At 41.1% G+C, this 576,716-nt stretch overlaps 6 protein-coding genes and 3 long non-coding RNA genes across 18 annotated transcripts; 4 read left to right on the forward strand and 5 right to left on the reverse strand.

The window, feature by feature from the left end:
• Positions 1–6,487: 6,487 nt before the first annotated feature.
• Positions 6,488–38,326, reverse strand: tbx4 (T-box transcription factor 4). 2 transcript variants are annotated; one of them, XM_040006457.1, is made up of 9 exons: positions 38,152–38,326; positions 31,968–32,113; positions 31,714–31,808; positions 21,593–21,712; positions 20,408–20,555; positions 12,375–12,527; positions 9,214–9,302; positions 8,841–9,076; positions 6,488–8,752 (listed from the first exon to the last, which is right to left on the reverse strand). In XM_040006457.1, exons 1-9 carry the CDS (start codon positions 38,249–38,251, stop codon positions 8,097–8,099), a joined length of 1,743 nt encoding a protein of 580 aa, XP_039862391.1. In that variant the 5' UTR covers positions 38,252–38,326; the 3' UTR covers positions 6,488–8,096. The 2 variants fall into 2 exon arrangements, with proteins under 2 accessions (XP_039862391.1, XP_039862392.1); XM_040006458.1 differs by lacking the exon at positions 38,152–38,326 and adding an exon at positions 35,722–35,983.
• A 17,723-nt stretch (positions 38,327–56,049) lies between these two features.
• Positions 56,050–64,381, reverse strand: tbx2b (T-box transcription factor 2b). 2 transcript variants are annotated; one of them, XM_040006487.1, is made up of 7 exons: positions 63,890–64,381; positions 62,774–63,041; positions 61,134–61,280; positions 59,840–59,916; positions 59,488–59,657; positions 57,989–58,572; positions 56,050–57,567 (listed from the first exon to the last, which is right to left on the reverse strand). In XM_040006487.1, exons 1-7 carry the CDS (start codon positions 64,246–64,248, stop codon positions 57,118–57,120), a joined length of 2,055 nt encoding a protein of 684 aa, XP_039862421.1. In that variant the 5' UTR covers positions 64,249–64,381; the 3' UTR covers positions 56,050–57,117. The 2 variants fall into 2 exon arrangements, with proteins under 2 accessions (XP_039862421.1, XP_039862420.1); XM_040006486.1 differs by having other exon boundaries at positions 61,134–61,286.
• Positions 64,382–65,282: 901 nt separating this feature from the next.
• LOC120718131 lies at positions 65,283–71,698 on the forward strand. Its single transcript, XR_005692390.1, has 2 exons — positions 65,283–65,396; positions 69,438–71,698. It is a non-coding gene; the product is annotated as an uncharacterized LOC120718131 (long non-coding RNA).
• Positions 71,699–72,345: 647 nt separating this feature from the next.
• On the reverse strand, positions 72,346–395,899 carry bcas3 (BCAS3 microtubule associated cell migration factor). 5 transcript variants are annotated; one of them, XM_040006480.1, is made up of 25 exons: positions 395,767–395,899; positions 392,088–392,180; positions 391,115–391,169; positions 390,729–390,804; positions 390,435–390,541; positions 381,954–382,035; positions 378,066–378,138; positions 364,621–364,728; positions 364,460–364,536; positions 360,389–360,465; positions 359,708–359,791; positions 357,416–357,586; positions 353,306–353,399; positions 334,711–334,844; positions 326,877–327,204; positions 309,879–310,029; positions 303,265–303,309; positions 295,582–295,706; positions 295,310–295,475; positions 295,129–295,226; positions 286,688–286,788; positions 282,415–282,611; positions 282,036–282,133; positions 101,174–101,350; positions 72,346–73,707 (listed from the first exon to the last, which is right to left on the reverse strand). In XM_040006480.1, exons 1-25 carry the CDS (start codon positions 395,880–395,882, stop codon positions 73,559–73,561), a joined length of 2,982 nt encoding a protein of 993 aa, XP_039862414.1. In that variant the 5' UTR covers positions 395,883–395,899; the 3' UTR covers positions 72,346–73,558. The 5 variants fall into 5 exon arrangements, with proteins under 5 accessions (XP_039862414.1, XP_039862415.1, XP_039862418.1 ...); XM_040006481.1 differs by lacking the exon at positions 303,265–303,309; XM_040006484.1 differs by lacking the exons at positions 72,346–73,707; positions 101,174–101,350 and adding an exon at positions 141,755–145,403.
• LOC120718127 lies at positions 168,162–175,515 on the forward strand. Of its 2 annotated transcripts, none has more exons than XM_040006478.1 (2): positions 168,162–168,397; positions 168,613–175,515. In XM_040006478.1, the coding sequence occupies exon 2, from the start codon at positions 169,357–169,359 to the stop codon at positions 173,674–173,676; it is 4,320 nt and encodes a 1,439-aa protein (XP_039862412.1). In that variant the 5' UTR covers positions 168,162–168,397; positions 168,613–169,356; the 3' UTR covers positions 173,677–175,515. The 2 variants fall into 2 exon arrangements, with proteins under 2 accessions (XP_039862412.1, XP_039862413.1); XM_040006479.1 differs by having other exon boundaries at positions 168,616–175,515.
• On the reverse strand, positions 246,953–257,083 carry LOC120718130. The gene is made up of 2 exons (XR_005692389.1): positions 256,230–257,083; positions 246,953–256,061 (listed from the first exon to the last, which is right to left on the reverse strand). It is a non-coding gene; the product is annotated as an uncharacterized LOC120718130 (long non-coding RNA).
• A 6,508-nt stretch (positions 395,900–402,407) lies between the features above and the next one.
• Positions 402,408–404,975, reverse strand: LOC120718080. Its single transcript, XR_005692367.1, has 3 exons — positions 404,809–404,975; positions 403,180–403,314; positions 402,408–402,780 (listed from the first exon to the last, which is right to left on the reverse strand). It is a non-coding gene; the product is annotated as an uncharacterized LOC120718080 (long non-coding RNA).
• Positions 404,976–406,048: 1,073 nt separating this feature from the next.
• Positions 406,049–413,353, forward strand: LOC120718079. Of its 3 annotated transcripts, XM_040006401.1 has the most exons (6): positions 408,119–408,554; positions 409,460–410,332; positions 411,842–411,946; positions 412,070–412,216; positions 412,331–412,425; positions 412,957–413,045. In XM_040006401.1, the coding sequence occupies exons 2-5, from the start codon at positions 409,999–410,001 to the stop codon at positions 412,369–412,371; spliced, it is 627 nt and encodes a 208-aa protein (XP_039862335.1). In that variant the 5' UTR covers positions 408,119–408,554; positions 409,460–409,998; the 3' UTR covers positions 412,372–412,425; positions 412,957–413,045. The 3 variants fall into 3 exon arrangements, with proteins under 3 accessions (XP_039862333.1, XP_039862332.1, XP_039862335.1); XM_040006399.1 differs by lacking the exons at positions 409,460–410,332; positions 411,842–411,946; positions 412,070–412,216; positions 412,331–412,425; positions 412,957–413,045 and adding exons at positions 406,049–406,352; positions 413,268–413,353 and having other exon boundaries at positions 407,531–408,554; XM_040006398.1 differs by lacking the exons at positions 411,842–411,946; positions 412,070–412,216; positions 412,331–412,425; positions 412,957–413,045 and adding an exon at positions 406,049–406,352 and having other exon boundaries at positions 407,531–408,554; positions 409,460–409,986.
• On the forward strand, positions 413,032–422,574 carry LOC120718064 (PHD finger protein 12-like). The gene is made up of 13 exons (XM_040006381.1): positions 413,032–413,109; positions 413,261–413,717; positions 413,839–413,959; positions 414,049–414,181; positions 414,276–414,440; positions 414,733–414,876; positions 415,712–416,411; positions 417,584–417,723; positions 417,778–417,962; positions 418,079–418,173; positions 419,907–419,989; positions 420,085–420,223; positions 421,350–422,574. The coding sequence occupies exons 1-13, from the start codon at positions 413,032–413,034 to the stop codon at positions 421,817–421,819; spliced, it is 2,910 nt and encodes a 969-aa protein (XP_039862315.1). The 3' UTR covers positions 421,820–422,574.
• The last annotated feature ends 154,142 nt before the right edge of the window (positions 422,575–576,716 follow it).

Genomic DNA, 576,716 nt, shown 5'->3' on the forward strand with positions numbered 1-576,716 from the left:
GCTTCTCACAAATATAAGGCCGGTAAAGCTACGAAACTTTATTTATAGGTCAATAGACTTACATAGACAAATCCTTTCAAACTACTAGATGTTCCATTGTTCAACTGAGGAAACAGGGTTCACCAATAGCTGCTGTGCTTTTTTGACCCAGTCGTGAGCTCCACCTATGTAAGAGCGTGCAAAATGACGAACTTAGTGCCTTATTCCTGTCAACCAGCCTTTCTTTAGGTACTTAATCACCTTCAGGAGGATTGCTCCTCCCTTGGCTAACCTGCCCATGAGACGCATGCTATCCCCGGTAAACCGTACTTATCAAAGTAAATACTTGATCCGGACCAGGCTGGCAGCTAAACATGAAGCACTAAGGAGCTTCTGAGTATTGTGATTACAGACTAAATGGAGGACAATCATCTTAGTGGCATGGGCGTGACCTCTGTGCCCTATGAAAATGACGCATTGCACATAAGATATAAGTGCATGGAGGTGGTGACAGAGTTTTCAAAACTGCACAAAATTATAAAGACACAATGTTTTCTAAAGCAGTTGTGTTTATTAAGATGATCACATAAAAGAGTCGTATTGTTCCCAAAATGTGACGTGACAGAAAAAAAGAAGCATATCCTTTGAACACTCAAACACGAACCTTGTTTGTGACCTGCTCGTCCATTCAGGAATGCAGTGTGTTGGTATGCATTTGGGGCAGTCGGCAAAGAATATAATATACTTTTTTTTTTTGTGAATACATCATTTGAAATGAATAAATCATGTTTAAAAATACCTTATGACATGAATTCCACTTGCTCTCTAGCACTCGGTTAGTCTCTTAAAGAAAAATGTCACACTCCAGTTCAGATGTTTGAGTGGCCTGAAATTCCTCCCTATTTGAGATAACACATTTCATCCAGTAGAGGGTATAGGTGCTCCAAGAGGAGCACTGCCACCAGGGGTTGTTGCCTTATTGGATACCACTGTCTTGCAATTCCACATGCCTTCGTAATCTGTTTGTACATCGTGTGTCTTCCCAAGAGACGAGCAGGGACAACTGGCACTTTGTGTGTCGTTTTTCTCTCCCTTGTTAAACTGTTTTGCAAGCAAAAAAGCACCTTCATGCACTTTAAATTGACCTGGTAATCTGCAGTGCATCTGGTTGGGTTGGAAAGGTTTTTCCATTGTCAGGATGCCTTCCTAGAAAGTCAGGCATGAAATATGCTCCAACTAGAGGTGAAAGAGGGTTGACTTAATTAAAAGGCATTATTAGGGATCCAAAGGTTAAGTCTTAATGGAGATCTAGGCATGCTCATGGTTTAGCTGTCTTTATTACCAATCGAAAGATTTTCAAGAAGATTTTTATCAGGATTCAGCATTTTAGCACCGTGTTTCCAAATGAGATCAGAAATCAGATCGGGCAGAAGGAAGCGTGTTTAAATTTTTTATTTGTTTTAAATTCTGCCTACTCATTTTTTCAATTTTGGAAGCAGACTAACAGGATATTTGTAAAAACCACAAAAACCAGAGCTTCATTTTATACCTGAATGTTGGAACAAATAATGGAGAAGATATTGTAGCCACTTTAGAATCTGTAAAAATCAAACAAAGTCATACTAAAAACTAAACCTAAGGTAGATACACATGCTGGAGAACAAAAACAAATAGTAAGAATAATGAGGAGCTGGGAAACATTGATGCTAAAGGAATATGCACTCGTATTATGACTGGGAAACCAATGGTAAGTTTAATGTTAAGACCTTTAAAATACTATGAACACACACAAAGGTGTGGTGGTACATGTTCCATTCCAAATATCAGAACTTCTTACCCGATCTCTAAGTGTGATCCAGGAACCAGGGAGAAACTCATTTTGGCCTTTCTATTTACTACACAAAACTCAAAACTAAGTAAAATTTCATTACTACTGATGGCACATCAAGTTACCTGTCAGTCTCTTGTTTGACCAATAATTAGAAATAATACTTTACAATTATTGGTCAAACGGAACCATGGTCTCAGTAGTTGCCGACTCATCGTAGCTGCCTTACAGCGAACTGTAGACCACCCCGAAGTTCATGGTCTAGACTATATAAAGTGTACAAAAGTGTAAAGCAATGTATAACATTTTCACTGCTATAAGTCCTTAGTTTGCATTAATTGCAGTCTGCGGGTCTCAGTTTCTTACTCCTCCCAACTGAACTGCACAAACCTAGCTAGGCTGTTAAAAGTTTTAGCCAGCTAAGAGATGAAACATGTTACATTTAGACTGCACCGTATAACGCCCGTGACTGGCTAGCATGTTTCTACAATTGTAAAAAGTACATTTTGCACTCACTGTATTTTAACATATTTGAATAATATCAACACTTTGCTGTTAATCAGGAAATGAAAAATGGATAAGACCAATTCACGGTCATTTAAATATTTTGCAGTATTTTATACTTTTACCTAAGAGTCACCTCAAAAACTGTAGCCAGCTTACATATATAAGGAATGTACTTGATTTGCTAATCAAGTACATTCCCTGACCAGTTTTACCCAACTGTGTAGGCTGTCAGTTTGCTGTTTACCTCGATGCTGGGTGAGAAGCATCAAACTTTATTTACTCTGGGAGAGAAAACCTTCGTGGAAGGAGTCAATAAAGCTTCCGACAGCAAGAAGGCGGTGAGTTGTTGAGGAACTGTGCGCGTTAGCCTCTGTTAGCTGCTGTTAGCTGCTGTTAGCTGCTGTTATCTGGTGTTAGCCAGTGTTAGTGTAATGAATCTAGCATTGGACTCTCCAGTTCTTAACAAATAAACTGTCATACAAAGTGAGAATGTAATAATATAATCGTGATTTTTAGGCCACTCAAACATAACGTCAGCTAGCATAATGTTAGCTTATAACGAGGTCTTGTTGTTGTTTAGCTGTCTTTTGTCAGTTGTCTGGAGATGGGAGGGTTGCATGTCTAGTCTGTTGACAAAAAGAACATTGGGAATAAATAAGCATATTTATGCATATTTTCATGTGCCAGAGCCCTGACTTCAGTTCAGGAGATGTACCTGACACAAGAAGGAAGAGGATTATATGGTGCTGGTGGCGTTGTCTCTTTCCTCTGCATTTGTGCTTCTTTGATGAAAGGGATCCGCTCTCAGAGGATGAAACATATATGTTCGTATCTTTAATCTAAAGGTGCAGGCATGAGTTTCAAATTTCCCAACCTCTGCATACGTGGCCAGTGTGTAGCCTGTGTCAGTTGGAAGGCAGATGTGCTTGTGTATTCAGATTGAGTTGGGGGAACATGGCGGCTTGTACAAACCACAAATCTGCTCTTATGTATTTTTAATGGATTAAATCTAAATTCATGAAACTGCATCATTTTGCAGGAAGATTTAATTACGTACAGTTGTGGGTACAGTTTCCTTTCTTTCTATTAAATAACATAAAGAATAATATTTTACTCTAAATTGAGCCAGTACAACTTTTTTATTAATGTTAACCCTCAAAATTATTTATAAAAAATGTATACAGGCTGTTCCCATACATGTCAGGTCCACACTTGCCCTTCTTGCCAAAAAATCCGCTCATTTTCTGTCAGCAGCAAGTCCATCTGTGCTTTTTCTTTTAAAATGCTTTTGTTTGAGCATTTCTTTGAACGTGGTCAGTAAGTATTCTCAGTTTGCTTCATGTTGAGTCCTTAGACTTATTCACAAGAGGTCGACGAACATTTGGAGAGCACTGTTGCTCCAAACCTTTGCTAATTTATGACTGCACTTGGAGGATATGCAGCCTGGCTTTCATTGTGTTGCAATCTGCAGTGTTTCATTTGTATTACGCCACAAAAGTACACATTATCTGCATGCCTTAGCTTGGCATGGACTGTGATAGTAATTCTTGTTTTGTTTCACATTTCAGTTGCTTTAAAAGTACCGAAAGCTGAAACACAACATGTCCTGGACTACTTTGTACGTCATTTCTAAAGAACGCGAGTTTCCGATTCGAAATGTTTTTGTCCGGTGTAAAAAGTAAATAATGCTGTCTACGTGTCTAATCCCAGAATTTATGTTAATGATAATTCGTTTTTACAGACGCTTTTATCCGAAGCCACTTTGAAATGCTGGAATCTTGTTTTATACAGGAGATTTAGCTTTGGTTTATATCGCTGCCAACCAGCTGTATGTTTGATCAAGGGACACAAACAGTTTAATGTCCCCCTACCAGAGCTTTGAACCTAGCCTGTGTCCTTTTGGCCCAGTCCTCAAACCTCCCACTCTTCTAAGCATTGCCCACTGTGGGTAATCTGTGTGTAAGCGTTGTGCTCTTCTGGCCTCCTGTATGCAATTAATCATTTTTATGAAGGAGTAAAACAAAGACAACTTAAAACACCTTAGCATGTTCATTATCCTGCACTCAGCTAATGCACAGTGTCACCCTGTGCTTGTGACGCACGAATGGTAATCTGGTAGGAAGCTAAATGAGAACACCCCTGGACTGGCTCTATTCTTTGTATGGCAGATCTCTCTGCATGTGGATCGAATCAGAATTATCCACTAATTGACTATTTACAGGGCCCCAGAAAACCCCTAATGGACTTGATATTAAATCCCCCTTAGATATTTAAAGTGTCTTTTTGGAGGGGCTTGCCGAAAAACCAAGCCTTTCCTTTTTTACAAGAGGGCCAAGCTAAGCCCATCAGTGTGCTGAACGGGCCAGCCAAGCCCAGGCGGCTGTTAGATGGGATTATGGGACGACAGTAGAGAAGGGCAGTGCGACGTAGGGGAGAGGGGAGCGGATCTCCCCTCAATGACTTCCAGATGGACTGCAAGTCCCAGCTTCTCTGGCTGGAGATACATACTGGGCTTAGTTAACTTCTGCTCCATAAGGGGCTTAAACGTGGCTTCTTTATAATGAGATTGACTAAGGTTTTATGTGGAAACAGATAACATAAATTTCAATATGCCTGTCCTGCCTTGAAATGCACTATTAAAGCCTCTTCTAAAAAACTATTAAGTGGAGTCACTGATCTTTGGTGTGACCCTCCATCGCTTTGTTGTTTTTGTTAAATGTAATTGACTTTAAGGGTTTGTAGGCCGAGATACAGTCATTAACTATTGCTTCTGCTCAACGTTATAGAAGCTCAAGTCAGTCAAGACTAGAATTGTTTTGTCTACTTCCTTCAATGGGAAAAACTGTATAAGTGAAAATAATAGGGCCAGAAATTATATTTCACCAATACTTATGAAAATAACAGATGAATAAGCATCAATTACAACTGAAAATCTGAAGCTGTGCTGCAAACAGATAAAGCAAAGTGCATACATAATCTATAGTAGTCACAATTAGTAAAAACACTGGTATGGCCCTCTGGGAGCACCCTGGCTGAATGAAAGTTTGCTCTGAGAGCTACAGGAATGTCAGATTACTATTATCAGACAACTTACAGCTCAACATTTCAAGATAGCTGGCTGATGATTTGTTGATTGGAGTGTGAGCGCTCTATGATGAGAACATCCTTCATGTGAACTACATCAGCAGCTGAGAAAGAGATCGAGAAAGAGGTGCTGACAAGAACCAGGACCTGGCCATCAGCATAACTCATGATCTAACGAGAGCTGCATGTGAGGCAAAGCAGTGCCCTCCACACTGATACACGCATCCTGCTGTCTCTACATTCCTTTCAACAGATTGACTTTTGATTGCAGGACACTTTGACATTTACTGATTATTACCCAAGTGGACACTTGTACTATAAGTACATATTTTTGTTTCGGTTAGACAATGCCGCAAGTGTCAAGTAGTGGTCTTTATGTTTTATAAATCAGTGGCGTTCAGTGTCAAACCAGTGAGAATTTTCTGGCCCAAAAGGTATAAAAACACTTTTGAGGTTCTTAAATTGAAATCAAGCTGAAGCTGCTCAAAAGCCTTTTAGCAACAAGCTTGTGTACAGAGGAGGGTTTCACTTAAACACCAAGCTTGACATGTTATACCGCAGCCATAGAGTATAGTGCATATTGTGAAAGGGTTTTTTGCAACATCAAAATCTCTAAACTGCAACCAACATTATCAAACTACTTTGATTTAATGTCTCTTTAAAAATCTCAATGATGTTGAGCAGAATGAGTATTTAAAAGTTTTCAAATCTTTGCTATTTTTCTTTGAGCTCTGCATGTTTGCATGTGAGGAGTGAAACAGGCCAATAACAGTAAAACTTGGACACTCTGCATCAGTCAAACCACAACCAACACAATGAATTATGCCCAACGCCAACATTTTTCAAATGTCAAATATTTGCTCAGTGAAATTTTGATTGACTCATCGTCATAGACCATAAACTGTCGTTAGGCAGCAAAATCATCTGGAATGCTATTTATGGGACTTGGCATTATTTATCATCAGCTTTTAATAGCTTTAAATATAAATTCTGAACATTTTTCCTCATAATAATAAAGAGTTGTAATGAAATGTCATTTAGTGTCTTTAATTAATTATGTCAGACAGTTAGATTCATGAAAATGTTTATTTATCACATGTGCAAAAATGTCCAAATATTCAAAAATGTTATATTGAATTTACATGAAATAAAAGGACAATGTACAAACCTATATCATTTCGTACAAAGAAGCTTTCGTTGGCAATACAAGTTCCGATTTTTACTGAATGCAGTTCTGAGGACGTCCTCTTCCTTGTCCGCTCAGGCTGTTTTATGTTGTGCAGGGATTTTTTTCCTAGTAAGTAATCTGGGAGTCGGACTGGCGAGGCGCTGTCTTTTCTAGTACTCGTGCTGGCTTAACAACAGCTCTTTAAGCTCCCATCTGGTTCCTCCTGAGCACTCTTTGCTGTTCAGTGTGATTTCGAGTCTTCACTTTGGAGCCAAACGTTGACGACCCACCACAGCGCCGTGGCTGAATCTTATACTCGCAACATTTTTTCTTAAGTGCCAGTATCACACGACAAACAAGCTGTAGAAACGTACATATTAACAATTGCCATCATGGTGGATTGTGGTACACCTTTCACTTCATTTATGTATGTACAACAACATGGGGAAAGAGTGTCTTGCTAGCTTTCTAATGCCAGTGCACATGAGTTTATGACGTGAACTTGGATTTATCTTCCTTATATTTTGATCAGTCTTATTTTACACTGGGTTTAATGCATTCTTGCTCTGCAGATAAAAGTGTAACAACTCTATTTTTGGCACATGTGCATAATTAAAACTCAAAACTAAAGAATAAAATTGCCCATTGTCATTTCTTTTGGTGAGCCAATCCCATGTACACCAATCTGCTGCTATAAGAAATACGGATCGACTCATCGTCACCCAACATGGAATGGACTGTTTGTCAAAATGAGAACAAAGTGCATGTTGGTGTAGTTCAAGTGTTCAACACACTGAAATCTCCACGATGAAGCAAAAAGCCAGAGGTGGACTCGAGATGACAGCACAGCTTTGACTCGATCGAGGTCACACACTTGAAGTTGTGCTACGATATGTACTTCTGTCTATCTAGCATTTGATTGGCTCGTGGTATACACAAAGACATACCACAGAAGTCATTAAAAAGACAGATTTGGGACATGACCAGATTGTTTTTGGGGTCTTTTTATGCATTTTATTGACATTAATTTTAAAAAAGCAATTACCAGCGACCGTTCTTTATTTTGGGACTGAAAAGCACTCGTGTCTCTCAGACTAAACAGGGCAGCTGTTAAATTCTGTTTATTTAATTTTCTTTGTCCTCCTGCTAAGTGTTTTTCTGCTAATGCTACCTTGATAGGACAAGACACTGACAACCGTAACACTTTCTGTACCCGTAGCGATGTCTCTGACATACCTCAAGTGTCATTGAAACCAATGATTTGCATTTGAGTGTGACCGAACCGCCCCACTCCACCTGATCACTGGCTTATAGCACATCTGACTAAGTAAAGAGCAGGTCTGTCACTGTTTGCCACCTACAGCATTGGATGGAATATTGATTCAGTATGAACACGTGGGTGTAAAGGATATTGGTTTTCAGTTTGCCTGCAACATGACTGTAGTTCATTAGCATTGCTTGGCACTGACACCCCACAGTGGGATTCTGGAAACCTTCATATGAGAAAACTGATGTCTCCAGTGACCGACATTAGCTGTCAGTCCAGTTACTCCCTGTGCTACTCAGCCCAACTTGGTACTGATAAGCCGGCTCCCGGATGGATATTGTACCCTGTGCTGAATAGCTGGAGAAATCTCGGTGAGGTAGGAGTGGCGATCCTGGTTTTCTGTGGTACAGAGGTGGATGACCTGAACTATCTCTGGATCCCGGGAAAGATGGAGAGCTTGATGAAGAAGAGGTTGAAGGTGGTATCACAGGCAGACCTCGCTGGACTGCGGCCGAGTTGTAGACGCCCAAGTCAGCTTGTGGTCGTGACACCACCGATGATGCCGGGTGTGGCACCACAGGCGCGACCGTGGCTGAGTTGGTGAAGTGAGCAGTAAAAGGCTGGTAGGGTACGCCTTCCATGCCGTAGCGAGGGTACGGCTGCACTGTAGCCCACATATTACAATTAATTGAAGGAGAGTTGGTTAGGTCATCTGCGTCTGCCGCCCCGGATCCAGACTCTGTTTCCATACCGCCATACATACACGCCTCTCTAGAAGTGATTGCCTCAGTGCGATATGGATGAGAGAGTAAGGGTGATTCGTAAGAAGGAGGCGACCGAAAATAATGCTCATCTGAGACTGCAGTTGATGTCTCCAGGTATGACCGTTTACATCCGAGCTCCAAGTGTCGCCCGTTATCTGCAACGTTGTTACAAAGAAAACTGCAGTTAATGGCAATTGCAGCCAATGGCGTCTGTGATGTTGCACACTTATCAGCAGAACATACCTCTGTGTTTGAAGCAGTGATAAAGAAGATTGGGATCTCTGCTTTGTGGGAAGTGAGTAGAAATGGGATCTTGGGAGTCTGGGTTAGACAAAGGAACCCCAGTATCATACTGGTAAGAGGACAGTACTTGAGGATGCCCCGCGAGAACTCCTGCTCCAAGTTTCCCCGCTAGGTGACTGTGCGTTGAAATGAGCCTTTGGCGAACCATGCTCTTTGAAATCACGGGATACTCTTTCCTGTAGGTGAGTAGAAGTGATAGAGTAGAAGTATATTTAGTTTGCCGTGTATACATACCCTCACTGACAGTTATAGTGTCCTAAATGGATTTATGAGATCAGCTTTACTTTCCTGGTTCCTTTTTCTGTAAACATACCCTTGAAGTCTTGAGACACGCAGATCTCCTTCTTCACTGCCTCGGAATCCTTTAGCAAATGGATTGTTTTCTATTTTCAGCTGAGTGATCTAGGAAAATGAGACCTTAATAAAGCTGTTATTCTGAAAAAGTCCCTGCTGATACTGGGCAAGAGCTTTTATAGTTACATTTCCATTTCATCAGTCTATAACTGTGAGCTCTGACCAAAACGGTCTGACTCTACCCTTTAAAAGCAAAAAGACTTCACATTATGTCTTCATACTTTAATTAGAATCAATTACTTGATAAAATGATTAATAATTCTAATCAATTTGTCTTAAAAACTCCCTGGAAAGCAAAATGCTGAAGCAAGAGTAGTGACAGGCAGGGCTGGACTGGCCATCGGGCATTTGCCCGGTGGGCCGCTCGTGATTTTTCATTTTTATGGGCCGATGGGGTTTTATTTCTTTTCTTTTTTTAACAGTATAAATGAATGGTGGTGGATTGGCCAGTTGGTCATGATCGACTCTGGGCTGGACAATTACAGCCGAGGAGGTCAAACTTTAAAGTTTAGGTGAAAAGGAACGCGATTTGTCCCGTACTACTTCAGCTAGAAAGTTGATCGGCTGATCGGCTTTTTTCTCTGCGCCGGAAAGAGGAAACCAGCACAGGTCACGCTAAACAACAGCAGCACGTTTAAGCTTAATCAGCTGTTGTTAGAATTTATTTAATATTAATTTCTAGTATCAGCTGATGTTTGCTGGAGCCACAGCTGTAAAAGCTGCTGGTCATGATGTCGGTTTGGATATGTGGTGAGAGGGAAACATGAAGGTGAAACCAGGAGATGTCCTTACTGAATCATCAGAGCTGAACAGGTGATGGAGAAACAGGTTTACCTTTTAGGTGACATGAATGAGTTGAAGGGAAGTTATGAACTGTTTCTGAGAGACAAATAACACCAGGATCCTTTTCTAAGTAGCTGACAGCTGATAGCTGTGCAGGGGCGGGTCTAGCAAAGTGTTGCCAGGGGGGCAGGTAGGGCATTAACAAGGAGAGGGGGGCACAAAGAAATACTTTTCTTTCTTATTCTCATTTAAAATGTCTCGCTTTTATTAAATAATTATCTGAACCTTACAACCAAAGTTTTCATCTGATGTAAAATGTATAGAAATCAATTATTGTATTCAGTAAATATTAAGTCTAATATATCCTAGTAAGTTATAGTATTCTTCCCTTTGGGAAGGTACCATCTAGTGCAGTCTGCAATTCTGTTGAAGAAAGATGTTGAATCTATTTAATTACTGGAGAAAAATAATAGTTTTCTGTGCATTTGTTTGATACATGCATTAAATTTAAATCGGTTTTGTCAATTAAGCATCTTGAGGCAGAGGGTGGGGGAGTGGTTCCCTATTTTTCTTTCTTTTCTTTTTTTGCTGGGAGTTGGCAACCCTTTTAGTTATAGGTATATGTAATTATAAATTAGGTTGTTTTTTATTTTTGCTAAGTACTGTTTAGAATACCAGAATAGGGAGGATGGTGTAGGTTTAAGTTTATTATAAAGGCTTTATGGCTTTTCCTATAACACCTGGTGGGCCGGTCACTAGTCAAAATGCCCGGGCTGATTTTTTGTCCCAGGTGACAGGGACTAGACAGAGATAGCATATTTCTCCCATATTGGCTTCTCTTCATTGGCTAAATTCTTCTCATCACGTATAAGGTCTTGAATGATCAGGTCTCATCTTATCTAAAAACCTCATAGTATCTTATAACTATAATAGTCAGAGCACTCTCAGACTGCTGATTTACTCGTGGTTGCTGGTGCATTTAGAATGTAGAATAGGAGGCAGGTAGGTGTGTTCACACCTTGCTCCATACTCTACACCCCTCTGGTACTGTAGCTGTAAACAAACATTGCTTAGCACAGCAACTATCTGGCATTTTGGCTAAATTAAACTCAAAGAAGTTCAGGGGAAAGCTGGATGGCAGTGCTGTTTTGCCCTCCAGGTGGGTGTGTCCCCACAGATAGGTCTAGGCCGTTGGGAGTCCCCCCCCAGTCTGATTTTACAGACGACTCCTTCCTTCGTCCTGTTCTTCTCACTGTCACCAAAAGAGTTTTAAAAATATGATCTTCTCAAACTATAAAGAAAAGGAAAATATTTAAATTAAGTGAATGTCTCTATTTAAAAGAAATAAATCATGATGTGATATTATAGTATGTAGTATACCAGAAATCTGTTCACTATTTTTATTACAAATTATATCAGTAAGGAAGCTGACTAAATATTAACTGATAATTTGTGGCAAAGGGGTGGGATTAAATAAGTGTGTACAGAACGGCAGCTACATTGAAATGTATTGATTTTTTTGTATAGTATTTTATTTCTCTCTTATTTCCTTTCTAAATGTATATTGTTTACATGTCTGAACTAAAAATGACCAAAAAGGACCAAAGTGCTTACTTAAAGGATGTTGATAATTGTCGGGGTTATCTCTGTAGTATTGTTGTTCTTTGCCTTCCAACATAAAGTGCCTTGAGGCAATGTCTGTGGTGATTTGGTGTTATCTAAATACAGCTGATAAATGGAAAATTCAGTCACTATTCCTGTCAAGGTTATTCCTAGTGCTTCTGCAGTACTTCCATACTTCCTTCCTCTTGAAAATCACTTCCCGGGAATCCTGTTCTGACCACTTGCACCAATGTACAGTGAACATGTGCTACAGTTAAGGCTGGCGGTCCTGCTGATGTACTGCATTGAGACTCCTGATGTTTGCTCTTAGGGTTTTAGAAAGAGAACAGCAGTGAAGACCTTCGACATGAAAGTCAGCTCAGTTTGTCACAGAAGTCGTTTGGTGTGTTAACCAATTTTATCTCCACAGAGAAACTGGAAGTTGCCTGAACAAGATTTGGGGAGTGATCTAAAAATAGGAGGAAGCATGAAAACAGCTTTAATTATTTATTATTAGTATTACCTTTATTTAACCAGGAAGTCCCACTGAGATAGACATAGAAACTAAAAACATGAAGTTGCGTGGTTATGGTTGTTTTTTGTTTGATTTTTGCTTTATATGGTCAGGGTTATGGTGCTTTTCCTCACATTTAGATAAAACACTTAATACCCTCTGAGCACTTAAGACTATCCTAAACCAAATGCTAATTATTATAGCATACATCCGAGACATACCTTGTGGTTTTGATAAGAGGTTACGGAGATGAAGGCTGTCTCATGAAAGACATGGGTGCAGTAAGCAGTGTTCTTTGATCCAAAGGCATTGTTCTCATCAGCTTTGACTATGTGTAGCCTGGGCTGGTACTTGTGCATGGAGTTCAAGATGATCTAGCAAGAAAAAAGAAGGCATTTATTTTCAAAATTACTGAGCATACCTGATGTGAATGGTGACTAGAGGACACACACATCAATCAGCTACAGTACAGCATTAAAACCACAGACTCCACATCATACCACAGAAACGTCTCAAAACAGTTCAACACAACTAAGCCAGTGACCCAGCTTTCAAACTTCCTAGATGATCCAGTTGAGCATTTGTGAAGTATGGACAACAAACTGGATTCATGGAGATCCCACTCTGCAACTCACAAGACAAAACGATGCAATATCCCTGTGCACAGTGCTTTTGGAGGGCTAAAGGATGAATCCATGTAGATCAACTCAGCTTGTTTGGAAAGCTACAGGCTGAACTTAAAGAATGAATCAACATAAAAATGTTTTTAGTCTGTGATAACCAGGGTTTAAAATTGACCACGTAGAATCTTCAGTTAATGAGCAATTAAAGGTGATACATGCAAATTAATGCATATTACTCTTGAACAATTAATCATTTCCAGTGACAGCATGACAGCTTCCACTGCCCACCCTCAACACATCAACTTGTCCTTATCCCTGTGTGCATAAAATAAAGTGGTGTTTGCTGTATTTCATCATCTTGCTAGCGCTGCATAAGAGAAAGAAGCAGAAGTTATTTCATTTTAAAAGCAGAAACTTATAAAAGAGGGCAGTAATTTCAAATAATTATCAGCAAATATACAAAGCGTTCCTCTGCAGTTTGTCACAAATATGGCTGTTAGCTAATGTGTGGTTGCTATATTTCCCAGAAAGATAAAAAATGTTACTGTCATAATAAGAGATGGAGAAAGAAATACCAAAGAGAGGACAGGAGGAAGCTGAGAGAGTAACATTTAAATCTTAAATATAATTTCCTTATTAATTTTAGAGTTTATAAATCAGATGTTTTGCTTAAATATGTTTTGGTGAAACAAAATGAAAAACAAACACACTGATTTGTGTTGCTGAAAATAAGAAAACATGACACTGTACCCGGGGTTTAGTTAAAGTTTAGTGGAGGCTAAAACGGTGGGTTTGCAGTACTGTGGGGAAAATCTGCAGTAATGCAGTATGTTGAAGTGATACAGAGCAGGTTGTGGTATTCATGGTCGATGATTAGATTCTGAATTCTTCCTTTTATATTAGCTTCATAGTGTCAGAGGCTGAAAATCTGAGGTAATCCAGAGCAGCAGCACATGTCAAGCACATGAGCTCAGAAAAAGTTATTATGTGACTTGTTTTTGAGCAATGGAAAATAATAAAATTGATAATAGATATCATTTATGATTAACCACATTTTTTAAGTTCAGTGAAGTTTAGTTTCACTGGCCACAATCAGGCTCGATTACTGCCAGACCTGTTAAACCAGTAGATAGACGAGTCTGACAAAGTGAAGGAGGCTTGTGCCTCAATCTAAGGGAACAGCTGAGAAGACAAGGTCACTGACATCTGTCAGCCTGAACAGAGTCACAGAGTCATTTCCAAGGCTTTGGGATTCCAGCAAATCACAGTGAGAATCATTTCTCCACACATGGAGAAAACTGGAAGTGCTGGTGAACCTTCCCATGAGTGGCTGGCCTGCCATGGGCACATCTAAAGAACTGCAAGCCTCACTCGCCTCAGTTATGGTCAGAGTTTATGATTCAACAGCAAGAAAGAGACTGGACAGAAAGGGTGTCCATGGTAGAGTTCAAAGGAGAAAACCACTGCTGACCAAAAAGAACATCAAAGCTCATCTCACATCTGCCAAAAAACATCTTGATGATCCCCGAAAATATTCTGTGGACTTAAATCCATTTGAGATACTTTGGTATAATCTTAAACACACTGTTCATGCTTGAAACGCTACAAGTGTAGTTGAATTAAAACAATTCTGCAAAGCAGAACCACACATTCATCTGAAAGACTCATTGCAGTTCTTGCTGCCAAGGGTGGCACAACCAGTTATTAGGTTTTTCAAAATGGGCCAGGAAGGTTTGACTAACTCGTTTCCCTTTATACATTAAATCATCACAACTGCATTTTGTATTTGCTCAGCTCCCCCTATTAAAAAAACGTTTGATGATTTGAAACATTTAAATGTGACAAATATGCAAAAAAGTAAGAAATCGAGCAGGGGAAAATACTTTATCACTGCACTGGAAGATTACCAATAATCTTAGTGTTACGGTAAATGAACTGGAATGTATACAACGCCTTTCTAATCAAGTTAATTTTTAACAACAGGTAGAACTTATCTCACAGCATGAACACTGACACCAAATAATCATAATTACTGTTTTTGTTGCAGATGGTCTCCGTGCCACTGACACTGTGTGTGTGTGTGTGTGTGTGGGGGGGGGGGGGGGGGGGTGCTGTGTTCACTAAAAAATATGAAATCATTTTGAATTTGTCTCAAAAATGTCTAGATTGGGACGGTGGCAGAAACGGCTGGAAAAGTAAGTGCTGTAGGGACATTTTGCAAATAAACAGTTTAACTGTAACACAACTGGCTATAAAAATGGGAAGCAGTTCGTCACCATCTCCAAAAAACGTCAAATTGTGGAACAATTTTGTAACAATTTCTGTTTTTAGCGTAAGATATAGTTCCATTCAGACACTGTCCTTTTCAGAAGAGTCTTTGCATATTTCAGCAAGACAATTCTAAACTGCATACTGCATCTATTACAACAGAAATAGATGAAAACAACTGGATCAACCCAAAATGAAAAATATCACAGAGGAAATCAGAGACTGTTGAGCAGTCACAATCCTCTCTCCTCTTTTCCCAGATGATTTTTTGGACTCTTGTTCAGAGGTTATGCTACACAGTTGTAAATATTGCCCTGTTACTTGCATTAAAATGACCTTATTTCTTTCTTAAAATGGTAATTTTTTTCAGTTTGGACATTTATTATGTTTTTGTGCAAATCAATGCAACTCTCACTTATGTCTTCCTGTAAATATGAAACAATGAATTCCAGACTGTGTAATGTCAGTGTGTAGCAGTTTTAAAACAGACCTTTTTAAAATGTTAACAACCTTTCTGGCTGAATGCCCTGCAGGCCAACGTCTCCCATGTGCACACTATGCTCGTTAAAGTACCAAACATTTCCCTCTGAATCTCATCTTAAACTGAACCCTTTAGTTGTAACATGATTAACACGTTGAGTGAGATCTTGATGTTTCATTTCCATCACAGGTGAGTGTTGCTATGTGCCAGTATATAGCAGGTGGCATGTGTATAGTGTTTACATTGTTAGGTATCTGCAGGTCAGCTCAATAGCATCACTCTTCTCCCAGTGCTGTGCCCAGTGAAGCGTTAGCAACAGTAGGGCAGGGTCAGCGCTAGTCCAGCTCTGTCAGGGCTGATAACCGTCAAGCTATGCACCTCGACTCCCTCCTTCTTTTGCCAGACACTCTCCTGAGGAGTCTTCACCTCCAGGGAACTCCCAAAGAGAATCAAAGGTTGAAGAGGGCATGGGGAGCTAGGCACAGGTTCAACAGTGACCAGCCCCTCACTCACTTGCTTCTGTTGCTGAGGCAGGGTGGAGACAGAGATAAAGCTATTGGCTGGTTCAATGGAGGCTCTCTGTTGACCTTTGTCTGCTCTGCTGTCTGGCTGCTGTTTGGGGGTGATACTGGAGACTCTTGGGTGACTGAAAGCACTGATCAGGGAAGCCCTCTTAGATCAGTGAAGAGTTAAAGAAATTGCTTTCATCTCAGCTGATTAAAAATGGGGATTACTGACTTTGATTGAGATGAGTCCTGAAAAGGCATTGAGTTATTTTCTGTAGTAAAGTAAATGATTTCATTGGCCATATTAGAGCCAGTGAAATCATTTTAAAATGTTTCTTTCCATTATTACAACAATGGGTCGGATGGTGTTTGGTGAGATCTGGATTCCTACGAAACTCAGAGTTAACCCTTAAATATATCATTTACTATTATTGTTAACACATCTATATATTTTTAAATGAACTGTTGAAAAGCACTTGGGCTAGTTATAGATGCACCACAGTTTTGTTGTTGTTGAGGTTTTAAAGGTGCATAAGTGACAGATTAATGTCTGTACAAATAACACAATGATAAACGGACTTGTCCTTTTATAATACTTTCCTACACATATACATATTTTTCTTCATGAGTGTTTTCTATCCAACATTTACACACGTTCATACTCTGATGGATACACTGAAGAGCAACTTATTCATTTCTTAAAAGCATATTTTGGCTAACAGCAGCTAATCCTGAGTAGCTAGCGTCTGTTTGCTGGCAAGAACGAGCAGATAGTTTCTTTTGGTGATGTAGAACGGGTTGCATTGCCAAAAGCAAATAGCAGTTGAATTAGCGTCTGTAACTGACTGTGATGTCACCAAGTATTTAGTTTTTTAGGCATGAATTACAAAAAGAGAAGCTGTGACCTGTGTTGACACCTGACTCGTGATGAATTATAACTGGTTAAAGCACTTTGACTGAATCAGAAGCAAAGTGGGGCCAGAGCCACTGAGTTAGCAGCTTTTTCCTTTGTGCTATTTTTATTTTAAGTTAAGGAATATTTCCGTTTTACCTTAAATGCTTCTCTGTGCACACATGTTCCTGCAAAAGGTGGAAGATGTACAAAATCAAGCCCATCCCTGTTTTAAAAACATTCTAGGACCTCTTTAGCCTTTTCCACAGGTCACTGGAGCACAGGTGCTACATCTTCAGTGTGATACCTTATTTCTAAACTATGGTTCCAGCCTTGGATAAAACACAACATAAAATATTGAGAATATCAAACATTTAGATGCTGTTTTTGACCACTAAATAGACTCTAATTACATTATTATATTATCTCATGAATTTCCAATGTGAGAATTTTTCTATCACAATTCATTTACTACTACTAAACTTATTGATGCCACACTAAACAGCCTATGAAGAACAGTGAGAGCTATGGTCAAAAGTATTATTTTCACATTATACAAAGAGCATAATCAGGAGTTCTGTCGCTCTATTTCAAGAGGCACTGTTTTACTGCACACCTCCTGGTCTGCGCGTCATCTGGGCCCTGCCTGGCCTCTAACTTGCTCTGTCCTCATTACTCGCCCTTATCACTAGCAAGGCACTCAACTCAATCTGACAGCAGGCCCCGCCACTGATCTGAGAGGTTATGAACCTAATGAGCCCGCCCATTGATGGGATGGCTTCAGACAAGCTATCCCAGGATCCCCCTGGGGAGTGCTGCCACAGTCGCACTCTTCACCTCCCTCTGCAGTTCTCTCTCTTACACACTTCATCTCTTCATTCCATCTTTCCATCATGAATCAGCCTGTGAAAAACAGCACGATGATATTGCTGCTCACATATCTATCAGTCAGATATTCAGTTCAATTCAGCTTTATTTACACAGCACCAAATCGCAACAACAGTCGCCTCAAGGTGCTTTATACTGTAAGGTAGACCCTACAATAATACATACAGAGAAAACCCCAACAATTATATGACCCCCTATGAGCAAGGACTTTGGCGACAGTGGGAAGGAAGAACTCCCTTTTAACAGGAAGAAACCTCAGCATAAACACAAACATTTTCTAAACATAACCAGGTTTTGGTGCATAAATCTCACCGAGATCTGGGCTTGACATCAGCCCACGTTCGTTAAAATCCAGCTTTCAGCTGCTTATCCAGGTCCAGGTTGCCATTGTTGGAATTTAAGCAATGATGCTCAGGCCTCCCTCTCCCCTACACCTCCCCAACAGCTCTTCTGGCAGGGCACCAAGGTGCTCATTGGCTCAGTGATATTATCTCTCCAGAGTGCCCTGGGCCTAACCCTGGATTTCCTCCCATATCAACAATCCTGAAACACCCAGGAGCCATACAGGATGTTGACCCCGTTTGACATGGAGGAATATTAGCAACAGAACCACATCATCAGCAAAATACAGAGAGGGGATTCTGAGACCACTTAAACTGACACGCCATAGTTGCACCTATAGTTTATAATAGCTATCCAAATAATGTTTACATATACATTAAATAGAGGTAGAACGAATAATCAGAGGCAGAGCCTTCAGTTTTCAGGCCCCTCTTCTGTGGAACCAGCTTCCAGTTTGGATTCGGGAGACAGGCACTATCTCTACTTTCAAGATCAGGCTTCAAACTTTCCTTTTTGCTAAAGCATATAGTTAGGGCTGGACCAGGTGACCCTGAATCCTCCCTTAGTTATGCTGCAATAGGTGTAGGCTGCCGGAGGCTTCACATGGCGCACTGCGCGTTTGTCCTTCTCGCACCTCTTTTCACTCACCATATATTTATACACGAGTACTTCCACAGTGTGTCTTTTGTCGCGTCAGATGGCCCCGCCCCTCCCTGAGCCTGTTTCTGCCGGAGGTTTCTTCCTGTTAAAAGGGAGTTTTTCCTTCCCCCTTTCACCAAAGTGCTTGCTCATAGGGGGTTGTTTGACTGTTGGGGATTTACTTTGAATTATAAAGCCTCTTGAGGCAGCTGTTGTTGTGGTTTAGCACTAGGGATGCACCGATACCGATACTGGTATCGGGTATTGGTGCATCCCTATTTAGCACTATATAAATATAGCTGAATTGAATTAATAGAATAGAATAGAATAGAATAGAATAGAATTCAACTTTATTGTCATTGCACATGCACAGGTACAGGGCAACGAAATGCAGTTTGCATCCATCCAGAAGTGCTTTAGTGATATAGATATATTAAAATATATATTAGCAATAGTATAGACATGTGAGTATATTACAGAAATGGGTCTATTATGGTATGTTATAATGTACACGGTATGAAGTATGTTGTGAATATTCTATAACTATAAGTATGTACAGGCTGTAGTGATTAAATTAAATAGTACTCATTAATAATTTTTTAGTATAATCAGTTGCAACTTTACAATAAAGTTCATAAATTTGTTTGGAAACAATTGTTTATTATCTTTTATCATTAGCATGTTTCATTATAACTTCATGTTTAGTTAACAGTAAAGCACTGTTGACTAAATTGTAACTGACAGTCAGTGATTTAAGCACAGTGGTCATTTTAAAGTATGAATCTTTCTCTCGTGTAGTGTGTTTCACCCTGTTGGCACTGACACTTTGGATTACTGAGCTGGCTCTGTGACTGGCTGTGAAATTGACACATCTGAAGCTGTGGCAGAGACGAGGCCATTGAACAAACAGGTAATGGAGCACCTGCTTTTACAGGATGATGATCTTTCGTACCACATGCAGTAACGCTCAGCAGTTGAACACATCTGTCTAGGAGAGAATCATCTCTTATGTTAACAGTTTAGTTCAACTCTGCACCGTCACAGACTTTATTGCACTGCACTGCTGGTTTCACTTCCTTTAATAAATCCTGTTGTTTTCTGGAGTTTTAAATATTTTATGTTCGTATTAATTGTGTTTTTATTACTTAAACATTTTGTTCACATTCATACGTGTTTTAATGTATTGTATTTATTTGATCATTTTTAAAGATATGAAGATATATGCCTTTCTACTTATTTGACCTATTTTATAAATGCTGTAATGAAGGAGTTTCTCAACTTTGGGATAAATAAGTATATCTTAGCTTTTAGCTTAGCTTATAGTCGGTTCTATGGTTGCTGTGTTAGCAAGCCTGTTTTTTATTTTTTGTAACTTATATTGGAAGTATTGAGCCATCCATCAATGTTATCTTATTCTTTTATCCATTTTTAACCTATTGTGAATATTAGTCACCAAGTGTTTTCTAAAGATGGATGGACACAGCATCTCATTCCAAACATGAGATTAACATTTAATTCACATCGCAGTGTTAGACAGCAAGCATCACAAAGCGCTACAGCCTCTAAAATCACTAAATGCTTATTTAAATAACTAACATCCTCCATAGCTACTCACATGCCCAAAAGGGTCCAGGTGGTTGTTTGTTAGCTTCAGCTTCTGAAATGACACCAGCTGCCGCATCCAGTGAGCTCCAGTGGCAGGGGAATCAGGGTGCACATAGAGCCTGCCTGGCATCGCCGGCTCAGCCTTCCCAGCCACCATCCTAAAAACAGATTACAAATGGAACAGAGTGCATAGTTGCTTTCAAGAGCCAGGACTGTTTTTCAGGGACTATGCCAGGTTCTTTAAGTTTAACATTGGACATACAAGGCTCTCCACCCTCACAGCATTAAGTCCTTTATACTGAAAAGCAGTGATCCCTGCTAAAACTTCATTCCTAATTATACTGCTGCAAGGTGTTACTGAGAAACACCAGAACCCACCAACTGCATGCCGTGCCACAAGATCAGAAACAAATGGCTGTAAAACAACTCTGCTTGAAGGTCTGCTTGAATTCTTTTTTTAAGCTTTTCCTGGCAAAACTATTTTGTCTGTCCTCAGTATGAAGGCAGGGCAGCTATTTTGTTGTGCTAACGCATGGAGGACTATAATGTCATCAACTCCAGATACAAAATCAGCTGGAGCAACAGTCAAACTTGGGTAGTTTTTCTCTTTCTTTTTAAATGTTTTGTACTTGCCCGCAGTAAGGAGGTGCTGCTGGCGAGGAGCCACAGTAACAGTTACCTGCGTAGGTCACTCTAAAGGTTCTGCTCTTTTAGAATATTTGAAACAAACCAGCAGCAGTTCCTCTTTACGTTTCTTCTTTTCTGGGTTAAATAAGGAATTAGAAGAATTGTAGTGGATGCATTTTTGTGAATGGACAGACTCCTGAGGAGTGCTTCTTCTGGAGGGGTACTGTTTATGTACAGATTATTACTCTGTTACTCCTCTGTTTAATGAAGAAAGCCAAGCTCAGATAACAGAATGTATTCCACATTATTTGTAATTTTTCAAAAGGAAATGTAGTAGTATAATGATGACAGTAACAAAGTAGGGATATTAATCCCAAACACACGCACACACACACACACACACACACACACACACACACACACACAGTGAGATGAACTGAGGCCGATCAAACGCTGCTCGTGAAGCGACATGGTTGTTTGCTAAGTAACTGTAATGTGATTACTTAACACACACATGCATACACACACTCACACACACACACCTCTTCTTGTGTCCTTTGAAACTCACCACTTGTTGTCACAGAATTTGTAGCGGTGGTCGTCAGCTGGGACAACGTCAATAAGTAGGATGTATTTGGTTTTGGGATTCATCCCAGTCATTTTGACCTTGTAGCTAGGAAACATCCTCCTGTTGAAAAACACAAAAGAAAACTGTTGGACACACACTCTATGTTTCTGCAACAACATGAAATATTCCCAGAAAAGCTGATCTCAGCTACTGCCACACAAATTAGTTCTTAATTGGCCTCAATATGGACAGAGATGTCCACCCTCAGCTTTAAAATGAATGAGCTTAAGCACTGTCTGCACAGTGCGGTAAATATATCACGTCAGTGATTAGGAGTTCTTTCAAAGGACACAAGTTTGGATGATTATGTTATCTGTACATGATGTCACACTCCAGAGAAGGCAACAAATTTCAATGGTAGCGCTCTGCACTGGTTTTCTTCATAAGAAAGGATCTTGTAGGCCATTAAAAAAATTTTCAGCTTGTAGGAAGAGACCAGTATTGGCGCTGGTGCAGTTGAAGATCTGATTTGCTCCATGGCAGCAGGAGCTGGCAGAGCCAGGACCCACAGAGATCACAGGATTCGACAGACAGACAGAAAGTTGCCATCTTGGACATTTGAAATAAACCCTACCTGAATGTTACGTTAATGAAACCTTCCTGTCAGCAGAAAACTACATCAAACGCATTACAAATCCAGCATTTATTTAACAAACCTCTGCTTAAGATAGTCCTGTCTGTGAAAGAAAAAGAAAAATCTCACATTTCTTGGCCTGGTAACAATTTGTGAGATGTCACTGAAAGCATGGGAACATGCTTGATCTTTTAAATGTCTCAAATATGTTAATATAGCAGCCAAGGCTATAAAGCACATGAGGGGAGCTACCTTTTGTGACCTCTTCTGGGAAACCAAAAACTTTTTCATCCCATCTGTGCCAAAGGAAATTTTGCAAAAGCCTCTGCAGTCTCTTATAAAGCCTTAAGTGGTTTTTAATGGCACCCCGGATTGGACAGAAGATTAGACAGCTGGCTTGTCACTGGCAATGGTCAAAAAGGCCTGGAGTTTATCTGCTGGTGTTGCCCATGGTGACATAGTCAAACACTGTAATGGACAAGCTCACGTGTTGTTCTGGGAGGACTGCAAGGCATCAAAACCCCTGTCTGCGTACTGGCTGCTCCAAATGGTGCAAATGCCCATCTTCAAAAGTTCATAGTGCTGATCGTGTTACTGTAAATACTCCATCACGTAAGATGAAGGGGGCGGCGGGGGATTGAGAGCAGGTAATTTAAATCTCTTTCCCAGGCTTCAAATCCAATCAGTAGGAGGGATCAGTCCTGCTATCATCTTCACTGAAAGACGGGTTAATCTTAGAAGAACATTCAAAACAGACCTCTGCTCATCTGTGACTCCGCTCGCAACACACAGTCGGAGCAGTTGGAGGCCTGTGTCAACACATGTGGCCCTCGGATTTGTATAATATGACCATAACTATCTCACGGCTCACTCTGCTGGGGAATCTTTATCCAATCTTGAGCAAGTAAATGTAATGAATAGCTGAGTGACATCACACTCTGTGTTTACATTGGTTCCCTACAAGCATCGCTTTCACTATGCAATTGTGTCCTGTGAGCAGGTACTAAATTATCCAGGAAAATTAGGCTCAACTGAATAACCAAATAATAATCCCCCACATAAGAAGCGAGCTACCGGTAGCTTTCCCCCAGGGAGCTGACATGACATCTAGTGGGAGAACCAGATTCACTGGAAGGAAAAGAGAGAACAATGAATATAAAACCATTGTTTGGCAAGGTATGTATATGTTCACCTCTTTAATGAGTTTCCTCATTGTTCAGATTGTTCAGAGTTGGGCTTTAGGGTTGTATATATACATAAATATATTACCTGGGGGCACTGGGACTTGAATATTTAATAACCTACTTCACTTAAAGGACATGTGGATTTGTAGTTGAGAAATTTAAAAAAAACACATTTTTAATAAGAATTAAAATGTGAATAATTACAGAATAAATTAACAGCAGTATGTGGTTAAAAACATATAGCAGTAAAAAGTGGCAGACTTAAATGAACTGGGAAGTTTGTATATATGTGAAATCAGCAAAATCACAATCAACGAGTGAAAGATCGCAAATTCAATTTACTAGCTAGGGTGGGAACCCAACAGCAACACTAATGCTAATCACACTAATATAAATATTAAATAGAAATAGGTGGTTACCCAACGGCTGTTTTCATGGAAAGGAGACACAAATGACACTGTAAATATTTTTAATTAATAAATGCCTGTTTTGGTGGAAAGAAAGTAGATAATATTTTTTTAACAAGTCACTTCAGAGTATTTTAGGGGATGTTCGATATTATTAAGGGAGCAGTCTGTATTATAAAATATCTTTACCTCCTAAATAGTACAAGTTGTTTGTCCTTTCCTTTAAAATTGTTTACTCCCTTGTTCTACTGTAGCAACATCATTAAGTACCATTAGGGAACTACTTTAGATAATTAAATCCTATTTTCATTAAAGCGTGGACAGTACATATTGTGATATAGGTTATTGACTTATTATAAAGTGCGACCAAAATATCTGTGTTTGCTGCTGGTGTACAAGTAACGTATGGCAAGATGAGGTGATTCATTATACCGTACTTACTGCAGTATCAATATTTTGTCCCGCCCCTATTTTAAGTCTAATGTATTAAAACGCTGAATTAAATCGACCCAGGATAACTGCTTTTCAAAGACAACATGAAGGGATACGTATACATTCAGCAGCGTGACTAAGTGAGTGAACTTAAGGGGGGGCATGAGAAATGGAAGTCAGTGAGTGTGTGTATGATATCAGTGTCAGGGTGTGTGTGTTTCTATGTCCAGCCAGCTGTTTCTCTTAACAATCCCACATGTTTAGGCCCTCCAATGATCCATTCCTTCTCTGGGAATCTGCAGTACTACAGCGAGATCAAAAGAAGTGTTGAGGGTAAGGGGGGGGGGTGGGATGAGGATGATGAAGCGCTACAGCCTAGTAGACTAAGGCCTGTTGTGGGCGCCGGGTTCCTCTTATCAAACTGCTCCTACTCACTTGACGGGCTGTGTACAAAGAGGCAGAGTGAGGCAAGAGCTGCGGTGGGTGCTTTGAAGAAGGAGGATTACACCTGGACAATGACACTCATCATAACAAGTCTTCTAGACTCAGCTAGGACTGAGCTAGTTTCATCTCGGAGTGTTTGGGAAATATGGGATCCTTATGGTTCATCTGCATCTGTCCTGACTCCCGTCTCATCTCTGCACTGCAATACATATATATATATATATATCTATATATATATATATATATATCTATCTATATCTATCTATATATATATATATATATATATATATATATATATATATATATATATGACAAAACTGGAGAAATTAAAAGTGTCCATAGTTTAAATACACATAACACTCACATTTTATTATGAATGTTTTTTTCTTCATAATTCTGCATATTTATGGAGCCATATGATCTTTATTGGTTCTATTCCCATTTTAAAGGCTTTATTTGTGATTTAGGTCAGTTTAATTAAAACTGTCAGTTGTTATTGATTCCTGATTTTCACCAGTTCTTAATAAAGTCTAAAAATGATCATAAGAAAACAAACAAATACAATAACAACAACAAAAACGTCTAATTTGAAGTCACAAGCAGACTCTCCTGGTTAGAGGGAGTACACAGGTAGAAGCTAAAAGGTTCCAAAGTCTGTCTTTTGCTCTGTTGTTCCAACTCAATCACAACTGAACCGATGATGTAATCTGAATGATGCCATAGCCTGTATAAAGTGCACCCTTAACTGTATTTACTGGCAGTTCTTTTGAAGTGACCATTCAAACATAAAAAAGGAGAACTATTTTATTTTATGCATGACAAATGATAGCAGAATACCAGAAAACAGACCTGCCAGAATACTTGAAATCACCTCTGTGCTGGTCCAAATGTCTCTTTGACCACATTTTTAAACATGTTAAAAACAGTACTATATGACTGTGGTCGTTAATAAAGTTTTATGCCTGAAAAACCTGTGCATATGTTTACATTCATTCAACTTGATTCACGATTGGCTTTCCTTAAACTTTACATTTAGTTGGGTTAGGATATTAGCCAACGACAACTAGAAGTTGAGTAACGCCAATTTTTACTGAGGAATGCCAACGTTATGTTATTTGGCGACTACAACACCTCCAACAGATATATGGATATTACTTTTATTTTTATTCTACAAAAGAACAAGAGTTCAAACTGCATCCAGGGCAAAAATCACATTATGCTGCTAACAGAAGTTCTGCTCTTTGCTAGCACCTGCACAGATAGCACAGGTAGCATGCTAACACTAAGCTAGCTGAGAACCCAGAGCTGAGTGTATGCAGACCCCGGCTCAGCAGCCAGAGCCTGAACTTCAACCAGTAACAAAAGTGGTAATGAGTAGTTCAGCTTAAAGCCTCCCTTTGTACTGGTTCATGTGTCTGAAGTAATAACAGTGGCGATCACTTTGAATTCTCTGTGGGCTGCTTTTCATTTTAGCTGTGTGTCGTCTCTTCATACGGATCAACTAAAAGAAAGACTGGACGTTGCCTTCATTAGGACAGGGACTTGTGTTGGTGTGTGCAACTGTCAGAGGTGGGTAGTAACTAATTAGCAGAGTTGGGCAAGTTTCATTTTGAAAAGTAATTAATTATAGTTACTAATTACTTCTTCAGAAAAGTAACTGAGTTAGTAACTGAGTTACAAGATACTAAAAGTAATTAATTACTTGAAAAGTAACTATTGCGTTACTTAAAAAAAAGTGTTTAACCCTCTGGGGTCCAGGTCATAATTGGCCATTTTTAACTACTTCTGATGTTTCCTCCACATTTCACCTTTACAAACTATTTACTTTGTCTTGTTTGGTATCATTGTTTTCAGCACAGCCTCACGTGTCTGAATCTACAGTTATGTTTTCATTTTGACAGACTGTATTAACACAATTGATCTAAAATTGACAAAAAACATAAAATCAGAGTAGAAAAAGTTATATTTTTTACTGTAACAACCACAAACATGTTTAATGATCATATTTCATAACTTTAGATGCAAATATAAATTGTCAATTTGAAAATCATATGGACAAGTTTTGCAAACAAAGTTATTTGCAGCCATTTACCTTTGACCGTTTTTTTTTTTTAAATAACGGTTTCAAACTGTTTGCGGAACAATCAGCTGTTCTTCAATAAGATGCCACAAATTATTTGTGCCACTCCAAAAAAATTATTTCTGTCCACTATAAAGGAAACATCACAGCCTGATACCTGCAGGTCTGACAGCAGCAGGTGTATCACTCCTGTTTCTACCTGGAGACAGCAGTCGCCTCATTGTTCTGACACACAACACAAAACTATCCACAACACTACACACTAACTACACAAGACAACACATTAACTACACCAAACACGCTAAACATCACAAATCTCTCACATCTCAAAACTCTCTCTCTCTCTCTCTCTCTCTCTCCCTCTTTTTCTGCTCTCTCTCTCTCTCTCTCTCTCTCTTTTTCTGCTCTCTCTCTCTCTCTCTCTCTCTCTCTCCGTCACCCCTAAAACTTCCCCCTCTTCCTAAACAACCAAATGTCATGTTGTCATATCATTTTTTGATTGGTCGACATGGTGCATTTTTCCACCAACACGAAAGGGCTGTTTTTTGTTTGTTTTGGGGGTTATAAGCAGTAGTGGTTTTTGATACGGGCGACACGGGCGGTTGCCCGGGGCGACATCGTGGTGGGGGGCGGATTCACGGGCATCGGCAAAAAAAATAAATAAATTAATTAATTGCTTGTACTCATGCTGCCAGCCAGCGCATATCGGGAATGTCACAGGCACCGATCGGTTTTCTATCGCCCATTTGCTGGGAGTAAGGGCGCCCTCCGTTTGCGAGGTGCGCCTGCTGCTTGCGGCACAGGGAGGAGAGGGCGGGGGCGGGGGAGTCTCTGGCTGGCTGGAGCAGTGTCTAATAACCAACTTGCAAAATAAAACAATTAAAAAAAACCCCAACAAACACTAAAACACCAGACATCATGATACAGACTTATAATTTGCACCGATGTTTTTTCGAAATTCTATACGCGAAAAGTGAGCGCGAGAGCCCTCGGTGCGCCTGCTTGCTGCTGAAGTCAAAGTAAACTTTATTGTCATCTCCGCTACTTACAGCCCAGCATATAGAGAGATGAGACGACGAGGCTCCAGCTACAGCAGTGCAAGTAAACAAAAAACAAATATAAGAAGAGTAAGAAAATAAATATACACTTTAAGACCAGGGGTAAAGGGATCAATAACAATTGAAAATTTATAATTTGATGATTTAAAGTCTCACACACAACCCGTCGAAAGGGGAGGGGCCAGCTGCTTCCAGATAGAGCACATTTCATTCATAATGTTGTAAATCCAAGCCCATTATGGATTCATGATTTGAATCCTGGGTTGTGTGAAATCCCAGAAATACACCTTAGACAAAGTGAATCTTGAACTAAGGTGTAGGTGTGTTAGGTCATGTTGTGGTGATCCTCGGGTTGGGGGGTGATTGTTCATACTGGAGTGCAAAATTAAAACCAATGGAAGATGGACAAGAAAAGTTCAAAGCCATCAGGTGCTCAGTTTAGAAAAAAAGAGAAAAAACAAGCAGAAACGAGCAAAAGATGCAGGTAAGCAGATGTGTGATTGGATAATGGCAAGTCATCCTGAAACTATCAGAATCAGAATACTTTATTAATCTTTAACTAAGGAAATGATGTGGGTTACAGTTGCTCCCAGAAGAAATGGTAAAAATAGCAACAGTAACAGACTAAACTCCAAACAACACATTATGTTACAGATTTTAATATTAATCAGTCATTGTCAGTTGTTGATTCGTCCTGTTCTCATTGTATGACCAATAATGATGGCTGTTTGGTAGCTGTTTGCATACAATGCACACTCTCTCTCTCTTCATATGTGTGTGTGTTTCTCTGGTGAAATTCAGTATGGTTCCGACAACAGTTTTATGTTAATGTACAATCCTTAATGTGCATGTGTGTGTGTGTGTGTGTGTGGGGGGGGGCGCCAAACAGGCTAGGACCGCCACTGGTCATAAGCAGAGAGTGCTTGCTAGCGCTGTCCTTAGACAGTAAAAACGCCAAGTATATATTGTTTATCATGACCCTGTTTTTACGTGGCCTATCAACACAATTTAAAAACTGGCACCTTGTTGCTTTGTCTTTAAGTGGTCATGTGATTGGCTTACCACGACTACTTTACTCTTCCTCAGTCAAACAGCAGCACTCATGCTATTGTTTTGCCCCTGAGCTCCAGGTGTTGTGCTAGAAAGTGATTACCGTCCGCGGGAGCGCGCAGCTGCTTAAAGCTGTAGCGTCCAGATTACTTACAGCTACTTCCTGCAACTGATATAAGATGCGTTAAGCTGAACACAGCTTCAACCGTCTGTTTGTTGAAAAATAGTAACGCGACCACATCGTATTTTCTTGTTAGTAACTGTAACGGCGTTGTAACGATAGAAATAGTAATTAGTTAGATTACTCGTTACTGAAAAAAGTAATGCCGTTAGTAACGCCGTTATTCCCATCACTGCTAATTACATTTACTCAGTTACATTTACTTGAATAATATTATTATGTATGTATGTATGTATGTAAGTATCTCTACTCGAGAAAAAATTCTGGCTACAGTACTCAGTGTGAGTAACTTCAGTGAATGAGTAATAAACACGTTTTATTCAAGAATCCATGAGACAGACACAAACATGCAGTTTATGCCAAAGTGAGACTTCTTTGTTGTTTTAATGTTATTCTGTCTGCTGAGCCTGTTGGGCCATTTGGAGAAGTTACACCATATACGTCACTGCAAGTACTTTGCCCTATTCTGACATATATTTATATTACCTTCTCTAAATATTCGTTTAATAATGATTTGGAAAAATGTTTCTTCTGCTTAGATTCATTATTTTGTAATCATGTTTTTTTATATGTCGTTTATTTTCAAATACCAAAATTTGCGACTGCAGTCTAAGAGTCATGTGATTAACCAGTGAGACAGTATTTCAGGTCATTTTTTGTGCAGTGCACTAAATATGAACAAAATACACAAGAACAAACCTGCAGTTGGTATATAACTGCTGTCCAACCAATCAATCTGCACAGCTTTTGGATGGATTTCCGTTCAGTTTAGCTCTACAGAAATGCACGTCCCCGTGTGGCAGCCATCACATCACCCAGACTTTAATGACCTTAGTTTATCCAGTAGTTTGGTTTACGACTAATTGCCTCCATAGCTCTTTCAGACTTGGATGAACTATTTATTTAGTGCAAATGAATATTAGCATTGTAACATTGCTTTCTAAGATGGTTGACTTTACTTGCTATGAATCATTTTTTTAGCGTCATCATTAGGAGCTTACAGCCATGCTAGCTGCTTTTTGAAGCTGCACTCACCCTGAAGAATAAGACAGACTGGTGTGTGAACCTCAGACGCATTCACGATGATGCATTCTTTCCTTACAACATAATTCCAAGAATTAATCTCTGTATATTTGTTGTGTGTTGTGTTGGGGACAATAAAGTTACCGTTGACCTGTAACCTGCCTCTTTTCGTCTTTCATTTCTTTTCTTTTTATTTATCTACATGTATTTATGACCTCAATGAATGTAATAAATACGTCTGTTGAGAAATTTCTCCAAATTAGTGGGCAAATGCTCACTGCTGTGACTCTCTGTGATACACTTTGAGATAATAAAAAATTAGAAAAATAAAGCAGGGATTGTGTCTGCAGTAATGCCTGGTTCCCACTCTTGGGTGCTTTTTATTGTCTGTTCAAACGACACATTAAATACAATGTTCTACTGCCAAATGCTTTTTGCTGCAGCATGATTAAAATACCTTCTACCGTGATGAGACAGTGAGCACTACATGCACTGCTCATGACGTGCTTAAATAATTCAGTCTGGTGTCGATATCATTTTCATTTTCAGATCTGTTGCTTGTCAGCGATGAAGCCAATTTTCAGCGCGCCCGCTGCAGACTGACTGCAGGTAAACTCCGATAGGTCTTCCAGCACAGCTGCACAGCTACACGACTGTACAACTCTTCAAAGGGCTTTAAGGATTCAGAGCCTACTTTATCAGCTGGACAAGGAAAAGCCCATCTCCTACGGTTATACAGCATTAAGGAAAAAATGTGGTGACCTTTTACATTTTTCGCTGAGGAAAAAAACATCCCGTGAGGAATGAGAGGCGGAGGTCAGTTTGAGAGTGTATTCATTCTCTGGTTAATGTCCAACAGCCTCACTATCTAATCCTCAGGTCGCATTAAATCCAACCAGCCGAGCAGTCATTTGTGTTTTCAATTATGCAGTCGCCGCGGCAGGAACTTTCTGTCTCTTCCTGAAAGACAAAATCATAACTGCCGTACGTTACTACGAGCTGTCTAAACAGATGATCCGAGAAAGATATGATACTCATCTTGCATAATGAATCCATCACTAGAAAATCACTTTGCCTGCAATTTTCCAGAAAGCTATGCATGTTTTCACTCTGAAGACTATCGCTACGTTTCAATATGTTCTATGAATAACAAGGAGCTCGACCGTTTCCAGGTTAGTGTTGACGGGGAGATTCAAATCAGGTGAAAAACTTTTTCAGGTAATCTTTGTGTTTCATAAACTCCACCACAAATCCTGCAATGCAGTAATGCAGTACGTTAATGTAGCAACAGCAGAAAATACCTTTACTGTAGAGATTTAGGCAGATGTTTAATATTTCTTCTTTGACTCCACGTCTGAACAAACTGTTTATTCCAGTGCTTATACCTGACAGCAGACACTGGCTGGTTCACGTGTTCCAATATCCAAACAAAAATGCAGTAATACAAGGGACTGAAAAAACCATGAGAAATTGTACATTTTCTTAGATTACATTTTGAATGTAGCTCTTTTGAAGTATTTTTACACTAGAGTATTTACTCTACTGTAAAATGGAAAAAATACTGCAAACATGAACTCAAACATTTCTTTTAATTTTTTTATGGTTCATCAGAAACATGCCTCACTCACCTCCCCGCTTTAGTAATGATCATCTCTGTACCGGCCTCGTGGAACTTCTTCCACAGCTCCCTCTCGTGAAGGACGACCTTAATGTTCTCAATGTTCTGAAGGAAGAGTCACAGTTACAATCAAAACTACTCAGACCATCCAAGAAAATGCAAAATAGTTGCATATAAACACCAAATGGAGCAATTTATAAATCAGCCTAAAGCGTACTATTTCACAGTCCATCCAGAAGATGCAAGATTGCCCTCCGTGCGTACCTGGTCGGGCTCGGTGGAGCTGGGAACGGTGGGAGCTGTGGACAGGCCCAGTCGCGACTGGTCTGGAAGCAGATCCGTCTCCCCGCCGGTCTGGAGCCGGCTCACATGTTCGTCCGTCACAGTTGAAGCTTTCTCCTGAAGCATCGCTGCAGGATTAGAAGAATACCCAGCTGTCAGATTTATCAGTGAGCAGCAGTGAAAGCAGAGGGGAACTGCCACTGTGGGTCAGACCTGGCACAGGACATTTTCCAGATGTAATGTAGCCTCATGTCATATACAGTTTATAAAGTATACTCCTATATATATTCTATTACTGTGAGACAGCATTGGCCTTAAATCAGTGGTGCCAAGAACTTTATTAAGCTATGGTCATTTTTTGCTATGTAATGATTAATGTGGAAGCAAAACTTTATTTCAAAGTTTTTGTTTTTCATTAAATGTTTTAAACACTAGTTTTTATTAACTTAAAAAATGATCTGAAATGAAACAACTCTCCCTTTTATTCAACAACAATTCTATCTTTTTGCCACACCTTTGTGTGTTTTTTACACAAATGTAACAGATTGCACGTCAGTGTGAGTGCAGATCACATGTTGTGCGACTGTGAGCCTGCACAGCTGCGGGCCATCATCTTACATATTTAGGTTTTTGAATTTAAATATGAATTTCTAAGATTTAATTGGAGTGTGTAAAACTTCCCCCTTCTCCAAAATAAAAACGTCCAGCTAAGCTTTTGTAGTATGAAGTCAGGTTTCCATCACAGACCGCACACTTTTTGCCAATGAAAGATTTTCTATTTGAATGACATTTTTAGACCCAATTGAAGCTTTTTTGAAAAAGTGAATGCTATATATAGGCAGCCTTTATTTTTGTAGTTGAAATCTTTGGTTTGGGCTGGGTGTGCAGGTACCACTGGCTGCTGTTGTTGATAAATTCTATGGAGGAAACCTGAGCCAAGTAGTGGTTTAATACTGGGCATACAAACAGAGAGACAAAAATGTTGAAAATACAGTGATAATATTCAAGTGGCACAACAGAGGAATGAGGTTTCAATATTTCTCTTCTCTCCTCACACGCTGTTTGCTTTTAAGTCGATATCAACAATGCATCAGCACAATTTTCCGTTTGAAGTTCACACCAGTAATGAGGCAAACATTTTTCTGTTAACTGAGGGTCACAAAACTCTCTGTGCTACTGAGCTACTCTGTACTGCTCCATTTCATCCATTAATCTAGAGAATGCCAGCACCTGAGGACCATCTCATGTGAACCTCGGCCCGTAGAGACTTAAACATGTTTAGCTCCGTGACAGCCAAGCTCAGACTTTATTAAAGATTTGTGCACGAGACTCCACAAAAGGGTCAAAGTCTCAGCAGTAAATTAGGCTGACACACTGTACAGTGAACATCGCTGCAGCTGAGAGTGCAGCTCTGAAAGGCTGAAATCTTTATTTCGATTTGAAACACAGAACTGTTAACAGAAAAAAAATCAAGTCAAAGTAATACATCGTTAAAATGGGAGACTCGTCCTTGTCATTATTATTTTGCCCTCACATGTACAGAGTCACTGCGGCTGTTTCTGCTTCTGTTCCTGCCTCAAACCTCGATGCAGCTCTCTGTGTGCTTCGTACTGCAAGTTTACAACTATTACTTCTGCTTCAGATGCTTTTGTTTAACTCCACAAGGTTAGACAAAGTCTAACTACAGTTTAGTTTTCAGGTCATTTCTAATGGTTGGAAATGCTTCTGTACTTCTGTAAGGCAAAAGCTGCTCAGAGTATGCTAGTGTGAAACCTGTTGCCGCGGTCTCCTAGCCTCAGGGCTGCACGCTGTGGACGTGAGCCTGTAAACATAGAGAAACCACTCTCTTAGCCATGAAACTGGAGAGGTGGCATCCAGTGTAAACGGACGGAGACCTTTGTGAAAGCTAATAAAGATAAGATCTGACGAAGAAACAGCTACAAGCTTTTTTTCTTTTCTCTTTTTTGTACAGTGTGAATCTAGGCCTTTCACTAGTTCTGTTTAACTGATGAGCACAAGCCAACAGCGCATGCATGAGCCTGTTTCTGTCTCACACACAACATCCAATCTGAGGACTATTCCGGACATATTTCTGTCCGTTATAACATTTCGATAGACTGTAAATAAATACATGAAAACAAATCCATGGCACCAAATATGTTTTCAGCATCTAAAGGTTTTATTTAAACATGTAAATCCTGAAGGGAGTCTGGTTTGTTCCTGCTGCTTACAGGGAGAAATGATCATCTAAATGAATCTGCTTGGAAAATATTATAGTGCACTGAAAACAAAGAAGTAATGGCTGTGCAGCAAAGCAAGCAAGAAACAGGGGAAACAAACTGCACACGAATACAGATGAGCTGCTCATTTAACTGCAAAGCTTCACTTTTACTTGTCTTGCAAGCAGGAAAACTGTTCGGCCGAAGGCCTCACAGAAGAAAGTCGTGAAACTTGGCAGCCATCTTAAAGCACCAATCATTTTGAACCTTTGCATTTTGAAATGAAAATATCATGCAGAAAATCACAGGTCAAATCTCATTTTTAATAAAACAATAAAATAATAAAACAATTAAAGGTTCTGCCACAAAATAAGGTTTTCAATGTTCCCCTGTGGGAAACACTGCAACAACCGTCTATGCTGGTGTGGCGTTCTCTGACACATTTAACTTAGATGTCTCCTGTTTATGATGCCACGCTACAGCCAGCATCAGTGGGCCTGTTGTTCACATATTTTCCAGAGGTCTGCAGAAAGACTGCAGAGTTTGAAGTAGCAAATACCAAAAGCCTAAGACGCTAAAAACAGTGCGTGTGTGTGGAGATGTGCTAACTGTGTGAGGCAGATGTAACACATTTCAATCTGCCGCCATTTTGTGTCAACAGCTCTGAACCATGAAGGCCCGGCATCAGTGCTCAACACGTCCTTCTCAACAACAAACAACGTTAGCTGATGAGGACATAAAGAAAACACCTTCCACTGCTTCTAATCAGCTGACAGCATTTAAACCTCAATGCAAACAAACGAAAACTCCTCAAAATAAAATAAGCAAATACTGATGCATGGAAACAATAAAGCAATTGTCTGGCTTTTAATCTACGTCATTTTTTAGTGTAAAATGCAATGATCACAGCAGCTTGCATATTTCTTATTAAAGCTGGGCTTCCAATAATATTTTAAAACAATCAAAAAAACTGAACACGAAAAGCTTTCAAACCAGCCTCCATTCAAAACAAATATTATAAAATATATGAAGTGAACCATGCATTTTGAAATATTTTAAATAGCAGTATCATTAACTAATTACTTTTAAGCTGGTGTGTGAAAACTTCCAAGCACAGGCCAGTGTTTGTAAAGAAAATGTGAAAGTCAGCTTTCTTAATAATGTTAAAGTAATAATAATAATAATAATAATAATAACAGCCAGTCAAAAAAGTCAGCATGCACATGTTCTGAAATAAATAAATATCAATAAAAACAAGTAAATAAAGATAGAAATAAAAAGCTAGACTTGCTCATCCCAGCTCTCATTCAGTCTGGCTGTCTCTCTCTCTCTCTGACTGTCAGTTTCAGCGCTTCCTTGTCAGATTTCTCTGTGGACTGAGTACAGTGGGTTAATTACAGTGGGTTGATTCTCCCACAGAGTATCACACTCTGGATGACACAGCATTGCTCTCCCCTCTTGAAACAAACAGCACTATTTACAAGTCGGTCGGCAGCGCGGACGCTTCTCTACTGTACCTCACGCAGTCAGCTATCATCTGCTTAAATCCATCTCCGCGCACAGCAGCTCGGTCCTCGGCCTGCAAACAGCAGGGTTCCTCCCCTTCCCACCGCGGCTGCACGTGCTTTTAGAAGATAACTGCTCGTCTCGAGCGCTGTGCTGACGGCTGCAGCGGCGGCGGCTGTCCGCTGGGAAGTGCCGGTCGGTTCGGCTGCCTTAGTGCCTTTCAGCTTCTCTATCGACAAGCCGCGTTCTGCGCCTGTGCAGTGCGCACTTGGAGCTCTGAGGGGGGATCTCAGTGGGTTATTTTCTTGGAAACACACACACACACACACACACACACACACACACACACACACACACACACTGCAACAAGAGCTTTGCTACATTGCTACACGCAGTAGCTCAGTCCCCCTCGGTGTGTGAAAGCAGCAGGGAGAAAGTGATTCGTTGCCCACTGCTCCTCTCACCGGGTCAGCCTTACAGCTGTGGTGTAGAAACGGTGCCCTCCTCTGAGCCTTGGTATCTTGGTAGCATTCCCAACACCACCAGACTATAATGTGCATTATTATTATTATTGCGTTTTCATTTGAATGCATGTCTGGTAATTATCTGGTAATTGCTGTATCAACCCTCGTCATTGCCTCGGGTCAATAGGCCGGACTGAACCTATGCTGACTAAAGTGAGGCTTTAATGTAAAACCAAGTACAACCAGTGAACAAGACAATATTCATAAAATATTGTAGAAGATAACCCCGGCCTTCACTCGCCTCCACGGGGCTTGGTGGTGACCCTGACTCCCCGTCCACGATAACCCACCTCATGAACCAGGGTAGCCCCCAAAACACTGTTCCCCCACCCGACATGAAGCCACGAAATTATTCAAAATACATTCTAACAACTTGTGCGTGTAACCACCAATATAGAGCTTTGTAACATACAATGGAAGCTCACACTGAAAACAGCGAGCTGTGTGCTACAGTAGCACATAGGCCGCGGTGGATTTCTATTAACAGCCTCACAGCGGTTTAATAGAGCGCTCGCATTACTTGTGCCACTGCAGACATTGTGATTAATATGTCACTTGCAAATATGCACTGGCCCAAACCAGCGATTACCTATTAGGAATCCTGGATTATTCATAACATTTAATTATTTATTTTGATCAGCATGTATATAATAAACGCTGAATGAATGTTTTATCGAGACCACAAGTAGATCATGGCTACTCAAATAACTGAAAAGACATTTTGAAAGAAAATAAACCCTCGTAAATTCTACGTTTAACAAGGTTAAATACATGGATTAAATTAAAGAAAAAAAAATAAAAACTTTACGCATTAAATGGGTTTAAATGACTCTTCCATCTCCATAAAGACCCGAATGTAAAACCACTTGAGAATAATGTTTAGGAAAATGAGGTAGTGTTGAGAGCCGTTTTGTCAGTGTGTGTGTGTGTGTGTGTGTGTGTGCGGTAATAACCCAGCAGCAGCAGCAGCAGGCATCCTTCTGCACACTGCCACATGCAGCAGGGCTGACGCGGAGGCCGCGCTGGGTCTGCAGGTGAAATATACGCTGTGGCTTCGCGTTAAATGAAGCGTGAATCTGCAGCGCGTCTATAAATCAGATGCCAGCGTGACTTATATGTCTGCTTGGTGACACGAGCGCATGAACGGCCCCGGTTGTCACTCAGCTGTGTGTGTGTTTGCAGCTCTGCTCCGCTGCCTTTCCAAGCAGGCTGATAGCGCTGCTGACAGACTTTCTCCAACTCCTGAAGAGCGGAGAGTGAGCTGCTTTATTCTCCAACCTCAAACTATTAACTCGACACACATTCTCACCCTGCCTCACTCACTATAAACACCACCGTTTATGCTCAATTTAACCCAAATAAATACATTTCTCTGTCTTTTTATTTTTTACCTTGTACCTTGAGTTTGCTGGCTCATTAAACTCTCAGAAGTAAAAGAAACGCGCAAGAAGTGTTTGTCTGTCTCCACCACAGAAACTGCAAAAGCCTTCATTACGATGTAGCCGCGTTTATCTGCGCATACGCCCTTATTGTGTCACAGCCAATTAGCCAATCAGTTCAATTAACCAGAAAGCAATTAGACTAAAGCCTGAACCCTTTCAAACCACACAAATGTGCGTGTTGTACTCTCAGGAGAAGTGTGAACCTCGTGTAGCGCGGCTCGATCAATATCAGAGAGTTTGGAAATTCACAAGACTTTAAATATTTAAGTGCGTGAAAAACTTGCGTGAAAGTGTTTAAGTGTTTTCACAAGTAACTTAAAAAAATGTGTTCAAATACTAAAATAACTGCATTTGTACTTTTTGACGGGCTTTAGTTTGACACAGACGCAGCACACTGAACTGTAAAAAGTAATTCCAATAACAGATCATAATACACAAAAAAACTGCTTATTTTGTTATTTGGCGAGCTTCTTACCTCCCGTCCTCCTCTCTGCGCTGCCTGACCTTTGTACTCCTTCAGCCTGCTCTCCAGTCTTCAGTCCTCCCTGTGCCACACTCGTGCAGCACCTCTGCATCTGCTGCAATCAAAGAACTTCAGTTTTTTCTTCTTTAATAGATGTATATAGCGGCAGATTAGAGCTGGCCTTCTTGGAAGGGAATTAAACCTCCACGGACTCCCACTGTCACGTGATTGGAGCAGAAGGAGGTTTCGGCTGTAGTCAGTCTGACACCAGCGTTGGACTGGGAAATATGACTTCCAATTGGTGATCAGTGATGGGAGGCAAACACCACCATTCGATTCATGTTCTGTGAATTATTTTTACAACATTATTTCGCTCCTTTTGCGCTACTTGTTACTAAGCAACACAACTAACATCCATTCTACAGACCCCCAGCCAAACGAACTGCATGCAGGTATATTTATGTGCTAATTATCGTCCACAAACCATTAATCTTTAAATCAGGTGACTGTGAATGTGTCAAATTTATTTCCTTTGTTGATAACAAAAATTCAAATACATCTGCTGAAGTTTAAAAACCGATTTAATAACGCTACATTTTCTTGAAAGTGTCACATCACTAAAAGCAAAGGAAATGTTCTTGATGTAGAGCTAAAATAATAATAATAATAATAATAATAATAATAATAATAATAATAATAATGTGTATGCATAAATATGTGAAATTAGTAATTTTTGGAACAAGGTGTGAGAGTGTATCAGTATAATATTATTAAGCTTATTATCAGATCTGAACTGTTAGACACAAATGAAATGTTTTTTTCAACACAAAATCTTCTGAACTGTCTGTGGCCCTTCTTATAATTCTGTGTTAAATATTTCATGTCTCCATTCAGTCTTATGTAATCCATAGTTAAAAACCAGTCATGCTGCTGCTTTGGGGATCTGGGATGAGACTATTTTCAGACTAAGTCCACCACATCATACAGAAACTCCAAAAATATCAGTTGAGCTGTTTACCTTGTCTACTTGATAATGTTCATTCTCAAAATGATGCAGTGCTTCAGTTAATCTGAGGCATAGCTACTGATGAAGTGTGTGTGTGTGTGTGTGTGTGTGTGTGTGTGTGTGTGTGTGTGTGTGGGTTGTGTAGTTAGTGCACATCACCAAATTCTGTTTCCTTCTTTTTTTTCTAGTCAAAATGGCGGAAGCCGAGTCTGCTGTAGATGGATACAGTGTGTCAGCCCCCTCCCCATTCTCTGCCATAGCTTCATTTCTAATCACTCATTGGTCACTTTTACTTCTCCCGGCCAATGTTGAGCCTTAAGTGGCTGCAGTGCGTCACAGACGAGGTGGAGATTTCTGTTTCAGTTCCCCTCCTCAGGCCTCCGCTGTATTATTGTTCGTGGCTGACCTCCAGTATGTTGCACAAGAAAACTTTAGCACATATTTGGATGGAGGTATTGTGAACATTATCTTGTTGAGTATTCCGATGGAATATTTTCACTGCCTAAGGATGTTAAAGGTGGTGTTGCTCTAATGTGATACACAATAATGAATTCTACTGTCCTCTGTGTTTTGTCTGTAAGAAACCATGAACAATGATTATTTAGAATAAGTTACTGATAGATAATTACTGGCCTTTTTTTTTATCCCAGAGCTTGAATCTTCAGTCTTACAATCTCATTAGCATCATTCCCAGTCTGCTGATGCTTTCAGCTGCTTTGCTCTGGAAAATAACACCAGACGACAAAGTTAGGGATAGGCAGGACAAGATAATGGAGCACTGACCCGCCGAAGAGTAATATACTTGTTGTCAAGATTTGGCAGAGATTAAAGCCCAGTAGGCTGTTGTAGCCTCACTTAGTGGTCAAGCTGCAAACAAAAATAACTGGCAGTGTTTAGTGTCTCCACTCAGAAGATGTGGTGCTGATGGAAAAAGTTAGACCAGGTAACCCAGGATATTTGGGTTCAATACGAGTGCTTTACTGAAGTCTAGTTTAGATCTAAGCACTGCATCAAAAAAAGAAAAAAGAAAAGTAAAGCTTTGCACTGATTTGAACTTTGTTTTTTAAAGATTGAGTTTTTGATTTCACTTTGTAGCAGCTAAACAGTTTGGCTGCTTTACAGTGATTACTCAGGAGGACGGGATCATTGTCAGCACTCAATTTTCAACTTTCCAGTTGGTTAGTACAAATGCCAGATATGCTACAGAATACTCGGTCATGTAAAAAACAGGCGTGTTTATTCCAAATTATTTTATTTAAAAATTCTGTAACATGATATTTAAGTGGTTTCATAGCAATCTGAATTTACACACTCTGTAATGTTTAATCAACATTTCTAAGTCAGCCTGAAGCCTTTTCATTTTGGACACTTAACAAACTTTGGCAGGAACAAACTTCCTGCTGTCAAATTATTGCAATGAAAATGTACATTTTCTCTTATGTGATAGTGAAACAATATAAAGCATATATACTGTATTTACTGCAGCTATTTATGAGCGCTGTATGTTAGATGAGGACTGCCCGAGCAGCAGGCAACAGTTTCATTGTAAATAAAATAGTTTCAAAAGTTTATGCCTGAAGCTACACCTGGTTGGTTGGTTTGAGTGGAAAACAGCAGAGACACATCTCCGTGTTCCTGTTGCGCTATAGTTCTTTTATAGCAGCACAGATCTCACTATTTCTAGCACTTTTTATATGAATCGGTGAGATTATGGTTAGTCGCACTAATAATAAAGCAGTTTTTTTCACCAACATGTTTATTAGACTTTTTGGCTTGGGTAGATCAGTGACTGTACTATCAGTTAGAATACATTCTAGAAAACCTCCAAAATTAAACTCTACTTAGAATTTTTTCCCTCATCTTATGGACTTAAGTCCAGACACCAAATAACTCTCATATGTATAATGTATGTTGAAAAATACCTGAAATACTGGCAAAGCTTTCCTGCAGTCCTATTCTGAGTCTAAAACATGATTCAGCAGGAAAAAGCTTCAAGTTCTAGGAAACATTTCCTTCTATAAAGATATGGTTGCTTTTTAAAATCTTAGCTTCACACGATATACTGCAGTGTTGTTTTGAATGTCACGGAGTACATCTTCATTATACGCAGGGATTAAGCTCTGTGGTTGGATAACATCAAACTCTAAATCCTCTGTGGCCAATTAATAGAAGTGCAGTGGTTTGGGTTTCTGCAAAGGCATTTAAATGCAGTCTCTAACTCTGGTTTGACACTTTGGGAAGTTAGCCGGGTGTTTCCTGTGGCAAATTTTCTACATGTGGGCATCTATGCCTCTAGTGGCAGGAATGTGACTGTTCCCTTATAGTGCAGAGAATAACTGATTTCCCTGAAGTCTCTTTAATTTTTTGACAGTTGACCGAGACTTAAAGATGGTGTTTTCTTTTATTTAGACCCCCACAGTGCCCAAATTCCCGAGCACTAAATCCACTGACACAGACTCAAAGAATGTTTGAAGCTATCCATCCTCAGTGTTGGCTCTGCTTACACAGACTGCGGCCTCAGAGCAGTTACTCCACAACTACAACTCAGAGCAAACAGTAAGGCGTGGAGCCACCTAGCTCCATCACACATAAGGGAAAACGAAGTAACAACCTAAACCCGTATCCTCCTGCTTGCTATCATTAGCAAGTGTGAACTGATGGAGGTGCAACACAGGTCACAACACAGCACTTGAATAATACAAACTGGTGCCCTGTCTAGCAGGGTTACAGGTTCTTTAAAACTGTTCCTGTTTATTTGGCCTCTTTCTTTCTGCTCCATCTCACAAGCTCTGGCGTCTCACTAGTTCCCCAGTGCTTGTATTTAAACAGTGTCATGCCTTTTGTTTTTCTGAAGTAAGCCCCTGGACTCTTTGAAGTGTGCGCCATGTTTGCACTGAGTGCGTTTAATTTGGAGCCCAGCTTGATGATATTAGTGTCAGGGTCAATTGCTGATTTCAGTTGGACTTTAGAGACTGCCTGGCTGGCGGTATGTAGGCATCATGTGCTGCTCAGTTCAAGATCTGGTCAAAGCCATAGTCTTAGTAACATTCACGTACACACTGCAGCTCCTTCAGCTTCTCTGATCCCCGAACATGTGACAGGCCAGACATGGGACCTGGTTATCCTGCTGACTTCACAGACCTAAACCCAGCACAGTGGAAGCAGTCGGTCAGACCTCCCATGACGGAACCTCCGAAATCCTTCGCCGACTTCTTCCTCCTCATCGATTCATCAACGCACCAGGCCCCAGAGTCCGTGTTCTAGTTGTGCCTCGGTGAAATGGCTTTGCCATGTGCATAGAACGTGGAAGTGATACATTTGGACTTTCCCTTCTGCCTTTTATGTGGCTCGCGAAAAGCAGATGTGGGTCAGAGATGGCTGGCTCTTATTTGACTCTTGCTTATTAAACCAATGATTTTGTTCAGGAGGAAATGGAACTTCAAGTGAATGAATTCATAAACCTGGGACTTTAAAGGGCTGCAACTTCTGACCAACAGGTGTTGGGAGAAGAGCCAAAAATGCAAGAGTACAGTAATCTTTATCCAACACAACTCATGCTTTTATGTCTTTTTCTACAAGTTTTTTCTTTTGTTTGTTTGTTTTTTTCTCTTTGAGATACTCAAGTTCTGATGTTCCTCAAACTCCCCCTGTTGCTGCACAGTTGTCACTGTAACAGTCGGAGCTAAAAGCAGAACAGCAGTGTTTGCCTGTGACAAACTAATAACATGCAGACATCTGTGACAAGGACATTCTTTTACATTGTTTGCTTAAAGGGTGATTAAAGTTAAGTGGGACTGAAGGATTTTAAGGACTACTTTTTGTCCCCATCCTCACTGCTGCAGTCTGCCAGCTTTACTTTGTTACAGGCGGTAATAACTGGGCAGCCATTTGTGACGCTGCATTTCACTATATCTCTGTTTTTATTGGGTGTGACTGACTTGTTAGCAGTCATCTCAAAGGGTTTCAAAAGACTTGTGCTTAGTTCATTTTCTAATAAAAAAGAGAAAACTGTGTGAGCATTGGATTTGAAACAGAAGCACTGATGTCATGTGTTTACATGACTGCGTGTGATCATATCTAAGATTGTTATGTGCATTCACCGATGCGACTCAGTCCAAAATACGATTACAACACCTCACATTTATTTATCAGTACGGAGATCATAGAGGCCATTAATATGGACGCAGGACTTTTTAAAACAGTTCAGGCAGCTCTCTTCTATTAACATGACGGTCACTCCATGTGTTTGAGCTGGCAGATCTTTACAAATGATGCTTCCTCCAAAGGTTTTGTTTCTCATCTTGGGATCAGCCAAATGTGTAAAGCACTACAGTTTGGAGCCCTGTGCAATATTACTGTACTATATTCTAAAAAGTCAAGATAGGCGCCCTGCATTTTCAGGTCCGCCTTAGATTCAACACTGAATGGAGCTTTTGCACTTGAGAGAGCCACTCGGGGAATGGGAATATTCACAGATGTGAATAAGTAATTCAGTAAAGAATTGTAAGACTGGTTCATATCAGATACATTCATGCAATGTGTTATAAGCACTCACTGGAGCCTTTCATTCACAAATATAGCAAACATGAACTCTTTCAAGACAGTAAACAGTGACTGGTTCTTTACTAATCCAAAGAGTTTTCTCTATTTATAGCCATCACATTAACTAATGCCATGTCATAGGGCCGTAGTTTTCTTGTCCTAAAAACCATCAGTCACAATTAACTTCTATCACCCTTAAGCATTCTAGGTTGTATTTATATAACTGTGCTGAACAAATTATTTTCTAGGTGTATATCTTTAACTCTACACTGTTTCTAAAAACAATTCATCAGATTCAGTACCATCAGAAATCAGTTTTGTCCGTTTTTGTAGTGAAGCCAAAGGAAATTGGATTATATTTTAGATGGGAATCACCAAGTAAGTCATAACATGATGACACATTCAGGGGGCCTATGGTTGGGACAAATGTGAGCCCCAGCAGCTCCTTGTTGTATTTGTGTTCACTAAACAGTAAATCAATTACAGATTTTTGTTTTATTTTATTGTTTTATTTATTTACTTTGTTCTTTAGACCGTACAAGTGATTTCCTTCTTATGGTTTCCCATATAGTTTGTTGTTGATGTAACTGATCTCAGCGTTGACCAAAGTGAATGATTTTCATTGGTGAACCATAGACTGATTACTAAAATAAGTGTTATAATCATTTTGATTAAATATCTGGTCATTATTACATTTTAACAGTAGGCTGTACCAACTGAACTGATTATTAGATGACCCGCTCTTCTGGTGGTTCGATCTCTGGGTCTTTCAATCTGCACGTTGAAGGACAAGATACTCAACCCTGTGTTGTCCCAGATTTATCCATCGGCGTCTAAGCCTATGGGTGTTTAGGCATTAAAAAAGCACTTGTATGAATGCCTGTGTAGGTTGTCAGTCATAAGGAGCTTGGAAAGAAAGCGAATGGACTTCTTTCACTACTAGTTCTAAAACCAAATGGTGGAGAGTCCCAGGTATTCAAACCCTAGAGGAGGTTGTTCCTTAAGAAGGTTGTTGACCCACTATTGGTCATGTGCCTCATCACATGAGCCAAAGTGTGCATGGGTCAATATCAGCAGAAATTTTGGTTGGGGCGATCGTGGCTGAAGAGTTGGGAGTTTGCCTTGTAATTGGACGGTTGCTGGTTCGAGCCCCGGCTTGGACAGTCTCGGTCGTTGTGTCCTTGGGCAAGACACTTCACCCGTTGCCTACTGGTGGTGGTCAGAGGGCCCGGTGGCACCAGTGTCCGGCAGCCTCGCCTCTGTCAGTGCGCCCCAGGGTGGCTGTGGCTACAATGTAGCTGCCATCACCAGTGTGTGGATGTGTGGATGACTGGTTGTGTAAAGCGCTTTGGGGTCCTTAGGGGCTAGTAAAGCGCTATACAAATACAGGCCATTTACCATTGTCACCCGGTCATGTGACCTATTGAGATCTCCTGACACAAGATGTTAGTGGGTTTTGAGGTTCCTGGAAGGGATCTCAAAATTGAATTGTAGGTGGCAGAAAGTCAGTGTTGTAAGCCACCATGTTGTTCAACTTGTTGGGTTTGAAGTGCACTGGGATGTTTCTCTGATAAAGCTGCTACATAGGGATTGACGGTGTTGTTCCATTGGTCACTCTGTTCCTCCCTAGTTGGTGTTTGACCTTCTTTGCTGTGCATCTTTGCTGATTTGATGAAGGCCCATTTGGGATAACCACATGTTTTAAGAGCTTTGTTTACATGTGTGTGATCCTTTTGTTTCCCCTCTTGCTTAGAAGAAACCATTTTTACTGGGTGTTGCGGGGTCTTGATTACTCCAGGTTTGCATTCCAGAGGGCGGTGGGAGTCGGTACTGGTCTGTTGTGGACGTCCGGTAAACTTTAGTTTTGAAGTTTCCATTCTCCTCTGTGTGTACAGCACAATGCAGAAATGGCATTGGCAAATTGTACCTTTATTATGAGCTATATTATGAGTCCACTGGGTTGATGTGAACAGTGAAGTCTTATAATTCTTTTGACCAAGGTGTGATGGGGTGTGTTCCTCACAAGGGGAGCTAGGATGGTGGTGAGGTGCCTCGAAGTGTTGTAGGTGGAGAGATGAGTTTATACTGCTAATAATGGGTCTGAGTGGAATAGATCCATATATACAGGGTATAACATCCCCTCTGTACACATGTAGGGCGGTCAATGGCTTTTTCATGTTGTTGTAGGGAAGTGATGACTTTCTTTTTGTAGTTGCTTGTGGGGTCTCATCTTAAGGCTTAAGGTAGGTATTGTTGTCACTGAGGAGTGTAGTAATCTTGGTGTGGTAATCAGTGGAGTATAGAACAACAGTGCACCTTCCCTTATTACCTGGTAATATGGTGATGTTTTGGTCTTTGCTTAGGGATGTGACAGTGTTCTTTTTTTCTTGTACTGTGCAGTTAGACAGAGGAATTTTGCACCGGAGAGGGTAGCTGAGACCTTCATCCTGATTTGCTATGCTTCAGGTTGTGTTCCTTATCCCTGTTTCTGTGGTTGTGATAAGATCCACTATAGTCAGCTATTGTGGATAAGTCACAAAATCAAGTCCTTTGGCGAGCACATTCTTTTCTGGTTCGGTGAGGCTCCTTTGTAATAAGTTTTTCACCCGCTTATCCTGGCTATCTTCGTATTGTGTCACCTGTGCCTTGTCCACAAACTCAGAAACTTCTTCTAAAATGGGGACAGTAGGACAGTTGCTCACTGGGGTAGCCGTAGCTTATGAGGCAAAGCAGGTCAGTTGATTGAAAGGTTGGTGGTTCGATCCCTGGCTTCTCCAGTCTGTATGTCAAATATCTTTGAGTAAGACACTAACCCCACGTTGCTCTCCAAATGCACTGGAGTATGAATGTGTGTGAATGGCAGATAGAAAATAGTTAAGCATATGCATAAAAAAGTGCTTGTGTGAATGGGGCACGTTACATAAAGTGCTCTGGGTGTAAGAGTCAGTCCATTTACCATCACTTTGACTGAAGCCTTTTATGTTGCACATAATCATTTCATCTATTGTTAAAGGTGTGTAGCAAGTGTTATGGTGAACTGGTTCTATATAGTACTTTGTTACTTTGTCAGAGCACTTTATACAATATAGCCTCATTTAACTGGGGTGGCTGTAGCTCAGGAGGTAGCGCAGGTCAGCTACTGATCCGAAGGTTGGTGGTTCGATCCCTGGCTCCTCCAGTCATGCATGTCAAGTATCCTTGGGCAAAATACTACCCCAAGTTACTCTCCGATGCATCCATCGGAGCGTGAATGTCATTAGAAAAGCACTCAGTTTAGAGAAAGTTCTTGTGAGATTGGGTGAATGTGTTGTATAGAGTATTCTGGGGGAGTAGAAAAGCGCTACATAAGAACCAGTCCATTTAACCATTCACACATGCACTTTTTTATGCCTTAGTGCCTTTTTATCCAACATTTACGCTCTGATGAACACATCCTGTATCTTACCCTTTTGGCATGCAGACTGGAGCACCCAGGAATCAAACCACAAGACTTCCAGTGAGTAAATGACCTACTTCCTGAGCTACAAAAGAAATCATTCAAAACAAGTTTTGAATCACAAATGCAGGTAAATAGAGAACACAGACCCCTCCCTGCCACATATCCCCATCACCCAACTTAGACTGGCCTAGTCTACTCTCACTTAGGGGTATGGAGGAGGTGTTCCCCACAGAGAGCCCTCTTCACCTGCGCCCCCAGGTGCTGTACCTCCATATTTTCCAAGTAGGCAGCAGCATATGCAGCGTGTATATGCTGCCACATCAGGTCACACTCTGTGACCTGACCTGACCTGACCTGACCTGACCTGACCTGACCTGACCTGACCTGACCTGACCTGACTTGGAAACAACCAGACAACCCAACACTGAACAGAGGATGACAGAGGACTTAAATACACAAGGGTAATGAGGGAAGTGGAAACACCTGGGGAAACACAGCTGACACAAATGAACATAACACAACAGGGGATGCAAAACTAAACACACTGAACATGGAAACAAGACTTACAAAATAAAACAGGAAGCATAGTGGAACGTAGACATGACAACACAAACTTGACAGTTACAACAGAACACAGGGAGAGACTATCGCACTGGCATAAGTGAAAGTAAAAACACTGAAGACAAGACAGACTCTGAATCTCTGTCTCTCTTCCACAGCATGTCTTTATCCTGTCTTCCTTCTCTCACCCCATCCAATCACAGCAGATGGCCCCGCCCCTCCTTGAGCCTGGTTCTGCTGGAGGTTTCTTCCTGTTAAAAGGGAGTTTTTCCTTCCCACTGTCGCCAAAGTGCTTGCTCATAGGGGGTCATAGGATTGTTGGGTTTTTCTCTGTATGTATTATTGTAGGGTCTACCTTACAATATAAAGCACCTCGAGACGACTGTTGCTGTGATTTGGTGCTATATAAAATTTTTTTGAATTGAATTGAAGAAAAAAAAAAACTAGAATAAAACTCAACTACTGCCTAACTAAATAATCACACAAGAACTTAATATTATCGCCATCTAACATAAGGAAATCAAAAACACAAAATAAACTCAAAACGCTGGGTCACAGACCCAACCCCTGAAAAAGGTGGTATCCTGTCACGGTGCAATGCTGGAATTCACCAAGTTTCTGTGAGTGACCCATTCTTTCACAAATGTTTGTAAAAGCATGTACATAGAAGTGACTGAAACTCCTGAAATCAATGATTTGGATAGGCGAGTGAACGCTTTTGGAAAAATAGTAAAATAAAACACCGGGAAATGGAGAAATGTTCAGTGCATCATGGGAAGTCGCTCAGCAGCCAGAGCCTATAATAGAATAAATGGAGGATACATCAAGGGCTCCTGATCCAGTCCCAGCTATAGGTTTTTTTTTAAAAGGGAAAAGTTTGAAAGAGCAGCAAGGTGGCACAGTGGTTAGCACTGCTGCCTCACAGCAAGAAGGTCCTGAGTTTGACTCCACCATGTGGCCAGTGCCTTTCTGTGTGGAGTTTGCATGGGTTCACTGTGGGTACTCCAGCTTCCTCCCGCAGCACAAAGTCCATACCTATCATCGGTGCAACTTTGTGCTCAACATTGGGGGGATTACCCTCTTTAATCCCATTTATACATACAAATCTTATGTAAAACAACAAATGTTTCTGTAAAAAATGTATAACTAAATAAATCTGGGTAAATTCCCAGATGATTAAACATGCAACTATTTTGCAGGTAATACCTGAAATGACTAAAGAAAATCAACAGCCTATTTATGCAAGATAATTCATAATATTATTGGGGGGGGGGTGTTATATTGGTTGGGTCTGATTATTGGGGGGGTCATAACCCCCCTAACCCCCCTGAAAATTACAGCCCTGATACCTATTGTCCATAGGCATGACTGTGAGTGGCTGTCTGTCTGCCCTGCAATTAATCTTTCAGGGAACCTTTAGAGCAACCTTAAATTAATAACTTACCATAGTCCACCCTAGAAGTAATAAATGCATGAGCTAATTCTTCAGCATTACTCTGAGTTAAGATGTTTCTGATTCTAGCATACTGTACAGATGAAAGAAAGCAGCTTACATATTTGTTTATGCACATGTTGAAGGACGTATCCTGGTCAAAAATGACTCCGGGATCCATCACAGTTCTGCTGGAGGCCAAAAGTATGAGATTGGACACCACTCATGAAATGTGATTTTTATTGCCAAAATACAACAACCTCAGGTCTTTAACATGCCTGTAGTTTAACGAATTGTTGAACTAACTGAACCCTGTGAAACACGTGAAGAAGATTCCAAATTTAAATGCACAAGTTATGCTTCACTACTTTAGAGTACATAGTTACTGTTCTGGAGTTTTCTTTTGGTGTTATGATAGGTAAAGTGATAATATAAATCAGTTCTTGTCCAGAAATTTGTCTTGCTAATACCTCCAGGAAGGATGACCTGATAAAATTTTAACTATTACTGCCCATGGCAGGACCATCTGCGTCCTTTGTGAAAATGTACACCGTTGTCAAGACCTACCACCCTCCCAACGTGAGGAACTTCGGGCTGCATTAAAGAAGCATTGCACCCATACAGGCTGATCCATTGGTATGCATTTACCAGCTAGCAAAGGTGTAAAACAAGCTTTGTATTGTAGTATTCAGCAGATAACCAGCGCAGCTTTAAGTTTAAGCAAGTAAGCCAGATTAGGAGCTCAAGCTGGTGAATCTATTGAAAGCGTTCAGTAACATTAAACCAACTGCATTCTTCATCAGTCTAACTCCATTAATGCAGCTTTAATTGAACAAGAGTTTTACACTGAAATAACAGGTTTTTTCTTCTGTACCAGAAAACGATTCTCTGCCTTAGTTAACACTAAAATAACCCAGAATGAGGCCAGTGTTTTACCTATAAGAGCTATTATAAGTTGACATTCTTAACTAAGCAATTTTCTTCCACCATACTGATTTAAACCTGGTCAGTCTTTAACTAGATGGTAAAAGTAACATAATTCACTAAAATCTCTTAATTCCTAAATCAGCCTGTTTATAGCTGGGTAGCAGTTAGTAATAAACAACACTTAGAAGTAATGTACACGGTCCTTGTTTCTAAAGAAGAAGCTGCATCAGTCAAACTCCAGTTTGAGTACACTGTGTGTCTGTGGAGCAACTCAAAGTTTATCCAGTCTGGCGTGGGTGTATTTTACATATGTCTGCGCTTGGACAAGCGCTGAGGGGATTGTATGTTTTTAGAAGAACTGGCGGGTTTAGTCTCAGCATTGTGACTTGGCCCAGGCGTCCGTTCATCATGACATAGACGGTTAGTCTTTGCTAATCTCTTGCGTTCATCTCTGTGTCAGCCCAGTGTGTGGAGGCCAGGCCTTTTAGTGCCATCAGAGCAAATGATTTCTCCTGGGTCAGATGTACAGATTCTGCACAGTTCCTCTTGCTGTCCTCTTTAAACATATCCTCGAGAACTTGGCCATGATCAAAAGCCTGTTTTTGCAACGACCTGGTTGTCCGACACGCTCATACCATGTTCGTAATTGAGGCTTGAAGTGCAGACGGTGCAGATTTTGGCTGCTGTTTGATCTAGGACAGTAAAAGGTGCCTGTTTCATTGCAAACCTCCACTGTTTCCCTCAGCTGTAATGAGTGACAAAGATGGGGGTTGCCCGGTCTGGCCTTTCCAGCCACTTCATTAGCTACACCACAGTATTTGGCTTGCTCTGATTTATCTCTTTTCCATTCGACATCTTTCAGTCTGTAATTTGTCTCCAGAGCAGCAGGTCGTAAGAGCATGAACTACGATGCATAGTGTGTGCGCAGACTTTGTGCATCTTATAATTTTCCTAAATCAGGCTGTGATGTATACTTGGAAACCACCAAGGATGTGTAAATGATGCAGCTCTCTTGTAGGTGCCATGTAGTACTCTTAATAAAAGCAAACACATTTGCGGTTAAATTTAAATATATAAATCTGTCCATTTGCCTCTGCTTAGCATCAATTTCTCAGATTTCTTTTAAAGAAATCTGAGAAATTGTTTCCCTTTTCAACCCTTTGTAAACATTTTGCTGCTCAGTACTAAAAAGTCTTTCCTGGAATTTGACAGACCTGGCAGAGCTTTGATGTACACTACGCCTAAGATCAAACAAATCTGCTTTCACACAACCCTTAACTGTGTGAGCGGTGCTGCACTTCACTGCCGAACAGGCCCGCCATGCTCTTTATTTAGGCTCTTATTTGTTCTGTGAAAATGACACATACAAATAACTTACGTACAGTTTTTTGAACTGATTATCTTGGAATCTGCAGTTGTTTAAAAACGGGACACAGTCCCAGGTATTATTATTCTGAGTATTGGTCAATGCTCACAACGCACGCACACACACACACACACACACACACACACACACACACACACACACACACACACACACACACACACACACACACATAGTATTCACAGACATTTGGCCAAATGATACTATTTCTCTTTTTAAAAACTGCATGTCCTTATTTAATATTGCTCCTTTGTAGAAGACATTTATAACCCAAATCATCTGATGTATTATTAGTTTTTGAAATGTCCTTCCCGATTTCTTTTAATAAAGCAGTGATACTTCTAAAGTAAGTAAGTGTGCCACCTAGTGGTTGTTGCGTTTGGAAGCAGCGCTTTTGGAGGAGTGGCAGTCTCCTGCTGGTTTTCAATGCAAAATCATATGACTTCATAAATATATTTGTACTGACTTTTAGTAGCACGTTAAAAAAAATGCTAAGACTGATGTAGAATGGCTGAAAATGACATTAAGAGAAAAGTATGAACTATAATAGAATGACTGTTAACTTAACTAGGAGAGTTATTACGGTGGATAATATGAAAGAATTCAATCTAATTCAGTTTCAGCTCAGTTTTATCCATATCAAATCACGACAGCAGTTGCCTCAAAACACTCTGTAGTGTAAGGTAAAGATAGTGTAATGTAGGCCCAGAGCAAATACACTGATTAAATACATCATTTTTAAATAAAGCAGCAAAAAACAAACAAAAAGAAGCATTTAGATCATTTGTAGAGGAAAGTGATTGTGATAAAATCCAAACTTGTCTGTTTTATAGATTCCATGCATGTTACTCTGTTTTAAACACTTTGCTTCACTGTAAATTTGTATTATCATTATTTGTATTATTTATTATTGTATTAATACTGTCACAGTCTAAATAAAGTCCAAATAGACGTCCTTCCCCTTCCTCAGTGTCCAGGAGGGGGCGATGGGCTAACACACTTCAGCTCCAAACTCCCCAAAAAGTAGGATTTTCTCACACTCACACACACACACACACACACACACACACACACACACACACACACACACACACACACGGACACACACACACTTGATGACTTGCTGCATGTACTCCTTTCCTTATTTGAAAGCACTCATGTAACCTGAATATTGATGACTTTTATTAGTTTGCTGTTCCTCTTTCATTCTATAGATCTATGCTCGTTTAGTTTCCAGCTTTGGTGGCCCATCTGATCTGCCTGTACTCTATTAGAGCTGCATTTTATAGGTGTGTTTATTAGGTGTTTTTAATGGATCTTTTGCTCTCATGAAGTTAACTCAAAGCATTCTGCACTTTCTCCCTTCAGCACATGCCACTGGATTTAAACAAAATGAGAACCTTTTCATTTGTATGTTCTGCTTTTGTGCAGGTCTCTATTTTTGTGTGAGGAGTTGGCTCCCTGAAGCCATTCACTGAGGTTGTGGGCTGTGCATTTTTCCCTCTCCCTGCATTGTCCTGAAGGAGAACAGAGGTCTGTGATTGGACTCTTCCTGCTCCACTGTGAACCAGTGCAAAGGCTGCACCTGAGCTAAGCAACCAATAGGCCGCCTGCTCTCTCAGTAGCAGCCTGCAGAGCCACAGGATGACAATACACACTCTGTAGACACCCAGCATACTGTACCAATACCTCCCTCTCTTTCACACATACAAAACATTTAGCCAGCTTGTCAAAACTTAGCTACAGAACATAATGCAAACCTTTTTTCACTTTTTTGCTGTTTAAATGTTTATGCACAGGCCTAAAATTTTCACTTTGTAATATAAAATGCAATTTCATGAGCTTAGTATCGGATCTAATTGGTTTCTAGCGGTTTCACTTGTAAAATAGATCAGCACATTGTTATCCAAGTCAGCTTCTTCAGAGATGAGAAGGTTTCTTGAGGTCATGAGTTCATTTCTTCCCCATTATATTAATGTCATATTTTAATCTCATGAAGCAAGCATAAGATCAGCAGACTTATTTGAGTAGTACCCTTAAAAAGTGGAAAATTGATGTCAGAGTTTGATTTCCAGTGCTGCAGTTCTTTATACACTTAAATTAATTCTAATTTAGCGACAGACAAAGAACACGAGGAAAGATGATAATATGAATTTTCACGTTTTATAAATCAGAAGAACTATTCATGGTGATAATACTACAATTAAAAGTATCACATTCCGGATTGAACCACGTCAAAAGCGATTAAGTATCAGATATGAATAAGTGCCCACATATATGTTTCGTAAACAAGCTTAACCTCTGTGCCGTCATTCAGCTCCATATAACATGATCATTTTTACAGTTTGTTTTTATTTTGTTTCGTGTCGGGTCGGTGCTACTTTAAAAAAAATACACTTTTTTGTTTATTTCAATCAAATCTAATGAAAAGCATTTTTTCCTTTTCAGTGTCACCATTACTGTCGGATAAAATGTAAGTGAATAACAAAGTGTGCCAGTCGCCTCTGACACGAGCAGAAGCAGTCTGTAATGTTTCACGAAACTGAAAAATCCAATAATCATAAGTTTGGTCTAAACATTTGCTGAACGAGGGTATTTAGCTGCTTTTCGATTGCAGGGCTTGACGAGTATAGCTGTAAGAAAAGCAAATGTAAAACTGTTAATAAACTACCAGTTTCTCCATGCAGTTACATAAGTAACCTTACACCCGGAGGCAGTAGAATATTTGTGTAATCTGGGGCATGCTGACTGATGTGAGACTAGATCCCAGCAGGCTCTGAAATCTCTCCTACAGGCCTGCAGATAAGCAGAGCCTCTGCGCTGCTGTTTAGCTTTCACACAGTCCAAACAGGATAAGTTGCAGTTTGTCTCAAACGAACTGCGCATTTTCTCCTGTTTTCCTCCAAAAGCATAAATAACATCATAGAGCAGCACTGATCATTTAACAAAGTTGTGAATAATCTTGGCCTTTTTACCCCACGCCGTCACCAGTCATTAGTTATGATCCACGGGGCCTCCACAGGAGCCTATTGATCACTCGCTGACTGATTGATTTAGACAAATACTTTTTTCTCCCAGTGTGCGAGGTCGACTCGCTCTCCCTGTTAATTGAAGATAACAGAGTGGCAACAATGGCCCCCGTAACAGAATGAGAGTCCTGTGATTGTCGCTGCAGAAAGAAAAGAAAAATGAAGAAGAAGGGGAGGAGGACGAAGAGGAGGAAGAGGGGAGACTCTCTAATTAGGAAGCGGGGCGGTGTGGAGGCTGTGGCCGGCAGGCAGGCGACAGACGCCGGGTCCCGGACAAAAGGCTGTCTGCTGCCCTAAACTCCCCCTGCTTAACCCTTTAAACCGAGACACACACATGCAGTGACACACATAAACACACACACTGCTGAGGCCTCGGCGCAAGTCACATTTCTACTGAGGATGAGTTCATGAATGTACAGGAACACACACACAAATATGCAGCACTAACGAAATATTGCATTCATTCTAATTACTTTAGGCTCAAACTCCAAACACCATGCATGTTTGGTTTCATAATACAACATTTATTTCCGCAGGTAAAAACACGTTCTGTTTCACACTCGTCCGGTCGGACTCTGAGCTGCTCTTTGCTTTAAACAGTTAAAGCTGCTCTCCGGCTGCAGCGGATGTGTGCGAGCGCAGCAGAGAAAGCTCTTCCTATAAATACTTCCATCACTTCAGTGTTTCTAAAAATACACACAATACTAAAGGAAATGCTGATTGACGGCGACCGAGGACCTGCTCGAAATAGAGCTGTGTGTACAGAAGACAGGTCCAGGAATTAAAACGATGTGACAGACTGCTGCAACAAAACACAAGAAAATAGAACATAAAATGCAAATATAGAGGGGCAAAGCCTGCTCTTTAATTCGTTTGCTCATGTAAAGTCTGAAACAATAAAGCACGCTGTAATAGTCATAGCTGTAGTCTTAATGCAAAAATTCTGCCAGCAATTTTGACCCACAAATTTCACCATGCAATTTAAATCTGCTTTTAATGACATGCAAACTCGACCCAGACACATTTTCTTATCAAATTTAGTAAACCACACTTTTCCCTCCTGTTCGATATGTGGCCGACAGGGGGCGCTCCTGCCCCGCGCGTACGCGTGTGTGTCTACAAGCAGGCCCTTATTTGTGTGAAACCTTAGCTTAGATGACTTCATTAAAAAGGCTCCAAAAGTGGTGACAGTTGGTAGAGTGAGGTGATAATAATACTAATACTAATAACAATAATAATAATACAACCTTTCGCACAACATTTTTTATTGAAATTGTGAGACAAACGAAAAAGAAAAAAGAAAGAAAGAAAGAAAAAAACAAAAAGAAAAAAATACCCGGACAACCAGCATAAACAAGATATTTCCAACTTTAAATATATTTATGAATAGATATGAACGATGCGCCCATAGGAGGAATTACTTTGAATGTCTCCTGGCTGAAGTGAAATAACCTGAGGTGTTTTAGAATCCATGTGGAGCTCTCTCTATCTCTGTTCCTCTGTGTTTGTCGGTGGATGCAGACTAAAACATGGCACACGTCTCCTAAAAAAGTCATCGATGCTTCATACACAGTTTTTTTTTTCTTTTTCTTTTTTCAAACCAACAAGCGCTAAATAGCTTTCATGTACAGTATATGTAAAACGGGGCGGAAGGAGGAAGAGGAGGGGGCAGGATAAGTAAGAGGGGGTTCCATTCGAAATATATACACGCTAATATACAGCCTTGAATAAATTAATACCAATTGCATATTCTTGGATCTTAGCTTTATTTACAGATTTTTTTTTATTACATAAATAGTTCAGAAAGATTTTTTTTTCTGGCATTAAATGATAAACGGTTCTTTCTTCCTCTCGCAGGCGGGACGTTCACCTTCCATCCCTTTTGAAATAATCAGACTTGCCTGTCGGCGTCGTAAGCCTCGTGTTCAGGCGTGGAGTTTAGAAACCAGGCTCGGATGCTCAAGTGCTTCAGGTTACCCAAACTTTACAGCACACATTTTCCACAGTGCCCCACGCGCAGTGCGGAGCTGCAGGCTCTCGGGCAGGTTAGACCGCTATAAGAGGCCGATAGTGGTCTTGCGTGGTCCACCTGTGATATGACATGATGACGTTTAATTCACCACTTGTTTGCTTGTTGTCACTGTGACTCTCTGATGGACATCCTTGGCCTTAGGTTAAAGGTTTTTTTTGTGATTATTTAATTCTTTATTTTCCTCACATTTGAGTTATTTCCTTATTATTCTTTTCTAAATCGTTTTTATTTAATGAGTGTAGAATTGCAGCAAGGATTTTTTTTTTCTGTTTTGTGTTTTTCTTTGTTCTGGTGGGTCTGGCCGTCTTCAAAAGCTAACCCTAAAAACACTGGGATTTCAGGGAGGACTTTGGTGTCTGATGGTGCTGAAGCTTTTCACGCTTTCCAACAGGTCAGCTCTGAAGGAAACTCTCAATACTTGTGAATTGAAAAAGATTAAATATAATTACATAGACTATATTTCTGTCTACCTGCAGCTTTGTTCCAAAAAATAGTCATAATTGGCCTTCATCAACGCCCATCAGTCATGCCTTCATCCCAGTCTCTGTAATGTGCTGTACAGGACATATGCACTTATAGTCCTCTAGTATTCAAGCCAAGTCTTCATCCCAGACAGAGAGTCTTAATCACTTGGGACAGTCTGTATTTGGGGAGGGTTCCCTTTGGCCCTCCAGGCCGCTAACCAGTCTCTGGATGCTCTGCAGCTCGTTCACTGAGTCCTTCACGGAGGTTTTGGGAGACGCGACCCTCCCACTTGAGCCTCCTGTCTTGTGATTGCTGTGGTGCTCCGGTGCTGGGCTGGTTTCCCTACTGCCCGGTTTGGAGGACTCTGAGCCTGGGTTGATGCTTCCCTGCAGGCCGGTGGTGAGCAGGCTCGAGCTTTGAGGCAGAGACACCGGGAGCTGGTAGGGGTTGAAGCGGAGCCGTGGCCTGGATGAGCCGAGGAAGGGGTTCCTGGAGAGCGGACTGGATGTGCTGGTGGCTGGGAGGGCTGAGGCTGAAGCTGCTGCTGCAGCTGCTGCCATGTAGGTGTAAGGATACGGGAAGAGACCCCCAAATGGAGGCATGGGGATGCCCTGAAAGTCGAACAAGGAAAGACACGTAGTCAGTGCAAAGATCACTGATGTGGGATGATCATCAAAGAATCTCTTCTATTCACCTACTCACAAAAACATCAGATTCTTCCGTTTTCTCAGACTGTTTAAAACTGATTTAAAAAGCACTGAAGCAGTAATATATTATTCCTGGGTTTTGTTTATTTATGTATTTTTACAAATAGATGATTCTACATTTCAAAAGGTGAATTTGATGAGTGTACTGTTGTTTTAATCATCAAGAAACCTAAATTCCGAGCTTGCTGAGTGTAGAGTTTATTTCAACAATCACAGTGTGAAGAAGGCAAAGTAAATCATGTCTATTTCCCTGTCCTGCTGACGTCACATGACTGCTACAGGTGTGGAGAGGGACTAAATCATTTAAGTGGGCGGCTTTCCTTACCTGAGAGGCAAGCATGTGCTGGGACAGATGGAAGGGGAAGGGGTTTGGGGTTCCTCCTGTGCCCTGGGTGGAGAGGCTGCCATTTTCCAAACCACTTGTTCCAGATACAGAGGCCAATAGATGCCCCATGCCCATAGCGGAAAAGGCTCCAGGGGCCATGGCAAACTGCCCAGGGTGAAACAACAGTGGCGATCCGGTGTTCAGAGGGTTAAAGAACTGCTGACTGTGCAGGCCAGACAGAGCCAAGCTTTGTAAATGGCCTGGGCTGAAGTGTGAGGGGCTCTCGGTCTGGACTACAAGAGGGGAGAAGGCATCCTTAGTGGCACTGATGCCTCCAGCCTCCGAGTCCTTTGTTAACACGTCTGTGGTGTCCTTCCTGTGCCTGCTTTCCACTTTGTCCTTCTCGAGGCTCCTTATACTGAATAAAGAGTCATCCTTCTTCTCAGCAACGGCTCTTTCCCTCATGCGCTCCTCACACCTGGAGCTGTAGGGGGACACAGGTTCGGGTCCCGGGCTGTTGGACCCGGTGCAGCGCTCATCTTGATGCTCCAGCTCTTGCTCGCTGTCAGTGCATGTTTTATCATCTAAGATGCAGAAATCAGAAAGCAGGACACATAAGCACCAGTCCTACACTCTAACCCACACACAGCAAATCATGTGGTCACGAGGCTGGTTGGGACGCTCTCTCCAAATCCACCTTGTATGTTCCAGTCTTTGAGAAAATAACATTTAACCAGCATTTTAAATATTGTATTAATTTTGAAAAATATTCCTTGTCAGCCTGTGTGTAATGTTTTAGTGAGCAAAGATTGGAAAAATGAACATATTTAAATTTTTATCAGAGCCCTTTAAAACTAAATGCTGAGACCTGATGAGACTCATATATAATGGACTATTTCTGAACTTTTATAATCGAGTTATAACATTCAGATGAAAATTTGAATTTCAAATCCCACGGCAGTCCAAAATTAGGCTGATTTTACTGTCTTTATACACAGTTCTTACCAACAAAATTAACAAATTAAATAAAGGCGGGTCAGTGCGTTATCCGAGGCAACCTTTGGTTAACAGGTGAGGAATGCAAACCAAAAACCAACGCAAATCCAACAGTAATATGAGTAACAACCAAACAGTTTGGAGGTCAGAGTCCTGTGGCACCGTTTAAAGACATGTCGCTGTTTTATCTGAACGCACCACAGTCCAAAAACCAAACAAAAACTGAATCGCAAAAATCAAATGCCACAATAAAAATCTAGAACTAATAGCGTAATAATAATAAAATAAATAATGCATGTATGACAATAATGCATCTACTTTGTGTCACTGTTTACTTTGCACTCATAATTGAGCTCATTTAATACTTTATCACTTTAAAATATGAAATTATTTCATAACCTAAACGATCATTGCAGCAGCTCGTGATTATTAACGCACCCCGCTGTCATGAAATCCTACAAAGCCCCTGCACCAAAGAAAAAATAAGCGGTAGTATCACTAACCTCGACTTGGCCTGCTGAACCTCAGCGGGCTGGTACCCGCTCCCAGCGGGGAGTGGACCGTGTCCCTGCCGGCAGGAGCTTCACTGGACGAGGCGTCCGAGTCCGCGCCCTCCCTGTCCGCCTTGCACTGGTCCTCGTACATCCGCAGCGAAGGCATGGACAGCTGCTTCCTGCAATAATAATAATAATAATAATAATAATAATAAATGAGTTATCCTTGCTGAATTTAAAAAAAAGGCCGATACTCAAAGCGCGCAGGCACACACACACACACACACACACACACACACACACACACACACACACACACACACACACACAGAGGGAGCAGGTGTTATACAGCAGTTTGTACCTTTTCTCTCTCCTTCCGTTTCCCGTGTCTCTGAAACCTTTGGCGAACGGGTTGTTGTCGATCTTCAGCTGTGTTATCTATCCAAAATAGAAGGACAGGAGCCGTTTTATACACAGAGAACCACAGGAAAACACACACACACACACACATTGTTAGGCCCCAGTGTCTCCACCTGGTCCACATGTATTAAAACAATGCCTTTGGATTAACACACATACAGCGTAGACCTCGGATTTGCATTATTAATTAAAACGTAATGATGGTGCGTTATTCACATAGGCCCCCAGAGAGAAATTCTGCCACGAAACATTCCTCTGTGGGGCCACAGAGGCCTTCGACCCCCAGAAAAATGGCGGAGGATGCTATACTTGAACAGATAACGCTCATATCAATAATTAATACGGCGGTTTGGAACAGTGCTGCCTCACAATATGTGGAGGAGGCCTGTGTGGCTCCGTGTATTTGAAGGAGCCACACAGGCCTCGGGGGAGCTTCCGTGCTCCTGGAGGCCCTCCGTGGCCCCAGAATTCAACGCTTCAGGCGCTTCCAGTTTGAGTAGCGAGTCTGAGCATCTGCCCAGTCTAGCTGCAGTGTGACCAACCCTTTAAATGCCTCCTCAATTGTGTCTTTTTTGCCATAAACGTTTAGAACATGACCCCCGCCCCTGGACACGAGTCCCAATTAGCTTCAAGAAGGAGGCGAACGAACAGCCAAGGGCTTCAAAATAATGCCATCAATTTTTTTTTACAAATTCAGGTGGAATGATTAGCTTTGATATGAAAATAAATAAATACATAAATAAATGACTCTAGTGTCACTTTGACAAGACAAAACTTTCAAATATGACGCCAGTCATTTTTAACGCAGCGTCACAACATTCATAACCTCCTTTCTCCAGCATTTATACGCCTAATTTATTCACTTCTGGACAAGGTAATAGCCCATTTATAGCCCGTGAATAGCCGATAACACACACACACACACACACACACACACACACACACACACACACACACACACACACACACACACACACACACACACACCATTTGAATTCATAGCTAGATATGTCGGCTGCAGCCACAAATCCAAGCAAAACAGCAATTAAAAAAATCCAGAGGGACATGGGAGTCCTCTGCAGGGAAATTAGGCGACCTACAAAATCAGATTAAGTCTTCGGGGGTTGGTGGCGGGGGGAGAGGACGCTGATGTAGGACGTTTATTTAGGATGTTTATTATGCAAAGTATAGCAGCCATATTAGAGGCCGTCGGTGGAGTGTGAAAGCTGACTCACCTTGTCGTTCTGATATGCTGTCACAGCCACGAACTCGGTCTCGGGGAACACGTACGTCCTGAAGGTGCTGTAGGGAAGCTTCAGGATGTCGTTGGCCCGCACTATGTGGAACCTGGGCTGGTACTTGTGCATGGAGTTCAGGATCGTCTGGACCAACACACACAGAAAGCGAAGCTTTCGAGTGAATATCACGGCATGTTTATGTCTCTCTCTCTCAGATGCTCAACCTCGACACCAGGCAGAATCTGTTGCAGGCGGATCATCCAGCGCATTGTTATTGATGCTGTTATAATTACTGTGTAAGCAGCCTGGTCTGTAATTAGTGCGGGGCAAAGGGAAAAACCTTACCAGGCCACACATGCTGCCATGAGGAATCAGAACCACAGAAAAAATGATTTGATCCAATTCTTAACAGCACAAAGAGCTACAAATTTCACAAGTACACACGCACAGAGCGGCGTGGAGTTACTGCCCGGTGGTCTGTTTTGACGCATCAAAGACATCACACGCAAAACTTAAAATTCCCCCAAAATGGACCGGACACAAAGTGACAGTAAAGATACAGAAAACCAAAAACTTTAGGTGACTGTACGAGGCAATGCAAGCCCGAATCAGCGCTGCACACACCAAGAAATTCTGCTTCTTAGCTATTGCAAATTATTTAGACTGACGCGTCATGTTCCATTTATTTGCAGTAGAAAGCACACAAGGCTGCCATTCAGATACACACTGCAAAATGTGATAATATGCCCCTTTGCAAACTGGTAGCGTTATTATTTATTTGATTTATTTATTTGATTTTAAATGCTTTGTAAAAAGACAAAGTAAAGCCAGTTATTTTGGATAAAACACACTCCACAAATATAGAAATGAAAAAATAAAATACACAATATATACAACAGCCATATGAGGTTACTAGCTGGAGGGAGCGTTTCGCACTCACTTCATGTTATTTCTTTCTGACCCGATTTGGTAATACACCACTTAATCCTCAGCCTCGCAAACAGTCGGCTTAGATATGCTGGGTTTTTCTTTTCTTTTAAGTTCCCAATACAAGCGGGCCTAAAACAAAGGTGTACAGTAGGGAGGTGCAGTGCAAACTACGGTCAGGGGGTAAGGAGGCCTGTAGGTGCTGCAGCTCAGGCAGCTGGGCCTGGCTTTGGATATCAAGGTGGAGAAAAATGCAGAGCGGCGATATTCTGCGGAACATCGAAGAGACACAAGTTCCAAGTCAAGTAGCGACAAAGTGACAAAGCTTTGGGTGTAAAGACGCTACATATTATATTCTCCGTTAATTTCATTTTAGAATACTGTAGGAGACGATGATACTCTGAGCAGATTTATGTCAGTGCTCCACGTCTCTCAGCTTTACTGAAGCTACTTGATCATTTTTCTGTGGCAGTTTCATACTAGAAATTCGCTCTGTGCTCTTTTTTTTTCCGGATTTTTTTTTCCTGTGATCAAACATTCACTATCACCCATTTCCCCTCACGTCTTCCAAAAAAGTAAATAAATAAAGTAAATCCATAAATGTTGAAAATGTCATCTCCAATATTTCAACACTCAGTGCAGCGTGTAAATATGAAAAATATCCTCCCAGCACAGAAGAAAGAAAGGAAAAAAACTCTATTTGTACTTACAAATCCATGTTTGTCCGAGATGTTGTTGGTCAGCTTGAGTTTATGGAAAGCAACAGGCTTGGCCATCCACTGCTCGCCGGTGGCCGGGCTGTCCGGGTGGATATACATCCTCTTGGGCATCTCGGGGTCGGCCTTGCCCGCCACCATCCAGCGGGAATTGTGGAACTTGTAGCGGCAGTCGTCCGCGGCCACGATGTCCATCAGCAGGATGTATTTGGCTTTTTTATCGAGGCCGTTTATTCGCACTTTGAACGGAGGGAACATCCTTCTGCGGAAAGAAACACACGCCGGGAGTCAACACGCCGCGATACAACCCGAACACAACTGCACATTATCCTGCAACATTTGAGCAAATTTGACAAAAGAGGCGTTGAGGGAAAAACGCGGCTCTCGTACAGGCAGAAATATTGCAATTGTCAGACATTCTTCTCCAAAGCTGCACACTGTTAGGCGACAGCAACACAAAAACACAGTGCGTGTGTGTGTGTGTTTCTGTGCGTGTGTGTGTCCAAGCCATCCACTACAAAGCTGAGGAATATATTTATGACCACACCACCTCATGGCCCTGCTTTTTGAAGTGACAGCCTGTTTATAAAACCCAGAAGCTCTGCTGCCTCCACAGAATGCAGTTTAGGAGATAAAACCTGATCAAAGCTCTTACCACATTTCCCCCAAAATATCCCAGATATGTGCTGTGGTCACGGTGGAAGTAGATGACAAATATTTCAAGACAAACGGGAGCTTTATTCAATAACTGGCTCCTCTCCCACAAATGTAGATGTGGGCATAGTTATTTAAAACGACATTTAAAGCTGCTATTTAGGGTATAATTACTGGTAAATGCCGTGTTCTCGCTGTTTTTGTTAAATATAGTTTTTATTTTTATTTTTTTTTAAATAAATGAGCAAACCAACAATCACTGCAAAAATATGTACCGACCGTGCAAGGCCTGATAAAGAGGCTGCCGTTTACTGGCATTTTAGCTGCTCTAAAATTCTCGAGTAATTCTCCGAGCTTACTTGGACTAACCGAAAAGGCTTTAAACTGTATGGAAATAAAAACACGTTCTCCGGATATCCGTGAGCGGATCTATAGGCATCGGGCGAGAGTTCTTACCTTCCTGACTTGGTAATAACCATCTCCGTTCCGAGTTTGTGAAACTGGTCCCAAAGATCCTTGGCTTCCAGTGTAACTTTTGGATCGTCGTCCACTTCCTCCTCGGGCTCCAGGCTTTTCATGCTTCGGAGATGAGCCGCCTGATGGTGACTGAGAGCCGGGTGGAGCCCAGCCTCCGCCGCCCCTGCCAGGCCGTGGTCCGTGATCGGCTTAGTGAGAGCACCGGGAGGGAGGCTGAGCGCCGGGAAGAAGGAAGGCTGAGCGGCCGCTAGAAAGGCGGACATGGGGAAATCGGTCGGCCGGTGTGCGTGGAAAGGGTGATAAGCCATTGCAGTCCCTGTGAAAACTGGATCTCTCATCGGTGCATCCACAAAAAGCGAAGTGAAATAACAGATATTTTAATGGTATCTCCCCCCAGCCCAGAGCCAGAAGGTCCGCTCTTCGACAGCACTCAGTAATGTCTGTAAAGCGGCACAGTGAACACACAGCGCGTTATCGGGGTGAAGAAAATAGCCCAGAGTTGCTGCTGATGTGCGTTTCCTTTGGTTCCTGCACCGAGTCCGTCAGCAGAAGTGGCGCTTCAGTAGAAGGCAGAGCCCGGCTGCGCTGTGTGCCTCTCAGAGAAATAAGCAGTTTCTCAGTCATCCCACACTGACTGGAGAGATGTGGCCCCGTTCACTGCAGATCTGTGACTATCTCACATGTCCTTCCTGCCTCCATCCCCAACACTAATGAACCAAGCCCCTTTGATTGCTGATTTTACGCTTTCTGGACCAATTGTGGGCCCCTATAGGCGTGGTTCTGACAGCTCCGGCCAGACTCTAGGAGAGGAGGGGGGACAAGAAGGTGTCGGAAGCATTAGCAGTAAGAAAACATGTCAACAGAATAAAATATTAACCAATGACAGGAAAGATCGGGAAATCCCACCCCCATTTCTAAGCCAAACACCGGGTCAGCCCTTAGCTCTTGGCCGGTGGAGGCATCACCTCTCTCGGCTAGCTTTTTTATAATGTCGCCTGCGGAAAAAAACCCAACCTGTCCACAGACTCGGTGTCTTAATACTCACCTTCATACAGAGGAACAGCCTCACTTCTCCATATTTGCCACAGTGTTTTCGAACATGTCACAGCAGTAAATCTCGCAGCTCATGCTCTGCATTCCGGAGAGATTTCTTCTCAAGAGCTGCTGCTCTCTCGGTCGCTCTATAGTCTCTATAGAGACTTCGTAATTATAGCGTCGGCTGTTTTGACGATTAGGCTGGATTTGCCTCACACTAGTCCAGGCTATGTTAACTGTGTGTATACTGAATCGAGACTCAAACAGGCTCGATTTCCCCGGGCGGGAGCCGCGTATCTGTGCGTGTTCCTGGTGGGGCTGACGGGGAGGCGGCGGCAGAGTAAAGCGGGCTGGAAAAGACCAACTCTGATGCTGCGTGGAGCAAAAACAGAGGAAGCCCGATGAATAATGATGCGTGAACTTTGCGAGAAAAATGAGGGAGAAAAAAGCGGTGAGTGCTCACTTCGATACCAACTCTTCCTTGTTTGGCTGCAGATGAAGTTTACTGCATGTATTTGAACTTGCTATTATTGTGTCGCTGCTTTATTCCTGCTGTTGCGGTGCTGCTGGCTGTCGGAGGGATTACTTTATTTTTTATTTTTTTAAAAATATTTTTTAACTCCGATATCAAACAGCGACGAGATGATTTAGAGCTCAGTCTGAGTTTGGGGCAGGCCGTGGTGGCGTGTAATCTCCGACAGGTTTTATTTTGTCAAACCAAGAGCAGTGCGGGACTCCAGGAGCCAGGAGGGGGTGGTGGTGGTGTGGGGCACCAGCCTCCCAGCACTCTGCTCTGCGGAGCTCCTTCGGCAGAATCCAGTGAACTCGGACTCGGTTTGTTAGAGAGTCGCTCGGCGCCGGTCGGCTGATGCGCCGCAGTAAGAACAATCTCCTGTCTCTTTAGATTTACCCTCAAGTGCTGTGAAGCGAAGCCTCATCTGCGGCTCTGCTCCACTGTCCTGCCTCGGTCATGACTCAGTGTCGGATCTGAGTCCCCCACCCCCCCGCCTCCTCGTTTTGGATAAACAGCTGCCCTCTCCGGGCTGGGACGATCGCGAGTGGGCCGCAGGCGTCACTTGGACAAAAACTGAAACAAAAAGTGTTAATCCCTCTGAATAAGTGTGTCAGCGACAACTGCGCATTTCCGATGAACCCCTGGAACTTAGCCGCCTCTGTGGCTTCCGCTGACACCCGCACAAAATTCTTAGTAGCCATCTAAATGTCTTCAATAACAAATCTAAACATCAAAACAAACAAAAAATAGAATAAATAAAATGAAATAATCAAAAGACGAAATGCTTCTAAACTACCAAGTAATCCGTTCGGCCTCAAAACAAAGAAGACAAACAGAAAAGAAAAGTGTAAACAAAACGATTTGATGTCTCCAAACCGACACCACGATTCGGCTTGTGTGTCAGATACAGCATGTCATGTGATTTAAGAGCAAGGGATGTCTGCACATCTCTGTGTTACACACTTGTTGCTCGGCTCCCATCATACAGCCATGCGTAAAAGAGTCAGCAGGCCAGAGAGAGAGTAGCTCCGGTGAACGGGGCTCATACACCTGAATGAAGCCGTTTCCACGAGCCCAGTGGATCCCACACACATCCCCGAAGCGTCATGCGCTCCCGCACGGCACACACATCAGCAGCACAGAGAGTGTCAAGGTTAAGAAGAGCTGTTTCAGACTGAAAATAATTAAGATGGGTGTTGTTGTGGTGTGTATCTAACAGCTGACTCGTCCCTAAAGCTGCTTTTTTATTTTTTGAAGACGTAGGAGACTTTGGGAGCTGCTCACTGGGTTTTACTGTGACACAAATGAAAACAGATTAGCAACATATGGAGGTGGATAACGGTTTTTCTGTTGGAATGCTCAACGGGATAATTGTATCAACAATGCTTTTACAAATTAGTCACCATTTATTTGTTCTGTGCCTTCAACGGTACAGAAATCTCCATCAAGCGCGATTTAAAAGTCATTAAGTCAAGGCAGCAGAGCTCCAGGCTGCTGGGAGCTCTACGTGGAAGAGGCATCGGCCTGATAGATTAACGTGTCCTGTGTGTTGTGGATTAATGGAAGCAGACAGTAAATATGCTCCATAGACTTGTTCTTTGGGCATGTGTTTGTCAGCTGGGGATGTGGATATGAAGCGTCTGCGAAGAAAAAATGCGCCAAAAATGAGCAAATTATCTGGTTTTGTCTTCAATTTCTGTTGTCTGAAAATGTATGTTATTAAAATAAAATAATAAAAAAAATAAGACCACATAGTTGTCAGAAACGAGCCTAGATGAGGACGTTTGGAGGCTTAAATCAGAGACCTTTGGAGCTGCTTGTCACACTTCAAGCTGCAGGCTCGTATTTACCGTGAATTAACTACTTGCAGGACGCTTTCCATACAGTAGGAAGTTGACTGAGGTTTTTCTGTGTCCTTTATTCGTCCGTTCAATACAAGACAATACAACTGTGCGTAAAATGCGCCTTCCGTCCCGGTCATTTGGCCCCTGTGTCAGCGATCCGGGCCAAAGACGCTCTAATTACAACGTAACGGGACGGTTTTTGCGCCATATTCGTCTATAATCGAGTATTGTTATTTTTCTTCCTTTCCTCCGCATTGTTCCTTTTCTCCTTTCATCTCTCCATCTTCTCCTCCCATCTCCCTGCATCATCTCTCAGGCTATATTTAGCGGCTAGACTGAGGCCTTGGCGCCAGACCGTTTAAGACCTGTCAAAGTCCCTCATATTTCCCCTTGTCACATGGAAACCCGGCGACCAGCGGCCCTCTCCTCCTCCTCCTTCCTTTCTCTTCTCCCGCTCCTCCTTCTCTCTCCTCCTCCTGTAACTACCAGCAGCTTTCCTCCTCCTCCTCCTCCTGCTCCTCTCCGGCTGCCTTTGCTAAATGAAACATATCACTTCTCACTTGTAGCAAAAGGAAAATGTTTCCTTAAGCCCTCCCAAACTCAAACACTCCCGCACACATATTATTTGGAACAATGCATCGAAAAAGAGGTTTGCTTGTTTGTTTTTGGCTCTGAATATTACCGGATGCATCACAGATATGCTATTAAAATAATAATAATAATGATGAAATAAAAATGTCGCACCTTATACATGTTCAGTCATGAACTACAGCCACTCACATCCAGGGCTGAAGCCTTTTATTTTCCTTGCTCCCTTCTCATCTCATCTGCGTCCACGATGTTGAATAGAGGGGTTGAGGTGCGTCTGACTGACAGGTGGAACGCCAGGTGAGGGCGCTATGGTGACCCGAGGGAGCCAGAGGAGGGTGACAGAGCTGTCACAGCTACAGGCGTCACGCAGCAGACGGCCTCACAGAAATCTGAAGTCTTTCCGTTTCAGTACATTTAATCCCCCTGCTCATTTCAGCCATCTCAGTTCTGATGCTGCTGGTCACTGCGTCACGGACAGGAGACGTTTGGGTGGCGCCACAGGTGCACGGCGCGCTGCGCTCATGTACGTGTCTGACTTTGTCCAGAAATGTAAAAAAGACTCGAATACAGGAAATCCAAATGATGACATCACCTGTTGCTGTTATTCTCAGGTAGAAAAAAATAGATAAATACGAAATAAACTATGAATTAAAACGGGCTTCTGTTGTTGTCGGGTTACTACTTTATAGAGGAAATTTCTCGCGGATATCCGGGGGGCGGATGTGAGAAATAATTTCGATTTCCAGAAGCAAATAGTCAAATATTAAAGTTTAAGATAAAAAAAAAGTAATAATAATATTTGCACCTAAACTGTGTTTGTTATTCCGCTGGAATCTCCTGATATTGCTCCTGAAAATCTAGAAGTAACGGCGCACATACGGTGCAGTATGTCTGCACGTTATCCTTGAAAGGTACGCAGTGTTACCCCGAGGCCCAATAATTAGCTCTGCTGGCTGGATTCTTCCGGATTGAACCCGAACGGACACAACATATTTTTACTGTACTCGTGCATGCGCACAAATGTTTGTCAAAGCAAGTTCATCCTTATTTACAGCGATCCTCTTAAACCTGCATTTGATGTTTTACGGATCTTCCCGACAAACAACGTGACTGCAAAATCCACATTTATGTTTTTTTTCTTTAAGCTTATTGTATTATTATTAGATTCATCCGCTCAAATCTAAACATTTAGGAAGTTCCATGTATTATTTGTAGTTTTTTAAATCAAACAAACAAACAAGCAAACAAACAAACATTTGTTTGGCACATCGAGCAAACAATCGCTCAACTTATATTTGTATTTTTGTTTTTAAAAACTACAACAAAGTCTCTTTTTTGCGCGCAGTTTTACCAAATAAATCCAAGAAAGAGATTCCACTCTGTTTATGTGCATGCTTGTGGTTCGGAACAGCAGGTCTAAATTCATCCTAATCAGCAAACATTCGGGTATTTAACATCATCCAGCTGACAGCATTTATTACCATTTCATCTAAATCGAGGAGCATTTTTTAAACAGCAAAATAATCTTTTGTGTGTTTTGCAGATGTGTTGACAGCATGGAGAGATTAAATTAGCAGCTGCAGCGCCGGGAACATTGAATCATATTAAGGATCAGCAGCAGAGGAGCGGAGGAAGAGGAGAGGCTGTACCTGCAGGCCTCTGCTTTCAGGAACCCGGTACCGCAAAACATCAGGACATCCACTAAATAGCCCACAGAAAACCTCTCACCCAGGGCAGGGAAGTTTAAACAAATACGCTTTATTCTTATTTCGATTCTTGTGAAAACACCTGGAGAATGAAAACGTTAAAACAGCCTGAAAATCACTTAAAACGCGACAGAAACAGCGAAGCTGCAGTAAATTAAAATCACGCCTGAACGACAGATATCCGAAATATCGTTTTTTTTAACCTCTTGAAAGATCGAATTACGCACTGCATATGAATGACTCTGTCTGAATGAAACGAACCTGAAAAGTTCTGAATGGATGTCACTGCTGTCCCTCCTGCGGTCCCGCAGTGACGCTGTCACAGCGTGACGCTGGTCTCAAAGGGTGGCACGACAGGAGCCCGCAGGAACACCGAGTCCAGACTTTTCACACAGTTTCATTTCAGCGTTGCTTCATTTGAATTTTCTAATATTTATCCTGCTGACAGAAATTATTAGATCTAAGCCAGAAAACGAGGTTTCACACAGCTGTGCTGTTCAGCATCAGGGTTCTAACATATGGTTTGATGGGCCTGAATTAATCACTTGTTGCACACTAGTTAAAATGTTGTTTTCTCCACAATACTTCGTATTTTTAACATCACGGAATTCAGTCAAAATAAGAACAAAAAAAGAAAAAAACAAGAACGAAACTTTAAACATAAAAACATCTCATTTTCGTCCCTAAAGCACAGCCTGGATGTTTCAGTGTGAGCGGAGTCTTCCTCTGCTCAGTCCACCGCGCACTTTTTTCAACCCTGTGCAGCTAAATGGAGCGCTTACTGAATGTCTCCAAAAACATATTTAGAAAAAAAATGAAAATAATACTCTCTGCAGAATGTGTGTTTACAGCCCTCTCTACAGCTCTGCACGCATGTGTGTTTTGAATCCACGTCTCTTTAAGTCCCGTCTTAACGCAAAATTCAGTGTGTGTCGTTTAAAAAACTAGTCGAGTTCGTTTTTATTGAGGACGTAGAATCCACGCCAATACTGAATTCCCGAACAGTTGATTTGTAATTTAGAGTCACCGTCGGGAGCCAATTTACACTCTCCAACTGCACAGCCATACACGAAAGAACAGCACTGTGTTGGTTTGTAGCTGAAGTGAAATGCTGAAGCCAGCTGGGAGTTCGTGGTGGTAAAAACTCAAGCAGAGAGACGGTCATGGGTTCAAATCTAATTTGCCTTGTGCACAACACAAACTTGGGAAAAGCTGCTGAGTAGCAACAGAACTCGCGGCCCAATGCTTTGCCTAGAAGGGAGCTTGTTACTGCGCACACTCGCTGTGTAACAGGCCTTCCTCCAAGAGTGAAACTGTGAGCTGCGAGGAACATTGCACACTTCAGAGAAGGCCAGCAGACCTCTTGCTCTTTATTCTGAAAATTATATTTTGAACTGCAGCTGGCAACAAGCAAGTTTATTGATAACCCTAAATGGAAAGTGGTGCACAGTTGTGCAACCTCATCAATTGTTGGCACTTGGCCTAAAGAATAACAAACTAACAAAATCTCTGATGACCATAACGATGCCAGGATGATTCTGGGAAACTGTTCTGTGGAGCTGGACACTGATCTCACCAAAAACCTGCAGGACTCTTCTTATATTCTGCTGCCGGCTGCTGACCCGATTAGTTAATACTGTCACAGTCCTGCTGAATATTCACAAGTTTTCTTCTCTAATCACACATTTCCAAGCAGGAGCTCTGGTCAGAATCAAGAAATTTCAAAGTTTGAGCAGTTTATATGTCAGGGAGCCAACTGTGTCATCTTCACTGACTGAAATCAGGGAGCAGATTTAGGAGCTCAGTAACAGCACACATGTTCCTCTGAGTTCATGTAAACAGTGCTGCTCAAGTTCAGTGATTCAGAATTTCTTTCCGTGCACTCCCACGTCACTGCCCACTTGTTAGAAATCAATAATTGTTTACATTTAAAACATTTTTAGGGATTTTGGTGCGTGTGGAACTTTTGTTACACTTCACATGTGTCTGTGGTGGTGACGGAGACTTCCTCTGTATTAAAATGTGCACCTCTGAAGATATTTCATAATGTAAAGTGTTTGCAAAAACATGATAAAATAAAATGACTTTCATTTGCAAACTGCTGTGTCCTTTCAGTTTATGTTGCATAATGCTGAAGTTCCTCTGGTGAAGTGGCACATCCTCCCAGCTTTATTCGTAATGGAATCTTGCACATCAGCCTAAACAAACACACAAAGGTTCACATTTATCCATTCAGTCTGCTCACGAACTCGTGCTGTAGCCATTTTCCTTTTGAAATATACACGAGCGTACGACACGAGCTGTTGATGGTTACGCGTCTTTTCTCTTCAAGGCTGGGAAGCTTCCACTGCAGCTCACGGTGTTGGGAATGAGATCAATCGTGGCACATGAAGCACACAGTTAATCTAATGTCATTCAGTTTAACTGTCATCAGGTTTGTTTTTAGAATTAGAAGTTTTGCTGATTAACAGAGAAACAAACTCTCACTTCTCTCTCAGAACAAAGAGCATGAGTTGCCCATAAAGCGTCCTTTAACCACCCTTTACTGCCTGTTAAAAAAATATGGCACTAATTAGCAGTGGTACTGTGCGCTGATGGTCACCGCTGTGGTTGAAATGGGAACATTAGGAGCAATCAGAGTGAGGACAAAAGACAGTTTCATTTTCTTCACTTTGTTTTTTTTTTTCTTGCATGAACGCAGGGAAAGAAGTCAATGTTTCACAAATCCAACAACAAGAATAATAATGATGTTTTTCTTTTTTTTACTGTCCATTCAGTGTCTGAGAAAGCACATCGGACATGCAGGCAGTCCACATGTAGCACTGCAAATGACATTTCGAGCATTTTCTTGGGAGAGGTTAACAGTGCAGTTATTTTCACTTTGAACAAACTGTCAGACAAACTCTTTATTTCTGCAGGCAAAGAAAAAAAACAGGAAAATATAGATTTGAAAGATCCTGAATAGGAAAAAGATTTTGGTCAAAAGTTGTTAATGTACAAAATTCGGCGTGACGACTACACAAGCCTCCGTTACTGCGCTCAATTAAAATTTACTATCTGGAAAGGCGGAGTGGGGAATATATCCAAATGATTTCAGAAACATCTCGATTACACTGTAAACATCTGAATTACTCCAGCAAAGCAGTAATAGTGTCATCTTGTTACTGCACCCTTTGTCAAATATGATTACATGAAAATCAAAGGCATGAAAGGAGCAAAGTTAATCTAAAACACTGAGCGGGAGGCAGCGACGCTCTTACACGGGGAGAAGGAGCTCCCGCACGTCGCTGCCTGGAATAAACATTTCCTTTTTTTCCTCTGTCAGCACTCCCGTCTCCTACGCTTCATTCAGACAATGGGCGCACCTAACCTTCAAAAACACACACTGAGAACGACGGCAGCTGAGCGAGCAGCAGGCGACGAAGCAACAAGGTAACGAGCAGGGTTACGCTCTAATATTGAAAATAGTGGACGTTTCTCCCTGACAGCAGACATATCAAAATATTCAACTGTATCTTATCTGTTCTTTATTTAGCTTCCTTCTAAGCAGCTGCTCAAAACAGCTGCTACCCTTTAAATGAACAAGTTTCCAAAAGTCTGCAATAAACGAGTCCAGGTGTTTCCACCCAGACATGAGCACAATTCGAGGGTAAACAGCAAATCAGTGTTTTTGGAATGATTTGGGAATTAAAATGATCAGATTTGAATTGAGTGGAAATTGGCACAATTTTCAGCAGCTTGAAAATTCAACCCCAGAAATGAATGACCAGTGGCGGCCGCAGCTGATTGGCGAGCAGCCGTCTGAGACGAGAAGAAACGAAACAAAAAACAAAACGCATGCTGACCATAGAAACACAAATCTTTTGATTTGGACTCAATACACCGCATCGGTGCGTGAGTGTACGATGGTGGACGGGCAGGCAGAGCAGGGTGGGACGGATGCCAGCGACGAGGAGTCCTAGGGGAAGTTGGTGGGGAAGAGGCTGAGCGGCTGGCTCTCGTTGGTGGGCAGCGGCGAGCGGTAGCCCTCGAAGTTGCGTGGGATGCTGCCGCTGGTGGAACCTGAGCTGTTGCTGAGGGTCTCGATGCTTCCCTCCCTCTGCAGCTCTGCGGGGACAGTGAGACAGAACGAGAGAACGTAGAGTTAGAGCCAGCAGACAAAGTGGCTAATCAATAACTAGACCTTCGTGTGCCGCCTCAGTCTCCTTGTGGTTTATTCAGAACCACCGGAGGTGCAGCCCTCTTTCAGGAATACACCAGCTGAGAATGAGTAAATAAAATCTACCGACAGCATCTCAGAGAAAGTTTTTACTGAAAAATGTCAAGTGACAAGACTTCACTAAGCTGGGCTGAGATGCTGCTCAGGTCCTGAGGAAGAGCGTTCACGCTGCTTCATTTGTGCCCAAGTGAAAACCCTCCTGACGGCATCGCCACACCCCGGCTATAGGACGTGTTTACTCAAAACGTTGATTGCATTTGCAGTTATGAAGCAACAGGAAAACACCTTTTTAATTCCACCGGTGTATTACAAACATATCGCTTCTTTGCATATTTAATTTTCCCTTTTATGACTGCACAAGCTAAACGGCCCTTATCAATCTTTCTGAATGCTCCCGCCACAGAGCACAGGCTTCTGTCGTGTTTCAACTTTAACCTACTGTAGTTCTTGTAGCTGGGCTTCCATCAAGTTTTCATGTTTAATGGGATTATTACCAACATTTCAGGGCAAGCACTGAGAGTTTTCCCTTAAAAGAAAATGTTTTGATAATCTACATCGGGAATTCTCACTTTGTTGATGACCAACATGCTAAATGATGGCTGACTGAGGGCTAAATTCACACATCAAACACATTGTGAGTTCGTACCGTGTCTGCTCAGCAGATGGAGGTACTTTGGTTGGTGGTCTATGGATTGTATCATAATATTACAAAATCTACTTCTAATTATTTTCAAAGTATTTTAGCAAGACACAATAACATACACGATCAAGTCTAAACATTAGAGCAGATGTGAGTGTAACAGCACGAAACATTGGACTTTAACAGCTTCACTTTACAGAGTCAAAAAGGGATTTTCAGGCAGCACAGAGGTTCCAGGAGTTTCCCTTCTTATTGCTCCACCGCGATTACTCATGAGACCACTACGAACCTGCTTTTGTGTCAGACAGATGAAATCCACATCTGTGGGAATAACCCACAGTATGAGTGGACATCAGTTATTCTGGGACTCAACTCTCTGGGTGACACAGGGCATATTTCTGACATGTCGCACGGCTGCCCCCCTCCCAGCCCTTCAGCGTCCCTCACTGTGGAATGACCGAGCTACTTTGGTAAAAATCCCTCCATAAGGAACTTATTACTGTTATTAAATGCTGTAAAACATATCCATAGATATGTGGATGGGATGGCGTGCACAAAAGCGGCAACGCAGTATTAAGACTGCGATGCATGCAGTGTGCAGTGACATCCATCAGGCTTCTAGCTGCGTTTAATCTGCTGTTGCTTCCCGGACGCTCTGCTGACACCGGTCGCCGCCCTGCAAACACACAGCACTGCGCATCTGCGACGGAGCATGGCTGTCATCGACAAACCGAGAGCAGGATTAGATAATGCATTTACAGGAGACGTGCGCATGCTCACGGCTCAGGCTGTAGACTAGAGACGATCAAATGTTCTCATCCGACAGACACTCAGCGACACGAAACATCACATTGGCAAGAGAAAGAAGGACTCGACGACTCAACGAGGATCAAACTGCAAAGCGTTATATTTAATAACTATTCTTTTGGTTTAGTAAATTATTGCTTCTTTACTCCTGTGCAGTGACTTGTTATTCTAACTGTAACAGACATGTTGACACTTTCAAACTCCGAGTCCTCTCCAGAACGGCCTTCAGTATGAACAGAAAGGAGTGCTGGTAGGTACGAGATGTGTTTCGGTCATTCTTGTGTTAGTGACGCAATGTTCTCAACCAGAGTGAAAATAAAGGTAAATACAGCTGTTTATAGGCGCTGCTGTGATCTGAAACCTCCAGCCGTTTGAAACTAACTGCAGAAAACGCTACTGACCTCGGGATGAACAAAAATCCTAATTTGCTTAAGACTGAGTTCAAATTCATAGCGCAGTGACATGAAACCACAGTTTAATGTGTCCCTGTGTCCTGCAGATGTTCAGGAGCTAATGTGGATGCTGTCTTTGTCATGGTGGCTTTGCAGGAAGTGGAAGCTTCTTACTTTAGCTCAGGAAACCTAAGACAAACCGCAACTGTTATTATCCCAGCTAACATGCAATGTGCCACACTGTGGTGAGATCCCAGCCTCTCCCAACCCCTTCCTCTTTAATTTCCCAACGCTGGGCAGAAATGCTGCAGTAATTCCAGGCAGAGATGAGAACTGCTGGTTTACACTGTTCTGGGTTCAGATAATATGGTACTGGTGATTTAATTAGTATCTGGGAAAACGGCGCTGCATTCACCGAGACATCAGCACTGCAGTGCCAATAACACTAAAGTTAAGATTTTAAGATTTTAAGAGGAGAAACTGGTGACGCTGGGATGGTTACATTGATATTGGTTTAAAAGGCCAATCTCCTTTTAATACACACTTTCTGTCTGACACATGAACGCACAATATCGCAGCATGCATCACAGTGTTGGGCTCCTGCAGGTGGACCCGAAGGAGTTCTACTTTTATTTTTTCACCCTACCAGCATTTCCATAGTTTAATTCTTCCTGTAAATCCAAAAAGCTCTGCTAATTTTATTTTTCCTCCATTCTTTCCACACTGCTGATCAATACTTCCAGGCTCTTACCCTACAGGCTAGCCTCAGTTACCCAGCTGGATCTGTGCTGCAGTGTTATTGAAGGCGATGTAAGCTGCTGAACACCCCAGTAAAGCCCTAAAGGCCTTTTCTAGTGCTGCCTAATCCACCTCATTGTGTGACGCCCACCAGCTATTCAACAAGTCTTAACCCCTCACGCCCCCAACACAATCCCCGAGCGCTCTAACGTCGGGGATCTTTTCCTCTGGGACTGATGTCACAAGGTAAAGTAATATGATTATTTACAAGGTGGTTTTGTCTGATGTGATGTGTAGATAAAGCTGCTCTGGAGTGAGGCCAGTGAAGAAACGGAAACTACCACGAGGTTTGACTGGTATAGGCTTTTAAAGAGTGGCTGATCATAGCGGCTTATCTATAAAAATGTCACTTTCAATGCAAAATATTTGAAAGCGCGCAGCAGATGGGATTCTTGGGATACAGCAGGATTATCCTGAGGGGAAGAAAGCTCTGAGATAGTAGTTTAACCACTGGAGGTGAGAAAAACGAAATCTTCTTAACCAAGAAAACTCAACTCATGTGGAATCTAAACCACGTAGGCACAAATGATGACTGTAAGGCTCCTGGGGCTGAAGCCATGCTCAGGATGACATCGGGGGCCAGTCTTCGAAAGAAAATGTTAACTCAAAACATGGATATGAAAAAGCTGTCAGTAAAGCAGAAGCGTATGCCACAGTTGGGGATAACGTGGAGGTTTTCCAGGCTGGAGTTGGATGAGTGCGGGGATGGGGGTTCTCGGCAGTGTTAAAGGAGGAAAATGTAGTACTTTTTGGAAATTTGTCCTCAACACAATCCGACAGACACATAACAAAACAGCAGCAAGTTAATGCCTCATCAGCCGTACAGAGGGAACGGTCCGAAACCCTCGGCTGTGAACAGGCCTAATCCTCTTACACTCTCACACAAACACATGCAGACTTTCATTTTTATTCACACAGACTAAATCTGCTCTCTCAGCACACAAATATTTTAGCGGTTGTGAAAAGTCCTCACATCTTTTCACACTTGCACATCACTTCCTCTACAAGTTAATGGGATTTTCTAGTTTTTTACTATTTAGCTGGTATTAGTTAAATTTAGTGGATCACCTCTGCTGTTTGGGATAGCAGCTACATCAAGTACAACACACACCTTTATTTTGCTGGTCACCTTTGTATAAGTCTGACTAATCTGCAGGTTTGAAACCCGTCTTTTCAGTTGACCGCTCGTGCTACTTTCCCTGTCAGATGTATTTGAGTACAATGTTGTTATTGCCAGGATACAATTATCTCCATGGAAATTAAACACCATCTGCTGAAATTGGCAAAAAAGATCCAGACTGTGGACTTTGAAGAGTTTACGTTAATCAGTTACCCCAACGTCAAAAACTCTGTAAGTTTTCAGTTTACAGTCTCCCAACATGACCGACTAACACGCGTGTCATTTTCTGCCTTTGTCCGTGCTCTTATGCACTGTGAAGGAGAAATGTCCTCACGAACACAACTGCATGTACAGAGCACTTCCTGAGGCCCCGACTGGCAGTGTGTCAGTGTGTGTCATGTGCCTGTTATGGTGAGATGAGACACACCACTGAGAGGAGGGGATCAAAGAGAATACAAAGGAGCTTTTAATCAGAGGCTCTGTGCCAGCCAGACTGGGTAGAGTCTCATCCATCCTTCTATCCATCCATCCCTCTTTCCCCCTGGGAGGCTGGGATGGGGGCAGTAACCCATAGCCATAGTATACTTATCCTAGCTGATTGTTTTTGTGTTTTAACTTTAATCTCACCATTAGCTGCAGCTGCCTCTGATTAGTGCTCTCACGTCACATTCCAACCCCCAACAGTGTCACACACACACTTATACACATGTGCATATGCTAACTGTGTGAAACCTATGTGAAAATTACTTCACGTCATCATTATGGAGCAAAGTCGGGTTACTGCTAGCTTGTAATGGTGATTTCATACTGTCAGTGAACAAAAGACTCTTTATTAGGTGCATCTTGCCAGTACTGGCTTGGATTCACTGTTACCTTCAGAAGTGCCTTAATTCATCATGGAATAGATTCAACAAGCTGCTGGAAACATTCCTCACAGATCCCGGCCCATATAGAAACAATCATCACTGCAGATATGAGGCAGGATGATTTTTGAATGTCCAAACACATTCAAGACTCACCAGACAAGGCAACATTTTTCCAGTTTTGGTGAGCTGTCAATTTCCTGTTCTTAGCAGACAGGAGTGGTACCTGATGTGGTCTTCAACGTGTTGTGCATTCAGAGATGCTCCTCTACATATCTCGGTTGTGACCATTAGTTACTTCAGTTACTACTGCCTCCCCGGCAGCTTGAAGCAGTCTGCTGGCCATCCTCCGCTGACCTCGGTGCATTCTCTCACAGAAGCAGTGATTCTACTCTCTGTACCTTCTCTGTGCACTTTCACCTCCACACACTTTTTATGTTCATGTGAAGGCTCAGCCACAAGTGCTGTTATAAAACAAATCATTTATGAGATCCTTCTAAACTGAGTGTCCCTAATACAAGTTTATTAACCACACAATAATGCAGAGCACCTGTTTTGTGTCCTATGCCGAGGAAACACCACACTTATAAGTTTGGATTCAATTAGTTTATTTTAGGAGCAACAATTTAGGAATTGTTGCTACAAATAATTCACACTGGACAGACGCATTTTCCAAAATCTAATGCCTCTAGGTCTTACTACAAGCATTTCATAGCAAACGCAACTACCTTTAAATTATTCTTCCATCAGAGAAAAGCGAGAATGTTCCAAACCTTGTTGTTATTTATCCTACCCATAAATAAAACCACCTTAATTATGTGGCGATGAGTGTGACCTTACATGGAGCTGCCCTTATCCCCATCGGCAGAGCGTAGGGGCTCGACCCTGAAACAGGCACTGGCGCTGGGCGCAGTCTACTTCTGTGCTTTAATTTTTTATAGTGACCAAAAAAATGTTCTATCAAGCAAATTCTTTCAGTCTCCAGAACAACACAATGTGAAGATAAACACAAACGCCATCAGGCCTTTGGAAAGGGCTACGGGGTCAGAATATTCAGAATCAGACGCCCACGTTCATCATCTATAGTACTGGCATATCATAGCACACTGACAGTATATGTGAAAATGCGACTAATAATAATGAGCTGCACATATAAAAACATTTAAAATCCCTGTATGAATCCTTGCTGTGCACGATCCTTAGAAAGCTGTCCAGTTGGAAGACTGAACCCACATTAGTGGGAAAGCTCATTAAAATCTACCGGAGATCATCCTGATGCGCTGTGAAAAGCCGGGCTTAACACACGCTCCCGTGTAAAGGACATCACACATTAATGCGGCTGGAGACACACATGCCACGTACAGTATATCAGCAGAGATGGCATGTGCAGCTGAAGCCACGTGCTGCCTGGATCAAGCGCAGTGAATTTTTTTTTATGTATACTGGCCAGTTGGTGTAAAAACAGGTTAATGCTGCAGGCCTGGATTCATACACCTACATCTCTCCTGACTAATTACAGAGGCAAAAAGATGCTTAAAATACATTTAACAGCACACTAACAGTGTCCAGCTCGCATGTTACCAAGCTGTCCTCTGAGAACGGACGACGGCCACATGCTCAAACTCCACGGGATAAACCGCAGCCCCATCAATCATGATACTCAACAGGTAGTGTGATTAAGAAGCAAATGCAAAGGAAAGTGATTCATGGGGCTAATTCAGGCCTTTGAGCAGAGACTTTCTCTCAGTCTTCTCTGACCCAGCAGCTCCATATATGCAGCTAACCACAAGTTTCCCAGCAGCTGCTCATTAGGGTGTGTTATAAGGAGTGCCAACAACAGTCAGGGACACTCCTGACACTCTATGTGGGCCGCTTTGAATTAGGGCTCTAATGAAAACCTAGTGGTGACCCAGCCTTTGACTAGCTACTTACCCAGAGCAGACCGACAGCCGCCACGCCACTGGACACTGGATGGAAATGCTTTTATAGGCCGGCTGCTGCACTTAGATATGGATCAAAACACAGCAAACAGACCCAGACTGGTCTCTCAAGTGAGTAATGTAACAGCAGTATGCCCAGCACGCAGGTTAGTTGCGCTGAACTAAACTGCAGGTTAAAACACATTTGTATTTTCTGAATTTAATGACATATATGTGGCTTGGGGAAAATTATGACATGCTACAAAGTTTCTTATTTTCTCCACAGTTTTCGGGTTCTTCGAATCTGAATCAGCTCTTTGAATCGGTCGAGTTTAGTACCAGCATTTCTTGATGAAGCAACATATTTGATCCATGGTGTTTGAGGTACTTCCACACACAGAGGGTTTCCTTCAGCGATAAATAACTAAATATGTTTCTGACCTGTTCCACTCCAGCTCCAGCTCATTAAGACACCAAGACTTTAAGGTGCCCTGTTGTATATGGCACCAAGATAAATCACCAGGTTAGCCTCACATCCTTGTTAGTGGGAGCGATCCTGGGTCAGATTTGCGTCGGCACATTCTCCAGTAACGTTTTACAAATTAATGATGTGCCACTTTTTGGGCGAGTGTGAGCAGATACTGAAGCTCCTCACATGCGTCGCTGTTTGTTTGGCCATGACACGCTGGGCCTTGTCAGTTAGGTTTACACATATGCACGGCGAACATGAGTATGAGAAGGGGCTGTTATTTGTTTCATCTGCCCGCTGGTGCACACAATCACAGAATACAAATACTGTATGAAGCACAGAGGGAACACCTGGAATAAATGTGCTGATAAATAATAACCAAATCAAATGCTCACTGAAAGATCTATTGGGTATTAAAATGATGCATTATATTCCTTTCTTATCCTTGATCATCATCAACAGAACATCAACTAAGAAAATGTATTTTGTGAAAAAAGCTGTTCATCCCTCCTGAAGCGTTCGGTCATCTGTCTCGCACGTGAAGACGTTTGTGGAAATTGTCATTTCTGTGCATTTTAAAAACCACCCAAGCCTCACGTAGGCACTTTAATCTAACAGTAGCTACATCGACAGCAAGGACATTCAAAGAGTTCTACTTGTGTAAGCACTTCATAAGCAAACTGCCTATAGTAAGGAACAGATCGTCCACTGTAGCCCGCTGAAATATCCCAACGTGAACACGCAGACATAGTTGCACACATATGGTTTGACAAGCTTGTTGGGAGACCTCTGTCAGTGGTTTTGGACAGGAGGGCTGGTCTCAGCTGAAAGAGGTAGCCGGTGTTGGTGCCCACTGAGAAAACTGACAGACAGCACATCGTCAAGAGGCTGTCGCTTATCATCACATCAAATATGTGAGCATGCCAAAATAAGAGACAGATAAAGCTGTACACTGTGTGTGTGTCTGCATGTGTGGTGGGGGACCAGTTCAGAGTCGTAATGGGGCTGGAGTCGATCCCAGCTGTCATAGGGCGAGACAATTATAAGATCCATAGTTATACATAGTTATACTTTATTCCTATTATTGTCACATTTACTGTATTTGTGTCTTTTCTTGCTATAGCTCCAGTTTCCATTTAGAATTAATGACATACTTACTGCATCACTATTCAGGATTGCATTTTTGTAATACAAAGAAATAAATCAAAGCATTCAGCACGCATCCCGAAACGGTTTTCAGCTTCACAACTAAAAATATTCCTTAACCCTTTAAGACCTACCATAGAACCAAGTCCGCCAGAGCTTACTTTATATTTTTACATGCTGTGCAGCCATTTTTGGGAGCATTTCAAGTTGCTATACATCAATACAACTATTACAGCCTAAATTTCAATAATATGTCTGCATTAAGTCCATAGTAATTACATAAATTGCAAAAAAGTGCAATAAACTACAAAAAAATTGAAAATCGTTTTTGTTTTGTTTTTTTACATGTATTTCTACTTGGAGAAATTTAAGAGGCTTATCCCTCAAAACTTTAAATACAAAAAAGTTGCAAAAAATAGTTTACAAGAACAGGAAATTTATTTTGAGTGTCTTCATAGTTTTATTTTTGAGATACACCAATTTTTGTATACTGCAGGAAAAACTAAAAACAATCCTATGATGCAAATTTGCAAAGAAAACAGCATGTGCATCAAAATAAACTATTTCCAGCAGTGCAATTTGACTTCTAAGCATCCCAGAAACTATTCAGAAAAGCATGAAGTCAAACATGACTTATAAAAACACCAGTATAGGCTTTTAAGGCCTACAAGTAAAAAACGACATTTTCTGTGAAAATGACGTCACTTCCAGGTTTTGGGCAGGTAATGGCGGACATGCGATCGTTCGCGCTGATGTCTGTTTCACTGTGGGAAGTGTTACGAACAGCTGATCGGATCGGCAAAGCGTGTTTCTGGAATATTATGTTTTTGTTCCTGCAAGAGCTTTTTATGCAATTTTTGCAAAGCTTTATGTGGAAGGAAACTGTGGCCTAGGGCAAGCTGATGGCATAAGACGTAAGTACAATTCCTCCAGTTTCATATGCAAAAAAAATTATTGAGCTAGCTTACGTGGTTCCCGTTCTACAGGGATTTAAAAATAGTTACGCAAAACGGAGCGTGCTGCTCTGACCGGCTTTTAAGGGTTAAAGTAGATCCTACCTCTAAGTATCAAACACAACTAGCTAAAATCTGTATGTTTAACTTGTTCTGTATATATAGTTCTACATATGCGGATGCTGTTCATTAGAATCATACCCGTGGCTTCCTTGGTTGGGTCAAATATGCTGTGAATAAACGAAGAAACTGTAAATTGTATTTCCTCCTCATCATCACATGCTCAAACTAACAGGGAGTCTTCTTCAAGATTCTCGGAACAACATTGTGCATCAGTCACAACAGAATCGCTTTCTGTTTTAATAAAATGTCAGCGCTCCTGCTTCTGTCTAAACGGAACCACTACAGTATCACGGACATTTAACACACCTTTATGCAAACCCACACACAGACAAACACCCAGGTCTCTGCAATGCTTTCTCAACAAGTGTGAAACCAGAAGAGCAGCAAATGAAAGCAAACTCATGTAAAACTACAAAGCCAGTAAGAGGAACAAGGTTCCATCAGGCATAACACCAGTGCAGTACCAGTACTTATGTACAGGTTGGCACTGAGAGACAAACACACTGTGCAAACACAGACACACAGTCAGCACAGGGTCAGCAGGCTGAGTTCAGCCGGTCTGTATAAAGGTGCACGGGTCACTGACAGGCAGCTGAGACACAAAGACAGGCTTCCATTGCATGTGCTGTTCCCTCTATGTGTTTAAATCTTTCACTTATGAGTTTTAACACACAGAAAGATCAACTTTGGGCAGAAAAGGGTCAGCTTTTAACTGAGGATTTCACCTCTAAGAATTATGGTTTCCTTTAACTGTTTTTTTATGTAAGGCACTTTGGCTGCCTTTGAACAAGAGCAAGTAGGTCAGGACAGCAAAAGTCTGCATCCTAGCAGGATGCACGCTCACGAATGTGCAGAAAAATGACGTGCTGCGAGTGGTGCAGTCAGATACTTGTCAACCAGTTCTATGTGTCATATACTAATTCTGCTTTACAGGTATCAACTCCATGACTTAAGAACAAAAGGTATATTTTGCTTTTGATGTGTATAACACACTGACACATTTCCACTGTATTACACTTTAATCCTCAGACTTCCTTTAATTATTACCTTTTAAATTCTATACCTGCTGATATTTTGTTCTTATTTGTATTTAAGGTGAAGTGGTGTTGAGCTGCTGAGGGGACCTCCCCAAGGGAGTAATAAAGTTCTATTGTATTCTATTCTATTCTACAAATAGATTTTAAGTGAAATAAAAAGAACTGCACAAAAGAGCAGGTGATGTGTGTGGAAGAGTATTCACACACACACAAAAACTAATTAAAAAATGCTAATTCTCTTCATTTGTTTACACCAGCAAGTCCTGCCCAATTAAAATTCTGGGTCTTATTTTTAACAGTAAATATGTAAATATGGGAACTTTTAAAAACCACCTTTTAGTCATTTTAGTTTAGTTGTTGTTACTGCTCTTTAAATATCATATAGGTTTATAGAAACCTGCTTTTCAAGGATTATTAACTTTAAATATCAAACTAATGCAAAACACAGTCTGACCAAAAACCCTGAAACATTTAGACCTTTACTACATCCCAGCGACAAAGACATTTATTATGGACAAGAACAACAAAAACAAGCTCCTGACAGAGACTTGGGATGTTTAAAACGCAGATGAAAATTTTTTTTCCTTAACTTAGTATTATGAGGTAAATGTAACAGCGACAGCTCTTGAGTCATTAAGCCACTGACAGGCAAAAGCAGACTAACTGACATAAGACATATTTCCATTGTGTGAGGAATGCAAAGAGGCAGAATGAAAAGTCAGACGTGCATTTACTCGATGGACACAGTTCTGGTTTTTGAGAGTGTTTGAAAGCAATAAAGGGTTGGAGTTATTTCTGCTTGTCCAATAGGAATTCATAATTTCCTAAAAGTAGCCCCTGTAATCAGGATAAATCAAGGATGGTTTTAAAATGTTATAACATAGAAAGAAAAAACTGGCATTTAGAGGCTCGGAAAAAGAAGAGCAAACCATGTTGTGCAAGCTTCCTCTCAAATTACTGTCAGTTCGTAACAGAAGATTATTGCACTCATCATTGGGATCATTTTGGCTCATTTCCCAATTACTGAAATAGACATCCTCGTATTGCTTTTGTTTGCATTTAAGTGACATCGAGTAGAAGAGAGAGATAACATTATCTCTATAGCATCAGCATGAATCAGATGCTTTTCATACTTAAGCTCTAATTTTTTTTAATATGGCGTAATCATGGACGGGCTTTCATTTGGGACAAGTGGCTGCACAGATCCTCAATACACACAGAAAGCCAGTCGTCTGCATTAGTATAGACAGAACATGATATCAGTGCATCATTTCTTTCTCTGGCTGCGTTAGAGTCGGTCAGTCCTTCCCTCCTCTCATGGAGAAATGGGTGTTTTCAAAAGCCTCTGAGGGGTGGAAGTCTGTAAAAGGTGCTAATGTGTAGAAGCTGTCTCATCCTGTTTCACATTGTCAGTGTCAGTAAGGAGGTTATTTCCTTGCATTACAAAGCCATTAATGCACTTAGAAGAACAGAATAATGTTGAGAATCCTTGGAGTTAGTGCTTCATAAAGTGCTGAATGTTTTACGTGTTAGCCATTTCAGATTAATATTTATTAAATAATCTTCATACAAAGCAAATAAGTGTTTGAAAGATATGAAACGTGGACAGGCAGGTCTCATAAGCAGAATGGATCCAGGTCGATTTTGTCTTTTTCTTTTCAGCCTGCACTCATGGAAGATTGTAGTGGTTGCTAACAACGATAATAATAATAACAAGCCCACAATGTCCAAAAGAACAGTGGTGTAAGATGGTGAGATTCAAAGAAGCGCTCACAGTGGGCAACAGCGCAAAACAGAAACAGTCCATGTCAATCCATCCCTCTAATTCCTGACTCGGGGTTTACAGCAGTTCTCGGAGCAGGAGACTGAAGAGGGAAGTTTAGTCCAGTTTTTGGTCCTTGAATTTACTCGAGGATGAACTCGCTCGCTAAAAGAGGCTCTTTGTTAACAAGTTTAAGCCAGTACTCCAACATCACCACCCGATCCTAAACAGAAGTGGTGGACGCTCCCATTATTGAACTGGTGGGCAGTTTCCAGGATTTGGGCTCAAGGGAAATCCAAATCTTCAGAATCCAACATCTGAGGAAATGGCAGTCGAGCGAACGATGCTGTCAAGGACTGATAGGCTGGCAACAGGCTACGTCCTGATGCCAGACCACGCCACTTCTGTTTGAAGAATTGTGATTAGGTGATTTAAGGACTAAATGCTATACTAGTACTTGTATAATGCTTTTCTACTCTGAGCACTCCAAAGGCTTTTTACTACAAACCTCATTCTGCGCGTCACACACACGGCACAGGCTTGCACAGCTGCACTGATGTCCTTAATACTGGTCTACTGAACACATATGAGCAGAAATGGTTATTAAATATCCTGAACATGAGTGAGAAATGTAAAACTGAATGTTTCAGTAGATTTGTATGCCTTCAGTTAGTCTTCAACATTTCTAACTATTAAAAGGGTTTATAGGATGTGCAGTTGTTGGTATCAGCTAAACTATCCAGTGATTTCTGTAGCTCCCCTCTGGGGCCTGTGTGAACTCTGCAATCCAATGCCTTAGTTAGGACCTTAACTTCTATATGCTACCATAACACAATTTGATTCAGCTGTAAGTATACACCAACCAAACAAACAGCTTATATGCAAACTTTCACTCGGGATTTAGGACTCATCATAGCGCAGAAACAGCACCGGTGAAGGCTACTAACGATCTTCTCATGGCCTCTGATAGTGAACTCATCCCTGTACTTATCTTGCTTTACTGCTGCTATCACATTTTACATCGGAGACTGGAGTACACCGTTGGGATTAAATGAAATGTGCTACATTGCTTTATAACATATTTATCTCATACAATGTAATCTATGTAAACATGCAGTCTTCCTCCACAAGCCCTTCCATGAGCCTCTTTGATGGGACAGATCATTTCACGTTACTTGAGTTTCCCTTGTGCAATATTATAAAACACTGCATACATTTCCACTGCTATGCAGATGATACTCAGTTATATTTATCTACAAAGCCAGATGACACAAATCAGGTTGTTAAACTACAGGCGTGTTTTAAAGATATAAAGGTCTGGATACCTGTGCTCTCGTAAATTCCATTTTCTTTTATCAGCACAAAGTCAAAAATATCCTGTCTCGATATGATGCTGAAAAACTAGTTCCTGCATTTGTTTCTTTTAGGCTTGACAAACTGTAACTTTGTATCAACAGCTGTCTGGAAAATCTTCCGTTGATTTAAAATGCCACAGTGAGAGTGCTGACAGGAGCTACGGAGAAAGAGCATATTTCTCCTACATTAACTTCTCTTCATTGATACGTGTGATTTCTAGAGTTTCTTGAAGTAGAACGGGAGTCAGAGTTTGTATTCAACCTCTGCATATGCTCAGCTAGCTACTCTTTTCTCTTAAAATGCTGTAACTGGAATAAGAGTCAGACTGTACTGGTTGTTTTCATTATCATATATCAATCACTAAATAATATGTAACTACTGTACAAATACAAATGCAATCATTTACTCGTTTATTGCAGGGACATTTTTATTAGGTACAAGTCAGTTTATTGTTTGCTCTTTTTCTAAGATTTTTCCAAGATTACAACATATACACAAGCGCAGAGTGACACTGACACACACAGTTACATTCACACACTAAAAAAGAAGCACATTTTGAAAACAACCTTTTCTGTTTCTGTAAAGTTATTTTGTCAGTTTTCAACGTTTCCCTCTGTTCTCTCTGCATTTATGCAAACAGACGTGTCCACATTTGGACATTTTGTTGACAGGAAATTCCCGTGTTCGAAGAAGCCGCCCTCGTTTGGCTTAGCTTAGCCGCTTCTCCATTATGTATCCTATCACTTATTCATGCCACCATATTTTATTAATGAACACACAAATACATACCTATATGCAGACTCATGTGAGGAGAGATTGCATGTGTGTGTTATATACAGCGTGTCGACATGAAATTGAGGATTACGGGATCCCTGCAGAACGTATGCATAGGTCTGTGTTGAGTGCATGAGTTACAAAAACATCACCTGATCTGTATACTAGCAGACTTTGCAAGTATTTGCAAAAATCTGATATTTTTCATGATGTGCTATAAGGATGAATATGATGCGATCTGCTGGGTTATACATGTAATATAATATTTAAAAAAAATAACATCATTTCTAAAGTGTGTTTTGTTTAAAAATATTTTTAATTTTACACCAGGGAGGAAGCTTACATCGTTTAAAGATTCAAAAATGTTTTCACATCTCAAAATCCTGAAGTAGTTTACATAATGAGCCCTGTAGCTTCCAACAATCTTAAGAAGTCCAACAAAGTGTTTTCCACATGGAATAAAATCTGCTTCTGACACGCCCCTCAGAAGTGGCCTTCCTGAGCTCACAAGGACTCAGTCTTTGATGGTTAATCAAAGGAATCAGATAAATGAAGTCATTCCACAAACCTATAAATGGTGCACAAAAGTATTTATGTGTAGAAGTAAAGAAATCTTGAGCGTAATCTTTGTATCCATCCTGCTTTTACAACTCTTCACACCTCAGTTGGTTTCAAACACAGATTTAAGTGTCAGTGTGAAGAGAGAAGATCTCAGGTGCTGTCAGACAATCCAGTATACACAGAAGCACTAAGGCTTCTTTTAACAGTGAAAAGCTGGAAGCTTATAATGTTTTCTCACTCGTTCAGCGCTGATGCATCAGGATACAGTGAGAAAGGGGGTCGTCTTGAAGTGAAGAACCATGAAGTCATAACCATTCATAGACTGAACGTGGATTACAACAATTTCAAGTTCACTTAACGCTCCGATTCACATGAACCACAGGTTTTTGTGCTATAATTAAAACATATAACATATCATCAGCAGGTTAATAATGTAGTCCCCTGATGTGTCAGCGGTACACAAAGCAAGATAACCTCAGCCCACGTCTGGTATCTTTACACCAAATTTCAAACTGCTTCAGTATCATGCGAGCAGAGTCGCTAGTATCAGCTGGAGTGACAGTTTGGAGAAAATGGCCTGCGTGCAGTTTGAGTGACGGGTCACGGATCACGGCGAGTTCACTGCTCGAGTCAGCAGAGCGACAGACGCTGCTGCGACAACAAGTATTTCGCTGCGTGCTGCTGCCGCCGCCAACGGTGGTGAAGCAGATTGGGTGAAGTGGATGGCCTTTAGCCACGAGTCCATTTTTGACTCTGTGCACAAAGTGTTTCCCCGCTCCTCTTGTTGTCTGACCAACCCAAAACAGACACGGGAGCAGGGCTTTAAAAAGCGCTTCCCACCACTCTAACCATCTTCCTCTTTCTCGCCCTAATTCTCTCACTCACTATGCTCTCCCTCGCCCTCTTTTTCTGTGAGCCCTCACAGCCCTGTGTGTGTGTGTGTGTGTGTGTGTGTGTGTGTGTGTGTGTGTGTGTGTGTGTGTGTGTGTGTGTGTGTGTGTGTGTGCGTGTGTGTGCGTGTCTCCCCAGAGCGAGCTGTTAAGTGCAGTCTCCCAAAAACTCCACAAAAGCCCATTTGCAGTCCACACAACATATACACAAGCGCAGAGTGACACTGACACACACAGACACATATATACACACAGTTACATTCACACACGGAGTATCTCACACATGCAGACACACATACATGCACACTTTTCACACTTCCCTCTGGGCAAACAAGGCAGAGTGGCAGAAACGAGGCTGGGATAAATGATACAATGATATCCAGGCCTGACTTGTCAGTAGAGTTGAGAGAGAGGATGAGGAGGATGAAGAGGAGGAGGGGCAGGCAGTGGTAGCTCTGAATACAGGAATTATTCTTCAGCGTCTCACCGTGTCGACACACATTACGCTCAAACTTTGGCCTGGCAATGTGGAGAGGGAGGGAGAGAGAGAGGTGGGTGAAGCGCTGAGGGGCAGCTATAATGACCACACTCTGCTTTCACACTCTCCGTCTCTTCTCTCAGCACCGTACTCTCTGGCCTTAGCCTCACATTCCCTTTTCTGTTCTTCCACTTGGTCCCTGACATCTTTTTCCCCCTCTCTTCCTCGCTGCGTTTGTTCCTTCGGTCTGTCACGGCAGGGCTGAGTAGCTTTCAGGGAGAGAGTGCACTCATTTGCTCTCTCTCTCTCTCTGCTGCTTTCTTCTCTCTCTTTGGTTAAAGCGAGGGGACAACTTGGCCCTCTGGGCATGTCACAAAATCATTAACTAATAGTTTTGAGTTAGTCAAGTATCCAAATGGTGCGTGTGGTCCGTGACGTATTGAGGCTGCATTCACAGCTTGTCATGCACCACAGACGCAAGCTGCCTTTAGATCGAAGCGTCCAGAAAGCCGGTAACTAAAGACTGGCCATGTTTCAGTCAGACTTTACTAGGTGGTCAGGGTAACATTTTGAGTAGGGATGTCTGATTCATGATTTATTCAGCCAGCCCTCTGGACAGATTGAGAAAGACTTCGAGTTCATGACAAATCACACTGGCATGTTGAAAACCTAAACTATTATGTTCGACTCGTTTGAGGAAACCAAAAGCAGACACGTTCAGCCCTCCGATGCTTTTTCCTGTACTTCTGCTGACCAGTGCTTCTCACTGATGTCCCATGCAATTATGTCTATCGGTTGTTGTCAGACCACAGCCAGTCAGTGAGCTTATGATGGAGCTGAAGCAGAGTTCATATAAACCCTCTGTGAGAGCAAGTATGTGCGGGTCCAGAAGAAATCAGTAATTAAACATGCTTCTTTAAAAACATGTTTAAAAAACAATTAAACAAACTTCAAAACATGCACCAGATCCATCCTGCTATACCTTTGGATAACTGATTAAAGGAAAAACATGGGAGATTTCAGGGCGAGGTGTTAGGCAGCACTCTCAATCACCAGCAACAAAATAACCAACGAAGCAAAGATTTACTTTCATATGATACACTGAAAATCCAGGAAAGAGCTGTGTTCTTTAGATTTGCTGTTTTTAGGCATTTTTGCATCCATATTCATGGGTCTTCATCTGTGACTGATGATACAGGTAAACTCTGCCTCCTAAAGTTACAAGCATTTAATTTAAAAAGGATTTTTTATGGCAGTATAATATTTAAACACAAGTACGACTCTCATCTTTAAAAATGATACAAATAAATTTGGCTTTTACTGGAATAATTATGGAAGAAGCCTTTGTTCACTGCACTCTCAAAAGCAGAGGACAGCAAACACGTGCCTGAGGTAATACAAACATAAAAAGGTGTTTCCTGTTAATGAGTGTGAAAAATGAGTTTGGGTTTGATCGTTTAAGGACATCTCTTCACTTCCTAAACAGCACATCTGCACGACTGCTTTCAAGACTCTGATCAGCCCATGTGAAAACCATGAGTGACAGGACAGATCCACGCAAAGTTTCAATAACTGACCGAACAGCAGAACAGCACAAAAATCCAGAGGAACAAGTTGTTCTGGTTTCACCTGCAGGAGCTGCTTCCAAACTGTGGCTCATGGCGATACAGTTAATTCTCTTAGTCTGACAAATAGGTCTTTAATAAAAAAGGCATTAAAAATGTAAAGATGCTGAAATGCACTTCTTTTGTGATCACTGTGAGATAACCTGATGGCTCTTTGTGCTTTGTTACTATCAGAAAGTGCCACAAAAACCTTAATCCACCCGGAAAGGCTGGTTTTAAAATATCCATTTTGCAATTTTGCTATTTTAATATGTGGTGTAGTTGTGCTATATATTTAACGCTTAGCTGATGGGAGCCAGAAATACTTTATTTACTATATTTACCCCAAACCAAAAATTGCGTAGTCCTGCCTTGATAGCACAGTCATATCAAAGAGAAAGTACACCCTCATTCATTTTTAAGGTTTTAAATGTCAGAAATAATTTAAAAAATCTTCTGCTCCTTATTAGGTCTCACAATTCATTCTCTACAGCTTATCCTTATCAGGGCCGTGGGGGGCTGGAGTCTATCCCAGCTACTATAGGGGGGGAGGCAGGGTACATCCTGGACAGGTCTGATGCAGGGCTAACACAGACAGACGCACAACTATTCGCACTCACGCCTATGGGCAATTTAAAATGACCAATTAACCTAACTGCACTAACACAAACACGTGGAGAACATGCAAACTCCAGAAAGGCTCCGGCCAGGTGGTGGAGTCGAACTCTGGACCCTCTGAGACATCAGAGCTAACGACCGACGATCAATTAAAAAAACACAACATGTTATGCTTTGTCATTTGTTATTTATGTGAAAAAAAAGAAATGGACTCTGGTGTACTGATTTCCAAATAGAGTTGATTAACTGATCATCAACAAATGTGCTGACCTCTGTGAAAGCAAAGGCTTTTGCAGTTTGGAGATCTAGAGCATTGAAGACATCACCATTGATCTTAGAGAGATCTGTAGTTTCCAGTTAACCTATGAAGGTTATAAGGCCCTATCCAAAAAGCTCTATTTGATTTTAACTTGAGAAAAATCATTCACAAGTGGCAAACTCTGACAGATTGAAGTGTACCAGGAGAGGACGTCTTCTCTCTAACAAGAACAAGGCAGCGCAGCTTAGGTTTGCAAAGATGGATCCAACCAAAACACAAGATTTCTTTAACAATGTCCTTCGAAAGGACGAGGCCGAAGTGAAGATGCCTGGCCACAATGCACTGCACAGAATCTAGAACAAAACCTCTGGAAAACAAAAGAATCAAAGTGTTGCAAAGTCCAGTGTATCTTTGTTTTTGTTAAATAAATAATGTCACGTGCTATCATGTCTTATGTGAGTTATCTCATTTTAGGACCTGACAATGATCAGATAATTTTTTCACTATGCCTCTGCATGAAACAAATCTGAAAAAGGTATATCAATGAATAACACTGATGCATCACGAAGCACTATGTGAAACTACTTTTTGTGTGGAATCTTTGGTAATGACTGAAACAAAAGCTAGCATTAAATATCTAGTCAGAATCAAAGCCTTGTTTTCTTCCCACTGTGACTGTATTTCATTCTAACATAGTTGCTCATGTACAAGATTCTTTGGGAAAAACAAAACATTTCTCAAAAAAAAGCACCACTGACGCTTAGACGAGAATTTTCACATTACCAATAAACAAATTTAGACCAAATATAACTGATATATCTGTGACAAGGCGGGCATGATGGTACTAGAAGCCGAAGCAGATTATGGTCAAAGCTTGCTTGCATGTTGCTCTCGTTGGCGTGTGTGTTACTGTATGGTTATTTATGTATGTTTAGTACTGAAGCCAGCAGACGTCTGGACTGATTGATAGGAAAAGAAGGACCTCCGAGCCTGAGCAACCCGCAAATCCTCCACTCATTCCTGTATATTGTTGTTCTTATGATGGGTATCAGTGTACTAAAACAAGGCTGAATAGCAAAGAAACCAGTCAGTCGGCAGGATAATAACATGGCTTTGTGTGAAAGGAGTACGCAGCCAATTCAAATACAGGATGTATTGTGCGACCATTAAATCACACTGCTGTCTGAACAGGCGTGCAGTTTAGTTTCCATGTTTCCGTAATAGCCCAATTAATGAGGTTTTCTATTGAATGATTTATATATAATTGCAAAAAGAGGCTATTCATTTTTACACAAAAAATTATTTCAAAAGATTAACCTATTTTTTTTCCTGTGCAGCTTGTTTGCATGACTTCAAGCTTGAAGAGCAGACACAGATCAGATACTTTGTCTCCAAGTCATGTCATTCACAGTCGGAACAAACCTGCTCGGTGCGTATGAACTTTGGTGACGTCACACTAAAATTTACAACTTAAGCGCTCCTTTGTGGTCTCAACCTGCCATTTTCACTTCCAGTAGTGTCTTCTAACCTTTCCCTGAATGTGTCTGATAATCTGAAAACATGTTCCTTTTAACTGTGACAATATTATTCTATGTTGGAATTATAGTCCCAGAATTATTTTGAATTTGCTGGAGTGTTTGCATTATTTTTCACACAACCTCTAAATATAGTGCTGTCAACACTGGTTTTACTTATAAGCAAACGTTTTTGTTTTGTTGTCCTTGTACGTTTACTTTCAAAGACACTATCACGTCTACATAAAGGCGTGCATTCCCAAAATAAAATCACAGCAGACTTAGATTTTAGCTGCTAAGTGGCTATCATATGTGATATAAAGCCCTTGGAGGTCACACTGACCTCAGAACAGGTCCTAATTAATAGTAAAAGCATTATATTTTTTTTGAACCACTCCACCGCTAACCACTGCTCCGCCACAGAGCCACGGCACAACGGTTAGTGCTGTTGCCTCATAGGAAGCCGGCTCTTGGTTCAAAGCCTGCCCGGGGCCTTTCTGTGTGGAGTTTGCATCAAATATGAAGCAGATAATACAATAAAGCAGTGTATAAATGTACTCGTAAGTGCTTTGAGTGGTCAGTACAACTAGCAAAATACTGTACAAATAACAGTGCACTGGGGGTTTATTTTTCTCCCTAAGAAGGTGGGTGTCATGGTGAGTGTGAGGTTACGTGTGAACCTGGTTGGCAAAGCCTTGATTGTCCCTGTGTATAGACTTGAATGTTGGTATATTGCACACAGCAATTCTAGTTTAAAACCAATAATTATGCAGCTGTCAGTTCACTGTATCACTACAAAGTCATTTCCCATTTAAAGGAAGCTCCAGTCTGCTGGGGCAGTTGCCCTGATTAATAACATATAATGACAATAATGAGAGAAACTAGCATGCTAACGAGATAAGGTGGTGAATGTAAAGCTAAACAGGCAATAATCTCTTCTGAAAGAAGTCTGGTTTTATTCAAAACACTACATCTGAATGAGAAGCTCCAACTTTGGATTGTGCAAAAGTATCTGCAACTGCAATAGAGGCGAGACCCATATAAAAGATATCTGAAGAGTAGCAACACTCTTGCATAACGATTTGCAGCTGCCATCTCCAGTCCAGGCTGTCAAAAGTGCCGTTGTTTGAGCGCAGAATTTTTAAAAAAGCTACTTTCATGTCAGTAGCTTCTGGGAAGCTGTAGGACTCTTTCCCTGCACAGACCTTCTGTTGGGGAACAGCTCATCATTTAAACTGCAGAGATGACAGCAGCAGTTTTCTCATCGTTACACAGAGGTACACTTTAACCAGGAGACATTTTTCTCAGTGTTTTGAAGACAAGATCCAAATCTGAAAATGTAACAGAAAAATAATGGGCCCATCAACCAATTATTGCCCACAGGGACTAATAACCAAAGCAATTATGCTGCTTTAGAAATGAGTAAGAGTAATGAGTAATGTATTACATTTTTCCAGTCAAGGGCCCAACACCAGTTAGATGCATACAGGAGATTACAGGCTCTTGGCAGTTGCCAGTGGCATTAGAACAAGAAAGCATTATTTTTGATAGGTTATTGTAATATACAGTGCACATTCATCAAATGGTCCAAATGGAAAAAGAGCATGCTATTACAGTGCAATGCTGTCTAGTGTAATATTGATTAGTAAATGGGGTGAGAGAGATAAGCAGCAAGGTGCCATCTCTTTAAGATAGTTACAAGTGCTAAAACAAACATGCTCCCATATGTTCCAGCAAACATACACACAGTTCCTTTGTTAGAGAGGAAACCCTCAATCTTCACCGAGTAAATACATCAACAGACATTTCCTACTTCAAACTTTCTTTATCTTTTAGAGATTTTTTCAAACACATACAAAGCAGCGCATGAGCCAATGTTTTCTCTGAAGTGATAACATCAGAGGTTCAGTGGAACTCTCCCAAAGCCTACATACAGTGTGTCACCCAGCCAGAGGCCTACAGTCGAGGCTCCAACCAGCAAATTGCCAATTATTAAGTCAGGGTGACTGTTTGGATCACTGCCTGCAAGTTCATAAATAATAACATTTTTAGAGGTACAGCAGGCCAGTCACCTGGACAGAGTCACATGGGACACACACACACACACACACACACACGTGCAAAAACATATAGAATGCACACATGTGTACATGCAAATTCAAGTAATTGCAAACATGTGCATACACTACAGAGAAAATTATAGACTGTTTTCCTGCTAATGCATGTATGTGAAGAGTATATAACTAAAAAAAAAGTAAAGGCACTCACTAACCTACTTGTATATACATTTAGTATACACATTCGCACACACAAGAGTACATTCGCACATACCGCTTAAAAATAAACATGTGGAAAGGGTAGTTAAAATTCATGCATACACTAACACTCAACCATTTACACAGAAACACACACACACACACACACATAAGGAAGTGCACTCAGCCTTTTTGTGTTGATAAGGCTCCCCTAAATATTTGTGTTGAGTCGGGCTTTGAAAGAGCCAGCTGGGTTCTGGGCTGTTCAGACACTTTTGCTATTATTATCATTATTATTATCATTATTATTATTATTGTTGTTACTCCCAGTTTCTTTGAGCTGGGCTCCAACAAACAGGGTTACATTTGACCTGCAGGGTGTGGGTGGTCCCCTGGACCCTTCCCTCATCAATCAAACAGGGTGAACTCAACACACAGTCTGTAGCAAAGTAACATGAAAAACAAATAATGTTCAATGATATTTGGCTATTGGTTACACCGCTCTGTGCTATGATGATTATGTGAGTCATAAAGAGTTAGTGCTCTATCTTGTGCTCATCACTCAGAGAACGTCTTGACATCAGATCAGGTATCAGATAAACAAAGCTGAAAGTGACGTGCTTGATTTGAGCTGGACATCAAGCATTATATGAATTTTAATTGACAGAAAATGATGCTAAAACTGAATGTACTTTTATGAACTGACTGTAAACAGGCTGTCACAAAGTCTTGTAAGTATGTAGATGGTGATAAATTTTGAAAATTGATGTGGTTTGTTGAAGTACAATGTTTCAATTCAATTGAATTGTAAAGAGCATCAGTTCAGGCTGAGTTTCAGAATAAGAGCATTCTTCAGAATAATATACTTTCTTTAAAGCCTGTTAGCGGTTATTGCAAGTGTTTGATCAAGTAATCATTGCTGCCCCTGGATTGGGAATCAATATAATAAAACTATTAACCTGCATTGATTCAAAATATGTTGCATGTATTGGCAACATTCTGTCGATTTGCCCAAACAGAGCAGAGACAGAGCACTATATGTACACGTGGCTTTTATTTCTACATACAGCATTCTGTATTTGAACTATTTTGTTCTTATCAAAACTGCTAGTACTGAGCCTGAAATACCCATCCACCAAAGGCACGATGAAAGCAAAAATGTCATCACAGCAGTTCATGTTGTTTTATGCACGTTTTATGGCCCCATATTAAACGAAGTAATAAAACAATGGCCCAGAAGCAAGTCACAGCTCCAAATTTGAAATGCTAACCTTTATTTAGCTCTAGTCAAAGGCTGTTTACCATGACACCTCACTGATTCAACTCATTATGGGACTGTTTTGATCTCCTGCTGTAAACATGGAACTGGGATCTCTTTCCTTGGAAAACTCTGATGCACAGCAAGTGACACAACAGCTACGAGCACTGGACACCAACGATGGAGACGAGATGAAAATACTCCACCACTTAAAAATATTGTGTACCGCATAATAACATGATGTGAGCAAATGAACACAACATGTGCCATTGTTCCTGCTCTCAGCTGAGATACACCAGGTTGTGTTTAGCAGTAGTCCACTGTCCATATGGCTTCAATGGAATTTATGTTGGGCAGGCACCAATAAGACAAATCTAATTAGCAACATTATATCATTGGAGCCAAATCTAATTTCAGTCCCAGTGTGTTTTAGTCGTCAGTGACTCTCTCCCCTCCTCTTCTTCATCTTCTCTTCTCTCTCTCCCTCTGTCCATCCATCCATCTCTCTGTGTGAGTGTCACCTGCCCTCTGAGCTGGCGACGCTGGGTCTCGGCATTAGCGTGAGAGCCCTATTACACTGACTGGAGGCTTTGTTTTCCCTGTGAATCTGCGAAAGTGTATGTGTGTGTTTGTGTGTGTGTGTTCTCGAGAAGAATGTCAGAGAGATGGTGATTTGTTACATCAGCAAGCATTCCAGCCCTGAGACCCTCTGAGTGTGTGTGTGTGTGTGTGTGTGTGTGTGTGTGTGTGTGTGTGTGTGTGTGTGTGTGTGTGTGTGTGTGTGTGTGTGAGGAGACATGCGGAAAGGAAACACCATCGTTTGTGGCCGTACACCGATCCAAATATACTTCAGTAGATTATCAGGGAGCAAACAGTTTTCAAAGACGGGAACAAAACTGTAATAAACATCAGTGGGAAGCATAAATAATAACACATAATGTGTTGACTGGTTGTGCATACAGGATGGAAAAGTTTGTAAAAATTTCACTCAGCAATTGTGCAGAAACATGTGCCACACGTGCAGGTGAGGTGAGAGTGTGTTTGCACTCATGTTCAAGGTCTATGTTAGCCACTCGGTGTCTAAGCACTGGGGCCACAGGTCCCAAGTAAATGGATTCTCTGTGCAAGATACCATCTGCTGCTGCTCATCTAACCCTCAGACTGACACACATGCACGTGCACCCCCCCACACACACACTATAGACACACAATAGACATGGACAGGCACAGGACTCAGATCTTCTAAATCAGGGCTAAGAGCGCTTTTTAACATTTCTTGAAACAATGTCACAAAGAATAAAGAAAGGCAGACCTGGTGGTCTCACTATAGTGAGCTCGTCTCGAATTAATATATGATCATTGAGAAGTTCTGGTGTCAGGCACACATATAGGTGAGTATACCTGCTGTTTGTTTTGTTTTAAATTATACTCGGGAATAATATTCACGCAGCTGATATGGAATCTGACTTCTACAGTCTGTACAGGCAAAATAAAACTAAATTCACCTTCTTGTCTGATTATTGTGAACTTTCCCAACAAAAGAACATTAGACAATATTCATGAGCTACTTTAAACAATGGAAACAATTAAAAGAATTTACATTCTAAAATTACATTTTAGTTACAATTCTGGTTGCTTTTCACATTGGTATATAAATGCCTGTAACGACAGTGTGGGCGTGGCATAGGAAAGGTCATAATGAGCTTTCAGAGTCAGTGACAGGGCAGATTTCAAAGGAACAAATATATCTTTTTCAGTACAAGAGTTTCAATAAAAAGTGCTCATTAAAAAAATCTTTAAGAATAATAGAAAAAATATTAAAAATGATTCTAAACCTCCGCATGTTAAAATCAAAGATAGATGAAAAAAGTCAGAAAATAGTGAATGTTGCTTTTGGAACCATGGTGAACTATTCCTTTAAGCTTTTCATGTATAGCTTGTGTCAATACCGACCACTTGTTCAATAAACAGGTTATCAAACACACTGCACACTAACCAAGATAGATGGCATCGTCAGAGCCAGGTTCCTTTTACTTCCCTGTGAAACCACAACTTGTGGCCATCCCGGGCTCTCTCCTCCTTATAGTACAAACAAGAACATTTCCCATATGTTACAATGTAGAAGTGCTGCGCTATTAGATTAGCCTACAGAGTCTGAAGCCTCTCCGTCTCTATGAATGGATGGATGGAGGAACCAGCAAGTTCATCGCATTCCCTGTGGATGATGTCTTCATCGTGGCCGAAGGCGCAGGAAAGGGAGAGTGTGTGTATACGTCGCGGGCGTATTTTGATGTAATGTGATCAGTAATGAATTTTGTGTTGCATTAGGGGGAGTGGAGGGGAACAGAGGTGGTCGGGAGAGAATACCAGGGGGAACACGAAGCGACTGACTAGTAGTGTCCACGAGTCTCCGGCATCTAATCTAATGAAGAGACTCAGAGAGGGAGATGGGGGAGAGTGGTGGTAGTGGAGGTGGGGTCAGTAAAAAAGAGTGATGAGAAGAGAGAGAGAGAGAGAGAGAGAGATGCTACAAATGAGGTTAAGTCTGAACGGAGTGGGAGGACGGGGGTGGACTTGGTTGGATATGGCCAGGGATGTTTGGGAGGGGTGGGGTGGGCTGGGGGTTGATAGTCGATGCTAAATCCATTAGGGCCTTGTGACCATCGCACTCCCTTACCCCAAAACCCTCTGCACCCCCTCCCCCCCACACACATTTAAGTCAAAGGAGCTCTTGTTCACTTAAAGGGTGGGGGGGTTGGGTGTGTGTGGGGGGGGGTTGAGCACGCTGTCGCTTCCTAAATGAGTTAACCATTTGGACTGTCAGGGCCAACAGCATGTCTGCTGCGCGCACACACACACACACACACACACACACACACATACACACACACACACACACACACACACACACACATACACACAGGAAGCCACAAACTAAAGCTGGTCGTGTGCTGATATGCCATAACCTCGTACACACATTCAGACAAGCAGAACATCCTACAAGCTTTGAGGTAATCAATTTCTGGACCTTGACCTGAGAAGCACTGTATGCTGGAAGTCAGGCTACATAACAAACACTTAGCTGCACTGAAAACATCTCTAATGAGGTAAATACCATGAGCAAAACAAAAGAAAGGAAAACACCCAGATGATCATTTTTGGTGCATGCAAATATGGATTTCTACAAAATCACGTAAAATTGCAATGCTCAGAATCATAAAGAATCTCAGTGATAAGAAATATGTCAATTTCTGCCTGCTCATCACAGTGTGTTTACTGGATTTTGACTGTTTTAAACTCAGACTGCTGATTTTTAGAAATATTCTAAGAAAGTCTATTTTACATTCTGCTAACAAGATACAAAATAACACTAAAAAACCTACAGAAACAGGAAAATGACTATTTGAGATGGGATCTTAGTGTTTTAGGACACACTTAAAACACTGAACTTTTCTTAGTGTTAGTCAGACATGATGAGGATAACTGCTTCCAGCTATTTAAGCATCACTTCCTCAGCTGTTCTGACTGGTAGGCACACTAAATGTCATAATCCTGCTTTTATTCTGATTTTTACCTTTTTATTTTCAAACAATATAAATAATTCCCGTTTATGTTAAATGGACAGCAGTAACACATTGTTCTTGTGGCAACATTTAACCTAAGGTGACAATTAAACAGAAAACAGAAAACGAATTAATGCTGATACACGATCCTGTGTGTGCAGCTGTGTTTTCGTGTGTTGTTCATCCTTCGCTTACCTGTGGCAGAGCCTACGATATCCCTAGAGGGGGACTCGGACATGGCGTCAGCCAGTCTCTCTCGCAGGCCTTCGTCGCTCGCATCTGCTGAGCCAACATTGTGCCGTGGCACGCCAAAGCTCTCTGGCCAGCTCCCGCATACCTCCAGCAGGGTTACGCCACGTCCATCAAATGGCCCTGCAAACAAACGCGCAGACAAACGCGGAGTTAAGATTCGCTTGATTACCAAATAGATTAGAAGATAGAACAATAACAGCTGTGCCAGTTGTGTAATGTAATTTGGAGATGTTCTGAGCTGATAAGCACAATGGGGATCCGGCCCCATCGTGACATTTTAAAGCTGTATTTATTTCTGTAATGTAATAAGATGTCATAAAAAGAAACATCGAATCAGACTTGCATCAGCAGATGCACAATATTTGGGATTAGGGAAACATACAAGCCAATTTAAAGCACAGTCCACCTTTGTTCTTTCAGTATAATTATGTACGAATGCTTCGTTGTGTCAAATCTATGTATTATATTATCTTTTCTCCTTTAATATATACATTTTAAAAACAAAATCTAATCGTGAAAATACTGCAGCTCTACTGCAAATGAAAATATTAAAACATGTTGCCATTTTCAGGTATATCACTCACATATCCGTCCTACAGCCAACATAAATGAATCTGTGTTAACCCTGTAGATCAGCTGCTTTTGAGTCACACACACAGAAACTTGTAAGTACAACACAATCTTCATGCCTGTCAAACCAAATTCACACAGGCCGGTGCTGCATCTTAATCTTTCTCCTTTCTGTCTGTTGTATTTTCTGCAATCAGAGAGATCTTGCAGTTTGGAGCCAGAGAGTCTGCAACTTGCTCTGTGTGTGTGTGTGTGTGTGTGTGTGTGTGTGTGTGTGTGTGTGTGTGTGTGTGTGTGTGTGTGTGTGTGTGTGTGTGTGACAACGCAGGCAGCCAAGCAAGCAGGCATGCAGGCAGTCAAACAACTGTTTTATTCTATTAGTGTGTTCATTTGACTAGGTCATCATGCCTGCAAGCAGAGGTGATAAGGGAAGATTTAGCAGTGGTGTTGGTAAGGTGCTCCGGCGACTCATCATGCTAACAAACAAAACAAACACATGACCTCCTGGCTTCAAAGTCAGCTTATCATCATCATCAGTACTGCATATCCGCATCTCTCTCGTTCTTGATGCCCAGAAATATGTTACAGACAGGAGTGTGAAAAAATCTCTGAGTCTAACTAGCTTCATATTATCATTGTGACTGTTTGCTGGTTCAAAATCGTGCGCGAGTGGTGAAATGAACATTCGAGTAGTGAAACATTCAGGGATTAAACAAAAAGTGCATCTAGAGGATGAACTTGGATACTCAGCATAAAGACGAGAAACGCAGCAACTTCAAGGGCTGAAAAATCAAGTTCACGTAAAAGTGTCACTGCAGTTCCTCTAATGGCCACTTGGGGCTCCCTCCAAAAGTGAGGCAATCTCAGAGATTTACAGAATCAAAAAGCATGTTCGCACCTCATAACAGAAAATGTTCTCTATGTTTAAATCCCTCTAATAACTGTATTTGGGGTTTTTTTTAAAGCTGAACTAAGGATTTTGTAAAGCCACAATGAGGTGGGAAAATAATTTAAGACTACCCTACAAAGAGCACTACAGAAATTACTAGAGATGGCTATAAATGACAACATGAACTCCAGCTGTACTGCCCCTCAAACAGGATTTAAAAGACATGAAGATCTATTCAGTTTTGCAGTTTTTCCACTGTCCTTTCGAGCTACAGAGGACCAAAATTACCTAAAAAACTGAACGAGATTGATATTTATTTTAACAGGTAGAAAGTGAACTTCCTAACTGCTGAGCTTTGAATCAGTCACATACATAAGAAATGTGTTGGTGGTGGCAGGTTAGACTTTTGGTCTGAGCTTAGTATCTGTTAAGGCCACGTGGAGACTCCAACAAATCGCTTTGTCAAGCTTCATCACAGCTTCTACAAACTTTAGTGCATAACAGTTCATCCACCCAAAGTCTGTCCAAATGTTGAACTGGTAACACACACACACACACACACACACACACACCATATGATCAGTGCTTACACAGATCCTGCCATTTTACACAATCCCTGATTCCAGCAACTGCTACAGTATAAATAAATATTGGTATCTCATTTTTTAAAGGAGTTATTGCACATTTTTTGTTTTTGACAAAAAAAACATCTAAAATGTTACTGAGTTAAAAAAAAATCAAAACACCCCACACAAGAAACACAGGGAACTTTGTACAATCATGCTGTAAATTCACATTTCTTCTTCTAGTTCAGCACTAGATCATTACATTCGCCTCAGAGGATTAATAAAATAAGTTCAGTAAATTAAGTGAAACTTTAATGAGCTCCTTGGAGAAATCTGCGTGAAATTTAGAGAACTCATGACACTAAAGGCTTCGTGACTTGAAATACCCCTGACCTTTGTCTGTTCAATATTAACACAAAGAAATCCTTTGGGTTAATAAATTTGCTGAACAAATCTAAAAAGATGAATGCTGCTTCACACTTCTTCTACACACTCTGATTTAGACAAGTGGACACATACAGGGAGGTTTCTTAGTGGTCTTGTGGGTATCAGGAAAACCCCAATGAGACACAGACAGGATGGGATCAAAGGAAAAAGTGAAGACCAGGACAGAAGAGATCTTTGTTTTCTTGGAAAGATTAACATCCAATCCGTGCGTCCAGGCTTCAAGTACAGAAGAAACAGATGGATATAGATAGACGATCACTGGTAAATATGAAAACGAGGCTACTAGATAAGACCGATATGTTAACACAAGCAGCTTCTGGAGAGGGTAAATAAATTCAATCAATTGTTTGTTTACCTGCTAATGCCACAATTTGTTACACTCAATTGAAAGAAGTGCAACCAAAGATTAAAATTCATATCACGTTATCATCATTGACCCCATAAAGCCACCAGACTTGTGTGAACATCTTAGGAAAAAATGATCTAATGAAAGCGTAACCGTTTGGCAATCCCATGGTCAGCTGGTGATTTTAGTGAGTTGTATCTTTAGAAGCAATGAGGCACACTTTGCTCTGCAACACTAAGCTCTTTACAACTACAAAATTCAATTCAGCCTTTACAAAGACACACTCACAACCCAGTTATCCAGCATCAAATCCAGCAATGTGCAAAGCATAATAACATCTCACCTCTATTGCAAAACACAGGCTTTTACAAAGGTTTTAAAGTAAGGCTCGGGGGAGCTTCGGGAGAATCTGTGCAAAACGATCCATCGGTACAACACGCATAAACACACAAGCCGCTGCTGAAGTGAAGTTATCAGGAAGCTAAGCCGCCGTGTGTGTGTGTCTGATTGTATGCTTTTGCTCAGTGTTATCAGAGCAGGGAGAACGGAGGCTCGTGTAACCTCTCGCCTCAGCATTAGCACCTGTCACTGGCCTACAGCGGAGCTGAGATCTGCCAGGCCTCAGGATGCACATGCACACTCAACCACACATGCACACAGACGCACACAACAAACATGCAGCGTACTTTAGGTTTTTGCAAATTTGTCACACTTAAATGTTTTCAGATTACCAAAAAATGTTGTATTTTATTTTTTATATGAAGTGTGACAAACACGCAAAAAACTAAGAAATCAGGAAGGGAGCAATACAGGAGTACATAGCCGTCTGCTTCCTGATAGCAAGTGAGCCAGGCAGATCAAAGGTTTTGACTGGTGTGGCTTTTCTGGATGATAAGAGCATGGCAGAAGGTTAGGAGGAGCTTTGGGTTTATCAGGGCAGGCTTTGACCAATATCGGTATTTGAAGGCCAATAGCTTTAGGCTGAAACGACCAATGATAGATGGCAGAGAAGCTCAGAAGGTATACATCTCTTCAACAGTATCAGCAGACCTGTTTTTCTTTTTTGGGAGAAAACTATTTGCGTCTGCTTCTTACGAATGGTAAAGTTCCCTCATCCTCTCTTTGTGTAAAAATGTAACATTCAATTATAGCTAATATGAGGCTTTACTGCTAAGACAAATTTGTTCCGTCATAATATACAGTTATTTCAGTGCAACATTTCCTGTTTCCCTGTCAACTAAAAAGTAGACTGTATTTTCTGCTAAAAAGACTGTAACTCTGAAAATGACCCCTTTCCCTTCACTAAATGCACGTGTTAAAGCCTCACGTGAGCCTAAGAATGCATTGTTTCCACAAAACGGACTGTGGATTTTGTCCATCATCACACTGACCACATCACTGTACTCAAAAACTTTTTAAATGCACACATGGGAATGCAACTGGTCATTTTTTTGAAAGAAAATCTTAAACCATTTATATTATAGTTATTCTCTCCTTTAGTTTTCGGCTTCGGCTGTCCACATTAGGTTATCACTACTGCTCTAGATCACTAAGGTCACTGACACTAAAGAAAACAAGCAATGGCTCAACATTAGCTCACGTTACCTAATTAGCTCTCATGTTTCCCGTTGACAGTGAAGAATTTCTTAACTTTCACCCCTAAATGATAATTATTGACTAATTTGTGCTAAAAAAGCAAAACTGTCTATACTTTCGCGCACTTTCATCCTGATCTGTGCAAACACTGGCAGAGTTCTAACTTTGTTGTTTTAATGAAGTAATACTGTGCATACCGTCTTTATTTCAAATGCAAATTTAATTAATACAACTTTATCTTTTCACTGTGTTTTTATAAGCAGCACAAGCATCAGCATGTTTTTATTGACCTCTGACCTCCATTTTTTAATTTCTGCCTGTAAATCTTTGGAAATGAAAAGATGATTCAGTGGCTGGAGGAAGATTGTTGTTGTTCACTCATGATGTTAAACCCAGCAGGATTAAAAGCCACTCTCCACCCAGCTGTTAGCCCTCACATACTGGCCCTACTTATCCCTCCAGTCAGTGCTACTTTACTTAAAGATTTAATCATGCTGCAACAGCATGCGTGCACGTCACAGTCACCTCTCAAAGAGATACGCCAGAATGAGTGCTTTAAAATATTACTGTAGACAGTCAAACTGAGGATGTTTACTGAGATTAGATGCAGCAAAACAAAAACAAATTAATTTTAAGCTTTTAATGTCCACCAAGTCTCCAGTTATCAGTTTAGGGTAGGGGAAGGTTCACATCTACCCCTTTATGTGGATTTTTTTTTTTTTACCTATCTAAATCAGGGGTGTCAAACTTGCGGCCCAGGGGCCACTTGCAGCCCGCGTCACCCCTACTTGCGGCCCATACATCGACGTGAAGAAATATAATGCAGTTTGTCCCTTGAAGTGACTTTTTTTGTTTGTTGTCCAGAGTTATGTTAAAATAAGTTCTTTAAAAAGCCAAAAATGATTGAATATGGAGACGATATGAGCAGAGAGCACAAACATGCTGAGGGATCGGCTGTGTTAGTCCACTGACAGAGTCACAAATAAACAATAATGTCTGCAGTTTGATTTGGTTAAATATGAACAAAATGATAACAGACGTGCTGCCACGTGTGAGGACAGAAAGAGAGGACCAGTGTGTTTATTTGGTCGTTCGATGAAAGGCTTCAGTTAGTTTAAATCTGCGTTCGCAGTTTTGTCTTCTTATACAATAGTTCAAATCTAAAACAAACAAACAAAACACGGCATTTTGGTAAATATTTGTGGGTGTTTTTTTGTTTGTTTTGTACTACTTGAAAACTAAAGTGGGCCTCCGGTGAGATGGCCACAGCAATGGCCCACAGCTCATTTAAGTTTGAGACTCCTGATCTAAATGGAAATCACATAACAAAACTAATCCTGTTTTTAGTTTCACTAAAGTAAAAAAGGGAAAGAAAAATAAAACAAAATAAATAAACTGTCTGTTGTTTTCAGATTAAATTGTGCAGGTATGGAAAAAAGGCTCAGGGTAAAAGAATTGCTATGGCTGGATGACAATAACCAATCAGAGTAGAGCAGCCCTATAGCCGGTCATATCTATTACCAATGTTTTTACTACTGCGGGTGCTATGTAAAGAAATGAGAATAGTAATCTATATCTTAACCTAATTGTCTTGTTGTAAATGATTCTTATTTGCAAGCCATCGCACTTTGCAGTAAATCTAATCTGGTGGCTTTTCCACACTTTGTGTCAGGCACCAAAAACATCTTTAACTGTGAACCCAGTTTACAAATGAACTCGCCCTTTAAAGAAGAAACAATACTGAAAACATGTCCTCATTTAAAGGTTATGAAGCTTAAGTGAGTCTCACATGGTTGAACTCCAGTCACACGTACACGCACAGACATGCAAACACACACACAAATGTATAATGTCCTGAGTGCTCATGCCACTGTTTCTGGGTTACCTGTGCAGTAAAGGGCCTAATGCCTAGTTAGCGCTAATTCAATTAGGCTTTACTGCAAGGGGGCTGGTTGAACTAATTCCTTTATTATGGTGCTGTATAATATGTAACAGTGTGAGTGTGTGTGTGAGATTCAGTGGTGGTACTGAGAATTCAGACACTGGGAAAACACACACAGTCTGTTACCTACAAACAGATCATAAATCAGCTCTGCTGGGATGTACGTTCAGTTATATATTTATGAGGCACATGTCTAGAATCTAATGTTATTCAATACCACGGCTATGCGGCAAATCCTGTTTTTGTCTTAGGACGGCCAGTATCTGGTGAGACTGGGTCAGAAGTGTCACTTCAAACGACGGTCATTTACAACAGCAGGTATGATTTTGGAGCACATTTCATTGGGAGGTTTTATCTTCACTTTCTCTTAATTGCTGCACAAACTGGTGACAAAAAAGGAACGAATCAAACAAAATTTGATTAATTTTACTCAAATCTCATTTTCTACTGACTCCATAGTACAATTTTGGAAATAGCCTGGATTTGATACTGAAAAGACATTTCATGCACACAAACTGATTGAAACACAGCTTGAATGCAAAGGTTTAACAAAGGTGCCCTATACCTTGGATTAACTGGTAAAGCCATTCATCCAGTCACCTATTTTAGCTGTCAAAAGTAACTGGACAAACTAGCCCATTATCAGAAAACATTTAACAAGTTTGATACAGACTGTTTTCTTTATATGATCAACATTTGGAAGCATTATGTTTTTATTGCTGAGCTGAGTTGTAATTGGATTTTTTGAAACAGGGCTGCTGCAAATTAAAACATTAATTTATACCCAAATACAGCATCATTTACATTCTATGGCTCTAACTTGGCCAAAACCCACTTTTAATAAACTATCACCCATACATTCTGGGATGACTATGCTGTGAACACATACTGACATCCCTTTGGGCTGTGTGTCTGTGCGCCTACCAGAGAAAGACTGAGAGAGGGTCACTGATATCCTCGGGGAGACACAAAGTGCTAGCTAGCTGGCAGAGTAGGTTTGTGGTGCAGGGTTAGTGTTAATGGAGATGTAAGCTCACAGGATTAGCACCCACCCATAGGTAGGTAATATGGGAGTGCGTGCGTGTGTTCTTGACAGGCAAGGTCTTTCTTTCATTACATTAAGGCCAGTGCTTCTAAATCATTTACTCCCTTTTACTCCCTTTGCAGTCTCAGTGGTGTCAGCTAAGTGTTAGTAATCTCCATCAATACCACGGTCTGCCTTAAGGCACTTTACTCACTGCTACACACACACACACACACACACACACACACACGTATATACGAAAACATACAGTATTCAGACGTGAGGATGCATTAACCTGTATGTAGTTAATTGAGTCCACTGAATACCCGACACACACACACTCTCTCGTTCTCTCTCGCACACACACATGCACACACACATGCACACACTACCACCCACTAAGTTAATTTGAGGTGTTCCAAATTAGACGCCACTTCTTTGCTCAGTATGAGGTTTTAAGTAATCTATGGTGTCCTTCTTGGCATCATCTCCTCCCATGTTCACATGCGACCAAACAGAGGTTTCCTTGAAGCCCAAGTCTGACCTACAACTGATCAAAAGTTGTAATAATAACGTTTGTTGCAGATTTCTGTCAAATGTCAGCCTGAGACCCAAACGACTGAAATGTTTATACAGCATGCAGTGCCATATTTATTGTAGGGTTCTGGATACTTTTAAATCCAAAACCAGATTATGAGGATAGTTACAGTTACAGTTCAAGAGATCACAGATACTGTTTAGACAGCCAATCAGAATTATAGTTAGAAACTTCCAAAAATATGCCTTTGCATTGGTGAAACAAAATCTGATTTTGAGAACATGTGGCACAAGACAATGACAAGTACGAAACAAATCTTTTCAGGGTTCAAATATGAGGCCACAAACAGGAAGCAGCGGCAAACAGTCAGATGTTTATGTGCGACTTGCACAAACAGAAACACGAACGCTCAAGTGGGACATGAAATAGATTTATGTGGCAGATAAAATTTGGAGTATATTTCTGACTCACGCCTACTGCAGATTTAAAGAGCCAAGGAAGAGGAAAATAATTGTGCTGATAGAGAACAGCTGACTGTGATTAGGGGACTTACTGTACTGACATGCTTGTTTGGCACATATAGAGTAAAAATAGCACCGCTTTCTTTTTTGCCAACCTGTTGGAAAGAGCTTTGTGTCCAAATCGGGCAGGCAGTCGGTCATGCTGCATGGCTTGTGCCTAGGTCTTTTAAAGGTTCTGCTGCGCTGATGATTGTTGCAGGAAAAGATGGCGTGGAGGTGAAACGAGTAGTAAAATTAAGGTTGCCTGAGTAAAATGTCTTGATGCAGCCTCAATCGTCCATCCTCGGAAGATTTGAGCAAGAATTCTGAACTGTATCGCTGCTGCTGTGACACGTCTTTCCGAGTGTTGTTTACTTCCTGTGATTATTCAACCGCCATGCTGCCGAGTTCCAATTCTAAGATGTCAGTGTCGTCCTAACTGTGTCACAATCAATCATGCTTTTCCTTGGCATATGTTGTTATTCATTTTATGTCCTTGAAGAGGTGCAAAATTTAATAAGAAAATGTAAAACACAACATTTCACTTCATGGAAAGGGTACGGGTAAACTTCTGCTTCTACATGAAACAGTACACACAGTGTAGTGAAAAAGTATTTGTCCTGATTTTTTTTTAATATTTACCACACTTCTATGTTTCATATCATTAAGAAAATGTTAATATTAGACAAAGTTCTCATCTTTTAGGAACCATTTGAATTTTCTTTTTAGCCCAAAATGAGGATTATGATAATGTGAAGCGCACCTGTGCATGTTCAGACAGAAGTACCTTGTGAGTGCCGTGCCTTGCCTATGATACACCACATCGGTTTAAAGCCAGGTCTGTCTTGGAAATGAGATTTTTAATCTCAATGAGATTTTTTACCTGGATAAATAAAGGACTAATAAAAAAGCGCAACTTCTCTTCCTTCTGAAACCATCTGAATTTTGTCTCTAGCACAAATAGTAATGGAGTTAGGGTAAATTACAAAATGCTTGTAAAATCGACGGGTCAACAGGTCCTTGGTAAATACAGGGTTACGGTGATGCCACAGCATCTCAGACTTCAGTCCAGACTTTTGATCAGTTCACTCTGAAACCTTCATTTTGTTTTTTGTTTTGTTTTGTTTCCAATACATTAGTTTAATTAAAATGTTCATTTTCTTATTCTTGAAAGAAGAAAGCAGTAGCTTAATTTGGCAGCAACATAGCGAATATAAATCAGCCTAAAGGAAGTATTATTTGTTGTACCACAGATTTCTTTCTGTTTAAAGGGAGTTTTTCCTTGTCAGGTGCGTACTTCTAGGGAGTTGTGTGATTGTTGGGGGTTTCTCTGGGGTTTTCTTTCTAATAGTGTAAAGTACCTGAATTGAATTCAATTAAGGATTAAAAGTGTGCACCGTTATGTTCTCTCAAAAATCAGCAAAATTAAGTTGGCGATTAACATGCCAAACTTAACTAATGCTGAGTTATAAGTAAAACAAATGGTGATTATTGTAAAATATTTAATTCTGATGAAAAAATGAGAGCTCTATGCTGTGGAACTATTGGCATGCCATGCTTAATTTGTCTATTAAAATAAAAAGTCTGCAATCAAATCTGGCAAAAGACCATTATGATTTCAATAAAGACACTTTAACACAGGGGTGGGCAACTCCAGGCCTCGAAGGCCGGTGTCCCTGCAGGTTTTAGATGTGTCCTTGAACCAACACAGCTGATTTAAATGGCTAAATTAGCTCTTGCAGTTCTCCAGAGGCCTGGTAACGAACTAATCATGTGATTCAGGTGTGTTGACCCAAGGTGAGATCTAAAACCTGCAGGACACCGGCCCTCGGGGCCTGGAATTGCCCACCCCTGCTTTAACAGCTAATTAATTGCTACTCTGGTTGGTTGTATAGTGCCCATATTGTGTGCTGAAACTTTACTTCATTGTCTTTTGTCTAAATGACATTTTACTTGTCTAATTCATTAACTAATGATCTGCATGATAGCACATCATTAAAATCTGAGCAGGTATTAGGTCGATTGAAATGACGCTCTATCGTACTGACATCATTTTTGTGATTTAAAACAAAAAAGAAACATTATTAGAAATGTTTTATCAGTTCTTGAAACTACACTGCAGATAAACAAACAACCAAAGTCATCATTTTGCCTCACTCAGCGTCATCGCAGAGCCAGTACAAAGCATCTTTCATCTGGTCAGAGACGTGGCGCCCACACAACTAAAATTCCCTTCTGGGCGCTAGACATTGTTTTCCATCAAACCAAAACAAAGATTGGGGAGTGTACACTTCACAGTGCTAGCATGGCCAGCTAATTGATTTCAGGCTGGATCGTGTTGCTGTGTAATGGAGCAGGCTAACGTGATGATGAAGCTGGGATGGTCATGGTGATGACTTTCACAGGGGCTCCAGCCTCATTTGTTTGTTTGACAGGCTGCAGGGTTGTGTGTGTGCGGGTGTGTTTCTCCATTTGGCATAAAGAATATGGATTAAGCTGTAGAGGTGACAGATGATATGTTTACAGGAGAATGTTTGCTTTCTGCACGATATTCAATTACAGGGTTTGTGTGTGTCACCGCCTGTGTGTGTAAGTGTATGTGACTATAAGTGTGTGTGCATGCCCAGTCATTTGTGTGTTACAGACTGTGTGTGAAAGGGTCACAGGCCTTTATCAATCACACAGAATTTGTTCACTTCCTTCCTCGCCGTCATTCTTTCGCCTTGATTCTAATATTTTTTCTGGGAAGTAGTCCAATCCAAATATAAACTAGTGTTATCCACTGTTTACTGGAGATGCAATGCAGCACAAATAAATACCCTTAGTGTTATTTACAAAACTGACTTACTCATACACAATCCACCCCCTCCTCCAACCTCCATAACTGGGTAGAAATACAGCATAGTGTTCTATGATGCCACAATAGGTCCCCATAAGAAATTAAAAAGAGGCAGTGGTCATTTATTCAAAAGCCCGAAATGAAAAACTGTGGCATTTAGTAGGCACTCAGACAGAAAACAGCTCTGTATTAAAACAACACAAAGGGCTGGATTGGTGCAAGCAAACTGTTTAGGGCTGCAGTAAGAAAAAAAAGTGAAATAGGATCCAGGAAAGCCAATTTGAGTAGAAGATATATAAGTCTGAAAGGCCTATCAGATAGCAGCACATTGCACAGCTGTTTAGATCACTATTAGACACAATGTTACACTTTTGGAATGTTGTTACAGTGACAGTAACTGTAACCTTTGGTAGGTTGATTACACAGCAAACAGCAGAAATATTGTGTTCCTGTTAAAGTCAAAGTAAGCTACCACGAATGTGGACTTTTCACTGGATGATCCAGTACGTGGCCGTATGATGTGCCACTGTGACCAGGCTCTAATTTTTTTCAACTGATGTTTCACTTTGTAGCAAATGTTATACCCTAATATGAGCTAATCGTCTAGCTTGTACTTGAATGTTGTTATTACTTAAGTAATCCATATTAGATGAAAAGCTTTGTTAATGGCAGTGCATTTAACTCACTTCTTTTGGAAGTATCCCACACGCGTCGTTTAGCTTCATACATTCACATACATTTATGCATAGTTTTCTAGGGATTCAACTTTTGTGCTTGAGGAAGATTCAAGTTAGTGTGCACATTTCCTTTAATATAGACTGTGTATTATAGTGTCTGTAATAAAGTGTTGTGATCAGTGGTACTGAAGTCTAGAGGAATCAGCACAAAGAGGAGTCCACTGTCTGAGGCCATAAAAAGATGATTAGTAACATTCACTAGCGCAGCGATGAGCTCCTAATCCTGACTGAAACTCTTCAGGTAAACCATTCCTCTGCAAATGGTCCTAAAGCTTATAGAAAACATCTATTTAAAGAATCCTGAAATAAAAGAAATCTATAATCTATAATTGATTAAGACCACACGGCAGAGTTGAATATGTCAAGATTTTTGTTGGGAGTGACCAGGATGGACCGGAACAGAAATGAATAACACAGCTCAGGCAACAGGTACAGGTCGAGTTATGTGGTTTGAAGACAAGGTTATAGAGGGAAGGCTTAGATGGTTTCCACAGGTGTAGATGAAGGCTAGTGGATATAGTTGAAAAAGGAACGTTAAAGACAGAGGTGCCAGGTAGGAGGAAAAAGAGGAAGACCACTGATTACGTTTATGGATCAGAGAGGACATGGACAGGGTGAATGTGACAAAAGAGGACACTAGTGATCCACTACGGGAACCCCAGAAGAGAATAAATAAAGAAGAAAAATGAGCATGTTTTTCAATAAATGGAAAAAACAACTTTTCACATTTCTGTTTGAACCAAATGTCAAAGTTGTTGAGACCCCTGACAGAGCTCTCTTTTCAAGAAGTTTTTCTCAGGTAGGAATGTAATCCTATATTCATTGTTGGGGATATGTGTGCTCCTAAATTTGGATCAAATCAGCCTAAACACAGCATTATTCCTGTGTATTATTTTTGTGCATATATGCAATAAAAAAGAACAGAAATAAAATGCAGAGTGAAGTTCAAACCCTGGCTCCCTTCTCACCTCCACACAGCGGGCCAATCGCCGCTTGAAGTGGGGGTGATTGTTGGACTTTTGGTTTCTGAAAGCAACATGTCAGGGGACGGGGGTTTCCAAAGTTATATGACTAGCTGACAAGTGGTTCTGATTGAGTACACTGTATTATGAAGGTTCTCTAACCTCAACCAAGTGTTTTTTGGTGCCTAAACCAAACTTTGATGAGGGAGCCCGCAGTTTGTTTTCTGTTGACTTGCTTCTGCTCTGGATGACAGGCTGGACAGAGGCGTGGTGGTGCATGCTTTGGCGTGCGGTCTGAATACTAGAGATGAATACTGTACTTTGCTTGGCTTCCTCTCAGGGGGGTAAACGAAGAGGATTCCCAGCACCAAAGCCACAGCCCTGTGTTCCTGGAAATCCTCCACAATCCCATTTGATCTTAACGCCCTGCCTCGCCTAATGTGTCCCTAAGCTGGCCTTATCACACAACAGAGAGGGCCAGAGGGGATGGACTGAGACATGTATAGCTGCTTTGCTTGCAGGTGAAGGCTTGCTTCTATAGCACCTTTTCTCTAAAATCCAGCATCTAAGTAGTTTTACAAAAATATCATGCATCGTGTACTCCATCCTGTTTTACAAAGCATGGCAAGCAACACAAGACTTAGGAGTGACAAAATGACAGAAACGAGGTTGTGGACAGAAGGAGAGAGTGAGAGAACCAGCTCAGGTGGCGAGAAAACATTATGAAACAGGCAGCTGTACTCCACGAGCCTCTTCATTCTAAGGGAATAAATCCTCCATTATCGTGACTCTCTCCTGGGTCTAAAAGCAAGCATCTTACAGAGAATTAATCATATTGTAGAGTGAGGAGAGGGCAGACCATTTCATTTCCTCATCAAGTTTGGGGAGAATTGTATTGGAAGCCAAGCAGCCGCCTGGGAATGGCCTCTTCTACTCTCCCTCTAATTTCTTTGTTTTGCCTGTTCTATTTTTTTACTACTCTTTGCTCATCTCCCATCTGCTCCAATGTCTCTGTGACTTTCTGTTGGTGCTTTCGTCACCCCATGCAGTCAAATGTCAAGCATCATGTCTGGGAACATTTTGACACAGTGTCACTGCACATCAGTGAGTCCAAATGTGAATTTAGTCAATGATAATTACATCAACGGTGCATTTCAAGGCCCAGGATATGATGTAGGAGAATCAACTTGGTTCCTAACTTATTGCAAACTTAGTCAGTGCTATGATTAATGGGCATATGTAAAGATAGCAGAATATCAGGAAGGATGGTAATAACATTTCTGCTCATTGTACAGCTTACTAGTTAACTTGGCAAAGACTGTCAAGTCCAGCAAGGTCTGTGGTGTGAATCTGTGTAGAAACTTAAAAGTGGCAAGAGAATGTGGTTCTTTGCAAGAAGTTGTTGGGCTATGTAAATAACATGGAAATAATTAGACTAGAGCTGAAAGATTAAAATTCAGAAGTGTGTGTGTGTGTGTGCGCGCGCACGTGCATCCAACCCCATTGCGAGGCAAGGTTCCCCAGGCCTCTAAACAAGCATCATAAATTTACCCTCCACTTACCTGCAGTAAAAATGTCAGAAGCAACACTTTTATTGGGCTGCACACACACACACACACACACACACACACACACACACACACACACACACACACACACACACACATACACACACACGCGCACACATGCACGCAGAACTTGGTTAAAAACACTAAATACACACATACACACACACGCACAGAACTTGGTTAGGAACACTAAATACACACACACACGCACGCACACACACACACACACACACACACACACACACAGAACTTGGTTAGGAACACTAAATACACACACACACGCACGCACACACACACACGCACACGCACACACACACACAGAACTTGGTTAAAAACACTAAATACACACATACACACACACGCACACACACACACACAGAACTTGGTTAGGAACACTAAATACACACACACACGCACGCACACACACACACACACACACACACACACACACACACACACACACACACACACAGAACTTGGTTAAAAACACTAAATACACACACACACACACGCACGCACACACACACACGCACGCACACACACACACAGAACTTGGTTAAAAACACTAAATACACACACACACACACACACACACACAGAACTTGGTTAGGAACACTAAATACACACACACACACACACACACACACGCACACACACACACACACACACACAGAACTTGGTTAAAAACACTAAATACACACACACACACACGCACACACACACACACACACACACACACACAGAACTTGGTTAGGAACACTAAATACACACACACACACACACACACACAGAACTTGGTTAAAAACACTAAATACACACACACACACACACACACACACACACACAGAACTTGGTTAAAAACACTAAATACACACACACACACACACACACACACAGAACTTGGTTAAAAACACTAAATACACACACACACACACACACACACACACACACACACACACACACACACACACACACACACACACACACACACACACACACACACACACACACACACACACACACAGAACTTGGTTAAAAACACTAAATACACACACACACACACGTTAAATACACACAACAAAGGTTTTTAACTCAGTGTCTATCTTGCCTTATTCTGCTGCAGTTAAAGAATATTTACATTGATATTGACATGAAATGTTGGAGGGAGGCAGGGACTCCATGCTAACCACATTAGCACATAGGTCCTGTCACAGCCATTCACTGTCACAGTCACTTCCACATGCCAACATCCACCAATATGCAGCTTAACTTAGATTAAAAATGAACAAAACAGACAACATCAACATCGAAAAAAAATGCAACAAAAATGAATTCAAAAAAGCCCAACATAAAAGTTTGAAATTAAAACGTTACATCCTTTTTGTTTGTTTGTTTTTATACCTTTTCCGTAATTGTGGGATTAAAAATTGAGGTTTAGTTAATTGTTAATTAATATTAGTTGACAAAACTATAATAAGTCACTGTAGTTACTGATGTACTCTAACGTAGAGGTCAGTGGCTCTAGTGGTAAGTTGGTTGTTTAATAATCAGAAGGTCGGTGGATTGAACCCCAGCTCCTCTGGTTCGCATAACGATACTGAGCTGCAATTTTCCCCCGATTCATCCATCAACAGTGAATGTATTTGAATGTAAAAAAGCACTTACACATAGACATGATGAGGTATGAATGTGTGTGATTAGGTGAATGAGTGCTCAGAAGAGTACAGAGGCACTATATAAGTCCATTTTGCTTACTTCAATAAATGTATTTAATAATAATGACGTAACTTAGTAAAATTAAATGAAATGCTCAAAATGTTCAACATACTGATAATGAATTAAGAAATACAATGTTATCCCAGAGACGAGGGAAAAATGATTTGAACCCCAGCAGTTTGCCCACTAACAAAGAAATTATCAGTCTAGTTCAATCATTTCAATGGCATGTTTATTTGAACAGTGAGAGACAGAACAACAACCAAGAAAATACATTTTAAAAAACTTAGAAATTAATTTGCATTTTCATGAATAAAATAAGTATTTGATCAGCAAGATTTCTGTCTCTCAGGTGTATACAGGTATACAGGTAACGAGCTGACGAGCCTTTTCAAGTCGTTAGATTACAATCTCTTCACCATGGCCAAGAACAAAGAGCTTTCCAGGGATGTCAGGGACAAGATTGTGGACCTACACAAGGCTGGATGGGCTAAAGGACCATCGGCAAGCAGCTGGGTGAGAAGGTGACAACAGCTGGTGTGATTACTCACAAATGGAAGAACCATAAAATAACTTTTCAGCCACTGAACATCTCAATGATTCAGAGGAGGACTGAGTGAAAGCGTTGGGGTCAGAGACCAAAATCAAGCTATCTGGCATCAACAACTCGCCATATCTGTAGGAGGAAGAATGCTGCCTTTGACTCCAAGAACACCGTCCCCACCGTCAAACATGGAGGTGGAAATATTATGCTTTGGGGTGTTTTTCTGCCAAGGGGACAGGACAACTGCACTGCCATCAAAGAGAGGATGGATGGGGCCATGGACTGTTAAATCTTAGGTGAGAACCTCCTTCTCTCAGCCAGGGCACTGAAAAGGGGTAGTGGGTGGGTGTTCCAGCATGACAATGATCCAAAACACACGGCCAGAGCAACAGAGGATTGGCTCAGAGAGAAGCATAATCTAGCAGTCTAAATTTGCTAAAGGTTAGGAGTCGGACGTACCGTGGGCGGTACGTCCGACTGCTAAGGGGTTAAGGTCTTGGAGTGGCCGAGACATTAATCTGTGAGGGAGCTGAAGGTTTGAGTTGCCAAACATCAGCCCTGAAACATTAATGGCTTGTAGAGGATCTGCAAAGTGGTGGGACTAGATCCCCCTGAGATGTGTGCAAAACTTGTGGCCAACTACAGTGCACGTCTGACCTCCAAGTCACAAGTCACCAAGTACTAAAGCACGTTTTGAAAAAGGGATGAAATATTTATTTAATTCATGACGAGAATGCCAATTAATTATATAAATTATATAATAAATGGACTGGACTGATTATTATATAGCGCTTTTCTACTCTCCAGGAGTACTCAAAGCGCTCTATACAACATGCCACATTCACCCATTCACACTTATACAAGCACTTCTATAGTCAAGTGCAACTAATAAGCATTCACACACATTCACACTCCGATGAACGCATCGGAGGGCAATTTGGGGTTAGTATCTTGCCCAAGGATATTTGGCATGCAGACTGGGGGAGCCAGGAATCGAACCACCAACCTTCCAATCAGTAGCTGATCTGCTCTACCACCTGAGCCACAGCCACCCTAATATAATATAACTTCTTTGAAATGGATTTTTCTGGATTTTTTGGTTATTGTTCTGTGTCTCACTGTTCAAATAAACCTACTACTGAAATTATAGACTGATCATTTCTCTGTTAATGGGCAAACTTCTAAAATCAGCTGGGGTTCAAATCATTTTCCCTCACAGTATAGGTTGTGCTGACCAGATATTTACTGAAGCTAGCATGCTAACCAGGAAGCCCTGGGCTGCAGTCATGTGTAATAACACTCAAGAAGCGATTGCGTGTGAACGTAGTGACCAGTGACCGTTTCCGTGTTTTGGTTTGATACAGTCTATGACATGGCATCTTCTCAGCCTTGCACCATTCCACCTGCACCTCGCTCATAAAATGTAAACTTCCCTACATCAAGGATGTCTTACACTGCTGCAGAAGCCATTCCTCCTGCCAGTGATTTACTTTTCCAACGGATAACAGTGTCACAGTGTTGCCATTTTGTGTTCCATTAAGTGCGTATTTGTGTGTATGTGTGAGAAAGAGACAAACAGCGAGTATCTGAGAAGATGTGAGGATGTAACCTGCCAGATCATAAAAGCTTGAAGGATGGTAAGCATGTATACCCCCCTCTGTCAGCTCCACATATATGTACACTGACATGAAAGCAAGAAACAGTGAGCTGTGTGTGTGTGTGTGTGTGTGTGTGTGTGTGTGTGTGTGTGTGTGTGTGTGTGTGTGCGTGTGTGTGACACATCTGGGAGTATAATCAGTGGGCTTCTTTCAAGAGCTGCCAAAGCAAACAGACCAATAAGGAATCCACTTTACAGACCATCGATCTCCGCTGGCCACAGCCAACACAAACACATGCACACACAATCATACACACGGCGGGATGAGCAGCCACATGCACACAAAAATGGTTACATTCATTCATACACAAAGAATAATTCCCACCTACTGCACGCTTACAAAGCAAGAAGACCGACAAACTCACACACATGCAGGGTGTCTTTTTATTGCTCTCTCTCTCTCTCTCTCTCTCTCACCCACCCACACACACACACACACACACACACACACACACACACACACACACACACAAGATTTAGATAATTTTACAAAAAAGCAAAAATTTTAAAGTAGTTTTTACATCTAAAAAGAAATAATTTTTATAATGATGTATTTGAATATTTGAATTTTTTATTCGCTGTCTGCGTATGAGATAGAGAGAGCTGGGTGTCTTTGAAATTCAACAAAAGCTGATAATTCAGAGATGCTCTTAGCAAAAAATTAAAAAAAGAAAGAAAAAGAAATATGAGACTGACCACTGACCAGCAAAAATCCAGGATACAACAATTTTATTCTTGTACAAACTAATCCCCTGCTCCTCTTGATTTCCTTTTTTCCCCCTCCAACCAGACGGGGAGAAAACACTGACATAAAAAAAAGACAAATAAACAATGGAAATATTGTTATGTGAAGTCTCTGAATGATTCAGTGTCCCGCACTTGAGAGCCATTGGCCTTTAAAACACTTCCAGATGATCTGCAGACAATAGGAGGAGAGAAAACAAGGCTAATACGTCATCCATTTACTTTGGGCCACAGTGATGAACAACAATAAATCCTGGAGGGGCGACATGCAAACACATGCATCCACCCACACACAAGGAAGTGTGTTTGTTCATGTGTATTTGTAGCAATCTGAAAAAGGAAACTAGATGGACCAAACTGATAGGAAACTGCACATACTTGAAAGCCAAGATATAATGCAACCCACCGGCAGGTTGTTTTCACAGTCCGCATGGACACACACGCACACACACGCGCACACACACACACACACACACACACACACACACACACACACGTGCATATATGGCCAAGTGCAGGAGACAGCCTCCATTGAGAAAATCAACGAGCTGTGCCCCTCTTGAGACTGGAGCGCACATACACACACAAATGTGGAAATACAGTTAGACTCACACCAAAGCTATCAGTGGCAGCATCAAAGAGCCAGTGTCTGTGGTGGATTTGTGAAGTTTGTTAAACTGATATTTACCAGCTTTTACAGAGGTTAAATAGAGCAAAGTGTGTGTGTGTGTTTATTTTGACTTTCACATTTATTAAATCAGTGTTGTAATGATGGATACAGAACTGTTTAACTAATTATGATTGAGAACTGTGTATTTATTTATTCTCAGTCTTTTCTATTCTTATTCTGTTTCTATTCAACTACAATACTGTTGTACTTAATCTTAGTTTATTTGAATTTTTTCATTTTTACTTTTTCATTTTATTTTTACAGTTTGCATCTTTGATCCAGGAGGACGATAATTCGTCCCACTGTATACTTGAGTGTATATTGTTGGGTTGACAATAAAACTTTTATTTTAACAGGATAGTTGAACACAAATGATTAAAACAAGTAGTTTTGGCAGCTTAAATATAAAGTAATAATAAACCATGCTCAATAATAATCAGACATTTGTTATTTAGGGTATCTTATTTTCCCCAGTGAGCGCTGACATAGGCTTCAGCCTCCAGTGAATCCTGGGAACATGTCCAGTGTTCGAAATATTATATATTTATACACTGGCTAAGGATACTTTATATGGGGGCTCAGTGTTATATATTGTATAAGTGTTGAAGTTGAAAGAGGCCATGAGCCTCTTGGGTGCCTCTGCTTCCAGGAGAAGGGGAAGTTTTACTTTACTCGTGTTTGAACCCAACTTTTACTTTCATGTTAACTACACAAAAATCTTTCATGGTTGAAAAACTTTTGAATTATGAAAACCTGCCCACAGATATACACCCATAAAGACTGAAAGATAAAAGAGGAACACATTTTTGCCATTATTACAGAACAGAGCCTGACTTGAAAGGTGAGAAAATATCACAATGTGACAGTTAATAATTAATTATAAGTGAAGAGGGATTGATCACGTCTCCACGTGATCCGCAACAAACACTGAACTGTTTTATGGGATTAATGGAGAAAAACTTCTGTTCCACTGGCCTCCAGTTTTTTCAGTATGGCAAGCGATTACCATCATGCACCCACAATGAATTTACCAAAAGCTCAGTACAACCATCTGCAACTGTTGCATGATAGTGTATGCATAAAAGGCCAAATAACAATATTGTAACATTATCATTATATAGAGTGTTACGCAAAAGTGTTGAGTCAGGACTGATTTTTTGAATAAATTGCTTCCAAGGGGGCAGACTAATTTTCTTGGTCTTGAGCAACAGTTCTCCAACTTTCTGACGTGTTTGCAGAGTTTTTCTTTGGCTCCTTTTTACATATGTAATGAACACACACACATATAATATATATATATATAGTTTATCAGTAACAGTTTGAATTAATTTCCTTATGAAATACCAAAATATCCAGCAAAGACATAAAACAGGACCTGAAAGATACATCTGGTCCTTCAGTTGAGAAAAGGCCGAGGTATGCCAAATTAAACAAGAGCTTGATTGAAAATTAGTGGCAACAAATCTTAAAAAGCGATGAATCCAAATTTGAAGGTTTTGCTTCACATAATTATCAGTAAATTCTGAGGTCAGGATAGAGGTACAGCAGTGAGTGTGTACAGCTATCTGTCGTGGTTTGGTGCAGGATTTTAGCCAAGAAATGCAGAAATGCACCAGCAGATTTCGATGCAATACCAAATGGAAAGGGTCTGAATGACATTTTACTGCATGACAATGATTCCAGACACAATGCCAATACAGCAAACACATACAGTACATGACTATAAAAACACACAACACAACGCTATTAGCCATGGATTTGTCTCCTGAGAGCCCAGACCTCAAAATTATTGAAGCACTGTGGGATCATTTTGCCAGAGAGTGGAAGAAAAGGCAGCCGACACCCAAAGAAGCCTAAAGAACGATTCCAGAACATTTCCTTAAAAAAATACAGTAAATCTCATCTAAGAGAGTTCAGACTGTGCTGAAGAATAAAGTTACTCATACGAGATATTAACTCCCAACCTTGATGTGCAAGTTCTACTTTTTTTTTTCTTGACAACTACTTCAAGATGAAGTCAAGCAAATATGAAATAAAACTTGCATATTTCCCTTTGGAAAGAGTTTTTGCTGTGGAAAAAAACAGAGAAAATGCTGTTGTGCTGGAGAAAGCGGGCACATGTGCTTCTGTTTTTCTCCCTCCTACCGAACACTGTAGGTGCTGTGGGGTCACCCTGCCTCAAAGTGCTGCAAATGCAGACAGATTTCATTTAGTCTGGGGCTTCAATGCACTCATTAGTCACTAGTCTAGCTTTGGTTTATGTTTTTTGTGTTGCACGGTGGTCTAAATACATTTAGCCACCCTGCTGAGAATACAGTTTGTGGGGGAAACAGAAAATACTTTGAATATTTCATGGCACCGTATCTCATATTTAATATACTGAAAATTAGTACACAATGCTCACTAGAGATGAATGTTTGGTTCACAGCAAATTGAAGTTGGATTCAAAGCCACTGAAATGACCTTTGTAATGTAAGGTTGAGACAGAGAAATAATCAAGAATGATGTCACTTCCTGACTGAAGGGAGAATGAAGAGACGAGAAGATGAATAAGGCCAGTAGGGTGAGGTAACCAGGTACAGATGGACCCTGTGTGTGTGTGTGTGTGTGTGTGTGTGTGTGTGTGTGTGTGTGTGTGTGTGTGTGTGTGTGTGTGTGTGTGTGTGCAGCTGCAGGAAGGATCCTGCTGAGAAAGAGCAGGACGTCTTGTCATCCACTGTGGCCACAACATCAAGACACACTCACGCACGCGCGTGCACACACACAGACACACAGATACATCAAAGGGTGTGCGGCCAGCACTGTGGTGGTGTGGGGAGACAAACAACAACAGCATCTCACACACAAATGTACGCACACACTCGGGTACACTCGCACACGATCCTCTGACTCACCCGTGCAGACACACACGCTAACACACTTACAGAGTATAATCAGTCACATTCATACATACAAACAGACACACACATACACATTCTCTCACACACATATACATACACACTAACACAGCCCACATAATGAGCCATTTCAGCACTGAGACCACAGCTAATACAGTAAATGACAGGGAAGGGCTGGGAGAGAGCCAAGCTAAATGTGACACTGATTTTCTGCAGTGTGTGTGTGTGTGTGTGTGTGTGTGTGTGTGTGTGTGTGTGTGTGTGTGTGTGTGTGTGTTTACCGCCTTGACACCATGACTCTGCAGGCTGGGACCCAGATGCTGGCGTGGCCACTACTTTGTTTCGTTCATGTACCCAGCTACCACGGTGTACAGATACACATTCAGTCTAACGCACACAAATACACACATAGAGCGCTGTCCTTAAACAGCACGGCTGTGGTGTTGGAAACTCTGACCAAAGTGTCAGTGGAAGCATCAAAGCAGCATAATGAGAGAGCAGAGAAAAACCAGTCAACAAGGCAGCTCACACCAGTCCAAAACACAGCAATAAACACCACCCAGCAGTTGACTACACTGGGGGGTCACTGGGCTGAACATGCAACATGTGTCTGCATTCGTTTAGATGGAAATGATGGGGTGAAGACATCAGACAATTTGTCATGACTGCTCCTCGCTGCTATTTTAAGAAGGAATAAAACAGCTCCTATGGAGATGCTTTGTTTTTCAAGCACTTTATTGGAACTTGACAGTTAATCCGATTCGGTGGCAACAGGTGATGAAATACAACACGATCGCTGTAGAAGTAAAGATGGAGAGGGATTCATCACTGCTAAAAAGTTGGCAAATAATTAGATACCTCAAGAATAATACTAGAGACGACAGAAGGTAAATCTGCAGAGGATGAGGGGATTCGATTATAAAACATTTGGTCTTCCATGACTTCTACAAACAGCCATAGTTTAAAAAAAGGCGGCAGAAGAGTTGATGTCCAACGTGCACATAACTATACACGTGACTGTCTGGGCTTATTGGTGGTAGTTCCTAAAGAAAAATTAAACACCGAGAGTTGTGCAATACAGATGTGGGGACTTACTGCCATCGCATATGACAATGTCCTTTAATTGTTAGATTTTGGAAAAACACTGCTATAGAGCTAAACTCAATCTTTCACCAGACAGTCCCACTGAACCCTGTGCTGTTCTTTTTGGGTCTATCTGTAGAAGGGCTCTCTCTGTCTTCTGTACAAATGCTTTTATTATGTAAACTTTTACATTTAGCGAGGCGATGTGTTTCAGTGGATACAGAGACGACCCCCCCACTGTTACACAGTGGTACAGAGAAACATTCAAGGTGTTCCCAATGGAGCGCCTTAGTGCCGTTATAAAGGGCAATTGCGATGCATTCTATAGGATATGACGGCCTTTGTTTGACCACCTACCTCGTGAACTTGCCGAGCTATTACATAAACGGGATCAAATGTGGAATACTGTACATATTCTGACCCAGATGTGTACATTTGTGTTTTTTTCCTTTCTGTTTGCATTTGGCTGTGCTGATTTGTTGTTGTTTCTCTTGCTTCCAAAAAGTCAATAAATCATTGTTTTAAACAAAAGAAAAACACGGAGAGCTGTCCATGATATAGGACCTTGGAGTGGGTAGCAGGTCTTCTAATCCTGGACACTAAAGTCTCCCTGTGGTTACTGTGGATTCTTGTGTATCTTGGATAAAATATATAAAAAGCTTTTAAAGAGGTAAAAATGCTGAGTGTGTTGCAGAGATAGATCACCCCCAAGAAAACCCTCTTCTAGTAGCATTTGGAACTTCTTAAGCTATTCTGTAGTACAGTTACTCAGTAGGGTATTTTCAAATTGTCCAAAACGTCTTTCTCATGATTAGATTTGTACGGAATGACAATATCAGCAGCTTTGATAACATCATTTAACGTTACAATATAAACCCATTGAGACAACTGCTGATGTGATTTGGTGCTTTATAAGTAAAACTGAACTGAACTGAACTGAATGCTCAGATAGTGTTTTGTCTCTTGTCAAATTGTGTGCAAACTTGCTTCACTTGAAAAGTGTTTTTGATAAAGTTGATAAATTCCAGTTGCACAGGTCTACAGACCTGTCAACAATAAAAAACATGTCGAGAATTATGAAACTTTACAATAAAGGAGCTTGGAGTTGTTAAAAACTAAAAAAGTGACCTAAGTGTTGTTAAGCCACAACTGTATCCTGTTGACAGTGTATTGTATTGTATTGTATCTTTATTTGTTTCAGACATATAAAACAAAAAACAATATATACACACTACATATATTTTCATTTACAGATACGAATATATATGTAGATATACACACACACACGTATGTGTTCAGATAAACAAAAAATATATAATGAAATAAAACAAAATCGTCTGACATAATGTAACAATGTTTGGTCTGAAAAAGAGTAGGAAGAAGTATGAACATACTTATTAATTCCTACCCCTGCTCAACATCTTATTGATCCCACATAATTCACCTAATTCCCATCATCACATACTCCACACGATACACGAGGAGAACCTATATAAACTTGGCTACCGTGATTGATATAATTTGGATATAATTTGATATTTTTATACATACAATGGGTGATCATCTTTATCGGTATCATATTCTTCCAAAATCAGTTTTCGAAGTATTTTCATGAACTTACTAATTCCTGAGCATTGCTGTAGATCTATAGTAAAACTATTCCACAGTTTTACCCCATAAATAGTGACACAAAAGGTTTTAACCTTTGACCGTGCTTTAAGAATCCTTAGATTCAATTTCCCCCTCAATTCATAGTCTCCTTCTCTGTCATAGAACATCCTCTGTATATTTCCTGGTAACATATTGTATCTGGCCTTGTACATAATTTTTGCAGTTTTATATTTTATAAGATCCATAAACTTCAGTATTTTTAATTTCAAAAACATGATGTTAGTATGGTCTCTAAATCCTGCTTTATTAATCATCCTGATTGCTTTTTTTTGAATTTTACATATTGGTTGAAGTGCAGTTTTATATGTGTTTCCCCAAATTTCCACACAGTATTCCAAATATGGCAATATAAGTGAACAATAAAGTACCCGGAGTGATTTGGAAGGCAAAAAATATTTAACTTTACTTAGTACGGAGATGCTTCTTGACAGTTTGGCTTGTATATGCTTTATGTGAGGTTTCCAGCAGATTTTGTTATCTATTATCACACCCAGAAATTTTGTATCCGAAACTTGCTTTATTTCAACATTGTTTACTAATAATTTTGCTCCTGCATCTTTTTTACAATTTCCGAATAACATAATTCGGATAACATAATTCAGTGTCATCAGAACAAAGGAGAAATTAGGATTTAACAAATCAAATTCGATATTTGATGGACTCCTGTCTAAATAAATGAATTAGAATTTGGATAGTATGGTTGTTATTTGTTCCTATAGTACATGAAAACCAGTTTTAGCCACTTACAGCAGATTTTTATTGTAGCTTTATTTGCCTTTTTTTGGGGGGGGGGGGGCAAAAACGATAATAAATGACTTCCAAAAACTCTGTGTTTATCAGAAATAAACATGGAAACATAAAACCAAACATACTACTTCTGGTTTAGACCATTTTATGATGGACCGAAACACAAAAAGCCTTTTTTAAGCCTATTGGTGTGGAGGTGCATCAGTGCACGTGGGGGATTTGCACATACGAAGACACCATTGATGCAGAGGCTTACATAGAAATTTTAGAGAGACATATGCTCCCATCAAGACATTGTCTGTGTCAGCAGGACAATATTAGGCCTCACTCTGCACAAAGTAGGAGAGCCTGGAGAGAGAGCCTGGGGTAAACTTGTTTGGTGTTGACCCTGAAAATCTTTGCTCATTTGCCATATTAATTAAAGTTGAAGTAAATGACCAAATTACAGATTTTAGTTTTTGTTGCAATTTTGAAAGTGTCCCAACTTTTTGGGAATTTCTTTTTTTAATTTCAGGTAAACAATCCAGTGGTGACTGCACTTTCTTACTATCTAACACCAGAATGTTCTTGCTTGTAAGTGTGTCTTTGATGATTTGAAAGAAATATGTATGCATATAATAAATGCTATATATTCAGTTATTTGCACAGATGTGCCATCTTTGTCAGTATATGTGTGCTCCAGCCTCAGTGCTCATAAATCAAATCTCCTGCAGTGCATGTGCCTCCACCCCTGCTGTGCAAATTTGTTCAATTAGCCACGGCCCCGGGGAGTGCGAGCGCGTAAACTCTCTCACTGACACACACACACAGGCCCCCCCCACCACAATCCAGTGTGAAATGGGGCTCTGCCACAGTGTGAGGATTAAGCGACAATAAAACGCATTTCACGGCTGCAGCGCTTTATAGGACTGGCCTCCATAGAGCATTGGCCAAAGCACAGCAACTACCCCGCCTCTTTAATCTCCACCTTCTCCGCCCAAACACTCCCTCTCTCTCTTTATCACACACACACAACTGAAAAAAATCCACACACTGAGAGAGAGAGCTTAAATCAATCAACGGCCTCCACAGCAACTCTGTGGACTGAACGAGACGTTTTCCTAAATGAAGCTGTAAACTTCAGACAACGGCAGCAGATCATTGGTCGCCTGTTTGATGACACACACCCACCATCCTCAAGTCTTCATCATACTGACCGTGGCAAGGAACTGCGGTGCTACATTTTGAAAGAACAATTTATTTTACTCTTTATTTTATTTTATTTTGAATAGCAAATACTATTATTGTTAATATAAAAGTAATATCCTGGATGAGTGTGGAGCAGAATTTGAGTTTATATCCACGTAAGTAGTTTTATCAAGGCTTTTGCTTGAGAAATGACAACATACTGATCCCGGTGGTGGCGTTGCGAATGCTGCAGAACAACATTTTTACAGCTCTGTTTTTGAAAATTGGCATCAGTACAGTTTTTCTTTGTAAACCATACACTCTCATTTCTCCTGTGTTAAATAATTTCATTAAAACACCCACTGCCTTCTCCCTTTTTCACTCATGAGGTACCTACTCTGCTCGGCTCAGCTCGACTCAGTCTTTAGAGGCAGTGGTACCTGGTACCAGGTCTTTCTTTGGTACCTACTCAACCGGGTTCCAAGCAATCTGAGTTGATCTGAAAATGTGACAACAGACTGCATCGACTAGCCAGTAGCGTGACCAAATAAGTCATGAGAGTGTCTCTTTCACAGAAATCAAAACTGCCATGTTTAACAACCGCAGTCCTCGAGTCGGACAAAGAGCCAGAGACCAGGAGCAAAATCACCTTAACGTCCTCCATTGTTGTGTTGTGAGTGTGTTACATACAAATGACATTACAGGACTTTGGCGCTGTTGCTATAATGACTCCAGAGACATTAGGTGGCACTCAATTCTAATGAAAATTGATTGAAGCAGAGTCAAGTGCAGTTGAGCTGAGTAGGTACTGGTGGAAAACAGACATCTCCGTACCTCCACAGGTACGTCATTGGGACCAACTGCATTCCCATTCTTCATCCTCTTCATTTCCTCCTTACTAATCGTTGCCTTATCCACCCTCTCTCCTGTCTACTTCTTTCACCTCTCTGCTTATCCCACTTTTTCTTGCTAACCTTTTCCTTCGGATACTTTCCTGTGCTTCCTCATTCTACCACCAGACCTCGATGTCTTCTTCTATCAGTCCAGTGCAAACAGCTAACACCTTCTCAACAGTTTCTCTCAGCACTTCAGCTGTACCTTCACAGTCATCTACCGGCTGTTTTCTATCATGTCTCAACTCATTCCTGAACTCTGTGCAACATTCGTCCTTCTTCGACTTTTGCTTTTACCTTCACTCCCTTGCTCTTCTTGATTTCCAGAGTCATCCTACAGTCTACCATCCAACTCTGCCGAGCTACATTCTCCCCAGTCTCCCATCTCTATCAGATTGCACCTTCAGCAACAGATGTGCACCTCCCTCCATTCTTATACGTTGCTCTATGTTACTCTGTTTTCTTCAACTATTTGTTCACAGCAGCCATTTCCATCCTTTTAGGAAAATCACTATCATGTGCTCTTCCTCATTCTCTCCTTAACACCACGTCTACCCAACACCTCCTCATCACGTCTGTCCCCTTCACCTACTGAAGTCAGCTACAACCACCACTCTGTGGCCCCTGGGCACACTCCATCACTTCACCAACTTATTCCAGAATTCCCCTCTTGTCTAACATACATTTTAAAAGTTGGATCACTTCTTTTAAAGATGACAATAAAGATTCTTGACGTTTTTACTCAACAATAGTATTTAAAGCCAATTTTATGTTTGATAATGAAAAGTCAAAAACAGAGTAAAGTGTTTTCAGTCAATTTCATTAAAGCTAAACTGCAAATGTAGACATGACTATGCCCTCTTTTAATTATTTTAGTATTAAAAAATTATTTTAGATGAAACCAATAACTCAGCTCTGCAAACAAGTGCACTGATTGCAGCAACATATAGTGTAGATGTAGTGTAGGTGGTAGTTAAATGATACAACATAAGCATGCTGTCACATCAATATATGCAGGCTGACGTCTGTACATAAAGCTTATGTTGTTACCTGGGTGCTGCAGTTACACAGGTATTAATGGGGAATATTAACATTTTGTACAATTGCTGCATTTTTGAAAGTACATAAAAATCTGTTTTACTGAAAATAATTGAATTCTAATGTCTATAAAATTGCAACATAGCTATCGAGAAACGAAGGTGATATTTGAAATGTTTGAACCTTCGCTTCAAACAATAATAAATTAATGAACCATTAAGTACATTTCTATTGACTATCTAACTGAGTTTGTCATTTCAAAGTTGTTATGTTTGTTTTCTTTGTTCCAACATTTTTAATCCACAAATAACTAAAGTGACTTGGAAAAAAATCTACGATTTTAAAATCAGGGACAGGAAAGCGACTCCATTACAAATCCAAAGAAGAATCATTTATTCATGATGCTGAAAGACACACTTATGAAGACCTACCTGTTATTATTTTTCCTTATCACTGAGCTGTATCCTTGTTGCCCTGATTCCTCCTCTGAGGTCAGCATATGATTGCATACGTGTGTGCACGTGTGTGTGAGAGAGAGTGTATGTTGACGTGGACAGTAGTCCTGCAGTACTGGCCAGCACTAAGGCTCTTATATGAAGGATAATCCAGGATAGTCGGGGGGTCTTAACTCACCCCTCCAACACACAGGGTGTCCATGCTAGGATTTGAGGGGGTGGGGTGGCAAGCTGAGGTGTGAAAGAGAGTCCAAAAATCTCAGCACACCAGGGTGTTGCAGTAAAGTTTTGCATTAATATTTGTGACACTGGTCCACAGTGTAAAACCGAGTTTAACATTAAAGACTGTACAACTGTGTGCTGCCTACAGAAAACCACAACCATAATATAACAGAATCATTGTATTTACCAGTGAGAGAAAACAAACAGATGTAAGATGAAAAACTACACAGGGTCTGAATCCTGCTCTTCTGTGTGAGACTTCAACATTTAACTAATGCACAACAACCTTTTTTTCTATCAAACTTAGAAGCCACATTATGTCGATGCAGGCCAAGAACAGTGATAAATCACCTCCCTTACTGGATGGTTCAAGGAAACAAAATCAAAAGAGAAAAGGGGAATGACTTTAGGAAGAAACAAGATGAAGAACCCAAATACCCATCAAATGAAGGTAAACGGGAAATTATAGAGAAGGAAGAATACAGGAAATAAATTGATAGAAAGACAGCTATGAAGGAAATTGCTAGAGCAGAAAGAAAATTGGAGACGAGAATGGTGGCTTCATCCAAAAAGGGGTGGAAATGATGAAGTTGAGAAAAAGGAATGAAAGAAATGTAACTTTATACAAAGTGAAGCAAAAAATGAGTGAAGTGAAGAACAGACGAGTGAAGAAGACAGACAGATGCATGCAAGGAAAACAGCTGCTTGTTGTTAAAGTCTGCAAGTGTGTAGATAAAATATAGTTTTCTGTATCTGTGTTTGTGTACACATGTGTACGACTGATTGGAAAAATCTGGCGGGGGCGTTATCAGGCGAGGTAAATCGGCCTAAACCTACTGCTAATGTCTTGCTGGGGGTGTGGGAGAGATTAATAAGGAGCCGCTCCAAAAGGCTTTAGCAGTCCTGCTAAGATTCTTAACCCGCCTAACCTCCTCTGGCGCCACTGGGAAATGTCCCTGAATGTCGAAGCAAAAACATTCACATGAGTTTCATTTTCCACAGCATGATCAATCACACCTTTTGACTTTGGATTCACATTTTTACCGCTGAGAAGGCTAAACCTGGGAATGCACTTCAGGAGACATTCAAATAATGGCTGAATATTATGATATACTGAATATGTAGAAATTGCTCATTTATTTATGCATAAATAATTTAAAGAATTTGGCCTTGCAATTAAATAACAGTAAATGGCAGCTGAAGAACTGGAATCCTGCATTGTTCTTTATGTGTAATGAGAACTGCATCATTTGGACTTGTCCTTAAATAAGCAAATGTATAAGAAGTGTGACTTTTTAAACCATGACTAAACCTCTTAGCAAGTGTTTATTGAACAAAGGGTCTCACTGTGACACCAGAGACACCAATACATGGGTCCTCCCTCCTGTGGGCCCACCACTTGTAGGAGGGACTCGGTGCTTTGGTTATTCGGGAGTAGAGTGGCTGCTACACGTGTTTTCCCCCAGTTCAGTGTCTGTATGTTTTCCAGGTGGACAAAGAAGTTGAACAGGTCCCGCCTGTTGCTTGCACTTATGGGACAAAATGACAGTTCGGTGTATCCAGTGATGTTTGGGACTTCACTCACCTACTGGGGACTTGTACACTCATATGGGCAAGGAGAGTGTGACCTCAAGGGATGTGACTGGGAGTTACATCCCTTCTCGATCCGAACCCCAGTTGTGTTTTTTGTTGGACTTCTATGATAAGATGCACAGCTTGTAGATAACAAACACCATGCTTGAGCATAAGGATTTCCGAAAGTGTAAAGTGGGGCGATCGTGGCTCAAGAGTTGGGCGTTCGTCTTATAATCAGAAGGTTGCCGGTTCGAGCCCCGGCTCAGTCATTCTCGGTCGTTTTGTCCTTGGGCAAGACACTTCACCCGTTGCCTACTGGTGGTGGTCAGAGGGCCCGGTGGCGGGCAGACTCAAATAAGTGGTAGAAAATTCAGGTGGTGTCAATTTCTTATTTCTTTTGGTAGATTTCAGTCAGATATTTATGTTTTCACTATAAACTTAAGGCTAGAGCAACATCTGAAGCATTAAAAAATTAGTGGTTCAATTCAATTCAGTTTTATTTAAATAGTGCCAAATGGCAGTAACAGTTGCCTCCAGGCACTTCATATTTGACGGTAAAGACTAAAATAATACAGAGAAAAACTCCAACATTCAAACGACCCCCTATGAGCAACAGTGGGAAGCAAAAACTCCCTTTTAACAGGAAGAAACCTCGAGGCTCAGGGAGCGGCAGCTGCAATCAGCGAGAGGTGAGGGGAGAGAGACAGCCAGAGATAAATAATGACTAATGGTAAACTGCAGACTGGTGTATAAACACATAGTGGCAAATTAATTCAAGCCTAAACCACGGGTTTAATTTTCAGGCTTTCAGTGCAAGTGTTACTATGTGATTACAGGTACATGATACACGATGCAAGAAATCTTTCAAAACACATGCACTAACACTCATAATGTATAACTTTTAATAATTTATCACTTTTTTAAAATTTTGTTATCATTTAAAAATTTATTTGCTTAGATGAATTTGTAATAGTTCATCTTACTAATGCTAACCCTTCTCTATATCACTGTAGGCCTGTACAGAATAATATTAACGCCTTAAGGCAACTTGTTTGTGATTTAGCGTTATACACATAAAACTGAACTGAAATGAATTTGTATATGATAAGTATGCACAATGATAATTATAGTGACGATGACTATTTTTTAAATTATTATTTTATCAGCTGCTACAAAATCATTTTCCAAATATGGGATAAATAAAGTCTCATTTGTCATGTTATCTTATTTAGATAATACTGAAAAAAGAGTAGTACTAAATATGTCAGATGATGTGGCTGCAAATTTTAAAAATCTGTCAAACATTTGTTTAAAAAAATACTGTTATTAACTAAAAAACAAAATTCACAATCCACTGGACATAACATCCAACCACTAAAACAAATGTTTTGGTTCAGAAACGTAAAGTAAATAATCCCAAAATAATCAAGGATGTGCTTTACTAGCTCAACAGCTGTATGGTAAAGCAATACATTTGAAAATTCATGAATAATAACAATAATTATATTTTAACATTAAAAACATGAAACATCTACGTGGCTTTCTCTCGCTCTTTGAATTGCTTTGTGTATTTGTCCCGTTTCACCCTAAGACTCATTAACGTGTCATCTAATCCAGTGTTACGCTGTATTAAACACCTGTCACGGTCAAGTGCAATTTAGTTGTGATGGCAGGCCCTGAGCTCATCTGTGCTGGGTGGAATTGAGACTGAAATCGGGATCATTGCTGATTCCTAACAACGTCTCGCTGTCCTCACCCTCTGATAAGGAGTGATAATCTTTGTTTTTGGCTCTGCCACTGTTTTCTGCCCTATGGCCACACTGGGCTTTGACAAATTAAGGCTGACAACTATAATTATGCCAGCTAACAGTTTGTGTCTATATCAACTGTTTTTAGAGAAAAAAAAACAATTACACTGAATTTACAGGTTTTTGTGATTCTTTAAAATTTCTGCTGGTGACTTGAATAAAAACAATAATGCAACCTGAAGCATGTAGGCCATAGTCAAGCTGTATTTCAGTATTTATATATACTAACACTTTTTCATTCATTCTTTATCTCTGCACAACTATCGTTTCATCTTCTTCCACCCCGTGTGTTTTGTGCCGAGTCATTAAATTAGACCGTTTAACCTTTAAGCATGCCGCGCTCTCTCTCCATGCTAGTGATATAGTAGAGGTTGAGCTGGTGTATGTGTTATGGTTGCCCCCTAATGAGAGATCAAAGCCTTGAGGTCCTGACCCTGAGAGGAAGCGCTGGGAGTGGAGCTTTAAATCTCTGTGCTTCCCCTGCTCCCACTCCTTTGTCCCTGATATACAAATATATGCAGACCTACACATAACAAATGTGAGAAATTATCAGGCTGTGTTGCGTTAGGGGGCAAAAGGTCTGGGGGTGTATGCATTCTTAGTAAGTTTGCTAGTTTAGCTCACTTGACTATGGGCAGAAATCAAAAGGGGCGATTCTGAACAATGTGGTTAAAACGCACTCAAATGTATTTAATAAAGATAAAGTGTCACTCAGGCTGCACAGTTGTGCTCTTAGATACAGCCACAGCATGAAAGAGGAAGGGAAGGACTTTAAATTCCTTCCTATACTGTGACAACTGATGAACAGTTTTATTCAGCTGAGTCTGGATGTGTTCTGTGGCAGTGTGGCAAAGAGACATCGAGCCTTCACATATTACAATATCCTCCCTACAGGACGGGGATCAATACGAGCACCAGCACTTAGAGAGCAGACACAGACAGCATATTGTGAAGGGACTGTCAGGATGCTGACAACACCATGGGTAAACACACATAGAACTATTCATGGCTGCATGCATACTTCATCACACGCCCAGTTGTGTATATGAGAATGCATCACTACTCACGCCCGTTGATGTATGCAGTCGCACACACCTTTGACATGTACACACATCAACTGGTTGCAGGCCCCTGGCTTGGGGAGGTGTAATATTTCAGTAATGTGATGGAGTTTGATCCAGGGTGTCCAGTGTCCCATAGAGCTGCTGTTTTATTAGCACAAAGAGCACTCAGGGGCTCTCCAGTTCTCTCTCACGCACACACACATGCACACACTCAGTTTTATACGCACACGTCTGTACTGTCCAGTAACCACATGGACTCTATAGACTACACATGCATAGAGTGTTCAGCTGCAAAATACAAGCAGCAGCTTTCAAGAAGAGGGCCGATGCCTTAGGTATCCATGAAAGCCACATCCTGCCTGAATCATGTCCCTGAGTTAATACATCATCAAACTTCCTTCTTTTAACCAAACACCTGAAGCGAGTGGAAGACCTTGAGGTCACTACAAATCCCATCATGCCATACATTCAGACTGGAAAGCAAAGCTGTTCAATATTGGCATTAGTTAGCATCACTAGACGTTATCTGGTGTGTTCTTAGTAAAGCTGTTAAACCTGTAATGTCAACATCAGAGCAACATTGTGACATCAGTGGGCCTGGTCATGTACACGCTGCCGATGTGAAAAAGAGGACTTTCACATAAAAACAGGTTTTTTACAGTGTTTTCTGAATGAAGAGCTACTATTAAAAGTGCAACACAGACGTTATGATGTCACGGGGCTGTATGGTCTGTTAACGGCGTATAGAGCACATGGCTGTCACAACAGACAACGAGATTATGATGCTAAGGTACAAGAAAAGCATAAGACCAGCAATGAGTTAGACCACGGGACTCCTTACAAACCAAAGCAGGGATCCTTTGCATATTGGCAGCATATTTACTAAAATCATTGTATCATCTGGATGCGTCATCAAATTTCATAAAACTGACTAAAACCACACAATGGTGGAAATTCTTCTTTGGAATGATTTTCCATTCTTAATTTAGAGGCCGTGATCAGACCGGCTACCGTCTGGCAATGTCAAAGATTCTGAAGGATGTTGTGATGTGATGCCAACTTATCACAGCTTCATTTTTCTATTTGAGTAAATAGGTTTCAGTTATTGAGAAGAGACCCCTAACTTTAACCTAATTTAGTTGTTTGTCACCATGTTTCATGGCCCTCTTGAACAACTTGAACTAAGCAGTTAGAGCCGGCCTGCTAATATACACGATCAACACTTGAAGGATCCTAGTAATCTTAAATTTAAAAAAAGACTTTACTTGCTTTACTTGAAAAGAGCAGAATGTCCTGAAGAATACTAAAGTTTTCTGTCCTGTGAAAGTTTATTTTAGTATTTCCTGCGAGAAACATATTATACTCATCATTTCAAATATTTCTGGGCTAATTGCTTCTGATTGTCAAACGGCATTGATTATGTGAAGACTGGCCATGTGGGCTAAAAGCATTGATATTGGATCTACTTCTGTTAAGTCTCTACCAATCCCGTGGCTACACCCAGAAATAAAGTCAATGTGAAATTTGAACAACTTCACCTCATATATTTTTTTTTCCTTTTTTCCAATATCAATACGAGCTCACTCTGCTCTTTTATAGCAATCACTATCAGGGGAGCATCACTAGCTGCGTTATTGACAGAGAAAGGATGGTCCGGATAATGCATAGACTGTGACTGCAGAGTGGATCGTATTAACACATCTTATTGATGTGGCTTTTAACTGATATCATATTCATACACAACATGATGTGTGGAAATGGTCCATATGAACTGGTGATGTAGCTCAGAGTTTCATCTTGTGATCACATAATAGACTAATGACATTAAGAAATCATCGTATTATGTGAATCATCCTCATAAGACTTGCATTTGCTTTTCAGCGACACCCATGTGAAAGAGGATGTCTAACTGGAAGCTGCCCTTTCCTGGGAAGCAAAACAAACACTTTCTCATTTTACCTGCACTTTTTTAAACACTCAGCGGAGGAATGTCAGCGTCTTAAAGCTCCCTATGTACAGCTCGCTTTATAGGACAACAACAAATTAGCTCAGCGGAAATTGCTTCAAGTGCTGCAGATTTTCATCTTGTGATCACGTATGTAGTGAAATTAAAACACAGCATGAGTCATCATAAGACTTGCATTTGCTTTACAGAAACGGGACTATTAACAGCCACGGTGTGCCCATATAAGCAAGAAGCCGTGTTCCTGTCATGGGAAAAAAAAGGCTTTCGATCAGCATTCAGATTACCCTTGAAGCCTCCCCGAGAGCCCAGCTGATGAAATTAGTTTAGGTGGGTTATCAGCTGCTTATGGTAATCTGCTACATCCTTGATTTTGTGTTTCTCATCGCCGTGTTCGGTGCTGCTGCAATGTTGATGATTGTCTCCATCTGTGTTGCTGAAGCTTCTAACGGTTTGATCCTGCACTGTGATGTTGAATGCTATGTACACGTTAATAAACAAGTACTAAAGTACAATACAATATTTTCTATTTTTGTCAAGCAGTATTAAAGAGAAAGAAATAAACTCGTCCATCTATTTATTTGCCGGCTGTGGGTAACGAGCTAAGTCTGGTTGACTACTAACCGGACGATTCAACCCTCGACTCCTCCAGTCTGCATGTCAGAGTCGTCCTGGGCCAAAGAATGAACCTGATCCTCATTCCCGCTGCTTCACACTCGGCTAGCTTACATTACCACATTAACATTAACTAACCATTCCTAATATTATTTCTGTTCTGCAAATCATCTTTTTTCCTAAAGGCACCTGAGCAACAACGGTGCTGCGTATCTGGGCCCAGGATACTCTTGCAAAAGACGTTATTAATCACTAGAGTTTAACCTGTGGGTTAAATAAATGTTAAACATAAATAATAAACATTAGGAGTGATGCGGCTCTATGACCAAAAAACTCGTGTTTTGTACTGAACGTCAGAACTGTAAGAGAAAGGCGAACTCTGGTACAAAGCAGCCGACTGTGAGTGATTTTATCCGATTGAAATATTCAGTAAATACCAGTATTAGCTCGCGTGTCTCACCAATGCCTGGGCCGTTATGATTTTTTACAGTGGACTCTGTTTGACAATCGGTGCCATCCTGCTATAATCTGCTAGATGTTGAGAAACCCCAGTGATGACATGAGCCACGAACTGGCAGCGATACCCTCTGACAGCAGACGCAGCACAATCCATAACCCTTACCCAAACACCCCCGCCCCGTGCTCCCGATGGATTAGCCCGTGTCTATAGGGTCACACAAGGATGGGCCAGCTCAAAGGAGAGGAGGGTGTTGTGAGGAGAGAGGGGTGTCTGCCCTGTCTCACCTCTACTGGCCTTTGGCGTGGTCTGTGATAGGATTGGGCATATCTAAGCCAGAGGGAGGATAATGAATGAGGGTGTATTATTTGTGAGTGTGTGAGACGGTGCCAGGAACATGTGTTATGAATCTATCAGACTGGGCGCCCGGGCCGTCATCGGGTGGAGAGGGGTCCAATTCCAAATGCACTGGACTGCTAGGATGACTGGCATGTATGACAGCTACCTGACCCTCCCCGCACACATTTCCCTCCACCCTGACAAACAAACGCACACAAGCTTCCCCAGTGCTCGACACTTTAGACTGATTGGGCTAGCAACTGCAACAGCTGGCTGGGGATTAAGGCACGGCCAGATTCAGTGTGTATATATTTCCATGTGTGTGAGTGTATGTGTGTGTTGTTGCAAAGGGACTGGCTGGTCCCTCTGGCACCTGTCGCCTAAACCCAATCCCTGCCCTCCTAAGCCGGGTGGATGAGCGGAGCCCCGTCCTCCTGTGGGACCCTGCACTCCTGCCCCAACGTGCTGATAAGGTCAGCTGGGTAGCAGGGCATGCTGGGGGTAAACAGGGGTGAGAATGAGGGCGGGAGTCAAATTAGGAGGGTTGTCACTCCAAACAGATGTGAGGATATATACCTCGTGTCCGAAACACAACAACACGGTGAAAACAAGCTTAAAGGAGCGTTAAATTACAACAAACATGTAAACGATACACGAGTGACCTCAATGCCACCACTGCGAGCACCCACTAGGGAGAACATTATGGGGTCAACGCAGCTTATGCGGATCAGTGTGCTATTAATGGGACTTATAACACATGAGGGTGAAAGGGTCTGACAATTTTACCCCTGTATCTGCAAAACAGCGTGAACACATATAGTGAAATATTGGCAGGAGAGCACACATGCTGACCCTTTCATAGCCAATTCTGATGAGAGAAGATAGCACTGAGCTCTCAGCGCCCTGCCTACGACTCGTGTGATGGCTCTATTTCCATAGCTGCTCAGCACATCTTCATCTGTTGCTGTTTGTTAAGAAAGTCCTTAATACTCACTAGATGATAGCACAACAGTTTTCCAGGAATTTTACGTTGAAAAACTGAAATACTTCAAGATCAACACACTTGTTTGGTACTTGTTGTTTGCATTGTTTTGGTTAGTTTGGAGGCTTACAGCTCGCAGAGAGTCAAGAAGCAAGAGCGTGAAGTGCATGTGAACGTGAGAGCCAGCACAGACCAAAGAGCAAAGTCAGCTTTAGCGAGCCATAGAAGTGTTTGGTTACAAATAAACAAAAAACAAAGAAAATAGACACAAATGTGACAAAAATCTGCGTCTTCCGGCTGACAAACCTTTCAGGTTTATTCACATCAAATCACCGCAACAGTAACCACAAGGCATATTATACTGTAAGGTTAACAAGTCCAGTTAGACCAGTTAGGAGTGGTCAGCTGGGGGATTCGCAGCATCTCTACAAATCTTTGCTGCAACAATGAAGCAGGGAGAAGCATGACCCCTCTATGCAACAAGTGCAGAAACACACAGACAAACAAACACAAATCATATTTTATTATTGTTGATCTACCCTGTTAAAAACACAAGGGCTGAAATATTAATTTTAAGAAATAAAACTTTTTGAGATGCAGTTGAATTAAAGAGAGAAGAGAAAACAACATTTTTACAGTCAAAACTTTCAAATCATAATTAATGCAAGAATTTTACCAGCTGTGACATCACTAGGCTGTATTTTAAAGTCAGACATGAATTTTTCTATTGTACATTATATGAGTTCTAAATGTGCCCTGCAAGGACTGCTCTATTATTTAGACTTGATTACGTGTTGTATGGTAACCACAGTCACAGGGACGTGTTTATTACATGATCCTAGTTTTAAGATTTAGAAGTTTTCTAACTCGCTCCTTCACATACTGTTGGTGGTTAGCTGAGTAGCCTCCCATGACATGTTTATTACAGGCTTTGTGTCTGTATGGCATGGCAGTGATGTGTAGAGCCCGTTAAGTGAATGACAGAAGTCATACGCTTTCAGTTTCATCAATTTTATGACAAGATTATGAGCACGTAATGCCAAAATTCAGCACATTCCTTCTGCTATTTATCTGAAAACCACCCTCACTTTGAGATATGAAAACAAGCATGTTTATGATTTCTGATCCATTACATATGATGTAATCAATGCCCTCAAGCTGCAAACGAGCAAGTAAAGAAAGCACCCTGTGATGCCTGTCACACAAGTTTTAATGTCATTTCTGAAGATGTGCTTAACTTTTATGGAAACACAGCGTGGGAAAGTAACATTTACTTCCTGTCATTTTGCCACATCTTTCAGACAAGTTCAAGTCATTAACATAATTTAAGTTAATTAATTAAAGATTTAGATTTTAGATATTATACTAAAAGTTTATAAAATGAAAACATAATTCAAAATTCACGACTAAAACCGATGAATAGACTAATTGTATGGATTTGATGTACAACACTGTGTGAGACTTGCAGATATTTGTTAGTATGGATTGTTTTGGGATTATTGCAGATTACAAAACAACACCGCGTGAAATCTATTTTTAAACCAGGTGCTGTTGGAGTGTTTGTGCCCTGCATGTGCAGCCCAGCGATTTTTAGTCGTGCCTTCTTGTTCTGTTTGACTATTGGCTGGTTTAATCAACCGTGCATGAATAGGTGTGTGCGCCTGTTTGTGTGTGAGAAGTCGGGTCTTTTCTGGCCCTCAGCAGATCGGTGTGATAGAAAGCAGATCCAGGCTCTGCTTCTTTTCACCCGGCGCTCACAATAACCTCAAACCAGAAACACACACACGCGCGCGCACACACACACACACACTTGCAGGTAAGCAAGATTAAACAAAGCAACACAAACGCATGGAGTCAAAGTACTGCGCCGTGGACACACTGCTACTGCTTTGTCGAGCACATAGTGACAGGCCCCAGTCTTACTGACACACGCACACACACCAGTGTCTCCAGCCCTGTCAGGCTCTTTGACCGTGGCGAGATTGCATTACACCTCAGAGGAGGAAACTTTTAACACAACGTCTGGCTGTGGCGTCCAGAGGAATAGTCATTAAGTGAAAAAGGATAACTGAGGAAAGATAAAACATTCCCACATCTGACACGCTCACACGCAAACGCAGGGAGTTTTATAAGATGGGCAGAAGTGCTAGGTGAAGCTGTAAAAGCAAAAACAGGGGCTGTTTCCAAAGGAGGGGTTGCTCTGAACACACTGGTACAATAATATCACAGCACGGCTATAAATGTCACAAGTTCAATCTTCAGAGTGACTGTAATATTAGCCGCAGTGATTCGCAGACAGGGAGGGGAATCTCTGCCAAATGTCAGAGTGAGGCCACGAATCAACAATCAGACTTGGATACAATGTTCCTGCTACAGGTGAGGATGCAGCTGTTTTCTAAACCTCTCTGTTACCTTAATTAATTATGACCTCACATTTTTGCTCACGTGCAGAAAAATTCCCTTAAAAATATAAACTAAATTAGCGTAACCCTTCCTTTTTAGCCTCGAAGGTTAATAATAAATGAATGCGGAGCATTGTGCCAAAGGGTTTTGAAACGCTTGGCTAATAATTTTTCTTTGGTAAGATGAAAGGATGTTTTTCTACTCGGTGACTCGGGGCACTGCCCAATAAACATCGGTAGACGTAATGGTTTCACCAGCAAAGGCAGCCAGAGAGAATGTGATGAATTTTCCTTATCGGAACTTCAAAGTCCAACATTTTCCATCATTTGAGGAAGAGTGTGAGAGAAAAGCAGAAAGGCTTTCTGGCAAAGTGTTACTGCGATGCCTCCACTTGATATGAACACACACGTCTGACTCATTCTGCTGGCCCTGAGAGTTCACCACTTGAAGGAAATGATTTACTCGTCCAAATCCTCCCTCTTGTTTGATCCCAGGGAGCTGGAGCAGAGGTGGGGGAGACGCTAGTTTACCAAAGTGTGTTTTTGCCATCCTTTCCCTCCCTCTTCTTCTTCTTTTCTAGCTCCTCTGCTTAGGTCGGCCATTTTGTAATTTACTGCAGTCATAAGGCCCGTCGTCGGCTACGAACGGCGCGGGATTATGTGAAACGCTGTCTGGCGGCATATTTCACAAAGGAGATCAAACAGAGAGCTAAGTGATTTCTTTTTTTAAGGGCAATAAGTTACAGAGTTCCTTCTCGCAGCCTCGAAGGGGATGACTTTGCAAGATCTTCAACTGAAGTATTCATTGCACTTCACAGAATTTCGAAGAAGAAAAGGCTCAGTAGCTCTGGATGTTATCCACAAACTAGAGCCAAATTCTTTGCATGCAAAGTGCACAAAACATACCAGACTTAATACTTCTCAGAAAAAAAAGCAGACGTTTCCACCTCATCTGTCAAAAAGGCAATCTCGCCTCCAATCGGGAGATCTGTAGTTTGCTAAATCCGCACAGAGGAGAGGTGGGCAGCAGTCCAGTTAGAGAAAGAGAGACCGACAGAAGATTAGCTGCTGATCGTTCATCATACCGAAAAAAGGAGACGGTCTCGGCAAAAACAAAACTAAATGAGAAGACGGACACAGCTTGTGGCACAATGTTTGCATTGAAGCAAAGCTGTCAAAGGGGGCGGGACAAAAGCATCAGTGACAGATTCAGATATTTTCACTAGAAGGATTTCACTCACCAGAGTCGTGAATTTAAGACTCCTGATGGTTGCACTTTAAGTCAATCCAGTAAACTAAACAAAAGTTAGCAAACGTGGTGAAAAAACACTCTGCTTAGACAGAAGTGGATAAAAAACCAGAGACTGATTGACGGACACATTTTTAAACTGGACTGCAGTTTATCTAGGACTGCACAGTCTGGTACTGTGGGCAACACAGCACGAGTTAGTGCGATTCCCAGTTAAAGTGGTAGTGAAGACGGTGTTGGTGTCAAGGTTTGCAAATATGTATTAGTTGCGTATATTTGGCAGAAAGAGACAAAATAAATATTTCAAACAGCATTAAATAAAATAAATAACTCCAAACAACCATATGCACAAAAGAACTCCCTACTGTGGCTATGACAATATTCCAGTGTGGACCGATGTGGACAGATCCACTTTGCCATCTGGCACGCGCGCACGCTCTCACGCACACACACCTGGGGGCAGCCAACACTTGTGCTCGTGAAAAACAAATACAGATGGAAATGCGTGCCAACACACACAGAATCAAAGCGCCCGGTTGTGCACCTACACACACAAACAGCACCGAACGTGTGATGAGAAACTCCAGTAGCAGTTTGGCTGTGCCGGTGTCAGCGCTGTGCAAACAGAGGCCGGTTGTTGACGCGCCAGATATATGGGTGTTATTCTTCCTCTGCGTACGTGTACGTGTGTGCGCGTGTGCGCGTATGCGTGGATCGCTGCTGGGACTCCCCTTGGCTAAACCGAGCCTCCCACACCTTCTCTTCCTCAGAACCCCGTCACTCTCTCTCTCTGTGGATGGATTGATGAGGAGCCCCACTTCCCTCATCCTCCCTGAGTTTCTCACGGAATAGAGGGAGAAGAGGAAGATTGAAGAAAGCTGAGCCTATTGGCCATCACTCATTCCTATTCACCTTGGGAGTGTGAAAACCCCCCCGAAATACTGGCAGTGACGAATGGAGCAATAAAGCTATATGCGCCTAGAAGAACACGCAACACTGCTCATGTTGTGGGAATGTGCGCGAATGACATCACCAGCACAGGGATTTAAATACTGTACCTGCCGACTTACATCTGTGATTTGCACACTCAGTTTGACCAAAGCTGCCAGTAGAAACTGTCTATTTTTTTTATACACTTCAGTAAATATTACTAACAGCAGGGGTGTAGCCAACATTGAGGACACGGGGAAGGCGGGCGTTCCCAGCGCTCCAGTGATTGAAACTCTGCTTACGTTAAGGTGAATAACTGAACAGCATTTTATTGATTTCATAGTAAAATATTACGAAACTGAGCATATATGTACAAAATGAGGCTAAGAAACAACATAATACTTATTGTCTTCTTGCTCACTGCCTCAGCAATGCAGAGATAAAGAAATGTGGACCCTGGTCTGTGCAACTCTGAGAAGTTAATACAGGAAATTTCTTTCTGAAACGTGAAGTGTCAGGTAATAACGCAGCAAGAGGTCGTCTAAAACATAAACATAAAGGCTTTAAGCATTATTTGATAATAGTGGCATTGGGGTGATGGCTTTATTGTCTGACACTTTTATTTACACTGGGGCACCAAGGGGTCACCATTAAAAGCACAATTAAAGGGCAGCCTCACGACCTCTCCGTTTCAAAGGGATTTCACAGAGACCTCGCCGTCAGTTTCATTTGGTAATCTCATAAAATGAAAGAACACTGACCTGTTAGAATCCATCCCACGTCATCAGCAGGACCACATGGAAAAGAGAAAAGAGAACAGTTAGGAGGCAAAATAATGCAGACATGCATTCATCTGTACACGAGCACGGGTTATGTCACAGATCACAGGCTAATTAGTTCTTCACTCCAGGTGGTGACAGTCCTGCTCTGCGGGGAGCCACAGCAGCCAGTGTGTGTGTTTGTGTCAAGTGTCAAAGAACTTCTTAGCACCTCATCACCTTTGACCTCCTGGGGGTTGTTACACGATGAATAACATTAACACTAGATTGCGAGTACACACAGAGACACACCCAAACGCGAGGGTAAAGTATCCCCAGCCTTTAATAGTAGTCGACTGATTTTACAAGTCGTTGTCATCGCTCGTGGCAACTTTACGAGTTGTTGGAGTTTTTTGTTGGTAGTTGTGACTTGAAGTCAGCTGTTACTCATTGAATTTACCCATTAATAAATTTGACCCCTCTGTAATGGACTGGCAACTTGTCTGCGATACCTCTTGCCTAATGTCAGCTGGGCTAGGCTCCAGCTCCCTGTGGCTAAGTTAGGATGATGGACAGAAGCACAGATTACCAAAAACAAAGTAACAAAATCATGTTACAACAGAGACGTTGCTTAAATAATATGGCCAGTGGTTACAGTGTATGAAAGTATCCAGAAACCAGAAAGAAATTTGAAGCGAGTCAGAAACACTCTGAATCTAAAATGTGATTGTTTTAGAATGACCAGATAATTTAAGGAAGTGATAACCAGTCTACAGCAGCCATATTCAATGTTCCTAAATAATTCTCCTTCCCAGAGTAAAGAGATAAATAATAACAGATTCTGAGGGTATTTGCTAAAAAAATTATCTTTATTTTTGTAAATTTATAACTTCAATCTGACACAAAAACTCAGAGGAATCTTTACACATTTCCTAGTATTTGTTATCTCACCTCATGTTAAATTAGATTTGATTCAAAGTGACACATTATTACTGGATGCCATCACGTACCCTCTAATGTCTAATTCACAGATGTTGGAGTATCTGGACTTTTCTCCTCACTGCAGTGAGTTTCTCGTCTCAGACTGACAGATCACACGCTGCTTGTCATAGTCGGTCCTTTTTCAACATTTTTTTTTAAATTGCACCACACTGATTGTCTCAAGGGAAACAATATTCAGAATCTCTGCTATTTCACCTTGATTCTTGCTACTTTTTGTCTTCTTTAAAAAACAAGCTGTGGCTTTTCTGGCTTCTTCTTTGGACACAGTTGTCTCGGTTTCTTTAGTCTGACTTTTATTAGTTTCTTGCAAATTCATTTCCACTCCCACCGGGAGGTAAAAGTATTTCCTTATATAGAAAAGTGGTGGTGTGGCATTCAGATTTTCTTGTTTTTACGCAGGGTAAGAAGACTTACATGCACACATTAGTAAACAAGGGCCATTGCATTTGTTTAGAAACCATTACTGAGCTAAATAAAATAGTAATATCTGAACTCAAAGTCAGCCACGACCACGAAGGAGCGCGGGCCCATCATACTGATGGTAGGAAAAAGCAACAACATGATTAAATTTGTTATTACTACTATAATTATACTTTTAGGGTGTGTTCCACAGGTGTCAATCATGTTAGCTTGTAACAGTATGAGCATTAGCATAACCCCCCCCCCCCCCAATAATTAGAGGACCCAAGTGTGCCAGTGTGCCGAGGAGGAAGTATGCTTTCCACTGGGTGAGAACTTCCCTCAGGAGCAGCGAGACCACCTAGCACTGAGAGCCTGGTGACAAGGGCTTTGATTATTATGCCTGCACTCCCTGCCAGGGCTAAATTTAAGTGTTCCCATAAGTCCAGAAGAAATAAGACTTGGGAATGGCCTGGCCTGTGTTTGTGTGAGAGGGGAGAAGTCTAGCTAAGTGTGTGTGTGTGTGTTTGGGGTCTCTTCTGGTCAGCTTTGTCACACAGTCCAGGGGATAATAATAGGATGTGCTACAACTAACTGAGACTAAAGCCGGACTTCCCACGTCTCCCACTCTTTGGTGGCACTTGTGCTATTCTCTAAACACCCGTCGGACCCGCCCCCGCTCATGTGACGAGCGCGCTCGACTTTCTTGCTCCATCTCTCCCGTTCGGCACCTCCCTCGAGCATAAAGAAAACTGTAAGAAAGAGCAGGACACTTCAAGCAACCCCATGTCTCCCAAGGAAATGTGGATTCCTTGTTTATCTTTGATTAAAAATAACTTTGGGAAGAGGCCGATCAATACTTTCCCTGCGAAAAGAGAAATGAGGGAAAAAAAGGAGGCTGTGGAGGAGGAGGAGGAGGAGTGGCAAGCGGAAAGGAAGAGAAAAAAGCGTGAGAAATTTGACGACATTTCGAAAAGTGTGTCTGTGTGTGTGTGTGCGATGGGTCACGCACAGCCATTCCCATGGCCTCGTACAGTAGCCCTGACATTGCTACCGACTGCTCTGATGTTTTAATACTGACAATATAGCTGCCTTACACACATAAGAGGCCAGTAAAAGCCTTGTAGGAGATGCTAGGAGCCTCGCATGCTATATAAAGGCCTTACGAGGACGGGAGCACTGCTGGGTCATTCCTGCTCGTGCTTTCCTTGGCTCCTTTCAAAGGATCTGCTTATGGTTTCTGTCAGAGATGCACGTCCATTTTTCACCCCATTAACAACTATCATTACCAGCCCAACTGTAGGCTATAATTGGGCCAGCTATGGAAAAGAGTTGTCAAAACACAATTAAATTCCAAACTATGGTGAGAGAGAACAGAGAGAAAGTGCTGGACGGCCATAACATCATATTGCAAGCTTTCCTTGCCCAAAAATAGGAAAGAAAAACACGAAAACCATTATTTTACATCAGAAGGTTTTGGAGGGGATTATATAGACGGGCGAACCGAGCTGCCCGAACGATAGGGCTACTGAAAACATAACAAATAATCACTCTTGGTGTCAGAGATGAAGAATGGACACATTAAAAGCCCTGCCCGAAGATCAAAAGCCAAGATCCCGAGACAGACTTGATTTAGAAAAACTTCAAATACAGCCGTGACCGCTAAGTGGCTGCAAGACAAATTATTATAGCAGAATAAAGATGTCCATGATGAATAAACTACATACTCCTTGTGTCAGGAGGTAGCATGAGCTGCTTGTAAAAAGCTCCATCAGGGCTTTGATGGAGGCTCTGGGACTGGGGAAAAAAAGTAGTGAGCCCATACAGCTTCAGTTTCTTAGGAGGAGCCGAGGTTTGGCAATAATAATCTATAAAACCCTTAAAGGTCCTGTATAAAGTCTTGGGATAGCAACCGAACAAGAACACACAAGAATAAAAACAAAACATAATAGAAAAAAAAAGTAAGACGCAACGTACCCTATCAGCTTTATTTTTAATGTGCAGTGGTCTGCGAGATAACACTGGATGACATGGATAACACTGTGGACGTGGATTTGTTTTTGAAAGACTGAGAAAACTGGTTATCTCCCTCGAAGCTAACCAAACAGCAATGAAGAAAAAGAGAAAAACCAGTCCTAAAACAACAAGAACCAGATAAGACTTCAAGTCTGTCATCTAACACCAATTCTAGTTTCTTTTTTATACCAGTAGGCAGGTTGTCATAATGCTCACTAACAGCAAAAGTAATTATTTTTCTGCGTAGTGATCCTCACTCGCCACATCCAAACTCTATGCTGCAATCAAGTTGTAGCAACAATGTTAGATTTTAGCTCTTCTGTATGATTGTGACTTATACCAGGCAATAAACGTGCGTCTAAGAAAAACTGGTTACTTCTGGCTTACATGAAGAATATATCACAGTTACTTGTTGCTCACTACATGCAGTAATGTGCAAGTATGTGTTTCTTTTGTTTCCACGATTCAGTCCTTTAACTTGCCTCAGTGATCGGCATGTTTTCCAAAGTCAGTGTCAGCAACGTTTCCTTTAATCACAGCAGGAATAAAGACATACAAATACATCATAGCCAATCACGCCGAGTCGTGAATGTCTGCGAATGTGGCTTCACTCCTAATCAAAACATAACATGTCCTGTGGCTGCATTCAGCCGGCTCTGTGGGCTACTGTCAGTGCACTTTCTCTGCCAAGTTTCTCCTTCTCTGACTATTAAAATCTCTACAGTATAAACATCTTAAAAAAGGTGCTTACTATTTTGTGACGCTTAACAATTACCACTGCCTCTTATCTCAAACTTAAATATAGCTGTGCTGCATGGGAACACCATATCAAGCACAACCCTACAGAGAGTGTTAACAACACAGTCATCTACAATAGAAAAGCATAGTGCGAGGCCTAAGACGACGTCTGTCTACCAAGGTATCTGGTGCTAGAACAGCGTCTATTAAACCATACAGTAGTGGTGTGTGTGTCGGCTGACATAAAGCAGAGAAGGCTGGGTAGTGGAGGGGAGTTGCAGGCCTCTCTGCCTCTGTAATCTGGCCTGATTTATAGAGACTAGCCCAGCTCTCCCCTTCCACCTCCGCACTGACACACTGGGCCTCCTCCATTGGAGACAGCCTGGCGTCCACACACACACACACACACACACACACACACACACACACACACACACACACACACACACACACGGAAAGTCATGTGCATAGAACCAGGCATGAGTGTCTCAGTTGCACAGTAGTGCATGCAACCAAACCACATGTGCCCATTGCTTAACCAAATGAATACCAGACACAGAAATGAAAGGCATCTAAATGTCTGCATGATGTCAGAATAGAAAAGTTCTACATCGAGAAATTATTTTAAAACAATGTAAGAAACAATTTATGGAAAATTAGGGTTTTTTTTATATCGTCAAAACAACAGAACCAAAAAAAACCTTGCAAGGAAAACAATTTCATTACAATCACTGGCATCCTGTCACAGCAAGCAAGGCAAGCAGCGCTCATTTACTGTAATCTTGTCAAGCCGAGAGGCCAGCAGGTTTTGTTTTTTTTTGGCGTTTTGCACATGCGCAAAAGACTCGTCTTTGACAGCAGACTGATGGGAAACTAGCGTGTTAGGCAGGCTGCCACTGGGTCTGCTTTCACTGCTCTGACTTCAGCTACCATCTGCACTCTGTGTGGAAACACAGCTAGCATCAGCAAGTAGATGATCGCTCATTTATCATCGCAGCAAATGAGCTTTCGCTTAGTAACCACCTCGGCCAACGTAAGAAACTTGAATTACTTGTTTCGTACGTTAAAGCTTTGACGATGGAGACGGGAACACCTGCCACGTCTGGTTTAATGAACCATTGCAGGCTCAGATTAGCATATGTGAGAAATCACTACTTTGAATGAATGTACAAAGTTTAATCCACTGTTTTGCTGATATAACACTTTATTTTCCATTAATATTTTGGCAGACAGCCACATCGCCCAGTGCTCAAGGCTTTGACTTCAGCTGTGATGCATTTTAAAGTTGTAGGCCGGTGTTTCTAAGATGATTAAATGTAGTTTTTTAGAGATACGTGGTCCATTAAAGACGGGATTTTATAGAAAATGATACATTACTTTAGAATAAACACAACATAAAGTGTTTAAAATGATAAGTGAGTAATAATAGTATTGAAATACACCTAAGGTTTGATCAAAAATAATAATGATGTAAAAATATTCTATTACAAAATACATGTATGCTTTCAAAAATCCACAGTACACCCATATATCCATGGCCTGCCTACAGACAATCCAATGAACACACTATATTTGAAAAAAAGGAGATTGGTTGCTCTAACATCCTATTAGGTAAAAGAGAAAAATGCATGTAAACATATGTGTTTACGCCCTTAAGGAGGATCCTTTTACGATACATTATTGTCAAGTACCCACTCTGGGTATTTGGTTTTGTATCTAGGCAGTCAGCCGCCTGTGCTACTAACCTTCACAGTGCCTGTGAATGTACACTTGGTTCTGAAACAACCAAAAGTCACACATTAAGAGATAATGGAAAGACACAACAAGCAGACTCCAACACCTTTATGTGTGTGTGTGTGTGTGTGTGTGTGTGCGTCCACACGTGTGTATAACATGAATCACACTGCAAGGACAGGTGTTTACAGTGAAGCTGGTTATCTGTCTCCATTACACCACCACAGTTCAGCCTCCCAGGGCCATTATCTACTCAGAACTGCCTAAATACACACACTCAGAGACAGGAAGCCCCACCAACTAAAGGCAAGACCCTTTACCTGTGTGCACGCCATGAGCATGTAATGGACCTTTCAGGGGGTCTTTTGACTCAATCCGACACCCAAACAGAAAAGGCCACATCCCTGTTATTTCGCAAACTGTGTTTCTTTGATCTGCAGTGAAATCAGCGCACATTCACGTACAGTTGCATTTAAACCCCCTTAGTTCAAACTAACATTGTTGTTATAAGGTTTTGATGAAAGCCAAAGTCTGACCCGATGTCATTTTTACATCCTCTTTCAGTGATCAGATGGTCTGATGAAGCACAGCGAGCTTGTTCCTTATCAGTCTGTGCAAACAATGTTCCCCTGGAATCCAGTTAATCCTGTGTGACACAAGCTCTGAGTAAGATCAGATAGTAAGCATGTGTGCCTATGCTACATTTGTAACTAAGTACACATGCATTTAGTTTGTTTACATATTGGTCCTGAAGTATTAGTCACAGCACCCATTTCAGACACATGCCGGATTTCTTTCCTGCGCGCAGCAAACCAAACCCGTGCTTAAATACTTTAACACTTTCAGACATTCTAATTGTGATTGCCATAAAGTCGTACAGTCTCAATTATCTCCTGCAGCTGTTCCATACTCTTCAGCACATAATGGCTTTTGACAGCCCAGAAAGCAAGGGTGTGAACTTACTGCTTTCAATCATAGCCCTCAGTCTACAGCGCTACGGTCCTGACACCAAAGCCTGACGTTTCTGGCAGTGTTTTTACAAGGACGACAAACTCACATGATCATTAAGGATGGGGAAGATTTTTACATGTGGAACCTGTCAGCAGAACGAATAGCTTACCCACGCAAAGCTCTGCCACTTTTCCAGCGAGAAACTACTTACACAGACTCCTGTATGACCTACTGGAATGCGCTGAATTGTGTCTTACTCACAACTGAGTTTAGGAAATAGAAACACATTTTAAAGAACGATGATCAATGGCTTCCTGCTAATTTGGCCATTTAGAAACATGCTGTTTTCTCTTGGCTAAACAGGCACATTAAGTTTAACCGTGAGCGCTGAAAATGTGCTTTTCTCCTTCTGTGACAACATTTAATCAGGGTGGAAAGATGAGAGGGGAAGAGAACACTTCAGGCTATTGTTGTTCCTTTTTTGGTGTTCCATTTTTCACATCTCCAGCAGTAAAATAACTCCATGTGTGTGACTGAGAAATCCAGTCAACAAAGACCGCAGAAGACATCATTTCTTCTGGTATGTTCTCCTGACTGTTCAAGGCACTGTCGTACTAGTTTGGACTGTAGTACTACAGCATAGCAGCTCATCAAAAAACTGTTGTTACACGAAAGGCATTTGTCAGAGTTTCTTTTCTTATGTCATCCTTGCATATAAGATTCTGTTGTAAATATGTAACAATGTGCAAACCACAGGTTTCAGTTTCAGTTCAGTTTAATTCTATTCAGTTTCCCACGTGTTTCTGCTAGTTTCAGTTTTGTTTTCATTCGTTTAATTGTTTTAGTCTTTACATCATAATAGATTATATAATATCATTATCATATTATGGAAGGTGCTTGTTAGTGGAAGATTATTACGACATATACACATTTTGGAGGAAGCTGAGTCAAATTTTTAAGGTCTCAATAAATCAGGACAGGTTGTGCTGACGAAGCTCACTGTACTGATATAACAAAGGGCATTTCTTACATCTTTTTACTTTATTCGTTTTTGTTGTTTTGTAAGTTTTGTAAGTGCACAAAATAATTTCAGTTTCTTATCTCTTTTTTTATTTTCCTCTCAGTTAACTAAAATGTTCTTTTTTCTCATCGGATTTTTCATTTTAGATGAACGGGACCTTGGTGCAAGCATTTTGGCACTACAGATGAACTCATCGCTTCTTTGGTGTGTCTCTTCCTTCAGGGCCTAGTACTGGAGAACACCTTAAAACTACCCGTTCAGTTAAGTCATACCTGGCTAACCACAGTTAGCTCTATAACTGCACAGACTAATTTTTTATCAGTGTCACTGAAAGAAGGCGCACAGGCTGTCACTGCACACTGACTTGAAACAGTTTCTCTCTATGTAACACACACACACTGAAGCACCTCAGCACATGTAGAGGAAGCCAGGGCTCGAACCACCGAGGCTATGAGGTGTAGGCAACCTGCGCTACCACTGGAGCCGCAGCACATCATACTTTTTTTTAAGGAAACTTGCAGACTAACTGTTTTAAGTGGCTCTTTTTAAGAGGAAATCCTCTGATATAACAGTGACCACAAATCTATTACGTTCTAAAAATGAATACATTTGTTAAATTACAAATATATTACCATCTTATACCAATGAAAAAACCCCAAATATCCGCATCAGCCTTACAAAAAGTCATATACTTTAAATGCCTGCCTGTGTGGTAACTGCGTAGGAGCGTAAACATTGTGGTAACCCCCAGGCCAGGTACTGTCTGGTCTGGTATATGAGGTGGTACCACCAGTCTCCCACTGCCTTTTAATTACGAGTGAAGGTGGGGGAGAGCCATTTTAATGAAAATGGTCCACATCATAAAAGCAGATTTGACAAGGTTCATCCACAGTTCAGACTCAAGGACAGTAAACACACAGATAATATGGGCCGTACCATTCACAAGTGCAAACACTCTAGATAAGATTAGATGTCTGAGACTGTTGTGATCCCAGATGTGAAAAGGAGCATGAACCTCTGCTCTATTTGTTGGAGAAACACAACATTTCTCCTAAAATAATGAAAGAGGAGGAGTTCAACACTCTTTAGGTGAATGGTAGAAAAAGTAGTGCCAGTATAAACATCAAAAGGGCCACTGTGAAGCTGTGCACCATACTACGCTGACCATTTACAAAAATATTCATGCAGACAGTATGTACAATTGGCTTTGATCTGATCAAAGAAGAATCAGAATAGACCAATATGGATACAAAACGTGATGCAGATATTGCAACATATGGATGTGGACCTCTACAACCTGTAACTAGAAACACTGAAGCTGGAGGCCCAGGGCAGAATAATAGGTTGTTTGTGCTTTTCATTTTGGATCTATTCACCAGCAAAAGGAAGCAAACTATGAAAAAGAAAAAGGTTTCCAGAATTGTTGTTGCCACACACCGTGGACTGTGATTATGGCCTTGCCGACAGTGCACCAGTATTTCTCAAGAAGAGATGTGGGATGGAGAGTGACAGCCAGAGTTCAGCCACAACTAATTTTAACATCCATCTGTCCCAGTCTGTCACTTCTATTGGCTCTCTGATGGAGGGAGGAGAGGAAGGGAACCTAATCGGTGGGAAGCTGCCCAGAAACCCGTGACCTGAAGCAGGATGAGGGCTACAGTGCATATGTGTGTGTGTGTCCAGAGGGGTCGGGGGAGAAGGCAGTATCCTGGCAGGACATTGGGGACTCAGTTCCCAGCAGCACTCGCAACTCTCCTGCTCAGGCTCCATAAGTCTCTCCCTGCTGGGTCAACGCTGCCTTCCTCCGGGGGATTCTCACTTTTTCCCAAGGCTATGCCCAGCTAGCTCTGACTCTCTTTCCTTGCCAAATGACCCAGAGTTCGGCCACTTGCTTCCCTTATCTGTCCTTTCCCAGGGCTGTGGTACTCTATCCATGTCTCCCGTCACTGTCTGTCACCCTCTTAGTCGTCTGATGTACAGTAGTCACATCATCTAAAGCATTAGCCTAATTATGGTCTGTCTTACTGGAATTAGCAACACTGCATAGTGAAGCATGAGGGACAGTGTTCTATTAGATGACACAAATTAGCACAGACATGGATACACACACACTTTGAAGTTTGTCAAAGCAAACCTCAGGGTAATGCTTTTTTATGAATTATGATCCAAAGTCAACAGTGTGGGTCTTCATACTGCGCTGAATAAAAGGAGGAGCTGGTCTGTTTGGTTCTTCGTGTTAATAAACTTGTTGACTAAGGTCTGTGTAGCCAAAACATTATCTGCCGAATGAGCTAAAAACAACAAAGATTGACATGGTGAATATTCTGCGTGTTCATATCACAGTCGTGCGTGTCTGTCCTAGTCTGCTGCGTGCTGCTATAAGATGGGTATGCAGTTGTATCAAGTTGCAGTTGTATATATGGCACAACTGTATATTTAGAAACATAACACATTCAATATCCACAGCTTATCTCGTGCGCTTTGAATTGTGCATTGTGATATTGTTTTTTTATAATCAGAAACTGCTGGTATAACACTGGAACGCACGAAATGTTCACTGGTGCTGCTGCCTGATGTAGCGCAGCTGTAACTAGCTACCAGTCCAAACAGCCCAGTTGGAGAGCAAAACAAAGTCTGGCACAATAAATCACAAGTTTGTCCACCAGTTCACTGCCGTCTCATGTCCCATTCCGTTTGGGTGTTTGGTTTCTTACATCTTATTAAGTGCGTTGTCTGGTTAGTTAAAGCACCTAAAAGATTGTGATGTTGCTAAATTATGACCCTTTATAACATTAACCTGGCACCTGGAAAATGAGGCTTCATAATACCCACTGCATTTGAATGTAATGCATCCATACATGAGTCGCAGCATGTTTTCCTGTGATGCCATCAGAATTTGCCGAGTTGACCAAATTGAACCTGAAATTATGGAATATTCTGGTAAATAGTACAACCTTCATTCTCCAGCATCCTTATAGAGTTGCTGTTTAATTGGATTAACACTATGGTACAAAAGGCCAGATTTACCAACGGTCCATTTTTTGGAGAATTCTTACTTAGAATGCAAATTGTTGGGAGATGGGTGTTTAAAGGAATTACACTGGGTTTACTAGAGATTGCAACACAGCACATCTTATGTTGTGACTGTGATGTTGCTGCCAGCAGCATTCACTTATTTGGAATATGAGGAGGCAACATCAGAATCATTATGTAATCAGTGCAGGTGGATCGAAGCTCGGTGCGCACAGGTTCTTCAGATTCAAGCCATTTATAGTTACAGAAAACTATAGAGAAGGCTCACAACGTTTTCACAGTCCTCAGAAAAACTAGTAAAACAGAGGAGAACTTAAATGATTGAAGAAGGGGATAATCCCAATCCCAATCTCATATTGGGAAACCAAAGTGAGTTAATGGGTTTGCAGTTTTTTACTCCATCTACTCACTTCCCGCTACGAGGTTCGGGCAAGGCAGCCTAAGCAAAGAGTTCAAGACCTCCTCTCCCCAGCATCCTCAGCTTGTCCGGGGAATTCAAGGCGAGTCCAGTACAATGCTTGCAATTAGAATAATGGCTATCTTGTTATGCACTTGGGTTGAGTAGATCACCAGAGCACTGCTGATATTAATAGGCATAGTTCCTGCATTGTAACGTCATCTCTTGAGTAGGGATGGGTACCGGTATCCGGTGCCATGACATAACAGACCGAAAAGCAGCGCACATTTCGGTGCTTTATTTCGGTGCTTTTTTTTCCTGAGCTGTGATACACTTCTAGCCAATCATTTTACGTTTCCGAGGATAGTAGGCGGGTCCAGGTACGTACGTTCTTTTAGAGCAGAGCTACAGATTAAAAATGCCCAAGGCTAAGCGGTCAAAAGTCTGGCTGTACTTCACAGCAAAAGATGGCAAACTCAGCACCTGCACAGTGCTTTAAGCTGATACTGTGATACTGTCAAAGGAGGTAACACCTCAAATCCGATGAAACACCTGGCGACGCATAGCGTTTTTTTTAAGAGCAGAGAAATGTGCCGTATTTGATAGCTTGCTGCGAGACCTCACACCGAGCACATCTACTGCGGGTGTGGTGCCTGTTATCGGACCCGGAGTTAGCAACATCCCCCAAAAACACGAAGAGGAGAGTCCTGGCCCCTAGCCCTGCCAGTGTAGCAGAAATGATGACGGATGATGATGGCAGCAGCAGCCGTTCTTCTCTGCGTGAGTAGCTTAATGTTGTTCGTGTGTAATTTACGTTGAGTAGGCTAACCACGTTATTACATTAATGCCTGTAAGGTGAACTAGCAAACACCATCATAGCTACATGCGGCTGTCTTCTTGTTTGATGGCAGATACTCCCTTCACCCTGGCCAAAAAGGCTAAAATGACCAAAGAAAAAGTGGAAAACAGTTAAACATGAGAGGTTTTTGGACAAAGTTTGTGTTTTTTCCATTGTTTAAGCACTGCTTCCAGCCAAGAGTGATACCATATATGCCCCATAGCTGCAGAAAAGGCTAACATTGTTATCTTTTTACATAAAAACAGCTGAACATGAGAGGTTTTTGGACCAATTCTGTGTTCTCCATTCTTTAAGCACCGGTTTGAGCACCGTTTAAGCACCGGCACCGTTTCAAAAGTACCGGTTTGGCACCGGTATCGGATAAAACCTAAACGATACCCATCTTGAGGACAGATTCTTGCACAGAAACTCTCACTGTCATTATTAAATGTACATCACTCGGACCAGAGCCAACCCTCGCATACAAGTGGACAGATTATAACACCCGTTTTAGAGTTGTATGTTCCAAATGTATAAATAGAGTTGGTTAAACCTTAAATTAACTCTAGCTTGTGTTGTCCCCTAAAACCTTTTAATAATGACACATTCATTTAGAAAGGCAGACACCTAAACCACTGGTGATGCCAGCTTGGTAAGATGTTTTGGACCAAACACAGAGCAGCATGGGATGTGCAGTTGAGAGGTCTTTGGGCTTTCTACAGTGGCACAGTGCTAAGATGGTTAAGTTCCCATACTAGCTTGTGTTTACCCTGAGCTATTTCTGCACACTCACGCATACACACTGTTTGCCCTATCGTACCCCCTCCTTCTAATTTCTCATCCCTCCCCACCCATCTACTTCCCCTCCTCCTCTTTCATCCCCCTTTCCTTCCCCCTCTAGAGTCCGGGAGGGTTATGTGAACGGCCAGGGAAGAGGGCTGAGAAACAGACAAGAGGAGTGTGAAAGAGGAGAGATATGTTGTGGGGTCATCACTGAGTCATCATATTCCCTGGTAAGGCTGGCTGCATGTGTGTATGAGTTCATCTGCTTTCCTGAAAATGTGTGTGCGTCTGAGTGGGATGTGAAGTTTGCGCATTCCAGTGAACAAGTGTATCTAAGTGTGTATTCTGGGGTGGGGTGGGGTGTGTGTGAGCATGCTTGTGTGTTCCTGTGTGTCTTTGGAAGTGTTAATTGTACATTCTGTGTACCAGCAACATGACCAATAACTCACGGGAAAACAAGAAGCGAAAGCTTCTGCTTATCCAGTTCGGGTTTGAAAAACAGGCCCCATCAGGACACATCAATCAATACAATGTACGTGTGGGAAACTGTAAGGTGGCAAGAGCCTATAAAATGTCACTAAAGTTCATTGACTGGTGAGATTGTTGGTATGATCCCAGGAATGTTGATGACCTGCCAGCTATGAGCAGGTTCTTAGTGAATATGCAGAAAGAAGCCTGATCGACAGCAGCAACAACAACAACTGCATCTGCTGCCATCATCTTCATGTCAGATGCCACAGAACACCTTTACAGGCCTTTGCAGTAGAGCAGGGCAATATGGACAAAATATTTATCACGATATATATTTGAAAATCTGCGATAACGATATAACTGACGATATAAGTGAGGCGAGAAAAAATACTTTACAACTCCACAACTTTATTAGTGCAAAAAATCCCATCAATGTATTTTCACTTGAACAGCAGCTGCTTTTTATGTGCATTAAAGTTATATAAAAATGTAACAGTGCAAATGCAATTCCTCACTGACAGTTTAACCAAAAGGCGTTTCTAGTGGAAATTGGCCGACACATCCTCAGCATAACCATGTATAATATCCACAAAACGTAAAAAGAGATCATACACACACAATGAAGTAATATTATGTTGAAGCACAGTACGTATCACTCCGCGAGGCTACGATAGCCGTAATGCTCCGACAATCCATCAAGCGGTGCGGCTTCGTAGCTTAGCAACGTCGCACTAACACATTTTTTGACAGATTTTTGAGCGCTGTGTACCACAGAAAATCGGTTCGGTAATAACAGTAATAACGACGGCCCACTAGCATGCGCTACCAAAAATAGTGCTTTGTTGTGTATCTGACGGACAAAAGCTAAACCAGTTCCACACCACTGAAGCTGCAGCATTTTTACAAACCAGTTCTGGTTCATCCGTTTCATTCACCGAGCCGCTTTCGCCCTTCTCATTCTCCATCGCCGCCATGCTTTTTCCGACGTGTGCGTATGAAAACAAAGGCACTGCGCATGCGCGTTTCACCCATATTCTATCGCCATATTTAATTTTCTTATCATCGCCCAACATTATACAGGTATCACTGTGAACGGCATGATATGGCCCAGCCCTACTTTGCAGGACCGAGAACACACATCTGGGCAGATGTTTGATGAGTAATCAGTGTAGCAACAAATACAGGCCTCTCTCTCCATACAGACCATAACACAGCACTAAACACATTTAAAAAACCCAGAGAGCGCACAGTATGTGCTCCTATACGACTCTTGATAACTTAGGGAAAAAAGCGTATTACCTCAAACAAAGTCGTCCTTTTAAAGGGAACAGTCCTTCTACCAACCAAATGACCTTATCATATAATGTAAACAAAATCAGAACCACCAGGGATTCAAGGCTCCATTCACTACTACATTAAACGCAAATTACTTTTAGATTAACTTAATTTTAAGCGATAAACTTGACTTTAATGGAGCAGCCCTGCTGTTAAAAACATCCCTCTTTTACAGCCTTCCTAAGACACTCTGCTTGCTATCATCCCAATCGCATCGCTGTCCTCGTTTTCTCTCTTCCCGAGCCCCCTTTTCCTTTCATCTCTTCGCCTTCTACTCCTCTCAACAAGGCCGAATATCTGTGTGGCCTGGCTTTGCCTCTCAACAGTAACTCAACCCATAAACAAGCTGCCTTACATGCTGTAATCACAAACCCCAAGCTGCCAGACATTAAAAGGGCCATGTTTCATCCTGATACAAAAAACAGAGAAAGAGGAGCAGAAAGAAGAGAGAAGCCTCCGACGTTTGAGCCTCCTCCTCTTAACAGATGCAGTGCCTAATATCAGTTTGCTAAAGTGCAACTGGGAGGAGAGATAGATAGCGATGGAAGAAGAGCATATCTGTGAGGAGTTCCACATTGCCCTGTGCTGATCAAAGTGCTTTGCAGCCTTTGTGGCTAATTGTGGGGATTATCTGTAAGTGCTTGGAAAAGACCGGCCTTGTTTTATGAGGCCGGCGTCTCTCTCTCTCGCACACACGCACAGCGTCTCTGAAAACGCTACTGCGTTGGGTACAGTGCACAAGTAAGTGGTTGGACAACGATAGAAAAAAAGGAGTGTGGAGCAGAATGAAGAGTGAAATAGCGGTTTAAAAATGGGAAACGATCCAGGAGACATGAAAAAATCCGACACACACAGAGGCAGACATATCCTGTCGTGTTGATCTAGTTTCAAGGACAGTGGTGGGACTAGAAGGTTTGGAGTGCCAAACGACTTGTCAATGTCAGTTGTAAAGCTGCCTCCCCTAAAGCCACTTCCCCATGCTCACACACACACACACACACACACACACACACACGCTCAAAACTGTGGTCAGCTGAGCGGATCCTAAGTGAGGTCAGGAGTAGTTTGGAAACACACGCACACAGCTCACAAAGAGACTTTCTTTCTAGGGTTTATGAGTCTTCTCTATAGTTTTCTCTGACCACAAACACACATGCTAACACACACACACACACATATATTCACACATGGGCAGATGCACACATGCAAAGAAAAAAAAAACCCTCACACAAATCTGATATAACGGATATGGTTTTGTGAGGGGGAGAAGTGTGTATGGTCAGCGTCAGGTCCAAGCAATTATCCAAGTGTCCAAACCTCTTTCAGGCAGTCATGGTGGAGCCAGACAGAGCTCACACACACACACACACACACAGAAGCACAATTCTCAGCTCCAGCCCAGGGATTTACCCAAGATAATTCCACTTCTATTCACCATGAGAGGTTTTACAAGGTTAGGTCCAAAAATCTCTGAGCCACTGCTAACTACGAGTGGACTACCAGCTGGCCCTTGGACTCCAGTCTGGAGGCTCAAGTGCTTGATTCTGGTTAACTGAATGGCCTTTTGGGCTCAGAGCCCTGACAACGTTTCCAATGAGATGAGCAGAGAAGACAACGGCAAAGCAGCTAATCTTGTCTTTATGCGGTCTTTGTTTGTAAGTGGGGAGCACTTGTAGAGGCAGTGTGCAGGTAAGCAGCGTGTCAAAGGTTAAGCTGGGAGATCCAGACTTGCACACACAAGTTAATTAAAGTTTGTCTAAGGGGGTGAGAGTGTCTCTTGAGGAGGCTGCTAGAGTCTGAGCGCTCGCCTGAGAAAGGAATGCTGTCGACTTCAAAGTTGGCCGACTGCTGCTGAGCTGTTTTCACAAAGTGCCCAGAGAAAAAAGAGCGGGCAGAAATCAGAACTGTTAATGGATAATTTTCTGTGACTAAAGCATGGCAGAGCAGGAGGAAGACTGTGTCCCCAAGAGCAGTAAGAAAAGGCACGCATTGTTGTCCAGCACATGAATTCACAACTATTTTGAAAATTGTGCAATGAATTATGATGCTTAATTTTGGCATTTCGAAACAGATGACGTCACTAATCATAATAATTAGTAAGCTTTTTTAAGCTTTTCACCTTGTATCAGCTGGATCACTACTGGCCACTTTTTAGCTGTTCCACCTCCAGACTTGCTTGTTCGGAGACTTCAAATCATTTTTGGCCACTTTAATTCAACATCGTTACTCTTGTGATGGTGACCAGAAAAACAACAGCAAACATTCCAGCAGGAATCGGAGGATGGATGCAGGAGAGGGAAAAACTGACAGGAGAAAGAGATAAGTCCAGAAAACAGAGGCAGATGGCGAAAAGGTTAGCTTTATCTCCCACCTAATGCTGAGGCCCTAGTGTCACACTTAAACACTCTGGGTAAGCATCATTTTTGAATGTGCATGGTTAACACGGCGAGTGTGAATATAACCCTAAAGTGCCGCTGACAAAATTACTAACTCACTGCCATACCTGACAGCATGAGAGAAGAAATGTGGAGATATGGAAGGGTCTGCCCCTGCACGCTAGGCTCTTCGAAAAGTTTTCATAAACATATTTATTCACTGAAGCCTTTGTAATAATAATAATAAAATAAAACATGTTTTATTTTATTTTTTATTTTATTCATTGAGTTATTTATTTTTGTTTTATTTTATCTTATTTTATTTTATTGCGTTTATGCTATTTGTATATGTACAGCACTTTGTGAACCCTGGTTTTATGTTAAAGGGCTCTATAAATAAAGTTGGTACGGTAAGAAAGACATGGAGACTTTGATTTTTATTTATTTATTTGTTTTTAATTTACTTCATAATTCTGCAACTTTCATATAGTTAAGTAATTGTTTAAAAGTAGTCTCCCTTCAAGCATTATTAAATATAATTTTATTAATAATTCACAGTGGTGGTTATTCTTGTCACCTGACAGGAAGCCCTTGGTTTGAATTCACCACTGTCCCTGTGCCCGTGTGGATTCTCTCTGGGTATTTCATCTTCCTCTCATAATCCAAAGACATTTAGGTTAACTGGTAATTTTAAATTAGCCATAGGTGTGAATGTAAGCGTTGATGGTTGTGTTTGTTAGCTCTGTGTCAGACTGGTGGCCTGTCCACGATGAAAGCCAGTTTTGCTCCTGGTGCACATTTTGCCAAATTTAAGAGATAGACTTCTTGCAGCATCCAATCTTACACTGAGAATGTTTTAATACTTGAAACTTAAAAAGAAACAAACAAAACAAAAACAATCCAAATGTTGTCCCTTTTTTTGATATGGTAGATTACGTCGGTTACACAAAAGAGTTAAAATAAATTTTAATCTACAGAATTTTCACCTGCTCACCACGATTTAATGGTTTTTTCAGCCTTTAGCATCAACATTGGGTTTCAGTGAAAAACTAGGTTGGGTCATCTGAAATGGAATGGTGAAAAAAAAGTAACAAAAGAGTGAATGAAGAAACAGACAGCAGACGTGTAGAAGAGGAAGAGAATAACCTCGAGAGGGACATAAAAGAGAGTAGTCTGGAGAAAGGGATAGAGAGGAAGGAAAAGGAAAAGGAGGAGAGAAGATGAGCAGACAGTGTCCTTTATGTATTGGTTGAGTGTCTCCCAGGGCTTTTGTAATGCTTTACACAGACCCACTTTCCAAGGTCGCCGCACGGTTGCCTACTCCAGCTGTTTTCATATTCAGTTTCAGCCTCGTTTCTCTCCCTCCTGTGTGATTTTTTTTTCTCGTTTTATCTGTGACTGTGGGGCAGATTATTTCCAAGGGCAACAGATTACCCACAGAAATAGACAACAAAAAGGACAAAATAAATGAAAGGCTGCCAAGATTTTAATCCTGATTATAATGGGGGAGGTGGACATATACCGATGCAACTATACATGTACAGCCTCTATGAGTTATCTCACAGCTGAGCGAAATGGGAGATTGTACCAGAGATCAGACAATCTGTCATGTCACTTAAGGTAAAAGTATCTTCAAAGAGGCAAAGGTTGGCAATTGAAAGCCAGACTGGAGACCTGCTAAACTTACCATCTACCCTAGAGGCTATAGCCTCTGCTAACCATGCTATCACAGCAGGGTTAATGAAGAGTGGTGCTAGCTTAGCAGGAGGTGCTAACAAAAGGGCCGGCAGGAAAGCTTAGGAGTCACACGAGAACACAGTGTCAGTGCTACACAATGCACTTTATCCAATTTACTCCTGAACTTCTCTCGTTTCTCTCCTTAACACCATACGTAGCCAACTCCTCCTCATCACCTCTGTTTCCTTCAACTACACGTCCATTAAAGCATCTGCACCAATCACCAATGTCTCCAATGGTTTTGCACTGAATTCCTCTCTCCTCAGCATTCTACATCACCGCTTCAATTTCCAGCTTCAAACTCATAATCCTGTCCAAAACGCTTCACCTCCAGACCACTACTCTCCACCAGTGTTGGTCAAGTTACTTGAAAAAAGTAATCAGTAACTAATTACTGATTACTTCCCCAAAAAAGTAATCCCGTTACTTTACTGATTACTTATTTTCAAAAGTAATTAATTACTTAGTTACTTAGTTACTTTTTAAAAACACGATTTACAACCTGAATAGATGATAAAGCGATAGATCTTTCAGCCCAATTCTACTTTTTCTGCATAATCCATCATACAAAATGTAATCAAATGGAAAAGTCTCTTTTTATAACTTGTTTTATTAGTTTTAACCTTTTAACTTTATGCATCAAGCAAAAATTTAATTATATGCAACATTCTCTGACTTGAATAAATTAGTTTAACATTGAAACCTATTTTCTGCACATTCCAGCACATAAAATAAAATATTTTTTTGTGTTTACACTCAGTCTTTCAAATAGATGCAAGTAAAACACAGCAGAAAATAAATAAAGTCAAAGACTCAGTGGTCCTGTTGCTCTATTTTCACCTGTAAAGCAGGAGTGGCGTAGGCGGAGGTTTACCCTGGTGCAGGTGTGCCGCGGTCAGTGGAAGAATCCGCGAGTTTCTCTGTGAGTTTCCCATTACGTCGTAGCTACTCGGTGCTTGTTTGGAAGTTTAGGGTTTTTTCGCTGTAAAAAGAAGTTTTCTTCCCACGCACGATGGACGCCAATGTTTTTGTCACTTTTTATGGAATCAAACTCAAAGTAAGGTCAGTACTTCCACGCTTTAAACGCTGCACGCTCATACTCTCTCCCACAATCGATATGTGATCCATTGTTGATCTGCACACAGCTGTTGTCACTAACGTTGCACTCGCTTACGTCACTGTCATGAGACATTCTCGCAAAAAAATCACGGTTTTAGTAACACAGTAACGCAGCGTTCCTACGGGAGAATAACGGTAATCTAATTACCGTTTTTGCAATAGTAATCCCTTACTTTACTCGTTACTTGAAAAAAGTAATCAGATTACAGATTACTGCCCATCTCTGCTCTCCACTCATCCAGGTACTTTCACCACCACACTCCTGGTGATGGAGATGTTTTCCACATTTTCCACTGCCTCCTTGTTGGCAAACAGAACTGGAGGCACTTGTTGTTAACCCAGGCCCAACTGAGCCAATACAGAAATCTCATTCTTGGTGATCCATATGTTTGACTTGGCAAAGATTTTCCAGATGCCCTTCTTGACACAATCCAGTATCTGAACTCGGGACACTGGCTTGTACCCACTGGCTAGGTTCAGTGCATATAGTCCACATGATAATAAATTCTGGGCAGCAAAGATGTGCGTCCAGACCCTTGGCTGGATAGATGCGCAAATCTATGTCATGTGGAAAGTCTAATTTAGATTTAAGGGCGTGGAGGTTACAGTGGTGGATCGTCATGTAGGAGGCTTGAGTTCATTTCCCATTACAGACCTACAATTAATGTTGTTTTGAAGTGTACCCACAATATTTCCAGAATGTTAATATTCTTAGTTGTCAAAGCAAACCAGGCCACTTCCATTTACTACCCTGAAATGCTGTATACTAGATAGATATGTGTGTATTTGCCAGACATGTTGCATCCAATATGCGAGTTTTCCAACATGTTTCACAAAAGCTACAAATATTCACACTGATGCATAATGCTGCTACAGAAAAAGACTTCAGGTTGTTGCTTAGTGAGGGAAAAAGTCCTCTTGCTAGTGCCTTGGGGAGATGAACACCTATAGATTTGTTTTTCCTGTCAGAATGTCACGTACATGTGGCATGGATAACACAGGAATGACCCCACTGTGACCCCTCCAACCATCTGCTTCGGCTGGGCTACGCCAGCCACTCAGCTCATCTGCCTATATGGTTACCGACCCATTCCACATGCCAAAGAAAAGACAGATGCCCCTAATATACCAACTCCAGCCTCAGCCAACCCCCACCTCTCAACAGCATTTTAGTGCCTCTCCTCATCATCCAGACCATCATCCAGATACCCTAACATCCTTCATCTTCCTCCTCTACCACTGCTGCCAGACTACGAGCTAATCTCTGTCACATAGGAAACATATGCTACGCGATAATGGTGGTGATGTCAGTGTGCCACTCAGAGGTGGATTTTACACGTAGATACCAAGCTACATCTATAAAAGAACACATGAAATATGGAAAGACCATCATAAGAGATAGACTGAAAACCACTCGTGCATGCAGCCACAAATGCACACAAAGACACAGACACAGGAGGCCGTGGTCCATCCTCTGACCGGTCGGTGACCTGACAGCCCAGCAGCTGCTAGCTGTTTGATGTTTCACTCTGAGGATCACATTTCATTTCCAGACTATCCAACCAATTGAAGAAAGACAGAGTGAGGGAGTCTCTTCTTCCTCGTTTTATCATCTAGCACCATAGCGCCACGCTACCAAGAACACTGTCACAACATGCGCATATTAACCACAGGCAAAAGCATTTTATTTAGGCTTATAAATAAACTTTTTTAACACATGCAGGCTGACACATACCCATAAATTTCCACTTTAGTACTTTATGCCACTGACTCAGAGGCTACTTCACTGCCAAAATGCATTCACATGTCAACAAAGTCAGCTGACAATGGCACACAAAGTGTGTGTGTGCTTGCATTTGTGTGTGTTTGTAAGTGGCAGATGGAGACAAGCTGGACATTAGAGCCTCTGGCCTGATGACACGAAGTCATCACATGACAGCAGTGCTGAACACTGCCTTCAGAGACATGCACACAAAAACACACGTCCTTCTTAAATCAGCATATTTATGGATACATTAGTGGATGCCCTATTTTAAGTACTGAAACACATATGGTAATATGTGTTTCCTATTTAAATCAAGTTGAGGCCCACGCCTAGTTGTTGAGTGACCTATGAGGTTACTCTAACACCTACAGTATGACCATTCGGCTGTAATACCAATGTGTTTTTTCTTCCTTTAGGAGATTTTTAATACAAATATATAGCAAAATATTACAATTCACTTCAATTAATCAGCAAGCCGCCATCCCTTAAACTGAATCATTTCAAACACCAACTAAAATCAACACTTAATTTCGAAGTTCAAAATTTAAAATGAACTAACCCGAACTTACTAAAGAGTGATTACTGAATACTCAGACCATTGCACGATGCAGCACAAAACAACCTACATTTGATGCATTAGTGGACTATTGTGTCAAACTTAACTTCCAAACACGCATGTGTGAGGTTAGGATGGCAACACGTACTATGCAGGCTCTCCTTTGATGTTAGGGAAGTTTTTCTTCCAAAAATATTATATTGCAACTTCTGGCACATGTGACGCTTTGGTGTCGTTGGTGCACCTCTCGAGTTTTCTTACCTGTTGTGCACACTGTTGCCATGTTGAAGACACGAGTTACAACTGTGATCTCTACCACCATTTCAAATATGTGTAGCCCTAGCTATATAAGTAGCTCATTATTTCAATTTGTTCATTAATATTAATCGTTAATTGCAAATGTTTAATGTGTTCAAGAATGTATACAAATGCCTGCAAAGTATGTGATGTGTGTCAGTTAAATGCACAACCTTTTTATTTGTAATTTGAGGTTTATGTCATTATTTTTGATATGGTATTGATATGTACTACAGCTCCAGTGAACCCTGAAGTAGTCTCAGGTAGAGGGGTGGGAGTAAGTGGGGAGCCGTGTGCACTCTGCAGGAAGCGAGAGAGACGAGAGCTGAACAGTGTCGAGTGAACGCAGAGTTCATAGAAGGGCAACAGACGCATTTTCAGGTTGACGGATAGTTAACTGGAGTCCACAACTGTTGTACCCTACTGTGAGGTAAATGTGGATTTTGTCTGACACTTGTACCCAATGTTATTGTGTAAAACGGATTAGCGCTAACACAGCCGCTAGCACAACTGCTAACATAGCCGCTAACGTAGCCTAGCATATTCGCTAAGCTCTTGTTCTGCTCTGTTTTTATTTATTAAGCTAATGCTAAGATTGAATGTTATCGCATGTGAACTGGCATTTAGCGGGGTTGTGTGATTCAGTAGGAGGAGACGGACGTCTTGCTGGCGTGTCAGAGAGGTCCCTTCTGCTGGTGTGCTGAAGTTATGTGTTCACGTGGGAGCACGTGGAAAGGACGACTGTGAGTGCTGCTGCCGCGGCCTGCTGGTAGCCGTGACCCAGTTTCCCCGCTATCCCCTTGAACTGCCTGGAGGTGTGAGTACTGTTGTTTGCACGTGCTTTTTATTTTTACTGCTTGGCAACAAGTGAAGCGACCATATTGTTTTAGGTCCCAACGCACTCGAGCCACGACTCAGGCCTGCAACGAGGGGTTTGCTAGCAGAAAGACTGTAGCACTTGAGGTGTGTGTGTGTTTGGTGAGAGTGCGTGTGGGCCCACAATATTATTTGATTATTTTGTTTCTGTTGAGGTAGATACCTTACCATTGTTTAACAAACTTTATTGATTTTACTTATTTTCTTTTGTGTTGTTAATTAAGCATTCACTAAAGTGGAGTTAACTTTATGATTGACCTGCTTGTGTGTGATTTATTTCCATATAAGGTAGTTTTTATTGCATATTTAATACCATAAGCATTAAAAAGGGAGTATCAATAGGAAAGTAACAACAGGAACCCAGGGCCCCTCTCAATAGAACGTGGGACGGGTGTTACACAATTATGGAGGCACCGCTGGGATACTCCCGTGCTTAACTTTTCTAGTTTGTTCTTTAAAGGAGTATTTTGTTTACAGATTTTCACAGCCTAGCACACCAGCATTAGGGTTTGTATGATGACTACTCGAAAAGAGTCTCAAATTGCACCTGAGCTTAGTAGCTGGTGCAGTAAAGCAGGTATAGACCCAAACCGGGCTTTTGTACTGCATGATGTTCCCTCTGATTTTGACTTATCAGACATTGAAGAGACAGCTCAGTCAGTGAAAGCTTTTGGAAGAGTAAAAGTGAGAGATAGACTAAGAGACACCCAGACAGGCAATAACCTTGTGCTGTGTGAATGCCGTCAAGCTACTCAGCCAGACCGCATACCACCACATGTACAGCCATTGAATGGAGGTCCTGTCTGGAAGATTTCCCTCCTCACTGAATCTGTGAGGTCAGTTGATGACTTCTCAGCCAAGCTTAAGAAACTAATGGTAGAAGAGGGCAAAACAATTGATGATGTTAGTGCCTTGCTGTCTACTGAAACCCCACAGGAAAACTCCCCTGAATCCATCATTCGGGCAGTCGGAGACCTGTTAGCGAAAACTATGCGACCTACCGGTGAGAATACTGCATCTCGACGTCTGCGGATATTCTCTGGCCACTCTCCCACTCCAGCAGGTGAAGAGAGCCTGGATAGCTGGGTTGAGCAGGCTCGCCTGATGATTGAAGAGTGTGACTGCTCTGAGAGAGAGAAGCGAAGGAGAGTAGTTGAGAGCCTAAAGGGACCGGCGTTGGAGATCATCCAAGCTGTACGACGAGATAACCCTGATGCTAGCCCGGAGAGCTATGTAGAGTCTCTAGAAAGTGCATTTGGATCCCTGGAGTCAGGTGAAGACTTGTACCTCGCCTTCAGGAGCCTGGGTCAACAGCGAGGAGAAAAGCTGTCAGACTTCCTGAGAAGATTGGAACGCTCTCTGACCAAGGTAGTGCAGAGAGGGGGTCTCCCTAGCCATCGAGTCGACCGTGCACGTATTGACCAGCTTATACGGGGTGCAACTGAGTCAGAGATAATGTTACTGCAGCTAAGACTCAGAGAAAGAAAGGAAGAGCCACCCGCTTTCCTGAAGCTGCTCAGTGAGATTCGAGAAGAAGAAGACCATGCAAGAGTGAGGCATGAGTCAAACACCACAGTTAGACAAGTGAAAGTTGGTGAAGAGACAAAAGCCAAATCGACAGAGGTTCAAGAGCTCAAAGCCGAGATCAAAGAGTTACGCTCTGAGCTTAAAGAGTTAACAAGCAAGCGCTCAGATGCCGAGCTAATGTTGAAACAAACCAAGAAAGTTGCTGAGACTGGCGCGGAGAATGAAGTCCAACAGTTAAAGCAGCAAGTTCAACAGTTACAACACCAGCTGACCGTTATGGCGGTGTCACAGGGTTCAACCCAAACGGACTCAACAAAGAGAGATGGGAGAGCCAGACGAAGCAAGGTAAACAGACCATATGCTGCAAAAGATTCAGAAAGTTACTTCTGTTACCGGTGTGGGGAGAATGGCCATATTGCCACCCACTGCATGGCTCCTGAAAACACTGCCAAAGTAATTCAGAGGCTACTCGGAGCCCTTCGTAGGAGCAAAGAGGGAAAAGGAGCTACAGGTGGCGCTTCTGAGCCCACACAGGTCGGTTCCATCCGGAAAAGTTCCGTGCACACATCCTCACAGGGTGGACTCCCAGAAGGATTGGTTGGTCCGTCCATGATGACCGATGTGACCATAGAAGGACAACCATGTAAAGCTCTCCTTGACAGCGGCTCTCGAGTCACCATTATATTTGAGAGCTGGTATTCCCGTTTCATCCCCAATGTGCCCATTCTTCCTTTAAAAGATCTCGCCATATGGGGACTGAGTGATTCCAATTACCCATACAAGGGGTATGTGGCAGTTGAGGTGGGTTTTCCCCCCAACTCAAAGGAAGCTGTAGAGACAGTCACTGTCTTGGCCTTGGTGTGTCCAGATCCAAAGAGCCCCGACCCAGTTCCTGTCATCATTGGCACTAACTCCCAGAAACTGCATTCTCTGCTGAGAGATTGTGAAGAGGTAGGGGGGAAAGATGAGATTCACTCACTGAGGATAAATAGTCTCTCCTCAGAACTGCCCTCATCACTCATTAGCCAACAAACAGGCGTGGTGGGTCATGTGAAGTGGCAAGGCCCCGGGCCAATCACTATCCCTCCTTGTGCAGTACAGTATGCAGTTTGCAAGGTGGAACAACAGCAGCCATTAGATAAAAGTATTCTAATGGTGGAGGTGGGCAAATCTACAAACCTCCCAGCTGGAGTGTTGGTTCCACCTGTAGTACTACCATCTTCTGAGATGGACCCTAACAGTTTCACACTTCTGCTAAGAAACGAGTCCCAAAGAGAGACTATTGTCCCCACTGGTACAGTGCTAGCTCAGGTGTACTTGGTGGACACTGTCACCGAGTTAACAAAGACCTCCGCCCAAGAAAGGTCTATTAACCCTGAACTGTTTGACTTTGGAGATTCTCCTATCCCTGAAGAGTGGAAAGCCAGGTTAGCAGCAAAGTTATCAAAAAGAGCGGATGTTTTTTCCCTGGAGGAGTGGGACGTCGGCTTAGCCAAAGGTGTCACTCACCACATAAGGTTGAGAGACCCTCGACCATTCAGGGAGAGATCTCGCAGAATCGCACCTGCTGACATTGAAGATGTCCGACGCCATCTACAAGAACTGCTGGCAGCCGGCATAATCAAAGAGTCACGCAGTCCGTATGCTTCCCCGATTGTCATAGTCAGGAAGAAGAATGGCAAGGTGCGGATGTGTATTGATTACCGTCTACTGAACTCCAGAACCATCCCAGACCAGTACACTATGCCACGCATAGATGATGCACTGGATTGTCTGACAGGAAGCAAGTGGTTTTCTGTACTGGACCTGAGAAGTGGATATTACCAAGTGGAGATGTCTGAGGCTGATAAAGAGAAAACTGCTTTTATCTGTCCTCTTGGGTTTTTCCAGTTTGAGAGGATGCCTCAAGGCATCACTGGTGCACCCGCAACCTTTCAAAGGTTAATGGAGAGAGCTGTTGGAGACATGAACCTGATTCAAGTCCTTGTGTATCTGGATGACCTTATTGTGTTTGGCAGGACACTGGAGGAGCACGAGGAACGGTTACTTAAAGTCCTGGACCGGCTGGAGGAATGTGGTCTCAAAGTCTCCATTGACAAATGCCAATTTTGCCAACCCCAGGTGAAGTTCTTGGGACACATTGTCTCTGCCTCTGGAGTTGCCACTGATCCTGAGAAAGTGAGTGCGGTGACCCACTGGAAGAAACCCACTGATCTGAAATCCCTAAGATCTTTTCTCGGATTTTGTGGATACTACCGGCGGTTCATCAAGAACTACTCCGCCATAGTCCGCCCTTTGACAGAACTGACCAAGGGATATCCTCCTGCACAGGGTAGCAAAAAGGGTGTCACTAAAGGAAAGCAAAATAGCTACTTTCGAGTTGCCGAGCCTTTTGGTGATCGGTGGACCCCAGCTTGTGATGACGCCTTTCAGAGCATTGTTTACAAGCTCACACATGCTCCAGTCTTGGCATTTGCTGATCCAGCCAGACCATACATCGTACATGTTGATGCAAGTTTGGATGGGCTAGGAGCAGTCCTGAACCAAGAGTACCCAGAAGGACTCCGCCCGGTAGCATTTGCCAGCCGCAAGTTGAGTCATGCAGAACAGAACTACCCAGTTCACCAACTGAAGTTTTTGGCTCTGAAATGGGCAGTAGTGGAAAAGTTCCATGACTACCTTTATGGGGCTAAGTTCACGGTGAGAACTGATAATAACCCACTCACCTACGTCCTGACCACTGCCAGGTTGAACGCGACAGGTCATCGGTGGCTAGCAGCCCTCTCCACCTATGATTTCAGCATTCAATATAAGCCCGGCCGTGAAAATGTGGATGCCGACTCACTGTCCAGGAGTCCGCAAGACACAACAGATGGATGGGTGGATATCCCACCTTCTGGGGTAAAAGCTTTGTGTCGTCGGATCACTACAGATGGTTTTCAAGAACACACCACTAGATTTGTCGACCAGCTGGGTGCTTCGCCAGACGCCATTCCAGCTTTATACGCAAACTTCACTCAGACAGAAGTGGGCCCGCTGGAACAGCTAAGCCTGAAAGAACTGTCAGAAGCCCAAGACTCTGATCCAGTTATAGGTGTGGTGAAATCTCAAGTTGAGAGAAACCAAAGGGTTTCAGCTTCCACACAGGCAAACCCAGATGTTGTATTGCTGATGCGAGAAAGATCCAAGTTAAAGGTTAAGCGTGGCCTTCTCTACAGGGTCACCACAAGACCCTCTGGTCGAGAAGTGAGTCAGATCGTCTTGCCTGCTAAGTATCGGCCAATGGTACTAAAATTCAGTGCATGATGATGCTGGTCACCTGGGCACAGAACGAACTACAGAACTCATTAAAGACTGGTTTTACTGGCCCAGAGTGGCATCTGAAGTTGCAACATACATAAAGAACTGTGGAAGGTGTGTAGCTAGGAAGTCCATACCACAGAAAGCTGCCCCTTTACAGCACATTACCAGTAATGGCCCTCTAGACCTGGTCTGCATAGACTTTCTTTCTATTGAGCCAGACTCTAAAGGCATAGCTAATGTGCTGGTTGTCACTGATCATTACACCAGGTATGCTCAAGCATTTCCCACAAAAGATCAGAAAGCACTGACTGTCGCCAAAGTCCTTTTTGAAAAGTTATTTGTGCATTATGGATTGCCTGCTCGCATTCACTCAGACCAGGGTAGAGATTTTGAGAGCAAGCTCATTAAGGAGCTATTGACCCTGCTGGGCATTCGTAAGTCCCGAACGTCACCCTACCACCCTCAGGGCGACCCGCAGCCTGAGCGTTTCAACCGTACTTTGCTGGCAATGTTGGGCACCCTTGATTCAGCTAAAAAGTCTAAGTGAAGCCAGCATATAAGCCAGCTAGTACATGCTTACAACACCACTAGAAATGATGCCACAGGATACTCGCCCTACTTCCTCATGTTTGGAAGAGAGGCGCGACTACCCATTGACCTGTGTTTTGGTGTGGGGTCAGATGAAGAAAATGACTTAAAGCGCCACCAGTATGTGGCTAACATGAGAAAAGAACTTCAAAAAGCTTACCAGCTAGCCGCTGATGCAGCTTCCAGGAACAATGAACGAAACAAGAGACTGTATGATGCGAGAGTTCGGAATCAGACACTTGAGGAAGGTGATCGGGTGCTGGTTCGGAATCTGGGCCTCACAGGAAAGCACAAACTACAAGACAGATGGAACTGACTACCTTACATAGTGATCGCCAAGTTACTCAATCTCCCTGTGTATCGTGTAAAACCAGAGAGAGGAACTGGTATTGTGAGGACCGTGCATAGGGATCACCTGCTGCCCATTGGTTACATGATCAGGATGTCTGCTCCATCAGAAAAGACAGCACGACCAAAGAGACCAAGGACCAGGGCACAGCAAGTAAGGTGTGAAGATGAAAGTCAGACACAAAAGTTGGAGCATCTGAGTGAAGATGATTGGTCCTCAGAGTCTGAAAAACAGTGTGTCTACTATGAACCTCCTTTAGCCTTTCGTGACAGTGTTGAACCTCGACGTGAGGAGGTTATGAGCCTTCCTGACCAGATGGAAAGTGATCATTCCAGTGTTCATGAATTGTCCAAGGTGGAGGAACAGGGGGAAGAACTCCCAGTAGTAGTAGATCAGACGGAGGAAAGTTCACAGCAACACCAAGACTCGGTGGGGGCTGAAGAGCTGGAGGACAGAGATGTTCCTACACCTAGTGTCTCAGTTGGGGGTGCTGACTCACCCTATGACCTCCAAACAAAAAGGAGAGTGAGACCTGTTTTGCGCCTCAGTTATGATGAACTTGGAAGGCCCACTGACAGACCTGTGACTATTAGTTACCGAGGTATGGTAATTCAGATTTGCTACGACCCTGACTCCTAAATGGTAATGCACTAGCCAGTACTCTTTAGTGAGATTTTAACTGGCCTAATGAAAATAGGTCTGATGGGGACATTCAGACATTCAGAAGGGGGAGGGTGTAGCCCTGGCTATATAAGTAGCTCATTATTTAAATTTGTTCATTAATATTGATCGTTAATTGCAAATGTTTAATGTGTTCAAGAATGTATACAAATGCCTGCAAAGTATGTGATGTGTGTCAGTTAAATGCACAACCTTTTTATTTGTATTTTGAGGTTTATGTCATTATTTTTGACATGGTATTGATATGTACTACAGCTCCAGTGAACCCTGAAGTAGTCTCAGGTAGAGGGGTGGGAGTAAGTGGGGAGCCGTGTGCACTCTGGAGGAAGCGAGAGAGACGAGAGCTGAACAGTGTCGAGTGAACGCAGAGTTCATAGAAGGGCGACAGACGCATTTTCAGGTTGACGGATAGTTAACTGGAGTCGAGAACTGTTGTACCCTACTGTGAGTAGGAGGAGACGGACGTCTTGCTGGCGTGTCAGAGAGGTCCCTTCTGCTGGTGTGCTGAAGTTATGTGTTCAAGTGGGAGCACGTGGAAAGGACGACTGTGAGTGCTGCTGCCGCGGCCTGCTGGTAGCCGTGACCCAGTTTCCCCGCTATCCCTTTGAACTGCCTGGAGGTGTGAGTACTGTTGTTTGCACGTGCTTTTTATTTTTACTGCTTGGCAACAAGTGAAGCGACCATATTGTTTTAGGTCCCAACGCACCCGAGCCACGACTCAGGCCTGCAACGAGGGGTTTGCTAGCAGAAAGACTGTAGCACTTGAGGTGTGTGTGTGTTTGGTGAGAGTGCGTGTGGGCCCACAATATTATTTGATTATTTTGTTTCTGTTGAGGTAGATACCTTACCATTGTTTAACAAACTTTATTGATTTTACTTATTTTCTTTTGTGTTGTTAATTAAGCATTCACTAAAGTGGAGTTAACTTTATGATTGACCTGTTTGTGTGTGATTTATTTCCATATAAGGTAGTTTTTATTGCATATTTAATACCATAAGCATTAAAAAGGGAGTATCAATAGGAAAGTAACAACAGGAACCCAGGGCCCCTCTCAATAGAACGTGGGACGGGTGTTACATATGTATCAGTACAGTAGCCCAGAGAGGCTGATGCTGCAGTAGCTTGAAAAGATGAAACTTTCAGAAAAGTTCCATGATTGCTTTGCTTCCTGTTTTGACTTCTTCTGTGCAGAGGTTTATTGAGAGTGGTAACACCATTTGTTCAGCAGAGGATTGCAATGACTCTGTTATGCCTAAAAACACCAGCATATATGGTAATGGGCTGTGGTGACATCATATATGATGTGCACAACAACCAATTTAGTAACCATACAGCATGCCTGCTAAACGATCAGTCTGAAAAATCAGCCCTGCTACTTCGTAGCACAAAACAGGAAGAGGTGATTCTCTCTGTTTTAATGACACTTGAGAGCGAAAAGCAAAATTGAATAATGGAAATGGAAAAACCACTTCCAACATGTGTTCTCTGGCAATAGGCAATCATCAACCAATAGAATTAACAACAAAACAACAAAACACTGACATAGGACCTAAAAGTGTTTTGCATTTGGGAAATGATTCAAATTACATAATGTAAAATGTTCAAAAATCATTCATTTATACCTTTTACAACATCGAAGAGAAAGGAAAAGAAGAACTGTGTATTCACTTTTGTCCTTGCCTTTCTTTCTGCTGTTCAAAATGGATCTGGCCTCTTAGTGTGTGGCCACTCAAGAGTGAGAAGAAGAGAGACTGCCCCGGGCTAAAGGGCAACTTTAGTCGGTTCACTCAGAGTGAAAACTCACATACACACTTATACACACATGTGAAGAGGGTCCCAAATAAGGATCTTTACCAGGAATTCAAGAAGGAGGCTTCAACGCCATGTGGGGCTGCTTGCCCTTAACTAGACACACATATGCACAAATGTAGGACAAAAGGAACTTTAAACACAGTCACTAACATAGAAATTATGCACACTCTCGTACTCACATTCCTCAATCATGTAACAAAGTTATGGCAATTTTTCTGCTAAGAGTTGGAAGTGTTAGAAAGTGGAATACTTACTCTTTGTTTGATGACACGGAGCTAACCTCCATCACCAACACAGCGGTAAAGCTTCTTCACTAAAACTGTAAGCTGGCATTGTATCACATTGTGGAAGGAGGGGATAACTTCATTAAGGAAGTGTTTCAATGAAAACAAAAATGGAAATTGAATACAGCCTGCTCAACAAACTTTTAAATATATTGACACAAACATGAAACTACTCATTCTTATAAAGCATACATAATAATATTTAAGCTATCTAGTAATCCAAATTACTAATCAGAGCTTCCCTGTCACACCCTCATGGTCCTACAGATGCACACAACATAAATAAGTCCATCCATCCTTTGCTTATGCAGGGCTGGGGCGCAGGGGCAATAGCCTACGCAGACAAGTAAACACCTTGGCCTACTCAGAGTCTTCTGTAAGTTGGACATTCACAAAGCACCTTGCCCAGGAGGAAACCTAGAAGCATGCTAGTCAGATGTCCAAGCTACCTCACCTGGTGCCTGTGTGTAAGAGTAAGCTCTTGAGTTTCTCCTGAATGACTGAAATTCTCACCCTGTAAGCTACCGTTCATAGAAAGCTCATTTCTGGTGCTTGTATCTGCAGTCTCATTCTTTCACCAGTGAGCAAGACCCAGAGAAACATGCACAACATAACAACCCACCTCTGACCCAGAGTGGGTACCATTTCTGACCGAGAACCTTGGTCTCAGACTTGGAAGTTCTAATTCTCATTCTGTCAATTCACATCCCACTCTGAACTGCAGTGTGAGCGGTAAGCCGCTGTGTGATAATAATAATAATAATACATCTTATTTCTTGGCACCTTTCTAAAATCCATGGTCCCCGAACAAAGCAGATAAAGCCAACAGTAGGACAAACTCCACAAAAAGCAGAGACAAGATTCTGAGGCCTCAAAGACAAAGCTTTTTGCCACTTGGCTCCTTCTACAAACTCGAGCAAGTCCATAAAAATGTAAAAAAAAAATAACAGAATTTTTGTGCTAAGTAAAATCCAATAGTCCAACTTTTTGCTAGTAATAGCCTTTTAGCAATGGGTCAAGAAACCAATAAACACATCCTACAGGATACTCCAAGGAATGCGTTTGAATGCCTTCTTCAAGTCCACAAAAGACAAGTAGACTGGTTGCACAAACTCCCATGCACATTCAATTATACTCGAAGGGATAAAGAGCTGGTCCAGCATTAAATGATCAGAATGAAAACAATGTACTGCTCCTCCTGAATCTAAGGATTTTCTTAATGGATGGACTTTCCTCTCCTTACCCTTGCATAGACCTTCCAGGGAGGCTGAATAGACTATTCCCCCTATAACTGGAGAACACCCCCAGTCCCTCTTCTAAAAAATAGGAACCAAGGTCTTGTTCTATGGCTTCACCAAACTCCTCCAACACCACAGTCTTTGCTTCAGTTGCAATCTGCTTCACCTCTGGCGTCTACCAGCTGGTTTGGGGATTACCACCATGACAGGACCAAATCCCTTGCAACCGCAGCCTCATGCAAACACCCCAACAATCGAAATGCAGGAAAATGTTCCATTTGGACTTGATAGCCCCAGCTTTCCTTGGAATATTGTTGAAGTTTTGCTGGAAATAGCAACTGAAGATCCGATTGGGGCCTCTGCCAGATGCTCCAAGCGGACCATCACTATCACAGCTTAGCTTGTCACCTCACCCAAGTGTCCAGAGCATTCAACTGCAGATCTGACAATATGACTACAAAATCAACCTGCAACTTAGGGTGTCCTGGTGCTACTCACATTTATGGACATCTTTATGTTTGAACATGGTGTTCGTTTTGGACAAACTGTGGTTAGCAAGTCCAATAACATAACAGCACTCAGGTTCAGATGACAGGTCAGGACACTCCTCTAGGTTTCACTGCTGTTGCTCATGTGAGGTCTCAAATCTGCCAGTAGCAGGACAATGAGTCATTTGCAGGGTACTCTAAAGAGTTGTTCAGCACATAAACGCAAACAACAGTCAGGACCTGTTTCCTGACCCAAAGGCACAGAGCAGCAATCCTCACATCAACCAGGAAAAACCTCAACATACAGTCAGCAAGATGAGGGAATGCCAGAGTATCCACCACTGCCTACTGCCTCTCAGTGGAACAGAATCCAGGCCCTCTCCATGGGACTCGTTCCAGAGCCCAAGCTACGTGCTGACTTTATCTAGCTGGTGCCGTTCGACCTCATGCACTAGCTCAGGCTCCTTCCCTGCTAGAGACCTGTTGTTCCATGTCCCAGTAGCAAGCCTGAACATTCGAGGATCAGACTGCCAGGAGCCCACAGGAGGGCCTATGTTGCTTCTTCTGACTGCACCCACCTGGGCCCCATGTGCTAAGGCACTTTAACCATGACCTCTCCCTCGATCCCCAGTAATCTTGGGCAGGATAAACTGGTCACTGAATGTTTTTTTAATCTCTCATAGGAATCATCTGAATTGCAATTTTTTGATCCCTCACAAAACTGAGTAAAGGTAAATTTGGTAACTGTCATCGAATTTCAAATTATTCAATATTTTTAATTCATTCCACTTCTTTGATCATCTGACTTTACAAACAATTTTCAACAGTGACCACAATATCCTCTGTTTTTAAGAGCCTGTATCACAGTGTAAAGTTTGTTTCTTCTTTTTGTGTTGACCTTCAATAAAGTTTGGACTGTCGTCACTGTCCATATTTCTATAGGCCAGAAAAGATGAGTGAACTATAGAGAAGTTAGCTGTTAATTGGCTTGCTAATGTATTACAAGCTGTGTGGGAAATAAAGAAAATGTGGGGGTTTTCAATCATTGTTCTCAATTCACTGCAAATATTTATGAATTAGAAATAACCAACTGTTCCGCAGGAAGTTTTTATAACTTAGCTTAGATGGATATTTTTAAGTTCAAATAAAATGTTAAAGATTTTAAGACCTTTTGAAGAGCTCTGAAATTATTGTGATTGATAAACTTGTGTGTGAGCAGAAACAAGTACAAGAGGCAGTAAAGACAACCAAGGATGCACGCACACACATACACTATCACACAGACACGGACGCATTGCCTTGATACTTTGTGACCTGTTTCTTTGCCCTGGCTTACCCTTCTCAACACTGCCATAAACATGACAAGGCCTTGGGATCAAAGCTGTCTGGGCCATCAGCCCCCTTACATACAGACACATGGAGCCAGCCAGCCAGTCAGTGAGCCAGTCTCTCTAAAACACACACACACACACACACACACACACACACACACACACACACACACACACACACACACACACACACACACACACACACACACACGCTGCTTTGCTCAGAGAAGGCTCTGTGTCTTTAACCATCATCAGTCTGATTAAAGCTGGTGGTCCAAGAGTGTTTCCACATCACACACCACTTCTTGGCAGAACTCAGCTCTGCTAAGAGGCACTAAAGGCCACAAGGTTTTCACTTGATTGCCAATGAGGGAAAACACTTCTGTAAAGATTAGCATCTTTGTCCAAGTTCTGTGAATCCAGAACTGCTGCTTTGAAACAACAAAAGAAATGGTTTCATTTTCACACAATGCTAAAGATCCCTCAGGCCAGTTAGAAGCAAAATGTAACATTGTAATGATTTAGTTGAAGAGAATTTTGTTTACAAGATCAACATAGGCATGGCTGTACATGATTATGTGTAAATATAAATTATGCCCTGTATTTCAGGGAAAAGGGTAAAAAAAAAATGCACACAAGTCATCGATGCAGGTTTCAGATTCGGAACCTTTCTGGAAATAATATTGTAAAGGTAAGTTTGTTTTTCACTGTAAGGACGTGTACATTCAGGAGCTTGTAATGACATCCTACCTTTACTTTCATTCACTTGCATTATTGGAAAAAAACATATTTTAGTGGTTGAATGTTATGCTTTATCAACATCTGCTGGTTACATTTTGGGTGTGAATTCTGTTTGTTATTTGACTAATAAATAACAATGTACGTTTAGTAAGTAAGTAAGCAAATAAGTACTAGGTAAAAACATTTACTTTAAAACATTTCAAACCAAAGTTCTTTAGACTAAAATAAAACAAACAGGTTCTTAAAAAATTGATGCTACATGCATTCACAACAGCAGTAACCTAACAGCAACCAATCCTCTAATCACAGCAAAGGCATTCCTTCAGCTTCCAAATCCTCAGAGTTTTGGTGCAACAATAGCAAAAGCACGAGTTCCTGTTGATGCATGCTTTGAATGATCAGGCGTGATTGAGAAGTAGACCTTAATGATCTTTAGGGAATATACGGATGCATCATATCTCCCAAATATGCAGGTCCAAGACCATTTAAGTCTTTAAACAGAAACAGCGCCACTTTTAACTGGACTCTGTAATATACAGGAAGCCAGTGCGAGGCAGCTAACACTGGAGTAATGTGATCTCTCTCTTTTTTGTCCCAGTCAGTAATCAGACTGTAGCATTTTGGACTAATTGTAAACGGGCGAGAGATGATTGCCTAACTCCAGGATACAGTGCATTACAGTCGCCCAGTTTAGATGCAACAAAGGCGTGTATAACCCTTTACTGATCAGAAGGCTTTAAAAAAGTTTATAAACTGGAAATCATTCTGAGGTGGAAGAAACTGCGTTTGACCACTGCATTTATTTGTAGGTCAAATTTCAAACTGTAAAAGATTATCCTGAGGTCCTAGCCTGTGTTTTTATTAACCTGTTGGTTAATAGTGGAGAGCCAAACAATACGACTCGGTTGTGGACTTAACTGATTCCAAAACAACAAACCAAAAGGCTGACAGACAACTAAAAGAAAAAGATATGCACACAAACTAGAGGTCATATTAGACCAGTGCTACACATTTAATGATATCCCCCAAAATCAAGAGGGGTCATCAGGTCCATAGGGGAGCTATTTGGGAGTTTATTTTAAAAAGCATGATTCCAGTGGGTGGGAAAGGGTGCTCCACTGTAAAAATGAAAAAACAAACAAACAAAAAAACAGTTGCACAATCTAAGGTGATGTGGAAAATTAAAAATTGCACACAACAAGGTGTTGGCTAAACAGACTGGTGGAGGTAATATGGGGGAAGCATGCCCAGCAGTTGTTCATGTTTCAAGGTAAGAGGAGTAAAAGGTACTTATTCTCTGGGGTGGTGAGTGAGTTCTACACAACGCAAATAATGTACATATAGTCTCAGTGCATGCTCCAAGATCCCATTATGCTCTTTTAAATGTATGCTTTAGACTTGAACGGGAAATTATGACGACTGTGAACATTCCAGCAGAGGTGAATCTTTATATTTTTTGGATTTTTCTTATCAGTGACATCAGGACCTGGAACAAGGATAAAAAAAAATCCATGCTATGAAATTCTTGCCACAGAAACCAACGTATGTTGAAAAAAACCTGATGAAAGTTTTGTTGTCTGCTATTGCGTAGCTCTTTTTGGTTGAAGGTTCCAGGCCATCTCTGCATTCTATACACTTTGATCACATCTTTGTCTGGCTTTCCAAATAGATTGACGTGAGTGAGAAATGTCTCGCTCTTCTAGCATGCGCTCCATGATGCCTCCTCCCTGCAGCAGTAACTGTTACCATACCCAGTGCAATAAAATAAGACACACCATTTTTTCACATTAAATATCACCACAATTAGAAGTAAACTGCATTTTGCAATTGTTAATAAATAAGTTTGATTGCTCCTTTAAATATGATTCTTCCCATAGTTTGTGCCTAAAGAAAAGAACTCTCAGAAATACATAAGCAAGAGGGACATCTGCAACATGCACTGGTGCAATACATTAGTAAATATGGCCGTAAGTCTTTTGGATATGACCAGGATCTGACCTTGAGCTTTTGAAATCTTCCTGCTAGGACTAATTTAAGAAAAATTAGACTTTTCATTACATGTTAGGAAAGAAATTCAGGAAGGTGAGAAAAACAAGCTGAGCAGAGTCCAAATTACACGGATGTTTTGGTTTAGTTAATGTAGTTCTACATCACAGCTGGTTCAGTGCCAAACAAACTTGGTATTTGCTCGTTATTAAGTCACTAGGATTTTGTCCCATCTCTTGCATTGAGGTATTTGGATGAAATGATTACGGCAAACTCTTTTTTTTTTTTTTTTTACCACTCATATAGATTTAAAAATCACTTTTAAAAATCTTAGCAATAACTTGGTGCAATGGTGGAAACTACTGAAAGCAGAACCTGAGTTCTGATTTAAAGTATACAGGATGTTTTGCAAAAGACATTTTGGCACCGTTTCACTGTTAAACTTATAGATACCGAAAGCTACCAAAACAGGACAACAGCGAAAATGAAGCTGTATCTACATGTCTGAAAATCAATACATGGGCACAAAAATGCACACACTCCAAGCCTGTGGACAGGTCCAGCAACACCTCTGAGACTGTGATCTCACTTTTTTTCCCCCCAGTGTGATGCTACTTGCATAAAGGGTGAGAAAGGAGCAGGGGGAGATGCTATAGACCTAAGTGCCTAGGTGTTAGCTCTCTGCCTGAAGACATTAAGTAGCACTCTGGTCTAGGAGTGTAGGGCTCCAGCTCTCAAAGAGCTTGTGACACATAATGAACACCTCAGTCTTAGAATGCCACAGTAGATTTAGAGGGGAAAAAGGTCAGCCACTGCTGTTTTCTGCAGCAGAAAAATAATAGAGCTTGACATAGTTTGTTATTCTTCCCTTGTGTTTTGTTGAGTTTTTGGAATCACCATACATTCTGAGCTCCATCAAGTTACACTCACCTTAACATGGATTTTATTACTTAAATGGCAATAAGTTATAGAATCAAAGTCTACTTGTACTCATCTGTTCAGGAAATTATAAAAGACCCATAGCAGTAAGGAACATGACACCTCATTTAACTAATACAGAAGGGTTTGGTACATCTTTACTTTCCTAACCAAGCTCTCATACACCTTTTTGCACATCAGACATTTTAACTGTATGAGGAGATTCTGATTTTTTCAGAGATTGCCTGATTATATTAACCACTGCACAAAGCTGTAAGACGGGATGCAGAATACTAGGACACACTGGCCTCAATGAAATGTATGTGTTTTAATGTTAGCAATCCATTTTTCCTGCTATGTTACGTGAAAACATTTGTTGTGGAAAGGTGCATTTTGGTGTGGTCTACTATGGGGCAATTTCTCTTCTTTGCAACATATGTTGCTGAAACTGAGCAAAAATGAAACACATGCCAGTAAGACTTGTCCCAGACCTACTCGCCAAGGTCGTCCAACACAGGGCTACTGGCACTGCTAAGCACCAAAATGGACTTACAGTATGGAAAATGGAAAGTGGAAACCTATGCAAATGCCCATGTAGCATCGTTGGATGCCTTTTTAATCTTGGAGCCTTAGCCTATTGTGTAGGCTTTAAGCCTGTGGACAAGAGAAGAAATTCATCTTAGCCACTGATTCACACTCCAGAGTTATACTTCAATTTATTTAGGTAAAAGCAAATATTGGCATCAAAGCATTTTTGCTTAGAAGCTTTGTTTAAGATGATCACTCACTTGCTACCTTCTCATTGCATCCAAATGCTTCCTTGAAGCCTCTCATCCTGCACTTTCCTCCACACAACCTTGGACTTTATGCTCCCTCATTGCTAATGCTGTGACCAGGATCCATTAGCTCACTAGCAGTAATGCTGCAGATTAATGGAGGATCGCAGTCGCAGGGTAAGCGAGGGCCAGGCAACATACACACACCTTTGCCTACTGGCACCCACTGGGCTTGTCAGGGTGGCCCTTGTGATCACCAACACAGCCTGAGCTTTTACACACACACACACACACGCACACACACACACACACACACACACACACACACACGCACACACACACACACACCTGACTTCTTTGGTGCTGTAAATCTGGCTAGCAGGCTGTGGAGGGCCAGCAGGGAGTTAATGGCTGCCTCATAAAATCCTGAGGAGGGAGGTCAGGATTACAGCTGAGATGCCTGATGCCCTAAATGAGAAGCATGTGGGGGGGTCAAGAAGACAGGGTCCGCTAGTAGTGAAGGTGCTCCCATGCATAGCCAACACTTCCAACAAGGGGGGAAAGGTGACATTCATGTCTTATGGGAATGGCCCATGGAAATACTGGAAGGCTAGGAGCAATGGCCATAGGCATGGGCTTCTGTTATTTTTCAGTGGAACCTTCTTGCTCCTTTTTTCATTGTATAAACTTTAATACATATACACAGACAAACAAATAAAAATCTCCCTCTCACCCCCAGGATGAGGTGGTTTGGTAGAAGGCCCGAGCTTGAGGAACACACACAGAGGCCTGAGAGTTTGCGGGTCTTAGCTGTTCCTAGGACTACACTCTTCTGGACAGCAATCTCTGATGTTATACCTGGAATCTGCTGGAGCCACACTTCCAGCATTACGGTTACAGCTCCCAAAGCTCCTATTAAAACTAGGACTACTTTGGACTTTACTTTCCACATCTCCTCCAGCTGTTCCTTTAACTTCTCTGTTCTCACATTTCTTGCTCTATCCGTTAATGGTACATTCCAAGTAGGGCTTGGCTAACTGTGATAGTTCCTCTTCCAGTTCTGCATCACATTCTGTCTTCTGCACCCTGAGGTACTCTTGGAGCAGCTCCTCTTCAGGGGCAATCTTCCTGGCATAAGCGCAGATGCTCTGTGTTTCATCCTGGATTGTAGCTCTGATACTTACAAACTGACACCCATAGAGCCTCAGGGCGCTGGACTTCGGGTGGAGACCTCCGTGTTTTGTGAGGAGTTGTGACATTAGTGGCATCTGTCTCCACCTATGGCCAGAACATTATTCCAGCTCCTGATCCATACACCCTGCCATAACTCCACATCTTCAGTCTGGATCACCTTCCCTGTTTTTGCAACAATTTGGCCACGCTTATCAAATCCTTATAACATTCCAGTGTTCTTGCCGTAGATCTCGGTTAGATAACTCTGTAAGTTGATGTCTCGTTCACTCCTGGCATACAGCTTTATGTCACCTACTCCTGAATCTAAATCCACATCCACTCTTAGTGACGAGCTGCCTTAGGGGTTGTGGCCAAGTGGGGACCGTGCTTTTTGGTATGCTTCCTAAAGACTAAAGACTCATTTAGTCGCTACAGCAATCTTCTTCTAGCATCTTAGAAAGGTGGTGGCGACAGTGTCCTGACAGAAGTTTATGGAACTATTTATGAGCGAAGTGTCAAAAATGTTACCCTACCATCAAAGGTGAAACTAAACCAGGCCAACAAAATATATTTAGCACCACATCCATTCATTTTTCTCTTTACTTTGCTGTCCATATCTGAGCTCTGCTGAATGTAACTAGTTCTTAAATGAGCTAGTTACTGTATCATTCTGTTAGATCTTAAGTACACTACATATTCCTTCCTTTCATCTGCACAGTTTCACATTGTATTTATCACCTTAACTGAGTAAACATCAGTTTAAAAAATAGTCCAGTTAAATTAGGATGCAAGATTATCTCACTTAAAAAATGATTGTTTGGCCAGTTAGACTTCTGCCACTGTAGAGCTTCAGCTTTACTGAGCTCAACGTGGCTTCAGGGAGTTCTGCCTTATCAGCTAAAGGCCCTCGCTGCTTTGACACCAGCCTCTGTCATACACAGTTCTTTAGTTCAAAGACAACACTGCATGGGAGATCAAAGCACCACAATCTCGTATGTACACACACAAACTTGCCGCACAAACACACAGTATGATAACAGCTATAATCTCAGTCGCACACTCGCAAACACACATCCAAACACACTGGCTCCAACCACATGTGCCCATGGCATTGATCAAAGGGAGGAATGTGATAGATAGAGGAGAGAGGGAGAAAGAAAGAGGAGGCAGTATCACTGTTGTGTGTGGCACCAAGTAAAGATAACACTGGGGCACACGTCTAATGGCATTCCACTCAGTGAGGGATCAGCGTCTACACAATTGAGTACACCTACGAGTACACACGTCCTTTTTACGGAAAAAAAATCTAACAAGATTCACAAACTTTGTTATTTCGTTGCATTTGAAAGGCGCATTATTATTGAGAGTGCAATCTGACACCATGTTTAGTATGTTATTATGTGCGGTTCAAAACCCTTCTATCACATCGCTTGTCTTCAGAGAACAGATAAACAGTACAGATGAATGGACGTGTCATAACCAACAAAAATTGCACTACAAATGCGCACCATTTGCTCTCTAATAGAAATGAGAGCAAACCCAAGGTTTTGGTCTAGTCTTCATCTGAAAACGGAAGTACAAATGAACCTTTCTAGTTCTACTGACTACTCAAATAACTTTAGACTCCAAGCCATAGTTATCCATGGATTCATACAGTACTTGCGTTTTACCTCGCATCCACAGCCAATTTAGAAACACCAGTTAACCTTACATGCATGTTTGAGCTGTGAAAGAAAGCCAGAGTATGTGGAGGAAAATCACATGGACTTCGAGAGAACAAACCACAAACTGAATAGATCCAGCTTACCAGGAGATTCACAAAACCTTCCCCCTATTAACTACTCCACCACAGTTCTACCCACAGGGCGTCCACAGAATGCACTGAAACAAGCCCGATTTATAGACGCTCCATGGATCCAAAGGATCCACTGCTAGTGTCCCAATAACACCATCTCTGGAAGACTCTTATCTATTCCTTGACTGGTCAACCTATATAATAGCAGATACGGCCAGTCTGGTGATATGGTTGATCAATGTATATCCTGCTCTTAAACTTTCAGGCTAGTATCTGTCAGATCATAGCGAGGCTATTCAACTCCAAACAAAGATAAAGCTACATGCTTCCAAAAGTACTATAATCTGTGTACCTGCAGAGGAATGATGGCAGCAGTAAGTCGGAGGAAGGTACATATGGATATCAGCCCCAACATGCAGTTTATGATTCAACAGCACACTATCACAGTGTCAAGTAACCAATTTGAACCATAAAAAGCTCATTGTAACATTTATTTTCAGCAAAGAAAACACAAGGAAAACAAAGGATAGGATGGGAGCAGGGTAGAACACACCTTCTGTGCACTGCCTTGAATCCACAAAAGCCACAAAGTCTGACAAAAACATTTAATGAAACTGGTGAGTAAGATTATTAATCATGACACACTGCCAATGTTTTCATTTACTGTAAGCCATCAGCAGCGTGTGGTGTACAGCTTCATAGAAATGGAAGTAATTATGCTGCTTCCGCCATCTTATTCAACATAAGATGCACTTCTTTCCATTAATACGATGACCTCACATTACCATTATTGTATCTAGTTAACATGGCTCTCTCACACATCAGGCATCTGATACAGTCAGTTTAGTTCTGTGTTAACACAGTTTTTTACTCAAAGCTAAGCACATGTATACATAATGAAGACATTGCCTCACAATGTCAACTTTCTGCAGCTTTGCTCTATATTTGTTTACTGACATTCCACACCAATGAGTGCACACAAAGGTTACAGAAGTAACTGAGCCTAGTGAAATAAGAAACAGTGGTGATCAAAACTCAGAGAGCAAAAATAACATCTGTGGTCAAAGTGAAAAAAGGCTACTGTGGTGTGCCAGAGGCCCTGATTACATAGTGTTCCTGTGCACCAAGCTTGTCACTGGCAGAACGGGTTTTTTTAAACTTTGGTCTTGTGTTTTACAAAGATGGGGATTTTCTTTTTTGTACTTTTTTTCTGGGGTTTTTTTAAAACAGAAAGAAAAAACCTTAAAACCTAAAACTATAAATATCTCCAAGATAGTTTTTGTAATCCAGTTTCAATGAATGATAAATTCAGAGTTTGGAGAAACAAAAATATGACGTATAAACACAATCTAATGTTGGGTAACTATGCTGAGTATTGAGATCCTTGACACAGCTGTAAGTGAGAGGTATTTTTGGACATTGTGACAGAGGTTCAAAACAAACAAACAAATGCTCTAATAATCATTTACTTATATTTCCACTGGGTCTCTAAAATCAAAATTAATGTTGCAGAGTTTTTGTTTCGCATTAGTTTAAGCCACGAGGACTCATAAGTATTTTAACTTGGTTATGAAACTACTAAACTAGAAAAAAACAAAACAAAAACAAACTTTTTTATATATTTTTATATATTTCAGATTGTTTTAAAGCTGATAAAAATACAACTGGTACAGGAAACTGGACTAAAACTTTCAACTCTAGACAACAAAACTGACAAGAGATTTTCAGTTCAACTGAGAGGAAACCAACAGGTTGTCACTTGGATGTTTCATAGTGCAAACTGTATTTGCACTTTTTAGAGTCCAACAAAATCATTAGATGAGGTTCAAGACTGGTCTCCGTGAGTTACAAACCACAAAGGCACCAAATTTAAATCCTATAACAGCAGTAGCTGTGGAACGTGCCACCTTAGCAACAAGCCATTGTGCCCTCTAACGACAGAATAAGGTACCTTATCTTCTGAGAACACAACCAAAAGCAGACACCCCCCCCCAAAAAAAAGTCATAAATGTTGCAATTAAAAATGGTTTACTAATAGAAGGTGGAATGATTGGCTTTAGGATTATGTGGCTGCAATTCAAAGATGAACTTATTAAAAATGGCTGCATCCCATTGCAGATGTTTCCCACAATGCAACGCGTGCAGTTGTGTGACGATCTAAAGCAGTGGCAGGCAGTCACAGGGGTCAGCTGTGTGAAGAAATGTGGAGGCTACAGCATTTGGCTAAAAATGACCGAGTGCAGCATCTTACTCTCTTCTTATTCTGAAATATCTGAAATTTGTTCTCTCGGTCGTTTCTTTTCCCTTTAGAGGAATATACCGTCTACCTTCAACACACAAGAACACAGACTCTTTAGAAAGACGCACACACACAAAAACTTAAGAGTCTTATGTTCCCTCATTTTCTCCATCTCGGCTCACACAAACACAGAACCCCTCCTTCTATATTCCCTGTCCGTGGGAGCCTGAACTAATCTCCCATCTGCCTCGGCTCCTGGTACACTGAGTGCTTTCATTCCTAACGAGGGCCTGATGAATTTTCTTAAAGGCGGCGATGGGCCAAATTGGAGCTGATATGTCCCATCCGGCAGGGTGGATGAGACCATAAGACGGAGCCTTGTCCTACTGCCATGTGACAACTAAACCAGGCCAAAGTGAAAGAACCTATTAGCACTAACTGGTCAGTTTACTGTGTATTAGGATTGCTTATTCTATTACTATGTGTGTGTGTGTTGATGAAATCAGGGGTGGGGATGTAAGTAGTTAAAGGATGCTCTAACCCTTTACGATGTAGGTACTAAAATCTGTGAGGGGCCGTTGTTGTTGCCACAAACACACAATAGATGCATTGTGCTCTAAAATGTGGCTAATGTGCATTTGTTGCTGCATGTAGTCAGAATATAAACGTATATTCAGGATGTATGAGATATGTAACTTTGAGTGAGACAGCATAAGGTGAGGGAAAGAGGGCATCAGATGAGCTCTCTGGATAGGTGGCTCTAGCACACATCCACACAAGCTTGAGGAGGGTAAGAGAGGGGGGCATGACGCGTCAGGCTGGAGCCACGATTTGGTTATGTGTGTGTTGTGCAAGTGTGAGGGGGTTGATCCCATTGTGTATGTCAACAAGCCGTCCCATTCAGCGTCTGTGTGGCTAAATTCTGCTAATGAGCGTTGCCTCTGGCTGGGCCTAGCACGGGTCTCATCACGGCTAAGCCCTTCAACACACACACACACACTCGAAGCTGAAGGAAAGGGTTGGGGGTTAAGGGTGGAGGGGCCGTAGTAAAGGAGAAGGGGAGGTAAGAGACTGTGAACAACAGAGGGAAAACAGACAAAAGGAAAGAATGAGTCAGGATGAGACCTCGTCAAAAGATGACAAACTGTGGCCGCACTAAATGTGACTATTTTTATGGCAAAACATTCAAAAAGAACAGTGGTTCTGGAGTTTCCGCTCAAGTATGCCTCACACCGGAGAGAAAAATCCTCCTAGTTTATACTACAAGTATTATATTACTATGTTACTGCAAAAAAAAAAAGTTTTCTCCAGGAATAATTATATGAACCAAACTATGTCTTATCTATCAGATCAGAGGTGAAGGAAACCAAGACCATGATGGGCTTATTTGACTTGTTTAATGAAGAATAAGAATCAATCACAGAGACTATGTAGAAGGTGTGAAGGTACACAGAATAATACCAGCTGAAAAACAAACTAATAAATGGTAAATAGCCTGTATTTATATAGCGCTTTTCTAGCCCCTAAGGACCCCAAAGCGCTTTACATATCCAGTCATCCACACATTCACACACTGGTGATGGCAGCTACATTGTAGCCACAGCTGCCCTGGGGCGCACTGACAGAGGCGAGGCTGCCGGACATTGGCGCCACCAGGCCCTCTGACCACCACCAGTAGGCAACGGGTGAAGTGTCTTGCCCAAGGACACAACGACCGAGACTGTCGGAGCCGGGGCTCGAACCGGCAACCTTCCGATTACAAGGCGAACTCCCAACTCTTGAGCCACGATGGCCCCGGAGCGCATCTCTACACCAGACTGAGTTTAAAGATTTGTTAACCGCAGACGATACATATGACATGAATGTAAGTCTGACGACATACACAGATACAATCTTACATAAAAAGATTTAAAAACAACTCGTCTTTAGGTTTAACCAAAGGGTCCAGAGCTGAATGTACAGATGAATAAAGCTTCCGGTGGCTCCAGCAGAGCTAAAGTCCAAAAGGGATTAAGGTAATGTTAACGAACTGTGTGACAGGATGTAAATGCTGATCTGTGGCTACACGTTCATCTCCCACATACTTCTGTGAACACCAGGCTGACTACGTTTAAACTCGCCACGAATCATTTTGTGTCACTTGTTGTGAACAACTGCACATCATTAATACAGTAAGTCTCTGCAGACATGTGAACCTAAAGAGCAACAGGATGAATGTAGACCCAATGAATCCCGTCCAAGAAATGTCTGTAGCCTTAAACCAGCTCAGAAAGTGGAAAACTTGTCTTAGATTACTTATATATTAACAAACAAATGAGGGTAAAATATGCAAAAGAAAAAAATAGCATTTCATACATCTTTAAGCCAGTTGAGATGACAGCTGAACAGTTTAGCAAATGGAACAGCGAAACAAAACAAATGGAAAAAATCTCCACGTTTATATCTTTGGTAATTCACGGTATGTTAAAGTCCGTGTATCCAATAAAGCGTGTAGCCACATAAAATAAAAGGTACACAGAGTGTCCTCAGCTACATTAGATGAACCACTTTAAAGAGCCGGAGAAACAAAAAGTAAATCAAACAATAAATCAAGGCAGTCTGGTCACGTGAGCCAGTGTGCAGAAATATGGAAGATGGAAGCTAGGAGAGCTGGGGGTGAGAAAAGGAGGGCATGTCATCCTCCATCAGCACAACGAGCTCTCTCTCTTTTCTGTTCAACACTTTTTCTCTACCAGCAAGCTATTTCCAACTCATGGTGTGTGTGTGTGCGCACGAGTGTTTCAGAGCGAGGGAGAGTGAGTGTGTGCTGGAGGTGAGGTTTGGGGCTGGGACCATTAAAGCTCTGTTAAAACACTTCTGATGCTGTTGGCTGATGCCGAAGCAAAAGGAGAGTGAAAAAAAGAGAGGAAGTGAGACAGTGAGGGAGGGAATAGACACTCAGTGGCTATCTCAGCCTGCCCAGCAGTCCACTGGCAGCCTGTCAATACTATGAGCACAGAGGTGCGAGATGAGTCAACAACCTAATTCCAACATCAAACTTTCATGGGCAGCAGAGAGGAAGAGCAGGAGGGAGAGGGAGCAGAGAGGTTTTCTGTTAATGCTTTCTCCATCACCTGACCTTCACTCCTCCAAACCTTTTAAAAACTGTCCCCTTTTACACACTCAGACACATTTGGTGCCAACATACAAACTCGGGAGAACGCACTGCAACACTTTTAAAGTTCTGACCCGAGGCTGAATTACATTTGGAGCGTTTTAGCAACATATAAGAGTGACCCTCTCACTCCGTCTCGCTGCTGCCCCACATCTCTCTCGCCCAGACTCGGAGAGTGCCGCTGGCTTTATTTATTTAATATGGCCTGAGAGAAGAAGCAAGCTGGGTGAGCTAAGAAACTGTTTTAGGAGACTGGCTTTTAATGGCTTACTGACACCCTGGGGTGGTAGCGGTTTGGCGGCAGCTTGGAAAGAACACCTCTTGAGTGGGAAATGATGTTTGTCCAAGCTTGTTGACCTGTAGCGTGACTGTATGGAAATGTGTTGTGGTCATGGGAAGGACGGAGTGCTTTAGATCACAGGCTAGAGGAGGAAGTGCCGCAATGGCTGCGAGTGCAATTAGCAAGAAGGGAAATGGTGTTACAGAGAGAAAAAACACAGACTTTAAATTCTAATGGGATCATATGGAGCTGAGCAGCTTGAGATACTCATTATACAAGTCTGCTGCTACACATCTATGTAGTTTCTGCCAGATTAGTGGATTTAATCCTTTAACAAACACTGCAAAACTGTATTTTACTTACTTTTCAGTTGCTTATAGAAGCAGTGCATGCTATGTTTTGAATCACTGTGTAGCACAGAGCAGAACCTTTCAGATATAAAGTGGTGAATTCAAAAGCATTAATTATTTGTTATTATTTTTGATATTTGCAAATCACTAATACATGATTTTAATACTTCTAGATCAAAACTATACTATTTGTTAAAGTCTAATATTTCCTCCAATGATGGCAGCTTTAGGGGACAGGGTGAGGGTTGGCTATAATAACCATTTGCTGGTTATGAAATAATATATTTTACTACACTTGCAGATTTAGAGTACATGGAATGATGAGGTGTTGTATTTTTAAGAATTCTCCAGCCTCCTAGTTTTTGTAAATTATTTAATCTTCTGTGACATTCACACATCCTTCCTGTTGCCTATTTAACACAATATGAACACATTATATGTTCTTAACACTGGCTGAAATTTGTCTTTTCTATTAAGCTGGTTACTCACGGGAAGATTTCTCTATTTGTGAATAGTGGATATAAAACCTGGATGTAGCCAGTGAAAATAAAATAAATTGTTAATCATTTATGATTTTTCTTAGGTTTAGCTTTTTTTCGTTCTGGTTATCTTTGTCTGACATTAACATTTGCTTTATAATTTAACTTTGACAAAGATGGAAAAAAACAAAAACAGAAGAAATTGACAAACACTTTTTCACATCGTATCTCCTGCGGATATGTTCTCCAGATAAACAAGCAGGAGTCAGTTAAAAAAAGTAAATCACGATGGTGTCTTGTGTCGCTGCTGCAGTGCAGCGCTGTTATTATGAAGCTCATGGTGTTCGCTGACAACACTTATGGTGCTGCTGTTGGGGACTTCTCTGTGGAGTGAGGGCACTTAGAGGACAGGGGGCAGCATGGCAGGGCCAGTGGAGTGGGTGAGCAGTTGTAAGGCAGTGGACATGATACGGGGACTGACGCTGACCTCCTGAGACTTGCTGTGAGGAAATATTTAGGGAACAAAGAGGGAATGATGATATTACAAAAACATGAAAGTTTAATTCTGCTTCCTCTGGAAAAAAAGGGAAATGATCCCAAATGTGTCACAAATCCACTGCTGCACTAAAACCATTTGTTACAGTGTCAGAGTCGATGATGTAGGCGTGTCTTCCCCATGGCATAGAGATATTACCAGATCTGAGTTGGGAAAGTGAGCCCTCGTTTACTGGCCACACTGGGATGGTGAGCTGGGATTCTGTACCGAGTTTATGTGGATCGAAAGATCAGATTTGTGTTAGTGAAGAGTTAAAGATGTTCTACGACATGAAGGTGTTTGTTGGTGTAACAGCGCTGCAGTGATTAGCACTGTGGCTTCAAAGCAATGAAGTCCTGGGTTCAATTCCACACCCACTGTGGTGTTTTATGTCTCCTGCCTGTGTGGGATCTCTCAGGCTTTCTCCCACAACTCAAAGACCTGCTTGTTGGGTTAAATGTTGATTTCAAATTGGTCGCAGGTGATTGATAGACTCACAACTCGCGACGTGTCTCAGCTCTACCTTGCCTTTTGCCCTGTGACAGTTGGGACAGGCACCAGCTTAGCTTAACCAGCTGAACTGGGTAAGCTGTTAAGACTAAGACAAATGAATGAAGACATATGCTTCTGGCAATGATTTAACACTTTACAGTTATTTCAAATCTTTCTCGTAAAGCTATAAAAGTGTTTCTGCCTTTAGTATAACCACATTGAGATCTTATCAGGAGCATATGGACCACAGTTTTATCCCTTTCCTCTACAACACACACCTGTGTCAAAGCTTCTTTCTTAATACGCCGCTCTCTGCTCGGCAAAAAGTGCATAAAAAATACAAAATCTTAAATAACCAATGAGGTACAATAATCACATAGCAGACATACTATCTGTACACGCTGAATACTGATAATACAAAGAAAAAGAACCGAGGTTAAGTAAGTTATTTAATAATTCATATGGAGATAAAAAATATCTCCAAGCCCTATTTCATTGTTGCTGGTCTACAGTCAGGTTACCGTGAGCGGGTGTCAGTCAGTGCCACTCAGTTTCATCTACTATTTATGTGACGAAGGTTCTTGAGCATAGCTACAACAGTGAGTACAGGTACAGAAGGAACGGCATTACTCCGTTAGTCTGCATCTGATCTGTATGAAGGTGAATATTTTGGAGAAAACTATATTTTCTCACCACATAAAAGCCCACATGTGATCTATCAATCTATAATCTGATTCTCTGAAAGCGGCTGTATTGTTCTAAGCTATTCTAAAGTGAAATGTAATGTTTAGTCATGCTTAGCTCTGATTTATGGTAGCTGAACCTCCCCAGAACCAAGCTCAGACAACTTAACCACAACACTGTCAAAACCATCGCATTAGCAAGCGGAGGAACACACCCTGCTTGGTAAATCACATTCTCTGTGGCTGCTGATGTGCGGGAAAACGCTGACAGCCAACTTCATTTTGAAGGTCCACAAGTTCTTTGAAGGGCCAACTGTAAAACATCGTGTCAGGGGCTCGGCGGTTGGGGTTTTTGGCAAATGACAGAAAGGCAAACAAACAAGTTTGGAGGGTTTCTCTAAATGTTCTGGGATGACTATGTGATGGGCATGGTGGGAGAGGGAAGAGGAGGAAGGCAGGGTTACGGAACGGAGTAAAGGAAGACATGGGAGGAACGACTGGAATTGTTGACAATCGGCAAGTGGGACTGAGAAGTGTAAATTAGAGATGTGACGAGATATTAAATAGTAAAGAGACGAATAGGACGTGTCATTACTAGGCCAGCACTTGGACTATTTTTGGGCAGGGCATCTGACAACTCAGATTTAACCATGTATTGTAAGCCTGTCTACAATGACACATGTAACCTGAGGTGTGCAAATAAGCATATTGTTCCCAGACTGGACCTGGGAACAATATGCTTATTTGCACACCTCAGTCACATAGTTACTGAACACATCTACATAATGCTATATTGCACATGTCTTCGTCCTGTCTACAATATCCTGACTCATAACTTGAACCTGGTATTCAGTACCTACAGCACAATCCACTTTGTATTGTCTCTGTCCTGTCTTTATGTATTGTACATAGTTAGAGTTAGTAATGGTACCTTTTTAGCTCTGTATTTTACCCCAAATTAGCAAGTTATTATTAAATTTTAATTTATATTTTTATATCTCTTGGAGATGTATTTCTCATATTCTTATAATGCACCATGGGGGGGGGGGGGGGGCTTGGGGTGAACTGACAATAAAGACCTTGAATCTTGAAGCTCACAGATGGCGATCCTGAACAGACACTTGCCTGGTTGGGAAGTGTACCATACAAATGTTTTCATTTTTTGCTTCAATCCAAACTTCATCCGTTTGCTTACTTCAAGGTAGGAGTGAAAATAAACAGTGGGTCATCAAAAACATGGAAAATAACTACAATTGTAATTACAGTAGTGACATTAATTACTGCACAAACTGGTTTAAATATAGAGTACAATGTTTAGTTCGCTAATTCTTTTCACAAACTAATATGCAAAGTACAGTTACTTGATCAAACTGAGCTGATCTAATATTAAAGCTGACAGTCGGGAGTTTTTGCAGCTTTATAGGATGCTAACCAAAACTACTGAAATACATTGGATAAATAACACGTTTTTGTAGACTTAAGAAACGCAAAGATGACACAAAGTCATGAATTGCTTTGTTTATATTCCTGGTAATTATCTATTTGAATTTGCCTTGCAGTCACATTGTGGTGCACTGAAGAAGAATATGTGACGTTGGGCAGGAGACTGGCACACTTTCATCATGAACAGGACCAAGTTCGACGCTACGCTGAAGCTGATGTTCGTCTACTCATTGGCCTAAAATGCTGAGTGACCCTGGTGCGGGGTCATTTTCTTCTCAGCCCTGCTGTCCTCCTGGGTCAATGCTACACTGTCCTGGGGAGAGGCAAGTGCTTGCATGAATAAGTAAAGACCGTTGGGGGACCAAAGTCCGTTGGCTGACGTTTCCACCCCACTGAGTTTTAACACATTAGGAAGCCCCACTGCCAGTAATGAGCCAGAGACAGAGGGATGGAGATGAGGGCTATGGTGGGTGAGAGAGAGAGAGAGTGCGCTCACATCCTCGGAGCATAACTCCCCATGCACACTAGACTGTGTCACTCTCAACCTGTTACTGTTGTGCAAATGTTACTTGCACGTCATGCGAAAAAGATGGCGGTCCTGATTGGTCACCTTTTATCTAAAACGCTTCATAATTACAGGGTAAGGCCAGAGAGAAACAGAAAGATATTTCTTTCAGTTTTTTCATATGAAACATGTTAATATCCACTAAAGCCAGCAGACAAACAGTTTCATTTAGATACGACTTTTAGTTCCTACTAACAAGCACCACAAATGAGATAATACATGGACAGGTTTAGATATGAAGACTTGTGGGATTATTTGTTGTGCTCACATCTAATTAAGCTAGCTCGGCACCGCTTTGTTGGAGCAAACTTTATGAGCAGTGAAGCTGTAATTAAAATAGAGGTTTCAGGTCGTTTCAATTCACTGGATGCTTTCAGAGGATTCATCGGGCTCTGACCAAGGGAGTTCATACTGTAGCCAAGGTTGTGTGTTGTTCTTTAGAGAAAGAATGTGTGTGTTTTCTCCTCATGTCAGCCCCAGTGCCCCTGTGCCCTGGCCTCTCTTCCTCCCCCACTGTGTGCGAGTTTATTCACAGGAAATGCAGGGGAGCCTCATGGGTGGCTGGGCTGATGCGAAGTGACGTGGCGTCTCCAGCGAGCCAGGAACTTAGCATGTCAGGCAGGTCAGCACGGGGCAAGCAGACAGTCGATAAAATATTCAATACAGCACTCCCAGTTCATGGATCTAATACCTCGAAAAGCCCCCCTCCAAAATCCAGAGGAAAAAAAATCATCTTCTCTCCGAGCTCTTCTCTTCACACCGGTTGGCTGGGTGGGTTTATCAAATTCGGGGTGAAAAAGCCTCCTGTCAATGAAGATCTAACTGAGACTGGTAGCAGAGCTGGAGTGGATACATCTTTGCAGGATGTCTTATGGATTTCCAACCCCTCCCTTTTTCCATTCTAGCGAGGGAAAGCTAACCTTATTCAAAGTGAAAGTTCAAAAGTGCGCTGTGACCTTTTCAAGCCTGGGCAACGCTCGAACGACACTTTTGGTCCTTTGCTTTTTATTCCAGAAAAACTCTTCAGGTTAATTTTGCTTGTACTTTCTGTGCACTGCATCTTCCCGAAGCCCCGAGGACGAGAGGAAAACATACGGCAGAGTTTGACAGTGTAGTGAGAGGAGTCTGGAAGGCTGGGCCCTGGAATGTCTCGTGTCACTTTAGCGCAATCAGCGCTAATCCCAATTAGTATCACTCAGCTGCACCGAGGGCGCATCACATCAACTCAGCTTCTGCTTAGACAGTAGCCCTCCGTGGACCGGGCGGATACAGTGAAACACCAGCTGCTATCGGCCTGTTTCGCTGATTAACCCAGACACTAAGATGTTGTTGCTGTGTCTTTTGACTTCCGAGCCGCCGCCTCCTCCTCCCTCTGTTGTCTTCTGGTAGCTTCCGTCTACTTACATTTTTAACAAGCATCTCCTCTGTCTCAATCTCTTTTATTGTGTCGTCTGAGTGTGTGGTATTTTATTACTTACACTGCATAGATTGGTTGAGTACACTGGATCAGTGTTACCCACTCAAACGGTTTTCCTTTCTCCCTCTGAATAATTAATGGAAATGGATGTTTAAGGACAAAGGCAGTGAAGACTCCATTAAGAGGCAAGATGTTGAGAGGTGCTGACTTCATCATTGAGGTTGTTAGCGCCAGAGTTAGTGATTCAATTCAGACAATATTTGAAGACGCCTGCATTTCTGATGACAAAACAGCAAACGGCACTAAGACCTGGAGCTGCTCACTCTTAAACCCCGTATCGTCTTAGCGGTCATCGAGATTTCTGGCGTATAAGCTTTCACTGGACACCTGCATCGGTTCTGGGCAGCCTAAAACAGTATTTGTACCAACAAGCTAGCGTGGGCAAGAGGGGTAGGCTGAGAACGCAGCTTTTACGGAGTACAATTGGGAGCTAACCTAAGTGATAAAAATAGCTCGTTTTGGCTGTAAGGGATTTTGTTTTTGCTTTTCCAAAGGCACGTCATTACACATCCCAGAGTATCAGGGCCCAGCGGCTTTCAGATACCTATAAATAAATGCTTTTCTGAGCTTCCCTCTTACTCGCAGACACACGCCGGAGCCAAAGAGATAGACTTTTGTGATGAAAAACATTCCAACACGACCGGCGCCACGAAAGGGAACTGGATGGTGGTGGTAAGGCTTTTAAGGAGGACTCGAGCACCATTTTCACTGCCACCGTTTTCACAGAGAAAGAAGCCCCCTGCACTCTCCAAGGGTTTAGTCTGCTTAGCTGCAGACAGATATGAGCTACACTGTTCTTGAACACCACATGCCCCAGACTTTAAGAAGCAATGAAATTTAAACCCTTACTTCCTCATATGTTTTGGGGGTCAAGAGCAGACTTCTCTGTCCTGGCTGTCCTGCTTTTACGGTTAGAGACCGAATAAGAGACTCTTATCATGTGACACAAGCACTCTTTTCTAGTCTTACTGACCACCCAGAGGAAACCAGGAAGGAAAGCCTGTGTGGGTGAGGGAGAACATGCAAACGCCACATAGAAAGACGTTCTAGCTGGGTTCTAACCACTCCGCCAACTATTAACATTTTCATTGCTTAATTCTAACATTTTGTCTTACAAATAGCAGTTTATAAAGAGACAAAATTAACGATGAGCAGAACTGAGTTTTAGTTTTGGCGTATTAGTGTGGCCCTCCACAACAGTCCCAGTTTTTCATGCACACACACAAACATCAAAACAGTACAGTTACACAAAAAGAGAGTGGGTAAGAATAAGAATAGTAATCAAAACTAAAAACTAATAGTTCTAAAAGTATTCTATTGGCATCATTTTTGGAAGTTATAAGAGAAGAGGCTGGTGTTGCTGACTTCAGGAATGCTGTCATTTCAGAGTTGTAAACGGAGTTGGCCTTCACCAACAATGGGGCATATTTTGTGAGACGCTGGGAGTCAATAGCAGGCGACCGCCGTGACAAAGGGCCACTTCTCTGGCTCCGTGAGAAAGGCATGTTAGTTCAGCTCTTTGATACAGGACACTGTTTCTCTGACCACCATTCATTACCATGTATAACAGGCAACTCAATGGACATTACGCATTAGGCATAACTTGGGACTCCTACACACAGGCTGTATTATGGAGGCCCGAGGATCGGGCTTCTCTAAACACTCCTAGGTGTCTCATAAAAACGAGCTTCAAGAGTAACAAACAGCCGGCACGAGAAAGAAAATCCTGTGTTCTGCGTGTTCTCGGCTGGATTCGACTCCACTGCCGAGACACGAGCTGTCTCCAAGCCCAGGGCTTTGGCAGCGCATCGGAAGAATAACATGGCAGAGGTATCCACATTTGTTTCCACTTATGTTACATGATCTTTAAGAGCCTAATTTGAACAAATCCCCTGGTTCAACCGCACACTGTACTTTCAGAGAAGGCTCTTAACATATGTACGCTGGGTGTTAATGTCATGCTCAAAGTAAACAGCACAGATGGTCAGGGCTGGGTAGAGCACACCCTATTTCTGGCCTTAACTATGTCTAGTCTTTTATTAAGAAACCATATGAAATATAACGAGAGCTACGAGGTCTGCTGTGACCCTGTCATTTCTCAGTTGCTGTAATACTTTTCCAGCTCAGTCTCGCAACTTTCTTCATTTTATTATTGAAACCGTTATCGTCACCATTTTGCAGCATAGGAGCTAACATCCCTCACCGTATAGCATGAACTCTAATAATACAAAGCTGCTGCGGAGAGTACTGTAAGAGCCACCAAATATAAAAGCTAAAGCGGACCTGATTAGCTCTGCTTCAAAGACTGAAACCCCAGCAGTTCCAAACTTCTGTTTGTAAAAGGCAGCCAATCAGACGACAGTTGGCTTAAAGGACGAGGAGCTAAAAACAATGTGTTTCACTAGTACTACTATAGTACTTTTAAAATACTTTTTGAAAGTAGTACACCCAGAATGAGTTCAAACCAAACAAATTCAGCAGTCGTTCACTGTTTGTGGCCTGTGGATGTTTTGTTACTTCACTTTTAGCCTTTAACACACTCAGCACAGCACAGCACAGATCATTAAAAGCACCATGTGAAAGTTAGGACGTGAGGACGATGAAAAAGTGCTTTTAAAAGCTGACAGAGAAGTGAGTGCTAGCACACTGCCCGGGGCTCTTTAACCACAGGAACGCTTCACTTTTTTGTTTTTTTGTTTTGTTGCTGAGACACAGAAGTGTGAGAAATCGAGGCGAAAAACTTGAACCCTTGTCCCTTACACGGAGGGCACACTGTGGCTCCACACCTTACTACGACTCCATAAGCTTTTTCCTTTTATTTCCAAGCAGCCCTCTCTACCTCTCCTCAGCTCGCTGTGCTTCATTTCCCATTGCGATGTGGGTGTGTCTTTGGATCGCGGCACTTCTTCCAGTGCAGCGCGAGTGTGCCACTGCTGTGGGGAATGCCAGCACCGTGTCAAAAAAGGAGGAAGAGGGCGAGGAGCGAAAAGGTGCTGGTGAAATGTTAATGTCTTGTCCTGTTCGATATCCATATCTTTGGTCAGGAAACATCAGCTGCCCCTCCCTGCCATGCTCTGATGCTGTGGGAGTCAACTTTGTGCCATGCATGAGGAGTTCCTCCACCCTGTTGGTGTGTCGTGTTTATATTACCTTCTTGTTGGAGCATGAGCATCATCACACTCTTTTAGTCCCACCTTTGACCATTTTGCAAATTTTATACATATATACAACAGACAAGGGTGACTCACAACCTATATATGAGCCTGCAAGTCTACCTGGGCTATAACCTTGAAAGTCATAAGTTTCAGAGACACTTCAGAGACCTCTCACACCAGGAGGGGACCTCTTATTCCTGTTTGTCTGGTCTGGGGTGGAGGTCACATAAAGTTACATGAAAGAATCCTCAGGGTGGCTGGGAGACAAACAGGCAGGGATATGGATGTGTGTGAAAGAAAGAGGCTGGAGGTGGTGGTGTGTGTGGAGGGTGGGGGGTGTTAGGGTAATGTCTGGCAGATGACAGATCTGTGAATTCTTTCCTTGTGCCCACAAGGCAAAAGAAGTCGTGGTGTGGCGGTCACATCTTCAGAACACTTACAGTCTTTATCCCACTCTTCTTCCCCCATCCTGGGGGGCTCAGCCTGCTGATTACAACATAGGAGGCTATTCAGCAGCTGCCTCCTCCTCCTCATCTCCCTTCCTTTACACAGACATAACTGTCCTCCACTCTTAACCGATCTCCCCCTTCCTTCTGAGACGATCTGAAAACATATTTTGCAGCGGTGCAAACAGAATGGGAGGGGTGAAAACAAATGCCGGCCTGCTCCATTTATCACATGGCACAAAAGCGGTCAGTTCAACGCCTCGTCCCACTACAGCGTCACACGGTCTTTTAACCCCCCTTCCCCACCGGCCTCGCCCACCTCAAGACCAAAGGATGCTGGATGATACAGCAAAACCGCACAGAGGCACATTCTAAAACACACTCTGCGTTTGACCCAGACAAGCCACCCAAACACAATCTCTCTTAACACTTCAATCAGATTCTTCACCGCTGCACTGATAGCCCCGCCCTGCGGACCGACGCTAGGTTGGCGAATCGTGCACAGTACAATGTGTGTTTTCATTCCCCCCTCACCCCCTATCTACTCAAGCCTGCCTGGCTTTAAACTGCTGTCCTTTTGTTCAAGACAGTTGTAGTCCATGTGTCTGTGTGTAGATGCATGTAGCAGTGGGCTGCTGGGGGCAGGGACAAGGGGTAACTGAAAAAGGGCAGCTAACAAAACTCAATTGTCCTCAGAGTGGTGGTAATTGCATTTGATTAAAATAATGACAGGGTGTCGGGACAGAATGGAGGGTCCCTTGGTGGGAGTGTTGAGGGCCTGACACTGAAACCAAGGAGGGGAGAGTGACATAGAGCACTCACCTGTATCAGCGCATGAGGCCGGGGCACAAGGACAACACCACATGGAAGAGAGAGAGAAAACAGCTCAGTCATGAAATAATCTATTATATATGGCATGTAGTAACAATTTTATACAATATTTCCTTTGCTTACAGGAAAGCAGGCAAACTATTCCATGAAACATTGTGAGATAATTAAAGTGAGTTTAAGAAAATAATCCCAGACAGATAAAGTGGTTAGATCACAATTAATATCATGCCATACTGTTATATGCTACTGCATATATGACAGAAAATAAGGGCAAAAACAAAACAAAAGAAGCAGATTCTAGGGCCGCGTCCCTGAATACATGTCAGGGCTGGACAACCCTAAAAATTGTGGCATTTGCCACCTACATGGTTAAGTTTAAATAATTAAACATACTGTTAAGTTCAGGGAAGTGACAAGCAGTCACTCACCGTGTTCACCTATTCAACTTCTACCGTAATCACACTGAAGAATTTCCATACATGGCTTCTTTTATGTGTTGATGTATTTCTGGCAGTCTCAGAGGACTGATGTAGAGACCTCATAATATCACTCTTGCTCCCTCTTTCTCCACATCAAAACGCAAACTGCTTTCAGGCAGTAAACTCAAATACAGGGCAGCATGAGCCTCCACACTTAGCCATTCTGTCCTTTGCTGTGACCTGCAGCGGCTGGCGGCGCTGTTAAACAGCCTCTGCTTTTGATGCACGCCGAAGCCAGAGAGAATGAAAGGGATAGAAGCTTTACAAGTGGTCCAACAGCACAAAGTGTCTCTGCTCTCTGTAAAAGCAGCGCTTAGGGTCAGAACGGGGGACGAGAGAAAAGAAAAGAGCACAAGAATAAGAAAAACAAGTGTGCGTGTGCGTATGTGTGCGTAGGAAAGAGAGATGTGTGTTAAAGCCACAGAAAATATGATTGCCGGTAGGGATGTCAAGAGTCTCTGAAAGGAGGATGTCTAAGCTGGGCTCAGACTCTCATCTCCTCACACAGCCTCGCCCTTTCCCAGCATCGCTCTCTTCATTTATCCCTTACACCTTCACAGGAAGTTCAGCTTGCCCCTGGAGCAACTTGCCCCTCCTCCTCTCCCAACAACACAATCATAGCAGTGGTTCACACAAAAGGAGAGGCAGCAGTGAGTGTGTTGTGCATTAAGGGTCACAGAGATGTCAATGAGCCTATGAGGTTCTGTGCCTGTCTTCCAGGAGGGAACATCCCTGCATCGCGTCTATAGAGGCACTTTAGGCTTCGCTCTAGTAATAAACAGAAAGTACTCAACTTACGTTTTATTCTTAGCTATTATGTTGGATTAAACTGGACTCAGCAGGATTTGTCGGCACGTCGGATCGTAACAACAGTAAACACTAAAATACGGACTTCCATTTGATATTTTGTAGCTTCCCTACTGTCGCTCCTTTTTTAGGCAAACAATGGAGCTGGACTCGCCAACCTAGAACAGCAGAAAAAGCAAGCTTCTAACACAGCTGATGTTAGTTTTCATCGCCAAGAATTTTAACGTTTTAACCTGAAAACAAACTCGAAGGAGTGACAGACTAAAATCAGTGACATCAGTGACAGCTGCCTCACTGAGCGGTTTCAGACATGGTTACTCTGGAATGAACGGACTGTGTTTTGGACCTTACTGCTAACCAGTCACCAGGCGTTAGCTTGAGTTGAACAGCAGCTGAACAGATAGTGAAAAACAAACAAGAAAACAATGGAAAATGGAGGGAAAGGCGTTTACAAAGACAGGCTACTTGGTGGGTAAAAAAGAAAGGTTGTGCAACCACGGTGTGTGGGTGATGTAGCAGAAAATCTGGTGACCATCGATCAGAGTTCACAGGTTAATATAATGTATAAAGTCTTGTTATCTGTTGACTGTAGTGCAAATTCTCTAATGAGAACTGAAGCAACAGTCCTGGTGTCCAGCGGCTGGCTCGGGCTCTTCTGTTCCCCCTGTGGAGAGCTGTGTTCTCTCGGGTACTCTGGCTCCCTCTCACAGTCCAAAGACATTGTTGGTTAACTGGCGATTCTAAACAGGACGTAGGTGTCAGTGTAAGCGTGAATGGTTGAATGTTTCTCTGTCGGCTCTCTGACACACTGTGGAGGGTGTACCCCACTCCAGCTCCCACTGCGACCCTGAATTGGATAAGCAAAGAAAGTGAATGGATGGGGAGATAACAAACGAGACCTTGACCTGAACTTGGGTAAAGCCCTGTCAGGTTATCATTGTGTTACACTAAGGTTCACTAAACACTGACCAATACTCTAGGAGGAGTCGTGGTTGCTGTGAATTGTGGACAGACTTGTGAGGGATGCCCAACCATAGTACAAGCTCACTGCTCCTTTGCAAGCATCCCAGATTTTATGACAACCAAGGAGAGATGGTGGGAAAATTTAGTTTTGTCACAGATGTGGACAACTTTTCATTAATGTTCCAAAATAAGATACTGGGACTCACAGAGTCCTTCTGGAGCTATGAAACAAACGTCTTTCTGCAGAGAATGTATTTTACACCGAGCTGCATGTGTTTAAGTGAGAGAACTCTACGGGCAACAGAACATCCAAGGTTTACATGGTTTATTCAGCCATGTGTGGCAGCTTGTCCTCTGAGTTCATGCACACTGGGCTTTAAAGTTCAAGGTCCTCTTCGCTGTGCAAGAGGCCAATTTCGCCCTCAGTGTCCAAATATTTACTGTCCAGCAAGTGCAGGCTGTCGAGTACTGAGAAAAGCTGTTGCCTGTCTATTAACTCTTGGCTATATCATTTGCATTGAGCAATATCACAGATTACAAGCATTATGAGGCATAAAAGAAATTCATTACACAAATATTTAGAATGAATGATAATGGCAAATGAGCCACAATGTAGCAAAATCATAAAACACTTGAGGCTGTTACACAATACTCAACTTAAAAGTTTATTGGTTCTGTCGCGTCTTCCATAGACATGAATTTACTTAAGTATCACTGCGGCCTGTATGGAGTTCATTCAATATAGCTTCACTATGTAACCTGTGGGAGAAATGTTATAACGCCCTCTGTGGCCGTGAAAGCAGCCTTAGTCTGAAAAAGTAAACAATCCATTCTTTATTTGTAACCCAACAAAACAATCTAGAAAGATTTGATAAGAGATTTAAACCTGGATTCAGATTTAATAAAAAGCTATCAAGCTCCATCAACAGCTGAGTGTTGTCTACCTCTGAGTAACAGGCTTTCATTCACTGCTGTTAGTTATTATGGTGCATAGTGTAACCACTGAGGAAACGTGACAAATTACTTAAGATACAGAGCTGATTTATGTTGCAGTGCTTCCTGCTGCCGTATGAGTGTGCTGTGATGAATCGAATGATGCAAATTCTAAATATTATAGTGATAATAGACAGAAATCCAAACAACACGTCACCGAAGACATTCTCAAATCTTGCAGGAACCCCGGTCAGACGTAGGATCCAGTGTTTGTGGGAATTTGCCACACGTGCAGAATTTGTTTTCACTTGTGAATCTCCCAATGCCATGAAAACAGAATAACCAGGCACTGGAGGACTCATTCATCACACTCAATTCAAGAATGAAAATTACTTAAGCTACTTAGAAGAAAGAGAATTTTTAGAATTAGAAAATGTTATTTATTTATTTATTTTAACCTGCAACAAATTACAATTTGGCAGTACTGTACAGTTCTGTCAACTGTTTCGCTGAGCAGGTCAGGGTGGGAATCATTTCCATCAATGCTGCCCATTATAGAGACTGCAACACATGATAGCTGCAGGTTTATGATACTCAGACAGTTGATATTTAGTTTGAAATGTATTTTCTGTAATCTTACAATGTTTTTATTATTGTACAGTCTGAGACACATTGAGCATCCTTTCATATTTGTTTCAAGAATGTCCCCATAAACAAACAATAAATATGTAAATGCTATCAAAATAACATTTCAACTATAGTACATACAACTCAGTGTACTGACTGTGTAGGAAAAAGGATGTTAGAGAGAAAAACCAGGAGTTACTCTCCAGGCTTCTGTCAACAAAGTCAGCAAGATTTGTATGTCTGCGAAACAAAACCCAGGACAACAAATCTCCCATCCCGACCTCAACACCCTGCAACGGTAGGCAGGTTTCTATTCGTTCAACAATATAACACAGCGTCAACATGCTACATTACAAGAGCTTCCTCAGGACTTTCCTTCCTGTCAGAGAGCAAAAGCCATAACCACAGGCAGCGAACACTATCAAATAAACAAATCAAGAAACACTTTTTTTTTTTGGAGGCATTTTTAAGCCTTTCTTTAACAGCACAGTGGAGAAAGCCGACAGGAAAGCAGGTGTGATGACACAGAAAATGAATCCAGGTCCTTACAGTCAGATTCATGGGTCACCTGCCCAACCAGGTGACTTTCTTTCATGAAGCCAAGACAATCGGCCTCCGCTTCGCATGGTTTGAATCTGTGCTCTCCGTCATTCTCCTTTTCCGACTGGAACCCACCTCCTTCCCACCTCCACTTTACACTCTTCACCACCACCAGTGTCTAGACTCCAGGGGGTCTGGTCCTAAATCCTATCACTGCTTGGATTTCATTCGGCCACGACGGGTCATCGGAGTCTAAACGCCAAACACATTAATTTCTCTATCACAATGAGTCATGTTCATTTCTTCCAGGTGATATCTCCTTATTGAAATGACAGAAAATAATCAAGCTGATATATTAAGATAGTTCTACAAGCAATGTCCCTATGGATTACAAATGCATGTACACATTTCCAAACAGCATCTGAAGGACAGGGTGAATATGGAGGGAGGATCTCTCGGCACACAAAACTGATTTATTGCATTTCTAGTAGCAAAAATTAGGAATGACTTTCTTCAAGAGGGTTAAAGAAAGCTAAGGAGAATGGGGCAAAAGAAGAGAGGAACAAAGGATGGAAGAACTGAGAGAGAAGCAGATAAAAGCAATAACTAGACGAAGAGAATTAGAAGTTCCTGACTATCAACAACAGCGGGACAGTGTGTACGCTTCACGAGTGCATGTCAGTGAGTCTTTGAAGGTGAAAGTCTCAGCAGATGAAAATGGAATAAAAAGGTTCAGATTCTTCTGAGTAACAAAGGATCTGAGATACTAAACTGTTTTTATGTCTGCTGAAATTCCACAACTGCACCTTTTGTTATTTGTCGAAGGAGGGAAATTATTAGAGCTCCCTTTCCTCACAATGAATCATCAGATTCAGTGAATCATTCCAGCTGCCAGACAAAATTAAAAAAACTAAAAAGCCTTCCTCTGAGTGTGTGAAGGCCAGGACAAGCCAGCTCTTGAGAGAGAGACAGACTGGACAGCAGTGCTTGGAAGCTTCTGGAGTGTTTTCCTGGCTGAAGCTCCAGTCAGACTCCTCGGTGTCCTTCAGAGTAAAAACAAAAACATTTGAAGTGTACAGCTCACAGCTAGAGAACATCTCTTATTTGTTATCACTTATGCTCCAGGCCCAGTTTACATTCTCCTGAGTGCGTCCACTGGGTTGTTCATCCGGAAATTTGTCCCCTACACCCCCTCCTGATTTAGATTTGGGGAGCAATAAAACTTGCTGAGTTGTTGCCTTGGACAAATAAACTGACCAAAGTGTTGATATAGAGACGTCTGAAAGAAACAAAAAAAGGAAAAAAAAGGAGGGCGAGGGGGGGGGCATGTCAGGAGGAGAGAGACAATGATAGCTGCTGGTCTCTCACTCCCTCCTGTTAAAGTTTCCGGCGAGCCAGTAAACATGGCAGCGTCTGTCTCCTGTGGGAGCTAAGGGAAATGTGTTTGTGTGAGAGTGCGTTGTTGAGTAGATGTGTGTGTTTATGGATGTTTGTGTGTGGTGATGTGCTGCTTGTCGGTGCATGTATGCATACACTGTCTGGGTGCTTGTCAGTGTGTGTGTGTGTGTGTGTGTGGAGGTCAACATTTCCTCTCTGTGAGGGAGTTGTACTGAGGCCAAATGCCCAGCTGCTCATAGGTGTCTGTTTACAGACTGATTCAGGCCTAACAGGGAAGACTCACACTCACACGCACACGCCTTGTATCATTCTCAGAGAATTCTCACAAAGAATGCAACATACAAGGTTTGCAAACTGATGCCGTGCGATTTGTTTGTAAGAGTGCACACTCAGAACATCAGGTATTTAACCACATTAGGACATTAGTAATTACATCACCTGAAACAGTTACAGACATGGCACTTAAACACAGTGATTTCAGGATTTACTTGTTAGACCACCAAGCGCATGTTCTGTAGTTAAATGGTTTGCTCAGTTACTCGGAACAATGTGTAATTCTGACTGACTTTGACGGGCACATTTGAAAGCTGGACACAAATATCTACTTATGTAAAAGTGCCTGTAGTATAATGTAAATACACTGAAGTGTGCTGACGTCAGCGCGCGATTATTCTTCAAAACGAGTTTCACAGCAGCAGTGAGTGCACGTTGGTCCCACGTCTCTCGTAGGTAATAAAACGGTGTGAAATGCGATGACTATGAAGGGTAGAGCGCGTCACATTTGCATCAGTTTTCATCAAAAAAACACCGTTTTTCCACAAGATGTACAGCGTCTGTACTGTGAGACGCCAGGTTATCACAATACTGACAGAGACGACTCACAAAACTCATCACACATAGATTCTTCTCAAAGTGCTGCTTCACATGGAAATGCACAGTTAGTGTTGTGAAGGGACAGATTTCATCCAGACACATAATCAGTCCATGAAGCTAATCCTAACCTAGTACCTTAAACATAATGGTTCGTATGCAGGACTTTTCTGCTCTACCCGAGCACTCAAAGTGCTTTATACAACTTCATTCCCCCATTCATGCAAGCACTTTTTTCTATGCTTTTCCTAAGTAACTGCTTCCTATCCAACATTCACACTCGATGGATCCATCACAGAACAACTCAGGTTAGTACCTGAGACTGGAGCAGGGATCAAACCACCAACCTTCCAATGAATACCAGACCTGCTTTTCCTCCTGAGCTGCAGCCAAACCAGAAGCAATCCTGAGTCTCCACACTCACGGCCTTTAAGTTTACCTGTGTTTGCTGTACTGCAGGCAGTGACTATAGGCCCAAAACAACATTCCTTGATGGGACTTCATTTTTTCCCATAATAGTGTGTAATACCTTGATTGTGGTCTGCTTGTTTTATTTCATCAGATTAAATAAGAATTTTCTGAGAATCATTTAGAGAAGCAACAAGCTCGATAGTCATGTGTTCTTCACATCAGAAAAACAAATTTGAGTGAACATAAAACAATTCAAACAAAAGTTTTCCTAAATATTATAATCTAATATGTCTATGTGTTTTGTACTACATATTTAGCCGTACATAATACACCGGTTAGTACTGACACTAAATGTCAGTAAAGTTCTGAAAGGAATAACACATCTTTTTCTTCAAAGAAGGTTTAGTTAGAAGGGACAGAATATATATTAAATATCTCTTATAAGTACAGACCAAAAATAAATCACAGGTATCAGAAAAATGTTTTATTGTGCATTCGTATACTGAAATACTGAAAAGCACAGCTGAAAAGAACTTTCTTACAGATTAAGATTTCAGATTTTGTGTGCAGTAAGTTGTGCACAAAGTGAGTACTGATAGCAAGTCGGTCACTGTGCAAAGAGCACCTCAGACTTATTGTTACATGGTGCAGTTAGAAAGTCACACGGCTAAAAATCATAAGCCATACTGGAGCTGGGTGATCTCCCCTTCTTTAGCAGGTCTGCACCTTTTCTGTGGATGCTGCTATTCCAGAAACTGCACTTTTTTCATTCTGTTCAATATATTTTTCTGTTTATCCAGAGGCTACTTTTAGCTTCTGCTTGGTCACCACAGCAGGTAGCGCTGCATGTTTGATGTGGCAGATTTTTATGCCACATGTCCTTCCTAATTCAATCCATAAGGGACTAAACTAAGTACCTGATTATTATCTTATTTTATCAGGTTAATGTGTAACCAACTAGGCTATTGAGGAACTTTACAATATATAAAAATAGTACATATTTAGATTTCTATCCTATCAGGACTTCATGTATACCTGTTGCTTGTAGAGTCCTTATGTTGAGTTTTTTAGTTTTTTACTGATTTGAATTTTATTCCTATATGTACATGATGAAAGTGTCAGTATGTAAGTTATTGAACATGAAGTTCTTCCTCTTTCAGCACAGCTTAAATACATATGTACAACATCACACTGAGACTAACGATGATGAAAGGACGTTTTAACCAAGTTAGGGCAGATAATCCTCTATGAGTGAGACACTTGCACCTCACATGAACGGACAGAAAGAATCACTGTTACTTCTCCTTTCTTGTCATAAATAACATTTCTGAGAGGACACGGAAATGATTCCAAGTGATAACGAAACTTAACAAGAATTTTGTCTTGTTTTCTGCTCTCTCCTTGCCAACACCAGACCCCGTGATTCTAGTCTAGCTATTTAATTTGGGTCTAAATGATGATTTGTGCTGTGTGTAAAAAGATCTGTGCTAAAAGATCAACTACAGTATGTCAGCAATATGCAGTAGACAGCCTGAATTCAAACAGAGAGGATCCATCCTACTGGTCTAATTTAATTGAGCAACAACTAAAACTGCTTCTTGGAACTTGCTGTGTCTAAAGTTTTAATGAAATTAAAATTCATTGCCATGTTAAATAGTATCCTACATAATGCTTACAATGTAGCAAAAGACAGTTACAGAATTTGTCAATGTATCATATTAGACTTTGTATTAAATTCACTTCAGTTTTGCTACATCGTATTCTATGTAGCAAAACTTGCTACAAAGTTGCAGGGCAGCCTGGCTTTTCTCATTAAAAGTTAGACCTTGTCGCTCTTACATATGTTAATTGGTAAGGGGACTGGAGGAGTGCGAGCGGGCTTAGAGGGAAACCTGGACGATTAGAATTACACCTGTGTGTATGTGTGTGCGCTGTATAGTGACACACAGCTGGGGTTAGAGAGACTGATTCCAGGTAATATGAAGTGAAATTCAAATTGCAAAACAGAAACAGATTTTTTCAATATTTTGGTAGAAACCGTGTGTGTGTGTGTGTGTGTGTGTGTGTGTGTGTGTGTGTGTGTGTGTGTGTGTGTGTGTGTGCGCGCGCGCGTGCGTGCGTGCGTGCGTGTGTATTAAGGGTATAAGGGTTGCCCTTATGTTTTTAACTAAGGCCTAGTTTGGAGGCACACACACACGTGACATGACCCTGGCTGACGGCTGATGACTGAGGCCTCTTCAACAACACACTTCTGACCTTTAACCCCTCACCCCTCAGACCAGCCTCCATTACCTCACAATTACATCCTACAAATGGTTTTCCCTAGGAAGTGCGCACGTATGCTTGTGTGTGCTTGTGCGTCAGTGTTAGTCCTTCTTTTCATTTCTTTCTCTCCTTTTACCTTCTTTCTTCCTTCGTCCATGCCTTCGTTGATCCGTTTAGTTTTCACGTACTTTCTTTAACCATCTTGGTTCCTCCATTTTAATTCAATTTAATACACTTGTATTTGTATATAGCAAGACACATAGGTGCTTCTATGTCCACTATGCATCATCTTTTTCTGTTTAATTCCTTCTTCCATCTGGTTTTTTTTTTTTTGCTCTCTTGTTAAAATTCCTTTCATTCATACAGATTTTTTTAGGAATAAAATTTCTCTTTTTTTAATGTTTGACTACTTTCTGACCCAAATGTTCATATGAACAAATAAAACAGTATATTTCCATAAAATCAAAAACAATAATTTAGCCATACACATACATACACATATACATATATGGATCAATGTTGTCAAGTGAATGCATCCACATTTAGATTTTGGACAGATAATGTTTTCTTCAGAGACGAGAGCACCCCAGGATACTGATTTGGCCTGAACCCCCAGAGGTCATATGGTCTGACCTTTAGGAAGCAGTCAGCAGCAAGCCCACAGGGTTGCAGGTAGATTAATGCACACTACACACACACACACACACACACACACAATGATATGACGAGTGACATGTCAGAGAGCAGCAGCATGTGCACATATGGATGGCTTGAGGGGAAATCAAGCTGTCGCCTCTCAATGAACTCTAACAAAAGGACTATTGAAAATAACAAGACGGGCTCTCACAGTGGCAGTTCAAGAAAAAAAAGTTTCCCTTTGTTAGTCATGGCAACTTCTCAGTGCCGTGCCATTCAAACACCAGATCCTCTCAGCAGTGCCAAACAGGTTTTACAAGGGTTCACTGCACTTTGAAGAGAAGACCACTGGGTGCAGGTATCAGAATACTAACATCCGACTTTGGCATCTTAGCCTGAAAACATTTCTGATGTTGCATATCGCAACAATGACGTTTGTTGCACATTACGATGCTTTAAAAAGAATACGGTTTCCTTTCAAACATCTGTGCAGATGATTTTTACATCAGTACAACTACCCAGTGGTTATTCTTGGGTTTTACATAGCCTTATAAAAGTCTTAAACTTGCTGGAGTGTATGCTTGCGCTCTTACATAGGAAGTGTCGGGGATCTGGCTTGGGTTCAGTGCACTTTATACTCCTACCACAATGTTTATTATTTCAATATTGGTTAAAGATTGGAATCCCATCCCTAAAACACGCATGGGTCTAATCATTTTCAAGTCCAACTGAGGTCTTGTACTGCCATCAAATGCACAAAACTGTCTGAGCAGGAAAGTTTTCAGGGAGGGGGATGCCCGATTGGAAACTCCGGCATCAGTCTGCCTTTATGTTGCATGATTGAGCTTCTTCGTTCTCTGCACTGCTTCCCATAAGATCTAACTTAAGGCCTTCATCCAGTTCCCAACACAGTTTTTCACTTAAAGGCCACTTTTGAGCTGAGTCTGTGCACTACCTAAAGATGCAATTTCAACTTTTTAGGCACTAAAAGGTACTGGTAACACAATACCCTCATCAGGATTTTCAAGTACAAGCTCAAGTACAAGCGGCGCGTGTGTGTGTGTGCACGCCTTTATGTCTGACCAACACTATAGACGGATGGGATCATCAATTCTTATTTAAGGCCATTTCATTTCATATGACACCCTCTTATTACAATAAATTGACTGGTCATAGCCGTTTTGCAACGGATGTCGAGTTGGTGTGTAATTTCCCAGTGGCTCAATTTAAGATAATGGTATATTGTAAGAAGCAGAAAGAAACATAACCTTTTTGCCTCAGCAGCGTTCAAACATTCAGTTAGGCATGATATATGGGCTGAAAACATTGACAATATCAGAATTTTCAAAAGTGGTGGAGAGAAAATAAACAGTAGGGACATGAGAGAGGGTGAAGGAGCACACACAAATATCAATAAACACTCCTCTTCCGTCTCGGAAGCTTCCTGCTTTATTTGATTAGGCCGAAGATGGAGGGAGGGTTGGGGGAGAAAAAACAGCAGTCATGCTCTTTTGCTTTTCTTCCTCCTTTCCCTTCCTTCACAATCTCTAGCCTCTCCTTAATGGGAATGGGAAGTTTGGGAAGTGGAGGAGAGGGGTGGGCTGCAGCTAGCCTCAGCCTAACCTCCCCCATCTGGACCGGAGGGGAGGGGGCAACTTGCCAGCCTCTAGGCTACTCCCCAACCCTTCCCAGCTGTTGGCTGTTCAGGGGCAGAGCCCAACCCCCTCCCCACCCACCACCCCCAAGTGTGTGTTTTTGGTGGGCTTGAGAAAGCATTTTTTCATAAACAATTGCCATATCCTCCACCAGCTGTTGACCCCATGGCTCCTGTCCCTGAGCAGAGCTTGGGAAGCAGGCAGAGTGGAATGGTTTTCATTTAGGAGACTCTGCTTTGCAGGGGAGACTTGCTAAAGGGTGCTTGGCCCCAGTACTGTTAGCACGCTAGCTATAATACACAGCCTAGATAGGTCATTGGTTGGGGGCACGAGATGTTAGCTGATAGTAGCCACAGTGACAGCACCTTGTGTTTTGAGGATCTAGCTGGGGGCTCAAGGTGCTTAGACTCAAGTGGCTTCAATATCTGTTTGGCAGAAACGATCTTACTAGAACTGATGCTAAAACTGATCCTTTTACTGTTGCATTCTTTCGCTTTTTGATAACCTGGGGACAAAAAACAAGCTGAAATTGAAATATTACAAATGTCCAGGAGTTTTTCTGTGACGCTGAGCAATGATTGCACTTTCTTTGCATGAAATCAGTAATTTTGTAATTATCTTTTTGCTCTTCTGAGCTGCAGCAGCTTGAACGAGGATTCAAACTCTACACCACTGGTGTCAAACATAAGGCGCTCGGACCAGAAGGGGTACACTAAACAGTCCAGTCTGTAGAAAATATTATTTACCTGTAGTCTGGCTGTGTAGTTATAGCTCTTTCACAACAGTGTCTATTAAATTCTGTATTGGGACAAAAAAGGACATAAACCACATGCGTTCCTGAAACATTGGCTCAGTGTGGCCCAGAAGTCCCTCAAACTTTCACTTTAAAGATTTACCTGAAGATGCTGGTCGTCAATAGGCTAGAACAGCAATCCCGGGGGTTTGCTACCGGGCCTCGAGAGACCATAATTTTTTTTTAATAATTGTGTGGAATGAGTCTTGCGTTGAATGTTTTTAACAGGCAAAAAATACTTCAATAAGTAAATGTTACATTTTTTTCGCTGATCCGAAAATTGATCCGATCTGTGACTTAAAACCGTGATCCGATCGGAACCGTGAGATTTTTGATCCGTTGCACCACTACTTTTCAATAATAAAAAGGTAAACTGAACTGACATCTTTCTAAAGGTTAATGATTGCCTGGCCAGAAAACAAAAATTCCTGCTGCCTGAAGGGGATCAACTCTATGTAGCAACTAACATAGCATACTATAAGAAAACCAAGTTCAGCTTTAGATATATGCTCATGCATCTACACTGGGAGTGCTCCCAGGAAACAACAACAAAAGAGGAAAAAACCAAGCAAACAAAAACGCTGCACAGTGCAGAGTGCCAAACGGGAAATAACAAAAGACGCCATCGCCGACAAACATCTACCACCTCCTACTGCCGTGTCCTAAAAGAGCCGTCCCATTGAACGCGTTGATGAAAAATGGATTGCATGCTTGCCAGTCAAGGTGAGTACAGGTGCCAATGCACTATGTATAAAATCAGATGGCATGTTTGTGCTGATGCAGTATGTATGAGGCGGCTGGGCCTCATGCAACATTCAGCACGCTGGGGAGGCCGTAGGTGAGGCCAGCACAGCCTGCAGCCAAAGACGTCCGCACCTCCGAGTGCGTATGTGTGAGCTCAAACTGAGCTTTGTCACAGCTGGCTGGTGGATCCACACATTTAGAAACACAACTGGGATGAGACTCACGCAACTGCAAACACGCCTCAGCTCAGAGGGCCTGCATTACACAAAAAAGCTATTTTTCTACTTGTTTCATAAAACACATGCAAACGCACACAGGAACACACCCAGACAACATGCACACTTTGGCCTGGCAGACAGTCTTTGCTCGGGCATCGCATTTGAACTTTCACCTCAAGTGTCGAACACACACACACACACACACACACACACGATCGCTTTCTTTGTACTGGTCTGCCTTGGAATTGCATGGTAATACTTCATTATGGCAGCACTGTAATTTAGGGGGAATGAGCACTTCAAACGAACGGCAACCCACACACAAGCACACAGACAGGGTTACTGTAAATGTGTGTAACCTAGAGTTCTGCTGGGACCAGAATCAGGGTTTTTTCCACAACATTCCCAGAACACTCCAAAATACACCCGGACAGTAATCAGAGGCACGCTGTGAGGTTATAATTGTTGGAGCTGATTACAAAGTGGAGAGTAATGATTCAAATTGGGAGAGGAGTGCAACACAGACTTGTACATAGCAAAATGTGAACTCGGGGACACAGGGTGTCAGCAGGGTTCACATTATTAAGCCTGCCTATAGTAAAGTTACGCTGGAATAAATTACGCTTGGTGGCTCTTTGAACTTTGCAAAGATGGACCTTCTTCCTTGCCCGCAAATCACTTGACTGTTGTGTGACGTTCTTCTGTGAGATTCACAAAAGTTTAGCTTTCAGCTTGTTAAGACAAATAAACCAAATGCTCTTCAGGCAGGTAGCTGTATGTACATCCAAGTATTTAAGAAGGTGACACAGTTTGGTTACTTTTGTCTTTACGTGTGGTTACATTCGATTTTGTAAGTGAATCGTTCAAGGTGTGATTGATAAGCACAGGTAACAAAATGATCACATTACTTTTAAATAGTCTCTGCTGTTGGCATACAAGCAGTGCGTCTGTTTCTTCGATGACATGTTGACATATTTAATGACATATTGAGGAGACAAAAGGTCTGGAGTTGATTCCAAATGCAGAACTTATTAGTGAGCGCTGAAATTTTAGGAGAGACAGAAATCAACAATTAAGTGGAATCTTACGAAGAAAGGAACGTGCTGTTGAGCTCGACGACACAAAAATGACAACTGAAGAAAGCTAAAGTGAATTCTTTCCTTGGTAAAGAAAAATCCCCTCACAGGATCGAGCCATTTCACAAATACTCACGCAGGCTTGTTGCGGTCAAACTCTACAATCAAGCAATGCCTTCATACGTGTAAATACAGAGCGTTTATGCCAAGGGTTTACATGCAAACCACTGGCAACAATCAAGAAGAGAAGGGCCAGATTACAATACCGAAAAAATCTATAAAAAGAAGGACTTAACATAATCAATCAAACATGGTGGAGATGTATGGCTGCCAGTGGAACCAGTACACTAGCAATTGTCCCAAGCGGATAGGATGTCACATTGCAGTAATGATAAATACCCCCCCAAAATATAGGGGTAAATGCAAATCTGGAGCTTCTCAAGGCACAGAAAGGAGTCACTTAAGAGACCACAGTCCTAATTAGCATGCTTACTTTTCCCCAATACAAATCTGAGGGCAGAGGACCCACAAACAAGCAGTAACTGAACGTGGCTCCATTAAAGCCCTGGCAAAGCATCTTTAGGGAGGATACTTTGGCTATGTCACTCTCTCTGGATTCCACATAGTTGGCGAGAAAAACTTGCAGACTACTTAATACTTTTGGACTTATGAAAGCGCATATCACACATAAGCGTGCATGCATTTACAATTCTGCATGATAGTGTATGGATAAAAGAAATGTTCTACTTGGTTATTAAGGACATGTTGTGTCTATTTATTCATTTGGTTTAAGCAAAGATCCCCTTCATCCCCTTAATGTGCTTCTTATTTATGTTTATGTCTTGATGCAACTGTTCTTGTGATTTGGTGCAATATCAATAAAACTGAGTCAAACTGCATTCAGAGAGAAAACTCCAACAATTAGATGAGCCCCTATGAGCGAGCACTTGGTGACACTAGAAGGAAACTTTCTCTTGTAACAGGAAGAAACCTCAGCCAGAAACAAGATCAAGGTGGGGCGGGGTCTGCCATGACCGGCTGAGGGGCGAGGAGAAAGAGGGAAAAGGAGAGTGTAGGCACACACTATAGGAGAGAAGTGGTTTATAAAGGTATGTGGAGTGAAAGAGGTGAGAGAGAAGAAATACTCAGTGCATCACAAGCCTGACGGTTCAGGTTCACCTGCTCCAGCCCTAACTATCATCTTAATCACAAAGGAAACATAGAGAGGGCGTCTTTGGCACTACAAGAACTTGTACAGAAGAATTTTAATTTGCAAATGAGGAGAAGCTAAAATGGGAGAAATATGAACTCTCTTTCTAGTTCTTGTCAGAACTTTCACCAGGTATCTGTACCTATGAATAACACATAACACACATGCACATAGACAGGACTTCAATTCACACTGTCTCAAACATGCTGCACAAGAGGTCTACGTAATGACAGGCTGTCCTCACAAATTCACTGTAATGTTCAAATGAGCTGGAATTGAGAATAAATGATGCAGTATGGGCATCTGTGTGAGACCGTGCACATCTCTAAAAACTCCCAGCCTAAAGCAAAACATGTACAAGTTTAATGATAATGCAATATGGAAACATTTACTGAAAATCACATGGATTACATAATGGATATTTACATGTGAAATAAGATTGGATACTTTGAATACACAAAAATACAACTTTAGGGACTCGTTATTACAGACAAGATAAATTTATTGGTTACTGAAACCAGCCGTCAACACATAATACTGAGGTGGTCCAGGATACAGTAATCCTGTTTGACACACGTGCACCACAACAACTGAAGGGTTAATCTGAAAGGTGAGAATCTTTCATCTCTCTCAGTTCAGAAAGAAAAGCTCTTCTTTTAGCTGGGCCAACACTGTAAGGCAATACCTGGTATCACAGCAGTGAAAGCAGTCTGGGTGAAAACTATCGAAACACTTTACATGGACACCATTAAATACATAAATAAAAACTAGTGAAGTGTTTTGGCTCCAGGTCACAACAGGCACTGTTATGATGCAGAAGCTCGACACCTGATGACAGGCTAGGACGGGAGCTTTTTTCCTGCTGGTTTGTTGAGAGTACAGCGACGTTCATAGTAGCGCACGGCAGAATTCTTATTACTCACCAAAGCAAATGTTCAGAAAAATGTCATCATGAGCTGCCAATGCAGACTATTTCCATTATCATCACCTAATAGGGAAGCACTCCTACAAGGTCATTTCTATAAAAAAAAAAGTAATATCTGCTTATGCCAGACTGTATGGGCAGGAAACTCTGGATGAGTCTCATATTGTCGATTACTCTGCAGACACGAGTGCACTTGTGCACTTCCTCTCTCATTCTGTGACCCTTCTTTCCATCTCGTCCTAAGATGGACGTATAATATGTGCTTTATTCTCTGCCTAAAGGGCAAATGCTGTAGAGTGTGCGCTGAATATGTTTGTGCGAGTTCCTGTGCAGAAAAATTGAATCACAATAGATGCAGCTGAGCCCAATGTCCTGTGGTTCAGTCCCCAGTGAAAGCTGTGAGGACTGTGTAACTGCTCCTCATGAGGCAGCTGATATTCGGAAACAGAATGAATGTATTTCATGTATATTTAATAGAACCTAAGAAATAATGTACTTGTTGGTGTTAAGTGTATAACATGTACTCTAAAAAAGCTCAATTATTTTAGGCCATATCATATTTTTCCCATTGTTAAAGCAAATGACCTCTCCATCACCTTTCTCGGGAGTTACACAAATTATAATATAATATAGAGATTTAGAAGCTACTTTATTAACTTTTCCTGCTTGTTAATGGTAACAAGAAGCTCTTTCAAAAAGTATATTAGGAGGCTGCAACTCAATTTATGCAGACTGGGTCAACAGGTTAAGCTACAGTTGGACCAAATGCTTGAATGGGCAAGAATCCTGCTCTGCTGTATGTTACACTCCATACATTTGGAGAAACTAGCTTCAATTTTATCTTTAGGACTCATTTCTTTAATAGTAAATGTTTAATTTGGGTGTGACATCTTTGTGATTTCTGACTCTGTGGAAGATTTTGTTTTTACGTCCACAACAGCAATGCCTTGTTTCAATTAATTATAGCACAAAGCCGGGTTCTCCCATACTCCTGTTTACAACAGAGTCTGTTGGGCAGCTCCAAATATCACCACCTAACACGCCCATTCATTTTTAAAATGTTGACCTGTACAGTTATAGGCTATAAATGGATGAGCGTCCCTTCTGAGTGGCTGAAGGAAAAAAGGAATTTTTCTGGAAGATGACCAACTTTATTTGCCAACCTGACCTCAGACCCCTACAAGCAGCATGGTTAAAGTTGTGACTGGTGCACCATTGACACAACCCTTCTATTACAGGTTCCCGGCTGAAGCACCTGATGGATAGGAACAAAAGGAAAAATATAAATATGGCCTTGGTAAATTACTGTATTAAGTGGTATAAAGACTTTTTACAGGTACTAAGACAGTTTTTCTAATACATCTAATGATTTTATTTAAGCGACTTGGGTTCAGGATGGCTACTATCTATAAGGCCATAACAGAACAAAAACAAATGGTTACACAAACAGAAAGGCAGAAAAGTAGAAAGCTGTCCATCTTCCTTTCTTCCTCCTCCTCCTCCTCCAACTCCTCCTTCCGCCTGTCCTCTTCTCTCATACACCAATGATAAAACAATGGTTGGGTAGTGAAGAGAGGGGGAAAGGTGGAAGGATGGATGGATGGATGGACAATGAAAATGATGCATGCTTGTGAGGAACAAAAGCAAAGCAAATCAATTGAACTGAGGTGACTGGCAGAGCGAGGACTTCTGTTTTTTAGGAATAACCTGCAGGAGACAAACAGGAAATAAAAACAAAAAAAGTTTGCCTTTAAATCTTTGCTGGTGAAATAGATGTCAACTTTTGATAGCATACTCGTTTTTCCTCAGGATGCATATCGAGGGTTGGAGGGTGGATGAGTGAGTAAAGCATGTAGTTAGTTTGAGTACATACAACCCCAAAGACCCCCATTTGTCCTCAGCAGCTTCTCTTGTAGCCTAAAATGTTCGATGAGACGGAAACATTGTTGCAACTTTTCACCATTTGCACAGTTTATGACGGAGCTGGAGGAGTGCTGCACGGGATTGGTTTTTTTAAATTCCATTTGTATAAATCTTAAAGGCCAAATTAAACTTGACTTTCTGCAGCATTGTCAGCAAGCTCAGAGTAAAATGTAATTTGAACTGCGACCAACCAGAACAACAAAACGAAGATGAGATGTCTGTGTTCATATCAAACACACCGACCTGCCCAGCACAGAAAGGTTCGAGTGGACATCTGTTTGAGGGTCAAACACATTCTTTAGAGCAAATGAAACTGGTTCCCAGTTTAAAAAACAATCAAGTCTACCTTTAAAGAGCCCTTTGGCTTTTCTATGGCAGCTTTTGGTGCTAGTAGTAAAGAATTTTTGGCTATGATAACGCTCACAGGTTGCCACTAGCATGGTTAAACCACTCTCGAGCAACGATATTGCCCACTTACTGATGTCGACCTTGGAACGGACTACATGCAACTAAACCGAGGTAAACTGTAATCAGCAAGGTGAGTAAAAAGATTAGTAATCACGGAGGAGTTTTGGCAGAGCTGCAGGCAACTGGAATGCAGCAGTGCTGACTGGGAAAACACAACCCCCTCATTTAGCCTGATGGAACTGTAAAGTAGCTAACACACGCAGGGGCAATTGTGGCTGTTTGTGTGTCACTATGTGTGCTTCATTAGCGTGCACCTTGGCGTTGTGTATTTCTTGTGCGTGAGTGTAATGGGTACCGTGTGCTTGCTGAGGTCTTGTTTGCCCATCTTAAGTCAATTAAAAGGAAATAAGGCGGCTCTGACCGGCCCGTGAACCAGCTCCCTCAGCTGAGAGCATGTCTGCACAAAAAACACACACACACACACACACACACACACACAGGCTAACACAGGGAGGCTGATAATGCTCCACTACTGGCAATCGACCCTGTGCCCTGCTGTGTGAGAAACAATGGCTCTGAGACTGGGTGAGCACGTATATGTGCACACACGTGTGTGTTTGTGAGCGCCTGTGTGCGTGGCTGCTTGTGTGTGCAAGTTTGCGTTAAGTACGGCATGTCTGACAAGGCTTCAGAGGGAAACAGTTTAAGACAATATTAGACACAAACGCTGAACACACATGCACACATTCCTGCTCTTTCAACAGAGAGCCAAAGAACACAATTGCATCCTACAGGTAGGATCGGCAGCACAAAACACGCAGACACACTGCGCCTTGTTAATCGAAAGCTTTGGCTTGTATTGTCATTAAGCTGAAACGAGTTACTGAAAAAACACTGGTCTAAAACTACATCCTACAGTTGTGGTTAGAAGTTTACATACACCCATCATGGGCATGAATGTCATGGTAATTGTGGGCTTTTAATGATTTCTTTGAACTGTTCTTTTTCCAGGGTGGAATGATTATACAGCATACATCTTTAATGACTTCATAAAACAAGGATTACATTTATTTTTTAAATTTCACTAAACTACACAGGGTCCCAAGTAACCTACTAACAGATAAAGGCTCCAACAAACAGCACAGCTATAATAAGCAGAGCGCTCACTGACAGACTGCAGCGATCACAGGCTGCATTGTAAAAATGACCTCACAGGTGGCTACAACAAAACAGGAAACACACTTTAATAAATGAATGTAAAAGCAGAAAAATTAGAGTTTGTCATGCTGTCTACATCCACCAGTCCCACTGCTCCGCCTCAGTCTGCAGCTCTGCTTTTGCTCTGATTGGTTCTCCACACTCTGAACTCTGATCAGCTTCACTTCCCCTCCTGCTCTGCACAGCCAGCAACCCTCTGCTTCTCCACGTGTCCGTGATCCGCTCTGTCACAGCTCAATATTCCACCTGCGCTCCATTCAGCCGCCAATGATTATTCATCTTTTATCTAACTAGTCTGTTTATCAGTAATGGCTAATATTGCTAATAGTTCTCACAGCAAGAAGGTCCTGAGTTCAATTCCACCACCAGGCCGGGGTCTTTCTGTGTGGAGTTTGCATGTTCTTCCTGTTTGTGTGGGTTCTCTCCACGTACTCCGGCTTCCTCCCACGGTTTAGGTTTTGAAAAAATATTTTTTTATGTTGATTCATATTAGGTGTACCCAGGGTTCCTTTGTGCAGTGTAGTTTGTCACCGTGTTTAGTAGTTATGCTTCGGGTTGGTTCCTGTGTGAGTTTTACTTCCCTCCATGGTGATGTAGATCGTCCACACCTGTGTCTCATTCCCTCAGCTGTTTCCACTTCACCGATTACCCCATGTGTAAAAATAGCACCGTCTTTCTTTCAGTCTTTCTCGTAGCAACTTTGTGTGATTCTCTCGGTGTACTCCTGTGGCTAGTGGGATGTTTTTCTGTTGTATTTTGGGTTTTCAGCCTAAATAAAAACTGCTATTTGTACCACAAGAGCAGTCACCTCAAGGCACTTTACAGGTAAAGACCCTACAATAAGACAGAGAAATCCAATGACCTTAAAGGAAACACTGGGAAGGAAAAACTACTTTTTAACAGGAAGAAATCTGCAGCAGAACCAGGCTCAGGGGAGGACGTTTATATTTGTTTAATCTGTACATTGAAGGACATATCCTCGTCTGAGTTTCAGCACTATGAAGACACTTCTTACTAGGGTATATTGCCATGGTAACTTGGCTGTAAACAGTTTTGTAGTGTTATAATCCAAAAACGGGGCAACTAATTTGTGCCTGCTGACTCGATATCAAATTGAACAGTAGACAAAACCTACATTTGTATCTTTATTCTTATTCTGTATTTATACATGCTCTCAAAGCATTAAATACCAGCTGAAAGAATAACAGAGCCGGACCTGATTACTACCAGATCATCTCTTATGTTAACTTTACATCACAACAAATATCAGTAATAATATTGGAATTTAGCACTAAATTCCCACATGGTTTAACCGAGGAGCTCAGGGTATTTGGATCGGAGGTACTTCATAATCTGATGACTGTGTGCCAACATACTCAGCACCTCATGGGACAGAGACACTGAATGTGTAGAGTTAAACTCATTTACTAATTCAGGATTTCTGTTACTACGTGCGAACCAACTGCAATGAACCCTGTTTACTAGGACAAACTTCACCTAATCAACAGTCACAAATCTGACTGATTCACAGGGTGAGGAAAGCAAGACGAAGCATCAGAATTATAAACTAACAACAGTGTTTATGAAAAGGAAGTAAAAGCAGTTATTTATGAAATAATCATATATGGTATATTTTTAAGATACGGAGGATTGACCTGAAAGTGTACGTATGTGGCTGCTCACTGTAAACTTCAGTTTTATTCAGTAATGCTCTGAGATTTAAAGTCTGTTGTTGTGATTTTTCTTTCTGCGTTTGAGTTTTATGTTCAGTTTTGTCTCTCAAATTGGAAACACCTCAAAGTGACTGTTCAACTGGGAAACACAACAACACATTTCTACAAAACAACACAAAACACAACAAAAAATGTACCTAACTTTTTTATTTTCTTGTAAAATATCTTTTAAAGTTATTGTGTTAAAGATGTTTGTCAATTCTAGAAAAAGAGTGCTTTAAAAGGATTGGGGAACATCGTTTATTTGGTAGATCATTTGGACTCAAAAGCATCAGTTTTACACTCTCTCTCTCTCTATGACATTAAACGTTTGACCAAATGAAACAATGAAATGTTTTTGAACAGGAGCTTCTAAAGGTAATTGGGTTGTCTCTCCTTCTTCTTCTGTCTGAGGATTTATCAGGCTCAGACCACTTGCTGCCACCAGCCTATAAAGAACTTGATGGTAGAGGCACCATGACACAGGATATCTGTCAAACCGGGGCTGCTTTTTCAGCTCTTTGTCCACTCGTAACCTTCCTGGGATCCTAATTAAAGGAAAGGTCAAGTCAACTTGTTCAGTGATCACACTCTCTGCGGTCCCACTGTGAGCAGCATGATAAGTACCGGTACTAATGCACTGCTTCTATCCCATGACAATCCCAGAGTTGTTCTTGCAGAAGTGAGGGACCACTTAATCCTCCATGCCCAAACAGCTCGTAATAAATAGTCTACATTTAATCCAAAATACTGAGGAGCAAGGGTTAAGTCTTTATCGCCTGCAATGCCAATGTTCTCCTTTTTACTTGCACTCACATTCTATCCCTTTGTAAGCACTGTTGTAATACGGTCATTGTAAAATCAATGGATTAAAATCTGCACCAGCAGTAAGAGGAAATGAATCACTATAGCCACTGAGGAAGAAAACACCACGGCAGTAATTTATTAAACAAATGCAAAAAAATAATAACAGTTGCTGAAAGACTGCTGATATATCTACATGCAGGATACTGTATCTGCCAGCCAATGAGTCAGGCAAATGTGCAAAAATCCTCAGGGGTATGTTACTTTGAATTACCTCTAAGTCATCATTATTCAAGGAGCTCAGATGAATCAGTCGCTTTAGTTTTCCATGAATGTCTTCAGACGGACCAAAATCCGGCATGACAATAATCCTAAGCATAATGCACATTTCCCGCATGAGTAGGAAACTGGGTTTGGCACTCAGGTATACACAAGATGAGAAATGAGGGATGTAGTAAGCTGAAGAATAAATGGAGAGCTTGGGAAATCCTGCCTGTATACACTTTAACACACCTGGCCAGTTACTGCAGAAAGTGTGTTTCCTGTCAGATGGCACTGACATGAAATACATGGAAGAGTGTGCACCACATGTGTATAGTTCTTTTTTAATCATGAAATAGTGGTGTTGGAATAAGCGTCTCAGGTGAGACACTTTGGTTTGTGTCTGCTCATTTGGGCCTTTTTCATCTTTTAACCACTCTCTTCACTACACCTTCATCTAGTGAACTAAAGACTACAGTTCACTAGATGAAGGATAGATCGGTTACATCTGCCACCACCAGCTTTAATAACAGGGCAGTATGTGACTGTGTGCCTATACTGTACCTTGGATCTGTCACAAGAAATATGAGGTCAACAGAAGCTTTATGATAGAGATGTTATTTAAATGATTTTAAAAAAACAACAAAAAAGGAAACATTGTTGTCTACTCAGTATTTCACTTTGAATCCTGCCTGACATGAGAGTGTTTTGACATGTAGCTTCAAATATGAGCACGCCAAGCTCAGCAAACTCGATTTACATCCTCAACAGACGACTCCTCCCACACTTTTTTGAGAGATGGGACCGAGGCGTTGGCACTGATATCAGCAAGGGAGGAAGGAGGTAGAGAAAGACACAAATGGGTGCTCGAAACTCCACTTCATCAGTTGCATATGCAATGTTGGCATGCCAGTATCCGTGCAGCCATGTGCATGAGCTCTTGTCCATTCAGTTCGCTATCCTGCATTCCTACATGCCACAGCACCCCAGGTCATGGCCATATGCCATTGGCTTGGCCTGCTGATCAACACCGCTCGGGCTTCGCATGACAGCTCACGATGCACACATACACACACACACACTCACTCACAATAGTTCTGACAGATGGGTGAAAAGGTGGGCCACGTCATGTGTGAAGTGAACAGAGGGCAGGGGGGTGTTAGCAATTATGGTGAAACAGACTGCAAAGAGAGGCAGACGTGTGTGCGCACTCTGTACAACACAAAAGGTGAATATGGGCATGTGCAGAAACACATGCACAACATCAAATAAAACAATATTGCACTCTAAAAAGAAGAGCCATTTAGACAACCAGTACATACTGAGGACTGTTTTAATAGAGCACTCATAAGCGTGGGCAAACATCTGCCTTATGGCCTCCGTCTATTCTGCTAAGAACCACACAGAGCATGGGTAAGCACCACACGCTCCACTGGACAGACTGCCTGTTAATACCTAATGCTTTCCTCTGCATTGAACTAAATTGGCACTCAGATACTGAAATATACGTGTTAGAGCTGATTAATCTTTGTCATTGTGAATCTACATCCGATCCAGGTTAACACAGTGGATTCTAAAGCACACGCACTTTATCTGGTTAGTGGACAAGCACAGAAGCTATAAGGCCCAACAAGGACAAGCACTGACTTTGCTGCAAGTAAAAACCGTTCACTAAGAAAAAGTCTTATCCAAACTGCATAAACAAAGATTCTCCTGAATATTGGTGGACGGAGATTAAGCGGGTGTTAAACACAAGGTGCTTAGTTTATGTAAAAATGTAGTTCTACAGTCGTATTTAGGACTTTCTGCAGCAAATACAGAACATACAGGAGGAGAATCAACGATTGAGAAAAATACTTTAAAAAAGGAATTGAAGGATTTATCGAGTCAGGTAACTTGGATTAATACACACGCACACACACACACACGCACACACACACACGCTTAAAACTAAAAATGACATTTTTATTTGTTAGGCAAATAACAAACTGATGTTTTTATGCACAAATGTGAGCCGGCACACTGAACTTCTTTAAGAAGTCAAGCATAACAGTCGACAAATAAAAGCAAATAAATAACTGTAATTTGGCCTCTCCGTCAAAAACAAAAACATGTTTTAGCAGGTTTTTCAGCTTTTTTGTAAAATTGTAAATTAATTTTAAAAAAAAAAAAGAAAAGAAAAAAATTATTTTTAGCATGAAAAATATTTATACTGGTTGATTAGCCATTCTATATAGCTATATATATATTAGACATGAATAAAAAGCATGCATAATATATACCCATATGGAAAAAAAATAGTAAAAACTTATATGTGATTACTCATGAAAGTAATGAGAAAGTGGCCACTTTCATGAGTAAATCATGTAAGCCTTATATGATTTACTCATGAAAGTGGCCACTTTCTCATTACTTTCATATATTACTTTAGTAAGTATCCAAAACATACAAGTTTCATTATATAATTTTTCAAGGCATCTTATATCTGTTTTCACTCTTGTATGCTTTTCATACAAGTTTCACACAAGACAGATACAAACTTTATAAGATTTATATAAATCTTTTCCATATGGGTACACATAATGCACAACTGAGAAGTTTATGAACACACTGACGAAATAATGTTCATTGCAGCTGGTTGTACTTTGCAGTAGGGCTGGAACATATCGTACCGTTCACAGTAAAACCGGTATGATGTCGGGCAACGATAAGAAAATGAAATATGGCGATAGAATATGGGTAAAACGCACATGCGCAGAGCCTTTGTTTTCATACGCACATGGCGGAAAAAGCATGGCGGCGACACAGAATGAGAAGGGCGAAAGTGGATCGTTGAATGAAACGGATGAACCAGAACTGGTTTATAAAAATGCTGCAACTTCAGTGGTGTGGAACTGGTTTGGCTTTCGTCCGTCAGACACACTACAAAGCACTATTTTTGGTAGCGCATGCTAGCGGGCCGTCGTTATTACCGTGTTTTTTGGAAAATACAGCGCACTTAAAATCAATCCTTTGATTTTTCAGAAAATCGACAGTGCCCCTTATAATCCCGTGTGCCTTATGTATGAATTCTGGTTGTGTTTACTGACCTCGAAACGATTTTATGTGCACGGCGCTCGAAAATCTGTCAAATGTTTTAGTACGACTTTGCTAAGCTACGAAGCCGCACCGCTTGATGGACTGTCGGAGCATTATGCTATCGTAGCCTCGCGGAGTGATACGTACTGTGCTTCAACATAATATTACAGTACTGTGTGTGTATAACCTCTTTTTAAGTTTTGTGGATATTATACATGGTTATGCTGAGGATATGTCGGCCAGTTTACACTGGAAATGCCTTTTGGTTAAACTGTCAGCGAGGAATTTGCACTGTTACATTTTTATATAACTTTAATGGACATAAAAAACAGCTGCTTGTTTAAGTGAAAATACATTGATGGGGTTTTTTTGCACTAATAAAGTTGTGGAGTTGTAAAGTATTTTGTCTCGTGTCAATTATATCGTCAGTTATGTCGTTATCGCAAATTTTCAAACGTATATTGTGATAAATATTTTTGGTCACATCGCCCTGCCCAGGACACACAACATGTATTTAAGGCCCTTTGTTGAACTTAATATGAATTCAGTGACACAGATTGACCCACGAGTCGCTCACAAGAGGAGATTTAAATAGACAGTGAAATATGAACCTTCAGTGATGTTTCAGATATAGTGTGGTTTCGATTTTTTTTTTTTTTTTACTGTTTCAACAAAATGAAAAACACAACCAACTCTAAAAACATGAAATACTTTTATTTCATCTTTGTGCTTTGACTCAAGGGATATGAAACACCTTTAGTGGTAACAAGAAGTCTGTGCAAGGCTGTGTGTGTCTGAGCTTGTGCTGCATGTTGGACAGACCTACAGCAGTCTACATACACTCACTGTCAACAAAAACACAAAGTCGATTTTCAGTGAGAGTAGCGATGGAGGACGAGTGGCAGAGGGTTGAGAGTGATGAGAATAATCCTCTGGACATGTAACAGAGATAAAGACACTGAGGTTTTAGCTCTACGCAGGAGATTGACCTCATTACAAGCACACAAACTACAGACACAAACACTCAAATATAAGCATGGCGCACAAACGTAGATAAATGGTCAAATATAAACGTGCTTGACCGCTCTCTTATTGTCACTCTGTGAAAGCAGCATGTGTGTGTTTGTGTAATGAATAGAGAACAGCCCAACACTGATCAGGGCTGAAGAAAAAGAGCACTGCCCACTCTGCTCTCACATTTATCAACAGTGTGTGTTTGATCTCTCAGCCACATCACACATGTGCCCTCCAATCAACCGCTGCTGCCTCTAAGGCCTCCTTTGACACACACACTCGCACACACACACAGAGGGAAACGTCCCACACACAACCCATTAGGACTTTTGATTAAATTTAAGGATAGCTCATGTATGAAGGCCATGACCAGTGCAACTTTATTCAAGTATGTGTGAGTGTGTGTACACGCGTCTGTGAGAGAGAGAGAAAAAGCAAAAATGAGCGACTGCAAAGCCTCCTAACCTTTGTAATATAGATCCTAACTACTGCCAAGGGAGGTTAAAACCTAAAAGGGTTCCATAACACTTCATAACTCTGACTGAAATGAAACAACTATAACTCTAGCCATTAGTGAGATGCATGCACGTGCACGCACACACACATACGCACACACACTCGGTGTCTTTAAAAGTTGGCAAGACAACCAAGGTCATTAGGTTTATTTCCATTTGCAGAGAAATGATTTTGGCAGCTATAATCCGCCTGGTGACACTCGGGTTTGTCCGAATAAACAAATAAAAGCTAAAGAGTGTGTACCCACATCAAGGAATCATTCCAGATTGTATAGTAAAGTAATCAAACAGACTTTAGGAGCATGTTCCTTCTGACCATTTTGCAATAGAATATGGACGGATTCCTTGTTTTTTGCATTTCGAAACTGAACATGATGCAGATGGATGCAGACACAGTTTTACCTCTCTCCTGACTACGTCCATACAACATTGTGCATAATTGCATTTATTCCCTACCTTTTTTTTGTGCACATTTGTCACTCTCAAATAACCAGAGCGAATTAAAAAATGCAGCTTAAATGAAGATTAAACTGAAAGCTATCTTAGTTTCTCCTCCTCAAGAATGGCTTCTTCATATTCCACTGAGATTATGTCTGACGAGGTTCGGCAAACAGCAGATGGGTCCTGTGTCAGGTCTTTGCTGGATATTTTCCTATTTCTTAAGGAGATCTGTTTTTTGTTCATCTGCATAGATACTTTTTTTAGGCCTGCCACATCTTTGTATCCTCCACTTGTCCAATGTCAAAGAAAAACCTTGAAAAACTTGACTTATCAGTCCAGAATATCTTCTTTCAGTCATCTACAACTAGATGTTTGTCCTCTTTGGCCAATCTGAGACCTCAGTGGCTTCTTAGCAGCTATTCCTCCTTTTAGCATTGTTCGTTCAGTTGTCTGCTTATGGTCATTCTTGAGAACTTTCAGATTCTGATCTAGAAGCATTTATCTCTTCCTGAAGCATCTTCCTTCTGTCTCTAGCACCTAAAATGCTTCGGTAAGGTTGAGTTTTCTGCCTCTTCCTTGGTGCTTTTTGTTAACACCAGTCTCACCAATCGATTCCAAAGAAAACTTTGACAACATGTTAGGTTTTGCCCTATTTTTTTTTCCAATTGTTTCGATGTTTTAACATCTTATACTAAAATTTAAACCAACACTCTGGACTCTGAGAAGTTAGAAATTAATCAAGCATAACATTAACACCATTGAAACAAAAAGTAAATTGGCACCTTAATAATCAACCAAACAAAGTACCAGAACTGGTTGACTGTGCGCATGCTCAGCTTGGTCTTCCAACACACTTGATAAAGAGCAGTCCATTTCATCCATGTGTCACATGTGCACAGCAGCACAAGGAAGCAGTGTGGCTGTTGGCGAATAAGGAGCGAGGAAGACACAAAGTGCGCCAAATCAAACCAAAGTGAAACCGCCACTACAACATTTGAACCTGAAATTAGCATCACCCAGCTGAACAGCTGCAGCCGGGCCAGAACTGGGTCATGCAACAAGACAATTATCCCATTGTCATTAATAGATCTGTGCGTAAACACTGTAAAAAAGACGAGACCGATGGAGTCATATATAAAACAATACAAGCTGTTGATTCATGGGGTGTATTTAGAGTTTAACATGCCATCTCTGCACTTTGGCTTTAACCTCTTTTTCTCCACTTATACGACAACTAATACCCGGTGTCCTATTCCCAAGGTTGAGGGTACAGGATGTGATGGGCACGGGGTCTGATGCTCCCAAGTTAAAGGTTTATGAGATGAGCCCTTTCTCTGAACTTTTGCTTCTTGAGCGTTCCCTGAAACGAGAAATGACCTGCTTCCTGTCCAACCCATGTGGTTCAGAAATGTCCAGCAAATCCTTTGCAGCGTGTTTGCGCTGTGCTCGTATGTTATTCTTGTGAGTTCATAAAGTACTTCTTGCAGTCGTTAGCTGGGGTTAGATAAAGGCAAGCAAATCCAAGAAGAGTGGAAAAGCAGGAAATTAATTATTCTAAATGGTGAATGATGGTGCTGAGCTCCCACCAGTGAACAGTAACAATGCACATGTGGACCACATATGAAATGAAGAGTCACACCAAAGCATACATTTCTGCACATTCACTGAACAGTGCAGTTTAATATAAAGGCTGCAGCCATGACTGGTCTCTCTACGTGTCCCTGTCATTGTGGTGCATCACGCTCTGTCTGCAGCATACACACACTGAAACAATGATGCTGCTGCGTCACATACATGTGCTCTTGGAGACTGGATGAGTGATTCCAGCTTAACACGCCCACAGCAGATGTCCAATCATCCTAATATAACAGCAGGAACAGAACAACACACTGGCTAAGACCTCAGATTAAAACTAGCATCCCAGAGGATAAAACACAGCAGCGATGCAACAAACTAATACGAGCAAGATAAAGTGAGCTTTACTGATGGGTAGCATCAGCAAAATGCTAAATGTTCTACACAAATTCATAAGCAGAAATAAAATGAGGATATAATTTTTTTATATACGTAATGGGGCAAAAATTGGATTCTCTTTGTTGGGGGGTGGGACACAATTCTTCAAAAAGATTTTTCCACATTTGGGATTTTGGCGGTAAAGAAACGGTAACAAGATTCCCTCACTGTCGGGGACAAAGGTTTAGGTTTGCTCTCAATATTTCACCTGTCAGTTGCTACCGTAGCAAAGGACAAACCAGAGTTGGAAAACCCCAAAAATATATAAATTTGAAAGAGCGCGGATTGCCAATAAATTACAGGAGCTCTCAAAAAGTACACTTCTTTAGAATTTAAAAAAAAATTACAAAATCCGGTCAACTTTAAACCTTGGAATTTGCAGGGAAAATATTGTGTATAGTTTGTCATAAAGTCTGCAACATGTTGATGTTGAAGCTGAGGAAGAATTCAGTGTGGCGCCCTTGTGGCGACTTTTGGTAACTGTTTGACAGTCACTGGTTTTTAGCAGACGGCTGAAGTATAAGGAACTTTTCTGTGTTGTGCCTTTGTGCAAACCGATACACATAATTTGAGGGGAAAGTCTGAAACCAAACCACTGCAAATCCAAGTCCTGCACTACTGTACTGTACTTTTAAAAATCAGCTAACTTTTACCTGACTTGTTATCTAATAAGGTCAAAATCCAGTTGATAACTGTGTCCTCTTCAAAGCGATATGACAGCTAGTGAGAAACATTCTTGTCTCCTCCTACTACACCTCTTGTTCGGTCTCTGACCTTCTCTGAGGAAGGATCATCCCACTGTCTGGCACAGTTTGCCAAGGAAGCAGGAGTTATGAAGGGGAAATTGCAACTGGCAAATGGGCAGTTTGAAAAAAGAAAAAGCCCCCCCAGGGCAGAAGTGGAGGGATAGAGAGGGAGAGAGGAAGAGAGTGAAAGGGAGTGTGTGTGTGTGTTTTGGGGTTTTTGTTTTGGGGGGGACTAATACTTGAATATGACCTGCTGGTGAACCTTGGTTGTCTTTGGAAGGCAGCGCAGTCTATGATGAGAAAGCCTGTTACCCCCCCAACAATAGGTAATGAGTGGTAATAAGAGACAATGAGTAAGAGAGGGAGAGAAAGGGGTGGGGAGGAAGATGCAGATAATGCAAGCCAGACGCAGACAGAGAAATTACAAAGAACCAGAGAGGGGAAGAGAGAGCAAGAGCAGCTGCAGCAGGGCTGAAAGTGAAGCTGAGAAGGTGCCGGGCTGTGGAGAGAGCATCCTGGGAGTTGGGTGACGAGAAACACTGTCCGTTTGTGGCCACTGATAATACTTTCCATTCTGACTGGCTTTATGTGGGGGTCTGCTGTGTGTTTGTGTGTGCGTGCGTACGTGTGTGTGTTTACAGGCCTTGTGCGAGCTGCTGATTCCCCTGATTGCAGGCTGGCGCCCTGCTGGCGAGCCCCCGCGCACTGAAATTAAATCCACTCTGCTCCGTTATAAATTATAATGCTTTACAAACAACACCCCCACTGGGGAACACAGGAGGGGGAGATGGAGAGAGAGCAAGAGAGAGACTAAGGGAGAATGGATGGTAATAGACGGAGAGAAGGGGAAGAGAAGGAGTAAGGAATTTAAAAAGATGAAGATAGAAGAAGATAGCAAGAAAAAACATTACCTTTTCTGGAGCTTTTTAATGTGATATGGATTGAGAATGTAAGATCCCACTAATATAAAACACATCTGCCAAAAGCTGCTTTGTAAGCAATTAAACAGAGCTAAGCAATAAAACAGTGGTGTACAAAAAAAGATAAAAGATAATTGAATCAGGAAGGGCAGAGAAAGAGACAGAACTGCACTTAAACTGAAGGGAACCAGCCTTAAATTTGAATAACACACTTAAAATAAATCTGGAAGGCCTTAAAAGCTATGAAGGAAATTGAGATACTCTTGTGAATATAGGGAAAAACAGAAAAGGGGCAGGAGAGATGTGAGCAGGGGAGATAACAAGTGAATGAAATGTAGGGATACTTGTGGGTGAGTGGCTATAAGGTGAGAAAGGGGGAGAGAAAGCCTGAGCTAAATGGACCCTATGGTGCCAGAGAGGCAGCATGCGGTGCTGATATCCAGCTACACTGGCACCAAATGAGAGGGTCAGGGCTCTTGTGGGAAACAGAGATCTAATATGTCTAACCTAGAGCTTATGTGGGGGATGATAACCAGTTAGCTGGTGCCAGGCTCCTGCAAGTCAAACAGAGGTGAGATGGACAGAAGGTGACAACTTCTCTTCATGTCAGTTACAATTCTGAGACTTGCCGTTCGGTCTTGTAGCACAGTGATAGTGTCAAGCTCAAACACGAGGACCACAGTTATAGGCAGAAACATTTTAGGGCTGAAATAATTTCAACTATTGCTGTAATTGCTTTATTTTGTAGATTTTGAAGTTTCAAACTGCTAGTTAGTAAAATCGCAGCAGGCATTTTGTCAGTGCAGGCAGAAATTAGTGACAAAGTGATGAATCTCTCTATCTATACATATCTATACATCCAACCTAGTCCTGAAGGATCAACCAGATCCATCTTAGTAAAGCACAATAGCCATGACTGATCTAGCGTTACATGACGAGGGGTGTTTTCACGCCTGTAGTTTGTTTACTCTGGTCTGAATCAGCTGATGAGTTTGGAAACTAGCTTTTCTCTGTGAGTTGGTTTCTTTTTACTTGGAGAAAAATCCAAGTGAATCAAATGTGTCACTACACACCGTGTTGTGGCAATCTGCCGTACAACTGGCTACAACGTGAGAATGTTCAGTCCGCTCATTGGCCAGATGTATTTGGGGGAGGAGCACAAAAGCAGCGTTGTGGACTATTGGAGAATTTCCATTGAATTCACAGTTACTTGCTAGCCTGTACAGACCTTTGCACATCTATAGTACCCTGCCACGTTCCAGAGTACAAAGCACACATGGCTACAGGACATTTTTTAGCTCAAACTTACACCCAACACCTGGTAGTTGGTTTGGATGGAGACTGAATCAATCAGAAACAAACTGCTGTGGAATCGCACCGAGGTCGGGTCTTGGTGCGGTTGTTTTGGTCTGCACCTGAGTGTGATTACCGAGGTCACATGTGCAAAAACAAACCACACTAAGGGAGAAAACGAACGAGGTGCTCAGGTGTGAACACAGTCCAATGATCATTTTGAAACAATAAAGTGATTTGCTGGGATTTCACCTGAACATCCTGCAAACTACCTTCTCGGTGTAACTACCCAATGGCAGTTGATTACAATGTCAAGACAATGCAGCCTGCAAGTGGTTGAAAACTGCTCTGGTTTGAGAAACCCAACAAAGGAAACGAAGCACTGAGCTGGCTTCCAAACATCCCAGATCACAGTCCAATCAAAAAGTGAAGGCCATAAACTGCAAATGCAGGACTCAGAGGATCGAGCCTTCTCAGAGCCCTGTGGTCGCACAAAGGGGCTTGCACAATATCTGTCATGTGGTTTTAATGTTTTGGCTAATCAGTATACAATCACGCATTCAAATATAAATTTCTTAATTTCATTTGTGTTATTAAAACAATTTATTTAGGCCTCCTGATGTATATCATGATAGATACAATAGTATATAATACAGTAAAAATATTTTATAATAAAGCCACAGAGCTTGAGAAATGAGTGTTGAATTAACAATTCTTGTGTTAACAAAAACTGGACATCGTGTTTGTATTCATTCCAGTATCCTGCTGGTTTCAATTAGCTTGTTTGGATGTTTGTGAAGGTAATCAGTAACTGCAACCCATGTGTCATACTAAAGTTTCTGACAGTGACAAACAACTATATATATTATATAATGTTTCTCATAATTATTCGTAATGGTCCCACGTTCGTGCCTCGCTATAGCTCTAACCAGACTGTTTTATGAAAAACACACCTATTCTCCATCTCGCCAGGGGGCTGGGTCATGCGCGGCCGTCTACACCGTCTGCCAATCAAACTTGAGACTCTGCCCCTTCAAACAAAAAGTCTCACTTGCGTTAAAGCCTAAACACAAAGGCCAAAGCACTGACGGGACACAGCTGTCACTACCACCTACAAAGGGCTGTCACAGCCTGTGTGACGGCAGCAGGAACTACTGTCCACTCTAATCACTGTTATAGTGTTTAATAGCCATTAAAGAGTGCAATGTGACCATATTAGGTGTGAGTGTGTGTCTGTATGTGTGGTGGTCAGTCATACTACATGAAGGCATTGTTTTATATCTATACCTATCTATTTTTAATAAAATAAGGCACATTTATAAATGTTGACACTGAAAGCTGCAGAAATGTTTCATGAGACTGAAACAGTTGGTAATATTGAAATTTCCCATATCAACAAACACATTGATAAATTGAAGTTTCTGTTGGTTTATGGGTGAACGTGCTCAACTCAGACATTTTTACATTTTCACTCATTTACAGTACTGTGCAAAAGTCATGAGCCAAGTTTCAATTTCTTGATTTGTCAGAAAAACTGGAAATAGGTAGTGTTTTATTGATTCATGGAAATACAGCATAGAAGGAAAAAAATGATTGTTTTAAGTCTAATGAGCTTAAAAGTTAATATCTGGTGTGAGCACCTTTACTCTTAAAAAACAGCCTGAACTATGTTTGGGGAGCTGTGGCTCAGGAGGTCACCTACTAACTGGAAGTTGGTGGTTTGATTCCCATCTGCATGGGAAGTAGAAAAATGCTAAGAATCAGTCCGTTTACATTCTTGGGAAATCTTTGTTGTCTTCAGGAATAATTCTCTAGGCTTCTTCTTGTTCTGCACAGCCTCCACCGTGTTTCACTGCAGACACTTGACGGTGTATAGACCTGTTTCCACTGACTTTCAGTCTGGTTCTTGTGTAATTTGGTATATCTCAACATTTTCTCCCTGATTTTTCTGTCAGTCCTGGGAGAGTGTGCAGTTCTGCGTTCATAATTCCATCAGTTTAAACAACATCGCCAACATTGCTGGCTGAAATGCATCTGCAGACCACGACAGACACTCACTGTACCTTTGTCCTGACCAGCTAAGCTACATATTGCTGACTATTTGAAACAAAGGTTTCAAATTTGGATTCATCGCTGCACAGTTCATTCGATTAACTTTTGATACAGTTCATCTGCTGTAGATATTCTTTTAAGAGTACTACTTCGTCTTTTGTCCGCAATTCTTTTTAAGGACATGCTGCACAGAAATATAAGAGATATAAGACATGCCACGTTTTTGGCTAATAGCGCTTCGGGAATCACCTTGTAAGTGTAAAAACATAATTTTCTATCTGCCAAACTGTGCTGTCTTTGACGTTCTGTAGAATCAAGTGAAGAAATTGGAACAAATTATGGGTTATGTGCGTGTAAATGTGTTTTTGCACCAGGCTGAGAGTAAAGTACCAAAAGAAACAAATGAAAATTGGTTCTTTGCTAAATCTGTTATGTGCAGACGACACTGGCTGATCCCTTGAGTTACGTACCTTCTGAAAACGGCCAGATACAAGAACAAGACTAAAATATGAGAGAAAAATCAGAAAAACTTTGATCTTCAGGAAACCTGCAGACTACTCCAACAAGGTCTGGCTCCTTAGACATAAGATATAACAAAATGGGGGTTAGGCAAGACTTTTGCACAGTAATTTAGTTTGTTAGAGATAATTACTGTAATCTTTTTCTGGATATCTTTACCAACACTTCTGCTACTGTGAATGAACAGCAGCACCACAGATGAACTTATGAAAGGAAAACCAAAATACCGGCATCTTTATAAGAAGAAGCAGACAAAGAAATGCTAAAGATGCCCAGAGAGAATAAGACACGTCCTTAAAATGTCCCAAAGACATACAGATGACAAGACAAATTCTGATGAACGCAAAAAAAACTGAGCTACTTTGGCATGCTCTGCTGAGGTGGTAGAAAAGCAGCCTGCAGTCCTTGCAGACTGGTGAAAAGATTGAGTAAACAGGTCCGAGTCTCATGTAAATGCAAACTCAGCTTTGAGTCAGATTCTGCACATTTCACCTGAAGACAATCAGGAGAAAGCAGAGATGACAGATGTGATCAGTACCAGCAAATCTCAACAGAATCACTGCCAATAAAAACCACTGAGGCAAAAATGCTTCAAATGAAAGATGGACTGCAAACAGCAATCCCCATGTATGTAAGCATACTTACGTTCGTTTTTCTAACACTTGCTAGAAATGTCTCTTCTGATCAAAATGTTGAGCCTGATTAGTTTTTTATGTCTTTTTACTGTTGAACTAATAACAGAGCCACTCAAAACACACAAATCCTCTCTGCAAATGACAATAAAGAACTTTGGGATCGCACCTCATACATCCAAAGTGTAATGACAATGATTAGCTAGAAGGCCCTCAGGCATCAGTATCTTTCTGGTTTTATTATGGGCCCCAAATAAAAAAGCAGTTTTCTCATGTATTGAATGTATTGGACAAAGTCCAGTCACAATTAAAATGTCCTTGAAAATGTAAAATGCGCCAAATTACAACAGTCGCCTCGAGGCACTTTCTATTGTAAAGGCCCTAAATAATACAGAGAAACTCTAACAATCACTTTGTGGAGAGAGCAACAGTGAAGTACCACTGAACTGGGCCAGTACAACATCCGAAATAGTAACAGTTAAGTGTAGCAGCTGTCCAATCAGCTCGTTTCTGTTCCCCCTCCCAGCCTATTACAATGTGATGGAAGCTTGAGCAAACAAAGTATTATAGGTCAGTTAAACATTCCTCTCATCTCAAGAAATCTGCTGTCACTTTTCCTGAGGCACACACATCTGCAAACACCTGATAGGCCTGAGCAGAGGCCTTCAGATCACTCATTGCCCGGGTTAAATTGTTACCACCTTTCTCTAATCCCTACTCTCACAATTAACTGTATGGTCAAGGACTTCAAAGTCCTTGACGGCCAAAGGGATTAACCCTGACGCTCCCAGAGATTTGTTTTTGATTTTGCTAAGATCCCTGGGTACTTTCATCTTTAGTCCTTCCTCTCCAAGTCCCACAGGGCCAAGCTGAGGGCAGGGCGGGGGTTGCTACTAATTTTGGCAAATTCAGTGTGATATTTGACGGCAACTTTTGGAGTTACTACACAACAGAAAGGGCCTATTTGTGTCTCAGGGGAACAATTAAGTTTTGGTGAGACAGCGAACATTTTTCTGTCTTTAAGTCATTCGGACGTGTGTTATCAGGAACTATTTATTCTTACTCGATTGGAATCAATTACAGATTTTAACCTGTCTCATGATACATCACTACAAAAGTGTAGTGGCCCGTGTCATCAAAACCCATTATACAAATAACATTTCTACAGTTCAACACAAAACAAACCATAATTCACAATTATTAGACTTTGGGAACTAATCATCATTTCTAAAATGAGTTCTCTCCAAAACCTGAATAACAACGACTTTTAGAAAACCCAAGAAAATTCCATCTTTAAGGGAGGGAATCAAACTTTATTAGATCCAGTGCCAGCTTATTGCCACTTTAAACACTCCACATGTTGTTGGTGCTGTTTATGGGCAGAGGGCTGTGTGTCAGCGGAGGTGTCTTAGCAGCACTGGGCACTATCAGCCTGTTTCAGCCCAATCCCTTCAGCTCCGTCAGCTGTAACAGTGCCTATGTCGAAGGAGGTAGATAACCTTGTGTGTGTGTTTTTAGGGGTAATAGTGTGTGAAGCGCTGGTCCACGCATTCTGCCCCTCCTCTACACACCAACAGTCTACCCTCCAGTGGCTCAGCAGGAACTGGAGCAAATGCGTTTAGGAATTAAGACTGGGGAATGGCCTGAAGAGTGTGTGTGTGTGTGTGTGTGTGTGTGTGTGTGTGTGTGTGTGTGTGTGTGTGTGTGTGTGTGTGTGTGTGTTTTCATGGAGTTGTGCTGCTCTTTTGCGGTGTGCCAGCTCCTGCCAGCTGCCCCAGGATGTGGCCTGTCACTTCACATAGCTGCTGATGAGCCACACAAGTGTCAGGAAAGGTAAAGATAGAGGTAACGCTCTGTCACAGACACACAAATACACACAAGAAAAACATGTGGAGAAAACGCCGTACAGTGTATGTGGGGCGGAGATCCTCACGTGACTCAAACCATTAATGCTCATTTTCAAGCTTTTAATAATTACACTATATTAGCTGACCTCATAGCCCACTGAAAATAAATCCACTCGACTTTCTCAGATGTCATCATCGATGTCGGTCTGGCTCCGGTCCCGCTGAATAGTTCTCCTGTACTTTGTGCTACTGTTTGTTGACATCACCATACCATAACTGGAGGAAACCAAAACGTATCAGCCGGAGGAGGAACAAGTGTTTCTGATCACTCCTGGGTCTCTTTGCCAATATTAATGCAAACGCATGGGAAAAAGTCCACCTGCGTCTCATTTACACAACCAACCTTTATGCTCGTGCAGTTATCGGGGAAGAAAACTTTTTTATGGAGATAAATTCCACAGATACACATGAACAATATATGACCCCCCCTCTATTCTCCTGTGCTCTCTTAACCTACTGAACAATGAAGCATAGCTAATGGTAAGTGCCATGCTATTAGATGCAGCAGCAGTAGACTGCCTGTGGCTCTGTGCAGCACCCAAAGGCTCCACATGCTGCCAAGCAAAGAAAGAGACACCAAGAAGAAAACAGAGGCCCAGACATGTTGGTACAGATGCGAGGGTGTCTGTCCCTGACCTCAGATGGTTAGAGACTCACATGATCTTGAACTGCCAAATTTATGTGGCACTTACACACTAGTGTTCATCAAATGTACAGAAATCTATGCTAATGGCAATTTCTGTTCCTTTTTGTTTCCTGTTTGATTCTTTGCCTTATTTTAAATGCTTAAAAACATCACAAATCTTATGTTTAGCAAATGAAAGAATAAAAAAATCAGATTTGTGTAGTATGTGTCCCTATGTGACATAGTCGGGAAAAACGGCGTGGTGCCCAGTGTTCCCTCTTTGGGTTTTCATGGTAAATGGACTGACCACTCAAAGTGCTTTACATTCACCCATCTGCACAAGCACCTCCTTCTACGTTGTTTCTAACTGCTTCCTAGCTAACATTCACACATGGGGTTAGTACCTTGCCCATGGATACCTGGCATGCAGACTGGGATTGAACCACCAACCTTCTGGTTAGGTGACTTGCTCTACCCGAGCTACAGCCACACAACTTGCACTGTGCTTATACCAAACTGCCATGTATGCATGATTGCGGCCTCTATCTGTGCTTTCTGCTGTACTGGACCATCACGTATCAATCACATGACCGTGGTGCTGGTCAATTTGAAAACATCAACCTGGGTTAAGCAAAACTGTAAAATACTTTTTCACTATTTTGGACACTTTATTGTCTAAGGAACCTTATTCAGAAATCTAATTATATGGTCACTGTGATTTGAGGTCTAACTCTATGGTGTGAGATGTAGAACGTCTGATCTGGCTCTCCGAGTCTGCTGCTACTGCTGGCTGAGTGACTAATACAGCACTCCTGCATCTTATCATGCACCATTATATGGATATTCCCTAGGTGATCCCCTACTATATGAACATGATCTACAATAATCTATGTGTTTTTATCAAATTACCAAACTCCATCTCTAATATGCAGTCAGAAGGCTGGAGAGCGACCCACAGATCCCGATGTAATTACACACTGTGCCTCTTCTCGGCCCACATACCATTCTGTCCCAATTCCCTGCTGTTTGGAAATCAAGGATATGCTGGTGACAAGTTACAGTACACATGCCCCAGTTAACCTTTGATGTGAACATGTTCTTTTCTGAGGGAATGATATGGAGGCCTAAACCATGAGAGGCTACAGACTATCCCTGCAAACTGTATGGCTTCAAAGTCCCGTCTCTAATTTGAACCTTTTGTGCCACTTAAAAAGCCCATGGACTAATTTGACTCTGGCATGTAACAACCGTTTACAGGAATGTTTGTCTGTCCCGTGAGTGTGTGTTTGTTTGTGTGTGTGTGTGTGCACGTATGTTACCACGGGCCTACCTGCTTTGATCATGGTATTGGAAGATTATGACAGCACACACACACACACAGAGCAAAAGATTAATCAAAACTACACACAGCCCCACGTCTGCAGAGCGTGTAGACACATAAGCGGACATACAGACCTACAGGTTACCCTGGCACTGAGCTTTTATTTACTTACAGGGAACTCCAATCACCTCATGCTTCTAAATAAGAGCCCGACAAATGTTTGGCCCCACGTGGATGTATTTACTTAAAAACCACCTTTCTATAACAGTATAGAAAGTAAGTATAGACGGTGAGTATTTTGCAAATACATGATACACAAATGCTTGCAAAAACACTCATGGTGGGTTTATTATAACAAGCAGACACAGGAATCGAAGACAGAACTACTCACTGGAAGCATGAGAGGCTGTCTACTGCATGGATTACCAAACCATTCAAAAAATACACGCTGAATAAAAGTGAAGAAAAATGTGTATTAGATTGTGCACAGTGGTCCCTCGCTATAACGCGCTTCACCTTTCGCGGCCTCGCTGTTTCGCGGATTTTTTATTTGTGCAATTTTGCATGTTTTTTTTTTTTTACAGTGCATTGTGTTCTGCGTCCTGATTGGCTGTAGACCACTGTCAATCAATCTCGTGCCGTGTCTCCTCTACAGTACAGAATCTGTTCATCTTGTCAAATTTATATAAATCTTCGATCCTAGCAGTGTGACTCTGAAGTGCTGTACTGTATGTTTGTAAGTTTTCTCCCCAACAAACAACAATGTCGACGAAACGTTTTGCAGCTGCGCTAGCTCCCAAAAGGCAGAGGACGATGCTAACCATCACACAAAAAGCTGGACTTCTGGACATGCTAAAGGAAGGTAGAAGTTACCGTATTTTCCAGATTATAAGGCACATTTAGCAAAACAAAACAGTCAGATAAGTCAAATTTTACTCAACTCATTCTTCTTGCTTCCTCTTCTTGCGTACCATGGATTCATTAATGATTCATTAATGTTGAATTCTCTGGCAGCTGCTCTATTCCCATGTTCTGGAGCTGAAAACAGGGTTTGATCTTTGGTTTCATTCTATGATACTGAACTTATTTTTCTACGAAGGTTTGAACTTTGAGAGTTTAAACAAGAGAGAAAAGTGTGAAAATGTTCATGCCTGTCTGAGAAAAGAGTATAAAGTGTGTAGTGAGGAGTTTTACAGCCTTAAAACATTTATAATAGTTTTTCACCTATCGCGGGTTATTTTTAGAACGTGTTGGACTTTGCATCATGCTTTAACTTAGCGGTCTCCAACCTTTTTTGCGCCACGGACCGGTTTATGCCCGACAATATTTTCACGGACCGGCCTTTAATGTGTCGTGGATAAATACAACAAAATAAAACTAGTACCGGTACCGAAAAAAAGAAGATTTATTCATAACACACGTGAAAAGACCCAGGAAAACCGATTTAACGATCAAAACGATAACAAAATAACGCTGAAAACTGATAAAAACACTGAAAACTATACATTTCACACCTGAGCCTCAACTCTCGTGGCCCGGTACCAAACGACTCATGAACCGGTACCGGTCCGAGGCCCGGGGGTTGGGGACCGCTGCTTTAACTGATCTGGTCTGATGTATCCACTATGCCACATAAACTACAAAGGCATACTTAAATACCCTGGTCAGCCATCACTCGTGTCGAGGACCATGTGTGGAATTCCCTCGCTTCAGCGGTGAGAGACGGGCCTTTTCTGTCATTCGGGCCCAACCTTAGTCGCTACAACTACGACATCAGCAAGGGGGAGCTATCTCTGGGGACCGATGATTAATTAACATTGGCTTCAGCCGGCAGCCTGGCACAGGATGTGATCTAATTGACAGTGGGTAATTATGTAATGGCCTCGTCTTGTAAAAGGAGATGAGCTGGAATAACTGTAACGCAGAGTGGAAATGCAAAAGCACTGTGGACACTGGAAAACGCACACAAACTAAATGAGGCTGGTTTGTTTTCCTGTCGTTACCCTTTTACCTTCCTGATGTGTGGGTGGTTTGCTGGGCATCGAAGGGGTGGTGGAGGTAGTCATCCCTCGCTCAGCTCACTTGGTAATAGGCCAGTCTGTGTTTGTTTACCCCAGCTGGAATGTCACGAAGCAGCCGGCCCTTTGATCCGGCATTAATGTCACCACAATATGTGTCATTATCTGGGAGCCGGGCTCCACTTCACATCCCACTTATTGGAAAAAGTAACGTGACTAAGACGCTGTTCACTAAATATTTTGAACAGGATAGGAAGACATTGCACGCCAGTGGAGGCATGTGATTGAGCCTGCGTGGAAGGAACAATCAGAAAAGCGGTTCCAAGCAACAACGTCGTGCCGTAAGAAGCAGCAGGAGCTGGGACCAAATACAGAGAAGCGGATGGTGCCAACGTACAGCAGAGGCAAATACTGAAAAAACAGTTAATAATAGGGATCAAAGCCAACAGCAACACAAGCTATAACTTCTAAGATGACCAAAAAGTTGAATTAACATGTCCAGGAGCAGGGCGTTACATTTTTATTTTACAACACAATATGTATCTCATGATTTACGTTACACAGCAATCAAATGAACACACTAGCAAGGACCAAGAAAGGTCCAAATTACACACCAAACAATTATCTATGGCATTAGCAGCTGTGCAGCTGAGAAAATAGAGTCGGCTTTTGAGTAGCTTAACTGCCCCCTCCCTTCACCACCAAATAATGCAGATCAAGCAGAACCCCCCCAAGGTAGCTACTTTAAAGCGAAGACACGGACACTGTTTTAGCAAATATACTGCTGCAGAAGAAGCAACTGTCAAGGTAAAGTACAAGTTGTTATTAAGGACTGACCTGGAATCAGATTAAAAACTCCTTTGATCTTAATCTTACTGCTGAAGGAAATGAGGAAAATCTGATCCTGTGTCAGTGGTTTTTAGGCCCTTTGATGTCAAACTGGGATGGAGGCCGGCGCAAGAGCAGTGACTTAATGAATATGATTCTCACTAGTTCCCATGAGGTAATTCCTTTTCTTAAAGCAGTCACTACATATTGCACCTCCTCTAATATCTCATACGCTGCTTTTTGAAAATAAGAGCTTGTAGTGATCACTGGGATATTTTCAAAAATGAAGACTGCTGCGCTACGTTAACTTCAGGAATTAGTGTCTGAATATGGAATAAAAGCCTGAGAGGTCATAAAAGTGGCTGTATAGAGGGCTAAAATAACAGTCTGACTACACAGGCTCAGCTCCATCTGCTTCTAATTACTCACTATCCGTGATGTGATGGAGGGGAAAGAGGGGGTGAGTACAACAGGAACTTATGTCAGCACTGGGTTACATGACTGACGGAGAAAAAAAGAAAAGAAAAAGCGTTTCATTTAGGATAGTAAGCCCTGTTACCTGGGAGCTGTGTTTTCATGCATGGCTCTGTTTGTGTGCACGTGTGTTTGGTTATATGCACATTTATTTCAGCATATCTTCACTGCTGCTATCACTAATTTAATGCCACAGTGTATGAGCCGGACTTCAAACGGTGCCTGCATGCACTGCAGAGTTTAAATTTGCCCAAGTGAGCAGACACAACAACAGGCCGAGCGAATGCTTTTCTGCACAGGGAGTATGTGTGGCAAATAATGTCACATTTCACATGCAAAGTATACAAGTGGCACATTGAATAGGACGCTAATAGCCTAGCTAGTAATCCAACACTAGTGCACCAGAGGTAATCAGAATTTATTTAATCATTAGCATTAGACAGTTGCCACTACACCCAATTTATTTGCGGACGATGCTATGCATGAACACACTAACCAGTTGAGGTTTGCCTTTTACTAAATACATAAGTTAAATCACTTTGCTGAGGTACTGCTAATCAGTCTTTTCTAACCACAGCTTGTTTGGCTTCCACACTGTCAATGTTGGCCAGTGCAAATTTACAGCAGACAAAGTTCTTTTTGATTTAAATACTCCTCAGCATTATGATCCTGTTTATGGTTCTCCGTCATCGAGAAGCGTTCATGTAGCTCAGGTTTGTTCTGTGACATCATCAGCCACAACATTAAAGCCAATAGTGGCGTTTACTGTCAGCCTCAAAAGGACTGCGATGTATTAGAAGCTGATATTGAAACCAGGGCTGCTCAGCACAGTGCACCAGGTAGAAGGTTTTCTGGTTGGGAGGGGGGATTAATGATGCATTCGCAGCATGTGGGAGAAATAAAACCAGAGTAAATTACATGCAGACAGCTTAAAATGACAACTTGTACTCGATGGTTACAATAAAACCATTTTTGAAAAACTTGCAATGCGTCGAGTACATTCAATATATCGCCCGCCCCTGGTTGAAACATGATCAATGCAATGAGTGAGTGAAGGGTCTGTGACAGCCACTATGACAAGGAACAACGAGCTATTGGTCTAAACCTGCTGTGGTATTTAAATCTTCTCCCTATGCCAGTGTGGGTCTTTATGCGGGTGCTCCAGTTTCACCTGACAGTTCTGCGTTTTGCCCAAGTGTACACTGAAAACTAAAGACTGTATACATCATTTTTACTCTTTCCTTCACTGTGGTTGCGCACTTACAGCAGTTTGCCATACTACGAGCTATTAGCCGGGGCAGTCTCTCAGGGAAAATAAAGCTTTTAGACTTCCCAAAAAGTAAGAAAAAAATGGGGTCAAGGGGGATTTTATTTCTTTTTGCTGAAAAGAGAATATGATGATATTAGAACGGTGATTTATGTATAATGCTGATTTTATGTCCTCTATATTTTCACAATATTTATGTTTTTTTGTGTTTCTTTGTATCCATTGAGTTGGAGTGTTTCTTTTATTCTTTTTCTTGCAGTTTCCATTTGACTCATTTTAACTAAATAATGGGTTTTATTTTATCGTTTTGTAGGGCTGGAAATATTATTTGTAATCAGCTGTGATTGTTTTACTACAGTAATCATTAGCTCTCATTCCGGGTTTAATATTCCAGAAAAAGTGAAACAACAACAACAAAAATGGAGAAGAAAGAAGAAAATCACAATAGTGAAAGAGGCAGAGACAAATGTCACTTCAATGTACCCAGGGCTCTCACCAGTCAATGAGTAACATGCACACACACACACACACACACACTGAGTCACAGTGACAGAGGCGTAAGAGTAACACAACACTCTGACAGCGTTAGGGTTAGTCATCTGTCAAGTACACACAACCACACACACTCACAGATGAGTGGAGTGGACTTAAGCCTGAGACCTCAGCAGTGACCCTTGTCTCTTTTCAGCCAATCCTTTCACATCAGCGTTCGTCCTCGCTTTCAAACACACACAGGCGCACACAGGCACACACACACACACACTTGTCTGTCATCATCATGATGTGTTGAAGGTGTTTGGGACGCAGTAAGCAGAACATGTATGACAAACAAACAAACAACGTGTGATTAGCATTGAATGATGGTTTGTTAACGTGCATGTGGCTTGGCCATTTAACATGTGTGAACTTTGACCTTTGGTTGATGAGTTTTGTCAAATAAAAAAACATTTTTAAATGTAGATTACACTGTTTTTGGTGTCACATACAAGGATGAGATTTTTCAGGATAAAAAATGTACTTTTCATGATATTTTCTTATTCTTTTTTGTGATATATTAATTAAGGGTCTGCGGAAACACAAGGAGTGTAACAAATGTGTGTGTGTGTATGTATCTGTGTGCGTGTTTGCGTAGTGACATTTCCCTAATGTAGCAGTAAATGTGCCCCTCATTAAGTGCTCTCTGACAGTGATGTGGGCTGACGAGAGCGCAGACGCCTGGCTCCTGGACTGGTGCCCTGATGGGGAATATGCTCTCACTCTCTTGCACACACACTCACGTACACACACAGACTCTCTCACAAACACCCACGCACACAGAAATATATACAGAAAGACTGACAAGCACACAAACACTTAAACCTAAGAGCTCCATGGCAAAGATGTTTCAATCCAAGTTTGGATGTCCATGTCTCTGTCGGAGCTTTTGGATTTTTTATGCCTGTGTGTGTGTGTGTGTGTGTGTGTGTGTGTGTGTGTGTGTGTGTGTGTGTGTGTGTGTTAGACTTGACACAATATTTGGGGCAGATGAGGGTCTGGAAGCACAGAGGCACATCTGCTGTAGAAAAATGGCTTTTTGGACTAACACCATTAACACAATGGTGGCTGCTGGACAAAACTGTATCTACAGTGTGTGCATGTGTGTCTTTATGCAGCTATTAGTCATGCTCCATATGTCTTCGAGTGAGGGACAGTGAAAGCACGGTGTATCTGTGCTGCGTGTGTGCGTGGGAGGGGGGGTGACCGACTGACCCCAGCGACGGCCTTTTTATGCCTCAAAAATATGACTGACATACACACAAACACACAGAGAATAATGGCGGGTGTGACTGTGGAGGCACAGCTAAGAGTACAACAGGAAAATGAGCAGTCTATTCACACAAGCAGGGTCACATGTGCGGTAAGGTTCGGTCAAAAAGAGCTTAGCTTCCCTTTGCCTGATTCGCTGAGAAGAGACGGCCAAGTAGACAATTTCTCCACCGCGCTCTAAAAGAATCTATGAGCCTTTTTCATTTGTGAACACACTGGAAGCGATTTGCTCGTCGCGCGTTGCTTTGAAGCTGCCAGCTGGTCCCTTGCAGACATTTCAGGCTCTTTTTGCCCAGGTGACCCTCTAATGTATGTGCTATCAGGTCATACGTCAATCAACAGTATTCTGCACTCTCATTGGTAGGCTCTTCAGGTGTGCAAACCAAAGTTTATTGCAGGTCCCGCCCCAACAATTGCTTCTAGTGTGTAGCATTAGTGATTTGAATGCTGTGTGAGATTTCACCCACATCTAAATAATGATCGTAAACATTGTCAAGCCAAGTACCGGCACAGATAATTGTTTCATGGCTCCGTGTCACTACAGTAAAAATAGATTGGAAACCTTTTCTCACCACAGAAGATCATCTGCCTCCATCTCACCCACCCCCAGCATCCTCCTCTTTCACACCAACCCTCTGCATGTCCTCCTCCGTGGGCTCTTTTCCTCCAGCCTGGCAGCTCCATCTCCAAACCATCCCAACCTTGCGTCTCTAATTTAGTCTCCAAACTAGTTGAACTGTGAAACTCTGAGCACTCCCAACTCGGACTCTTTCTTTTGGTCAGTGCCACGGTCTCCAAACCATACGGCACAGCAGCTCTCACTGCCATCTTGTAAAACTTTCATTCATGCTTCCATCCTTCTGCCAACCTGGCATATTGCTCATTTTCAAAAAGATGATCTTGTGGGTGAATGAAAGTACTGAGCATACTTTGAACAGTTTATTAATTAACCCACTGATGCTGAGAAACTGTTCTGACACATTAGAGAGCAACAGTATCTGTTCCAAACGTACACAAAGTTCAGTCTGATGAGATTTCCTTGGTTTCCGTGGCTTCATGATTCAAACAATTTCTGCTGTAAATCCAAAAAGCAAATATTCTAGCATGTTAGCAGGGATATGAAATCTTGAAGACAATGCGCACACAATATACAGTATTTTTTTTTATGTTCATTCTACACGATATGAATTATTGGATTTGTGTCCAATTCAGTGTCTAATCCACATTTGCTTACAACCTCTATTACCAAGGCAGACATGCCATCTGAAGGACCTTATCATCACTGCACTCCAGTGACAGTGGGAGTCAATGAAACTGATCAGGTCTGAAAGATCATTCACACTTACTTTCCACACAGATTTATATTCACCTCTTGATGCAAACTGAGGAAAAGCGAGCAACTGTGTGGAGCACGCAGACCGTGAGTGTGCTGGCAGGCCGCTGCTGGACTGGGTTCAGTTCTTGTTATAAATACAGGGGTTAGAGGTGTGACTGTAAAATGTGCTGTGTGTATGTGTTTGTGTAGCCAGAGGCGTAAGGGTTAATTGGTGTTGCGTGTTAAAAGGTGTTAACAAGGCAGGCGGACACCCAAGGAGCAGTTTCAAGACACACACACACACACACACACAGTCATATTAGCTGCAGTCAAAGTGATAAAAAGTGTATGGCAATATAACAGAGCCAGTTTCTACACAGCCAGTGTCTTTTCAACATCCTCCAATGTACCAACCTAACAGAAAACGACATTTTCCACAGTAAACACAGGCGGACCTACAGTATAGTTCTGCTCTCTAGTTGTGAACAGACAGTATTTCTTTAAAAAGAAGAAAAATTACAGAGGTTTAGGGGTTACTTTTAGATTCAAAAAAAGAAATCTATTATTTTTCTATTATTTAGTTTGGTTATGGCATATTTTAGGATACTAAATATCTTCATCTTTATCAACTAAAACAGGCTTTTATCAAATGTATTTCAGTAGAAGGGTAATACCCTCCTGTGCTATATATGGCAGTGCTGGCTAAGTGGCACTCCTAGAGCCTCTGGCTGAGCCTGTGGGGACGATAGAAGGAAAAAAGAAACCAACGAGACAGAGAAAAAGAAAGGGATGGTTTCAGCTAAAAGGCCCTCGCTGCCTGGAGGCACTCCATACACTCTAATGATTGCCAACAGGATGTGTGTGTGTGTTTGTCCCTTGACAAAGAACCTCTAATCAGATGGAAGTGTAAAGGGAAGGAACACTCTTAGGTCATACATGTCTTTATGTGAGTATCTGTTCACTTTGTGTCTGATACATTTTTGCTGTGAAATGTTCCACTGACACATATAGGCCATGACACAGACACACACACTTGAAAAAAAATCATGATGCTAGCACTTGTGCAGTATTACACACACACACACACACACTGTTGTAGAGTCCGATTATCAGTTGACTGAATGTCTATGGAGGTGACACGGCATCAGACCGACCTGCCAACACAGTACACTGTGGAAAGTGCTGCTACACGGGCAAACAATACATGTGTGTATGCAGAGCTGCAACAGACAAGCGCTTTTGCACATGCTCTCCTTCGATTACACATACAGGTGAACAGGGTGTGAAAATGCATCTACAAAACCAAATACAGGGGAGGACTGGATGCTTCAAGACAACAGGAACCAAACAAACTGCATGAAAAGTGCATGAGCAAGGTGTGGGCACACACACCGTCACAGTTCGCCGTTCTCCCTCTCACACACACACACACACAAACAAAAGTGAGCATGAGTGGAGGCGACAGAGCGTTCACACTGGGTCGAGCTGGTCCTGGATGTGCCAGAGCCAGCAGCTGAATGCTAGTCTGAATGTGAAGGTGTCAAACTAGCTTGGTTATAGAGCTAATGTGTAGCTGCTAGACTAGCACACCTGAGGCTCACACACACACACAGATATATTTATACATACGCATAGGTGCACAAAGACGCACACATTCACACATGTCAGGAGGAGCGTAAACACACGTATGCATAAACATAACACATAAGCATAAAAATGTCACACACATTCTTAGCAAACATGCAAAAGGACACACACATGCATATGGCTGCAGATGCATGTACAGATGTGTCCACGCACACTTTTTCACATGTGTGAGAAGTACAAACATGTAGGCCCAAGTGTAAACACACAGATGAAGGAAGAGAATCACAGAAGAGCAAACACTTCAGTACACAGTGTATGTAAATAGCAACACACACACACACACACACCGTGTCTCTGCAGACGCAGACGTGAATAATGTGTGCAGCCTTCCTCGGCTTCATACCAGGCCACTGCTAGTGTCACAAATAAACTTGCTTACACTTGGCGCTGCTTCACGCGGTGATGGGCTAAATAGGGCATGAAAAGGTACGCACACACACTGGCATGCTTAACACCAGGTGTGTGAGGCGAATGTTAGCAGAGACACATGTGGCTTGGATGCCCGGTGGGATCTGTCCATGTCCTCTTTGTGCCCTCTGCCAAGGCACACCACAGTACTGGCTGACTGCATCACGCCGCTATGCCCTGCAATTACGCTACAGCGCCGGTACTGGACATTTCTGAGCACAACGCACAATTTAAAGCCTCATTAGCAGCCGCTAGAGAGTGGAATATTTATTATACCAAACAGGCGGAAGTAACAATTGTCCAATAATAATTTTTTTGATAATATGGCTTCTTTTTTTTTTTAGAAAATTAAAACATTTTTAAGTCTGATTTTGACTCCAGCATCACATCACCAAACGTCACGAACATCAGTATCCTGTTAGTAGGACTGTTTAATTAGAGAGAGTGCAGTGTCAATATTATCCAGTCATAGTCTTCATAGTTCCACAAAATGTTTGTTCTACTTATGCAAGAGGACTTATTGTGAACGCGAGCCATTGCTTATATTCCTAATATTATGTTCTTTGATCTTCTGCGACTGACACTACAGTAACACAGAGTGCACCATGGGGTCGTGAAGGAATCAGGAAATTCTTCTGATGAAATCCACTTAAATTTGTCCTTTCAGGGTTCGCAGATGTGTGAAGAGTAGCACGCTTAGAACACACAAACCGGGACTCTACAACTTCATACTTGCAACACGGGCCGTGGGCATGTGAAATGGGAGTTAGGTTGTGTTTACAAATTTGACAATGCATTTATCTGATCTGCGGATTTAACGGCGTAACAGGAAAAGCTCATTAGGTGATCACTATGGTATCAGTTCATTCTCTAGGAGCCTTGCTGCATTGCATGAGAAATGAAGGTGTTAGAAGAAACATTTGCTACGATGTTTACAATTCCACCTCTAAAGAACAGCGACCACACTCATGCTAATCCAACCATCAGTTATAAAAAGTTTGTTCATGATCCCACGAGGATCATCGTGAAGTTGTCCACACAGGAAGAAGTGATGCACAGGAGCAAGAGCAGCAACTGATTGATTCAAGTTTTCAATTTGATTTTTCATAATTCCCATTAAGCGTGTACAGTACAATATCTGCATCTAAGCTTCCACAAAACTGTAAACTGTGTTCAATAGTTAATCACTTGATAACTGTTAAACACTGCTATCAAGTAAGACAAATGGTAATTTAGGCATTACTTTAAAAACAGCTGGTCTGCACTGAGCTTTAACCTTCAGCAGCAAAAAAAAGGCAAACTGGTTTTTAAAATCTGTCAGAGCTGTAAAGCTGACGGACTCTGTTCAGCCACTCATCGAGCTGTTGTTGAAAATGACTTTCCACCAGAGCTTTTTTCATGGTTTCAATAAACATGACAGGAGAATTTCTCCATTGTTAGGTATTCATCATCTTTTTCTTGCTTCCACTCCAGTTGACCTTAAAATGATCTAATGTAGTCACTGTATAACACAAATTTAATTACAATACTATGTCCCCATGTTCCAAGAAATCTCTGCTGAATTTATTATATTTCATTCTTTGGAGTTCTCTGCCTTCGAGCCATTTTATTTTGGGAAGCTAAATGAACAACTGCAGGAAAACCTTGTAACTGTGTGTGTGTGTGTGTGTTCTGAAAGTGTATCTATATGTGTTAAGTATCAATCCTCACAGAGAGAGAGTGAGAAAAGAAAAACAGAGCTCAGGATGAGGTTTTCCTCTCATCTGTTGTGTTTTCTTTTTGGTGAATCACACCGTGTCTGTAGCAGGAATCTGCATCAAACTACAGACACTCCTCTTCTTTCTCCACCTCTTCTTCTCCTCAATCCTCTCATCTCCCTCTAAGCTAAATGATCCTTTCATTTCCTGATGACCGACAGAGGCCCTTAGGTGTCTGTGCATGCGTGCGTGTTTGTGTGTGTGTTGCGGGAGTGTGCGTGGAGCTCTGAAAGCACAGTTGCATGTTAAGTTCACAACTGCATTGATCCTGTAGCAAAACAAAGCTCAGAGAGCGATGTCTGGACTGAGCTTTATAAGTGGGCGTGCGTCTGTTTGCGTGTGGATACAAAAGACAAGCTGACGGTAAGTTAAACGTTTCACATCACCGCATGTTAAAAATCTGTTTTGAACACATTCCAACTTGTGTCCACACCTGCAAATGCATCCACACACACTCGCACACACACAAATCCATAGAGAGTTGACTCCGGAAGATAGGGAGGAAGTTGTCTAATGGTTGCCAAACGTTTGAGTGGGCCCTGGCTAAACATGTGTTTAAAGCAGACAACATCACCACTTGACCCTTTCACTCACTCACACACACACACACACAAACACACACGCACCTCCACGGCTCAAGAGGCCATCTCAGACACACAGCACTCACAAAGCTTGACAGTCAGATATACACACAAGTTATTAGTTTATCATCTGCTAGGTGTGTATGTGACTGTGCAATGTGGTGTGATTTGTGTTTTTGCTGGCATATACACACATCAGACCACTGCGCGCACACACACACACACACACACATGCTCCAACAAGATAATATAATCAAGTCAGAGTGCAGTGGCTGCCGACTGCAAAATGCCCACTTCCAGATGTCCTGACGGAGAGAGACGCCACGCTTTTCCACTGGGAATTGGTCAAGGTCCTGAGGCTGCTGCGTGTGCATGTGTGTGTGTATACCACAAACACACACACGCAGAACAGACGTAGACATAACCATGCAAACAGACACCCTGACACGGCATGAGCAAAACTGGGCCCAGCTGGAGAATGATTCAAAGGCTGAGGGAGAAAGAGGGGAGAGGACAGAGAGAGGAAGACGGAGAGGACAAATTGCTTTTGCCTGCATCTGAAGACGTGATGTGCGAACGAGCTGTTAAAAGAAAACAAAGCACAGTCGTGCCTGCCAGTTCCCATGACTCCCCCCGGCCCGCTGTCCCTCCTTCCTCCCGTGCATCCATCCATCATTTGCTCTCGCCCTCCTCCTTTACAGTAAGTCTCCCAACACCTACAGAATCCTGGGATCAGTTAACGGTGAGGATGAGTCGATGTGGTAAGAAACGGAGGATGGAGCTGGCTCGTAAATCAAAACGAGCTAGTTGGTATATTTTGCAGTTTTAGACAAACAGGTGGTGCTCGAGCACTTTTGAGTCAACACGAAGCAAGAAACGAGATTCTTTGATGATTGATTCAATGTTTCGTTTCAGTTTGAGGAATCCAGCAGACGGGATATTGTAATGACCTTTGTTGTTAGTTTGGACAGCAACAAATAATCATTGTCATACCTCTGAAATCATTTCTTCAAGTACAAGTTCAGTACTAATATATTCTGTTTTTGGATTCATATCTGGATATTATCTGAATACCTGGAAGTTTGCGGAGTCTGCAGCTGTTTAAGAGCACCCGACAATGCTGGGCTGTCAAAGCCATGAGTCAGGCAAATTGTTGCTTTAGATTCTGAGCTGTTAGCAAAGTAATTTAATTTTTTTTTTTAATTTTTCATGCACAGTGACCTACTGGCTACCACTATCCACCACTGTATCAACGTATGGAAGTGATGGCAACTGGAGCTGCAGTTTTACTCTGCTTTCTGCTCTTATCTGCAAGGATGAATTCATTTCAAGGTCAAGAGTAGCACATTTGCATAAACACGCCAATGGTCAAAACCTTTGTGAAGAACAGATCAGTGTTGAGATTGAGAGGTTTTGCATTTACTTTTAGAATTACCGTAAATGTCAAATTGAAAACGCAGATATTCGAGTTGTACTTCAGAGTTTTACCTGTTGGTGTAGAGAAGCACTGTGAGGTTCCTAATTCAAAACACACCATTCCATCTAATTTACCATCAGACTATTCCATACACTGCTGCATTAAGAATGTCACATTGTGGTTTAATCTGGCTCACCGCTACAGCATTCCTAATTAGTTTGTTTTGATGTTTCAGAAGCTTCTCAGCTGACAGAAACACGCACAGAGGACATTTTATTTACTCATAGAAAGACTTTCCTCCAAGTGTGCTTGACAGTTGAATGGAAAATAGCTACCAGTGAAATGGCAGGGCCACTTGGACTGAAAGTCTGTTTGGAGTCAGTCAGAATCCTTTTGACCATTTCTTCTCACTGCGCTTGTTGTTCTGCCACTGCTAATCCCTCTAAGCTGTTATATTTAAGAAAGAGTACTAAATCTAAAGTTTACTGAAACCAGTCATTTCAACTGGGTCTGTTTATAGATGGCTGACTGTGTTGACAAAAATGTAACATCGTTCAAGACAATCGCTGCTTTTTCTCTTCTCTTAGTTACCGCCTAAAGTTTGGAGTCGATATGGCATCACGGTGACAGTGTTGGAGCAGGAATGTTGAGCACAGAGCAAAAGGCCGAGGTTTCTTAGAGAAAGAAAGGAATGGATGGTAGAGGGTAGGTGCATAACACAAGACGGCAGTTAGGAAGAAAAGGAGTTAGTGGCATAAAGGAAGTGAACTGGAGGCAAACAAAGAGAAATAAGTGGAAAGGAAGATAGGAATGGAACAAGTGAATTTGAGGTGTAGGCTAAAGAGAAGAAATGTCGAAGAGTCTTTATTATCACTGCATCGTCTCAAAATCGAGTTAGTACCTGAAAAGTGGCTCACTGATACCCTGCTTTTAGGAAAGAGACATCACTTCCTGCTTTGGCAACATTGTTTGACTTTATGAATTGGTTGTAGTTCTTTCTTTAGGGAAACTACAGCAATACAGGAATAAAAAGCATTACAGTCTGTAAATAACAGGATTGTTTTGGTGGTCTTTGTAACGCCCAATGTTGTTAACACTAAATCTTTAAGGTTCGTTTAAGCTCAGTGTTTGTAACACAACTACAACTGTGATACTGTGCTGAATTGTCAAACACCAGCTGTGAAGTGTGAAGTAACATGTGGCACTATGAGCCTCAAAAAGATTATGAAGTTTATTTTTAGCCTGGGAATATTTTTACCCTGTTAGAGTTGAGCTGCAGTGACAATGTTAAGGAGGCACTCCAGAAAACAAGTCATAAAATGCACCTGTCATTCAGTCCCTAGCCTAACCACAGCTCCAAAGAGTCTGGATCCCAGCCATCGAGTGCTGCCAGTCTTTCCTGACTTTCCATAAATAGTACCAAGTTACTTTACGCCTGTAGATTTGTTTGATAATTTCAGAGTTGCTATATTTCCTAAATGTGACAAATTCCAACAAAGAGAAGAATAAACAGCGGCGTCTGGGACAGCTGGACGATTATTTTGACCAATATGTTTTCTGACCAAATTGTGACTGGCTGGTTACTTTCATACAGAGAGAAGCACAATATCAATAATCTCTATGACTAATTAAAGAACATACTTGTGGACTTGGCCAATCTTAACAACGACTGTAAGCTTAAGTGAGATTTACAGTAAGGAAGTTTCTGTGCCAAAAGAAGCCACTGGATTTCTGAAGACTGAACAACCAACCCATCAACCAAAGGACATCCAGAAGGCGCAGCTACACCCGAACAAGCTGCATGTTGAGTCTCCACTCTCGTGTTTACAGAAAAAAGTGGCTTTGGTATGAGTCTGTTATGATTAATGGTTATATAAGCTGTAAATATCTAGCTGTGCATGTATTCATAATTAATTTGGGCTGCAGTTAAATTTACAGAGGACATTACACCATCACCTTCCAAACCAGTTGCAGGTCTTAGGGTTGACCAAGACTGTCTTTGGTTGGTTAAAGCCTCACCAAGTCAGTCAGAGAGTTCCCTCATTTTGAACCATCAAATGTAAGAAGTTCATCAGTTGTCTGCTTTGAGTATGAAAAACAAAATTTGTGACTGGTCCTGATGGGAGTGCACTCGGATTAAACATGAGTGGGCTGAACGTGGACACTTTCCCCAAGTACCCACCTTTCCCTCTATAAGCAGGGCTATTTAAGAGAGCAGGCACAATATTTTGCCGAGAATTCTCCAAACCCCCTCAGTACTGCCAAATAGGAAGCTCACATTGTGACAAAGAGTGTAAGCTATGCCAGCGGCCTCCACTTCCAAAGTTAATGATGGAAAGAATCTCCCTCTCTACATCACCCCCCTCTTTCTCAGAGGTTAAGGGTAGACGAATAATCACTCATTTGTGAGTAAAAAGCGAGGGAGCTGAGTGTGCTGCATAAACATTTTCCCGGATGTAATTTTCTCTGCCGGTCTTTTGGCTTTTCCCAGTAGGACAGAGCCCAACGCCCAGGAGGAAATCGTTTAGGCTCCATAAGTGCCAAATTGTATCCTGGTTTTCCAGAGTTTTCCTGCCTGTTCTGGCTCAAGGCCTTTCCTGTGGTAAGATTGCGCCCTGTTATGCGTATGTGGGTATGAATGTAAGTGTGCCACGAGCACTGGCTTCAGGCTTTGGCTCAGGATGACAATCCCCATTTCCATGTTGCAGACATTAGAAAGAAATCAGAAATAGGAAATAAAGAAAGGAGAAACGTGGAACTTGAGTGAGAAGTTCCCACTTCCTCGGGCGCCTTTTTATTCACTGAGCTGTATCTGCACACATGACACAAAGCCTGAGAATCTGTTTGTTCTGTGTTTTTTACATTTTGTGGCCTTGTGTGTCATCAGCGAGTTCTTACATGGGTGTGTTTGTTCATGCGTGTCTACCATGTGTTCCTGATTTGGAGAGAAAAACTTCTTACTGCTTCATTAAGTCACATTTGTTTATCAGACATTGAACAACGCAGCTGCTGTACTTCAAAAAAAAAAGGAAGAAGAAGAAAAAAGATTTAGGTTAAAAGCAAATAAAATCAAGAAGCTAGGCATCTTAGTATTTCACAGGTTTCTGTGACCTCATTCGTTTCCACATTTTTTCACTTTCGATCGCTAAAGATGCCGTAGAGCTTCATGAGCTGGGATATGCTCGATTTTAGCCAAAATATCACAGACACCTCTTGAACTGCTTATATGAATTTTGCACCAGTTGCATCAGCGATCGTGCAGTTCTTGCCCATATACTTCCTACACTAACTGACTCTGCGCTTTATTTTGCTTTTTGGCCATTGTTTAAAAGGTGCTACATGAGGCATAAAACAATAACATGTCAGTGACAAATGAACTGCATGCAACCTAAAGCAGTATGCTGTTGAAAAGACTGGTAGACTATATAGTTTCACTAGTAATGTCAGTGCCAGTGTTTCAGTAAATTAAGCACACATTTCCCCATAAAGCCTGCTGCTTCCTGCAGTGAAGAGGATGTTGGTTATTCAGTCAAAAGTTTCCTCTTTAACGGTTTAAATATGTTGGAAATTATTTTGCCATCAGCTTTTGATAACAGTTGCAGTTTGAGAATTTTGTTAAGTTTGTCCTGGAAAACAACTTTGAGCTGGAAAGAGTCTGCAGGGCACAAGCAGTTCAAGCTGTTTCTCTGAGGCTGAACAGATCAGACTCCAGCGTTGGTTACAGCTGTCTGAAGACATGCTGGTAAATATCGAGTAAACCATTATTAGATTTCTTCAGTTTAAAAACTTATATTAGATTTTAGATCCACTGAGATGGTTAAAATGAGAAGTAAGACAACACTTAACTTGCCAGTAATCAACAGATGCAGTCAAGTTTCAGGTTAGGGGCAAGGTTAGGGCTACTTACCACTGTGACATACCTGTGAGAAGTGGTTTTGACTGAAAATAGTAGCTCAGTAAACTGATAAGCAAAGACACGACATATGACATCCAACAGAAGACATGTGTAACAAGGCTTTGCACGCCTGAAGTAAACACAGGTTTATTAAAAAGACTAAAATAGGTTTGGATCATTTCTGGGGGAAAAAAGGAAATTTTACTGAAAAGAGAGCAGAGCAGAAAAAGACATGAATAATCATACATGCACACCTACACACCAACACAAATGCATTGTTGAGTTAGGCCCACTGGTTGAGGAATTTCTCTGAACCCTGAGAAGAAGGAGACGGGAACAGACAGAACACAATTAACAGCGGTTTGTCACAACTTTGGACCTGGGAGTGTGCATCTAAAGGTCATGTGTATGTGGGAGTGTGGGTCTGTGGGCATTCACAGTGTGTGACACTTGCCTCCCATACAGCTCATTTATTGGATTAGTGCAAGACTGACCAGTGGGGATGTGGCTGGCCGGCGCCAGGGCCCGCTCTGAGACTCTGGAGCCTAGTTAGCTGTGATGCTAAGCTAACCCCTCACTCCCAACACCTCAGGGGGGCAGCGCCACTGCTGTAGGGAGGAAAGGGTGCTTGTTAATGGGGCTGAGGTGCCATGCTTGCAGGCCTGTCCTTGAGGGGAGGAGGATGGGAGGCAAGGATGGACTAATTATAAAGGAAAGCCCCAATTACAAGAAGAGGAAGACAGGGGATTGGAGGCGTACTGGAGGGAAGGATGGAAACACTACAGTGGAAGCCAGGCGTGGAAATGCCAAGACTAGCTGCCAGTGACAAGAACCCCTCACACACACACACACACACACACACACCAGACAATGTACCTTCTGAGGTGCCGCCTGTCTCCTTTTCTTGTCTTTGCTGAGGGATAATTGTACTAAGTGTGTTTGTTAGCCCAGTGGCTGATGGCACACATGCACGCACACATGCACACACATAACATCGAGTATACAAACGCACAGAGCCAGTTAAAGAATAAGAGCTTCACCGCTGCTGTTGATGGCAAGCACCAGTAACTTGCACACACGAGTCCATTTCCACTCTTACATGTATGAGAGTGGTTCAAATGATAATTCGGCCGCAAACAGCACACAGACACACAAACCTGCAGTACACACCACATGCATACACCCAGGCGGTTGACCTCATACTGTATTGCCGAGCAGCTCTCCCGTACAAGCGTGGGTTTCATTGGAAACACATGTCCAGAGTGTGCATATGTGCTTGGTGTGCAGCGAGCTCTCTCCGTACGTGTTATGCTTCTGAATACATTTCCGGCCTCGGTTGAAAACCATGCTGGCATTTTCACTCAATCTCAGGCGCCCTATATGGAGCACGCCCGCACATTTATTTATACATACACAAATCAGGCCTCCAGTTTACCTTCAAATGTTGTCCTGTGGTATTGACAACATGGCTGTGAGACGTTTTTAAAACGGGCTTACAAAAAAAGTGAGTATGGTGAAAGGTGGCATCCGGGGAAATAGATAGGATAAAAGTCTTACATAGGAGTGATGTGACAGATATGCATGATCGTGGCCAAAGTATAACCACAAGAAGAGTAACTGACTTGCTGGTTGCACGTTTCTGTTCACAGAGTCATTTTGCCTCCTCAGTTTCTGCTTATAACTTGCCTTGATATTTTGAATATGCTGGCAGTTAAAGTCTATATTGCCCGATGCTATTAGCATTTTTTATAGTCAAATGCACATGTTGATGCTGGAAAAAGTAAGCAAGCAAAAGCATCGTCTGCTCCCCTTAATTTTACACTTAGAAGCTTCTAAAACCAAATTTGGGTGACTGGAAAGAAACTGAGCTTGAAACCAGGGATACCAAAACGATGTTATCCATCAAGCTGACGGGGGCAGATCTAATCTTTAATAACAGGCCAGCACTGGTGCCAGAAATTGGTTCAAACCATCGAGCTTAATGTCTCGAGCATGCAGGCTCTGTAATTCAGACACTGTTGTCTGACTGGGGGAGAAAGCTAATGAAAAGAAAAGCAGGAAAATAGACTGAGTGAGAGAGGGATGGATGTAGAGAGCTGTTCACATCTGGAGTCTTTCCTCTTGTCATCAGATAGATGGATGTTAACTTACAGTGCTGTGGAAACAACAGCTTCCTGTGCTGCTGATAACAGCACTGGAGCGACTTACAAGAAGTGAGATGGAAGAAGTAGTCAGTGAAGGAGTGAAACATGAACAGGGGATGGCTGATGATGAAAGCTTTCAAAACTACAAAGACGGGGAAAAAACTCTGAGAGGAGGAGGAGGAGATAAGAGAGAATATGGCAGTGGACAGCTAACGTTGCAGCACAGACAAAATAGCAAGCAGACGGTTTTTCAATTCTGCTGAAATACCTGCTCAGTCTGGCAACGCGCACACAGACAGCGACACACACTCCCTCTGTCTAAACATGTCCGACAAACTAGACAAACAGCAAGAAAAGAACAAAGGGAAGCAGCTCTGTCTAAGAAAGCTGTCACTTTGCCTCTGCCGTGATCTTCGGTAAAAGATGCAAGGCTCTGCAGCCACAACATGCCAACATGCACTAGTGCTGCCACTACTGCTGCCCATCACTTAGGCCATCTCTGTGTCTAAATATGTGCGCGTTGGTGTATGACAGAGACAGATGTGTGTGCTTCCTGTCTCAGCCTCTTTTCCCCATCACTTGTTTCTCTGGAGATGGTTGTTTTGCTGATGCACATTTTCTGTCTATTCCTAAAAAAATAACAATGAGTCACAGAAGAGACATCTGCAATATATTTGAGCGGAAAGTGCTAATGAATCAAGATGCTTTAGGAGAAACTGGGAAAACAGAACCGAAATAACCACCCCAGAGGTGAAGTAGCGCTGTTTTCACCACAAAAAAAGTTCAGTTGCTGGCCAGAAAAAGCTCGCCATCCCGAAACTGACCTGAAAACAAACTTAGTTTAAAATGCTTCCTGTGGTATCCAATTGTTTAAAAAAGAAGAAGTAAAAAAACAAACAAACAAAGATATTTTCCTGAAAGAATATACACTGCCGGTCAAAAGTTTTAGAACACCTAAATTTTTACAGTTATTTATTGCAATTCAGAAGTCCAATGATTAGCTTGAAATGGTACAAAGGTAAATGGTGAACTGCCAGAGGTTAAAAAATAAGTTAAGGTTACACAAAACTGAAAAATAATGTACATTTCAGACTTCAGGCCAAAGTGTCAGTTTCCTTCACCATCAAAAGGCACTCAGAAACTGAGAGTTAACAGGCAGCTCACAGGACAACAGCTTCAAGCACAGCTTAATAGTGGTCATAGTGAGCAAGTCTCAGTTTCAACTGTGAGGAGAAGACTTGGAGCTGCAGGTTTGACAGGACGAGTTGCAGCAAGAAAGCCAGACGCCAGAATAAGACAAAGAGGCTTGTCTGGGCCATGAAACACCGCCATTGGACTACTGAAGACTGGAAGAAGGTTTTATGGACTGATGGATCAAAATGTGAAATCTTCTGTTCATCACGCAGGTTCTTTGTATACCTTCGAGTAGGTGAAAGGATGATTCCACAGTGTGTGGCATCAACTGTCAAACACGGAGGAGGAAGTGTGATGGTCTGGATCCAGGATCGGTGACTTGTTCAGAGTGAGAGGCACCCTGAACCAAAACTGCTACCACAGCATTCAGCAGCACCGTGCAGGAGCCTCTGGTATGGACCCGAAACACAAGTCCAAGCTCTGCCAGAACTACCTCAGGAAAAAAGAACAAGATGGTGAGCTTGGAAACATGGAGTGTCCAGCACAGTCTCCAGACTTAAACTGGACAGAAGGGTGAAAGCAACAAAACCTGCAAGGTCCACATTTATGGGAACTTCTGCTACAGATATGGGAACTTTGTGACGGGTCAGTTCAGCTGTTATATCTGCCAAAGGTGATGAGTCGAAAGGTTAGAATACATTTTATAATTGCTTATTGTGCACTATGCTTTCATTTCAGTGCAATGAGACATTAAACTGCATAATATTCAATTTTTAAAAATTGAAAAATTGGGGTGTTCTAAAACTTTTGACCGGTACACACACACACACACACACACACACACACACACACACACACACACACACACACACACACACACACACACACACACACACACGTATTTATTTATTTATTAAAAGAAAAAAGAAGAAGAGGCTGCACAAAGGCACTTTCCTGTTTTTTCTTGGCCTTTTTAAAACACAGTCCAAATGAATTTCAACGTCCACCCACCTTCTCTATATTAGTGCAGAGGCAGAATTATAATATGATTTGCATGAACTGGGCTTTTAACATAGAAGATGAAAAGGAAAAGAAAACAAGTGCTGACTCCTTAAGCTCACACATACGCAGTGCTGTGAGTAAAGACAACTTTGTTTTAATTTACAATCACTCTCTCTTCCATTTCCCTTCTCTCTCTATCACAGGCACACATGCACACACAGAGTGAGAGACAGACAGGAAGTTGAGGAGGAATTCCCAAGCGGACATTTCTCACGTTCCTGCAGTGATTGGAAACACACTCTAGTAAAATGGTGGCAGGACATAATTTCCAGGTGAGGAGAGAAAGGCAGTAACCTCTTCCCCTCTCCCTTCAACCCCCCTAACCATAGCACAAACAATATCCTCCTTGATATTATCCACACACACACACACACACACACACACACACACACACACACACACACACACACACACACACACACACACACACACACACACACACACCACTTGTTGTCACCTGGAGGGGGTTGGTCTATAGCTTTTTAGCATCAATACACAATGGCTTCCTCTGTGGCTCAGCAGAAGCAGGTGAGCAGATAGTATCTAAGTGAATGTGCGCTCACACACACGTTTCCATACATCCTTGCACGCGCACACACACACGGACGATGAGAAAACCACACACACCTGCTGAGGAAATGAGCCTGTAGTAGTTCTCCACCTGGTCAGCCCTGAGGTGCCACCGAGAAAAACAAAAGGAAGGAAAGAGGCAATGAAGATAAAGGGAAAAGAGGGAATTGTGAAACAGGCTTTTGTAAAGCCAACGGACGGCTTTTGTTTCCAGCCAAAGCAGGTGACATTAAATATTTTGATTGAACAGGTATCAAGCTTTACATTAGATGTAAAAAAAAAAAAAAAAAAGATCGAGTTCTCTGCTTATTGACGGTTTCATTCAAAAAGATTCTGAAACACTGCACAGACAAACATTCTGTACTTATGTACATGTGGATGACTGTTCAGTTAACTCGGTACATTTATGTTTTGCTTACTGATCACATATTTGGCTTTCAAGCTGAGAGCTGCAGTTACTAACATTGCCAGCAAAGAGATGCTAACTAGCGTACTTGCAAACATATTAACCAGAAGTAAAGATTAGCTGTGGCTAGTGCGGTTGAGAGCTGGTTTCACTTTTGAATGGACAGCTCCATCGCATCTGTGCAAAGCACCAAGTCCATGGCACCTAACTGGTCTGTAAACTTCCAACTAAGCATTTTTCCTGACCCACGGAGGCCCCGGACACACCCCAAACCCACAGGACCCAGAGGATCCACCACCAAAAACCAGAAACCACAGAATACCTGTTGAGGTGCCATGTCCATGCTCTATCAGGTCAGAGCTTTTTGGCAGCACGTGGGTGACCTACCCTACATTAAGCAGGTGGTTTTAATATTGTTTGTCTTCAAGACAGGGTGAGGGGATTCTATGTTTTCCTCTATTTAGTAAAGTCTTGACATACTGGAGAGTCTCAGGTGCAGAGAAACCACTTAGAGCTTGTTAACCTTATAACGCAATACATCATTCTACAGTTGCAAGTAGAGAAGTGGTGTGTGTGTGTGTGTGTGTGTGTGTGTGTGTGTGTGTGTGATGTAGAGACAGTCTGAACATTTGTGACATGAGTCAGATGCTGAGGGAGTCGGATGCATATGCTGCTGAGTGCATCTCCCCTTCTATTCATTTTTTACCACACTTGCCAGCGAGGCTGAGCAGCTCATTGTAATTATCTCTGTGTATGAAAGTGTGCATGCAGGAAAGTGTGTGTACCCACATTAGATGTGATGCGATGCATTAGGCATTTCTGATGCTTAGGTGTAAAAAATCCTATTACAGCAAGCAGGACGGCGGATCGATACCTTACGGGATCTAGAGTAACGTGCTGTGTGTGTGTGCGCGTTTGTGTGTGTTGATGTGTGAGTGTGGAAGTGTTTTAACACCTCTCAGAGGTGGATTAGTGCGCGACAGCATGGAGACACTGTCAGAGGCGGTTAGTGTCAGAGAGCGGAAGAGGAAAGTGCAGAGGGAGAAAGATGGAAAGAAGGGAAGGGAAAAAGGAACAGATGGAAAGAAAGAAAGCAGTGAGGGCAAAGAGAGAAAAAGATGTGTCACTTCTGATGACAATGCGCTGTGTTTGTCCCCAGTGATTTTGGGTGGAGGGGCAGATGGAGAAAAAGAATAAAAATAGACAGAGGGGGGCCGTGGAGCTGTGCCACGTTAAAGAGCTATACTGTAATCCACGCACTTGGCAATATGTAAAGATCACAAACTTATGCAATCACACTGAACTCTGTAAACTGAAGTGTCATTCTTCTAAAAATGGAGAAATCACATGACAGTGGGATGAGCACGCGACCGTACGCCGTATGACTGAGAGCGAAAGTCTTCACTGTACCTATCCAACAAAGCCAAATAAAGACCCAAAATAGAAAAAGAGTGAAAAATCACTAAAGAGTGAAAAAGGAAAAGGTACTGCACCGTCACATTATATGATCCCACGGAAAATTATTTTAAGTTAAAGAAAATCTGAGGAGGATTTTAAAGATCATTCATGGGAGAAGGTGACAGTGTGACAGGTGAAAATAGCTGTTGAATTTATGTCTTATTACAAATATTTGGAAATAGTCTCAATTTATTTGGAGTACATTTCAGTATTATATTGTTAATTTTCACATGTGATTATCTGTGGGTAAAAAAAACAGAGTCAAAAACAAAAATGATCATTTAAAGAGGCAAAAATAACGTCGACAGATGTGTTTGGAGTGCTCATTTAATTAGTAATAATGTAAAATATGACAGCAGTAAATTCACATTTTAATTTAATTCTTTATGATAAATGTGTCCATTTATGAAGCCATTGTTAGATAATATTGATAAAGAATCTTTAACTTTTTTTCCTTAAATATTCCTGGAAGTTTTCTGAAAATAAATCTTGAATTGACACCAACTAATGGTGAGAGATCAAGCATGACAAATAGTTAGCTACCTGCAGTGGAGGTTACAGTAACATGTTACTGTAATCAGATTACATTTTTTCAGTAATGCAGTCATGTAACAGATTACTGTACTATATTCTGTAATTACATTACAGTTACTGTATGTCATTATTTGCGTTACAAAGTTTCTTTAGTTATGTGAGCTTCAGGTGGATAAAAAGAAAACATCAAACAAACTTTTTTTCCTCTCCCTTTGGTGCGATCAGCTAATTTCAATGAGAGGATGAAAATTAAAGGATTATTCTGTTCTATTCTATTCTAAATGGTGGAGCGGTACAACAAAATAACATTTGAGGAGTGGAGATATGGAAATTACTTTTTTTTTTTTTTATTGCATCCAGGACAGAAGCAACTGTATTATGCTAACACAACGTTGGCTCTCTGCAAGCACGTGTGCAGACAGCATGCTAAAGCAAAGCTAGCCAAGAACCCAGAGCCGGCTTTGTGTTGTTGGCTTTGCATTCATACCTCCATACGTAAGAAAGATTATACATGTGTCCTCATTAGGGCAGAGATTTACGTTGGAGTTGGAGTTCAGGCCATTTTACAGAGTAATGGGGAAGTAATGTAACAAGTAGTGTAAGGGATTACTTTCTTCGACGAGTAACGTACTACATTACTTTTAAAAAAGTAACAAGAAATGTGCAATACATTACTTTTCGTGATGAACGACCCCAACTTTGGCCACCTGTAAGTTGTAAAGTAGTGCACGGATGTTCAACTCATATACCTGAGTGGGCTAGTCAGTGTTAGCAGGTAAGCTGTTTGAAAACATTAACCACATAAAAACCAGGTCATGCTCCGTTTTCATTCTCCAAATCAAAGGACGTCACCTCGTTAACTGTACACTGAGATAACATTGGCCTTATTTTTTCAACAATCTCTGATGGACTAGATATGACGGTCTTTTTTCTCCTGACCGCTGTCTTGTTTCTAACCATCTAATGCAGAACTAAGCTAAATGACAGTAAAGGAAGCAGAGAGCATCGCCTGTGTATGTGGCTAACAACTAGTCAGACTGCTGATTTGACATACTTGTTCCATAACTGCTTCCAATTTACTCCAAAAGGAAAAAATATACTTTCTTCATGATCTACAGACACGCACTTGCTTTTGGCATTATTCTTGTTGCAAATGGCAATTTCATCTCATCTGCATGTGCATATGGCTGTCTGGGTGTAATAACACTCAAAATCCTGCTCATACAAGCCCATAAAGATGACACTGATTAGCGCCTGTGAGGATTAAAGTGTGTGTGAGGTCACGGTACGGATGTTCCATTACTTCCCCTTCACATCTTGGAAGTTGCGGTAAGCCCCGCAGACGGAGGGCCGGGCAGCCTGGCAGGGTGCCCATCACAGATTGAGGTCATGGGAATGGAAGGGTGGCACCAACAGCAACCCCCGCCCCTCGCCACTCACACCGCTGCCCTGTAACAAGCAAATGTGTCATACATGTGTTTGCGACTGTTTTCACGCTGTGGATGAACGTCAACATGTTCCTCTGTATCAGCAGCTGCTGGACACACACACACAGACACACACGCACACGGAGACACGCGTGCAAAAACCACGCGGACAGACATCCGCTGTTGCCAAGTTGAATTTAAAACAGATCTATATGTTCCACTACAGTATTAGAGGTGCTACACACAATAATACAAACACTGGGAAAGACACGACATGATCACACACACCAACACGGCTTCTCTCAGTTTGCAACACACACACGTGCACGCACACACTCGAGTGGGTAGGCAGTAGGGTGAACGCGTGGCAGATGCCCGACACATTGGTGTCCGTTCAGTCACTATAAAAAGCAGCTGCTCAGTCTTCACTGCCCTCTGGCACTGCACCACAAACACACACAAACACGCGCACAGGCACACATGCACTTGCTGTGTAGCTCTAATGCTGGAGGGCATTTCATCTCTCGCAGATTAAAAGTGCTGCAGCACAAAAACACCCAGAGAGAGAAAGAGAGATAAGAGCAGCACAAAAACCTGATCAGCACTCACCCATATCAATCCTCGTCACACCCTGATCTCTCTCAGTCACACACGCACAATCGCCATAAATCTCTGCATGCGTCCCACCCCCGCCGTCCCCAAACACTCACAAACGTGCGTTTAACTCGGAACATTTCCTGAAGATTTAAAGCGAGGGAATATTAAATCTCAGAGAACATATAAAGACTAAGAAAATGGTAAAACAGGGTCAAATAGAGCAACTCAACACTTATGTAAGACACATTTTCTTTCAAATAAACTCAGTGCCAGTTACAGGAACATTTTGCACAGCTTTTCTGTTACATATTAGAAAGATATTCAAAGAATTCCAAGACCAGCAGGTGAACAACATGCAAATGTAACACTTTTGTTACTTGCTTTAACCCGGCTCTCTTTTCTTTCCGATTTTCCAGCAGATCATTTTTCTTCCTCTTTCTCTTCCTGATAAAAGCTCAGCGTTTCCCCTCCACCTGATTGCCGGTGATGACAAAATCAAACAAGCAGCGGTGATGACTGCTGAGATTGGCTGTTGTGTGCTGTCACCAGCCACAGGTCACCAAAGACACCCTGAGGCAACAGACAGGATGGGTGGAGGGGCAGAGTGGCAGCGAGGTGACAAAGGTGCCTATTGAGGAAAATAAAATCAGAAGAGGAGGGGAGTGGTGGGGGGTTCCCGGGAAATGAGGGTATTTGTCTTTAAGGAAGAGATCGGGTGGCCGGGCATCTTTCTGGCCTTCGTGATCACTGTTGTCAGCGCGACCGTTATAGTACAAAAATACAAGGGCCCTTTATGAGGCTGGAAGGTAATTGTGGGGTATAGGTTACTGGGGTATGTGTATTAGAAAAGGAAAGAGAGACAGAATACCACGACGCAGGTGCCTGCTCTTTTAAATGGCTGCTCAAGTATGAAGAGGAGAGAGAAAGACGACAGACAAAGTGTGTGTGAGTAGGTTTGTGTGTGTATTTTAGGGGGAAACAAACCTCTATCCTTGTCTTTCATGCCATCACTCACGGCCCGCTCTTGCTTCCTAATCCTGTATCGGCGAAAACAATGACACAGGGAACACCCCCTATCGCCTCAGGGTGGTGCTAATGGTGGTAGAGAGGTGGAGGGTCACCAAGACAACAGGACACTGTGCTGGCGGTGTAAACGGATGCATGCATGGATGCTGAAACTGACATAAAAGCTGACTGAAACACTCTAGTGTTTGTGTCTGTTTCAGTTTATGTGCAACATTCACATTTCCTGTTTGAATTTTTGTTTTCATTTAAAGGTTTCAGAGATATCTGAGACAACTCAGGGGCCGAACCACTGTGAGCAGCGGTGAGCACTGACACCTCACAGCAAGAAGGTCATGGGTTCGGCTCCATCCACTGGCTTGGGCCTTTCTATATTATATTCTGGCTTCACTTCCATTCAGACGCATGCTTGTTTGATGAATTAATGACTCTAAATTGTCTAAAGTGTCTCTCTTTCTCTGTGTTGGCTATGTGATTGAACTGAGACCTATCCAGGGTGTAGCCCATCTCGTGCCATGGCACATGGGTAGACCCCAGCCAAGAACAGCACTCAAAGACAATTTGAGTAATATCCTTTGTAAAAAAACATGGACGCAGACAATGATGTCATGTGTCACAACACCTACTAGCTCCTGTTTTCAGTGTTGACTGAAACGGCCAAGGAGGCTAAAAGCATCAACATTTGGATGAGAAGGTGGCATTAAGCATTCATAGGAACCAAATGGACATGTTATACAAAGAGATGATATCAAAGCAAAGTATGGCTGCAGAGGCTCGAACTCAGAGGTGTCAGGGGTACATCCCATTAAACCAGATGTTCTCCCTCTTCAACAAGTTCATGGTTAATTGCTTAATTACTTTGTGTCGTATGAACAGCTGTGAGGGATGTTTTTATCAGTAGGAAAAGCTCTAACACTTATATAATGCATTTACTACAACTCTGAGGTTTAAGGCCTGGATGAGTTTGAAACCTTCTTTTAAAAATATAAAAGCGGGAGTCTCTACTATCATTGAAATGCAGCTCTGTCTCTCCGTGTACCTGGGCTGTGCCGCTACGCTTGCTGTCTTTGGAACGTCTGCCCCCCTTCCTTTTTTAATATAATGGTATGATCCCAGTCGGTCTTTGCATGTGGTTCCACCCCTGCCTGCATGGATTCTCAGCAAAGCTTAAAATTCAGCTCCCACATACTGAATGTTAATAATTGACAAATAAAAATATCTTACGGGACCCGCTCTAACTGTTTCATACAGGCTGAAAACAATTCTTTAAAACTGGGGCTTTTTAACGTAGGAGACTATGGGGACTGAGTCAGTTTTGGAACAATCACCTCAACAACACAGGAGGTAATGACAGGAACATTTATGGCCAGAAATGACCACAGATTTCAAGCAGCTATAGAAGTGACCCTCGCTCTCACAGCATTGAGTCCTTAGATCTAAGAAAAGACAATGACAGGAACTAGACCTAGGATCCAGATTTAGGGAGGTGGTGCTCAGAGGTGGGAATCAGAGTGTGTTCAGGTTCTAAATAGTTGGAGAATTAAAAAAAAGACTCATGAGTACCAAAAGCAATTCTACTGTTGGAGGCAATACAGATCTGAATGAAGAGTTTAACCTCATTGATGTTTTTTTTTTTCTTTTTGTGTTAGTAATGAACTTACTGTACAAAGGGAAATGTGTTTTCATTTCCTTTGGTAGAGAACTGGACACTGGTTGGAACAATTATTCAATTTTCATCAAACTGGTTTTCTGTGCATTTGAAGTTTGTATAAAATAATAAATAGACAGGTAATGTAGAGGAAAGGAACACCACTTTTCATTTGACTTCTGACAGTAAGACACACCTCCAGCCCACACACACACACACACACACACACACAGCAGTGGTAGCTTAGCTGTGAAAACCTGGGGTGGGTGTGTCTAACGCTGACCCCTCACTGATTGACTTGATTGGTGGACTACCACACTAGTTAAATTACAACAAGGATGAACTTACAGTATACATGCCTAATATGCAAGACGCACTCTGAAGAAATTTAGAGTGTAGCTTTGGAAATTACTGTAAAGCTTGAAACTGTGACCAAGAATGCATCGTCTATTTTAGCATTTTAGTATTCCACACTGGTCTGAGAATCTGACCTAAGTGTATCACAAACATACAGCAAACCCAGTGCCAAAGTCCAGCAGTGCTCTGAAGTGTATTCAGCTTTCTCTGATAAGGCAGCTTCATCATGTCCTGCCTGTTTAGCTCTGCCGCCAGCTAACACACTATCACTGATTCACCACCACAGATAATACACACAGACGCGCACACACGCAGATGAAAAACAGTGAGGCAGAGACGCGGCGACAAAGATGACGAACAAAAACAACAAAATGGCTGATGCCACAGACGGGCCTTTTGTTGTTGTTGTTTCCTGTTGTGGAGCAGGGTGGCTTTCTTTACAGAGTCAAAACACAACTACAGTCGTGTGGACGGGAACTGGGAGATTTATCAGTGCATGAACATGCGCGCACACACAGGTAAAGATTAAACAGACTCTTTCAGTCTTGCGGTGTTATCTGTTTTTCTGGTCTGTCTCCTTTTCTTTCTTTTTAGATATGACCTCCTGGGCCACAAAACGCCACTGTGTAGTCTAGCTGGGATTGAGGCTGGCTTTAAACACACATGTCCCCCCAGCAAGGCTTGGGGTGCAGATAGGGCGCATTGATACCAGCTACACGTTGCTCCTGTGTTTTGCAGCTGGTGGAAAGTGAGACAGCAGCGTTGCTGTCGTGCTCCCGTGTCCCCTCCTTAAGAGAGACATGCTGGATCAAGAAGTCACACTGTACATCACTTTCTCTGTGTGTGTGCGTGAGTGTGTCCCATGCAGACGGCGTCCCATCACCTCAGGGAAGACAGAGATAAGCAGAGTGTATGGGCTGAGATAAGATGCAAGCAGACACTGGGGAGACTGACTGACTGTAAGTGAGTCACTGTAGGAAGAGCTGCAGCTTTATGGTCTTGCTGGGCTTGAGGACTCTCACAGACACTGTTGCAGTTTCACAGAAATGGCTCGAAAACATGACAGAGTTCCTGCCAGTGTGGCAAATATTACTCAAAAGAATGGGAACGTATGGCACATAAATCAGTTTCACACTATTTCCTAGGCTACAAACGTGTCAATTAACATGTTTTTGCATGTCATATATTACACGTGAAGGTAAGTTCACATGTAATAATCACGCACTCCAGAAACAAAGCTCTGCTGTATATGAAACTGAACAACAAGACTGACACACTTTAAGGTTTGTTTCTGATGTGATGACAACTGATATGACGGCACACAAGCACACGTGTCCAGCATATCTCACATGTGACACAGAACAGTAGCGCATTAGTAAAAACATTAGTATTAAATAGGGCTGCACGATTAATCGTTAGAAAATCGCGATCTCGATTCATACTTATGTGCATCTCATTTCCAAATGACAACAATTAAAAAAAAACAAAAAAACGACAACGATTGTACCGCATTTTGATCCGGGACGTAATCTGCATGAAAACAAGCGCTCACTCTTCCTGCTCAACAAATGACGAGGGCGGAGCCTTATACCACGTGATACAGAAGCTGTGCCGTGTGATGCTAAAATTGGCAGGGAAAAAACAACGGAGAGCACGTCAGGGATGACGAGAGAGTGACAGGAGAAAATCCGTCTCGGTCAACCACCCAAACATCAATAACGGGAACCTTATACAGCGCTTCCCTATACCCGTCGAACTCCCGCAGGCACAAAGAAATTACGGAGGCTATCACTTATCACCTGACCAAAGATATGGCTCCCATCAACACTGTGCAAAACGAGGGATTTAGGAAAATGATCAACACCCTCGACAAACGCTACACAGTGCCGTCCCGCAACCATTTTTCTATTGTTGCACTACCTGCTCTGTACACGCAGCGTCGAGCAACGGTGGAGACGGAATTTCAAGCAGTACAACGACAAAACGTGAGACATTTGTTGTTTTTATGTTTATTTATTGTTTTTATGTTCAGTCTCAACTGTTACGAAGTTGATGTGCAGTTAATAAGTGCAATAAATATTTATACTGGAAAAGAAAATCGTGAGAGAATCGTGACCTCAATTCTAAGCAAAAAAATCGTGCAGCCCTAGTATTAAATAAATAAATATTTTTTTAAAGTCTGATAAGATTTAAAGATTATTGTTAGCAAGTAGCAGAACACATTTTAGAATCCAGAGTAACTGTATGATGTTACAGCACCAGTTTAAACAGACAGACATAACTAAGTGGACAGAACCATACACTAACCAAAGATAGACATCATTAATATTTGTGTCAGAATAAAGATGAATGCATGCTGACCGCAGCTCCTATAACACACCTGATGGACCTGTAAACCAACAGCAACAAGTGGCTGGGTTCCAGCCCAAATCTATTATGTAAACTATGTTACTGTCAGATTATTGTTTGTTTTCATTAAACCAGATGCTCGTATAGTTGGCTGACAGGGTATACCTGGTAAAACAGCTGACTACCTGGTTTGTATTTCAGTACATCAAGAAGAAACACTACCCACGTGTTTTTCCACAGTGGCCATGCTCTGAACTATACATCACCATCAGCCTTAATGCAGATTTTGGAAAATATATTTATTTCTGCTCTAAAGTTTGGGATTTCAGCACGGGAGTCTACGGGGGCTGGCTCAGCCAACTGCAGTGCTACATTTGTCACGTTGATGACATGACTGGTCTTAACAAACTGCACACCGGCACATTATTTGTCTTCATCTTAAAGTCGATAAATGTTGCTAATGTTCAAGTTAAAACTGAATTGTAGCAGTTTTCATCAGCTTTCTCTGTATTCTTGTAACCACGGTTGCAAATACTCACTTTTAAAATGATCTGAAGTCACTTAGATAAACTGTCTGCACCTTCAACCAAAGTTCTGCCACACGCATTCAAGTTTTGCAGAGGGTGAGACCAAAGTGATGTGCGTCTGTGATAATGGCGGCGCCATGGCAGTGGCAGGACACAACCCCAAACCCACACACACAGACACTGATAAGCATCACCTCCATCCCTCGGCCTGGCTCTGTCCTGTCTCTCTCTGCTCTGAAGCAGTGAGAGAACACAGAAAACACAGAGGACGCTGGCTGGAGATGGCTGAAGGAAGAAGATGAGCAGAGGTGGAAGCAGAGATGTCACCATATCAGAAATGTCGTTGTCAGTACAGGTAGAATTTCACATTCCCCACATTCAAAATCACCCTACACACTGCCTGCATATTCCCTTTTACGAATCAATATCATCCCTTAATATTTGCTTTAAGTCCTCGGTGCATACGCTGCATCTTCAGAATTTTTGCATCGAACGGTTCTGGTGACGTCCCTCTGTCAAAGTGAAAGACACGTAACGCTCTGAAGATCACAGCAGAGCTGCCTCACCAATGAAACTGAAAGGTTATCCAATGCTTTTGTTTTATCACCACAAAAACTGCAAATATGTAAACAAATAAGCACATCAGAGGATGTAAATGAACATTTACCTCAACAGTTTATCATAGAGCCTGCGTGAATGAGCTTCAAGAGCCACAAAGACTCAATAAGAAAGACATCTGTAATGTGTTTCAGTATTATAAATCACAAGGTTTATCATTTATTTCATTATTAAATAATTAAATAAATACCAAAATTCCAAGCAGTGAAGACAGACGATAAATCAGGGTGGGTACTATAAACACAGACTAATATATTTGTGTATGTCAAACTTAATTTGCCTCCTCTTTAAACATTTCAGCGTAATCTTTGGATTTCATTATATTGTTTAATTCATTATAAATGTACAATTAATCATTGTGAAACAGCTTTAACCATTAATAATTACATTACTGAAAAAAAGATTTGTTCTTCATAATCTGTGAAGTGGAATTTAATTCTATCAAATCTACATGTTAACAAAATAGTCGGGTACCTTCTGTTTTTCTTTTCTTTTCTTTAAAACACGATATTACGGCCAAATGTGTGGGATTTGTTTTGTAACATGTATTTAAATAATGTAAATACAGGTTATGGGTGAATGGCAGAAAGTGGTCATGTTAAATAGCAAAGACAAACACGGTAAATAAATAATGGTCAAACCGCATCTACGTGAATCGGTTCATAAAGCACCTCTGGGTACGTGTTGAAAAGCAAAGGCTGGACGACAAAAGACGTGCAATCAGATGTGTAAAACTATTTGTGACACACCTTCTTGTGACACCCGTCGCAAATATTTCTTGACGCCTGACTGAAAAAGCGAGCGGTGGCTGTGTGTCAGTGTGAGGGCAGATCAGATGAATGAAACTCTGTCACAAGACGCAGCAGATAATGCCACAGATGCCACAGACGCTTCTCTATCTCCTTTATCAAACGCAGAACAACAGGATATAATGTCACGCAATAAAGGATGATTCCTCGAACCCACTGGCAGTAGGACCAGGCTCACAAACACACTTTCGCAATGCCTGTGTTGAGAGTAAAAGACATATTTTACAGGAAATCCTCTGAGTGGGATTGGATTATCAAACATCGTAACCAGATTAAAGCAGCCATGCTATTAAAGATCACTTGGAGTCAAATCAATCCTGTCAAATAGCTAATAGACTTTGCAAGCCTATTCAGACACACTGTCACACAGTGCATATAAATACACTGGAATACAACAGCAATGCCAGAGAACATGTATAGCTGTGTATGGTGGGATGTAGCAGAAGTGCAGATTAAGAGTGTAAAAGGCTTTGCACTCCTAATCCACCTGGATGGGATTGTTCAGCTGTTATTCAATAACAGAGCGAATCTCTTTGCAGATATGGTCATAAACATGACTATTGTGCAGTTAGCTGGGTTAGGCTAATTGGCAGCTCGAAACTGCCCGTAGGTGTGAAAGTGACCCGTCCAGGGTGTACCCTGGGATAGGCTCCAGCCCCCCTCCCCACGCCCCTGACAAGGATGAGTGGAAAGGGGCATGAGTGGATGGTGTTTTTTAAAATGATTTATATCCTTTCGTGTTACACCTTGGAAACGTGTCTGTCATAAACCTTGAAGCAAAGAAATGATTACCTGTTACTTCTATTAGTATGCACCTCTTCAAAAAAGCACAGCTATTTTGGGACACTTACTTTATAATTCCAACCAGGAATGTTACAGCACTTTAGTCCACTTATAGACATTTTTTGTGTTTTTTGTGTTCGTCTAGTTTATACCATAAACCTAACTGCTTAAATGTGTAAATAAATTAAAGAGAAAGAAGTAAGTGAATAAAGTGTTTTTAAAATTCTAATGAATTTTTACATTTTCAATTTCTATGGCCTATAAAAATGCGTCTCATTGCCAAGAAGTCACAAAAGAAAGCATCTCATGATAAAACCAGTGAGCTCTAAGTTGTTGCAAAACATACTGATAGTTGTAGAAGAATGTCTAAGGCTACGTTCACACTGCAGGTCTTGATGCTCAATTCAGATTTTTTTGATCAAATCCGATGTTTTTGTCTGCTCGTTCACACTACAAATAAAATGCGACGGCAAACGCGCTCTAGTGTGAACGCTCAAAGCGGCCCGCATGCGCAAAAGAAGACGTCACACACAACGCGCTCTGTTTAGACTAGAGATGGACCGATCCGATATTACGTATCGGTATCGGTCCGATACTGACCTAAATTACTGGATCGGATATCGGAGAAAAATAAAAAATGTAATCCGATCCATTAAATATCACGAAAGCACCTCACAAAACTTGCAACACGCCGTAACTCACCTCAGAACGTTAGCACGTCGGAGCAGTATGCATCACGTGATAGAGCGGCTGTGGCATGCGGGACCTGTCGGTGGTCTGGATAGCATTTGGAGCTTCGCTAGCAACCCGGCATTTCATCTCCGACAAAGTTATCCCCGAGAGAAGTAAAGCAAGTGTGTAAGTCCATCTCTGAATGTTTGTAAAGCATTCCTGCGTTAAGCTTAAACGATATATGAGCGACTGCCTCTTCTTGCTGCTACTTCAATCATGAAACTGCTTAATGATCAGCTGATCGGCTTTTCTGTAGCGAGTCCGTGTCTCTAGTTTGTTTTTGGCCCACTTTGCACCAGAAAGAGGAAACCAGCAGCTGAACAACAGCAGCATGTTTAAGATTGATCAGCTGTTGTTAGAATGTATTTAATATTACTTTCTACTCGAGGATCTTTTTCTACGTAGCTGACGCTGGTAACTGTGCAGGGGCGGATCTAGCAAAGTTTAGCCAGGGGGGCCGATAGGGCATTAACAGGGAAAAGGGGGCACAAAGACATACTTTACTTTCTTATTATCATTTAAAATGTCTAGCTTTTAATAAATAATTATCTGACACCCAAAGTTTTAATTTGATGTAAAATGAATAGAAGTCCATTACTGTATATAGTAACTATTAAGTCTAATATACCCTAGTAAGCTATAGTACTTTTTCCTTTGGGAAGGTACCATCTGTGCAGTCTGCAATTTTGTTGAAGAAAGATGTTGAATCTATTTAATATTTCTTGAAAAATAATTGATTTCTGTGCATTTTTTTTCACACTGCATCAAATTAAGGTTGATTACGTCGATTAAGCATAATGAGGTGGAGCGTGAGGGGTGGTTCCCTATTTTTTATTTATTTATTTTTGTTGTTGCTGGGAGTTGGAACCCTATTAGTTAGGTTGCTTAATATTTATGCTAAGTACTCTTTAAAATACCAGAATAGGGAGGATGGTGTAGGTTTAAGTTTATTAGATTGATCAGTATTGCTGAACTATGAATTTTTTTTTTTTGCATACAGGTATAACAGAATAGCTTTAGTGTAGTTGTTGTTTTAAACTTGAGTATGAACTTATACAAAATGCAGCAAGATATTTAAAAAACAGTTTTGTTGATTAAAAAAAACACTATATCGGATTCATATCGGTATCGGCAGATATCCAAATTTATGATATCGGTATCGGACATAAAAAAGTGGTATCGTGCCATCTCTAGTTTAGACCCAGAGCAACAGTATTGTTTGACTGATGGCCTTATTATAAAGACTTCGGACTTTACGTTTCCCTAATTTTTGCTTTAAGTTATTTTGTTATTTACATAATAATGTAAATAACCTAATAATGATCCTTATTGCTGTTTTTAGAGGAGCGCTGCTTCTAGCTGCAGATTTCTGTCAGAATCTGCAGATTATACAGTACAAATAAAATGTTCACGTTTCTCCAACGTTGTCTTCCCAACAGTTTCACTGACATCTACACGGGATGGCCAGGAAGCGTTCGCGATGTCTTCTCCGGAGCAGATAATTGGCGTCTGTCTTGTGTCAGTGACGTAAAAGACGGATTTAATGCGACATGACCATCAAACAGCAGCCGCTTTCTGAAACGTCAGATATGTATCGGATTCAGCACCAGGTCGGATTTGAAAATATCGGATTTGTGCCGTTCACACTGTCATAGCATGATCGAATATGGGTCGCATAGGGTCAAAAAAATCTTATTTGATGCGCTTTCGCCTGCAGTGTGAACGTAGCCTAAGGTGTCAGTGGGGCTATAATCCAGAAATGGAAATCCCATTCACCTTAAACTGGTGCTCATTTCAAACAGGAAGGAAAACAATTATCAGAAGAAGCAAGGATCACTTCTGGAGAGCAACAGAAAGACCTGGAATCAGCAGGTACAAGTGATTAAAAAAATAAATAAATAATGCACTCAACCACCATGGCCTTTATGAACACTCACCACACTCGGTGGGTTAAGAAAAAGCATGCTGAAAGCAGGTTTAAAGGTTGCTGACCAACATTTGGACACGGCTGTGAAATACAAGGTCAAAAGGCGCTGCGCATATCACCCCCAAAACACAAAAAAACCTGCTGCCATCTACCAGGATGATGACGAGGAAACGTTGAGGAGACTCAGTACAGCTGTTATTGCTAATTGAAAATCTATGGAATGAACTACAGCTCAGAGTTTATGGGGAGGACCCACGAAGACTTTTTGTGTGGAAGACGAACCTGAGCAACTAGTTTTTTCATATAGGACATCACCAACAAAGGCTTTTGTATCAAGTGTATAAACATACACTTTTTCTGTGTCATTTTTCATTATTAGACATAACTGTCGATTTGATAGGTTTTAACATCTGCATGAATGTGTGAAGTACAGAAGACAGAGCGGAAACAATGTAACAGCCTCAGCTGATATAACTGATGGGAACAAGATACAACGCATTTAACAACTTCACACCTCAGCAAAGTATCTGCAGTAAAACAATGAAAGAGAAGAAGCAAAGGTGTACCGCAAAACAGAAGAGGGGATGTTTAAAGTTTCTTACCTGATCCTGCATCCATGATGTTGGACTGGCCACGACGATCAGCCACCAACCGCGATGAGCCGGGCATGCTGACAGGCTCTGAGCGTACTGGCTGGATCCTAAACATGTTTGTTATGCATCCGTTAATACACGCACTCACACACACGCACACAAAAAGAACACACGTCCACTGGGATCCAGATGCTTATTTAACTGGAGATCTGGTCTGTTGTTTCAGTGATTAAGTATAAAGCTGCTGACACTACAGGCTTCATTGATGTGGACTCTATCCATGATTATTAGAATATTAGGATAATTTCTGATTAATGACCAGCTCCACGTGTAGATCGTCTTTGCGTTTAGGCTGGTGTGTATTTCTATGAGAACAAATTTAAAGTACCTGAGGCTGTGGAGGTCCAGGTCGTCTGTGTCAAAGTCCAGAAGGGGCTGCTGAACATCGCTGGGGCCCTGGGACTGAAGCACCGAGGATGAAGAGGAGATGACTGTGGTCTGGCCTGAAGGATGAATTGTCTTAAACTGAAACTGGGGGCCCATCCACAGCCGCCGATGGGGGCCTGTATGAGTCACAATCTCCACCTGAAATCAGAGGTTTAAACTAAATAAGGTTCATTCAATTCAGTTTTATTTAGATTCTTAGGAAGATGCATTCATTTGTCTAACGTGCTCCAGGCTGGATTTCACAGGGTGGCTCTGGCATCTATGTGCCAACGCTCAAAAATCCCATGCAGTACTCAGATGAACTCAGTTACATGGCACCAAACTAAAAGCTTGCTGTACTTGTGTACCACTAAAAGTCTGACGATGATGTCAGAACTCATCAATGTCTTGTGTGTGTTGGAAGTGCTAGCAGCCTGATGGGAAGCCTTCCCAGAGGGTTAATAGAAGTGTGACACTAGCAACGGCGTGGCAGCAAAGCTGAGGTGAGGCCTACAGGGACAATAAGATGGCACTGCTATGGCAGGCGGTCCATGGGCGCCTGAGCTGAGTGGCACTAATGCTGGCTAAAAGTAGGATAGGAGAAGGTTATGGAGTGGCTCACTCATAAACATCAGACTATTACTGCCTCGTCTATTCTCCATCTCCTCTTTGCCTTTATTGAACAGCCGTCTCTTGCCTCGCACTCCTGCTTTTCACTGCTCTCCCAAGCCGTCTCTACTTTGAATCCCTGCAGCAATTAGCACGCCTCTTGGTGTCTCGCTATTCGGATGTCATTATCTTTACTTCATACACATCTGTCTCTCAGCTCAGCTGAGTATTTTCTTCCACTATGGCTTCCATGTGCTAACATCTTAAACAATCTCAACTTTGCTGTGTCTGTTTACACAGACATTAGATATGTGAGGTTCATCACAGCTGTGCAAATTAGGCCACAGAAGGAGGGAGGATTGTCACTTTGCATGTGTGTATGCTTTTCCAGTTAACACCATCAATGTCACGCCCAGCTGCAGAGCCGAGACAGCTGCCAGCGTGCTCTCTTTGCAATGGCACGGTAGGTCCAGATGTTACAGTCCAGTATCTACCCCAAATGCACATCCCCTTGCAGACTTGTTGGACAGAGCTAGTTGACATGTTGCCACAGATTTGCCCATGCTGCTTTAGCCTCGACACCAAATGAGATCAAGCTAGCTGCCTCTGTCTGTGCAAAACATTTTTTTTCTCTCAACCTTCGCATTTTCTCCTTCTTTATAGGCTGAATATTTTTACTCTTATAGCATCAGTACTATCTTTAGAAAGTAAGAAAAAAAGATGAACATCCTGTGCAAGTTTGGCTATTTTGGCATCTTATAAATGATTGTCTGAGGTTAAGAAGCTGCACAAATACTGGCTAAGCTAATTTGCTTGTCAGTTGTTTTCATTTAGTGAAGTATTTACCATAAGCATTTAAGGGGTTGTGCTTGTGCATTTTTTAAATGTTCCTGTTATCTAATACTTAAAGGCAACACATCTCTTGCAAATAAACTGTTTACGTATTAGGAGACAATTAAGAGATGAACCGAGGTGGACTGTATAAGGACAGGAGTTTGTGTTGTCTACTCAGTCAGCTGAAGGGCAACTGACACTGACAGGCACCAAATGGCACAGCACTGCAGTGAGCTGAAGCACTGACATGGAGGGTCACAAACCTCACATTTCATTAGGGGTTGGCCGATCAATCCTAAATCCCAATCTAATGCCAAAATGCCCACTGAAAATCTAATGAGGGCCCCTGATATGATATAATGAAATCCACAAGGCAGTAGTTAGCCTCTAATTCAATATAGCCTATATGTATTTAGCTCTTCTCAATCCACAAAGCTATTATGCTTGGTATCTACGCTTTTCTTCATATTCTAGAGAAACCGAAGCAAAGAGGAAACTAACCAGTATACCCATATATCAGTTATGGTATAATATCCCAAATTCTTTGTCCAAATCATTTAATTTTAATGCTGGAAGAGCTGTAGAGTTAAATCTTCAACCACTGACACATACATTTTTATCACTGCTCTGACAGGAAGTCACCCAAAATACAGGTTAGTGCGAGGGATAGTTTTGCTCCTGGCAAACTATCATGGCAGATTTGAACCAGGGCCTCTGCTAGCTAAGCGAAGTACATTTTACCCAATCAATTATGTATGCAGTGGAATTATTGATGATGAAAATGTAGTGGGCTACCTGCCGACACTAGCGATAAGTGCTACTTGTGTTAACCAAGCTGAAAAGACCTGGGTGAGTGTGTCGCGCACTCAACCAGGTTATTTCAGTACAGTTTTGAATTGTGTTTTTATCAGGTAAAAATACAAAATAATTTGTTTTTACAACACAATCACACAGTTATGTCAAAATATATTAAAATAAGGACAGTTATGTGTAGGGTTTTCACTTGGGTTGGGAAGAATTTTCCAACTAAAATAATTTACATTTTTAAATTATAATTTACCTTCTTTCCATCATTAAGGGGAAAAAGCTATCCAAATCTACCTGGCCCTGGTGAACTGGTGGCAGCAGCAAGAACTGCAATCAAGCATTTGAGATAACTGGCAATGAGGGTTTCACTGTGGAGGAACTTGGGGGATTTTCTGAGCATGACCAGCCTATTTTGGTCATGCCAAGTTATCTCAATTAGACTCATGTCCAAACTTTGAACAGGCCTCTCCAAAGCATTTCATTTGGTTTAATTTGATTTTTTGTCTATTCTGAAATTGACTTGCTGGTGTTTCAGATCATTGCCTTGCTCCATAACCCAAGTTCGCGTCAGCTTCAGCTGAAGAACGGATGGCTGGACATTTGAATTCAAGATTTTCTGTTAGAGAGCAGAATTTATCGTTCCACCGATTAGGACAAGTCATTCAGGTCCCGAAGCAGCAAAGCAGTCCCAGAACGTCACACTACTACCATCATATTTCACTGTTGGTATGACATTCATTCATTTTCCAAAATGCTGTGTTGGTTTTATGCCAGATGTAACGAGACTCAAACCTTGCAAAAACTGAACATTTCCCAAAGTCTTGGGGGTCATAAAGATGTTTCTGGCAAACGTGAGGAAGGCTTTTTTGGTTAGCAGTGGTTTTCCATGGGAACTCCTGTGGATGTCATTTTTGCACAGCCCCTTTCTTACTGCTGAATCATGAAGTTTAACCTTAACTGAGGAAAGCGAGGCCTGCAGTTCTTTAGATGCTTTTTTTGGTTATTTTGTGATCTCTTCGAGTAAGCTGGGTAGATCAGCAACCCCTGGGAAGGTTAGCGCTGGTCACAATTTTCTCAATTTGTGGAGAAATGACTGACAGTCTTGTTCACTGTAGTTCTAAAGTCTTAGAATAGTTTTTGTAACCTTTACTAGACTAAGAGATTTGAGTGAGCTTCTTATCTGTTCTTGGGCGTCTTTAGCTCATGGCATGGTGTGTTGCATTTGAGCTTTTAGCCTGGTTCACTATGTTAGGTGTGCCAGGAAATCAAACTCAGCTTCTTTCAAAAAATGTGGTTAATCATAGTAAATTTATTAGGGTAGGGGATTACTTTTTCACACAAGGCCAGGTAGGTTTGGATAGGAAAATAATTTCATGATCATGTTAACAAAAACCCTTTTTGTAAACAATAAACGAAGGAGACAACTTCAGACGACTGTATAATTATAGCAAAGAGACAGCAAAAGAGTTGCTAACCCCACTAGTTTTTTATGCATTTGCAACAAAATTTCTATTAACCTGATGAATGTCAAGTTATTATCTTCCTTTGAACTTTTTTAATCTCTCTAACTATTCAGATTTGACTGATGCTCCAGTGTTTACTCACTGATATCAGTGAGTAAACACTGGAGCATCAGGTGGAGGTTCAGTGGATAGATAAAACCTTTCCTGCTTAAGCTAAAAACAAGCCTATGCCATATTATGGCACAAGAGTCCCACTGTGAGCTGTCTTCTTTTAAATTACACACAGTTACTTGACCCACAGATTACACCAAAAAGTGCAAACTTATTTTTTGTAATCCAGGATCAAGTTCAGGAGCAGGTCTAACTTTAATATGATGTTTGCAATGAAGAGTCATTAACTGATTTATCAGCGCTCTGAATTGGTATTTGTTCATTGTATTTTTAATTTAGAAGAAATAAAATCAAAATATGAAACATTTTCTTCTTAAGTCACCGTCATGTCATGTCAAACAGAAGCTTTACCTGAGAGAGCCACTCCTCATCCTCCTGGCCACTGTGGTCTGATGCCAGACTGTCGGATGACTCGTGACGTGTGATTGGGCCGGGGCTTCCTGGGGGTACAGCTGGGAAAAAAAGAATACACAAGAATGATATACTTGAAAGCTGACGATAGCCAACGCCTAGTACTGTCACAGTTCTCAAGCCAAAAGATTAAGTGTAAAAGTCAAGTTCCATCCCTCTAGCTATTGGAAAAGGATATCAGAAAGGCAAAGCAGGGCAATGAATCTCATATTACTAATTAGAATTTACACAAATTAGCATGTAAAACTAATTAGACCTTAAAAGCGGTTTACCAAAGTGTGTTATTACAGCCTAAATGTGTGATTAGGCCTTTGTGTATGAGCATATACATTGTATACCATACACATGGGCTGAGTGACGTTAGTTTAAGCTAAGATACAATAAGTTTACAGTTAATGACTCGCTGGATGAAAGCTAGTGTTTTGGGACAACATCAAAAATCTCAATCCCATGTTCTCATGTGTATGTCGGTGCATGCAAGCGTTAGTAAAAAAGCAAGAGTACAGTGAATGTCTGTGTGTTACAGAGAGACTCAGGGACAGATGGCGCTCCAGAAGGCTTGAGTAAGCAGGGATGGAGAGAACGAGCCCTGATGCGCAGAATCAGTCTTTCTCCGTCTCCCACCCCAGGGATGGAGTTTCTTTAACACAAGCATGGCTAATACACTCGTCAAGTCAACATCTGGAGCACAGGAGGCACTTCTAACTATATCCCCATACACACTCCAGGTGTTCGGACATCCTCGATGGAGGCAGTTTGGTCTTTGACGCCTGTTTAGCAAAATGCCACATCATCCCTCACCCACACCTCACCCCAACATACGCACACAGAACTATGCCGTCACATGTTTCTTAAACTTGGTTCTGAAACAAAAACCCAAACTGATCTGATGACTGAGTGTCATCTGCAAATCCAAATCATATCAGTACAACTAAAAGGAGAAATGAGTAAAAGTGCCCGGGAAAGTCGTAAAAAACATTGTGGCATAACAAATTCAACACAGTGAAGGCTTCCTGTGGTCTTGAAAAAATAAGAGTGTTTGCCTCTTAACAAGTGGCCAAACAGAAATATGAGACTTTTTAATACCAAAAGCTTCTCCTTATTTCCTATTTGACAAAAAGAGGCTACTTTTTCAAGGACAGCTTGAACTATTCTGGTGCTCTGAAATATTTATTCCCATTTGTCAACTGACAGAATTATGTCCTTATATCTATAAGCATATTAGATTTAACTGACTTAAGTGGATACAATCATTAGACAGTGAACCAACATTTTCTGAGTAATAATAATAATTAAAAAAGCAACTATGTAACTGTGATTTTATTAACTGGTTCTTTGTGTTATGGTGGTGCTAGTAAAATACTCCATGCAACTGTACAGTGTGATTTAAAAGAAAGCTTTGACTCAATTTTTATTAAATACAAAACATCTCTCCAAGCAACTGCCGTAGGTCACTATTGCACGTCATGGATACAGTGTCTATTTTCTCTTCCCCACTGTAGCTAGGACAAGCTCAGGCTGGTGTTTGTAGCAGGAGAGTTCAGATCTCAGTTTTGTGTCTAGTCAATAAAAAGCAACAGAGATGAGCTGAAATGTGCTAAAGGTCCTTACAGGGGAAGAAAGTGTGATATATATGATATGTTGTGGATCATGCACGCCTGCGTGTTACCCACAAAAATACAGACAAGTACCATTGTCATTTTTTAACAATATAACCATTTCTTCGCATTTATAAAACAAGATTAATAGCATCACAGTGGCCTGGCATATGTGCATATGTACTAAACAGTGTGAGGAATTTTGGGTATGCAACCTAAGCATGCATACTCAAAAAAACAGCACATAGCTTGGCAGTGATGACACTTTTTATTGTTTTTAATAGTTGATTTCACTTCTTTGTATGTTATAACTTTGGTCTTCTGCCATTGGTTGAAGGACCAAAAATGGCCCAAGCAAGAGCAGCCCACAGACAGGCTGCTGCACATACTTTTCACTCTACCCTCTGGTGATTGTAAATGACTACAACATGTAAAATGACGGTCTGCAAAGCCAATAAAAGCAAAAAACACCTGCGTGTTGAGTACTTGTGAATACATCAAATATGTTTTTGTTGCTTTGCTTCTTATTTGGGAGAAGCGACCCTTTCATGACCTACAGATGTCCTGGAGAGGAAAAGTGTGTAAGGCTTACAGTAAGAGGGAGAAACAGGGAGAGAAGGTTTCTCATGTCCTTTTAATGGAAGAGAGCTGAACAAAGCCTGCGTTGTGTTACTTATTAAACAAAATCACAACTCCCCTATTTCCTCCCGGTGCATTCGCTCTCCGACTTGGCTGTCCCTCACTCTCTTGTTCTCCTTCACTCTCTCTCTCCCTGCTCTCTGACCCTTGGGGCCAATAGCTGTTCCCTAATTAATTATTGATGTTCTAAAGCAGTTGTTGGACTGGCTGGATCGGGTTTCCAGTGGGTGGGTGTGGGGGTTTTCAATGGTCAGTGTCGCAGCCAGGCTCCATTATGGAGAGCTAGTGGTCATCCCCATGGGTCAGGCAAAGACACAACCCTTTTGCACGTGTTTGTTAGTGTGTATGTCAGGAGCCAGACTGACACTAGCAGTTACTGTAGTATCTACTCATCATAGCATCTAGCTAGCCAACCACTCGGCCTTCTGCTGCTTCTATAGTGGTCATTAGTGGCTTTTAAGAGACAGAATGTCAATGCAATTTCACAGAGAGCAAATTTTTTAAGTGCAAACGTATCACATTGCACTCAAGAAAGGAGTCTCATTGTATAGTTAGATCCACAGCGAATATGTTCTGTTGTTGATGGATTTAAAGACACATCAGCAAATGAGCAAGTGGCACGGTGCCATCACCCCACAACCATCACAGGAATGGAAAAGGACGGGTCAGTGGGAAATTTAGGAAAATGTACTATATGTTCTCGGACTCCCGGTATGGATTCTTTGACTTTTTTCTTTTTTAATTTATTGGCTACTTCAGAAAGAGTTGAGCCTTCATCAAGCAAACCTTTCCTTTCCATACAATCTTTGAAGTCAAGTCTGTAAAACCCTTTCCTGTTACAAAACTGCAATAATCTTATCTGTATGTGATGGACAAAAAAGAAAGTACCGACTACGTCCTCATAAGTATGCTGTTTGTTGGGACCCAACAAACAGTAAACTGCTAGCTATGCTAATGGTCTGCTGGACATTTCATAAACAAATCTCGTCTTTATGGATGAAGAGCTGAGAGAAAACAAACCTATAACTACTAATTCTTTGTGAAATTTTTTTTTTTTTTTAAATATTTATTGTAAAAGTGTATGATATTAAAATTAAGTTGCTGACACATGATTGAGAAAACATCAAAAGCTTCACTTTACCAAGGAGAGTGATATATATTTAAAATTGAACTATAGTGTATGAAGCATCTATATTTGTTAACCAAAGGAAGCACCTTGATCATTAATCAGCAGACTGAGTCAGTAAGGTGAACTGTCACCTGCAATTTATAATTACAGCTCTTTTATTTACTTTGGTGCTTTTGCTAATATATACACAAATAAAGGGACTCCCACTCCACCCGTAATCATCTACCACACAACCACCAACAAGGAACAGAGTTGTCTGTGTCACAGTCTTTATTGACTGCGAAGAGAGAGGCGCTTTGCTGTGCTGAAGGCCAGTAGCCAATGGCCTGTTAGTCAGAGCAGTGAAGCAGAGAGTCAGAACAAGAACAAAGGCTGCCTAGGTATTGATGTAGCCTGACCTCCTGGGGACTAGGGGCCAGGGGCCAGACAGGCTGATCTCCAGGGAAAGATAAGGGGCTAACAATCTGATAGATCTGGAAAGCTGGCCGCACGGTGGACACAGGACCTTGTCTCGAACGCTTACTCTGTTCTAATTTTTGTGGATGATTTTTTGTCTTTCTATATTTTTTTCTCCCGCCTTTGTAGTCCACCCTGAATTTTTTTGTAGCCAGACACTTCACTCACTATGCTTCTTCTTCTAACTTCTCCACCTGTCTTTCTTCTCACTTTCCTCTTCTGAGTACTGCTCTGGCAGATAGGTGCTGGCATACTGACAGAGTGGGATAGCTTAGTCATTATGTATCATTCAGTGCGCAATTGACTGACAGTTCCTTCATTCATCCAGCGCTACACTTACTGCATCCTTTCTCTGCCTCCCTTTGATTACTGACCCAGTCATGGCGCCACGGTTTCTCTTTACCAAATGCCTGATGCTCCAGAGCCTTCACTCTGGCCCCTCTCTCGAAGCAATTAGATCTATTGACGAGGCAACTGTGGCTGGCCTGTCATGGGCCTCAAAGTCCCAAGAGAACTGCCAAACCAGCCAGTCAGTCAGTCTCCACAATTAGCACATTATATGACAGGTAGGGAGGGGAGGGCGTGGCCAAAAAGCATAGCCTCAATTTCTGTCACCAGGCTCAAAGGAGCCAGCCAGAAATCTAGGTGGTAAATTATTCACCGGTTTGTTTGCACCAGAGCAGCTTTGCGGTGAGGGAGGAAGGTGTTGGAAAACATTTTGTGCACAGCTAGATAAATATCAGCCTCCCGCTAACGCCACAAAAAAATACAAAAAACTGGATGTAGTTAATGAGACTGCAAACACTTCGCATTCATTCCTTCAGTTATTCTGTTACCCCTCTCCGACACCTTAGACCAAAAGCAAAGGAAAAAGGGCCTATTCACACACTCACCCAAATGAGCACTTTTTGGGAAACAGAGATTCTATGTTTCCACTTCGCTGCGAGAGGATTCCCCAAACACCAACAACAAGTCTGCTTTTATTAAGCCAGATCGTGCTACAGAATCTCATCTGTTGTGAGTATACTGTGCCTCTCTCTCTGCCTTATCTCTGTGAGCAGTGCTGTGCGTTGTTATATCTTCTACTTGGCTGAGTGCTGCCAGTAGCTGCTATAGATGGACAGGTAGAGATAGTGACCATGAAGTGGCGCCACCGCTGCCTTTTATCATCCCGTCCTGGAGGCTCCGGTCTGGCCTGACCCTGGCCCTTCCTCTCCCCTTTCTATTCCTTTCCCTGTATATTGCATTTTTAATCAGGCTGGGTCATCCAATACAGAGCCACGAGACTGGAGACCATGGCCTGTCAGTCAAGTGCTGCCACCTTTTTTCCTTGCACCACCTTTCTAGAAACATGGTCTGTCTGTAGGACAATTAGCTAAAAGGGACATTTATGGAGACGTCTTGCCCTCCCTTTCTTTAGATCTTTTACTGCCCCTGTTTCTCAGTCAGCTATTTTCTCCCTCGTGGTGCATGTTATCAGCAATGTAAAGTACACCTATATAACACAAGAGCCATGTGCGTTTTCAGTTTCCTATGTCTCGATATTTATGCTCAGCAAGAGGCTGGACCGGCAGCTTACGGCCGTGCTGCAATTCATCCCGAGGTCAAATCGAGCCCTTCTCCTGGATCACTTCTTTGCCGTGCTGCCAAGCCCTGGAGGAAACGGCAAAGGAGACGGGCTGGCAAAAGGAGCGCATGCTGAGAAATAGGACGTTGAGAGTCGCTGCCCGGGTGCAAAGCGCAGAAATGGAAGATGGCACTCCGAGAGCAGCTCAGTCGGTGGTGGTGGTGTATACGACGCTAACCAGAGGGAACATGGCAAGAGCACAAGAAGTGGGCAGAGTGCTGAACAATTATGTTTATAGTGTCTTGACCTCGCATGACTTCACACTTGGTTGGTTATAGGAATAAAGAGCCACAACCGTGTTATCTGGCTATTGTTAATTGGATGTAAATGTTAATGCAATGAATCTCTCTCATTATGCAGCCAGTTCCGCTGCCCATGCTGGCAGAGAGTGGTGGAATAAACTGACGCCCGAGCCCATCACTCCGACGCGCTCTCATTGCTCTGACACTAGGAGAGACCATTAGCACTAATTTGAGAAAATATCCTACCAGTTAGACCTGAAGCACTGCAGAAGCCAACAGAGACGAGCAGAGAGATTAGGGTAAACATAGCTACCACTTGCCCCCGAGCACCCGCAAGAGCTAATCATAGATTTTGTATGTTTATAATTATGGAGTGAGCTCAAAACGCCAGCCTGTTCCACGGGGGTGGATTGATTCCGTGTGTGGCCATCCATGTGCACTCTGCGCTTTTGCAAAATGGCCTTTCAGATGGCACCCTAAAGTGCTCACCGCTCTGCACTTGTTATTGAATTAGAGGGAGTTTAGGGTGTCAGCTAATTGGTCTGCGCGCGGCATCTTATAGCATTGCATTGGCATGTCCTCAAGCACACGTGTAGTGTGGTTGCCTAAGGACAAATTCAAGGTTCCTCACAGAAGAGAAAAACTACAAGGATTTGCGACAGTGCTCAGAGGACATGAAATGGTGGAAATGGCAGAGAGCTCTTTCCCTCCGGTATCTGAATAATAAAATATTATGGGTGATGACCAGAAAGATCCTTTCTCGGCATGTGGTTCCAATAAGGGGCTGATGGTCTGCTTTCAACATAGTCAACATGAAAAACCACTGGGGAACTGTTCGTTTCTTCATATTTATATATGTGTGTGTGCACGATATGTGTGCGCATGTGTATGTGGAGTCATATTTGCAAAAAACTGTCTGACAGTTAGGGTTAAGGCTGAGGGTTAGGATCTCTCAAATCATTTTGATTGCTTAATTTGAATAATAATAAAAACTAGAGACGTACTGATAGCCAGGGAGTAATCAGCTATTATCCAGCATTCTTGGTCCTTACCAGTGAGTGGCTGGTCAGCCTGACGTGTGTCAGATTATGAGCTCTTCAAACAAAGCTCATCAAAGTGAAGTGTTGGGGAAGCACCACGACACATGTTCATAACAACAAACCTGATGAGACACTCCACCCGGGTGAACACTGACATTTTAAAGAAGCTAAAAGTGACTAAAGCTGCAGTTACCCAGGACTCAGGGCCAACATGAAGGATCGAAGCAGTTCAGAGGAAAATGATGGAGAAAAGGCTCAATGTCCTGATATCTCACGACGGTATAACTGTACTGGAAAATTATTTTATTGCCTGATTTTTGTCATTTATATAAATCTGTTACTTTGTTTGGTAAGGTAGAATATGATAAAGGTGAGCGTACAGCAACTCATTTTTAGGTATTTATTAGTGACTCTTTCAAGGAGTTTTAAAAATTATTTTATTATGAAAAGAACATTTTTCACTAAAGAAAAGTTGGTTTTTGCTTGTAATGTTGGCAGACGTAGAAAAATATATCAGAAATCAACATAATTGCGAGCAGTACAACATAGGGCTGGGCGATATGACCCAAAATTCATATCTCGATATTTTTTAGCTGGATGGTGATATACGATATATATCTCGATTTTCTTTTTTAAGCAATATGATAATATTACGTTGAAGCACAGCACGTATCACTCCGAGGCTCGAGCGAGGCTCCAGACTACGGTAGCCGTAATGCTCCGACAATCCATCAAGCGCCGCAGCTCCGTAGCTTACCAAAGTCGAACTAAAACATTTTTTGACAGATTGCTGAGCGCTGTGTACCACATAAAATCGGTTCGCGGTCAGTAAGCACAACCAGAATTCATACATAAGGCGCACTGTCGATTTTTGAGAAAATAAAAAGATTTTAGGTCATGCAGCTCCTGTGGGCTGCATGTCGTTAGCGCGGTTAGCTCGTTAGCGCGGTTAGCTCGCTAACACAACGCCGTCCAGCCCCACGCACGGGGCGATCCGCGGTAACTCGTTAACGGAGATTTGCCGTGTTCATCTTGTCGTTGCCTGCAGGTGAAGCTATGGGGGAGGAGGAGTTGTGTTCAGTGAAGGAGAGGCGAGGCCGAGTAACGCAGCGTAGAGACAAAAGTGGACGAAAGAGAGGCAAACCTGCGGCTCCACAAGTATAATTATACCGTAACATAGACTATATCGATATAAACGATATTGTCACATCTTATATCTCGTATGAAAATATATCGATATTTTTAAAAAACTCGATATATCGCCCAGCCCTAGTACAACACTGATGAAAACTTCTGCATTTTCAGTGACTGCATGTGATATTTGTGTACCAATGTATGCTACTTTCTGTTGCACTCTCTTTGTGGTATCCCCAACAATTCAACTATACTTTACTTTTATTCTGAAAGGGCCACAAGGAAATGTAGAAGCACATTTAGATGATCGTTTTACTCAGTGCTCTTAGCCCTGTGATACCAGTCTCTTGTTTATCAGTACCATGCTAACCTTACATTTACAGCATGTGTTGGTACAACACCTTGACCTTTTTTACTTCCTGAAAATGCAGACTTCCATTCTATTTGAACACAACTTTATACTGTAAATACACTACAGTGTGTCAACTCAAGGAAAACTACTTGTTTAACACTTACCAGCCAGGAGATATTGATAGTACTGCACTAGATCTGAGGCCAACACCAAAGGATGATTGGAGTTGAAAGGTGGCTGCAGCTCATTCCACTGTGGAGTCCTGCTCAAAAAGGACAAATCATCCATAAGACTTAGAGACACAGAGAAGCCGTGTCCTGCATCGAGTCTTCATCACAGCTTTACCTGGCTAGAATCCAGCAGGCCCTTGGACAGGTGTTGAGTTCTAACGGTGTATCGTCGCTTATCTTTTGTGACGTGCTTAATGGCCGAGGTTCCAAGACGTGCTCCACCAAGTTACCATAGCAACTGACTACGTACAGCGAATCCACAACCGACTGCCTGGACTGATCTGTGAGGAGGATGAGCAACAAGGCGAGGACAAGTTATTTGCAATAAGTGCAATAATAGCTATCAACTGTAGAAGAATGCAAAGACAACCTGTCACCACAGTCTACCTTTCTCTCTTTTTATGTTGGGATTAGTGATGAACCAGGAGCGAGGTGACGCGAAGATGGCCGCCACGCAGAACTCTCCTCCGCTGGACTTGCTCGGTGAGATCTGGGGGGGTGGCTTAGATTTGCTTCAGGAGACGGAAAAGAAATTGAGACAAAGTAAATAATATGGTACAATGCAGGGGTCCAAAAAGTGAACCCGGTAGTGCTTCTATAGTTTAACATGTCAAGTCCTTTTGACTGGCTGGTATTGGCACAATGAGACAACTGCTTACTCTGATTTGTCAGTTATTAATTTGTGAATTCCAATAAATCCTTACCCCTCTTTAGTAAACACATCAACTACACATCACTTTCCATTGCTAGAAATGCCGCTGTGTGGAGGAGTAGCACACTTTTTGTCTTGTGCTGCAATAAGGTCAACAGTGCAATAATGTGTCTCGGTGTGGTGCTTATTGAAGTTATGTATCACCTTTAAGACCAATCTTTGTATGAATTATTTTTCCATAAAGCATAACAATCAAATGTAAATGTCAGCATTTTACATTAGACATGGATTGCACAGCAACATCTGTGAACAATTAACACAATATTGTAAAGAGCTTTGCATGCAAGGAACTAAGCAAGGGGAAACTGAAACGCCTGCAAATAAAAACATCCACTGTTGCAGCAGAAAATGTGAAAATTAAGCTAGACATAAACATTGATGTAATGTGATATAAAACTGAGCCACCATCTAAGAGAATCTTCTTGTCTGAGAAGGACGGTAAGTAGTAGTACTACAAAGTACTAATAGTAATACTAGAAGTTATTCTTAGGATACATTTAGACCTTATATGGCTAAATGCAATCTTCTCCATTCACAACATTGACATGATTGGTATACTGCCTGTACACTTGCCTTATCTTAATACAAAACCACCTCTTTTTTCTCTTTAAACAACCACAGGACCTGGGCAATTTGTACTCATTCATTCGACCACAAACTCATTTGTATACCAAGCGTGCATGTATCAGCATATATCGAGTATTCTTGAGAAAAAACGTAAGGCCATCTGTCCGATATCTAAAGCTCGGCCTAAATCGAGTCAAACACAGTGATCCAAGCACACTGTCTAGTCTACAACAGGATGGCTGAAAAAGAGAAGAATCAAGGATGCTAAAATGCAAAGTCCAAACCTCAACCCAACCGAAATGCTGTGGTGGGACCTTAAGAGAGCTATGCATAAACAAATACCTGCAAACCTCAATGAACTGAAACAACATTGGAAAGGATGGGCCAAAATACCTCAGCTACGATGTGAGAAACGGGTACAGTCATGGAGAAAACAAGTACTCCAAGGTAATGTTGCTAAAGGGGGTTACATACACTGGATGGTGGACTCTAGTTGTTCTTTTACAGGACAATACAGATCCCAGCAAAAACCTTTTTCAGGGGTTTGTCACCAATTTTACTTTAAGTTTGGTAAGAATCAAAAAACGTTGATACTTCTAGTATACTTACAAAGACAATTTCTAGCCTGCTCTTCCATCTGGTTGGTTCCAATAGTCCCATTAATATACCACATTTATATTTAAATTAATAAATACAACTGCTATCACTGAATGGAATTTGAGCCTAACAGCAGTGTCCACGTTGCCTTCCCTGGCTCTCTTACTTTGTGTCGGCTACAGGAGAGAATATATTGGGAGTTATTGGATTATTCAGCATGTCAAGAGTGTTTGAGAAGAAGCGGACACAGAAAGGGTTTTCAGCCGCAATTGGACTCCCCATATGGCAACAATCAGAGAACAGTAGCAAGATCTGGTATTATTGTCCAGCCTCATAAGCAACCTGGACAGCAAAATGTGGTCACAGCGGATCAGACGTGAGGTGCGCTTGAAAACCTACAGCGGTGTCACGCGCTCCCAGACGAGTGCTTAACCTTGACCTTTGGAAACCACACTGGCATGAAAGTGACACTCTTACTTCTATCTACTCTCAATTTTGGAGAAAAGATACAAATATGTGGGCGCAGAATGGTCATGATTTTTAAAATGTATTTGGCCAGTTTGATTCAACTTACATTCAACTCATGGAAGCATTTTTGTGCAGGTGCTTTTTATTTTTTTGCTTTATGTGGAACAAATATAAAAAGGAATGGATAGTTAGCATAAGCAAAAACAGACCTTATGGATGATTTAAAAAAAGATAGACATTTCCAAGTACAAAATTTGATTAACAACAGGGAAACCTAATGCCACTGATGCAAAGCACCTGATTGAGACCAGGCCTTTCAAGATGTGTCCAGCCAGAGTGTGACATCTAAGAGCAAGCAGGAGTCTCCGCAAGGCTGACAACGGTGCCCCCTGCAGGTAATGAGTATTTAAAATCCACTTTTGTTTTTAAAATTGCATGATTGTGTAGCATGCTTGCTAGGTTCGAGTCGCCATTAGCTTTTAACAACTCAAACGTGCGAGGTGAGGGCAAAAAGCAAACTGGCTAGGTTCCATCTCTAATGCTGAATGTTTGTATGCTTTTGCACACAATCTTTGCCATCTCAATATTGATTTTTGTTAATAAGTTCATTTCTGACTCATTGTGGCGTGGGTGTGGTCTCTGACGCAGTGAGCTCCCGGGGCGGGGCAGGGGCGGGGTGAACAGGTGTGCTGGGATCTGAAGGTGATTGTGACTCTTTATATGTTGACAGTGACAGTCGGAGGGGAAGGAGAGCGGACGTGACAGCAGAGAGCGGGAGTGTCTGTGTCCCAGTGCAAAACGAAAACCACAGTTATAAATAAAAGTTCTGCTGTCATCACACTCGTGTCCAGCGTGTGCATAACGGGTCAAACTCATTTAAAGAAACTAACCTCAACCTAATGTCTACATAATAGTTTTAAAAGATTAATACATATTTATTAAAGTATAGAACAAAAGGCAACAGGGGATATAACGATAACAAATAATGTCTTAATTTTGCACTTTTAAATCGTTCATTTAAACGGAATGAAAACTCAAAATTCCAAACACAAGAAAATAAATACTGCAGGTTTAAGAGTTTCCCTGAATATGGACGCCCAACCACACACTGTAAGACCTAATGTATGTCAGAAAGACTTAAACAAGTGTAGCGTTACCAACAGCTTACAAAGAATGTAACACAGAGACGCAACACATGGAGGATCCAGTGGGAATTTGCCCCTCACGTCCTGTGTGTGCATATGTAACATGTAACACTCTATCACTGACCAAATCCCTCCTCTTGTTTCAAACTTGCCTAATACCACAAAAACGTAATGAAAAACACAATGCAATGCCGTGAAGACAGTTCACCACAATAATGCTTCCGGTACTAGACGGTGCGTCCACTACTTCAACCGGGTTTCACAGTACTAGCTGTTGAAAGACCTGCTGCTGGTAAAACTCTCTTTCTGTTGCCTCCCCCCTGTCAGCACCTCATAAATTATTCCCTGGATCGAGGGAGATGTCTTTGTTTGGCCAGCCCTGTGTGAAAGAGGGATCAGGAAAAAGGAAATGGTGAAGGTAATCATAAGGACGGCCTCTACAGTGTTGTAGCTTGTATTTACAAGCGCTGGGTCAAAGGGAGAAGGCTGAATAACCAAATATCCACAGTAAACCCGGTCTGTGAAAGGAAGATGCAGGGGTAGATAAAGTCACACTCAGGATATTGCCTTGGCTAACTCCAAGTGGGCCTCGTCTTCTCCTCCCAGCTCTGGCCTGCTTGACCGTCAGTTCAACCAGAAGGTAAAACTGTTAACGAGCAGGTCCAGCGAGTGAATAACCAGCTATAAGGAAGTGCTCAACATCAGTTTTTGTTTGTGTTACATGGGACAGGAAAAGGGGAGTTTTGTAGGATTTTTCCACAAGTAAAAATTCTTCCTTGGTAACGAAACGAAAGCCCTGTAACTCGGGAAAAACAAATCCTCGTCACAAGCAGACAGGTGCCTGATCTAAACTCATCAGTCTTCGTATTGACTTTTGGTGTCAGTGGTTAAAATTCTAAGCTATTATTACTACTACTATAATCAGATGGACTTTCTTTAAGAGAACTAAGTAGAAGGACTTTTACACTGCCGAGTAGAGAACACTGTCCATTTCTGAAGGACTGACCTCGTGGCAACCCCACACACCAATCTGCAGGGCGCCGCGCGACTCGTCGATAGCACGTTAAAACTTCGGCTCGGCGTTGCAGTCATAGCTGATGAGCTGAGTTTAGGCCTCTTTGAAGAGACCACAGCTAGCACAGAGCCTGCCAACAGGACCAAAGATCACAGTTCAGTTCTCGTCTCTTCTGCTACAGTGACCACTAAAGTTTATTCATCTGTGTTTTAAATCATCCTTTTTCCTCTTCATCTCACTTGAAGTGGCTTAAAAGTGTTGAGGTTTTTGCCCTCGTGACAACCAGGCACGGCTCCAGGGCCTAATTCCACTTCCCATATGGATACCAATTTCTGGAGCAGACTTTTGGTAAGGAAGCAGGCAAGCAAATGGCACCGAGTTAGAAAAAGCGTAACCCAATATCAATAACTTATGAAACATAAATATACTAAGAGGGAACTGGGAGCAGGAGAAGATGTATGTCATTAAACAAACGGCAAATCTCTTTTCTTTTTCTTCTCTCTCCGCAAAATTTCCTTTTGCCTTTTAGCAGGGAGTGGAATTCATTTTCTTTGTGACTTTAATTCACTGAAAAGACTACTCACATGTCATTTCCACTTTTAATTTAGCAAATGAGGACTCTTGACTGAGCTAATAGCTTTTCCTCAAGGGCATAATTCAATCTGAGACATCAACCATCAAAGTCCTTTTGCATTACTATGTCCGGCGCTAACATGAGGCGCCTCAGCGGGGGGAGTGGGGGGAGTGGGGGGTGGTAGTCCACAGCAGCTTCCATTTATTTTCAGGACCTTTGCAGTAAACAAACATGATGGAGCTGGCCATCCGGCGACAAAGAGCTGCAGTGCTGTCATTTCACTGATTCTGGGCCATATGGTTCATTCTTATCAGAAAAGGAGGTGGTATTAAGACTCCAAGCAGGAAGGAAAAGAAAGACGGAGAGAGGGAAGGAGAGAGGGCAGTTATGTGGAGGGTACATCCTTCAACGTCACATTTATTATTTTACAACAGCCCTCGGAAAGAAGCAGCCTTGAGGCTCTGTCGAATACACAGCACTAATGACAAAAACCGGGGAACTCTGTGAACGGAGCAGAGTGGGCATCAAATGTTCAAGGAAAAAATCAGGGTTTCTTTTTTACCAATTTCTAAACCTTAAAGTTCATGTAGTGCCACGTTAGTCATGGAAATTTCTTAAACAGCCATAATGTTGGTATAAACTAATGTATCTGGCCACAGTGTTATTTCAGACGCAAGCTTAAGAATGAATTGGAAATCCAAGGAGCATTCAAGTTCACCATTTGCTCAAAAAGAAAAGACGGCTCTGTTTGTAAAATATCTTAATACGATACAATAGTGAATGGACTGTCATGGCGCATGTCTAAAGGCAGAAGCTATTAGAGAAACAATGTCGGTTTAACTAGCTCAAAATTGAGCAGATGGCATTTATTGCAAGGGTCAAGATTCCAATGCTAATGATGTATACCTTTGAAAAGTATACGCTCTGAAGTCACTAAGGGCCTAGATTGAGCACGAGTGGCTGAAGACAGACGGAAAAAAGTTTCAATTAAAAAGTATGAGTGACTGCCCACAACAAAAGATGAAACCCAACACTTGAGGAAGGCACCATACGCTATTCACACGAGGAGCTGGAGACCTGGGAATCAGGAAAGGAAAAGTTCCTTTCACCGAGCCACTCAATCATCTCTCTGTAAGCGACTGTCATAAAAGGGCTTCTTTTAAAAGCTTGTAAGCATCTGATTTCATGAGAGAGCGCTGACAAGAGACTTGGCTACATCCCCCTGCATGACAAAAATCTTTGAATCGGAGGATGCTTTGTGCATTTTAGTGCTAAAATTGAACTCAAAATTCAGGATTGACAGTTAAACATTTCCTGAATCTTAACCTGAAAACCAAATGAAACTGGCCTTTTTGTTCCACCTCGCTGCTTTTTATTATTTGCCCCAATAACTCACTAGTGATGGATTCATCTGTCTTACCTACAGTATTTTTAGTCGCAACATAACCGGTGATTTCAAGGTCAAGGGATGCGCAGTATTTAATGTTATTAGATCTGTATGCCACTTTGAAACCACACGGGGGTCCACATCTATCTTAGAAATTCTTCTCACAATCTGAGGGGCTTTGCATGTTTCCATCTTTGGTGAAGTAAGCTGTCTTCCCATTTTAAATTGTGTCTCCAAAACTTGGCTTGGGGTGGCTATTTTTCTGCAAACAGCCATGAATGACCACAGAACCAGACTTATTCAAATCACAAGAAAAAAAGAGAAAGGTGGTGGACAGTTTAACGGTATGAAATAGGCTAGCTTATTTCTCTAAGATTAGCAGGTAATTTAATAATGAATTGAATGAGCATAAGTACTCAGTAAAAGTAATGATGTTGAGCTTATGTTCCATTGTTTAAACCAGAATTACTGATTACGTAATAACTCCAGAGTCACTAAATCTGTTACTTTAGCAAACAGTTGGCTAACAACAAAAGAGGACATGGAATGTATTAACATTCATTTTCAGCTGCCAGGAAACAAAATCATCAGATCTGACCATCGCCCCCCAAAAATGTAGCGCTTTCGCTGCTAACTGTTCCACTGTGTTTGGCTGTGTGGCTGCTTTTATTTCATGTGGAGTCAAAAGGCGGCCTACTGTGGCTGGAACAGTAAAAGTAAAGTTATGAGATGTGCTAAAATACACTGGAAACAAAAAAAACTTGGTTTAAAAATTTAAAACAAACTTCATTTCCAGTGCTAGCTACCATTAAATAATTGTGGTTCATCCGCTCTCTGGAGAATATTTTGTAGGAGCGGTACACATCACATTTCCATAACCAGACAGGACACTGTTCACAATATCAGAATGTGGCACATTTCCTGCATGCAAACACACATCTGATGGAAAAAATCTAGCCAAAGTGGGATAAAATAAAATCTGAACAACATGTGTTCGACACAAAGATATTATTGGAAAAAGATCATCTAACGTAAGAGAATGAAAAAGACAATAAGACAGCGATGTCATTTTCTGGTGGGTGGTTTAAAGAAAAAAGACAACAACCAGATCAGAAGTTTGATGGAAGAGCGCTGAACCCCTACAGCATGTACTCTGAACTCCCAAGCAAAACCTAAAGTATGAAGTTTGGGCTTTGAGCATTACTTCACATGTAACACCATACCTAGCACCTCCCTGCTGCTTTGCATATTTATGCATACTGCACAATCTGAAAGAAAAAAACCCCTTTTCCCTTAAAGCGCTGCGGTGGCTTTAACACAACATGCTGAATCATCGGACTTTAAATATAACGTTAAACAAAACAAAACCAAAAAAAGGGAAGAATAAGGGTAATCAAAAACACACACACAGACACAAAAAGATGAGAAAATAAGAAACACTCCTCTTTGGGATTCGTACCCGCCGAGGAACGACCACACCAACTCTACAGAATGTGTTGAAAATATACCAGGAGACAAATGAGAGGTAAAGGAGGCAGTGTGCTGTGGTGCTTTATACAGTCGCATGCTGCCAAGGGAGCCGAAGAGGGGAGAAGCAAAACTCACCATGGAGTTTTAATGGCAAAACATCCCGCCCCAAAGAGGTAGGGTCTTCATGAGAGGGGGGAGGGAAAGGGGGTGTTGGGGGGTGTTGAGGGGTACAGAAATAGACGGAAAAACAATTATTAAAACTAGCACACTTGAGCAAACACACTTTTCACATTATATACTTTTTGACATGTCTGTTTAAGTGCACAACACATACGAGGCAGGAAACAGAATGTCTGTGTGCTAAGATGGATTTGAAGACCTACGGGATACGTCGATGATTCATCTGCTCGAGCTGCTCCGTAAAGCGTGATACCATATATTTGGCACATGCATCACGTCCGCAGACGGACGTTTTGGGTTGTTTTTTTCTTCTTTCGACATCTGTCATGTTTTTTTCTCTCTTAACTTTAAAGGGATCGGGTACATGTGCGCAAACTTGTACCCAACCATGTAAACGCAACGCGGGAAAAAAATACTTTGGGAAACTGCTCTGATTGTTGTGATTGGGAAAGAGTATGAAGAGTTTATCCAATTTGTATAACAACTGGGGACACCAGTAAAACTAACAGCACTCAGGCACTGTTGAGACAAGGAGTTGTGTGTTTGCATGCAACTTCTTTTTTTAGTGCAAGTGTGTATTTATGGCTGTGAACTGTCTTATGAATGTGCATGCCTGGTTGGAAGAGACGGTGTTGACAAATGTGTATTCACTGTGATTATGTTAACAAGTATGCAGTGTGTTTGTGCGTGTGTGTGTGCATCCAAGAGTCATCTAGAGTGTAGTGTCTTTTTCGGGGTGTATTTCTGTCTGTCAGTCTGTGCGTGTTTCTAATGTTTACGAGACATTAGGAGTGGGAGTGTGTTCCTGTGTTTATTCTGCATGTCCAGAGATAGTGACAGAGCTCCATAAACAGTTTACAGTAAATAAGCCGTTTCCCTATAGCAATAAAGGTCCGATGAGACTGAACTCTGTCCCTGCACACCAACCTCCCCCGACCATGAAAAACAGGATCTCCAACCAACGAAAGCACTCCGTAGTACTTCTTTATTTTATCGCTTTCGCCGCATCCTCCCGGGCCCTCCCAGTGATAGCTCGCAGTCTCCAATTAGTCTTGGTACATGAATGTGTAGCGTGTTCCGCCGGGAGAAAGGGAGCAACAATTTGCCCTGGAATGTCTTACTCCTGGAGTGCGAGTTGACAAATGAACACACTGGTTGGTGTAATGGAGGCCCCTGGTAAACTGCCGCTTATCAAAGAGCTGCACGGAGGGCGGGGGGTGATCTCTAACGTCTTACCCTCCGCTGAGTCTGTTGAACTTTCTGAGCCCAAACTCTGGCCTCCAACTGGTAAATGGATGGACACCAATTGTAGAAAGAAGGGCAGATGGGGTCAGCTCTCCATAGGCATAGCAAAGGCCAAGTAAGCTTTAGGATTTACAATGTGCCACTTTGTCCCTACAGTCTTCCTGGAACATGCTGGTGCAATTTATATACTCGATGGAAATTAATAGCAGCAGAGTTGATGCAAAGAAAGCTGCAAGAAGGCTACAGAAAGCAGATCAGGTGGAACCGGTTAAAGTTCTTCTGTCATGAGTAACTGGTATTCATAGTAATTAAACATTCAAACAAGACATGTCCTCAATGTCTCTATATCCACAGCTCAGCAGGGAACCACAGTTCATACAGGCAAAAAAACACAGAAAACTTTTCAAGAACACAGACTTGAACTTTTAAAGAAATGAACTACAGTGTCACCAGACTTACACAAAGAGCTATTTTCCCAAACGTGTGCATCAGCGTTGTTTTACACCAGACTTTAAAAATCCCAAACCTATCCTTTGGTGTTACAAATCAAATTGCACACTCCTCGGAATACAACAAAAGCATGAGGTCACGCTGGGAGAACTGTCAACCGTGCTGAGCTGGCAGTAAACAGTTTTGACCTCAGTATAGACAAAGAGCACCCGATTACAGTATGTGATGCAAAGCACGATGGAGCGGGTGTGGTGAGCACAGAAAGAGTCCCTTATAGGTCACAGGCGTGATGAGAAACAAGTCAAACATGGGTCATTGCTACAGAGAGAAGTCAGAGAAAGAGGGGGGGTGGGATCGACCTGTGAGGGTGACGACCCCACTCCCGGAGAATAATCGTTCACACATTCATCTCTTAACCCGTTGGCCCTAATAGCAGCTCCGCCTGGGCCATTAAAAAGAGAGGGAAGTGAGGTGATTTGTGCAAATGGTTTAGCCTTGCCGCCATGTGGTGCGTTCTTAAAGCCCCTTTTCTAGCTCCGGTCTCAGTGAGCCTCTGCGGCTCTGGTATCGGGATGGCTCACACACGCATTACAGTAATCTGAGGGCACATCTGCAGCGGGTCACAGGGTCTCATTTGTTCTTTTGCTGTTGTCTTTTTCGTTACCCTGCCTGCACTCTATTCGCCTGAAAATGTCATCAGCGGGATTTGCTCAAAGGGTGGTATTTTGTTTTGCGTGTGACAATCTTTCCATTTGGATTTTCATTTGTCCGTGTTAAAGTCAGACAGTGTGTAGATGGGATAAGTGTGCAATTCTTCATCCGTTTGCAAATCCCTAATGTGACCGCGACAGGCATTTTGACAAGTTAAATCAATCTGCCCAGTGAATACAGGCACAAGTACAGCTGACTGCGAATATTTCTGTCTTAATCCTGTTCAAAGATGAAGTTGTGACAGGAAAGAGTCTTTGGATTTTGTGATCACAGTCTTTGGGATTTAATTCAACTGGGTCTAACACGCTTCCATATTAGGCTGACAGGAAACAAGAGGTTGGGGCAGAGGTGACACACCTCTCTTTGTTCGGTATTCCCAAGAGACTCTGAGGAGTAGCAGAAGGTTGGCTATGTTCCTCCACTCTCTGCCCTGGCCTCATCTGGAAGGAGGTTATCAGGCAGATGCCTAGCCACATCCGACTCTCCCTATTTTGACGGAGTTGGGGGAGCATCTAAATTAAGAGAGGCGAGGGCTCTGTGTGAATTCGCTGAGGTTTTCTTTGATGTCAAAAACCTGAGGCTTCTGAAGACAAACAGCAGCACAATTATGCACACCGGTGGTCTGCAGGAGTGCAGCACGTACAAAGGTATCTATGCAGTCAGCCAGGTCACAGAAAAGGGGAGAGAAAGCTTCATTAGTGTGTGTGTGTGTGTGTGCACTTGTGTCTTATTGCAGGGTGCACACAAAGGCAGCTTGGTAGGGAATATAGGTTAAGCAGCTGGTGTGTTCCTTTGCCACACTGCCAACAGAGATCTGCTCATACAGGTGTAAATACAGCTGCTGGACTCTCCTCTCTCCCTCTCTTTCTGTCACATACACACACACTTACATGCACAAACACCCACACTTAACAAAGAGAGAGGGGCTGGCTGCACAGACAGATGGTGCCTGGGCACTACTGTGCAAGTATAGCGTAAAAGCATATGATATCACTCCCCACTCTAGGGGGTCAAACCTGCTGCCTCACTCAGTGTGTGTGTGTGTTGGTGTGGGGTGCAAGCCGTGCGCATGCAGGAGCAGGGAGCACATCTGTGCACCCTGATACATTAATACTGACACCTCCTCTGGACTTGAATGGATGGATGAAGGCGCGCCGAGGCAGTCTACCAGACTGTGATAGTGTCCTCAGAGCCGATACAGCTGTTGGAATGTTGCACAGCCGTGGACAGCACGTGCAAACATTTGCACAGTTTTACACAAACACAATAAGGATATGAGCACCTATATCCTCTGTAGTTAGTAATGACACCAAAGCGTGCACGCTGCTGTATGAGCCGTTTCGTCCGTTATCTGTACATTAGCAGCTGTATTAACCCTGCTAGCTCCAAAGTGAGCGAGCAGAAATATTTCAATATGCAGCTGGAACAGAAGATTATAAACACTTAAGCTGAAGAAGGGTTATTAACACTAGCTGTCACGGACAACCACAACATAAACTAAGCTGAATGAGTTTGATTCATGAAACTATTAACTTTGTTACATTATGATTTCTAAAAATTGAGAGGTGAAGAATATGGCCGATATACACACAAACACAATACCTGTGTTTAAAATGAAATCTTCTTATTGTGGTAATAATGAAAACAAGGAAAATAAATATATAATTTGATGTTTTTTACAAACTTGCCACCAGTGTTGGTCAAGTTACTTGAAAATAGTAATTAGTTACTAATTACTGATTAGTTCTCCAAGAAAGTAATCCCATTACCTTGCTGATTACTCATTTTCAAAAGTAATTAGTTACTTTATTAATTTTTAAAAACATGATACACAACCTGAGTACGTAATAAAGCAACAGACCTTTCAGCCCAATTCTTTTTCTTCTGCATAATTAATCATATGAAACTGACTCAAATGAAAAAGTCTCTTTTTAAAACTTTTTAATGAGTTTTAATCTTTTAACTTATACATTAAGCAGGAGTGGGGCGGGTGGAGGTTTGCCCACAGCGGTCATGTCAGTGGGGGGGGTCCGGGGGTTTCTCTGTGACTGTCACGTTCCCGTGGCAGCGTGCTCGCTCAGATTTGAAGTTTAATTTTTCGCTGTAGAAAGAGGTTTTCTTCCCACGCAGAGCGTACAGTAATGTGATTACTTCCACGCTTTAAACGCTGCACGGTCGTACTCTCTCCATCACTCCATGTTATCCATTGTTGATCTGCGCACGTCTGTCGCTGCCACGGACGCTGCACGCTCGCACGTCATTGTCATGAGACGCTCACAAACAAAATCACAGTTTAGTAGCGCAGCGTGCTTACTGGATTTTTGCAATAGTAGCCCCTTACTTTACTCTTTACTTCAAAAAGGTAATCAGATTACTTGTGTAACTGCCTGTCTCTGCTTGCCACCTCCAGTTTAGGGGAATCCTGGCGGTACGGTGTGACACTGAAATCATTAGACATTTCACAGGAACACAGAGGAATGAATGTTTTGTCACCACCTGTCTCCTGAACCTTTTACACAACTTTGAAGATTTGAGTATTTCAATAAACTTTGCAAAATACAGGGTTTTTTTGGCCTTTTAGTCTTTATTGGATAGGAACAGTGAAGACAGACAGGAGAGTGGGGAGGGAGAGGCGTGCAGCAAAGGGCCGCAGGTCGGACTCGACCTGCTGGGCGCCTGTGCTCACCCATGGAGCTAAACCAGCGCCCACAATTTACATCTTTAAAAAAGATAAATGTATTCACCTGAACAGACTTTGATGTTTTGCAATTCTCAGTAGTTTAGTGAGAGTTTTTTGTGCTAAAGATTGGAGTTTTACACCGAATAAACTAACAAACACAATAATGGTCAAGAAGATTAAGGATGCAACAGACGCCCATCTTTATACAACATTAAATATCACAACTGTAAAACCAGAATGCAAACCACCAGGACAAGGACATCTTCATAATCATTCTGGCACGGGACACCACCGCAGCGCATGTGCAATGATCATCTTTACAAAACAAATGAACTTTGCAGGTCTTCTTAATGATTTGGGGAAAAAAGCCTGATGTCGTTTATGTTGACCGCAGGGTCGGGTCCCGATTTTCATCCTCAAAGCTCACTTATCAAATATCACGGGAAAATAAATCCCTTGGCGTCTGTTTGAATCATTATAGCATTTCCCATTCAAACAGGGCATGAAAATTACATTTAAATGAAAATATTAAAATCTTCCCATATTTGTGGAGCCACCTGTACTGTATGTAAATGCACTTAGCAAAGGCCTTTAGTTGTTGATGGTCTTAAAACTACATAATTTCAATGTATGGCAAAGATCCAGATGGAAATAAAAGTCAGAGGTGCATGAGAGCAGATGTGCTTTCACAATTTAAACGCCTTCAAACGTACAAAGCTAGCAAGGCTACACTCTAACATGAGTGTTATTTGAAATCATTGGCAGGATTGAACTTATTTTCTTTTATCGGAGAACGTATTTGTGCCTACCAAAAGAGCCCGCAGACTGAGATCGCATGTGTGTGTTGTGCTTCATTACCCTATGCAAAAAACACGGCGGCCTGAGACAAAAGAAGTCCATGAGCGCCGGCTCGAGATGAGAGAGGAAAGGCGCTGGCCTATGCAGAGCCACTGCTGACACAACACGCTGTTTTTATAAAGTGATTACTGGGAAGAGACAGAAACTCACAGACTGAATGTGAAAATGTAACAACAGTATGATTTAAATTCCTCCTCTATGGCCAAACTGTAAATTTAGCACAGGTTGCGAAGCCGCCAATAATCCTCTTACACTCTGCACAGTGTTTCAAAGGCTTCGCTTGCGCACTCTGACGAACACTGGAGCTGGACTAGTTCTCTAATTATTACATACGTGCCATGAATAAACCGTTTCATCTGAAGGGGAAAGATGTGCCATCGTGTACAGATCCACGTGCTAAAACATTACAGTTTTTAATAAGAAATTTATTGGACTGCTGTTTATGGCAATAAAGAGGATAAAGTAAAGTGACTGGCCAAAGCACTAGTGCACACAGTTATGTATTCTGTGTAATGAGGTAATAAGATCATTTTATTTTGTAGCTGAACACATGTGCTTCATAAATTACAGTTCCTGTGGAGGAGGTTTATTTGTGTGTGTGTGTGAGAGAAAGAGAGATACCAACCCTGTGCGCTTGGTGATGGTGCCCAGGGTCATGGGCTGTTTGATCTGAGCCAAAGGCAGCACCACAGTGAGGCTGGGCAATGGGATGAGCCGCGGGTTCCCCATGTTGTTATTGGTGAAATTGTTGTACGAATCCTGGCTGCTCAGTTTGGCTGGAAAACACACAGGAAAATGCGGGATTACTAAACGTGTTTGCAGCGAACAGACGTGTGTGTTCCCTTAACTGCAAGGCCAACCAAATCTCCTATTCATGGATCTGAAGTGGAACATGAGTCACTGCAGGTAATGGTAGCAGTTGGAATCAACAACTTTACATGCATTATTCATCTTTTCTATGCTCAGCGGTTGCTTTTTCAGTTCAGCACTCTTTACAGATGCTAATTCTCAATATTGCTCACTTGGAATTAAATTTAAAATGTCATGTGACGTTCACATCAAATTGCACACTAGGCCACGAGAAGACATCACCCTTCTCTCTTCAGACTGAACACTATCATTTTTTTTTTTTTTTTGGACCCACCATCTTCCTCTCCCAGCCCGTAACACACGCAGAAACACACAACTCAGAGTTCAAGGCCTCCTGTGGAATGATTGGAAATAACTAGCTCAAGATGGTACATTACAAAGGCTCTGCTTCTAGTGCCTGGCAGTCTGTTAATCAAGGCCAATCAACAGGCCTAACGCACATGCACACGCAAACACACCCACGCAGACAGACGATCCAGAGAAACACATCTCATCTCACACACACCGTGTAGCTGCAGCCAAACATAATCAGGCCATGTCAAAGGGCTTCTTCAAGGTCTAATGACCTTAACCAGCTACTTCAGGGAGAGCAGCAGCTAGTTCACTGAGTTTCACTTAACATGCAATTAGTCTCATCTTATTAGCAGAGCAATTTTTTATACAAGTCAAAAAGCAGGGTTTTTATTGGGTTACTAACATATTTATTGTTCTTCCCCTTTTAACAATTATATTAACTACATCTTCTAAGGTGAAGAACAATGAGTCCCACTCGAGTAAGATGCTTTAGCGATTGTGAAAAGATGGTGAGAAGAGTTTCTAAACATCTAAACCCAAATGTTACATTGTTTCATTTAATCACCAGAAGCAAAACATGAATCTTTTCTTTCTTCCCTTTTGGCTTTATTTGCCCACCTTTGACAAACTCACTGGTCAGATTTAAGCCTACCCTGTTATATTTCATACTGTAACGACTGCAACCAAAGTTTGCCTGAAAACACTGATAAAATCAAACAAAAGAAATCGAAACTATCTGCATGCCAGTAACACCACCATTCTTTTGAGTGCTGCGAGTAAGGGCACCTATTAATACAATGAGAAAAGACACAATTACAAATAAACAGTTACAAATGAAAAACCAAACTATAGGGGTTTGGAAATGTGCATTACAATACAACTGTGTTTTGTAATCCTATGACAATACTGGAATAAAAATTAAAAAAAGCACCCTCCCGATTCAATAGGCGGCCCAAGGAAAATTCCAAGTTCAAGTGCTTTCAAAAGAAATAAAGAGCAAACCTGTGGGTGCACCACAATACACTCTCTGAATGTTTTCCTTGTTCCATTTGTTGCCTTAATAGATGAGTGACAGTCACGTAACATAAAGGAATGAAAAGGAGGGAGGGGGGACACAGACACAAAGAAAACAAGGCAGACATCAAAGGTTACAATAAAGGTAGAGAAGGAGAGTGCCTTGTCATTATTTGGAAGGAGCGATCAAGAGGAGGCTGAATGCAAGCGGAAAGGGGGCCGCTGAGTGTTTTGGTCCAGTCTTTTAGATCATTAACGTGTAGCTCTGAGTTTCATTAGTGCTGCCAAAGCTCTGCTTTGTGGTCCTCCAAAGGCCTGTCTTTTAGACCTCTGCTGGCCAACAATGCCGCGTGACCTTCGCATGGGGAGAGCGGACCATTACGCAAACCTGTCCTTCATTTCCCTCTGCTCCTCTCTTGGTCAAACGGCCTACCCAGGCAACTCCTGAAAGCCATTCACATTTTACAAGTGCTACACACCCCCTGAACCTGGGAAGCACCTTTTGTGTTGAGGAAAGTAGGGCAGATGAGGGAGGACAGAAAAAAAAAAGAATCTGCACAGGAAGCAGCCTGAAAAGCCATAATGGTGCTTCAGCTAAGAGGGGAGTTGAGCGGGAGGCTTGTGCGCGGGGGCGTCAGTGAATTTAGTATCCTCCGTGCACGCATGCCCCCCGATGGATTATTCGTCGTCAGCCGCGACCCTTAAAAATAAGGCGCACACACCGGGTTGTAGAACAGGTGTGGCTAAACTGAGACGGTGGGGTAATGATCGCTGTTGACCCGGCTGTCAACACGGCACTGTCACTCGGGGCTGAGGGGTCCTTAGCTGTCATAAGCCCCCAGACACAGAAGACGAGTTGGTACGGGCCGTGTTAGAGATCACGGACCGACAGAAGATGATATGTGAACTGGTGGGAGGCAGACGGGAAGCCTGTGTGTGTGTGTGGTGTAGACATTCTCACTGAATGGGAATGGTATGCGGGACATTTATCAAGGGAAGGTTTAGGTTCTATTATGTAATATCAGACTTCACGGCCAACTCTGTGAACTACAGGAAGTGTGGATGCAATATGGCGTCAGTCATTTTTAGTTTATTTGGCATGACAGAAGCTGGGGTATGCATAAAGTACCAGAGCAAAAGAAAGAATAATTTTAGTTGCTTATATCAGGTTCCTCCAGACACTGAGTGTGGGCATGGGCCTCTGCAGAGGACTGTGTGGTTAAAATTAATATTTAATCCAACAACAATTTAATCACTGATCATTAATAATGATCTGATGGCATTAGTTTAATTTTGCATACACAAAAATCCAAATTATGTAAGCATTTAAAGACTTTTTCATTTCAAGCTCCACAAACTGATGCGAGTGTTACTGCTGCATGTACACAGATTATTGTTACGAACACTGCAACAGCAGCAGGTGGGGAAGGCTGTGAGCTTGGGCACTGTTAAAAGATCTTTGGCAATGCGATCATGTGAAACTTCTCTTCTTTGCTGTTATTTTCATAGCCAGAGTGGTGGAGCAGATGTATGCAAACAACTGATTAAGGGTGTGTCTACATCCAGCTATGGTAAACAGTGGGAGTGGAAATCAGGCCTGTGCACGCGTCTATTTATATCAATTATTTAGAAAACAAAATGTTGTGTGAGCACAGTCATTGTAACTATTTATACATGATAGTAAGATTTTAGACTTTATTTACAGTTTATTAACAATGACAGGTGAGTAAGACAACAGCACCATTTTCTTACTGATACTATCGCTGCAGCAAACCATTACATTTAGTACCTGCTAATGTCACCTGCTCTGCTTTTATCACAATCTTGCTGCATTTTAACTTTAAAGGCTTGCTGCGTGTCCTTACAGCGGGCATCTAAAATCATTTGAAATCATTTACAAGTGCAGAAAGAAAACAAGCGAAACGCAGAGCGAGTCTACTACAAAGAGAAAGACAAGGTAGACAGATGAGAAGCGCCTGGCAGACAGATAGCTCTAGACGGAGGCCATGATTTGATTAATGACTGGGGCGTGATGTACCCAAGCACTGATACATGACATCCCCATGGAAAGAAGATCCATCAATGCAAATCCAGCTCCGTTGCCGTCATCCAGAGAAAAACCTTGACCCTGGCGAAAAGTCATACCAACACCTGACCCTCGCCTTTCTTTCTCCCCTAATCCAACCATCCATCCAGCACTCCTGCATCCATCCTGCCTTGTCTCAACAGCATTTGCATTCTCTTCTCACATTAAGCCTCTCTCTCTATCCTTCGCGCTCTTTCTCTCTCCTCAGCCTCCCCGTGTCACGCTATCTCATGTTTCTCTCCCCTCTTTTAATACCCTATTTGCATCCAATACAAGCAGGTGGCTTGCAACTTGGAGCCGATGTGCGAAAGGACAAGCTCTGAAGACTGTGCGCCCAAGCAAACACTGTGTCTTATTTGAATTGTTCTGCCAGAGAGGATATTTCAGTCGGTGGGAAAAAAAAAAAAGCAAACTGCAATGGAGGGGAACTGAGATGGGGAGGCAACAGGTTAGGCAGGTGACATGTTGAGTGATGCTCGGGGAGCTAGGAGAGACCTTGGACTCGAGGATGATATTGCAGCTGTGAGACAGAGGGGCAGAGAAAGAGACGGAGACGTTGTCCCAGTAGGGGAATGCTTTTATGTTTTTTGCTTTTGAAGATATTTTTGGACAGAAGCTGATATTCCTCCTTTGCTTACTTCCCATTTCATGGTCAAAAAGATAAAAAGCCTCTGTCTTAATGCAAATAGCAGTCGTTTCAGCGTGTAATAAAAACTTTGCACGAGCTAAACAGGAGAATGGTTCTAGAGAATGGGTCTCGTCAGGGTGGGGGAAAAAATTTCTGCATTTGGATGATGGATCACTATCAGCCAGTAAAACTCTCATTGGGGATTAACGGCTGGGTGAGGCAGGTTTCATCACAGGATTTCATAAACAAACACACCAACAAGACTATACACGCTCAAACTGGATTTGAGCTTGATCCCACAGAGTGTAAAACTGCCAGCGCTCAAAGTGTTGAGCACAATTCTCTCACAGTGGAATTAATTGTGTGGTTGTCTGCAGACAGAACGACACCCACATACCGTGCAGTTTTTGACATGAACAATCACTTATTGCTCTGATACTCTGAACTCTTTGAAGGTCAAACAATCTAGTTTGACTTAACAGCAATACACTTGAAATTGTGAATAGCTTTTATTTCTGTCAATAGCACTGTCTCAACTACACCCAGCACTGGGTGTATTTGGCTGAAGACTCTGTTTAAATCATTTTCCAGCTTTACTGTTACGAACTGGACAAACTTTGGCACGTTAAACTGTGTGGAGGAACTTTGGTCACACAGGAAGTGGATTTCACAGCCTACGTAAATTAGTTCTGGGTGTCAAACTTTACTTTGGTGCCAGAAACATGTCAATGGCGTAAACATCAAAATAGCCTCGAACGCTTTATATAGCCACAAACATATCAAAAGATGACATTATTTATATATAATCGCAACAACGCCAAATTTCCTCCATGAAGTGGGTGTAAATGCTGGCTCACCGCTTTCCAATCGAAGCATCTAAAGGGTGCGGGAGGTTTCTGGAGCTCCTCAGCCAGCTGAATGTAAATCTGCCCTTATACATAATCATCATTTTATTTACCCTAGTTTAAAGTTTTGGAAGTACATTAGTGTTACGCATGAAACTAATTTTATTTTTTAAGATCCAAATAAATAATTCCCACTAAAAGTTTTACTTTTGCTCATGCCTGATGATGAGTACCTTACCACTGCCCTGCTGTGGTCGTAGCTGTCTCTTTAATGCTGTGGCCGTTTCAGGTCATTCATTCATTTAGGCAAATCAATAAGCAGGCGTACTTTATGGAAATGTGTTTTTGTTTCCCCCCCATTCTTTTTGCATCAGTATGAGTTACCTTGATGTGACAGGTGGAAAACAGACACTTTGGTTATTGTTTATTCATTTTCAGCTATACTATGTATACATGTACTACATGTATGCAGACAATTCTTTTTTCCAACTGTAAAGCTAAAAGCATGTATTTATACGGTGAACTCCTGACGAGTATATGTGAGTAAATGATGACATTGATGGAAAAGTACTGTGGATTTACAAGTCTGATCGAGGAAAGGAGACAAGGAACCATGGCACGAGTCACTAAACAGCAGAATTTGTTTTATTCTTCGCTGATGGAGAAGCTTGCACCGATTCTGATATTTACACAAAGGGGTTACTTTAAAGAAGGCGTGATGGAGTTTATCAGATCAGCAGGTGTGCCAGAGCAAAAAGCAGCGAGGCCGTTTTCTGTTTATGGCCTAAATCTGCTGACGAGCATCACACTGGAAGGTTTCTCTGTAAACTTAAAAACATAGTAAAAGGTTTTTAATATGGGGTTTAAATTGGATTAATTTTATTAGTAGCAGTTAGAACATTTTATTTTATTATCATCAGTGATAAATCAATGATCCTCTTTTTGTTGCTTTTTAATTTCGATTTCATTAAAAGGTATTTTACATTTATAGGTTTCTAGTTACTGACACTTTAAATTTTATTTTTGCTAAATACAAATAAATGAAAAAAATGTCATTATTTAAAACACACAAATCATTTTAAAAAAGTACTGCTTTACCATTAAAACATGGATACTGACTTTGATCTAGTATTTCAAGAAACCTCAAAGTAGCTCAGCAATAATTGACCAACAGCAGCTGACCTGCACCAATGTGTCCCCAAATTCTACCACCTGACAATGCAAGTTTCCCAGAAATGTAGTGAGAGATTAAAGCAGGGAAGAAGAAAATGCAGCTCTCCCATCTCCAACTCCCTGAGGAAGCATTATTAAAACACTCACTTCCACAGGAGGAGAAAGAGAGGGAGAGAGGAAAACCAGAAGGGAAGACAAGAAAGTGAGAGAAAAGGACTGTGGGGAAGAATAAAAAGGGTCAAACACAAAGGGGAGTAAAAAAGAAAGGAGAGGGGATCCCCCACTGGACAGAGTAAAAACAAATTAAAAGAGCCCTTATAAAACACAGATGCTGCAAAGAAAATAAACTTCACGAGATTTACTGTTTTGCAAAGGAATCGGAAGACTGGTGGAAAAGCCATCAGTCAGAACGCTTTGTTTCTCCTCCCTTCTTTCGTTCTCTCTCAGGTAATGTTGCTGAGGTATCTATCTCCTCGGTTTTCCCTTTCCACCTCTCTCTCTTTTCTCTTTGTACAGTGATCTCGCTCGTCTGCTATTTTCAGTCAGAGTTAAGAGTCGAGGTCAGGGCGGCCTGTGTGAAAATGGCTTCCTGCCCGGTCTCCAGCTCCCAAACCGCAAGCTAACGGGGGGCTTTTATTAACGGCCCTATTTGGGAAAATTTTTTGAACATTTTGTATTTTTATTGAAGTTTCTCATGTCAGGAAGCTTAGAAAAACAGACACTCGACAAGAGCAAAAATAGAAACAAAAGCCCAAACACGATTCTTTTCTTTCTTAAATTCCACTGAACAAACACCAGAGGTAAAAAAAAAAGAAAGAAAGAAAGAAGAAGCGAGGCTTTTAGTGTCAGACATGCTCCGTACGGCCAAGGAGCAGTTTGTTCAGAGCTTAGAGCAGTCGGTTCTGTAATGAAGAGGGAAAAAAGCAGCAGGCAGGAGGGAAAAAAACCAACAAAAAACACAGAAACACAGAAGCGGAACGTGTCCACGTCTAACAACACATATGTGCATTTCTAACTAACAACTATCAGGTGAAAGGAATGCACACAAATACAAAAACACACACAAACAGCACCCTGAAATTAGATCCGCAAGTTTACAGCATGTCAGTATTTACAAGGCTTCATCAGACGGGACTGAGTCGCCAGCAAGAGGAGCTGAGTGGGGGGGTTACACGGCTCCAGTGGATCGGATGACACCCCACACTTCAACCATATGTGTGTGTGTTTGAGTGTGTATCTATCATCTGATTCGGGTGAAGGGGTAAAGATGGGATGGGTTATGGCAATCGTTAGACGTTAGAGAAACCAGAACGAGGTTTGTAAGGTGTCCTGCTGCACACGAAAAGCAAACATCTCCGTTAGACGAGAAAGAATTTGACTGAATGCTTAAAAATCTCAGTAGAAAAATCTGCAACAAATTAACTAATTTAGCAACAACAATCAAAGCAGTATGAAGAGTGTGAACCTAAAACTGCGCTTTTTGTAAGTAAAACTTTTTGTATTATTTTAATAATAGCAGGCATGTTTCCGTCGGGCCAAAATGGTTTTAAATAAAAAATTTTGCAAGCAAAAAATTATAGGAAAAATGAAATCAGATGCAAAAAAATATTCACCTTTGTGTGTGGCCAGGTATTAAGATACACTTTCAGTATGTATTTTCGCCCCGTTGCCATTAATAGATTCCAACAGTTGCTCCAAAAATAAATAAATAAATACATAAATAAATAAATACAACTGTGTTAGCGTACATGATTAAAAACAGATCAGCGTATGCCCGGAGCTAAATGAGGAAAAGCTGACCTTCCTGGTCAGAGAGGAGACTGGCTGCCTCTAAATGCCTCTCCTTTTATAACCCCGCGGTCCAAAGGAGAGGAAACAATAAGACAGACAGAGAGGAGATAATGAGACGTCTGCATTACTGTGACAGCCGCCTCACGCTGCATTCACGAGCCAATGGCAGAAACTCGTGAAGTCCAGCTAAAACGATTAACATATCCTCGCCATCATCGTGTTTTCATTCCTGCAGAGTTCAGTCTCCTCTCTTCTTGAAGGAGGTTGGTATTTTAATTATTTTGTCAAAGCGGTGCCTGTCTTTTTTCGTCTGCACTAATGGACCAGCATCCACCACCTACAGCAGTTAAACACGTGCAAACAGAAACGTGGAAAGTGGGTGCAGACGTGTTTTTCTCCCCATCTCGTGCTGATTGGCTTTTTTTGCGGTTCTGCTGGTAACAACCTGCAGGCCGCTATGATCTGGGTTCAGCAGGCAGAATTTTGACTTCCCAGTCTAAATAAACAGCACGTCAAAAACACTTAGTCCACGAGCAAACAACGAATCTGAGGGCAAAGCAGGGAAAGGTTTCTTTCAGGTTAATATACGCCTCTTTATTTTTAAGGACTACAAAGACGCGGCGTCGCTTGTGCACCTTTAAACTCAAATCAGCTTGGTTTGAATTATGAAGAAAAAGAAATGAATCTGAGAGACATTTTTTAGCAGCAACAGCATGTTTGACATTTTTTTAAATGCATATTTTACACGGGCACACACCCTGCATTAAAAAGATGACCGAACAGAAACGTTTTGAAGGATTTAAGCTTCAGAATTCATATAGAAATGATTTTTAAGCATAAGGATCCAAGTGCTGCACAGAACAAAAGCAGGATGTAAAATCTATCGATTTCTGTGACAATGGACGGCTTTGGCTTTTCAGAGCGTGTGCTATTCACATGGCAGGCAATAAGCTGTAAGCCACAAGTGCTGCCTGTGTGTAATGGCAAGCCAGCTTTATTTCTTTATCTCTACCTTACAATTTTGCAAATCAAATAATGATGAGTGCAGCCAGTGACGAGAGGGTTAGTGGCTACGGAGGCTGAGTTATTAGGGTTCCTATAAAGAGGACAGAGGTCTCTGGCGGAGCCCAAATGCTGGCCAAGATACATATTCCTTGCACTGTGTATTTTTGGTTGGTTTAAAAGCCTTAAAAGTAGAGGGGAAGGCTAATTTTCAGGGTAAACAGCTTGTTCGATTGCTGTGTGGTTTTACGCTGAGCTCTCCGTTTATTGACTCAAGCCAAGCTGGGCTCTGGCTCCTGCGACGACCGCAGGGAGAATCCTGCCGCCGGAGCCGGCAACAAACACGATCCGCAAACACTAGCTTACCTTTGATGGCACACGACTGTTAAATCAAATGTACTGAGTAATGTACAAATCCTCTTGACTGCATGGCAGGTCGAGGGAAAAATGCTTTTAAAAGAACATCTGCTCCTTGTAGGAAGCCATTTGCCAATTCCTATTTCCTGCTGACAAGTAATTTGTCATTTCAATTATTAAGATCTATACAGTAGGATTTAGAGGTGAAGCTGGTTTCTGTGTCACCAATAAAAGAGGCGAATTATGAAAACAAAGGCAGCTCAGAGAAGAAATAAAGTGTCTTCGCTGTTATATAAAATATCTCATTTCAAATGTAACTGCGTCTTTCTCGTTTTCTAAATATGTTAAAACTGAAAAGGAGAAGAGAGGTCGAGAAGAGGCCCCACATTCACCAGATAAGTGTTTAGACTGCCTTTTAAAAAAACACAACCTACAAAGGAGGGCTGCAAGTTGTTTTAGCTGGAGGAAGTGACCATTCATAAAAAAGGGTCCAGAGAAATTACCCTGCTTTCTCTGTGTTGTTAGATTTGTATCAAGGCGAAATCCTTGCAGCAACAAGTCAGGCTTTACGAGTCCTTTCCTCTCTGTGCGTCTCTCTTTGCGGAGCACGGCCTGCCTGCTCTGCTCCTCCCTCTGCAGAGTGTCGGCAATCCTGACCACACAGCGCCACACGGAGGATCATCGTGGTAATAAAACAGCTTCTTCACCTCTTTAATCATTTTATTATTCACCTCTTCAAAAGTTTATTCTGTCTTATTCTACTGTCTGACTGATACTTCCCAAATGATCAATGACTCTGATCTATTTCCAACTTTCAGCTGAGACACAGAAGCACGATACAAATGTCTCAGGATAAAGAACAGGAAGCAATGTTGCTGTCATTGATAAAATGTCAGAACTTCATGTCAGGGGAGAGTGCTACCATGTGCATCCTTGTGTTGTTGTTGGGTGTACAGAAAATGTAGGACAAGGTCAAAGAAAGGTAAGAAACTGATAAACTCTGTCAACTACAGCACAGCGAGGTCACAGACACATGCAGAGGCACAACTTTATTAATAACTCACTTTTGCTGACCCAGTGAACCTAAAATTATTTTTTATGTCCACTCTATAAGTTACTGGAAAGTTTTAAATATCAACAGACATTATTTCTGCTGGAGAACTTTTTTTCATACATTTGAAAAGTACAAAGTATTATCTATCTGAGGAAATTCGAAATCTGTCCCCTCCACGAGTTATTTCATTTATAAAAGTTTAATATGGTTCATCATGTTCTTTTGTACATCACTATGTTTAATTTAAAAAATGAACATGAGTTTCAATATAAACCAATGAAAAAAAAATGGCTGGTTATAAGCTGATGTTGGAGACAATGTGACAAATCAGTGAATAAATGTAACAAGTTCAAGTCTTTCATTTTAGGCATCAAACAGACTGACTGATAAAAATCTAAAAACGCTTTTTGGATTGTTACAGGGGACAAGGGATAGAGCAGGCTTAGCATATCTGCTGCAATATATTTGACCATCCTTTTACTACACGTGAGAATGAACTGCACCAAATGGCTGGAAAGTATGTGTCCACTCATTTGTGAGGTTGGACATGCGTCAGCTAAATATCGCTGATATCTGGGTGAGGTCAGTAGCCGTGGAGATGGTATAGATGGTATAACCACATCAGAGAGTAAATTAAAAAAAATAAAATAAAAATCTGAAATGGCATGCATGTGGTCCCTTTGCAAATGCTGGCTAGCTCAGCCTCAGGCCGGACAGCGATCCAAGGCGGACAGCTCATTATGACGACTAAAGTCTGGACAAGTAATCCATCCGACTGGTTCGTGCAGTTTGCACGTTACTGAAATTAAAATCCCGACCTCCTCTGTTAAAGCCATCTATCGTATCTTGCGAAACTTCCTAGATTTTCTGTCTGTACGCTGCGACTGTTTGACTTAAGGTAAACTATACTGTTAAAAACAGGGTCAGCGCGAGGCCGTGCACATACGTGTCACACACCAGCAGTTATGAGGTAATGTTTCCTTGGCATCGGCTTCAGCAGAGCGTTGGTGTTTTTCACCACAGGACGATGACTGACGAAGGGGAGCGCTGGAGGAGGAGGAGGGCGAGATAAAACAAAAGTCCAAACCCAAATAAGCAACCCGTCAGCCTCTAATAGCAGAAAGGAAGTGTCCCTTTATCAACAAGTGAATTAACAGTTTCCCGTCACACCTTGTTTTTCGCCTCCCCCTCTTTCTCTGAACCAGCGCCAGGGCCCAGATGGCCCTATGATCGGACCACCAGGGCTCCTGCTTTGCGGGGAAACAAATCTGCTGCACTGACTAATAGCCCTGTGTTGATGTTTTATGGTTGGGAAGTGTATTACTGGTGCTATGTATACAATGAAAGGCACCCAAGCATGTGAAAAAATGCACACCAAGTCATAACTGTCATAAACATGTTGCAGAAAAGGGGAAAGCCGGGACATTTCACAGCATTTCATGTGGACAGTAGAAAAACTGACCCTCAGTCAGCAGATAAAAACCTCATCTTTAGGTATTGCTCAGAACTATGGCGCAGTAAAAATATGAAGTCAAAGCAAACCGAAAATCAAAGAGGGTTTTTAGATTATTATGATCAAGCTGCTTTTTTTCCTCCACACACTGCTGTATTATACAGTACTGTGGTTGGAGCTGAAAGACATCTGAATAATAAAACGTCTGCAGTGGCTGCCATATGCCTGGTATAGCCTCAATAACCTCTGCCCTGTGCACAGAATATGCACTTACTAATCTAGCCTTGTATGAGCTGCGCCGCAGACAAACCACACTTTTACAGCATGGGACGCTCACATTATGGGTCATCACCTCAAATGACAATACATCGATCGCACAGAGGACAGGCTTTGGGGAGAGAAAAAAGTACTGTACACAAGGACATAAATAGCCATTTCAGATTTTAACAGCGACAAGAAGCCAGCCAATTGCAGGCTCTATTTTTAGGTGTGCCGGTGGCCTGAGGCTGGCAGCTTTGAGAAGGATGTGTACTTTTCTACAGTTCCTTCCCAAAAATCAACGCTGTCCTCGCTGGCGACAATCACAGGGCAGCTGTTGTGGCTAGGTGGCCCGGCCCCAGCTTGCCTCACCCTGCTGCTTTGTGCCAGCCTAAGAAAACCGTCTTTGCTACCCAAAATTCACACCCAGCCTGCAAAAACAGGCCGGAAGGTAAACACAAAAGCAAATGTGACTCGATGTGTTTGCATCCGGTGAAAATTATGGAGTTTTATCAACGCTGGTGGCGGTAGGGGCTGCATTTCTAAATTTACATGAGGCAGGATGCCTCGGAGCCAATTTATCTTCAAAAAAACACAAAAACAGACAGACAGAGAAAGAGAGAGAGACCTAAATGACCTTCCTCCACAGGTCACAAGTGATAATGGATTACTGAAATAGGCACTTTTTGGCAATTCTTAAATTGATGTCATGTCAAACCCGACTTTAATTTCCTGAAACCTTTTGAACATTACAGTGAAGTCAAACTTTCTCCAAAGGGAAAAAGCGGCTCATTTTTATATATCTTACCACAGGTAGACACTATCTTTTTCAAATGTACACACACACCTAGACACGCACACACAGAGTTAGGCATCCCTGTGTGGACTAATTGTTGACAGGTGGCCCTAATGTTCTCCTTTGAAACCAAAGTGTGATTTACGACCACGCTCCCCGAGACCCCGGCTTTCAGCACCGCTACTACAAACTTATCTTTTTCTCCCTGCTTCTGTCGCCTACCTCCTCCCACTTTTATTCCTTCTGCTCTATCTCTTCTTCATTTTTCCTCAATTGCACCTCATTACTTTGCTAAGTCACTTTCACCTCCGAGCCCACTTTGATGTTTCTGTGCTTCTCTGTCTCTCATCGCAGCACAGCAGTGACTCTCCAGACATCCTTTCAATGTTTGATGAACTATTTTTCACACCGTGGAGGAATGTGTCCATGCATGTACGTGTGTGTGTGTGTGTGTGTGTGGGGGGTTGGGGAGCTACACGAGGAAGACAGGAAGGACAAAGAAAGCAAGGGCACAGTCACTCAGGAGAGTGTATGTAAGACCTGACCCTGAAACCTCATGTGCCAGTCCAGCATCTTCGATCAACTATTTGAAGACTTTTGGGCCGCACAGTGCTGGGCGTAGGATGAGAGACATGGATCGTCTATAATATTTCCATCTATAATATTTATGGCAATTATTGCTATTATTCAGAAAAATAGCCTGTGTTCAATATTGTGAAACACCTAAAAATTGAATGGATTTCATTATAACGACGCTAAACCCTCCAAATATTTATTCTGTCTTTTAGCAGTCCAGCCGATTGACCTCGAGCAGCAGTAATCTGCTATAGTGCCCAACAAACTCAAACACATTTTCAAATACGTGTTTTTAAACTGTGTATAATTTGCACAAAGAAACGGACAAAGGTAAAAGACTGAGACCAGACTACGGTGTCACATTTCTGCCGTATGTGAGCATCCAAGTAGTCCAGTGATAGGAATCGGTGCCTCCACAGCAGCAACCGATAATATGGTATGAAACAGTGTTTACGTTGATGCCACAGTGTAACGCACTTACTGAAGCAGTAAATCACGGAGGGTGTGATTGCACTCAGAGTGACCAATCTTAGCAGACGAGCAGCCGTACCTCATGAACCACAGCAGGAAAAACAGGAACAGGAGAGAACAGCATCGAATCAACTGAACTCAGAACTACAAGGCTTGTAATGCCTCTGGGTTAAACAGATGTTTCATATTGACAGTTCAAATAAGTGAACGAAAAACACTGCAACAACATCCACTGAGCTAATAACATCCAGCAAAAGATAAAGTGAAGTGAGTTCATCTGATATGGCATTGGGAATACATCAGATAAAAACAAAAAGCCTGGTCACAGGATACAGTGAGAAAATTGTTAGATATGATAAGACACAATTTTAAATATTTATCTTCCAACTGCAAGAGGTTAGGTTCCAACAAAACTGCCCATCTAAATATTTTACTTCAGCACATTAACACTTTTTGCTGGAACACAACATGGGATAAATAACAGTGTCTCTCTTAAATAAAAAAAAAAGATGTGTAGATATCCAAAGGAGTACACTGCTCTGTGGAACAGATCACACATCTGCTTGCATGACCTTCACTTTTGAAATTAACGAACTGCTTGTTACAGTACTTTAAAGTTCAGGAGCTTGTTTCCACGGCAGTAAGATGAAAAGTATGTCACGAAAAAACACGACTTAAGTTTTCAAACCTCTTCTACTATAGCATGCAGAATTACCCACCAATCGATTCCCAGTCATGTGGTTCTCTGAAGTGTTTATCAAGTTATCCACCCGCTACTGGCAGCAGCACATTTATCAAAGCTCAGCGATATTCCAGGAAGACCATGACTCATAGAAACTGTGATAATTTACTCCCAGTAACACCTTTGGGGTCAAACAGTGCAGGTTACACAAAGTCTGTATTTATCAGCGTGCATCTTTGCCAGAAAGGTACACACAGCTAGTGTGAGTGGCCTGCAATAGTGTTTGACAAACAAGGGAGACAAGGTTGTGGCAGAGTCCCTGGAAAAGTGGCTCTCGTGACAACCAGTCACTGGAAACACAAACACACATGCACACAGACACACACAGACTCCACTGCAGCAATCTCTAACCTGAAGTAACACTCCATTTAGCTCACCATTTCTATATCGCTGCACAATCACGACAAAATACTTGCAGACGGAGAGATACTTGCTGAAAAAGAGCGACTGTCGTGCTTACAGTCGTCATGTGGACAGAAACACATCTCTAGGTGAATGCAAAGGTTGCCCCCTCCCTGCTTAACGTGTTAGAGGGTGGCAAGAGGGGATGGGCAATAAGTCTACGCCGTATGTACGCAGTAACTGCAGACCCTTCTGAAGACCTGTGTCGTCACCGCTGTCCCAGGAATGTCACCAACTGTTGCGTTAATGGAGGCCACAGCTACTGTGATTGGCCTGCTCAGTACAGTTGTTTCCTCTTATGCATTTCTGCTGCAGTTTTCAAAAGGAACTGTGAGAGAAAATAACTGTTGCCTCAAATATAAGGAACAACAATCATACCCTCAATACAAGGACTCGGAGACAACAGCAGATTCCTGGTTGGAGATTTCATGTCTGAACAAACAACATACAGATTTGCCTACGGAAAAAAACATGACCACAACAAAATGTGGGGACCCAGGAGGGAAAAGGCCCAGTACTGCATTTGTTTCTATTATGGCTAGAACAGCATATAACACCAGGCCACAGCCACAAGGTAATTAACACATAAAACACCACCCACAAGTATAAATGCTGGGAACGGCATTGGCCACTTGGTTAGGTTATATCTTAGATTATACAAAGATTCTCTGCAGAAGTCGAAAAGAGCGTAAGTAAGCAACACTAACGTGGCCGTTAAGGCATTACTAACAAAACCTGCTGTTTGTAAACTATGTTGTTGATGTAATTGTCAACTGATCATTAAAAACAGTCAACCTGAAGCATTTTAATATGTTCGTCTGAAACAGGTCTGTGTTGTAAATGAGACACAGAGTCTCAGTGGAACTTCCTGTATAAATAAAGGTTCAATAAATCAAAATTAAAAATGAATCTGACAACAGGTAATTTAAGTCATTTATGATGTAAACACATTACACACCGATTTCAGCACTCGGTATGTGAGGATATAACTGTATCAAAACTTCATGGGTCAGTACGTACCTTATTTTTGAAGTTGCAAAAAGTAAATGAGTAAACTAACAGAAACAAGGTTTTGGATTTCCTGTTAACTTATATAAACTCTCTATGACGTTTGCTGCCAATTAAATTATTCTCAAAAATGGGGGCTGGAAAAAAACCCTCATAGAGAGTCTAATGAACTTTCGAGGCTAAACTTCCAAGTATATCACAGCTGGTAAAGAGTTCTGGGTGGAATCCGTGGTCTGTTCTAAGGATGTGAATGTGTCAACATAACCAGACTAGATGAGAATTACTGTTTAGTTTACAGAGATTACAGAACTGAGGAAGCTGCTTGTCATCTAGTTTTGGAACAATCATGTATTACATCATGACTAACACATTTATTACTCACTGTGACAACTCACTAATATACAGAGTGTATCAAAAAGAATAATCCAGTTTTAAAAAGCTCTATTTTTTAAGAAATGGACATAGAAGCCAAGTAAGTAATTTTTGAAACATGTGGCTGAATATAAAGTTTTATATACAAAACTCAAAATGTTCACAGGTGCTCAGTGTGTCCCCTCTGGAAGCGGCATATGTCCACACAGTACTCACACCCGTCTGAGCATGTCCGGAGTCACAGCTGTTGCTATGCTACCAACCGGCAACCACTTAAAACTCCTAAATCTGCTCTTTCTAACAGTTTTCATTGTTACCAGTCGTGTGTATGTATTCTTCTGACCACAACTCTACTGCTGAGACGCCAACTTGGACTTCTAAAACTGAAACATCAATAAGCGTCTCACTTCTTCACCCTCCCAGCTCCTTACCATGTAATGGAGACCCTGAGGGGCTACTGGACAGGCCAGGTATGGGGCTACAGCGCCCACCGATGCCTCCTCCACCTAAGATGCAGCCACTTCCTGCGAGACTTCCTGCTCCTCCTCCTAAAGCAGCTGCCCTGTTCAGCTCCTGTTCAATCTCCTCCAATCCAGCGCTCTTTTGAAAGCGCGACATCCGGTTTACCACACGTGGGGACATGTGAGTCCGGGCACACGGTGCACCGCCGTAGGGGTTGATGGGAAATACATGTGTGGTGCCACGGAGGGTGCTGACGGCTACCCAGCGACTGTCCTGGCTGAAACACATGTCCTGTACCTGGATCCAGACAGGTGAAAAAGAAATCACAGACAAAAAACAGAGCAGATAAATGTCACACCATAAGCATAAGTAGTGGAAATGTTGACACATACCACATAAAACTTTCTTTCTGAAAATTCCATTAAAGTGTAGAGGCTGGTCGACGTGTAAAAACAGGACAGAATGTTTTTGTGTTAGTCTAAACCATCTCACGTCCTCAGGGATCAATCATTGGGCATCTTTTCTCTGTATCTGCAGCCCCTCAGTTTCATTCTTAGAAGCCACTTCTATGTGGATGATCCTCGGGTGCATACGCTCCTAAAACAGAATGATGCCTACTCCATACAAACTACACACCGAGTGACTTGAGAAACTAAGTACTTGGAGGGCGGTAAACCTCCTAAATTTTTGGTCCTAATATCACTGGTGGGATGGCTCTGGGACAGTGTGGAAAGCCTACTGTCCCAAACACGGGTTTACAGTGGACCTTGATTTTAGATTTGCTGGTCAGAGAAGGTACAGTGTTGAAATGAAGCTTCTTTCAGCTGAGACAGTTGGCAAAGATAAAAAGCTTTTCCACACTGGCATATTATCATTTGTGCACAATTCAAAATAATCCCATCTGTGAATATGGTCAAAGAGAGAGGCCTGGGCTTCTCTGCTGTCCCTGTGACCCAGACCTGTGGCAGAAAGTGGATGGATGGTCTCAAAATAACTTGATGAATGTGTAAAATATATTTACATGCCTGCGTATTTTATTCAGCACAGAAACATGGACGCAAAAGTAAACTACTCCGAAGTGCAACTAACTCTAGTGTGACTGGGCTATAGTGTTAATCGCAGAGATCAAGAGATATGACTGAGATGTCGACTAGCCTGACAGAAACAGACAACAGTTTTTGCAAGAGGTGACAATAAGATATGAGATTGTTTGGCGATAAAATAAATGACCAAGAAAAATGGCATCCTTATGTAGTTGCTCTTCTCCAACACTCAGGGAGCAGACATTCAAGAGAAGATAGGATCTCCCTGAGCACGTCAGACATGCAGGAAACCAGACAAATAGGCTGCATGAGACAATACAAGCACTGGAGAGTGGGAGCGAGAAAATGAAAAGACAAAGAGATAAGGTGACAGACCGATGAAATGATTGTGCGCTGAAACTGCATCTATCACTTGGCATGCCTTTAAAAAAATAAAAATAAAAATAATACATATATCTATTATATCTATATGGCAGGCTGGAGAGTGTAGATCCAGGAGAAAGTTTACAAGAGGAATGCCTGACTCTTCAGTCAGCCAGCCAAAGAGAAAGCTCTGTCCCTCCAGGCCTTTCTAATCTTTTGCCAGGTCAGACGAGGTAATTGTCCCCAGCAATGACAGTTAATGGGGCATCCTCTGCATACCAGACAGTTACTTTACTTTACAAAGATGACTGAAAGAGGAGGGCTGACCTCTGCTGTAGCTTATAAGAGATGACTCAGAGATGAGAAAGGGCTACTTTGTGTGTGTTGTAATTGGTCATAATAGACCTGTCAGGGCTCCAACAGTAAATGGGTCCTGGATATCATGGCCAAATCCATTTCGATCAGGTGGGGGATTACCTGAAGGGTGGCTATAATTGTACTTTCATGGTGTGACAACCATCCACATATCAAACATTTGTCAAATGTTATCTCAAAAAGGCGGAATGCATCTGCTTTCAGTCACATGCAAGGGCTGATGTGGAGGTAGCACATTCCTGAAAGACTGGATAGCTCTCCCATGTATTTTCCAACAAAGTACTTGATGACATGTGTGACAGTCAGAAGATGATAAGACGAGTTTAATGCCTTTGTTTTTCTTTTTAAATCAGTCACACCAGGTAGTGAAGATTAAGCACCTCAGCTGACCTGAGAACAAGTCTGAAAGAATGACGAGAATGTGACAAAGATGTGACAAGATAAACACCTCTCACATGGAGGCGTGAGATGGACAATTAATGAGGGTTTATGTGGTCGTTAGCATCGGACGCCTCATCCTTCTCACTTTGACAGACTAACTACGATTACAAAAGTTACATAACAGGCCTCTGTTTGTCAATATTGTTAATTTGATCTATAACGATGGAAAAGCACTGTTAACTGTGAGCAGAAGCGTAATAGATTTAAACAGATCCATAAGTGTGTAAATGCTTTTAAACAATGTGCATATACTAAAGATGGCTGATGTGGGTTTTGAACACAAATGTCTTCTTGGGACTGGAGCTGCTGCTTTGTGTCAGAACTACAAGTTTAGATCATTTCCACTGCTTCACAAAAAATATCACAACATTAAAACAAGATGTTTTTAACATTAAAGTCAGTAAGGTTTTTAAATATTGACATATAATTGGCAAATACTCAAATCACATGTTTGCACAAGAAGCCTGGTTACTCTGTGAAAGTAGGTTACAAAGGAAATCTGACAGTGACAGTCTGTCCCCAAAAACTCCATTTACACAGTGATTAGAATGTAAATAAACACATAAAAATACATTTTACATAATGAAACAATGGAAAGGCAACATGTCAACTGCTAAAACTCTTAAAATCTTTTTTTTTTTTTTTTTTTGCAATAGAGGCAAAAAATGGAGTTTTGTGCTGCTTAACAAAACACAGTGGAACATCTAACAACTAAAATGTTAATATAACTAGTAACATCTTAGTAACATGACTGGATATATATAAATAAAAGTACCCCAGAAATGAGGCAGAGAAGGGAGGGGTTCACCTCTCTTGTGTGGGCAAATAGATCAGCTGTTTCAAGAATAACATTTCTCAGTATTAAACTGCAAAGAATTTTGCTTTTATTATCTAAGGTACATAACATCGTTCAACCATTCAACGAATCTGGAGAACACAAAGAGTGAACATCAGTCAATCAGTATGAAATGCTGTGACCTGAGGGGCCTGAGGGGCCATTAAAAATCAGATCTCAGAAACACTGAAAACCAATATTAGTGAATATGCAGGTTCAAAATACTTTATGCAAGTTAAGAAAACAGTAAAGCAGCTTCTTTCTTTAGGCCTGAGCTAATTTAAAAATGTGTGAGGGAAAGTGGAATTTCAAATTGTTTTTGAAGATCACGCATGACATGTCCAGCATTATAAAGAAGAGAAGGCCATATGGGTGCATTTGTGAATGAATACTAATGATATACACATATATACGTATTACAACAGTATGTCTGAGAGTCTGGTTGCTTAACTGGCGTTCTTTCAGACGTCTTACCTGTTGAAAACATGTGCTGCATTACTACAATTCAATGTTATTTATACAGCACCGAATCATGAAAACAATCACCTCAAGGTGCTTAATATTCTTAATAAGCACCCTACAATAACATAGAAACAATCAGACAACACCCTATGAGCAAGCACTTTGGCAAAAGTGGGAAGGAAAAACTCCCTTTTATCAGGAGGAAACCTCCAACAGAACCAGGCTCAGGAAGGGGCGGGGCCATCTGCCCCAGAAGTCTATTGATTGAACAAAGGAGATACCAAACCACTGACCAGCAAGTAAACACAAAATGCAGCTTCTAAATGAAGGTGTTTATTATTAAGGCCCTGTGTGCAAAAAAGTGGCTCCCCCCAGGTTATAACTTAAATGAACTGTGGTGTTTCACCTTTGGAAAGCTGAGTTCAACAGCCACACCCTGACCTGATTACTGCCACACCTGTTCTCAATCAAGAAATCGCTTAATAGAACCCGCCTGACAAAGAAAGGAAGATCCTCAAGAACCAGACATCATAGCACGACCCAAGGACATTCAGGAACAAATGAGAAACAAAGCAATTGAGATCTCTCAGTCTGAAATAGGCTATAAAGCCATTTCTAAAGCTGTGGGACTCTAGCGAACCACAGTGAGAGCCATTATCCACAAATGGTAAAAACATGGAACAGACGTGGAAAAAGTTGAAGTTTTTGAAAAGTGTGTCCTATTACATCTGGCGTAAAAGTAAAACAGCATTTCAGAAAAGGAAAATCATACCAACAGTAAAATATGGTGGTGGTAGTGTGATGGCCGGGCTGTTTTGCTGCCTCAGGATCTGGAAGACTTGACATAATTTCCTTAGAGATTAATAAAGCACTCTGATTCAGATTCTGAATCTTTGTGGTAATCCTGCTGTCTACCAAAACATCCTGAGGGAGACTGTCCACGACCTCAAGCTGAAGCACACTTGGGTTCTGCAGCAGGACGATGATCCAAAACACACCAAGTCCATCTCGGAATGACTTAAGAAAGACCAAATGAGGACTTTGGAGACGCTGTGGCATGACCTTCAAAAGGCAGTTCACGCTCAAACCCTCCAAGTGGCTGAATTACAACAATTCTGCAAAGATGAGTGGGCCAAGATTCGTCCACAGTGCTATAAAACACTCATTGCCAGTTACTACAAACGTTTGATTGCAGTTATTGTTGCTAAGGGTGACTAGGGCTGGGCAATATGGCCTAAAATTCATATCACGGTATAATTTGAAGCATGTGCGGTAACGATATATATCGCGATATATTCTTTTCTTCTGTATAACGTATTTTCCACACTATAAGGACTTAAAATCCTTTAATTTTCTCAAAAATCGAGAGTGTGCCTTATGTATGAATTCTGGTTGTGCTTACTGACCTTGAATCGATTTGGGCGTGCAAAAATCTGTTAAAAACGTTTTAGTACAACTTTGGTAAGCCGCACTGCTTTATGGATTGTCAGAGCATTACGGCTGCCGTAGCGAGGAGCTTCGGAGTAATCTGGGTCCTAAACTCCGTCAGCTTCAGGTCCCAAAGTCAAACGAACACTAAGAGTTAAAAACGGTCTAAATTCTTTCATCTTTAATAAAATCATCAGCGTTGCTGCTTTATCAGGTGTAACAATTAAGTTTAACATCCAGGCATCCATGAAAACAGAATTTATTAAATTTAACGGAGTTAGAAGTTAACAGGAAGTTAGCTCGCTAGTTTCCACCTAAACATGACATACCATGTTCTGACTGAGAGATTTTTGAAACTAATTCAAACGTACAGCTCTGCTATCACTTCCAACATAAATGAAGACAGAAACTAAACAGCAGTGGCGTTTGCAGGGTTACTGAAGTTGGACTACCTGGTATATAATGTTGTGCTACGTGATTGCTAGCGACACGCGGGGGGGGGGCGAACATTTTTCTTGTAAAACAAAGGGGGGCCCAGCAAAAACATTTTGGGAACCACTGCTAAAAATAAAGGCTGAAGAAATTGTGTTCTCACAGAGCAGCCTCATTACTGAAGCACAAATAAATGTGCCAGTTCATTTTTCATTCATTCAGATGACTGGACATCAATTGATGCTACAGACTGTTAAGTTTAGTAGAAGAGCCTCGTGGCTCTGAGCTCATCCACCTTCTGCTCCGCCTTCAGCCCCTTACAGCTGTTATCAGCTTGCAGGTCTGTTTACCTGGCCTCGGGTCACTGACAGCCAGCCGCATGTTTGGTCGCTGGAGACAGATAAGGCGTCCACCTCCACCTACCTAACTCAAGACTTTATGACTCCCAGTATGTTTCTGAGTTCTGTGTGTGTGTGTGGTGTGTGTGTCTGTGTGTTATTGTGGTGATAACCCCTGTCCCAAACACAGGCAGGGGCCGGCATTCAGTGTTTACAAGGGCTTGGATCAAAGCACCCTCAGTGTGCAGCCAGTCAGCAGACCTGACGTTTGGTCATACATTAACTGCAGGCAGGCTGTAGGAGTGTGTGTGCATGTGATGGTGTGTGTTCCCAGTCAATAATCCTGAACTTAACAAGGCCTGAAGTACTTTTGTTGAGCAAGCACTTCTCCTTTCTACTGTAATTAATGAGAAAAAGTCAAACTAAAAATAATCTTGAGAACTACAATCTTTTTTCTTTTCATTGTTTTATTAAATTAATTACCATATCCCTTCACTTCATTATTATAGACCATACATTTAGTGAAAGTGTCAAAGTGTAGGTGGTGAAAATTAGCTGCCCACAGCTAATATACTGCTCGATATACTCTATTCTCTCCCTAAAGTATTATTAAATGTATGACCACATGTAATAATGTGTCAACTCAAGATTTTAGCAGAGACATCCTCTTTAATTAAAAAACGTTCTTTTTTGATAAAGTAATGGTTAGGTTTAAATCAGGTAACACGCGAGTGTTTCTTCACTCACTATGTATCTGTACACAGCTTTGCATTTAATCATTAGTTAAAATTCATCTCTGGCTCTCTTCCTCTGTAAGTCTTTTGTTCTGTCTCCCTTCATCACCAACTGGTCGCACAGATAGCCGCCCCTCCCTGAGCCTGGTTCTGGAGGATGTTTCCTCCTGTTAAAAAGGGAGTTTTTCCTTCCCACTTTTCACAAACACATTCTCATTGGTTGTCTTAATGCTGGGGTTTCTCTGTATTACTGTAGGGTCTTTCCTTACAATATAAAGCAACTTCAGGTAACTGTTGTTGTGATTTCGTACTATAAAAACACAATTATGCTAAATTGTATAGAATAACAACACAGGTAATGTTTTAATGCTGTTTAAATGTTGCAGTTCATCGAGGGGGTGGAGCATGTTATTTTCTATAAACTGGATGAATGTTTTTCTTTACCAATCATGTATTTTTCTCATAAATGTATCTGTTTAAATGGGAATGTGGTTTGGAGGGGGACTGGTCCAAACCTGGATCTCACCCAAACTGGACAGCTAAGGGAAGGGTCATCTCCTGTCTACTACTGAAAGGAAATGAAGAAACAACTGAGGATAACTAAGTCATTAAATAAATGATAAAAGCTGTGAGTTTAACAGTTGATCTACATTCCTACCCACAATATGGTCATGAGATAGTGGTTGTTTCATCTTTGGAGAGAGGAGAGTAGCTCTCAGTTCCGGTGGTCCAGGTATCTCAGTAAGATTATTCTTCGCCACCTAGGTTTTGCGCTAAAAAATATGAGGAGAAAACCCCTGGGCTGAACCAGGACAGCCTGGAAAGTTTATGGTTTTGAGCTGGTAAAATATCCCTGGAGCAGCCAAAGGAGACAGTCAGGGAGAGGAACGTCCAGCCATCTACGCTAAGACCTTTGCCAACACAGCTCAGCAAGGTAGTAAAAATGAGGTTGATGGATAAATAAATGCATTACTTTCTATTGTTGACCTTATGTATCACGCTAATGTTTTTAAATTTCATGGTCACTATTACACATACTTTTGTTCTATGGAGGGACGAGCAGTAATAAATTGTGTTTTGTTTAAAATGTTTCAGTAACACATTTGTAATACCGTAACTTTGTTCTTACCCTTTTTTTGGTTTCACTATCTTCACTATCTTAATCATATTGCAGTGATTTGACAGGAAGAAAGAAGTAATAATTATACTTACATACAAGTGCACAATTTACTACATTTGACTAGAATGTATGTGTATGTGAATCAATGCAATCTAAACACTCATTAAATATCTGTACTATTACTCCCAGTGGATGGTTGCAGTGTGCGTGTAGGTTTGAGTTTGTTTCAGACCTTGGCTTCGGTCTCCCCACGATGCAGCGTATAGAGATGGTGAACGGCACTCTGCGAAGATGCCCACGGGTGGGTGAGGATCTGGAAGACGTGAAAGTCATGTCCCAGGGTGTCGGCAGTTACCAGCAGCATTCCTACAAAGAACACATAGTCACTGACATCAGGAATCAGTCCATTAGCCGGCTTCACTGTAAGCTGAGTCTTAATGTGTGCTGTATAAATGGTTCTTATTTTATCGTGCAGCTGCTTGAATGCATGCCTTTTGTTTGTTTGTTTTTTGGCTAATGTTCAAATATTGTAATACGCACGGTTTAAAATGCACTTCGCGCTACATTTGTGTCATGTAGCAGCGCCTACCTTTTCAACTGGGCCAAACCATACAGTGATGGCACTAATCGAACAAATTAAGCTTTGGAGGTCAATAGTGCTGTATACTCCACAATGATAAGGTTCCCATCCATACAACATAATGTGGTCTGAAGAGGAAAACATCCATGTTAACCATATGCATATCATCTGGCCTTAGAAGATGTGTTTTTACCGCAATCATCAAACGATCAAATGAGGCAGTATGATGTCCCATCACTCCACCAGAGACCTTTAGACCTATCACCTGAAGCACATGTTACATCTTGGTTTTTCTTTGTTTATTTTAATCATTTTAATCAAGATGATTCAAAATGATACTCCAATTTGTGCAGTGTGTCTAAATGTTGCTAATGGTACACTGACCAATAGGGGTGGGGGGGAAAAATCGATACTGTGTAGTATCGTGATATTTTGTTTGCTAATAATGTATCGATACAGGGACAGCAGAAATCGATATTTTGTTACAAAAAAGGTTTCTGTGCTCTGACTTCAGAGCATGTTGATCCTTTTTCTGAGCAAGAATCCTGACATTCCTTCACTGTCCAAATGTGTTTCACTTGTTTTTGGCAGCAATAAACATGACAGTTTACTTATTTTAATTTAAGACATGTTTTATTTTAATTAAGTTTAAAACTTTTTTATTTAATGTAAAATTATATTTTGTTTTAATTTACTTTCAAATTGCTGAAGGGGCTGCATAGTTTTCATATTGCATAGTTTAGAATAGCTATAATTGTACCAGATGGTTGCATTCAGTTAAGTTGGACTAGACTGTAATACAAACCGTTCAGTTTGTCAACAATAAAACTGACTGAAATGAGAGAAAGACTGAGTGCGAGACTTTGATATTAGATAAAATGAATATTGATAAAGTTTACCTTTATGTACAGAATCTGAATATCGCAAAATATTTTTAAAAATTGCAATAATATCGTATCGTGCGTTAAGTATTGTGATAATATTGTATCGTGGGATGTATGGTGATTCCCACCTCTACTGACCAACCAAAATATTTCAACTGCATTTTATTCCAGCAGCATACAACCATACAAACTGTGCATGACACATGTTAGACAGCATGAAAGAATTACTATGCACTTAAAACAAACAAACCAGCCCATTAAACATAGCCAGCTATCATTTGTCACAGTCATAAAATGCAACTTTGCCTTACATGATAGCTCGGTCTGGTAAAAGCACGGCTCGAGTCGTGTGATTCTTCAAGGACAGACGAAATGAGCGTCCATAAAAGAGGGAATCTATGTATTCGAGCATCAGTGCACATTTATGGGCGTGTCTATGCGCATTCAGAATCACCAAAACGCTGAACCACAGCGCAGCACAAGTGTAACCAACACTGACAGGCCCATTCATTTGGTCCTGTTTTATTTGAAGCTCGTCAAACTCCAGAAAGTATAGGTCCAAACCATAAACAACATGCCCAACAAACCACACCAGAACAAACCCAGATCTAAACTGGCTCGTCTACACTGCTTTTCAAATACAATCCAAAACCCATCCCCAGAAACCTTCTGACATGCTACAAACATGGAGATCGAGCAGCAACTCATAATACAACTCATTGATGCAGAGTGTAAAAAATGTCCAAGGCCCTGTCCTTCTGATGACTTCCAGACATAAATAATATTAAAGTAATTAGTATTTTCCTCTCAGTTTTTCCACTTGGAATCTTTTATGTGGAGGCTGCAGTAGGTTTTAATTAGTGGCCGGGCTTTATTGGGTGGCATGTCAAATGTGAAAAGAGGATGTTGGAATGGCATGAGATTAAAAGGATCCAACAACACGTGCGAGGGAGATGGAAAACACTCCCTTTCTGGAAAAAAAAGAAGCCATTTTTGCACATTCAGACGCGAAGTTTCCCTTGGCCAAGATTTGAAAATTAGTAAAGAAAAAGCACTGCTCACAGATGATGAAAATCTGGATAAATGATAGGTTCGTGCAGATTATCAGAGGTGGAAGAAAGAAACTCTAACTAAAGCCAAGTGAAGTGTGCATTAAGACAGTGGTTAGCTAGTCATGCTGTATCAGAGCGACCAGAAAGCCAAAAAGCTAAGGCCCAGGGCCTGTAAACTCTTGAAAACCCACGCCCCAAACGAGGTGCCAAGCCACAAGAAGCATTTGCGTCAACTGGGAATAAAGAGAAAGAAGGGCCGGGGCCCTTCTAATTATAGAGTCTGGAAACGGAAGCGCAGGGCGATTAGGAGTTGAGGCGCTGCGGTCTGTTTATCTGGGAGCTTCCTCTCGCTCTCAAACCCTCTCTCCCCTGTTCTCCGCTCTCGTTCACTTTTGCTCCTCTCTCTGTTTTGGTCGGGCCCTGCCCACCCAGTGGCTGGAGAGTCTGGCCCCTAGCTTTCTGACAGATGAGACTTGGCCACTGCCTTCTGGCCAGGGCCGGTGTTTCTCTTCTGCTGATGGTAGAGTCTGGGCTCCAAAAAAGTAACAGCTCAGGAAGGCTGGAGAGCTTTGCGAGTGCGAGTGCCCGAGGACTGGGGCTTTTGTGGCCTTGTTGAAATACAGAGGCCCTTGCCGAGAGGCGTCAGTCGGTTAGCCCACGGGAGGGCCAAATTAAAAAGCAGCTGAGCGGCCCGGTGGGTGAAAAGAGAAGGTTTTAAACAGCGGCTGGCTACAGCGGGGTTTGACACGTCCTATTTATAACACCTTGTCCCAGGGGTTACAGTGTTATTTACGATGTTTTAGTACCAAGATCGCTGGCACATGCTCTAAGACGTGCGCTAAACTGGAAGGGATGACTTCTAATTTGCCATGTGTGCGAGACATGCGTTCATATGGGATATGAGGGAAGTGATATAATCATTTCCATAAATATCTGCTTTTGCTTTCTGGGGTTTTTTCCTCTTAAAATCTTTTTGTTTTGTTTTGCTGCAGGCTTTAGTGTCCCATCTCTGACCATCCAAACAGAAAACATCTGCTCAATCCCATTAATGTTGGGAGGATGTTTCATTTACAAAGTAGTGGGGCTAGCTTTATTCTTGACAAAGGCGGACGGGACGGGAGGGCGAACGGCTGAAAGAGAGAGAGAGCGAGAAAGGCAAAGAAATAAATGGAAAGAAGAGGGTGATTTCCCTACTTGGCAAAGTGGAACGCCACAACAAAACTAGTCCACTTTTTAATTAACAACACTACGCTGAAAAAAAAAAAAGCTTTGAAAATCGGGAAATTCTCAAATTATAACCATGTGGAGGGGATAAAGCTTACAAGATGGAGTACTTGGGGGATTCGGATAGCCTCGCTGTTACCAGGATGCATAAACTTCAGAGCAAATGAGCCCATTTACTTTGAAAGACTATCCATCATAAAGAGGAGGTTTTGTCTTCAGGGCTGGGAAGGACAGGACGTTGTGTCTGTCTGAATGGATTTGTACATATACTGGACATATACAGCTCACAGCCACAATATTAAATGCAATAAAAAGTGAAGAGGACAACGCTGATCCTCTCATTACAAAGCAATGTTCTGCTAGGAAATCTTGGGTCCTAACATTCATTCAAATGCTACTTGTACTGTTAAGGAAACCTGGACACACCCCTGTGACAACAGCATTTTCCAGCAGCACTTGGCTCCCACAGCAGGACAATTCACCTGTGCAACCAAGGTGCACATCTGGCCTCCAAAAACAGTCCTACATCCATGCTCCGACATGTCAAAACAGCATGAAAGAGCAGTGTTATTTTAGGCAGGTGATTTTAAATGGTAAATATAGCAGTTATTCACTCATTTTCTTTGCCTAATTGCTTTCTATCAAACATCTGCAATTATACTGCCCAACAATCTCCCTGCATTTTATCATATAAAGCCTAATAATATATCCTATACAAATTGTAATACTCTAAATATAATTTGTCATACTCTGCCAGGAAATTTGAGGACGTTTCAGAGCGGTGCCAGGAGATTAGTCTTCAAACGCGAGAATATTAACATGGTTGTAATCAAAGGAACGTTAATGGTTATGTCTACTCTTTATAACTAGAGAAAATTGTGCTACTGATTGCAGTGCAAATTGGAGGGGGAAGAGTGTGCCCTACTAATCTTCTCAACACCGCAGCAGCAGACTAATATACGAGCAGTTTTATATCTGTTGGGCAGCAGAGTAAGCATTAGGGTTAGACAGATGCTAAAAAGCCAAAGTCAGCCGCCCCCAACAAAGCAGAGCGGGTGCAGTCTGACTAATTACTCATTTCTCTTAAAAGTTATAGCTACGTATTGCTTATGTTTTAGTACGGATGGTGTATGTTTATATTTGCATGTGCATTAAAAAACTTTGAGTAGCATATGAACAAAATTTAAACTAAACAACACTAGATGATGTTTATGTGTTGTCGAGGTAAAGACAAAAATGTTTTATTTGGTTAGATCGCTGCAACCTTGACCTTTAACCTCTAAATTCATCCAGTGTTTGAATCCAGCAGTTTTTACTCAGCACTGAAATTTCTGAGCAAAAGTTAATGTCTTTGAATTCATTTGAGAATGAAATTCCTTTTATGATAATGTCATTAGAATTTAATACAAATACTGGTACAAATAAAGATTGTTCAGTGCCTCAGCAGAGCGAGCACCTGATAGCCACAACACCTTTTTTAAAGGCATGCTGTTCAGGTGTACCAAAATTCTCTGGGTCCCTGAAACGCATCGTTCTGAAGATGAAAAGAAGGCCACTTGAAGGCGGACAGAATGGAAGAAAAATGGAGAAAACAAGAGAGGCAGGAGAAGGAGGAGTGCTTACGGTTCATTTGATGTACAGTGGGCTGAAACCAAAAATTGTGTTTTTCTACACGCTCCATAGGCAGACCACCTGTGAGCACTTAGATATTAATAGATATGAAAAAAGGTGTATATATGTGTGTGTGTGTGTGTGTCTAACCTAGCGGAGAAACAGCTAGCAGTTTGACATTACTATGCTGGAACGCTGGCTCTTTTAACAGGGCAAAAGTCACCTGGCTTTAAAGTCGTGCCGACACATAAGAGGCAGGCACCATAGCGGTCAAGTTCACAAAGCGTGACTGTTCTCAAAGCAGAGCTTCAGGGTTGTTCTTTCATCACCTTAAGTGGAAAAATACACTACTTAAGTTTGTGTTATAGGGCATTTACATATTTGCAAACTTCCTGCTGAAATTGTTTTAAAGAGGAGAAGTTTGTATTTGTCATTTGCCAGAAGGCTGTCCAACGAGCACATTATTGGCTGTATAAAAAGGCGAAAACAGGAAGCCTCTGTTCTTGTTTCACCTGCAACAATCTGCCAAAGCTTCAACACCAGTTTGCTGCCACTAATCTAAATTCCCAATGAAGCCCAGTTCTTTTTGTTTTGCTTTTGTGGTTTCTCAACATGGGACAAACATGTTCTCACAGCAGCTCAAAGAAGGTTTTGACAGGAGTTAAAAGCAGGTTTTTTTGTCATGTCATATTTTAAAATCCTGAGAACATTCTGCTCACATCTAAAATCTATGGATTTAAAATCTACTGAAAGACTTTGAGACTGTCATCAGAGCTTAATCCCTTAGGCCAAGAGCGAGGTAAACTTCTTATGGGCTAGCTTGAGCATTTTTTCAGTTCTGTTAACCAATGAAATCCCTTCAGACTGTCACAGCTGCCATTCATAGGTAAGATTTAAGACTTCCTAGATCTCAGCTGGTCCACTGAAGCTGTGTGTCACAAAAAAGGAGTATTGAGGTCATCCATTCTGTTTCAGGTTTCATAACTATATTTAATTTGAATGTAGGGCTTTTTAATTTAAATAAATAAAAAGACAAAAATGACTAACAAATTATTTTGAATGATGGAAAAAGCAATGCAAAGTTACTTTGTAACAAGAGGAAACATGGTTCATCAGGCAAATAATCACATACATGAAGTTACAAAAAGTAAACTGTTCTGCCTTTACAAACAGGCTTTGATGCTGTAATTATGCTTTTATTTATCTGCAGATACAAGAATTTTGCAAATGCAAAACATAATAAACATATGTGTTGTATAAGTACTACACAAGTATTTATAAAAAGCTTAAAACACACTTGTGTACCTGTAATAAATTACAGGAAAATCGTTAACATTTGAATAAATGTTAATTATTTATATAGTGGTTTTCTGCTATAAGGGCATTTTAAGTGCTTATTAATTACAGTATTTGACAACAAATATATTAATTACATTACTTTAAAACATTAATAAATAACACACATCTTCATGTAGCCACGAGTTCATGTAACATTTTCTTCTCCATTTTTGTGGAGCCGAGTCTGATTCCCTTAACACGTGAGTGCCGGGTGCTGGGTGCACATCGGCTTGAGCTACTACTCCTTTTCCAGAATTCTCTTTTTTTGTCTGACTGAATAGATCAAATTATCTCTGCTGAAAAAAATTAAGGGAACATTTGGGAACACCAAGTCGTAACCACTGCTTTCCATATATACGCTGCCAAACAAACAAACCGTTCCACAATTCATAGAAACAAGAAACTTCCCCACTGTCCTCTTCCCCACTCAGTCTCCCACCTACACACATACCATAAAGAAGTTCGAAATGACCTGCACGTTACCGCACCATGTGGGCTATAAATGACTCCACACGGCTTTGCTGTTTGTTGTGGGGAATTTTTTTCTCAGCCAAGTTTTCCAGAGACCCTGAGTCACCGTCTAGCTCATCCAGTTCCACTCTGTAGCTCTGACCATGCACTTTAATGACCACTTTTCACCTGCAAGAGCATGGGGCTTATCCACTGAGATGGCAAATATTTCATTATTTTATTTTTATTTTTTTGTAAAAAAAATAAAAAAAATAAACTACTTTAGAAAACACTGTGTAATGCAGACCGTGTTTTTTGTAGGTTGGAAACTTACATGGTGAAGTCAGAATTTAGATGCTAGAACCAATGCTATTAGGCTCTTAAAATCACCACCTTGATACACAAGTAGGCAGTAAATGAATGCCTCTCATTGTACCAAAATAGCTGTTTACTGTAGAAGCTAAATGTGTTTGATAAACACATACATGACCAGTTTAAAATCACATCTTTGTTAAACCTTGTGTTTTCATCTGAAACAATAGAAACACAATAACTAGAGATTAGTTGAACACTAGGACGACACATCTCCTCACAGTGCTCCCTGCACAATGCATGGTTTTAAATCACATTCTGGTCTGCTGTCAAATACTAATGACAAATAGCAAACGATGGAGGTGTCAGCCTGAGCTGCAACAAGTACGACAGGCATTGTAAAAACACACCCAAATATTACAGTAGTCTCAGTAAAATTCAGTTTTTGTTTGTTTTTTTAATCTCTGAAAAAGGCAAAACTGAGAGGCCTGTGGTGTAGAAGCTGTAAATCAGATCAGAGCCGCCTACGAGTGCTAATTACCATCTTGGTGTGAAGACATGACTTAATCCATACTAAATGTGCGGCCGAGTGAAGCTGCTTGTGTGTGGGAATTCCCCTCATGTTCAACATGTGCGTGTGGGTCCAAGGTTTTTTGGCAACAGCCTGGTTTCTTTCACACATTAGTGAGATGTACAGATAGAGTTATTACACCACGAGCTGCCTTCATGGCACAGCTGCCTCAATGGTCAGGCACAACAAGCCAGGCTATTCATTAGACCAGCCTGTTGCTAAACCAGGGATATGGTTTATGGGACAGCTCCATGAGGGGAGAGATTCAGTCTTGATTCAGCTTCCATTAGTCGTGGCTTTGAAGGGGTATTCAAAACTTTTAGGTGGCTGCACAGTGGTGTTTTCCTGATCTACCGTGGATTTCATGAGGCTGAAAAAGGATTCTTCACAAGACAAAGGTGAAAATATATCCAGTGCAAAACTTGACCGACTCATGGTCAGGCAAGATTTCTGATTAATCTGTGAATTTGATTGATAATATAAGTAACAATAACCTGCAATTATTAAGGTTACTAAGTAAATACATTTATTTAAGCATAGCAGATACTTGCATGGGTGATGCTTTGAGTAGCTTCATTAACGCCTGAACTTTTCAATCCACTACATTTATTTAAAAGCTATAGCCACAAGTTACTGCAGAGGTAAATGGAGTTAGGGATGGCCGTTATTTAAAAGTTATTAGTCTGTTAAATTACACCTAAAAAGCTGAAAACTAAGTTTGCAAGACCCAGGGAAATTAACTGAAGTTTTCTGTAACCTCAGAGTAAAAGCTAGAAGTGAGCAAAAAGCTTAAGAAAGCTAAAGCAACAAAATGTTTTGCATTGTACAACCAGTCAAAACTCACATTCACTTTCACATTATTATATCAGTGCAATGTTATTACATATACTTGATACATGCTTCATAGATATTATTCAAGACTAATATCAGCTGTTTAGAAAAATACAAAATGTGACATTCTCTTGGGCTGCAAATACAGGACTACAGGACGTCTTTTTCCACAACTGCATGTAAAGCAGCGGTCTCCAACCTTTTTTGCGCCACGGACCGGTTTATGCCCGACAATATTTTCACGGACCGGCCTTTAATGTGTCGCGGATAAATACAACAAAATAAAACTAGTACCGGTACTGAAAAAAGAAGATTTATTCATAACACACCTGAAAAGACCCAGGAAAACAGAGTTAACGGTAAAAACGATAACAAAATAACGCTGAAAACCGATAAAAACCCTGAAAACCATACATTTCACACCTGAGCCTCAACTCTCGCGGCCCGGTACCAAACGATTCACGGACCGGTACCGGTCCGAGGCCCGGGGGTTGGGGACCGCTGATGTAAAGGACTTTATCAAACTGAGCATGGCCTGAAAGAATAAAGCGGATGGGGCTCGCTTGATTGTTGAATCAATCACTCCATCTAGTGCCAGTCATACTCACCAAAAAAAAGAAAAAGGAAAAAAAGCCTCGTTGCTGGACAGTATCTCTTTCATCAAAATATGAGTCTATTTCGACCTTGGCGTTATACCCAATAATCAAGTCAAGGATCATTAAGGATAAGTGAAAAGGACGAGACGTGAAAGAAAACAAGCACACACACATCGCAGCTGTTAAAGAGAGCTCTTTGCCACTGCACTTCATCTGCGTCCCTCTAATTACACCACTAGGAATAGATCCACAGATCCACCGAAGCGCCAGCCGCCACACCAATAACTGGCGGCGAACGGTCCACCCTCTGTAGAGCCTCCAACACACACAAGCCACTGGGGTTTCTTACATAACTCTTCCCAGCCAAAACGTCTTGGTTTTCCAGGCTCTACTGGAGTCATATCATTGTTTCTTTCTTGTTTCTGCCATGTTGAGGTTGAACACTGTGAAGCGAACCTCAGTAAGGCAAGAAAGGTAGTTCAGTAAAAGCCACTTCCACTAACTTGGAACGAGTTCACTTAGAGGCAAACCAATGAACCAATCACTCAGGATTTGGACTCTGATCAAAACAAGAGGCCTTTAATTATAGAACACTGAAAAAGAGGCAGCATGAAAATGAAAATGAATAAAAGAAAAACAATGATGAAAGCAGTCCTGCAAGAGAAGTTTCTATGCCTGTGTTCAGATTTAACCTAATCTCATCACATGCTCTGCCTGCAGTTTTTGTCTCTTTTTAAAAGGATTGAAATCTGTGTTTTTTCACTGCATTTCTTTGCATTTTAAAGTTGTATTAGCTCTTTAGATTGGGCTCACTTAAGAGTTAGAAAGATTAAAAATGTGTCTGGAATTTTGATGATGACAGTGCCCCGTGTAAAGGGTCACGGCAGATTCTTTTGGCTTGCTGACGCAGCATCAACCAGTACACTAGAACCAATGTAAAATCCACATGAACAGCACTGGAATACACCGAATTCAGTGGAGGCCTAGTTTGGATCTTAGAAGTAAAGACGACATTATTCCTTTAAATGATGAACAAAGACACTTTTCTTACACTACGACATAAAAAACACAGTCAGCTGGCTAACAACATTGTTTTTGTGCAGAAATGTTGATTCCAATATTGATGACCATGAAGCGTTCAGTGAATGTAAGCTTTCGGCCAGAACTGGGTCACATATCCATAGTGTTTTAGTCCCAATTTCCTTCAGCATCAATTTTAGAATAAAGATGTTCTGTTTTCATTTAACAAAAACGAGCGATTCCTATTTCTGCAAAGGACCACGTTAGAGGATTTCGATCCCATTTGGCTGCTTAGAAATGGTTATTCTACTTTACATAATTGTAAGAATCATAATCAAGATTTGTTTTAATATATTTTACCAATTAATTCCAACTACAAAAAGCACAGCGACCAATCAAAGAAGAAAAGGCCAAAAACTGCCACAAAACCTTTACCAGTTACATCCAGTGCTTTCAAATGTAATGGAGTACTCAGAGCAAAGGACCCAACAGCAGACTTCAGAGGGAGACATTTATCAGCTGATACAAGTCCAAGGGACACACACAGGGACACACACAGGGACACACGCACAGGGACACACACAGGGAAACACACAGGCACACACACGGGGACACACACGGGGACACACACACGGACACACACACAGGGGACACACAGGGACACACACAGGGACACACACAGGGACACACACAGGGACACACAGAGGGACACACACAGGGACACACAGAGGGACACACAGGGACACACAGAGGGAAACACAGAGGGAAACACACAGGGGGACACACACAGAGGGACACACACAGGGACACACACAGAGGGACACACAGAGGGACACACAGAGGGAGACACAGGGAAACACACAGGGAAACACACACAGGGACACACACAGGGACACACACAGGGACACACAGAGGGAAACACACAGGGACACACAGGGACACACACGGACACACACAGGGACACACACAGAGGGACATAGAGGGACACACAGGGACACACACAGGGACACACACAGGGAAACACAGAGGGACAGACACAGGGACACACACAGGGAAACACACAGGGACACACACAGGGACACACACAGGGACACACACAGGGACACACAGGGACACACACAGGGACACACAGGGACACACACAGAGGGACACACACAGGGACACACAGAGGGACACACAGGGACACACACAGGGACACACACAGGGACACACAGAGGGACACACACAGGGACACACACAGGGACACACACAGGGACACACACAGGGACACACACAGGGACACACAGAGGGACACACACAGGGACACACACAGGGACACACACAGGGACACACACAGGGACACACACAGGGACACACACAGGGACACACACAGGGACACACACAGGGACACACACAGGGAAACAATGGAACAAAGGATGAATAAAGACACAGGCAGCACACAGGTGGGGAACAAACAACAGCTGAGACTAACTAAGGCTAACAAGACAGGTGAAGTAAAACTAGGAACAAGAAGCAGAAGACAAACAATTACCAAAATAAAAAAAGAGTGACAGTCTAAACACAGAAACACAATGTCCTGATGCATGCTCAATTATACGGTTAAGGACATCCTGAACGTAGTGTTTTCAGTGGGAGAAACATTTCACCAGTCATCCAACTGAGGATGAGACTTCATCTTCACCCCAACCTTACAAACAGTACATCTGATTAATGACTGAAACTAGCAATGGGCTGTGAGGCCAGTTTCATGATCAGTAATATGCAAATTGGCATGACCATTGATGAACGACCATCTCTGAATCGAGGAGGGGGCCTAAGGGTACATCTTTCACAATCTTACAATGCTGTGATTGCAGCCATTCCCCAACTCTCTGTCAATGGTACTCGTGGCCATTGATCAGTTTTTTTGGCTTCTCTTTGTCATGGTCCTGGGTCGTGCGACCCAGTGTTTTGTGTTTAGTCTATTTTGATGTTTATTGTTTGTTTAGGTTCATTAAGTTATTCCAGCTCATTTGTAATTATATAACCCTTGTATTAAGCCTCCCTTGCCCTTCATGTGTTTATGTCTGTGTGTCTTGTGTTGTCAAGTTCATGCTGTTGCTTCTGTCATCTTCCCCTGTACTCCGTCTCCCTGGTTCATGTGTGTCAGCTGTCCTCCCATGTGTGGCCACTTCCCCTGATCATCCTTCATGTGTATTTAGTCTCGGTGTTTCATGCAGTCTGTGTCGCGTCGTCTGTGTTCCCACCCTCCGTGTTTCCATGCCCAGTCTTTTGTATTCCAAGCCATAGCCTTACCTTAGTTTGTTCCCAGTTTAGGTTTCTGTTTAGTTACTGCTCTTGTGCTGCCCTCATTCTTGTTTGTTTCTTTTTGTGTTCATCAGCCACAATAAAAGGCTCGCTTTTGTTTAAGTTCACTTCCGTATCCTCACTTGTGTCTGCACCCGAGTCCTCCGCAGACTCTCCACACGGTCTGCCACAGCGGACCGTGACAGTACGACGCGACCATGTCGGACTCAGCGGACATTTCAGAGGAGGTAGGAGAGGAGCTGGACAGGCTCTGCCGCATTATGGATCGCATCATCGGATGCGCGGATCCAAGAGTGGTTTCCACGGGATTGGCGGCCGTAGACGCCATTTTGTTGCGGGAGCCACGGGTGCGACAGCTCCCCCACCTCATCGAGGCGTTTGACTCCCTGGGCCCCCTTAAGGAGGAGCTTCGTGCCCGTGCGCTGGCCCAGAGGGTCCTGAATGCCGCCTCAGCACCCACACCTCCGCCCCGCAAACGGGTGTCGTCGCCGCTGCCTCATGAGCCAGAGGCTGTGAGAGGTGGAACGCTGAGGCCCACTTCCACTCAGCCATCGCCTCACCGTGGATTGGCTTCCTCGTTTCCGCCACAGTCAAGCTGCACTGACCAGCACACGGAGGCGATGGAGGCCATAGATTTCGGTGACGATGAGCGTCAGCAGGTGTTACGGGCTTATCGGGAGGAGGAGCTCCGTTGGAAGCCTTGGCTCATTCCCGAGGAGGAGCTCCCACCTGTCGACCTGCTTCAGACCGGCCGCTCACCGTCACCCCCTCGCGAGGACTTCACGTCTCTGGCCGCTTGTCTGGCGAGGATGTGGGCAGAGGAAGAAGACCCGATCCCAACAGTTAACGCGGCCGCGCTCGCGGCCGCTCCCAGGAGGAAGCGGCGTCGGCGTCGCCCTACACGGCGCTCAGAGGTTAGTGACAATGTTCTGTTTCCACTTAATCGCCCTGGATGTACTGAGGGCGAGGGGCTCGGAGGGACAATAAATGTCTCGGAGATGGAGACTCAGTTTACCTGTACTGTTAACTCTGTCACCCCCCCCATGCACCTCGTCACAGTCTGTTTTCTCAGGGGCCAGTGAAGAAGCTGCCTTTTCCATGCCTCTGACTACTAATGTTGAAGGTGTTAATCTCGTGCCCACGTTTTGTATTGACAATAAAGCTAAGATTTCTGGTGTTGGGCATGCTGTTTTTGGGGACGCCACACTGCCATCACAGAACTGTGAACCTGACACTGCCAAACCGGCCATAGACTCTTCGGTTTTGGGAATCAAACCGAGTGATGTACTTCTAAACCCTGATATTATGAGTGTGCAGGCTGAGGGGGAGGTTAGGGAGACAGAAGGTAGAGATGATGCTGCACACCCAGGACATGCGTCTTTCGCTAAGGAGGCTTCTTTTAAGACTGTGTCTCAGCCCCTGCTGTCCATTGACTACAAATCAAGTGAGAAAGCTTCTGATCTGACCAGTAGTAAGACTGTATTCCCTTTGGCTAGCACCCACCTTTTGGAGTCTGTTTCCCCTGTTCCCAAGCCGAATAATGAATGTTCTGTTTATGTAACTAGACCAGCGCAAGAAGGAACGTCTGGTGTTGATCAGGAAAATGTATGTTATGTTCCGGCGCTAATCGGTCCCCAGGTTCCTCACTCTGCTGATGGTTTGACCAGAGTGAGTGCTTTGGAGCTCGACATCAGCAACCGCTCTTCTGCACCAGTCCACCGGGGCTGGACGAGTATTAAGGGTCTGCCGGGTTTTCCTATGTCTGAGAATGGCATTGTGATTTCTGTTAATACTTCCCCTTATCTAATGACAAGGCTGAATTTTATGTTTCCAAGACTGTCGGGGGGGAGCGCCATGCTAGTCATTACAAACCAGCTAGCCCTTTAACTGCACCCCTGGGCCAGGACCTTTTGACTGCAGTTAATGAACTGGCCGATCTAAAGACAATTCAGCCGGATTGCTCAGAGCCAGTCCACTATGTTTTCTGTGCAAAGCCAAGTCCATGTGCATTCCACTCACTAGCCTTCTACAGCCGATTAGTGTGTGTGGCTGAACCCCTCCTTAACTCAGTCTCGCCAACGGGGGGCTTAGACTCCCATAAGCGTAGTTATTTCCCATGTGACTGTCAAATTATTGTGTTAAAATCATCTGCACATAGTCCTGGTTGTTTTATGTGGGTTCATGAATCAAGTCTTGGCCTTAAGAATCATGCTTCCTGGGACAACATAACTATCACTTGTGTCACTGAGCCAACTTATTTCAGGTCTGAAATATTGTTTGAATCGTGCTCCAAGACAGAAGGTGTGTTTAGCTCCCCAAGAAGGGCAACTAAGGACAATTTGGACTGTGTTAAGGACTTAGAGACTTTAAGGTCTTTGTCTGTCGTTGCTCCTCTGCTTACACCTGACAAGATCAATGTCCGGAACTTTGTGCTCACTCCCAGGGTGGCTGTGGCGTTGCCTGACCTCTCACCTGCGTCTGATCTCCAGGTAGAGGCAGTGGTCACCCAGCCAGCACCTGAGCTAGTTCCCACCACTAGGGTCAGGGCAGCCGTAGGTCAGCCATATCCTGCACCTGCATCTACACCTCAGGTGGGAATGGCTGCCGTCCGGTTTGTTCCTACACCCAGGTTGGTTCCCAAGGTTATGCCAGTCAGTACACAGCTGAGCTCCGCACCCAGCCTAGGCACTCGGGTGGGAGCGGTTGTCGCTCTGCAGGCGTCTGCACCAGCTCATGTTTCCATTGGAGGCTCAAGAGAATCATCGCCGCCAGGACAGCCTCCTACTCAGCTCCCTGTCCAGGTGGCAGCCCTGCTCCCAGTCCAGCAAGGGGCCTCCATAACTGTTCATCCTGCGCCTGCTGGTGGATGCCCGGGTGTGCCTATCCGGCACCCTGCAGCATTCACACCACTTCACGTCATGCCAGCTGGAGGGCCCGAGGAGCCCGTCCAGCCCCATGCCACGTCAGCTGGAGGGCCCGAGGAGCCCGTCCAGCAGCCTTCCTCGTCAGCTGGTGGTTCCGGAGAACCACACCAGCCTCATGCCTCGTAGGCTGGAGGGCCCGAGGAGCCCGTCCGGCCTCATGCCTCGTCAGCTGGAGGGCCCGAGGAGCCCGTCCGGCCTCATGCCTCGTCAGCTGGAGGGCCCGAGGAGCCCGTCCAGCCACCATCTACTTCTGCGTCGCCTGGTCCAACCGCGGCCTCAGCTCCTGCGTTGCCTGGTCCGGCTTCTGCCTCAGCTCCTGCTACGCCCGGTCCAGCCTCGGCTTCTGCCTCTGCTACGCCCGGTCCAGCCTCTGCACCTGTTCTGGGCCCTCCGTCCTGGTCCCCCGCCGCCCGCCCGGGCTCGTGGGCTGTTTTTTGGTTTGGGGCTGTCTGGAGCCAGCCCTTGGAGGGGGGGTGGTGTCATGGTCCTGGGTCGTGCGACCCAGTGTTTTGTGTTTAGTCTATTTTGATGTTTATTGTTTGTTTAGGTTCATTAAGTTATTCCAGCTCATTTGTAATTATATAACCCTTGTATTAAGCCTCCCTTGCCCTTCATGTGTTTATGTCTGTGTGTCTTGTGTTGTCAAGTTCATGCTGTCGCTTCTGTCATCTTCCCCTGTACTCCGTCTCCCTGGTTCGTGCGTCTACCTGTCATGAGTCATGTCTGCGTGGTTATGTTTAGTTCATGTCATGTCTAATCTCCATGTTTCCTGTTTTACTTTGAAAGTCTGTATTCAATGTCAGTGTATTTAGTTTCACCTCTCCTGTCCTGTCGTTAGGTTCATGTGTGTCAGCTGTCCTCCCATGTGTGGCCACTTCCCCTGATCATCCTTCATGTGTATTTAGTCTCGGTGTTTCATGCAGTCTGTGTCGCGTCGTCTGTGTTCCCACCCTCCGTGTTTCCATGCCCAGTCTTTTGTATTCCAAGCCATAGCCTTACCTTAGTTTGTTCCCAGTTTAGGTTTCTGTTTAGTTACTGCTCTTGTGCTGCCCTCATTCTTGTTTGTTTCTTTTTGTGTTCATCAGCCACAATAAAAGGCTCGCTTTTGTTTAAGTTCACTTCCGTATCCTCACTTGTGTCTGCACCCGAGTCCTCCGCAGACTCTCCACACGGTCTGCCACAGCAGACCGTGACACTCTTGGCGCCATTTCTGTTTGCGTGACTTCAAAAATCATTATTCTGGCAAATCCTGGCACAGGTTATCAAATGGTCAACTTAAATATTTCACCTGATCGTGATCACATTACATCAAAACCAGATAAAGTTGGTCTGTTGGCCTTTAATAAATGATTTGGGAACAAAACAAGCTTTTAGTAGTGTCGGTGGTCAAAGTCAATGTTTGTTTGTGGGGTTTTTGTTGGTTTTCGTTGTTTTTTTTTTTAGGGGAGGAGCAAGATATCAAGAGCAACTACTTATCCTAAGCTTTACTTCTTAGCAACCTTTTTAGCTCCTTAAGATAAGTATCCTAATGGGAAAAAATATAAACACATATTTAGTAGCTTAGCCGCATAGATGGGTAATATATGTGATTTTGTTGACAGCAGGTAGGAGAATGTGGGGTTAAGACAACCATGTCTGGCCTGTCTTTGTCTAAAATATGATCTTAAACCTCCTGAGATGGAGCTGCTAAGTTTAGTCATAAGTCTAAGTAAGTCAAGGATTCCTGGAGCTTAGAGGTCACAGGGTTAGAGTCATCTCTCAGCAGCTTCTTTATTAACTTGCACACATACACACAGCAGGAGTAACAGAAACATACACGCAAAGATCACACACAGAAAGTGATGACGTAGCCTGTTCACACGTACAAAGCATCTAGTGTCCTTTTCTATGTGGAATGAAGTCAATGGTAAAAAAATGTTTAAACCAATGCAAGTGTTTTTGCTGCTCAACGACTCGTTTGTCACATTTGTCATGTGTTGCTCGTAAATGACAAAGAATAAACACATATTGAACACAAACACTGGTGCAAAAAAATAAAACAGAACACATCAAATTAAGTCAGCATTTGATTTGCACTGAATTCGTTTTGCACCATGATGAAGGATTTTCTTTTAAAAACAAAAGAAAGAAAAAAACAAAAGCAACAGATTACATAAAAAGACAAAACTGGGTGAATGCTTGGAACAACCTACCTGCCAAATACCGAGGAGAATGCACAACATAAAGTCCCTGATGAAGATTGCTAAAGCAGTTATTGAAATGCCTCTTCCAGGCAGCCTAAGTATTGTGTTTACTTTGGATCAGACTTCAAAATAAAAGTGATTCGTGTAAAAATCTTGTTTTGGAAGTAAGCACAGCTTGGTCTTCTTGCAGTGCCATTCACAAGTGTTTGAAACACATCTCTACAACAGAGGTGGAGATTGCAAAGCTAGCCTACCAATACATTAAATTTTTAAACAATCTTGCTAAAGTAAATCAGATAATCCTTTAGAAGGAAAAGGCTGCTCACAGCAAATATTGATTTTATTTTTCTTTTCTCGTTTACTGCATTCTCTCTAAGATTAAGAGATAACTAACACATTTACCGTATGGGATACAGTGTCTGATCTACATGTGCTTCCTTTGTTGAGGCTGGGGAAACACAGGCCAAACACTTGTTTAAGTGGAATACACACACTTGGAATTTGGCTTGGATGGTTACATCCAGCCCAACCAAAGAAACAAGACGAAGCCGCCACATGTGAGCCAAACAAACAATATGTTACCGTACACTTGAATGGACGTGTAACTGCTGTGCTGTTTTTAGTGTTCTGGTCTCTGAGTGTTCAGTCTTCTTCTTCAACAGTTACGAGTGTGTGTGTGTGCACATGTTTACATATCTTTGTGAGGACAGAAAATTGGCACGCTGCTATACCTGCGGGGACGTCCCCACGAGTTTGAAGGCATTTTTGAGGGTCAAAATGTGGTTTTAGTGTCAGGGTTACAATTGGGTTATGGTTAGGTTTAGGCTGAGGGTCAGGGTTAGGCATTCATTTTTGATGGTTAGGGTAAGCGGCTACGGAAAGCATTATGTCAATGAGATGTCCTCACGAAGACATGAAAACGCGCGTGTGCGTGTGTGCATTACCACTGGGGTTGAATTGCATGCAGGATATAGGTTTGTCGTGAGCTGGGAAGTGAGCCACCACTCCTTCACCGTCCGAGTCCTCACTCACCAAGACCTGGATCGTATGAACACACACACAAACAAAATCCAAATCATTTTCTAACAATGAGAACATTAAACCCAGAGAGGGACTTTCCCCTGCTCAAGGATTTCTCTCCACATTTTGGTTTGGTGTGATATTGTCACCACACTAAGCACTGTTTTTTGACATCACCCTGCTGTGAAACAGCTGGAAGTTTAACTCCTTTCCGAGTGTGCCATTGCCCTCTTGTGGACAGAATATAATAAGCATGTTACCTGAAATAAGACAAGTAAGCACTTTGTTGAAAAACCCACTTCATCTGGTCAAAGAAAATATGAATCATCATAATTTGAGCTGTATTTCATTAGTGCTAGCGCTTTACAAAGATGCTGTACTGAGACCAGCGTGGACAGGATATGGCCTAACAACAGAGACAAGAATATGGACAAATTTACTTTGGCAATGATGTGGCTTTTCACATGTGGCTTTGACAATACCCCATGACACAGGGTCTTCCCGTAAACAGGCACAAACTGCCATCAAATGCAGAACTGGCTTTCCCCTTGTGCAACTTGCCAACAAAAATGAAATTGTAAGTTATTTTGTACAACTAGAGGCTGCTCCTAAATCTCCATACAAAGTCTGCTGTCAAGACTGGGACAAATCTAACACAGGCTGTGCTGAGACCAGGAGCTGGCAGAAAACTCCTTTAGTCACACAGAGAGATTAGACATAAGCCCAGACATGAGGCCACTTTGTGCAGAAGTACGGGTGTTTGAGAACACACACTCTTGTTTAAAAGAGTTAAATGTGGCCCCGGTGTTGCACTACGGATGTCAGGAAAGCTGGCCAAACATTTAAAATCTAAGCTAGTCCAAACAAGATAGCCTCTAAAAACTAAAAGGATTTTGTCTCACACTCCAAGCAAGATCTTAAGGATCCAGGGGGAAAAAGGGGAAAAGGCGGGAGAACAGCATGAACAGAAAGAGGCTGGTGACATGAAGCAGATCACTTTTATTACAGTGCAAGCAGACAATGTTGTTCTGTTAGGGAATCCTGCTGGAGCCCTTTGAAACAAGAGTGTCCTCCAGAGAACCGAGCCCCTGTTACACAGGGGAGTGTGTGTGTGTGTGTGTGTGTGTGTGTGTGTGTGTGTGTGTGTGTGTGTGTGTGTGTGTGTGTGTGTGTGTGTGTGTGTGTGTGCTGAGGCTGCTGTTCCAAATAAGGAGCAGTGATACAATGTAGCTCCAACCTCATCCAACTGGAAGCGATGGGAATGTCTTGGATCCCCACAACGACACAGGAACTCACCTCAATCATATTCCTGACTTCTCTCATCTCTCCAGAATTTACACCTCCAACCTCCGTCTTAATACACTCTCGACTGTCCCCACCCCTACTACTCCCTTCAACCTCCATTTCTCCTACACTCTGAGTGCACCCCTCCCTCCTTGCCTGGCCTCATCAGTGTTTACGGCCAGTGTATGGTTACAGTGTGTCGCCTGGTGACAGAGTGCAGACCCACTTCTGAAGGCTTAGATCCAACTTATAAGACTACGGGCTGGTTACAGGGCGGTTACAGTCGCAGAGGAAAGGAGAAGGCAGAATGTGTGTGGTGATAACATCACTGACAAACTGTACTACGTACGAAAACACACCTCATTAAAAATGTGACAGCTCCTGCAGTGTGATTAATCACAGTTTGGAGAGGCTGAGGAAAATTCGGGGATAAAAGCTTTTAGCATTTCTTTTGCAATTAAGAGGAAGCCAACTGGTCAATCTGTAAACGAGGTTAGTGCAGCATATTTTCATTCTTACTATAACACCCACCTAAGCTAGTCAGACCCAGAGTCAGGATAATAGATGCAAACTTACCTTAGTCATTTATGGAATGACACTATTTTTGGGGGGACACGTTCTGATTTTTTTAGCGGCTTCCTTTCCTTTTTATTAGACTGTTTATTATGATAACTCCTGGTGACCTTTGTTGTTGGTTGGAAGTTGTTTTCAAATTGCACTGCAAAATAATTACATGCACCAAACATTTACCAATATACTTTTCTATTTATTTATTTATTTATTATTGCAAATACATCATTGTATACAACTTTAAAGGTTGAGTAGAGTCGTGCTCGGTGTTACATCAACCATAAGTCATGCTTTGAAATATCAGTGAACAATAAAAATTAATTTTAGCAATTTAAAATGATGTTATTTGGTTTGTTGTGCATTTTTATTACTTAATATTTATACTTAATGTATAATTTTTTAACTTACTAAATTCATTAATTTAGCTTAATTTTAATTGCCTTAACAAATGTATCAAAGCTACTATGGGATTAAAAAAATATCCCCAAAAATATTAATGTATTACTTCTCTAAACAGGGCACAATAACCTGAAGACCATCTGTAACACTAATAATGCCTTTTTGCTGCATTATGCCACAAAATTTTAAACCACTGACAGCTAAAGTGAATAACAACAATTTTCTTGTTACAATAAAATAAACAGCAACAGCCTCTCCGAGCATCTCCTCTACAAAGTGTAAAAATTATATATATATTTAAAAAAAATTACTCCAAAAAATACGTCCGGAAAATGTATTTCCTACAGTCTTAAATCCAGGACCTGATTTAGCATGTGGTGCATTGAGTCAGCCTCGAGCTTCATGTCAGGTTGCAGCTGCATGTTTACAAAGTGTCTCTGTCACCAGCACGGCCAAAACAGACAGAACTCTGGCTAAAAGCTCAGTTGTTAAAATATGCAGCATATCTAACTCACACCTTTAGGTTAGTCGTGCAGAGCCAGGTAAAAGAGACTGAGTGAGTCCAAGCCAGCAAGGCAAAGTTTTATTTACCTGGGACATACATGATGAGACCAAGGAAGCAAAAAGCCCATTTGCTGTGTGTGTCTAAGCAGTAACTTTCTATAAAAGTCACTTAAACAAGGCTGTCAGGTGGTAACAGTGAACCACCTTGCAAGATCCAAAAAACAAAAACACAACAAGTTCAGACCAGTTTTACTCTTATAGTGGAAGAGCTCCACATATGTATGTATGTGTGTGTGTGTGTATATATATATATATATATATATATATATATATATATATATATATATATATATATATATATATATATATATATATATATATATAATCACAATTAAACTTATTTAAACAAAACTTTGCAAACAGCAAACAGTAAGACAAGACGAAGCAGGAATTACTTTATGTTGGTCCATCCACTGAATCTAGTGTTGTTAACTTGTGACCAACCTAATATACAAGCTGGTGACAAATGAGAGGAAAACCAACATAAATGTTTTAACAGGGTGTTTTTCGCGCCACAGCTGCTTGCCATGAACTGCAACAGTGTGTGAAACTAAAGGGATGAACATCGTTCTTCCATTTAATCTTTTTGCCCAGTATGTCATAGCAGGGGTGTTTGATTGGTTGAGGCCAACAGCATATTATTGATATAATGTTTGTACTCTGTGATCTACTGAAGGAGTCTTTAGCTTGAATTCCTTACCTGCTCATTTATTCCACAGACGGAAAACAAGACATATTAAGAATTCTGCTGTTGCTGGTGTTGCATTGTTTATTGCTCACCACAGTAATAATGTGCATGGCCCCATTTTCTTTTTTTAAGATGCCATTCCTCAGTGAATGCAGGAGGTGCTCACTTTAATGGATGTTGTAAGACTGTAATGGTCAGTTTTGTCTTTGTGTACTGGAAACCCTTCAGCAAATTAATAGGGGACATTATCCTGCAACTCAATTCCTCGGATGAACACAATGGCAAAGCATCATAGACTGTATATAATCAGTATAAGAGTTTACCTTTACACTCTGCATCCACTCGACTCTCTCAGCACGAGTGTTTAATTAAACTACAAGACACGCAAGTCTTGTAGTTTAATTGCAACTGCCGCAATGAGATATATCCTTCGATTTGAGGTCAATACCAACTAAAAAAAGCATCACAGTTAATACTAATAAAATGTAGTATTTTAAAATCATTTCAAGCAGCAAACAACTGAACTGACCTGTCCTTCTCCAACACTGTGTGTGTCAATAATGGTGACCACACCGGGGTTGTGTGGGCTGCGACGGCTTGCACTGTGAGATGTGCCCTCCTCGTCTGGAGTGCTTGCCGGTATGGTGCCTGCTAGCTGGGTCACAACTTTACCGACCATCGTCAGACCTGTTTTTAAAGTCTGAGGAAGAAAGAAAAAAATATATAATACACACCTGATGTTATATATTCCCAAGCAATATATTCTACATCTATGTGATATCTTTGGTTTGGGTTGCAGTGCGCATACGTGCTTCTGTGCATGGGTGCATGTACACAGCATGTTCACTTGATGCCGGCTGATGGCTCGCAGTGCTGATGACTTGGCTGTAGCCATAGAAGACACGTGCGTGCGCGGGAGGCTCCTCTGTGTCCGCTTAAGGCCCAGCCAGGGTGTCTGCCTCAAACACACCTCTGTGGCTCGATTGAGGGAAATGGATAGTGCTGCTTAAGTGGAGTCTATCTCACCTACTACACTGTCTTACTCTAATGGAGTCCAGTGTGTGTGACTGTGTGTTTGTGTGTGTGTAAGCACCAAAGGGGCCCCGGAGAGCCTAATCAGGCATTCAGACTAGGCGGCCCTGTCAATACAGTGTGGCGCCTTGCATATGTTGGGTCTGGGGATCACCCGCTGTCTCTCTTTGCCACTTGACCAGACACACTAACAGTGGATGCTACGTGCATGCACTGGGGTGTGTGTGAGTGTGTAAAATGCAAGAAAAGCCATCAATTATTAAGTGAGGCGTTTGGCTCCTAATTGATCAACACTAATGTGTTTTCTAATCACTGCAGTTGTGGAGTTCTTAGTAGTCCAAACAGGAGTTATTGATTTCCTAGCGCGCAGGGGGGGTTTGGAGGAAGATCATGCCTCAGGGCTCACAACACTTACGCACGCAGAGCTGATGTTACTATCTAAACACGATACAGCCTAATCTTTATGTGAACGGTCTTTCTTAATTATACACCCAGGAATGACAGGCAACAGGACTTTTGTGCTACATAAATTCCCTGTAAGACAGAAAATTCAGAACAGCCAGTCGGTCAGCGCCACTGCCTTCTCTCTCTTTTCTGTCTTTTTTATAAACAAAAGCCATTATACTTTAATGCTGCCCCGCCCTCCTCCTTTTCTGTTCCCATGTCTCTGGATGTCAGCACTAAGAGCCAGCGTGTCGCGCCACAAGCCAAAGGGAGATACCTTGTCATCCATATTGAGATATATGGTCCTAAACGAGGAGAGGGCGGGCAAGCAGACTGCCTGTCTGCATATCAATACCCCCTGCAATTGTCAACCCATCACCATGCTGCTAATCTGTTAGAAAGACAGTTGTCTTTTTGATGTATAGCCTTGTTACCCCACTAATGAGTCATCTTCGCACTAGCTGTGAGATCCACGTGCTCTTTGGAATCAATTAGCCCTTCTTCTGTGACCAAGTGGAGAAACAGACTAGAACCATATGAGGAGCTAGTTAGTCTGCACGTGTTAGCAAGTTGCTTTATTGGCCCAGGATTTTATTTCACCTGGTATCAAAGAGAGCGCTGCTGGCTGTTAGTGAGCCATCTTAGAGCCACTTCCCCATGATGCTGACTGAAACAAGACCAATGAAGAGAAACAGATTATAGTGGGAAGCGGGAGATCAGCAGGTTGATGAAGTGTCTCATAAGCTTAGCCACAGTCGGCCAGGCGGCACAGGTGGATCCAATGTCAGCACATTTACAGATGGTGCCGGCAGAGCTGGAAATACCATCTTCTGTGCCGTTTTATCTGAGTGTCAAGCTTACCGTAGGACGTTCAGACTGATTACAGCCATATTGTGAGAACGTGAGTATAGTTTTGAATGTAGTTTTACATGTTCATAAGAACTCACATCTATCTAATAATTAATCCAGAGCAACGTCTCAGTTGATTCGCTATCTAGAACCATAAATTTTAGCTCATGAAAGCCAATCTGAGCGTGTATGGACTTTGAGAGGAGATAACATAATGTTTTTTTTATCTGAAATACACTTTAAAAAAATAACAGCCAGACATGTTCTCCTGTGCATTTCTTTTATGTTCACGCCTATATATAAATAAAGCTGTGACACATTCGGCGTACTTCTCCTGAACACAGTGCTTTAGAGAATGCCATTTAGGATGTTATTTATTAGGATTTTTTATTTATTTACTTTTGAGGAAGAAGAAGAAAACCTAAGAATCTCTATGAGAGAGAACGATAACACATGTAGAGAAAAACAGTTAAATGTGTGTTTGTACATCACTTACTTTGGCAGCGTTGATCACTGTGGCGGTATAAGACTGTGCATTGTCACCACAGGCTCCTCCACGAGACTGGTGACATCTTATCAACTGGAAAAAAGGTAGATTTACTAATAAACACAAGACGTATAGCGGACATCCGAGGGAGATGAACGAAGAGGTAAATTTGGGAGAATTAACCCAGATGCAGGCATTTAAAAGGTTTCCCTCTTCACTCTTTAGAGGAAATTGGTTTTGTCGTCAAAGACAGGCTGCACGACCAAACAGCCTGCTCTGATTAATTTCATATACAATATCACTGGAATAGCTCCGTCCCAGTATTACTCTTGAAAAACTAGATTTGGTCATTTCTGAAAATCCGTAGGCACAAACAGCAGCCCCATCTGTCAATTACTTGAGTGGGCCAGCACCAAAACACTACTTCACATTAAAAGTATTACAGGATGCACAATAGAACATTCTGGTTTTTGTAAATACTTAACAATCCCATTAAACAGAAAACTCCAGTACATCTGCTGATTTTCAAAATGTTATCATCTCTAGTGGACTCTTCTTGGAATGAGTTGTTTATCCAGACAGATTAAAGAGGCAGAAAATAGATAAAATGCATTTTTTGGATTGTAAATATGTCGCTTCTCTGATAAGGTACTTCTGCACTGGATGAATATGTGTGTATGTGCAGACTACCTTGTTCTCAGCATAGGCTAGCCAACGGCTTCCCAAAGCTATTGGATTGAGGCTGGGGCCGGGGCAGGGATAGCAGCCTGGAAAGACACAATGACGGCCATGAGACAGTGAGGACAGAGACATACAGAAACAGATATGAAATAAACTAAAAAAAAACAAGAAAAACAGGATTGCAGACAAACCAACTCGTGCTCTTTTACTGCTTTTTCAGGTCAATTTACCTTTTTAACTAATAAATTTCTAATAATGGAGACAGCTGGTGCTTCAGTTCAGTCCCTGCCACTTAAAGACTTACGATTCATCTCACTGTCAATAAGAGCAGGCTTATAGTCAAACAGAATATTTAGAGTGGTGTGGATTATGTTGATTGAAGAATTGAGTCCAATTTTACAACTTGTAAGAAGATTTTGCACAAATTAATCAATACAAGTGTGGACAAGTGACATTATTAAGACAGTCTATACCTTTTTGAGACAATCTCTTATTTAAGCTACTTTGGTAAGTAACCTCATGACTGAAAGTCTGCCATAAAACAGGAAGTCCTCCCTGGAGAGTGTCTGAAACCATCTTAAACCGTGTGTTTGTGGAGAGTTTCTTGTTTTGGAAAATAAATGGGAGTCTGATGAGGCTGACGTGTCTATATGTGTGTGTGTGTGTGTGTGTGTGTGTGTGTGTGTGTGTGTGTACACCCAGGATGACCTAATGGAGACTGGTACCCAATAAAATTGAAGATGGCTCCTCTGGTGATTGACCAACACAATAACCCTTATGGGGATATATACAAACGCACAAACAGGATGACACACATGTTGTCATCACAGATTAAAATAGTAACCATTGCTGAATGACGAATAAAACTCTTCACAAACGCTAAAATCGCATATTTTTCTCTTTTTATCGATGTAGAAGTAAACACTGGCACAAGTGGAACGTGTTTTAACCAATACCATATCTGACAGGAGTTTGCTCTTCGAGACAGAATCAACCAAAACCAGGCCTGCATGTGCCCGTAAACAGAATGAAGAAATTATTGATTTCATCATAAATATCTTTAAATGTAAGCAGACACAGACAGTGACAGTCTCTCCTTCCCAGTATGGCAAACACACAAAGCAGCAAAATGCTGATCCAGTGATGATCTTTTAAAAAGGTAGGTGTTTGTCTCACACGTGCACAAACATGCAAACACACTTAGCTGATGTAAGTGCACAGAGGTGTGGGGGAAATGGCTTGCTGACAATAATTTATTGCTCAGGGAGCAGATGAGGTGGAGGCTTTAGTGTACTGTGTTGGGGAAGGAGCCGATAGGAGGGTCGTGGGAGTTTTAGGTGAGCCACAAGGGTTGCTGGTGATGCCAGAGAAGGTTTTTTTTGCCCCTCCAAGGCCAAGCAAGACAGAAAGTGTCTGACATCCTGGGTGGAGAGCATGTGACTAAACCAGAAGAGGGAAAAGACTTGATGGATGGATCGGCTGATCTTTCTTCTCCGATACTCCCAGTTTTTAGAAGGTTCTTTTTCCTTCCTGAACATACAGGCCACCTAAGCCAGCAAAATCCTTTCTGTGAGCCACAAGATGCTCAGTCTAAACTATTTGTTGCATAAAAAAACAACAACATTTGAAAAATCCCGCAAAGATTTAACATTACAATATAAAAAAATGCTTTTGAACAGGTGTTGTTTAAATAAAATTGAAACTCCTCTTTTCACAAGAAAGTGAAAAGTCACTTTCTTGCAATCCAAAAGTGCACGAGCACACCTGGTCAGTGTGCGTGAGGTCAATAATGCACATGCCTGGATTTTTTATGCAGGTTTTAAGGTCAAATATTTGAATGGCTGTTGCATCGTTTTGGCTTTACACTGAATGTTTGACTGCTGGCTGCTTCATCCCACTATTATGATTCAAATTAATAAAGGACTCATCTGAAATCTAATTAGCTGAAAAGCTTCTACAAACATCCATCTCTAAATCTAAGTATTATCCCTAACACGCCCACATAAAGTAAACATTTTGTACAAGCAATTTCAAAAGAGCTCAACCCAAGTAAAAAAAATCCCAGATTCGGGGAAATAAATTATATATATATTAAAAATAAAAAATAAAAACACGATGAAGAAGAAAAAGCTGAATGTGACAGAGATAGAAACACAAACTAATGAACACTGAATACAAACTGTCGATAGAGGAAATTCAGAAGCTCTACTCTCAAAATGTAAAGCGACTTCACCTGCTACAAGCAAAAAAATGTGAATTTCCTGAAAGTGGCAAAAAAGAACAGGAATCATTTTAACAGAAGAACACATGAAGAAAACCAGTGCTCGCCAATTTTGCTGTGGCATGCAAACACAGGTTGTAAAAGACAACCTTTGTGTTTGAAAAGACGTCTGCGACAAAGCTGCATAGCACCAAACACTTCCATGAGCAGTGTGTGGACAGCATCACGTTCGAGGCTGGGCCTGAATGCCTCGGAAACATTTACGAAACAATGAACTCAAAAGTATTATTAAGACATACATGTGAAGGTCAGGGCAGCAGCACATGACCAAGTGTGTTGTACTTAAAATTTCCAGGACTGATAAACAGTAAGTCAATTAAAGACTAACGTTGAAGGGACACAGTTCGAAAACTTGCTTCCAGTTACGTTTTATCAGAAAGGGAAAACTTTTGGTTTCAAACGCATATGAAAAGTAGTCGTCGTCTTGTTTATGAATCCTCAAACGTTTCCACACGCACTTTTTGTAAAAACACATTAAGGACTACGATTGTGAGTCGTCCCATTCAAAAGCCAAACAGGACTGAGCAGAGGGGAATGAAAGTGTGTTTCTGGGGCTGAACAAGCACCAGCTAGGAGCACACACACCACTCGATGCAAAGCAAGAACATAAACAAGGGACAAACACTAAGTGCTCATGAAAACATGACATGCCCACCATCACATCCCTGGAGAAGAAGAGCACATGCAGAGGTAGAATTGCTCATCCAAAGCAGATCTCCCCACATCACAGGACCCTTTGTTTACTGCTTTTATGGCCAAAACAGACCAAACGATGTTATGAAGAGGAGGCCCCTGCATTCAGAAACGATTAATAACTATTGAATATGTTTGGTTTCCTGCTGCCCAGACGCTGATAGGGAAGGCAGGCAGACAAAGAGGAGACACATTAAAGCCAGCCAGTAAGGTCAGTTTACTCCAGTCAATGACTTAAGTAGACAGCAATGGCCTTGTAATACAGTCTGGCATTTCTTTCACAGACTCCCTGAGCAGAGACGGCAGGTACAGCCGGGAGGATGCGAGGGCTGTGTCGTAAACAGTTTTCCTGTGCTGAGCTTCAAATGAAGGGTCTCACCATCTTGTCTTGATAAAAGCAGTTTAGTCACAATGCGATGCTTAAGAGGATTCCACTCCAGCAGGTCTTGGTGGCTTGTATTATAATCAATGATGTGCCTTGTATTTGTTTGGGTTGTGTGATGCGGGCATGACAGACTCGCTGATCATGTTTGGAAAGATTAAGTTTGAAGAAAGAATTTTACGTGACTGGCACTGTTTGTTTGTGCTACTACACAAAGTACAGGGCTGGGGTTTGGCCCCGTGTTTGATAAATACATATTTCTACAATAAAATAATGACAGGCCACATGTGACAACAATCATTCTTGTTTTTGATGTGAAAAGCAATTGATTTCTGTAACCTATTAAAACCTCCCTCTCTTTTTTTGCCAGATTATGTAGCAGGCTGAGAGAATTGAAAGAAGACGTATTCTATGCATTTTAATGTTTGTCATTTCTTGTCGTTCTCAGAGAGTAGCTTTGCATGATTCACAGTCGAAAAAAGCAACACTTATTTGCCTCATGTTGGGTTAGTGCAGCCGCTCGGTTCACCTCGATCCCAGGTGAGCTCTGTTCTCACAGCTAGAGCCGAGTTGATACACAGCAGTAGAAACCAGAGCACCCAGAGAACGGAACAACCACTCTTTTCCAACTTCATTATTTAAAACTTTTGCCATGTTCGATATGAACAATTACCCCTGGAGCAGTAAATAAGCATTATAGGACTCATGTGTTTAATATTCTTACTTGTAACAAAGAACTTCTTGGTGAATGTGCAGCTGTCAAATGCTGCAATCTTCTCTTGCAGGCTCACAACAAGGATACTGTGAGAAGGAAAAAACATTCATGTGACTACATGACAAAAGTCTTTTTAAATGCATTTACTTATTCTGTTTAGCCAAACTCACTGTTTGTTGCAGTGGAGGTCATAGATAGGCGTCTTGAACTGAATTGATTTAACCATTTCCCCCGTCCTTAGCGAATACAGGTCAGCGCAGCAGTAGGGAGGGCTCGTCCTGGAGAAAAGAAAAAAAAAGGGCAACATTTTTAAACACCATTAATTTTAAAGTGTTTGAAAACTTTATGAGCTGATAATCTAGTAACCACTGATAAAACACTGGGACTTCAGACTTTCACCCAAACGCTTCACTTTTTCCATTTGTAACTAAACTTTAAATTGTGGAAAGTAAAGCACAGACTAAGCTAATAACATGCTTTAAAAAAGCAAAACACACCTGATATTCTTTGTGCAATGAAAGTTACTGCTTTGTCAAAAACTGTAGGTTTCTTTTCTTTCACCTTTCAGTCCCATTCATCCCTTCATCACGGTTGCCTAGGTGACCCTCTAGCGAGGTCATATGTCAATCAACAATCTTCTCTCTCACTGGTAGTCTCATCATCCGCTCATCAATCATGGGTCTCACCCACTTCTCATGGCCCATAGTTATTTTGCCTGAAGTCACTTCCAGCGTGTGTGCAGTTTAACAGGTTTCCAACAGACACGAGTTTTCAAGTAATTAACAGAATTACATCTGCAGGAATGAAAAGTCCTGTTTTCTACTTTAACTTTGTGATTTTGGTGGTCAGTTTTTCATTTAAGGCTTTATCACTGAACTTGTCGAAACAGATCTACTTTTGGGAGACCAGCAACGTATGCATGATTCAAAGTAACCAATATAGGTGGCTTATATAATCCAAAGCTGCAGGATTACTACACAGAAGGCTTAGCATGAGCAGCATGTTAGCAGAGCTCCTCAGGAGGCATTCGGGCACTGTTGTCAGCTTTAGGTCACGCGTGTTTTGGGAGTGCTCACAGACCAATCACACAATCGTTGTGATTACGTGCATTAATGTATGAAAACAAACTTGAAGCACAAAAATTTATTTGATTTCCCGACGTCCCACTGCCCTGCACCTTCTGGGAATCCAGAGTAAAGGGGAGTAACATGAAGGGCAAAAGGGGAAATGCTTTGTCATGAAACACATTTACTAGAAGCCCTTCTATCAACACAGCAAAGAAGAGGGGTGTGTAAGGGAGCTTATCCAACAGCAGGCAACGGCTGCTAGAACAGGAAAATTTAGACATAAATCTTAATCAAGAGACTCCCCTCCACTACCCCCCGTCCCTTGTGCCCCTTCTCTGTCTCTGCGAGGAACGCCTCTACTGCTCTTCCATTCTCTGTCAACCTTGGCAGGGCCTGTGGTGCCGTGTTGGCTGAGGATTCAGGGGTGAACTGTAGTGTTAGTTTTGTTTTTTGAGCCATAGGACGAAGTGCTTTCAACAGTCCATTTAGTCTGCTTGTGCATACTAAGTGTAGATACATACCTCATCAGTCTCAGCATGGATACTTTTTGGACAAATGGAAGGCAGTGATTCTAAAATATAACAATGACTTTCATGGCAGATTAAAGGGAAACGATGTGATATAAAACTTCAAATTCTGTTGAATGGAGTAAAAAAACCAAAACAATTAAAAACATGTTACAGAGAAGCACAAAAACAGCTGCACACTAGCACTGATTATATCAACATTGTGAAAGTTAGGTGAAGAAGGAGAGTCGACATGATCGATAACATCCCTTTACTGATGACTAGGGCCAGTGGAAGACACCATTAGGAAGTGGCTTCAACAGCAGACATCTACTACCAAGTTACAGCAACTCCCACCGAGGGAAATCTGGACATTATTCAAATGAAGACATCATTATGGAAAGACCTTCATCCATTACAAGAGACAGATGACCTCAGCCACGTTGAATATTCCAGCAGCACACCCTGTTCTGACCGACTCCTGCGTCAAGGTCCGTCTGCCGTGCCAGTCTTCACTATTGCTTTTCTTCTTTGTCTGTCACTCTGATTCAAAACTATCGCACAAAATAAACCCACTGTGTAATATACCAAAGGCAAACCATGGAAAACATACATGACATTATCAGGAGACCCCAAAAAAGCCATTTACAGATAAGGAACAGGATCGAGTGTGATACCTCTAAAGTGCCTGTTTATGAGAATCAGTGGGTCACAGCCAGCGAGGGCTTTCAATTTGTTATAACCCTTTACTCACATGAGAGCGCTGATGCATACACAAGAACACAATCTACAGCCAATAATCATGCAACATGTTCGCAATGATTAGCAATGCTAACATCCTAATGTTCACTACAACCACCACATCCGTTTAGATGTTAGCATCCTAACACCAACCTATCAGCACCAAGTTCAACTGCAGGTGAGCCTAACATCCTTTTTGTTGGATGAAAAGTAAGGAAACAATGTTCACAAGACTAGAATAGATGTAGAAAATATAATGTTAATAGTTCAGAGCCTTGCTGTGATCGTTCACTGGTGCCCAGAAACTGCAGTGATGTTGGTGTGTTGCAATAAAAAGATTCAATAATCAAATGCAAGTATAATCAAATGTGTCTCTGTAAGCACAGGCCCTTGGAATATGCCCACCCTTTATTTGATTGACCAACGTACCTTGTTACCGAACGGCAGAGCAGACGCATCAAGGCAAAATCTGAGCAAACAGTCTATTATGTGTGAACTGATCCAGCATTTTTTTGTTAGATTCTTCTGCAGCAACACCTTCATCACTCTAGTCTTAGTTAAGTAAACAAGGCTGACGCATTTTTGGCACAATGCTTTTGGCACTCTGAATCCATACCACGTTTTCCAATGCAGGAAGTGCTTAATGGACCTGGTGATAGAGCACCCAACTTGTCTTTACCCCAAACAGCCTTCTCTTCAGCCCCCCTCTTCTCTCATTTCTTCCACCCTGGATTCCATGGTTCTTATGTACACTCTCGCTGTATTTGTGCAGTGTTTCACATGTCTCATGACTACTGGGCCATCATTTCAACTTGAAAAATCCTGCAGACTGATATTTGTTGAAGATGTGTTAAAGATGGAAGAATCTCAACAACTTGTTCATTATGACAAGCTGGAGTGCTGCAGAGATTAAAAATGTAGATGATGTTTTCACAAACTTGTCTAGCCTTTAGCTTCTTTTTATGTTATACAGTGCACCCAGAAAGTATCCACGGTGCTTCACTTAATCCTTTACAACTAGTAATAGCTGTAAAAGTAGCAGAAGCAGTAAGAAGCAGATAGTAGCAGTAACAGAATTTCCCAAATATGGAATAAGTAAAGTTTTCCTATTTCATAAGTGGTGTTTTAGGAACACAATCCTGTGGAACACTCTGTCAACATCTGTTTAAAAATCAGCTTGGACAGCACAGACACAAACACGACTTCACCACTCACTGCTAACACACACATGCACGCACACTCTCGCAAATGCACATGTGTTAGGTAAGATCAGAGGCACTAAAATTTGACATGCACGTTTTTTTTTCCCTTAACACAAACAAAGGGAGGAACACACACCCAGAGATGCAAAATGAAATAACTGCTGCAACAATACCCAGCAACTATCTTGATGACTGATACAAGAGTGAAACTCTAAGGGAACATTATGTGTTACACATCCACACACGCTTACGCACAAACATTTATACACACAGGTACATACTAACGTTCTTTTGTATATTTCCCAAGCTAAACAGCAAAGGCGCCAAGTGAGAAGTTGGGTCACAACCTAAGCCTAGATTTTAAACACCGTCTCAAGACTAAGTGTGGACTGTGTTTTTCTGCCTGGATGCTAACCCAGCTAATCCAAGTGTGTTCGTCCCTCCAGTGGCTCCTGCCCCTTTAGGAAGACAGAAGATGTGCCGTGGAAAAAGTTTCTAAGAATCCCCGTTTCATTTTTCCATCCTGACAGTTAATGTCTCCGTCAACATTTCAATGGTGCTCGCCCTGCAAGTACAGCGACCAATACCAATCAAGAATACTGGCATTAAGATTAATCCGAAAATTTCGCTCAACGATAATTTACTTTCAGGCGGCTGCATCATTGATTTCAGCATTATCAGAGTCCGATCAATCCAATTCAAAGCTCTATCCCGAAAAATGGGCCCCTGGAATTGATTCAAAGGGACAATGATAACCCACTGTTATAGAATCAAAATGGCACAGGGTTCAATTGTTTTGCTTTTGCAGTATTTTAACAAATGACCTAGTTCTAATGGAGGCAATGTGGGGTCAGATGTAATAAGATTTCCTGATGCCGGGGACACTGGGGCGTAGGTTGAAAGCAAGGCTAAATCACAATTATCATTATGGATCATGGCGGGATGTCAGTCCTTGCACATGTTAAGGTGACGCCGAGCACCATTGCCCAGCTCAGTAACAGGCCTATTATGATGGCCCTATTAGATCAATGTGTCAATTACTATTACTCAAACTGGCCCTTGGGTCTGAAAGGATATAAAATGAGGGAGATGGAGGAAAAGAGGCTTGGCTCATTTACTTCCTGTGACAGGACAAGAAGCTACTCCAAAAATTAAGGAGAAAATGTAAAGGGCTTGTCAGATACAGAACTTGAAAACGGCAAAATGACAACAGAACATGGTTAGAGAGAGAGAAACTACATTTCTGTTAAATTCGTCTGTTGTGGGATACGATGGCATAAAGAGGACCTTGTATCTTGGACGACTTGAGTGTCAAACTTTAGTCTTTTTATGTTCCAATCAGAATGCCAGCCTCAGACACCCTGTGTCCTTCTTGTGAAACCGAGTGAAAAGTTAGGGGATGAACACAGTCGAACAGTATTTGTTCTCTGGGGAGCATTGGGAACATCTACATTTAATGTGACAGCAAAGTTGCTGAGGCATTTTAAACCAAAAATGTCAACATGATCGCCAAGGCTTTTAGTCTGGGGAAGAATGGCACAGCAACCAATTTACCAATGTTTCTATGAAAGGAAACCAATCGCTAGTGATGCTAAAATTGTATATTTAAAATAGCATTTTAGTCCTTAAGAAATTTAACTTCTTTGAAAAAAAATAGTGTCACCATTGAAACTACAGTACGAGCACCTGTAGGCTAGGAAGATCAACCACATAGAAATTGTAAGACTTGAGTTGCGGTCAGTTTGGGACGGTCCAGAATTTTCTGAATTTAAATTGCTGTGGGCATAAAACAAGTACAGGGCAGACTTGCTGAATGCATAACTATTTCAGATGGTCTTACAGTAAATGCTGGCTGCTTGGGTCATTTTTGTCTTCTACTACTCTGCACAGTGCCACATTTATAAGCATGCATTTTAATTTTAGATACACAACGGTTTACAACGGTCATTAGGGGCTATTATGGATGGCACGTGTCTTATTATTGTGTCATTACTTCCTCCTGGATTAAACATACTGACATCTGTCACTTTTCCTCTGTTTGAGGCAATCTGCACACGTCTTTCCATGAATGTGAACTTAAACCGGGAGATCCAAACCACAAGATTTCATGTGACTGTAGAAAGCATAAGATGGAAGCCATAGAAGGAATTAAAAAGAAGGCAAATAAATTAATTTACAAGGAAGGGACTTCACCACATTTCCTACTGCTGCAAAGTTTTACAAGCTCCCCAAATATAGACGACAATTACATAGTGTGGAAATGCTACACAAATACAAGCTCGGTTTGGGAAGCTGAGTCTGCTTCTGCTGAAAGATAGAACTCTGATGCTCCAACTGCAGACTGTAAAACTTCTGAGGAATGGGAATTGTAATCTCACTTTTCAATATTAAAACCAGAAATTTAGGATCAGCATTGCCAACAGACAGCAGTTTATGCCAACACTGAACAAGTACTCAGAGCTCTCCTCAGACGTTTATTCTAGGCAGGATAGAAAAGTGTTCTTGACAATAAACTCTCTTAGAAGCTACAGTTTCCACTGCTATTGTTGTAAAGGAAAAGAATTACAGGTAAATTTGGATGAATTTTAATTTAGATATCTTTTAAAAAATGTCCAGCTGTTTGCTTCTATTAAGAAAATTACTGTTTGCATTACAAGCTTTCATGAACGATGCATTTAAATATGCCAAAGATGTATTGGAGTTGGAGACCAACCAGTCCCGCCACCAGTCGACCTGCACAATTGTGTTGTCATCCAAAGTGGTCAAGCAGAGGGTGTTGTACACTCAGCCTTTGAGTGACTGCTTGTAATCAATTATCAAATGCAAAAAGATTTTATGTAATCACTGGGCAATCACTGATTTTTCCTAGTCTCACATATGTCATGTTTTTAAGCTAGCACGACTAAGACATGTTATTTGATGTACAGATATTTAAATGAGATATTATCAAATGTGCAAAAAAATATTTTAAATTACAAGAAACAAACACTTAAATATGTTTTTTTATTTAAATTTTATTTGTATTTTCCACTATTCAGAGAGTAGTGGTGGTGTAGGAACAGCCTCGAATGTTCTAGTTCACAAAATATTTGGAAAACAATATAAAATATTTTTGGCCTATTGTATCTCAACCAAAATCTTGGACTAGCATAAGACTTGCACTAGCCTCCACCTGCATACACACCCCATTTACAGTTGTAGTCAGAAGTTTATGACTTTAAATATGACTTTAAAAAAAAAAAAAAGAAATGGGTGCACAATTTGAATTTATTTAGGATTTTCTCTCATTCACACATGGTCAAGTACACATACCGGCTCGAACATATACATACACTTAAAACTTTTAATTATTCATGCTGAAGGTTCCACAGTGTCTTTTAATTTGACAAGGCCAAAGCTTATTCTTGTTAATGATCAAGATCATGGATGATTACAACTTGCAGTTTCCGTTTTTGTCGTTTTTCTCTTTCCAAAGAGTCCAAAGTGAGTTTTACTTGACCAAGACAGAAGCCCCTGGTCGAAAATCAACACCTTAAAGCTCAACTGAAAATTGCAGCTGCCCATATGGCCAAGCCAAATGCCTTCTGGAAAGGACATTTTATTTACAGAGAAGACAAAGATTGACCCATGTGGCCACAATGACAAGAGGTATGTTTGAAGGTGAAGGTGAAGCTTCAAACAGAAGAACATAGTACCAACTGTCCAGCATGGTGGTGGTAGCATTATGCTGTTTTGCCAGTGGTACTGGTACATTGCAAGAGGACTGCCTCCAAATTCCTTAATTTCACTTCAAATCAACAGCTTGATGGCTTAAACCATACAACTGGGTGGTCCAACGTGAGAATGATTCCAAAAACACATCAAAACTGGTCTTTACAGGGGTAAAGCAGGCTAACACTAAGCTTCTAGAATGGCGTTCCCAAACCAGTTCCCAACCAGTCCAATGAGCTCTACCAATTCTGGCAAAAAGAGTGGTCAAATAACCCGCTAGAATTACACCAGAAAATTGTCAATGGCTACCAAAAGCATACTTGATAAGGGACACTTAACAAAATGTTATTGGGTGTATATGTATATATATTTGAGCCTGTATGTATACTTATGACCCTGTATGGAGCTAAAGAAATTAACAATACATACAATAATTCTAACAGTTCAAAGAAATCATTAAAACTCTCAAATTACCATGACATTTGTCCCCATGATGAGTTTATGTAAAATTCTATATTTATGAAATCAAAGGGAAAGAAAAGAAAAACTGCAGTGCAACGTTTTTTCTCTACTCCTCCTTATTTGTTTTCTCTTATGACTCTTATTGGCTCTCTGCTGAAACCCAGAGCTCCCCTTCTCCACACACAAATACTAGCCACATCAGAGCCTACTGGGGGCCTGGGGGAGCCACAGTGATTCCGGCAGGCTGGAGGCATTAGCAGGAAAGTAATTAGGGTAAAAAGTTCAACCACAGCTCCATGTCTGCCAGAAATACATTTCCTCCACTATTTAATACTTCACATAATAATAAGAATAATTGCCAGCATTTTGAAAACAAACTACCCTGTGTTTGTCCATGTGTATTCATGTACAGGCTTTTACTCATTGTTAGTGTTTATGTGTTAAAGCATACTGCATTAGAGTGAAAAGTGCAGCTAAATAGATAACAAACCCATTAAATCTGACTATACTAGCTACAAAACATTAAAAAAAACTCCTACAAGTTTGTGACTCAAAGATGTGTAACATTAAAAGCACAACAATGGGGGAAAAATCAACATGGGATTTATGTATATGCACCCAATAAATTCAGCTTATTCTTTCTTTGACAGCAGTGAAGTGGGTATTAATATTCATTACCCAAACCATGGCTTGCATTAGATCCCATTTTAACCTCATGTGCCAATTTTCTGTCTATGTTAAGTGGAAGCACTTGACACAAGAAACATCTGGTCATACAGCAGCTCTTTCTTCTGCTTTGACATCTTAAAGCTATATAAGAAATGTGACGTATCGACGTATCAGGCCGGTGTTCAACTTTTATATTTTTCAGAGCAAAGCTTTTCATGACTATTTCATCAGCTCTAAAGACAAAATTACTTGCTAGCATTTAGTAAAATATATTTAGTGCAATAACTCAAAAAGTAATAATTAATTTTTTAATCTTTGTTGTTCTGCAATCAATAGACCAATAGAAAAGCCTGTGTGCCCTATTAGTCATCAAGGCACAGGACTCCTGTTAAGGGAGTGACAATGAGCTGCTGGAGGCATATAAATGCAACTCAATTGGGATGTAATAGTGGCTGGTGCAATGCCCACTTACCAAAAGTAGTACAGGAAAGGGAATCATAGCCAAATCATTGGATTCATAAATATCTGTACAAAATTTCAAAGTAATCTAGAAGGTGGCTGCAGGGAAGGACATGCTGGAGAGATTATGCCACTCAGTCGTTATTAGTATATTTAAGCCTGGGCAGAAGTGGTGGATGGAGATTGCCATCTCTACAGCCCCATGTTTATCATGGATGCAATTTTTGTTATCTTCTAATCGGATTATGTAATCAGAAAGTATGTCTCCTCCAACATCTCAGGGAAGCTTCAAAGTAAAGTCATTTTTGGACCTCTTTTAAATATCGGTAGAGATGAGACTTCCCCAACTTCATAACTTCATTACTTACAGCCATAAAAAGGCATCTGATTATTTTTGCCCAGTTAAGCCTTAATCTAAGACTGATAGCGAGCCCTCCAACAGTGGGTGTTACTTAACAGTTAACATCTGGAGAAAATTACAATAGTATTGCAATATACTTCAATCTAGAGGAAAGGAAAAGTTTAAACTTTAGTAAAATAAAATATTAATTGCTTTGACCACAGGGGCCTGGCTTAAAGAATGAAGCTGTGGTAAAAGTTTGAAAAGTCATTACTAATCATTCAGCCTGTCGGCTGTGTTTATATGTACCACTTCCAGTACTACTGAGTATAATCTGACTTCCTATTTGAAGGAGGAAAACTGGCGAGGCAGAACACATTTTCGACAGACATAAAGCAGACATGGAAGTCAAAATAAACGTTCCACAGTGAAGCCTGAGCCCCTGAGCTCTGCCTATGCACTGCACAAGTACGTATGTGTGTCCACATGTGGGGCAACGAAAAAGGGGAAGTGAAAGAACAGATTACAGCTACTCTCATTTCCACGCAGGAGCATGACAAAAGTGTCAGGGAACAATTTGATCAAAATGGTTTTCTCAGTGGAGAACATGACATTCCTTTCCACAAATTGAAGGCCAATTTTGCCAGCCAGGGCACAAGGAGGACTGTGGATTGTCCTCTGGGCTGACACGGTGTCTAAATACTCCGATCATCTTGAACATAATTGATACAGCTTTACCGCAATTTTGATGCAGGACAAATTAAATACGTTCACGGCAGCATCCACCCTCCAGCTAAGATTGGACAGCACGTTTGTGCGCATGGTCATGGTGTGACAGTGAAGAATACCATAACCTCATGGTGGATAAAAAGCATCACTTCTCCAAATCCCTTAATCTGGTGGCTTGTTTTATACAAATGCTTCACGATTTCCATTTAATACACTTTAGAAAAAGGATACATCCGGTGCACAGAGCAAAACCTGTCATGAAAATGCACTGAAACACTTAGTGCTTAGTGCTTCAATGGGCTTTTGCCATCAAAAGTGTTTGTGTGGGCTAAGTGGAATTTGTTGCCTCCAACCATGTAGTTAATAACCTGTGATATTTCACTAAAGGATTTAAAGCAGATTAAATGCAAATGTGCAGGAGGATGAAATTGTGTTTGCTGTACATTTACTTTGGATTTTGCATGGCACTTACTGTCAGTGTGAGTGGTGGGAGGAGGCAAGCTTCACCCAACCCTCTGTGTAGCTTTTTAGGTTTGTTTTTAAAGTAACACTGCACCACGAAACAGCACCTTATGACTTATGGGAAATTAGAGTTAGGTAGTAGAAACTGAAATCATAGCACATCAGCTTGCACCGATAATTTGCATAGTTTGATGCCTCAACATTTAAAGATGAAAACTCTATCCATTTGTCAATTGTTTTTCACATTTATTGTGCAAGCATGGCTTATTTGCTTGCCCAATCTCAACAGGAAACACTGGTCAATCGCTTAAATAGGGTTGAAAGGAGCCATATTTATGAAGGTGACTACTTAGGGTCATGTGTGTTGTGCACGTTGTCTCTGAACAGCAGACTAATGTGATCAACCGATCATATTAGATGAGGAAAATGTTGCCTTGGTAACCATAAAAATGGACATGTGGCTAATGTCATGAAAAGGTCACTTCTAAAACGGACCATGATTTTTTTTTTCCAAGCCCCTAACTAAGTGCTTCTGTTGGCTAATTAAGCTGTAACCAATAACAATAACATCAATTTAAAAAAAACAAACAACAACTTTGAATGACTTTTAATAACCACGTGTGATACACAGACTCTAGTCTCTTTGATTGACGTCTTGGGTGTATGCTCACTGTTGTTCCTTCGATTACCTCACCCGCCATTTAAGGGCTTTTTGTTAGGAAAGCTTTTAACCATCTGTCCTTCAAAGGCGTAAGCATGCGATGTATACGACACATGGACACATCTATAGTGGCACTAAAATCCATCCGTGTCGTGCCTCTAGGTACTAATGCATTTATTGTCTAAGTATTATTATCATGTTTAATTTTTGTATATCAAGTAAAAACAAAATACACCATTTTATAGATTTAAAAAACAAAATAATTTAAAAAAATATCTCTCAATCAAGTTAGCTGTCAACTGACAATTATAGATTTAAAGTGAACTGATGATTCTGTTGTTCTAACATCACTACCAGACATTTTCAGCCCCATCAGCAACACATAAAAATACTTATTTGTAATATAAATAAATAACCTACACAGCCTAGTGTGTAGCTTTTTTTTTTTTAGAAGAAAAGTGATGCACAAGAGGAGTGAGCAGTGGTGCAATGCATCCGCCTTTTGAAATTGGCGCTCTTTTTAAAAAACAATATAATAAAAGGGCCGCTTGAGGTGGGCATTCAGGATGTAGAACACTGTTTACTGTTTGACATACTGTACAACCCTTCAAAAAAGCCTGTCCATGGCCTCAGTAGTGACTGTTCATCCATGTGTATTAACTAGAGTCTAGAAATAGCCGTGCAGTATTAATTCTGATGGTGAAAGAAGTCTATATTGAGGGGACCACATCCTCTCGGCATGTGGAGATGTTGTGAGGGGGTAGATGGAGGTTGGAAATGTCACTCCAGAGAACAAAGCACACTTATTCATCACTGAACTTTTGCCCAAGATATGTGTGCACTCAAACACCCACAAACAGTTAAGTCGCCTTGGTCTTTCCCATAGAATTTCACTGAGGATCACTTTGAGAATACTAATACCTGTGGATGTAATTAAAACGACTGAAAATAATAACAACAGCTAGAAAGGGAAGGAAACTTAAATCTTTTCCAGAAATGTGAGCAGACATACACACCAAGGTCTGCAAGGGCACCAGCAGTCTTTACTAATTCCTAAAGCCCTCTGGCACTGGTACAGAGTGAAAGGGACGCATATGTAGCTTTACTGTCAAGAAAATCACTGGATCCTTACATTGTTTGGACTTTACATATAATCCTTTCCATTGATAAAATTATGTTGAGTGTGCCTGGCTGGAAATCCACAAGTACAGCGCTTTAGCACACATGCTTTTTCCCTTCTCTGGTTTTCCTTTAATTTGCAAATCTTGTAATCTAAGCCTAGAGCTGACTGAACCGACTTCTAAACCAGCACTGCTATAGCAGCCAAGAGTCCAATCTGTTTTCCATTTAAGTGTCAGGACGGCATCCTTTTTGGTGGTTAACAAAAGCTGTTATTTCAAAATGATTATATGCTAAAAATTGTGCGAGGGCCTTAGTAAGTTTATGAACAGGCCCGATGGAAAGTACAGCGCCGCACCCGGAAGCTTTTTTCCTTCTTGTCTTTGACCAAAGTGTTATTTACCGAGCACTTCTGTAGAGGGAAGGACCAGGCTGTGCCATTCAGCCAGAGGTCAGGGTTTCTGCTTTTCAACACAGTACATGTTTTCAGCATTAGTGTTGAACGACGCCTGGGTGATTTGCCAAACCGTCAAAACGCTGCCTGTCTCAGTGTCAGTGAGGACATAGGAAAAGCAGAAGCAATGGCAATGGCGTCAGAGAGACAGTGGCGGCAGTTCCTGGAAAACATCAAGAAGGTGGTCTCCATCAAGACCCAGCTGAAGACAGACTTCCTTATTTCATTTCCTGGGGAGGATATATTGAGTTAAATTTTGTGTTGCTCTGGAAGAGCAGCATAAGTAAGTGGAAGAGGGGGGAAGAAGGGAGGGCACAAACTGGGTATAGAGAAGGGAGTGCAAGATGCCTTGGGGTCTGTCACTTTTGAAGTAAGTTTTCTTGCACTAAACAAAGACATGACATTCCCAGGCCTAACCCTAACAATCCCAGGCTTCTGCACATCTGCTCCATCACCCTTCTCCCAGCCTGTGGGGCATTCAGGTACTGCTCGCATTCCAGCCACACTGCCACTAATAGTCACTGAGCCCACATGGGTGGCTCACCTCAAGTTGCATGTGAAGGGTTCGTAACAAAATGTTGGGTGTCCTTTGATGCCTCTTATTTTTAAAAATGACTTTCAGATGGAGCATTTGTTGTCCTTCATAACATCACCGAAAGTAAAACACTATTGGCAGGTTTTAAAGAAAGGACGGCTAAATCCCATGAGACACAGGTTGCTTTAGTTTCTCACTTTCCAGTAAGTGCACTTTTAATTAGAAAGTAGATGCCTGTCTTTACTAGGCAAAGACAGAGCTTAACGGGTATCTAGTCTTTAAGTTTAAGACGACATTATAGAACATCATTTTTTGCCCCTCCACTAGTTAAGCTGTCAGTCACTTATCGCACAGAATAGCACAACATTATAGCAGAAAGATGTGAATCTATAATTCATCACTTATAAACACAGGGGAAGCAAAGTCACTATTTTGCATAGCAGTTTATGGGTGACCGACAGGAAGTGATGTCAGTTTTATAACGAAGCCTGAACTCACCCAGAGGACCCCGTGCTCTTGCAGACCCCAAGGAGGGGCCTCTTGTCAGCAAAACTGTCCAGCTTTACAGGACCTGAGGAGGAAGAGGAGTCAGAGGAAGAGCCAGATGAGAAACAGCAGAATCTGCACACAACAAAGAGAGACATTCTTTACCAAACATGTGAGGGCTCGAGCACTCCCCACCCTCATACAACAGGCAGGCTATTACCATGGCAGGAAACGTGCTGATTACATTACTATGGTTGCCCCATAATCCAATTATGGTTGCAAAATATTTTTTGATAAATGGAGATTTTTTTTTTCCATCCAAAACATGGAATCACTTAATTTAAAGACTTTGTTTGCTAGTTTCTACTGATTTTCTACTGTAAATTTGAGCTAAAAGAATAAATGAAGCTTGATGTAAAATAATTTAAAAAAAAAAAAAAACCCAAACATTTTTGTTCCTCCAAAAAAAGTTAACAAAACTCAAAAATGATGGAGAAATCTTATTGAAAATGCAAAGTCCAGTGGGCATGTGAAAAATGAAGAGAAATCATGCTGCATTAAGTATTTCTGATCCCATATTTTCCCTAATTGTCTCATTTTTGAAGTTTGGCAAAGGATAAGGGGACTGAGTGGATGGGGGTGCTTAGACTGAAGAAGATGTTACCCTTTAGAGGACTGTAATTTGAGGGTTGACAGTAATCAGCCCAAGTTCCTGTGGTATGGCATGAGAGCAAACGTGCCTTCCGTACCAGCCTTTAACACTACCAACAGGATCCTTCTCTCCTTTCATGTTTCTGTCATCAGTCAAGATATTGAGCCGGAACATAAATATGCTCCTTGGAGACTTGGTGAATGGCACATTTAACTAAAAAAATAAAACATTCTGGGAAGATGCATAGAGCAACTTTGATTTGATTAATATTGCAATGAATAGTAACAGAAACTAGTAAGTGTATGTTTAAATAATACTATGACATCGCCCTGAAACATCAGGCTACATATTAAACTGCATGGCATTTCCTCTAACATGAAGACCAGAGAGCATTCACAAAGTATCTCCTCAATGCTCATTTGTTGTCAGACAGAGAAGTCACTGCTTCATTTTCCAAAACAACAAAAGATCACAGCTCGTAAACGAGATGTGGATAAACGCGTTTACTTCCTTTGGAAAACCAGCTTTTCCTTCTCTATTCCAGGAAGGAGGAACCTTTCCTTATTATAATCAACACCTATTTTCAGGGCTTTACGAGTCCACCCACCCACAGCCTCATATCCCAGACAATTGGCCTTTTAATGGCTCGCCACAGTGCAACACTGTTTGCACCCTAACAGATTACAATCAGTGTCCTTCCCTGCAGTGGTACAATTCATATTTATTTTCTGCTGAGAGAATTACTCCCCTCATGTGTCGGGGCTATCTGCTGCTTCTTATTACTGTGGTTTGCTTTTATCCACTTCCAGCACTCCTCAAAAGCTGCCATTGTGTGTTGTTGAAATCTGCCAAAAGACTGCAAGATAGACGGCGAACACAAAGACGATTTTCTCACCAGAAAAGAAAAAAAGCCACAAACCATCTTTCACAGAACCGATTGACACCTGCAGGGATTAAATTTAAACGTCATGTCTGTAAAGAGTCTCATCAGTGGAACAAATCGACCATTTGCACCATGACTTTGAGAATATGTGAACTGCAATTAATACTGCATTCAACCTTCCATGAGTGGAACCAGTGCCACATTTGTTTGTCATTACTGGGACTATTTCACTTACATTACAAATGAAATGAAATGCTTTAACGTTGTTTGTAATTCAGGTCATATAAAACAGCATTAGGTAAGCAGATCAAACGTGCATTCACAGAACATCATGGGAAATGTTTCCTTCCAAAAAGAAATGAATCTGAAAGTACTGTTCAATATACTGATTCACAAAAATTCTCTTTTTCCTCCTGCATTGTAATTTTCATTTGGACCACGCTACATTACTCATAAAAGCAAATTGTGAGTAATGTAAATCACAAAATGCTGATTTTGAAAGCCTCTATTACACTTTCCAAATCTGCGAGTCAACTTTAGGGTGAGTGACGGAAATCTCCCTATCAGATAGTAAGAGAGGGGGTCTATGCAGGAGGCTCCGCGTGCCCGTCTGTTTTTTGTCCTTGAGGAATTTACACTACAACGCACTAATTATGCATGTGCATGCATCCAGGTGGTGGATATGGAAGCATTTCACACGTCACTTGGTGAAGCTACAGAGTGTTATTCAGGTGCTGTTTGATCGCTTCAGATGCCAGACTGCAGTTTCTATGTGGTTTCCTTGCTGTACTTAAAGTTCATCTCAGGTTGAAGCAGCCACTGTGGTCTGTGTGATCTCAGCTTTTACATTAAGCACTACGAGCTTTCTATTGTTGCCCTGCAACAAACTGGCAACCTGTTCAGGGCGTACCACGCCTGTGGCCCCATGTCAGGCTCCAGCTCAAGACCCTGAATTGGATTAGTGGACGAAAATGTTTTTCTTTCTACTTCCTTTTTTTAAAAAAAAAAATAATATTCACTAATTTTTCTGAAATAAAGGTATCCAAAAATCATCATTAATAATGAACAATGATTCTTTTTCAATGTTTGCTAAAAGAAGATTTTCTGTGGCATCATTTTGTAGCAATCATCCTTGTCAGATTACCCGTGTGTTACATTAATGATATAATACTAACGCAAATACAAAACTCAAATTTGATCAAAATGCACTTGGGATACCCTTTGTTTGGCTAAACTCTTCATGACAAAAGGACACCAATGCCTGCATTACTAGTAATATGGACTACTGACTGAGAGCGGGCTAACAGTAATCGTAGATTTACGACAACATTAGGATGAGGAACCAAGGAGCACTCTTTAATTTTAATGATATAGCACCACTTAAAATGCCCACAACCCAAAACTGCATTACAATAGGCCATCCGAAATTTAATTTTAAGTGTTGACCTTGGATGCTGAGATCAAGTTAACCAGAGTTTTTTTTTCCCAGGACAGACATTTCCGAATTATGCTGAAAAGACACTTCAGGAGACTTGCAAAGGAAAAACGTTTAAATGAACTTCCTCCACATCCCTGTGTGGTTTCAGAAGAGACATTTACTGTTAAAAAAAAAAAAAATCTCAGACAGCATCTGAAGGTGGCACAACACGAGCTGAGATTTTATCTACTACAAGGTATAAAAGCTTGTGTTTCACAGTTGAATGCAGCTTCTTCTGACACAGATATGTAGATGTGGAACTTTAATACCACTGATACCATAAAGAAAGCTACATCATGATCAGCAGCATTAAAATCACTGATGGATGGAAAACATTGACCATCTCATAATTTCAATCATGCAGTGTGTTTATGAAACCTAAGGTCCTGATATCAATGCAGATGTTACTTTTGATGCGTAATACACAGCTGAACACTGTTGTAGACTTAAATAGCCTTTGAAAGCAAAGACGCTCCATGACAGTAGCAGCCTCCTCTACCAGCCAATGTGGGCTGCACACTGCAAAACACCATAAATAGCCTGTGCACAGAATACAAATCCCACAGCACATTACCCAAAAGATCCTGCCAACAAGCTAATACCTTATAAAAATAACTAAAGGAACCCATCTCTACCCTTATAGCAGAGATGTGAAAAATACTGACACCTGCTGTGTTTGTTTTTCTGTGTTTCCTCAGCAGAAATGTTTCTCAGCAGCACCGATAAAAGAACTGACAACAAATGTTGTCAACTTCACCTGGCGATGGTTTTAATGCTGTATAATCATGTCATCACTACTGTATAATTATTCAAGCAAGAATATGCAATATGTGCTTAGCTGCAGGTAGGTGCATATCATATTCAAGTAACGGTACTGAAAATACTCACTGTTATGAGGAGCTGGCAGAATGCGAGCAGCTCGCACTGGACCGTGTCGCACTGAGAAAAGCTCTTGAGCTTCTCCTGCCAGCTGAAAAAAAAACATATATTAGACTTGAAAGTAACAGAAGTTCACAAATCAGCACAATAAAAGAGGTATTTTTACTCAGTAGTACAGACCAGGATTAAAAAATGCAAAACAAAACGTATTTAGGTATTAGGCCGTTCGGAGATCTTTATGTCCGGCCACGTAGGGAACTGTTTCAAACCACACGTTTCTTTTAAAGCGTACAATTTCTTGTCATTTTTTTTTTTAAACCTATGATCTGATCTGTTCACACTAAGAAAAACAACACGTTTTCTCGCGGTGTAAAACTACTTTTCATAGAAAATGGCAGGGTGAGGTAGGGAGGGAGGATGGGGAACATCCACATGGTGGTCTGGTTGTTAAGCTCCAGCCAAACCACGAAGTAAAATCCACCAAGCACAAAATAAAAGTCCCAGTGGCATCACAACACAAATGAGCTGACTCCACTTACAGAGCCAACAAGGAGAGGTTGGGGATGTGGGTTAATGCCAAGTGGGCAGCAGCCCATAATGCCTCTGTAGCAGAATACATAAGAAACAGCCAGTGCGTCTTAACATAATTCAGAATTATCTTTGATTTCTGATTTACTGCATACAATAGAATGATGGGAGACCCGTAGCTGAATGTTTCATTAACCTTTATTATTTCCACGGTGTCTGTCATCTTTAGCAGTTTTTGGATTTATGCTGTAAATTATGTTTCCATCATTTCATTTTTCATCCACTACTTCAGGCACTGGCTTTCTTAATTAACCACCCCATGACTTCTTCGTTGCCAAGATTTTGTGTTACACTATATTAAAAAAATAAATAAAAATGTAAAAAATAAATAAATAAATAAATCAGAATTTTCAGCTACTATATCATCTTTGGAGGGAACTGTGCATTTTGCATTGGGGGCAATGGGAACAATGGGGACGATGGGTTCAATGCAAAGTTCTGTATTTTATGTTAATTATGGCAAATGATTCTTTTTTCACTTACATCTGCAACTCTTATCACATTTTTAATGAATCTGTCCACACTGAAAAATTTAATGGTCAAGACTGTAATTTGGTTTTAATCTAATGATGGCAGTGTCATTAGTGCAGCAAGACCAGTAGCCACAAAACAGGCTTCAGTCCGACTTTGAGAAGGAAAGTGGACAGTGGGAAGGATAAATAAAGTATTTCACTCTACCACGAGTCATGCTCACAAATTAATAAAACACCCTTAAATGTGTGTAAATGACCGCAGTAATTCAATTTTCTCATTACAAATATGCAGTGTATTGTAGTTTTTCCTTAATAAAGTCAAGGCTAACATTTTCATTTAATTTGTTTCACGTGCATTTTATTTCTTTTAGTTGCATAAATATTTGATGATATCTTAGGTAATTTCCCACCCAGAAATATGAACCACATGGAGTGAAATAGCAGACTTAATTTAATAAATTAAAAGGCAAACAAAACATTTGGAAATGCCAGTTTTAGTTTCAAGTCTAAATTTTCAGCAGGTTTATCAGCAGCTTCCCAGGCATGGATTAAGCCTAGTCCTACTCTAAAAGAAAAATTCAATGAATATGGAAAGAAGTTATGGTCTAGAAGTCAGCTTAATTCATGTCTGGGGAAACTGAGCCTAAGAGAGTTGTTGGGGAGACTCCCAACCTCAGTATTTGAAAATCCCTGCCCAGGTGTACGACTGAGTTTCATTCGAAATGTTCTGATGTTTGCGCCAATAAAATACCCAAATTGTAAAATGCATAAAATTTACACCAATGCATTAAAAAAATAAATAAATAACCCTAAGACTCTGACATCATCAATTTATAAAAGGTTTTTTAATACTCAATGTTAGAGACACATTTTGAGAATAATAAAAACGCAATCATTATTTCCTTTTTTCTTCATCTTCCACTCGGATTGCCTTCTTGAGCCATTTGAGTACATGAACACACAATCTGTTCAGTACTAAAAACAGTTAAACAGTCCAGCTTATATAGTGCAGCCAATTATTTACTGAAAAAAAAAAAAAAAAAACACACCACAATACATAAAAAATTAGTAGAGAAATAAAAACTACATAACCAGCAGCTGTTTGTTTATATGTTTGACTGTTGTACAGTTGATGTGTAAGGGGAGTGAGCTTGTCTGTTTCTCACTGCCATCATCATCTGCCTTCACTGAATAAACATGTTCATTCTACCACATTTGCACAGACTTGAAATTACATTTACAGATAAACAGTAAGAATAATAGAGTTGAACTTAGAGTAGATTTTTAAGTTTGCTGCATTTCTGGTCTTTATTACAGAGCAAATTTAACCACAGTGAAAAGCACTTTAATGTGTGTGTGTGTGTGTGTGTGTGTGTGTGTGTGTGTGTGTGTGTGTGTGTGTGTGTGTGTGTGTGTGTGTGTGTGTGTGTGTGTCCAGCTGGGTTTAGTCTTCATCCATTTATATGTGATGCCAGTATATTAGTTCCTGGCAGTGTCTGGTGTATGTAATGGCACATTGTTCTAAGCATACAATGCCCTACTTTTCTTTCTCTTTTATGCATTAAATTACAGTGAACCCCGCATTATCACTTTACTAGTGCTTTAATCTGTTTGTTTTAAGTCTTTAAACCCATCTGAGGGGATGATCGCTCTTTTGTGCAATTAGTAGCCTTTTCAAAGTGGCGGATTTGGAGTTGTGTTTTTATTCAAAGTGCTTGAGGCCCAGCTGCGGTAGATTAACACTGAAGACACAGGCAGGTTATACAAGCACTGATAGCAGGAATAAAAGGAGGTTGGCAGCAGGGTACGATTCCTATGCAGGCAAATGGTCCTGCAAGGGGGAATAATGGAATTTGCTGGATTAAAATGAGAAGAGGGGATGGCTGGAGGTTAATGCGGCAGGTTATTGTGCATTACCCCACTGCTCATCCTCGCCTTACATGGCTCTATATGACATCCACTGCCTTCAACAACATACCCAATATTACATTAGCGGCCAGCGTATGCAATATGACAAATTGCTTTTTCAAACTTGTTTTTCCTGCATATAGTTATTCATTATATTCATTTCATTTGTGGCACATAATGTTTTTGTGAAATCACAGTGTCTGCTCTTCTGTTTTAATCTCTCAAATGTAATGCCTTAAGCTGTGAACAGATATCTGGGCCATATTCACAAGTGGATACTCGCACGAATACAGCGCTGGACATATTGGGGGGTTTGGAGCGAGGAGGTGCCTGACAGTAGCAGGTGCTTGCTCTCCCATAACACAACCACTGAGGTGATAAACGCACAGATTGGTGAACTGCTTATGATGCAGATCTGCAACGCAAATTGAAATGTGCCACTCTGTTTTCTCTTCATAATGTAAGGACCAGATCTGAACCCTCAGTCATCTGTCTATCGACACCAACGATGCTGAGTAAGGATCACCAGTTTGGAGAGCACATCTGTGCAACTCCAATAATACTTTCCAACATAGTAGAATATAAAGCACCTTTAGGAATGCTGTTGAAAATTTAAAAGTTTACATTAAGTGCTGCTCATCAAAATGTGTGGATCCTTAAACCCTAATAAATATGCTGAGTGTCTTTCCTTCTCAGGAAAATTCAGCTAAACCATATTTAAGCATTTGAAATATAGCATTATTCAGATTTATTATAAGCAATAGTCTTCCTCTTCACTGATTTAGCACCATATTGCTGCATATTGTAGCACAATACCATAATAATAGAAGAGAACTGCATATAACCAGGACTGAAAGAGAGCTCACAGAAGAAAGGTAGATGGATTGAATGCAGGTTCATAACTTCACACCGTGTCAGCTCGGCTGACGGTCATGTGTAGGTTCAAACAAGATGACATGAGGCTGGAATAAAATCTATCCATCAACTGGTGGGCTTTATTATTGGTTACACACCAACACAAACCAAAAACCAACCACTCTAAACTGGCTTCCTTTTATACTCTACCCATTCAGGTGAGCATCGGGAATTACCCAAGTCTGGGGTTAGCAAACCAAACGAGAAAACAAACGTCCACATAAGTAAATATCAAACCACAATACAACACACAGAAGACATATTTCTATTCATATAAAGTCCTATAAATAATTCAATAACATATATACTTCAATCACTTATATATAAATTAGGAACACCATAACCAAAGCTCCCCCCACCTGGCCCATTGGTTTACTCCAGGAGCTCATAAGCAGGTGACTGAGCTGCTTTTACTCTTTCACTCCACATCTTGCAAAGGAAGCAACCAGGAAAAGGTGCCCACTGCTAAGACACTTACTAACACACAAATACATGTGCAAGGAATTTAGGTTTACTCAGGTCCTTTTTCCTGACACAGGCAGAATGGCCAGTCCCCCTCTGTCCCTTCACTGTCCACAAACAGTCACTTAAATACTAACTGAAACGTCAAACCTGATAAAGAATCACCAAACTATACATATATTTCTTTTTTATGTTGGTTTTAAAATACAAATCCTCAAGCGAATAAAAATACAGGTAAGGGTAATGGAACCCCTGGTCTCCATTGCACACCACTTTTCCATTCGGAAGTCCTGATGAATATTTCTGTATGTATGCTCGGTATGCTTTTAAAATTTTCAACTGTCAAAACTGATTTAAAATTGGGGTGGCTGTGCTCCAGATGGTGAGTGGGTGATCTCTAGTTGGAAGGTCAGTGGATTGCAACTGAACTTTAAGTTGCATTTGATGCATCCATAGGGGTGTGAGGGTGTATGTTTAAATGCGCTTAAGTATGGTTAAAAGCACTGCATGAACGTCTGTGTGATTGGGTGAATGAGACTTGTGGAGGAAAGCACTTTGCTTCAGTGCTCATGTGCAACAATCTGAGAGTCCCACCACTATGTGCTATGTATTTTAAAATAAAGTTGTTGGGGTTTTTTTTACTGTAGATTTACATATTATATAGTCACTGGGGGGGGAGACAGTTTAAAACGGGCCAATATTATCGGTTGCTTATCTATCAGTGTCAGCATTTACGATGCCCGACAAATGAAAATTAAAAAGTAATGGGAGAGATGAGTGCTGATGTTGCATAGTTTGTCCACTCTGCGACTTCCCTTGTGTGTGGAACACCACAAACACAATCATCAAAGCAGAGAGTAGTTGAAGAAATAAATAACTACACATAACAAATGTTTAGTTATTTATGAAATTGGTTCATGGTTTGAGTTTGTGGAGGGGAAAAAAATAAGCACACCTATATCAGACCCTAGAGTTTTCAAATGAAGATTAACACTTGAATTTTAGTGTTAGTCTAATAAATGCTATTTTAGTAGGCTCTAATAAACAGGATTAGCAGACAATGATTAGCCTTGGGAAGGCACATAAATTCAAACTGATTAAACATAAATAACCCTGCACAGCTATGGCAGATTAAACAGATTGTATTAGCTCTCTCCTTCTGTGTAACTTGCATATCAGTGTCTGGATTACAAAAACTCCCCATGCCCATCCATGTATTAATATTTCTGAATTATAAAGGAGAGGGTTTTTGACCCTTTTTGTAAGATGGCTCCAACTCCTCGACACATCGACTCACACTCCGAACAGGCATTTTACTTTAGCATTTCATCAACACAATCGCAGACAATTAGTCTATGACAGACTGCCTCTTATCACGCAGTGCTCGGTGACACCTCTCCAGTGAGAGGTGACGGTAATCTACATCACCTGAACACCTCTGTCAGTATCCATACAACCAGTCAGAGTCCCCGCCTCATGAGTCTGTGAAAGCATGTGTGTAAATGTGTGTTCGTACTCTGGTGAGCCATTACAGAGGGTGTTGGCTTAGCAACTGTCACAAACACTTCACGGCCACTCAAAAGCCAGAGAGCAAGGCACCTTAGGTGCTTACTTAAAAAGCCTGTGAAAAAAACATAACCCATAAACATCCTGGAAACTCTGAAAACTTAAAAGGAAAACAATAGAAAAGGAAAGTGTGCAATAACAGGCCAGCCTTTGCTGCAGAATTGGTGTCAGTTGCAACAGAAAGGCAGAGAAGGCTATTTTACCGGGTGTGTGTAGCATTGCTAAAACAGCTGTAATCCTTTCCTCCACAATGCAACAGAAAGTCTGCTCACAACACGAGATTTGCCACATCATTCTGGTCAACGTGTGTGATCATGAATAAAGTAAGAGTGTGTCTTTTTAGCCGTGGCCTGTGGATGTTTATAAAGAGACTGATTAAGGACTTCGGTGTGTTTAGATCTCACAGGATGTATGTGAAGTTTGCATATTTCTGTGACAGCCTCCACATGAAAGGCGATACTTGGTGAGCGAAGCCTTCGCAGTGTTGTGGATAATTTGTTAAGTTACAAAGCTGACAAAATCTTCTAATGATTTTCCAAGTCTGACTTTGAAGAAGTTGTTTTTTATAAAGACTAAATAACTTGCCCACTCTGGGTGAGGACTCTACGAGGTTTAACACTGTCCAAGTTACAAAAACACATTTGAAGACAGGAACTACTTTTTCACCAACATTATGTAAAAAGAAATACGAGCCAAACAGAACACTTTTGCCCTAAACAACATTTTACTTTGACTCGTTTTGCCACAGATAATTATTATCTAACAGAGGTCACATTAATCCATATCTTGTCAATCAGTAGCATGTCATAACATGGCAGCCTATCAATAGGTCTCCACCTTGTGGCTACATTCAACATGACATTGCAGTGTGGCAGAACTGCAGGTATCACTCACAATACATTTATAAATTATCCTGGACACACAATAGAACCAGCTACATTTTTCTTAAAACATCATTAATTAATATACTCATTAATTTTTTTATCATAATATTAATAATATTATTTGATAATTGTTAAGATGGTTAAAGTCATATTATTATGATTAGTACTTGCTTAATATTGCAATTATGTATCCTTCATTAACTGAACTGCACAATCACAATTTCCTCACTAGTCTTATATCATTTTTATATCATCCAGCTATGAAAGTAAATTTTGTTGCTTTAAAAATAAATCATAGGTTTGTACAGTCTTGATACATATCGTGATAATGTGATTACATGAATTTTGATGGACATGTAGGAGAGTTTCAGCAGTAGCTAACAGCTGTAATGAACTGATTCCCACACCGTTAAAAAGACTCGACCCTGAAGGAAGGCACGGGTCAGTGCCAGGCTTTTTAAACCTGTGATAAACACAGGCACTGAAAGAACAACATTAAAAGGAGCATTAGGTGTTGAATCTCTTTTGCAATCTATTCTGTACTGCAAGGAGAATTCTTGAAGTGGCCACACTTGCCCGTGAAGATGTGGGTCAATCACTGCCACTGCTGTGTGAGTTTCTACTCTTTTTTTCATTTTCTCCGTAGCCTTTACTCACAAAAAGGTGGACATGCCTAACATAGTACTCAGACATGATACGAGCTGTAAGAAGTGCTGCTATCTGTATCAAAGAACCCATAACATGGTCAACATCGCCGGCTAGTGGACACGGACCTACACTGCAACACATTCTTGACTTTAAAGCATGAAGTGATGATTAGGTTAGATCCGGGTTAGCCACAGGGGTTCATAAGAACATATTTAGTTGTTTAAGTTTATTTTAGTAAGCTTCATTTGCAATATTACTTCTTAATATCTTCGAACCTACTTGAGTGTGATTTTATTTCATTCTTGCTTCTCTTTTCAAAGTATGTGACTATAGTTGTGTACAGTTTCATTATTTTTTCAACCATAAAGATATAAAATATTCAAAACATTTTCTTGAGAATTTCAATTAATTCAATTAGCAAGATAACTAATAACTAATTACTAGATAACCACTAGCAAACACTCTGGAAAAAAAAGAAACGTTTTCCAACACAGCTATCATGACAGCACATTACAGTAGAATAAATGGACACCATTGGTACTTAAATTTTAACAAGCCAGCATTTCATTCAATGAACTGCCAGCAAGTATTTTGGCTATAGCAAGTTACAAATTAATATGCATTTTTTAGTCAGGTCCTGTCAGGTCCAAGAGTAGCAAATGTTCGTAGCCAACATTTGAGTTCTGAGCCCAGTAAGTGCCCAGTAAGTTTATTTCCTCCAACTGCACAAGCTTAACAAATGCTGACTGCTGACATAGTAAAAGCTGTGTTTATTTTAATCTTTCAGATTGGCAATATTGGTTGATGACACTCTCAAAAAAGGAGTATCACTAATGAGTCACAGAAAATCACACAGACATATTTATAGATGAGTTATCGAAACTTTGTAATTTGAAAAGCTTCACTTTCTTTAGAAAGGTTTAAAAAAAACTTGCTCAGCAGTGAACTAACTGATGCTTACACTGAAAATAAACTGATCACAGCTATGAAAAGTTAAGGCAGAAAAGGATCAAGTAAAAAAAAAGGACCAATTAGATGCAACTTACAGATACGCTCCAGATCTGCATTCCATCAGTATAGCCAATCATGAGGCAGAGTGGAGGGTCAGTAGTGCCACTGTGCATCTCCATAAACTCTGGGTTGCGTGCAGTGTCTTTGCAAACAGAAAATGTGTAATGAGCAATAGTAAATAACAGTAAAGTTAAAACTTGTAACACTGTTACAATACATTGTTGGAAAGGCATAACGTATTACAGACTTTTTAAAGTTTTAAATTAGTAGATCAGTGTATACACAGAGGATGACTACGGCTTTTCAATATTTGAGTCATGAGTTCATACCATTGATGTCAGCTTTCTCAAATCGAACCCAAATGATTTTCTCTTTCTCATCAGTGGGTGGAGCCCCAGTATATGCCTGTAGAAAGAAAGAAGGCAAAACAGACGCAGCAAAAACATGAACAACACTGAGGAATAATACTAAAGGATGCAAGACCTATCTGCAACACTGTATTAGCATTTGCATTTTCAACCAGGCCCTCCCTGTTGCCTTTCTGGTTTCTAATCAATGTACATCGAGTATCAATAAAACTGATAAAATTAGGGACAGGCTGTGAAAATATTTAGCATTTGTTTTCAGTGTGGTTTTTCAATGTTGTATGCTAATTGCTAATAATGTTGTTGTCTATTCAGTAAAAAAACTGAATTTAAAAAAAGAGGAAAGTTACCTGAGGTACTACATCCTGCAGAAAGGTCACAACACTCTCCATGTAAGACTGCTCCCTGTAAAAACAAAAAGCTCATAACAAACGTGCAGAATGCATTGGAATTACACCCTAACATTAATGCATAGGGTTTTACATGAGCAAAGCAAAAGTAAGTATCAAATGGATGTACAGTCAAGAATAGCCCCTCTTTTCTTTACATTTTGCTTTCAAAGAGCTGGACTTTTTGTAATTTTTGAAGTGTTCTTGAGCAGTAGTTCGCCCGTCTTTCTAGGGGTCTTTCAGTGTTTTTCCAAAGAGCTTTGAGCTGAAAACATGATCTCGGCATGATGCGGAGTGTGTCCTTGAAAAAAATGGAAAAGGCTGGAGTATGCCAGACTACACAAAAACTGGACCAAAAATCAACAGCAACACAGACGTGTTAATTAAATCAACTACTGAGTGAATAATCCAAATTTTAAATTCTTGATACGTTAAAGGCAAAGAACAGTGTATCACAGTCATCTGTAAAACACAATGGAGGCTCTTCCATAGTTTGGAACTGCATTTGACCAGTGGTGTAGCAAATCTTGTCTGGACCTCAAAATAATTGAAGTAATGTTGGATCATCTTGTCAGGAAATGAAACAAAAGGAGTGAGTGAACAAAGAAGAGCTTTGGAATATCCTTAAATAAAAGTGCTCATACCAAATATTGACTATCAAGCTTGTGAGAATTGTACAAAGTTTGTTTGTGCCATATATGTTTGCACATGTTTCAATAAATCGCTGCATCTATTTTAATAGCAAAATATCAAGTAATGAGGGCTGGCTTAAGATTTTGTACACTACTGTGTAAAAACACTTAAAGGAGGCTCAATTCATGAGATCACATGAATCATCGAACATCCAATTTCATCAAGTACACTATTTCTTATCCTTGGTATTTAGAAATACAGTGCATGTGTTTACTCATAGATGACAAAGATGTGTCCTTACGTAGCAGCTTGTGCTCGCACCAAAACCCCCCCAGCACAACGACTCGGTCTGCGCGGAGAGTCCGAGGCCATTTTGTCCTTTTGGTTTGATATTCTGAAAAGATAAAAAGAGACATTTAGCAAGCTGGACTAACTTGACCTGACAAACAAACTGAATGTTGAATGTATACACTGACATGAAATAAGCAGTTACAATGTCAGAAAAGAGAAGTAGATTTAGGTTTTTAATCTAGATGGTAAAATCCAGCAGAATGTTGATTGTAGAATATTGATTCCTAAATAAATATCCAAGGTTAGTTTTTTGCTTCTTTGCTTAGTTCAAAAAGCATTTTCAAATTACAAAGATCAGAACAACAAAGTCTAGTAACAACAACAATGAAACCATAGCCAAAAGGCACTGGGCTTATTTATCCTACCAAAACAATAAAAAGACAGTGAATCATGCAAATATAATTTTAAATGTCTACAATGTTTGGGTGAACAGTAGACTGATGGCTGCGACAGCCAATTGAAATTTCCCCAACCAGAAATGAGTGTTTTCTAAAACTACACTTTATTAGGATCAAAAACAAAAAAACAACAACATCAACAGTGTTTTTCAAGGTTCAAGGTTCTTTATTTGTCACATGCACAGTTATACAAGTATAACACACAGTGAAATGTAACCTGACACGCTCCTCGACATGTGCAAATGTTTTCCTGTTTCCTGTTACATTTGGTTTGGAACTGAGCACAGCATTTTGTTGTATTATTTATGCATTACATTTCATGCAGGTGTTATAAATAGTTTAAAAGTTGATGATCATTGCGCCACTCATTCAGTACCAAACCATTTTATTTTCAAGATTAAAGCTTTTTAATTATGATCATTATTTTTATACATGCGACACATTATGGTGGAGGGAAATTACATGGCTTAAACTATAAACATTCTTGTTGTTAGGCAACAACACCAACCAAGCTATTTTTCTGCTAAATTCAAACTTGAATTGTCATATAGACAAGAACCACTTTTTACTGTCAGCTTATGATTCAAGGAGATAAAGGCATACCACACCCTCCAAGATCTTTTCAAAGCAGTATTGACTGCAGAGAACCCCTATTGATGAACAAATGACACTGCAAGAGTTTCTAAGACCACCCGGGCTAATGTAGACATGCATCCCTGGGACTTAACACAGAGAGGAAGTAGTATATGAATTGATATAGTAAGTATACCAGCTCATATACTACAACAAGTTAATGGTAAACTAGTACCTGGACATACAGCGGGTAAAATAAGTATTGAACCCGTCACCAATTTCAAAGGTGCTACTGACATGAAATTCTTACAAGATGTTGTTAACAACCCATCCAATCCATACATGCAAAGAAATCAAACTATAGTTGTTCATAAAATTAGTGTGATAATGTGAAAACACATCGTTTTTCAAGTTTTGAACACATGAAAAAAGGGAGGTGCAGCTGTTTTTAAGCATATATCACTGGCACGATTCATATAACTGAAGTAAGGATGAATGGAAAAATGTGCCAAGACATTCTTGATAAAATTCTGCAGCCATTTACCAGGATGATAAAGATAAAATAAGAGTGAAAGTTTAAGAAAGACAATGATCCCAAACACACAGTCAAGGAAACTCTCAATTGGTTTCAGAGAAAGAAATAAAGCTGCTAGAATGCCCAGACCTGAATCTGAATCCAAATCTATGGAAAGAAGCTGAGAGTTAATAGATGGGGCCCAAGGAACCTTTGGAATTTGAAGACTGTCTAAATGCCAAAATCACACTTGAGCAATGCAAGTTTCTCCAGACAGGAGGTGTCTTGAAACTGTCATCACCAACAAAGGCTAAGGCTGTCACCTTCTAGGTAAGGTGTTCCACATGTCCTACCAGGAGGTAGGGCTGTGCGATATGAGGAGAATCTAATATCGCAACATTTTTTGGCTACATCACCATACACTACATATCGCAATATGTTTAAATAACCTCAGAAAACAAATGTTATTTGTGAGCATATAGTGCCTAAAATCGCACTGGTTTACTACTCAAATCGACCGTTCCATGTATATTACAAAAAATCTGAATGAATAGAAATGTTTTATTTTAGCCATTTTTTTTAACCATCAGTTGCACAAAGAGGTTTCTCACAAACAACAATACTGCCACAGTATGACTCTCTCTGTGGTCAAGACTAGAAATTAAAAGGGTGCTCTTTTGTGCTTCCAACATATAAAGAAAATTGATGACCTCAAACCTTTTTTTTTGTGGTGTGTGGAGAGACGCTGACATGCGGAGTTTAAAACAGTCTTAATTTTGCAGTGGAATAAATTCCTGGTACTGCTACCTTTAGCGGCCTTAGTTTTATGGCATGTTTTGCAAAATTACCGCATTTTGTTCACACAGAAAACTAAAACAGGCTTCAGCTTATAACAATAAAAAAACAAATTCTTTCAAAAGGGTAGTTGGAAAATCCAGCACTGAAAGCAGAAATTCAGTGCGACTAAAGTAAATACACCAAACATCACAGACGTATTAGTTAAAAAACATGTAATCAGTGAATCTAAGATAAAAACACCTATAAAACCCAGAGTATAAATGGGGTTGTTGCAAAATCTGAGCTTCTGGGAGAGCACAGACAGTAAGATCTGACAGTGTTCTGACAGTAAACTTACAGAACAGAAGTATGAGGATTTTAAGGTGTTGTCTTATACCTAGTACACTTCGGCAAAAGGTATAACATGGTCTTTATAAGACAGCTAACATTTATAGATCCTACCATGAATTCCCATGGATAGTCCAAATCAGCTGGTAAAACAATAGGACACACACTCTTCCACACAGCCTAAGCAAGCTGTGGAATTATTCCACAGAATTATATTCTGTGATTATATAATTCCAGCTGTGGAATTATATTTCAAAGCTAACCTCTGAGCACCAACAGGATCTGAGGAGCTGGACATGGGGCCAATGGATACAGCTGCCACCATGAATTTGAACCAGAGAGCCGGGTGCAGCTATATGCCACGATAATACTGAAGCAGCTGTTTGCTATGCCCCTAGTAAGACAAATACATTCTAGGTCTGACAATTTATTTAGACTGCAAACTATGTATACTACACATGCTAATACCAGTGCCTCGACACTAACAAAAACTGGCTTGGCGAAATGAAGCATCCCTATAAACTAATGACACAGGGTCTTTATGCATTTAGCCACTTAGTAAACCACATTCAGTTATCCTTCTTTTGTCTTTGGAAGCATTCCCAAGCAACTACCGGGGCTAATAAGACCAGTCGAAAACCGTTATAATCACACAGGGCAAAAGCTTGTGTGGCGGTAGAGACAAAGCTACATACAGTAAACAACATGCCTGAGAAGCTTGACATTCCTAGCCTCCGTTACATACACGAAACTCTTATTCTGCGAGCTAGTACCACTAGCAGCTAGCGGACCCATTCGGGTGACAATTGTAACAGCTGTCAAGGGAACACAACACAGCCATTGGCTAACGCGAAAGTTATCTCACTAGATAACATACGGCTAACATAGCTAGCTAGCATTAGCTGATAAAAGTCCCTCATAGTGTTAGAAGAATAGAGTTAAAACCCAACAGCTGGAGATACATTTGTCATGTTTCAATAAAGCATTATGTTTTATAGCTAGCAGCTATAGTTACGAACCGAGGAGCTGAACGCTGACAGTCTCCTTGTGTATACACTTCGTGGTGCTCTGAAGCTCTCTGCAAAAAACAGTCAAAACACAAACAGACTAGATTTGCGGAACTGTGTTGTGTCATTGAAAGCCAATCAGATCACGGATACGTTCTCGTCAAACCAATCAAACAACAGCAAAGGCGGACACAACGATTACGTCGCATTACAAATAAAGCTTTTACAACTTAATAGTCATTGTTAACCTCCAAGTGTCTTTAATTTACATCATAATAAGAGACTTAAAGTGTCTGTAGTTAAGCAATCAAAATACTTAGGACTAGTGATAGTCTAGAGAAAGTAATGCTTCGTGAAACACTAAATAATTTGAAGCAGTTGTGCACGAATTGTATTGAGGTTTCAGAAACAAGCTTTGCACAATTCTAAACAAAGCTACAAATTAGACCAGACTATCAGTGATTATGATCCACACGCTTAGAGAAATCCCCGTTTGTTTATTGTGATAACAACATAGGTTTTGTGGCTTTAATTGTTACTTACTTTGTATATATCATGTCAATATGGAGATGTGATTTTATTTATTATTGTTATATTTAAAATAATCTTTTTTTTCCAAAGGTATGTGGTCCTGACATGCACAAATGATACATATGTATCATTTTGTAGAAATCTGATGGTGGACAGCTAACTGAATCTAAAGTATTTAAAATGCCCTCTGCCTTAAACAATATTGATCCATACAACACTGATGGGAAACATTTTCAGCCAAATATTTATTATTGAGTTTGATCATTTATGTACAACTTGCCAATAATTTCATTGTGTTTTATTTTGTTAATATTAATCAATTATTATTATTATTATTATTATTATTAACAGGAAGAATAATAATATTAGGAAGAACATTTATTATATTTTTTAAAGAATCCTTCCCTCTCACAATTAGCAACTAACAGTACATCACTGTTATATACAGTGGCTTGCAAAAGTATTGGGCACCCTTGAACTTTTCCACATTTTGTCACATTACAGCCACAAACATGAATCAGTTTCATTGGAATTCCACGTGAAAGACCAACACAAAGTGGTGCACACGTGAGAAGTGGAACGAAAATCAGACATGATTCCAAACATTTTTTACAAATAAATAACTGCAAAGTGGGGTGTGCGTAATTATTCAGCCCCCTGAGTCAATACTTTGTAGAACCACCTTTTGCTGCAATTCCAGCTGCCAGTCTTTTAGGGTCAGTCTCTACCAGCTTTGCACATCTACAGACTGAATCTTTGCCCATTCTTCTTTGCAAAACAGCTCCAGCTCAGTCAGATTAGATGGACAGCGTTTGTGAACAGCAGTTTTCAGATCTTGCCACAGATTCTCGATTGGATTTAGACACCTGACAGGTCAGGGATAAAGTTATTGAGAAATTTAAAGCAGGCTTAGGCTACATAAAGATTTCCCAAAGATTTCAGCTCAGTGGCAAGTTTTTAGTAAGCCCAAAGGACGAGGTCTGGTCGCAGAGTAGTTGTTACGATCTCTGTGGAAAAGATTAGCATCTGATCCAAGTCCACTCGCATCTGCCAATCCCTGGCGACCTTCAGCGGGCCCAGGTCCAGGGCAGAAGGGCTAGTCCTCGGCTTGTCCCCCTCCGGGATAAATGCTGATGAAAACTGACACTTCTCTTGGTTCGCAAAGGGTTGAGCGTCAATGGATTTTCTCTGGCACTCAGCTTTCTCGGCTAGACACCTGAGGACCTGATTGTGTCTCTATGTGTATCTGCCCTGAGTAAGGCTAGTCCTACAACCAACCAAGATGTGCTGGAGTGTTGCTGGGACTGTACACAGGGCTGTACACAGTGTGCGTGGACTTCCCCTGTGCAGAAGGCAACTACAAATGTTGTGCATACTAAATAAACAGAAAAAAAGATCCCTGTTGTCTTTGCTTAATGACTGGTTTCAGTCTTGACAATCCACATTGCACCTTTCAACATGTTTGTGGGTAGGTTTGAATGCTCCAGGTGTAAGTGGAGCCCCTCAGCCTCTACTGCAGATGTGTCACAAGTCAATCTAGTAGTGGGTTATGGCACTTGGCCACAGGTGGCAGTAGTGGACTGAACTCCATTTGAGACTGCTCCAGCTGCTATGTGATAGTCAGTAGATCTGCTACAAATTGAAGATCATTTGCAAGTTTTGAAAATTAAATTAACTTTAAAACAAACAAACAAAAAAAAATTCTAACTCATCTCAACAATAAAAAAACAAAAACAAACCAACTGACACACTTGAGTCACCCACTTTCTTAAATCCACTCACTCTCTCGACTCAATCACACTGGCTCTGTTTATTACTAATCACTGTGTAACTGCTGCAGATGCTGCTGCAAGTGTTTGTTAAATTAACCACACTTAAACAGACTGTATATAAGGTGGTGTGGGAAGCCAGACCGGGTGCCCCGCTCCCGGCTCTTCTCTCTCCTATCTTGTCCCCTTTTGTCTTACTTCTCTCTATCACCTTTTCTATCCCTTTGAAGAAGTTAGGCTCTGTAAATGCTAAAGAGGTAAGTATTATTTTTTCTCAGTTGCAGTGAACATATAGAAAGAAAATGTAGGAAACTAAACAGAAGAAAGAAGAAGAGAAAATTTTTAACATAAACCAGTGACACACTCCAAGGCCTGATCAACCCTGGCAGGGCCTCCTTGGATGAGGGTGTCTGGTGATAACGGCCGAAACACCTGATGAACCCAAAGTCCACAACTAATGATGTGTCACAAATTTAAAATGGTAATCTAGATCGATCTCTAATCCCTAAACCTAACCAAGCAAGGAAAATGGCAGATTAGCCTGGGTAAAAGACCGAAAGTTGAGGCACACAATGGTGCGTGCTGCTGACAAAGTTTCTGGGCTGCCTTTCCTCATAACAGCCATCACTCAAGAGTCTCTCCATCTAAAGCAATGCATTATCAGGGACTGTAACATCTAGTCCTTTAACTGAATCAACTCTCTCCAGCCATGTTGATGAATTACCATTATGAGGCATTATGAATTATAAAATGATAATTTCCAGAGAAAAGCTAACAGGATGTGACGTTACAACACTAGTGAAATATCCAAGTGTCATATATTTGTTCAAGACCTATTTCTTTGTTATGGAAAAAAGTTATTAAGATCATGATGAACAACGGGAGTGCTGATTTCTATAACTTTATGTATATAACTTGGCATTTCCCACTGATGCAGGCCAAAAATAAACACATAATATAATTTCATTAGGTTCAAAGGTTTATTTGCAAGATGCACAAACAGACAACATTGAAAGTTACAAACACACTGTGCATGAAACAGGAATTCAAAAGTGGTGCAGATCTGTGTCACAAGTTAACCTGGCTGTAGACTATGGCACTTGGCCACAGGTGGCGCTAGTTGACATGACTCCATTTGAGTGCACACAAAGAAAACTGCAGGCTTTAGTTGTGAACAGCATGTGACTTGTCCAGTGAGAGGATGCCAAAGTGTGTTCTCTGTAAAATCTATATTTACCTCCCATATGTGTAGAAAACACAAATGTTTAGAAAACGTGATTTGTGGTTCAAACAAAGAGAGTCCAACCACAAGTGCCACCATACAGTAAGGTGCCAGTGTATCATTTACAGAAGACCCTGGTATGGATGGGTCTAATTTCAGTATGTTTTACATTAAAGCACAGGGACAGCATCTTCTGCCAACATCTACCATTCAAACCTTTGTTGAAGAAATACGAAGACTTGGGACAGATGTATACATTGAATAGACTAAGCTGATGAACAGAATCAACTTTTTGGGATTTACTTACCTGGATCATTGAGCATGCATCAAGGTGACACTCTTGGCTTGTTTAGTTTCATGTTCTGTTGCTTCCACACTAATACACTGACTACCACAACCATATAGGTTCAGCCAGTAAGACATTCAAACCCTTGTTATTAAAGGTCTTCATTAGTTTTTGTTGTTGTTGTTGATTTTTTTAAATTCTCAGGTTCCTCCTGCTTTGCTGCTGAGACATTCATGTTGAGCATTGACAAGAAGATTGTCAACAACCGTATCACAACCTCTGCCATCTGCCTAATGTTTGGCACTTAGGCTACGTCCACACGTACCCGGGTAAAAATACCCGGGTACGAAAACGCAGATTTTTCTATGCGTTTGCGCCTTTCGTCCACATGTAAACAGCGTTTTCGGTAACTGAAAACGGAGATTTTTAAAAACTCCTGCCAAGGTGGATATTTTCAAAATATTTGTAATATTTACATATTACAATAATTAAAATACTTATGATTAGAAACTGCGAAACTAAAGGAGAATTATTATTTTTAAAAATCTGATAATTATAGGAAACTTATTCTGAATCACTCCGCGTCGCCTGCGTGACCCTGGGAGTCAAGGTGACGAGGATGTCCTCTGACATGTGGCCAAAATTTGATCTTGCACGCATTATGTGCAAAATCAGTTATAGCTACTGATGCTGAATCAAGTATATCATATTTATGTGAGTGCATTGTGTATTGCCGTGTCTGTACAGGTGTCCAGATGTATGTTATGTGCTCGGTGAGAAATTGAAACTGTGTGCATGCAATAAGCAGGCTGGAGGTTTCTCACCTGACTTTAGCTGTTTTATTTCCAACAGACTGATGCTTAAATAAAATAAGAATAAGTGCTGAACATGAATTCATTATTAAACATCACTGAAACTCTATGCAGCCTTACTGACAATGTGTCCATAATTCACAAATATTATGGATGACATTCATTTATCATGAAATGTTGTTCACAGTCACCAAGAACACACAAAGTTATTCTTTACTATGAGCTGTACATTTTTAATTTACATGCAGCTAAAATGTGAATTTGCAAATGAATTCTATCATCAGGACATTTTTACTGTTTAAACATGCTAACAAGCAGAGTTTGGTGCTGTGATCTTTGGTTTAAAACATGAAATTTAGTCATTTACAGTGCAAAGCCATTTTTCTCACCTTCTACCAATCTTAAGGCTTTCATAAAGAGTGAGTTCTGCTGCGGGCCTCTCATTGTCTGTGTGTAGAAATAGCATATGATGATATAAAGCTATGTTTTGACATTTAAATCCGTAATTTGTCTGATTATGTCACGATTAACACAGATGATCTTTTTGTTTTCTCGTAGCTGAGCTGGTGAGTCCTGTCAGTGTACGCCAGATGTTCATTTCTAACCTGAGGAACCGTCCTTTGAGCCCCAGCCATGTGGACTCTATGAAAAATCTGGTCCTCTCGTTAAACCACAACCTGGTTACGGGGACGAAGGCGTTTCCTTATATTGCCTTCAGGGGATTCTTTAACAAACTGCTGCTGACGACACCTTTCACCCATGTGCCAGAGAGTCAGTTGGAGAACACCACTCCATCTCCTCCTACCAACTCACCAGCTGGTTTAATGGTGCCGCCTGCAGGGTCCCACCTCCATTCACGGTTCCTCACACCTCTGCTTCCAGAGAAGGCAGATCTTTCTGTCCTCAAGGCAGATCAGAGGAACTGCGTCTGCACCCTGGATGTCGACGGCGACACCATCACCAGAGTCATTTCCACTGTGTATTGCACAGAGGAAAGGGAAATGACAAATCGATGGAGAGTTACGGACTACACCTCTGACGGCAGAGTAATCATGTCGGTGCTCTGCCAGTTTCTGAAGAGGTTTACACAGGGTGCAAAGAGGAAGCCTGCAGAGGACGAGAGCAGCAGCAGGAGCCCCACTCCACCAAGGAAACGTCTCCGGCTGTGATCAGTAATGAAGCCTTACTCCAGACAACCCTCTCTTCTCCAAATACACTTCCATCATATCTATCCACTCATGAACAGAGTACTTATCTGCGTCATCACCTCGGTACATAGGTGGGTCTTTGATATCTTGTCTGACCACTAGGTTCATTTTGGAGAGGTCGAGAGTGGTATCAGGGCTCTTAACTTTGGGGGACTCAGTTGGAGCTGTCTGGTTTGGACCAAGCAGGACTTGACTGGATAATAACCGACTAGCGATTGATTCACCTATCTGAGTCCCCAGCTCACCAATAAGCTCTCGTAGCTCCTTGTGTGTGCTGTCATCACTCAAAGCAGGGGTTGAAAACTGGCGCCCATGAGCATTATTTTGGATAATGTCATCTGATTCTGATGGCTCATCATGAGACATTATGGATCTGTCCCTAACTTCATCTGCCCCAGACAGTCTCCAACCTCTCCCAGCAACTGGTGTGAAAAGGTTAAAGGAGCCTTGGCCCCTACCAGTCATGTTACTTACAGTAAATTAACAATAACTACAAAAAGAATTGGAAACAAGAAAAATACGAAAGTGCTTATCACCCAGAAAAATACAACACATGTAAATGTAGCCCAGTTAAACTCTAACACGTGTATCTTGGAGAAATGCCTACTAACAAAACACTGAGGATTTTTTTTCAAAAGGATCCACAAGATAATTTGGCTGATATCGCAGGTGTCAGAAGTGTCCAGCTCAACCTCAGCGATCGGCAGCGGCTGATCAGATGAATCCGGGTCACGGCACCACTTTTATGTAGCAGATTTCAAATGGTTGACTGCGTTGTGACAACAGACACAGACTGGCTGGAAACTGGATTTATTTCTAAAAGACAAAGTGCAGCAGCAAAATCAGTGTCACACAGCAACAGCAGGCCTCTCCTCATCCCAGTGTGGAGTCCATGCAGCACTGCTTACAATATATAAAAGAAAATACAATCTATCAAAACAACAGTGTGGTTTCTCTCAACAGCCACTAATAATAACTTGTAATATTTAAATCCCCAGTAAGATGGATCAATTACACAATACATGTTCAAACAACTTTAACTTTTCCCAACATGGCTGAAAATACTATTCAGTGTGCAGCCTCAGGTCATGAACTCATTATACACATAAAACAAAACCTATACATTTACACATACCTAAAAGACAAAGTGCAGCAGCAAAATCAGTGTCACACAGCAACAGCAGGCCTCTCCTCATCCCTGTTTAGCACAAGTAAGGACCACATAAACGGATGGTGCAACAGATAAAATGCAGTTCCAATTACTATTTTTCTCGTTCAAAGCAATCAAAAACACTTTGGGAGCTTTTAGCCATAAGGACTAATACTTAGCAAAGACAAATACGCCAAATTTAAACGTATAATTTAGTACAGGGAGAGGAGCTACAGAAAGTGTGCCTCACCAGTGTGGAGTCCATGCAGCTCTGGCTGGGAAACCCCACACATGCAACATGTTTACAAGTGGCGTCACACTGATTAATGCCCCACTTCAACAGTGACACGTGGAACCTTAGTTTTACAAAAATTAAATTTACACAATAAAAAAACCCAAACTATATACAATACAGTTTTGAGAATGTTCACACTCCGTATATTATACCTTGTTTCTGTAGAGAAGGTGATCAGGGTTTTTCTTCATTTCCTGACACCAGCTGCTCTGGATCATCACCAGCTTGTATCTTCATCTTTTTTTTCACTCGGGGAAGTCTGTCCTTTTCTTGGCCATTGCTCTGCACTGGAAAACCAAAGTGTGTGATCAAAGGTGAAATAAGGGATATTTTTCCATTGCAGGACTTGCAGAGTGCTTCAAGTAGTGATAGCTGTTGATCCATTTCTCAAATAATCTGTAAGGATCTGGATTTTTAAGAAAGATACAAATATCTCTGCTTATATTTGGCTAAAAGCTTGATATAGATAAGGCATATAAAGCCCCTGCACACCAGCACTGCGCTTACATTATAGTTCAATCAAGAAATAGTTATTATTGATTTATTATTGATTTTTTTTAGTAATCATTATTAGTATTTAATCACATTAGCACAGTGGGGTGACAAAAATATTCCACATACTAGAAATGCTGCTCAACATTTCATAAAATACATTTTCAATAAATGTTGGAGTAACAACACAGTTACAGGGAAAATGTGTCTGTCTGTAAATATTAACTAAACATTTCTATGTGCTACAAAATAGACATAATTGTAAATGTGCTGAGGTGAAACTATACTTTCAACAATTTTACCACTACAGTCTGTTAACCACCGAAATAATCTATGCTGGTCAGCTAGCTAAAAGTCTTTACTTTAGCAGCCCAAATCAGAGGCTAACATTAGCATTTGCTAGCGACAGCCAGGAAGGTCTGAAGCTTAAACTAGGGTTAGTGTAACTTTGCCTGAAACCCTTTAAAGTGTACAGTAGAGCCAACTGTAAAACACAGGTATTGATACAGTACTTATGAGAGTCCTAGAATAATTTCTAGGACCATGAAGTTCTCACTTTTCCCAGTTATCCACATTGCTGACTTTCGCTAATCAGCTAGTTAGCAGTCACAGCTGTGTAATACCCAGAGAGACACAGACAGCTAACTATAATATTTATGAAAACTGGTTTAGCCACTGAAGGGCAAAACTGGTGGTATCACAGTAAAGATTATTTTAACATTAACTAAAATGGGAAGCTTAAGTCATGTTAAACCTAAATAACAATTATTTTTAAAAATGAGTCAGCAAAATATTCCTGACTTGTCTGGAGACAGCCGAAACCAGTTAACAAATAAATTAATAATAATAATAATAATAATAATGGATTGCATTTATATAGCGCTTTTCGGGACCCCTCAAAGCGCTTTACAATGCCACTATTCATTCACTCTCACATTCATACACTGGTGAAGGCAAGCTGCAGTTGTAGCCACAGCTGCCCTGGGGCAGACTGACAGAAGCGAGGCTGCCATATCGCGCCATCGGCCCCTCTGGCCAACACCAGTAGGCGGTAGGTGAAGTGTCTTGCCCAAGGACACAACGACCGAGACTGTCCGAGCCGGGGCTCGAACCGCCAACCTTCCGATTACAAGACGAACACCCAACTCTTGAGCCACGATCGCAATTCTTTTGCGATAGTGGCATTAATTAACAATTTAGAAAGAATTAACAATTCTTTCTGAATAAAAACGCGGAGTCTTTTGAAAAACATTATTTTAATAAAAGGAAACATGAGTTTTAATACTTACCACAGAAATTTGAAGGCAGTTTCTCCAACTTCAGAGTCCAAAATCCAGATGAAGCCTGAAAGAAGCCTAATGGCTGCTCTTGCGCTTACTTTTCCCTCCTTTTCAGGTTCTTTTTCCCACAATGCATTGCAGTAGTTGAGAAATACAGAAAAATACCTGTAAATGACCAATACTGAAAAGTATCTTTACTGAATTTTTTTTACAGTGTGTGTGGTGAGGCAGTTAGATAATATAATTGTTCGAAAGTAAGACAAGAAAGAATGTTCAATGTTAAAGAAAAAAAAATGACATTCAAACTTTAGTCTTAAAAATTTTAATCTAAGGAAAAGGGGGATGTCATGTACTGAAATATGGCTGTCTTAATGTGATGACTTTTAAACTGGATGTGGTGGTCCGAAGGAGGCCCCGTTACATGGCTAGTTGTCAGATCGACAGCATTCAATAAAGCAAGAGAAAGACCGTGCTTTATGTCCTGATTTAATTCAGCGTGCTCTGCCTAATTCAGTAATAAGGTGGGCACACAACAGTTACTACTACTTTTACATGCATTACCATGTGGACCTACGATCAACACTGAAGTTCCTTCAACGGTAAAATTTCTTTTATTATGGATTTATTTTTGTGCTTACGGAGATAAATTTCCAATAAAAATGTTATAAATGCAGCAGCTTATTGAGCTTAAATACTAACCTTCATAGGCTATTGTAAAAGCTCAAGGGATCGCTATTTATTCAAGTTTCAAATTCGCGTTTGTAAAATAGTTTAAAGTCAGAGTCCTCAAAAATTGCGCATAAATCACTGTACACAAGAGTTTGAAACAAATTTCAGGTGAATTTCACTCTGTACAACTACAACGGGGAAAAGGGGAAACCTTTTTATCAAAGGCACAGTTAAATAAAGTGACATATTTCACAGTACAACGACTTTATTATACACGTTTCGTTTGTTTATATATTCATTCATTTGAATATTTTTATTTATTTTTCCCGAATAAATGTGATTTCTTTTCTTTAAATATTTTTTTTAAACGGAGGGACTAACTCAGTTCATTTTAACAAACGAAATAAGCAGACTTAATTAACGTGATGAATTTTCGTTATGGCTTTCAGTTACTTGTTGTTTATAAGGAGGCGAATTAATGATCAAAAAAACATTACATATTACAATAATTCAATAATTAAAATACTTATGATTAGAAACTGCGAAACTAAATGAGAATTGTTATTTTTAAAAATCTGATAATTATAGGAAACTTATTCTGAATCACTCCGCATCGCCTGCGTGACCCTGGGAGTCAAGGTGATGAGGATGACGTGTAGCGCGGCAGGTATAAAAGCAGAAGCCAACGTTCGAATTTGGTTTTCACATGAGAGTGCGAGCAGGGGGTCTGTTTAATAGCGCTGTGAAAACCTGTTTGTTTCCAAAGTTTTAAAACTAGTGCTTGAAACGAGGATTCAAAGACCCAAAAATGAGCTCCGGTGGAGTACGGCGTGAGCGGTACCTGCTCTCCATTGGTGTCACCCGTATTCTGGATGAGCGCTATGGTAAAGCTTAGTAAGCTAATAAGTATAATAGAATATTTAAGCAAACAAATACACCTTAGACTGGCCTTTTATTACTTTAAAGTGAGGAAGATTTCATGAGTGTGAACATTTCAGGTGAAATATGTCAAACTTTAGAAACATCAGTTTTGGTTTGAAAAATGCTAAAAAACAAACAAACACTCAATTTAATGCACGCGCCATGGAAACAACGTCAGTCATTAGAACCTGCGGGAGGCTGACGTCTGACGTCAGTGCGGTCATCCTGGAGTCCTGTTTTTGTATGTGGAGGGTTTGAGTTTACATGTTTTAGCAACTGGCCCTGAATTAGACGATAAAGTTAATAAATTACGAATCTGTATAGAAGCATGATGGAGCTGTGAGAGTTCACAGAGGCAGTCGTTGCGTTTATAAAGCTGGGAAATTTTGAGGGAGGTTAGGGAGTCCTCGGAGATGTGGCCAAAATTTGATCTTGCACGCATTATGTGCAAAATCAGTTATAGCTACTGATGCTGAATCAAGTATATCATATTTATGTGAGTGCATTGTGTATTGCCGTGTCTGTACAGGTGTCCAGATGTATGTTATGTGCTCGGTGAGAAACTGAAACTGTGTGCATGCAATAAGCAGGCTGGAGGTTTCTCACCTGACTTTAGCTGTTTTATTTCCAACAGACTGATGCTTAAATAAAATAAGAATAAGTGCTGAACATGAATTCATTGTTAAACATCACTGAAACTCTATGCAGCCTTACTGACAATGTGTCCATAATTCACAAATATTATGGATGACATTCATTTATCATGAAATGTTGTTCACAGTCACCAAGAACACACAAAGTTATTCTTTACTATGAGCTGTACATTTTTAATTTACATGTGAATTTGCAAATGAATTCTATCATCAGGACATTTTTGTTGTTTAAACATGCTAACAAGCAGAGTTTGGTGCTGTGATCTTTGGTTTAAAACATGAAATTTAGTCATTTACAGTGCAAAGCCATTTTTCTCACCTTCTACCAATCTTAAGGCTTTCATAAAGAGTGAGTTCTGCTGCGGGCCTCTCATTGTCTGTGTGTAGAAATAGCATATGATGATATAAAGCTATGTTTTGACATTTAAATCCGTAATTTGTCTGATTATGTCACGATTAACACAGATGATCTTTTTGTTTTCTCGTAGCTGAGCTGGTGAGTCCTGTCAGTGTACGCCAGATGTTCATTTCTAACCTGAGGAACCGTCCTTTGAGCCCCAGCCATGTGGACTCTATGAAAAATCTGGTCCTCTCGTTAAACCACAACCTGGTTACGGGGACGAAGGCGTTTCCTTATATTGCCTTCAGGGGATTCTTTAACAAACTGCTGCTGACGACACCTTTCACCCATGTGCCAGAGAGTCAGTTGGAGAACACCACTCCATCTCCTCCTACCAACTCACCAGCTGGTTTAATGGTGCCGCCTGCAGGGTCCCACCTCCATTCACGGTTCCTCACACCTCTGCTTCCAGAGAAGGCAGATCTTTCTGTCCTCAAGGCAGATCAGAGGAACTGCGTCTGCACCCTGGATGTCGACGGCGACACCATCACCAGAGTCATTTCCACTGTGTATTGCACAGAGGAAAGGGAAATGACAAATCGATGGAGAGTTACAGACTACACCTCTGACGGCAGAGTAATCATGTCGGTTCTCTGCCAGTTTCTGAAGAGGTTTACACAGGGTGCAAAGAGGAAGCCTGCAGAGGACGAGAGCAGCAGCAGGAGCCCCACTCCACCAAGGAAACGTCTCCGGCTGTGATCAGCAATGAAGCCTTTCCTGGACATATGGCATATGGATGTTACATATGGATGTTTCCTCGTGCTTTGGAGCAAACTTTCTAACTCCTCGTGTCTGCGCTGTGTCTGGAAAGGCTGGAAACACCTCTCCATCTTACACAGAGACCATCATGATGCGGCTAGTCTGAGGAGTTATTTCTGTACATATGTATATAGTTTTTTTTATTATTGAGATACACAGGTCAGCGTTTTCAGTGCGTCTTGCACTTTTCTTTATTACTTGGTGCTGGCCTGTGTGTTTGATATGACTGCAAGGAATACAAGACTGACTTTATTATATAATCTGCGTAAAATGAACCAATAATCCATGAAGACAGTGCAAAGTGTAAATTATCGTCTTCTGCATCTCAGACATTGGCGAGAATGAACAGTGTGGTAAGTAAAAAGTAATGTTCTGTCTCTAAAATGATGTCCCAAAATATTAGAAAACATCTAGTCCAGCCTAGAAGTAATAAATGCATGAAGTAGTTTTTCAGCGTCACTCTGAGACAGGATGTTTCTTATTTCAGAGATATTACGCAAAGATTGGAATTGGAAGAAATCAGTTCTAGGTATTTGTTTAATATGTGCATTGAAGGACATGTCCTGGTCAAAAATGACTCCAGGGTTCCTCACAGTGTTACTGGAGGCCAAGGTAATGCCATCCAGAGTAAGAATCTGGTTAGATACCATATTTCTAAGATTTTCAGGGCCGAGTACAATAACCTCAGTTTGATCTGAATTTAGAAGCAGAAAATTAGAGGCCATCCAGGTCTTTATGTCTTTAAGACATTCCTGCAGTTTAACTAATTGGTGTGTGTTATCTGGCTTCATGGATAAATAAAGTTGGGTGTCCTCTGCATAGCAGTGAAAATGTATGCTATGCCTTCTGATGATACTGCATTTAAATTGTAAACAGAATTGGTCCTAGCACATCCATAATTAACCTTAGATAAATATGATACAAACCACTGCAGAAATCAATACCTACAGGATGCTCTAATTGCTTTAATAAAATATTACGGTCAAAAGTATTGAATGCTGCACTGAGGCCATGAGAAGATGATGTGTAACCTTCACTAAAGCTGTTTCTGTGCTGTGATGAGCTCTGAAATCTGACTGAAACTGTTCAAATAAGCCATTCCTCTGAAAATTATCTGTTAGCTTTTTAAAAATTATTTTTTCAAGAATTTTTGAGATAAAAGGAAGTTTGGCAATTCGCCTATAACTAGGTAGGACAGCCGGGTCAAGAGATGGCTTTTTAAATCAGTGTTTGGGTTTTTTTGTGTGTCTATGTACAGAACAGAAGTCTGAACAGACCAACGACCTCCCAGAGAAATCCTCCTCCAAGCGATCCGCTTCTCCATCCGTGGAGCTGCAGCTCAACGCTGGCCGGCTTCAGCTTGACGGTCTTCCTCCGGGGGACGGAGCTGCAGGCCCTGGTCTACGAGTGGCCCAGGTACGACTGTTGGACCGCAGAACCAGCAGCAGGCTAAGCAGCCGGCCTGGGACTCCAAATTCCAACACTTCATCCACCCCAACCCCCTCAGAGGAGCAGAACGATGGAGAGGAGGAGGCAGCAGAGCCTGAGGATGAAGTTCAGGGTGCAGAGCTCGAGAGTTGTACAGTTTCTGCTCCGACCCTGCGACTCCTCAAGAGACTCTTTCAGCTCCTAATAACGGCTGCTATGGAGAGAAACCCCACTCAGTTTCAGCTGGATTCAGGATGTCATCGCTGTCCAGTGCAGTATCATGCGACACCTATCCATCAAACAGAAGGCCTCATCAACAGAGTGGCACTTTGAGAAGCAAATACACAATCAAGTGGAACATCAGAGGACATGAAAAAGGCTGAGCTACAGAACAGACTGAAGGCTGGGAGAACGCCATCAGCTTCTGCCTCTGGACTGGTGAACCACATAGGAACAGAAACGGTTAAGAAGGAACCCGAGAGCACTGTAAATGCATGTGCCCAACAGAACTGCCCCACTGCCCCCACGATATGGCCCCACAGTGGCCAACAGAACCACAGGAGCCAGACAGAGCCCCAGGAGGAGTGTGTGAGCACCGATGAAAAGCCCTCCTTCTCAATCACCAGCAGTTCCTTCACAGATGCACCATCTAGAGGCAGCCAGGAGCACGACACAGTAAAGTTTGGATCAGCACCTACTCCAGGTACACATCAGAAATGTCAAAGCTGCAGTCTAAATGTATCACTTTATACAGCTAATAATAATAATAGTAATAATGATAATAATAATAATTTATTCTAATAATACTTTAAAGTGTAAGAGATAATGTACAGTAGCTATAGTGATTACGAGGGCCCCACCCTGGAGCCAGGCCTGGGGAGGAGCTCAAGGGAGTCTAACCAGAGACTGTGTTTTAGCCCATGCAGTCTGGCTGTGTACAGGCTAAAGAGATGACATAGGCCCACCCCCCATGTGCTCCCACTTGGAGGAGGTGTTGTGGGGGTTTTGAGCAGTGTGTGTCGGTTGGCAGCCTTTATGTACATGGGATGATCATTTTGTTTTGGTATTGAGAATTGCATAATTCTATTGTATTAGTACTGACTAGTACATTTCTGGGATGGTGGCAGATGACCGAAGTGTGAATCCATTGTCACTGCTATGGTACCAATAGTATTACAGTGCAATATTAGTGACACAGCACGAGTTAAATCTAAGCACAAAAACAGCCTTTAGTGTTTTCTCTGGAAATTGTAAGTACAAGTAAAAACATAACACTGTAGTTTAACAGTAATTAAAGTAAACTAAACTTGTAATTCTAAAGTCATCATACAGGCTTGTTGTTTCCGCCTGTAGTACTAGCCAGGGCTGCAACTATTCATCGAGTAATTTGATTACAAGAAATACTCCTGCTGCTTCATTTAATGCATGACTCTTTAGAGCTTGTCACGTAGAGCTTGTTAACTTAACACTGATGTCAGATCAGTTTCTTTCACCAGCAGATGCAAAATTATCAGAGTGGATGGTGTTTGGTCAGTGAATTATTTATTTAGTTTACTAAGAGTAAGACAAAAAACAGCATTTCTATTTGGTACAGACTGCTCAGGTGGGAAGCTGACTTGGTATCTGACGTCTCTTTACGTTTACTTGCCACAGACTGGACAGAGCAGTGTCAGGTGACAACATTCATGTTAGTATGTCTCAAAGGGGACAGTAAATCATGGGCGGACTATTGACAGATTTTACAAACCAAAATAACTGACATGGGCAAGACCGTATCGATCAGAGGTTCTGAGTTTTGATTCATTTTCGATGTGATAGGAGAGAGGTCCAGATAAACGACTGGCATTAACTGGGAAAAAAGTGGACATTGGTGTGGTCAGAAATTACTTCTGATATCAGTGCTTCTGTCAGTTTGCTGTAACTCTTCATGCAGTAGACACACCAGTAAGATGTGCTGTTGATTTTTATTGGGATCCTTGACTCCCAAAAACCCAAACACACTCATGATAGTTAAAGGAGATGAAATAATGTTGCAACAAGTTCTCGTGACTCTTTGAAGTGTGTTAAATGAAGTCTTTTTGTAGAATTTTTGCAAGTGTATCACTTTGTGCATCAACCAGTTGGAGTGACTTTTTAGACACTGAAACACTTACACAGCTGTGCCGTCATATTCAATGTCAGTTTGTCTCTTTTTTCCTCTCCTGTCCCTCAGACATAAAGGCTGCTCCTGCACTGACGGACTCACTGCTGCCCAACACACTGCCCTCCATCACCAACCTGTCCAGCTGCATGAAGGATGGAAAAGAGGAGGATGGGGGTGAGTTTGTCACTCTGCGGCCACATGTGACAGTTTAAGAGCCTTCGTATTGCTGTGTTCTGCTATGAAGCACACGAAGATGTAATTAGCTTCTAGCGGTTGTGTGTGTTTGTGTGTGTGCAGGGATCGAGCTGGACAAACTAGATGCAGAGATGATCAAGCTCTTGGCCTATCAGAGGATCCAGCAGCTCTTTGCTCCCAAAGTGCCCAGCACTCAACCTCCCCCCACCACCAGCACTACCCCAAAAACCTCAGCACCCCACCCAAACAGTAAGATACCTTTGCACTACAGTTTAGTCTGTTTACTTGTCAAGAAGTCAGTTTTTTTGCTGTTTGATTGCTGTTTTGTTCTAATTATTAAAACCTACACTCTCCTCCTTCCAGGTCAGAAAAGGTGCAAGCCAGAGCGGTCTTTTACCCTCTGACAGGAAGAGGAGCAGCTGTCAGCATGTGCTATAGGACGTTACACATAGGATCAGGTAGGACATTCAGTCGCTGTGACTTTGACCCTGCTGCATTCTGTGCCCTGGCTCTGAGCCACTGTTAGGTTTCACCTGTGATGGGGAAAGGTTCACGTAGGAGAACAGTATTAAAGCTGCTCTCACGTAGTTTTTTGAAATTATACCACTTCACCAAACTCAAGTCAATCATGTTTGATTTAGGTTATATTCTTGCCTCGTGACTAAAGTTTAGTAAGACCGAAGTAGAACATAGGTAGGGCCCCATCATACCTGCTGTGTGGTGCCTGGCAAATGTCACCGTACAGCAAAGTTGATGTTACATGTTGTAAGCTGTCATCTCTGCTGGTCACGCACTTCTGCATTTTTATAATCTGGTGTGTGTTTGCATTGCTGCTGCAGCTGGGTTAAAGTCTGTTTTTAATGGCATCCTAACATCATATCAGTACAGAAGTTTAGAGGTTCACAGGTTTCACTTTGAAACTTTGAAACTTGGCAAAAACTTTAAAATTCCTTGGCTTCCAACTTTGACTTCTTCTCCTTCTATACCAGCGCTGATTTGGAGGACGGGCAACACCTATTGTTCAGAAGAATACTGCAGCACGTACATGCACCGTAACAGCTAGCATGAATGGATATAGCTGTGTGATGGTCTTACTGGTGACACACAAAGCTGCCAACACAGCAGGTTTACCAGGGCCCCTGGTTTGATCTGTTAGCTTTTTAAAAATTATTTTTTTTAAGAATTTTTGAGATGAAAGGAAGATTAGAGATTCATCTATAATTTGCTAAGACAGCAGGGTCAAGAGATGGCTTTTTAAATCAGTGTTTGGGCTTTGTTTGCGAATATGTACAGAAAAGAGAACAGAAGTCTGAACAAACCAACGGCCTGCCAGAGAAATCCTCCTCCAAGCGCTCCGCTTCTCCATCCGTGGAGCTGGAGCTCAACGCTGGCGTGCTGCGGCTTGACGGTCTTCCTCCGGGGGCCGGAGCTGCAGGCCCTGGTCTACGAGTGGCCCAGGTACAACTGTTGGACCGCAGAACCAGCAGCAGACCAAGCAGCCGACCTGGGACTCCAAATTCCAACACTTCATCCACCCCAACCCCCTCAGAGGAGCAGAACGATGGAGAGGAGGAGGCAGCAGAGCCTGAGGATGAAGTTCAGGGTGCAGAGCTCGAGAGTTGTACAGTTTCTGCTCCGACACCGCGACTCCTCAAGAGGCCCTTTCAGCTCCTAATAGCGGCTGCTATGGAGAGAAACCCCACTCAGTTTCAGCTGCCGAGTGAGCTCACGTGCACCACTGCACTACCAGGTCAGTCAGTCATAATGACTACCAAAATATGATTTCATTCAGCACCCTAAGTTTAAAATACCTCTTTATATATGCAGTTTAGACTGTTTCTTCAATGTTGCTCTTTTGTTTGGATTTCTAGGCAGCAGTAAACGGAGGAAAAAAGAAGAGCTGCTTGGAAAGCCCTTCAGGAGGCCTCAGCATGAACTGGATCCCAATGGTCTAGTCCCTTTGCCAGTCAAAATCTGCTTTTCATGCAACAGGTCAGCAGTTCTAGACCACAGTGCAAAGAAGTAGACGAAGCCCTGAAGCAATGACAGCAGGTACTAATTCTATTTATTTGGTCTCTCAGGAGTTGCAGGTTGGCTCCGCTGATCCAGTGCGATTACTGTCCCCTCCTGTTCCACATGGACTGTCTGGACCCTCCACTCACAGCTTTACCTGCCGGCAAATGGATGTGTCCAAACCATGTGGAGCACTTAGTAGTAAGATGCACTGTGCTGATTCTAAGCTAAAGCTGCTTTCCCTTTCCTTTTATTGATGTAAATTTGTATTGATATATTTTTGTTTGCTATGCAGCTGAATCAGAGGAGCCTCAGCCTGTCCAGCCGCTGTCAGCTCTTCGATCAGTTCCAGGACAGGATGTCCCAGCACGCAGTTAAGTTGGACTTCCTGCGTAGAGTACATCGACAAAATGCTCCCAACCGGCGCACCACTCGCCAGCGCAACAAGAAAACCATCAAGGTAGACGTGTGTCTCAGTGTGACGGTGCAGTGTGTTGGATTTCATATAATCCTTTTTTCTTGGCCACTGGAACACAGGTGGAGATCTAGGAAATTAATGGCTTTAATAATATATCTGTTACACTAAGACAGTAATACCTAGATACTGACATTCTGTCTTTTTTCCAGCTTCTGAAATTTAAGCAGTTGTGCACTTGTATATGAAGTGATGCTATTTTTAGACACATCTGAACATACTGGTTAATGTGCTAGAAAGTGTTAAATTGTCTCTAACAGTCAGTGTTTTTATTCAGGTGCCAGATGCCATCAAGTCCCAGTACCAGAATCCTCCGCCCATGCTGCTTCCTGCAGGGGTGCGCCAGCTGGAGCTGGTTTGTAGTGGCATTCCTGACCATCAGCCCACAAAGCATTTCACCACAGAGACTGAGCAGCAGGAGGTAGGCACAAGAGAAACCAGCAGCTGCCTAACATGTTCTTTAAGTCAGATTGTAATGATAGTTCCCTGAAACAGGCTTTTGTGTGCTACAATCTGTGTCATCTGATGTAATAGGATGTGAGATTAATAGGAGAGCAGCGTAACCTCCTAAGACCCAAACTCTTTCATGGCATGCATTTTTAATTTCTCTGTGCCATTTGGGCTGATTGGGACCTGATGAATGTAAAACCAAAGAATTATCAGATTTTATTTTTTACCTGATGTTTGTTTCTGAGAAAAATGAGATCCACATATGAGGACATTCGATTTAAATTTCAATAGAACAGTGGCAGTATAACGTCCTCGCATGTGGAAATCAGGCCTTTGTAGAGCAACATTTAGTATTTTGGTCTAGCCAACCAAAAATGTGATGTTCACATATGTGGACACCAGGTCCTAGGAGGTTAAGGATGATTGATCGCTTTCCTTTTCATTTTGGATGATTGGATGAGAGTTTGGACAAGAAGTTTTTAGAAAGTTAGATTTTTGGTGTAGATGAGTGAAACACTGACACATCCTGTGTATTGTGTTTATCAGAAAGTAACAGAAAATTCAGTTTCAGAAGTTCTGAAAGCTGAACCAACTGCTTCACGGCACTTTGCAACAGTTGCATTAGAAAGTCTGTTTTTTTCACAGACTGTAGAGCTTTGAGTAATTAATTGAAAATTGCAGCAAAAGATAAATTCTGGTATCTGTTTGTTTGTGTGATATAAATGAATCCTTGATGAAGGGGAGGGCCTCTCAACAGAACTGCTGGTTGCTTCTTTATAAAAACATACATGTGTTGTGTTGAACAGTGGCTTCAGGATGTCATCGCTCTCCAGTGCAGTATCATGCGACACCTATCCATCAAACAGAAGGCCTCATCAACAGACTGGCACTTTGAGCAGAAAGCAAATACACAATCAAGTGGAGCATCAGAGGACATGAAAACTCAGGCCTCATTAGAAAGGACTTCTTCCCCTGACCCCTGCTCTAAAGCTTGCAGTACACCCAGTGACTCCCAGGGGGCCTCTCTTTCCAAGGACAGCCCATCAGGGCTAGTTCTTTGCAAATGTACCGTGACACCATGTCAGAACTGTAGGAAACCTAATGGGCCTCTGGAATTGGTTCAGCCTCCCAGAGCCAATGGACCTGTAGACTGTAACAGTGCCTCAGATTCCTGCAGGCAGGCTGAGCTACAGAACAGACTGAAGGCTGGGAGAACGCCATCAGCTTCTGCCTCTGGACTGGTGAACCACATAGGAACAGAAACGGTTAAGAAGGAACCCGAGAGCACTGTAAATGCATGTGCCCAACAGAACTGCCCCACTGCCCCCACGATATGGCCCCACAGTGGCCAACAGAACCACAGGAGCCAGACAGAGCCCCAGGAGGAGTGTGTGAGCACCGATGAAAAGCCCTCCTTCTCAATCACCAGCAGTTCCTTCACAGATGCACCATCTAGAGGCAGCCAGGAGCACGACACAGTAAAGTTTGGATCAGCACCTACTCCAGGTACACATCAGAAATGTCAAAGCTGCAGTCTAAATGTATCACTTTATACAGCTAATAATAATAATAATGATAATAATAGTAATAATATACTCAAGTAATCATTATGTTACTCTCTCCTCATTATACGTGTAACGGGGGCCATGGTGTGCATGAGAGAACATTTAATTTGAGGCTATAGCAACATTATTTTACATATTTAAATTAATATAAATACACTTTTAACTTTAAGAAATTGTGTTAATAGTCATGCTGTTAGGCTGAATTATTATTAGCATTAACATCTCCACTTTCATAACGTCTGTTTTGCATTAAAGCACAGAGAAGGCCTCAGAACTGAGAATGGTTATATGCTCACCTTTCTTCACTGCAGGCACTACATGCTTGTTTGAAGGCTTACACACATTCACTCGCACACTTTAACACACATGCATTCACACGCGTACACACTGACCAACTCTGCTTCATCCAGGAGATGCGTTACTGTCAGAACTCTTTTTTTTTTTTTTTCCCCTTATAATGTAAGAAAGAGCTCCAAGCAGATGGGAAGAAGGCCTTTTTATTTCATGCCTCAGTCTAGGATGGATGGGATGCATAGCTTATTTTGTTTGGCAGATCACTTATAATTGTGATTCTGTTATTTCTACTTCTAATAATTTATCAGTTTTTTGTCTTTAGGAAAATGTTTCTTCAAGAAAGTGGAAATGTGATTGTGATATGGGATGTAAATACAGTGAAAGAGTTGAGCTCTTTTGGCAGATACTGTGTATTGTTAAACTATCAAAACAAGCATTTTCTAAAGTGGAAGCAAATGAAAAGTTCATTTTAAAAGACCTGAGTTTTCTCTCTTTTGAATGTTTACTGTTGCTATTAATTGAATACTCACTGCTGACATAATCGATGGTGCTAACAGTTTTCTTGCATATTTTGTATCGTACAGCCCCATTTACCAGAAGGATACATGGCCATTTAAGAGCACATTTTATTTTCAGTTACTGAGTTATGAAGAAAAAAAAGTTATTCAGATACAACTTGCTTTGCCTTCTATCTCAGTAATAGTTCCTGTGCACTTTTTTCCTTTATAGTGAACTATCAAAAACTGTATTTTTTCTGGTCCTTCTTTTATCTCATCTCATCAATTTGTCTGTTTTTTTTTTTCCTCTCCTGTCCCTCAGACATAAAGGCTGCTCCTGCACTGACGGACTCACTGCTGCCCAACACACTGCCCTCCATCACCAACCTGTCCAGCTGCATGAAGGATGGAAAAGAGGAGGATGGGGGTGAGTTTGTCACTCTGCGGCCACATGTGACAGTTTAAGAGCCTTCATATTGCTGTGTTCTGCTATGAAGCACACCAAGATGTAATTAGCTTCTAGCGGTTGTGTGTGTTTGTGTTTTTGTGCACATTGATCGAGCTGGACAAACTGGATGCAGAGATGATCAAGCTCTTGGCCTATCAGAGGATCCAGCAGCTCTTTGCTCCCAAAGTGCCCAGCACTCAACCTCCCCCCACCACCAGCACTACCCCAAAAACCTCAGCACCCCACCCAAACAGTAAGATACCTTTGCACTACAGACTTTAGTCTGTTTACTTGTCAAGAAGTCAGTTTTTCTGCTGTTTGATTGCTGTTTTGTTCTAATTATTAAAACCTACACTCTCCTCCTTCCAGGTCAGAAAAGGTGCAAGCCAGAGCGGTCTTTTACCCTCTGACAGGAAGAGGAGCAGCTGTCAGCATGTGCTATAGGACGTTACACATAGGATCAGGTAGGACATTCAGTCGCTGTGACTTTGACCCTGCTGCATTCTGTGCCCTGGCTCTGAGCCACTCTTAGGTTTCACCTGTGATGGGGAAAGGTTCACGTAGGAGAACAGTATTAAAGCTGCTCTCACGTAGTTTTTTGAAATTATACCAGTTCACCAAACTCCAGTCAATCATGTTTGATTTAGGTTATATTCTTGCCTCGTGACTAAAGTTTAGTAAGACCGAAGTAGAACATAGGTAGGGCCCCATCATACCTGCTGTGTGGTGCCTGGCAAATGTCACCGTACAGCAAAGTTGATGTTACATGTTGTAATCTGTCATCTCTGCTGGTCATGCACTTCTGCATTTTTATAATCTGGTGTGTTGTTGCATTGCTGCTGCAGCTGGGTTAAAGTCTGTTTTTAATGGCATCCTAACATCATATCAGTACAGAAGTTTAGAGGTTCACAGGTTTCACTTTGAAACTTTGAAACTTGGCAAAAACTTTTAAATTCCTTGGCTTCCAACTTTGACTTCTTCTCCTTCTATACCAGCGCTGATTTGGAGGACGGGCAACACCTATTGTTCAGAAGAATACTGCAGCACGTACATGCACCGTAACAGCTAGCATGAATGGATATAGGTGTGTGATGGTCTTACTGGTGACACACAAAGCTGCCAACACAGCAGGTGTATCAGGGCCCTTGATTTGGTGTCTTGGCTCTGAGCTAATCACTCCCACAGATATAAAACTGGGAAGTGATGCAGAAGCAGTGTGTGGAAAAACTAACAACACCCCATCATTCATTAGCTTGCAGAACCACCAGACACTCTTGTGTAGATTTGCTGATATGCTTGGAGTCATTGCACTGCCTGATCCTAGGTGAATTTTTTTGGGACTTTAACTCCTGGGAATATTTTGCAGCTGTCTTGCATGTTTTCCACTTGAATAGTGAATAATCTTTCTCATGGTAGAATTATGAGCGTGTTTGGGACTGGCTTCATGCAACTTCAGATACTGACATGCAGCACTCATTTATTCTTTAAGACATCTTTCCTCTTTGGCATTATGTCGACACACACCAGAATGCTTCTGAGTTTATAGAGGCGGTCACTCGTGCTGATAATCAGTTAATCAGTTGTGTTTGATTAGCAGTATGTACCTGCTACTTGCCATCTTTATTTCTATGGAAGCAACAAGGGTTTGCTTAGTGCTTCATACACTAAATCTGCATTCTGGCTTCTTTTTTGTCAAATACATGACAGTAATGTCATATTTTATAGTTCATCTGAGGTTATATATCAAGACTTAATTTCAAGACCTGCTAAAAACAAGATGATTTTTATTTTGTCCCAATATGTAAACCTTGACAGAAGGTATCCTTTTAACCATGACTGTACTTCTGTACGACAGGCAGCAGTACACGACAGAGTATAATATAATAATATACTGAGCCTGTACTAGCTCCCAATCTCTGCATCATTAGTCAGGTTGAGTGATAGTTGATACCGTCATCTTTAAATCGGAGTATTTTAAGCAAGTTGTCTGTGAAAGTAAGTTCTTAGACCTGTGAGGGTCACAACAGGACCATGTGGAATAAAAACTACTGAACAAAAACACAATATGTCACATTGGAGTGCAGGTCATTAAAATACATTTTGACACGTCAATATTGCAGAAAAAAAATCCATGTTGCAAATCTGTATTCTTTGTGTTGTGGGAAAGGGTGTGTAAGTCTTTAACTGTTTCTCTAAGGTGCTGACATGGATGTGTGCCTTACAAACTACGGTCACTGCAACTACGTATCGGGGAAACATGCCTGTATTTTCTATGACGAGGTGAGGCCGTTAAACTACATCACTCTGCAGAGCACTCCTGTGGTTGTTAGTGACCAAGATGTAAATTGTGTGTGTGTGTGTTTGTCGTCCTTCAGAATACCAAGCATTATGAGCTTCTGAACTATAGCGAGCATGGCACCACAGTGGATAATGTCCTGTACTCGTGCGATTTCTCTGAGAAGACCTCACCATGTCCACCCGGTGGCCTGGTAGCCAAAGTCCAAGGAATCATTCGTAAGTACATCTCCGTCATCTGTTTGGATTGGCTTGAAGGAACCCAGGTCTGTGTGCCCAGTTTTACTTGGACTGCTGATGAGGTCGTCACTCATAGATTTTGTATGAACCTTTTATGAATATCCATCCATCTTCTTCCACTTAGCCACTCATCTGTATGTGTTCTGGTTAAAATGGTTAAAATTTTATTTGTGAAGAAATCATAACATCATTGCTTCTGTAAATTAAAGGAATACTTTAATTTATACTCTAATACTGAAAATAATTATTTTTAGTTTGGCTAGAATTTCAGGAAGTGTAGCCCCCCATGTGCTTAATGTCAGTGTGTTGTTTGTTACGCTGACACTGCTCCTGCAGTGTTGGTCAGCTTTTAGTGTTCTTCATCTAAATTGTGGTCAAGGTCACATTTGTCATTCTTAATGGGTACATGTAATTAGTTTGTGTAGAGAACCAGTTCTCCGTCTGTTGTAGGTTCTGGTTAGAGTGCCAGCTTGAAGTGCAGGAAAAAATCGAACCGTGAGTTTGGTGTTGGAGTTCATCTCCATCCATAATGGCGATCTAGCCAGCGAGCCTGCTGGTAGAGAAAACACCAAATGGGAAAGAACGGGCTGGCTTATTATTAGCTATTGCAATTTCAAAGTAAAAGTAAGGATGTAGTAAACGTACAGTACAGTGGTAAACTTGGTGCATGTGGCATTGTAGCAATGAGAAAGGTAAATAAATAAAGTGTAAAATGAGCAGTCAGATATACTTGTTCTGTGGCAGACCACGTTATGTAAAGTCTGAATGTTGCTGTATCACATAAAGCTTCCAGTCTTAATCTGTTATTAAAGATCATTTGGACAGATGTTTGATTAGTAAAGAGCTGCAGTGTGAAACAGCATTAAATCAGATTTCTCTGAAACTGTTTATAGATGATGAGTGTAAAACATGTTTGCCAGAGTTCAGCTTTCCACATGATTTTAGTCTCATTTTCAAAACAAAGTGTTCATTTTTTAATTTGTGGATAAAATGTAATCAGTGAAATCTTTTCATGGTTGCATTGTCTCCACATTAATGGAGTTTACTGTGACACTGGTCTGTACAGACGTCTTTCTCAGACCTGCTGCATTTCTTCTTTGCGTAGGTCGCAGTAAGAAACGGGAAGAGGACGAGGGAGCCAACTCCATTGTGGGGTTGTTGCCAGTAGGAGGAGTGATGAGTAGCCAACGTCAGGGTGGTGCTGAGCCGTCTTGTAGCTGCAAAGCGAGTAGCTCCAGTCTAATTGGAGGCAGCGGGGCGGGCTGGGAGGGCACGGCCCTGCTCCACCATGGCAGCTACATCAAACTGGGCTGCCTCCAATTTGTCTTTAGCATCACTGAGTTTGCCAGTAAGCAGCCCAAAGAGGAGCAGGCCACTACACCTGCTGCCAGTTGCACAAGCACCACCACCAGCAGCAGTGTCATCAGCACCACCCTCACCACCACCGCTAACACCTCCACACCACCACCACCCAGCACTGCCACAACAAGCGGCTTTTCCAACCAGGATGAGGCTGACTCTGAGACTGTACCTCCCCACCAAGTGCCCGTACTGCGTTCTAACTCTGTTCCATAATCCGCACAGGAAGCCCCGCCCTCCCTCTTATTTTCCCCCTTCTGTGTCACGATGAAGGGAAAGCTGCACAGCTGGTTGGTCAACAGGGAAAAGTTCTTTTTTTTTTTTCTTTTTTTCTTTTTTTTTTTAATGGTTTATATCTTTGCATGAACTTGAAGTATTATTGACAATCTCTTTTTTTCTTTTTTCTTTTAAATGACTGACGTAACCGTCAGGACTGTTAGGACTTTGAGCAAACATTACTTCCTTGCGCTCAATCTTTGTTTTTGCCAGTATATTAGTTATGTATGGTGTAACCTTTTTGTCAGTCAGCCCATTTAGCACAAACATTTTTGTTTTTTTCCTTTGTAGTATTCAATTCCATACATTCTAATTTCTTTTGCTGCTTTTGCACCACAGGTAGCTATATATGTATGAAAACATACATGCTTATACACTATAACATGTATATATAATGTAAATACATTTTAATTCAGTGCCTCTCGATTGGAGAAACATTGGATTTCATGTAGATTTGCCATTTTTTTGGTTTTTAACTGTACAGCTCATTGAATTTGTGATACTGTGTAGAGTACCAGACGTTTTGTGATAAAACTTGTTCTTAGTCTGTACTTTCCGCTGTAGTCCATCTGTAAATACCGTATAGTTTTAGCACTCATTTTAACATCTTGTGCTGCTGTGTATATAAGCACTCTTTGTCTGTACCTGCTTGTCTGTTCAAACCTGTAAATACAGAAAGATTTTCTAAGAACAAACTCAGTGTTTATGCCTGTTATTTTCAGCCTTGTTCTAGGTCCACTTTGAGCTCTAGTTTGGTTTTCACTTTCTGACACAGCAAGTTCAGTACTGATAGGGGTGGATCTACAAGGGTGGCATTGGGTGGGCATGTGCCACCCTAAAATAATCTTTGCCACACCCTAGTTGTTTGCGTATGACATGTTGTTTATTAAAATAAGTTAGCATTAACACTTTGAGCCTAGCTGCAATTAACGTTGAATATAAATTCTAAAAAATGAATATATTGCATAGCGTTACCCTCCCTCCCCTATTAGAAAATGGTTCAGCCCTGCTTTATTTCTTGTTGTCGGTAGCAACCAATGCCTATGACTGGGCAGAGCACATTTGGAATCAAGAGTTTATCAATGAGGTCGACGCGGACCTGGTCATCATACTGTTCATTCAGAATGCTGGTGGGCTCGGCTTGTTTCAGGACAAAAAAAAGAAGTAAAAATGGACAAAGTGACGACGTGCTCCATGAAAAGCAGACCGTGGGTTGGAACAGAAATAAACAGAGATGTGTTTTGTTTTAATTTCTGTACCTCATGGTTGTTTAATTCAAAAATACAGGAAGCAGCAACAGATGCAAATACAGTTATTAAGGTGTCACACATTAGGGCTTTCACAAAGTTGGTGCATTAACTGTTTAGAAATGACAGCTTTAAAAAACATTGTTGTCTCTAGCATGATTATATCTTTGATATGATTTACTTTTAAACTCAAATGTTGCACGTTCTTCACAAACAACTACGCTTTAGTTACACCACTTGACACAACATTTTACTATTTATGTAATCTGGAGTATCTGGGTGCTTCACACTATCAGCTACATTGCTTTATTAGTCCACCTGACAACTTACACCAGTTTAGTCTAGCCCATTGTTAATTATACACCGGCTTCCGAACTACACACCTGAATGCAGCCAGGCTGATTTCATTCTGGCTACATTCCTGTTTCCTATCCTGTTTCCTCAGTTGTCGCCAAATCGTTGCACTGGACTCATTACTCAACCTTGGCTCCCTCGCTTGCATACTCACTTTGCTTAAATTCACCTTGGTGTCCTTTTGCCAAAGCTGCTGCTGCAGAGCTGAAGAGCTGTGGAGAGAGGGCTTGAGTGGAGCGACGTGGAAAGCAGCAAGCTGCATGGTGTTACACTCAGTGTTGGGGAGTAACGCAATACATGTACCAATGCTACGTATTTAAAATACAAAATATGAGTAACTGTATTCCGTTACAGTTACCGTTTAAAAAGGTGGTATTCAGAATACAGTTACTTTGTTGAAATAAAGGGATTACATGGCGGTCTTTTCCTGTTTCATATGTTGGGCTGTCCCCTCTCTATTTTTGGTAATTCCACGCTGGTGGAAACCCAAACAAAACACGCATTAAGAGGCTCTAATGCCTGTGTCTCAATCTCGTGGCCCATGTCACCTCTAATGACATGAAGAAATATTTTTAAAAATTATTATGCAAGAAATGATTTAATATGAAGGCAATAGGCAGAGTGTTACAGGCATCGCCCTAAAGAATGTAGCCTCATGGGCAGCGTAGTTCGTGCTGCAGGGAGAATGGACTGCCATACCCGTTATGTGTCTGTGAGCGAGGGAGGGAGAAAAAGGAGAGTGGAAAAGTACGAGCTGTCACTGAGCAGAAACGGGAGCTGGAAGCATGTAAATATAATAATAACCACTGCAGCCAAAAAGAGTGCCTGACCAGCCTCGTTGTAAGTAAGGTATTAAGACTCGACTGTACACTGTGTTCGTGTTTTCCTCTGAAACAATAAGTTTTGTTGGAGCAGCCTTTCAACGCCTCTCTCTGTCTCTCGCTAGCAAAGTCGACCCAGACAACACAGTAAAGCTAGTTTTCGGCTACGAGCCCGACACGAACCCGACGTATTAGCCAGAGGTCCCTTTACTACGGCCGCGGACCTGTTTTATATAAGCACGGAATAATTTTCTATATGAGATCGCTGCAAAAATGGTGAGTACCTTCAGTAATAGTAATAAATCACACAGCAATAGTACATTCATGTAGTTGTAAAAAGCATGATAATATCTCAAGTAATCCAAAGTATTCAGAGTACGTTACTCTCACTGAGTAACGTAACGGAATACGTTACAAAATACATTTTAGGGCATGTATTCTGCAATCTGTAGTGGAATACATTTGAAAAGTAACCTTCCCAATGATGTTGCCTCTCTCCTGACACTTTTCGTGTTCCTTGTTTACCTTTGACAGGAACTGCTGCCAAACCTTCCTGTTTCCCCAGGTCAAGACTGTTTTTACAAGTTCTGTCATATCTGGGATAATTTTAATGGTTAAGTCAGTCACCTAATCTCAGAGTGTGCTTTTCAGTTTCTGAAGTCAGCAGGACCCACAAATAAGCACGATGAACAACTGAGAAAAAGGTTTTGAATAGTGTCTTGTCCAACAAATTATAGACTTATGTATACTTCATGCTATACACATGTCTTATGTTAACAATTAGACATTTAAAATTCTGATTTGCTTTGCTGATTTTGAAACATTTAGCTTGTGATGTACAATGCTGTGGAAGTCTTGAACCATCGGTCATTTAATTATATTTTGCTTGCAGGGAGCCAGACCTTCATGTAGTTTTTAAACATGATCTTGAGCAGCAGTTCTCCAAAGCTTCCAAAGTTCTTTCATAGATTTTCTTTGGACATTAGCTGCATTTTCACTCATTTTCAAATGTTGGTTTGATCAACTGCTGAAAACCTCTGTTTGAGGTTACCTGTCAAGAAGCTCTTCTTAAGGAAGGCAGGCGGGACGAAAAGCCTGAGGAGCCAAGTTACACAAGAAGTGGACTGAAAATCAGTGGCATATAGAGGGATGAATCGGACTTAGAATTGGTTCAGACTGCCATCAGTATGTGTAAACGAGGTCAGGAGAGAGGCAACAATGAGTGTTTATGATTATCTCTAAAACACAGGGGATGCTGTTTCACAGATGGGAGCTGGATTTTAGCCAGTGCTCTTGGGAATCTTGTCAACACTGATGCCATTTTAAACACAAAAATACTGTCAAATTTTGATCCACCATGCAGTCCCATCAGGGAAGCATCTGATTGGCAACAGCTTCATTTTTCTGTATAGCAGTGATCCCAAACACACTGGCAATGAAGTAAAAATCCACCTGGATAGAAAAATACACACTAGGAGACTATGAGTGATGGACTGGCCTCCCCAACCTAGATGTCGACATTATTGAAGCCGTGTGGGATCATCTTAACAGAGAATAGAATAAAAGGCAGCCAACATAAAAAAGAGCATCTTTGAATGTTCTTCAAGAAGACTAGAGATCCAGAATACCCTGTTATATTTATTAACATCATTAAACACTAGTGACCTGGTTCCACTAGAAGGAAGCAGGAATTCCAAAACAGGTGTGCTTAAGAGAGTTTGGGCGGGTTTGAAGAATAAAGAAAATGCCAAATGTCAACTTTCAAGCTTGTTAAAATGGTGCAAACTCTGTTTTTGCCTTATATACTGTAGTTCCTATCCAATATTATCCATGCACTATGGAAGGTGCAATCGGGATTAGCTAATGTTGAGCTACCGAAGTAAGTGAGATTAAACTGAAAGACAGAACTGGCTGACCTCAGTGAGAAAGGTGTTACCTTATATTACAAGGGGGGAAATGATAGGCATACTGTACATAACTGCAAAACTGAGGGCAAAGAGAGGGAGCCTTTCAGGTCTGGCATTAGACTAAACTTAGGTGTAATATTTCTTTATAACCAGCATAAGCTAATTATTGGATGATTTTCTGCTAAAACCATATTCATATGTGCACGTTTGTTTTCCAAATGAGACATCAACACCAAATGCGTGGATGATGTTTTCAGTATGGAGGTAGAAACAGTAACATGGCTCGTGTGTCATTAGTTAAAACAGAGTTTATTCAAAATGCTGAGCAAATTTTAGGGTAAAATATACATAAACACAGAAAGAATCCCAATGTTGTACTTGCTGCATTTTTACACGCCACAGTTTAGCATATGTTGCTCATTGTGCATTCACTCTTGTGACTCTCGTCCTAGATACAATGTAGCATCTCAAAAGGGTTTCGTTCTCAAAACACGAGGTACACTACAAACAGCAAAGTCTACCATCACCTTTTATTCGACATAATGAATGAGTCAATTGAATCACTGACCAACATAAATACTCATCTTGGTTTACACACACAGATACACAAAGATAGAGTGAGAGGAAACCATTCAGCATGAGTTGTTGTGATGTAATTACTTTTCATTTGATGTGAAAAATTATTCAAAGTCAATGAGATGGAAAGTGTTCTGCAGTCTATCACAGGAACTGGCATTGTTTACTTCCCCTCCAGCTCATCATTTGCTCTATCTCGCAGTCACAATTATTCTCTCTGTCTTACTGTCACACACATTCCACTACAGTGTATCACATGCCTCATTTAACTAGACACCATGTGCGCATGCATGTGTGCAAACCCTTATGTTTCTGCTGCTGTATTGTGTTTTTTGTCTATTTGTTTTCATTGGGATGTCACTTGGTGTTGGGATGCATCTGTTAGAAGATAAATCTCCCTCATGCTGAGCTGTACTAACAAACATCATTGTATTGTACATTCTTTTAAATCCTATTTAAACCTGGAATGAGGTTTTGATATGTGTTTGTGTGTGTGTGGACATCTTATTTGGATCAAGACAACTGTATGAAAATACATTTTACTGTAAACGCAGCATTGTGTCCTTTAATTTCAAATCATCGATAGGCTGGTTTGGATAAAAGCTGTGACCACATCCTTCCTGTTTTGTGACATGCCTCTACACTACATCATGGGTAAAGTTTGGTTGTTTGGCTGGGTGTAGTGAGGGACAAGTGAAGGCCCTGAAAACCCATTTCTTAACATTCATGTTTAATTTGACAAAGTCAAACAGTTTTTTTTAGAATAATTAACTAAATCGGTGCAGTCCGGACACATGTGACATATGTCTAATAACCAGAATTTAATAGCATTTTAATTTACAATCTGACGTTTGTAGAATTGTTACTTTGTTTCATTACCATATTATTCAGTACTGGACTTTTTCTTGTTGTGAAAGTACAAAAAAGAATAATTCGTGTTAACTTTAATTTCCACATCTAACACCCTCCAGTGGAGGTTATGGTCAGAGTTTCAGAATAAATTCACCTTTTTTCTGACAATATGCTGTAAGAGCACTACAGATTCTCAGGTGAGGGAAGGCGTCTCATATAGGCAAAAAACAAAGCTTTGCCATAGCTCACACTGTCAGAATTGTATTACCACAGGGAGTTTACATGCATTCAGTTGGTGATGCAAAACCATATATGGCTGACTAGTCTGCATTTGCACTGCTGGTATTAATTGTACACAGATATATTTTTTGGGTAATTTCAGTAAAATGACTGGATATTCATTTTGATTGCATTATTACAGATTTCCTCTTTATTTTAAATTGATCAAGTTTAAAGGTTCTCATGTATAGTGTGAAACTGTAATGTTAAACAAGGAGAAAACAACAACAATAGCAAAAAACCATCACACAAAATGCCTTTTAGATTTTTGCTTGTTGAAGAATTATTTTATTGTAGGGTCTACCCTTACAGTACAAAGCGCCTTGAGGTAACTGCTGTTGTGATTTGGCACTGTATAAATAATACTGAAATGAACTGAATAGTCCACGTCCAGATATTAGCCAGGTGTAAATGAAAGGTTAAGTAAAGATAACCCAACCCATCTTAACTCTAATGTCCTTTGCAAAGGAAAACAGACAATTACGAAAGCAGAATGCTTTGCTCTGGTTGCATGCACCGAAGCTAGATGTAATATATATATGTTTCTATTTGTTAAAGTGAATTGAAGTGGCACTTTGACTTCTACTGTATAAGGAATGGAATGGCACTAGTAGGCCATCAGAGTGCTTTTATACAACAAGCTGTTTATTTTACCTTTACTGACACCTACGACGATTTGAAATCATCGTTAACCTAACGTGTATATCTTTGGACTGTGTGGCATAGCTGCAGTACCCAGTGGAAACCCACACATGTACAGGGAGAACATGCCACAAACATTAAAGTTCCAGTCAGCTAGAATATTTCAACTAAATCTCATTTGCCGCGAGCTGCTAATCATTGCACCACCGTGCCACAGTAACTCCTAACTAATGGCAAATCTAGTCTGTTTTGCGTATTTTTCTATTTGAATTTTTCCCTGTCAAATTAAAGTACTAGTTACATCTTTCATCATTAAAACATTTGCACACTATCGATATAACCAGGTGCAGTGTGATGCAGAAAACTTGTAGGCCCACGTGACACTGCTGAAGCACAGCACACAAATATCTAATTATGGTTATCATGAGAACAAGACTGTTGAATGTGGAGACGATGCATAAATGAAAACAGCACTGTGGCTGCACTCTCCTTCACAGAAATACTTTCTTACACATTTCCTGTCAGATCTGCAGTGTTAGCTGATGTCCACCTGATGGCAGTGTGACTCCAACTCTGGGACTTCAGCCGAATCCTCTGTCTTTGTTCTGCTCCCAATTTCTCATCTTCTGTTGTCCCCACCACCCCTCACTCCCCCACCCCATTTACAACGCGTATGAGAGGAAAGAAAAAGAGAGAAAAAAAATGTATCCCCAGGTCAAAATAAATAGCCTTTCACAGTTAATTTAATTGACTATTTTGTACAAAATCGAGGTAATTCCGCCTCGGCTGCAATAGCAAACAAGAATAGCACTGCCTTGGCAATCAGTTACCACGCAAACATAGAGAAAAGCTTTAATCTGCTTTTATCACAGAGGAGCCACGGCTGAAGTTTGTTAGACACTGTGAGGCACCTGTTTTCTTAATTGTTGTAACATCTCTGCAGCAAAAAAACCCCCACACTCTCAGTGGAGCAAAGGTTAAAGAAAAACATGTAAAATAGCATTCAGGAGTTAGAGAACAACGCAGGGTAAAGGCCAAAAGGACAATAAAAACTCAGTTTGCATGTACAGGTCAAGAAAGCTTCAGCTCCCTCATCTAGTGCTCTTCTGTTTCCATAACTATGAATTAATACTGTAAAACCTCAGGGGGAAATGGTTAAAGGAGAAGAAATGATTGTCTGTTAAATTTTATGTTTTGTTGCATTTTTGGGCCAAATTGTGAAATCACCTCTTTGTGTAATTTTAGAGGTTCAGAGTTCATGTCACTGTCCAGAAGTGCTCCATCTCCTCCACTCTAACTTCTTAATCATCTTTCTCTCCTACCGGCTGGGTGTGTGTGTTTGTATGTGTGTGTGTCCCTCAGTGTCTGCCTGTGAAACAGAGAGCATGTCCGTTGGAGGTGTTGCTGTTCTCGCCTGTCCTGCTACCTCCAGCTGCGCGTCTACCGCCCCCCGCAGGCTGGCCACGGTTACCCCACGCTGACCTGTTTAATTGTCTGCCTGTCCCAGGGCCCACCAGTGAGCGAATGTGCGTGTTCCCACTGCGTCGAGGAGGACACATGCACATATGCACACTCACAAGCTAGACACAAGAAGTGAGTGCATCACGATATGGAGAAAACCACAGTGTCTCAATCAGATACTGTCAAGCACGCTATAAGTGTGTGTCCCATTAAAATGTGGTTATATCAAAGAGCCTCTCTCAAGTCTGCCTATTGTTTTAAGGCTGCTGAAACAAGTGCACACATCCCACCCGCAGATTTACAAACTGCAGCTTCACACCAGCAACTAGAGAAACAACCATCACACAGAGTGTTAAGTCTGCACTTGCTTCTTCTAAATCTTTTTTTTAGTAATAGACATGCTGCATCTTGATTTGCCACTACATACAAATTAGTTTCTATCTTTAATCATGCACATGGTATCGAATTTCTTAAGCCAAAAAAATTGGAATAGAATAAATGTACAGATCCTAAGGTATTTATCTGCATGTTTAGAAGATGACCAGTGAAACATTGTGCCAACATCTTTTCAATGCACATGCCATAAAATCCCTTTACATATTAACAAGAACTGGTTGTACAAAAGAAATCCCTGAAATGATCTTGAGATCATCTTGCCTGGTTGGATTGATCGCAAATGTTACCAGACTGAGATCCCTGAGCTCCATGCCGTCTTTGAATGTTTTTCTGGTGAGTTCATACATTTCTAATCTTATTTAATACGACACGATGCTTATTTTGTGACGTTTGTTTGTCATTACTGTCTGAAAAGACAATAAAAACTATGGTTGTGGGTGGGCCTACCTTATGACTGAAAGGTTATCTACCATGTGAGCATGAAGCGCAGCTTGTTTAATATCCCCCAGAAAAATACTTTGCTCATGGTTTCAAATATTAAACGTCAAAAACTGATGTGTGACATTACAAAGGCTGTGTTCATACTTTAAAGTTAAAACTTTTTTGGGTTTTTTTTGCATTACGACTTTATTATTTTGGTTAAGTAAAATATAGCAACAACTTGCAGACAAAAATTACAACACTAACCATCCTGTGACAGAAGGTTTGGTTCTGACAGAGCTCTGATCTTAATACCATTGAGTAAGTCTTGGATTATAAAAGACAACGCAGAAGAAATCAACAACCTATTAGGTACCTGCCACTAAGGACCAGACTCTTGGGATTAACAGGTGAATGTAAAAATGGACCTTTATTTGAGTTTGAATCCAAAATGCATGGGATCAGAAATCTAACAGAAAGTAACAAGAATCTTCGTCGTCCTGTCGTCCAAAAAACATGAACATAGAAGAGAAGAGAGCAATGCTCTGACAAAGGACAGACTGGATTTATAAACACACGTGTTCTTTTGCTGTACCTCCAACCTACCAGCCGAGTGCCACCATCGCCTCGGAGATTCCTGCAGTTTGTCTCAGGAAAATGAGCAGCTTGATGGAACCTCTGCACCTTAAATATTTCCTCTAAGTTGTTAAGATCAAGACTCTGTGTGACATTTCTTCTTTTTATAGTTGGAGTCAAAATTCTCATTTTTATGCCAGATTTGCAGTTCATGCATCTGAATAGTGTTAAAGCCTAAAATAAGGGATGTGTCTGCATTGATGGGAATCTGTAGCTGACTGCTCTCTGTTAGGAATAACCTTTGCTAATTGCAGTCTCTGAAGTGGATCTCCTGACGGTGTTTGTACTGCTTCTTCCTTTCGGAGTATTTTTAATTGAATAATTGCACAACAGCAAATTTTTGCCCACTTCTTGGTGAGTGAAAATGTATTTTTGTTAGTATGTTACTTACCACTAATCACCACATATCTGTGTCTGCGTATTTCACCTGTACAGTTCATCCTTGCGTCTTGCTAACCAAAAATCAAAAAATAAACATGGTGGCAGAGTACAGAACCCAAAGATGACTGTTTTTTATTTGCAGTCTATGATATTAACAGTACCTCAGTATTCACTGGTCAGCCATCTTTTGTCAAGAGAAGCAGGAAGATTGTGGATCTGCTGTACATACTGAATTTACTCATGGCTGAGATGTGATCACATATAGAAGTGACGATATCCAGATGTAGTCCGATATGGTCATTCCCATCCCACGGTGTCCTTCCGCAGTTATACTTGCAGTAACATGTTAATTCCACTAAATCAAGGAGAAAGCTTTTTACTCTTTTGGTTGGACAAGAGACAAATCTTCTGAACAAACTGTTATACTTTTATTCAAAACAACTAATAAAAATAGCTTTAAATGCCACAGCAAATCACAAGGAGAAATATAGTATAGATTAATATGAAATCCATACTTTGTGTCATGGTGGAGGAGTGGATACTTTCCAGCGTGTCTGTGAAGTGGGAGCTGCGAGGGATTTCATATTGTGCTCTCAGTTGCGGATCATAGATGCTCAGCCACCCCAGGGCAACATGGGGCATCAGGATGAACTACAGGCCAAGGGAGGGAGGCTGATGTGTTTCTTAACTGTGTGTGTATATATCTATATATGTATGTGTGTCTGTGTATGTGGAGGCTATTAGTGGGAGGTGTGTGACTTGGGGGGTGGTAGCGGTTGCGGTAGGGTGGATACTGAGAGATGGTGTGTGTGTGTGTGTGTTTGCACTTCCATGCCAGCCCCCAGGCCGGCCCCATAGTAATTACACACTCCAGTGGCTGGACTGGGAGGGAAATTGAAGGCCTGGGCAGGAGGCCCCAGCTGCCTCACTCTCCCTCACCATCAGCCTGCTGCTGATTGAGCTTGCCTAACACACACACACACTCACAAATGTACACATGCACACGCACACACACTTTGGAAACAGCCATGCCTGCACATGCACACTTGTGCTCTATTTCACTTTTGCATACACAAACACTGTCTCACTCTCTCTTTCACCAATCCTCAGAGGAAACTCGGCTTTGTGTTGCGGTAATGAGATTCTCACACACCCGGCCCTATTTACCAGCCCAGGCCAGTAAAGGGTGGGACTGAGTGAGTGAGGGGTTGGTTTTCACGTGTGTGCGTGCAGGCGCACAGTGTGTGTGATTGAAGGTTGTAGTGTGAGCTCATCCAGCAGCTCGTTTTCTTGATGATGACATTCTCAGATTCAAAAATGTTCCTTCTCTTCCATCATCCAGACTGAGGAGGTTCAGGTGGTGTGGTTTAAAAAAAAGAGGATGGGACATGATTTTCTGAAATACATTTTTAAAGAGAAGAAGAGAAAAAGAACAGCAACATGGCTTTCTGGAATTACCCTACTATGTTTTTCTTTGGAGAGATGTGTCCATATCCATCATGTGTCAGTTAAAAGGCTCTGGCCTGCACCCAAGCCCTGTCATTCCTGATCAAGATAGTTAGGTATGGCGGAGGGGAAGGGTTGAGGTGAATTCAGGTTGTTTGTTTCACAGCCAAATTGGCATTTGTAACCCATCCATCTCTATCTTTGTCTGTCACACCTACACTTGTGCCAGCTTTCTCCACTACAATCTCAAACCAGTTACTTTTTATACATTTCTGGTAATGTTTTTATGTTTGTTTCAGATTATTTTTTTATAATTAAATGTCTTTTTCATATTTATTTTGACTAAACATGGTCATTATACTTTTACACTGTATTCGTGAATGCCATCTCAAAATGTCATCACCTTTTTCAATTTTGCTCTGTAACGCACCTGGATGGAATTAAATACATGCAAATGGGTGTGATGCCGATGACTGGCTGGTTCATCCAGGCCATGTCCACACTAAACTTTGGTTTGAAAACGCATCTGTTTCTTTCCGTTTTGGCCTTCTGTCCACACTGAGACGCCGTTTTTGGTCAAGGAAAGCGCTGCGTTTTAAAAATGCTCTCCAAAGCGGATACGTTTGAAAACGCCGTTTTCGCGTTGCAGTGTGGACAGCGAACCCGGAGCCTTTCGAAAATGATGACGGATTTTAATCACATGATGCAGTCATGTGACCACTCAAACTAAGATAGATAACTAAGATCAGTTTTGACAGCCCTATTAAAGATTAATATCACTTTGTACATGCTCCAGATAGCTTTTCTTAGCTAGCCCCAAACAGAACAATTAGAAACAAACCAATGGAAAAAAAAAGAATAAGATGAAGTAAGATAATGGTGTGAGTGCAACAACAATAATTTAATTGATCTGTATAGTAAATAATTGTGTTGGCTTGATTGAACTGATTATACAGCATTGCATATGTGGACTTCTTAATTTGAATGTGAGAAACAGAAAGACATAAAGTTCATAAAAGAACAATGTAAACGTGTTTGCATGTGTAAGTTGTATTAAGCTACTTAGGGATAAGAAAGTCTGATTTATAGAGAAGATTTCTGGTATCAATAGCTGTGCCTCTGTTTAAAATCATCTGACTATTTCACTTTCATGTCGAGCCCAGCTACTCTACTGCAGATCCCAAACAGTGAGACATTGTTGCATCTTTTTAAGTTGCACTAAATATATAAATGCTATGTCACAATGTCAGTTTTGAAGCTGCTCATCTTCACACAAGTGAAAGACATTTCTTGTGTTACGTGTCTGCAGGCTGCATGCTTTCTTTCCCTCTTCTTTTGTTTGCCATTTCCTCAGGTACACATACTGCAGACTGGTGTCAATTTGGGGATCTCCAGCTAATCAGAGGAAGGAGGCTTTGATTGGACAAACCAGGATTGCACACCTTGATAAGGAGACTCACCTGTGGCTGGGTGTGGGTCTCTTCCCTTAGAATTGTTTGGCACATATGTAAAGCGCCTCTGGTGTCTTTCTTTTGTTTGAAGGTTGTGGTGGGAGTAAAGAGGACTAGGTAAGTCTGGGGACCCCATACACTTCCTCACGTAGAGTCCTTTCTGTTAGAAACACTAGGGTAAGTAGGTTGGTGCCACCCATGTAATTTTGAGCTTGTTTTGAGTTGAGGATTAGGGTCTTTTCCTTTTCTTGATTTTCTAGGATAAGAGCTCAGCTAAGTTTTGATTTTGTCTTTTTGGTGTATTTTTTTTTTTTGGCACAACCTAACTGTCCCTTTCTCCCCCGCATGTATGAATTTGGGTTACTGTTTTTGTGAGAAAGCTGCCATTAAACTTGTTTTTGTTATTACACTTGTACCGAGTTTCTGGAGTTGTTGTGTTACCCCCTCCTGCCCTCGAGGAGGCGTAACATCTGGGTTCTTGACAAGATTTCCCGTCTGTTGTTAGATTTTAGCTTGGTAGTCTGTTGCATACCTGTGTTCATCAATAAATTACATCAATAAAAGCAGTCAAGTATATTGATTAGTAAAAATGTATATAAACAATGTAATGATAGGATGTGAACACACGAGGATCCACACTGGATGCATTTTGTTTTTTCCTTGTTGGTTGTAGGGCTTACAGTGCCCCATCAGTCTTCTTGACACTGCCCCTTGAACCCATTGCACCTCCAGCCAAAGACTACACCCCCAATGCACGCCTGAGGGGCCCCATCTAGCCGAAATCAGCCACAACCATGTGTGCCCCCGGCCTATGGACCACGTTAAACTTAAAGGGCTGCAAAGCCAGATACCACTGGGTGCGTTGGCATCTTTCATGCGGTGGAGCCAGTACAGCGGGGCGTGGTCTAAGCAGAGGGTGAATGAGCGTCCCAGGAGGTAATATTGAAAAGAGGTTTTTTTTCACCTGCACAAATGGCACCGCTCCATCCACTGGACCAGATCTGGGGCACCCTTGTGGGTGAGGTCGGTTAAGTGGCGGGTCAGGTCCACGAACCCAATCACGAAAATACCCGGCCAGCCTCACCTCCTTTTTGGACTTGGGACACGGGAAGGATGCAATGGCGCCCATTTTCTCCACCTGTGGACGCACCTGCCTGCCTCCCAGGTGGTACCCCAAATACTGTACCTTCCTCTATCCACTGCACACTTCTTCAGGTTGACCGTGAGCCCCGCCTGCCTCGGGGACTTCAGAACCGCAGCCATCCACTGCACATGCTCTGCCCTGGTGTCCCTGTAGATGATAACATCATCCAGGTAGGCAGCAGCGTGTGCACGCAGCACCCAGATCACGAGGCACTGGAAAGTGGCAGGGGCTCCAAACAAGCCGTGCGGCTGGGCAAGGGAGGGAACACATCTGCAAAATGCTTTGCAATGCAGATGGCTTTCACAATGGAGGGAAGTGGGAATGGTGGAATTTGGCACCTCTGGCCCCAGCTCATCTCTTTCCTTAACCAGGCTCACCAGAGAAGCGGTTTCAGCCTCTCTCCATGCTTTAAGGAGATTGAGGTGATATATCTGTGTAGCTCCTACCCTGTCCAACCGTACCACTACATGATCAACATCACCTACCCGCTGTGTGCCCACAAAGGATCCTTGCCCCTTGCCACTGCTGATTTTCCCTTGACAGCCTCCCCTAACTGTGCAGCTTGCTCGCAGGTCCGGAACGTACTGAATCTCATTTTTTGGCTGGGCTTGGACCTTCCGCCCAGTTTTCTTTAATAAGGTCCAGCACCCCCCGTGGCTTCCTGCTGAACAGCAGACTGTAGAGGCCTGGGGCACCTCCACCTCAAACAACAGAGGGTCTTACCAGCAATCCCAGTTGTCTTCATCCTTGTGAATGAACTTACAAATCATTGACTTCTGATTCAGCTGCTCCACCAACCTGATAGTCTAAGGTGGTACACACTAGTCCGAACAGATTTAACACCCAATACTTCATACGTTTCCTTTAGTGTGCGAGACATGAACAATGTGCCCCGATACCGATTCCCGGCGGCTCCCTTAACTAGGTGTGTTTCTCCTCTGTGCAAGTGTCATGACTCACTTGATAAAGCCTATCATTTAACAATATGAAGGTCCGCGTGGCTTCAGGGCGCCACAAGTGACCATCATTCTCTATCACTTGGTCAAAGGATGGGCGTAAGGTGTCATCACAAGACTGCTTCAGTGGAAAATCTTCCATGGGGCAAATCACCGGAGGCAGCAAGTCCTCCCTTGAAGGCCTGGAGCCAGTCCAGCTGAGCTTTGTGTGCCGCTACCTGCTTCTGATGCATTGCAGCAAATCTCCACCAGCATTTGCGTCAGCAGGTACAGCGGCTGCGCATGCGGCGCGAGCTGCGTGGGCTACAGTCCGGACATGACCACTTAGGGTTTTGGCACCAATGCAAAGAGACGAGGACCCACACCGGATTCAGACTGTGTTTTTCTCATTTATTGTAGTGCATACAGTGCTTTCCCCTGCACCGGACCCAAAAACTACACTCCTGCCACATCGGACACAAACAAAGCCATCATTGCTACCATCATTCTTTTACCCTTATGCCTACATACGCATGCTGTATGCTAGCAGCTAAGAAATAGCCTGTGAAGACAATGATGCAGTTAGCCATTAAAGAGCAATATATTTAAGTTGTATATACAAATTCAGATTAATGTTAAGTGTCCCCTGTGTCTGCTGGATGTGTAAAGAACTCTTTCTTTACACATTATCCATAAATCTTAATAAGTCTATAACATACCACCGTTTATCAAAGCCTCCTTTATGCAAGGTTTAAGTGTGTTGAAGTAAAATGTAATCTGTCAATAATTTACACCAATGGATGTAAAATGTAGCTGAAAAATCTGAAAAAAAAGTGTTCTCTAAACAATTTTTTATTGTCTCACATAGAAAATAAGCCTGTGGTTAGATTTAATGATATAGGTATATAAAAATATACCTTATGCAGAAACTATGTATGCTGCATGTTTGCTGGTCTCGCCCCACAACAGAGCCTGTCACTTCTACTGAGTACATGGCTGTGATAAAGTCACTTCATTGCCTTCCTCCTCCTCCTTCTGTATTCCTTCTGCTGGCTATTTACATGTGATGGGGGGGGGGGGGGTACTGAGTGGGGAGTAAAGAGGGTGTGCAGTGTGGACGAGGCAGATTGTGTTTGTGTGTCAGAGGCCGTGGTGTTAGCGGAGGAGGAGAGGGAGGCTGTCTCTTTGAGGATTCGGCCCGCTCGCTTCGCCTCGTCTCGCCTGCCTGGCTCTTTGAAGCTGTTCGATGACCGCACAGGGCAACATCACCACAGGTGGTGGTGGGGTGGGGGGATCTGTTGGTGTTGTTGTTGGTGGTGGGGAGGTATGGAAGCCTGTCATTTGTATACAGCTGTTTCTTTCATCTTGTCCAGCTCCCCTCCTCCTCCCCCTGCTCGTCTGTCTCTTCCTCTACTCTATCCTCTTGTATTCCTCTGTTGCTGTTGCTTTGCTCCATTTCTAAGACCCCTTCAAGCTCTTTAAAGGAGTCATGTGTTGGAGCTGGGCACACAGGCCGGCAGCCAGGCGAGCCGAAGCAGGTTGCAAGAAGCGGAAATAATCGCGAAAGGCATCAATACAATGGCTATCATTAAGATCAAATGAAAGAGTTGGTATGAAGTTGGATCTATTTCTTGAGCGCTGGCTATCTCATTCTGATTTTCTCTGTATCACACTGTGAATATCTTCTGCTTCTTATTGTCGATTCATAGCAGCAAACAGAAAGATTTGTTGCATCTGTTCTGCTGCTGGAGTCTCACTCTAGTATGGTCAGTAAACCATGTGACAATTATTGTCTTAATAATGTGGATATATTTACCAGCAATGCGTAGCAATGAAATGCTGTACATTTGTGTGGTGTGATGCACTTTTCATTTTTGTGGATAGTCAGTTCATATAATTACTCACACACAATCATTTACATATACGTTCACACTCGGACACCAAGTGGAATTCTATCAACCAATTGGAGAATATTAACAATACTTAGTATACTACGCTGTGACAAAAGTCAGTTGGACCAAAACACTGTGATGAAATAAAACCGTGTGCGTAGGTCATTATTTATTTATTATTTTCCATCTACACACCTCTGTTCCATTCTGGTAATATTAAACCGCTGGTTAATCAGTTCTCTTTGTAGTTCAGTTCTTTCTTTTATAAGTTGGGAATTCAATACATTCTTAGATTGTTACATAATTACACTGTATGATTTTGAATATAATGTCATATATAACTTCCATCCTTCAATTCAAAATCTTGCAGTTATCCATTTCAGGATTTTGGTTGGGCTGGAGTCTGTTATATGACGAGAAATTGGGGACACACTGGATGGTTACCAATCTATCAGGGTGTACCCTGCCTCCTGCCCTATGGCATGGCATGGCCAAAAAGTAATACACCAAGAAGCAGGTATACCATCGCCTTGACATCCTCCGTTCATGTGTAGTTTGTGTCACATACAAAATGACGTCATGGGACTTTCAGTCGGGTTGCTGTAACAACCCCACACACATTAGGTGGTACTCAAGTGTAATGAGTAAGTAAGACATTAGTTCACTGTGGGTGCTTTTATAATCATTCAGTTTTCAATATATGAGGACGGATTAAATTCAATTCAGTTTATTTAAACAGAGCCCAATCACAACCAGTCGCCTTAAGGTGCTTTTTATATTGTGAGGTAGACCCTACAATAATACAATATGACAGAGACAGCATTACATTGCAAATATTTTATCAGCTCTGGAAAAAAACAGTCACCATATTTCTGATTATGAACAATAATAAAGCTCTCAGGCTTTCAGCAAGTTTCCCCACATTGGAAATACTCAAGTATTCGGTCACATTAGGGATCTTGGAGACGATGTGAATATCACAGAGAGGACAAGGCAGAAATGATTTTGAGACTCTAAAACGGAACTAAATGTATTTTAAAGTGTGTTTCAAACACTTAACAAAGGAAATCTGTTCACAGATTGAGATTCAGTCATTAAACTATTGTAGTGCAGGATCAGACAACATTTCAATGGTACAATGTCTTAAATTCAGCATTACCACTAACTTAGTCATGGTGGGTTTACTGGATCCACCCATGTGTTCTCTGAGTTAAACTATAGCTTAACCTTCACTATTTACATTCGAGCAGTAAAACATCTCTGCTGTGGTTTTCAGACAGCCATCGTCTGTTGAAACTGACAAATTACAAATGGTTAACCTGGGGAACATTAAAAGCTTTTCCTGTACATCTCATTAAGCATTTGCAAGCAATGGCAAAAATAATGACATTTTCCATAATAAAACAGTGATGTTGTTGTTACACATCCCATCAGTACGTTAAATGTTTACTGAATAGATTTTCCAAAAATAAACTGCAAAGAAAAAATGTTTAATTGAATAAAAAAAAATAAAATCAAATGTAAATTTGGTATTTAGCTTCATTTAATTATAAAAGATATATATGTTAAATTTTCACTATATTCATTTTTTATGTATTAATAACATGTATTTACCCCCTCCATATTACATATAAAATGTGATACTATTACAGCTGCTATTGCTAATAATAATAATAATGATGCACCTGCCTTAAAAAAGATTCTAATGCATGTTCAAATGCGAATATACTGCTCACCAGTAACTACTGACCACTGCTTTGACTCTGATTAAAATCACTTACAGGCTTAATGTTTCACCTGGAGTATAACATGTGTGAGAGAAAAAGAACAACACTCAGCTAATTTTTCCAAAAAAGACAAAGACGATGGTAACTAATATGATCTTTGTTCTGATAAATGTCAAATTGTCTGTGTATGCAACGTAGAGAAACGGTAAGCACAGAGCTTCTGGATAATCTTATAGGCTTCCACTGAAGCCCTTGACAATCCCCTCTGTTCTCACTGAAATGCACGCAGACCGGATATGCCTCAATGTGTTGCAACACCAATTAGCAGCAATTAACACTAGACCACTGAGCACCTGCGTTTGGAGCTCTGGCATCTGGGTTGCATTATCAGAAGTATGTTGTTGAATTTTAAGAATAAATGCTGGAACACTGAAGCCATTCCACTGGGCTCTTGTCTATCCCTCAAGGGCCTCCATGTTTTTCTCAGCTACAACGTGCAGCCTTTTTCTTTGGTACCGTAAAGAATGCCAAGGTGGACTTTCCAATCCTAATCACTGGATGTACCGCCCTTGTCATTTAAAGGCCAACTAAGCATCAGTGAAGCATCTATTCTTTTACATGAATGAGCTCCACCACCTCAGTGCCTGTCTGCTGGCCGTGTTGTTGTAAATGATTGTTTTGCATTGAGTTTCCTGAGTCTCCGGGACGAGTTGAGAGACTGTTCTATACAAACAGGCCAATCTGTTGTTATTTCAGCGGTGACGCCTGGCTCGCCAGACACAGAGGGCGGGATATTGATCGGCTGTCGCTGGGCATGCAAAGCAGCAATCTGAAGGAGACACTAGAAAGACAGCGCAGGCAGTGTGGAGAGGCAAGAGCAGCTCATATAAAACAAGAGCAAGAGAGGTGGAGAAGCTTGAGAGTGTGGTGGAGAATACTGACTTGTAAAAGATAGAGTTCAGGCTGTGCTGAGCAAGGTTTGCACATACAAATGCTGTTGAGTTAGTCCTTTGTGGCTGAACGTCTGCTGTTTTTTGTTTGCTGTAATCGTCCATCGTCCTCTCTCTGTGGTGTAATACATTTGCAGCACAATTACACAATATCGATTGATCTGGGCAATCATTCAAAAGGTTACCAACGTTACCTTTAGAGCCTCTAACGGACTCATTTTTTGTCATCTTAGTCAACCTGAAAAACAAATTCCTTTGGTAGCTGTAATAAAGAAAGACATCCTTCATACTGCATCAAAAATTAAATGAATGGACTGAAATGATGGAAATGGAGCAAGCTGAGCTATATACAAGGTCTGGTCCTCTAAAGTCATTTTAGTTTTTGCATAATGTCAGTTGTGTACCTCTTAGGCCAACGCCTACATCATTATGCAAGAGCTTCAGCTATTTGGCATATAGACCAGCTACAGTTCAGGGAGTATAGGAGGTATCAACAGCAACAGATGTCAGCAGCAGTAAGTTGAGTTTTGTTGAGTGGATATTACTTTGTAGCAGTGAAAAATCAGCAGTGTCCCAAACAGCTACTTCATGGCTCTCATCCTCCAAGGAGAAAACATTTATCAGTCAGTCACACAGTAAATAGTTAGAAATGATTTCTCTAGACTTCATGTATTTGCATACAAACTCACACAGTGTTTTCTATTTTATACAGCAGCACTTTATCACAGGCCACTTCTTATAGATGCTGGGATTGAACCAACGATTGTAAACAACTTGCTCTACCTCCTAAGCATTGGTAACTCTATAACTTTGAGAGTTAGAGCATTTATGTCTTCCTTTTGAAAATGAATTAACACAGGTTAATATATCAGAAATCAGAGGTTAATATTACAGATAACTGTAATATTGATTTTTAGGAAATCTAGTTCAGTTCTCAGCAGTCCGACTTGGTCCAAAAAGCCACCTGACCCCACCAATGAAACCACATAAACACCTGCTGTCAAATACAGAAATACAACATCAATATGTGAAATTACTGAAAAACAAATATTTGACATGTTTGCTTATACTGATGGTGCACCACATTCCTACACATTAAACAAATTAATGACAGTTGGATGTGAAGCTTTTACAATAATTTAGTGGGTAGTTGGTTTTACCACGTTAGATGTAAAACCTGGTCCTTAGCTGACCATCGAAGAAAACGAAGACAGCAAAAGTTCAAAAAGCTTCTTAGAATATATAAATATTAATATTAATCGAAACTTGTCTTTTAATCTTTTATTTTGCACCGAGGTTATAAACCATCATCTGCAATAAGTATACAGAGACTGTAATATTAGCTGCTTCCAGAAGGGATGAAAACACGCTTGAATTAAAAAACGTATTTCAAAGACGGAAACAAAAGATTGCAAAACATCAAATGGAAAAATAAATGATAATACAATAATGGGTTGTTCTGTATCATTCAGAAAAGCTCCTATCATCAATAATTAGGGTTTCAGCTTCTTTTCAAAGCAGTGTATATTTTGTATGTTTACTATACGGCTCCTTGTATATTGATGCAAGGCTTTCTACACATCTAAGTCCTAAGATGAATAATAGAATAGACAATAATTTTGATAGTTTGTCTTTTAACTAATTATTAATTATTGTATTTTCTCCTAGAGTTTTATGCCTTCTACAAGTGAAACTGGCAAATTGCACAGATCCCTGAATTAAGATATACTGTATAATCTCTATAATAAGTATAATCAAGCATTTCAATAAACTGGCAAGACTGGCCCTGCATAGCTGTTGTCTAATTTACTCTTCTGACCCACATCCTCACATCCTGTAGAACCAGGCTCAAATTCATTGCTGCAGTGTAAACACTGTGAAGGTGTTAAATTACAGCAAGAAACCGGCTGGGACTGTATTTCACACCTTGTCCCATCATACTGACAACCAATAAAATACACAAATGTGCAGGATCAGGCTGCGTTTATGCCAATCAGAACCATGTAATTATAAACACTGGAAAAAAGTTGAAGTGAACACAGGAGACACCGAGGGCCGAACCAAATTGATAGCGTGATCTGTTTATTCCACACTATTACCAACACTGCTATAACTTCTGCTACTCATTGGCTTTTTCTTTATGGTCAAATCAAACTGAAATATATGACTAGTTTCTTTTTTCATTTCCAGAGCTTGTTGCTCATAATTTACCTGCAACTCAACCAAAAAAGAGGAAGGAATGAACAGTGGCCAGTGGTATGTTTCACCGTTAATATTTATTTAAATATTTACTATTACATTGTTGTTGTTGTTGTTTTAATTTTTAAATCCCCTTGTATAAAAAAGTTTGCATGAATAACAAGTATGTGGGCTGATGACCAGAGTTAGTTGGAGTTTTCCAGGTTTGTACAGCTGACACTCTGCAGCATTGCAAATAATTCCTGACGTCCAACCTCATCTTAGGCACACAAGTGCATGCAACCATTTATGTTTTATGACTTTCAATGTGGCCAGATAAGGAACGTTGTGGTAATGGTCTCTAAAGAGAGGATACATTTTGCCTGTCTTGGTCCGAGATATCGCTTCCGAAGACAATTCCATCTGCTTCCTTCCTTAATGTTTGATGGTGAGCCATCAGGCTGTCACAAATCCTCTAATGCAGGGAATTGCTCGTAATATTATGAATGTTGCCCAGTCATGGGATTTGACATTATTGTGTAAATACATGTAAAATATTTTGATTAATATATTTTGAGGCAAAAATCTGAAAGTGAACCAGGTACTTCCCATCAGAACAGGAAGGAAACACGTAAGAAAATAAAAAACGTTAACATACAAAATCATGGAATATTTTGACAATGGTCTCCTGAAGCTGGTCACAAATAAAGAAATCCTTGGACCCATGCTATTCCCCCACTTCTGTGGTTGGTTTTTGTAAACAGTATCGGACCATTTACAAAAATCAGTTCTGATGCAAATAATTTTCTGTAGCTGTGATCATTGATTGTCCAATACCCCGTATTTAAGCAGGTCACCATTAATCTGCCCCTGGGGTACATGTAAACCAGGAGGACTTTTAAAGTATTTCCACATAATCTTGTTTCATATTTGTGTTTTTAAAGCCATGCTGAAGCTAAATTATTTTAAGAATGTATCTTTTGAAAATGTGTAATCACATGTAAATCACATTGCACAGCGTGATTACATTCTGGAGACTTATCATGCAGAATATGCAGCTCTGAACTCATGCTGCACATGCTGCAATACCTTTTTACTGTAAGCGTTCTTTAACTGAATCTATCGCTGATCTCATGTCAAGATCAGAGCCATTTAAGCTTTAGCTCCAATCAGAGGTTAAATCTTAAAAGTTAAAACATAACTGTTAATATGCAACATGCGTGGACCCCGGGCATTTTGTTCTCACATGGCACATTACAACAGACTGAAACTTTTCCTGAAAAACATACAATAAGCATTAGTTCAACAGCTTGCTATTGGCACACTGAGGATGAAACACATGCAACTGAAGCAAATATCACTTCTGTTAACAGTGGCTATAGCCAGGGACCCCCTCCTGCCCCCAAAAACAGACTGTTTGAAATATAAAATAGAGGATGTATTTGCCAGCCAGGGACGGTGCTTGTTCCTTTAGGACAAACCGGAGACATAAAACACTTCATAAATTGATTTGTAAAAATGTCTCCTTTAAAGATAACTCGCTAATACTAATGTACAGATGTACACTGCAGACTTCCACCATTTTCTCCTCAGCAAGTAAATATGAAAACCACCCAGGGGACTAAGTTGTGTGTACCACGCTGTAAGAGGCTCCCACTGGGCTATAATCTGATCAATGTTGTGAAAACAATTCTGATAATGCTGCAGAATTAAACCGATGAGACCCCCTGTGGACTGTTACATTTGAAACCAATGGCTTACCGGCCTGGGCTAATGACTCGGTTTCTACTTAGATTGACTGAGAAAATGGGCTTGAATAGTACTTAAGGGGGCCCTTAATATTGAATGCATTGTGAACTAATTAGCTGCGGTAAAATACTATGCATTGTACAGCGCAGTTGCTTTGCAGGACCATAAGTTTGTTTGATAGGATGGATACGGACTCTAAGTCTCCATTATGTGCTGCACACCAGAGATGTTCGTAGAATGATTTCATTTAATAGATTCTAAAAATAAACACATTGGGAACATTCACTGAATGGTGTTAGAGCTGAATTTAAGAAGTTTCTGCATTACAAACTGCAGAGTATGTAACAGTACGGTAGCTATCCTTTTGCAATTACAATAAAAACGTGTTTCATCATATCAGTGCTTCAAGATTAACGCGTAAACAATTAAATACCTGACTTACAGTGGTTCAGACACAAACTAACGACAGTAATCCAGCAAACATTCGTGCACTTTGGTCTTTGCTTTCGTATCACCTGTTGAGCAGACTGCCTAACACATCATTACCACTTCTTGTGCGTTTAACATTTTTTCTAAGCTAATATTTTATGATTTTGTATACTTTGTATATTCCAAAACATCATTTAAATATGACACTTTTAATAAAACAAACCACAGATATTTAAATATATATGGAATACGTTACAGAAAGCTGATTTTTTTTATTCTCAGTTTGATTTGTGGCTTTCATAAAATATTCATTGTGTTCGTATAAATATGTTCATCTGCGGGACAGATGGTGGCACTCTTCTGTCATTTTTTCATAAAAACCTTGATGCACCTCGTGCTTTTTGTACGAGACACCGCCGCCTGATTTTCACTGTGAATGTATCTGCAATCAATCCGTCTGCTCAGCTGTAAACACTGCACTTCAAAAACCCCAACTCATACAAGATTGTCTGTGTTTAAGAGTTAATAGTACTAAATCATAGCATTCATCTGTCCATCTCAATCACTCTCTCAAAATGTCTATGAATAAAACATGGACTCTATTCTACCAAGAAATGAGTGATGAGCGGTCACGATCTAATGTTAAAGGTCACGGGCCTGCATCTGTTCCTATTGGCTGAACCTCCTCTCACGAGCACATGTGTGGGATCAATACTGATAGCAAACATAGCTGGTATCATGGTGACAATTATAGGTTTAGAGATTGAGGAGTCTCGCATTCAACAGGCTGTCCAGATGTGTTTGGTCCAACAGCCAGAGCTGGGTGATTTGTTAGAGGCATCAATACAGACAGCTACACTGTAATTTTCATTACTGAAAATCCCGACTGTGGGTTATATCCAACATACAACTATTTAGAACTAAAATGTAGCTAAATACTTGTGTTTTGTTGAATATGTGGGTCAAATAAAACCGTGACAAGACTGTGTGATTACACTTTGCATTTATGTATGCATCAATAACAACAATGCACATCATTACTCAAGCAAACTACTTTAAATTATTGTATTATCATTGTTATTACTATTGTATTTTACTATTAAATTGTTAATTTTTAAATTACAATGGATAAAAGAAGCTTTACTGTTTGTATTACAGTCTACACTATAATATGATTTTTATTAATGTCAAAGTATATTTCATGGCTAGATAGAGAATCTAGGATTGTACCAAATTCCACACATAACAACAAAATACATACTGTATTTTTCAGACTAGAAGTTGCATTAAGCGAAACAAAAAGTGACTGACAGCCTCGAGTTTGAAATTGAGTTTGAGTGTGTGCCATTGTAGACACACAACAACATAATGTTGAAGCACAGTACATATCAATCCGCGAGGCTCCTGACTACGGTAGCTGTAATATCTCCAACAATCCATCAAGCAGCTTCGTAGCTTACCAAAGTCGTGCTAAAACATTTTGACAGATTTTTGAGCGCTGTGTACCACATAAAATTGGTCCGAGGTCAGTAAGCACAACCAGAACTCATACAAAAGGTGCACTGGATTATAAGGTGCACTGTCGATTTTTGAGAAAATTAAAGGATTTTAAGTGCGCCTTATAGTGCGGAAAATACGTTAATATAAAAGCAAAGTAATCAGTGTTAAATTTCACTTTTACCTGTTTTGAAAAGGTTTGAACACAACAACCTGATGGTTGTGGGAAATATTTTTAAAAGTAAATAATTTTGATCATATGGTTTACTGTACCTCACCTTTGTGCGTGAATGGCTGCGCATTTAAACCTACAAACAACAAAATAACTTGTTCTGTCCTCAGTTAATGCAGGCTAAATTGAGAAAGGCCTGGATTTGACTAGTGATGTTCAATTTCATGGCACATGTCACACCTGAGATTGCATTTAAAGTGACATTGTATAAGATGACCCTCTAGCATTTTTAAGCAGTAGCAGAGTTGGCAGCATGTTTGCATGACCAGTATCTTTGCAGCGTGAACCTGAAGAGATGAACAGGGAAGAAATAACCATTCTCACTTCAGAGATATATTAAGGTCATTGGATCCTAATTGTTCTGCATGCTAATATTATTAGATTTGTTATTAGGCATGATGGGTGCTAACAGACAAATGTTCTTTCTTTTTCAAGCCCAGAAAGAGAAATCACAGGTCAGTGTTTGTGGCTGTTTCTTGTTTGCTTTGAGATCGCAAATAATTTTTGGCATGTTTAACAACATGGGTTATGCTAGCAGTGTTGCTACTACACAAAGCAATATGCTACGTAGCATGCTAAGGTCATAAAAATAGTAAGCAGGCAGGTTATGATACAGATAGGAATAGACCGCCACATGGCTGTCTCTTTTGAAGCCTTTCAAATTGTGAAGCTCTCTCTATTAAAAACTCTAGATTTCTCTCATCTTTTATAACGCTCCCTCCTGGCCATCTTTGCGTCCTCTGCTAAGTGTTTTTGACGGTTGCAAGCTAACAAAGGCTGTCCACTGGTGTCTCTGGAGGGAAATCACCAGCGCTAACAGGGTTTTTTTTGCAGATTTTGTGAACACGCGATGATGTACTTCTTCTCCTTTCAAATCAAATTGGATTTAGTGTCGTAAAATTTCTGCCAAACTGGTGTATAAGCAACATTTAAACGCTTGCAAGTTAATACTCAGAATATTTAATATTGCTAATTATATCATTAAATATATAAACTGATGCCTCTTAAAACTATACTTTTGTGAATGGTTACAACTGAGGGTAGCACAGTGGTGCAGTAGTCTCTCAATAAGAAGATTCATGTTCTCCCTGTGCCTGCATGGATGCTCTGTCTTCCTCCCACAGTCCAAAAACATGCAGAGGTATCTTCAAACCACCTCAGGTCACTTAAAATACGGTAGAAACTTACACATCTTCCAGTACTGTTCGACTGTATGGAGGGGATGTACTGTATATGCTGAGGAAAATATACAAAATGCTATTTTAGAAAACAAAATAATGTCATTATTCATAAAATGAAAATATGAGTTTCTATTTGATTTGTTTTCTATTAAAAATGTGCTCAAACAGTACCGGCTGGTGAGCAGTAACACACATAAATAAGTAGCTCGTGATGCAATATGTTACAATTATAACACAAACTGAAACACACTGGGCATATTATTAAAGATACAGGTATAAACCCTCATCATGTTTATTTTCTTTGCATTGTACTGTGTGCTGACCACATTAAATTAAAACACAGTGTTGTTACAGTTTGTGACTGTGTGTTTGGAGGTTTACCTTCACAGACTTATTCTCATCCACCTACTGTAGTTTCTGCCTTCAAGATTCTGTGTATGTGTTTAAGGCGCATTCTCACCACTGCTAACCTTTTACTTAAAAACATGAATGTGGGGGAATGAGTGACTCAACGCGTAATCCACTTTGCTCTTCATGGTGGAGACCGTCAGGATTTCTTACTCTACAACACTAAATAAATACTGTGGGAGTTAAAGAGGTTTAATAGGATTTCAGCCCACAAATGACAAACACTGCTGTCAGACAGAGTTAGCTCTCAGTTGTCTATTTCCACATCCAACAGACACAAAGTAACATTACTGTAGCACTTATTTAGAGGGGCGTTCCTAGCCAAGTGACAAACTATTTTTCTTTGTAAACAGTTTATACAGTTGTTCTATAAGAGCATTTTTACTGAAGTATAGTTACTGTGCTGTGACTAGCCGCACAAAATAATGAACAAAAATGTGCTAAAATGAGTTGGAACTCTTCCTCTGGGTTAAGCCAGTGGATACAAGACTAAAGTTTGGCCATCCTACACAACCAATGGCAAATCCTATTATGGAGCCCTCTACATATTTACACGTTAGTTTTTGTGTTGTTTTTGCTCAGACACATTTCTCCAGACACATTTTAACAGCAAAACTGTAACAGTCCGAGGTCTTTGACCCAGCTGTTTTTTCTGGACTTTTCTCAAGTATATTTTTGTTTATTAAGTTCAGTGTTCCACTTCTGTTTCTAAGTTTGTTATTTATATTTTTTGGTTTCTTGTTTGATTATGTTCTTTGTGTCTCAGTATTTGTTTACCTTCTGTCGCCCCAGTCGTGTCCTCGTGTCTCTCTGGTCTCCATTTCCTGTCTGCGTGATGTTCAGTTTTGCTTCCTCTGTCAGGTCAGTTACTTTCTTTTTAGTGATGTGTCGTTCGCGAACGAAACGGCTCTTGGAGCCGAGTCTTTGACGTGAACGACGTGAGCCGGCTCTTTTTTTTTTTTTTCTTTTTCTTTCTCTCACCCTCTCTCGGAATTTTTTCCGCTTCACTCCGCACACGAGCCTTGTGCTTTGCGCTGGGAAGAGATCGGGGAGGGGCGGTAGTTACACTCGCAGTAGCACAGCAACAGAGCGGGAGGGAGAGAGAAAGAGAGCAGGGACAACAACGTCACATTAGAAAGGTATAGTAATCATCCACAACTATTTTCAGTTGCGGATGATAAAGGATTCAGAAAGTTTATTCATGCAGGGACATATGACAGAGGATGTGCATCTTCCTTTTGTTTTCATATTATAATTTATATTTAATTGTGTTGTGGTTTGCAGCGTTTTGTGTTGTTTCACTTTAAATTTGTTTAAAAGGAAAAAGCTGAAAATTTAAATAGTTAAAAGTTGAACTGTGACTAGTTGGTTTTTGTATTATATGATTTATTTCTTACATTTTATGTGAAGCGAATAAATAAAAGTATATTTACGGTGGCCCCTACAGACAAAGCACGTAAAAACTCCAAAACACGTACGAACTCCTAAGCACGTATAAAAGACAACAGAAGTGCTCCAGGATGCTAGGCGCAGTGTTGAGCTTTTGTTACCTAGTGGCTACACAAGCAAGGAAGTACCAACGACCGGATTTGGTGTGTGGTTGTAACAGGTAAATGAACATATTTTAAATTATTTGAATATATATGAGTGCTTGTGTATAAATACACAAACAATACACACATGCTTTCAATTGTGTAATTTAAGTGAGCTAGGTAGCTCTGTTATGGAAGTTCAGTTCATGCTAGAAATGTGTTTTGGAGTTTGTACGTGGTTTGTCTCTAGGGGCCACCGTAAATATTTATATATTAACATATATAAATAAAACCACTTTTTTTTTTTTTTTAACTTTAGTAATTCCTTTTGTGCATAATTTTATATTATTGTTAATAATAAATTAATTAAAGCAACAAAACAACCTGAAGAGCCGGTTCGGAGCCGAAAGAGCCGGTTCTCTAAAAAGAACTATTTCTTTTCAGCTGTCCTCCTAGGTATGTATAGAACTCTATGGTCAGGTGACAGGTTGCTTGTGGTTGACCCTAGAAGGAGGCTAAAACACAGAGGAGACCGGGCCTTTGCTATTGCTGTGCCCAAACCCTGTCCAACACTCGACATCTTTAAAACCCGTCTGAAAACACATCTTTACTCACGAGCTTTTAATTGTGACAGAGTTTTTGTTTTGTTCTTTGTGTGTCTTTGTTCTTTTTACATTTTTACTATGTACAGCACTTTGGTTCGCCCGTGTTGTTTTTAAATGTGCTTATAAATAAATTGATTGATTTTAGGCCACTTAGTCCTAATTTTCCCTTCTGTGTAAATATTGTTTGCCTCTCCCTCTGTTGTTTTTTGTTACCTTTATACCAGCAAATAAAGCTGTAACGTTGAGTGAGACCCATTCTGGGTCCACACTTTGCCACACACCTGCCAACAATGAACATTTTAAGTTGTAAATATTTTATGAGTTCTGTCAAGAGTTTCAGTAATTAGTTCAGATATTTTTGTCATAAAAATATCAAAGTGCTGTAGAAAATAGAAATGATATCTTCTGAAGAACAACATTTAACAAAGGAACCATAGCAAGATGTTAAGTTGATAGAAAATAAAATTTCACATAGTGTATAGTGTCAATAACACATTTTCCTTTCCTGCAGGATTAGTACAACTGCTTTCTCTTTTCTTCGTGGTTTCTCATTCCACTACACTTTCATCGTTTTGAGCAATAGCCAACTAGATTAAACTGTCGTACTGTGCATACGCAGCAAGGGCATTCACATTTTAATTTTACGAGTAATTGATGTCATCCATATTCAAGCTGGTTTAAGCAGGTTAAAATCTCTCTTTTTGTAATCAAAAATAATCCGAGGACCCACTGTTGACCCAATGTCAAAATCCTGCACCGTGTTGAAGAATGTCCATACAATGAACCGGCCCTACTGGCTGGCAGTGCTTGTTTGGCTGAGTAGCTCCAATCCCAGTAAAAGTGATACAGAGAAGATATGGCTCCTAATGTATCATAAACTCTTGACAAGGCCCCAGTTTCCTCCCAGGCAAAAGGAAAAGGGATTCGCGGTCCGAGCATTTCCAGAGATCATAGCATTTGAATAATATGAGTTGAAGGCACCTTTCTTAGTGAGCTGAAGAGATTAAAAATTGCCAAACGTGTAAACGTCTTTAAGAAGCTGAGGCTCACTGATAAAACATGATGCGTGCCTCAGAGGTTGAGAGGAAGGCGGGCAAAGCGGGCGGAGGGAAACACATGGACTTTGGCAAATGTGGTCTCAACAGGATGTTCTGGGCTGGGTTATACCTTCACTTTGACTGCTAGCCTTTTTACGGTTGCTGGTAAGCCTTCAATTAAATGACGGCTACCTTTTTCAAGTCGCTAATCCTCTTACAGTTTGGAACCCTACCCTTTGCCATGTGGAAAATACACACACACACAGATGTGCTGTGTTTTTATGGGTGAGTGTGTGTGCGAGAGAGAGCAGCGAGTCTTCTTCACCCTCGTGTTGCCTGTCTTGCAGTCCTCCTGCCTTCTGGTACCTTCTTAATTTGACAAAAGAGGCTGTTCTTGTCACAAACTTAGCCTGAAGTCTGCATGAAAAAAAAAAAGTGTGAGTCTTTGTAGCAAACCTGATACTGGGTCATAAATAAAACATGCTGTCAAGACTACATCATTTGCATTTAGTCTTCTTTTTAACAGTTTAATTTAAATTATAATGAAACATAAAGCACAGATTTTATTTATTTAGTTAAATTATAATTTATATGTGTAGATGCCATGTAGAAAATAATAAACTAATTAGAAAAATGCAGTGGAGTTTTTTCATGTTTCTACAGCTTTTTAGTCTAATGCAAGGCAAATATGCAATACATGCAGGGAGTGTGTGCAAATGTGTACCACGTGTTTGAAAACTGAGCTTTACAGCATAAACTCTACTAAAATTAGATGCCACTATAAAGTTTATTATTCCAATTTTATTTATAAAGCACTTTAAAATACCCAGCACAGGACCAAAGTGCTGTACAGAAAATAAGTTAAAAACAATAGAATAACAGAAAACTAAAAACAAATAAGTAAATAAATAAATAAAATACATCATACATAAAAATTGAAACAAAAATTAAAACAGACCTATATTAAAAAAGAAAACAAGATAAAACAGCATAGAATCAACTAAAAACAACTAAAGTAAAGGAGAAAGCTACTGCAAATAAACCCATATTTTCCTAACCCTCTGACCAGACAGCTGGAGAAACTACACCAGAGCAAGGCTACTGTCCTGTGCTAACCAGCTGTTTGTGATCTCAAACATCCTGTCTAGTTACTAAAGAAGCTGACACCATAAGAGCTTAATGATTATCGACCAGCTGCCCTCACATCACGTTATTAACATACAGGAGAAACTGTAGTGTGGTGATATATTTATATTTTTTGGGATATTTGTCCCACTCAACATGTCTCAGATCATCAAACAAATTTTAATATTGGAAAAAAACTAACTAGAATTTGTTTGGAAAGCTGGGCTCAATTTCACTAGCCAAACCCAGGCCTGATTATCTGATGAATCAAGAAGTCTCTTAAATTGAACACGTCTTTCAAATTGAAAAGAGCTCAACAGCACATCATACCACAATCTAAGCAGCTGCGAAACAAAGTCATTGCCATGTACCAGTCTGGAAAAGGTTACAAAGCCATGTCAAAGGCTTTCTGACTTAAGCAGAGAGCAATTATCCACAAATGGAAAAAAACTAGGAACAGCAGTGAACCGAGTGCCCAGCTATCAAAATCATATTAATGACTCATCCAGGAGATCATGAAAGAACCCAGAACAACATCTAAAGACCTACAGCCTCTCTTGCCTCAGTTAAGGTCAGTGCTCAAAATTCAACAACGAGCAAGAGACTGGATAAAAATGGCTTCCATGAGTCTCGAAGAGAAAAACACTGCTGACGACAAACCAAAACACAAAGGCTTGTCTCACGTTGACCAAAAAACAAATGTAAAACAAGACTTTTGGGAAAATAGTTTTCGGGAAAATATTCTGTTGACTGACAAGTCACAAGCAGAACTTTCCTTTTTGATACAGCACATAGTTAGGACTGGATCAAGTGAACCAGAAACCTCCCTTAGTTACACTGCAATAGGCTTAGGCTGCTCAGGGCTTCCCATAATGCACTGAATATTACTTCACTCACCTTTTTCACTCACTGTGTCTTTCAGAATCAGAGAAACTTTATTAATCCCAGAGGGATACTGAAAGGAGTTTATACACCACTCTGCATTTAATCATTAGCCCCTCCCTGAGCCTGGTTCTGCCGGAGGTTTCTTCCTGTTAAAAGGGAATTTTTCCTTCCTACAGTCTAGTGTCTCTAATTAGTAAATCTATGTTTTTTTAGTAGAGGGGCAACAAATTGTTCTGCTTATTTAGAAAAAGAAACATCAGCTTCATTTAAATGCAGGAAAACAGAAGAACCCTGGTGTTCCAGTTTTCCACTGGGACTTGAACACACCTTACATTTGTGGATCAGTGTAACCCTTCCAGCATCAAATCTGTCTCAAAACCCCACCCGGGGTTAGCTAATATGTGTTTAAGTATTATGCACACAAATTAAAAATTTTGTGAGTGAGATGAAAGTCAGAAATAATTTTGAAGCTTTTTGATGGAGAATTTGATCAAATTTGTGAAGCTGAACTTTGAAAATGGTGCATAAATGTTCCGTAGTTATTCAGGTTTGGATGTACACATTTTTAAAATAGTTTTTCATGTGATCAAATTACTTTGTAATTGTGTTTGGATTGAAACACATTTGTGAGACCTTAAAAGTTTCACACAGGTCACCTTTGTAAATCTTAGTTTACACTCTTGATCATATCTTATGGAACAGCTATGAGGCATATTTCTCACCATACAACTTGGTGGTCAGTATGTTGCCTAAGGATACTTTGGTACACAAACTGGAGAATCCTGGGGATTGAACCACCAACTGCTGATTAGTAGACGATGTGCTCTTCCTCCTGAGCCACAGCTACCCCATAAAGCACATGAAAATCTAATCTTCATCTTTAATTTTTCTGAAGGGTCTTCCACATGTTTTTAAGTGGGTCTAGCATCCAGGAAGTGTTCTAAGAATTTATTGCAATCAACAGTTTCAGTTTTATGACCAAGAAGGATTTGGATATGGACTGTAGGCTGGATAGGTGACTTTTGCACTTAGTTTTATCAGAATTTAAATTAAATTTATGTGTTCTGAGAATTTTGCAGTGTATCATAAGCAAATTCTAGATTTGCAATGGCCAAATCAAGAAAAGAGCTCCTGCATATAAAATAGTGTCTTTTGCGTTAAAATGTACATTGCAGTTTTGGGTGGCAGAGATAACAAAAGCGGTCCAAGAATAGATCCTTGTGGAACAACTGGGACCCTTGGAGACTACTGTCTGAGTTCAGAAAGGTAATCATGAAACCATGAGGGACTGTTTATCTGATAATTTTGAGATAATTTTTCGAATAAAATAAATCTACTCAATGGATCTACTGAATCAAATGCTTTTTTATTAGATCTATGAAAAGTGCAGATGATTATTAAGGGCTTCAACAGTATTGAGTACACATACTGCAGCTGTTGTGACACGACTGAAAAGCCGACTGCACTAACTATAACGCTTTACATTCCAGATTTACTTTCAATTTAACATTTATTTATTTACCTTTACACAACAGATGTGTAGAATCATCCATTTAGTCAAAGGAGCTTGCAAAGAAAAGCGTCTGGACTTCTTTAAGTTGCTTGAAGACGTTTCACCTCTCATCCGAGAAGCTTCTTCAGTTCTAAGGTCAAATGGTGGAGAGTCCCAGATATAAACCTAGTGGGAGTTTCCCCCCACAGAGGGACAAAGGGACCCCCTGATGATCCTCTAGTCGCCTGAGCCAAGGTGTGAAACTGGGTGTGGGTCCCAATCAGCCAGAGTTTCGGGTGTGTTCATTGTGAAACCTGGCCCCACCTTATCATGCGAATTCCTGAGGTCAGATGGCCCAGGATGTGAGTGGGCGTTAAGGCGTCTGGGAAGGGATCTCAAAACTGGATTATAGATGGCAGAGAGTTGGTGTCGTAAACCACCGCCTCTGTTCAAAGATGGTCGCTCACAGTGGACATAGATGGCTTCTTTCACTCCTCTTTCAAACCATCTGTCCTCTCTGTCCAAAATGTGAACATTGGCATCCTCGAAAGAGTGTCCTTTATCCTTAAGATGCAGATGGACTGCTGAGTCTTGTCCTGTGGAGGTGGCTCTTCTGTGTTGTGCCATGCGCTTGTGAAGTGGCTGTTTGGTCTCTCCGATGTAGAGGTCTGGGCATTCCTCGCTGCACTGTACAGCATACACCACATTGTTAAGTTTGTGTCTTGGCATTTTGTCTTTCGGGTGAACCAGTTTCTGTCTGAGCGTGTTGCTGGGTCTGAAATACACCGGGATGTCATGCTTGGAGAAAACTCTCCTGAGTTTTTCTGATACACCGGCTACATAGGGGATGACAATGTTGTTGCGTCTGTCCTTCTTATCCTCCCTCGCTGGTGTCTGGTCTTCTTTTCTCTGCCTCTTTGCTGACTTTAAGAATGCCCATTTAGGATAGCCGCACGTTTTGAGTGCTTCCTTTACATGTGTGTGTTCCTTCTTTTTTCCTTCAGGCTTAGAGGGAACATGTTCTGCCCGGTGGTGTAGGGTCCTGATTACTCCAAGTTTGTGTTCCAAAGGGTGATGGGAGTCAAAGAGGAGGTACTGGTCCGTGTGTGTGGGCTTCCGGTAAACTTCGATGTTGAGTTTGCCGTTCTCTTCAATGTGCACAGCGCAGTCCAGGAACGGCAAACAGTTGTCCTTTGTGTCTTCCCTGGTGAACTTGATGTTTTTATCCACAGCGTTAATGTGCGCAGTGAAGGATTCCACTTCTTGTGTCTTGATTTTGACCCAGGTGTCGTCCACATATCTGTACCAGTGGCTGGGTACTCTTCCTTTGAACAGAGCCAAGAGCCTTCCTTTCCACTTCCTCCATGTAAAGGTTGGCTACAATAGGTGACACGGGGGAGCCCATGGCACAGCCATGTTTTTGTCTGTAAAAGCCTTCGTTGTACTTGAAATATGTAGTGGTGAGGCAGAGGTCTAACAGTGTGCAGATCTGATCGGGTGTGAAGTTGGTCCTGTCCTCCAAGGAGCTGTCTTCTTGTAGTCGTTTTCTGACCGTCTCCACGGCCTCCGTGGTGGGTATGCAAGTGAAGAGAGAGACTACATCAAAGGACACCATGGTTTCATCTGGATCCAGGGGAAGTTTCTGGACCTTGTCGGTGAAGTCGGTGGAGTTCTTGATGTGGTGTGGGGTGTTCCCCACGAGAGGCGCAAGGATGGTAGCAAGGTGTTTAGCAATGTTATAAGTGGCTGAGTTTATGCGACTGACTATGGGTCTGAGTGGGACAGCTTCCTTGTGGATCTTAGGAAGTCCATAGATGCAGGGTATGGCATCCCCTGGGTAAAGGCAGTGATATGTAAGGCGGTCAATAATTTTGTCCTTTTCAAAGTCTTGAAGGCAAGCTATAACTTTATTTTTGTAGCTGCTTGTGGGGTCTCGCTTCAGGGCTTCGTAGGTATTGTTGTCACTGAGGAGAGTAGTGATCTTTGTATGGTAATCTGTAGTGTTTAGGACCACGGTGCATCTTCCCTTATCAGCTGGTAAAACAGTGATGTTGTGGTCTTTGCTCAGGGAAGCGACGGCCTTCTTTTCCTGTATTGTGAGGTTGGATGGAGGGACTTTGGCACTGGAGAGCGTGGCTGAGACTTTCATCCTGATTTGCTCTGCTTCTGTCTGTGATAATTTATTAATCCGTATGGCAGATTCTGTGGCTGTGATGAGGTCCACTATGGGCAACTGTTGTGGAGAAATGGCAAAATTGAGTCCTTTGGCTAATACTCTCTTTTCAGGTTCAGTGAGAATCCTGTCTGAAAAGTTCTTAACCCATTTCTCCTGACTGGCATCAGGTGTGTTTTCTTCTCTGGGTTGTGTAGGTTCAGGATGAGGAGTGTGTGTTTTTGAAAGCAAGGTGTGAAATTTCCTGCGTTGTCTTTCTTTTCCTTTAGAGTGTTGGGCCCGCTGAGCCTTGTCCACAAACTTGTAAACCTCTTCTAAGATTGGAGAGGGTAGAAGGATTTCCAGTTCCTGCAGTTCCTGGACTGCGCTGTGCACATTGAAGAGAACGGCAAACTCAACATCGAAGTTTACTGGAAGCCCACACACACGGACCAGTACCTCCTCTTTGACTCCCATCACCCTTTGGAACACAAACTTGGAGTAATTAGGACCCTACACCACCGGGCAGAACATGTTCCCTCTAAGCCTGAAGGAAAAAAGAAGGAACACACACATGTAAAGGAAGCACTCAAAACGTGCGGCTATCCTAAATGGGTGTTCTTAAAGTCAGCAAAGAGGCAGAGAAAAGAAGACCAGACACCAGCGAGGGAGGATAAGAAGGACAGACGCAACAACATTGTCATCCCCTATGTAGCCGGTGTATCAGAGAAACTCAGGAGAGTTTTCTCCAAGCATGACATCCCGGTGTATTTCAGACCCAGCAACACGCTCAGACAGAAACTGGTTCACCCGAAAGACAAAACGCCAAAACACAAACTTAACAATGTGGTGTTTGCTGTACAGTGCAGCGAGGAATGCCCAGACCTCTACATTGGAGAGACCAAACAGCCACTTCACAAGCACATGGCACAACACAGAAGAGCCACCTCCACAGGACAAGACTCAGCAGTCCATCTGCATCTTAAGGATAAAGGACACTCTTTCGAGGATGCCAATGTTCACATTTTGGACAGAGAGGACAGATGGTTTGAAAGAGGAGTGAAAGAAGCCATCTATGTCCACTGTGAGCGACCATCTTTGAACAGAGGCGGGGGTTTACGACACCAACTCTCTGCCATCTATAATCCAGTTTTGAGATCCCTTCCCAGACGCCTTAACACCCACTCACATCCTGGGCCATCTGACCTCAGGAATTCGCATGATAAGGTGGGGCCAGGTTTCACAATGAACTCACCCGAAACTCTGGCTGATTGGGACCCACACCCAGTTTCACACCTTGGCTCAGGCGATTAGAGGATCATCAGGGGGTCCTTTTGTCCCTCTGTGGGGGGTTACTCCCACTAGGTTTATATCTGGGACTCTCCACCATTTGACCTTAGAACTGAAGAAGCTTCTCGGATGAGAGGTGAAACGTCTTCAAGCAACTTAAAGAAGTCCAGACGCTTTTCTTTGCAAGCTCCTTTGACTACGATGACCTGGATGACTGAGAACCTTCACAGACAATCATCCATTTATTTTGTGTGTTAAGGTATTTATTGGACTCACTTATTATTAATTCAGCCCTACACACCGACCGTGTAATTTGGTTGGACAAATTTGCAGCATTAATTTTTTCAGACTACGAGTCATTTTTCTGTTTTTTTTTAATACAAATAAACAGATCCAACCAGTCAGACCCCTGCATTTGTCAACAAATGCACTCAAAGCTCAAAAAGCCCACCAGTACTGAACATAGAAACAGTAAAATAATACTCTTTTACCTCGGACACAAAGCTGGACACTGCTCCAGGTTAATCAGCGCTCTGAAATTAGTTCTCTGCCTCCTTAGATGTGGTGCCAACTCTGCCAACAAGAGTTCAAACTGCCCCACTGACATCCTGAAATATGTACAAAGAGGCTGAGATGCAGCTTCAACTCCTCAATCAAACCATGACAGTCTCCCTGCTGCCCTCCCAATGCTACAGGCATTAACACTGACATGCTTGGCAGAAATAAAATGACACATAGCATTGCATAATTGCTACAAAAACACAAACAGCTACAATTAAAATTTAATACATGCACACGACGATGCACACAAACAGAGTGATGACAGTCTCTATATGCAATCCCTAAATTCACAAAGCATCCATAAAGCAATTTATACACAAAACAAAAGGCATTTATAACTATACATAAATGTCTTACTAGCTATGTACTCTCTGTATTCCTGCAATCATCTGCATACAACCTTATAATTATCCCTTTGAATACCTTTATATATTAGAGACAGCTGTCCCTCACCAAAACTATTGATCAGGATGAGGCACAGACGTCTGCAAAAGGAGGATGTTCCTGCTATAATCAGCCAACAGTGAGTATTGATTTGCCAGTGTCAGGCCACTCTAGTAAAGGGAGGACACAGTCAGAGTCATGGGCAATTAATGATCTCCATGCTACAGCAGTGTGTCCTCTCTGCTTCTCCCTCGTTCTCCTCTATCAGCATCAGGGAATTAAAATCTATTGTAATGGGTTTATTGACATGGTAAATATGCATCTGCATTTGCAATACTCGGAGCGTGCAAGCATATTAGTAAATACATAATGCAGAGGATTGTTTGGATACGGAAAATATAATCAGTTCTAAACAAGCATATTCTCTTCTACAGTCTGTTAGAGAGCATATAAGATGAAACATGAAAAGACAGTGCATGTCTCTATATTATTTGGTCTCTGACCTCAGAGAAAAGGAGTGCAGGTTGTTGGACTGAATACTTTTTTTGGACATTGTAGTTGTTAATTTCCAAAGAAAGAATAATAATGATTGTTTTGGGTTTTTTGGCTTTTAAAAATATGAATAAACTGGAGTGCAATGTTTCAATTAAAAACTGAATGAGACAAACTCTGTCAAACTAAATCCACATGATAATTAGGGGTGGGTTCAATCCCCGGCTCCTCATGCCAAATATCCTTGGGCAAGATACTAATCCCAAGTTGCTCTCCAATGCATCCATTGGAGTGTGAATGTGCGTGAATTTTAATTAGAAAGCACTTAAAACCATAAGGAAAACAAGTGCTTGTGTAAATGTGGCATGTTGTATAAAGCACTGAGTGATCTGGGAGAGTAGAAAAGCACTATGTAAGAATCAGTCCATTTACCATATTTATAATGTATTTCCCATTATATACCAGTTCTTTTTAAATTAAATGAAATATTTGATGTCTCTAAACGAAAAACTGGTAAAATGGTCAGAGAGTAAACCATTTTGCTGGATTGTCTCTGTGAACATTGTGTATGTTAGGAGCACAGACTATGTAAAGTCTGTGCTTTATATCCTTTAGAGATGCATGATTATGGTTTACTTACAAACACATCTCAGTTAAGTGACTAATTACACTTTGTAGTGAATCAAATGAAAAGAACAATACCACATTGTTATGGTCTCGTGAGGCTACAGCCTGCTGTCAGATTAACTGAAGCTAGTGAAAACCAACTAGTCTGCCTCCGGCCTTCTTCTACTTTGAGTTTTATAGGAAATTATGACCTGTGCAGTTTTTGTTATTTTTATTTGGTATCAGTTTGATCAAGATTATTGTATTTACTGCTCTCAGCAAAGCAATAGTAGACAAAGAAACCGGTAAATGGACTGGTTCTTATATAGTGCTTTTCTACTTCATCTGAGCACTTAAAACACTTTATACAACTAATTCATTCACCCAATCACTTTTTCTGTTAAGTGCATCTTATCTATCATTGATACCCAGATGGGTGCATCAGAGAGCGACATGATTAGTATCTTGCCCAAGGATATGTGGCATATAGACTGGAACAGAGTGGGATCGAACCACTAACCTTCCAGTTAGTAGCTGACCTGCTCTCCCACCTGAGCTACAGCCACCCTCCATAGAGCCTATGTTGAGAGACATTAGGTATCCATACACCTTTCTTTTTTTACAGAGAAACACAAACACAAAAAGGAAATTCAGTTTTATTTATACAATGCCAATTCAAAACAACAGTCACGTCAAATGCTTTATAAGGTAAAGACCCTGCAATATAAAAAAGAAACCCCAACAACCCCCATGGGAAAGCACTTGGTGACCGTGGGAAGGAAAAAAAACCCTTTTAAGAGGGAAAAATCTTGGGCAGAACCAGGCTCAGGGAGAAGCAGCCATCCACCCTGACTGGTTGGGGTTAGAGGAAAGAGAATAGACCAGACAGACACAGGATAAAAGCCAAACTATGGGAGAAGAACCAAAGTTCACTAATTGCTAATGATTAAAAATGTATTGTTAAAAGAAAATGTTTTTATGTGGTTAAAATTCCCACAAACCCTTTCTCATATCGTTGTTTTGCCACTTCTTTGTTTTTCTAGGAGAATGGAAGTCTCAGGAGACAGAGACACAAGCTTTATGTATGTCATCATTCAGTCACATCATTTAGTACATTCTACTTTATCAAATTTTATCGTTTAAGCAAAAACATTTCTTAGTTTCTTTTTTTTTCAGGTTGTTTATGAACAAATTGAGAACATGCATTAGAACAAATACATTGAAAGTCACCCTTGCACTTAAAGGAACTTTGCAGACATTCACATACATTGTCAGTGGGCACTGGGTCCTTTATATGTGCAGCTGTGGCTCAGGTGGACGAGCAGAATATCTACCAATGGGAACGCTGGTGGTTCAATCCCTGGCTCCTCCATAAGCCAAATACTCCTTGGGCACGACACTGAACCCTGAGTTGCCACTGATACATGTGTCAGAGTGTGTTTGTGTGAATGTTAGAAAGTCCTTAGCCATAAATAAAAGGGCTGTATGAATCTATGTGAAGGAGACTTGCAGTGGAAAAGGTCTTGAGTACATTCCGTTTACCGTATGCTACATGTTTTCCCTAAACACAAAATTGCAGGGCACTGTCACTTCGCCTAGTTCAAAACGCTGTCATGGTTAAAGAAATGCTGATGAAAATAATATTTCTGTAATGACCAATCAAAACAAAAGGAGGAGAAACATTATCTGTCAATATCTGTGGAAGCCTCTCAGAATAGCAGGCCTATCTGGAACATAGTGATTTACTGTCCAATTTTCAATGGCCTCTGTATCCGTTTCAATCAAATCTCCAATATTAACACAAGGCAATAATTTCTTCTGCTTTATTACAAATGTAGCCCTCGTTTTCTATAAATCAGCCTGCAGAAGCTGGTATTATTCACAGTGGAAATCAGGCATATTTTATACAGGCTGAGTCACAGTCAAAATGAACCATTATTTCAGCTTAATGTTCTATCGTTCTGTGAGAGAACCACTTGAGTCTTCTTGTGTTCTTTTTCCTTCTTTATCGTCAAAGTAAAACTTTGCTCAAAGCTTTTTCAACCATTCACACAGGTAGCAGATAGCTGGTATAACTGGACAGATAAGTCTGGTAAAAAAAATGCAAATGTAATAATAGGATGAGGATTTGCAGAGCACCTACTGGATTGCACTTGTTTGACTCTGTTAAGCATGTCTTAAGCCTGTGGACGATACACCAGCAGGTCATCCAGCAGACCAGCTTTGAATGTTACATCACTATTCGTTCGAATGTTTGCAACTGACAAACTAAATGTCTTTGATTTATTTTTCTCAAAGCAGAAAAATAGACCTGTAAACAAAACGATCCAAATTGCAAACAGTTTTAAAGTTTTTTATTCCGAGATTTCACATTGTTTAGTTTTTACAATTTGGTTTTAATTTATCAAGATAAGAATGGTTGCAACCATTAGTCCTGCAAGCAAATGTGGTTTAGTTAAAAAGCTGAACTGAGTTCATTAAATGTAATGAGTTTTAAGAGTAATGATGCGTTTGAGCATTCCCAGTAAATTTGTAAAAGTTTCGATGTGTACCACCAGGAAGTTGTCCTGGAACAACCATTAGAGTACTAGATTCCAACAATTTGACTGATGTTGCTCTTGAACAAATGATGCCCAAGTAGCACGCAATGATTAAATCTGTAGTCTTAGCTTGGCTTACATATCTATGTGCAGGTGTACCTTAATTCTTCAACATCTCATACATTCAACTCTCTTCCATAAGATGAGAATGAATACAGTTTGTAATTGAGTTTTTCATTTAATCATTTATACGGAAAAATACCAGCACAACATGAATCATCATCTACATTTCTACGTTTTTGCTTTAAGTGCTGCCGTTTTATATTTTTTCTAAATGAGGTCTGACTAATAACATCCTTTTCTCTGCCAGTAAAGAGCAAAAAATATGCCTGAAAAAAATGTAGCAGACTGGCCCTTTAAGGTCAGCTTCTTACCCATTTCTGATGTTTCTGAATGTTTTAGATCCATTTAAAAGTTCCTGTTTGACAACAAGCTAGACCGTGGTCTTATGCAAGCAGCAACTATTAACTTCTATGTTATCACTGACAAGTGCTAATGTCAAATGTATGATGCGAGGATAAAGCATACAAAGAAAAAAGGAAGCAGTCACGCTGGATATGACTGAAAAAATGCTTCTTTCAAGTCTAATATGTTAAGAATTACGCACCCTTCATTATTGGACTATCAGATTGTAATATGCACTATGTGTATATGTTTTGTCTCTGCAATTTAAAAATAAAGCAATGCCACTCTATTTCATGCTTAAAGCTATACAACTGTGCGTTTAGTAGGGATGTGTAGCATTTACAGCTTGACATGAGACACACCGCAATCCAGGATTAGAGTGAGAATCCTACATAGAAAAGTAAAACACATTAATAGAAAGTCACTTAAAGGTCTATCCATCGTGTCAGAATAAAAGAAGAAACATTAGGAACAAATGACATCATCAGAACTTGTCCTAACCTCATTCACGTCCTGTTACAGTGACTTGATCAACAGTTGTATCACTATGTCTCAGCCCAGTTACTGATGGCTCTCTCTCAAACGCTGCCTATCTCATTACTGTAATGAACTTTATAATTACCTACACCCCCTCCGAGAAGAATGAAGGCCATTAAGACACTGGGATTGGCTTTTATATCATTTACTTAGCCCAGGACACTAACCAGCAGCCATTTTCCAGCTCAATAAACCCCCACATCATTCAAGCTGTTGACAACACTTTCTTTCTTTCCTCCGACTGGCAGGACTCTCGGTGCAAAACAGAGTGACACAAAGCTTTACTGCAGACTTTTGACCGTCTCAGAATCACTCGCTGAGGTCCCTCCTCAGCTAACCTTGAAATTCAGGGTCAAAATATTTTGACATTCAAAAGAGGTCATACTGGTGGTCCAGACGTTAATGCAAAATATTGTGAGTGAGGTGTCTTGCAGCTGAGTTCCACCATCACACCAGCTGTTTGCCTGACTACTAAACCACTCATTAACTAGTGTAGGTTAATGAGTGGTTATGAGGTGGTGATCTTAGGAGAAAAGTTTCCTCTTTTATTTTGTTCTGGCTTGGTTTGTTATAGTTATCTTGCAAAGTCAGCACCTTTGTTTCACCACCTATAGTGTTACTGAAAAATAGCTGTCCTCATCTATGCCTTCCTCATCACCATAAATGTGCCAAGACAGTGGGAGGCAAAGAGTGCGTGAAACAAAAGGGCCTATGATAAGAACTAAATGCAAAATGAAAAAGGCCTATAGTGACTATGAAAACTGCTGGGTTGAAAACTTTTATTTTTATTTTTATTTTTACAGTAACTGCATGTTGTTACTTTTAAAATAAAAAGAAGCAGAATTTTTGAAAAATCTGTTTTCTTTTTTCTTACTCCTTTGCAACAGTCAGCTTGTAGCTCGGCTAATGCTTGCGACCATATTACTTTGTGAATTTGGTAAGGTCTCAGTCCTATTTATTACCAAGCTTTTGGAATTACGTATTGTCATTTTGTCAGAGTAACTAAGCAAAAGTATTGCTATAAACATGAAAAAAAGTCAGAAAAGAAACTGTTTTTCATGTCAGCAATATTAAAATCATCATGTCAGATTAATACAAACAGCTACTGATGAGCTCGTCTGAAGATGTTAACATTTTCTATAAGAATGGAACAAAGACAGCGAACAAATCCGAGAGATGGAAAGCTGAAAAGCGAAGAGATGGGATGTAGTTTTCACAGAAGTACTGGTTACATGTACATCTAACCCTACCCTGGATTATGCAGTTTTACAATATGACAATAATAACAAAGTCTTCATTAAAATAATAGTTAGACATATTAAAACAAACCTCTCATTGCCTTGTCACTGTGCAACAAGCGCTAACAAGTAGCACAAGCAACACTTTGAAGGCATCCATGTAAGACCATTATATCAATCAGCAATTAGTATCCATGCTGTTCGAATCTAACAAGGAAAAAAAAAGCCTTGACTGTTAACTTAATAATTATAAAATTGATCATACAATTTTTCTATATGCATATCAATTGAGACTAACGACAAACATAACCATGCTTGTTTGCATTTTATTCTGGAATATTAAAGTTGTTCTACAATAGTGGTCTTAAATGAGCACAACATGGTGCGAAACTAGATTTGAATTTCAAACTAATGACATGCTGATTCATAACTCATCTTGCATGTAATCTCTATGAGTGTATAACAAGATAGAAAACAGGTAATGAGCAAATGTATGTATATCTCTCTCTCTCTATATATCTATACATATATATACATATATACACACATATATGTGTATATATATATAGATATATATATATATACACATATATATATATATATATATATATATATATCTATATATATATAGCATATATATGCAACTTTGATTTTGCGTTTTTATAATTCTGTCTATCTGTATATATCAACACTGTAGATAGGTGTTAAAGCTCTTAGACTGTAGCTTTAAAGATAGACTATGACCTCTACTTTTAACAAAGCAGGTTGAACATTATCAACACAAAAGCAGTAGTGTTGCTCTATAATTCTCCCCTACTGGCCGTGGAAATGAAGACCAAAAAGTCGAATTTCATCCAGCACCTGCTTATACTTGGCAGACTGCACATACAGAACCTATTTGTGAATGCATTGTGTTTGGTTGGGATTAATTAACACTTATAATGTAGTGGGGAATCAGGCAAGTCAGGCTTGTGTTATAATAGCATTTTGGCTTGCAATGCTGGACAAAGACTTTGCTTCAGAGGTGTTTTATATGTGTGTCAAAGAGAGAAGGCGGCCTACTGCACTACATTGTACGCTATCATGCTGAAACATATGGACAGACAGGTTCTTTGTCACTACTGTAAGGGCATGTTTGACATGGTTTGATGCAGAGCACCAGACAAACACAAAAGCACTATCCTCCTCACTTGACGTCAACCTGTCACTCTGTCAAGGCTGCGAGTGTGCCTGAGAGGGTGTGTATGAATCTCTTTGAGTTAGTGTCCACTAGAAGTGCAGACCACTGTTAAGCTGACTTCCTCTTGCTTATACTTTTGCATAACTGCAATACCTTAACTATATGTTTTAACATGCTGCCATAGCATGCAATAAATATATGAAAACACATCAAGCCAGTCCACAATTCTGTAACTGTGCAATACGTTCACAACCCTGTAGTGTGTTCAAGAACTTAATACAGTTAATAAACTTTTGGGTTACATGATGGCTTTGTGTATTAAACAAGAGGGAGTCTTTTTCAGGTAATTTATGCTCTTTTTTGTTTTTTTGTTTTTTTTTTAACATTTTTCTGACTTGGTCATTGCATGCACATTTCCACTGATGGAGCGACTTGTGCAGTACCTTGACATCACCTATGGGTGTCTCTCTTTTTCTTTAGAAGCCGTCTTCCCAAGCAGCTGCACCCTGTCTGCACAGTCGCAGGAATGACCAAGTGTGTGTCTTTGAGACAGCGAAGCCACCTGTACAGAGCGAAATCTTTATAAATGCTATATGAGTGTGCAATTTACTGTAAAAACACGTTTTTTGGGAGGAATTAAATATTTATGTGAACATGGAAGCAGACTTATGAGTGTTTGGCATGGAATCCAGCGTACTGGAAGAAATAAAATTATCCAAATATAATGACCCAAATATTACCCAAGAATTAATTGAAGTTTTCTAGGTGAGTTTACTGTTATAGGCCTGTCAGATCCTGCTTTGCTCCCTATAATAAAGTGGGATTGCCCATATGTGAAATTGTTTCAGTCTGGAGTACCATGCTTGTTATCTGAAGCAACTGGAATTCAAATGCGTAACTTATCTAATCTTTTACTTTTACATGTCTCATTGATTGATAACATCTTAGAGAAGACTTGTATAATACATCAGAAACACGTCAGAAACATTAAAAGAAACACGTCATTATTTCTTTCAAAGACTCCCAGTTTTCCAGATTTCCCCATTTAGACATCTCAGTGACATCATCTCTTTTTATAGGTACAAAGGAATATATAAATGCACAAATCAAGCTAAATAGACATTAATGCTTCCAGTAAACACATGCTCTATACAGTATTTTTTGTTTTTGAAAAAACGCATTGTTCGTTATTAAGGCTCATGATCAAGCCTCCAGTACGAAATAATACGTGATTTGAGCTTTCTGTCTGTGTGCTCTCTCTCTCTCTCTCTCTCTCTCACACACACACACACACACACACACACACACACACACACAAGCACAGAAATCCTTATAGGCTTAGTAATAGTTCTTCCAATCATGCTATTGGTGTATCTTGGTAGATAACGATAATACAAAGAAGAAATAGAGAGTTTAATGCTCCACAGTAGGTGACTTAATCCAACATGCTTTCCTTACTTAATTACTACTTATTTATACGAGGACACCTGGAGGATATAGTATAACTTTAATATTTACTTGATTTCTGCATTTGTACTGCATCTACCTACTATTGTAATTATATTCAGATTATTAAAACTGTTGTCTGTCCTATTCACCAGCATTACTTTGGAGACTGGATCACATACATTACTCCAAAAATCAAAGTTAAATATTGTTCTTTACTTTTTTCTAAGCAGTATTTATAGAATAAATATATAAATGAGCTAGCTTGTTTACATACAATGCAATATACTAGAAATGTGTCTTTGAGAAAAGAGGATGAATCAATATGAATTCTGATATTTGTATTTGTTTTTTTAATTTCACTTTTATTTCGTAAATTGGTTGAGAATTAATCAAGTCATTATTAATCCAGTAGTGTTTTAATAGATACAGGGATTAGGAGGTGATGCTTCACTGATGGCCAGTGAGGTATTTATGCATTGCTTTCATATACCTTCATTCATCTTCTATTCTGGAGGACGTTTCAATACTGCAAATTCCACACACAATATCAGTATGTAATTAAATGTGTTTTTATATATTTTACAGATGCAAAAAATGTATTGTTATATGTTACATATTGTTGTTTTTTCTGTAAATGTAGCCGCTGTTCTTTAAAGCAGATAATTGTTACATTTTCCTCGTTCCACACTGGTCATGTTAGGATTTGGAATGTGTGTTTTTTCTAATTCAAAGGACTGAAATAGGTAAATGGAACAGAAGTTAAAACGATTTGGAGCTGTGTATTTCCTGCACCGTTGTAAAAGTCTGCTTCAAAGACAGATTTCATGAGTTAACCAAATGCTGTCTTTCTTTATACATGTCACACAATGCTAACAGGTTGCTTGGATTCTTTCCATTAATATTTTATGCATTGAAATGAAATGAGTGGCAGGTCTCAATATATGCAAACTTTCTCATAACTGGATATAATGATAAGAAAGGAATGGCAGCACTGAGAGCAGCTTCTGATTTTTTCCTCCAGAGGAAAAGAATTTAAAATATACAGTAAACATGTTATTGTATTTAGTTACTACAAATTAAAAAGCAGTTGTAACTAAACAGTTACTGTTGTAGCTGTAACCTTTCAGTCCTGATGGGAAGACTTTGAACTGTGACAACACATTATTAAGCAGGTTGTTGGTGTGCGGGGCCAATCTCCACCACCTTTTGTTCCAATCTGTCCACTGAAGCAAAGGACCCCCTCATTTCCTTGGAAATTGCCGGCTACTGCACTTAAAGAGTATTTTAGTGCTAGAAGTTGTAGATGGAGACCTGAGATGGATGTTGATTTGGGCTTAAAAGAGGCTAGAGGTTTGGCTGTTGTCAGTATCAGGCTGGCTCTTGGACAAACTACCCGAGACAGTTTGTGACATCTAGTCCCGCCTCATCTCTCTCTCACTTTGTTGAGTTACTTTAATGAATTCTGTGTGGATGATTCTAACCAAGAAGGGCGTAAGGTAAGATTGAGCATGGTGGTGGTTTATGGCTGTCATTACCATCTACCCTTGTAAGACAGAACTGGAGTGTAAGGTTTTCCTGACTCTTTATAATTGATCAACATCCCTGTCTAGAAAGAGAATGTATGGTAGACTGTTTAAGTTGGCGGTTAAATTGCTTTACCATGACAAGCTGAGATTTTATCAGTGTTTGGTTTTTTAGATGAAAAAATTGGAACGAAAGAAGATCTAATATTTTTTTTTCTGCTAATCTTGGCTTAGCAATGTAACTTTAAACAACCAAAGAAACTTCACATGGTGTTGGTCAAAGTTCAACAAGACCCAGTAAACACATATGAAAGGAATGACTGATTAATTCTGCTTTCTTGAGGCTGTAGCACATGGCTATTTTTAATTGGTGGGATTGTTTGTTTAGCTAATTTGGATAATGGATTGATTAACTTTAATTCTCAAGAAATTTGCCCTCTAATTTCCTTATTTATTGCATCTATTTCTGTTGCATGTACACCATACTGAGTGGCTCAGGGTGTGTCTATGTTCAACTGAGAGGCATGGAAAGCCCCACTCATGGAATAGGGTGGCATAGCGTGCAGCAGGTAGCACTGCCACGTTGGCCATGGGTGTCAGGTAGCTAAAGTACTTTAAGTATACTGAATAAAGTTCTGTATGGATGTATGGTTAACCTAAAAAGACTAGAAAAGCATTATATAAATGCAAATATTTCAATGGATCAAAGTAGTTTTTTTTATTTGCAAGATAATTACTTGATATGATTAGCCAGTGCCATCCACTGATGCAAAAATTTACTATCTATTCTATCCACTTAAAGCTGCAGCATTTCTTAAAGTCTTGACGAGATGGAATTCAAAGGATATGCTCAGTTTGGTAGTTGTGCGAGAAACCTTGCAGTGGTATGATTTACATGTTTATCACAGTAATGCATCTCTGTTATTTCAGATGTCTGTTTGTACAATTCTTTCTAAAGAGCAAGTTAATAAACGTGTGCTTTGAAACAGCAAATGCATGTTCTGTACAGGTTTCATTTCCTTTCAAATCATGGCAATGGTAACATGTTTTCATTCAATTTCATTGCAAAATATTCACACTGAATTTTACTGAGTAATAATTCGGAAAACTTGATGAATGTTTTTGTTTTTCTTAATGCAGCTCAAGCTACACAGCTCAAGTTTTGAACGGTATTGTGGTTCTATTAAAAAAAAATGTACTGAAATTACTTAAAAGTGTGCATTCATTAAATATGATTCTTTGCCTTCACTCTGTCTTTTTCTTTTCTCTGGACAGAGTTTAATAGGAGAAGGCAAGCTTCCCTGAGCTGATGTAACAATTCATCAGCAATAATTTGAAGCACACATTAAGCACAGACATATTTGTGAAATAGCATAGATCTATTTTCCACAGAGAGAAAAAGTAAAACGATGTGCACATAAAAATAACCATTTTCGATCACAGATCATAAGGCCCAGTGTAAGACTGAAGGTAGTGTTAAACAGATAAAAACAACTGTTTAAATGACCTTTGCAATGAACTAAAACCATGGTCTTTCAGGAACTATAACTTAAGCACATGATGATATGAAGGACGCACAGAACAGCTGACCTGATTTTTGAACATTTCATGGTAGTTTTAACTTGCAGGAAAAAAATTAGGAAAGGCATGTTGCAAAATTTCTTGGTAGTCTATAATAATCTCCAACCCCCTCCCCAGTTTTTGTTCTTAGGTCTCCAGGTACACTTAAACTACACATGGGGATTTTAAAGAAGAGACTATTGTAGCATTTTTGTCACTGCACGTGCACATGAAGTTAGTAGGGGAGGTATTTGTGGCTCCAACCATGTACCAGCTTGTGACAGCTGTTTGTGAAGGACCACAAAATAGATCCAAATAATCCAAATAGGTGACAACAAAACCCTGCATTATTGTGAAAAGAGCCGGGTTGAAATTGATATCGATAGGTTTGGAGGATTTATGTTCTTCTTCATGTGAAATCTTTGAAAATACTTTTTCTGTTGCACTCATGAAGCCACTTTCAGTACATACCATTCTAGTGGACAGATATCTTTTATGGACAGGCTGTGAAAGAAAATAAATCCAGTTACTTGTAATTTCATGGAGAGAATGAACACATTCATGTGAAGTGAAGGAATTTGTGCTAGGGTGGATTTTTACACTGAAAATGAGGTTTTGCAAACAACCTTTATACAGAATATTTAAATAAATAGTAAAAATGAACCAAATTATCTATGGAAATATTGGGAAAAAACCCTTTCATGCCATGTCAAGCAAGGCTTAGGAACAATCTTAGGGGGGCATTGAGCCCAGACAGCCAGCAGATGGACAGGACAGTTAACATAGTTGTTTGACTGAGTGTTAAACCTTGTGTTGAGAAAAATGCTACTAAAAGAGTTTTGGATACCAAATATGACGCAAGGTATACTCCACATACAACAATGGAAAAATGGGACATTCTGTATTTAGAACCAAGATAAGCAGAAATTTGAATTCTACAGAAATTCAATTCAAAATAAGGTTTGTCTAAATCAGAAATGCCAATGACGTGTGGGACGTCATTGTTCCCCAGAGTTAGCATATCAGAATTGTTCTAGATGTAATACACTGTGGCAAGCTGTACAATGCAAATAATATATACAAATTTAGTAGACTACCTGCCTTAAAAACAAGAAAACACAAATATTTCACAAATCTGTCAAAAACTGTATTTTTTTATTAAGCAAATAACAAAGTAAATTTGTGTTTTTATACCTGAATTTGAGCTGATATGCTGACATCACTGAGAAGTCAGAAATGAATTACTGTACCGAAAAGCACTGTAGTTGAGCGCTGAACTTACAATCTGCACTATTACTTCCTTGATTATGCTCACTACTAATGTTTTTTCTGTACTTCACCTCACAAAAGTCAGTGGAACAACGTGTGATGACAGAACATGCAAGGCTAACATCCATGACCTTTGTGACTGCAGGGCTTCCCAGAAATCCTCCCTCGGGACACGAGAATACAAACTCAACTCCTTCTGTAGCCATTTGGAAGCTGAAATCTACTTCACAAGTACAAGTTGCCAGTCCATCACAGCACTACCTGAGAGTCAGAGAGTGTTCCTAACAATAAAAAACCAACATTATTTGGTAAATCTATCCTAAAACTAAAGAAAGATTTTGCTCAGGTTTAACTAGCAACAATCTTGCCATAGCACAGCCACTGTAAACACCATGAACAGCTTGTTAGGGAATAAACCAAGGTTGGATGGCTCGGCCATAATCGTATCAAAATATCAATTTACATTAAAAATGTAAATTAGTCTCACAGACAGACTAAAAACGTATTATTTTTTACCTCAAGGCTCAACTGAAAGAAAAACAAAGAACAGAATGGACAAGAAAAGAAAAAACAAAACGCATCGCAGCTTGTCATCAATAAGACAGACTTCTTAAATTCTGAACCCTGCTGCTAAGTAGCCTCATGATTCTTCCAGGCTTGAACAGGAAACTGCTTAAACATCTCTGTTTCTCCGCCTGAAATGTGGAGCCCGCCACTGAGTCAAATTTAAGATGTTGTGCTGGCAACTGCTCTGTCTTGAAATATTGCAAAGTCCAGGAGAGACAGAAAGAGAGAGAAAAGAAACGGGAAGGGATTAAACCGGGAGAATGGAAAAAAGAAGGGTGTTGGTATAGAGAGTGTGACATAGAAGGAGAGATACAGGTGGAGGGTCCCAGCACAAAGCACATAGCTGCAGGAGAGGCTTATGCTTTAGATGGCCATGTCAGAATGCAATGCACTCGCTGCTGGTTTTATCTCTCTCGTGCCTCCTCCTCCTCCTCTCCTATCGCTGTCCTCCTCTTCTCCTTTCCTTCTCTGTGGTGCCTTTCCATCTGCATTCCAGTCCTCCCTTCTATTTCTCTCTAACACCTCCTCCCTCAGCTCCCTTTGTTTCCTGCTTCTTTTCCTACAATGCCATATTTTCATACATGCACAGCAGTATGGAGACAGCAACACCACTGAGCATATTGGTGCACCTCTCTGTCTTCCTATCTGTGTTTCTCTCTCCAGCGTGCACACACACACACACACACACACACACACACACACACACACACACACACACACACCACCTCAGTGTGAAAATTGAAATAATGATAATGTATCCCTCAGTCTGCATCAAAGTATTGCCACTTCAAAAAAATGCCGGCAGGCATGAAATGCAAACGTGAAACAGATGGATTGAGCGGGAGGAAGGAGAAAGGAAGTGTGTGTGCGTGTGTGTGTGTGTGTGTATGTATCTTCTTTTTTTTGCTTTGACCATCCTCCTTTTACTTTGTGCCCAGGCACACAGTTTTGTGTGTGTGTGTTACTTTGTGGAGGACAGTTGCTGCATGTTAGTCAGGGTTGATGTAAGCATTTGGAAGGACATGCCTGTGTGTGTATGTGTGTGAAGTAAGAGTTGATATTTGGGTTTTTGACAGCAGGTTTTCAGTTTTTGTGTGTTGTCACCGAGTACGTCCCACCTGATTAAGACTGCTGCAGTTACGACTGGACTTCCTCGTTTGTCAGTAGTAAAAAAGCATCTGTGTTATTTCTCCATTACTTTCTGTTTCAGCTGTGTGTCCAACGCCACACTCATACTGGAGTCAGCTTTAGCAGAGTTTTACATAACAACACCAATAATTGCTTGCTGAATTTGTAAAGGTAATCCACAATGATAACATATTCCCTGTAGACAGAAAACCAAGGACTAAAAATAATTTTACAGATCACCAAATGATGGGTCACTCATCACAAACTAAAGGACTTTATCATTTATTTGCGGTGTACAGTACCTTGGACCTTTTTTATTAGTAATGGTAAAATGGAGAGTGACACTGATGAACACATGGAGTGTGTTTTCTGTAACAGTTCAGGTGTTATACTTCTGTTATACAGTAAAGATGGAGCTGAACTTAAAACAAAGCATTTTGGTATATCAGTAATTCTATGTTCCAAACCACGCCTCTGGTCATGCTTTTTAGGAAATGTCTGAAAGAATGAGACTATGATTCAAGAGAAAAATATGAATTTCCTTCATCAAGTGCCTGGGCTGTCAAAAGGTGTCCAGAGCAGAAGCTTTGTGCCCAAGCGAGCCAGCTCAGGCATTTCATTAGGATTCTTTCAGATGTCCAGCATCAGCTAAAGCCAGCCTCAAAGTTACATAAACTAAAATGCCATAATAGTGGAAAAATAAACAGGACACCAATGGACACATCTTAAATGGTGGCTTTGCTCTTTTACTCGCAGAATATTCATAGTAAAGAATGAAATGTCTGTGGAGCATAACCTTAATTAGTATCAGCTAGTTAGCAGAGTAATAACTGACTAGCTTGTGGAAAATCACTAAATGAGAAAAAAATGACTTAATGATTGTATTTCAAAATAAAATAAAATAAATAAAACCAAGCAGTCAACAGATATGCAAAGAAGGTCAAGCTCAGGCTTAGTCCCTGCTTTAAAAAAGCTGAAACGTACTGTTCAGATTTGAACTCTGTTGAACTTATTCAACTGAAATGTTATTTCCTTCAGTAACACTGAATCATGTCTATGAAGGTTCGCAGGTCATCCAGGTCATCGTAGTCTAAGGAGCTTGGAAAGAAAAGCGTCTGGACTTCTTTAAGTTGCTTCAAGCCCTGGACACTCCCACAGGGCTTGAATATGGGACTCTCCACCATTTGACCCTAGAACTGAAGAAGCTTCTTGAATGAGAGGCGAAACGTCTTAAAGCAACTTAAAGAAGGTCAGACGCTTTTCTTTCCAAGCTCCTTAGACAACACTGACTCATGTTTCATTTAATGACCTCTAACAGTTACTAATTAATGTCTGAAATTGCTTTCAATAAGACCTTTATGACTTCAGGTTTTCTGAGGGTGAGGGTTAAAGCAGCATCTATTTAAATTTCAGGACCCGAGGGTTCACAGCAGAATAAAATGTCTGAACGAGATGATCAATATTATTCACTTTTTAACATTTTGATCTAGTCCTGTATTCAGCTCATGAGAGACCTTGAATGTTTTACTTCATATGTATTGGAGCAACTGTCCATTTGCACAACTGTGAAGTTGTTCTTTCAGACCCTTGTGCTCCTTCTTCTTCATTTGGGATTGCCTTGTCGATATAATTAACGTGCTTGCTATTTGCTTGTGTTGTCAGGCTGGACGTTTTGGTACATAAGTTTGTTTTAGCCTTTTGTGGCCCTAATTAAGAAATACTGAACTGACTTTGTTCACTTAAATTTCTCCTCGGTTTAAAAACACAAATTTTGCTTATGTGCTACATGTTTGTAGAGTCTGGCAAAAGCAGTGTGAGTATAATAGATTTGTTGTTGCTATTAAATAGCAATGAAGTGCTGAGGTAACCCAGTTGTCTATTTTTCACCAGCATGCACAGACACAAATACATTTCTTTGTTTTTGGTGTACACAGGTCAGTTGGCGCCGTATGGCAGCAGACATAATTAGCGTCTAATCGGCATGATGTTTTGACTGCCGTTGTTTCACAGTTCACTAGCTGTTTGGGCTACCAGTGCTGGTAGCTAGTTACCCCATGCAGGGCAGCAGGTGAATCAGCCAGCAGGGTGCCATCTGTGCAGGTGGATAGAACATCTCTTGTTTTTTTTAATGTCTTCACCTTAAAATACACTAATTTATGTTAAGCGGGTTTGTTAAATGTGAATGGCTGCAGGACCGTAAAATTTCAGGAGGTGTAGCCTGAGCTTATGCATGGTCACAGTTTGTTGAATTTTTAGAAAAACACAGAATATGCCAGGAATGCACGCAAATACACAACAGTACTTGTAAACACAAAGTGCTCAGTGGCTCATTAGTCTGATGTCTGATAATATAACAGTAAAATCACTTTGTTTTCACTGGATTTTAGACTGTTGCTCAGGGACTAACCAGCTGTGTGTGGAAGGTAGACACACATGTAGATAAACACAATTTTAACAGCAGTTGTTAACAATGTGTTTTCAGATTTCCAGATTACGTTTTGTTTTTCTTGGGAGGAATTTAGTTTTGCAGCCATTTCCTATTAGAAATGGCCGATTATATCCCTTATTTTAAAATCAAATTATTACATTCCAGTAAGAGAGAGAACCACCGTATAAAAGAAAATTCTGATATGTGTTTCTGAATATGTAATGATAACAAAATTATCACATTTTCAAGAGTTCACAAAATGTGATATTTTATTTTATTTTAATAATAATAGAGTCACCCGAGCATAGAGTATAAGAAATAAAATAGAAAGTAGGTAAAGTTTTTAGTCACTACTAAATGTGCATCTATCTATCTATCTATACATATATTATCCCATAAGTATGTTGGCAATTTTGTATGTTTATTATACTAAAAGAAAACTCTCTGGAGAAAAGACAGATTCTGTGTGCTAGACAGATGATGGTGCAATACTAATGTATTCATTATTTGACATTATTTTCCAATGGAAATATGGTCAAACTGAGATTATTTGAATATGAATGAAATTTTCAATCAAGATTTCATACTTCCATTCACATATGTGGCTATTTGTATACTCAAGGCACAGTGTAGACATATAAAATGCATATATCATTTTCATTCAGGAAATGGAAATCAAACTGAAAGTAGAAATTACTCAAAGGTATCACAGTAGCATTACTGTCTTTTCTAAATAACCTATACATAGAAAATCATTCAGTTTAAGAATAAACGTGAACATACAGTTGGATGAATATTTAAATTAACAATGATTTCCATTACCACTCACACACTGTAATAAATGCCTTCTCAGCCACAGTGATTTAAATATAGGTGTACTGGAAAGGGATGTTGGCACTTTACTCACCACATCTCTATGAAATGTTATCTCCAATTATCTTAGCTTGTTTGTTTGGATTCATGAATATTTTCTTTCTCAGATTTATTTAAAATTGAATTTCAGAAGCAAGATGTTTCTTTTCAATAATAGGTACAAGCCAGTGCACACTACCAGTCCAGAAATGATCAGACAAACAAAACGAAAGGTCTTTATAAGAACTGCTAGAGGAGGAAAGTGAGTATTAAATTTACACATACATAAAATCTTTGGGTTTTTAAACTGGTTTATAACCCTTTGAAAAAAGTCATTTCAATAATCATACACAATAATATGTAACACGATATTTCATACATAGACAATTTAGTAGACATTTGTACCACAACCAAATGTCTCATTGTAACTAAATGTAAAGCTGAAGCAAAAGTTTCTTTCATTGTTCTTTAGTCTAACAATCGCTTTCTTGACTACTGATGAAAAGTAAGAATATATAAAAGAAAAATTGCTCAAAGTAAGACATTCTTTTGTTTTAACAGTTATTTTTAAATCTGAATTTAAATACCCAGATTCATCTAATAAATACTAAAATCTGAAGCCCTCACGCCAAAGTGAACGATAACTTGGGTGGATTTTGAAATAGTCTCATTGTCCGCATCAGTGTACCAGAGTTAGATCTGAAAACTGAAAACTGCAGATTTCATGGAAAAAATTATTCGGTTAATACTGATGCAACCTTAAAAAATAGCAGCTCCATCAATGCTCCGTCCATTGTAGTCATGCTACCCAGCTTTACTCCCGTCCAAACTGGTCATGGTGAATGAATGAATAAAAAAAATAAATAAATAAAATAAAAAAAAAATTAGTCTTATGTGTGCACATATTGTCATAACTTTTATTTAACAGTATTTTCCCAATACCTAACATTTCATTTAGCATCATTTACATGCTGTAAGTAGACGTGCATTCACAGCTCCATTTAATGTATGTGATGTTCCACATCATGAACTACTATATCTATATATATATCTATATATCTATATATCTATATCTATATCTCTTCCTCTCTCTATATATGTATGAATAAATGTGCTGTTTCAGTTTTACATATTGTGTTACATTTGTAGCAGACTGCAGTCGTGGAGTGGCCCAGTACGTAAATCCTGTGGTGTGTGTGTGTGTGCATGAGATGGACTGGTCCTGATAGTGTTGTAAGTGCTATACAGTTAAACAACAGTACGCGGTGAGGAAGCACCCGTGCTGAGGGTGTCATATATTACAAGAAAGGCAGCCTCCAAACAAATTACGGCTGTGTCTTTGTGTTGTTCTTAGCCCTCCATCTCTTCCTCTCTCTCTTTCCTAGTGTTATATATTTTCACACCTCACTGAGTCCAGTGCACACACACACACACACACACACACACACACACACACACACACACACACTGGTGTCTGACTGTATCCCCCACCCTCCTCTTCCTCTCTGTCGTTCCTCTCTCCCTCTTTCTCCTTTACTGCATTTTCCTTCTTATTTCTCTTTCTCACTTCATATCACCCTTCTTCACTCACCCTACCTCACTCTCCCCTCTCCTCTCCCATCTCCCTCCTCCCTTCCCTTCTCTCTTGGGTCATGTTGCAGCAGCTCCAGCAGAAATAATAGGAGCAAAGGCGTGAGGTTGTTATTTGCATAGAAATAGCATGACGCCCCAGGCAGCTTCAGGAGAAGGACACAGAGATCATTTGTCTCAAAATTTTAATGAAAACTTTTGCTGAGGCAGAGATTTCTTTCCCTCTGCCCCCTCCCTTCTCCCTCCCTTTCCTCTCCTTCCCCCGTTCTTATTCTTTCACGTACCTTCTGTGCCGTCCGATGCTTGCGCTCTCTTCTTCCTTTTCTGTAGTAGCACAGTGTGATGTGAAATTAGATGACACATCACTATTGTGCTGCTCTGCACCACAAGCATGTCAGTCTTACTGGCAGTTTGTCAAACATTGCTGGAAATATGGAAGAACCGAAATGTCTCTGTGGTGAAGAGGGTTTCTGTGTGTGTGCCTGAAACACACACAGTTAGCCTGAACATGCAGGATACCATTGAGTATGCGACTTTGGAATTAAAAATTCTTCAAGACTTCATTAGAAATAATCACATTATCTAGTTTTTTCTGATTTTGTGCAATTTTCAACCATAACTCTGAATAAATAAATAAATAAATAACTTAAAAACATTCAATTAGCATTATTAGCGATGGGTATTGATAAGATTTTCACGATTCCGATTCCATTTTCGATTCTGTTTAACGATTCGATTCTTTATCGATTCTTTTTAAAAAAGGAGAACACTAAGGTCGATTAGCTTAGAACTTTGTTTTATATCTTCTCTTTGAACAAGATAGAAATTTAGGAGTAACATGGCCTTACAAACCCAACAGTGAGATCTTAAGAGATCCAGCCTACGGCTCTTCAATGTGGTGTCACAGGGTCCCCAGGAAAAAAAATGTAAATGTAAAATAATAAAATAAATATTCTTCTGTAGCAATAACAAAGTATAACATCAATTATTCTGTAGCAATTACACAAGAATATCCAGTAATGTCCCTGCCTACAATTAAACACATTCACTTATCTAAAATCGGGGCATCTGCTGTGGCAAATGGGTGCAAGGCTTTGACCACAAACTGAGTCACTGCTCGGTGACATTCGTCTATCCTGGCCTGAAAGGAGACGCTGCCGGCAGACTGCAGCGAGAGCTGCCAGCATCTGAGCCAGACTCTGTCTCATCATGGTCACCTAAATGCACAGTAATGGCAGGTTTTGTAATAAGGCAGATCGCGCTAACATAATATGCACTGTTAGTTGATTATTTACCTGCCGCATTAACGGGAGAGGACGTGCGAACGTTACCGCTGCTGCTGGGCTGAGATTCACGAGCGGAATTAAAAACACGACATTCATTTAAAGTCATCGTGTGTTTCGTGAGCAAATGCTTTTGCATATTCGTAGTGTTTCCTCCCTTAAATGAAATATCTACTTGCAAGTATTGCAAGTTGCCCTGTTGTCAGCTGTTCTCGTAAAGTATGACCAAACTTTTGAGCGTTTGAGCTGCCGTGCTTCCTGCCAGGTAAATGACGCTCCGCAACGTGGTGACGTCATTCGGGGCGACTGGAATCGATAAGGGAATCGTTTGCAAAAATGGCAAACACTTCCAAGGAACTGAAACAGTGGGAACCGGTTCTCAACAAGATCCGGGTTTTGATACCCATTCCTATTCGTTATGGGGTAAATTTAAAAAAAATATATGTTTGGCAAGATATTTGTTGATTTAAAAAAAGCTCATTAATTATGATTACTTAATAGGTTACAACATTATGCATTTTCATTTTGTATTGATATTAATAATGGATATATTAACACAAATCAATAAGTCGATCACATTAATAACCTTCTGTGTTTCTGTAGATTATAACTTTCCTGTTTCTCAACAATCACTATTTTTAGTTAGACATAACAGCAGGAATGCCGTTGTTGATTAACTGCATGATGTTCAGCTTACAGTGTACATAGGTGTCATGGTTCTCAAGATCTGGAGAGGTCGTGGTGTGTGTATTTTTTGTCTTAGCCTCTCCCACCAGGGCGGAACTGGATCTTGATTCCCCGCCTCTGAACCCGCCCTGAACCCGCCCTGAACACGCACCTGTGGCTCATTGACACTGATCCTGGCAGACTACTTAAGATGGCAAGAGAGGCTGCTTCCTCGCTGGATCGTCACACTACCTAGCGCCTTCTAGACTCCCTGCCCGTCTTCCCTGCCGTCTGGATTTCTGTGGATCTGTGTGAGTGAGCGTGAGCGTGAGCGTGAGCGTGAGCGTGAGCTTTTTGGTGTGGACATTTGGAGTGAGTTACGGATCAAGTTGAAGAAGAGCGTGTGTGTACCCCCGTCTTGGACCTTCCCTTCGGACCCCGCCCTACTCCCTGGAGCCCCGTGTTATCTGTTCCACTGTATATATGTAGATATTCTCACTTGGTGTCACATTGCAAATAAACCCTCACCTTCTCTCTAAACTTCAGAGTCCTGCGAGTGAGTCCTCTGCCTACTAATCTGTGACAGAAGGTGCTCTTTATTACCTCACCTGTGAATATCAGCAAGCACAATGAATTCTTTTCACAGTAAACAAAAGGCTTGATTCCAGTAGACACAAACAAACAAACAAACAAACAAACAAACAAACATTGATTTATTTACTTTTATATCCAGATGATCAAGTAAACAAAATCATAAATTCAACTGCAATTATAGTTATTTTTAGACAGAATATTTGTCTAAATATTGATGCATTTAAATGCGTTATTGCATTATTCTCGTTCTCGTGCTCAGCAAGGTTGATGTGATGCTCTGCTGTCTAGTTGTATGGTTGCCCCAGGCAGGGAGGTTCTGCCTGGCACCGGCTTTTTGGCTGATCTGCTGATGTGTTCAGACAAGTCACTGGGCTCAGCGCCAGGCTGAATGCCAACTAGGGTCAAGCTGATATACAAAGCTGATATTAGTCTGTTTGTTTGTTGTAAAAACCAGCTCTGGGTCCTGCACGGCCCCTGCAGAAAACTAAGATCATGACTCCTCACAGCATGAAACAGATGTTGAGATCCAGACCCTGTTTCTGCTAAGTTGCACCATCCAGCCTGCTCTCCATCGGGACCCGAAGAAGCCTAGTCAAACTGATTTTCCATACCTTTGAAGTAAATCCATAACAAACCTTAGGCTGGATCTAAGACATGTTTCTTAAGGTACAGATCTGAACGCGCCAGCTTGGCGTTTTAGTGTGTACTGAGCAAACATAGCTTTGAAGAATTACTCTCATACCAGTAACAAAAATGCATTTTACTCAACTAAATCTGCAACAGTAACAAGATAAATACAGTCAAAGCCACAACAGTGGTGAATGATTTCATGTTTAGATAGATGTACTTAAATAGATGTACTTATCTTCCTAGTCTTCCCCTCACACAAGCACTCTTGATGTAGAACGTCCTTCTAGCTAGCAATGAACGGCTGAGATCAGATCCTATCCATTTATTTCCAGACGCACATCTTTAAATATGACCATTCCGCTTTTCTTTCCAGTACTAACTTAACTGCTTCATGTTGAGCTGATTGTTAACAGGTGTTTTTTTTCTTTTTAACTTGAAGATGTTTTATTCATTATTGTCCTGAGCTCCTTCAGTATTGAACTTCTTGGAGTTGAATATTATTGCAGAATTGTTAAATATCACCTGACTGAACATGGCTGTGTAATGCTGTGTAATGGGCAGACAGCATTTGAAGATGTTACATATAGAAGACAATAAAATCATAGTACTGTTACTGAAATAACTGTTGTGATCTGGGAACAATGAAACATGGCTAAAACTAGGTTTAATAGTGTAAAGAAAAATGATAATGAAATGTTTATCAATTTAGTTGTCTGTTTGGACTTCCTGTTTGTTGATTAATTAGAGCTGAATAGAAATTTAATTCAGAGAAAATTTGAACAATCAGATGGTCCTTTATGAGCAGGACTTGAAGACAGTGGGGAAGAACTACCTTTGACCAGAAAGAGACCAGGATGCTTGTTACTGTAATAGCCTATCATCTGGTATGTAAGAGCCAGGTTGAGAAAAAACAATGCATAGCTAAGATTCATGTAAGGTTCAACTGAGTGCCAATAGAAATATCTACTAAACTTTTTGTTAGAAAATATGTATACATCGTCATTTCCCTTGGCTAACTATATCGACCGTATAATGTAAGCTAATGTGGTGTTTGTCTTCTGGTGGAAAACGATGCCTTGATGTTGTGAAACGTAGCGCTTGACTAGTTAACGTATAACCTTAGTATACTGTAACCTGCAAAAAGCTGTATAAGTCAATACATAAATGTTTTGAGGCAAAGTTACCTGATAGAAGTTAAAACAAAATGAACTTGTGGTTCTAGACTCATGGTTAGCACGTCCCGATGAACGCTGAGTTTTGGCTCCCTCCATATTCATTTTAATTTAGGCTTTGTTTTGTTAACTCTAAATAAATACCCAGAAGTGTTACCAAGCTGATGGCTGGTGTTTGGGGGAGGTGTGTACAGTGCAGATGACCTTTGTTGTTGTTAGTTCATCACTAATTAAATGAGGCATGACTATACAACCATCTGCAATTTGTGTGTTAACTTTTGCTGTCTTTAACTAAACCCCAAGTTAAATTTTATTGGTTTTAACAACTTATGACCAAACGACAGCACAGATTTAACACACAAGTATAAATTCAATGTCAATCTGAATGTTAACTCTGCCACTGAAAAGCAGCTGTGCTTCAGAAAAATGTTTGTGTAACAACAATTCCAACCTTCTCCCTCTCTCTCTCTCTTGCGCGCACACACACACACACACACACACACACACACACACACTTCAATATGCACTCATTTATGCATGCTATCACCCACCTTTACCCCCTGCAGTGCTCGTGAAGGATGCACTACCCATACAGCTGCCACCGAGCGGGAGAGCTGGTGAGTGGGAAAATGGGTGGTGTGGAGTAACCCCACACTGCAAAAGGCCGCTGGGCCATCCTATTGACACCTTAACAACTCTCCACCACCATCAATCCATCCACAACTTCCCCAACTCCGCCCTCTTGACCGACACCTCACAGGGTGCAGGGTTATTCTGAGCCCAGCTGGGGGATGATAGTGATGATCTTGATGATGAGGATGGGTTGAGTGGTGGTGGTGAGGGAGGGGGTGGGGGGGACATTCTCTCCAGCCTGCACCTAGGAGAAGAAGCATCAATTCCGTTAACAAATGCGTTACAGTCATCTTTATCTGGTTATCACGGCCACAGCTCCACTCAGCCGAGAGCAAACTGGGAGAGAAAAGAGACCTCCCAGAAGTGGGGGCGGTGGTGTGGGGGGGTCTACAGTAATCTGTGTAAACACATGGTGGCCTCCCTCCTTTCTTCTAGAATATTAATCAAGTTTCAGACAGGCTTGAGAGGCATGTGTGTTTGCCTGTTGATGTGCATGCATGTGTGGAGATGGCGAGATCTTCTCTATTTGCCATCTCGCTCTGGTGTACGTGCGTGTGCGCGTCATCATCTCATTCTCCCACCAATTCAAGGTGACCGTGCTGGCTGACGCCTGAGGGCCCCTAGGGCACCACTGACAGCTTTAGGTTCTAGTCAGAGATTTGTAGCCCCACCTATCCTTGTCCTCCCACCAGTACCCATAACACATCAGGGCCATAAAATAAAGCCCCACCCCCACCCTCCCAGGAGTGATGGCCAAAGAGGTTAAAACAAAAGAGGTGACAGATGAGAGCTGGGGTGGTTACAAAAGACGCTCTCCCCATTTGGGACACAGAGCCTTATGGAGAAAAAATTTTGACCTTGAAGGTTAAAGGTCAAGAGTCTAAGCAGGTGAGGGGAAAATGAGTTCTGTGGCCTCGGTGTCACGCTTTACAGAGATGCTGCTGTCCCAGGTGCAAACGTCTAGGCATTAGACAAGATGCACACAAATACAGTGCATTATCACTGCGGTATATAACATAACAACCAATTTCCTAATGATGCCAATCATTACCATTGTTGTTTGTCATTATTCCAATTTACACCATTCACATTTCACATTACTTCAAGCCACGGCTTTATACATGGTACTGTTTTAATATGCACACTTCTGTCCTGCTGTGTGCTGTTGATGGCTGGTTGATGGCTGAGGATGAACATACACGCACTAGGCCTGCGCATGTATAGATCTAGTCAGTGTGATCAGAATTTTATGGAACTTTATCCATAAAAATCATCTAAATCAAATATGGCAAAGCATCAGTTTAAGAAAATCTTCTTGGGAATGTTCAAACAAATTCCTGGGCGACTGCTATTTTTAGATCACTCCTCTGACATGCACTGTGTGCTGTGAGGTTTCTCCACGGACCTCAGACTGAAAAACAGAAAGCATACAAGGAGTAGGAGCATTCTCATCACTTTTTCAACATTCACTGGGTTATGCACTTCTAATTAAATTAAATCCTCAGAATGACACTTTTATCAGAGGATTCAACTGTGATCTCATCGAAGTGAGATGCATCAGGCCTTAACTTGCCTTAACTTTGCTGTGTACAGTGCCATCATGTACTGGCTCAGAGTATGCCGAAAATACAGATTTTTTTAATGCATACAATCTCCACTTGCCACCTGGCCTGATTTTCCTCTTCTTGACTCCCTGTGTCTATTTCCCAAAAATGATATTCACTTGTGGAGATTCAGCATGCATTGCAGAGGTACAACTACAAGAGGACATTACAGGACTGGAGTGATCTTAAAATAGCAGCAGCACAGTCCAGGGGTCCACATGAAGATGATCTTGAGTGATCAGCTGAATTTAAATCTCAATTTTTAAGCTGAAAATTGGAGTTTTTCGATTTATTTTCAAGAACTTTTTGCAAGCAGAGTGTGATAAAAAAGTTGATCTACAGGCACACACACACACACACACACACACACACACACACACACACACACACACACACACACACACACACACACACACACACACACACACACACTTCCTCCCTCCTCCTTTGTTTATGGTGTGAGGGTATCAGCAATCTCGGCCTGCCTTTCACAGGAGCTGAGGGCTGTGCCAGGGAACAGATGGTGGTGGCCAGGCAGGAGGGCAGCAGGGCACAGAGGCAGCGGGCACAGCAAGAACACTGCCAATCCTGTGGCCTTGGCTGGGTGAGAACAAGCAAAATCCTGATGCAGGGTTTTTTTTTTTTTTAAAGTGGAACCAACACTGCATTATAATCGTGGTAAGAAAAGTTGCAACAGCAGCACATTCCTGTTGCAAATGGAAGAAAGCCAGTTTCTGTTATGGTTTTTTTAATGCTGGCAAATTAGCGCATGGTTAGAATTTGCTAATAATAATTTGTGCTAATTTGTTTCCTGATAAACTGTGTGCACCTAAGAATGCGTCGTACCATTTCTATAAGCAGTCACATCATCATTAATCACTAGCACCACAGTTCCACTGGCAGCCACACATGTCCATGCCATTTTCCTCCACCATGTTTGACAGATGATGTTGTATGCTCCGGCTCATGAGCTGTTCCTTTCCTTTCTCTATACTTTTCTCTTCCTATCTGGTACGTTTTATGTTGTGGCTGTTCCCTCTATGCAAAGTTTTACAAGAACTACACAGGCTCCATCAGATCATTTCTGGCAAGCTCTAATCAAATTCTCTTATTCTTGAGCAATCAATTCTATGTCCTTCATCTCTTTATCTTTTTTATGGAATAACGAGGGGAAACGTATCAGCTGGGGATCCCTTGAATTCAGTTAAATATAGTTTGACTTTATATATCTATTTCTGTGTGTGTGTGCATGCATGTATGTGTGTGAGACATTGGTCCATAAGTATCTGGACCAAACCTAAGTGTAACTGGGTTTCTTGCAAATGCTTTTAACGAGCCTAACGGCATTAACGAACAAACAGTGAAATACCCCAGCGGTGTAACAGAGTCACTTTATCCCCTCAGTGTTTTTCTCATATTGCTGAAGGTTTCTATTATTTTCCTTTGCATTCAGCATCAGTCTGTGTACACCTACTGCAAGATATACCTTGAACCCTTGCTCATTGTAATCCACCTACTCTTTATAGTTTAGCTTTGTTACTCCATTCATTAATTTTCAGAGTGTCTTTGAATTCAGCCCTGTATAGGTTGATGACTTTAATTTCCATCAAATGATGTGGCACCCTTTCATTTTTAACACATTACCTCGTCCACATCGGTATAGATGTCCAGCATGATCTTTTTCCCATTGAGATCAAATGTTTTTCAAAGTATTCCTTTAATTTATTTCAGCTGTTTACTGCTTAGAATAAAATCAGCATCTACACTGCTGTGACATAAGACAACACAGTTTGTGATGGAGTCTGTTGATAGTCTGGGGGGGCTGGACACCATCTTTCGAGCTTCCTGAGGGGCTTAATATACATGGGTTTCCATGGATGCCCTCCGTGACCCTTAGCACACAATCCCTCTGTCTTTTGCTGTCACACAGGCTGATGAAATGTTCTTTAATACCCAATCGACTGTATTGACATCCCCTTGGGTAGCAGGATTCCCCCTCAGGGGTGTAGAGTATTGATTTTGGGGGAATGTGGGTCTGTGGTGCCCTCTTGACATGTCCCCAGTCCCACTGCTATTATTGGAAGATTAGTAGGGCTATTACACCTCTCAGGCCAGATGGATGTGACACTGGTAGGAGTAGCAGTCAGATGACCCTCTATGTGAACTTCTTGGAAGAGAATTAGCTGTAGTCATGGATTTGAATTTGAACTTGTCTATTTGTCTACAGGCATTAAATAAATATCTTTTAAACCAGTAAAATCAGATCCCATGAAACCATCAAAAGAAATGTAAGAAAATGATGATGTCAATAAAGACGTATTAAACAGGACACAGATATAGTCTTTATAATGAGCACATGAAGGAATTGATCTACTTAGCAAAAACTAATTGAAAAGATATTGAAAAGAAACACTTTCTAAAGATTTAGTTAAAATGTGAAAAATATTCATTAATAAGGCATCTAGAAAACAACACCCCCTTATGTCTAAAGTTGTTTGAGAAACAGATTTAATCAATAAATAATAATAATAAAGGTGCAAATTACCAGTCTTGTGCACTGAGCATCACCATGCGTGTGTTAGTGAGTGAAAACACTGTAAAACAGCAGGCGTGTGCTCACTGCAATCAGCATACTACTAAAGTTCACCTTAAGTTTGCCTAAGACAAGAAGCTGTATCAGTCGAGCAAAAAAACACCAAAATTAAAACCGAAAACTTCCAAAAAACAAGAGTGTAATTACATCCACCAAGGACGTAGACTGGGGGAAACAATTATATGATCACCTGTTAAATTTGTAAATTTGATAATTTAGGAAGCTTCAGATTTTTATGATAGTTTCATTTTAATGGAGAGACATCGACTATTAACCAAAAATCCAGAAAAACACATTGCATAAAAGTTATAAATTGCCTTACATATCATTGACTGAAATAATGTTTTGATCCCCAAGCAAGTCATGACTCAGTATTTGATAGAGAAACCCTTGTTTGCAAGCATAGCGTTAAGTGTTTTTCAAGAATTGTGGTTTTAATATTAATATTTATTTAGTATTTAATATTTAATTTTGAAATGTAATTGAGATTCTGCTTTCCACATGGAAAGTGCACAATCATGAAGTATGATAGGTACACTTGATGACTGTGCACATCACATGTGCACATATTGTCATGTTTAAGCAGATGCAAGATCTGGACTCAGCACATGGACGATGGTTTTAATGTGGGACCTTGATCTGATTGCAGAAACATAATTGGCAGCACAGTGGGAGAGGAGAGGCAGAATTAGCTGAGGCCAAGGTAAGTAAGGCTGCAGCTCAGGCGGTAGAGAAGGTCATCTACTGATTGGAAGGTTGGTAGTTTGATCCCAAAGTCTGCATGTCAAATACCCCTGGACAAGATGTTAACCCTAAGTTGCTCTCCGATGCGTCCATCAGAGTATGAATGGATGTTAGTTAGTAGAAGAAAGTGCTTGTGTGAATGTGGCATGTTGTAAGCGCACTGAGTACTCTGGGAGAGTAGAAAAGTGCTATATAAGAACCAGTCCATTTACCAACTAAAGACGGAGCGGAGACTTCCAGGCTGTGGAGCCTACCACTACATGCTGCTGTGTATAGCAGCTGGATAGCATAGCGGTAAGACTACACGCTGCATTCAGTCTCTAGGCTAGACCCCTCATGCTAGCCGAGCCTACCTCGGACATGAGCGAGACACAAAATAAAGAAGCCATACCGGAGGAGGATCCAAATGCAGGACACACAGAAATCATCAAAAGTCAGATGTCTGTGCATGTACACTTTGCTCCTCCTCCTCCTACTTTGCCCTGCTTGGTTTTATTGTACTGCTGTCATGTGACTCAGCAGCTGCTGCGTAGAGACATGTAGGCTGCAGTGAGCAGAAAGAGAAGCAGTATTCAGTAAACAAATGAAGAAAGAAAGAAGGAAATCCTTCGCACAGAACAAGACAGTGAGCACAGAAATAAAGGCCATTGGCTACAAAGGAGCATTAGGGCCACAGGAAAAAATATAATATTGATTTTTTTTAGAATAGTATTAAATTAAAAATTAAATCAGATCAGCACTGAGGCGAAAGAGGGATCTGAATTATCCGCAGCCTTTGAATACGGGTTTCCAAAAAATCCAGTTTCAAAACTTTACGAAACTCGACGAAAACTTGTGAAAGGTGTGTTCTGTTGTGTGACATAGACAAGAAGCAAACAGACTAATCATGAAAAAATATAACAGGAAGTGTCTAAACAGAAAGTCAACATCATCCTTTAAATCATTTCCAGATGGTGCAAAATAATATTGATATGCAAAAACTCCATATGCAGTGCATTTTTATGAACTTTGTGAGAAGGGGAACTTCAGACAATGATCAGACCGGATTCTCGTGGCAGTATCCAGATTTCACATGTGACAACATCAATATATAAAATAAAATAAATTTGATAGACCTAATTACAAATATTTCTTTTTTCTTTATCTCTTTAAACTTACTCAAAAGTAAAGTACTAGTGAAGCTTTAAGGTATAAAAAATTAATTGGATCAGTACATTATCCTGTTCAATCCATTTAGCATAACTCAAAAGAGGATTATGTGGGTACTAACATGTGGTTAAGATGTGAAAAAACATCAAACTTTATGAGTGTTTTAAAAGAGTCGTCACTCGTGCAGATCATCTAAATGTTTAGCTCAAAACTTATTTCCATTATTTGTCCCTCTTTCTTTTGACCTTCCATCACTTGAGATGGTGAACTGGAATAAACTATACCTCAGCTGAAATGGTGATTATTGGCACAGCGCTCTGGACTCTGCACCCTGCCCTGTGGAGCTGGGATGACCTCTACAGGAGGGAGGGAGGGGGGGAGGTGCTCTGTGATTGATTAGCTGGCCTGGGAGGACCACCACTCTCCCACTGGCTAGGGCATATGGAGCTGCGTGTCCTATGGACAGCTGCAACCGCAGCACTTGTCCTTGTTCTATATGTGTGCATGTGAAAGAACACCGTCTTGTTATTCCATATTATCTTCTCATCTTATATAACACCTTCGGATCTTTTAGAAAAGTTGCTACAGGTCTGACTTTACTGCCTGATTGAAAAGGAACCAATGCTTGCATAAAAATACTCTTTTTTTCTTTACTGTTAAAAACTGTCAAAAGGCCGGCCAACAGGCCAATACATATGAGGATGAATTTATTTCAAGCAGTATTATTACGGTGTGCATAGAAATATCTCTTTCATGTGTTTTAAAATAAATGTTTAAAAATAGTAAACATGCAAATTCAGCCCATTTATTTTTCATTATTGTTTGGTCAGTGTCTTTTAATGACTGCAGCAACAATAAACTACAGTTTTACAAAGGGATAACTCGCTAAACAAAACTGGTAAATGTAAGTAGTTAAAAGTAACTTAAGGCTGATAACATTCGATGGACAATCTTTTTGATCTGGTTTGACCCACTCATGTGCATGTTACACACGATAAATACACAGTATTATATCACAAATGTCCACATTTTAAAATAAATTAATATAAACTCATGTGGGAGAAATAAAATGCATAAAACTCTTACAGGTCACTACAATGTTAACATCAGTCAAAGTGATTGTTGGTAGCAGATGAAGTTCTGAAGCTGCTTCCTAAAGAAACATATTAGAAGAACATAAATCTGAGACAAGAGCAGCCACAGATTAAAAGCATAACCTTTATAGGTTAAAAGTATCAGTATCTGTATTGGTATTGGCAAAACTGCTTTTAATTTACTTGGTATCGGATCGATACCAAAATTTGCAGTATTGCTCACCACTAGCTGGTAGTTTGATCTCTGGTTTCTCCAGTCTGCATTCACAGCTCTCTTTAGATCCTTCCCCAACATTTTGTCAGGTTGACTTCTGGACGTGGACTGGGACATTAAAACCTGTCGGTTCTTGTCTTTGTCAGTCAATCTGTTGTAGATTTGCAGGTGTGCTTGGGATTATCGTACTGTGGAAAGACCTATCTTGGACCAACCTGTCATGGTCCTCCAGTCTGCTTTTCCCCTACCTTAGTGTTACGTCACAGAGAGAACCATGGAGGAGATTCTGTGTCTGCATGGATTAAACTAAAGGACCCACTATCTGATGACTGTTTTCTGAATAGAGACTGTGGATTAATCCCAGCGTGAAGATTTTGTAAATGGTTAAACTGCAACGTACAGTACATATAAACTCACTTAACCTGCTTTCTGAGTCTATGTTTGAGTCCGTCCTGCCTATTGACCATCACACAACTGTGGGGCTGTCAGACATGATAGCCATCGTCAGATTCAGCAAAGGATAAGGTGCCAGGTGATAGACACTTTTAAATTTGATGTGTAGGCTACGTCTTTTTTAAAATAGGAGAATATGAAGAATACGTTTTATTAAAAAAACAAACAAAACGATCTATTTTTCATTGCTATATTTAAATTTATGTTTCGTGCAAGCCACAGGGAGCTACTGAAGATGACCAAAAAGCCTCATGTAGCTGTGTAGTCAGTGTTTTTTTCTATAAATATACCATAAATACCCCTGCAGACCCCCCTCATATCGACCTCAGTCTCCTACCGATCAACCCATCACACAGATGCTTGCAGCAGCAACTTGTGAATGGGCTGACTTCATATTTTAATTTAGTATATGTAGTTTTAACGTGGCAAAATCATCAGAGGTGTGTAGGTGCAATATGAATCAGAGTAAGCCCCCACCAGCACCACAAAAAAAAAAAAAAGATGATTTGTAGTGGTAAGTTCAAGTGGATATCTGTCTGGGGTTAAAAGTGAAAGTAATTCATTACAGGGAGATAGTGCTTACTGATATTCCTCATCTTGACGTTTTGCAGCGTGGCAGTTGAGGTGAGGGGGGGTGAAATGGCCTGCAGTGATCGAAAAGGGGCTTGGGGTGAGCAACATCCAATGGCCCTATTGGAGGAGAAATGGCGATGAAGGGATAAGGGCCAAATGGATGGCTATATTTTACAGTGGGTCAGTTTGGATTGCGCTGTCCAACACTGTAATTATAAGTTTGGTTAGCAGAGAGGGAGAGAGAGGGTAGGAAGAGAGACAGTAGCCTTTGTCATGGCTGTAAATGAACAGCCAGGCTTAATTGAGTGGTAACCTCTGAAGCTGTTGTGCTAACACTGCAAAGAGATGGTGGGATGGAGGGACAGAGGGGTAAAAAAGAGGAGAGAAGTGCTGATAAGGACTTTTATGTTTGTCAGTTTACCTTATCCTTCTAAACCCTGCCCACTAGCAAAAACAGGCTTCCCACACAAACAATGAGCAGAATTACACTGCACAAAGCAACATTTTCATAAAAATAAAAGGACAAAACATATGAGTGGCTTAGTCATTTATAATAGTTTGACATGTTTGTAACATAAGGGCCACAATACACTTAATGAAAATGTAATTAAATATAATTCCAAGAAACTTTGTCACCTAGCAAATCTGATGTGAAGAATGTATGGTAAGATGGTGAGAGACATCTACAAAGTTGAATGCAGATGGTTTTCAAAGAGTGAATGCCTGTGATTATTATAGTTCAAGTGAAATATCTGGGTAATATCTTCATGAAATAAGAAAAAAAAATATTATCTGGTAACTTCTCATTTGTCCAAAAGCAAATATTCAAATCAAATCACTTTTATTGTCACATCACATGTGCAGGTACACTGGTACAGCACATGCGAGTGAAATTCTTGTGTGCGAGCTTCACAAGCAACAGAGGTGTGCAAAAATACAAATAACATAAGAACAAAGCAAAATATAAGAATGGGAATCTGAGAATTATAACAATAAATATATGTACAAATATAAGGATGTATGCGCATTACTGAATATGTATACCAAATATATATGTACATACGTGTGTGTGTATACATATATATAAAATAAAATAAGATTGAATATACAGCGATTAGCAGATGGATATTGTGCAAAAAGATACATATGGAGTGCATAATGTTGAAGTTCCAGTAGTGAAGGGTGAGGCGTCTATGAAGTGTTCAGCAGTCTGATGGCCTGATGGAAAGAGCTGTCTCTCAGTCTGCTGGTACGGGACCGGATGCTGCAGAACCTCCTGCCTGATGGAAGTAGTCTGAACAGTTTATGGCTGGGTGACTGGAGTCTTTGATCATCCTCCCCGCTTTCCTCAGGCACCGCTTCCCTTCCTGTCCTGCAGGGAGGGAAGCTCACCTCCAGTTATCCTTTCGGCATATCGCACCGCTCTCTGGAGAGCTTTGCAGTTGTAAGTGGTGCTGTTACCTTACCAGGTGGTGATGCATCCGGTGACGATGCTCTCAATGGTGCAGCAGTAGAAGGTCCTGAGGATGCGGGGGCTCATGCCAAATCTTCTCAGTCTCCTGAGAAAGAAGAGGCGCTGCGATTTTCATCAATCTCAGCTGTGTACCAAGTTAGTGAAATTGTAATTCTTTATAAACTGCAAATGTAATAGCTCTTCTAATCATAGGGGTGTAACATTTTTCCAGGCCAGTGTTGCCTTTCTTACTTTTTTGAACCAGCCCACGCAGGTCCCAACAGTTTAATAATCACCACAGAGGTAGATAAATACATAACAAAAGATAAGATACAGATGAGTCCAAAGAGATACAAATGACTTATCGAAGGTACAAAACAACCCCAGAGACACAAAATGACCAGAGAGATACAGAAACTTGCTAAAGCACATTCCTTAAATCTGGACACATTGCCAGTATGTAGGAGGGCACAACTAATCTGGTGCTAGGCTAACAAACTTTCATTTTGATACTGTTTGGTAGCTAATTGACAAGGTAAAGCCAGCATAGATAATCCACTAAACTAGCTAGTAGCTTGCTTTAAGCTTTTTGTGATCAACAGGGAAAAAGAAGAAGTTTATGCTGTTCTGCCCTTACTGAACAAAAGTCCTTGGTGCTCATTTGAGCAGGACACAAATTCAGCTGAGGGGACTTTATAGGAGAAAGCAATATTCATTATTGCTGTAACAATAACCGGTTTAATCGCTAGAGAGCACTCTTCTGTGGTTAAAATATATCCTAAAAAGTTACAGAAAGAACACTTTAACACTTCTCTGTGTGACTTCTCACTCATTCTCTCTTCCGATCTTCTCATTTTCTCTCTCTGTCTTTCTGCTCCCCTCTTCCTGTCTGTGTTTCCTTTTCAATTCTCCTCTGCTCTAATTTCCCCTCCTCATCCAAGCCTGTGTGATTGTAGTGTCTCATCACAATTTTGGCAGACATTTCTTTTCATTTTCTTTCCTCATCTCCTGTCTTATTTTTGGCCTCACCCCCCCCCCTACCCCCCCACCCAAAGCTTACAACCACCCACCCCTCCACCATGTTTTTTTTTCGCCTTTTCTGCTCCATCTCATGCTCTTCCTGAAATCTTTTGGCTCGTCATTCACGGTAGCTTGTTTCTTTCAATGTTCCGAGGTAATGGTGGAATATAGCCTGCCATCAGAAAGAAAGGGGGAACAATTTGTTCCCTTTGCAGTGAACGGGGACGGTTGTGATCAAGGGTGTGATCTGCAAACGCACAGGCCTGCTCCCATACACACAAGCACAAATACACACAAAGCGATGATGATGAGGCCATTTCCTCCCTCATCTCCAGATCCTCATCTAACCACTAATGAAAAACATGACAATTACCCACAACTCTTTGCACCTCAGCTTTCAGCGGTAGTAATCTTGGCACTGATATGAAGTCAGCTTGTCGTTTTGCCTCCGCTGTCCCTTCCTCTTTCCAATCTGTCCATCCCCTCCTCCTCTTCTTTTGTCCATTTACAGGAGCTAGGCATCGTGACTTTTCAGTGACGATGATGACTGCTGCCAAATGGTTTTAAGGATGTGACTGGAAATGGAGATATGATATATCTTTACTTACATTGGCCAGTTGGGGACTGACAAAGGCTATGTTGAGGGTAATGAACAGTGGATTAAGAGTGAGTAATGAAGCACCAAGGATTATCATTTGGTACCATGGGAGCTGCAGGAATCCTTCATTTTGTTAGTGGAGTCTGTGCACGTGTAATCTGTGAACTCTGGTTCAGATTCAGTGATAAACAATATTATCATTATCTCAGATAAATAAAGGGTTTTTAAGGTGAAGGTCCTATGAAAATTTAAAAAAAATTAACTGGGCATATATCCGTGTGCACAAGATAAATTGAAAATTCTTAATTTGAATGAGCCATGGACAGTGTTACCTTGCTGTTTGCGTGATTACATATGAATGCATATTTGATGAGGCGATTTGGCTCTATGTAGCCCACATGACAGCGCATCGTTTCCTGACACTTTTCTACCTCTGTGCACCAGGTGACAGCAAGGTGTCACTTATGATGGCACTTTAATTAATTTTGTTTGTCCTGTTCACTGATAGTCATGGACCACTGAGTATCCACGTTCCTGCTGTTGGGGCTGATACAGAGCAGAAAGATAGTGAATTATGTGCATGTGCACGCCTGTGAGAAACAGAGAGAGAGAGAGCAAAGGCTAGTCTGAGCCATTTTTACTGGTCAGCATTTTTTAGTTTTGCAAAAACAGGTGAACAGTAAGATAAGATAAGACAATATAAGATGTGATTTATTTACATCTAATGTTATTATACAATAATAACTCATGAAAGTAAAATAAAATACAGAAAATAAACAACAAAGACAAAAAAGTACAAAATAATAAGACGCTCAAAAAAAGTAAATATGAACGATACCTTCAATAATCCAACCATACCTGCATTAAGGCCCACGGCACACTGAATGCTTGAAATCTGTGCAAATATTTTGTGCATTAAAAATGTCTTTAATGCAGCTGTTTTCACCAAAGATGTAAGTTTTATTGATTTTTTTTAGCCCGACTCTGCTATCAAGAGTGGTTGGGCTGAAAGTGGTTGGGATGCAGCTTCCATGGATAGTAAAGGAGGACATGCTGTGGGTTAGTGTGACACAGGAGGTTGCTAGTGATAAGGTGAGATGGAGGAAGATGGTCTGCTACTACAGTGACAAAAAAAGGTATTTTTCAAATCTTAATAAACAGATCTGACCAATCAGATCAAAGCATTTGGCAACACGCGCCCTCATAACTCAAATCACACACTGGTCTTGAAAAGATAATCAAGTGGAACTAGTAAAATAATACTATTTTACCACAGACACACAGCTGGACACTGCTCCAGGTCAGTCGGCTTGCCGAAATGATTTCTCTGCCTCTTCAGATGTGGTCTCAACTCTGCTTTTAAGAGTTTAAACTGCCCCCCTGACATCCAGAAATATGTATAAAAGCCACACAAATCTCATAACATCTCACAAATTAATTCAGGTATTTTAAGAAGTGGCACCGGAGGGTGTGTTCAAATTATAGGGGGAGCACACTCCTCAGCCTCCCTGGGAAAGTCTATGCCAGGGTGCTGGAAAGGAGAGTCCGGAGGATAGTTGAACCTCAATGTAGTTTTCGTCCTGGTCGTTTAACATTGGACCAGCTCTTTATCCTCTCGAAGATACTTGAGGGTGAATGGAAGTTTGCCCAACCAGTCTACATGTGCTTTGTGGACATGGAGAAGGCATTTGACCGTGTCCCTCGGGGTGTCCTGTGGGAGGTGCTTCGGGAACATGGCGTGTCTGGCCCATTGCTACGGACCATTGGATCCTTATACAACCGTTGCAGCTTGGTCCGCATAGCCGGCAATAAGCTAGACTCATCTCCAGTGGGTGATGGACTCTGCCAGGGCTGCCCTTTGCCACTGTTTCTGTTTGTAATTTTTATGGACAGAATATCTAGGTGTAGCCAAGTGGTTGAAGGCTTTCACTTCAGTGGTCTCAGAATCTCATCTCTAGTTTTCTCAGATGATGTGGGTCTGTTGGCTTCATCGGGTGATAGCCTCCAGCTCACACTGGAATGGTTCATGGCTGAGTGTGAAGCGGTGGGAATGAGAATCAGCACCTACAAATCTGAGGCCATGGTCCTCAGCTGGAAAAGGCTGGAGTGCCCACTTCGGGTCAGGGACGAGTTCTTGCCCCTATTGGAGGAGTTTTAGTATCTCGTGGTCTTGTTCGCGAGTGATAGGAAAAGCAAACAGGAGATCGACAGGCCTATCTCCCTTCCCACCCTATCTCTAAGGGAGATAGGGTGGGAAGCTCAGCCATCTGGGAGGGGCTCAGAGTAGAGCTGCTGCTCCTCCACATTGAAAGGAGCCAGTTGAGGTGGTTCAGGCATCTGATGAGGATGCCTCCTGGGCTCCTCCTGGGTGAGGTCTCCCGGGCATGTCGCATCGGGAGGATGCAGATCCAGGACACCGTGGAGAGATTACATCTCTCGGCTGGCCTGGGAACGCTTTGGTTTTGCCCCAGACAAGCTGGAGGGGGTGGCCAGGGAGAGGGAGGTCTGGGCTTCTCTGCTTAGGCTGCTGCCCCAGCGACCTGGCCCCGGATAAGCAGAAGAAGATGGGTGCATGGAAACCATATTTAATGTAATAAAATTATATAACACCAATAAAAAGTGAAAATACCCTGGCAAAACTAGTAACAAGGATTGTAATCACAGCAATCTACTGTTCATTTTTGATGATATCAATTGCAATTATGGATTTTTATGGGTCACTTCACATAAAAAGGTGGTTTATTTTTTAAATCTTTACTGTGAAAAAAATTTAGAGGGATAAAGTCAATGGCTTAAAAACATTTCATTGTAATTACAATTCATCAGATATGATTCATAAAAAAATCATGGTTATTTAATTAATATAAACATTGAAAGATGTAAATTCAATATTAGCTTGACTGTTTTTTTAGTTACTTTAATTTGTTTAAGATGTTCAAGTTTAATGTGTTAATAGTGCTATAATAAAGCATTATTACATTTTGATTTGCTATATTTGTCTTTAAAAACAATTTTTAAAGGATAAAGATGTATTATAATCTCTGCACACTGTCTCACCATTATTCATTATTCATCTAAATTCTTACTTTTGTGAAAAAATAAATATTTGGGCTCCAACACTGTCACTGAACAACATGAATTGTAAAATGATGAGATTTCGCTTTAAAATATAAACTCTTAGACAGATAAGACACATAGAGCATAGATAGACCACAAAAGAAAACAAAACAACAGAAAATAACTTCAACATCCTTGGTGACAAACCTAAAATTGTTTGGAATCTCTGACATTTGGTTCTATATATTAAAGCTCTCTGTGCTAAATGGCTTTTAATAACAAACAAAACAGAACAAAAATTTAAAATTAGTTTGGCCTTTTGCCAGTGTCCTTGTAACTAATAACAATATTCAGTTCAATTTTATTTATACAAATCACAACATCAGTCACCTCAAGGTGCTTGATATTGTAAGGTAGACCCTACAATAGTACATACAGAGAGAAACCCAACAATCATATGACCCCCTATGAGCAAGCACTTTGGCAACAGTGGGAAGGAAAAACTCCCTTTTAACAGGAAGAAACCTCCGACAGAACCAGGCTGAGGGAGGGGCGGCTAGAGGAAAGGAAGACAGGATAAAGACATGCTGTGGAAGAGAGCCAGAGATTAATAACAAGTGTGATTCAATGCAGAGAGGTGACTGAAGAAGAAATACTCAATGCGTCATGGGAATCCCCGAGCAGCCTACACCTATTGCAGCACAACTAAGGGTGGAGTCAGGGTCACGTGGTCCAGCCCTAACTATATGCTTTAGCAAAAAGGAAAGTTTGAAGCTTAACCCTCTCAAGGCAGGCGTTGCCAATTTGCAACAGTTAAAAACTAACAACCTGATTACCCCACATACATATTTTATGAGTTTTTTTTTTTACTCAGAAGTACCACTGCATGACTTGTTGTGCATTAGCAACAAAAAGTTTAATTTGAGCCTGAGAGGTTAATCTTAAAAGTATAGATAGTGTCTGTCTCCCGAATCCAAGCTGGAAGCTGGTTCCACAGAAGAGGGGCCTGAAAACTGAAGGCATCTCCCTCCCATTCTACTTTTAAAAATCTCTAGGAGCAACAAGTACAGTGGGCAAAAAGTATTTAGTCCCCGAGTGCAAGTTCCCCCACTAAATGATGACAGAGGTCAGTATTTGCACCAGAGGTACACATCAACGTGAGAGACAGAATGTGAAAAAAAATCCATGAAAACATGGTAGGATTTGTAAAGAATTTATTCGTAAATCGGTGGAAAATAGTTTTGGTCACCTCAAACAGGAAAATCACTGGCTCTCAAAGACCTGTAACGTTTCGTAAGAAGCTTTTCTGTCCTCGTTACCTGTATGAATGGCACCTGTTTGAACTCATCATCTGTATAAAAGACACCTGTCCACAGCCTCAAACAGTCAGACTCCAAACTCCGCCATGGCCAAGACCAAAGAGCTTTCGAAGGACACCAGGAAAAGTATTGTAGACCTGCACCAGACTGGGAAGAGTGAATCTACAATAGGCAAGCAGCTTGGTGTGAAAAAATCAACTGTGGGAGCAATCATCAGAAAATGGAAGACATACAAGACCACTGATAATCTCCCTCGATCTGGGGCTCCACGCAAGATCTCATCCCGTGGGGTCAAAATGATCATGAGAACGGTGAGCAAAGATCCCAGAACCACACGGGGGGACCTGGTGAATGACCTGCAGAGAGCTGGGACCAAAGTAACAAAGGTCACCATCAGTAACACACTACAACGGCAGGGAATCAAATCCCGCAGTGCCAGACGTGTTCCGCTGCTGAAGCCAGTGCATGTCCAGGCCCGTCTGAAGTTTGCCAGAGAGCACATGGATGATACAGCAGAGGATTGGGAGAATGTCATGTGGTCAGATGAAACCAAAGTAGAACTTTTTGGTATAAACTCAACTCGTCGTGTTTGGAGGAAGAAGAATACTGAGTTGCATCCCAAGAACACCATACCTACTGTGAAGCATGGGGGTGGAAACATCATGCTATGGGGCTGTTTTTCTGCCAAGGGGACAGGACGACTGATCCGTGTTAAGGACAGAATGAATGGGGCCATGTATCGTGAGATTTTGAGCCAAAACCTCCTTCCATCAGTGAGAACTTTGAAGATGAAACGAGGCTGGGTCTTCCAACATGACAATGATCCAAAACACACCGCCCGGGCAACAAAGGAGTGGCTCCGTAAGAAGCATTTGAAAGTCCTGGAGTGGCCTAGCCAGTCTCCAGACCTCAACCCCATAGAAAATCTGTGGCGGGAGTTGAAAGTCCGTGTTGCTCGGCGACAGCCCCAAAACATCACTGCTCTCGAGAAGATCTGCATGGAGGAATGGGCCAAAATACAGCTACTTGTTGCAAACCTGGTAAAGACCTATAGTAAACGTTTGACCTCTGTTATTGCCAACAAAGGTTATGTTACAAAGTATTGAGTTGTATTTTTGTTATTGACCAAATACTTATTTTCCACCCTGATTTACGAATAAATTCTTTAAACCTACCATGTGGATTCATGGATTTTTTTTCACATTCTGTCTCTCACAGTTGAAGTGTACCTCTGGTGCAAATTACTGACCTCTGTCATCATTTTAGGTGGGGGAACTTGCACAATCGGTGGCTGACTAAATACTTTTTTGCCCCACTGTAGGCCTGCAGAGCGAGAGCGAAATGCTCTAATAGGGTGATATGGTATTATATGGTCATTAAGATAAGATGGGGCCTGATTATTCAAGACCTTGTATGTGAGGAGCAGGAGTTTAAATTCTGGATTTAACAGGGAGCCAATGAAGTGAAGCCAATACAGGAGAAATCTGCTCAGGAGTGTTGATTCATTTAAACGTACATAATCATCCTGTTGTAACCAGGTTTCAGTAAGGCAGAGTAAATTGATTTATTGATCAGAGACATGATCAACGTGATCACTGATATGAGACAGAACAAGAAGTCCATTCAGATTCTGCAGGTAGTCCAGCTCCCCCAGTATGGCACATCCATAGGTGATGTTGCAAGAAAGTTTGCTGTGTCAGGTTCACAAAACTTTTGTGTTAAGGGAAAGACTGACCACAGGCTGCTTGTTCTTTTCCCCTTTTTATAGTTTGCTGGGTTTAACTGGAAAAGGCATCTGTTTTATTTAATACAAAACAAACAAAGAAACAAAAAACCTCCAATAGTAATCAGTAATTAAACCTGTGTTCTACTGTGACATACTTTTTCATATATTACCAAGAAAAGTAACAAAATTTGGAATTTGCAAAGAACATGTTTGTAATGTGAGTCTGCATCTTAACTCTACACCAGAGTAGTGTGTTTGTGCAAAAATTAATGGTTTATGTATGGCCTGTGGAATTTGTGTAACAACAGCTTTTTGCATTTGCATGAGCATTAGTGATCTGTCATAAAGTGTAGAATATTAACCTTTAATCAGGATTAATGCAGAAATCCCTGATGGAATACAGCAAATGTCCAAAGAGGAAAAAATAAACACCAAAATCTTTACATCTTCAAAGAACAGGGAAGAAATGAGGGGACGGTACCGAACAAGCTGAAAAAGAACAAAGGATACAGGTTACAAATACACACAAGGGAATTAGGGGAGGTGTAGACACAGCTAGTGAGCAAGGCTTGGCTAAAATTATATGATACAAATGATAAAAAAAGAAGCTCAAATAAAGGCAAGAAACAGGAGACAAATGACTAGCTTAAGAAAATAAGAAGTGATAAACAGTAACTGAAGCAAAGAGATACAGAGACAAGAATGAATAACATTAAAGAACCGCACAGAGAGGCCATTGAGGGAACAACTTAAACTCTATAATTAGGACTACATTAACTTTGTACTTTTCATGGGCCTCTATAAAGTGTTCAGTCTTACATTGTGACACACAAGATGAAAGTGGGTGGTTATCAGAATCAGAATCAGCATACTTCATTAATCCCTAAGGAAATTATGTGGGTTACAGTTGCTCCAGTACAGTAACAGTAACAGACTAAACTATTTAACAATACAATATGTTACAGATTTACAGATTTAAGAAATAGCACAATATATATAACTCACTCAATAATAAATATCAAGGATTGACAGAGGTGATTATAAATAAATATCAAGAATACTGACAGCAACATTACTGAGTAGAATGGAGTGTGCGCAAAAAGGGTGTAACGATTGCAGTGTTTACAGTGTGTTAGCTGGAGGAGTTGTACAGGGCGATGGCCACGGGCAGGAATGATTTCCTGTGTCGTTCAGTGGTGCTTTTTGGTAATCTCAGTCCTTCCTGTAAAGTGCAGTGGTGTTTTTAACCCAGTCCAGTTTATTGTCTCTGTGTACTCCAAGGTATTTATAGTCCTCCACAGTGTCCACGTTGACCCCGTGGATCGAAACAGGGGTCAAGGTTTTCCTCAAATAATGTCCCTCATTTCTGTGTAGGCCATGATAATCTATAGATAACCTTTAAAGGTTTTCACAGAAACACTGCAGCTATGACGTATAATTTCTGAACATGTGTTTTGTGTGGAAACAGCTACGTTGTAACAGATAGTAGATAACGGATACATTGTTCTCTTGCTAACCACCTCGACTACTCTATCCAATGCAGATGAGTTAGATTATAGTGTAAAAATGATTTAATAACTCCTAGGCATATTATCAAGGAAAGTTGTGATGGAGTGGAAACACTAAATCCATTTTAATAAATCAGGCCAGTTGAACAGGTGCAGGCCTAGCTAGCTTTCAGATTAGGATCTCTTTAGAAATCTCTTGGTTTTACAAATATGCAACCAATATGTTTAATCAGCTGTTTTGCCAACACGTCATTTTCCATTAGTGGTTTCAGTTACCAATGGTGTTCAAATCTTTCCATCTAGCTATTATTTTTTTGTTATTTATGTATTAAAATAAACATGGAACATTTTCTTCGGAATTATTATGTTTAATTGTGAGCATTTATACATTATATTTGCCGTAATCAAATTTTTGTTTTAGTGAAATGTTTTCATTTTATTGCTTCTTTTGGTGAAGTAGTGGTTCTAAAAATTCCTCCACCACATGTGATTGTCAGGTAATAGAAAATATTATTTTAAGAATGTCGTCGATATTTATTTAACTATGTAAATGATAACATTTTAAAATCCTTCAGCCAGTAAGAAACGGAAAAAAAGGTGAAGACATTACTTTTCCAGCAGTTCAGCAAACTGCAGGAAAATAAGAATAAAAGACAAGCAACAGGAAATAGTATGCTTTAATCTGATCTAATTTGTATTGTTAAATAGTGGAAGAAGAAGAGGTGTGTGTGTGTTTGTTTGTGTGTGTGTCTCTGTGTATCTGCTGTGTGTGTATCTTTCTGTAAACGTCCCAGCATGCCGCTGTTTTCTAAATCATGAAATGAATACTAATTACTCAGGCCCACCCCACCTTCCTTCACACTGTGCCTGTATTTCAATGTAAGCTACACGACTATATTTCTTCATGAATTCATTGTCATGATTTTGATGTTCACATTTTTAATAAAATCTATCCACACATGGAGAGAGCTATAGGATGCACTCAACTACTGGCAAATTATTTCAACCTGACTTAGAACAGTTCCTGCTACACCACAGCCAATTGCAGTTCAACTTTCACTATCTGAGAATGATGAACGGATATGTGTCATATCAAAGAGCTAGATTAGACATAGGTGACAATGAGCTAACATATGCACAACAGAGTAGCTCACTTTGTGGTGAACACTTGGGAAGCTTTTATTACATGTAGGGTAATTACATTTTTTTTTGCCATCAGCTCCATTTAAATGATTACTTTTCACTTGATGAATTTTGCATGTAGTGAAATGCACATATTGCAGGTTATTCTATAGTTATAGCATATTGCAGAATGGCGATCTAAACTAGTACCATGGAGATGTACTTGTCCTTCAGATCGGGGAGAGACCGCTCTGGAGAAACAGATGAAGGGGAGCAGATCCACATGCTATAGTGCTACATTAATTATTCATAGAAAATGCAGACTAGGGCTATGAGAGTGAAATGTTGTTGTGTGAAAAGCCAGGAAATAAGAAAGTGGAAGCAGAAGGAGGGGGCATTGATGTAAATAAATAAACAAATAAATAAATAATAAACAATCACAGCACCCCTCACTGCACACACTGCAAGGAACCAATCGGCACCCTGGCTCAACACCCTGGAAATTGTGTGTAATGAGTAGGAAAAGATTAGAGTGAGCTCTTGCTAGGCCGTAAATTGACATTAGTAAAAGAAAACTCTTACTAGGCAGGCTCAGGCTCTCGTTTAGACCACAGAAGCAGGAGGTGGGGCCTGGGAATGAAGTGTATGAAGATGTTTATATTAGAATGAGACTGAAGCCCTGCTCTTGCGTGCAAATGCAGAATTTAATGTGAAAAGTAGACTTTAGGTGGTGACCAGAACACAAATAGCATATTAATATTACTGTGGCAGCAGGGTGGCATGGTGGTCAGCACTGTTGCTGCACAGCAAGAAGGTCCTGAGTTCAATTCCACCATCAGGCCGGGGTCTTTCTGTGTGGAGTTTGCAGGTTCCCTCTGGGTACTTTGGCTTTCCTCCCACAGTCCAAAGCCATGCAGTTTGTGGGGATAGGTTAATTGATTAATCCAAATTACCCATAGGAATGCAAGTGGTTGTCTGTCTCTGTGTGTTAGCCCTGTGACAGACTGGTGACCTGTCCAGGGTGTACCCTGCCTCTTGCCCTTTGACAGCTGGGATAGGCTTCAGTGCCCCCTGCGACCCTGAAAAGGATAAGTGAATGGATGGATATTTTATGCATATAAAGTCATTCAGAGTCCCTAAATGTGATAATCAAATGATCAAATGACAAAGTCCAAAGTGACTTTAAGAGCTAACTCTCAAAACCCAATTCAACCAAGTTTTGGTTTTAAGACCAAGTTACACGTTTGGTTCACAACTATATACCAGCATGTTTGGATCGCTCTGCTTTAGCTTAGCAAGTTAAGATATAGAACTATTGTTCATCTGTTGAATATCTGAAAATGTTTACAGGCAAATGCGCTTGCTTATATATCATATATACAGTGTGTTCACTAATAAAAAACACAGCTCAAGTATGAACAGATCTCTCCTTTTAGTTCATACTTGAGTTGTGTCTTTTTATTAGTGAATTACTGGAATTGCTACTGAATTCGTTTTTTTTTTAGTATTGTTTAGTGTTAATGTAATGTTTTTATTTTACATGAACAACTGAATCGTTTTGCTGTTTGCATTCAGGACTAGACTGAATTTCACTTGTTTACTTATTCCACTTTATGCTATAGGTCATAACAGTTTATTAGCAGCTTGTCTAACAAAAATCAAAAAACTTCTTTCAAACTGAAAAAGTCTGTTTCTGTCTTTGAAGACAACACAACTTTTTCCTGTCATTTCTTTTCCTAGTTTCTGTTTTGTTTTAGCCATAACTGTCTGTGTCTAAGTTTCTGACCAGTACACTGAGCACTGAAGGGGCAAAGGGAATAGTGCAAATCAGAACTAGTTGCATATATGTTTATGTTTCCTTCATTTTAGAGAAAAAAAGACTTTAGAAGTACAGTAAAGTAGCTATAGTCATAGTATTATGTATGTCTCTGATGGATTAGTGTTAACCCTGTACTAATGGCCAGTCAATGTACTGAATACTACAAGGGCAGTTCATTGTGTTAAACCTTTCTCGTGTTGAGTATGGAGCAGACATTAGCATCACGCTTAGTTACCAGAACAATGTTTTTCTCCCTCTTAAAACTCAAGTCATTGTAATCTGTCATATGTGTATTGATAGTAAGTAACCTAACACAATTATTTCACATCTTCACACTGACCCAAAACAGACACGTATGTATTCAAACACACCACGGATGAGCATGTTGCACTCGTCTGTTTGGGTTGCACCCTTTATCCTGACCGAGCAATTCTTGGAACTATGCAGTTGGAATAATAACAGCCTCACTGGCTAATGATGATAATGGCACTGGAGATTACTACAACACAAGAAAAGAAAAATGGACCAGAGGGTGGATGGAAGGGGGGAAGGCATGGATATTGCTGAATAACAGAAGATTGCATAATTTAGTTTCTTTTTTTTCTCTTTGTCTGTCCCATTCTTCCGTTCCTCTATTTCTCTTTTCATTTTATACACCTTCTGTCTGTCTTTACCTATCAGACTTCCTTCCAGCCAGCACCCCACCACCACCAATACCTCCTCTCTCACCCTATAACCTCCCCCCTCCTTCACCCCCTCTCTCTTTCTGGCTAATTTAAAATTTGTCAGACGCTTGCGTCTTCTGGATGGCTGGCCTTTGATATTTTGCTAGCTCCATTTGGCACAAACAAGCCTGCGGCCGTGGTGCATCCTGCTGACTGCTGCACTAGTGGCAGGCCCCCGCCATTTATCTTAGCCCTGGCCACCCAACGCTTACTCATTACAGGAGCCCCAGCACCAGCTTAACCCCCACCTTTCTGCCGACTGTGCACATGCAAACACACTTAAAAACAGCCAAATCTTGAATGTACGTTTGTGTGTGTATGAATAAACATAAGCAAATGCATATCAGCAAATACATTCATACCCCATGGACACATGGATACCAGCAAGCAAATGTAGAGACACATGCTAGCAAACACACAAATACATTCTGGGATCATTGCTCATATTCTTTGTGGTCCCTGCTGAGGTAAATGGTGACATTTCAACATACAGTATGAGCCTATCTACGAACATTTTATAGTAGAGGTTAAATGCTGCATCTTTTCACCTCCTCCCTGGCTCTCAGTACCATCTCCATCTGTTTCATAACTCATAACAGAGACTGTGTGTGCTCCAGCTTTGAGGTTTTCCTGCTCCTTCTGTCCAAGAGTTTGATAACTTTGCTAACTGTTGTATTTGTGTGTTAATGTTGATGTTTACCCACAACAAATGTGTCATTCAGGATGCATGTCTATTCAGATCTATTCTGCTCTTTCCTCTCAACTCATAGTTGGCTTGTGGATTTTCGAGTACCATTGTGTTGAAGGAACACATATTGTTTTACTCCCAAATTTTAAATGGAGTACCATGGTCTTAATCTCCTAGGACCTGGCGTCCACATATGTGGACATTGTATTTTGGGTTGTCTAGACCACAATACTAAATTTTGCTCTACAAGGGCCTGATATCCATTTACGAGGGCATTATACTGCCACTGTTCTATAGAAATTTAAAATGAATGTCCTCATATGTGGATACCATTGTTCTCAGAAACTACATCAGGTAAAAAGATAATTCTTTGTTTTTACATTCATCAGGTCCCAATCAGCCCAAATAGCAAAGAAAAATTAAAAATGCATGCCAGAGTTCGGGTCTTAGGAGGTTAATATAATGTGGCAATAAAGATATATAGATATCTCTGATTGTTTAAATCATGTCGGATAGCTGCTAGACCTTTTGGACCGTGGCAGTGGGTGAGAGTGACATATTGGATAGAGTGCATAAATGGTAAACACTCTGCTAAAAGTGCCTTACAATACTGTCTTAGAACTGCTGCCTGCTCTTCCATGATTGTCAATAATGTCAAATGCACAACATGTATCCATTTTAAATAGGTTTCAGAATATTACTAACAATATCACTATCAGTCTTTTCCCAACCTATCCCAATATTTAGAAAGGGAGACAAGGAAAATGTGTGATAATCAGAGAGATAAAGAAAATAGACATTAGTGATGGGAGAACCGGCTCTTTCGGCTCGGCTCACAAAAAAGAGCCGGCTCTTTAAGTTGTTTTGTTGCTTTAATTAATTTATTATCAACAACAATATAAAATTATGCACAAAAGGAATTACTAATGTAAAAAAACATGGTTTTATTTATATATTTTTATATATAAATATATACAGTGGCCCCTCGAGACAAAGCAGAGAGAGAAAGAGAAAGTTTAATCATGCAGGGAATCCTATGTTTGCAATTCCAAGCAGGAAAACACTCTCCCAAAAAATCATCCCAGGCCTATATGACAGAGAAGGTGCATCTTCTTTTTGTAATTTATATTTTATTGTGTTGTGGTTTGCAGTGTTTTGTGTTGTTTCACTTTTAATTTGTTTAAAAGGAAATAGCTGAAAGTTTAAATAGTTAAAAGTTGAAATGTAAATAGTTGGTTTTTGTATTTTATAATTTATTTATTACATTTTATGTGGAGTGAATAAATAAAAGTATATTTACGGTGGCCCCCAGAGACAAAGCACGTACAAACTCTAAGCTCTAAGAGCCGTTTCGTTCACGACCGACACATCACTAATAGACATTAGAAGGGTAAGTATACAGCAAAGAGAGAGGTGGAAAAGGAAAAGGTTTATAGTGAGGTGTATGTGAAGATGGACACCAAGGAAGAACAGCAGGATTTGTATTCACTGGCTAATTACTGTATTTTTCGGACCATAAGGCGCATTAAGCGAAACCAAACAGTCAGACAAGTCAAACTTTATTCAACTCATTCTTCTTGCTTCCTCCACTTCTGTACCATTGATTCATTAATGTTGGATTAATGTTGAATCTCGCAGCTGCTCTGTTCCCATGTTGTTGCAGTATATTAATGACTAACCTTGAACTGTGGATGGATTATCTCAGTTGTTCTCCTGACTTAAGTTTGGTCCGTTTACAGCATCCTGCCATGCGATTGCATTTGTCCCTAACCATCGGGAACCCTCACGTTAACTTTTATCGAGTGGAAAAAAGTTACATAGCTAACATAGCTGTGTCGCTAGCATTCGCGTAGCACACCATTATATACCAGCTAGTCCAACTTCAGTGACCCTACAAAAGTCACTGCTGTGTAGTTTTGCCTTTATTTATGTTGGAAGTGATCAGTGTTGGGTAAGTTACTTTAAATTAGTAACTTAGTTACATTACTAGTTACTTCCATCAAAAGTAACTCAGTTACTTCAAGTTATTCGTTACTTTCAAAGTAACTAGTTACTAGGGAAAGTAATTTTGGTTTTACTCAGACTTCTCTTGTTAATGTGTTGCTAACTGGATACCCAGCATGAGTGCCAGTCTTCTAGCTTGCTTACTTGCCACAGTGCACTGTGCCACCTACCAAAGGAAAAGATAATGTGCATATTTCCACGAGAGAAATCCCACACCTGGACCGTCATTGACCGCTGCCATGATTCTAGCCTACGTCACAGCGTCATTTGCGCTTTTTACATCCAACACAAAAACTGCAGTCGTGGTGCTTTTGATTGTACTCAGAACTCAGAAATTCTGCCTTCTGAATAGGAAGATGTAGGCAACACCAGACTGCAGATGAGCTGCATACAGGGCTGGACTGGGACAAAAAATCAGCTCGGGCATTTTGACTAGAGACCGGCCGCCATTATAGCAAATATTATAAAGCCTTTGAATTACCACAATAATAACGTAGTTACTGTAACGCGTTACTTAATAACGCGTTAGTCCCAACACTGGAAGTGATAGCAGAGCTATACGTTTTAGTTTTTTCAGAAATCTCTCAGTCAGAACATGCTATATCATGCATGGAAACTAGTGAGCTAACTTCCTCCTAACTTCTAACTCCGTTAAATTTAATAAATTCTTTTTTTATGGATGCCTGGATGTTAAACTTAATTGTTACACCTGGTAGAGCAGCAGGTTAGACTGATTAAGGGCAGAAATGGAAATATGCTAACAAATAAAAACAGCGTGTTGAGAAAATGAAAGGGGTACTTTGAGGAGCTTGTAAATTTAGCATATTAGAGTGTCAAGGCCGAGTAGCCGTTGAGTTGTGGACCCAAGCAGATGCACGAGTGGCAGGACTGAACTTAACGAAAAGTGAGTCGTTTACTTAGGCTGGTGGAAAAGATATGAACAAATGGCCAAGGCAAACAAAGGCGAAACTAAACAATAACCAAAACTGGGAGAATTAAAAAACCCTGAACACTAAACGTGAACGTCAAAAACCAAGACTTGAGAAACATGAATTTCAAGGACATGAGACGAGGAAAACAGACGACCTGACAAAGAATGAATGACAACTGACCGCATGAATACAGACAAGGGAAGAGGAAGCACACGGGGAACACCGAAAACTTTTATGGTCCAAATTTTGAACATATATAATGATTGCTGTTAAGTTTTTTTTTCCACATATCAAATACTTTTCAATATATAGTTGAGATGATTGACCTTTCCCTTTTCAGAGCATTTTGTTTTCACATGTGTTTGAATATGAAAATCTGAAACACTATTAAAGATTAAAAGCCTGCAGTTTTGACTGGTCTTTCCTGCCAACAAAATGAATCAGCATGTGTAATTTCAGACAGATACATCAAGAAATGTCAGAGTATTGGCTAGTTAAAATATGTAAAATTAAACGAATGACTGAATAAATAAATAAATGACATCATCCTGCAAAGTCCCGTACAGTAAATGCTGACCTTCTCTTTGCATTAAAATATAACCATTTGGAAATTGTCACTAACTGTTATTTACAATGTGAAGTTTATTGTGCAGTGCAAGGGCGTAGATTTGGCATGGACGGAAGGGACATGTCCCCACCAATATCCAGCAATTATTGAATTGTCCCCACCAATAATTTGATCTCTTCGAGTAAAGAAAAACAAGCCAGACAGAAAGAAAAAAATGATCTGTCAACGTCTCATTCACCCAGCGGTGCAGAAAGAGTTAAATTACATTCTCTACTGGAGTCCTACCTGATGTGACAAATATGGCCAATGTGATTGGCTGTGCCTTTCAGGGAGCTCTGTTTAGTTTTAGCAACAGCAAGCCTGCCCTGCCACGACCTGCAAGGAGGAGAGGAGGACGGCAGCAAAAAGGAAGAACCTGGATATAAAAAAACATTTTTCAAAGAAACCTGTAATTTACTTAAAGTCAAGTTCACTCACTCATAAAATGTGTCCGTCATAATAACGTTACAGGCTATGATATGCTTTGCTATACATCCCCCCCCCACCCCGATTTTTCGATTTTTTGTTAACATAACAAAACAAAAGCTCATAAGAAAAGCTCAACACTGTGCCTAGCATCCTCGAGCACTTCTGTTGTTTTAAACGTGTTTTGGAGTTTTTACGTGCTTCTGAGTTTTTACGTGTTTTGGAGTTTTTATGTGTTTTTTATGTGTCGTTCACGTCAAAGACTCGGCTCTAAGAGCCGTTTCGTTCGTGACCGACACATCACTAGTTAGTGTAACACAGGAGGTTGCTAGTGATACGGTGACATGGAGGAAGATGGTCTGCTAAAGGGGGCAGCAAGAAAAAAGGTATTTTTCAAGTCTTAATAAACAGACCTGACCAATCAGATCAATGCGCATAACCCAAATCACACACTGGTCCTGAATAGATAATGAAGTGGAAATAGTAAAATAATACTATTTTACCACAGACACACAGCTGGACACTGCTCCAGGTTAATCGGCTCGCTGAAACGATTTCTCTGCCTCCTCAGATGTGGTCTCAACTCTGCTTTTAAGAGTTTAAACCACTTGACCATCTCTTATTTCTTAATATTTTGCTTCTGAGTAGCCATACTTGTAATTTTTTAAAGTGCTCTTGGGGACCATTCTTAAGGTCTTTTTAGAGTTTTCTTTGGACATTGGCTTCTCTTTTACAGATTTTCAGTCCAGTCCTTTTAGCTGACCATTTTCGAGAGAAATCGTTATTCTACTAGTGTTGTCTACACATAACTTAGCAAGGAATCAATTTTACAATTTATCTTTAGGTACTTCATTAATAGCTGTATGTTATAAAAACACAATTTGTTCACATTTCTTTAGTTGAATCTATGAAAAATGCTAAATATCACACAGTTTGAAAGCCATAAAATAGTACTTTTCGCATCAAAAACCTGGTGTTGGCAGCCATAGGTGGTGGAGCTAGTGGCGGCGTGGCATCCGTGGGTGGCTGGATGGACACTGTGGAGCTGGTGGTGGAGCCCCCAGCGGAGACAGTGTTGGCTGGACAGACTCTCTAGAGCCTCCATTGGAAACAGGAAGGGTGGAGGTACCTGACGGACACTAGCCACTCCCACCCAATAGGTGGTACTGGTGCGGAGGTCAACTGTGTCCTGGTCCTGGCCTCACCCTGGGGACCATCATGGGTGCTGGAGAAGACTGGATGCCAGCTACATCCACCCTGTACCAGTACTGCAGTGGTACAGGTGCAAGGAAAGGCGGGAGCACTGCTGCCCTGGAAGCAGGGACAGGCAGAGGAGCACAACCAGTCCTTATACAGTCCAACACCAGCGTATTTACACAGGCAGAGTCTAAACAAACCAGCTGGGAAGCAACACAGTCTGGGGGTGAAGCAACACCAAAAACAGTCTCTTGAGGTGCAGCATGAACAGTTTCCACAAAGACTGGCTCAAAAGCATTGTGAACTGGTTCGAACATGTATGGCTGTGGGACACAAAACTCGACCTGATCAGCCAGCTCCGAGCACTCATTCCAAGTTTCTTAGCCAGCTTAACAATGGAGGCTGCCACCTTGTTGCCCTTCGCACTTGCTTGCCGAGGAAACGAAAAGGCAGTCACTGACTCTGGCCCTAGCTGTACAACACAAGGAATTTCTCATTCAGGAGCAAGTCTACTAATGTCCAGTGGAGTTGGCTGAAAAAGTAAAGAGTCCATAGGAGCAACATGGCTAACAGTCTCTGTATTCACTAGCTGTCAACCATTCTGCATTGTTTCATGTTTGGGTGACTTGAGTACTGGCTCAGACAACACACAAGGGGCATAAATTAAATTTGCTGACTCTGAAACACAGGACCCACTCGGGGTTACATCAGGAGCAGACAAAGAAACGAAAGAGTCACTTGAACTAATGTCATTATGGGCTAAAAAAAATCTGTCTCTGGGTTAGCCCATTCAAATTGAGGTGATTCATTGAAAAACAAAATGGTGTTACTCATAGTAACATATAATTTGAGCCCCAGCCACAACTGATGTGGGCTGGGAAAAAGTCTCTGGTGGAGACATGAACTGCTGACCGTGAGAATGAGGAAGGAGCTGGCAGGGCCGGGCTGCAAAACCTCCAGCGGGAAGCGCTGCAGCTGCTGCTGTAGGGTGCAGGGTGGTGAGGAGAAAATCCTGAACCAGAGGATGCAGCGAAGTCAATAACCAAGGTAAACTAGAAATGAGTCTCTGAAGCCTGAGCGTTATGGCTTCGCAATAATACTTGTTTAGAAATTCCAACCACTCGCTGCATTTCTTTAATATTTAAAGAAAAATTTAAGAGAAATTTGGGTGTAGTGATGGATGCAGCATCTTTACAGGTCTACCTAAAAAATCAGTCAGACAACTACAGCTCATTCAGAACTCTGCTGCTCGAGTCCTCACTAAGACCAAAAAAGTGGACCACATCAGTCCAGCTCTGAGGTCTTTACACTGGCTGCCTGTCCGTCAGAGGATAGACTTTAAAGTCCTGATGCTGGTCTATAAAGCTCTGAATGGTTTAGGACCAAAATACATCAGTGACCTCCTGACCCAGTATGAACCTTCCAGATCCCTCAGGTCATCTGGATCCGGTCTTTTATCAGTTCCCAGAGTCAGAACCAGACACGGAGAAGCTGCATTCAGCTTTTATGCTCCTTATATCTGGAACAAACTCCCAGAAAGCCTCAGATCAGCTGAAACACTCAGTTTATTTAAATCCAGGTTGAAGACTCACCTGTTCTCAGCTGCATTTGAATAAAGCACCAAATCCACACTTTTAAGCTTAAATTTCAAAACTTACATTTTAACTACTGATTTTATCTACTGTTGTTTAAATCAATTTTAAATCATGCTTTTTATTTGTTTTTGTTTTTAATGTCTCTGTAAAGCACTTTGAATCACCTTGTTGTTGAATTGTGCTATACAAATAAACTTGCCTTGCCGAAAGAAATTATAATAAAGCTTGTCTAAGAGATTTCAGGCTGTGATGGCGAATAAAGGTGGTCAGCACAAACACTCACCTATTATGGATAAAAGATGTATATAAAAAATTTAAAAAAATAAATTTATTATTTTGTCAATTGTGTTTTGAACAAAATTGTGTTACAGAAGACATGAGTGAGATACTACATATTTGAAAAACAAAAACAAAAAACAAACACAAAACATGCTTTTGAAGGTTTTTGAGTCACCGGGGCTTCTAAAATGTCTCTCTAGCTAATGTCAGCTCATTAATTGATTTTCTGTGTCACTATTGTAAATTAGGATGCTTTCACCCTAACCCATTCTTGACCACCCTAGGGGGCATTTCTCCTCTGCACTCCCATGATTAGTGCCTCTGTGCTGTCTTTTAGTCCAGCTTTGTCCAGCCACTGGTAGGATTTCGGCATTTCTGGATGTCAGACACTTCATCTATCTGCCAGGGGCCTATCCTTCAATGATGGCTCCTCCTCTTGCTCCTCTTCTTTCTTGTGTTTCAAATAAATTCAAATTCAAATTTTTATTTGTCATGTACACAGTCATACACAGTACGATATGTAGTGAAATGCTTGGACAACTGCTCGTGACCTAAAGAAAACAAAAAAAAGGAAAGGCTATGAATAAGATAGGAAATAAATATGAAAAATTAAAAAGAAAAATTAAAAAGGGTAAATTTAACTAGGAAGAAATAAAATATAAATTAAGGTTAAAAATGAAATAACTGTACAACACAAATTAGAATGAAGGGTAAATTTAACTGGGAAGAATAAGATAAAATATATAAATTAAAGTTGAAAATAAAATAACTGTACAACAAAATACACAATACACAATATAGAACTATATAAGAATGTATGAAGAAATCTAAATCTAAATAAATATATACACAATAACAGCAGCTGTACAAGTATTAACCGGAAATGAAGAATATAGTGACCAGTGTTGTGCAAAAACAAAGTCCAGAAAGTCCAGTGTGTGTGTAAGAACTGTATGTGTGGGTCAGTACTGTGTGGTGGTGTGATTGAGAGACCGTATCGCCTGCGGGAAGAAGCTCCTCCTCAGTCTCTCTGTGTTGGTCTTCAGGGAGCGGAATCGCTTTCCTGACCTCAACAGAGAGAACAGTCTGTTGTTGGGATGGCTGAGGTCCTTCACGATCTTCCTGGCCTTGGTCCAGCACCGCCTGCTGTAGATTGAGTGCAGGTCAGGGAGCTCGGAGCGGATGGTGCGCTCAGCTGACCGCACAACCCTCTGTAGAGCTCGTCTGTCCTGCATGGTGCTGTTCCCGAACCAGGTTAAGATGTTTCCCGCCAGGATGCTCTCTATGGTGCACGAGTAAAAGTTCCTGAGCACCTTGGAGGGCAGTTGGAAGTCTCTCAAGCGTCTGAGGTGGTAGAGACGCTGTCGGGCCTTTTTCACCACGGTGTTGATGTGACAGGACCATGACAGGTCCTGCGTGATGTGAACTCCGAGGTATTTGAAGCTGTCCACTCTCTCCACTGGGCACTCGTTGATGACAGGGGTCTGGTAGTTCCTCTCCTGCTTAGTGCTGAAGTCCACTATCAGCTCCTTTGTCTTACTGACGTTTAGAAGGAGGTTGTTCCTCTGGCACCAGTTCTCCAGATTCCTAATCTCCTTCAGGTAGGCCGTCTCGTTGTTATCAGAGATCAGGCCCACCACGACGGTGTCGTCAGCAAACTTGATGATGGTGGTGGAGCTGGTAGTGGCCACACAGTCATATGTGTACAAAGAGTACAGCAGGGGGCTCAGAACACACCCCTGGGGGGCTCCAGTGCTGAGAGTGGTGGAGGCTGAGACATGTCCGCCCATCCTTACTGCCTGTGGTCTGCCAGTTAGGAAGTTGGAGATCCACTGACACATAGATGAGCTGAGTCCGAGATGCTCCAGCTTGGTGGTGAGTGTGGAGGGAATTATGGTGTTAAATGCAGAGCTGTAGTCTATGAAGAGCATTTTAACATAATTCCCCCTTCTAGTGTCCAAGTGAGTGAGTGATGTGTGGAGGAGATGAGAGATGGCATCGTCTGTGGAACGATTTGGACGGTAAGCGAACTGTAGTGGGTCCAGTGTGTCTGGTAGTGAAGAAATGATGAAGTCTCTGACCAGGCGTTCAAAGCACTTCATCACTACTGAGGTGAGGGCTACAGGGCGATAGTCATTGAGAGAAGCAGGGTGGGGTTTCTTCGGGACAGGAACAATGATGGACTCTTTGAAGCATGTGGGGATCACCGACTGAGATAAAGAGATGTTGAATATCTCAGTGAACACAGGAGCTAGCTGGTATGCGCAGTCTCTTAGGATACGACCTGGGATGCCGTCTGGTCCTGCTGCTTTCCTGGTGTTCACTCTCTTGAAGGCTCTCCTTACTTCATGCTCGGAGATGACGAGCACGTTTCCGGTGCTGGCAGCATCTTCCTGTCTGCAGCCGTTAGCGCCGCTAACACTAGCATTGTTGGAGACCTTAGCTGCAGCCTCGAAGCGAGCATAGAAAGTGTTCAGCTCGTCTGCCAGAGTCACGGCCGCGTTCGTCATACCGGTTGTTGGTGCTTTATAGTCCGTTATTGTCCTTAGTCCCCGCCACAGGCTCCTAGAGTCACTCTGTTGGAGTTGTGACTCTAGTTTCCTCCCGTAGCGCTGCTTCGCCTCTTTCACCGCCCTCCGCACGTTATATGACGCGGCTTTGTACGGGTCCATGTCCCCCGTCATGAGTCCCGTGTTGTAGGCAGCGGTGCGGGATCTCAGAGCGTCGCGGATGGTTTTATCCACCCACGGCTTCTGGTTGGGAAACGTTGTGATAGTCTTTGTCTCCACGGTATCATCCGCTAGTTTCCCGATGAATCCCACAACCGCTTCCGTAAACACGTTGACGTCATCGTCGGAGCTGTTCCTGAACATGTCCCAGTCTGCGTCATCGAGTGCGTCCTGTAACGCGGCCACCGATTGGTCCGTCCAGCGCGCGACCTTCCTCTGAACCGGAACTTCCTGTTTCAGCCTTTGTTTGTATTTTGGCATGAGGAAAATGGCGGCGTGATCAGATTTGCCAAACGGGGGGCGGGATTGTGCCTTGTAGCCGTCCTTGACCGTAGTGTAGCAGTGGTCCAGTGTCCTTTCACCTCTGGTGGGGCAGGTGATGTGTTGATAAAAGTTCGGCGCTGCGCGTTTGAGGTTGGCGCTATTAAAGTCCCCCGTCACAATAAGCGCAGCGTCCCGGTGTTGTGTCTGGTGCTGTGTGAGTGCCTCATGCAGCTCGCATAAGGCGGTGACCGTGTCCGCTTGTGGTGGAATATAAACGGCACTTACAATGACCGATGTAAATTCCCGAGGTAGATAAAAAGGACGACACATGATGGACAGTAGTTCCAGATTTGGTGTGCAGGAGCGTGTGAGAGGAACAACGTTCGCACTGTTGCACCAGTTGTTGTTCACCATTAAACACACGCCGCCTCCCCTTGACTTCCCCGAGTCCCGTGTCCTGTCCATGCGGTGTACCGAGAAGAACTCGGCCGGCTGGATGGCGTGGTCCGGCACCGCTGGGTTCAGCCATGTCTCGGTGAAGCAGAGGAGATTGCAGTCCCGAATGTCTCTCTGGAACTTTATCCTGGCCCTGAGGTTGTCAAGCTTGTTCTCCAGTGACTGGACGTTGGCGAGCAGGATGCTAGGCAGAGGTGTGCGGTGTGCACGAGCTCTCAGCCTGTTCCTGACGCCGGCTCGCTTCCCTCTAGGCCGCCGCCGCTTCCCTTTGTTCTCCCTCAAGATCTCACTCGGCCAGCTCGGATCCGGAGTTAAAAACTTCGAATTGTGAGTACATTGTATACCAATAGAAACAAGAGTGTCACTGTCATACCTAATGTACCCAATGGTGGTGATTTTGCCGATTTAGAAACGCTGAAAACTAACTTAAAAAACAAAGACAAAGAAAAAGTGGTCGGAGCAGTCGTGACGGCAGCCGACCTCACCGGCGCCATCACTAGCCCCTGGCCTCCTTCCTTCCATTTGGCGCAGAGTCTCAGGGTGTTGGATTTGGGGTGAAACCCTCCATGTATGGTCAGGAGCTTCTTTGTATTGATGTCAGTGGCTTCTATCTCCTCCTTTGGCTAGCTTATTATCCCAGCAGGGTACCTGATCGGCAGGGCATAGGTGTTGATCACCTGGATCTTGTTCTTACCATTCAGCTGACTCCTCAGGACTTGCCTGCATGTACTTGGTGGTTGCACCTTTCCTAGCGGTTTGTGGTTCCCATTTGCCTGTGGGATCCTCAGGTACTTCTAGCTGTCCTCAATGTCTGCATGGTTCCCAAAACCCTAAAAACGGAGTCAAGTTGAGCCAAACCGAGCCGAGCCAGATAGGTACTAGTGGAAAAGAGGCACAAAAAAGGAACCCAATATCTAGCTGTATGATTGTTGGTAAAGTATGGAGTTCAGAAATATATATACAATGTGATTGCACTAAAGGGCATTTTGGTTGAAATGCAGCACTATATATGTAACACAAAGTGAAAATCATTCTTTAATGAGTCTGAATGAGTATCAAGAGTATCATGCACAGGTCAGAAAGGTCAGATTTACAGACACATACCACACACACACCTTTCTGTAAAAATAATATTTCAAGCAAATACACAACATTATGGTTGACAAAGAGTTAACCCCACTATATATCCAGACAATAATGCTGAAGAAGTACTGAGCAGGAGAAAAAGAAAAATACCACTCTGGATATGAAATTCCTTCTGGTGATAAAATTTGAATCATTTGCTGTTATGTGACTTTAGAGCAAACTATTCCTGAGTTGTCAGAGCTTTTTCAGTAGTAACACAGTTGACTTCTCAGATACAATGTGAACAATTTATTTTATTCATCTGATTCTTTAACATGTTAATGCATTTACTATGTTAGTGGTAACATTGCTGGCTTGACCTGGTAGGTTTGAATGAGCTGTTGCACTTTTCCAGGAAGTAAAGGCACTGTTTCAATTACTGTGTCAGTGAGAATTCAAGATATGGTAACTTAGCCTGAAGCCTGCTCTAGACTGCAGTATTCATCCATATCTGTTTACAGCAAGTCATTCTTGCTAATTTGACCCGGACTTCGCCTTTCAATATCCATTCAAAGACACTTTTCCAGGAAGAATGAAGTGTCTATAAAAGTGATGTATGTCTCACCATAGCACAAAATGACCACAAGCCTCTTGCCCTAATGACATTCAAAAATGACAGCACAGACACAGGTAGACATGCAAAAGTTCTGGTGTGCATGCACACACCACACAGAGTTGCACACACATACCTCCATGACTATCTCAGCCCCTCCCATCAGAGAAGTGAAGCCTTTTAATTATCTGCTGATTACCTGTTAGATCACCTTAGCTAATGGAGAGCAGCTCCCTGGGGAGCCATCCAATCTAACTCTCATCAGACACAATGGGCTCCTCTTCACTGGAGAGAGTAGAATCTGTGTGTGTGTGTGTGTGTGTGTGTGTGTGTGTGTGTGTGTTTGAGAGAGAGAGAGACAGACAGAGAGTCCCTTTGAGGCAGATGCTAAGATTAGTACTGAAAATGGACTATTTATTCTTTCTTACACTAAATTACCATCGCAGCCTGCTTCACATGCACTTATGCACACATCCACATACTTTTATATTCTTTTTTAGTGGCAAGCTTCCATTTGCATGAGAGTTGTAGTTGAAAACACTAGTGATTATTCACCCGGAGTGTTTCCATGCAGCACAGAACCTGAATTCTGCACTTATTTGTTTCACTGTTCATTTGCTTTTGTGTGCATTGTGTGTTTCATTCACCTCAGGTACGTCATTATAAAGTACCTTTTTAGAACAGGGATGCAAAACGAAGTCTGGTTAATCTAATCAAATTCTGAATGATAAAAAAGTAATATTTGCAGATTTGCAAGAACAAAAAAATTCATACAACAAATTAAAATAAACCAAAAATAAAATAAACAGTAGAAAAAAAGAACTTGGGGGGTTTTGGTCAAAGAGTCACTTGATCCAGAGTCTTAGAAGAAAACCTTTAGTTAGGTTTCTAAGAGATTGTCTTTACTGGAAAAAAGGAACGTGAGCGCTCATCATGACGAAGGACTGGGACTGTGTTTATGAACCAGTAAATAAATGAAGTGTAAATCTTTGTGTGCTTTGTTCTCAAAAATAAAATAAATTATTTGTTGTTAAAAATGTACCAACTCATCAGTGAACTTGTGTTAGTGGATTATAAAACAAATCCTTTTAAAAAGATGGAACCAAAACTTTAAAGCTAAATACAACTAACTGATCTGTCATCTCTTTTAGATACTTCGAAATGCTTCATAGTTGTAATCAAGAGAAAAAACAGGCATTTAGTTTATTTTTAGCATAGAGTTTACTTACCAAGATGCACCAACAACAGCAACAACAACAACAAGTCAACACACAGCCAGCCAGGCCAGAACGTAATCTCTTCAGCAAGCCCCAAGGCCACCTCCTAGACCTGCCCCAAACACCTCGAACCACCTAGAAGGATTCCAGGAAGTATCCTGGTCAGATGCCCACATCACCTAAGATGACTCCATTCGATAAAGGAGATTAGTGGCTCTACTCTGAGTCCCTTCTGAATGACCCCGTTCCTGTGTGAGGGTGAGCCCAGACATCATTTGGAGGATGCTCACTTCAGTTCCTTGTATCTGCTGTTGTATTCTCTCAGTCACTATGCACAGGTTGTGGCCATATGGGGGAGTGGTCTGTAAACTGACAGCTTTGCTTTCATGCTCAGCTGTTTTTTCACCACAACAGACCAGTACAGCATCCACGTCACTGCAAACTCTGCACTAATCCATCTGTCAATCTCTAGCTGTGTTCTCCACTCACTCCTGAGAGACCCTGAGATACTTGAACTCCACTTGTGGCATAAATTCATTCACAACCTGCAGTAGATGTTCCACCCTTTTCTGGCAAAGAATCATAGCCTCAGATTTGGAGATGCTAATTCTCATCCCTGATCCTTCACAGCTGCAAACTTCCCCAGATTGCAGATTGTCATTTAGAGATAAGATCCTGACACTACCCTTCACTTCTTGCTGGTACCTTGAAATTCTGTCTATAGAAGTTTGGAACAGAATCAGTGACAAAACGAATCAAGCTCTCACTATGGTAGTACAGGGAGTGGAAACAAACAAAAGTTCTCCAACCAGACGATGAAGGCATCAGTGGAATCTTTCTTCTTGAAAAGGGCTGACAGAGTACCCCCTACAGCCCCTGATCCCATATCATATTTTAATTTGGAATCCATGGCAAAGATTAACCGAATAAACATTTCTATTTATTAAAAATTCATCAGTGGATTTGGGTCCTTTTGACTGGGGGGTCCTCTGGGACCCCAAATTAATTGTATTCTTAAAAAGCACTAAACAAATCAGAAACCAAACAAATGTGATGTGGCATCATTAGGAACAACTTGACTGATAAAGTCATAAAATATTGGAAAGATAGGAAAATAAAACCCACCTGTGAAATATGATAAAATATACCTCCGGGGTCTGCATGGACCCCGGTTGGTAGGAGCGCTAAAAACAGCAGGACAAAACAACAAGCTAATGAGGATGTACCCATCGAGCCACAGTTCCCTGACATCCTAATCCAGACCTGGAGCCAAGTGAGTCAAATTGAGCCTGTCTGGAAAAAAGTCCCGGCCTGGCGTGGGGGTTGGGGGTGGGGGGGCTTACAGGTTACAGTGTATCGCCCCTGGCCAGGGACAAAATGAAAGACTCCTTTTCACCATGTTCCCTCATCAGGGATAGACTGGCTTGCTATTAGAGTAATGGTGCTACAAACACAGCAGCATGCCAAGATGAGAGAGAAGGTTTCCCAAAGACGCCTGACTGCAGCATCAAACAGGAAAGACACACGGGACGAGAGATAGAGGAGAAGGGAGAGAGCGAGTGAGAAAGGGAAGGAGAGAGAGACCCTGGAGTGGTGCCAAGTTCCCAAGGTAGTGTACAAGTATCTTTAGAAGCCGGGCGTCTTGTTAGCTAATACATTACACCAATCACGGCCGGCTATCTTAAGCTACAATTAATCTGTGCGCTGGCACAGGCTGATAGGACAGCAACATGCTGTTTCTTAATTAAAAGCAAACGGATTAAAAATGATTAATAACGGTATTAAATATTCTCATGGACTACAAGCACAGGGAAATCGGGGGGCTTTCTTATGCGGGCTTAAAACGAAGAAGTCATTAACGGCGGGCCCAATCTCCCTAAGCCAGGGCTTTACTTTGTTTGGGATCACAAGTTGCTTACTTCATGAATATGCATTTTGCCCCTATCAAGTCGAGACCAAAAGGCAATATCGTGGTGTGGCTGTGGTGTGGTATTTTTCCCCTCAGTAGCTGTGAAACTTTGAGTTTTTGATTTGTGACATTTCGTAGTCTGCCTTTGTAGCTGAGGCCTCTGTGTTAACTGGTTCCTGGACACAGGCTGATAGCGCTGATGACAAACGTGTGGTTTCTCTGTATATGTAGAAGCCTGAACATAGGTGTGGCACATTTGGGATAATGCAGTGTTTTTGCATATTTGTTTCAGAGGTTTCTCTCTAGTTAAGAAAATATTTAAAATATATTTTAAACTTAATAATTAATAGGGTGATTTGCAACCATGTTTTGCATTTATAGTATGAGTTTTTTTGTTTGTAAAGTATACTGTGTATACACTGGTGGTGAATCAAAGCTTTGGATTCCTCCAGTGAGGAAATCTGGTGGCTCTGTTATTCATGCTAAAGACTTGCCCCAAAAGAGGGAGTACGTTTTGGAAGAATGTCCCATCACAAATTTCATTGCAATGCTTTATTGAGCCTACATGGAAATAAGTCCACAGGGAGGGAGGCAATTCCAGAGACTTTCAGAATGAACGCCAAGCCACAATGATCCTGTTTGGCAGGACTTGGTAGCCCTTCGGGGATTTTAAACGGTCTTTCCTTGGTCTCACTTGGTCAACATGACTATACATTTATGCAACTGTGTCAACATTTGATAGCGTCACAAATTAGTATAGAGATGCTATTGTTTAGTTTGGTTTGTTGCCTGTTTGTTTTACTTCAGTCCTGGGCCTGTAAAACAGCAATTTGGGATAAAACATTTTCTTTGTTTCTGTGGCTTTTGTGTGCCTCTAAAAAAGCTTTAACCCTCTGGAGGCAGGCGTTGCCGATTTGCAACAGTTAAAAGCTAACAACCTGATTACCCCACATACATATTTTATGAGTTTTTTTTTACTCAGAAGTACCACTGCAGGACTTGGTTGTGCATTAGCAACAAAAAGTTTAATTTGAGCCTGAGAGGGTTAATGAGGTAAAAATTAATGAAGTATTAATGGTTAATGAAGTAAAAAAAAAAAGTATAGATAAAAGATATAAACTATGGAACAGGACAAACTAACGTGATGGTTTTGTTTTGTTTACCAGATAAACCAAATGCATATTAATTCAATAAAAAGCAAGCTTTCATTTCTGATAAAAATAAATAAATGAGGAAGTAACAGTCACAGTAACATCAGAGTTGATAGTGGAGGTTCTACAGCATCTAACACAGTAGCTACTTATTTACTCAGTGACATCACTAAATGTTGTTTATTCATCTCAGAGTTTTAGACAGCACCGAATAAAAACATATACAATCAAAGAAAAGCGTTTTTCATGTTAGTACAAAATGTTTTGGAAAACTCTTGAAATTTCAAATGTAAGTCCTTTTTAATAAAAAAACCAAACAATTCTTCACAACCACACAAAAGTTAAACTTTGTTTATGGGCGGCTTTGGAGGTAAAAGGTATGTGAGTACTGGAGTGACATATGTCCTGTGAAACTCTAATCAAAATGACATGATTTCATAATTCAATTCCAAGCCCTTTATACACGTCAGGAAAGCCCCATTCCCTCCAACAAGAGGCTGTGTATAGCATCATTGTGAGCCTGCGACTACAATTACTGCTTCTAAATTCAGCATTGCTGTAATCAGGCCCTCTGGTTCTGTGCAATTTAAATACTTATGGCTTGTGTCCAATGGCTCCTGTGCCAAGCCCAAGTGTTAGTTGTAATTGACCATACAAGTCTTTTCTCCCCTTTTCTCTGCTAATTTCACAAGTGCTATTTTTAAAATGTCAATTATAAAGCAGATTAATGTATCTTAATGCAACATTAGATGCATTTTGGAGTGAATCACAGGGCAATCACATGGGTTTGATTACATTTCTGAGCATAAAAGGCCTTTCTGCTTCAGTTTTACATAGCAGGAGGTATGTATTTGTTGATTATGAATATTACTTAACCAAATACGCATAATTCTTCATATGGTTCTCTTTGCACAACACGCACCTACACTCTCATGCAACACCTCTGAATGAGAAACAAGGTGTTTGATGTTGTCGTTCCAGGGGGAGGTGGACTTGTTCAGTGGTGAAGGAGGTAGCCAGCATCCAGGATTGTGTTTAGAAACAAATGACTTCAACGCTTCTCAAATTGATTTAATTTTGTTCTGCTGCCACTCTCTCTGTTCGTCTCCTCTCTTGTCTCTTAAACATTTCAAATTCCCACACCTTTCCTTTTGTCTTTTTTCCTTACCCTTTCTCTCTCCTCCCTATTCCACACTACTCCTTTTTTTATTCATTATCTTTTTCTTCTTTGGTCTCTTTCCCAGCACTTGGGGGGAAAGTGTGTTTCATGGTTATCAGCTTTGTGTTTGTCTGAAATGGGGAACGAGCTCAAGAATAATAAACAATTCCAAATCGTAAAGATAGTTGAAAGGGATGCTTATGATAAGATGTCGGTGCTTGTGATGTTTATTCTGGGTGTGCATGTTTGTATGCTTAACCACTTGTGCATGTGAAAAGATTTATGAGCTTGTGCTTATTTGTTGTAGTTTTTTTGTTGTTGTGTACATGTGTTTCCTTTGGGTCAGTTAGCCTCTGTTAAAAGCCTTTGCTGGGCACCTGCTCTTCTGGTCTTCTCAATAACATTTCCAAGGTCAAAATTAAATTTCCACTTCTATATTATTTCCTGTTTCTGTATAGAGACTGTAATTGTTGCCACGTTTGTCACCTTTTACTACAGGCAGAAGATAAAGAATGGTGTGCTTGTATTCAGAACTGAGATTTGCACTCTCTCTGCCTATAGGCACACTATACAGCCCGACCATTAAGGAAGTGCAGCATACAGCAAAATCAGTTTTATATTTGCTAAGCAAGCAATTATACATTTTATACAACCTCTAAGCTTTAGGTTCTTGTGTATATAAATTAAACTTCCAGCATTGTACTAAAGGAATAGATTTTGTTTATTGAACTTTAAACTAAATAGTTATAAACACAGCATGCTTTCGAGGTGAAATATGTAAGATTTTTGGTCTAAATCACATTAAAAGTATATGGCACTTTAAAACATTTCAATAAAATTATCAACATAATATAAAAAAATGCATGTTATGGCATTATCTCAAGGCTGTCCATGTATTGTGTTGCAAAGGACTAATGAAGTTAACTAACCAGCTTTATTCATTAACATGGGAAGCCAATGAGCCAATGTAGCATATACAGTTTGCTCTATAATATGTTGCACAAAGACCAACCTCTGTACACCACCACATGTTCAATGAAAAAATGAAGAAGAGGTTGAAGTACATACCTTAGAAGTTTACCAAGAGATTAGTTTTTACTCCAAACCTTTGGACAACCAAGAGTAACTGCACTGGAATGGTGGGAATGTCTTATGTTGAACATGGCAGAGTCAATATTATGACATGAGAACGTATTGCTGCCAGTGGAAGCAATACGCTAGTGTTTATTGCTAATGTGACGACTGATAGAAGTAGGAGGATAAAGTGTAAAGGATTATATCTTGCTCAGATTCAGAGAAATGCTGCAAAACTGATCAGACAACTCTTCAGTGTGCAAATAGATTATCACCTAAATCATAGTGCAAAAGCAGCCCATGAGTTTCTCAAGTTAAAAAAAGTGGGATATTCATCAGTAGCCAAATCAGTCACCTGATAAGAACCAAATAGAAGATACATTTCAGCTTTAAAATACGTGAATGCAGAAAGACTCACAAATAAGCAGCAAATGAAGGCTGCAGTAAAGGCCTAACAAGAAGCAAGCACAATATTTGGTGATGCATGTGGGTTCTAGACTTTAGGCCGTCATTGACTGCAGTTTAAAAAAAGGTTTTTTAAATTTAGATTGGCAAAAAACTGTGGACTTGACTACAGACCACCCACATTTGAACAACAAAAATGTGGTGCTAAACAGATTTTTCCATGATTCTGTGATTGAAGGACAAAGTAGAAGAAGTGAACAGGATTAAACTAAAACTTGGGTTTGGTTTTAAAATAAGCAACTATTGATCAGTGTACAGTAACACTGGTATCTATATTACTCTGTCTCTGTAGCACTAAAATATGTTTACAATCAGGCAAAAAACAAACAAATGGCCAAACACTGGAAGACAGAAGGACATCAGAATATTTATAATTCCACTATGTTCTTCATTGTTTTTGTCTTCTTAAGTATCAAGGCATCCAATCAGAGAAACTGACATTATAAATTTGTAAGCAAACACACGCAAAGTGACAAAGTGCCACTCTGGATGTTAGATGGTTCTGTGGATTGATTGGAGAGGCAGAGCTCAAGACCCTGGAGACGGAACAGCCGGAGAGAGAGATGAAGCTTAATTGATGATCAAACACCCACCAGGTGTTAAAAGCTGTTTTCACTTCATCTGTGTGTGTGTGTGTGTGAAAGATTTTCCCCACATGCACCTTTTGTTGTCCGCTCAGTATAAGTGAGTGTCTGCTTACATGACAGTGTGCGTATATGCTTGTGTTTGTCTGTACTTGCAGTGTTTCCATAGAGGCCAGACAAGAGATTTCAAAGACCTAAAGAGGTCCATTCAGACCCGAGTCTTTCATATTGACCTCAGGGTGACAGGGGGACAGAAAAACGCACGATCTGTCTAATCAAGATAAAAGGAGGGACACTACACACACACACACATGCACACTGGGCAGTCACCTTCAACAATGAGTAGTTGAAATTGTTTTAAATTCAAATCCAACATCTACAAACACATTTAGACCAATTTGTCTTTTATTGAATGGCTAAATTCTCCATATCACTCGTTATTTGAAGAGTAAAAGGACAGATTTCAGAAAACAGGATGATGATATCACCTCGTGTGGCACAAAGGTTGCACTGTTGTGCAAGTCAGGCATCAACTTATATTCAAGTCATTGCTCTGTACCATCCACTAATAAAACAAACAAACAACCAATAAGATTAAAAAACAGAAACAAAGCAGAAAAGTTGTCAAAGATTTTATGGATTCCAGGCAACTATCACCTCTGTGCTCTGACACGTACATGACTGATGAACACCTTTAATAGTTCAGTTTCCTTTCATTTTTATCTGGCAGTAATATAATAACTGTTGCATGCCTTCCATTTCAGCTGTGGCCGAGGAGCTGGGCCACGTCTTAGTGTAGTTGTGTAACGTGCATGAATGAAAGTCACCATTTAGGCTTGTGTGTTTAATAAAAGACTTAATCTGCATCACTGATATGTTGAATCAAAGGCAGTAATTCTACCACAGAACAAGCTCCTGATTGAGTTTTATATTTTTCATCTGTTTTTGTGTTTATTTAATTTTCATTCAGTTTATTTTTCTGTAGGTTTGCAGATTGGTTTTGGTTGTTTCAGGATGTAAGAATTAGTATTACAGCGCACAATGTGAAAGCCTTATGTTGATGTGTAAATGATATCTCGAGGCAATGTGTACACGAGACTAGATTTTGATTTTCCTTCTGCTTTTATTACAATATTGTGTTTAGGGTGCATATTCACCACAGCCTGTGCGATTCTGCAGTGTTGTCTATCTTGCTCACCTTCTTCACTGCAACCTTGATTGGAAATAGCACGGCACTTTTATGTTTAAAATACATAAATCACAAATGATAATTATAGAGCCTGTTTAAGCAAGGCGAGCATCAAATGGAAGAGCAAGGCTGGACCTGTGGACATATTTATAAATTAGATCCCTGGAATCTACAGTCTTCTGAAGATGCTTTGTTTTGATGGACCAGGATATCAGCAGCAGATTTGTCAAGTATTTTTGCTACTTTTGGTTACTTTTTTGCATTACTTTAATCAGCAGCAAGTGTATGCTCTAAAATATGAGCAAAAAGAAAGGTATAGCCTCCCACAACAGTTGTCATCAAACCAAAGCCATCAGTATTCTGCCTGCCTAATGCTTTGCGCCTTGTACCCCGAAGATGATCAAAGTGCCATTTTTCTAAATTTCAGGCTTTTTAACATCAACAGTCTTAGAAAGGATGAGTCAGATCATGCTAAGATGATGAGAGAAGGGAGAGTGAGATTGAGAAAGAGTGTGTGTCACTCTGCATGCGTGTGCGATGGGGGGACTAAAACATCTTTGTAGTCGGTTACTTTTATTTTTTCCCCTTTTTCTTCCAAACTCTCACACTGGGCCTGCAGATAGGTCAGCTCCATTTCCAATCCGCCAGCCCACAAATATTTAAAACAAATTGAATCGCACACCCAATACCCATCACAATTACGGCAGGCACAATAACTAAATTAGCAATTCAACACAATAATTGGAAATGCGGCTTGCCTGGACCCGCAGGCCTCCCTGGAGGGCTGGCTGATCTGTGGAGGCACGTCAAGCCCACTAATTCCACAGCTAATTACTGATGCACGGCAGAATGAAGTTGTTTGTTTCTCAAATACCATTTTCAGTTCACGGTGAGGAACACAGGACCATGCTGAGATAGACAAAAACAACAAAGAAGTGAGACAAAAAAGTGTAGTCATGGCTCTTTTTTTGTGTTCTTCTTGTTGTCTTGTTCATTTGCAGTTGTTTGTTTCACTGTTTCCTGATGATGAATATCAGGGCGTATTGGTGTAAGCAGGGCCGATGAATGTAGACTCTCAGGCCGTTAGGATGGGATTTAAGAACTGAAGTATTTAAAAACCATTCAAGAATGTAAATGCCACAGTTGTTTACATATACTGCAAGACTTTGGTACTGAAAATATAACAGAGCCATAAGATTCTTAGGAGTCTATAAGTCACACGTGTTATTTTGTGGTTTTGTCGTATTCCAGTGTTCCCTGACTCTTTTTCACGTCCTCCTACAGCTACATTACATTCTCAGTTATATATTTTCTCCTCGGCTATGATCGTTTGTGATTTAACACTTGTATTGTTGGAATCAACAGATCTTTGCCATTCATGAGGACTGCTTTCTACTGTTTTAGGCAGTAATTCAAATGTTTGATAGAGCTTGCCTCATCACCCTGGTAGCGAAATGAAGAAGCTGCTTTAATTTTGTTAAAATTGTAAAAAGGCTTTTAAAGGTCATAAATTCATAATATAATGGTCTCACATTGTCAACTCCTGTTAACCTGCATGGACATCTTGTGGATTAAGCTAAGCATAACTGGGGGGTTCTCCAGCGTCATGCAAACCTGGGGCCATGTAACACTGCACATCTTACATTTCTAGCTGGTCTACAGGATATTATGGCTGCACGTGAACAGCTGGATCAGCAAGCAGTGCATCCTGTATATGTTATAGTTTGGGACAATGTGAACTTTCACTGTGCTGTCCCAATACGTGTGGTTCACAAACAACCAGGACTTCATAAACGTTTTCTTTCCACCTTGCAACCCCCTTCCTGAATCCAATACAGGAGTTTTTCTCTGCATGGAGGTGGAAGGTCTATGACTGGCACCCCTACACCAGCGAAATTTTATTGGACGCAATGGAACACGCCTGTGATGACATAAATGTGGATTCTCGTCAAGGCTGGTTTCAGCATACCAGACGGTTTTTCCCACGTTGCCTGGCAGAATAGGGAGAGTGTTGCCTGTGATGTGGATGAAGTCCTCTCAGACCCCACACAACGATTTGAGGGTTTGGAATGAATCTGTGAATTACAGTTATGTGCTTTTCATTTAAGTTTTTTATTTTATTTTTTGTTCTTTTTTTGTTAAATACACTTACATTAAATATATTATATGTTATATATATATGTTAACTACATGCCCTGGATGCTGTGTCCTCAGTTATTTGATGTCGTGTCCATTGAATGTTCTGTGGTGAATATATTTTCACTTGCTGTGTTTATGATGTGAACACATTGTTTGGCTTTGAACACAGGATATATAACTGTAGTTATGACTTTTGGATTTGTGTTTAAGCTTTTGAGAAAATGGGTGGAGGCTTCAAGAAATGTGTTTCACAAGTTCAGAAAAACTGTAATAGATAGTCTGATAAATATTATGGCTTGCTGTGTAGATCAGACATCCCAGAAATCTTCAGTTTTGATGAATGATAATACATACCAGTAATATGTAATTGTTTGTATTGCACTCATACAGTTTATGAATATAGCCTGCTAACTAATCTAGCTAGTGTTCGCTGATAAATCAGCCCTTCCATCCCACGCTCTCACTCCCGAGGCGTAATATTTTAGGCTAGGTGACGAATCGTCAACATGTTACGCTTCCGGGCACTTTTTTTTAAAATTTCCATTTGCTTACAACACAGTGAGGCTACAAGATTTCAAAGGATACAGCATTTCTAAACAGACCAGGGGGCTGTAATAGAAAGCTTTTCGGCCCATCTTTAAGTCGGACAATTTGAAACAGACAGAAACACTTTATAGAGGCGTGCTCAACACGTCATACAGAGAGGTTCACTTAATAGTTTCTGAATGAATAATAAATAACATTCAATCAAATGCTAAACAAAAAGTTCATCACTTAACCCACTCTGAAATCATGAGGACTTAAAGGATAGATATACTAATATTCATGTAAAGTGGCACATATTCTCTAAACTGTGCATCCAGGTTCTATCCTCGCGTATATTCTATACCATCATTACAATACTGCACAGGGGAAGAGAACAACAGAACAAATCTGGACGTTTTATATTAAACTGCATGCATGTCAAATTGCCACGGTTCAATAAAATGATCACTTAAGATGTAATTTAGTAGTTCAGATGAGGACTTGGCTGTAATCTGACAGAGGCATACAGTGGTGCAGCAGTGAGGTAGGGTGGAAGGGATCTGTCACTAGGGTTTCTGGGTGTCAAGTTGAAGCGGGAATTAGTGGCCAAATTGACCATGTCCCCGCATCAGAATTTCCTTGCCAATCAGCCTTGAATGTAAACAACAGCGCAAAAAACGAACCCCTATGAGTCTGCCGCGTGAGCGGTCAGGGGGGTATTGGGTTGGGTGATTGAGGCTGCTGCTAATTTGGATCCTGTCCTCATAGCCCCGCTAACTAATCCTCCCCATCTCTGTTTATCCTCTCAGAATCTCATTGGGGAAGCAGACGTACATTAACAGCTGGAGCCATCTGAAGGGCTCTCTTTTGAGAAATCGCTGGGCTTGCATGCTTAGAGCTTAGCTGGTGACACTCCCAATTGAACATATAGATTTCTTGCAGAGTATGAGGGTCTAAGGATGGTATGATAGCCTAATCTGATTGCTTTAGGGCTGGAGGGGTTATGGAAAAAACAGAGTGACCCTAAACTGTCATTGTTAGGTTGGATGTGCTGTCATGAGATCCAGTGTGTAACACGATCCAGGGCCTGAGCAATATTCATCTTCCCATGCTGGAGGCTGGTAGGAGGAGAAGTTTGAGGGAGATATTATCCACTATTTTACACTGTAAAATGCTGTGGACGATTGCAGAAAGTCTACTGAATTTGCTACAATTAGGACTGAGTTTGGACAAATTACAGTTTTTCTGAATTCCTCAAACACTAAACTTCATTCTCTAATGCAAATTCTCTAAACTTATTTTTCCAATCAAACACTCTTTTGTCCAAACCTTAAACACTGTTCAGGTACTTAGACACAATTTGCAAAACTCATACACTCTTTTCTTCAAAACCTTAAAATATATTGTAATGTATATAAATCTGCAGTTTGTTTACTGTAGATACACGATTCCATAAGTCTGTCTTTCTGTATCACTTTCAGTCCACTACTTATTTTTATAGAGAGTGTTTGAACTGGATTCCCTGGAAAGGCCCCATGAATATATTTCCATAGATGAAGCAGGGTCAGTGTGGCAAAAAGGAGAGGCAGGAACATAATTGCTCAATGTGCCATTGTGGAAGTCCCTGGCTAGTGTGGTGGCAATGTCCCCCTTTGAGCAACCATAGGTAACTGGTGGTTTATTCCCACGTTGCCTGAGAGAATAGGGAGAATATTACCTGTGATGTGGATGAAGTCCTCTGGACAGACCAAGACGAAGAGACAAAGACAAAGACATGAGGATTTGGAATGAACTGTGAATTACAGTAATGTGCTTTTCATTTATTTATTTTTTAAATTTCATGTAATTTTTTTTAAATTTAATTAAGCACTTCACATCACTCTAATCACAATAATTTTTTGTTAAATACACTTACATTAAATATATTATATGTTATATATATATATGTTAACTACATGCCCTGGATGCTGTGTCTTCAGTTACTGGATGTCGTGTCTAACGAATGTTCTGTGGTGAATATATTTTCACTTGCTGTGTTTATGATGTGAACACATTGTTTGGTTTTGAACACAGGAAATCTGATTTTGACAGAAAAGTCTGGAGTTTGTGAATGTAGTTACAACCTTTGGGTTTGTGTTTAAGGTTTTGAGTAAATGGGTGGAGGCTTCAAGAAATGTGTTTTAGCAATTCAGGGAAACTGTAACGCTGATGGTGATGACAAATGCAGTCTGGATTAGTTTTATTTTTTTGTTTTGATTTAATGTGTGGGCCTTTTTAGTATACCTTCCTGTCACTTTTCATGTGAATATTTCCAAATCCTAATTTAACATGGTCCTCACAGTTTTCCATGTTCTTACCCCCACACAACTGGTCAGGTGGAGCAGGAAGGAAATATTCAGCAATTAGTTTTAGAAAATTAGAAAAATAGTCACAGACTTAATGTGGCCTTTTAAAGTGAGTTTGACAGCTCATTCTTAACCTCTAAAACAGCTGACAAAGCAATTCCAACTCAAGACCAACTTACTACATTTGGACTTATAACAATATTACATGAAAAAAACAAAACAAGTAAACAAACCAAAAATCATTTGGAGTTTACAGCTGTTGTCTCTCAGGCAGTGTGCATCCTCTTATGTGCCATTCTGTATTGCATCTCACATCCTTCACTAAGACTTGCAGGAACTTACAGTTCTACAGATTTTTAAACATATGTTTTAAATACATGAGATTGTAGTACAGTTTGGGAATCTTAAAGTCTAAAGGTTGCCAAGTCCTGTAAACTGTCAAATTACTGCACTTTGGACACAGTTTAATTGTAAATACAAGAGTACTTTACATCCAAAATAATAATATTTTGACAATTTTATCGTTGTTAAAATACTAAAAGTCAATCGTTATCCTGGTAGCTTTTTAATGACAAGTTATGATCAATGAGCTGATTCAGATTTTAACTGTGGAAAAATTATCTTTGTTGAGAAAAAAGATGAAGCATTATATTCTGATGGACTAATACCAGCAATGACCTTCAGAGTAAGTCCTATTCTTTCATTCTCATCTTCTTCCTCTGACTGCGTGACCTAGACACCAGCCATACAATAAGGTCACACAGGTTGTCTGTCTCTCTTTTCTAAGAACGTCTCAGCTAAAAAAGCCTGGTAATCATTTCGCCCAATTCGGAAAGTCATGCGACATGCGTGCATACACACACTCACAAAAACACACACATCCAGACACACACAGAGCAGCAGCAGCAGCACCCTATCTTCTTCTATTCCCTCTCCACAGATTAAAATAACCTCCACTCCCGTCAGGGAGGAGTCAAGCTATTTTAGAAATAAATATTCCCTCTGCAGACAGACAGGACAGACTGGGATCTGTGTGTGTGCGTGTGTGTGTGTGTGCGCATGCGCGTGCGTGTAGGTAAGATGGTGTGCCAATGCTCAGCTGTGTCCCCCTGATGCCTTATCTTGCCCCCCAAACCCCCACACCCCTTGTTGCGACACACATGCACACACACACACACACACAAACACACGCACGCACACAGAGTCTTTATCACAACCCGACATTTGCGCTCTGGCTGGTAATCAGAGCAGCGAGCGCCTGCACCCTCCCCTCATCCCCTCTCTTCTTCCATCCCCCCTCCCACTGAGGGAAGAGGCGCATTCTAATCTCAACTGTTGCATATCTAATACTAATTGGAATCCTGCAACTGGGTCACTCTCATTGTTTTTCAAGTATTGTCAAGTCGGGGATGGGGGGTTGAGGGGGGTGACATATGAAACTGAAATTACACCCCTTTACACTTCTCGACACCACCCCCACCCTTTCCCCTCTTTAGCTCGAGCGCCCTTGATTGGATCCTCTCACTCACTAGCATGTATGTACGCGCGTGTGAGACAGAGAAAGATGAAGATAGAGAGATCAAAGAAAACAGATTACTAACATGCGCGTGCACACACACACACACACACACCCTTGCTAGCTAGTTGCATTCATGCATTCATAAGTGAAATGAATGAAGATCTGTGTTCCTTTTATAGAAACAGAACAGGTATGGAATATTATGATTTTAGGTTCTAGACAGCACTCCCGGTTTAATTCCATCATTATCTCATTTATGAGATTATTACATTTATGATGCACTCTGGCAGTCACCATTAGATCTTCCTCCTTAACTGATACAATATCTACATTTTTTCATATCCACTCTTTCTATATGCTCTTGGACATGTTTTAATGATTTTTTCAGCTTTTCTATTTTTATTTATGTCTGCAATCTTTTTTATCAGAAAATTCAAAAATTTTATCTCTCTACAACACTCCAGTGAATGTTTCCCATTTGTGTAAGATAAAAGAAAATTATGCAAATCTGCCCATACCTGATACAGAAACCATTCCTGATTTCAATTTTTCTGATGTCTGCTTCTTGGCCATTTACTCGTGGACATCTTGACTTCTTTGTGGCTGTCCTCCCTGGGCATTCTGTTCTGACAGCTTGTGCATCTATAATTTTATCATGGGCCTCAAACATGCAATGACTGAAAATCAAAAGTCATTCTGACCTTACTATAATGTTGAGGATCACTAGAGATCTGGGTCCCCAGAGGCAGTAATCGAGGAGTCCCGTCACCGTATTATCAGTGGTATTCGAAATCAAAGGTGGCAAATCATGAGCTCTTAGTTGTCCTCAACATTCACAGGAATGTCCAGTCCTGGGAAGGCAGTTATATTGTTGTATTGTAACACTAAGGTACGTAAGAGCACATTTAAGAGGTATATTTGAGTCTTTTCTGAATTTTGCTGGAGAACATAATGATTGTCGCCAGCATGATGATGATAAAAAACGTTTATATAGAGAGTTTTGTAAAGATTTTGTGCCACACATACGATTTTCAGTGACATTTAGTGCCATGTATGCACTACTTTTACTCTTTATTCTTTATCTGTTAAAAATGTGTACTTTCCAAGCACAAGCTGAAGATTACTTTTATGAGACTGTTAGACATTGATTTAGATGTAACAAAGTTTCTGTAGATACACAGAAGGCACATTTTTTTCAATCATTTTTAAGTATGGTGGCCCAGAGAACTGAACGCAGAACTACAGAAACTAACAACAAACACAGTGCTGGGTTGGAAAACAAGCCCTGGTTTCTACCAGTTGAAGCAGTAATCGGTAATCACATTAAGTCAGTTACATTTCTGAGATCTGGTTAAGTAGCAGAGGGGGTTGATAATCAGTTTCAGCTGCTTTGGTGTTGATGAAATCAACAACAGACATGGTGACTGACATTTTTCACTCATGATCTGTTTTTCACTATTGGCTAGGGTCACTGTTATTAGTGGTAGCATGAGGCCATACCTGGACTATCCAGAGGTTGCACAGGTGGTCCCACTCCTTGAGTAAGGCACATCAATAAGTAACTGTGCCAGAAGGTTTGCTGGGTCTTCCAGCATGGAAGAGATTTCAGGAGAGTGCAAGGAGGAACTGGATGAGCACTGCCAGGACTCAACAAAATGACCTTAAGTTGGCCACTGGCGTGAATGTCACTGACCAAACAATCAGAAACAGATTTCACGAGGTGGCCTGACATCCTCTACATGTCCTTTTGCTCACTGCCTGGTACTGTGGAGTCTATTGGCACTTACTATAGAATATTAGAATTGGTGCTTTTCAAAGATGAGCGTATCTTCACCCTTCTGGAGGGTCTGTAGCTCAGGATGTAGAGCAGATCATCTACTAATCAGAAGGTTGGTTGTTCAATCCCTGGCTGCTCCAGTCTGCATGCCAAATATCCTTCAGCAAGACACTAAATCCTAGTTTCTCTCTTATGTATTCATTGGCATATGAGTATGTGTGTATGAAAGGCAGAAACAGTTTATTTATCATGTACCCTGAGTCCATGTGACAGATGTTTCTGGAGAAGCTGTCAAGCCTGTTACATTGTGCAGCATGACCAGTGCATGGACTGGGGAGGCATATCAATGGAGGGATGCACAGATCTCTAAAGGCTAGGAAACAAACCCCTGATTGCTGTTAGGTATTAAGATGAAATCCTTGGACCCATTGTTACACTTCATGCTGGTGATATGGGTCACCGTGAGGAATCCTGATGCACGACATACTCCCGTGCATCATGTGGCAGGAGTATGCATTGAGAGGTTTTGCACAGGATCATTGAAAGCAGCTGGTACAGGGGCATTCATATAGGCTAGTTATTTGCACAGAGGAATTACAGAGAAGCTAGCTATGGGCACTGGGCAGGGTTTCACTGGGGGAAGAAAAGATAGACAGTTCCTGGCGGGCCAGAAGGGTGAGCTAAGCAGATGTCTAGAGAATGAACTGAACAGCTGAGTAGGCTTTCTTGTGTTAGTGAGAGCATGCTGGGAGGTGGGCACTGGTTTGCTCGTGAATGGGCGCAGGAGGTCACAGGAGGGAGGGAGGGCAGGGGAATTTACTAGAAGACATTTCCAAAGACAACCAGCAACAGAACAGCTCTTCAGGCTCACAGGGCAAAACTGCAAAATGGACTGGTTCTTATATAGTGCCTTTCTACCCTGAGCACTCAAAGCCCTTACACAACATGCCTCATTCACAGATTCACTTTTTTCTCTAAGGTCTTTTTTCAAAAAGAGATTGTTGTTGGAATCGACTGTTGGAACACATCAGAAACACTGACTTTAACAAGATGGGGCATTATTACTGCACTGGTTAAGCAAACAATCCGGCAGAGCAAGAACTGGGTCTTAAGAATTAGTGGACTGATGAGGAGAATGTGGAAAACAAGAGCAAACAGTGCCAACCATGAGACAATGTGGCTTCCCTTTGTTCCTAACACATTACCGAGTCCATATGAGTATAGATATCCAGGATGATTTTTTCCCATTGAGATCTCATTTTCTTGAGCAGTGTACTTTGCTCTTTGTAAAATATGCTACTCTGTTGAAAGTAGACCTGCCCGTGTTTGTGATTGGTCATGATGATGTGATTGCTGCTTCTTTGGGATGCCTTGGGTTCATTTGCTTTATAGTACAGGGTCATGCTGAATTATAAACAGCAACTCATTAGCTAATGAAAAATGGATACAAGTAAGTTTACATAAAAAGATGTGTTGCTGTGGTATTAGATACTCCATCTATTCCATCTGAACACCTTGTGGTGGTTTTCCTGTGGGTACCATTCACCGCTACCTGTTCTGTTGAGTTTCCACTGATATATGTTTCTTGTCAAGTGAGGATCGTCAGAACTCAAGGTAGGAAACAAATATTAAAAATAATGCATATTTCTAATAAGCTGATAAGCTATTCCCTTGCACATACTCTTTACTGTAAAGACCCTTTCCTCTAAAATTATTTATGCCTGCAGCCTTTCTCCTCTCTGATGATTAATTGAGTAAAAAAACTGCGGACTGAACCTGCCTCCCCATGCTGGACAGCTGCAAGTAGAAAACCCTTTTGTTTTAAGGGGTCGTGGGATGTAATGCTTACACTAAAACAGATAATCCTCATCCACTAGAAGTGTCCATTTTCCTTGACAGAGGGATAATGCTCTGTACCTGCTGTTATATCTACTGCCATCTTCTCTTTCAGATGTGATCGATGCTGTGGCTCATGCTTGCCATTTAACAGATATACACCATTAACTGTACCATGGCGTCCAAATCTAACCGGAGGTGCTTTCCAAAGGCCAGTAAGTAAATTGAAATGTCTTTCTAAAGCTTGATCTTTAGTGGCCTTTAAATAGGAGAGAAATATCATGGCACGAGAGAGGGGGTGAGATGAAGCAAAGGTAAGAGAGAGGAGCAGTAAGAAGGATATAGTGAGGGCAGGGAGTGAGAGGAGTGCCAGCCTCATCCAAATCTATAGAGGATAAAGGAACGTGTAAAAAATATTCAAACTAGAAAGAGATGAAGTTGTTATGGAGAGAGCGAGACACCGATAAAGTTCCCATAGTCTATTTGTGTGTGTGCGTTTGTGTGTGTATATTAGCAGCCATTTATTTTTGCTGCTAGTAGAACATGGAGTGGTTCATATCAGGTCCTGGTTCTGTCCTGCAGACTCATTGATGAATGTGTGGCTCGGTGACATTGACTGGATCTTATTCTGGGGTGATGCTGTAGAATGCTTTTAGGTCTAACGGCTACTTGGCATTGGTATTGTGTGACCCCTCTTATTCAAGACCAAGGCCTAAAAATCTGTGTTTCGTTCATATAACACCAAATGGTTGAATGACAGTCAAGCTGAGTCTGTTATTCCCATTGTAGTGTAGACTCTGGATATAAAAAACTCCCATCCCGCCCCCTGGGGCGGTCTATCCTTCAAGCTTGGGTCCTCTACCAGGGGTCTGGGAACTTTAGCTCGGTCACTCTCAACCACCCTTGGGGGCGTCTCCCATTTTGACCTCGAGACTTCCAGGCCATACTCGGCACAGATGTTTCTGTATACTATGCCGGCCACTTGGTTATGGCGTTCCATGTATGTTCCCAGCTAGCATCTTGCACCCTGCTGTTATGTGCTGGATTGTCTCAGGGGCATCTTTACACAGCCTGCACCTGGGGTCTTGCCTAGACCCCAGCCTCTGTGGATCCTGAGAACTTGTTCCTGTGCTGCCATGATTAGTGCCTCTGTGCTGTCTTTCAGTCCAGCTTTCTCCAATCACTGGTAGGACTTCTTTCTTTTGTGTATATAACACAATGAACTACATAGGACAGGACTTTACGGTGCAGAGGGACAATATACAAAACAGTGCAAAGGCAACCCACAAGTTTTTCAAGGTCATGTAGTACAATGAGTGAGACAGGAAGAAACACATTATTCCAGATTTTAGGCAGTCGTTGTTTGCTAAAGGCTGTCAACAAAACAAGGATTAAAAATTATAGTTGTTCTTCATGCGCCTGTGTGGGTGCGCCAGCTTTCTCCTACCGTCCCAAGATGTGCTTGTTCAGTTAATTGGTGACTCTAAATTGACCAAAGGTGTGAATGTAAGTGCGAAAGGTTGTCTGTATTTCTGTGTTAGGCCTGTGTTGGGCTGGTGTCCTGTCCAATTTGTAGCCCACCTCTTGGCCAATAACAACATATGACTGACATTATGTAGCATTCAGACTTTTAGTAACAATTTAAAAGTATCAGGCACTTGTTGAAAAACATGGAATCTTTCTGTTCTCTATTGCTGACATCTTTTTGGAGGACACAGAACATTTTTTAAAAACATTTATAAAGACTTGCACACACTGTGGGCAAAATTTAAACGAAGGTGGAAATGAGGCTTCAGTGGTAGAATGATATACAACACTAGGCTTTATTTGGTCTCTCAAGGACCTCTAGAAGTTGTCCAGTAAATCTAAAAATCATGCATCACTCCCCACATAACTCACTCAGTCTGTGAGATATATTAGATCAAAGAAGCTGAAGAAGGAATATTCAGATTTCCGTCTCCCACTCTTAACTTTTTAATTTTCGTCTTTAATATTAACTGATTTGGATGAAAAAATGTCTCAAGTTATATGCTTTTCCGTTAAGTCAAATCTTCCTTTCTTACTCTTAAAATAAAAAACGATTGCAGTGTTTCTCTCCATGTGTCTCTGTCCTGCTCTCCTTCTTGCTGTGAGAGAAGAGAAGAACCAATGGGCCCTATCGGCCCCTGAAGACCAGCGCCAGCCGCCTATTGCTCACCGAACCTCATTAACTCAAGCCCCTGCACACTCCCTGTTAGTCACAAGTCAGAAAGCATACAGTTCAGAAAGCAGAGCAATTAAAAATGCAGCCTTGCATATTTGTGTTCCATTTATGCCTAGAGAATAGAAACACAGACACCCTAAGGTGTGACTCTAACTGGGTACTGTGGTAGAATAATTCTGAAATATCTGCAAACACACAGCACATTCCAGGACCTCCCATTTGGTGATCTCATACGGGAATCCTTTATGAGTTGGCACTGCATAATAAATGTGTTCAAACTTTGGAATTGAGTACAATTAGAGAATGTAAAAGCGAAACTGTTATAAAGAGGTTTTCAACACTACTATAATTAAATAAATTATCGTGAAATTACCCAGTTTGTCATTTTGCAGGGGACCTAGCAAAATCCTCCTCTAGGACCCTCTACAGGTCCCTAGACCCCATTTTGAGAACCATTGTCCTTTTATTATGGTGTGTTTCTCTCAGGGACAAAATCTTGTGAAAAGAATTTGTGTATTAAGTATTTGTGTGTGTGTCTGTGTAAATCTTGTTTCATCTGTACCAGTGTGAAGAAAGCATGTCCACACATGCTCCACTAGATGGCAGTGTTGTGTGTTACACACAGCAGTGGCGCATGGACTTCTCACAGAACCAGAGCATAGGAAGTGCACACCTAAACCTAAGCAAATGGAATGATACATATTTAGGACATTTGAGCACTCACAGAATTTTCTTACTACAAGTCTAATTCAACCAATCACACACACATTCATGCGATGCTTTTATCTACGACTAAGCTTCGTGTTAATCTGACATTCATACTCTGAAGGATGCACTGGGGGCTTCATGGGGTAATAGTGAATATTCAAATTTCAGTCTATTCAAATCATAATTTTGTGTTGAACTGTTCACCTTAAAACATCGGGACATTGTTGTAAATGTCATACTTTTCTGAATCTGGAGGTAACAAATCAGATAAAAAATGTAGCAAATATATATTTGAAATCCATCCTGCTCAGATTTGTGCAATTAACACAATTTCACTACTGCACTGTTCTTTAATTAGGAGATTTGTTATGTTTAGAAGATTTTTGCAATGCTCAGTGACATTGAAACCTCAGGTGATGCCGAGATTGTAACTTACGATGTGCTCATTTGGCTGTTCTCAGGCCAGCAAATCAAAAATCAAGATGTGTGTTTTTAAGCCGCCCTTAAAAACAGTTTCATTCTTTGTGCTGTTCACTTCAAGGAATTATGGACCAAGTTCAGAAATGTTAGTTTTTATAATATAAATCCCAGCAAAAAAAAGAAAGAAAATAAAGCTAATAATGCAGAGTAGTAGTATTTTAACAAGACCGGGCATTTGTCTCAAGGGAGCAAAAGTGAGTAAATCTTTCTGAGGCACTGCGATCGATAGAATCCATCTGCAATGCAAAGATACAAACAAAACAAACAAAAAACAAATCTGGGCACAACAATAGTTTAATATGATATGTATATATAAATGTTAAAAGAAATAATAAATGTTTAAAAATCTAGATTACTGTAGCAGAGTTTATTAGAACAACAACTAACTGGCTGTCCCTTTCATCATAGTTGTATGCTTCTACCTCAGTATTGTAACATTACATACAGTTGCTATATTTTGCACCACTCTATATTTATCTAACAGCTTAGAAACAATAGTTACTTTGGAGATTAAAACCATTTTATTTTTGGAGACTGCAAAAGCAGCTCCACCTGACCAGCTAGAGCATTAACACTCAAGTCAGTGCCCCTGCAAAATACACCGAGTCATATCATCAATATTTACTTTGATTTTTATTTCAATTTTTTGGCCAATAATGTAGCAAAATTAGGAATAACAAACTTTGTTGTCATAAAGCAGTCTTACAAAGGGGTATTGCGCATAATCAATTATCATCTCATTGCTGCAGTTTATTGAAGTAAGTCATTCTCATTAAAAGTTACTTTTCCTACTAAACATACATAACACCATTTTTCAGATACTGTACGACTGAATACTATTGCAGCCACTCTGAGCTGGTGCTGATGTGACATCTAAATGGAGTTCACTTTATTAACACCTATGATTGTGAAAGAGCGAATGATGAGAGAGAGGGCAGCAAAGAGAAAAGAAGAGTTGCCTCTAGAGGATTCTGTTCTCATTAGACTCTTACTCCATTTATTAATAGCCAGTCATTGGGGTTGCAAGGAAATTTCCGTTGCCTGCCACTATGCATGTAGGAGTGATTTTTCTTTCACTCAATTGGCTTACCATTGCACTATTTGGCCTGGATCTGAGTGTGTGTTCTTTTAAAGCAAATCCTACTCCCTTTTGTTTCATTCTCCTACTCTCTGTCTTGCACACTTCAGTGGAAAGCTGTCAGAGTTATTGGGAAAATAAGAGTGGTGTACAAGCTGATAAAAATGTCCTGCTATTCGTTGTCAGACATGTCAATAAGGTGTGTGTGTGTGTGTGCGTGGATGTGTGTGCGTAAATGGAGCTGGGTTTTTCTTTTCACTGAGCTCATTTAATGTGTTTTATGAGCACTGGAGAAGTCAGAATGCAGGGATAGATTTACCTGCTGTTTTCACTTTTTCACCTTTAATTTGTCATTTTACACAGTGTTTAAATCTCTGAATTTAAGGAGAAAGCCGGTGTTTGTCAATATTTTTCTTACAGTCAACAAAGCACTTAAAAGAAACCTAAAACAACAATAAATTAGCAATCGCAGCGCAGTCTCTTGGAAGGGCAGAGTTTATCCACCTCCTTTTTTTCAGTCGATTTGGTGAATGTGGGCCATTCATAGGCTTTCCAGTTCTGTCATGTGAGCAAGCTTGCTGGGAGCGGTATTGTGATAATTAGTGGCTGCATGATCTCGGTGGCTAATATGCACTACAGTACATCAGTAAGCTTCTAATGACACAGATTTCGCTGAAATGTGAAGATTAACTTCAGTGTGTCATTTTCTGCTTTTGCTTGTTATTTCTGTACTTATTAAAAAAACGAATTGAGAGGTTGTGGTTTAGCGTACTGGTTCGTTCAGGCAGCCCATATGGGCTAACGCACAGGCCTGGGCCTTTAGTCTGTGTGTTCCTGCACACGCTCTCTCCCAGCTTTTTATCAGCATCTTTTTTCAGAAAGGCCTGATATACGGTCATAAGAGAAAAATTCTGTCAATTGATTAATCAGTTCATCGTTGCACTAGTTAGTTTCATTATGGAAAGAATGAAAGGTTTAGTAGGAGCCATATATGTTTAGAGATTAGTCTTGTGTTATGTATTAAAAAGCTTTAGGAAGGAAGTAGTACGACTGGTTGTATGGTGGTATAAATACCATGGTTTTTGGATGGTTTAGGCCTGTGCATTGACTAATATATAGTTAATATCTGCAGTTTCATCTTATAAGATAAAGTTTATGATAAGTGTGACCACAACACTTTACACCAAAAGAAAAAAAAGTGTTAGAATACGTCAAACATTGTAGGTAAGAGTCATAACTGAGGACAGCATGTGTGCTTTTCTGTTCTCTCTTGCCATTACTAGTAGTTTATCACCTTCATCAATAGCAGGGTCAAGAAGATGATGGCAATCTCACATGCGCACACCCTGCACGACCCAACTCAGTGCATTGTAAATTTTACATACATTCATGTGTTGTCTATCTCTGTGTTTAGGGGACATTTAGATAAAAAATGTTAACACTAAAGACCTCTCACATTTCTTCCTTAAGATAAATTGTATTATATATCTCCAATCACAAGCAAAAACACACAGGTTGCTTGTTCCATTATATCATTTCTGAGCTATTTTCAACTGTGACTGCACCTCTACACACACACACACACACACACACACACACACACACACACACACACACACACACAAAGAGAGAGAGAGAGAGAGTGGCTACCTAAGCACCATAATCCACAATCTGTGTTTGAAATGCAGGGCCAGGGTCGAGGATTACAATAAACACTGATGATCAAATAATGCAGGAATTCTTATTCCACTGGAGCGCCTGATTGTCTCGACTCCAGAATACTCAAGAAGGAAAAAGGGAAGGAGGATAAGGAAATGTGAGGATGAGGACAGGATGGGGGAATAGAGGGAGTAGAGAAAACATAAGAGCATTGAGAGTAAACAGCATAGAAAGCAAAACAAGGGAGAAAAAAAAATTGTGTTTCGCTGGAAAACCAAAATTCTAAAAGTAAAACAGATGCTTAGCAAAGTGTTCACGTATGAGGCGCCGGTGGGAGGTATGTTCACATGGCTTCCAAATGTGATCCTCTATTAGCCCAATGTGTTGTGCTGCCTACAGCTGGTTGTATGCATTTACACTGGAGAAAAGGCTCGAGCTATTTAGCACTGCAAAATTGCCGCAACCAAAATTATAATCAGATCAGCTTAAATTAAAGCAAAATGAAGAAAAAAACTTGAATGAATGCAGAAATTACACACTCTAAATAAGGAGGACTGCATTAGCATTAACAAATGCTAAACAAACCTACACTTCAGATACAGACGGCTCAGGCAAAACGAACAGAAAATAATGAAAGCACCACTAATGAACACAATGACTAATTATGTAGTGAAGTCAAAATTGCATGATTTTTAGCAAAGTAACAAACCAACAAAAATAGTGTCGGCTCATTTAATGACCAGTCAGGATTTTCTGGATGTATTGTTCACCTACGTTTACATGCATGTATTGTTGTGCAAATATGTGTCTTTTTGTTTTTTAATCATACATTTGTGTGTGCAGTGTCATGTCAGAGTGTTTGTAATTTAAAATGCAGTTTCATAAACATCTACTTTAATTCAGAGTAAATCAAAGGTGAGCCACACAAAGACGGGTTTCTATTTAGTCAGACTGTCATCAAGTCATGTTGCTGTCTTTGCTGTATTGTGGAGGATTTATTATTTTTTTAGCTTCATTCTAAAACCAAAAATTGAAATCGATGAAAAGCAAATGCCAACAGACTGAATGAATGCTTGATGCAGACAGGAGGAGCCATTTCGTGCATTATTACCCAAACACATTATAAGAATTACTAAAACTGTAAATGTAGAAATAAAACAAAACAAATATATAAACAAATATATATATTGATATCAGGTGAAATGAAGATGCGTCAGGTATGATGGGGGTAAAAACAGAAAAGCTTGGTTACTAAAAAGGAGAAGCAGGAAAGAAACGCCCAGAGATGACAAGAAGAGACGTGAATGAATAAAAAGGAAAAGACGCAAAGAAGACAGAGCCCTGAAGAGGACTGAGGAGGAAAGCGGACGAGTCATCCATCTCTCCATCTCTACGCTAACGTGGGCCTTTGCTGAGCCCCGGGCTGGCTGCATGACACGGACAACGTATCCACCATCTGTGTGATCTCTGATCAGATAGCAAGAGGGTGTGTGTGTGTGTGTGTGGGTCTGTCAACCTGTGCATGACTGTGTGCGGCCCTCTGCAAGTGTGGAACCTATTGTATGTGTGTGTGTTAGTGAATGGGTAAGTGAGTGTGTTTGTATTTGTGTACGCCATTTTCTCAGATTGTGAACATACTCTATAAAAACACAGAGGTGTGTGCATGTAATTGCATGAGCCTGTGTGTGCATGTGTGTGTGTGAGCGCGCGCGCGTGTGTGTGTGTGTGTTTGGACCCCTAGCTCTCTCCACTGGGCATTAACATTCATGGAGCCAGCGGGGCATGTCAGAGCCCATAATGACCCCAGAGAGAGGGTCCTGGGCTGGGGGAGGGCCAAGAAGGTGCCTGGGGGTTTGGGTGTTGATGGAGGCCTGGAGGTGGGAGGAAAGGAACTGCTATATCGAGCCGTCTGATGCGGTTTGTGTGTGTTTATGCATTTATTACAAAAGAAGGTATTGCTAAAGGAATTTTGTGAGCTAATAAATCCAATTCATCAACAAAACTGGAAGCTGTTAACATGTTACTGTCAGGGAAATGGTTTCTTTAGTGTTAAGCAAGTTCCAAAGCATCACGGAAAATGGAATGGACGACAGATCGGACTAACTTGAAACACAAGCTTCGTAGACATTATGGTCAGACGTTATAATGATAGTTATTAATCTCTTATTAATAATCTACTATCAGCTAGCTTCCTCATATGCAATGATGGAAGTATGACTGTCAGTTACATTAATGCAGTTAAAACCCTTATCATGGGGTTTTAAAGGTTCTTTTCAAATATCTGAAAAAAATATTATTATGTAGTGAGTTTTGTATTTTTAGGTAGCTTAGAGAAATGGTGTAAGTATTTTGCGTTATTTTATGTAAAATATATATTTTAATATATGTAATGAAGTCAGGTAAAAAAGTGGAAATTATAATCCTTAGAAAAAGTGCACAAGTCCTAAATTTCCTTGAAAGTGTAACATGTGTAAACATAATTACACATTAGAAATATGTTTACATTTATGCACGAGTAGTGTTTTTTGTTTATGGTGGCACTTTGCTGATATAGTCTGGATCTATTTATCCCTTTAGAGGCTCACTGCAAATCAATATGAAGGTATTTGTAGCAATCACCATTATCCTATGATTAAACATTTCTATCCTGATGCAGATGGTCAGCATGACAGTAGCCCCGTCCAGATAGTTTGATAAATATGAAAATAATGTCAGTTATGTTTTATGCACTTAAAAGTCAATGTCAGCTGTGTTGGGAAGATTTCTACAGTGTTTGAGGAAGACTCTACGTCTTAAGCGGGGTTGAATTTCAAATGTCCTTCAAGCCACTAAAACTACATAAAGAAAATGAAAATAAGCAAATTGTGTCACATGATTTCATGTCGGTGACTGAATTGAAGTTAAACAAACAATTGTTTCTATTGCAGTGTTCTGATGTCTAAGTGCAATGAGGAGCATCAAAACTATCAATATATACAGTGCTGTGAAGAAGTATTTATCTCGCTGTTGATGTTTTTGTTTTTTGCATATTTGTCATATTTAAACGTTACATAAAGATGACCTGAGTAAACAGAAAATGCAACTTTTAATTTGATGATTTCATTTATTGAGGGAAGAAAGTTATGCAGACCCACCCAGCAGCGTGTAAGCAAGAGCACTCAGAGAGACCACCTCCCCCCGAAGGACAAGAGCTTTACCAAAACGTTGGTGTTTTATGCTGATGAAAGTAATAACAGTAAGTAAAAAAACACTTTAATTTTTGTAGATGATCCAATGGAAAAACACTATTTCTTAATTCCTGTGACCCTGGCCTTTGACCTATGACCTTGAAGCATTACATACTGAAAAGATGTATTTCATTATATTTATCTGACTTTAGCAGAACTGACTTAAATCTTTGTCTTCTATAAGCTGTAAACACATTCCCCCCGAGGCCTAGTATATTGTTCTGAACTTTTTATGATCTATAAAACATTGTAGGTAATGTGAAATTTTACTGATTTTCAAATTTGGTATGACCTGGACCCAGTATTCAACAAAACTAAATCAGCTTGAGCTATTACTGATATCCACCATCACACAAAATGTGAAAATGATATTCAATGCAATGGAATTCACTCATTAACCTATAACTTAACACACAATAGAAATCATATTGAATCAAACCATTCCACAGTTAAACCCATATATTTTGCAAACAAATCTAAATGAAGTTATAAATAATAATTAATTTCAAAATGATTCACACACTCCTGACTTAGATAAAACACAAAACACATGCATAAGGATAAATAACGCAATATTCACACAACCTCCACACAACATTTCCACAGCATTTGTGCACAATACACCGTTACTCTTAAACATAATGTTATTAAAGTACAACATGACGACAGAGTACTGCTAACACCATGCTTATAAGAGCAGGCTTTTCTCTTAAGCTCTTAATACTATCAAACTAATACACATTTTCTAAAATTGTCGATTGCTTGTCTCATTAACTCACACTTGTAAAAGTACTTAATATACCAATCCTCTGGAAAAGACATACTGCTGTCATACTGACTTTGTTAAGAAAAATTCAAAATTTAGGGGGTTGATTGTAGCATTTTCCAACCTACTACGCCTTCACTGTAGCTGGAAAACTCAAAGACCAGTTATATTTGTTGTTATCTGTTGTCCACCCGGGCGTTACTCAGAGCTTTTGTCTGATTTAGTGTTCAGCTTGTATAAAATAATCATTGTGGGTGATTTTATTAAAAGTCACTGCCTCAACAAGGCTTATTAGACTGAACTGTCTTCTCTCAAAATGTAGCAAAAAACATTTTCTGGCACAACTTCACCTGCTTCCAAGGTGCATGGAGAGGATAAAAGAATTCACAAAGCAGGAACTCCAGCAAGACTTGAAGGAAGATGACCCTGATGAAGGCCACAAGCCGAAACGCGTTGGTCTATTATTAAAGTTGTTCATCTTCCTTCAAGTGTTGCTGGAGTTCCTGCTTTGTGAATTCTCTCAAAATGTAAAAGAACCCACCACTTCAATCACGCTCTAGATCTTGTTTTAACAAATGGCATAGTGTTTCCTGAAAACTCTCTTTGCTGATCATTTCCTGATAACATTTAAATTTACAATAATTGATTACACAGCAGTGGTGAGTAGATTTCATCACAGTAGATGTCTTTCTTAAAGTGTTGCAACTAAGGTTAAGGCTATATTTCCTCCACTGTTGTCATCTTCAGTGCCTCGTACCAACACAGTGCAGAGCAGCTAATTGAACACTACTCCCACAGAGGAAAGTTATCTTGTTAATAAATTTACATCTTCATTGTGCACAACTCTGCCTACTGTAGCTCCTTTAAAATACAAACCCTTAAATCAGAAGTACTTGACACCCTAACTCTCAAAGTATAACTCATCAAGCAGATAACTGATAAGCTGGAGAGGAAATGGCATCTCACTAATTTAGAAGATCATCATTTAACCTCTCCTCCTTGAATCGCTACCTTATCGTGGTGGAGGGGTTTGTGTGTCCCAGGGATCCCAGGGGCTATGTTGTCTGGGGGCTTTTGCCCCCTGGTAGGGTCTCCCATGACAAACTGGTCCTGGGTGAGGGACCAGACAAAGAGCGATTCAGAAGACCCCCATGAAGAGAATATCGAGGGAACAGTTTACCCTGCCCGGGATAGGGTTACCGGGGCCCCGCCCTGGAGCCAGACCCGGGGAGGGTGCCCGAGGGCGAGCGTCTGGTGGCCGGGCCTTAGTCCATGGGGCCCGGCCGGGCACAGCCCGAAGAGGAGACATGGGCCCATCCTCCCGCAGGCCCACCACCCGCAGGAGGCGCCATAGGGGTCGGGTGCATTGTGAGCCGGGTGGCGGCCAGGAGCGGAGGCCCTGGCGGACCGACCCCCGGCTGCCAAGACTGGCAATAGGGACATGGAATGTCACCTCTCTGGTGGGGAAGGAGCCTGAGTTGGTGCGTGAGGTTGAGAGGTACCGGCTAGATATAGTTGGGCTCACCTCTACGCATTGTCTGGGCTCTGGAACCAGTCTCCTGGAGAGGGGCTGGACTCTGTCTCAGTCTGGAGTTGCCCCTGGTGAGAGGCGGCGGGCTGGGGTGGGTATTCTTATATCCCCTCGGCTTGCTGCCGGTACGTTGGGGTTTTTCCCGGTGGACGAGAGGGTTTGCTCCCTGCGCCTTAGGGTCGGGGAACGGGTCCTGACTGTCATCTGCGCTTATGCGCCGGGTGGCAGTTCGGAGTACCCAGCCTTCTTAGAGTCCCTGGGGGGGGGTGCTGGAAGGTGCTCCACCTGGAGACTCTGTTGTCCTGCTGGGAGACTTCAATGCTCACGTGGGTAACGACAGCGAGACCTGGAGGGGCGTGATTGGGAGGAACGGCCTCCCTGATCTGAACCCGAGCGGTGCTTTGTTATTGGACTTCTGTGCTAATCACAGTTTGGCCATAACGAACACCCTGTTCGAACATAAGAGTGTTCATAAGTGCACGTGGCACCAGGATGCTCTAGGCCGTAGGTCGATGATCGATTTTGTAATCGTATCACCAGACCTGCGACCATATGTTCTGGACACTCGGGTAAAGAGAGGGGCTGAGCTGTCAACTGATCACCACCTGGTGGTGAGTTGGATCAGGTGGCGGGGGAGGACGCTGGACAGACCTGGTGCACCTAAACGCGTAGTGAGGGTGTGCTGGGAACGTCTAGCAGAGGCCCCAGTCCGCGAGATCTTCAACGCACACCTCCGGCAGAGCTTCAACAGCATTCCGAAGGAGACTGGGGACATTGAGTCCGAATGGACCATGTTCAGCGTCTCCATTGCCGAAGCTGCTGCATTGAGCTGCGGCCGCAAGGTGGTTGGTGCCTGCCGTGGTGGTAATCCCCGAACCAAATGGTGGACACCAGAGGTGAAGGGAGCCACCAGGCTGAAGAAGGAGGCCTATCGGGCTTGGTTAGCCTGTGGGACTCCGGAGGCAGCCGACAGGTATCGACAGGCCAAGCGGAATGCGGCTCGGGCAGTGGCTGAAGCAAAAACTCGGGTGTGGGAGGAGTTCGGAGAGGCCATGGAAAAAGACTTTCGGACTGCCTCGAAGAGATTCTGGTAAACCGTCAGGCGTCTCAGGAGGGGAAAGCGGTACTCTACCTGCGCTGTGTATAGTGCTGGCGGAGCGCTGTTGACGTCGACTGAGAAAATTGTCGGGCGGTGGAAGGAATACTTCGAGGACCTCCTTAATCCCACTGACACGTCTTCCGAGGAGGAAGCAGAGTCTGGGGATGAGGGGTATGACCCGCCAATTTCCGGGGGCGAGGTCACTGAGGTAGTTAAACAACTCCTTGGTGGCAGAGCCCCTGGTGTTGATGAGGTCCGCCCCGAGTTCCTGAAGGCGCTGGACGTTGTAGGGCTGTCTTGGTTGACACGTCTCTGCAATGTTGCGTGGAGATCAGGGGCAGTGCCTGTGGACTGGCAGACCGGGGTGGTGGTCCCCATCTTTAAGAAGGGGGACCGGAGGGTGTGTTCCAACTACAGGGGGATCACACTCCTCAGCCTCCCTGGGAAAGTCTATGCCAGGGTGCTGGAGAGGAGAGTTCGTCCGCTAGTCGAACCTCGGATACAGGAGGAACAATGCGGTTTTCGTCCTGGTCGCGGAACACTGGACCAGCTCTTTATCCTCTCCAGGATACTTGAGGGTGCATGGGAGTTTGCCCAACCAGTCTACATGTGTTTTGTGGACCTGGAGAAGGCATTCGACCGTGTCCCTCGGGGTGTCCTGTGGGAGGTGTTGCGGGAGTATGGGGTGTCTGGCCCATTGCTACGGGCCATTCAATCCCTATACAACCGTTGCAAGAGCTTGGTTCGCATTGCCGGCAATAAGTCGGACTCGTTCCCGGTGGGTGATGGGCTCCGCCAGGGCTGCCCTTTGTCTCCGGTTCTGTTCATAATTTTTATGGACAGGATTTCTAGGCGCAGCCAAGTGGCGGAGGGCTTTCGCTTTGGTGGCCTCAGAATCTCATCTCTGATTTTTGCGGATGATGTGGTTCTGTTGGCTTCATCGGGTGAGGGCCTCCAGCTCGCACTGGAGCGGTTCGCAGCCGAGTGTGACGCAGCGGGAATGAGGATCAGCACCTCCAAATCTGAGGCCATGGTTCTCAGCCGGAAAAGGGTGGAGTGCCCACTCCGGGTCGGGGATGAGTTCCTGCCCCAAGTGGAGGAGTTCAAGTATCTCGGGGTCTTGTTCGCGAGTGATGGGAGAAGGGAGCCGGAGATCGACAGACGGATTGGGGCTGCGGCTGCAGTAATGCGGACGCTGCACCGGTCAGTCGTGGTGAAGAGGGAGCTGAGTGTAAAAGCGAAGCTCTCAATTTACCGGTCGATCTACGTCCCTACCCTCACCTATGGCCACGAGCTGTGGGTAGTGACCGAAAGAACGAGATCGCGGATACAAGCGGCGGAAATGAGCTTCCTCCGAAGGGTGGCTGGCCTCTCCCTTAGAGATAGGGTGAGAAGTTCGGCCATCCGGGAGGGGCTCAGAGTAGAGCAGCTGCTGCTCCACATCGAAAGGAGCCAGCTGAGGTGGTTCGGGCATCTGGCAAGGATGCCCCCTGGGCGCCTCCTGGGCGAGGTGTTCCAGGCATGTCCCACCGGGAGGAGGCCCCGGGGCAGACCCAGGACACGCTGGAGAGATTATATCTCTCGGCTGGCCTGGGAACGCCTTGGTATTCCCCCGGACAAGCTGGAGGAGGTGGCTGGGGAGAGGGAGGTCTGGACCTCTTTGCTTAGGCTGCTACCCCCGCGACCCGACCTCGGATAAGCGGATGAAGATGGATGGATGGATGGATGGATGGAATCATTTAACCTGGAAAATAGTTTTAATCCAATAGTATCAATAATTTCAACTGATACTCAATGCCTGCAAATAGTTGTGTCCTAATTTTATGCAGCCATTTAGAACCAGATAGAGCATCGCTGGTGAGAAACATCATGAATCCGTTAATGCAGGCTTTAACTTTTTGTTAACACCATGGAAAAGTTCAGATACAAGTTTTGGAAATGAGCTTTCTTCGAAATGTGCATGTGGTTTTCCTTAGCAGTAAGGTGAGGAGTTCAGCCATTTGGGAGGGGCTCAGCGTACAGCCACCGCTCCTCCACATTGAAAGGAGCCAGCTGAGGCCGGTGCACCTCTTGGGTGACAGGTTCCAACTGGGCATGTGCTACTGGGCTTACTGTGCCTAATTGTGACAAAGGTGACAAAAATAGAAAACAGTCAGGAAGGGGGCAAAGACTTTTCACACCACTGTATATGTAGTTTATATATTTGTTATATTGTATATATAGTTTGGTCTCTCTTTTCTTCTCTTTTTTAAATGTATTATTGAATTGTTATAAAATAGAACAGGTCTGTGTATGTATGTGTGTTTTGTCCATTTACTTGGACTTAAGGGCAAACTGTGTAAGAGATTTTTGGTCAAAAGTCAAAGATGGGAATATAGACATGCATATTCAATTTAATACAAGGAAAACTGAGAAAAGCCTCAACAAACATATGACTCCTATAATTCAAGAATTGTAACTATTATGAAAGAATTGTGCCAAAAATGTCTAACAGAGAAACTGAAGCATTTCAATATGCTTATCATTAGAACCCACTGCAATAATGGGGGACTCCCATTAAAAACAATATTCACAATATTAACAGTGGGAACATGCAAGACATGAAACCAAATTCATGAAATAAATCATTTTAAACAGCAAATCAAGCAAACTAAGATACTTAATAAACGTTTCTTTTTCATGTGCAAATAAAAATCTGTCTGTGGTAGCCTTCGAATATGCACGCTTTTTTCTATATATTCACCTGGGCCACTGGATGTGTATACATACAAGTGTGTACCTTGCATACACATCAGTGAGCTTTGTTCTTTGACAAAACATTTATTCTGCACACACATGCATGCATGTGGAGCTTGGTGGTCATCCCCCAACCTCCAGCCTGGAAAGGTCAGTGCCTTCTTTGATGTTGGCCCCATAGATCACCATTATTACTGTAGTCTATTGATTCCTATGGAGATGAGACCTGGAGTTGTGGTTCTGGGTGACTGAAGCTGAGGTCAGGGTCTGCCTCCTCTGCCTCTGCTTCAGAATATAAAATCCAGCTAACTGCTACCTATTGCTCAGCATGCTGAGCTTGTCTGAAGGACACACAGGTACATATATAAAAGAGGCATGAATACACATACACATGAAATAGAATGCACATACACTGTAGCTACAAGTACTCAAGTAGACTGCAATTCTGTGGGGTTTCTATGCTCATATACTGAACTGAAGATGCTCAAATACATTTTATACATGTTTTTGTGCTGAGATTTAAAAGCTTTAAATATTTCCAACGTTTAGCCTTTAGGCAAGAACAACAAGAATTCTGCATTCTTGGAATTTTTAACCTAAAAATGACCATGATTCCATTTTGGGGGGGAAACACATTCATACCAGACACTACATTATGATTACAGCAAAGAAATGAAAATATGAGTTATGTGATCCAGTACACTTACCAACTCTGCAAGGTTTTATTGTGTTTCTGAAGCACTTTAAAGTCATTACGACGTGGAAGTGTTTTATACTCCCAGGCCCTGAATCCAAATGATACAGCAGCAACCTGTGTCTATGTTCATGCATATGACCCTGACCCACAACCCAAAGTGCTTTGCTACTGTTGTTAAGCATTTTGTCACAATGACCCCCAGGTCAACCCACTTCCTCTTCCTGCCTGTTGCTGCAGCGACAGTCAGCAAGGGCCTAGCATGAGTGCTGCTGTGCTCACATCAATCATGCTCACTCTAAGATGGCAACCTTTTCCACCTTTACTAATGCTCCCTCCTCATTTGTAGCCTTAGCCAATCTGCTCTGAATAACCCTCAACCCCCTCTCAGCAACATAACCTTGTACAGGTTAGTGTTGCAAAGATAGTCAGGCGGTTGGCACTTGAAAGAGCCTTCTTTGTCCTTTTATGACAAACTGAAAGAGCAGAAAAGAGAGTGGACACACAAAGAAATCAAGTGGTGAAAAAAATAAGCATTCTTATCCTTTAGAAAAAGAGTATCTCCAGCTTTAGCAGGCTCTAGTACACGAGTTTGACCAAAGGAGCTGAGAAATATTCTCTTTTGCTACATTCGGATTCTGTGTTTAGTGCTAATTAGGGCTGTGCAATATGACCAAAATCCAGAGGTGGGAGGTAACAAAGTAGCAAAGTATTCTTTGTTACTGTACTTAAGTACAATTTTCAGGACTACTTTTACTCCCTACATTTTTAAACAAATATCTGTACTTCCTACTTCTTACATTTTCAAAACAAAATAGTTACTTTGGATTAATTATATTACATATTTTGAGTGTAAAGGAAATCAGCCAGGACATGAAACATGAAACATCTGCTGACATCTGGCTGAATTAAGTGGTGTAAATCCACAAAGAGCAAAAAAGGCAGCTGTGAGAAAATTTACTGGCGCTCTCAACAGAAATTATTGTGAGTTTGGGTTATTTTCCCCACACTGAACCATTACAACCAATTTTAGGGTTCCCCCGCCTGCTAAATCTCCCACTTTAACCCCCGACTGTACATATTTTCCTGTTTAGAGGCAAAGTCATCCTCTACGATAAAGGGAACATTATTTTCCTTCTTTTTCTTCTGATTCAAGCTGAGTATAATTAGGAAACAAAGCTAGACTAAAGTTTGTATTCCCATCTGCTGATATTATCATTTTGCTAATATAACACAAGGTTCAGTTAGCTTTGCACAAAAATAGAAACCTCCTCCAAAGAGATATTTCTTACTTTTTTTTTCCTGAGTTCAGAGCCTGTACTTTTTTTACTTTTACTTGAGTAAAGAAGTTGAATCAGTACTTCAGCTTTTAACAATAGTGTTTGTACTCCCACTTGAGAACAGAATCTCTGGATTTTGCCAACTCTGCCAAATTCTTGTATCCTGACATAAGTCTTTTTTTTTTTATCCTGATAACAATGTATCACAATATAGTGCATTTTCTATAAATATGCCGAACAGCTTATATAATCATCACATGGGAAGCACTATTTTTTAATATTTAAATTAAATCATCAAAATAAAAAAACTGGGCAAGTTTTTTTTTTTTTTTTACTTTAGTCCCCTATTTTCAGTTCCATCCATCCATTCGCTTCCGCTTATCCTTTTCAGGGTCGCGGGGGGCGCTGGAGCATATCCCAGCTGTCATAGGGCGAGAGAGAGATATTTTCAGTTCCCTGTTTGCTTTATTAGTCAATTGACTAACAAGACACTTCATAGTCAGGTGAGGCATGTTCCCTTGAATTTGGAGCTCATAATACAAATGATTTTGACTTATTTCTAAGTGATTCCTTTCACCCACACTACATCGCTACTTAACCTTAGGGTTCCTCACCTGTCAAAGAAAACTTTAACCCCTGACAAAGGTGGACAATCAAGTAATTATTTTCTTAAAAAAGCTCACCTCACAATATCTAGTCAAGTCAAAAACAGTATTGAGTGGTTAGGCATATCAAAGTCTACAATGCCTTATTGAATGTAAATGCATAGGGCTTACAACAAAATGCAAACAACTGGCTACACTCAAGATTTAGACTTCCGAAGAGACTATGCTTAGAGAGCTCTACAAACCTCATCTGTCATCTGACCTCATCTGTCAACCACTGTAAGCCCTGTTTGCAGCTGCTGAAAGCAGCTTGCAGAGCATCTCGCAGGAGGAAACTCAGCATTTGTTGATGTCCATCTGATCTAGACTTCAGATCTTCTTCAGTCTTCTTGTTTTGCCTGGTTATGGGGTCACCATAGCTGATCATGTGTGCTCATCTCATCTACTGCTAGACTCTTCTTCTGTCACACCAACTTCCTGTATATCCTCCTTCACTATATCCACTACATCCATGAAGACTTTTCCCCCTGCTTGGCAGCTACATATTCAATATCCTTTGTCTAATGTATCCATTATCCCTCCTCTGCACATTTCAAACTACCACAAGCTTTACTCTCTAGTTTTGTCTCCAAATGGTTAGATAGTCTCTGCTCTCTATCCTACCATGTCCCTTCTGGTTACGCACAGCACTGAGTTCCTGGACACTCTGATGTACAGCCTGGTGACATCAGATGAACTGAAACATAATGTTCCAGAGGTGTTCTACTGGATTTAGGTCAGGTGAGTGTAGAGGCCAGTCAGTGGTATTAATTCCTTCCAGGAACTTTTGCTACATAAGGCCAGGCATTATTGTGCACCAGGACGAACCCAGGACCCACTGCATCCGTGTTGGGTCTGACAATGGGTCCAAGGATTTAATCTCAGTACGTAATGGCAGTCAGGATGCCGTTGCCTAGCTGTACAAGTTGGTGACTGCCCATACTAAACGCTCACAAGCAGCATAACATTCTCCAAGGTTTCTACAGACCCTTTTACATCAGTGACATATTCTTAGGGTGAACCTACTCTCATCTGTAAAAACTACAGGGTGCCATGGATGAACCTGCCAATTCTGATATTCTATAGCAAATGCCAGTCAGGCTCCATGGTGATGGGCAGTATGCACAGGGGTCGCTAGAAGATGTTGGGTGTCGTCCACTCTTATGAAGTCTGTTTTAGATTCTTTGGTCAGAGGAATTCACCCCAGTGGTCTGCAGGAAGTCATTTTGTAGAGCTCTTTCTGTGCTCAACCTGTTCCTCCTTGCAGGATGGAGCAAATACTGATCCTGCTGATTGTTAAGGACCTTCTACTGCTCTGTCCAACTCTCCGGAGTAACTGCCTCTCTCCTGTAGTCCCCTCTATGGTCTTGAGAGCATATGTGCTCCTTCTGGCAATGTGCCATCTTGGAGGACTTCGACTACCTGGACTCTACCTCTGTAGAGTCCAGGTATTGCCTCATGGTACCAGTAGTGACACTGCTTAGAGTGAAAAACAAAAAAAAGGGCAAAACTAGTGAAAAAACAATCAGAAATGATGAGGAGGGAAACAATGTCAGTGATTTCGATCTGCAAAATCATTTCTGTCTGTTGTTAGTTTCATTAACATCAAAGCAGCTGAAACTGACGAACAAACCTCTCTGCTACTTAACCGATCGGATCAATATCCCAGAAGTTTAATAATCATGATGCTATACTCTGATTGCAAGTGCTCCTTTAATTTTTTGAGCAGTGTTTTCTAGCTCCACAAAGACACTGTGCAACTTCTTCTGATGCTACCTATACTTAGCCATCAACAATCAAGAAGCAAACACACATTTTTTACATCTATATTATTCTTTCTCAATATAAAGACATTTTGCCGCTGTCTGACACTTTTCTTCTTTACAGTAGCTCTTGCCCATATTGATGGTATGGCTAATCAGCTTTATACCGTTACAGTTACTGCAGCTCTGCACATCATCCTTGCTCTTCAAAAAGCCTTGTTCTTGAAATGTACTGAACACAATCCTAACATTTAAAATGAGCTTAGTTTGTTCAATTTTGTTTTTAAATGGGACAGTGTATAAAAATAGTGTTAATTCTGTAACAGTGAATGCTATAGTTTTATTAATCCCTTGAATAAAAGCTGAAAATCTGCACTTTAAAACATAGCTTTTTTTTTTAAAGCTCAAGCTCAGCTAAATTTAAATTTAAAAAAATGTGTGTACATGTGAAGAACATATAAGACTCATGCTTTCCTTATGTCCTCGTGTTAGACATATAATCCTTTAAGAAGTTCTAAAAACAATAAATATTGTAACACATGTTGTTTAATGTGCTTTCCTTGCACCGAGTGCACTGCCACTAAAAGACAGAAATGGGCAAAACACATGATTTTGCATATAAAATGCTGTTGCACATTATCTATGAATATTTGCCCATTAGATCAATATTTGTTTTGAGGCCTTCTATCAGCTGAAGGAAACACACCTTGTCAGTGCCTAGGCTGAAGCTGCATCCAGTATGACTTTCCCACTGATAATGAGCATTTCCACACAGCAAACAAAAACACAATCAATAGTGCACATTCTATCTGGCTACTCAATTTCAGCACACTTGTTTATTGGCTTTGACATGATGGAGTGGCATTGTAAGCTGCCTATTGAATAGAGCTGAAAGAATACTGTGCTTGAGGGTCAGAAGTGTGCTTAAGAGAGGAAATGCAGTTTTGCGTAGTGGCTTTTGTTGCGATGACACTATTCCCTATGCTGTTCATAAGTGGATGTGATTCTTTTGTATTTATTACATTAACAAACCTTAATTATTTTGCAATTAAACACTAAGTCACAGACAACCATTATAGAGAGGTTAAATCAAATATAAACTAATAAAATCAAATTTTAATAGTCTATTTAACAAAGATAGGAGCCTAGAGGTGCTAAATTTAAAAATGTGTTGATTTTATACTGTAACTATAACTTACAAGTAGCTTATGGAATTGCCAATCACCATATATCAATAATAATAGTTTAAAAAAAATCAAAAATTATATATGTTTTTTACTTGCATGCACATATGCCTGTTTTGGCAACATCTACAAAACTGTACGCAGCTTATGTGTGTATATGTATGCTGCTTCAGTTTCAGTCTTTACATTTATACTGTATGTGGCTCTATGCACACACACAGAACTAAAGTACTGATATGAAGCTGGTTTCCTTCCATTCTGACACATGATTTCCCTGGGAAACCTGTGATGTTACCTGAGAACAAAGGGGGACCTGGACACAGCCAACGGTCTATCTCCAGCACATGCCACTGTTAATCAAAGACAATTAAAAAGGGCCCTGCCAGCAAAAGCAGCCATGATGATTTATGAATAAATTACAGGGCTCATTTGTATGCCATAGATCACATTTGTTGGGCACATCCACCCCTGTGGAGCCAGGAAACAGTTAGGCAAAATTTCAGCTAAGGGCACATACTACATAACAAGGTGATTGAGAGGTGAGATTGTGGTGCAAACTGGTAAATATGAGAGAGGAGAGAGATGAGCTTTTTTCAGTTCTCTTTTGCCTATGAACTCGTGCAAATAAAGGTTAGATGTGATTTTAAGAACAACAAATTGTTTTGTTTTCCAACACACAAATTATCCACTCAGAATGGCCAAGAAAAAATGTTTTGAAAATACCTGATCCCTTTAGTATTCTTGGTGATTTTACTTCCTGTCTTTTTCTTGTTCCTCAGATTCGCTGAATTTTTGTGGTTTAGGAGATTGAGGAAGTACAAACTCCAGAGGCAAACACATCCTGTGTGTATGGGAAGGTCCAAAAAAGACCTCGTACCTCATATTTTAATGATTTTTTTCTTGATATGGAAATATTACAAGGTTAAACAAAGGTGTGAAGGAGAAGTTATGAGGACTTAAGAAAAGAGAATTACATTATACAGAAAATTGAACTAAAAAGCCACATCTTATTCCACCCCATGTGTTCATACTGTGTTGGTTTCACTGGTGAAAAATATCACTTAATTACAAGGGTTGGAATTTTAAAGAACCAGAACGTCGGTGATATCGCTCATTCTGCGCACAATCCACCAGAATTCACAGATTGTCGTGATATGTGAAAGTGTTTGAGTTTAGAAGTATTATGACTACAAGGTCACTAATAATCAGGCAATGAAAAAGTACAAATATGTGACTGTATCAGCATGTCATAACATTGACCTTATTGCTAATGTTGGAACAATCATGATAAAAAAAGCTGTAACTATGCCTTCATAATTTAGGAGTCAAGCAAGAAGACCACTCCCTCCATAATCATGACCAATAACATTATGACCATCACCATCTAATGGGATCCGGATATAAGTGGTATGCAACATGTTTGGCAAAGCAATATTTTAAGCTGTCTTATCATTTGATATTTAATGTTCTTTATTTTGTGCATGCAAAATTAACCATCATCAAAAATATTATTTTACTGATGTTGCTTAAGGATTTGGACTTAATACTGTTTAGTTCATCAGGAGCAAGAATTTAGGGAAACGAAGTAATGTGTATTAAGGTTATGCACCTTAATATCCTCTAAAAATGGAACGTGCCAGAGGAAAGGGACCTTTGATCAGAAGGTCACTACCCCTGGCGGCACGACCATTGCCGAGAGCATCTGTAGTGCCCATCACCATCTGCCAAAAGCCAAACCACACAAAGAAAGTCATTAGTGTGCTTAGAGCAGGAGAGAAGCCCCTAATGACATTATACTGAGGCCTCTTCAAGTCTTTTTAACACAACACAAGACTGGCAGCTGTCACCGGTCTTTGGCAGACAACTCAAGTTTTCCAACACATTTTCAAGACCACACCTGACATCATCCTTGTGTCAGAGGCACGCTTAAGCTCGCCATGCTGTAGGAAGAGAAAGAGAGGTACCAAGACCTACAGTAGTCAGTGACTACCACAGACATGGCTGGGGTGTGAGGTGCTTGCCTGTGGCGAGAGTCTAGAAACTTTGCAGGTGAGTCTCTGCAAGGCCTTTTCTCCACTCTGGATCACAGGTGAAAGAAAGAAGGGTCATCACTAACAGCACAGAGGCAGTGGAAAAAGACTCCACATGGTTCTGGATAAATTGAGGAGCAATGTGCTGTGGTTAAATCTGGCTGGTCCCTATGGTGCAATGCCTCAAAATCCAGTGGTAGAAACTTCGGAGAGGCACCCTGTACCAGTCATGGTAAAAGACATCATTTGGAATTATTACAGCAACTTCTGTTTGAGAGTTTTCCCAGGTTCACACATCAGAGTGGTACAGGCTGGAGAGAATCATGGTTACACCATCTCAGTGATCCCATTTGATCTGGCAACAAATTTTCTGGTAAAAGCAACTGAAAGCAGAGTTGGAGGCCCTGCCATTGTGCATGAAAGGGCGTGTGAACAACATACTTCTCTGACAAATTCTGAAGAACTATGTAAATTTGAATGTTCTCATCTGTTTTAGTAACTGTGGGTCAACAGAAAGTATGATTCTGTTTAACAAAGATTGCCTACTGCAAAAAACATTTATGACAAAAAAATACAGTATTGAGAGACAAGTCATGTGGTGATTCAAAAATGTGTAGTTTTGGTCATTGCCAGAGAGCAGAAATGACGTGGACCTGGTACATCTACGCCTAGTTTTCCGGCGTAGATGGTGACCATTTAGCGCAGATATGTCAGGAGGTTTGGGAAGAGGGTCCATTCAAAGACATTTTACTAATTAAGTGTCGAAAAGTTTTGTGTATCCTCAGTGTCAGGTGAAGCTTGGAAATTGAATAATTTTCACCACAGGCATTGTGGTATGGGTTAAATGGAGGGGAAATGAGATCGGAAGGAAGCACTGGAAAATTTTGCCTGCCAGGTTTCTACTTTTACGAGTGAGGATCGTCTTTTGGTCGCTGACAGCAGTGTCCCATCTCCCCACAGTACACTCACCTGCTGCAATTCTCCTGCTCTTTCCCTCGGGTGTTAGTGAACCCTTCAAATTTGCATCAGGTTGAATCAGTGCCTCCTATCACATGTCCCTTTCCCCATTGTTTTGGTGTGGCTTCCTTTCTGGAAGCAGAACCTCTCTGTGTTGAACCAAGCAGCAACTCTAGGCCCTCAGGCAACAACTTTCATTAATGTGATCATCCATTCTAACGCACATAGAAACAAATGAGAGACTCATTTGTGTAGTCTTTTTGCCTAGCAAGTCTCCTCGGCCAGTATCGGAAAATCCACCACACTCTTCCTTCCCTGTCGAAGAATAAACATTCAGTGAGCTGCAGCATTTAAAGTTAATAATAAACTCAACATAGGAAGTAATTTAATTGAAACTAAGCAACACTTGGGCAAACCCGAGCGCTCTACATCTCATCGAACTAACCAGGAAAACAATTTGTGAATAGTCGAAAAATAAGTCTGACTGACCTGTTTATACACAAGATGAACATTAGGCTAGGAAGCTTGGGCTTGAGCCAACTCGCCAGAGACTGTTTCTGGCAATCAAACATGTCACCACTGTCGACACAACAATCTGGCAAGGACTGAGAAAAATCTTCAACCTTTAGCAGGCTGCTGATGACAGTATGAACCACAGATGACTTAGTCAACTAACAGCTCCCAGGTGTGTCTCAGCCTCCGATGTATTATATCAAAGATCCCTCACACAAAGAGAATTTACAATAAAATCACAAACTGCACATGTATTGTGGCAATAATATCAGTGCTATCTAGCCAACCTTTTTACTGTGCTGTGCTAACTTTATTGTCAACTTATTCCTATGCTGTGTGTTTGTGTGTGTGTGTGTGTGTGCATACTAAATGCACAAATCTTATAAATACACATGCCTATATGTACATTCTAATGTATGAATCCTCTGTGAACCCAAATGCTCTTATAAGAGCCATCACTCTCGGTTCTATTTTGATCTATTTATTTCTATTGCATTTTATTCTGTTACATTCCCAACTTTGTTATTGTGTGTTTTCTGTTGTGTATTTCTATCCTGCTCCCACCCGCCCCTCTTCATGTTTCTGTGTGTGTGTTATAATGACAAGCTACAGTCACAATTAAAAGTTTAAGACCACTTGAAAAATGGCAAACAAAATCATATTTTGCATGATTGGATCTTAACAAGGTTCCAAGTAGAGCTTCAACAAGCGACAAGAAGAAATGGGAGGGAGGCAAAACAAGTTTTTGAACCTTTAAAAGGCCAAATCTGTGCAAAAATATGGATTCATCGTCATTTTCTGTCAAGTAGTCACACTGTCACAATGTTCTAAAACCGTGTGGTTTTTTAAAAAGTGGTATATAATTAACATTGGATTGGATAAACCAAGGTGATGGATACATGTTCCCTCCATTTACGCACAAATTGGTTTGATGTTTGAAGGTACACATTGGTGGGAAGAAATTAGCTTGAATTCGTGTTTAAACCTCAAGTACTGAAGCTATTTTGAGACCAGAAAGTAAACAAATGATAGGGAATAAAAGTAAAAAGTTATGAAAATAATTAATTGTCAAGCAAATTACAGATACCCGAACAGTGATGCAAACTCCTATTGTGAAAGAAAGAAAAAAAAAGGGAAAACAGCTATATTTTAATTTTTAAAACATTGCTTTAAACAATAATTCATTTTTCTGTTAAAACAGAGAAGAAAAAAACAGATAAAACACTAGCTTACAGGTTAGAGATTCTTAGCGTGTCAGAAAGGCAGTAATTACATTGGTGAGTGAGAGTTTGTACCTGGGCAGAAACTTGTCCCAGGCCTGCTGGAACGACCTGCATTACAACACTATTACAAATGGTGATCTGATAAAAGTGATGGAGCACGAAAGGAAGGTTTGTAACCTGGGTCAGTGCTGGTGTGTGGGGAGGAGCTGATGAACATCATTAATCTGCTGGTTGGCATGAATCATTGCTCACAGATTGGTCAGTAGGTGCCTCAATCATCAACAAGCCACTGGGATCTGATGAGCATGACGAAAACAAATGAGGACACCTAAGTTCTACCACCGTGGTCAGCGTGGTGAATCAGACTAAACATTTAACAGTGTGCTGTCTGTGTGGCATGATTACTGAGTGACTTGCTGAGGTGGGAAGTAACAAAGTACAAATACTTTGTTACTATACTTAAGTAGAATTTTCAGGTGCTTTCCTTGAGTAGTTTTTCTTTTTACTCTATACATTTTTAAACAAATATCTGTTCCTTATAATCCTTACATTTTCAAAACAGGCTCAATATTTTTGGTTTAAGTCATTTGAGGGAAGTTATTATTTCTTCAAACATCAAACCGATTTGAACCGAAACATTAACACATGAAAGGCAATCCTTTGAAGCAAAGCTTCAAGCTCTATTTGTGAAGAGCACATTAGATGACAAAAAGCACTGCTAGCTAGTACAGCTGGGTAATATTTTCATAAGCTAAGATGGACTTAAAATTACAGCGCTACATTTGGTGGTGCTAGTGTTAGGCATGTTAGCACGTTACCTTCAACACGTGGACTGAGTCAGACTGAGTCCACAGGTGCACACTCGGAGGTTCAGCAGAGCTCCTTCACTCTTCACCTAGCTGTATCGGGCAGAGTTTAAATCCCGAGGCTGAATTAACTTTGTACAAGCACACGCTCTTTTCAGCAGTGCAAAGCTATGAGCACAAACAGAAGTGTAGAAAAATCCAGGTAGCCAGCCTGTGTCTGTCCAACCAATCAGAGAGCTCCCGCGCGGTTAATTTGCATTGCTTCGGGATTTCAGAAATGAGATAGCTAATCCAATAGCTAACATGATAGCCAATCCCAGAGCTAATCCAATAGCTAACATGATAGCCAATCCCAGAGCTAATCCAATAGCTAATATGATAGCTAATTTGTGAGGTAACAGGAAAGGGAAATGGATTTTCAAATGAATAGTGAAATCGCCATTTTAAATGTCAGAAATAAATCTTTGAGTTTTGATTCCATTTACTTATTTCTGTTTTTTAAATTGTGTTTTAAAAACGATTTTGAAAATTGACTTTTTAATTTGGAATTCCAAAATGGTTTGTGAAATGAGGTTTTTATTGAGATTTTAATTCTTTAGATTGATAAATTACTTTAGTAATGTTTGAATAAATATTTATAAAAAATGAATTTACAAATGCATAATTTATTGTACAATTCGTTATTTAAGCACAGAAGTCTTTAGTTCGATGCACGTGGCTCTTGTGGTCCTCCATATTATCTAGGTGCATTTATTCTATTTAGAAAATTTCATGTAGAGTCAGAATGCAGCAAATAATGTAGAAAGATGCTTAAACCGCCTATGGAAAAATATATTTGTACTATATAGAATAACATCAGTGAAAAGGGAATATGAACCGAGCTACATTTATGACTCTAATTTGGAAACTAGGCGCCTGGTTTGGGCTATGTCTTACTTTTAAATAGGCTCTAAAATCTGCCATACAAGATTTTTACTAGCATACCAAGGCAAATACAAAAAATACTCTGACTGGTACAGAATAAATTGTCCAAAAGATAAGAAGAAAGAGCAACTGAAGTCAAACCAGAAGCCCGTAGCCAGTTTTATGATGACTTGCCTGTGCAGCTGCACTGGATGGCAGAGTAAAACTAAGAAAATGAAGCTTTATGGTCATATTGGAGTGCCTCATTGTCTGTACATACATTTTATTGGTGTGACTAAATGCTCCAGATGCTCTTCTCACACACAGTGATGCAGTAAAAACTAAATTAATAGCCATTATCATTCACAAACATTTGGGAGGCTGCAAACAGATGGAGAAGGCTGCTGTTGTTGCTGCTGAACATTTCAAAGATAAAATATTTTCCTTGATGAACTAAACTGCTTGGTATTGGCAATACATAAGTGATAAGTGGATAGGGAAGGTAAATCGGTGTGACTCTACAGATTAAGAGAGAAAAAAAAACTAACCCTGAGGATTATTCTGTTAATTTTTGTGCTTTAAACCAGATTCACTTGCAAAGGAGCTGTCTTTTTAAAGCCAAATCAGAAAGTCACATTTTACATCTAAGTGCAGTGAATTGGAGATTATGTATCTGAATTTCAGGAGCGGGACCACGCCTCCAAACACGTTCCTTTCGGTTGCCATCTATATAGGTTCCCCCCAGTTCTGCAAACTGTTCATTCTCGTTTACAACCCACCTCCCTCCCTCCTTGTTCTGAATTCTTTAACTTCTTCACTTCTATTTAGTGCATGGGGATCTGCCAGACCCAGGAGCCATCGCCAGTCCCCTTCGAGGCCTTCCCCAAACTGCAGCTCAGTTCATGTCCAAGCATTCGCCTTTACCTATTAAAAGACTGTCAATCCTAAAATGAGGATGTGGGCCCAGCTAGTGAAATACAGTATTGTATTTCTATGTGACATCTATTTCTGTACCAGAATTGTAACAGCACAATCAGTTTCATCACACTTTTGATTGCATTATGAAAACGCCACACATTACAGAAACATTTAGAGCAATTCTGTTTTACAGGTATGAAAGCTCGTATTAACCCGTTTAACCCCCCTGTTTCTACAAACCGGATTGCAAGAAAAGTTGGGACACTAAACAAATTGTGAATAAAAACTGAATGCAACGATGTGGAGATGGCAAATGGCAATGTTTTATTCAGAATAGAACGTAGATGACAGATCAAAAGTTTAATCCGAGAAAATGTATCATTTCAAAGGAAAAATATGTTGATTCAAAATGACACGGTATCAACAAATCCCAAAAAAGTTGGGACAAGTAGCAATAAGAGGCTGGGAAAAGTAAATTTGAGCATAACGAAGAGCTGGAAGACCAATTAACACTAATTAGGTTAATTGGCAACATGATTGGGTATAAAAAGAGCTTCTCAGAGTGGCAGTGTCTCTCAGGCTACGTCCACACGTACCCGGGTATTTTGGAAAACGCAGATTTTTCTATGTGTTTGCACCTTTCGTCCACACGTAAACGGCGTTTTCGGTAACTGAAAACGGAGATTTTTAAAAACTCCGGCCAGGGTGGAGATTTTTGAAAACTCCATTTTTGCATTTATGTGTGGACAAGAAAAACGGAGAAAACGCAGCGTCAAAGGTGTGCGCCTTTTTTGACGTCACACTGTGCGCCACGTTATTATTTTGGTGATATGAATTTCTACAATACTGTTACTGTTAACTGTACTGTCTGCAGTGTTTAAATGCTTACATATACACACACAGTTACTGTCCCTCCACACATACCACTCGGTTCTGCTTCTATGCCCCAGCCTTGTTTACTATTTCCCACCGAGGCTTCTAGACTTTTGATTGGCCAACATTTCTGCACGGTTAAAAATATATCGCCACCTGTTGCTTTGGCATGTTCCTAGCAGCGTTTTCCTTCATTTCTGCCTTTACGTGTGGACGGGATTATTTTTTAAAATGAAAACGGAAAATCTCCGTTTTCAAAAATACCCGTGTACGTGTGGACGTAGCCTCAGAAGCCAAGATGGGTAGAGGATCACCAATTCCCACAATGTTGCGCAGAAAGATAGTGGAGCAATATCAGAAAGGTGTTACCCAGAGAAAAATTGCAAAGACTTTGCAGTTATCATCATCAACTGTGCATAACATCATCCGAAGATTCAAAGAATCTGAAACAATCTCTGTGCGTAAGGGTGCATTTTTCAACAAGATAATGCCAGATCACATTCTGCATCAATCACAACATCATGGCTGCGTAGGAGAACGATCCGGGTACTGAAATGGCCAGTCTGCAGTCCAGATCTTTCACCTATAGAGAACATTTGGCGCATCATAAAGAGGAAGGTGCGACAAAGAAGGCCCAAGACGATTGAACAGTTAGAGGCCTGTATCAGACAAGAATGGGAGAGCATTCCTATTTCTAAACTTGAGAAACTGGTCTCCTCGGTCCCCAGACGTCTGTTGAGTGTTGTAAGAAGAAGGGGCGATGCCACACAGTGGTGAAAATGGCCTTGTCCCAACTTTTTTGGGATTTGTTGACACCATGACATTTTGAATCACCATATTTTTCCCTTAAAATGATTTTCTCAGTTTCAACTTTTGTTCCGTGATTTATGTTCTATTCTGAATAAAATATTGATATTTGCCATCTCCACATCGTTGCATTCAGTTTTTATTCACAATTTGTTTAGTGTCCCAACTTTTTTGGAATCTGGTTTGTAGTTATAGTTTAGTTTAGTTTACTTTATCATATAAAAAGTGGGCTAGAGGTCAATTAATATTTAGTAGATAAAAAATAGTAATTGCTACATAATAAAAATGTTTATGTGCATTTTGAAACTGCAGTGACCTGAATAAGTTTCAGGGGGAATAGTTTCCTGGCTTCTTGCTCTCTTCCATTTCAAGGGCAGAACTATCAGGTTAGCGGATGAATTTTTTTCCTCATATTATTATTTTGTATGTTTTCTGTTTCCTACTAACCAGCTGACTTTTAGAGCAGCTAATGCAGTAGTGCAGTGCAACACCTCCACTAATTATGTTTTTTTGTTAAGTAAAATACTATATGGTCCAAACCTGGGCCTGCCTGGGCTCTCTCTGACCTCGTCCCACATTCCAAACAAGTGCATGTAAGGTTTTAGCGATTCTAAATTGGTCATTTATGTGAGATGGATAAAGTGCTTAAAGTGAATGCATAGTTAATGTGGCTTGTAGTCTAACATCCTTTGAGAGGTCAATTAGACTAGAAATGGAATATAGTGTATAAGTGCCACTTCATTTGAATTCCTATGACAGCATCAAGAAAAAACTCAACATTACAGAAATATAGAAGAACCAGATTGGATGGCATTATGTTGTATAGAAGAACCTAATTTAATTGCCTCCCAGTATACACTGTGACTCATTACTCACTTTTCATGTAGTTTTCACTTTGTGTAGTAGTGCTGTAGTAGTGTTTTACTGGATTATGCCTTGGTATTGGTATTGGATTTGGTATTTGTGTTGTGATAGTTTTTGATCAAAACTTTCTTGCAAATGTGATGACGAACAATTCAACATTTATATTATTTACTTTTTTGCAATTGTTACTTTTTCAGGATGATGTGTGATGTTCTTGCTTCACAAATAATTGACTTCATAAATGATTAAAATCAAGACAGATAAATAATCATGGAGCCACGGCAAAGGCCATGAAACTTCTGACTTGTGTGGCTGACTTTCCAAGAGTGTGGAAGTCTTTAAGCGGGATCTCAGATACCTGTAGCAAGTCTTGTAAATTCCTACTGTAATGGAGCGGACTGTTGAAGACTGTCCCTGAAAGAGAAGACACTCATTATTTTGAAAATGTCCATTTTTTACTCTGAAAACTTGAAAAACTGTAGATAAAAATTGAAGAGTTGCATAAATCAGTGTTTACCTGGTATTCTTTTTAAGCATGTAAGGCTATTGATCCCCATTTTTTCTTTGTTGATAGTGTTTGATCTGTTCAGCAAATCTGAATAATTGTTGTAAAGATGTTGAGAAAATATAAGCCAGTTTCTTCCAGTAATGAATTGCATGTGACTCAGTTCACGTCAAATGTTTAGTAAATACAATTTAATTCATTCTAATCCAAATAGTATAATTTACAGTTTTCTTATTAAGTTAGTTTACATTTAGTGTGTTTTGTGTATTGCTTTTTAATAAAAGGTGTAATACTTACTCTCTACTTAGTTGATCATTTATGACTTTGTTACTATATTTCATGGTCACATTTTTTTTTACTCACGATGTTCATTGTTTAATTGTTTAATATAAATATTGGTTTATTTCATGGTAAAGGTCGGATTTTTTTTCCACATTGCCAAGTGGTGAAAAATGTTCATCTTTCTCTGTTAGTGTTTAGCCATGATAAACAGACTGGGTTTTGGTGGGAAGAAAGTATTTTTTCATTTTGATGCTGTGAATTGGTTTAATAGTTTGAAAGCTTTGTATGTTTTTGTTCTGATTTGCGTTAATAAACTTTAAAAACATTTTTTTCTTAAAGATTTATTGCACTCAAATGAACCGTTATAGTCTCAGGGCAATGGACAGTGATGAGGACACCATGGGCACCATGAGCTCATTGAGATCACATGATGTTTGCTCTAACACATGATGGTTTTTGGTGGTGGACCCACAGAAACTGTGTGTTGGTGAATACATGTATGGCAGTTGTCTCAAGGGTCACAGTGCTTTGTCAGTTTTTTCATCTCCTCAATACTTCTTCTAAGGTCCTATGAAAGTTGCTGTGATTGAGGCTTGATTCACACTGACCAGTCTTCCTTGGGAGGCGCAAGCTTTGTCAGTAACCAAACTTTAAATGCCTGAATTTAAAAGGTCAGGCACCTTTAGGGCACACATTTCCAATCTTATCTCCTCCACCTGGCAGCATCTACTGTAGATTTTGTCACAAGCACAGAAGTTTCCATGCTTGGACTTTAAATGATTATTTGATTTCTCCACTAAGGACATGCTTGTCTTTTATTAGTTTGGTTTGATTGTGTTGTTTAATCTATAATTGTGACTTAGATGAAGAGCAGACCACAACTTTAATAAATGTTATATTTGTTTTGTAACTATTAATGCTTCCAATTGAAAGAGAACAGTTATTGTAAAAATGTTGGCATTTAGTACAACCAAGGTCCAGTTCACTTTCAATGCATTTGTCAAAAGACAGGCTTACCAGGCCTTTCTGATTAAAAAGGCCATTTTCTTTCCACTTACTTATTTATTATGTCCAAGATTTTGTCATGCCAGAGGTGTACATATCAAGTCTTTAAGCTACATGAACAATGCAATTAGGACTAGATAGGTAACAATTTTAAAGCCTTTAACCATAACTAAAGGTAAACACCCCTTTGGTTTCTTTCCCTGCCTCTCCCTGTGCAGGATGAGCTGCATTTAAAGAATCAATTAAGGTGAAGATGGAGAACATTGTGAATGACCTTTCAGAGAGGGAAATTAAAAGAGCACCTCTAGCTCTTGGGGAAAAAAAAGAGGAGTGGATAAGAGGGTTCTTTCTGGCTGAATTTGCCTTTTAAATATACTTACAGTCAGTCTTTTGTGGGAATTTATTTTGTGGGAAACGAATGAGTCGGCCTTATAGGTGACATTTACAGGGCTGGTTGTTTGAAGGCAGGTCACGGTTTACTTGCTTTACTGTACTAGATGAAAATTGACTGAAGCCTTAAGTCTGGTCAGTTCTTAAGTGTGCATCACTGGGCATGGCCAGACTAATGTATTTTTGATGAACCATCAATACTAAGTACAGTTTTGTTGACAGTTAAATCAGAGGGGTAGAGATACATTGAAGCCACCTGGTGAAATGCACATGTAGTAAAAATACTTAAGTTTCTAATAATGCAAATGATGTTGATTAATATTAACAATTACTTGCTTATCTTTCTGTTATCACTCATGTTTATTATTTGTCTTTTGCCATCTTCCAGGATGACACAGGTGTAAATCTTCTGACTCTCACTCATACCACACATTAGGAATTTTTAACTCTTGGGATAAAATGCTAAACTAGCTGTCATATCTATTAATTACACAAACAGTCTTTACTTCTCTCTTAACACTGTTTTTAGTTTGTAACATATATTATGGGCATTCTTGTCGACTTTTATTATAAATTAATTTACATTGACTTGTTTTCTGATACGCTGCATATGTTAATCCCAAATGATTTACTTCCAATTCTTCATATGATGGGAATTTTATTTCCTCTTAGATGTTTTAATTTTATGCTAAGAAATAAGTAATGGTATTTAGTTTTTTAAATTGTATATGAATCCTGTTAGTGATATAAAGAAAAAGTGGAAGTAATTGGGAGTGACAGCAGCTGATCAGCGGTGTCAGGTCACACAAAATTCAGAGCTACAGTGGCTTGCAAAAGTATTCGGCCCCCTTGAACTTTTCCACATTTTGTCACATTACAGCCACAAACATAAATCAATTTTATTGGAATTCCAGGTGAAAGACCAACACAAAGTGGTGCACACGTGAGAAGTGGAACGAAAATCATACATGATTCCAAACATTTTTTACAAATAAATAACTGCAAAGTGGGGTGTGCGTAATTATTTAGCCCCCTTTGGTCTGAGTGCAGTCAGTTGCCCATAGACATTGCCTGATGAGTGCTAATGACTAAATAGAGTGCACCTGTGTGTAATCTAATGTCGGTACAAATACAGCTGCTCTGTGACGGCCTCAGAGGTTGTCTAAGAGAACATTGGGAGCAACAACACCATGAAGTCCAAAGAACACACCAGGCAGGTCAGGGATAAAGTTATTGAGACATTTAGGCTACAAAAAGATTTCCCAAGCCTTGAACATCCCACGGAGCACTGTTCAAGCCATCATTCAGAAATGGAAGGAGTATGGCACAACTGTGAACCTACCAAGACAAGGCCGTCCACCTAAACTCACAGGCCGAACAAGGAGAGCGCTGATCAGAAATGCAGCCAAGAGGCCCATGGTGACTCTGGACGAGCTGCAGAGATCTACAGCTCAGGTGGGGGAATCTGTCCACAGGACAACTATTAGTCGTGCACTGCACAAAGTTGGCCTTTATGGAAGAGTGGCAAGAAGAAAGCCATTGTTAACAGAAAACCATAAGAAGTTCTGTTTGCAGTTTGCCACAAGCCATGTGGGGGACACAGCAAACATGTGGAAGACGCTGCTCTGGTCAGATGAGACCAAAATGCAAAACGCTATGTGTGGAAAACTAACCCTGCACATCACTCTGAACACACCATCCCCACTGTCAAATATGGTGGTGGCAGCATCATGCTCTGGGGGGGCTTCTCTTCAGCAGGGACAGGGAAGCTGGTCAGAGTTGATGGGAAGATGGATGGAGCCAAATACAGAGCAATCTTGGAAGAAAACCTCTTGGAGTCTGCAAAAGACTTGAGACTGGGGCGGAGGTTCCCCTTCCAGCAGGACAACGACCCTAAACATAAAGCCAGGGCAACGATGGAACGGTTTAAAACAAAACATATCCATGTGTTAGAACGGCCCAGTCAAAGTCCAGATCTAAATCCAATCCAGAATCTGTGGCAAGATCTGAAAACTGCTGTTCACAAACGCTGTCCATCTAATCTGACTGAGCTGGAGCTGTTTTGCAAAGAAGAATGGGCAAAGATTTCAGTCTGTAGATGTGCAAAGCTGCTAGAGACAAATCCTTAAAGACTGGCAGCTGGAATTGCAGCAAAAGGTGGTTCTACAAAGTATTGACTCAGGGGGCTGAATAATTATGCACACCCCACTTTGCAGTTATTTATTTGTAAAAAATGTTTGGAATCATGTATGATTGTCATACCACTTCTCACGTGTGCACCACTTTGTGTTGATCTTTCACATGGAATTCCAATAAAACTGATTCATGTTTGTGGCTGTAATGTGACAAAATGTGGAAAAGTTCCAGGGTGACGAATACTTTTGCAAGCCACTATAGATCCGTGGATGCTGAGGTGCACAGAAGTTACCAACTTTCTGCAAAGTCAGTAGCTACAGACCTTCAGACATCACGTGGCTTCAAATTAGGGTAAGTATTACCCAGATTAGTTAAGCAGCAGTAAATGGAGAGCTTCATGGAATGGGTTTGCATGCCTGAGCAGCTGGATCCAAGGCTTACACCACTAAGCACAATATAAAGTTTTGGAACGCAGTAGTGTAAAGCAGGCTGCCACTGGATTCTAGAGCAGTGAAGACAAGTTCTCTGGAGCGATGAGTCATACTTCTCTGTCTGGAAATCCAGTCTGGGTTTGGTGGTTGCCAGGAGAACGGAAGTTGTCCGACTGTATTGTGCCAAGTGTAACGTTTGGTGGAGGGGAGATTATAATGTGGGTCGTTTTCAGGAGTTCAGTTTCAGATGTTTCCTTAGTTCCAGTGAAGGGAACTCCTAATGATTCAGTGTACCAGGGTTACCGAGTTAAGAGGAGTAACTCCTCTCTGAATTGTTTGATGTGGAAGGACTTACCTGGTGTGCACACAATCCTGACCTCAACCCGACAGAACATCTTTGTGGTGAATTAGAGCAGAGACAGCGATACAGGCCTTCTCGTGTAGGATCAGTGTCTGACCTCACAAATTTGCTTCTGAAAAAAACAGTGAAAAATTAATAAACACACTTCTGGATAGTTGGTGGACAGCTTTCTCAGAGGAGTTGAAACTGGATCGGCCAACATCATTCAAATGGATTGAGAATGTTTTCTGAAGTTTTTCAGGTTCTCCAAGTAGACCCCCTACTAGCTCTAGAGAAACTCCCAACAGCCATCAGTACAGCAAATCGTATAATCATGTATTCAGATTACACTGAATCCCATTAGAGATTTATCTGTTTATCTATTTCTCTCACAAGTGTTGAAGACATTTTGTGAAAGCTCTCCACAAAGCTGACTCAGATTACCTTAGATTTCAGTTTGTGAAAAAAAATTCTGAAAGTGGGTTGTCAGATCTTTTTTATTTTAAGAAACTCATCTGTCATAGCTAAAATTTCACAAGCATTATAACTGTTCAAATATTCTGCCATGACATTTTTATGCAAGTTGAAATTGGAGTGGTTAACTTGGTTTATTGGACATGGAATGACTCATATTAGAAAATGACGATGGAGGAATCACTTCCCTAAACCTAACTATAGTACTATTACTTTAATTAAATTTATTGTGTACTGCTGTCTAATCCATTATTGTAAAAATGTTCTGATAAGAGGATTTTCAGGAAAACTGTTAAATGTCCAGTTTTTATTTCATTAGTCAGAGCAAGATCCAGAGTGTGACTAAACCTGTGGGATCATATACATTTAGATGGAAGCAGTTGGGTACTCTGTATGTTGATTCATTTAAACTAACATATTCATCGTGCTGTAGCCAGGTTTCTGTGAAGCAGAATAAATCAATACCTTAATCAATTGTTAAATAATTTCATTTCAAAGAGAGCTTTTTTTTGTCTAATAGTCCACATTTTATTGATTTACTTATTCGTGCAGTTGAGTATGTTATTTTTTTCACTGTGGATTTTTATACCTAAATGTTTTTGCTGGTTTTGGGTTTGTCTTTTGGTGGTGTGGGAGCAGATACAGTCTCTGTGGGGAGTGGGTTTCAAGGAGATGACAGGAGGAGAGAAACTGCAGAGAGGTGCATATGACTGCAACTCTGCTTCCTTGCCTCAACTCTAGATTTTGAGGTGTTTAATAAATTTGACCAAATTTCTAAAAATGAGAGCACCTCAGATTTTGTACCAAGCTCACGTCCTTTTGTGGACACAGCTCAGCACATGTAGCTTACAGTAAATACTTGAAAGTTTGTAATTAATTGAGTTACACAGATTATGCTACACAACACACAACTTGTAACAGGAACAGGAAGTGATCCAATATTGCACTGAGAGCCAAGTTATATATAACCACAACCATTTACACACTAATAAATATGGTTAGAGATGTTTCTTTGTTTAGTCCACATGGCCTGCTGTGCTCGGTATTTGGTTCATGTTCTTTTAAATCACCAACATGACAAATCATTCATAAAATGTTCTAAAGCCACCCTTGAATCTTCTAAACACATTTAATTCAAGCTTTAAAACACTGTGTAA

The sequence above is a fragment of the Simochromis diagramma genome, unplaced genomic scaffold, assembly GCF_900408965.1.
Source record: "Simochromis diagramma unplaced genomic scaffold, fSimDia1.1 OVJJ01000024.1, whole genome shotgun sequence".
Lineage (NCBI taxonomy): Eukaryota > Metazoa > Chordata > Actinopteri > Cichliformes > Cichlidae > Simochromis > Simochromis diagramma.

Coding starts and splice junctions, on each gene's coding strand:
- bcas3 (XM_040006480.1), bottom strand. CDS start 395,882: ATGACACAACACAGTTCCGCAAATCTAGTCTGTTTGTGTTTTGACTGT. Junction 390,542..390,728: donor TGAGAAAGCTGACATCAATG/GTATGAACTCAT, acceptor CTGTTTGCAAAG/ACACTGCACGCAACCCAGAG. Junction 334,845..353,305: donor CATGCAATTCAACCCCAGTG/GTAATGCACACA, acceptor TGTTCTTTGTAG/GAATGCTGCTGGTAACTGCC.
- LOC120718127 (XM_040006478.1), top strand. CDS start 169,357: ATGATGACTACTCGAAAAGAGTCTCAAATTGCACCTGAGCTTAGTAGC.
- tbx2b (XM_040006486.1), bottom strand. CDS start 64,248: ATGAGAGATCCAGTTTTCACAGGGACTGCAATGGCTTATCACCCTTTC. Junction 61,287..62,773: donor TCTCGGACAAACATGGATTT/GTAAGTACAAAT, acceptor CTGTGTGTGTTG/GTCCAGACGATCCTGAACTC. Junction 58,573..59,487: donor GTTCAGCAGGCCAAGTCGAG/GTTAGTGATACT, acceptor TCTGCATCTTAG/ATGATAAAACATGCACTGAC.
- tbx4 (XM_040006457.1), bottom strand. CDS start 38,251: ATGCAGAGGTGCTGCACGAGTGTGGCACAGGGAGGACTGAAGACTGGA. Junction 31,809..31,967: donor GCTCCACCGAGCCCGACCAG/GTACGCACGGAG, acceptor CTCTTCCTTCAG/AACATTGAGAACATTAAGGT. Junction 8,753..8,840: donor TCACTGCTTCAAACACAGAG/GTATGTTCTGCT, acceptor ACAACGTTGCAG/ATAACGGGCGACACTTGGAG.
- LOC120718079 (XM_040006399.1), top strand. CDS start 406,277: ATGAGCTCCGGTGGAGTACGGCGTGAGCGGTACCTGCTCTCCATTGGT. Junction 406,353..407,530: donor TATTCTGGATGAGCGCTATG/GTAAAGCTTAGT, acceptor GTTTTCTCGTAG/CTGAGCTGGTGAGTCCTGTC.
- LOC120718064 (XM_040006381.1), top strand. CDS start 413,032: ATGAATGGATATAGCTGTGTGATGGTCTTACTGGTGACACACAAAGCT. Junction 414,877..415,711: donor CAGAGACTGAGCAGCAGGAG/GTAGGCACAAGA, acceptor TGTGTTGAACAG/TGGCTTCAGGATGTCATCGC. Junction 416,412..417,583: donor TGGATCAGCACCTACTCCAG/GTACACATCAGA, acceptor CCTGTCCCTCAG/ACATAAAGGCTGCTCCTGCA.